The sequence below is a fragment of the Mobula birostris genome, chromosome 26 (genome assembly GCF_030028105.1).
Source record: "Mobula birostris isolate sMobBir1 chromosome 26, sMobBir1.hap1, whole genome shotgun sequence".
Taxonomy (NCBI): domain Eukaryota; kingdom Metazoa; phylum Chordata; class Chondrichthyes; order Myliobatiformes; family Myliobatidae; genus Mobula; species Mobula birostris.
Window position 1 is genome coordinate 9,873,172 of NC_092395.1, and position 409,160 is coordinate 10,282,331.

At 42.9% G+C, this 409,160-nt stretch overlaps 2 protein-coding genes and 2 long non-coding RNA genes across 11 annotated transcripts; 3 read left to right on the top strand and 1 right to left on the bottom strand.

The window, feature by feature from the left end:
* Positions 1 to 66,967: 66,967 nt before the first annotated feature.
* LOC140188032 (uncharacterized) lies at positions 66,968 to 278,287 on the bottom strand. Of its 4 annotated transcripts, XR_011883212.1 has the most exons (5): positions 277,762 to 278,287; positions 213,841 to 213,946; positions 91,185 to 91,325; positions 89,932 to 90,103; positions 66,968 to 67,130 (listed from the first exon to the last, which is right to left on the bottom strand). It is a non-coding gene; the product is annotated as an uncharacterized lncRNA (long non-coding RNA). The 4 variants fall into 4 exon arrangements; XR_011883215.1 differs by lacking the exons at positions 66,968 to 67,130; positions 89,932 to 90,103; positions 91,185 to 91,325 and adding an exon at positions 163,676 to 164,213; XR_011883214.1 differs by lacking the exons at positions 66,968 to 67,130; positions 89,932 to 90,103; positions 91,185 to 91,325 and adding an exon at positions 191,675 to 194,816.
* LOC140188031 (Krueppel-like factor 9) lies at positions 191,043 to 213,100 on the top strand. The gene is made up of 2 exons (XM_072243932.1): positions 191,043 to 191,688; positions 207,670 to 213,100. The coding sequence occupies exons 1-2, from the start codon at positions 191,229 to 191,231 to the stop codon at positions 207,981 to 207,983; spliced, it is 774 nt and encodes a 257-aa protein (XP_072100033.1). The 5' UTR covers positions 191,043 to 191,228; the 3' UTR covers positions 207,984 to 213,100.
* Positions 277,432 to 324,834, top strand: LOC140188030 (BTB/POZ domain-containing protein 2-like). 5 transcript variants are annotated; one of them, XM_072243931.1, is made up of 9 exons: positions 277,432 to 277,518; positions 286,519 to 286,735; positions 290,007 to 290,180; positions 295,398 to 295,503; positions 300,367 to 300,564; positions 302,440 to 302,632; positions 305,270 to 305,357; positions 318,777 to 318,923; positions 319,873 to 324,834. In XM_072243931.1, the coding sequence occupies exons 2-9, from the start codon at positions 286,562 to 286,564 to the stop codon at positions 320,032 to 320,034; spliced, it is 1,242 nt and encodes a 413-aa protein (XP_072100032.1). In that variant the 5' UTR covers positions 277,432 to 277,518; positions 286,519 to 286,561; the 3' UTR covers positions 320,035 to 324,834. The 5 variants fall into 5 exon arrangements, with proteins under 5 accessions (XP_072100032.1, XP_072100027.1, XP_072100028.1 ...); XM_072243926.1 differs by lacking the exon at positions 277,432 to 277,518 and adding an exon at positions 277,740 to 278,260; XM_072243927.1 differs by lacking the exon at positions 277,432 to 277,518 and adding an exon at positions 277,746 to 278,260 and having other exon boundaries at positions 286,519 to 286,675.
* Positions 324,835 to 379,141: 54,307 nt separating this feature from the next.
* LOC140188138 (uncharacterized) lies at positions 379,142 to 401,701 on the top strand. Its single transcript, XR_011883225.1, has 3 exons — positions 379,142 to 379,265; positions 385,365 to 385,420; positions 401,419 to 401,701. It is a non-coding gene; the product is annotated as an uncharacterized lncRNA (long non-coding RNA).
* Positions 401,702 to 409,160: the final 7,459 nt, after the last annotated feature.

Sequence of the window (409,160 nt, forward strand, 5' to 3'; positions counted from 1 at the left end):
TCCAGTTACTATGGTGATTTTTCAAGCTTCATTTCAAGGAATCTCAGAAGTAACAATTATTCAGCAGTACAAAAATTCATGTTCTCAGTACTTTTTTATTTGCGTAATTTGTCTCCATTGGTTGTTTGTCAGTCTTTGTTTATGTACAGTTTTTCATAAATTCTATATATGCATACTCTGATAATAAATTTACTTTGAACTTTTTTGTGTTGTACAGTACAGTGGAAAAGTCTGAGGCACATTATATATATATAATAATTATAATTCTAAAAATATATATAATTCAAGGTTACTGAAGTCTTTTGCACAGTACTGTAGTAATTTTATGTATTGCACTATACTGCTGCAAAAAAAAACAAATTTTATGACTTAAGTTAGTGATGATAAACCTGTTTCTGATACTTTCTGTCTCTATTGTGGACAGAAAGTGGGAAGGGGGCAGGGAGAGGGGAATCATGGTTGGGAAGAGGGGAAGGGAGAGAGGAGGGAGCAGGAAACACCAGAGAGACATTCTGTAATGATCAATAAACCAATAGTTTGGAATCAAATGACCTTGCCTGGTGTCTCAGGCTAGGTGTGTCTGCCACCCGCGCCACCTCCCTGCCTCTGGCACTCCTTCTCTGCCACCTGTCCCATACCTCTCTCGCAGCATTCCACCCTTGCCATTCCCAACATCCTTTGCCCCTGCCAGATTGACAATCTTCCTCTCTGCTCCATGTTGACAAATACAGTTGTGTACAGTATTTAATATTTCAGTAACATTTGAGTAAGCTTGTAAGTATATTGTTTGATTAAGCATTCTTGTTCATTTAAATAATTCATTATGGATTATATGTATAAATATATGATTCCATAGGTAATCACACTACATGTGATACATATGCTTCTTGCTTAAAGTAAACATGGTTGGACTCACATTTCAGACTTTAGTGCCTTCTTTTGAATTAGTTTAATATTTTTTTAAACGAACCAAAGACAGCTATTGACCTGTTGAAGCCCAGCACACACAGAGGTCGTCAAGTCAAAAAGAAGTCAGAAAGCAGAAGAATTCACGTATTCACAGGTTCGCAAAGAGTGAGTATTGGGTGATAATAATCATAAGAAGCAAGAGCAGAAATAGCTGGCTACGTCAGAAAAATTGAGGCATTTGATTACGCAAAAGATAACTGGTATATGTATACTAAGCTAATTCAACAATATCTTGAAGCAAATGATATAGCCAATGAGAAATGAGTACCAATTTCTACAGACTTGTTTTACATGTACCTAAGACTTTTGCACAGTACTGTATGTTCTCCCCATGACTGTATAAGTTTTCTCCAGGTGTTCTGGTTTCCTCCCATGTCTCAAAGAAATAGTAGGGCAAGGAAGTGGCAAATGAAATACAATGTTGGAAAATGCATGGTCATGCACTTTGGTAGTAGAAATAAATGTGCAGACTATTTTCTAAACGTGGAGAAAATCCAGGGATCTAAGATGCAGAGAGACTTGGGAGTCCTTGTGCAGAACACCCTGAAGGTTAACTTGCAGGTTGAGTTGGTGGTGAGGAAGGCAAATGCCACGTTAGCATTCATTTCAAAAGGCCTAGAATACAGGAGCAGGGATGTGATGCTGAGACTTAAAAGGCACTGGTGAGGCCTCACTTTGAGTATTGTGAACAGTTTTGGGCTCCTCATCTTAGAAACGATGTGCTGGCATTGGAGAGGGTCCAGAGGAGGTTCACAAGGATGATTCCATGAATGAAAGGTTATCATAGGAGGAATGTTTGATGGCTCTGGGTCTGTACTCGCTGGAATTCAGAAGGATGAGGGGAGATCTCATTGAAACCTTTTGAATGTTGAAAGGCCTATACAGAGGAGATGTGGAAAGGATGTTTCCCATGGTGGGAGAGTCTAGGACAAGAGAGCACAGGATAGAGGGGCACCTTTTAAAATCAGAGATGCAGAGAAATTCCTTTAGTCAAAGGGTGGTGAATTTGTGGAATTTGTCACCACATGCAGCTGTGGAGGCCAGGTCGTTGGGTGTATTTAAGGCAGCGATTGATAGGTTCTTGTTTAGACATGGCATCAATGGTTACAGGGAGAAGGCCGGGAACTGGGGTTGAGGAGGAGGTAGAAAAGAGTATCAGCCATGATTTTTATGGTGGAGCAGACTCGATGGGCCAGATGGCCTAATTCTGCTCCTATGTCTTATGGTCTTATGGTCTAATTGGTCACATAGGTGTAATCAGGCAGCACTAGTTTGTTAAAGTGCTGTATTTATAAATAAATAGAATGAAGAGACCAATTGAGCATGGATCGAATCTGGGAACAAGAGCTCAATGCCACCCTGAAGAGTATGTTTACCTACTGAACTATGAAGTCAGGTGGAGGGAATGAGGATCACGAGAGATCATTTTGTCCATATTAAAATCAAAATGATTTCATTATTCCTTTGAGAAATGCTCTTACATGTATTTTATCTGATGAATTGTGGTTGGGAGCATCATTACCCAAGGTAAAAAAAAGTATACATGTATCAATCTGTGAATTTATTTATTTCATTACCTTGTTTGTTTATTTATTTATCTATCTATCTATCTTCCTATTTATTTATCTATTTACAATACAATTTATCTATTGCCAAGGACGTGGCCTAGAAGACTAGTGCGCCTTTAGGGTGCTGGATTTTCGTGGCTCTGGAGGGGGGTGGAGTCAAGGCTGGTGCCGCCACTGATGACTGATGCACCGCGGGAGAACAAGGAAGATCAGAAGTAGCAGGCTGGCTGTTGGCTGCGTGCCCAGATGCACTGGGCTCGGAAAAAGCGACGCAACAGACTTGTAACACCGTAAGTCATCGAGTTGTTTTGTCACGTCTCCCCTCTCGCTGTGAAACAGGGACATCTCTTTTTCCCTTATTAGGGAGGGAGAGAGGGCCTGTGGCATGTCGCATTATCGGGTGAACGAGTAGTCTTTGGGGTGCTGCAAGGAGTGTTCAGTGGGGGTTGCCGATGCTTTTTTGCTGATGGGGAGGTTGTTGCTCTGCTGCTGCTTGTGCATGGGAGGGGGAGCTGGGGGGGGGCTTTAGGGTTCTAACATTTAATTGTCATTCATTCTTTGGGGCACTCCTCTGTTTTCGTGGATGTTTGCAAAGAAAAAGAATTTCAGGATGTACACTGTGTACACTTCTCTGACATTAAATGTACCTATTGAAACCAAATTTATTTATTTATTTATTGAGCTACAACATGGAACAAACCCTTCCAGTTTTCTCCCTTTTCCAGAGTTTACCTGGTGGATTCACTGGCTATTGTAAAGCATCCCTTACTGGCAAAAGAAGTCAAAAGAACAGACAACGGGTATGTTCAAAACAGAAATGTAGCAAGGGTATAATTTATTTATTTTTTATTTAGAGATTCAGTGAGGAACTGGCCTTTCTGGCCCTGTGAGCTGCACCATCCAGCAACCCACTGATTTAACCCTAGCCTCATGATGGGACAATTTACAACGACCAATTAACCTACCAACCGGCACGTCTTTGGACTGTGGGAGGAAACCAGAGCACCCGGAGGAAACCCACACGGTCACGTGGAGAACGTACAAACTCCTTACAGGCAGCGGTGGGATTTGAACCAGGGTCGCTGATCTGTAAAGCGTTGTGCTGCTGTGTCACCCCAATGTGACATAGCTTGTATGAAAACAGACCCTATTATTTGTGCAGTGCAATTGTGATAGTAGGGGTGGTGTCTCTAAAAAATTCCAATAGAAACAAAACAAAAAAAAACCATTACCTGAATAAAAACAAACCTGTGGTGAACTGTAAGAGGGTAACGTCTTCCCCAATGGCTCCACATAAAGATTAGGCAGATTCACTGCAAAAGGGGTATTTGTTTTATTTTTCTAAATTTAGACACAAACTTGTCATTAGCAGTTGTTAGTTTCCCTACATCTTGTTGCTAGGACACTCATACGTCATATTTCATTGGCTGATTTTACTACTGATGCCGCTAATTTGGGCCTTGCTCAAATGAAATTGCAGCGTTTCTTTGTCAGCAAAGAGAATCAATCAGCTCCTTAAATTGAACAAAGAATTCTGGATTGTCTATTTGTCAGAAACCAAGTCCAGAATCTTAGTAAGCTAACCTTTCAACATTTAAATAGGAAAAAAAAGAAATTATTATTGTATTGAGATTTATTGTATTACTATTGAATTCAAAGCATTCAAAGTAAATTTATTCTCAAAGTACGTATATGTCACCATATGCAATCCTATAATTCATTTCCTTTCAGGCATTCACAGTAGATCCAATAAACGTAATAATATCAATGAAAGACTGCGCCCAACAGGACAGACAAACAACCAGTGTGAAAAAGACAACAAATTGTGCAAATACTAAGGGAACAAAAAAAAATAATAATAAATATCGAGAACATGAAATGAAGAGCCCTTAAAAGTGAGTCCATAGGTTGTGGGAACAGTTCAGTGATGGGAGAGTGAAGTTATCCCCTCTGGTTCAAGAGCCTGATGGTTGAGGGGTGATAACTGTCCCTGAACCTTGTGGTGTGAGTCCTGAGGCTCCTGTACCTTCATCCTGATGGCAGCAGTGAGAAGAGAGCCTGGCCTGGGTGGTGGGGGTCCCTGATGATGGATGCTGTTTTCCTGCGGCAGCGCTCCATGTGGATGTGCTCAATGGTGGGGAGGGCTTTTCCTGTGACAGACTGGGCTTTTTGTAGGATTTTCCATTCAAAGACATGGAAACACCATACCAGGCTGTGATGCAACCTGTCAATATACTCTCCACCATACATCTATAGAAGTTTGTCAAAGTTTTAGAAACCTTCACAAACTTATAAGGAAATAGAGACACTGCCATGCTTTCTTCATAATTGCCCTTACGTGCTGGGCCTGGAACAGATCATCTGAAGTGATAACACCGAGGAATGTAAAGTTGCTGACCCTCTCCACCTCTGATTGCCCGATGAGGGCTGGCTTATGGATCTCTGGTTTCCTGCTCTTAAGGTCAATAATCAGTTCCTTGATCTTGGCTGACACTGAGTGAATGGTCTTTATTATGGAACAACTCAGTAAGATTTTCAGTCTCCCTCCTATATGCTGATTTGTCACCACCTTTGATTCAGCCAATGACCATAGTATCGTCAGCAAACTTAGATATTACTGTTGTATTGCACATTGATTGCTTGCCAGTCTTTGTGTGCAGATTTTCATTGATCTGATTGTATTTATTGTTCTGCTGTGAATGCCTGCAAGTCATTGAATCTCAATATGGTGACATATAAGCTTAGTGACCACTTTATTTGGTACAGGGGGCACTTTATAAATTGGCCACTGAGTGTATGCTCATGGTCTTTTGCTGCTGTAGCCCATCCACTTCAAGGTTTGATGTGTTGTGTGTTCAGAGATGCTCTTGTACACAAATTATCCTCATAAGGGCGGGATTAACATTCCCCAATTTGCTTTCCTTTAATCGTTTCTGTCCTGAAAGATACAAAACTGGAGTAAATTTAATGAATTGAACTGTAGGGCTATGGTGTTCTCGTCTCCATTTTTTCTCTCTTAATTTTTATCTTTTTATCTGTCTCTCCTTCTCCCTTTCCCTTTCCTTCCCATTTCTCTCTCTCTCTCCTTCTGCCACCCCTCCCTCTATATACCCTCCTCTCTCTCTCTCTTTCCCTTTCCCAACCCTCACCTTTCCCCTCTTCCCCTCTCTCTTTATCTCTCTCTCTCTCCCTCCCCTCTCCCTCTCCCCACCTCTCTCTCTCTCTCCCTCCTTCCTTGTTATGTTTTGCAATTAGAAACTAACTGAGGGGGCATGTATGCTAAGCTTTTGCTTTAGTGGAAGCGTCCATACATGACGTGGTGGTAATGATGTATGTCATTCATGTACTTTTACATATACATGTGCCTGTATTGAATTATTTAAACAAAGAATGCTTAATTAAACAATATATTTATAACCCAGTCTTGTGTCACTCTTACCATTATCAGATTTTTCATCAACAGCATACAGATTTGTGTTCTTTTTGAATCTGCAACTTGACTTTCTATCTTTATCTTTTCCCTGTGCAGTCCGTTTATTTCTGTCTGCCTGACATGCTCTTTGTATGTGTCCTACTTTGTTGCATTTTCTACAAGTTTTGCCTTTAAACCTGCAATGTTATGGTGTATGTGAGCCCCTGCCCCAAAGGTAACACAATTTATTCGGCAGATAGATTTTTGGTTAGATGTTGCAATTTTGTTCACACTCACTTTCATTCAACTCAATTGTGTCTGTCATTGTTGCTTCCATTGATACGGTGATTTCAACTGCTCTTTTAAATGTGTTGTGCTTTAGTTAGGATCCATTTTTGAATACTTGCTTGTAAGATTCCACAATCTAACTGATGTCTTAGTACATCATTAAGTCCGTTACCGAACTGACAATACTCAAAATGTTCCTTCAATTCAGCCACATACACTGAAATGGATTCCTGTTCCTTTTGATTCCGTTATGAAACCTAAAGCATTCTGAAATCAACAATGTTTTAATTTCTAAATGTTCCTGTATTATGTTCATGATATCAGCAAAGCTCATTTTGGCTGGTTTGGTTGGAGCAATCAAACTTGTAAGCAAACTGTATTCCTTTAAGCTCAATGCACTCAGCAAAACTGGCACTTGTTTCTCGTGGGCTATTCCGTTTTTTTAAAATACTGCTCAATTTGTTCAGTATACATATTCCAGTTATCTCTTGTTCAATTGAAGGCATCTATCTTTCCAAAGTAGCCAGTCATTTCTGCTCTTTTTATTTATTTTTATTATTATTATCACCTGGTACTCACTGATTATGAATCCATGAATTTATCCAATTTCTGCCTGTTTTTAAAACTTGAACGTCTCTCTCCTCCCTTCCGAAGAAAAGAACATACTGCGCTTCAACGGGTAGGTAGTTGTCTGGGGTTTCTTTTAAAACTTACTTGTCACCACTGTTACATTTTGTAACTTCAGAATCTAATCAAAAGAAAAACATGGGAGATTGGGAGAACATGTATGCTTAATTTTTACTTTAGTGAGGCACGCACCTATGATGTGGTGGCTTAATGCTGTATGCCATTCCCATACTTTTACATATAACCCTTAATAAATTATTTAAACAAAGGATGCTTAATCAAACAATATATTTACAATATTACTCAAATATTGTTGAAATATTAAATACACAACACTACCTCTCTTCTCTTTATACGTGTCTCTTCTCTCTTTATGCCTCTCTCTCTTCCCCACCCAAATCTCTTTACTATCTCCAACAACTCTCCACACTTACTTATATTTTGTTCATTGTTCTGCAGTTAAAGTTGTATTAAAATTCTTTTTGATGGGCATCTTTGGATATTATCAAATTTTTTAACAAAAAATTCTAATGATCAGAGATTAATTTTAGAATTTCAAACTCTCTCTGGCATTCTAGGTCCTTTACTCCTTTACACTGGTGTGATCACATGGCAATGTGTTGCCGTTGTAATTCCTGGTGCAGCCATTAGGTGTCTCCGGAGAAATATCTCCGTCACGTCACTTGTCATCACAATACGGCTCTCTCAGTACTTGTACCCACAGATGAAGGGAAGACCATCATCTGTGTGCAGATTGGGTGGGATGAGGCGGCTTTGAAATGGCGGTCTGTGTTTATTCTTCAACAAGCTGCATTCGTCCAAAATTAGTCCAAAAATAAAATAGAACTAGAAACACTCAGCAACATGTGTTAAGAGAGAGTGAAACAGAGAGCAAGAAAGAGAGAGAGAGAGAGAGAGAGAGAGGGAAATAGAGAGAGAGAGAGTGGGAAATAGAGAAAGACAGAAAGAGAGGGAAATAGAGAAAGACAGGGAGAGAGAGGGAAATAGAGAGAGAGAGTGGGAAATAGAGAAAGATGGAGAGAGAGAGAGGAAATAGAGAAAGACAGAGAAAGAGGGAAATAGAGAAAGACAGAGAGAGAGAGAGAGAGTGAGAGAGAGAGAGAGAGAGAGAGAGAGAGAGAGTTTCACCGACCACCTTTCATCAGAACTTAATTGGCTTTTTAACATGTATATATGAAAAGTTATTCTATACATAAAAAACATCTACTATTGAATTTTATTTACTATTCAGCTGCATGTTTTTACATTCATTCTTTGCATGGAAGACAGAACAGTACGGATCGGTGCAGACCTTTTGGCCCACAATGTACCAATTTCAAGATAGTTCTGACCTTTATCAATCTACTCCACGATCAATCTAGCCCGAATGGTATATGGCATAGGTACTTTGATAATAAGATTACTTTGAACTTTGAACTTTGAACTTCCCTGTTACACAGCCCATAACCCTCCATTTTTCCTCTGGCCACGTGCCTAACTAAGGGTATCCAGATGCAGCCTAAATCAGTGGCGTAGCAATGAATGTAACGCTTTGCCGTGCAACTGATCAATGCCCGCCACTGTCTGTAAGGAGTTTGTACCTTCTCCCCTTTTTTTATACAGTTTGACACCAGCAATGTCGCAGGAGTTGCCAGGCAACATTGAACTCAATGTAGGTCTTCCTTAGAGACTCCAGCTCTGGAAATTTTCCTCAGGGTTTATTCCCGAAGACTCCCCCATGAGTGGGTATAGCCGCAAGGCAGTGGAGCTTTGAGATCAGAAATTTCCTTCTCCTAAAAGAGCAGTCATCACCCCCCACTGACGTTCCCTCCCCCTCAACATGCCCGACGAGCTCCATCTGAATGATTCATCTATTAACAGTATAGGTATTACACACAGATATTACTTATTTATTTAGAGATACAGCACACAACAGGCTCTTCCGCCTCGTTGAGCCACTCCATCCAGCAACCCATCAATTTAACACTAGCCTAATCACAGGAGAGTTTACAATGACCAATTTAACCAATTTAATGACCAGTACATCTTTGGACTGTGGGAGGAAACTGGAGCACCCGGAGGAAACCCACACACACACATGGGAAGGAACGTACAAATTGCTTACAGAGGACGCTGGAATTGAACTCAGAACTCTGAGCTGTAATAGCATTGTGCTAACTGCTACACCTATAGCACTCTGGGTACTACCAATTCCCACTCTGGCCATTTGTCACTGCTGTTCATAAATAATGAATTTCCCTGCTAAAACAGCAAGCACACACTTCAAAAACTATTGCAGTGGCTGTATTCTATTGGGACCTGGGTTTGTGTCAGAAGTTCACCAATACTGTCTCATCTCTGGCTTTACAACCATCAATTTTAGCATCCTCAGAATTTTAAGCCCCCCCAACCACCCCATTGCCCCCCAGGTTCTTACAGAAACACGAAGAAGTGTTTTTCAAGGTCAAGTTTAGGTCATTGTCAATCGACAGTACACGTATGCCATCAAATGAAACAGCGTTCTTCCAGGCCAAGGTGCACAACACAGTACACATAACTCACACAATAACACATAAAGTAATATTACCTCAAATAAATTTAAAAATAATAAGGGGCATATACTGTACGAAAGAAGTTAAAAAGTAAACAGTATAACGTTACTGGTGCTTCATACGTGAAGAGACCAGGGTGTTCAGTAGTCTCACAGTCTGGGGGAAGATGCTGTTTCCCATCCTAACAGTTCTTACCTAATGTTACAGTACTTCCTGCCTGATGGTAGGGGGTCAAAGAGATTGTTGGATGAATGGGAGGAATTATTGACAATGCTTAGGACCCTCAGTGTACGCAGAGCTTTGGATAAATATCCCTGATAGGTGTAAGGGAGACTTTGATGATCCTCTCAGAAGTCCTTGCAATCCTTTGTAGGGATTTACGATCAGATTCCTGTACTAGACGTTAATGCAGCTGGTCAGGACAATCTCGATGGTGCTCCTGTAAAAACTGGCTAAAGTAGGGGGAGGAGGAGAAGCCTCGGTCACCTCAGTCTTTTCAGAAAGTGCAGACTCCGCTGCGCTTTCTTGACCAAAGAGGTGGTGTTGAGGGACCGGGTGAGATCTGATGCTGATGATCTGAATATCACTTCTGTCTCAGACTGCCCATTCGCACTGCCAGGTAGAACAGCATGTGTCTTTCCTTAAGCCAGAACTGGATGAGACTCACCTTTCACAGGCTCCTCGGAGCATCTGTGGACTCTTGGAGCACGGGTTTAGTTTCGGTGTGAGACATTACAGAGACTGTCAGGGACACAACTGACAAGGAGTAATACAGCCTTCGGCTCATCGATTTCACGCTGACACGTCCGGTGAGGCTCAGCTACAGTGAAAAAGATCGCTTGCTGTAGCGTCACAGGCAAGCACATTCAACGGCCAATTTATTAGGTACCTCCTCTACCTGATAAAGTGGCACTGAGTGTATGTTCATTGTCTTCTACTGCTGCAGCCCATCCACTTCAAGATTCAACATGTTGTGCATTCAGAGATGCCCTTCTGCACGTCACTGTTACTGTCACTGTAACGCATGGTTATTTGAGTTCTTGTCACTTCCTGTCAGCTTGAACCAGTCTGGCCATTCGCCTCTGACCTCTCTCATTAATAAGGTACTTTCACCCACAGAACTGCAAATCTCTGGGTTTTTTTTTGTTTCTCACAATATTCATTGTAAACTCTAGAGACTGCCGTGCATGAAAATCCCAGAACAGCAGTTTTTAAGATACTCAAACCACCCCATCTGGCACCAACAATCATTCCACAGTCAAAGTAACTTAAATCACTTTTCTTCCCCAGTCTGATGTTTGGTCTGAGCAACAACTGAACCTTTTGACCATGTCTGTATTCTTTTATTCATTGAGTTGCTGACACATCAAGTTCAGGTTCAAGTTTAATTGTTATTTGACTGTAATCCTCTCACCGGATAGCCAACTCGGTTGACAGTCTCGTAACTTAGCAGTAAGGAGCCCACCTTTCATAAACAATATACGTCTAGGGTCGGTATGATTTGGGGTTCAACCAAACAGGAACATCGTGATGTTCCAATTAAAGGAACCTTAATTTGAGTGAATGCTGTGTAAATACTGCTCATACACAATTATGGTTCGGCAAGAAATAACAGATCGTACACCATATAAAACTATAAAGCAAGTATACTTATTAATTTTAGCTTTATGAAACAGTTAATAGGAAAAAGAAAAGAAAGGGGCCCATTAGAGTTAAACCAGTCCAATGTGGACGTAACCTTTGGAGCTCATTGTGGAGTATTTGGGGGTGTATTTCTTACTCATGTGCTGGACCCACGGTCTGTGTGGAAACACCTGGCACACTTTCAAAGACCACCTGGAGCAAACTCTGGATATTGACCCTTCCCCCTTGGAGCCATCCATCTGCACAAAAGACTTTTTGCAATGGGGACTCTCCTTCCAACGGCATTCTGCGGCATCCTCCCTTCCGTCCCGCTCCGCAGCTCCCGCCAAAAGACCCCAAACCAGACCACTGTCCTTCAGAAAACTCTTCCCCACAGCTCTGTAGAATCTCCGTTCACAATCTTGATCGGCTGACTGATATTCCTAAGCTGACAGCATGAGTCCTTATTGTAGCCAAAGCCAAAACACACTCTCCAGCATGGCACACTGCTTTTACAGAAAACTGCTCATATAAACTACCTTACAGCATAGCAGTGGAGATCTTAACTGGTGCGTTACACAACCATGTATGAACACCCATGAATACAGTCAAACGAGACAGCATTACTATGAGGCCAAGGTGCAGAACACAATACCAACAGTCATACACAGCACAAAGCACGTATAACACATATAAGGTAGCAGTAAAACACAGTCACACACACACAAAAATATGATTGGCTGATTAGATATTTGCATTAACAGGCAAGTGTACAGGTGTAACTAATAAAGTGGCCACTGTATGTAAATTCAGACAACAACACACAGAGAAAAAGTGATACATAAATTACGCAGTGTTTAAGCCTTTTCTCGCAGTGGCAACTGAATCACAGCTAAAAAATGTCGGCACATTTAACTTTTTTGTCAAATTCATTGGCACAGGTTTCGATTCCATCTGCTGACTCAACCTTTAAACATTGTTAAACACTGGGAAGACAGTAAGGTCAGCTGGCAATGCACGGTCGATCAGAGCTTCACCTCTTGTCCAAATTAAGAAGGGGAGCCCTCAGCCCATGGGTTTTCCATGTCCATATTTTTGGAGCGTTTTAAATCCAGCTCATAACGTGATTGCAATTTCTTCAAATCCTCTCTCCTGAAAAAAGTTTCCATCTTTTTATGCCCCAATCAGATTATCCCTGAGAATGATTTGAGGGGACATACAGCGACACAGGAGGATCTTAATTGGAATCACATTAATTGAAACTGAATTTGATTCCCTTGTTAAACAGCCTTGATGTCGGCTGTTGGATTATAACTGGCAGATGGGCTGGGCAGTTCTCAGCAACAGAAACAGTCGTTATTTTTCTACTCTAATCATAGCGAACAGCACAAACAGTGAACTCTTACCCACTCTTTCCTCTATAGATTAGTGAATGTCTCTACCATCTGTCAGTGGCTGTGGGTAATTCCAATGAGGCCAAATTGGGGTTTACATTAAGTAAATTCCAAACAAAAGTATTAATTTCTGAGACTGGATTTGTCTTCTTTTGGGAATTTGACCTGTTTTGGGTTCAGACCATTACAAACCATTGTTTACCACTGTCTGATAGGAAACATGTCATGCTTTTGTGTTTATTTATAATAATTTCATGTTTAATTTTTATCCTCTCCTATCAGATTCCTTCTTCTTCAGTCCTTCACCTTTTCCACCTATCACCACTGAGCTTCTCACTGCATGCCACCCTCGCCCCTCACCAGTCCTTACCTATCATCTCCCAGCTTCTTAATTCATTCCCCCGACCCCCACCCACCTACCTTCCCCTTTTACCTGATCCCACCTATCACCTCCCAGCTTGTCCTCCTTCCCTTCCTCCCACCTTTTCATTCTGGCTTCTTCCCCCTTCCTTTCCAGTCCTGATGAAGGGTCTCTGCCCGAAATGTCGATTGTTCATTCCTCTCCAGAGATGCTGCCTGGCCTGCTGAGTTCCTCCAGTATTTTGTGTGTGTAACCTTGGATTTCCAGCATCTGCGGAATCTCTTGTGTGTTTTTTTTTTGAATGCGGAGCTGGAGTGGTTGAAGCCAAAAGGACTGACGTGTTTGAGAGAGATGTGTCAGAGAGACAGGAACAGGGAATTACTTATTCAGAGATAGAGCATGGTGACAGGCCCCTCTGGCCCAGCATGCCCACACCACCCAGTTACACCCATCTGACCGATTTTCTACTAACCCGTACTTCTTTGGATTGTGGGAGGAAACCGAGATCCAGGAGGAAACCCACACAGTCATGGGCAGAAGGTACAAACTCCTTACAGGCGCAGCAGAATTGGACCCTGTTGCTAGCACTGCAATAACGTTACTCCAGCCACTAGCGTGACGTGCTTGACTATGATATGGACAAGAACAACAGAGTCCCCAACATAGACTGGTGGGGTTGCATGGTCTGTCTCTGCTCTACACACCCTGTATAATCCAATGCAAAATTAAACAAGAAGTTCCACTGGTGGTTTAGTAGTTCAGGTCTGGTTCTCATTGTGGTTTACTGTTTATGTGACTGAGCTCCTCGGGGTCTCATGAATAAGCTGACAAAATGAGAACAGTAAACCTATTCATCTTTGTGTGTGTGGACGGGGAGGAGAGAGCCAAATGTCCCGTGTCTATGAAGTCCGTTCACTACGCTATCCACATAGTAGAGTAAATGAACCCTGATATCCGATGGTGGATGCTCAAAGTTCAAGGTAAATTTTATTATCAAAGTACATATATGTCACCATATTCAACCCTGAGGCTCCTTTTATTGCGTGCTTTCACAGTAAATACAAAGAAACACAACAGAATCCATGAAAAACCACACTCAACGAGACAGACAGTGTGCAAAAGACAAGAAACTGCAAATACAAAAAGGAAAAAAAAAATTAAAAATAATAATCATAAATAACTAAGCAATAAATGTCAAGAACATGAGATGAAGAGTCCTTAAAATTGAGTCCATAGGTTGTGCGAACAGTTCAGTGCTGGACTGAGTGAAGTTAATGTTGTGTATTTAATCTTTGAATAATACTTGACTAATCTTGTGTGTGTATACATATATTTAATTAAGCACTCTTGTTCATATAAATAATTAATTACTGGTTGTATATAAAAGTATATTAATTGCAAACATCATCACACTACCATGTGAAATGTGCATGCCTTGCTTAAAGTAAACTTAATGGTAGACTCGCATTCTCGGACCCCCATGTCTTCCTTTGAATTAATTTAACGTTCTGAAGTTACAAAACGTAACGGTTATCCCCTCTGTTTCAAGAGCTTGATGGTTGAGGGGTAATAATTGCTCCCATCGGTTTGCCAACCCGAACTGACTGAGGTCTGCAAGTGAGGAAATTGAGGATCCAGTTGCACAAGGAGGTGTCGAGGTCTGGGTGTTGGAATGCATTGATTAGTTTTTTTTAGATTATGAGAACAGTCCTCTTTTATTGTCATTTAGAAATGCATACATGCATTAAGAAATGATACAATGTTTCTCCGGAATGATATCACAGAAAACAGGACAGACCAAAGACCAACACTGACAGAACCACATAATTATAACATATAGTTACAGCAGTGCAAAACAATACCATAATTTGATGAAGAACAGGCCATGGGCACAGTAAAAAAAAAGTCTCAAAGTCCCGAATCAATCGACTCCCGAGTCCCCGATAGCAGGCGGCAAAAGGGAGAAACTCCTTGCCATAAACCTCCAGGCACCGTTAACTTGCCGATGCCTTGGAAGCAGCCGACCACAGCCGACACTGAGTCCATCCGTCCGAAAACTTCGAGCTTCCAACCAGCCTCTCTGATACAGCCTCCCGAGCGCCATCCTCTGCCGAGCGCCTTCGACCTTGCCCTGGCCGCTGAAACAAGCAAAGCTGAGGATTTCGGGGCCTTCTGCTCCGGAGATTCGGGTTACCACACAGTAGCAGCGGCAGCGAAGCGGGCATTTCAGAAGTTTCCCAGATGTTCGTCCATACTCTCACATCCGTCTCCATCAAATCAGAATTGTGCACGGTCCCCTACTTGACAGGTAACAGATATCATCACCTAAGTGGCCGCGCGCACTGCCGTCGCGCCGCCATCTTCTTCCCCCTCCCGGGAATTTGAAGGCAGATGTGGATGTATAGCTAATCAACCAACTCACAGACACTTGGAACCTTACAGAACAGGAAGTTCAAGTTCAAATTTATTGTCCTTCAACCGTACACAGGTATATACCACCAAATGAAACAACGTTCCCCAGGACCAAGGTGCACTACACAGCACATATAACTCACAACACATAAAGTAATATTATCACAAATAAATAAATGAATAATAAAATATATTCCAGATTAACATTTAATATTAGATTAACAGATATATGAAAAGGAAAAGACTGGTAAAGACAAATGTAGGTCCCCTACAGACAGAAACGGGTGAATTGATTATGGGGAGCAAGGACATGGCAGACCAGTTGAATAACTACTTTGGTTCGGTCTTCACTAAGGAGGACATAAATAAACTTCCGGAAATAGTAGGGGACAGAGGGTCCAGTGAGATGGAGGAACTGAGGGAAATACATATTGGTAGGGAAGTGGTGTTAGGTAAATTGAAGGGATTAAAGGCAGATAAATCCCCAGGGCCAGATGGTCTGCATCCCAGAGTGCTTAAGGAAGTAGCCCAAGAAATAGTGGATGCATTAGTGATAATTTTTCAAAGCCCTTTAGATTCTGGACTAGTTCCTGAGGATTGGAGTGTGGCTGATGTAACCCCACTTTTTAAAAAAGGAGGGAGGGAGAAACTGGGGAATTATAGACCGGTTAGCCTAACATCGGTGGTGGGGAAAATGCTAGAGTCGGTTATCAAAGATGTGATAACAGCACATTTGGAAAGCGGTGAAATCATCGGACAAAGTCAGCATGGATTTGTGAAAGGAAAATCATGTCTGACGAATCGCGTAGAATCTTTTGAGGATGTAACTAGTAGAGTGGATAGGGGAGAACCAGTGGATGTTGTATATTTGGATTTTCAAAGGGCTTTTGACAAGATCCCACACAGGAGATTAGTGTGCAAACTTAAAGCACACGGTATTGGGGGTAAGGTATTGATGTGGATAGAGAATTGGTTGGCAGACAGGAAGCAAAGAGTGGGAATAAACGGGACCTTTTCAGAATGGCAGGCAGTGACTAGTGGGGTACCGCAAGGCTCAGTGCTGGGACCTCAGTTGTTTACAATATATATTAATGACTTGGATGAGGGAATTAAATGCAGCATCTCCAAGTTTGTGGATGACACGAAGCTGGGTGGCAGTGTTAGCTGTGAGGAGGATGCTAAGAGGATCCAGGGTGACTTGGATAGGTTAGGTGAGTGGGCAGGTTCATGGCAGATGCAATTTAATGTGGATAAATGTGAGGTTATCCACTTTGGTGGCAAAAACAGGAAAACAGATTATTATCTGAATGGTGGCCGATTAGGAAAAGGGGAGGTGCAATGAGACCTGGGTGTCATTATACACCAGTCATTGAAAGTGGGCATGCAGGTACAGCAGGCGGTGAAAAAGGCGAATGGTATGCTGGCATTCATAGCAAGAGGATTCGAGTACAGGAGCAGGGAGGTACTACTGCAGTTGTACAAGGCCTTGGTGAGACCACACCTGGAGTATTGTGTGCAGTTTTGGTCTACTAATCTGAGGAAAGACATCCTTGCCATAGAGGGAGTACAAAGAAGGTTCACCAGATTGATTCCTGGGATGGCAGGACTTTCATATGATGAAAGACTGGATCAACTAGGCTTATCCCTTTGGAATTTAGAAGATTGAGGGGGGATCTTATTGAAATGTATAAAATCCTAAAGGGAGTGGACAGGCTAGATGCAGGAAGACTGTTCCTGATGTTGGGCAAGTCCAGAACGAGTGGCCACAGTTTGAGGATAGAGGGGAAGCCTTTTAGGACTGAGATGAGGAAAAACTTCTTCACACAGAGAGTGGTGAATCTGTGGAATTCTCTGCCACAGGAAACAGTTGAGGCCAGTTCATTGGCTATACTTAAGAGGGAATTAGATATGGCCCTTGTGGCTAAAGGGATCGGGGGTATGGAGGGAAGGCTGGTACAGGGTTCTGAGTTGGATGATCAGCCATGATTGTACTGAATGGCGGTGCAGGCTCGAAGGGCCGAGTGGCCTACTCCTGCACCTATTTTCTATGCTTCTATGTTTCTATGTTTAACATAAGGTGTATTTACAACACAAGTCAAAAACGGAAACAGTAGAACGCTACTGGCACTTCATACGTGATGAGACCTGGGTGGTGGCAGGAAGTTTAGTAGTCTCACGGCCTGAGGGAAGAAGCTGTTTCTCATCCTTCAGAAAGCGATTTCTTGGCCTGTTATGTATTTACCAAATAGTCAGTCAGTCCCTCTCTCTTCACATTCAGGTTCATTTATCACAAGCCCATCAAAACATACAGTGAAATGTGTCATGTGCGTTAATAACCAATACACCCAAGGATATGCTGAGGGCAGCCCGTAAGCGTGGCACATGTTCTGGTGTCAACATAGCATGTCCACAACGTTCAGCGGAACAACACAGAACATCGCAAGCAGCAACAGCAGATCAAACCCCGTTTCTCCCCCCTTTCCATCCACACTCTCTAACCCCAGGACAGGCCACCTTCAGCCTCCAGCCCCCCGTGGCTGCATGGAGTCTCAGACACTGGGCACCAGCTTCCCCAGTGATCCTGCAGAGATTTGTAGACATGGGGCCCATGACCCTGCAGGTTTCTCCTATTTGCATATTTTCAAATCTGCTTTTAAAAGTCAGAACTTTTTTATTTCCTACCACTTTTATAGGCTGTGGAATCCAGAATACAGGGAATTGCTGTATCGCTGTGTTAAGAGGAATTCTCTAAGGCAGTACAGATGCCGGAAAGAATAAATAAATAAATTTTTAAAAGGTTATATATATATAGAAAAATAAATTTATATATATATTAAATAAGTAGTGCAAAAGGAGAGCAAAATGAAAGAGAAAAAAAGTTGGTAGTATCATGGGTTTATTGTCTATTCAGAAATCTTGAAGGTGGAGGGGAAGAAGCTGTTCCTATAACACTGAGTGTGTGTCTTCAGGCTTCTGTACCTCCTACCAGATGGTAGCAATGAGAAGAGGGCATGTCCTGGGTGATGGGGGTCCTTACTGATGAATGCCGTCTTTTTGAGGCATTGCCTTTTGAAGATGTCCTGGCTGCTGGGGAGTCTCGTACCCATGGTGGACCTGGCTGAGTTTACAACTGTCTGCAGCTTTTTCCGATCCTGTGCGGCGGCCCCTCCTTACCAGACAGTGATGCACCCAGTTAGTATAGCTGTAAAACATGTAGATTTGTAGAAATTTGTAAATCTGTAGATGACCCACTGAGTTCTTCCAGCAGATTGTTTGATTCCCCATCCTTCTGAATACATGGTATCTCAGTCCTCTGCTCACTACAGCTTCCAGCAGCTGGAGCAGACCCGCCATGTCTACTCCATCTAAACGTTGCTCGATTTTGAACAACATGGGGAGTGGGCCGAGCAGTTGCTGCACAATACCCCCAGACCCCAGTTCAAACCTGGCTCGCTAATGTCTGTGTGGAGCGTGCACGCTCTCCCTTTGACCACGTGGGTTTCCTCTTAGGAGGATGGGAGGTGACTTTGCAGGGATGTATAAGACGATAAGCAACACGCACAACTAACTCAGCGGGTCAGGCAGCATCTGTGGAAATGAATAAACAGTGGAAGTTTTGGGCCGAGATGGAAAAGAAGGGGGAAGAAGCCAGAATAAGAAGGTGGGGGGAGGGGAAGGGAGTCAAGCTAGAGAAGGTGATGAGTGAAGCCAGGAGAATGAAGGAGGGGGTTGAAGTAAGAAGCTGGGAGGCAGAGAGAGAGAATGATCAAGTGAACAGCCACTTTTTCCCAGGGCAGAAATGGCTAATATGAGGGAATATAATTTTAGTCATAGTCATAGTCATAACCATAGTCATACTTTATTAATCCCGGGGGAAATTAGTTTTCGTTACAGTTGCTCCATAAATAATAAATAGTAATAGAAATAGTAATAGAGCCATAAATAGTTAAATAGTAATATGTAAAATTATGCCAGTAAATTATGAAATAAATCCAGGACCAGCCTATTGGCTCAGGGTGTCTGACCCTCCAAGGGAGGAGTTGTAAAGTTTGATGGCCACAGGCAGGAATGACTTCCTATGACGCTCTGTGCTGCATCTCGGTGGAATGAGTCTCTGGCTGAATGTACTCCTGTGCCCACCCAGTACATTATGTAGTGGATGGGAGACATTGTCCAAGATGGCATGCAACTTAGACAGCATCCTCTTTTCAGACACCACCGTCAGAGAGTCCAGTTCCATCCCCACCACATCACTGGCCTTACGAATGAGTTTGTTGATTCTGTTGGTGTCTGCCACCCTCAGCCTGCTGCTAAGGTGATTGGAGGAAAGTATGGGGTGGGGGGGGGAAGGTCAGAGGTAGTTTTTTTCGCACAGAGAGTGGTGAGTGTGTCAAGTGTGCTGCTGGTGGTGATCAGCACACATGATGGGTCAAAGAGCCTGTACTGTTCTATGTCTGTTTTCCTACTTGCTCCCTACATCTCTCACACATACAGGATGCTTGGTTCATTGAATATGTAATTACCCCCTGGTGTGTTGGTAAGTGATGGAATGTGGGAGGAGAGATTAAAGAGGGAGTAGCTTTATTTGTCACAAATACATCGAAACGCATCAAATCCAATCAGTGAAGTTTGTGCTGGGCAGCCCACAAGAGCACCATGCTTCTGATGCCAACGTAGCATGCCCACAACTCACTCACCCTTAAGAAGTGTGATTAACAGAGTATTAGTGTAAAGGGGCGATTGATAGTCAGAGGGACGATAGGCCTATTTCCACATGGTACCTCTCTATGACTCTGAATAAACCTTCACTCAGTCTCTCTGCACTGATTAGGAGGAACCAACTTGTCCAATACCTCTGTATCACTGACGTTATGTCTGGCTTCTCTCAGTCTCCATCCAGCCATTTCTAACTCATCACCTGCAGCCTATTTAAACCTCGCTCTCATTCTCAATCCTTGTTCACTCATCAAACCAGCCAGCCTCAACAAGTTGCCCCTAAACTTCAACACGAGGAATTCTGCAGTTACTGGAAATTCAAGCAATATACATCAAGGTTGCTGGTGAACGCAGCAGGCCAGGCAGCATCTCTAGGAAGAGGGACAGTCGACGTTTCAGGCTGAGACCCTTCGTCAGGACTGAAGGATCTCGGCCCGAAGCGTCGACTGCACCTCTTCCTAGAGATGCTGCCTGGCCTGCTGCGTTCACCAGCAACTTTGATGTGTGTTGCCCCTAAACTTGTTGCCTTGTTGTGTTTAGCAACCGATCTCTCTTGTTTTATGGCTCCTCATGGCTCACTCTTTGGTGGTTTGTTATTAAAGTTATCCTTCACCATTAAGTTGTCTCCTCGGCTCTGATTTTGGGTCAGGCCACCTTTATAGGCCACCTCTATACTACCTCTGACCTTCCACCTCAGCATGGATTCTTTAAAGGAAAATCCTGCCTGACAAACCTATTACAATTTTTTCGAGGAAATTACCAGTAGGCTAGACAAGGGAGATGCAGTGGATGTTGTATATTTGGATTTTCAGAAGGCCTTTGACAAGGTGCCACACATGAGGCTGCTTAACAAGATAAGAGCCCATGGAATTACAGGAAAGTTACATACGTGGATAGAGCATTGGCTGATTGGCAGGAAACAGAGAGTGGGAATAAAGGGATCCTATTCTGGTTGGCTGCCGGTTACCAGTGGTGTTCCACAGGGGTCTGTGTTGGTGCCGCTTCTTTTTACATTGTACATCAACGATTTGGATTATGGAATAGATGGCCTTGTGGCTAAGTTTGCTGACGATACGAAGATAGGTGGAGGGGCCGGTAGTGCTGAGGAAACAGAGAGTCTGCAGAGAGACTTGGATAGATTGGAAGAATGGGCAGAGAAGTGGCAAATGAAGTACAATGTTGGAAAGTGTATGGTTATGCACTTTGGCAGAAAAAATAAATGGGCAGTCTATTATTTAAATGGGGAAAGAATTCAAAGTTCTGAGATGCAACGGGACTTGGGAGTCCTCGTACAGGATTCCCTTAAAGTTAACCTCCAGGTTGAGTCGGTAGTGAAGAAGGCGAATGCAATGTTGGCATTCATTTCTAGAGGACTAGAGTATAGGAGCAGGGATGTGATGTTGAGGCTCTATAAGGCGCTGGTGAGACCTCACTTGGAGTACTGTGGGCAGTTTTGGTCTCCTTATTTAAGAAAGGATGTGCTGATGTTGGAGAGGGTACAGAGAAGATTCACTAGAATGATTCCAGGAATGAGAGGGTTAACATATGAGGAACGTTTGTCCGCTCTTGGACTGTATTCCTTGGAGTTTAGAAGAATGAGGGGAGACCTCATAGAAACATTTCGAATGTTAAAAGGCATGGACAGAGTGGATGTGGCAAAGTTGTTTCCCATGATGGGGGAGTCTAGTACGAGAGGGCATGACTTCAGGATTGAAGGGCGCCCTTTCAGAACAGAAATGCGAAAAAATTTTTTTAGTTTTTTTAGTCAGTAGGTGGTGAATCTATGGAATTTGTTGCCACGGGCAGCAGTGGAGGCCAAGTCATTGGGTGTCTTTAAGGCAGAGATTGATAGGTATCTAAGTAGCCAGGGCATCAAAGGTTATGGTGAGAAGGCGAGGGAGTGGGACTAAATAGGATAAAATGGATCAGCTCATGATAAAATGGCGGAGCAGATTCGCTGGGCCGAATGGCCTACTTCTGCTCCTTTGTCTTATGGTCTTATGGTCTTATATTTTTTGTAATGCATTTGTCAGTCTCTCTGATCAATTTCTACAGATGTATCGAGGAGATCATTGAAACTGGTTGCATCACTGTCTGCTATGGAGGGGCCACGGCAGAGCGTCGGAGAAAGCTGCAGAAAGTCGTAAACTCAGCCGGCTCCATCATGGGCACCAGCCTCCCCAGCGTCGAGGACACCTCAGAAAGGTAGCATCCATCATTCAGGACCCCCATCACCCAGGACATACCCTCTTCTCTTTGCTACATCAGGGAAAATTCTACAAAATGTAGTGGATATGACTCAGTCCATCCCGGGGAAAACACTCCCCACCACTGAGCACTCTACATGAAGATGGCACTCAGGCCACGCTCCCTTCTCACGGCTGGCATCAGGAAGAAGGTGTAGGAGTCTCAGGACTCACACCACCAGGTTCAGGAACAGTTATCACCCCTCAACCATCAGGCTCTTGAACCAAAGGGGATAACTTCACTCAACATCACTTGCCCCATCATTGAAATGATCCCACAACCACTGGACTCACTGTCAAGTACTCTTCGTCTCATGTTCTCGATATTTATTGCTTATTTATTTATTATTATTATTTCTTTCTTATTGTATTTGCACAGTTTGTTGTCTTTTGCACACTGGTTGAACACCCAAGCTGGTGCGGTCTTTTATTGATTCGATTATGGATTTATTGAGTATACCTGCAAGAAAATAAATCTCGGGATTGCATATGGTGGCATATTTTAATTTTCTTTTTTATATATACATACTTATTGTAATTGATAGTTTTTTATCATCTTATATTGCACTGTACTGCTGCCATAAAACAACAAATTTCGCAGCATATGCCAGTGATAGTAAACCGGATTCTGACTCTGACAGTATCACAGCGGTGAAGGAGAAAGGCAGGTCTGATCCCTGTAGTGAGGAGATCGGTTAAAACCTGGCAAACTTTGAGATACTTTGTCTTTCGAACTGCAGTGTTGCTGGAAGGATCTACTCTGATATCCCGACTTTCCGTTGGAAGAGATACTACAGGTACCGTGGACCATGGATACCATAGGGAAAGGTGGCATGGAGCAGCTGCTCCTTGTTCCCCGATGGTATCCACTGCAGATGCATCATGGTTTGGGGGACAGCTGCTCCACCCGTGACTGCAAGGAAATGCAGAGGGTTGTGGACACAGCTCAGCACATCACAGAAACCAGCCTCTCCTCCATGGACTCTGTCTACAATTCTCGCTGCCTCAGTAAAGCAGCCAGCATAATCAAAGACCCCCCCCCCCCCTCACCCTGGAGATTCTCTCTCCCCCACCCACCCCATCAAGCCGAAGATGTAAAAACCTGAAGGCATGTACCACCAGACTCAAGGATAACTTCCACTCCGCTGCTTTAAGACTATTGAATGATCCCCTGGTATGACCAGGGAGACTCCTGACCTTACAAGTCACCTTGCTATAGCCTTGACCTTATTGTCTGCCTGCACTTTTCCTGTAACTATAACACTTTAATTTGCATTCTGTTATTGTTTTCCCTTGTATCTCCTCAATGCACTGTTGTAATCAAACTTCTGTGTGGATGGCATATATACTGAGGTTTGTCACTGTTCTTCAGCATATGTGACAACAATAAACCAATTTACCAGTGATGTATTTGTTCAAAAGATACTTCCAAATGCCTTCATGATCAAATATTGATCTGTCTTTTTTCCTAAGTGTCAGAAATTATGGATCAGCTCATTAGATTTGCTCATTTATAAATCAATTTCTGTTTATGCTCAATTTGCAGAATTAGGATCAGGTTTATAATCACGAACGTATGCCATAAATTTTGTTGTTCTGTGGCAGCAGTACAATGAAACACATAAAACAATACTGTAAGTTACCATAAGAAATATAAAAAATAATGTGTAGTGCAAAAAGAGTTCAAAGTTAATTAAAGTAAGTATGCGTCACCAAATACTACCCGGAAAATCGTTTTCTTGCAAGCATTTACCGATAAACAAAGAAGTACAATAGAATCAATGAAAAACTGCACACAAGCAAAGAGTGACAACACACACAAAATGCTGCAGGAACTCAGCAGGACAGGCAGCATCTATGGAAAGAAATAAACAGTCGATGTTTCAGGCCTTCGTCAGGGCTCAATGACTGATAAATTGTACAAATTCAAAAAGTAGCAAGTAGTAATAATCAATCAATCAATCAATAAATTAACAAATCAATCAAACAATCTGAGAACGAGAGTTGTAGAGTACTTGAAAGTGAGTCCATGGTTATGTTCAGAGTTGTGCTGATTGAAGAGGCCCACGCTGGTTCAGGAGCCTGATGGTTGAAGGGTAATAAGTACTCCTGAACCTGGTGGTGTGGGACCTAAGGCCCCTGCACCTCCTTCCCAATGGCAGCAGAGAGAATAGAGCGTGGCCTGGATGCTGGGGGTCCTGGATGATCGCTGCTGCTTTCTTGTGGCAACACTGTTTGTAGATGTGCCCATCTGCATCTAGAAAGAGAGAGAGAGTTCATGGGTTTGTGCTCCGCTCAGAAACCTGATTGCTGAGGGGAGGAAGCTGTTCCTAACATGTCGAATGTGTGTCTTCATGCCTGACTACGTGGACTTGTTGAGCAATGGGCCCATATTTAAACTGCTTTTGTAAAGATGTACATTGTGTACACATATTCTGATAAATAGACCTTCTGCAGCTAATATCAGCTCCCAAACTAAACTTCCCAAATTTATTCCCAATGGCTTTCCTTTCTCCATTAGTTCACTCACCCATACTGAACTCACTGTTCTGTGTGCATTCATAATAATTTTGCTTTTTCTTTTTGTACTCCCTTGAGGTACTTATGTATGAAATGATCTGTCTGGATGGTATGCAAGCAAAGCTTTTTGCTGTAACTTGGGACATGTGACAATATTAAACCAAGTACCCGTTATAATATTCTGCAGTTCTGTAGTGTAGTGGTTTGCGTTTCGCTATTACTGCACCAGCTGTGAGACTGAGGTTCAATTCCTGCCACAGTCTATAAGGAGTTTGTACGTTCTCCCCATGACTGTGTGGGTTTCCTCCGGGTGCTCTCGTTTCCTCCGCTTTCCAAAATGTACAAGTTTGGGTCAGCGAGTTGTGGGCGTTTTATGTTGTCGCTGGAAGCATGGTGACACTGGCCCAACACAATCATCGCTGATTTGGCTTGATGCAAATGACACATTTTACTTCATGTTTCGATGTACAAAATGCTGGAGGAACTCAGCAGGCCGGGCAGTGTCTATGGAAATGAATAAATAGTCGATGTTTCAGGCTGAGACTCTTCTTCCGGACTGGATGGTAGAATTACTAGGTGATGATGAAGTCAGGTGGGTGGGAAAGGTAAAGGACTGGAGCTGAAGGAATCTGATAGGAGAGGAGAGTGGACCATGGGAGAAAGGGAAGGAGGAGGGGACCCAGGGGGAGGTGATAGGCAGGTGAGAAGAGGAGGCTATGGACTGGCATATTGGAAATAGAATGAGAAATGTTCGGCCACTGGGAAGTTCCGATTTTGGCGGATAGAGTGGAGGTGCTTGGCGAAGTGGTCCCCCAATTTACAACAGGTCTTATACCAATGTAGAGGAGGCTGCATTGGGAGAACCAGGCACAGTAGACAACCACAGCAGTTTTGTGGGTGAAATGTTGCCTCATCTGGAAGGACTGTTTGGAGGCGAGGGAGCTGGTGAGTGGGCAGGCGTTTGACTTTGGCCGCTTGCTGCTAATCTTTAATTGAGTGAATGGCACTAACTGGACATTTGTGATGTTATTGGGCTATCAACTAGTGGAGTGCTGCTTTAACAATTCCCTTTGTGTTGCCGTAAACCTGCAATGAACCATGTCAAAGTTTGCATTAAAGTTATTTATTACTGTAACCATGACAAGTGTTTGACTCTGGCCATCTGCCTGTGCTCTCTGCTCAGTACAGGGCAACCTGCAGCCACATTATTACAGTACAAGGTATAAGAGTGTAACATCCTTCGGGTGATCTTCCAAAACCCGACTAATAATCTACAAGTAATTGCTACCAATTCATTTTCTTTATCCATGCTTCAGCTCTGAAAACCATAAGACATAGAAGCAGAATTAGGCCATTTGGCCCATCGAGTCTGCTCTGCCATTTCATCATGGCTGATTTAGTATCCCTCTTGAACTCCTTCTCTTGCCTTAGTGATAGAATCATAGTCATAGAACAAAAACAGGCCCTTCAGCCCATCTAGTCCATACTGAACTATTAATCTGCCAAGTCCCATCGACCTGCATTTGGATCGCAGCCCTCCATGCCCCTCCCATCCATGTACCCGTCCAAACTTCTCTCAAATTTTGAAAGTGAACCTGCATCCACCATTGCTGGCAACCCATTCCACACTCTCACCACCCTCTGATTGAAGAAGTTCCCCTTCATGTCCCCCTTAAACAGCTCACCTTTCACCCTTAACCCATGACCCATGGATTTTACTCTCACCCAACTTCAGAAGAAAAGGCCTGCTTGCATTTGCCCTCTCTATATCCCTTATAGTTTTGTATACCTATACCTTTCATAATTTTGCCTTTTCCCCATAATCTTTGACGCTGCCATTAATCAAGAACCTATCAACCTTTGCATTAGACATACCCAATGACTTGGCCTCCACAGCCATCTGTGGAAATCAGTTCCACAGATTCACCATCATCTAGCTAAAGAAATTCCTCCTCATCTCTGTTGTAAAGGGACATCCTTCTATTCTGAGGCTGTGACCTCTGGTCCTAGACTTCCCTCTCCATAGGGAACATCCTCTCCACGTCCACTCTATCCAGGCTTTTCAATGTAGAATGTGTGGATTTTCTTCCCACAGTCCAAAATAATACCAGGCAGGTTAATTGATCATAGCAAATTGCCCTGTGATTAGGTTAGGGTTAATTCGGGTTTGTCGGGGGTTGCCAGGGTGACGTGGTTCGAAAGGCCGAAATGTTCTACTGTGTCACTAAATAATGAATAGAGATATCTGACAGGTTTCAATGTGTTCCCGTACATGAGGTTCCCTTCTGCCTGTGCAAGTTTTCATCTGGACAAATGCTTGGGAAGGTCACAGAATAATCGGAGCAGCTGAATGCGACGACACCATTGAAAGGAGGTACAATTGTATTGTGGCTCAGGAACTGGACAGGCACACGGTGTTGTGGGCCCTTAATGTAGGGCTCGTCATTACAGCTGTGAAACTTAAATGCAAATTTTCAAAACGTTAATTTGAATTAAATGCATAATTAAATTGGTGGCAGCGCAGTAACGTAGCAGCATAACACTACTACAGCGCCAGCGACCTGGGATCAATTCTCTTTAGTATTACGGGGAGAAGGCAGGAGAATGGGGTTGAGAGGGATAATAAATCAGCCATGATAGAATGGCAAAGCAGACTCGAATGGGCCGAATGGCCTAATTCTGTTCCAATGTCTTTTGGTCTATGGCTCCATTTTGCTATGTCAACAGTAACGCTGTAGTTGCGAACTCTGGCTACTAGGTGGCGTGAGTTTCTGAAGCCTCCCTCCCTGCTCTGCTACTGTTTGTCTGTCTGAGGAGAATGGGAGACATTAAAAACTAATCTCAGACAAGTTACTCCTGAATGAGAAAATTACTGACACTACTACATATCGTGAAGCCACAGACTTGGACTGAAATGATGACAAACAGAATAAAAGACAGACAGACATCAGGAATGCATGGGAATGCTGAACATTTGAAAAGACCTTCTGGCTAAGGCTGAGGAGCCAAAACCTTAGATTCCCTCATTCTGAAGGGTGATGATGTGATAAAGTATATTTTATTCTGCTCAAAGAACTAAGGTGAATCGAACTTATTTTTCCCATAACTTTGTGACTAAGGTTAACCTGAAGTGGATAAAGCATTTTTTGAGGCCGTCTGTTGGTTCGGGTCAGTCATGGATGTTGTATCCCAGTTGTTCAATGTAATACGCGAGCCAGGGCAGTGCGATATGGAGAGGAAGCTGTTGCTCATGCAGCAGGCTCCCCGTCTCCGTGCAGCTGATGAACCCAAAGGAACGGCAGAGACCGATACAGTTTGGCACCAGTGGCGTCACAGGAGTTACATAGTCATAGTCATAGTCATACTTTATTGATCCCGGGGGAAATTGGTTTTCGTTACAGTTGCACCAGAAATAGTAATAAAACCGTAAATAAATAGTAATATGTAAATTATGCCAGGAAATAAGTCCAGGACCAGCCTATTGGCTCAGGGTGTCTGACTCTCCAAGGGAGGAGTTGTAAAGTTTGATGGCCACAGGCAGGAATGACTTCCTATGATGTTCTGTGTTGCATCTCGGTGGAATGAGTCTCTGGCTGAATGTACTCCTATGCACACCCAGTACGTTATGTAGTGGATGGGAGACATTGTCCAAGATGGCATGCAACTTGGACAGCATCCTCTTTTCAGACACCACCGTCAGAGAGTCCAGTTCCATCCCCACAACATCACTGGCCTTACGAATGAGTTTGTTGATTCTGTTGGTGTCTGCTACCCTCAGCCTGCTGCCCTAGCACACAACAGCAAACATGATCGCACTGGCCACCACAGACTCGTAGAACATCCTCAGCATCGTCTGGCAGATGTTAATATCAGTCAGCATTGAGCTCAATGTGGGACTGCCTTAGGGACCCCAGCTCCGGATTTTTCCTCAGGGTTTACTCCAAAAGCCTTTCCCACGTGAGGGTATGGCTGCAAGGCAGTGGAGGTTTGAGACCAGAGTTGTTCTTCTCCTAGATGAGCTGCCAACCATCTACCCAAAGCAATTGGTTTTAAGGCACAATTAACCCCCCCCCCCCTTTGCCCCTTCTCCCTGGCTTAGTAGCTAAGCCACACATAAAGGCCAGGAGCTGGACTTGGTTGCCGGAGACACACACCATTGGGAACATTTAATAGATTGTGGGAGCTTATCACCACTATCACTCCTGGGGATCCTGTTTTCTTCAAGCTGTGCAGGTGCATGTCCACGCTGTAAACAAAATGCTTCCACGCATTTACTGCTTTATTCCTTTTTTATTTATTCCTTTATTGCTGCACGGCTGGAATTTTCTCTTATATAATGTCTGCAACGACACCGGTGCCAAGCTGTATTGGCCTTTGCCCTTCCCTTGGACAACATCGGTGGCATGGAGAGGGGAGACTTGCAGCATGGGCAACTGCCGGTCTTCCATACAACCTTGCCCAGGCCTGCGCCCTGGAGAGTGAAGACTTTCCAGGCGCAGATCTATGGTCTCGCAAGACTAATGGATGCCTTTAAGTGTTAATATAATTTTGAATTTATGCTGATATTATTTTACATTTGGAAAAGAGAATGTTGTATGACAGACAAAAAAATGCAGCTGCTGTTATGAACTATGATGAATGCTTTGCTTCAAAAATATCACAGCAATACTCTTCAGTTCAAATTTGTGGTTTCTTGGAAAGTTAAGTAAGACTGGTTCAATTAAGACGTTGATTGATATGTTAAACTACGTGCCTAGAAATGAAGATTTTGAAGAACTGTCAATTCTTGTTGATATTGTTGGAACATTTCAGGCTGCGAACGTGGATCCCATATTATGAATTCAGTCCAGATTTAGACTAGAAGTGGAACATTTGGATAATTTAATGAGGATTAAGACGTATCTTTCATCTGGAAGCGAAATTAATCTGGACAGTGTTTATGGACAATGGATTTATAATAGAGACAGACGAGAATATGTTTACAAAACGTGAAAGATTTTCTTTGTTGTGTCATTATATATACCCTTCAGTTCATAAATTTTTCGACTTTCATTCTAATTATTCATAGCATGCATATTACAAGAAAAACGTTTAACGTTCCACGTGATTTTCAGGTTGTGTAAAAATTTCCTGGTCAGTGCAATGGTTGGTCTGCCCAGCTGTAAAAAAAACTGAGGGAATGGTGCCTGGCTGTAACAACCTTAAGGAAGCGATAAAGCATTAACTTGCGCACATTCACAGCAGGCTTAAACGCACACTCAGCATCCACGTGCACACTCACACCAGCAGAGGTCACTGGACAGCCAGAGTGAGTAAGAACTCTGATTGGTCGTTGCATTTGGAACCTCCCTCCCTATATCCAGGCAGCTATCGGCGAACACAGAATACCAGGCAATGAATTTGTTACACTCCCAGAGCTGATGAGCACTTTCAAGCACTCTACAAACCATGATCTCAATACTTATTACTTGTTTATTTATTATATTTAGGTTTTTTGTATTTGCACAATTTTTTATTTATTTTATTCAGGGATACAGTGTGGAACAGGCCCTTCTGGCCCAACAAGCAACACACCCATTTAATCCTAGCCTAATCATGGGACAATTTACAATGACCAATTCACTTACTAACCGGTACACCTTTGGACTGTGAGAGGAAACCAGAGCACTCGGAGGAAATTCACACAGTCACAGGGATAATATACAAGCTCCTTACAGATGCTGCCAGAATTGAACTCCAATCTATGGACCGCCCCGAGATTTGATAGCGTCGTGGTAACCGGGACGCTACCGTGGCTCCCCCAAATTTGTTGTCTTTTTGCACATTGGTTGTTTGTCCGTCTTTGCTTGTGTGCAGTTTTTCATTGATTCTTTTGGTTGTGTTTACTGAGTATGCCCACAAGAAAACGTATCTCAGGGTTGTATATGGTGACATATATGTACTTTGATAACAAACTCACTTTGAACAAAATGCTGGATGGAACTCAGCAAGTCAGGCAGCATCTACAGGGCGGAATAATCAGTCAACGTTTCAAACCGAGACAGAAGCCAGAGTATGAAGGTGGGTCTAGGGCAGGGGTTCCCACCCAGGCGTCCATCAACCCCTCGATTAATGGTAGGGGTCTGTGGCAAAAACAATGTTGGCAATGTTGGCAGAGGAGATTTACAAGGATGTTGCCTGGATTGGGGAGCATGCCTTATGAGAATAGGCTGAGTGAACTCGGCCTTTTCTCGTTGGAGTGACGGAGGATGAGAGGTGACCTGATGGAGGTGTATAAGATGATGAGAGGCATTGATCGTTGGACAGTCAGAGGCTTTTCCCCAGGGCTGAAATGGCTAGCATGAGAGGGCATAGTTTTAAGGTGCTTGGAAGTAGGTACAAAAGAGATGTCAGGGGTAAGTTTTTTACGCAAAGAGTTGCGAGTGCGTAGAATGGGCTGTTGGCGGCGGTGGAGGCGGAAATGATCGGATCTTTTAAGATACAGTACTCCTGGACATGGAGCTTAGAAAAATAGAGAGCTGTGGGTAAAGCCTAGGTAGTTCTAAGGTAGGAACATGTTTGGCACAGCTTTGTGGGCTGAAGGACCTGTATTGTGCTGTAGGTTTTCTATATTTCTATGTTTCTAACCCTGGACTCTTGGGAAAGACTTATGTACAGGATTCACACCCAGCCCTGAGGGGGTATTATGCATAGTCGCGTCCAAGAAAGTCTGCTTTCACTAAAGTCTTGAACCTGCAACAGAGAAATAAAGCAACCGATGTTTTGTTGACTGTCTCTTTCCCCCCATCTTTGCTGCTAAGCTCCCGCAGACTTTTGGATGTGTAGCCAGGTTTGGAGGATGTTCAGTGGGCAGTAGAGCCAAAGGAGGTGACAAAAGAATTTGCAATCACGGGACTTGACCAAGATAAACCCGTCTCTCTCTGAGATGCTGACAGGCTGTTGTGAGTATCTGTTACTTCCTGGGTTTCAAAGTTCAAAGTGCCAATAGTGTTATACTGTTTACTTCTTAGCTTGAGTCCTAAATGCACCTCGTTAATTTATCTGTGGTAATATTACTTTATGGGTTATGCTTGTGAATTATCAGTACAGCATGCTTCTTAGCCTGTAAGAACATTGTCTCCTTTGGTGATAAAGAATATGGTTGAATGACAATTAACTTCAACTTGAACTTGGAAGTAAATTTATTATCAAAGTACGCATATGTCAGCATATACAACCCTGAGATTCATTTTCTTGTGGGCATTCACAGTAAATACAAAGAAACACAATTGAATCAATGAAAAGGTGCGTGCAAACACTGAGAAGCAACCAATGTCCAAAAGATAACAAACTGCAAATACAAAACAAATAATAATTAATCCTTTCCTTCCCCTCCTCCCACCTATGCAATCAGCTGATCCTACTGTAGGGAGTGAAATGGATGCATTTTCCATTCTGATTTATTAGGAGTTGAGCTGAAATTGTAATACTGCTGAAAAACACAAAAGATGCAAACAGGGCAGACGTCGAACTGTCTGCTTACTGTGAAAGCAATGGCAAAATCCTTTTGCAGCCTACAAGCGCAGAGTTCCAATGTTTCAGAGTTTCATGTTCCAACAGAGTTTGAAGAGCGTATAAGCACTTGAGAGGAGTTGGGGCCTGTTTTCGTTTTTTTTTTGAAGAGTCCCTTTGCTTTATTTTCATTGTTTATTTTGTCTTATTCCCTTTCAGATTCATTGCCAGGAGAGTGGGAGAAGTGGATTATCATGGAGGCTGCCAGGCCTGTACTTGTTCGGTTTAACTCTGACCCCACCTCATCTCACCGGCATAGATTGTGCTTTATCTCGTTCCAACACGGTGTCTCTCTTCCAGACTGATACTTATCAGTTACACAATAACCTTTGGAGGGGGAGCAGAATTTTGAGAGCAACTTATAGCTCCTTGATATTTTAAAGAACTGAGAGCTGCAGCTCAATGCCCTTCGGCCCATAAGGGAACCTGAGGAGGTGATGGATCTGAGGAGTCAGCCCGAGGATGTGGGAGGCTGGTCAGTGGATGACTGTCAGGAGAGGAAGGGGAAAGGCAGCCGGTTCAGGGTACACCAGTGGCCATTCCTATCAATGCTTTTTGGATACTGTTGGGGGGTGGGGGACCTACTAGGAGGGAGCCGTAGCAAATGGGTCTCTGGCACTGTGGCTCAGAAAGGGGAATGCAGTGGTGGTAGGAGATTCTGTACTGAGAGGAGTAGATAGGAGGGTCTGTGGATGTGATAGAGAGATCCAGATGGTATTTAGCCTCCCAGGTGCCAGGGTCCGGGATATCTCAGATTGTGTCCACAACATTCTGAAGGGGGAGGGTGAGCAGCCAGACAGCTTGGAGGAAGGAAAAGAGAGGAATTCCTAAAGAGAGAATTTAGAGAGCTTGGCAGAAAGCTGAAAAGTAGGACATCCAGAGGAACAATCTCTGGATTACTGCCTGCGCCACTCACCAGTGTGGGCAAGAGTAGGATGATTTGGCAGATGAATGCGTGGCTGAGGAACTGGTGCAGAGGGCAGAGATTCAGATTTATGGATCATTGGAATCTCTTCTGGGGAAGGTATGACCTGTACAAAAAGGATGGGCTACACCTGTAACCGAGGGGGACCAATACCCTTGCAGGCAGGTTTGCAAGAGCTGTTCGGGTGGGTTTAAACTTTGGCAAGGGGATGGGACCTGGAGAAATAAGGCTGATGATGGGGATGTTGGTTTACAAGCAGAGGTAGTCCATAGTGAGACTGTCAGGAAGGACAGGCAGATGATAGGGCAAAATTGCAGTCAGTGGGATAGGTTGCAGTAAAGGGTGACATATAGAGGACTGAAGGTGTTATATTTGAATACACGCAGTATGTGAAATAAGGTAGATGGTCTTGTAGCACATTAAGAGATCGGCAGGTATGACGTTGTGGCTATCACTAAGTCATGGCTGAAAGACAATTGTAGTTGGGAGCTGAACATCCAAGGATACACATTGTATTGAAAGGACAAGAAGGTAGGCAGAGGGAGAGGAGTGGCTCTGCTGGTAAAAACTGAAGTCAGATGTTTGACATAGGATCGGAAGATACATAATTCTTGTGGGTAGAGCTACTTGAAAGTAACTGCAAGGGTCAGAAGATCCTGATGGGAGTTATTTACAGACCTCCAAACAGTAGCCAGGATATGGTCTACAAATTACAATGGGAGATAGAAAAAGCACATCAATAAGGCAATGTTACATTAGTCATGGGGGAATTTCAATATGCAGATAGATTGGGAAAACTAAGTTGGTGCTGGATCCCAAGAGAGAGAATTTGTGGAATGTCTCCAAGATGGCTTTTTGGATCAGCTTGTGGTTGAGCCCACTAAGGGATAAGCAACTCTGGATTGGGTGTTGTATAACGAACCAGATATGATTAGGGAGCTTAAGGTAAAGGAACCCTTAGGAAACAGTGATCATAATACGATAGAATTGATCCTGCAATTTGAGAGGGAGAAGCTAAAGTCAGATGAATCAGTATTACAGTGAAGTAAAGGGAATTACAAAGAGATGAGAGAGGAGCTGGCCAAAGTTGACTGGAAGGGAACACCAGCAGGGATGACAGCAGAGCAACAATGGCTGGAGTTTCTGGGAGCAATTTGGAAGGCACAGGATAGATACATCCCAAAGAAGAAGTATTCTAAAGACAGGATGGTGCAACTGTGGCTGACAAGGGAAGTCAAAGCCAACATAAAAGCAAAAGAGAAAGCATATAATATAGCAAAAATTAGTGGGAAGTTAGAGGATTGGAAAATGTTTAAAAACCAGCATAAAGCAACTAAAAAACCTATAAGAGGGAAAGATGAAATATGAAGGTAAGCTAGCCAATAATATTAAAAAAATGATACCAAGTGTTTTTTTTCAGGTATGTGAAGAGTAAAAGTGTGGTGAGAGTAGATATCAGACCACTGGAAAATTATGCCAGAGAGGTAGCAGTGGAGGACAAGGAAGTGGCAGATGAACTGAATGAGTATTTTGCATCAGTCTTCACTGTGGAAGACACTAGTAGTATGCCAGATGTTTGAGAAAATCAAGTGGCAGAAGTGAGCGCAGTTGCTATTATTAGGGAGATGGTACTTGGGAAACTGAACGGTGTGAAGGTAGATAGGTCACCTGGACCTGGTGGACTACATTCCAGGGTTCTAAAAGAGGTGGCTGAGGAGAATGTGAAGGCATTAAACGATCTTTCAAGAATCACTAGATTCTCGAATGGTTCCAGAAGACTGGAAAATTATAAATGTCACTCCAATCAACAAGAAGGGAGGGAGGCAGAAGAAAGGAAGTTATATGTCATATAGCCTGACCTCAGTGAGTGGGAAGATGTTGGAGTCAAGGATGTGGTTTTGGGGTGCTTTGAGGCACATGACAAAATAGGCAAAGTCAGCATGGTTTCCTTAAGGGGAAATCTTGCCTGACAAATCTGCTGGAATCCTTTGAAGAAATGACAAGCAGGATAGACAAAGGAGAATCAGTGGATGTTGTGTACTTGGATTATCAGAAGGCCTTTGACAAGGTACCACACATGAGGCTGCTAAACAAGAGCCCAAGGTATTACAGGAAAAATGCTAGCATGGATAGAGCATTGGCCGATTGGCAGGAGGCAAAGAGTGGCAGTAAAAGGATCCTTTTCGGATTGGTCACTGGCAACTAGTGGTGTTCCACAGGGGTCTGTGTTGGGACCGCTTCTTTTTACGTTGTATGTCAATGATTTGGATGATGAAATTTGATGATTTTGTGGCCAGGTCTGCACAAGATACGAAGATAAATGGAGAGCAGGTAGTGTTGAGGAAGCAGAGACACTGCAGAAGGATGTAGGCAGATTAGGAGAATGGGCACGGAGGTGACAGATGGAATACAGTGTTGGGAAGTGTATGGCCATACACTTTTGATAGAAGGAATAAAAGCATAGACTATTTTCTAAATGGGGAGAAAATTCAAAAATCAGAGGTGCAAAGGAACTTGGGGGTCTTCGTATAGGATTCCCTAAAGGAAGGAGGGAGGAGAAGATGGAATGCATGCGGCTGTTCCGAATGATATTGATATGTGTTAACTAGGGGGGCATGCACAATCCTGATTTGATGGAGACAGCCACGAGAAGCACAGAGGAACACCTGGAGAAACTTCTGAAATGCCTGCTTCGTTACCGTTGCTACTGTGTGATCGAGAATCTCCGGAGGGGAAGGCCCCAAATCCTCGGCTTTGCCTATTGCCTGTTGCCGGGGCCGGGGTCGAAGCGCCCGGCAGAGGTGGTGCTCGGTGCTCGGTGTCAGAGGGCTGGTCGGAGGCTCAGAGTTTTCGGACGGACTCAGAGTCGGACTGTGGTCGGATGCTTCCAGGATGCTGCATTGGCAAGTTTGCGGCGCTGGAGGCTCACCGTCTGCGTGAGATGATGGGACTTTTGAGAGACTTTGAGACTTTTACCGTGCCTATGATCTGTTCTTATCAAATTCTGATATTGCTTTGCACTGTTGTAACTACATGTTATAATTATGTGGTTTTTGTCAGTTTTTCAGTCAGTTTGTCATGTGTTTCTGTGATATCATTCTGGAAAAACATTGTATCATTTCTTAATACATGCATTACTAAATGACAATAAAAGAGGACTCTGTGTCCTCATAATCTAATCTAATCTAAAGGTTAATTTTCAGGTTGAGTCTGTGGTGAGGAAGGTGAATGCAATGTTACCATTCATTTCAAGAGGACTAGAATATAAAAACAAGGATGTAATGCTGAAGCTTTATAAGGCACTGGTGGGGCCTCACTCAGGGTATTATGAACAGTTTTGGGCCCCTCACTGAAGAAGGGATTTGCTGACCTTGCAGAGGATTCAAAGGAGGCTCACAAGAATAATTCTGAGAATGGAAGGATAATTATACCAGCAGCAATTGAAGGCTCTGGCCTGAACTTGCTGGAATTTAGAAGAATGGGGGGGGGGGGATCTTATTGAAACCTATCAAATGTTGAAAGGCCTAAATAGAGTGGCTGTGAAGGAAATGTTTCCTATGGTGGGGGAGTCTAGGACCCAAGGGCACACCCTCAAAACAGAGGGATGTCCATTTAGAACAGAGATAAGGAGGGATTTCTTTAGCCAGAGGGAGGTGAATTTGTGGAATTCATTGGCACGTGCCATGGTGAGGGCCAGATCACTGGGTGCATTTAAGGTGGGGGTTGATAGTCAGGCCATGAAAGGTTATGGGAAGAAGACAATAGATTGGGCTGAGAGAGAAATGGATCAACCATGATGGAATGTCAGAGCAGACTCAATGGGCCAATTAGCCTAATTCTGATGATCTTATGGATATTTTATTTATTTATTTTTATTTAAACTGTTTGTCTTCTTTTGAACATTGGTTGTTTGTCAGTCTTTGTTGATGTATAGCTTTTCAGAAATTCTATTGTATTTCTTTACTTTCTGGTAAATGCCTTCAACAAAATGTATATTAAATAAGTACTGTTATGTTTTGTAACTCCAAAACATAAAACTAATTGAAAGGAAACACAAAGTCTGCAATGTATGACTTAGTTTTGTTTTTACTTTTAGTGAGGCATGTATAAATGACTTGGTGGCGAATTGACGTACGCCATTCACATACTTCTACATATAACCATAATGAATTATTTAAACAAACAAGAATTCTTCATTAAACAATATATTTTCAATATTACTCAAATATTATTGCAATATTAAATACACAACGTTCTTCCCTGCTTTGCTATAAAGTCCAACGCAATATAGAATGCATCTCAACTCAAATATGTAACATATTGTTCTCTTGTTATCTTATATATGCACAGTATACCATATAATACAGCTACTATATAGACATCCACAGCATAGTAAATTTTAAATTATCCCATTCTGGCCTAAAGATTTAATTGTTGCAGAAGGTTTCTTACTCTAGTGGGACAACTTCTTTCCTGACAAGGGAGATCACTCTGCTTGGCAGGTGAGACTTATGGCTGTGAAACAATCTCAGTTTCTGGGGCCTTCTCCATCGTGATTGCAGGAGTTGACTCTGGGTTTGGAGGAAGTGGTTCTGACAGCTCTGAATATCTTTCTTTCTATTAGCATCCTGAACAGTGCGTGGCACGCTGCTCGATCTTCTGATCTATCCCAGGCCATCAGACAAAGCTATGAGCCAACGCTTTAATTTTGACCATGCCTAGGTGACCAGCTTGTAGCTCCTCCAACACTCTAGCTTTCAGGCTGGATGGTACAATGATTTCCATTTCCCACATAAGGCAACCCCCCCTTCAAGGGCATGTTCATCCCGGCACTGGTAAAAATGAGGGAACTGGAAATTCTGCTGCGCATTCCAGGCATTTTGGGTTTCCATGTAGACCGGAGAGAGAGCGGGCTTTTCTCTGGTTTCCCTTTGGGTCATCTCTGCTGTAATAGGGAGAGTTCATCAAGAGGAGTGTCACCTTTTGTAAATTTTTCAGGTATTGCCTTCTCCAAAGGTCAACCGGACAATTCATCAGCATTTCCATGATTAGTTGTCCTCTTGATTTTGATCTTGTAACTGTGTCCTCCAAGAAACAGAGCGCACCTCTGCATCCATGCAGCTGCCATTAGTGGAACAGCCTTAAGCGGATTGAAAATGGATACCAGTGGTTGATGATCGGTAATGAGGGTAAACTCTCTCCCATACAAGGACTGGTTGAAATATTTTTCAGCCCAAATCAGATCCAAGGCCACTCTATCCATCTGTGCATAATTTTTCTCTGCAGCATTAAGAGAAGGTGATGCAGAGAATATGGGGCGTTCACTTTCATCACTCATAACATGTGACATGACTGCACCTATATAATAGGATGAGGTGTCACAGACATCCATTGGATGTTGTGGATCATAATGTCTGAGTACGGTGTCTGACCTCACCAATTCTTTTGCTTTTTGGAAAGCCACCTCGCACTGTTTTGTCCATTGCCATTTCTTCCCGATCTGTAGCAATGAGTTCAAGGAGTGGAGCACAATAGCCAGGTTTGGCAGGAACCTGTTATAGTAATTGACTAATTCCAAAAAATACTGCAACTGTAACATGTCCTTTGGCTTTGGGGCACCCACCACTGCTTGAATTTTCTCCTCACACTTGTGTAAACCTTGTATGTCAATGGTGTGACCACAGTAAGTGATGCTTGGTTTAAAGAATTCATACGTGTTGTGTCATGCTCTTAGCCCGTAACCTTCTAGTCTTCTTAACACTATCATGAGATTTTGAAGATGCTCCTTGTCATCCTCACCAGTAACAATGATGTCATCCAGGTAACACTGAGTGCCTGGGTAGCCTCGTAACACCTGGTCCATAGCTTTATGCTGCATCAGATCTGGAATAACAATCATTTCATTCTTCTTTACACTTGTGTACTGAAGAATAATATTAAATAATTTTGCATCTTGAATATACATGCTGTGCTTTGCTAATAAACTTAATATATTTTACTTTTTACTTTCTTCATAATGTTAGAGTTGTTCTTTTCAGTCTGTTTTTATCCTGATGAAGGGACTCTGCATGAAACATTAACTGTTTAATCCTCTCCATAGACAAAACCTGAACTGCTGAGTTCCAGACATACTGTAAGTGTTTTTGGAGAAAATTGATGATTACATGACAGACGATATTTCACAAGTTCTTTGTGGTGTAACCTGAGATTCAGAGTGTGTGCTGACTTTTTAGTGAACAATAGAGACAGGCAGAGAATCAGGTTTAATACCTCTGGCATATAGGGTGCTGGAGTGGAGATACGTCTCTACCAAAGGAGGTATAAGATGCTCCTTCCCTCCACTAGCCTGCAGGTCACCCTTGGGCAAGGTGTAACACCTGCTTAGTTCCCCGATCAGGGTCACGTGAAGCCATGGGATCAGGTGGTGGATGGTCGTATGTGCAGTTGGTGCACATCACAAGTCCTGGTTATACGACCGCTGATGTCAGGCAGACAATCTCTGAAGAGTATTGATAATGGCTGGGGTCACCCGTCTTGTAAAGACCCTGACCAGAAGAAGGCAATGGCAAACCACTTCTGTAGAAAAATTTGCCAAGAACAGTCACGGTCCATGGAAAGACCATGATCGCTCACATCATATGACATGTCACATAATGATGATGATGGTAAGGGTATGTCGTGAAATTTGTTGTTTTGTGGCAGGAGTACATTGTAATACATAATAATAAAAAACTACAACTTACAATAAGATATATATATCTTTTAATAATCATTTTAATAAGTAGTTTAAAAAGAGAGCAAAAGAAAATTTAAAAATAGTGAGGTAGTGTACATGGGTTCATTGTTCGTTCAGATATCTGATGGCGGAGAGGAAGGAGCTGTTCCTGAAACACTGAGTGCGCATTGAGGAGGCTTTGTACCTCCTCCCCGATGGTAGCAAGTCACAGTCAGTGACTGTGTAAAGCCACACTTCACAGCTTTGATTTTGGCTCTTTGAACCTCCCCAGTCAGGATGGCACATGGAAAAGCAAGGCAAGACTTGCATTTTTACAACATTATTCACAGCTTTGGAACTTTCCAAAGTCCTTTACTGTTGACGATGTGATTGCAAGGTGCCCTTATCCATACAATGGGGGAAAGTGTGTCTGTCAGTCGCAATATGCCTCTAAAGGCAATAGATCTCTCTTCACCTCTTTACCTCTTCCACCTATCACCTCTGAGCTTATTTCGTCCCCCTTACCCAGCCACCTTCCCTCTCACCTTGGCCTCATAAATAACCTGCCAGCTTGTACTCCCCCCTTCCCTTCAGCTTCTCATTCTAACTTCTTGCCCTTTCCTCTCCAGTCCTAACGAAGGGTCTTGACCCGGAACGTTGACTGTTTTTTCCCCTCCACAGATCTGCCTGACCTGTTGAGTTCTTCCAGCACTTTTTTTAGATTATGAGGACACTCAGTCCTCGTTTATTGTCATTTAGAAATGCATGCATGCATTAAGAAATGATACAATGTTCCTCCAGAGTAATATCACAGAAACACAGGACAAACCAAGACTAAAACTGACAAAACCACATAATTATAACATATAGTTACAACAGTGCAAAGCAATACCGTAATTTGATAAAGGGCAGACCATGGGCACGGTAAATAAAAAGCCTCAAAGTCCCAATAGCCTCATCGTCTCATGCAGACGGTAGAAGGGAGAAACTCTCCCCACCATGAACCTCCAAGCGCCGCAAACTTGCCGATGCAGCACCGTTGGAAGCACCCGACCACAGCGGACTCTGAGTCCGTCCGAAAACTTCGAGCCTCTGACCAGCCCTTCGACACAGCCTCTCCGAGCACCATCCTCTGCCGAGCACTTCGACCCCACCCTGGCCGCTGAACAACAAGCAAAGCCGAGGACTCGGGGCCTTCCCCTCCAGAGATTTCAGACCACACAGTAGCAGCAGCAGCAAAGCAGGCATTTCAGAAGTTTCACCAGATGTTCCTCCGTATTCTTATGTCCGTTTCCCATCAAATCAGGATTGTGCACGGCACCCTACTTGACAAATAACAGACATCACCACCGGAGTGGCCGCTGCGAGCTGCGTCGCGCCGCCATCTTCTTGCAGACACTCAATCCCAGATACTCACCATTCCGGGCACTCAATCCCAAGTACTCACTATCCCAATTATTCACTTGGGAGTCCTTATACAGGATTCTCTGAAGGATAACTTGCAGGCTGAGTCAGTAGTAAGTAAGGCAAATGCAATATCAGCATTCATTTCGAGAGGACTAGAATATTGGGCGCAAAGGTGGCGCGGCAGTTAGCGAGATGCTATTAGAGCTCAGGAGATTCCAGGGTTCAGAGTTCAATTCCGGTGCTGTTCAGTAAAGAATCTCTGTACTTCTCCTTGTGGAATGTATGGGTTTTCGCAGAATTCTCTGTTTTCCTCCCACAGTCCAAAGAACCTTCCAGGTAGGTTAATTGGTCATTGCAAGTTGTCCCGTGATGAGGTTTGTCGGGAGTTGCTGGGCAGTGTCGCTGGAAGGGCCCATTCCACACTGTATTGCTAAATAAATAAATAAAACCAAGGATGTAATGCGTTGGTCAGAACACGTTTGGAGTATTGTGTAAACATCCGGAGTAACAATTATTTCATTCTCCTTTACACTAGAATACTGAAAAATGACAATAAACATTCTTGGATCTTCAAGAAACGTTGAGAACTATTTTATTTTAACATGTGCAAAATGCTGGAGAAACTCAATGCGTCTACGGAAAGGAAAAGGAGTCGACGATGGGGCTGGGACCCGAATATTGACACTTCATTCCTCCCCATAGATGCTGCCTGACCCATTGAGTTCCTCCAGCATTTTGTGTGTGTGTGTGTGTGTGTGTGTGTGTGTGTGTGTGTGTGTGGATTCCCAGCATCTGCAGAATCTCTTGTGTTAAGATTTTTATTGACCTTATTATCAAGCCAGATTAGATCAGTTAATTCAGTAATGACCGGGAATTAAATCAGGAACCCACTGGCTCATGCAGGTTGGCAGTACAATTGAAAAACTAAATTTTAATCCTCGTTTCTGAGAATTTATAACCAGCCATTGGTCATCTGAAGAGCACTATTGTTCAGACTTGGTCCATGTGCCTCAGAACAATCCGGGGAGTTTCTGGATTCTGTTAAAACTGAAGGAACAATATTACATCAGTGTATATTTTTAATAGCAATGAGGCTTATGTTTGTGCCTTCAATTTATTAGTTGCTCATAAAGAGGAACATTCAGCCCTGGTTAAAAGAAGAATCTCATGCCTGAGGGACTGGACCATGTGACAATTCTAATCTACATACTTACACGGAGTTATCAGGATTTATGCCGGTCATGTGATACAGTCCCTTCAGGAAGAGTATGGTAATACCTTAAGTCCTGTCGGTCTAGTTTAACCTTTTAAGTTCCACAGTCACCTGGGCTCACTTATTTGAGCTGAATTTCAAGTGATATTAATATGGAGGTGGAGAGGATGTTTCGCATAGTGGGGGAGTCCAGGACCAGGCCGCACAGCCTCAGAATGCAGTGATGTCCATTTCGAACAGAGATGAGGAGGAATTTCTTACGGCAGAGGGTGACGAATCTTAAATTCATTGCCACAGTCAGCTGTAGAGGCAAAGTTATTGGGTATATTTGAAGTGGAGGTTGGTAACCAGGGCGTCAAAGGTTACGGATAGAAGGCTGGAGGATGGCGTTGAGAGGGATAATAAGTCAGCCATGATACAATGTTGGAGCAGACTCAATGGGTCGGATGGGCTAATTCTGCTCCTGTGTCTGTGGTCGTATAGAAGTTTGTAGCAGCCTCGGATACCTGGCGGAATGGATTATAAAAATATTGACTCACTACACATTTGTAATTTCAAACTTTAATTGACAGCTGTCTACAACTAGTATCAAAAGCTCTGTTCTAGGGAAGAAATCATGGATCTTGAAGTGGTTGATTCAGCTGAGGTTCCACAGAATGCATTAGACTGTGAGATCTTTATAGTGTAAATTTACTGCCCACACAGAGAAAAGGGAAATCTTCCCTGTCCTTGACAACACCAACATGTGCTGATTATGTTGTGCCTGACACACTGAGGCATTAAGGAAATCACTGTGTGATGCAGGAGAAAGGAACATTAAATCAGGGCTGTACCTGGGTGGCAACGGGGGCCGTTGGTCGTGCCACGGTGGCATCGCAGTTAGTACAACCATTTGCAGCAATACCAGCCAGGGTTCAGTTCCAGCCGCTGTCTGCAAGGAGTTTGTATGTTCTCCTTGTGACCACGCGGACTTTATCTGGGTGCTCCGATTTCCTCCCCAGATTCCAAATACATTTTCATGTCCAAACTAATCAAGAAACTATTAACCTCCGGCTTAAATGCACTCAATGACCTGGCCTTCACAGCCCCCTGTTGCAATGAATTCCACTCTCTGGCTACTAAAGGAATTCTTCCACATCTCTGTTTTAAATGGACACCCACCCTCTATTCTGCGGCTGTGGCCTCTGATGCCAGGTTCCCCACTAAAAGAAATATCCTCCCCACAGCCACTCTCTCTAGGCCTTTCACCATTTGATAGGTTTCAATGAGATCCCTCCCCCCCATTCTTCTAAACTCCAATGAGCACAGACCCAGAGCCATCAAACATTCCTCGTACCATAACTCTTTCATTCCTGGAATAATTCTCGTGAATCTCCCCTGAACCCTCTTCAATGTCAGCACATGCTTCCTTAGATAAGGAACTCAAAACTGCTCACTCAACTCTAATTGAAGCCTCACCAGTGCCTTATAAAGCCACAGTATTACATCCTTGTTTTTATATTCTAGTCCTCTCAAAATGAATGCTACAACTGCATCTGCCTTCCTCACCACTGGCTCTGCAAGTTAACCTTTAGAGAATCATGCACATTGACTGTGAAATCCCTTTACACCTCGGACTTTTGAATTTTCTTCCCATTTAGAAAATAGTCTATGCTTTTACACATTCTACCAGATTCCTTCCTCCTGACATTGTATTCCATCTGCCACTTCCTTGTCCATTCTCCTAATCTGTATAAATTCTTCTGCAACCTCCCTACTTCCTCAACACTGCATATCCCTCTATCAATCTTTGTATCATCTGCAAACTTGGCCACAAAGTTATCAATTCTGTCATCCAAATCATTGACATATAATGTAAAAAAAAGCAGACCCAGCACTACCTATATCTAATATAGATATCACCGGTACCCTGACTAAAGGGAGGTTATACTGTAACTTCCTAGCCTTCAAAGACTTTCTCACTTTCCTGTTTATCCTCCACAATGAGTTCAGCTGCCAATACTCACTATTTGACTGGTGGGTCCTCTCTCCTGACCAAGGAGGAGATACTTCTAACTAATGAAGTAGCTTAAACATAGTTCATTTATTTTCAATGATACATGTTTAAATCCAAGCAACATTCTTAAAACACATTTAAAACTCACAGAAGATCTCTATCTTATAAAAGATTTCCAAATTACAGACTATTTCTAAAGCACAAAGGATTTCCAAAATATGGGTACAATTCCTATCAGCTAAAAAGGCATACCCATAAGCTGCCAAAATCAAAGGCAAAGGAATAGTTTCTAATTCACTCTCTTTCTGTCATTCTTCTTGATGTTCTTGGACCATTTCTAAAAAGCCTGAACTCGTCTCTATGGGACTAGTCATTTGGGTGGCTTCTCACACACATGACATTTTTTCAGATACTTTTTAACACAAATGGTCTAAAAGCTTCTGCAGACAGAGTTCCCTGGTACCCACAATTAATACTGTAAAGCTGATTCCATGAGAATACGAACCTTCTAACTTTTAACAGATCAGCTATTTGGCGTTTTAAGTGATAATATCAATCTCATCTGTAAGCTTCCTTGAACTAAATAACTTAGCCAGTGTTGTCTGTTTGAAACAAGCCAGAGTAAATAACCACACTGTCTCACACTGTAACTCTTGAGGAGTTAGCCCAAGTGCTGTGGTGCCACCAAGCCTGTGACTCTGTAGAAAGTACTTGTTTGCAAAGCTGCCCTTTTAACTTCAAACTTATTTTTGCTTGCTATTTACATTAAGAACTTAAGACTGGCTCCCATTTATGACAAGAAGCTAAACAAAGAATATTGGCTGGAAGTTTAACTTACTCAGAAAAAAAGCCCTTTGATCTACAGAAGCTCCCAGCTGCATTGTTTAGAAAGCTGAGCTTGGAAAAAAGAAAAGGTTCCCTTGGCCCTAGAGAGTGAATATCCATTACAAGTTTATTCAGAGAATCTCTCATTTCAGTCACTGGGTAATTGACACTCACAACATGCTGGAGGAACTCAGCAGGTCGGGCAGCATCCGTGGAAACAATCAGTCAACACTCCGGCCTGAAACGTTGACTGATCGTTTCCACAGATGCTGCCTGACCTGCTGAGTTCCTCCAGCGCGTTGTGAGTGTTGCTTTGACCCCAGCATCTGCAGAGTATTTTGTGTTTACTGGGTAATTGACATTTGAACATGTTTTAGGAAATATATGTAAATAATCAGGAACTTCAAAGATTCAAAGATTCTAAATACATTTATTATCAAAGTACTTATGTGGTATACAACCCTGAAATTCGTCTTCTCACATACAGCCATGAAGCAAAGAAACATCGTGGACCCCGTTCAAAGAAAAATATCAAACCCCCAATGCGAAAAGAACAAATCATGAAAATAGCACCAAAAAAACAAGCAAAAAACACAGAATATAAGACATCAAATCACAAGTCATCGAAACGGTCCAGGAATATTCACTTCAGTTCAGTTCAGCTCAAACCAGAGCCTCATTGTCACAGCGCAAGTCTGCCCCGATCAAAACAACAGCGCAAGTCCGCCCCGATCAAAACGACACAAAATAGCAACAAAAAAGAAGCAACCAGACACAATGGACACACTTCCAGCATCTGCAGATATTCTCTTGTTTGTGAGAAACCAGGTACACATCATAATGTGAACTACAGAGTCCAGTCCGCAAACTGCGTCGATTAAACCTTGCCCAAGACCCGCGACTCCGGCACCATCCTCCGACAGCATCAAACAAGAGGGAGAGAAAGAGAGAGACCAGTCGAATGTGGGCACCTTCCTCTGGTAGGGGCGAGATTAAATTCCGCGGATGTAATATGATCTTTCTATTCAACTTCATTCACATTCTCAAACTCTACCTGTATGTTTAGTGGCTTCATACCAGCTAATTAGTGTGCTATGATCAATATGCGGAGCAGACATGCATACAGGCTGATTCAGTTCGTGGTCTGTTCTAGCCATGCAAAGGGAAGTGACTGCCTCAGAGTTTCGGAAATCTAAATATGATCCTGATTTCAGGCGTGTGGGGTCTGCGTGTTTTCTGCGTGGCTGCCCGGATGTTCTCCGGGTTCTTCAATTTTCAACTACATTCTAGAGTTTGCCTGGTAGATTCATTGGCTATTGTATATCAATCCTTACTGGCAAAAGGAATCAAAAGAGCGGACAATGGGTATGTTCAAAACAGAAATGTTGCAAGGGTATAACTTATTTATTTTTAACTTGGAGATTCAGCGAGGAACAGGCCTTTGTGGCCCTCAAGCCACACCACCCATTAACCCACCTATTTAACCCCAACCTAATCACGGGGCAACTTACAATAAACAACTAACCGGTATGCCTTTGGACTGTGGGAGGAAACCGGAGCACCCGAGGAAACCCACGCATTCCCTGGGGAGGACGTTTAAGCACTTTACAGAGGACACCAGGATTGAACTCTGGAACCGGGCTGTAATAGCATTGCACTAACCACTATACTGCTGTGGGATGGGGATGGAATTGCTTCCAATGGGCCAAATGGCCTCCTATGTCATTATTGATCCATTTTCTGAAATCAACCACAATTTGCCCCATCTGTTGTTTTCTAAAATATTTTCCCTCTCTCCCTTTGTCCATCTCCACCCCTCATTCACCCCTGCTCCTGTCCCGTTCTCTGCCTGTCATCCCTCAGTCCCCCACCCACTTTCTCAGCGCTCTCCTCCTCTCTCTACTGGCCATCTCGCCTCTCCACTCTCAGTCCCCATGCAGGGTTTCAACCGGAATTCCGTTCCTCCCACAGATGCTGCTCAGTCCTCCTACTGTGTTCCTCCGGCAGATTGTTTGTTCCGAACAATCCAAGCAACTTGTTCTTTCAACCAATGGTACTTACGTCACCATCCAATTGCACGTTGTACGTTGTACCCATCCAGGATGAGAAACCTGTGTGGGAGAGTTTTTTAAAGGTGGGAAAGCCATTGCGCTGGGGGCAGTTCCACTCTCTCCACCTCAGAGCTGAGGTGTTCCTTGGTTGCTGTGGATGACCGTGAGTTCATCTGTGCCTCGCCACGCCCTTCGATCTCCACGGAGCGTTGCAGGACCACCTTCCTGGCCGTTGGACCTCACTGTAGATCTCATCTGCCCTGTCTGCCGGAGCAGACTTCACATGCTGGGACGGGCATGTCCCTATCTCACCGGGGTACGAGCCCCTCTGGCTACCCCCACCTGGTTCAGCCCACCTGTCGAAGCGGTGCACCAGGGTGTGGCCGCTGTCACTTGCAGACAGCTACGCGGAGCCACAGGTGAGAGCTGAGTGTCTGGTGCGGACCAGTGATCTGCCCCAGAACGGACATGACAAGCCCCTTCACCAAAGCTACTACCTCTGCCTGGACCCCCCAGACACCCCAGATATGATTTATATACTGAAATAGATTTATATTTAAATTTCTAAGCAGATAGATTGAGACATCACGATTAGTTAATGCATGCTAATAGTTAAAGAGCTTTCCAGTTAATAGAAAGGAAATATCCTGCTGTTCATTCATTATAACAATTGCCTAAAGTTTTAAAATTGATTAATATAACCTTATTTTGCTATTGCTTTCAAAATGTTATACTCTCGGGAGGTTTTTTTATTTAGCGATACAGTGCGGAACAGGCCTTTCTGGCCCTTCGAGCCACACCATCACGCACTCCTGACAACGCTGATTTAACTCTAACCTAACCACAGGACCGTTTACAATGACCAATCAACCTACTAACTGGTAGGTCTTTGGACTGTGGGAGGAAGCCCATGCATTCCACAGGGAGCACGTACAGACCCCTTACAAAGGACACAGGACTCAACTCCAGACCCCAAAGCCCCTAGCTGAAATCGCACCGTGCTAATTGCTACACCATTAAGATTTGGTTAAGAATTCAGCATTTAGTTAAGTTCTAACTTGACTTGAATGAAACAGGTGAGATCCTGAGGAGTCTAGACTTCTCTTGGTATAGAGAGGATGCCTCATCTTGTGGGAGAATTTAAAGCAACAGATTATTGATAAAAAATGAAGGGGACAGAGCTGGAACTCATGAGTCTTTGGAATTCTCTTCTTCAAAGGGAGAGGAAGCAGAGGTTTTGAATATTTTTAAAATAATAATAATAATAATACCCTCTATGGAAGGCAGGCCCACGATCTGAGCAGATGAGGGCGCTGATGCTTTTTTACTGGTGGGGGTATCGTTGCTTTGCTGTTGCTTGTCTGTGGATGGGGGGAGCTGGGGGGGCTTTGGGGTTCTAACGTTTGGCTGTCATTCATTCTTTGGGGCACTCCTCTGTTTTCATGGATGTTTGGGAAGAAAAAGAATTTCAGGATGTATATTGTATACATTTCTCTGACATTAAATGTACCTATTGAACCTATTGAGATGTCAGCAAGGAAGTGTCAAACGCCTGGCTCAGAGTTGGAGATCTCTTCCCAGAAGCAGAACGGTTCCTTGTGGCAATACAGGACCAGATGATTGACGCAAAAAAAATCAAAAATACAAAATAGAAGACCAACAAATTCAAGATGATAAATGCAGAAAATGCCAAGAGAAACCAGAAACAATCCAACACATTACTGGATCACAGAGTCACAGAGACATACAGTGCAGAAACAGGCCCTTCAGCCCATCTAGTTCATGTCAAAACCATTTAAACTGCCTACTCTCATTGACCTGTACTGGGACTGTTGCCCTCCATATTCCTACTATCAATGTACCTATCCAAACTTCAACATAACATCCCATCTCCTGTATTCAACACATTGATTTATGAAGGCCAATGTGTCAAAAGCTTCTTTATAACCCTTCGTACCTGTGACGCCACTTTCAATAAATTATGTACCTGTATCCCCAAATCTCTTTATTCTACCACACTAGTCAGTGCCCTACCATTCACTGAGTAAGAACTACCCTGGGAAATGGCCATTTTCCAGCCCATTTTTCCAGCTGATGCAGATCCCTCTGCAAGCCACGATGGCCTTCCTCACTGTCCACTACACCCCCAATCTTGGTGTCATCAACAAATTTGTTGATCCAGTTAACTACGTTTTCAACCAGATCATTGATATAGATGACAAGCAACAAAGGCCCCAACACTGATCCCTGCGGCACTCCCCTAGTCACAGACCTCCAGCCAGAGAGACTACTCTCTACCACCATTTTCTGGCTTCTTCTAATGTCTAATCCAATTTACTACCTCATCGTGAACGCTAGGCGACTGAATCTTCTTGGCCACCCTTCCATGTGGGACCTTGTCAAATGCCTTACTGAAGTCCTTGTAGACAACATCCACTGCCTTGCCTTCATCCACTTTCCTGGTAACTGATTGGTTAGATATATCCTACCACGCATGATGCCATGCTGACTTCCTTAATCAGTCCATGTCTATCCAAATACTCAAATATCCAGTCCCTTGGAATTTCTTCCAATAACTATCCCATAACCGATGTCAGACTTACCTGCCTGTATTTTCCTGGTTTATGTTTGGAGCCTTTTTTAAACAGTGGAACAACATTGGCTATCCTTCAATCGTCTGGTATCTCTCCTGTCATTATGGATGTTTTAAATATCTCTGCTAGGGCCTTGGCAACTTCTGCACTTGCCTCCCGTGGGGTCCGAGGGAACACCTTGTCAGTCCCTGGGGATTTATTCACCCCGATTTGCCTCAGGGTAGCAAACACCTCCGCCTCTTTAATCTGTACAGGGTCCATGAAGTTGATGTCGTTTTGCTTCACTCTGAACCAGCTCCGGAATAAACACAAATGCAAAGAATTCATTGAAGGTCTCCCCCACCTGTTTTGGCTCCACACATGGATTACCATTCTGATCTTCCAGAGGACCAATTTTGTCCCTAGCAACCCTTTTGCCCTTAACATATCTGTGGAATTCCTTTTCACAGAGGGAAAAGGAACTCGTGTATTACATCAAGTACTTCATTTTCATTTTTATCTTTATTTTATTTTCATATTTGCACTTTATCCCATCGTAAAGCACTTCGAACTACATTGTCTGTATGAAAAATGCTCTAAGTATTATTTTTAAGTATTATGTTCATGTCTGCTAGGGCAACCTCGTGCCTTCTTTTAGCCTTCCTAATTTCTTTCTTAAGTGTTTTCTTGTGCTCCATAAACACCTTATTTGTTCCTACCTGCCTATACCTGCTATAAACCTTTTTTCTCTTAACCAGGGCCTCAGCATCTCTTGAAAAACAAGGTTCCCATCACTTGTTATCTTTACCATTGATTCTGACAGGCACAAACGAGCTTTGTACTCTCAACATTCCACTTTTGAAGGCCTTTCAATTTCCAAGTACACCTTTGCAAGAATACAGCCTGTCCCAATACACATTTGCTAGATTCTTACTGATACAATGAAAATTGGCTTTTCTCCAATTTAGAATCTCAACCCGCGCACCAGACTTTTCTTTTTGCATATTTACTCTGAAACTAATGCTGCAGTTTAAATCGTTCCGACTAGTTACACAGGTAAACATCATTCATCAAAATGCTGCTTTAAAATACAAACTCATAAAAAAACACCATACCTCACTATAAATACAAGCCTGATCCAGTTTTAGAGTCAAAATCCCACAAATTATATTACAACCGATCATTATTACAGATAGGACAATCCATGATAATTGTCCAGATATAATATCACAGGATAAACAAGACAGTGTAGCGATGTGCTACACACAGTGCTAAAATAACCACACGGAGTCGGTGAGTTAGAGTTGCGATGAAAGAGATTTATTCAAACTTCGCGGCCCGCTTTAAAGCCTTCCCGTTCCCGCCCTCCCTGGGGCGGGACTGCTGTGGGGAATGCATATTCCCAGACCCTTTCTGCGCGCTGTTGTGAGCCGATGGTGAAGATGGCCTGGTGCCCTTTTTGGGGCCGGCCCTCTGCCTGCGCGAGCTGTTGTGAGCCGGTTTGTGTGTGCCAGAAAGTGGGTCGCCACAACAGCAACTTACTTAATAGATATAGCTATTCCAAACACACATAACATACAGAAATCAATAAGTGAAAAACACCAAAATATGCTGAATTTAAAGAGAAAATTGAAAGATTTTGGCACATGAACAGGATATACTTTGTCCCAATAGTAATATCTACAACTGGTGTCATCCCAAAGGCAGTACAAAATAGCATTAAACAATAAGATCTACACAGCCATATTTTTCTAAATCTCCAGAAAGCCACAATACTAATCAGCACTAGTTAAGGTTAAAGTTAAAGTCTGTCCCAAGTCTTATAGGCTCATCAGGCCGGTGCTTGTGCCGGTTTCCGTGGCGTGAAGCGATTCCCACCCCCGGATAGGATGCCAGTCTATCGCGAGGTTAACCCCCAGCATTTTGCCAGTGCCCATTTTCAGCTAGGTGGACTGGAGCAATGTGTGATTAAGTGCCTTGCTCAAGGACACAACACACTGCCTCGGCTGGGGCTCGAACTCACGACCTTCAGATTGCTAGTTCCATGCCTTAACCACTTAGCCACATGCCACAAACAGCACTAGAATAGACCAAAAGTTCCTAGCGATTGAGAAATGAGTGTGCTTGTCTATGCCCCTGCTCAGGTTTTATCAGCTAGAGCTGAGAAAATCTTTTTACCTTATTAAAAATAATACTTAGAGCATTTTTCATACAGACAATGTAGTTCGAAGTGTCTTACGATGGGATAAAGTGCAAATATGAAAATGAAAATGAAGTAGCTGATGTAATACACGAGTTCCCTTTCCCTCTGTGAAAAGGATTATTGCCCACATTGACACAAGTGACATTGTTCAGCAACAATCTGAACTTCTCAGACGTGACTTTAGTGGTCTCTTTGTATTTCTCTAAATCAGTGGCAAGGACATTTTTATCTCTGGACCAATCCCCTGACTGGGTCTTGGTTCTGGGCATTTTTCCAGGTTCCTCAGTCTGCATGATTGGCTTCAGATGCAATGTGAACTTTGACTTCATTGGAAATTTTAATCTATTTTGGGAACGCGCACATTTTTTAAACCTGATCGGCTTCACCCAAACAGTCTGGTCTCACGGATGCTGTCTGGAAACGTATTCCACTGCACTCAGGCAAACCCGTGTGTGTGACTATTTACAATCAATGGCGTGTGTGACCCTTCCCTAACTACATCCTTCTCACCATCCAGCAGTTCAGTTCTGTAAATGTTATCCATCCTATTCAGACCATTGTCACTGGAAGGGCCCTCCGTGTTGCACTTTCCTGTTAAAGGTCTGTCTGGGTAGCCTCCAACCTAATGGCATGAATGTTGATTTCTCCTTCCAGTTAAAAAAATCCTTCCCCCTCCCCTTTTCTCCAATTCCCCACTCTGGCCCCTCACCTCTTCTCACCTGCCTATCTCCTCCTCCTTTCCTTTGTCCTATGGTCTACCCTCCTCTCTGATCAGATTGCACATTCTCCAGCCCTTTATCTTTCCAACCCACCTGACTTCACCTATCACCTTCTAACTATCCTCCTTACCCTGCCCCCACCTTTTTATTCTGCCATCTTCCCTCTACCTTTCCAGTCCTAATGAAGGGTCTCGGAATATACGTTGACTGTTTATTCCCCTCCAGGGGCGCCGCCTGATCTGCTGAATTCCTCCAGCATTTTGTGTATGCTACTTTGGATTTCCAGCACCTACAGATTTTCTTGCGTTTCTGGTCAACAGAAATAACCTTCTACTCTTAAAATCTACCTTCCCTGTTGCAGTACTCTAAATTACTCTGTTTAAACTAGCTCTTCTCAAGGTGAGAATGTTTTTTTAGGCAGAGGTAAAATAAATTCTTGATAAACCTGGCCAGAAAGGTTACCATGGGTAGATGGGAAGGTGGAGCTGAGATTACGATTGGACCAGCTATGATCTTGTTGACTGATGGGATCGTTTAGTAAAGCACTTCATTACTACTGCTTCAGCCCAACGTTGTGGATCGAAGGGTCTGTTCCTTTGTTGTACTAGAGTATGTTCAATGTTCTAATTTTGTCAAGAGAATATCTGACATCCCAAGAGATGACATTACAAGCTAAATGAATTGTTTGATCATTCCCTGAAATTTATCTACAACATCAGAGCAAATGAAAATTTCTGCTCGAAGTAACACTCTTTAAGAGCTCTGTTCCATCTTCAGAAGATGCTGAACGCACCTAATTCGATGCAGGCAAGTGAGAAAGGAATTAGCATTAAACTCTACAAATGTTTTCAGAAATGCTAAACTTACCCATCTCTATTTTAAAGCTGTTACTGTGATATTATTTTATATTTACTATTTATTTATTTTCCTGTAAATGCACAGTTTGTCTCCTCTTACCCATTGATTGTTTGTCCGTCTCTGTGCGTAGTTTTCCAATGATTCTGTCGCATTCTTTGCTCTACTGGGACTGGTCTCTTCTCTCGGCCAGCATCAGGTAGGAAGTACCGGAGCCTCAGGACTGGCACCACCCAGCTCAAGAGCAGTCACTACCCCTCAACCAACCAGCTTTTGAATAAGTGGGGATGACTACACTCACTTGCCCCATCATTAAAATGTTCCCACAACCAGTGACCTCACTTTAAGGACTCTTTATCTCATGACCTCATATTCTTGTTATTTATTGCTATTTATTTATATTTGCATTTGCACATTTTGAGTCCTCTGCACTCCGGTTGGTCTCCGATTGATCCTGGTATAGTTACAGTACTTTCTATAGACTATTTACCGAGCATGCCCATGGGAAATGAATCTCAGGGATGTATATGGTGATATACATGTATTTTGATAATAAAGTTACTTTGAACTTTGACTGCCCAGAAGAAAATGAAAGTCAACATTGTCTATGGCGACATGTACATATTTATTTGATAATAAATTTACTTTGAACTCAGATTCTGTGAGGACTGAAGAACTTCCGCTTGGTTATACAGTATATCATTCATCGCTTTCTACCGAGAGGCTGACCTATATATGGAGAATTAAATCTGACACGATGTGGACGAGGCAGAGGCACATGACAGAGCACGAGATTTTCTTCAGTTAAAGCCTCCTTTCATTGATTGTACAGGCAGAATACCAGTCATTAAATTTACAGTGGTGTGTTAAATTTATTTTTACACCATGCAGCATGATGCAATGAGTTTGATTTCTTCATAATATTTTTAGCTGCTCCTTTCAATGGACTGTTCATTGACCCCATTATTTCCAAGTAGGAGAATTTTACTTTGGGGCCGATATAGTTTGTGCTATCAAACAAAACATCATGAATGAATTTGTACTTATTTTTACTTTAATGAATAAAGCAATATATATTTTAATTTGATATGATAGAAATTTCAACAAATATTAAATTTTGATGTTAGTCAATATGTTTATTTTTATTGATAAGGTGACAACGCAACTGCAGACATATCAAAGTATCATTGTTGTGTAGGGGTTAATGTGAAGTTATTAGAGCTTAGGGGAGCACTGTAGTGTAGGGGTTAATGTGACATTATTAAGCTCAGGGGATCACTGTAGTGTAGGGGTTAATGTGACGTTATTACAGCTCAGGGGATCACTGTAGTGTAGGGGTTAATGTGATGTTATTACAACTCAGGGGATCACTGTAGTGTAGGGGTTATTGTGACGTTATTACAGCTCAGGGGATCACTGTAGTGTAGGGGTTAATGTGATGTTATTACAACTCAGGGGATCACTGTAGTGTAGGGGTTATTGTGATGTTATTACAGCTCAGGGGATCACTGTAGTGTAGAGGTTAATGTGATGTTATTACAACTCAGGGGATCACTGTAGTGTAGGGGTTAATGTGATGTTATTACAGCTCAGGGGATCACTGTAGTGTAGGGGTTAATGTGATGTTATTACAACTCAGGGGATCACTGTAGTGTAGGGTTTAGCTGTAATCCAGCACCATCTGTAAGGAGTTTGTATGTTCTCCCCGTGAACTGTGTGGGTTTCCTCCGGGTGCTCCAGCACTTTTCCTACAGTCCAAAACCGTACTGGTTCGGAGGTTAATTGGTCACTGTATCTTGTCCTGTGACTAGGCTTGGGTGAAATTGGTGGGTTGCTGGGTGGGTGGCTTGAAGTTTCACTCTGGCTGATCTTTCATTGATCCCATTATAGTCACTATTCTATAGATTTGCTGGGTATGCCCACAGGAAAATGAATCTCATTGTATATGATGACATATATGTACCTTGATAATAAGATTTACTTTGAACTTTGAACTTTGCTGGGTGGCTTGGCTCATTGAACCAGAAGGGCCTGTTCCACACTGCATCTCTAAATAAAAAGTAAAAATATCAATTGCCCTGTGATTAGGCTAGGGTTAGATAGGTGGGTTGCTAGGCAACATGTCTTGTTGGGCCGGAAGGGCCTGTTCCACACTGTATCTCTAAATAAATGAAAAATAAGCAAAATACAAGTAAAACCAAATGTGTGTTGATTGTTGCATTTTAGAATAATAATTTATCAGATAATCAAAGGAAACTTCAACAGTGAAAGAACAAAAAATTTTAAATAATCATTGGGTCATGACAACTTTGAAGATTTTACACCGATGAAGTGAAGGAGAATGGACCTATTGATGAATTAATTTGGCTTCTCTTGGGTCATGAGGTAAGTCTTAAGACAGACATCCTTCCAGGTCATGAGATCCCCAAATTAATTAGAATTGTTCAGGTTTTCTTTCACATGGTTATCACATGAACAGAGCTGGTATAAGAGGCACTGGTCTGAAACTGTTGTCAGATAAGTCGAATATCTGATTTAGCTAGAGGTCGTCTGTGTTTGTGTGGGTGGGAAAGAATAGCAGAGGGGAGAGAGGGACTGGGAGAAAGACCAAAAAGCAAACAGAGTGAACTGAGTATGCAAAATTGTGATATAAAGACAAAGCAAACAGGAATTTGAGAAAAGAGAAGAAAGAGAAGAGGAAATCTCAAAATTCAAGATTTCCTTAAACTACAAAATGAATCAAATTGAAGTTTCTAGTATATGTTTCCTGCCCTAAATGTCAGCAACATTACAGGCAGAAGCTAATACATTTTTGAAAAAAAGATTATATCAGTCTATGTTCTTTTCTCTCTGAACATTATAGTTATATCATGAAGTTTTTAACTATTATTGGACGTTTGATTAATCTTACTTAATTTTTCAGTTTCTTTGCTTCAGAAGGAATGTGGGAGACCGAGGAATGAAAATCCCATCGTGGGCTTCTGGTGTGCAACATGGGTGAAAAACCATTTTTACGAGAGAACCTCAGAACATGAAGGAAGGCAACCACGCTGGTCAAGAAGATGTCAAGACATGCCACTGTGTGAGTTAAAGGTATTAAAGTGACTGCTTTGTGTAAATGGAGAATCGTTTATCTATCCAATGAAGAAATGAATGTGTTCTCGCGCTAAAACAGAGGGAAATCTTAATGAGTTTGCTTGTGTTTATTTTGAGTTTAAATATCTGGTCGGTGCCTCAGTCTGATAGATGCTGAGTGTTCACTTCTGGAGCTCTACAACCTGCTCTATGACAGCCGCTACCATTTCATCCTTTATCGCACTTTTGTAGCAAAGGACCATCGTGGGTCGATCTCACAGTCAACAGTTGTAGCTAAACATTAGCAAGAAGTTGTTGACATCTCAAAAAGAGAAAAACAAGTTGCCATCGGTAATCAACACCGATAGATGTGATTTACAGCTGCAAATGTTCTATGCAATGTTGATCTGATTAACAGTTTCTTTTGATAGATTCTAAAGATATGTGTCTGGGGGCAGAGAAACATCCCCCTTTCAGGCATAGCGAGGGTTCTACTGAATGGTGCAGAGAGACTCAAGGGCAGAAGGCAAAGTTAATGCAGTTTCAGAGTATCCACTGCGGCAATATCTGTTGTCCTGCAGAACAGTCGGCTACTTTAAATGGTTAACCACACATTGAATTCCAGCTTATCTGTTTCAGATCTAGTTAAACTTATTCCTCCCTTCTCTCTCTCCCCATTCCTCTCCTTCCTCTCTGTCCCCCCTTCCTCTCTCTGACTCACTCTACCTCCCTTTCCCAGCCTCTGCCTCCTTCTCCCTCTCACTCTTGTTCTGCCTCTGACTGCCTCCCTTTCCCTGTCTCTCTCTCCCTATCTCCCCTCTTTCTCTCTTCCTCTCTCTCTCTCTTTCTCTCTCTCCTTTGTCTCTATCTACCCCCTTTTTCTTACCCTCCCTCTCTCAATCGCCCCCTCATCTCTCTTTCTGTTTCCCCCCTTTCACTCTCTATTTCCCTTCCCCTCTCTCTCCCTCTCTCTTACCTCCATCGACCTCCCTCTCTCTCTTGCCCTGTCTTTTTCTATCTATTTAGCTACCCCCTCTCTCCCCCTGTCTATCTCCCTTCTCCTTGTCACTTTCTATCTATCTCCTCTCTCTTCCTCTTTCTCTCTCTATCTATCTCTCTCTATCTATCTCTCTCCCCCTCCATCTTCCCGCTCTCTCCCCTCTCTCTCTCTATCTCCCTCCTCTCTCTCTATCTCCCACTCTCTCTCTCTTCCCCCTCGCTATCTCCCTCCTCACTATTCCTCTCTATCATCCTCCTCTCTCTTCCTCTCTCTCCCTATCGCCCCCTCTCTCTGTTCCCCCCTCTTTCTCTCTACCACTCTCTCTCTCTCTCTCTACATACCCACGCCCTGCACCCACACCCGAATGGAAGTTATTGTAACAGGAGCTCTGACCTCAGTGGGTCTCTGTGCTCTGTGTTGCCTGGGACAGAAGGAGCTGTACAGGAAAGTGGACTGGTTGCAAGCATTGTGATTAACGCAGACAGGCTGCTCAGCCTGACGGGAGTCACGTGTCACACCAACCCTATCTTTCTAATCCTTTCAGCAGTAGCTAACTCACTCAACTGCAGTGAGTAGTAATGAGGGAGGAGGGAAGGGGACATTGTTAGCTGATAGCCTTCCTCCAGTGGAGAAGTACCTTATTGCTGTCTTGGTACTGCACCAGTCAAATCAGATCTAAGTATTGCAACAGTGAGAAATAAAGGATAGCTTTGTTCTTAAGCATAAAAGATTCTACAGATGCTGGAAATCCATAAGACCAGAAGATATAGGAGCAGATTGAGGCCATTTGGCCCATCAAGTCTGCTCCGCCATTTCATCATGGCTGATCCAATTCCCTCTCAGTGCCAATCTCCTCATGTCTACCCGTATCCCCTCATGCCCTGGCCAATCAAGCTGGGCTTTAAACATACCCGACGACACTGCCTCCACAGAACGACACACACAACATGCTGCAGGAACGTGTCATCTATGCAGACGAATAACAGTTGCCATTTTGGGCCGAGACCCTTCATCAGGACTGGTGAAGGGCCTCAGCCCAAAAGTCATTTTAATGCAGAAAGCCAGAGACCAGCGAACATGTGCAGTCCTGTGACAATCATTAAATACATTTCTAATTATGAAACTGCAGAAACCGTCAACTTTTGCAGTATTGTGCACGTTTGTGGTCTTCCCATTAAAGAATGCAGAAGAGATTTGCCAGTAAACTGCCCGGATTAGAAGGTATGAGCTGTCACGAGAACGTGGACAAACTTGAGCTGCTTTCTCTGAACTGTTGGAACCTGAAAGGGTTATGAGAGGCACAGATAGGGGAGAGAGTCAGAATCTTTATCCCAGGGTGGAAGTGTCAAATACTAGATGCCAAGTACTTCTGAGGCCCCTGTTGGTCAGAGTTGACCGTGGATATTGTGTCTGAGCTGTCTGGCTACATAAGCCTGGGCAGTACCATACCGAGAGCAAATTGTTGCCCGTGTGGCAGGCTCCCCCTCTCCACACATCTGATCCAAAGGAATAGCAGAGGCCGATACAGTTTGGCACCAGCAGTGTCGCAGGAGATGCCAGTCAGGGTTAAACTCAGTGTAGGGCAGCATTAGTGACTTCATCTCTGGATTTTTCTCTCAGGGTTTAGTCCTGAAGACTTCCCCATGAGCAGGTATAACCGCAAGGCAGTGGAGGTTTGGGATCAGAGTTTTCCTTCTCCTAGGTGAGCTGCCATACACAGCTGATGAGTCCCATCTGCCCAAAGCGACTGGTTTTACGGTGCCAGTAACCCGTCTTTGCCCCTGTCTTCCCTGTCAGTAGAAACGATTCCACCAGGCTTAGTAACTAAGCTACACATGAAGGCCAGGAGCTGGACTTGGTTGTCAGAGGCTATTTGAGGGGCACACCATTGCGAGCATTTAATAGTTAGTGGGAGCTTGTCCCCACTACCTCCCTCCACCACCCACCCCCCACCCCCGGCAATGACAACCTTAACAAACTACGCCAAGTATTAAAGTGTTGGGATTTCCTCAAGGACCAAGTACAATGTTTGCATCAGCTTTGAGTATGGATTTCAGAATCAGGTTTATTCTCACCGGCATGTGACGTGTTAACTTAGCAGCAGCAGTAGAATGTAATACGTACATAATCTAGCAGAGAAACAAAAAAATAAATTAAATAAATTAAAATAATAAATAAACAAGTAAATCAATTATGTGTATTGAATAGATTTTTAAAAACATGCAAAAACAGAAATACTGCATATTAAAAAAAAGTGAGGTAGTGTCCAAAGATTCAATGTCCATTTAGGAATCGGATGGCAGAGGGGAAGAAGCTGTTCCTGAATCGCTGAGTGTGTGCTTTCAGGCTTCTGTACCTCCTCCCTGATGGTAACAGTGAGAAAAGGCCATGCCCTGCGTGCTGGAGGTCTTTAATAATGGAAACTGCCTTAATGAGACACCACTCCCTAAGGATGTCCTGGGTACTTAGTAGGCTAGTGCCCAAGATGGAGCTGACTAGATTTACAACATTCTGCAGCTTCTTTGAGGTGAGGCAGGAGACTTAAAGGAGATGTGTGGGTGAGATTTTTTTTACACAGAGTTCCTGGAACGTGCTACTAGGGTTGGTAATGGAAAAAGATAGGAAAACAACATCCACAAGGCTTTAAGATAAATAAAGTTCAAAGTAAATGTCATTACCAAAATACATATATATTACCATATAAAAGTGAGAGATTCATTTTCCTGTGGACATACTTAGCAAATCTACAGAATAGTAACTATAACAGGATCAATGAAAGATCAACCAGAGCGCAGAAGTAACAAACTGTGCAAATACAAATATAAATAAATAGCAATAAAAAACAAGAATAGGAGATGACAAGATAAAGAGTCCTTAAAGTGAGATCATTGGTTGTGGGAACATCTCAGTGGATGGGCAAGTGAGTGAAGTTATCCTCTTTGTTCAAGAGCCTGATGGTTGAGGGGTAGTAACTGTTCTTGAACTGGGTCGTGTGAATCCTGAGGCTCTTGTACCTTCTACCTGATGGCAGCAACGTGAAAAGAGCATGGCCTGGGTGGTGAGGAGTTTTGATGATGGATGCTGCTTTCCTACAACAACGTTTCATGTCATGTGCTCAATGGGTGGGGAGGGCTTTCCCTGTGATGTACTGGGCCGAATCCAGTTCCTTTTGTACAATTTTCCAAGTGCATTGGAGTTCCCCTACCAGGTCAGTCCTATAGAAATTTGTCAAGGTTTTAGACGTCATGCCGAATCACCATAGACTCCTGAGGAAGTAGAGGCACTGCCATTCTTTCTTTGTAATTGCACTTTGTGCTGGGCCCAAGACTGATCCTCTGAAATGATAACACTGAGGAGTTTAATACAAGAACTTACAGAGAGTAGAATCAAAGTCAAGTTTATTTTCACTGATAATATGCTGTGAAAGTTGTTGTTTTGTAGTTGCAGTACTTGCAAATTGTAAACGTTACTAGAAGTTACTTTACAGAAACAAATAAATAAAAAGTGCAGAAGAGATTTAAAAAAACTGAATGATGAAAGGATTTGGACGATGCTCGAACAGAAGAGATTCAGTTTAATTCAACACCGATTTCGTGAGAGAAAGGCCCTGTTCCTGTCCTGCATACTGTCTGTGTGTGTGAGTGGGAGTGGGAGATGAGAAGGTGGGGAAGGAGCTTATTTTGCTGGTTTTGATTTGTTCTGTTCTGTTCTCGTTGTCGTTGTGGCTTGTGTTGTTCTGCCGAACTTTGTGGGCATGCTATGTTGGTGCCGAAATGTGTAGCAACACCTGCGGCCTGTCCCTGGCTCATCCTTGGGCGTGTTGCTTCTTAACGCAATTGATGCATTTCATGGTGTATTTCAAAGTCATTGTCATCATTACGTGCTGTGTCATATGATGTATGTGACCAATAGTGACCATGATTGTTCTTGGCAAATTTTTCTCTAGAAGTGGCTTGTCATTCCCTTCTCCTGGCCAGGTGACCCCAGCCATTACCAATACTCTTTAGAGATTGTCTGCCTGGCGTCAGTGGTCACTTAACAAGGACTTGTGATATGCACCAGCTGCTCATATGACCATCCACCACCTGCTCCCATGACTTGACCTGACCATGATCAGGGTCTAAGCAGGTGCTACTCCTTGCCCAAGGGTGACCTGCAGGCTGGCGGAGGGAAGGAGAGTCTTACACCTCCTTTGGTAAAGACATATCTCCACCCAACCACCCAATAATTTCAATGTACATGTGATAAATAAATCTGAATTCGAATGTCCTTTCTTTATCAGCCTTTAAAAGTGAACAGTGGCCAGAGACCTTAACTGGTAGATTCTTTCAAATTTCCTTTGCTAATTTTCCCTAATCTTCTTTTCAAGGTACTGAGTTCTTTGCTGGGAGTCACATAGTGGTGGACTTTCCACATAGTTCCCTGTTAATATGTGACTCTTTAGATTCACGCATTGGTGGACTGACAAACAGCCCCCTCATTAATATGTAAATCTTTAAAGTCACTCATTGGTGGATTGTCAAAAGAGTCCCTCATTAATATGTAAATCTTTAAAGTCACTCATTGGTGGATTGTCCAAAGAGTCCCTCATTAATATGTGAATTTAGAGTCGCTCATTGGTGGACTGCCAAACAGTCTCTTATTAATATGTAAATCTTTAGAATCACTCAGTGGTGGACTTTCCCAACAGCCCATCATTAATATGTGAATCTTTACATAAGCTACAACAAAAACAACTTTTATGTAGCACTTTAACAAAGTAAAATACTCAAAGGCAAGGACACATTTCTTGATTGGACATGGCATCAAAAGTTATGGGGAGAAGGCCAGGAACTAGGGTAGTGGAGATTTATAAAAAGGATCAGCCATGATTGAATGGCGGAACAGACTCAATGGGCCAAATGGCCTAATTCTGCTCCTATGTCTTATGGTCTTATTATTTCCAAACAAAAATTGACTCCTCTTAAATCACCTTCCAAATTCGTGACATCAGAAGTGTTAACGTCTCCTGCTGTAAAGAGGGCAAAAGCCACTTTTTGAGTTTACTGTTTTTGAGAAGAATGGAATTTGTTTCCCTAGTACAATAGGAAGTATTAGGCAATCATCAAAATCTTGGACAAGCAAGCCGATTTTCAGGATTTTCTTACAAGAGGTTATGTGTAGAAAGGGTTTAGGGAAGGAGTCACTGAAAGCAGAACAACCAAATTCAAAGATCTATAGATTTATTTAAATATCCATGATGTTGCTTACTACAGTACCCATGGCTGTGACTGGATTCAGCTGTAGTAGCCTCAGATGGGAATATTTGATGATTCTCATTGGAGCTGCACGTGAAGAGTCGCCGTTTATTGGCACCATCTTCAACTCAACCCAGGACATGCCCTCTTCTCATTGCTACCATCAAGGAGGAAGTACAGGAGTCTGAAGACACACACTCAATATTTTAGGAACAGCTTCTTCCCCTGCACCATCGGATTTCTGAATGGACAATAAATCCATGTTCAGTACCACACTAGTTTTTCTCCGTTTTTGCTGTCTTTTGCACTACTTATTCAATTTAATTTTTTATATATACAGTATTTCTTATTGTAATTTATAGATCTTTAAAAAAATATGTCCTGCAATGTACTGCTACAGCAAAACAACATATTTCATGACATATGCCAGTGATATTAAACCTGATTCTGATTCTGGATGTACAAGAGATGAGATTATCAGAGGGCAGATATTACAGGGTGTCGTAGAGCAGGAGGAGATTAGCCTGTGGAAGAACTTGAAAGCAATGATGAGAATTTTAAAATTGTACGCTTGCTTTACCTTAGCTGAATGAGTTCACCTGGGGTAGCTACTGGGTGAATGAGGCTTGATGGAACCAAACAACAAATCTCTGAATGAACTCGAGTTTATGGAGATTAGAATAGGTACTACCTGGCCAATACTGTTTTGCAATAGTTAAGACTGAAGGTGAGAAACCTTTTCACTTACGGAGCCTGACCCAGATGCCAACTGATGCTCACATCAGTCCCTGGCCAGAGGAGTTTGCTGACAATAATCATAGGTGAACTTAGTAATGACTTTCTCCTCTTTAATAAAAAGATGTTAGAATCAGGTGTAGCACTTCTTTCTTTATCTGAGATACAGTGCCCTTCGAGCCGCGTCGCCCAGCAACTCACCCTAACCTAGTCACAGACAATTAACAATGACTAATTAACTTACTAACCACTGCGGGAGGAAACCAGAGAACCCGGGGGAAACCCACACACACGCAAGAAGGAGAGTACAGACTCGCTTACAGAGGACAATGGTATTGAACTCTGAACTCCGACGCCCCGAGCTGCCATAACGTCACGCTAACCGCTACTCTACCATGATGCCCCAACTTGTAACAGACTGGCCTCAATGGGAAGCAAATTTCCATCTGAGTTTCTACTTTAGAGGTAACAAAACCAAGATCTGGATTTGCTCTATCCGCTCCTTTATACTTGGAGTAATCTTTCTGGTCACAGTGGTTTAGGAAGTGTGGCTGAAGGTACGTGTGTATGTCGTATAGTGTAGTCACAATGGGTTAAAACAGATGAGTGGATATCAGTGGTTTAATAATGATACCCTACCCCGTCTTGAGAGATAGGACTTCCCTTACAACTCTTCAGACAATACAATGATCTACTGGGGTGACACAGTTGTGTCGCGGTCAGCAGTGGAAGCATGACCAAGGTCTCTCCCGTGTGTCAGCCCTCAGACTCAGGGATATATCTGCCTCTGCTCTATAGATTGTTATGTGGATTTGAGGGGGGCGTGGTAGTGTGGTGGTTAGCATATCGCCATTACAGCGTCAGTGATCCGCTTCAATTCCCGCTGCTGTCTGTAAGGAGTTTGTGGTTGTCTAAGAGACCGTGTGGGTTTCGTCTGCGTGCTCCGGTTTCTTCAAAGGATGTACAAGCTAGGGTCAGGGTTGCTGAGTTGTGGGCAGGCTACATTGGTACCAGAAGCATGGCCACACTTGCAGACTGCCCCCAGCACATCCTCGGACCGTGTTAGTCATCGACACAAACACGTTTTACTCCACGTGTTGAAATTTCGATGTACATTAACGAATAAAGCTGATATTTATCAATCCACTTGATTGGGACCAGTACAGCTCTGACTGGCAAAGCAGTGGCTGGGGACAGCTGGGGGAGGAGTTGAAGACTGACAAGGCTTATTTTGTTAAAGTACGTTTTCTTAACTAGAAACACCCATTTTCTGTTGTGTCTCAGGTAATACCTGCTAAAAGTCAACAAAATCTCAACGGGTGACTGGGAAAAGGATTTCCTCAACAGGTCTTCACATATTGGCATCTATCATCAGATATTCCCATTGAGGACTTCATTTAAATTGATATAATGGAGAAGATGAATGTGCATGAAAACGAAGATATCTTACAAAATCAGTAAGTGTAAAATTAGCCCAGATATCCTAGATAAACCTAGCAAACGACACTTACAATTCATTCCCTGCGACTGGGTTGCATTAGAGCACTTGGTTACTTCTGTAAACTTTTAACAGTGTAGAGAAATGTCCTTTAGCCCTGGCTGAGAGTAGATAAATCAGTCAGAGGTATGTTTGATTTAGATGTCTCAGTTGGATGGCATTTGTTCCAGTTAGATAGGATGTGTTGACCCTTTCGGAGAGGATGTCAAAGTTCAAAGTACATTTATTATCAAAGTAGTTACACGTCACCATATGCTACCTTGAGATTCATTTTCTTGCAGGCATTCACAGGGAAAGAAGAAATACAATGGAATATATGGAAAACTACACATAAGTACATGGATGGGGGGGTGCTAAGGAGTGTTATGGTCCAGATGTGGGTCTATGGGAATAGGCAGAATAATATTTCGGCACAGCCTAGGTGGGCCTGTTTTTGTGCTGTAGTGCTCCATGTCTCTATAAACAAAGACTGACAAGCAACCAACGTGCAAGGGATGACAAAGTGGGCAAATAAAAATCATACTAAGAATAGTTGTCAGGAGCCCTTGAAAGTGAGTTTGTAGGTTGTGGAATCAGTTCAGTCTTGAGGAGGGTGAAGTGATCTGCACAGGTTCAGGAGCCTGATGGTTGAAGGGTAGTAACAGTTCCTGAACTTGTTGGTGTGGGACCTAAAGCTCCTGTACCTGATTCCTGATGGTAGTAGAGGAAAGAGAGTGTGGCCTGGATTGTGAGGGGGGGTCTCTGATGATGAATGCTGCTTTCTTGTGACTGTGCTGTGTGTAGATGTGCTCAGTAGTGGGGAGGACTTTGCCTGTGATGGAAGGGGCTGTGTCCACAACTTTCTGTAGCCTTTTTATTCCTGGGCATTGGTGTTTCCATATCAGGCCATTTTGCAACCAGTTAAGATACTTTTCACTGCGCATCTATAGAATTTTATGAAAGTTTCAGATGACATGCCGAATCTTCACAAACTTTTAAGAAAATGGAGGCCGACTTAGGTGCTGTCCCCAAGACAGATCCACTGATATGAAGGTGCCGAGAAATGTAAAGCTATTGAGCCTCTCCACCTCTGATCCCCTGATGAGGACTGGCTCACGGACCTCCGGCTCATTCCACCTGTAGTCCATAACCAGCTCTTTGGTTTTACTGACATTGAGTGAGATGTTGTTGTTGTGGCACCACTCAGCCAGATTTTCAATCTCCTTCCTATTTGCTGATTTGTCACCGCCTCTGATTCAGCCAAGTGGGGTCAACAGTAAAGTTATACACACCGTTGGAGCTGTACATCAAACAAGCTAGTACAACAGTTCAGCATGGACTAGATGGGCCGAAGGGCCTGTTACTGTGCTATAGTGCTCAAAGACTCTGTTTGGCCTCTGAAGATGAAGCAGTTGTGAGAAGCCTTTTTAGTTATTAAACTCTGTCTGACAACATCTAGTTCTGAAATCTGTAATATTACACTGGACACAAGAAATGGAAGTCAATACCCTAAAATCCCTATTATTATGTTATCCTGCACATATTTTCTTACAAATGACTCTAATAAGTTCAAGCTTTGCTCCAAGATAGGCTCTTGTCTCTGAATGTAAACTTTTGAATTAATGGATTTAGGACAAAATGCAGCCTGATATTTTAGTACTGCCTGAGGCACTGAGATAGACATTTACACACAAAGCTACTCACATCTGCATTGAGTTCCACTTCTGATATTCAGTTATGTTGACTTCTTCTGTCTTTTGAACAAGATGTAAGACAAGATGCCCAGTCTGCCTATTCAGCTTGATGTAAAAAAATCCCAGGAGATATATCCGAGGATGAAAAGGCAGTCCTCCCATTGTTCTGACTAATATTTGTCCGTGAAATTCTACAAAAGCAGAACAGCTGACATTTTATTACACAACTATTTGAGTAATCGAGCCATGCACAAACTGGCAGCGGCAATTGCTAAAATATCCAGTACTGTGCAAAAGTCTGAGGCACATCTAAAAGAATTCTGTAAAGTGAGGGTGCTTTCAAAAATAATGAAATGAAAAGTTTCTAAATATCAAATATTTACTATAAAGAGCAGTGGACAGTAAAAATCTAAATCAAATCAATATTTGGAGTGATGACCCTTTGTGCTTAAAACTGCATCAAAATCAGCACCTTGGAGAACTTGTCATGGCTGTTCTTCAGACTTTGGCGGTCGTGCTTGCTTCTGTCTCTCCATGTAATCCCAGACAGCCTTGGTGATGTTGACGTCAGGGCTCTGTGGAGGCCATACCATCTGAAACCAGTTAAAAAATCTAGGGTGCCCCACTCTCGCCTCTTACCCCTTCTCACCTGTCTATCGTCTCCCCTGGTGCCTCTGTTCCTTCTTTCTCCTATGATTCACTCTCCTCTCCTATGCGACTTTTTCCACTCCAGCCCTTTACCTTTCCTACCCACCTGGCTTCACCTGTCACCATCTAGCTAGCTTCCTTCCCCTCCCCCCACCCAACCTTTTCATTCTGATGTCTTCCACTCCTGAGGAAGGATTCTCAGCCCAAAATGTCGACTGTTGACCAAATTCAATGGATGCTGGCTGACTTGTTTTGTTCCTCCTGCATTTTGTGTGCGTTGCTTGGATTTCCAGCATCTGCAGAATTTCTCATGTTTATGATCGGGTGCCTAAGTTTTGTGGACAGTACTGTAATGGGGATCTGTCAAGGAAATAAGTCAGTAATTGTAGAGGTCTATGTGATGACAAAACCAAAATGGAGTTTATTGTCAAATGCACGAGTCCATATATGCAATGAAAAATTTACTCGAAGCAGCATCACAGGCACCTAACATTAGACACAACATTCACAAAAAGAACACAAATAAGAATTAGATCATTCAAAATAATACAATGAAGAACATCATTAGAAATTTTAAAATCGTGAAAAAATGTGAATGCAAAGTCTCTTTTTGAAGCCTGTTGTATCATGGTTGTCCAATGCTACTATCCTTGGCGATGAGTTAACTGACCCCATGGGTTTAATCTTCACAGTGCAGACAATCTAAAGTAAGCCTTCCTGTCTGATTGATGCACTGTCAGAGGCACTGGTCTGTAGAAGAGGGCGTCTCCTCGCACCCTGTCTAATGCTCCTTACAAATGCAGAAAAGACTTAGAAAATTGCCTCGGAAATCATCCTGTCACTGCTAACTAACATGCAATCTAATAGTGCCAATGCATTGTACTCTCCCTTTGAAATGGCACAGACGTCAGTGTCCCCCACTGCAATCAGTAGTGATAGTATCACAGCAGCTCCCTGGGGATGGATTTAAAGCACTTGTGTTTCAGCAGCATATATCAGAAACGTTTTTTTGGAGAAATGTTGCTTCCAGAGTCAAATGCTCCTCTTGTATCTGGTATTTGTGTTCTCAGAGAGCGAGAACTGCCACTTTGATTTCTTTCCCTTAGTTCAGTTAGGGTTCAGGTTAGACAACAGTAACATCTTCACATTGGAATTCACCAAGCGAAAAGTTACAGAACATAGAACGCTGCAGCACTTCCTGACCTGCTGATTTCCTCCAGCGTTTTGTTGGTGGAAAAAGAGCTCTCCAATGATTGCTGGATGAAAATGAGGACGGGGTGATAAGCAGATAGGTGATAGGTGATGGTATTGAGTGTTCATCCAATTAGAAACATAGAAAACCTACAGCACAATACAGGCCCTTCGGCCCACAAAGCTGTGCTGAACACGTCCTCACCTTGGAAATCACCTAGGCTTACCCATAGCCCCCTATTTTTCTAAGCTCCATGTACCTATCCAGGATTCTCTAAAAAGACCCTATCGTATCTGCCTCCACCACCGTTGCCGGCAGCCCGTTCCACGCACTCACCACTCCCTGCGTAAGAAACTTACCCCTGACATCTCCTCTGTACCTACTCCCCAGCACCTTAGAACTGTGCCCTCTCGTGCTATGTTCTATGTTCTTACATACGTAGAACATAGAACAGTACAGCACAATACAGGCCCTTCAGCCCCGTGATGTTGTGCCGACCCTGTAACCCAACCCTTTCCTCCTACATAGCCCTCCATTTTTCTGTCATCCTTGAGCCTATCTAAGAGTCTCTTAAATGTAAATACACAGATAGGTAAATGTGACTTTTCCTCTTTATAGAATCCAATGTCTTAGGGATGAGCACTGAAGTAAGGTGATGCTTTAAGAAATAGATTTTGAATCCATAGTTTTGAATTTTAATAGGCTAGTGGATGATCGGGAGGAGTTACCCATGAATGGAGACAAGCCGGTAATTAATTAGTTAATTATTGTCACTATGGCAACATTATGACCACTTTGACTACTTTGCCCTTGTTCCAGTTGTGTTCTTCCTCATGTAACTTATCCTGGTCATGTGAATGTGTCTCTAATTAACTGGAGGTCATGGGTTAAGGGTGAAAGCTGAAATGTTAAAGGGGGACATGAGGGGGTACTTCTTCACTCAGAGGGTGGTGAGAGTGAGCTGCCAGCAAAATGGTGGATGCAGGTTCATTTTTCAACATTTAAGAGAACTTTGGATAGGTACATGGTTGTGAGGGCTATGGAAGGCTATAGTCTGGGTGCAGGAAAGTGGGACTAGGCAGATTAATACTACGGCACGGACTAGATGGGCTGAAGGATCTGATTCTGTGCTGTGATGTTCTATGACTCTGTGTCTCTAATTCTATGTGCCTGTGACGCTGCTGCTTGGGCATATATGCACTTGTGAATATGACAACAAACTAAGTTAACGTTACTGAGATACCGTGAAGGGGCATGCAGGCAGGTTTTTCTACACATCGAGCTAGAGTTCTCCTTGCACAATCACTGGTGACAGGATAGGTTCTATCACATTACACTCTGGAAATAATGGACCCAGGCTTGTAACCAGGACAAATAAAACAATCATAGAGCATAGATCAATACAGCACAGGCCATTCGGCCCATACTGTTGTGCTAAACCAGCTAAAAAGCAAATCAAAAACACCCAAACTCTAATCCCTTCTATCTGCCCAATATCCATATCCCTCCATCTTCCGTACATGGATGGGGATCCAAATGTCCCTTGACAGCCTGGCCTCTACCACCATACCAGGCATCCACCACTCTGAATAAAAACATAACTCTCACATCCCCCCTTGAATCTACCCCCTCTCACCTTCAATGCATGTCCTCTGGTATTAGATATATCATCCCTGGAAAACAGATACCAGATGTCCACTCTATCTATGACTCTCATAAACTTACAAGGCTCTGTCAGATCTCCCCTCAACCTCGGCTGCTCCAGAGAAAACAGCTCGAGTTTATTCAGCCTCTCATGACAGAACATGCCCTCTAAACCAGGCATCCTTCCTATGGCGGGGCAATCAGACTTGAAAATAAGAACTTATTGTAAGAAAATGCAGGGATTGGTGGGATATGGATCATAAACAAAGACGGACAAACAACCAATGTGCAAAAGAAGACAAATCGTGCAAAAATACTGAGAACTTGAGTTGTAGAGTCCTAGAAAGTGAGTCCGTAGGTTCAAAATCAGGTTTGATGTCACTTGTGAATTTTTTTGTCTTTGCGGCAGTAACGCAATGCAATACATAATAACAGAGAAAAAACACATGAGTTACAGTAAGTATATGTATATATTAAAGAGTTAAGTTAAATAAGAAGTGCAAAACGTTGTGAGATAGTGTTCATGGGTTCAGTGTCCATTCAGAAACCTGATGGTAGAGGGGAAGAAGCTGTTCCTGAATCGGCGAGTGTGTGCCTTCAGGCTCCTGTACCTCCTTCCTGACGGTAACAGTGAGAACAGGGCATGACCTGGGTGATGGAAGCCACTTCTTTGAGGCATCACTCCTTGAAGGTGTAATCAGATCAGAGTTGAGGTGAGTGAAGTTCTCTACATTGGCTCAGGAGCCTGATGGTTGAGGGGTAATAACTGATCTTGAACCTGGTGGTGTGGAACCCAAGGCTCCTGTACCTCCTTCCTTAAATTAGAAGCAACAAGAGAGTATGGCTTTGATGGTGGGGGTCCTTGATGATGGATGCTGCTTTCCTGTGGCAGTGTTCCTTGTCGATGTGCTCAGTGTTAAGGAGGGCTCAGTCGGACAGCAAGCAGAGTTACCCGGACAGACTGGAAACAAATTCTGTTCTGATTTCAGATTTCCAGCAACTTTTTTTATGTTCACTAATTAGATAAAGTGGTCGTTCTCAACCTCCTTGTTGTATTCTGATTGGCTGCATGTTCCCACATCGCCATAGTGACTACCCATGAAATCTCAAGCAACACACATCAAAGTTGCTGGTGAATGCAGCAGTTCAGGCAGCATCTCTAAGAAGAGGTACATTCGACGTTTCAGGCCGAGACCTGTGTGTTGCTTGAAATTCCAGCATCTGCAGATTTCCTGGTATACCCGTGAAATCTGCTTCCTTTCTTATTGATACAGCAATTCGAATAGCATAAGGGATGGCAAAGTAGCATAGTGGTTAGCATCATGCCAACAACCTGAGTTCAATTCCCGCCATTGTCTGCAAGGAGTTTCTTGTGGCTGCGTGGGTTTCCTCTGGGTGCTCTCGTTTTCTCCCACATTCTAAAGATCGATTGATTTATTTATTGAGATTCAGTGTGGAATAGGCCTTCCAGTCCTTCGAGCCACACTGCCCAGCAAGCAACCCCCCCCCCCCCCATTTTAACACCAGCTTAATCACGGGACAATTCACAATGACCAATTAACCTACTAACTGATACATCTTGGCACTGTGGGAGGAAACTGGAGCACCAAGGGAAATGCACGTAGTCACAGGGAGAACGTACACACAGCGGCAGGAATTAACACACAAGAAAATCTGCAGACTATGGAAATCCAAGCAACACGCAAAATGCTGGAGGAACTCAGCAGGTCAGGCAACTTCTATGCAACAGAGTAAACAGTCGATGTTTCGGTCCTGATGAAGGGACTCAGGTGAAATGTCACCTGTTTACTCTTTTCCATAGGTGTTGCCAGGCCTGCTGAGTTCGTCCAGCATTTTGTGTTTGTCTGTACTGTAAAGCATTGTGCTACGCTACTGATTCAGGATCAATTCTTGAGGACTGGAGGGTAGCTAATGTTATTCCATTTTTTAAGAAAGGAGGGAGAGAGAAAACAGGGAATTATAGACCAGCTAGCCTGACATCAGTGGTGGGGAAGATGCTGATGACTAATCTTCTGGAATTTTTTGAGGATGTAACTATGAAAATGGACAAGGGAGAGCCAGTGGATGTAGTGTACCTGGACTTTCAGAAAGCCTTTGATAAGGTCCCACATAGGAGATTAGTGGGCAAAATTAGAGCACATGGTATTGGGGGTAGGGTACTGACATGGATAGAAAATTGATTGGCAGACAGGAAACAAAGAGTAGGGATTAACGAGTCCCTTTCAGAATGGCAGGCGGTGACTAGTGGGGTACCGCAAGGCTCGGTGCTGGGACCGCAGCTATTTACAATATACATTAATGATTTAAATGAAGGGATTAAAAGTAACATTAGCAAATTTGCAGATGACACAAAGTTGGGTGGCAGTGTGAAATGTGAGGAGGATGTTGAGATAATGCAGGATGACTTGGACAGGCTGGCTGAGTGGGCAGATGCATGGCAGATGCAGTTTAATGTGGATAAATGTGAGGTTATCCACTTTGGTGGCAAGCACAGGAAGGCAGATTACTATCTGAATGGTGTCAAGTTAGGAAAAGGGGAAGTACAATGAGATCTAGGTGTCCTTGTTCATCAGTCACTGAAAGTAAGCATGCAGGTACAGCAGGCAGTGAAGAAAGCTAATGGTATGTTGGCCTTCATAACAAGGGGAGTTGAGTATAGGAGCAAAGAGGTCCTTCTGCAGCTGTACAAGGCCCTGGTGAGACCACACCTGGAGTAATGTGTACAGTTTTGGTCTCCAAATTTGAGGAAGGACATTCTTGCTATTGAGGGAGTGCAGCGTAGGTTCATGAAGTTAATTCCTGGGATGGCGGGACTGTCATATGTTGAAAGATTGGAGCGACTGGGCTTGTATACACTGGAATTTAGAAGGATGAGAGGGGATCTGATTGAAACATGTAAGATTATTAAGGAATTGGACACGCTAGAGGCAGAAAACATGTTTCCAATGTTGGGGGAGTCCAGAACCAGAGGCCACAATTTGAGAATAAAGGGTAGGCCATTTAGAACGGAGTTGAGGAAAAACTTTTTCACCCAGAAAGTTGTTGAACTGTGGAATGCTCTGCCTCAGAAGGCAGTGGAGGCCAATTCTCTGGATGCTTTCAAGAAACAGTTAGATAGAGCTCTTAATGATAGCGGAGTGAAGGGATATAGGGAGAAGGCAGGAAAAGGGTACTGATTGTGGATGATCAGCCATGATCACAGTGAATGGCGGTGCTGGCTCGAAGCGCCGAATGGCCTACTCCTGCACCTATTGTCTATTGTGCTGTTCCATGTACCGGATAGTAGATTAGTTGGTCATATGGGTGGAATTGAGTGGCACAGGTTCGCTGGCACAGAAAGTCCTGTTACTGTTCTGTAGCTCGAAAGTAAAAATAAATAAAAAATGTTTCCTCATGCACAGTGGAATTCCAGGCATTGTTTGGGAAGCTATAGAAGCCTTCAGCAGATTAAAGTTTTTTAAAATCTGTTTTAAAATAACACAGGAATTAAAAGGACAAACTATCTGAGACTGATACAGTCCAGAGAGCTCTGTGTTCTAACCCAGTCTGTGCTAATGTTAACTGATCTCAAACTAGGAAACTGGAATTAACCTCAACATTCCTGAATTAAAGACCACAAATCAACAATGTCGACAGTTGCTCACCGCAACATACAAAGAACCTTGCTGGGAGTGGATGTGTAAAGACTGACTGAGTATTCACATGCTTCCAGCGAGGAATGACACTCATTGGGAACTGTGGTCAGGGTATTACGGGATCTCACATAAATTCAATCACGTATTCCCAGCCGGAGCTGTCTAATCTAAAGGGACATAATTTTACAGTGATTGGAGGAAAGTATAGGGTGGATGTCAGCGGTAATTTTTTCATTCAGAGAGTGGGTTTGTGGAACGCGTTGACGAGGGTGGTGGTCGAGGCAGATACATTGTAAGTTGTCCTGTGATTAGACTAGGGTTAAATCAAGAGACTGCTGGGCGGCCAGCGTGTCTCGAAGGGCTAGATATCCTGTTCCTCACTGTATCTCAATTAATCAATCAATAAATCAATAAATAAATGACATTTAAGAGCCTCTACAGTGTAGACAGACCCTCAAGTTAACATCTTATGAAGACATTCGAATTATAGGCTGGAGTGGGTTATTTCATCCATCGTGATTACTTCACTATTCAATGAGGTCATAGCTGACCTTAGAGTTCAAAGTTCAAGGTACATTTATTATTAAAGTACATATTATGTCATCCAGAAATTCATTTTCTTGTGGGCATTCATGGTAAACACAAAGAAACGCTGCAGAAGCAATGAAAAAAACGTGGACAATAAAGATAGACAAACAGCCGCTGCGCAAAAGACAACAAACTGCAAATACAAAAAAAAGAATAAATAAGAAATCTGAGAGTTTGCATCACAGATGGCCTCACCTGGTCTTTAATATCACCTCCTGGAGCAAGAAGGCACAGCAGCATCTCCATTTCCTCAGGAGACTGAGGCAAGTGAGGCCCCTCCCCACCAACCCCACCACCATCTTAACTGCATTTTACAGGAGCACCACTGAGAGTGTCCTGACAAGTTGTTTCTCCATCTGGTAAGGGAGCAGCCAAACATCAGACTGGAAGTCCCTACTAAGGACTGTGAGAATGGCTGAGAGGATCATAGGGGTCTCCCTATCATCCGTTGGGGACATTTATCAGGAGCGTTGTGTACACAGGACCCTTAGTATTATCAAGGATCCCACCCATCCATCCAGCATCCTCTGACTTTCTACCATCAGGCAGGAGACTCCGATGCATAAAAACAAGAACAGTCAATAGGAACTTTATTCACCAGCAACTTTGATGTGTGTTGCTTGAATTTCCAGCATCTGCAGAATTCCTGTTGTTAACAATCCATAGGAAACAGGTTCTACCCTCTGGGCATTAGTCTTCTGAAGTCTCTGCCACATCCTATTCAAAGTGTCACCAGTTAATCTGTTCTGTACCTGACAATATTTAATTTATGCGCTTTAGTTTGTTTATTTACGTATAATCCACCTGCAGATTCCACAATAAGTTATTGTGTATCATGTGTACAACTGTGCTTTACACCCTGGTTCAGAGGAACATTGTCTCATTTGACGGTATACATGTATATAGTTAATTAACAATAAACTTGACTTGACCTGATGTGATAAATATTAAAAACATGAGCTGAAGACTCCTTGACGGTGAGTCCATAGGTTGTGGGAACAGTTCAGTGTTGGGGTGAGTGAAGTTGAGTGAAGTTATCCCCACTGATTCAAGAGACTGATGATTGAGGGGTAATACCTGTTCCTGAACCTTGTGGTGTGGGTTTAGTTCAGTATTCCTTTAAATGTTCCTCATACCCCAGCAGGACTGTACCAACCACACATCTGCCAACCTACTAATCTCATTTTTGAATATTGTCAGCAATCGAGCCTTTGTTTCCCGATGCATTCCGAAGATTCTCCAGTCTCCGGGTTTCGACCCCTTGTTTTGAGACTGTGAGCCTTGGTTGCAGTCCTGCAGCCACTGAGGACATGAACTCTGCCAAGTCCAAGAAGGATGTTGCATGATAGGGTAAATGCACTGAGGCTGGGGGGGACTACAACCAGAGATCGTGGGTTAAGGGTGAAAGGTGAGTAGTTCAAGGGGAACATGAGGGGAAACATCTTCACTCAGAGGGTCATGAGAGTGTGGAACAAGTTGCCAGCACATGGTAGATGCAAGCTCGATTTCAAAGTTTAAGAGAAGTTTGGATGGGTACATGGATGGTAGGGGTGTGGAGGACAATAGTTCCAGTGCAGGTCAATGGGAGTAGGCAGTTTAAATGGTTTCAGCATGAACTAGATGGGCCAAAGGGCCCGTTTCTCTGTGCTGTACTTTTCTGTGACTCTATGACTCTCCGAGTCTATGGCCATGTGCACAAGTACATGTGTGCAATGAAATGTTTGCAGCAGTATTACCGGCAAGAGCATCATAGAACAGCATTCACAAGCAAACAGATATTAGACACAACTTTTACAAGAAAGAACAGAATTAAACGAAAAAAAATGTCCATTTTATTGCGAGGTGATCTAAGTGGACAGAGTGTTGCTAACTGTATTGACTAGGGTTTGTCAAAGAACCAAAGAGTTGAAGGAAGTAGCTGCTTCCTGACCCTAGTACCGTGGGACTTCAGGCTCCTGTACCTCCTGCCTGATGGTACCTACAAAACGATGGCGTGGCTTGGGTGGGCAGCATCTTTGGTGATAGATGTTGCCTTCTTGAGGCAGCATCTCCTGTTGATACTACCCGTGTTAAACAAGAGCACAGTTCAAAGACATTTTTAGAAGGTCTCATTGGCTATTCTGATTTCCATTGGTGTACTTTGGTGTGTTTGCTTCAAAACATTATTTATCTTGTGATCATGACGGCCAAAGTAAGACGTTATAATCATCTTTCACCTACATAATGTACTTCGACTCCCCCTACATACTCCTTGGTCAATGATTGCTCTTTTCCTTTCTCCTTAGATGCTGCTTGACCTGCTGAGTATTTCCACGTATTCTGGTTTTATTATTTAAAACATTCTGACTAAATTCCTAAATGACGGTATGCATGAATAATGTGGGATCATAAACTTGCCAAGGCAAGAGGAAGAAACACAAGGAAAGAAGGAAAAGGAAGAGATTCGCATTTGCATAGGACCTTTCACAACTTTCCTCAGCATCTCTAAGATTAGAGTTTGATTGGTGCCTACACACTGCTTCCTTAAGATTGATATAGCTGGGGGTGGTGGTGGGCACATGTTCCCGCTACCTATTAAATGCTCCCAATGGTGTGTGCTTCAAATAGCCTCTGACAGCCAGGTCCAGCTCCTGGCCTTCATGTGTGTCTTAGCTCCTAAGCCCAGCAGAACCATTCCTACTGACAGGAGGAGGGGCAAAGTTGGGTTACTGGCGCCTTAAACCAGTCACTTCAGACAGAGGGGTTCATCAGCCATGACTGGCGGCTCTTCTGGGAGAAGGGAAACTCTGATTTCAAACCTCCGCTGGTATGTGACCACACCTATTTATGAGGAAGGCTTCGGGAGTAAACTCCAAGGGAAAAGTCTGAAGCTGGAGTCTCTAAGGCAATCCCACGTTGAGTTCAACATTGACTGGCAATTCCTGCGATGCTGCTGCTGCCGAACTGTATCGGCCTCTGCCTTTGGGTTCATCAGATACATGGAGAGTGGGAACTTGCTACATGGGTAACAGTTGGCTCTCCATCTTCTACTGCCCTGTCTTATATATCACACAGACAGCTGAAAAGCAGCATCCATGGTTGACGTCGACCAGCAGAAAGTCTCAAGACCTTGAACTGGAAGCCTAGTTTTTCTGTATAGAGATATAGGCCAAATGCACGCCAGTGGCATCTTATCGGCATGGACCAGTTAAACTGAAGGACCCAACTCTCTTCTGTAAAAGTCTATGTGTCTCCGATTTTATATCTTCAGCAAATGTAACCTTACCAGGTGAAATTCGTCTTCCTTCTTCAGATTGTGAAGAATAGTGACTTACTACGTGATCAGTTGGACCTGTTCATGTGACTAGTGAACTTCCCTTTGTCATCCTATGCCTGATGGTATGATGGGGGCTGGGATGGTAAGGGGATGTTCAGCTGTCAATTACTCCATCCGCTTCACTGCGCTATCAACACAAGATGGCCAGGCCTCGTACATTAAACCACAAGTGCGTCACAGCACTTCCTCTTTTCCCAGATACTAGATGTTAAACATCAGAATGCAATTGAGAGAAACTGAAACTGGTACTATGAACCTCGCTCACCACAACACTGAACTGATTCCACAACCTATGGACTCACTTTCAAGGACTCTACAACTCATGTTCTCAGTTCCATCTATCTATCTATCTATTTATCTATCCATCTATCTATCTATCTATCTATCTATCTCTTCTTTTGTATTTGCATAGGTTGTCTTCTTTTGTACATTGGTTACTTGTCACTCTTTGTTTTTCTGTGTAGTTTTTTCATTAATTCTGTTGTATTTCTTTGTTCTACTGTGAATTCCTGCAAGAAAAATGAATCTCAGGATAGAATATACATACTTCGATAATAAATTTACTTGGAACTTTGGATCAACTTTGTACTTACTGAAACCCTAACGTGAATTGATATAGAGAGTAAATCAGCCCTGACTTCTCCCTTCCCGAAGGAAAGTTTGATGGCATTGGAGGTTTAAATATTATTGTGGGAGTTCCTGTCCAAACCCCAGCCACATTCAACCATTCAAGGTTCAAAATTCAAATTTATTTATCATGTGTATATCAAAACATACAGTGCTATGTGTCTTTCACGTTAACAAGCCACACACATAAGAATGTGGTTGGGGGCAGCCCGTAAATCTCATCACATGGAATGCCTACAACACTCGGCAGAACAATGTAGAACTCAATAAGCAACAAAACAACAACAGCAAAACTAGTCCATTCCTCTTTCCCACCTTGACACAAGAGATTCTTCAGGTTCTGGAATTCTTGAGCAAAACACACACAAAATGTTGGACTGTTGCTTTTGTTCAAGGTCAAAACTAGGAATGTCCAGCACTGGCAACATTTCCTCTAATTTTTTTTAACTGCGTGTCCAATCATTGCTCTGAGCAGGAAATTTTTACATGGCCTGAAAACTGTGTGGCACTTTAAATGTTTTTTTAATATAATTTTTACCTTGTTCTAACAATTTATTAATTAATAATTCTTATTAGATAATGATTTTAGGAAGATTTATTAGAAAAGTCAGAATATAGAATTTTTCACATCAAACAAACACAATCCACAACTCATAATGAAAGTAACTGATGTTAGGCAGTCAAAACAACTTACAGGCACAATGGCAAAAATAAAATGTTCTGACTAGATGGTGTTGGCATTCAGCAGGCCAGCTGTTTATTAACAATGAGCTAACCAACTTCCATTCTGTGTTTATTGTTACAATTTGTAACAATGTTGTAACTTGAAACACTGACAATGTACATGTTTTGAAACTTTATAAAGTTTCAAAGTAATGGTTTGGTATGTTTATTATTTAGAAAGTTTATGGATTATATTCATTTACACATAATTAATTACAGGGTATTTCACAATTATATTAACATAGATTTCAAAATTATATTAACATTATATCTTCTGATGTGCCCGCTGGTGGCATCAGTGCCAGACTTCAGAGTGAAAGCTCCCAAGTTCAAACCCAGCCGGCCCCCTGGCATGCTTTCCATCCATGCTGGGTTGAGAGTCGAGCTAGCAACCTGACCTCGTAAAAAAGAAAATGCCTGCTACAGAAACATCAACAGAAAAAAGTTGATGGCCTATGCTCTCACGTGTTTAAAAGGCAATTTCCTTCCATATTTTCTCCAGACATAAAGTGTAAAAGAGAGGCCAGAGTGGATATTGGACCACTGGAAAACTATGCTGGAGGGATAGTAATGGGGGACAAGGTCACAAACTGAATAAATATTTTGCATCAGTCTTCACCATGGAAGACACAAGCAGTACAGTGGAAGTTATGGGTGTCAAGAGTCATGAAGGGTGTGGTTACCATTACTAGAGAGAAAGTTCTTGAGAAAGTAGATCGTCACCTGGACCAGACGGTTTACACCCCAGCGTTCTGAAAGAGCTGGCTGAAGGGATTGCGGAGGCATTAGTCATGGTCTTTCAAGAATCACTAATTCTGGAATGGTTCTGGAAGACTGGTAAATTGCAAATGTCACTCTACTCTTCAAGAAGGGAGAGAGGCAGAAGAAAGAAAGCTATAGGCCAGTTAGTCTGACCTCAGTGATTGGGAAGATGTTGGAGTCGATTGTTAAGGATGAGGTATGAGGCTGCTTAACAAGCTACGAGCCCATGGTATTGCCGGAAAGATTCTAGCATGAGTAGAGCAGTGGCTGAATGACAGGAGGTAAAGAATGGGAATAAAGGGAGCCTTTTCTGGCTGGCTGCCAGTGCCATGAGAGTAGGTGATGGATGGTCATATGAACAGTTGGTGCATATCACATCCTAGTTATGCAACCACTGACACCAAGCAGACAGGTTCTAAAGAGTTTTGATATTGACTGGAGTCACCTGCCTTGTAAAGACAGGAGTCCTGATGAAGGGTCTCGGCTCAAAACATTGAATGTTTACTCTCTTCCACAGATGCTGCCTGACCTGCTAAGTTCCTCCAGCATTTTGTGTGGGTTGCTCTGGATTTCCAGCTTTTCCAGACTTTCTCGTGTTTGTAAAGACACTACCCAGAAGAGGGCAATGGCAAACCACTTCAGTAAAAAAAATTGCCAAGAGCAATCATAGTCATGGGTAGAGAGAGGAAGACCATGATTGTCCATGTTATAAGATGTGGTACATGATGAAGATGTCAGTGATAGTAAACCTGATTCTGATTGTCTTTAGCATCTTCCGTTTTAGTCATGATTCCCATTTAGTGGCACTTCAATACGTGGTTAATTCTGTGTTCACCTAGAACGTTTTTAAATGTAAGAGTACCAGCCTCCACCCTCACTCAGCTATTATGTACCCAAGCACATCCTCATCTCTCCATATTGTTTTATCTGTCTTTTATATCCAGCCATAACTTTTAGATCAAAAACACTACGGTGATAAGATCCTGTCAGTAAGCATTTCAGTCAAGTACTGACAGGAAATCCTATAAGCTCTCCTCCCAGCCGCTGTTCTCCTTTCCTTTCAGCAATCGCCATGGTAACACAGGCCTGCTTCCACTCAAGGCCTTCATTGTGACGTTACAAATGAGAAAAATACTTCTGTTTTAAGAAGTTTCTGAAAGTCTGAAGATATGACAAATCAAACCTACAACATTATATCACCTCCCCAAAAGATAAAAAATGTAGAGTTGTTTGCAAGATTTCAACTTTCGCACATTTGCGGTCACTTAAATGAGAAGTTAGCACCAAGAAACTGCTAATCTCATCTAGAGTACTGTTAAATGTGCAGCCAAAGCACTTATGTTAAAATGCCTCTCTGTTGTCATTGTGAATAGTGTTTTGCTCACAGAGTAGCTTGCTCCATTGTCCATTTGCAATGAGGTGTGAATCTCTGCAGAACTGTATTTCCCTCTTTCTTTCAATCAAAGGGATGGGCTTCCAACTGCAGGCAATTAAACAATATACTCACAATCAGAATCAAGTTTATTATCACTAACATATCTCATGAAATGTGTTGTTTTGCAGCAGCAGTTCAGTGCTATACATTCCATCGAACTCAATATATAAGTTTGCTGATGACACAACAATTGTAGGCCGTGTCTCGGGTAATGATGAGTTTGAGTACAGAGAGGAAATTAAGAACCTGGTGGCATGGTGCGAAGACAATAACCTATCCCTCAGCGTCAGCAAGATGAAGAAATTGGTTGTTGACTTCAGAAGGAGTAGCGGACCGCATGACCCAATTTACATCATTTTGGTGCGCAAGTGGAACAGGTCAAAAGCTTTAAGTTCCTCGGGGTCAATATCACAAATGACCAGACTTGGTCCAACTAAGCAGAGCCCACTGCCAAGAAGGCCCACCAGTGCCTTTACTTCCTGAGAAAACTAAAGAAATTTGGCCTGTCCCCTAAAACCCTCACTAATTTTTATAGATACACCGTAGAAAGCATTCTTCCAGGGTGCATCACAACCTGGTATGGAAGTTGTCCTGTCCAAGACCGAAAGAAGCTGCAGAAAATCATGAACACGGCGCAGCACATCACACAGACCAATCTTCCGTCCTTGGACTCACTTTACACCGCACGCTGTCGGAGCAGTGCTGCCAGGATAATCAAGGACATGACCCACCCAGCCATCACATTTTTTGTTCCTCTTCCCTCCGGGAGAAGGCTCAGGAGTTTGAAGACTCGTATGGCCAGATTTGGGAACAGCTTCTTTCCAATTGTGATAAGACTGCTGAACGGATCCTGACCCAGATCTGGGCCGTACCCTCCAAATATCCGGACCTGCATCTCAGTTTTTTTTGCACTACCTTACTTCCCATTTTTCTACTTTCTATTTATGATTTATAATTTAAATTTTTAATATTTACTATTGATTTGTACTCCAGGGAGTGGGAAGCGCAGAATCAAATATTGCTGTGATGATTGTATGCTCTAGTATCAATTGTTTGGTGACAATAACATATAAAGTATTTAAAAAATACTAAAGTTACAATAAGAAATATAAAAAATTAATTCTAATGATATGTCAACACGTAAAGCCATCATGGATAAAGCCCTCCATTGAGCACATCTAGATGAAGCACTGACGCAGAAAAGCAGCATCCATCATCAGGGTCTCCCACCACCCAGATCATGCTCCCTTCTTGCTGCTACCATCGGGAAGAAGATACAAGAACCCCCAGACTCAACCCCAGGTTCAGGAACAGCTATTGCCCCTCAACCATCAGGCTCTTGAACCAATGAGGATAACTTCACTCCACTTTATTTGCCCCATTATTGAAATGTACCCATAACCCGTGGATTCACTTTCAGGGACTCTTCATCTCATGTTCTTGATATTTAATATTATTTTATTATTTCTTTCTTTTTATAGTTCAAGTTTGCTGTCTTTTGCACTATGGGTGAACATCCAAGTTGATGTGGTTTTTCATCGATTCAATTATGTCTATTATTCTATTATGGATTTATTGAGTATGCCCACAAGAAAATAAATCACAGGGTTGTATATAGTGACATATAAGTATTTTGATATAAATTTACTTTGAACTTTGAACTTCTGAAATTTATTCCGTTCCTTAGATGCTGCCTAACCTGCTGAGTTCCTCCAGCATTTACGTGCATTACTCTGGATTTTCAGCATCTGCAGAATCTCTGGTATTTCAAAAATAAATTATAGTGCAAAAAGAGATATATTGGAGTTCAAATGGTTCAGTTAAATATCAGAGAATGTATACAGTATACAACCTGAAATTCTTGCACTTCACAGACATCCACAAAACAGAAAAAAAACAAAGAATGAATGACAGAAAAAGTTAGAAACAGAAAGCCCCCCCACCCCCTCCCATGCACAAACAAAAACAAAAACATCACTCCCCCATTTTCTCCAGCAAACGCATCAACGCCCCACCATGTAAGCAACAGCAAAGCCCTCAAAGAGATCATTTCTCAAAGCTTCCATCAAAAACTGCTACCCATCTAACACTTCAACATCTCAGACAGGCTCTCCCTCTCACCAGCAAGTGAGAGAGAGATATCGCTCCTGCAGCAACGAGAGGGGAAACCAGCAGCTCGTTGTTTCGATGTTACAATCTGCCACGCTGCTTGTCCAAGTTCACTAATTTGAGAACCAACAGAGCATCGAGAGGGGGAGAGAGAGAGAGAGAGAGAGTTTGCTCAAGTGCAGGGGCCTTCCGACATCGGGAGACACCGGCTGCTGTCTCAATGTTTCAATCTCCCGCGACAGTTTAATTGGTGAGGAATGGGGTCGTTCATGGGTCCGCACCCCGAAGGTAAACGTTGAGTCTGAGAATGAGAAGCCACCACCCATGGAGAACCATAGTTTGAGATGCAGCTATAGATCACAGACTCCGACAGGACCCCGGCCACCTTGAGAGGAAAAGAAAGACATGAAAACGGAAGAAGAGTTGAACAGTATTCTGAAGGGAGAAAATATAAGACTGCAGACGCTGGAAATCTACAGCTACAAAGAAACTGCTGGAAGAACTCAGAGGATCAGACATCCAGGTTTTAACCTGAAATGTTGACAGTTCTTTTCCCTCCAACAGATGCTGCATCACCTGCAGGGTTTCTCCAGCAGATACAAGACACAAGAGACTGACGATGCTGGATTCTGGAGCAACATATAAAGCACTGGAAGAACTCAACAGTTCAGGCAGCATCTGTGGAGGGAAATGACCCAGATGAAGGGTCTTGACCTCAAACACTAACTGTCCATTTTCCCCCCATGGATGCTGTTTGACCTGCTGAGTTCCTCTAGCAGTTTGCTTGCTGCTCCAGATAACAGTGTCTACCGTCTCCAGTGTCCCTGTCGAATCACCTCTTTTGCCTCCACAGATATTGCTCTCAACCACCTGAGTTCTTCCAGCTGTTAATTTTTGTTCTGGATGGTGTACAAAATTATGAGGGGTATAGATAGGGTAAATGCAAGCAGCTTTTTACACTGAGGTTGGGTGAGACCAGAACTGGAGGTCGTGGGTTAAGGGTGAAAGGTGAAAGTTTAAGGCGAACATGAGGGGAAACTCCTTCACTCAGAGAATCATGAGAGTGTGGAACGAGCTGTCAGAGCAAGTGGTGCATGCGAGCTCAGTTCAACATTTAAGTTTGGATAGGTACAGTATATGGATGGGAGGGGAATGGGAGGGGTATGGTTCTGGTACAGATCGATAAGAGTAGGCAGTTTAAATGGTTTGGTGCAGATTAGATGGGCCGAAGAGCTTATTTCTTTGATGTAATTTTCTATGACAATGATTCTCTGTAGTATTCCCTGATGTAGAAACAGAATTAGAACCTTTCACTGATATTAACTCTGCTCAGTTAATAATGCAGGGTGATAAACCCCCCCAGTTAGGCCAAACGGAAAGTCAAAATCAAATTAAAATACATTATCAATGTATGTGTATGTTACCATATGCTACCGTAAGATTCATTTTCTTGCAGGTATTTAAGACCATAAAACATAGGTGTCAATATCGGCCATTCTGCTCCGCCATTCCATCATGGCTGATTTATTAACCCTCTCAACCCCATTCTCCTGCTTTCTCCCGTAACCTTGGATGCCCGTACTAATCCAGAACCTATCAACCTCCGCTTACAACAGAATTTTAAAAAGCTATACACAAACAGCTAATGTGCGAAAGAAGGCAAATTATTCAAATAGTGAAAATAAGTAATACTGACAACGTAGATTGCCGATCCTCCCTGAAGCTGGATTGCTGGGTTGTGGAACCAGTTTGGAGTTGCCGTGAGTAAAGTCGTCCATGCTGCTACAGGGGCCTGACGGTTGAAACGACGGTGCTGGCAATAATTGGCGATGTTTTGCAGGCAGCTCACACGGAGCACAGTACCGTGTAAAAGACTTTGGCACATATATCTATAGCTAGGGTGCCTAAGACCTTTGCACAGTACCATAGATGCAGACACAAGAGATTCTGCAGATGCAGGAAACCTGGAGCAAAGCACAAACTCCTGGAGGAACTCAGCGGGTCAGGTAGCATCTGTGGAGGGAAATGGGCAGTTCCAGCAGCCCTGAGCCAAGCTATTAACTGGCTGGCACAGTTAGCGTAATGTTATTAAGGTACCAGTGACCCTGTTCAGTTCCGTTGCTGTCAGTAAGGAGTTTGCACGTTCTCCCCATTTGAAAGATTATGGGATCATGGGTTAATCAGTCACATGGCTGTAACTGGGCAGAGCGTTGGGCTGTAAGGGTCTGTTACTGTTCTGTATCTCTAAATAAATTTCCCCCACAGATACTGTCTGACCTGCTGAGTCCCTCCAGGAAGTAAGTGTTCATGTTATAGCAGAGTGAGTGTGATTGAACTTGGAAGCAGGTCACGTCATCTTGTACAGTTACAGTAGTTGGCCTGTCTATACCCTCTTTTCCAGTTCAGATTAAGAGTATCTGAGCTGAAATGTCCACTGTTTCTCATTCACGGATGCTGCCTGAACGTTTTCCAAGAATTTCCATTTTAATATCCCCTTCATTTCAAGTTCAAGTTTAATTGTCATTCGACCCTACACATGAATGGTTGGTTGTCCATTGTATCTGACAAACACAGTTAGATTTGACAGTTCTGTTGTCCTTGCCTGATCACAGGACAATTTACAGTGACCAATTAACCTACGAACCAGTATGTCTTTGTACTGTGGGAGGAAACCAGAGCACCCGGAGGAAATCCCTGTGCTTCACGTAAACAATGTACAAACTTTCTTACAGAGGACACTGGACGTGAACTCTGAATTCCAACGCTCTGAGCTGCAACAGCATTGTGCTAACCACTGCGCTACCATCGCACCATATACTACCATGAGATTCATTTCCTTGCAGGCATTTATAGAGAAAAAGAAATACAATAGAATTTAATGAAAAAGAATTTCATAATAATCGCTGTCAAGCAACAGTGTGCAAACTAAGTCAAAGTCTGCAAATAAAAATAGTACTAACAACATGGCTTGTAAAGAGTCTGTAGATTGTAGAATCTGTTCAGAGTTGAGGTGAATGAAGTTATCCAGATCCCTCAATTTCACATTAAATCTCTCACCCCTTTTGTGAAAAAAGCACAATAGCATCTCTTTCACCGCAGACAGCTGAAGAAGTTTGGCATGAGTCCCCAGATCCTAAGAACTTTCTACAGCGGCACAATTGAGAGCATCCTGACTGGCTGCATCACTGCCTGGTATGGGAACTGTACTTCCCTCAATCGCAGGACTCTGCAGAGAGTGGTGTGGACAGCCCAGCACATCTGTGGATGTGAACTTCCCAATATTCAGGACGTTTACAAAGACAGGTGTGTAAAAAGGGCACGAAGGATCATTGGGGACCCGAGTCACCCCAAACACACAAACTGTTCCAGCTGCTCCCATCCAGGAAACGGTACCGCAGCATAAAAGCCAGGACCAACAGGCTCCGGGACAGCTTCTTCCACCAGGCCATCAGACTGATTAATTCACGCTGACACAATTGTATTTCTATGTTCTATTGACTGTCCTGTTGTGCATACTATTTATAATAAATTACTATAAATTGCACATTTAGATGGAGACATAATGTAAAGATTTTTACTCATGTATGTGAAGGATGTAAGAAATAAAGTCAATTCAATTCAGTTCACACCAAACATTGTTTCCCTTCACGCTGGGATAACGATTGTGCACATTCACATTCACCCTATCTATGGCCATCTTGATTTTATATATTATATATGTTTCGATACAGATTAAGCGAGAGATTTTCTTTTTCCTTCAGAGCTGGTTTGCCATTGGCTTGGGAATTGAATATGGAGAAGAGTAAAACAAAGAATACTTGTCTGCGATTCTGAGAATCTGTTCAATCTGTCCAAAGTACAGTTATTGTCAAAGTCTGTTTACCATTTAGCACTTTGAGATTGTTTATTCATTTCCATAGATGCTGCCAGACCTGCTGAATTCCTCCAGCATTGTGTATGTGGTGCTCTGGATTTCCAGCACCCGCAGAATGTTCTTGAGATTCATCTTTTTGCAGGCAACCACAAGAACAAAGAAACACAATAGAATCTACGAAAAATCCCCAAACAGTCATACATCCAATGTGCAAAAATATACTTCCAGCAGAGCGTTTGTTGTTCTTGTTGGAGACTATCAGACTGGGTGAGATTACAGTTCGGAGGGGGGAGGTGAGGATCTTATAATTGTTGCATTGTGTAAATTGGGCCCATTGTAGATGAGTAAACTAGGTCTGATGAATAACGAAGTGTGTGTGTGTGTGTGTGTGTGTGTGTGTGTGTGTGTCTGTGTGTGTTATGTGTGTGTGTGTACGCGTGTGTGTGTGTGTACGCGTGTGTGTGTGTGTGTGTGTGTGTGTGGGGGTACAGGAGCAGCAGAGTGTGGGAGGAGGAGGAGGAGGAGGGAGATTGCAGTCCTGATGAAGGGTCTTGGTCCGAAACGTTGAATGTTTATTCGCTTCCATAGATGCTGCCTGATCTGCTGAGTTCCTCCCACATTTTGCGTGTGTCACTTTGGATTTCCAGCACCTGTAGAATTTCAGAATTTATGAGGTTGTATTGCGAGTTTGGAGCCATGAGAGGTTTGAACGTGAGTTTTATCAGCCGAAGTGCTAAGGGAGGAGATCTGTTAAAGAGGTGGAAATGGTCAGTGTTCGTGAGAACAAGGATATAGAAAATAGGTGCAGGAGTAGGCCATTCGGCCCTTCGAGCCTGCACCGCCATTTATTATGATCATGGCTGATCATCCAACTCAGAACCCTGCACCAGCCTTCCCTCCATACCCTCTGATCCCCGTAGCCACAAGGGCCATATCTAACTCCACAAGGGCCATATCTAACTCCCACAAGAGCCATATCTAACTTACCTATGTGATCCTTAGTCTGGGACAGAACAGAAATGGGCTCCTATACCCATTACATCCTTCTTATCAATCAATCTACAGTACTGTGCAAGAGTTTTAGGCACATGTAAAAAATATCTGTAAAGCAAAGCAACACACATCAAAGTTGCTGGTGAATGCAGCAGGCCAGGCAGCACCTCTAGGAAGAGGTATAGTCGACGTGCCCTCGTACTCCATCTGTTATTTATTTATATACACACATTCTTTCTCTCTCTCTCTCCTTTTTCTCCCTCTGTCCCTCTGACTATACCCCTTGCCCATCCTCTGGGTTTTTTCCCCCCTCTCCCTTTTCCTTCTCCCTGGGCCTCCTGTCCCATGATCCTCTCATACCCCTTTTGCCAATCACCTGTCCAGCTCTTGGCTCCATCCCTCCCCCTCCTGTCTTCTCCTATCATTTTGGATCTCCCCCCACCCCAACTTTCAAATCTCTTACTAGCTCTTCCTTCAGTTAGTCCTGACGAAGGGTCTCGGCCCGAAACATCGACTGTACCTCTTCCTAGAGATGCTGCCTGGCCTGCTGTGTTCACCAGCAACTTTGATGTGTGTTGCTTGAATTTCCAGCATCTGCAGAATTCCTCGTGTTTGCGTCTGTAAAGCAAAGATGCTTTCCAAAATAATGAAATGAAAAGTTTCTAAATTTACTATAAAGAGCAGTAAATTGTAAAAAACGAAATCAAATCTGATTTTGCGATCAGGGCTCCTTGGTGGCCATACCACCTGAAACTATGTAAAAAATCTACAGTTCCTAAGATTGTGCACGGTACTGAACATTGGTTACATTAATCTTGGGTTCAGATATGATCAAAATCAAAGTAAAATTTATTATTAAAATATGTATACATTGACACATACTACTTTGAATTTCATTTTCTTGCAGCCATTTTCAGGAAAATAAAGGAATAAGGAATAATGGTGGCCATTCACACCATCCAATTCATGCCATCCCTCTGTCCCATTCCCCAGTAATCCCAGAAATTTATTTCCCTCAAGTGCCTATTCAATGTCCTTTTGGAATTATTGACTGTCTCTGTGTTCCCTCAAAGTATGAATTTCAAAGTTCAAAATAACTTTATGACAAAGTACAAATATGCCACCATATACAACTCCGAGACTCACTTCCTAGAGGGCATTCACAATAAAAACAAGGGAACACACAGTAGAGTCAATGGAGAACTGCACAAAAACGAAAGAACCAATGTGCAAATCATGTAAATGTAAAAAAGAAAAAGAAACCAATAATAATCTTAAACAACTAAGTAATAAATATTGACAATATCACTTGTAGAGTCATTGAAAGTGAGTTGATAGGCTGAGGAATCAGTTCAGTGTTGACTTGAGTATCCATTCTAGTTCAGGAGTAACTTTTCCTGAACCTGTTGGTGCGAGAGGGCTTACCTGTAATGGATATTTCCATTCATGGGCATTGGTGTTTTCATACCGTGCTGTGATGCAGCTACGCTTTAGGAAGTGCTTTCCAGGTCATTACCATCGGCCGCATAAATATCTTCTTCCACACATTCCACTCGCTCCTCCATATCCCTTCCCTAAAGTTTAAACCAGTCACCCACTGAAAGTCACAATTAGAGTTGAGTTTATTGTCATGTTCAAAAGCCCATGTGTGCACAGCTGCAGTGAAAAACTTACTTGTAACAAGATCACAGGCACATCCTATCGCACAAGCAGCGTTCACAAGAAAAATAATTTGAACATAATTATAACAATTTTCACAGGAAGGAGCACAGCCAGAACAAGGTGTGTGGCACGGTAGTTAGTGTAATGTTACTACAGTGCCTGGGTCTCTTTGTTTGTCCCACTTCCTGACTCATAGATGCTAAATTGGTTATGGTACCCCTCCTACTTCTATAAACAGCAGATACACTGAGGCTACGTCCACACTACGCCGGATGGTTTTGAAAACACCGGTTTTGAAAACGCATTTTTAAATAGTCAAAAAAAGCTCTCTTTACAATTTAACTCTCACGCCGTTCACACTGACTGCGCGTTATAACAGCTTGCACAGTACCAAGCAGAAGCAGAAAAAGCATTGTTGTTCTGGTGTTGTCATGACAGTGTTTTTAAATCTCTCCGTTTACCTCGTCCACACTACAACGGATATTAGGCGTTTTCAGATTTATTCACTCTGGAGACTGTTTCTGAAAATCTCCGTTTTCGGGGGATGAAAACGCCGTTTCAGTGTGGACAGAAGGCCAAAACGAAGAAAAAAAGCTTTGTTTTCAAAATTATCCAGCGTAGTGTGGATGTACCCTGAGCAGTCACTGTCATGTAATTAATTTAGATCACTTTGTAGAGATCTGTTTTTACTTTGACATGAAAGAGTCCTTTTTTGTTGTTGATCAGTGTTGAAAAAAGCTATATTAAATCCATTGTGATTCAATACTGTAAAACAATAAAACATGAAAACTTCCAAGGGGTGGGTGAATAATTTTTATAGGCACCGTAATGCTATTACAGTGCTAGCAACCTGGGTTCAGTTTCTGCCGCTGTTTGTAAAGAGTTTGTCTGTTGATGGGCTGAATGGCCTAATTCTGCTCCTATACCTTATGGTTTTATGTCCTCCTGTTACTGTGTAGGTTTCCTCTGGGTGCTCTGCTTTTTGGAAGTGTTTTAAAACATTCCACAGTACTAACCTGGTGTATCTCAGTTGGTAGAAGAGTCCAGATTTTTGGTGCATAAGAGCAAAAGGCCATAGCACCAGTTCTTAAATGCTTGGCTCTAGGAATGCAAGCTCACCACATAATGCTGGAGGAACACAGCAGGTCAGGCAGCATCTGTGGAAATGAATAAACAGTCAAGGTTTTGGGCTGAGACCCTTCATGATGACTGGAAAGGTAGGGAAAAGATGGCAGAGCAAGAGAATAGGGGGAGGAGAAGGAGGACATGCTAGAGATTGTCTCACCAACAAGATAGGTTGGACGGGCTCCTTGGAGACTGCGAGGTGATCTTGTAGAGGCATATACAATCATGGGGGGCATAGATAGGGTGAGTGCACTCAGTCTTTTTCTCTAGGGTTGGGAACTCAAGAGGTAGAGGGCATAGGTTAAAGGTGAGAGGGGAACTTGAAGGGGAATTTTTTTGCATGGAGGACAGTAGCTCGAATGGAAAGGGGATTGAGTTGCCAGAAGAAGTGGCTGAGCAGGTAAAATAACAACATTTAAAAGACAATTGGACAGCTAGATGGATAGGAAAGGTTTAAGTTATAGCCCAAGTGCTGGCAAATGAGACTAGCTTGCATGACATCCTGGTCAAAGTAGACCAGCTGGGCTGAAGTGCCTATTTCTGTTTTGTATGACTCTATACAGTGAAAAGCAATGTACGCAGACCACTGTAGGAACTCAGTAGGTCAGGCAGCATCTATGGAGAGGAATAAACAATCAATGCTTTAGGCACATCCCTCCCTTCATCATTCTAACCAAATTTGACAGGAGCATCATTGAGAGTATCCTGGCTCCTCAACCATCAGGGTCGGAACAAAAGGGGATAACTGCACTCACTTGCCCCATCATTGAAATGTTCCCTCAACCAATGATCTCACTTTAAGGACTTTCACTCATTATCTCATGTTCTCATTATTTATTGCAATGTATTTATATTTGTATTTGTACAGTTTGTTGTCTTCTGCACTCTGGTTGATCTTTCACGGATCCTGTTTATAGTCACTGTGCTATACATTTGCTGAGTATGCCCACAGGAAAATGAAGCTCGGGGTTGTAGGTGGTGACATATATACTTTGATCATAAAATTTACTTTGAACTTTGAACCCACTGCATTACTGTCTAGTACGGGAATTGCAAGGGATCTGACTGTGAGTCCCTACAAAGGATTGTGGGGACTGCTGAGAGAATCATCAGGCTCTCTCCTCCATCCTGATAAAAAATATCGATCAGGAATGCTGCATACGCAGGGCCCTTAGCATTGTCAATGATCCCTCTCGTCCACCCAACAATCCCTTTGAGCTGCTACCATCGGGCTGACCATCCCTGTGTCTGATTACGTTGGGACAGAAGCTGTGGTTCACTCTCTCAAGCTTTTGTGACCTCTTGTCACAGTGTTCGCCGACAGGGCTGGAGCCAGGTGTGGAGGAACGGCAGACTCCATCATAGTCAACGCTGACAACAACTCAACCCTGGAGCAGACTCCTCACGAAGAGATGGGCAGAAGAGGTTAGAAACCCGAATGCCAACAGAGCACGACCAAGCGACACTGCGAGACAAATCATTCTCCACAAACACAGGGCTCCGCTAAAGCTCTGAACAAGAGTCCCCTTTAAATAATCATAGAGTACGGAAACCCCATGCCAGTCCCAATTAACTCGACAAGATTAAACAGAAGACACTGGGGCTTAGCAACTCTTATTAAGACAACAATTAGCAAATGCAGGCGCTCGAGAAATCTAGAAGCCCAACACTCTATGGCTGGCTGCAGAGACCCTCGGGGCTCATGACACCTCTGCCCAATGGGAGAATGGAGAAGAGAGATCAGCCGAGGTGGGAGGTGTCTTTGATTATGTCAGGTGCATTCCTGTTGTGGCAGGAAATGTAGCTGGAGTCAATGTTGGGGAGGATGGACTGCTGTCAGGAAGTAATGGGACGTGGTTTAGAGTTGGAGGGACAAACAGGGCTGGGAATAGATAATAAATAACAGGATACTGGGAAGTGTGGAGGTACAGAGTGATCTTGGAGTGTATGCATGCACAAGGCAATGGACCAAGTGGTTATGAAGGTGCACAGAATACTTCCCTTTTCTGTGTAAAACATAAGAACAAAGAGGCAATGGTAGACCTGTACAATACACTAGCTTGGCTGAAGTTGGAGAACAATGTAGGGTTCTGGGTGCCATATTACAGGAGGAATGTGCTGACTTTATGGAAGGTACAGAGGAGATTTTTGAAGACTGGTTAACTTTAGCCATAAGGAAAGAATGGCAAAGGTGTGGTTGTTTTCTTTAGAACTGTGGGGAATGTGGGAAATTTAACTGAGGTGCTTGAAATATAAGGTGTGTGGAATGCCCTGCCAGGGATGGTGGTAGAGGCAGATACAGTACATTAGGGGCATTTAAGAGACTCTTAGACAAGTACATGGATGACAGAAAAATGGAGGGCTATGTCGGAGGGAAAGGTTAGATTAACCTTAGAGTAGGTCAAAAGATTGGCACAACATCGTGGACTGTACTGTGCTGTTCTATGTCCTGTACGATGCTCAGCAAAAGGTAGAGGGGCTACTATATGTTTTAGCTTACTAAGGGCAATGTGTGGGCACGTGGCCAAGTGGTTAAGGCGTTCGACTAGCGATCTGAAGGTCGTGAGTTCGAGCCCCAGCCGAGGCAGCGTGTGGTGTCCTTGAGCATTGCACTTAATCACACATTGCTCTGCGACGACACTGGTGCCAAGCTGTATGGGTCCTAATGCCCTTCCCTTGGACAACATTGGTGTTGTGGAGAGGGGAGACTTGCAGCATGGGCAACTGCTGGTCTTCCATACAACCTTGCCCAGGCCTGCGCCCTGGAGAGTGAAGACTTTCCAGGCACAGATCCATGGTCTCACAAGACTAAGGGCAATAAGGAAATAAATACCAGAGGAGGTTCATGCGAACGATTCTGGGAATGAAACAGTTAACATATGAGGAGCATTCCATGCTTCTGGGCCTGTACTCACTGGAGTTTAAAAGAATGAGGGTGGGGTATCTCATTAAAAGTCATAAAATATTGAATGTACTAGATAAAGTGGACTTATAGGAGAGGATGTTTCCTATAGTGGAGGAGTCTAGGACCAGAGGGCACAGCCTCAGAATAGAGGGACGTCCATTTAGAATGGAGATAAGGAGGAATTTCTTTAGCCAGAAAGTGGTGACCCCGTGGAATTCATTGTCACAGGTGGCTGTCGAGGCCAAGTCATTGGGTATATTTAAAGCTGAGGTTGGTATGTTCTTAATTAGTATGGGAGTCAAGTTTTATGGGAGAAGGCAGGAGAATAGAGTTGAGAGGAATAGCGTGGTGACACTTGTAGGCTGCCCCCAACACATCTTCAAACTGTGTTGATGCAAGCAATGCATTTCACTGTATGTTTTGATGTTTCAATGCACACTCAGTGGCCTCTTTAGTAGGTACACCAGTACACAAGGTCATTGATGCAAATATCTAATCAGCCAATCACGTGCATAAAAGCATGCAGGCATGGTGAAGACATTCAGCAGTTGTTCAGACCTAACATGAGAATGGTTAAGAAATGTGATCTAAGTGACTTTGACCATGGAATGATTGTTGGTGCCAGATGGGGTGGTTTGAGTATCTCAGAAACTGCTGATCTCCTGGGATTTTCACCCACAACAGTTTCTAGAGTTCACAGAGAATGGTGCAAGAAAAAAAATACATCCAATGAGCTGCAGTTCTGTGGGTGAAAACGTCTTGTCAATGAGACAGGTCAGAACAGAATGGCCAGACTGGTTCAAGCTGACAGTAACAGCGGTGTGCAGAAGAGCATCTCTGAATGCACAACATGTCGAATCTTTAAGTGGATGGACTACAGTAGTAGAAGACCAGGAACTTATACCCTGAGCCACTTTATTAGGTTCGGGAGGTATTTAATAAAGTGGCCAATGAGTGTATGTGTGATAAATAGACCTAATCTTCACATGGCTCAATTTAGTATCAGGGAATGCGTACAGTATACAACCTGGAATTCTTACTCTTTGCAGCCATCCATGAAACAAGGAACCCCAAAGAATGAATGATAGCAATATCAGAACCCCAAAGCCCCCCTTCCTCCTCCCATGTATAACCAGCAGCAGAATCCCCCCCCCCACCATGTAAGCAATAGCAAAAGCCCCCAAAGAGACCTTGATCTAGAGTCAATTTTAAAGATCTTTCCATCTTTCAAATTTTAGGACTTGAAATTTGCACCAGGAATGTTAGAAACCGTAATTTTTCGAAAAGAGGACATTGCTGTCCAAGAGGTCTCACCATCTGAGAGTCACCTCACATTTTATTTGTTTCACATCAGTCCCTGATGAGCTTCTTTTCTGTAGTTTGGAATAGAGGGTCCAGTGTATAACGCACAGGTCCTGTGTGTTTGGGAAGGAGAGGGGGGAGTAGGGTTTTAAAAATGATTGAAATATAGACCAAAAGTCAGTGTTTTAATTAATTTATGAACCCATATATTTTGGTGCAAGGTTTAGTGATTCTACACTGTAGCCATTATACAGTATTCTGCAAAAGCACAGTACTGCTTTGTGTGGCAGCCGGTTAATCAATCAGATGGCAACATTTTTAAAACAGTTTACTGCTCACATTCCAAACTTTTTATAAGAAAGTGAGTAATTGGCTCATTCTGAAGTCAGAAAGGAAATTTGGAGCACAATTAATTTTTGGATTGCAGCTCTGTTTGGGCACACCACCCCTTTGTGTTTGACAATAATTATCATTTCAGGGTGTGGGCACTTCTTCTGTTCGGGGGGGCGTCTGGCCTCATTTCACCAGTCATCTAACTGCTTCTGACAGATGGATGGGAGGCTGGTATGAGGAAGGTACGTTTTCCTTTCCTGATTTTCAGCTGCAGAAAGGAGATCGAGAAAGCACAGGCTGCCTTTTGTTCTAAAAAAAGCCAGAATGTTAGGGAATAATGTAAATACTTAACGCTTTTTTTGGGGAGGAGAGTTTCTAATATTGAAGCAGCACTCAACACGGAACATACAGTAGAAGAGTACAGCATACACAGGCCCTTTGGCCCATAACGCTATGCTGACCTTTTAGCCTGCTCTAAGATCAATCCAACCTTTCCTCTGACATTTTTCAGAATCAGAATCAGGTTTATTATCACTGACCTGTGTCCTGAAATTTGTTGATTTTTTTTGCAGCAGTACAGAGCAATACATAAAAAAAACTATAAATTACGGTAAGAAATATATATTTTAAAAAGTAGCGCAAAAAGAGAGCAAAAATACTGAGGTAATGTTCATGCACTCATTGTCCATCCAGAAATCTGATGGTGGAGTGGTTTGAGTGTATGTCTTCAGGCTCCTGTACCTCCTCTCTGATGGTCATCATAATAAGAGGACATGTCCTCAGTAAGTATATTTAAGACAAGGTTGAATAGATTTTTGCACAGTAAGGGAATTAAGAGATATGGGGAAAAGGTAGGTGGGTGGAGATGAGTCCATGGCCAGATCAGCCATGATCTTATATCTTATTGAATGGTGGAGCAGGCTCGACAGGCCCGATGGCCTACTTCTGCTCCTATTTCTTATGTTCCTCATGTATCTGCCTCTCCTGGCAGCACATACCACATACCCACAACTCTCTGTAAAAAAAAACTTATCTCTGACATCCCACCGATACTTCCCCCCCAGTCACCTTAAAATTAGACCCCCTCATATTAACCATTTCTGTCCTGGGAAAATGTCTGGATATCGACTCAATCTATGCCCCTCATCATCTTGAACACCTCTATCAAGTCACTTCTCATCCTTCTTTGCTCCAAAGAGGAAAGCCCTGGCTCACACAGCTTAACCTTGTAAGACATGCCCTCTAGTTCAGACAGCATTCTGGAATCCATGCAGAATTATGGCTGGATAGATCGAAATTGTTTAATGTAATTTCCAGGACAGAAGTGGAAAGGGGAATGAAATAATTGTTACTCCAGATTTGAGAAGCACAACAAACACAATAAGATAAATGACACAATAATAAACAAATGTGTGGGCACGTGGCCAAGTGGTTAAGGCATTGGACTAGCGATCTGAAGGTTGTGAGTTCGAGCCCCAGCCGAGGCAACATGTGTTGTGTCCTTGAGCAAGGCACTTAATCACGCATTGCTCTGCGACGATACTGGTGCCAAGCTGTATGGGTCCTAATGCCCTTCCCTTGGACGACATTGGTGTCGTGGAGAGGGGAGACTTGCAGCATGGGCAACTGCTGGTCTTCCATACAACCTTGCCCAGGCCTGCGTCCTGGCGCAGATCCATGGTCTCGCAAGACTAACGGATGCCTTCATCTTTACCTTAATAAACAAATATAGATTGATTGTATGTATATTAAAATGATTCTAGGTGACACTTCATGACGTTACTGGCCTTTTTTCGGGCACCTTTCTGTATCTATGTTCTTGATGGTGGGTAGGCTGTTGCCAGTGATGCACTGGGCAGTTTGACTACCTGTTGTAGAGCCTTCCTGTCTGCCGCAGTGCAGTTTCCGCACCATGCAGTGATGCAGCTTGCTAGGATGCTCTCTACTGCGCAACTGCAGAAGCATGGGTGTGCATTGTCCAGCTGTCTTCAGCCTCCTCGGAAAGTAGAGGCATTGTGGTCTTTCTGGATTGTGTAGGACGTGTTCTGGAACCATTGTGCACTTCCAAACATTTCAAACTGCTGTGTCGCCAATATAAAGGGGGTATGAATTCTCCTGAAGTTGATCACTATCTCCTTGGTCTTGTTGACCTTAAGGCAACAGGCCTCAAGCTCTTCCACCTCCTCTCTGTAGGCAGTCTCATCGTTATTGGTGATAAGCTCCACCGCAGTTGTGTCACCGGCAAACTTGACAATGGGATTACTCGGGAGTATGGCCATGCAGTCACGTGTGACCAGAGTCGGCAGTGATGGGCTCAGCACACAGCCCAGGGGGCATCTGTGTTGAGGATGATAGGGAGGGAGGAACAGTTGTGCATCCTGACTATCTGAAGTTTGCTGGTTACAAAGTCCAAGATGGTAGTAATCCCATAAAGACCTGAAGAGGTAGGATCTCTTCCCAGAGAGTGGTGTCTACACTTGCTCTCTCCAGCTCCAGTATCAATAGGTGCTTGATTGTTGAGATCTATAAGCATTAAGAGAATTGTGGGATATACGATCAGCTAAGAAGTGAACAAGACCCTCGTTTACTGATGGAGTAGGTGGTCTCCTCAAGCTCCTAATGAAGTGCAACAAATAGTTGCACCCATCGTTATTCTCCTTTGATTCTCTGGTTGAAATCCAAATGATGCTAAATGAAGATAAATTGGGGTGGCAGGTTAGCGGAATGCTTTACTAGGCCAGCAGTCCAGGATCAATTCCCATGCTGCCTATAAGAAGTTTGTACGTTCTCCCCATGACCTCAGTGAACTCAGTCAGCTCCATCATGGGCACTAGCCTCCCCAGCATCCAGGACATCTTCAAGGAGCGATGCCTCAAATGGTCGGCATCCATCATTAAGGACCCCCGTCACCCAGGTGATGCCCTCTTTGTCATTGCTAACATTGGGGAAGAGGTACAGGAGTCTGAAGGCACACACTCAATGATTCAGGAATAACTTCTTCCCCTCTACCATCAGATTTCTGAACAGCCAATGAACCCATGAACATTACCTCACTATTTTTTTTCTCTTATTGCACAATATACTTAATTTAACTTTTTTATATATGTACTTACTGTAATGCACCATTTTTATTATTATATATTACAATGTACTGCTGCCACATAACAACAAATTTCATGACATATGCCAGTGATATTAAACCTGATTCTGACTCTGACCATGTGTGTTCACTCCAGGTGTTCTGGCTTCACAGAGGTACGGGTTAGGGTTACTAAGTTGTGGGCATGCTACGCTGGCACTGGAGGCTGCCCCCCCTGCGCATCTTCAGCCTGTGTTTATTGTTGGCAGAAATGAAGCATTTCACCGTGTGTTTTGATGTACAGTACCAGTAACAAATAAAGCTAATCTTTAAGTCTCTCTGCTGCAGAGGAAAGAAACCCACAAAACACCCAGTGGCATGCACGGTCTCCAACCACAGGGACTAATTTCTCCTGGCCAGGCTCCAAAGGAGCATCGCACAGAGTGTGCTGTTCAACGTGGCAACCACGTCACTGGCACAATCAGAATCAGAAATTTGTTAACTTTGCGACGGCAGTACAATGAAATACTTGATAATGGAGAGGAAAAGAAAACTGTGAACTGCAGGATATATATATATATATATATATATATATAAAGAAGTAATGCAAAAAAACAGGGTTAAAAAAAAAGGTTGTGAGATGGTGTTCATGGGTTCAATGTCCATTCAGAAATCAGAATTGTAGGAATGATAGTGTTAAACGCTGAGCTGTAGTCGATAAACAGCATCCTGACATGGGTACTTGTAAGGTGATTCAAGGCCATGTGAAGAGAGTAAGATTGCGTCTGCTGTAGATCTATCGTGGCGACAGGCAAATTGTAGAAGTTCCCAGTCCTTGCTGGGACAGGAGTTGATTTTAGCCATGACCAACCTCTTGAGCTTTTCCTCACAGTAGATGTGAGTGCTTCTGGACCACAGTCATGAAGGCAGCTCACAGTCCTCTTCTTGGGCACTGGTATAATTGTTGCCCTTTCGAAGCAGGTGGGAATTTCCGATTGTAGCAACGAGAGACTGAAATTGTCTTTGAATAACTCTGCCAGTTGGCAAGTACGCCTTCCTTCCCGAGCTGCCTGGACAGAATCACGAAGCTGCATGTTTCAACCCGAAAGCTATTGTAATCATTTCCCACGCCAGAGAAACCAACTTTTGGAAGTTCAAGTGAGCTCATTTTTAGTTTTTAATCAAAGATTTACAGGAAGTGAGGCAGTAATATATAACTTTTATTTACTTTAGAGATACAGCACAGTAAGAGTCCCTTCCGGCCCGGGGGTTCGCACCGTTCAGTTACACCCACGTGATCAAGTGACCTGCTAATCCGTACACCTTCGGAACACGGGGAGAAACCCAGAGGAAAGCCACATGGTCACGGGAAGGACGTACAGACAGCAGTGCAAATAGAACTTGAGTCCTTGGTGCTGTAATCATGTTTCACTACGCTGGAGGCTTGCACAATACACACATATATACAGAGCGCAAAATGCAGAGGAAAAGCATTTACAGGGTTTTGTGTTCACACTATAGTTCACGGTGAAGCAGTTTAAAGTGATTACTCGTTTTTTTGTGCCAGTAGGTCCCCTTGAATAGAAGGCTTATGACTCTTATTCAAATCAGAAGTTTCGTAGACTTTTATAGACCAATTCTGAAGTGTTCATTTAATTTATAGAGACCTGGTATAATAGATAAGCTTCTCTGGGGAAAAAATAGTCTAATCATAAGGTAAATGGTATAGAATTTGAATAAATGCAAGAGATTCTGCAGATCCAGAGCAACAGACTAAATGCTGAAGGAGCTGAGCAGGTCAGGCAGCATCTATGGAGAGGAATAAACAGTGGACATTTCGAGGTGAGACCCTTCTTCGGGACTGGAAAGGAAAGGGGGCAGAAGTGAGAAGAAGACAGCAGAGAGAGGGGAAGGAAGAAGAATTTGATTGCTAAATTAGTCATAATGATCATATCTATGAGTGTAACTGTGTTAGTTCAGTGTACTCAGACACATCCATCAGATTCAAGATTGTTTAACGTCATTTCCAGTACAGAAGTGTAAAGAAGAATGTAATAATTGTTACTCCGGATCTGAAGCAGCACTAAGTATGATGATAAGATAAAGAACACAATAACAAAAAACATAATAAATATACATACATAAGGTAGTTTATATGCATTGATTATACGCACATAAAGTGACGCTAGGCACAGGAGTGTCTGTACATAAGGTGACTGACTGGAAATGATAAAGTAGTGCCGGTTGGGGGTGTGGAGGGGTGGGTTAGTGGGTGGAGGTGTTGATCAGCCTTACTGCTTGGGGAAAGTAACTGTTTTTGAGTCTGGTAATCCTGGCATAGATGCCATGTGGCCTTCTCCCTGATGTGAGTGGGGAAAACAGTCCATGAGTGGGTGGGTAGGATCCTTCCTGATATCGTTGGCCTTTTACTGGCACCTTTCTGTATATACCTCGTGTGTACTTGATGGCGAGTAGGCTGGTGCCAGTGATGCGCTGGACAGCTCTGACTACCTGCTGCAGATCCTTCCTGTCCACCACAGTGCAGTTTCCGTACGTTGCAGTGATGCAGCTTGTTAGGATGAAAGGGTTAAACAGATCTTTATTCCTCAAAACAACTATTAAGTCTTGAAAATCAGTATATTCAAAGGTCCAGCCTGGCAGTTGCTTCAACACACATTCCTGGAACTCTTGGGACCACATGACTGGGAATGGCAATGATGATCCTGCGTCATTGAGTCGTGGAGTCATAGAAAAGTACTGCACAGAAGCAGGCCTTTCAGCCCATCTAGTCCGTGCTGAAACCACTTAAACTGTGTACTCCCATCGACCTGCACTGGGACCATACCCCTATCATCCATGTACCTATCCAAACTTCCCTTAAACTTTGAAATCAAACTTGCATGCACCACTTGTGCTGGCAGCTCATTCCACACTCTCATGATCCTCTGAGTGAAGAAGTTTCCTCTCATGCTTTCCTTAAATATTTCACCTCTCATTCTTAACCCATGACCTCTAGTTTTAGTCCCACCCAACCTCAGTGGAAAAACCCTGCCTTCATTTACCCTATCTCTGCCCCTCATAATTTTGTATACCTCTATCAAATCTCCTCTCAGCCTTTTATGTTCCAAAGAATAAAGTCCTAACTTATTCAATCTTTCCTTATAACTCAGGTCCTCCAGACCCAGCAACTTCTTTGTAAATTTTCTCTGTACTCTTTCAATCTTATTTACATCTTTCCCGCAGGAAGGTGACCAGAACTGCTTGTTTGCTATGTTTGCTTGTGTTTTATATAATCACCTATATACATGTAATTGCTCAGTAAATGTTCTAGTAGTTGTACTATAGTTGATGCTTATATGATCTAACACAGAAAATTCCCTTCTTCCTTTTCTTCCTTCTCCGATCTGATTTCATCTTCTTCAGCCCTTTTACCTCTTCCAACTATCCCCTCTCAGCTTCTTACTTCATCCTGCCCTCCCCCACCCACCTTAACCCTCACCTGGTGTCACTTATCACCTGCCATCTTGTACTCCTTCCTCCCCTGAAACATTAACAGTCTATTCCTCTCCAATAGAAGCTGCCTGACCTGCTGAGTTCCTCCAGCGTTTTGTGTGTGTTCTGTTGTTCAACAGACAATCTGCTGTAGGAACTCCATGGGTCGAGCATACCCCGATATTCGAAGAGGTTTGTTAAGTAATCTTCCCAGTGAGCACGGGTAAAATCAGAACCATTCACAGCCAATTTGTCGTTATGGTTTGGGTCGGTGCATTTCAGAACTGTTAGCACATGCTATGTGTTACCACGGAGAGCGAGGCCAAGAGCGATTCAGGGAAGGGCCGCTCCATTAAGTAGGACTTGCAATAGCTGTCCAAATCGTCAACTGTTTATTCCCCTCCATAGACGCTGCCCAACCTGATAATTTCCTCCAGTATATTGCTCAAAATTTCTGTCATCTGCAGAATCTGAACTGCCTAAAATAGACATGTTCTAACATGAAAAATGGGAGGTGATTAGGAGTTTCTTTATTAATTGATTGGAGATTGAATTAGGTGAGAAACAATCCCAGAGTTCATTTCAGCTTACTGGTCTCTCGCTCCGTGGTACAGAGAGCAAGAATTACTCAGTCTAAAAATAAACTTTCCTTTTATTTTAAACATAAGAGGCCCTGAAGATGCTGGAAATCAAGAGCAACACACACAAAGTGCTGGAGGAACTCTGCAGATCGGGCAGCATCTATGGAAATGAATGAGCAGTTAAACAGTCAGTGTTTTGGGACGCGATCGTTCATCAGCTTTGGAAAGGTGTTGGTGGGGGGCGGGGGGAAGAAAACCAGAATAAGAAGGTGGAGGAGGGTGAAGGAGTACAAGTAGCAGGTGATAAGCAAAACCAGGGGAGGGAGAAAGTGGGTGGGAGGGGTAGGGTGAATGAAGTGAGAAGCAGGGAGGTGTTAGTTGGAAGATGTAAACGGCTCGAGAAGAAGAAGAAATCTGACTGGAATGGAGAGTGGACCATGGGAGAAATGGAAGGAGGAAGGGCACCAAAGAGATGATATGCAGAGGTGAGGCAAAGTGAAGGGGTAAGAGGAGTGTCGAATGGAAAAAGAGAGAAGGTTTGGTGGGGGGGGGGGGGTTACAGGGAGTTACTGGAAATTAGAGAGATTGATGTCCATGCCATCAGGTTGGAGGCTGCCCAGGTGGAATATGAGGTGTCGCTCCTCCAACCTGAGAGTGGTTTCATTGTGGAGTAAGAGAGGCCATGTTGGAATGGGAGTTAAAATGAGTGGGCATTGGGAAATACTTCCGTTTTAAATTTATTTTTTATTGAGATACAGCGCGGAATAGGCCCCACCCAGCAATTTCCCAATTTAATCCTAGCCTAATTCCAGGGCAATTTATAATGACCAACTAACCCATCGACTAGTACGTCTTTGTACCGTGGGAAGAAGCTGGAGCACCCAGAGGAAACCCATGCGGTCACAGGGAGAACATTCAAATTCCTTACAGGCAGTGGCAGGAAATGAACCTGGGTCACCTGTACTGTAAAGTGCTGCGCTGACCACTACACCACTGTGGTATGGACAGAGTGAAGCTGCTTGTCAAAGCGATCCCCAGTTTACGCTGGGTCTGACCGGGCTAGAGGGGACTGCACCAGGAGCACCGGATACAGAAATGATCCTGACTACTTCAAGGAAGGCACAAGAGTCCAACATGTGAGACCAACTTCGTGTTTACTCTAAACGAGGCGCTCACGTATCAGGCAGTAGCGTGATGACGTATGCAACATTTATGTTTATGTTTACGGTGTGTTCTCATTCCGGTCACTCCGCTTTTCGTTGCTACTTTTGAACTGGGCAGCCTGCAATAACGAAAACTGAGCTGAACTGAAACATGCCTTTTGATTTTGTGTTTTATAGTCTGTGTCTTTGCTCTTTTTTTTGCCATTTGCACATGGGGGGGATTTGAAGTTCTCCTTTGAACTGGTTGGCTCCACGGTATGCCTTTCTTTCGTGGCTGTCTCGATGAATACGAAATTCAGGTTTGAATGCTGCATACACACTTTAATATTAAATGTACTTTGAATCTTTGAATTTACATATTTACACATATAACCTGTAATGAATCATTTAACCTGCAAGAGGACCACAACCTTGTTGTGGTTTGGAGGAGCTATGCTGGCTGGAGTCAGGGCTTTATGCTTTGGCTTGTGATAGGGTCACCCTTGCCAATAGGTCAAAGGGTAGAGGCCAGACTCAGAGTGGTCCACTGGTCCTCCAGGTTTGGGGGTTCAGCTCAGGGCAAACAACCCTGATTAGTCAAAAAACAATTGTTACAAAAACAGCAATGAAGAATCCTTTGATTCAGACAACAATGAACGACCTTCATTGCTGCCCTAAATGCCAGCAGCAAAATGAGCAGTAAGTAAGAACACGAATGCCTAGTGAAACAATATTACTCAGATACCACTGATATATAAAATACACAACAATTTACTTGTATTTGCCTGGATTTATCTTTTTCCTGTTTCACATGGTCATGATAAAGGGCAAGATAATCTTTGCATTGTGACCTGTGTCGTTTCTAATCCAACGGTAACCCACCAGTTTACATCAGTGATGTGTGGTATCTTGTCCTTACTGTTTCCCTTTCATTCTGAGTGAGTGGGCAGATGCAGTTTAATGTGGATAAATGTGAGGTTATCCACTTTGGTGACAAGAACAGGAAGGCAGATTACTATCTGAATGGTGTCAAGTTAGGAAAAGGGGAAGTACAACGAGACCTAGGTGTCCTTGTTCATCAGTCACTGAAAGTAAGCATGCAGGTACAGCAGGCAGTGAAGAAAGCTAATGGTATGTTGGCCTTCATAACAAGGGGAGTTGAGTATAGGAGCAAAGAGGTCCTTCTGCAGCTGTACAGGGCCCTGGTGAGACCACACCTGGAGTATTGTGAACAGTTTTGGTCTCCAGATTTGAGGAAGGACATTCTAGCTATTGAGGGAGTGCAGTGTAGGTTCACGAGGTTAGTTCCCGGGATGGTGTGACTGTCATATGTTGAAAGATTGGAGTGACTGGGGTTGTATATACTGGAATTTAGAAGGATGAGAGGGGATCTGATTGAAACATATAAGATTATTAAGGGATTGGACACGCTAGAGGCAGGAAACATGTCCCCAATGTTGGAGGAGTCCAGAACCAGAGGTCACAGTTTAGGAATAAGGGGTAGACAATTTAGAATGGAGTTGAGGAAAAACTTTTTCACACTGAGGGTTGTGGTTCTGTGGAATTCTCTGCCTCAGAAGGGGGAGGCCAATTCTCCGATTCTTTCAAGAAAGAGTTAGATAGAGCTCTTAAAGATAGTGGAGTGAAGGGATATGGGGAGAAGGCAGGAAAAGGGTACTGATTGTGGATGATCAGCCATGATCACAATGAATGGTGGTGCTGGCTCGAAGGGCTGAATGGCGGTGCTGGCTCGAAGGGCTGAATGGCCTACTCCTGCACCTCTCTGCTAAGTCCTTGCCACAAACACAGATCCTTCAATGTTCTCATATTAGTTTTAAATAGTATATTATTATATACGCCTCAGATTTATTTTACTGAAGTATTTCCTGTACGTCATGTTTTTATTTGAGACGGTTATTTCTTTGGTAACCTTTCATAAGTGCTCTCCCGACAGAGGGCAGAATTCTATTTACAATGATTGGTTCAAAAGGACAAATCACAATGACTCAGAATGCCTCAAGATGTTTTCGCTGTTCTGTTTGGTTTCGTGCAGCAGGACTTTGCCAAAGAAATACAAATTGTTTTCTCTCTTCCTTCTCTGATTTGTTTTGATAAAGCAAAGATTTTTACTGCTGGATACAAATATGATGTAACCATACCAATGATTATGTCACCATTTTTGTTCTCCCATTCAATTTAATCTTTTTCCCTTCTTTTCTTCCTGGTTGAGTCACACTGGGTTATCTTTACCCAGTCCTGGTGAAGGGTCTCAGGCTGAAACGTCAACTCTTTATTCGCCTCCATAGATGCTGCCTGACCTGCTGAGTTTCCCCAGTGTTGTGTGTGCATCGCTCTGGGTTTCCAGCATCTGCAGACTCTTTTGTGCTTAGGGTTATTTTTCACAATTGTCCTTAAACAAGACACCCTCGTCCAAAAACAATTTGGAATTGGGAAACCACGTAAAGGAATAGAAATAAAATTGCTGTATTCCCACAACATTATTTATTTATTTAGGACTACACTGTGAAACAGGCCCTTCTGGCCCAGCGAGGCACACCACCGACCGCAACCCACCTGTTTAACCCGAACCTAATCACAGGACAATTTCCAATGATCCAGTGATCTACCAACCGGTATGCCTTTGGATTGTGGGAGGAAACCGGAGCACCTGGAGGAAACCCATGCGGTTCACGGGGGAGACGTACCAACTCCTTCTAGACGGTGCCAGAACTAAACTCTGAATTCCTTAACTCTCTGAGCTGTAATAGCAGTTGAAAGTTAATGCAATCTAACACAGAAAATAGCCAAGGTATGAAAAATAGGAGGTAATTAGGAGTGACTGTAATAACTGATTGGAGATGACACACAAAGTGCCATTCTCTGAGAATGGACAGAAAACTTTGATGGGGGGCAGGGGAATCGTTTGGACCTCCTCATTTACTGGATGCAACTTCCTTTCCCTTCCCTGAACTGAAATTAGCTCACTCAGCAACAGATGTCAAAGCAGAAGCTAAGTTGTTCAAAAGACATTGCTTAGCATTGGACCATAGGCTGAGGGAAAGAGATGTAAGAAATTAAAGATTGTCTTTATTTGTCACATACAGTATATGTTGAAACAGCAAAACATACCGTGAAATGTATTGTTTGCAGCAAAAACTAACGCTTTCTGAGGATGTGCTGGGGGCAGCTCGTTAGTGTTGCCAACATAGCATACCCACAACCGACCACTCTAACCTGTATGTCTTTGGACTGTGGGAGGAAACCCACATGATCATGGGGAGAACGTACAAACTCCTTGCAGACACTGGCAGAATCAGATTCAGAATCAGGTTTAATATCACTGACAAATGTCATGAAATTTGTTAACTTTGCAGCAGCAGTACAATACAATTAATAGATTAAAAAATTGAATTACAATAAGTATATATATATGTATATTAAATAGTTAAATTAAATAAGTAGTGCAAAAACAAAAGAAAAATAGTGCCATAGTGTTCATGAGTTCAGTGTCCATTCAGAGATCGGATGGCAGAGGGGAAGAAGCTGTTCCTGAATCACTGAGTGTGTGTCTTCAGGCTTCTGTACCTCCTCCCTGACAGCAGCAAAGAGAAGAGGGCATGTCCTGAGTGATGGGGGGTCCTTAATGCCACATTTCTGAGGCACCACTCCTTGAATCTGTCTTGGATACTGAGGAGGCTAGTACCCACGATGGAGCTGACTAACTTTACAACTTTCTGTAGTTTACCTTCAATCCTGTGCAGTAGCCCCACACGCCACCCCCCATACCGGACGGTGATGCAGACAATCAGAATGCTCTCTGCGGTACAACTGTTGAAGTTTTCAAGTGTTTCAGGTGACAAACCAAATCTCCTCAAACTCCTGATGAAATTGAGCCCGGGTCGCTGGTGTCAGGCTAATTGCTCTGCCACTGTGCCTGATCAGTCTGTCTGCTATGAACGGGGTAAGTAGGAGGGACACCATAACCAATTTAGCACCAATGAGCTAGACAAAGAACTCAGGGTTTCTCTCACGTTCCAGAGATGCGCGGTTGGTGAGTTGTGGGCACGCAATGTTGGCGCTGGAAGCATGGAGACTCTTGCGAGCTGCTGCCGGCACATCCTTTGACACAAGCAAAGCATTGCTCTGTATAAACACGAGAAAGTCCGCAGACACTGGAAATCGAAAGCTACACACACAGAATGCTGGAGGAACTCAGCAGGTCAGGCAGTATCTGTGGAAACGAATAGGTAGTCGACGTTTTGGGTCAAGACCCTTCTTTGGCACTGAAATGGAAGGGGGAAGGCATCATAATAAAAAGGTGGGGGAGGGGAAGGAGGCAATAGGTGAAGCCAAGTGGGTGGGAAAGGTAAAGGGCTGGAGAAGAAGCATTTTACTGTATCATTTGATGTTTCAATGTACTGTACATGTAACAAGTAAAGCTAATCTTTAATCTCAGCTGAGGCATGGTGGAAACATCATTTTCTTTAGCGCAGTGACTGTACTGGTGGGACTCTTTACCCCTTTGGTCTCAGTTTCATATCCCACACCCTAAAGCAGGGTTTCAGTCTCAAACATCAACATTTGCTCTCCACCCACACAGATGCTACCTGGCCCACTGAGCTCTTCCAGCAGATCGTTTGTTGGCCCAATCCCCTCAGTCTGTGGGTTTGACACGGTGGGATAATAGTCTTGAGGTGAATCTTCACATTTTGAAGATTAAAGATTAGCTTTATTTGTCACATGTACATTGAAACGTACCGTGACATGCGTCGTTTGCATCAAATCGAGCCAGCGAGGATTGTGCTGGGTGTAGCCCACCAACGTCGCCATGCTTCTGGCACCAACGTAGCATGCCCACAGCTCACTAACCCTAACCCATTCATGTTTGTAACGTGGGAGGAAACTGGAGCACCTTGAGGAAAGCCACCCAGTCACAGGGAAACGTAGGGACTCCTTTGCAGCCAGCAGCAGGAATTGAACTCCAGTCTCACAGCTGGCACTGTAAAGCACCGCGCTAACCACCCTGCTATGCTATCATATGGTAGAGAAGTATCAGGGGCAGAGGGGCAATTCAGACACACCCAGTCCTGAGACACCAGCCAAGGTCACTTGATTCCAAACAATAGGTTTATTGATCATTACAGAATGTCTCTCTGGTGCTTCCCACTCCTTCCCCTCTCCCTCCCCCTTTTCCCAACCATGATTCCCCTCTCCCTGCCTCCTTCCCACTCTCAGTCCACAATAGAGACCCAGATCAGAATCAGGTTTATCATCATTCACATATGTCATGAAATTTGTTTTTTCGTGGCAGCAGTACAGTGCAATACATAAAATTACCACAGTACTGGCAAAAGTCTTAGGCACCCTAGCTAGATCTATGTGTCCAGGGCATTTGCACAGTATTGTCGAAGGAACCCATTCAGTTTTTGAGCCTGGTAGTACATGCTTTCAGGCATTTGTATCTTCTCCCCATTCAGAAGAGGAGAGATAATGCCCGGGGTGAGTGGCGCTGTTAAATTTTGTAACTTCAAAACATGAAACCAATTCAAAGGGAAATAAGAGAGGTGAGAGATGCAAGCTGTAAATTTGTTCTTCATTTCAAGTGAGGTGTTCACGTATCGTGTGGTTACATCATGATGTATGCAAATTCACATAGTTATACATATAATCTGTAATGAACTATTTTAATGAGCAAAATTGCTGAATCAATCGATTTTATATATACATCATCATCATCATCATATGACGTAGGTCATCACGGCCTTTCCATGACTATGACTGTTCCTGGTAAATCTTTCTCACAAAAAGTGGTTTGCCATTGCCTTCTTCTGGGCAGTGTCTTTACAAGACGGGTGACCCCAGCCATTATCAATACTCTTCAGAGATTGTCTGCCTGACATCAGTGGTCGCGTAACCAGGACTTGTGATGTGCACCAGCTGCTCATACAACCACCCACCATCTGCTCCCAGGGCTTCATGTGACCCTAATTGGGGCGTGGGGTGGTGCTAAGCGGGTGCTACATCTTGCCCAAAGGCTAGCAAAGGGAAGGAGTGCCTTACACCTCCTTTGATTGAGATGTATCTTCACCCGTCTGCCCAGAATATATATACAAGATTACTCAAATATTAAATACACAACAGTTGTCTTTGATTATGTTGGCTGCTTTACCAAGACAGTGTCTATGGAGGGGAGGCTGTTGTCTGTGATGTGCTCAGCTGTGTCCGTGACTCTGTGTAATTTCTTGCAGTGTAGGGCAGAGCAGTTGCCGTACGAAAGCCATCACGCATCCGGATAGGATGTTCCCTGTGGTGCACCAATAAGTATTGAAATTTGGAAAATTTGAACAAAGAGTTAATAAAAATTGAAAATGCAAACATCAGCTTGAGTGTCTCTTCTTCTCATCGTGTATTCTCTGAAAATACGTCCGTTTTGTTTCTGACCGCCCTCCTCGATGGTGGAAGCCAAGCCCTGAACACATAAACAATTGCAAGTACATACTTCTGTCCCTCCTCCTCACAATGCATCACAGCAGACCACCTGATTACCTCACTCTTGCTCTAGAACAGCAAATGCAGTCAGGAGATCCAGCTGGTTTCTAACCTACACCTTAATATTAACTCTGTGGTCAAGGCAAGCAAGCCAGACGCTTTGAGTAATGAGAGAGATTTGACAGCATCCCTTTGGGAATTATATCTCTAAACAAACTTAAATAACCATTAAGTGTAATTTCTACCATTCCCACTGCAAATGACATCATTCCTGTCTCCATCCTGAGATATTATTTGACTCCCCCCCCACTCCCAAATATTCCTGTTGTAATATTCTTACATTAACACAAACACGCACAGAGTCCTTAGGTTGCGTGCATTCAATATGTTGATTTTTCCCATCTACTCTGCGTTGAGTTGTCAGTATTTATTGCAGAATTTACCACCTGAGTTCACTTATGTAGTCTCTGAGGTTTGGATTCAGTCTATTTTTGGTATATCCCGAATCTAAATAAACTTCCCTCTGTATGAGAGAAGTTATTCAGTTCAAATCACCAGAAATTGACCCTCCTCAGTAAGTGAATTAAATCACTGTTTGGGATTGGGCTAATTATAAACTATGTATGAAAGTTCAATAAATAGACTAATTTATGGTCCTTATGCGTGTGCAGAGCCCTCGGGGTCAGGCTGTCAAAGTAACCGCTTCTTTGGTCAAGTACCGTCATCAGATGAGATGGGCTACAAGGAAAAGAGGTCAAGTTAAAAATGATCTGCTCCGTATACCCTCCAAGAGGACCACGACCTTGTGATTGGGTCTGGAGGCTTGCATGCCTGGCTGACCTGCAGAGCTACTTTGGCTGGAGTCAGGGCTTTATGTTTTTGCCCTTCATAGGGTCACCCATGCCAAACAGGCCAAAGGGTAGAGGCCAGACCAAGAGTGGTCTATCAGTCCTCCAGGTTCGGGGTTTCAGCTCAAGGCAACAACCCTGACTGGTAGAACAAAACTGTTATGGAAACAGCAATGAAGAATCCTTCTACGTCTGAGTACGATGGTATTCTTGCGTCTCCACCCGGAACTTGCGTGACTGACAGTAGTGAAAACTGAGGTACTGACACGACGAAAGAAGCCCTGAACACTGTTAGAGATGGAGGTCCTTTGCTGCTGCCCCAGATGCCAGTGGCATAACAGACAGTAAGAAAGTAAGCTCTGTATACAGTGGAATTCAGTTGATGGTCTGAAGTGATCATCAAATATTTATTGCTGATTTGAAAGCATGTGTTTGGAGACAAGAGAGACTGCAGACGCTGGAAATCTGAGGAACACAGCAGGTCGGGCAGCATCTATGGTGCGAAGTGGTCAGTTGAAGTCTTGGGTTGAGATCCTTCAAAAGGGTCTCAACCTCAGATGTTGGCTGCCTGGTTCCGCCAGCTGCATCCCTCCAGATGTTTGTGTGTTGCTTAAGAGTGAGTTTGCTGTCCGACATGTAAATAGCTCAAGCATCAGAGTAAAATAGAGGCAAAGTTCAAAGCAAATGTATTATCGAAATACATATATGTCACCATATTCAACCCTGAGATCCATTTTCCTGTGTGCATACTTAGTAAATCCAATAACCGTAGTAGAATCAATGAAACCGCACCAACAGTGTGGACAACCAGCGTGCAAAAGACAACAAACTAAACAAGTCCAAAAAAAAAGCAATGAATATTGGAACATGAGATGAAGAGTCCTTGAAAGTGAGTCCATAGGTTGTGGGTATAGGTCAGTGAAGTTGAGAGAATTTATCCCCTCTGTTTCAAGGTTGAGGGGTAATAACTGCCCCTGAAGCTGGTGGTGAGAGTCCTGAGGCTTCTGTACTATCTTCCTGATGGCAGCAGTGAGAAGAGAGCATGGCCTGCGTGGTGACGATCCCTGGTGATGAATGCTGCTTTCCTGTGACATGGCTCCATGTAGATGTTCTCAATGGTGAATGAATCTTGTGAATTAATCAATGTAAAGAATTGAGCAAACCACTTCTGGAGAAAAAAATGCTAAGAACAATCATGGTCATGGATAGGAAAACAAATAAACAGATTAAAGACAGATGAACATTATATGAAACAGCACATAATGATTATGATGATGATGATTTTTTCCCCTCTTTTGTATTTGAACAATGTGTTCTTTTGCACATGGGTTCACACCCAGTTGGTGTGGTCTTTCATTGATTCAATTATGGTTATTATTCTATTATGAATTTCTTGAGTACGCCCACAAAAAAATGAATCTCAGAGTAGTATATGGTGACATATACGTACTCTGATAATAAATTTACTTTGAAGTCTTGAACTTCAAGTCTTAGATTTCTTTGAAGTCTGTCTCTTGATGACCCCTAATGAAGTGCCTTGGCTCAAAACGTGGACTGTTTTTGAAAGAAAGGTTAGCTTTTATTTGTCACATGTACATCAAAACAGCAGAACACACAGTGAACTGCATCATTTGAGTCAACGGCCAACACAGTCGAGCATTGTGCTGGGGGCAGCCCACAAGTGTCACCATGCTGCCAGTGCCAAAACACAACTTACTAACCGAGCCCGTACTTCTTTGAAAGCCGGAGCACAGAGAGAGAAAACCTGTGTGGTCACGGGGAGAACATACAAACTTGTCATAAACAAAGCTGGGAACCGCTGGGTATGACAGCAATGGCTCAGGAATAATGTACGTGATTGATGTGGTGAGTGGCATTACGCCAGAACTTCTGTTTCATTTACCAATGGACAAAATGAACCTGGTGAAGGAGAAAGGACGGGCGTTACAATGGAAATCACAGTTAGTGAATCAGTGGATATCTCAGACAGTCTGTGTGTAAGTAGTGAGAGCTGGTGGCGCAGTAGCAAATCAGAATCAGGATCGGCTCTATTATCACTGACGTACGTTGTGAAACGCAAACACGAGCAAATCTGCAGATGCTGGAAATCCAAGCAACACACACAAAATGCTGGTGGAACGCAGCAGAGGAGGCAGCATCTATTGGAAGAGGTACAGTCGACGTTTCGGGCCGAGACCCTTCGTCAGCACTATATTGTGAAAGTTGTTTTGAGACAGCAGTAATTACAATAAGATGTACAATACAGTGCAAGAGTCTTGGACACACATATCTATAGCTAGTGAGCAAAAGACTTTTGCGCAGAACTGTATTGTCAATGTGGAGTGGAGAGCAAGTCTGTAAATCTGGTAGCAGCAAGGGATGTTGGGAATGGTGAGGGTAGAGTGCCGTAGGAGGGGTGTGGGACAGGCGGCAGAGAAGGAGTGCCAGGGTGTTGGGTGACACGGGTGCAGACCCTCCCAGCCACGAGACACCAGTCAAGGTCACTCAATTCTGAATAATTGGTTTATTGATCATTACAGGAATGTCTCTGAAGCACCTTCAATAACTCCAAAAGACTGGAAGTAGAGTAAATACTGAAAGGCTTTTATTAGCAGTAAAATGTGACCTCCATCATGCTGAGTATCTGCCCCTGGACTGAGGAGGAGGGGCAATGGCACAATCGCCTTTATTCAGGGGTCTGTGGGAGGAGCCACAGGAGCAGTCAGCAGAAGGGCGTGTCCAGACAGGTAACCCAGTTACAACATATATATATGGTTTACCACAGTCTCTCTGGTGCCTTCCTCTCCTTCCCCTCTCTCTTCCCCTTTTCCCAATCCTGATTCCCTTCTCCCTGCCCCCTTCCCACTCTCAGCCCACCATACAGACCTATATCAGAATCAGGATTATCATCACTCACATACGTCATAAGAATTGTTTTGTGGCAGCAGTACAGTGTAATACATAAAATTACTCAAGTACTGCGCAAAAGTCTTAAGCATCCTATGTGCGTGCGTGTGTGTGTGTGCGTGCGTGTGCGTGTGTGTGTGTGTACGTGCGTGTGTGTGTGTGCGTGCGTGTGTGTGTGTGCGTGCGCGCGCGCGTGTGTGTGTGCGTGTGTGTGTATGTGTGTATGTGCGTGCGTGTGTGTGTATGTGTGTGTGTGTGTGTGTATGTGTGTGTGTGCGTGCGTGCGTGTGTGTGTGTCTGTGCGCCTAAGACTTTTGCACCCTATTCTATATGTTAAAATATAAGATAAGTCATGCAAAAAGAGAGCAAAAACAGTGAATACAGCTGCAGGCATAACAGAATCAGGTTTTATTATCACTGACATATGTTGTGAAATTTGTTATTTTATAGCAGCAATGCAGCGTAAGACATAAAACTACTACAAGCTGCAATAAAAATATAGTGCGGAAGAGGAATGGTGATGTTGTGTTCATGAGTTTGTGATCCATTCAGAAATCTAATAGTGGAGGGGAAGAAGCTATTCCTAAAATATTGAGTGAGAGTCTTCAGGCTCCTGGACCTCCTCCTTGATGGAAGCAATTAGAAGAGGGTAGTTTCTGGTGGTGACAATCCTTAATAATGACTGCTGCCTTTTCGAGGCATTGTATTTTAACGGCGTCCTCAATGCTAATGAGGCTAGTGCCCACGATGGAGAGGGCTGAGTTTGCAACCCTCTGCAGTTTTTCCTGATCCTGTGCACACCAGACGGTGTTGCAACCAGTCAGAATGCTCTCCGCAGAACACAGAACGGGTGATGGAGCTGTGCCTCACGTGGCTAGTGACCTGGGCTCAGTCCCGCTGTGTGGTGTTAGCAAGTTCCCCATGTTTCCTTCCACCTTCAAATCTGACCAGGTTTTCCAGGAGATTACTAGAAAGTCAGGTCTGGTAGAGATGGTATACAAGCGCCATCTCTCTCACATATACATACATACACACACACACACACACACACACACACACACACACACACACACACACACACACAATGGTGGAAGAACTCAGCAAGTCAGGCAGTAGTTGAAGATATAAGTTTATAGACACAAGATCCTGCAGATGCTGGAAATCTTGAGTAACACCACACAGAATGCTGGAGGAACTCAACAAGGCAGGCAGCACCTACAGAGAGAAATAAACAATCGACATTTCAGGCCCTGTCGACTGTTTATTCATTTTCATAGATGCTGCCTGAGCTGCTGAGTTCCTCCAGCATTTTGTGGGTGTTGCTCTGGATTTCCAGCATCTGTGAAATCTCTTGTGTTTCTCATCTACTGAATGTGCCAAAGGGAAGCAGGAACAAGTACAAAGAAAGCCAGGGAATTGCTGGCGAAATAAAAAGCTGTAACAGTGAGAACAATTAACAGAATGGCAAAGGATTTCCAATTGTGAATGGGCGTGCATATGATTTCTTTCGCTTGTACATTCAGTCTGATACTGTGCAATTTGCAATTTGTTCCAGTCTATTGAACCACCTAATAATCTCAGTGATTTCCCCCTCCGTGGAGATAGGATCAGTTCAGATCTGAGACTTGAAGCTGACTTAAAATGATGTCATTAAGTTCCTTTGCAATACACACAAAATGCTGGAGGAACTCAGCAGGTCAGGCAGCAACTACGGAACTGAGTAAAACAGTCAATGTTTTGAGCTGAGACCCTTCTTCAGGAAGGGGGAAGATGCCAGAATAAAAAGGTGGAGGGGAGGGGAGGGGAACGAGGATAGCTGGGAGGTGATAGGTGAAACCATTTGGGTGGGAAAGGTAAAGGGCTGGAGAGGAAGGCCCAGGAAGGATATATAGCTGTGGTAGTGACGCTGGATGGGTGCAGGGTTGAAGAGTCGAAAGGCAGCAGAAATCACAGACAGGGAGCAAATGAGAAAGGGTCTCACTGAACTCCCATCGGAGAGAAAATTTAAACTTCTTCAGGGCAGGCATCCCTCGAAGAGCCTTCGCAGTGAAGCAGCAAATCGTAAACATGAGAAAATCTGCAGATCTGTGAGATCCAGAACAACACACACAAAATGCTGGAGGAACTCAGCAGGTCAGGCAGGATCCGTGGAAATGAATAATTTCCTTTGCTGCTTATGCATGCTTAAGGCCAGGTACCATGGCAACAGAGTTGGGGGATCAGCTCCTAACTCTTACGTTGTTAAAAATCCAGCATCTTTATTCCAGCTGAAGATCCAGAGATCTCATGGAAAGTTCACAGAGTGCATAACTCGTAGCCCTTCACTCTGAACGTAGAACAGTACAACAGGCCCTTCAGCAGTCAATGTTGTGCCAAACCAATTAAATTAGTAATCAAATACCCGAACTAAACTTTGGCCTGCACATTGTCCATTTTCTTCCATCTTCCTCACATTCGTGTGCTGACCTAAAAGTCTCTTAAAAGTGCCTAGTGTATCTGGCTTTGCCGCCACTCCAGGCAGTACATTCGAGGCACCACCACTCTCTGTGTTAAAAACTTGCCCCTCACATCTCCTTTGAAATTACCCCCCTCACCTTCAATGCATGCCTTCTGGTATTAGACATTTCAACCCTTGGGAAAAGATATTGTCTGTCTACTCTATCTACACCTCTCTATCAGATCTCACCACAGTCTCCCCTGCTGCAGGGAAACAATCCATGTTTGTCCAACCTCCCGTACGCTCTAATCCAGGCAACATCCTGGTAACACACATCAAAGTTGCTGGTGAACGCAGCAGGCCAGGCAGCATCTCTAGGAAGAGGTACAGTAGACGGTTCAGGCCGAGACCCTTCCTCAGGACTAACTGAAGGAAGAGCTAGTAAGAGATTTGAAAGTGGAGGGGGGAGGGGGAGATCCAAAATGATAGGAGAAGACAGGAGGGGGAGAGCTGGACAGTTGATTGGCAAAAGGGATATGAGAGGTTCATGGGACAGGAAGCCTAGAGAGAAATAGTAACTTTGATGTGTGTTGCTTGAATTTCCAGCATCTGCAGATTTCCTTGTGTTAACATCCTGGTAAACCTCTTCTGTACCCTCTTCTCCTCACCGGCCCATCACCTCCCTCTGGGACCCCCTCCTCCTTCACTTCCTCACATTCCACTCTTCTCTCGTAACAGATTCCTTCTTCTTCAGCCCTTTACCTCGTCCACTTATCACCCCCCAGCTTCTCACTTCATCTCTGCTCCACCACCCTCCCAGCTTCACCTATCACCTTCCAGCTTGTTCTCCTTCCCCCTCCCCCCACTGGCTTCTTTCCAGTCCTGATTAAGGGTCTCAGCCCGAAACATTGACTCTTTATGCTTCTCCATTGAGGCTGCCTGACCTATCTCCAGCATTTTGTGCGTGTGACTCTGCATTTACAGCATCTGCAGAATCTCTTGTGGTTATTGAGTGCATAAGAGTTTATGTGGGGTGACAACTCAAGGGCTTCGAGTCATAGACTCCTATTGTATGGAACTGGGCCTTTCGCCTCATCTTGCCCATGTTGACCATGGTGCCCACCAAGCAGGTCCTATTTGCCGGAGTTTGGTCCCTAAATCTGTCCTACCCATCTACTTACTCTAACTAGGTGTCTTTTAAATGTTATTGTACCTGGCACAACCACTTCCTCAGGCAGCTGATTCCATACACACACTACCCTCTGAGTGAGGAAGTGCCCCTCTGGTGTCTTTTAAATCTTTCCCCTTTCACCTTAAACCTTTTTCAGTGCCACTTCCCTGGGGGAAAGACACACGCCTCCCTCCAACATTCCAAAGAATAAACTCAGCCTGTCCAACCTCTGGCCATAACTCAGGACCTTAAGTCCAGCCAGCTTCCTCGAAAAATCTTCTGTGCACTCTTTCCAATGTCTTTCTTGTATCAGGGTGAACAGAACTATACCCACTACCACAGGAAGGAGCCTGAAGACACACACTCAACACTTTAAGAACATCTTCTTCCCTCTTGCCATCAGATTTCTGAATGGTCCATGAACCCATTGACAATATATGACATGTACTCGTTTCCACTGTTTGTTTATATACATGTTGTATAACTTAAGTTCCTTAAGGTCATCATAGTTGGGGAAAGTAGTAGGGATAAGCCCCCACTACCTATTAAATGCTCCCAATGGCATGCATCTCAAGCCTCTGACAACCAAGTCCAGCTCCTGGCCTTTACATGAGGTTTAGCTACTAAGCCCAGAAGAACCATTTTTACTGACAGGAGAAGGGGTCATCGGTGCCTTAAAACCAGTTGTTTTGGGCAGATGGGTCTCGTTAGCCATGGTTGGAAGCTCATCTAGGAGAAGGAAAACTGATTTCAAACTTCCTCTGCCTTGTGGCTATACCCACTTATGTGGAAGGCTTTGGGAGTAAACCCCAAGAAAAATCTGGAGCTGGAGTCCCTGAGGCAATCTAATGTTGAGTTCAACTCCTGCAACACCACTGGTGCTACACTTTTATTAGTCTCTACCGTTCCTTTGAATTCCATAAGACCATAAGACATTGGAACAGAATTAGACCATTCAGCTGCCTTCTCCCTGTAACCTTTCATGTCCTGCCTTAAATACACTCAATGACCCGACCTGGCCACCGGTGGCAATGAATTCCACAGAATCAACACCCTCTGGCAAAAGAAATTTCTCCTCATCTCCTTTGGAAATGGACGTCCCTCTATTCTGAGGTTGTGCCCTCTGGTCCCAGATTCCCCCACCACGGGAGACATTCTCTCCACGACCACACTATCTAGCCCTTTCAACATTCAAAAGGTTTCAATTTCTTCTAAATTCCAGAGCCATCAATTGCTCCTCATGTGATAAGCCTTTCAATCCTGAAATCATTTTTGTGAACCTCCTTTGAACCCTCTCCAATGTCGACACATCCTTTCTTAGATCAGGGGTGCACAATTGTTTACACTCCACCAAGCGAGGCCTCACATATGCCTCACAAACTCTCAACATTACATCCTTGCTTTTATATTCTAGTCCACTTGAATAACATTGGATATGCCTTCCTCACTACCAACCCAAACTGCAAATTAACTTTTAGGGAATCCTGTACAAGGACTCCCAAGTCCTTTTGCATCTCAATTTTTTTTGTATTCTCTTCCCATTTAAAAAATAGTCTACACTTTTATTCCTCCGACCAAAGTGCATGACCATACCCTTCCTGACACTGTCTTACTTCTGCCACTTCTTTGCCCTCTCTCCTGATCTGTCGAAGTCCACCTACAGCCTTCCTACTTCCTCACCACCCAACCCTCCACCTACCTTCATATCGCCTGCAAACTGGGCACAGAGCTATTAATTGTCAGCCAAATCATTGACATACAACATAAAAAGAATCAGTCCCAACACCCTGCAGAATACCACTAGTCACCAGCGGTCAATCAGGAAAAGGCTCCCTTTATGCAACACACATAAAAAATGCTGGTGAACGCAGCAGGTCAGGCAGCATCTATAGGAAGAGGTACAGTCGACGTTTCGGGCCGAGACCCTTCGTCAGGACTAACTGAAAGAAGAGATAGTAAGAGATTTGAAAGTGGGACGGGGAGTGAGAGATCCAAAATGATAGGAGAAGACGGAAGGGGGAGGGAAGGAGCCAAGAGCTGGAAAATTGATTGGTAAAAGGGATACGAGGCTGGAGAAAGGAGAGGATCATGGGACGGGAGGCCTAGGGAGAAAGAAAGGGGGAGGGAAGCCCAGAGGATGGGCAAGGAGTTATAGTGAGAGGGACAGAGGAAGAAAAAAGGGGAGAAAATAAATAAATAAATAAATGAATGAATAGATAAATAACAGATGGGGTACGAGGGGGAGGTGGGGCATTAACGGAAGTTAGAGAAGTCGATGTTCATGCCATCAGGTTGGAGGCTACCCAGACGGAATATAAGGTGTTGTTCCTCCAACCTGAGTGTGGCTTCATCTTTACAGTAGAGGAGGCCATGGATAGACATATCAGAATGGGAATGGGATGTGGAATTAAAATGTGTGGCCACTGAGAGATCCTGCTTTCTCTGGCGGACAGAGCGTAGGTGTTCAGTGAAACGGTCTCCCAGCCTGCGTTGGGTCTCGCCAATAAAGGTCACATCGGGAGCACCGGATGCAGTATATCACCCCAGCCGACTCACAGGTAAAGTTTCGCCTCACCTGGAAGGACTGTCTGGGGCCCTGAATGGTGGTAAGGGAGGAAGTGTAAGGGCATGTGTAGCACTTGCTCCCCTTACAAGGATAAGTGCCGGGAGGGAGATCGGTGGGGAGGGATGGGGGGGACGAATGGACAAGGGAGTCGCATAGGGAGCGATCCCTGTGGAATGCAGAGAGAGGGGGGGAGGGAAAGAAGTGCTTAGTGGTGGGATCCCATTGGAGGTGTATGAAGAGTTATATGTTGGACCCGGAGGCTGGTGAGGTGGTAGGTGAGGACAAGGGGAACGCTATTCCTAGTGGGGTGGCAGGAGGATGGGGTGAGAGCAGATGTGCGTGACCAACAGAAGACCAGGCAATCTTTCACACAGTATGCAGTAAATCATGAAGAGATCAAGAAATGAGTCTGGGGTAATTACTTGAATATGTTGTCGAGCCTGTGGTGAAGATTTCCTAATTATTCAATTCTTTATCTAGCATGTGACTGAATGTGGAGGCAGGAACACAAAGGGCAGCTGTTGCAGGACTCTGATAAGTAAAGGAGGTGACAATGGGAGCCATTAGTGAGGAGCTGAATGACATTTGGAACTAGAAACAGAGAGGGGGTGGGGTGGGGAGGGGAGGAGGAGGGTAAACTGGATGTTTGGTGGGTGGATGGAACCAGGGGGAGGGGGTCGAAGGGGGGCATGGTGGTGGGATGAAGTTGAGGGAAAAGTGGACAAAATTAGGTGGACCAGAACGATCAATGGGAGGAGGGAGGTAAAAGATCCCACTAGAGGGGAGGGGCAGTTCCAGAAATTGGAAAACTGCATTTATGCTATTGGTTTAAAGACCACCCAGGCAGCATATAAACAGAGGAGATTCTGCAGGAGCTGGAAATGCGGAGAAACACACACAAAATGCCAGAAGAACTTAGCAGGTCAGGCAGCATCTGTGGAGAGAACTAATGGGTGGATATTTGAGGCCCAGATCTTCCATTAGGAAGGGGCCAGCATTTTATGTGTGTTACCCAGGCAGAAAACGAGGTATCGTTGCTCGGATCAGTCTTGGGCCTCCAGCATCAGCAGTCTCCCATGCCACCAGCCTAAAACATTAACTCTTTCTTCAATATTGCCTGACTTGCCAAATATCCCCAGCATTTTCTGTTTTGTACTTCAGAGCTCGCAACCTGCTCCATCCAAACATTAAATTTTGAATACAAAATTCCTTTAAATTCTTTGAGCATACTTTCAAACATCGCACTGGGTCACATTCCAATGGTCCAACTAAACAGCTTTTAACATGGAAAAGAATGCAGTACAGGCCCTTCGGCCCACAATGTTGTGCCGACTTTTAAACAGCTGCAAGGTCGACCTCATCCTTTTCTCCCACATAGCCCTCCACTTTTGAACATGTTTTACTGTGACTCTGTCTTGGGGAGAGCGATGTATGTTATAAGCAATTTCAGCTTCCCCAAGTATAGGGGTGGAAAACAAGAAAACAAGAGATTCTGCAGATGCTGGAAATCCAGAGGCAACACACACAAAATGTTGGAGGAACTCAGCAGGTCAGGCAGCATCTATGGAGAAGATAAACAGGTGACGTTTTGGGCCGAGACCTTTCTTCAGGACTTGAAAGGAAGAGGGACGAATCCAGAATAAGAAGGTGTGTGCAGGGGCGTTTGACCAAGTTCGTACTCATTGTGTTACAGTGAAAGCTAGGATGTTACACAGTGATACCCAAGAGTCTGCTCTCATATACAACATAAGCATGCGTAATAAGCTATACATGAGCCATGTGACTGCCCCTGTGGCCTTCATCAAAGAGGAACAAAGCAAAGAAAAAAAACTTTTCATTCTGGGGCTAGGCTGAGCCAGTTAGGGCTTTTCTCTTTGGAGGAAAGGAGCATGAGAAGCAACTTGATAGAGGTGTACAAGATGATAAGAGGCACAGATCGAGTGGATCTAGGGCAGAAATGACTAACTGGAGGGAAGTGCAGGGAGGATGTCAGGGGTAGTTTGTTTTTTAACACAGAGAGTGGTGAATGCCTGGAACACTCTGCCAGGGTGATGGTAGAGGCAGACTCATTAGGGACATTTTGAGGAATTATTAGAGAGGCACACGGAGGATAGAAATTGAGGACTATGTAGGAGGGAAGAGTTAGGCTGATCTTCAAGTAGGTCAAAGTATCAGCTCTACACTGTGGCTGAAGAGCCTGTGATGTGCCGCAGTGTTCTATTCTACATGTTTGCCTTTTAAAGGAAGTTAAACCATTTTACCTCTGGGTAAAGCTCGAAGTTCAAAGTGCATTTATTATTAAAGTGTGTATACTATATATATCCTTGAGATTCGTCTCCTTGCAGGCTGCCACAAAACAAAGAAATCCGATAGAACAAATGGACCTGCACCTGGACCACAGCCCTCCGTATCCCTCCCATCCACGTCCGTCCATCTTCTTTACCTCTTCCACCTATCCTCTCCCAGCCTTTCATTTCATCCCCTCCCCTCGACACCCACCTACCTTCCCTCTCACTTGGTTTCACGATCACCTGCCAGTTTGTACTCTTTCCCTCTCCCCACCTTCTTGTTCTGGCTTCTGCCCACTCCTGATGAAGGGTCTTGGCCTGAAATGTCGACTGTTTATTCCTCTCCATAGAGGCTGTCTCACCAGCATTTTGTGTGTGTTGCTCAAAATTTCCAGCAAATGCGGAATCTCTTGTATCTACGAGGTTAATTCCCGGGATGGTAGACTATCATAGGTTGAAAGATTGGAGTGACTGGGCTTGTATACACTAGAATTTAGAAGGATGAGAGGGGATCTGATTGAAACATATAAGATTATTAAGGGATTGGACACGCTAGAGGCAAGAAGCATGTTCCCAATGTTGGGGGAGTCCAGAACCAGAGGCCACAGTTTAAGAATACGGTGTAGACAATTTAGAACAGAGTTGAGGAAAAACTTTTTCACACAGGGGGTTGTGGTTCTGTGGAATGCTCTGCCTCAGAAGGCAGTGGAGGCCAATTCTCTGGATTCTTTCAAGAAAGAGTTAGATAGAGCTCTTAAAGATAGCGGAGTGAAGGGATATGGGGAGAAGGCAGAAAAAGGGTACTGATTGTGGATGGTCAGCCATGATCACAGTGAATGGCGGTGCTGGCTCGAAGGGATGAATGGCCTACTCCTGCACCTATTGTCTATTGTCTACCACTTACCTAGAGAGCAGAGGAAACTTACAGTAGCAGATGAACCTACTAACCTGCATATGTGGGATGTGCGAGAAAACTGGAGCACCTGGAGGAAACCCTGTGATTATAGGTTGAACAAGCGAACTCCACACATTGAAGGATCTCAGCCTGAAACGTTGACTGTGTATTTCCCTCTATAGATGCTGCCTGACCTGCTGAGTTCCTCCAGCATTTTGTGTGTGTGTGTGCTGCTCCATGCAGACAACATCCAAAGTGAAGATTATGAGGCAACTGCTCTGCTAGCTGTGTTACGGTGATGTCCCACATTACCTTAAATATACAGGGGTTAAACTTCTGCAGCGCCTGCCCTGACTTTCTCTTCTACTGGGACAGAAACTACAATCCGGTCTTTGAATGATTTAAGATTCCAAGGTTCATGATTCAAGGTAGTTTATTATCATTCATCAATACACAAGTGGAAAGGAGAACAAAATGATTATTATTCCAGATCCGATGCAATAAGCATAAGGAACTTAATAAAAGCACAATAAATATAAATACATAAGATTAGTTTCGATACATAGACAGATTGTATCTACATAAAGTGACACTAGGCACGGGAGCAACACACATCAAAGTTGCTGGTGAACACAGCAGGCCAGGCAGCATCTCTAGGAAGAGGTACAGTCAACGTTTCGGGTCGAGACCCTTCGTCAGGAGTATCTGTACCTAAGGTGACTTGAACGGCGGGGCTGGGGGGGGGTTTCTGGAGGGGGGGGTTAGTGGGTGGAGGTGTTGATCAGCCTTACTGCTTGGGGAAAGTAACTACTTTTGAGTCTGGTGCTCCTGGCTTGGATACTGTAGAGCCTTTCCCCTGACAAGATTGGGACAAACAGTCCATGAGGAGGATGTCTCGGTTTCTTCATGATATTGCTGGCCTTTTTCTGGCACCTTTCTGTATATATGTATGTCCTTGGCGGTGGGTAGGCTGATGCCAGTGTTGTGTTGGGCAGTTTTAACTACCCATTGTGGAGCCTTCCTGTCCAGGTATTCTGTCATTAACAGAAGTGTTACAGCTCAGGGCCTTCCGCAGTCCAGAATTCAATTCCGGTACCACCTTTAAGGACTTTGTATGTCCTTGCTATGAGTGTGTGGTTTCTTCTGGGTGCTCTGGTTTCCTCTGACAGTCCAAAGACATACCAGCTAGTAGATTACTTGGTTATTGCCCGGTGACTATATTAGTGATGAATAGGTAGCTGACAGGATGGCGTGGCTCTTTGGGTCAGAGTGGCCTGTTCCGTTCTGTATCTCTAAATAAATAAATAGAATAAAATACAATATTTCTTCAGCAGTGACTGATGCTAGAGATATGATGCATTAAACTTCTGATGTTTGTTTTTTAAGATAATTTTTGGTTCTATTGTGCTTTGATCTGAGATGCTGATGTATTTAATGATGGAGTAGGTACTGCACAGCGTGCATTTGGAGAACACTTTTCAGTTTATTCGTTTGGGTGGTGAGGGGGAGGACAGAAGCCACAAAACGAGTGGGTGAAGGTGCAAAGTAATAAATCAGCCTTGATGGAATGGTGAAGCAGACCTGACGGGCTGAATAGCCCAATTCTGCTTATGGTCTTAAAATGAAACGAAGAGGCAGTGGAGGAAGAAGGAAGAAAAGGGGTGGTCTTTAAGAGCATAGAAAACAGGACACAACTGTTACACCAGCTGAAAATGCTGGAGATACTCAGCAGGTCAGTCAGCTTCAATGGGGAGAGGAGGAGGAGAAGATGGCGGTGCGATGCAGCGTGCAGCGGCCTCTCTGGTGAATGATATCTGTTATCTGTCAAGTAGGGTGCCGTGCACAATCCTGATTTGATGGAGACAGATGTGAGAGCACAGAGGAACATCTGGAGAAACTTCTGAAATGCCTGCTTCGCTGCCACTGCTACTGTGTGATCCAGAATCTCCGGAGGGGAAGGCCCTGAGTCCTTGGTTTTGCTTGTTGCTCGGCAGCCAGGGCAGGGTCGAAACGCTCGGCAGAGGATGGTGCTCGGAGAGGCTGTATGGGAGGGGCTGGTCGGAGGCTCGAAGTTTTCGGATGGACTCAGAGTCGGCTGTGGTCGGGTGCTTCCAATGCATCGGCAGTTGTCGGCGCCTGGAGGTTTATGCTAGGGAGAGTTTCTCCCTTTTGCCAAGACTATCGGGAGTCGATCGGAACTCTGAGACTTCTTTTTTACCTTGCCATGGTCTGCTCTTTATCAAATTATGGTATTGCTTTGCACTGCTGTAACTATATGTTATAATTATGTGGTCTTGTCAGTTTTAGTCTTTGGTTTTTCCTGTTTTTTTGTGATATCACTCTGGAGGAACACTATCATTTCTTAATGCATGCATTGCTAAATGACAATAAAGGAGGACTGAGTGTCCTCATAATCTAATCTAATAGAGTCAATCACCGTTCGTCAAAACACTTTAGGATTAATTGACCAAATAGGGAAAGGACAGTCAAAGAAACAAACTTCTTTAGGTAACTTAGCCCTAGGTTTACAAAATCCTTGTATTTTCTTTATTTTTTATTTAGAGATATAGCACGAATACAGACCCTCCTGGCCCAATGAGCTCTCACCGCTCAATTACACCCATGTGTCCAGTTAACCTACTAACCCATTCGTCTTTGAGCAGTGGGAGGAAATTGGAGCATCTACAGGAAACTCACGGGACCGGGGGAGAACATGCTAACTTCTTACAGACAACAGCAGGAATTGAACCCAGGTCACTGGCGATGTGAAGTGGTACGTTAACTCACTTGGACTTTTCCGGACAACCTCAATATTGTGCTGAGTGAAATCATCACCGTAACATTGAACTGATCACTGAGCACAACTTTTGGACTCACGTTTAAGGCCTACACAACCTGTGTTCTCAGTATTATTGATTTATTATTAAAATTATTATTTTTGTATTTGCAGAGTTTGTCTTCTTTTGCACATTCTTTGTGTATAGTTTTCCATTGATTCTGTTGTATTTAGTTATGAATGCCTGCAAGAAAATGCATCTCAGAGTTGTATTTGGCGACTTATCATCATTATGCACCGTGCCGTATAATGTGGGCGATCAAGGCCTCGTGACCATGATTGCTGGTGGCAAATTTTTTTGTAGAAGTCATTTGCCATTGCCTTCTTCTGGTCAGTGTCCTTACAAGACAGGAAACCGCAACCATTATCAATACTTTTCAGAGGTTGTCTGCCTGGCATCAGTGGTCGCATAACTAGGACTTGTGATATGCATCAGCTGCTCAAACAACCATCCACCACTCACTCCCATGGCTTCACATGATCTTTATTGGGGGGCTATGCAGGCGCTACACCTTGCCCAAGGTTGGCCTGCAGGTTACTGGAGAGGAGTGCCTTACACCTCCTTCAGTAGAGCCATATCTCCACCCCTCCTCCGAGGTGACTTATATACTTTGAAAATAAATTTGCTTTGAACTTTAAACTTTTTTGGACTGGGGTGAGAGTTGTTAACAATAATTTTGGGTTTCGTAACAGAAGCCTAGATTGGCTCAGTGCAATCATTCCACTCAAAGGTTTTGGGTAAATGCAAGTGTGGGGCCGTGACTGTTTGCAATAGAGAAATGTCTCTAACGCAGTAGACAAAACCACGCACACGTAACCAGCAGGAAGCATGGTGGTAATGACACTGGAGTGTTAAATTCACCACATTGACCTGTTTACTGTCAAATGTCAGGCAGACCAAGGCTTTAAGTACATTTGTCAAATGGCTTTGTTTTGGTTATGATCTAAAAATGAGGAAGTAGACTTCCTGCAATGGATCAGACTTTTAGCTGAAAGCAAATAACTAGTTTTGTCTCACACGCACATATGCAAATTAGGGGCAAGAGACTCAGTGGGTGCCTTTCACCAGATCTGCCAATCGTTAAGAAAAGGGGTAACTGACTAACCTCAACCCTGCTTTCTTATTTATACTCTGTAATCTTTCACCCCTTTACTTATCATGAACAGATTTACCTCTGCCTTAAAGATATTCTAAACTTGTCCTTCCACTGTCTTTGGCTGAGGAGATTTCCAAAGAACGTGGGAACTGGAGATCGGTCCACTCCTTGAACCTGTTCTACCATCCTGTATGTGCCTACAGTGGATCCAGTCTTGGCTTCAACACATCCTTTCCATTCCCTCCCTGTTTCTCTTGTCTGCACTGCCAATCACAGCTCTGTCAATCCGAATCAGGTTTACTATCACTGGCATACATCGTGAAATTTGTTAACCATGTGGCAGCAGTTCAATGCAAATGCTGACTCCAACTCTACAGATCTCCGGGTGAAGAATTCCAAATCTCTGTGACCCTCTGAGTGAACAAAGTCTGTGTTAACTGGGCAACGCACGTAAAAATGCTGGAGAACTTCTCAAAGAAGACAAGGGGCGAGACGATAGCCAGAGTGAGGAGTGGAGAAAGGGAGAAGGAGAGATGGGAGGGCAATTTCTGGAAGTTAGAGAAGTCGATGTTCACGCCATCAGGTTGGAGGCTGCTCAAACAGAATATGAGTTGTTGGAAGATGAGTCCGGCCTCACCGTGGCAGAAGAGGAAGCCATGGACAGACATGTCAGATTGGGAATGAGCCTGACAACCATTGTCAAAGAGATCCAACCAGACATCCCAGAAATTGGTATAAATTGGGAAGTGGAATGTTGGGGTGGGGGGGGTGGAGTTCAGAAAAATTACAGGGAGACAGGACGTTGAAGTTGTGGGCAGGCAGGTCTCTGAGCCTCTGGGTTCTAGGCCCTCTAGGGAGCGGTAGGTTCAAAGTTCAAAGCAAATTTATTATCAAAGTATGTATATGTCAGCATATACAACCTCGAGACTTACCTTCTTGCAGGTATTCACTGTAAAAACACAAAGAAAAGAATAGAATCGGTGAAAGATTGCACATAACAAGATGGACAAACAATGAGTGTGCAAAAGACAATGAACTGCACAAATACAAAAAAGAAAGAAAAAAGTAAAGGAGAAAAAGAAGAAATAAGAAATAAATATTGAGAGCATGAGATAAAGAGTCCTTGAATGTGAATCTGTAGATTATTGGAACAGTTCAATGTTGGGATGAGCAAAGTTGAAGTTATTCCTCCTGGTCAAGAGCCTGATGGCTGAGGGGTAATAACTGTTCTTAAACCTGGTGGTGTGAGTCCTGAGACTCCTGTACCTTCTTCCTGATGGCAGCAGTGAGCAGAGAGCATGGCCTGGATGGTGTGGTCCCTGATGACGGATACTGCTTTCCTGCAACTGTGCTCCGTGTAGACGTGCTCAGTGTTGGGGAGGGATTTACCCATGATGTGAAATAAGCAAAATACAGGTATTTGGAGATCTGAAATAATAACTGAAAATGCTGGAAACATTTGACCACAGCATCTGTGGAAAGAGAAATAGAGTTAATCGACAAAAGGATTCTGAAACGTTAATTCCATCTCTCCTTCCATTGATAAACTCCACCATGGACTACCCAAGCCTGGCTGTGAAAGGAGGAAGGTTGTTACGGCCTGCGTAAAAACTCAGTGCTACAGAAATGCCAACAAAAGCTCCAAAGACCTTATCCCTGGAGAGGAAAGATCTTCAAAGGTGGGCTACGCCTGGGGACGACTTGAAGGACCGGCCCAGGGCAGAGGACTCTAGTGAGCAGCTGTCGGCAGCCTATTTCCCAGTAGAGATAGTGGGCTTAAGTAGATGGATACTTTATTGATACCAAAATTACAATGTCACGGTAGCATTACAAGTGCTCAGATATATTAATATACAAATATTAGAAGTAGGAAAGGATAAAGAATAAGTTACCTCAAACAGTCTAACAGGAGGGGGTCATCACTTCCCTTGTTATAGGTTGACTCATTATAGAGCCTAATGGCCGACGGTAAGAATGACCTCATTTAGCGCTCCTTGGAGCAACGCAGTTGTCTTAGTCTGTTACTAAAAGTGCTCCTCTGTTCAGTCAAGGTGGCATGCAGAGGGCGAGAAACATTGTCCAGAACTGCCAGCCTCCAATTTCATTGATACTAAGTTCCGTTGATATTGCCTGAGCTGTTGGATTAGCTGACAGATTTCTAAAATTGTTGGAAATCTTGAGAAACTTCTCTTCACCTACCCATCACCTCCTTCTTGTGCCCCTCCTCTCCTTTCTCCTGTGGTCCACTGTTCCCTCCAATTAAATTCCTCCTTCTTCAGCCCTTTACCTTCTCCACCTATTATCTCCCAGATTCTTCCTTTATCCACCCTCCCTGACTTACCCACCTTCCTCCTCTCCTGGTATCACCTATCAGGTGCCAGCTTGTCCTCTTTCCCTCCCCCACCTTCTTATTCTGTCTCCTTCCCTTTTCCTTTCCAATCCTGATAAAACCACAAGGTATAGGAGCAGAATTAGGCCAATTGGCCTATCGCATCTGCTCTGCCATTTCATCAGTCCCAGATCCATTTCTCTCTCAGTCCCAATCTGCTGCTTTTATGCCTTGACTAATCAAGAATCTATCAATCTCTGATGATAGATGAAGGGTTTTGGCACAAAATATTAACTGTTTATTCCCCACCATAGATGCTACCTGACCTGCTGAGTTCCTCTGTCATTTTGTGTGTGTTTTATTTGAAAAGATATTTCACGGTAACAGGTCCTTCTGGCCCAACGAGCCCCTGCTGCCCAGTTACACTCATGTGAACAATTAACCTACTAACCTGTACGTCCTTGGAACGTGGGAGGAAGCCGGGGCACATGGAGAACGCACAATTGCCTTACGGACAGCAGCCAGAAATGAACCTGGGCTGCTGGTATTGTGAAGCGTTGCATTGATCGCTTCGCTACTGCGCTGCTCCCCGCCCCACCGAGAATCTCTTGTGCCTCAGGGTTGACAGCTTCTTGCGAAAGAAATAAGCAGCAATGTCATTCCGAAAAAGCCCAAATCATACTTTGATGTGCGTTGTTCAACTTAAAGTGGCTTCCAGGAGCCAATACACAGTGACAGGTAGCACACTCCTGGCAATGTGCCAGAAGCTCCACCCTCGACTTCAGATGTCCATTGTGACAGTAGAACAGATGAGGCCACTGTCCTAAAGCCACAAACTTAATGCAACTTGTAAAAGATTAGATTGGCTTCTAAAAATACACTTGCTTAGTTCTAATTTTCAAATGCAGGATTTGAAGCTCTGGCTGCCCTGTCATTCCCATGTTTTGTGCCTGTCAGCTTTAATACTTTCTCAGAAATAAACAACACGGTGCTATTTTATTCAGAGTTACCAGAGATTTGTAAAACCTGCTAGGTTAGTCCGCTTTTTTTTTCCAGTTTGCTTCACAATAAATCTCTCAAAGACGAGGTGTGACCACACCTTAGACAGAGTCAGATAGACTGCCTTTTAATGTGGTGACTAACAGGAGGCACACATGCAGAGAGTGCTCCACCAGTTAAGGAAACACATGGTTCAGGTAATAATCAAAAATATCATGCAAAATTGCATAACTTCAGTTCCTCAACAAACATCTTGGTGAAAATATTCTCCTGCTGCGGTTCTTTCAGATTTCTTCCTCTCCAGCACTATATATTTCCTACCCTCTTGGATTCACCTATCACCTTCTAGCTATCCCCCTTCCCTTCCCCCACTCTTTCATTCTGGCATCTTCCCCCTTCCTTTCCAGTCCTGAAGAAGGGTCTCAGCCCGAAACGTCGACTGTTTATTCATTTCCATTGATGCTGCCCGGCCAGCTGGTTCCTTCAGCATTCGGCGTGTTGCTTTGGATTTCCAGCATCTGCGGAATCTCTTGTGTTCCGTTTATTATTAACAATATTTGTCATGAATTTTATTGATTTGTGGCAGTAGTACAGTGCAATACATAAAAAATTACTATAAGTTACAATAGGAAATATATTTAAAAAATAATTAAGTAGTGCAAAAAGAGATCAAAATAATGAACCAATGAACATTACCATGTTATTTGGTATTTTTGCACTATTTTGTTTTTTTAAACAAAAAACAAAACATATACCTCCAGGTATATGGAGGAATCTAAGGTGGGGGCTTATATGGGAGGCAGGGTTTGAGGGTCGGCATAACATTGTGGGCCGAAGGGCCTGTACTGTGCTGTACTATTCTATGTTCTATGTTCTATGTTTTAATTTATAGATATTTATGTGTTTGCTGCAAAACAACAAATTTCATGGCCTATGAAAAGTATTCACCTACCTTGGGAGTTTTCATGTTTTGTTGTTTTACAACATTGAATCACAGTGGAATTAATTCAGTTTTTTTGACACTGATCAACAGAAAAAGACTTTTTCGTGTCAAAGTGAAAACAGATCTCTACAAAGTGATCTAAATTAATTACAAATATAAAACACAAAATAATTGATTGCATTAGTATTCATCCCCCCCCCCCCTTTAATATGATACACCTAAATCATCATTGGTCAAGCCAATTGGTTTTAGAAGTCACATAATTAGCTAAATGGAGATCTGCTTTCGGAGACCTGTGTGCAGTCAAGGTGTTTCAATTGATTACAGTAAAAATACACCTGTATCTGGAAGCTCCGACTGGCAAAAGTCAGTATCCTGGCAAAAATTACACCATGAAAACAAAGAACACTCCAAGCAACTCTGCATAAAGATTATTGAAAAGCACAAGTTAGGAGATGGATAAAAGTTAGGGATATGGTCCGTGTGCAGGTCAGTGGGACTAGGCAGAAAATGGTTCGGCACAGCCAAGAAGGGCCAAAAGGCCTGTTTCTGTGCTGTAGTTTCTACGGTTTCTATGGTTTCTATAAAAAAAGAAAGTATCCCCTGGAGTACAGTTATGTCAATCATCAAGAAATGAAAAGAATATGGCACAGCTGTAAATCTGCCTAGAGCAAGCCGTTCTCAAAAACTGACCATGCAAGAAGGGGTCTAGTACGGGAGGCCAGCAAGAAACCTATGACAACTCTGGAGGAGTTTAAGTTTCAGTGGCTGAGATGGGAGAGACTGTGCATACAACAACTGTTGCCTGGGTGCTTCACCAGTCACAGCTTTACGGGAGAGTGGCAAAGAGAAAGTCACAGTTGAAAAAACTCACATGAAATCTTGGCTAGAGTTTGCCACAAGGCATGTGGGAGACTCTGAAATGAGTTGGAAGAAGGTTTTGTGGTCTGATAAAACCAAAATTGAGCTTTATTGCCATCAAACTAAACACTATGTATAAGCCAAAAACACACCATCCCTACCGTGAAGCATGGTGGTGGCTGCGTCATGCTGTGGAGATGCTTCACTGCTGCAGCCCCTGGAAGACTTGGAAGGTAGAGGGTAAAATGAATGCAGGGAAATCCTGGGGGAAAACCTGATGCAGTCTGCAAGAGAACTGCGACTTGGGAGAAGATTTGTTTTCCAGCAAGACAATGACCCCAAGCAGAAAGCCAAAGCTAGACAGGAATGGCTTAAAAACAACAAAGTTAAAGTCCTAGAGTGGCCAGGTCAGAGCGCAGACCTCAACCCAATTGAGAATTTGTGGCTAGACTTGAAAAGGACTGTTCACTCACGATCCCCGTGCAATCTGACATAGCTTGAGAAGTTTTGTGAAGAAGAATGGGGAAAAATTGCAGTATCCAGATGTTCAAAACTTCTAGAGACCTATCCACATGGACTCAAGACTGTAATTGCTGCCAAAGGTGCATCTGCTAAATACTGACTTGAAGGAAGTGCATACTTATGCAATCAGTTATTTTGTGTTTTATATTTGTAATTAATCTAGATCACTTTGTAGAGATCTGTTTTCACTTTGACACAAAACAGTCTTTTTCTGTTGATCAGTGTCAAAACAGCCCAATTAAATCCACTGTGATTCAATATTGCAAAACAATAAAACATGAAAACTTCTGGGGGTGGGTGGGTGAATACTTCTTATAGGCATTGTAAGTTAATGGGAATAAACCGGATTCTGATTCTGCTCCTTAAACACACCAATTAATCTAATCTACTTTGATGCTATGCGCCTGTGATGCTGCTGAAAGTAAGATTTCCATTACACCTGTACTTGTGCACATGAAAATAAACTGGATTATTTTTGTTTCTACCACCTTCCCTGGCAGTGTGTTCTCGGCACCTACAGCTCTATTCAGTGTTTTTCCATCCTGAGCAGGTTCTTCACCCAAAATACTACAAGATCTCTGAGGATAAGATGAACAAGTTTGCCATGCACGTCTCCATTCTGTCACACTACTCTAATACACTTCCCTGCTCACCTAATATGCTGGTTTTGATAGCAACAAACAATCTGCTGGAGGAGCACACACAAAACGCTGGAGGAGCTCACCAAGTCAGGCAGCAATTATGGTTGGGGATAATCTGTCAGCCTGATGAAGGGTCTCAGCCCGAAACATCAACTGTTAATTCTCCTCATTAGGTGCTGCCTAACTTGTTCAGTTCCTCCAGTATCTGGTGTGCGTTGCTCGAAATATCCGGCATCTGCAGGAGCTATGGAGAGGAATATGCAGCCTGCGTTTCACGTTGAGACCCTTGTCAGGTCCTGATGAAGGGTTTTGGCTGAAACATTTACTGTTTGCTTATTTCTTTAATTAGTGGTATGGAACAGAATAGGCCTTTCTAGCCATTGCACCCAGAAACTCCTCATTTAACCCTTAGCTAATCAGGGAATAACTTACAATGACCAATTAGCCAACTAACTGGTACATCTTTGGGCTGTGGGAGGAAACCGGAGCATCTGGAGTAAACCCATGGGGAGGAGATACAGATTCCTGACGAAGAACAGCACGATTGAACTCTAAACTCCGATGCCCCAAGCTGTAATAGAATCACTCTAATCACCATGCTCCCCTGATGCCCTCTCCATAGACGTCGCAGCCCGAAACATTGACTGTTTACCCTTCTCCATAGATGCTGCCTGACCTGCTGAGTTCCTCCAGCATTTCGTTTACGTTACTCTAGATTTCCAGCATCTGCAGAAACTCTTGTGTTTCAGAATCAGGTTCAATCTCGCCAGCATATGTCGTGAAATTTGTTATTTTGCAGCAGTAGTACATTGCAACACATTGTGATAAAAACTATAAATTACAATAAGTATGTTAAATTATAATAAGTATATTTAAAAATGAAATAGGTAGTGCAAAAACAGAGTGAAAATACTGAGAAAGTGTTCATGGTTTCATAGAAACATAGAAAACCTACAGCACAAAACAGGCCTTTCGGCCCACAATGCTGTGCCGAACATGTACTTACTTTAGAAATCACTAGGGTTACCCATAGCCCTCCATTTTTCTAAGCTCCATGTACCTATCCAGGAGTCTCTTAAAAATTCATTGTCCATTCAGAAATCTGATGGACGAAGGGAAGAAGTTGTTCCTGAAATGTTGAGTGTGTGTCTTTAGGCTTGTACACCTCCTCCTCGATGGTAGCAAGGTGAAGACGTCATTTTTTGGGTGATGGGGAGAGCCTTACTGACAGATACCTCCTTTCTGAGGCATTGCCTTTTGAAAGTATTGTCATTGCTGGGGAGGTTAGATGATGGAGCTGGTTGAGCTTACACATTTCTGCAGCTTTTTCTGATCCTGTTCTGTGACCCCTCCATACCAGAAGGTGCAGCAACTAGTTAGAACGCTCTCCGCATTACAACTTTAATAAAGAACCCTGATGACAGTTATATACAGACCTCCCAACAGTGGCTGGGATGTGGACCATAGATTACAACAGGAAATAGAAAAGGAGTGTCAAAAGGGCAATGTTATGATAGTCATGGGAGATTTCAAAATGCATGTTGATTGGGAAAATCAGGTTGGTAATGGATCTCAAGAGAGTGAGCTTTTGTTGAATGCCTCCAAGATGGCTTTTTAGAGTAGTTTGTCATTGAGCCTACTAGGGGATCAGCTATATTGGATTGGGTGTTATGTAATGAACTAGAGGTTGATTAAGGAGCTTAAGGTAAAAGAACCCTTAGGAGACAGTGATCACAATATGATTGAGTTCAACTTGAAATTTGATAGGGAGAAAGTAAAGTCTAAGGTAGCAGTATTTCAGTGGAGTAAAGGAAATTACAGTGGTGTGAGAGAGGAGTTGGCCAAATTGGAAGGAGATGCTGGCAGGGATGACAGCAGAGCAGCAATGGCATGAGTTTCTTGGGAAAATGAGGAAGGTACAGAATAGATATATTCCAAAAACAGAGAAATACACAAATGGCAAAATAGTACAACCATGGCTGACAAGGGAAATCAAAGCTAATGTAAAAGCAAAACAGAGGGCATACAACAAAGAAAAATTAGTGGGAAGACAGAGGATTAAGAAACTTTTAAAAACTTACAGAGAGGAACTAAAAGAGTCATAAGGAGGGAAAAGATGAAATATGAAAGCAAGCTAGCAAACAATAACAAAGTGGATAGTAAAAGCTTTTTCCAAGTATGTAAAAAAGTAAAAGAGAGAGTGGATATAGGACCACTAGAAAATGAGGCCGGAGAAATAATAACGGGGGACAAGGGGATGGCAGATGCACTAATTTAGGATCTTGCATCAGTCTTCACTGTGAAAGCCACTAGCAGTGTGCTAGATGTTAAAGGGTGTGAGGGAAGCGAAGTGAGTGCAGTTACTATTACAAGGGAGAAGGTGCTCAAAAAGCTGAAAGACCTAAGGGTACATAGGTCACCTGGGCCAGGTGAACTGCACCCTAGGTTTCTGAAAGAGGTAGTGGTAGAGACTGTGGTGGCATTAGTAATGATCTTTCAAAAATCATTGGACTCTGGCATGGTGCCAGAGGACTGGAAAATTGCAAATCTCACTCCACTCTTTAAGAAAGGAGGAAGGCAACAGAAAGGAAATTATAGACTAGTTAGCCCAACCTCAGTGGCTGGGAAGATGTTGGAGTCAATTGTTAAGGATGAGGTTATGGAGTATTTGGTGACAATAAACAAGATTGGACAGTCAGCATAGTTTCCTTAAGGGAAAAACTTGCCTGATGAACCTGTTGGAATTCTTTGAGGAGATTACATAGAACATAGAACATAGAATAGTACAGCACAGTACAGGCCCTTCGGCCCACAATGTTGTGCCGACCCTCAAACCCTGCCTCCCATACAGCCCCCACTTTAGATTCCTCCATATACCTGTCTAGTAGTCTCTTAAACTTCACTAGTGTATCTGCCTCCACCACTGACTCAGGCAGTGCATTCCATGCACCAACCACTCTCTGAGTAAAAAACTTTCCTCTAATATCCCCCTTGAACTTCCCACCCTTTACCTTAAAGCCATGTCCTCTTGTATTGAGCAGTGGTGCCCGGGGGAAGAGGCGCTGGCTATCCACTCTATCTATTCCTCTTATTATCTTGTACACCTCTATCATGTCTCCTCTCATCCTCCTTCTCTCCAAAGAGTAAAGCCCTAGCTCCCTTAATCTCTGATCATAATGCATACTTTCTAAACCAGGCAGCATCCTGGTAAATCTCCTTTGTACCCTTTCCAATGCTTCCACATCCTTCCTATAGTGAGGTGACCAGAACTGGACACAATACTCCAAGTGTGGCCTAACCAGAGTTTTATAGAGCTGCATCATTACATCGCGACTCTTAAACTCTATCCCTCGACTTATGAAAGCTAACACCCCATAAGCTTTCTTAACTACCCTATCCACCTGTGAGGCAACTTTCAGGGATCTGTGGACATGTACCCCGAGATCCCTCTGCTCCTCCACACTACCAAGTATTCTGCCATTTACTTTGTACTCTGCCTTGGAGTTTGTCCTTCCAAAGTGTACCACCTCACACTTCTCCGGGTTGAACTCCATCTGCCACTTCTCAGCCCACTTCTGCATCCTATCAATGTCTCTCTGCAATCTTTGACAATCCTCTACACTATCTACAACACCACCAACCTTTGTGTCGTCTGCAAACTTGTCAACCCACCCTTCTACCCCCACATCCAGGTCGTTAATAAAAATCACGAAAAGTAGAGGTCCCAGAACAGATCCTTGTGGGACACCACTAGTCACAATCCTCCAATCTGAATGTACTCCCTCCACCATCACCCTCTGCCTTCTGCAGGCAAGCCAATTCTGAATCCACCTGGCCAAACTTCCCTGGATCCCATGCCTTCTAACTTTCTGAATAAGCCTACTGTGTGGAACCTTGTCAAATTACAAGTAGGATAGATAAAGGGGTGAGATGCAGTGGATGTTGTATATTTGACTTTCAGAAGGCCTTTGACAAGGTGCCACACATAAGACTGCTTAACAAGTTAAGAGCCCATGGTATTTCAGGAAAGTTACTGGCATACTTAGAGCATTGGCTGATTGGTAGGAGGCAGCGAATGGGAATAAAAGGATCCTTTTCCGGTTGGTTGCCAGCGACTAGTGGTGTTCTGCAGGGGTTGGTGTTGGGACCGCTTCTTTTTACGCTGTATATCAATGATTTAGATGATGGAATAGATGGCTTTGTTGCCAAGTTTGCAGATGATACAAAGATTGGTGGAGGGGCAGGTAGCGTTGAGGAAATAGGTAGGCTGCAGAAGGACTAGGAGAAGATTAGGAGAATGGACAAGAGAGTGGCAAATGAAATACAATGTTGGAAAATGCATGGTCATGCGCTTTGGTAAAAGAAATAAATATGCAGACTATTTTCTAAATGGGGAAAAAAATCCAAAAATCTAAGATGCAAGGTTCTTGGGAGTCCTTGTGGAGAACACCTTAAAGGTTAACTTGCAGGCTGAGTCAGTGGCGAGGAAGGCAAATGCAATGTTAGTACTCATTTCAAGAGGTCTAGAATACAAGAGCAGGGGTGAGATACTGAGGCCTTATAAGGCACTGGTGAGGCCTCACCTTGTGTATTGTGAACAGTTTTCAGCTCCTCATCTAAGAAAAGATGTGCTGGCATTGGAGAGAATTCAAAGGAGTTTCACAAGGATGACTCCGGGAATGAAAAGGTTATCATATGAGAAACGTTTGATGGCTGTGGGCCTGTACTCGCTGGAATTTAGAAGGATGATCTCATTGAAACCTTTTGAATGTTGAAAGGTGTAGACATGGTAGATGTGGAAAGGATGTTGCCCATGGTGGGGTAGTCTAGGGCAAGATGGCACAGCCTCAGGATAGAGGGATGTCCATTTAAAACAGAGATGTGGAGAAATTTCTTGAGCTGGGGGTGGGGAATTTCTGGAACTTATTACCACAGGCAGCTGTGGAGGCTAGGTCACTGGGTATATTTAAAGCAGAGCTAGGTTCTTGATCGGACACGGCATCAAAGGTTACGGGGAGAAGGCTGGGGAGTGGGGCTGAGGAAGGGGAAAAAAAATGTTTAGCTATGATTGGATGGTGGAGCAGACTCGATGGGCCAAAATGGCCTAATTCTGCTCCTATATCTTATGGTTTTATCTGTAGAAATTTGCGAGATTCATTGGGATACTCCAATTGGTGACATACCTATTCTCCTCAAACTCCTAATGAACTATAGCCCCTTTCATGTCCTCTTTGTTATTGCATCAATATTTTGGGCCCAGGATAAATCCTCAGAGACGTTGACACCCAAAAACTTGAAATTGCTCATCTTTTCCGCTTCTGATCCCTTGGTGAGGACTGGTGTGTGTTCCCTCGACTTACCTTTCCTCAAGTCCACAATCAATTCCTTCATCTTATGCATGTTGCCTGCAAGGTTGTTGCTGTGAAACCACTCAACCAGCTGATCTATCTTGCTCCTGTACACCTCCTCACTTGCATCTGAAATTCTGTCAACATTAGCAAAGTTATAGATGGTTTTTGAGCTGTGCCTAGCTACACAACTGTGGGTGTTGAGAGGATAGAACAGTGGGCTAAGTATGCATCCCCGAGGTGCACCAATGTTGATAGTCAGTGAGGAGGAGCTGTTGGACCATAGACCATAAGATATAGGAGCAGAATTAGGGCATTTGGCTCATTGAGTCTGCTGTGCCATTTCATCATGGCTGATTCAGTTTTCCTCTCAGCATTAATCTTCTGCCTTCGCCCTGTATCCCTTAATGCCATGACCAATCAAGTGTCTATCAACTTCTGCCTTAAATATACATAAAGACTTGGCCTCCACAGCTGCTTGTGGCAAAGAATCCCACAGATACATCGCTCTCTGGCTAAAGAAAGTCCTTCTCTGGTCTAAATGGATGCACCTCCACTCTGAGGCTGGCCTCCCACCGTAGAAAACATCCTCTCGACATCCACTCTATCAAGGCCTTTCACCATTCCAGGGTTTCAATTAGGTCACCCCTCATTCTTCTGAATTCTAGTGAATACAGGCCCAGAGCCAACAAATACTCTTCATATGACAAGCCATTCAATCCTGGGATCATTTTCCTAAACCTCCTTTGAATCCTGTCCAGTTTCAGCAATTCCTTTCTAAGATAAGGTGCTCAAAACTGCACACAATACTCCAAGTGAGGCCTGACCAGTGCTTTATAAAGTCTCAACATTACATCCTTGCTTTTATATTCTAGTCCTCTTGAAATGAATGCTAACATTGCATTTGACTTCCTCATTACAGCCTCAACCTGCAAATTAACGTTTAGGGAATCCTGTACAAGGACTACCAAGTCCTTTTGTGCCTCAGGTTTTTTTTGTATTTTCTTCTCATTTAGAAAATAGTCTACGTTTTTATTCCTTCTACCAAAGTGCATGACCATACCCTTCCTGACACTATATTCTACCACTTCTTTGCCCTTTCTCCTAATCTGTCTAGGTCCATCTGCAGCCTTCCTACTTCCTCAACACTACCTGCCCCTCCATCTATCTTCATATCATCTGCAAACTTTGCAACAAAGCCATCAGTTCCATTATCCAAATCATTGACATATGGCATAAAAAGAATCGGTCTCAACACAGACTCCTGTGGACCACCACTAGTCACCGGCATCCAACCAGAAAAGGCTTCCTTTATTCCCACTCTTTGCCTCCTGCCGATCAGTCACTGTTTTATCCATCCTAAAATACTTTCTGTAATACAATGGGCTGGTAATTTGATAAACAGCCTCATGCATGGCACCTTGTCAAAGGCCTTCTGAAAGTCCAAGTACATAGCATCAAGCCACTCTCCTTTGTCTATCCTGCATGTTAGTTTGGATCCACAGACTGTGGTCTCCTGATGAGGAAGTCAAGGATCCATTTGCAGAGGGAGGTTCAGAAGTCCAGGTTTTGGAGCTTGTTGATTAGAACAGAGGGTATGATGGTGTTGAGATGTAGTCAATAAACTGCAGTCTGACGTTAAGTATTACTATTGACTTGGTGATTGAAGGCCAAGTGGAGAGCCAGTGATATTGCATCCACTGTAGAACTGTTGTGGACATAGACAGTGAGACTAGGTCCTTGCTTATGCAGGAGTTAATATCAGCCATCACTGGCGTCTCAAAGCATTTCATCACAGTAGTTGTGAGTGCCACTAGGCAATAGTTGTTGAGGCAGTTCACCCTGCTCTTCTTGGGTTCTGGTATGATTGTCCCCCTTTTGAAGCAGGTGGGAACCTCCGACTGCAGTAATGAGACATTGAAGATGTCCTTGATCACTCCCACCAATTGCTTGACACAGGTTTTCAGAGCCCTACCAGGTGCTTAACCCTGACGGTGGACGCCTTGCGAGGGTTCACTGCCTTGATAGATGTTCTGACATCAGCCTCTGAGACAGAGATCGCAGGGTCACTGGATGCTGCAGGGATTCACACAGGTTCCCCCTTCCAAAGCGTGCTTAAGAGGTGTTGTGCTCATCCGGGAGGGAAGCATCACAGCCATTCATGATGTTGGGTTTTGCTTTGTAGGAAGTAATGGCCTGCAAACCCCGACAGAGGGGACATGCATCTGATCCCATCTCTAATCTCAATCAGAATTGGGTTTTTTTCGCTCTTAAAATAGCCTTCCGAAGGTCATACCTGGACTTCTTGTATATTTCTGGCTTACCGGTCTTGAATGCCACAGATCTAGCCCTCGGCAGACTATGAATCTCCTGGTTCATCTATGGCTTTTGATTTGGGTATGTCCGGTATGTTCTCATCCATACAAGTCTTGATGAATCCCTGAATATTGTCCAGTTCACTGACTCCAAGCAGTCCTATAAGTGCTCCTCCACCCCCCTTGATCAAACCTTCTTAGTCCTCACCACGGGCGCTGCGAGTTTATAATCTGCTGGAGGAAATCAGCAGGTTAAGCAGCACTTGAGGGAGGAAAGGGATTGTAGATATTTGGGACCAAGGTCCAATTGAAGGCTTTCGATCTGAAATGTTGATGATTCCTTTCCTTCTGCAGATGCTGTCCGAGCCGTTGAGTTCAATAGTTCAATAGTTCCATTTAATATCAGACAATGTATACGATATTCACCTGAAATTCTTGTTCTTCATAGACATCCACAAGACCAGAAGAGTGCCCCAAAGAATGAGTGACAGTAAAAATATTACAGCCCCAAAGGCCCACTAAATCCCACCTCCCACGCACAAGTAGTAGCAAAGCAACGATGACCCTCCCCAGCCCCATCCACTTCCGCAAGAAAGCATCAGCACCTTCCACCCGCCAAGCAAGTATTGGCAAAGCCCCCAAGAAAGACCATGATCTGCAGTACAACAAAAGCTAATCATTCACCTGACAATTCGACATATCACAGGCTCTCTCTCTCGCCAATAAATAGACAGAGAGTTCTTCCAGCAGTTTGTTTGTTACCCCAGATTCCAGTATCTGCAATCGTTTGCGTCTCCTTGCCGATACTGATAATGGCTCTTCCCTCCCCTGGATAGAGAAGCAGAGTTAACAGTCCTTCTGGGGAATGGTCTCAGCTCCAAAACTTTAACCGTGTTTCTCTTTTCAAACTTGTTGCCTGACATGCTGAGTATCTCCAGAATTTTCTGCTTTTATTTCAGATATACAGCATCTGCAGGTTATTTTTTTCTTAATCCCCCCTCTTCCTCCCCTGACTACATCAAGCAAAAAATAAGGTCAAGCCAGTATCCAGAGCCTATAGAGACATCATTAAGGTCCCCATCATCACGACATGCCCTCTTCTCATTATTACCATCAGGGAGGAGTTACAGGAGTTTAAAGATCCACACTCAGTGATTCAGCAACAGCTTCTTCCCCTCCACCATCAGATTTCTGAATGTACAATGAACCCATGAACACTACCTCGCTGTTTTTGCACTCTTCACTTACTTACTGCCTGTTATGTCGCTGGCGTTTAGGACAGCAGTGAGGGCCCTGCATCCCTGGCAGTGTTCAGGGCTTCCTTCATCGTGTCAGTAGCTTCCTCTCAGCTTTCACTACTGTCAGCCATGCAAGTCCCGGGTGGAGACTCAGGAATACCTTCACACTCAGATATAGGAGGATTCCTCATTGCTGTTTCCATAACAATTCTGTTTTACCAGTCAGGGTTGTTAGCCCTGAGCTGAACCCCTGAGCCTGGAGGATTGGTAAACCACTCTTAGTCTGTCCATTATCCACCACCCAGGCCATGCTTTCTTCTCGCTGCTGTCATCAGGATGAAGGTACAGGAGCCTCAGGACTCACACCACCAGGTTCAAGAACAGTAATTACCCCTCAAAAATCAGGCTCTTGAACAAAAGGGGATAACTACAGTCACTTGCCCCACAACCAATGATCTCACATTAAGGACTTTCTCTCATTATCTCATGTTCTAGTTATTTATTGTGATTCATTTATTTTTGCATTTGCACTTTATTGTCTTCTGCACTCTGGTTGATCTTTCATTGGTCCTATTATAGTTACTACTCTACAGATTTGCTGAGTATGCCAACAAAATGAATCTCAGGTTGTATACGGTGACGTATGTATACTTTGATAATAAAATTTACTTTGAACTTTTTATATTGAACTTTGAACTCTACCCTTTGACCTGTTTGGCATAGGTAACTCTACAAAGAGCAAAAGCATGAAGCCCTGACTCCACAAACACGTGGAACTCTGCAGATGCTGGAATTTCAAGCAACACACATAAAAGTTGCTGGTGAATGCAGCAGGCCAGGCAGCATCTCTAGGAAGAGGTAGAGTCGACGTTTCGGGCCGAGACCCTTCATTAGGACTAACTGAAAGAAGAGCTAGTAAGAGATTTGAAAGTGGGAGGGGGAGGGGGAGATCCGAAATGATAGGAGAAGACAGGAGGGGGAGGGATGGAGCCAAGAGCTGGACAGTTGATTGGCAAAAGGGATATGAGAGGATCATGGGACAGGAGAACTTCTGCTAATGCCCCACCTCCCCCTCGTACCCCATCTGTTATTTACTTATATACACATTCTTTTTCTCTCTCTGTCCCTCTCACTATACCCCTTGCCCATCCTCTGGGTCCCCCCCTCCTTTTCTTTCTCCCTAGGCCTCCTGTCCCATGATCCTGTCATATCCCTTTTGCCAATCAACTGTCCAGCTCTTGGCTCCATCCCTCCCCCTCCTGTCTTCTCCTATCATTTCCGATCTCCCCCTCCCCCTCCCACTTTCAAATCTCTTACTAACTCTTCCTTCAGTTAGTCCTGACGAAGGGTCTCGGCTGCAAACGTCGGCTGTACCTCTTCCTAGAGATGCTGCCTGGCCTGCTGCATTCACCAGCAACTTTTATAAGCCCTGACTCCAGCCAGCATAGCTTTCTGGGTCATTAAGGTACACAAGCCTCCAAACCATGACAAGGGTGTGGTCCTCTTAGGGTGTTTGCACTCCTTATTTAATGTTATTTCTGTATATTTCTGATGGTAATTTCTAGTATATTTTACGTATTGCGCTGTACTGCTGCCGTAACACAACAGATTTCATGACATGTTGGTGATAGTAAACCTGAACACAAAATAATCTGCAGATGCTGGGGGCAAAGCAACACTCACAACACACTGGAGGACCTCAGCAGGTTGGGCAGCATCCGTGGAAATGATCAGTCAACGTTTCCAGCCGGAACCCTTCATCAGGACTGTAGAGGGAAGGGGCAGAGGCCCTATAAAGAAGGTGGGAGGAGGGTGGGAAGGATAAGGCTGGTAGGTTAAAGTGAAAAACCAGTAAGGGGAAAGACAAAGGGGTGGGGGAGGGGGAGCAGGGAGGAGACAGGCAGGAAAGGTGAAGAAGGAATAGGGGAAAACACAATGGGTAGCAGAAGGAGGCGGAACCATGTGGGAGGTGATAGACAGCTGGGGGAGGGGCAGAGTGACATAGGGATCCTGATTATCTCTGTTGCCCCTCTCAGGAGGAAGATCCCAGGAAGTGTCACAGAAAAGTGTAACTGTGAGGTTCTCCATATCTCAGGGGTGTGACTCATGCCTTGGATGTACTTCTGTGAAATGCCTTAATTGCAGGAGCTTTAATTGGCCTGTGTTGTGGCAACCCTCTCCTCCTGCTGCTCTGCTGCAGCAATGATTCAGGCTTTTCACAAGAATATAATTCTGTGACCATGACAGTGTTGCTTCCCTGTTCCTCCATAAGCCTTCCAGTCCTTCTTACGTCAACCCCCCCCAAACACCTGGCTTCACCCGTCACCTTCCAATTTGTCCTCCTCCCCCTCCCCCACCATCGTCCCCCTTCCTTTCTAGTCCTGATGAAGGATCTTGGTCCAAAACATAAAACTAATCAGAAGAAAAAAAGACAGGAGCCCAAGAGATGCAAACCTTAGTTTATTCTTTTACTTCAACTGAGGCGCACACGTATCAAGTGGTAGCGTCATGATGTATCTTCTTCTTGGGCCCTTAGCTCCCGCCAGAGCATAGAGCATTGATGACTTCCCATCTCCATCATCCAAAGTCAATGTAATGGCTGGAGTTCCTCAATGTTTGTGTAATCCATTGTATTGACGATACAGGGGATTGGCCTATACCGCTTCACCACAGCCCTGTTTCCTAGCCTTACTGATTTCCACCTCTCATGACAGGGACCATGACGTATGCAATTCACTTATTTGTATATATAGCCCCTAATGGATTATCTAAACAAACAAAGAATGCTTAATCATCAACATATTTGCAAGATTACTCAAATATTACTGAAATATTAAATACACAACACTCTGGATTTCCAGCATCTGCAGAATCTCTTGTGTTTACCCTTCCCATTGCAAATATTGGAGTTTTAGAACTGACAGGCTCCTTCCTGATGCTGGGAATTTTGCCAAGATCCTCATGCAGAGTCAACGTTAACGTCAAGGTTGTCATCCACACAAGTGCACGTATGCACGGGTGCAAAACAACTGCAAGACACGGGGGGATATAGCGCAGAACAGGCCCTACAGCCCACTTCTCTCGTAAACGTGCACCTTGCACTTAATGTCAACCTGTCGGTCTTCGGGCCATGCCATGACACTCAGGGACTTGTGCTAATGTTACTTTGTGATTGTGTGTGCTGAATACTAACTAGATGTGCTGTGTGTGACTGTGTTTTGTACCGTGGCCCCACAGGAACAATGTTTCGTTTGGAATTAGAATCAGGTTTAATAACACCGGCGTGTGTTGTGAACTTTGTTATTTTGGGGCAGCAGTATATTGCAATACATAATAATAAAAAAGTATAAATTACAGAAATAAATATATATATAAATCTTAATTAAACAAGTAGTGCAAAAAGAGAGCAGGGAAAATTGGTGAGGTAGTGCCTGTTGTCCATTCAGAAATCTAATGGTGGAGGGGAAGAAGCTGTTCCTGAAATGTTGAGTGTGTGACTTCAGGCATACATGTGTATGGCTGAATGATAATAAACTTGAACTTGTATACTATGGGATCAATATAGAGGGTCCTTGATGCTGTTCATATACTGATCCCACTGGCCAGCCTTTACTGCCTTCACAATTCAACTGCTGATCTTGACACTTCTTAAATGCTATGAGAGAACCTGTCTCCACCAACCATGGTGTGTGTTTCCAGATCCCAACCAAAGTGACAAGGGTACTTTCTGAAACCTCACAGGGAGCACAGTTGGGTAGTGGTTAGTGCAATACTTCACAGCGCCAACTGTAAAACTGGAGTTGAATTCTTACTGCTGTCTGTAAGGCGTTTGTTCAAGCTCCCCGTGACTATGTGGGGTTCCCCTGGGTGCTCCCGTTCCCTCCCACATTCCACAAACGTTTGGTTAGGGTTAGGGAGTAGTGAACATGCCACTGTATGTTGGCCCCGGAAGCATGGTGACATTTGTGGGCAGCTGCCAGCACATCCTTGGACTGTGTTGGTCATTGACCCAAAACAGCGCATTTCACTATATGCATCAATGTTTTGATGTACATGTGACAAATAAATCTAATCTAATCTACTTTTGTTTTCAGTGTTGTGGTGAGATGTTTCCTACTGCCTCTCCCATCTACTCCTCATCTTCAAGGAGCGATGTCTCAAAAAGGCGGCACCCATCATTAAGAACCCCCATCACCTAGGACATGCCCTCTTTTCATTGCTACCATTGGGAAGGGGGTACAGAAGCCAGAAGGTACACATTCCGTAATCCAGAAACAGCTTCTTCCCCTCTGCCATCAGCTTTCCGTATGGACATTGAACTCATGAACATTACCTCACTACTTATTTTATTTCTATTATTAATTTAAGTATTATCTACTTACTAATTTAAGTATTTTATATATATACTGTAGTTCACAGTATTTTTCTTTACTATTACTCTGTATTGCATTGTACTGCTGCCGCAAAATTAACAAATTTCATGACACATTAAACCTGATACTGATCCTCCCCCAATTCTCTATACCCCAAACTGGGGACCCCTCCTCTAAACCCATGAGTGATGCATTTGCCCCTCTTGCCCTCAAACGCTCTTCAAGGTCCAGCTCATTGTCATGAACAAGTACTTGTACTCACAGATGCAAATGAAAAACTTACAGCTGCATCACAGGCACGTTGCATCTTGTTCTTCTTGGGAGGGATGAAGTTAAGGGTTAATACAGTGGATTCTGGTTAATTGGGCCATTGATTAATCAGTACAACTGTTTATTTGGGAGAATTCTTAAAGAACAAAAACTAAATTGAGAATGTAGCTGGTATTCCTTTCATTTATTTTGGATACTACATTGCTTAATCAGGGCATTAGACTGTTGCTGAACAGTTTCTAACTAGTGTCAGTCACTTGCACTTGCATGGCCATTAACATGACACCATGCTTTGAGAGATCATTTTTTAAATAGCATCATTTGTGTGTGCTTGTCTTCAAAAAGCAGTGATTTTTGTCCCTGATAGTTGGTGAGAAATGAACAGTAAGACATTTCAGATCTGTTTTTCTCACCGTAGTTTCAAGCATTCAAACTTCGAGATGCCAGAAACGGCTGGGAGTGAAAGTGAAACGATCCACTCATTCAACAAGTTAAGAATTACAAATGTATTGACAATCATCTTGAATGTTAAAATGAAAATGAAGATTTAGAGGATGCAGTTGTTGATAGCATTGTATGAAGGCAACCCATTATCTTCACTAAGTGTCTACATTGATTTTATTCATTTACAATCAATCAAAAGAACATGGCAGATGCATTCCTCTGTCAATAATTATTAGGAACTAATACAGGTTTATAGTACTGTAGTGGTATTGATAGTATTTTAATTTGTTCTGTATTTTATTTAAATATATCAATTTTTACTCAGTTAAATAGCAGTTTGTCTTTTTTATACTTTCTTAACTATTTCCATGAAACTTCAGTGAATTGGGGCAGCCACTTAATTGGGCCAAAATGTACTGGTCCCAATGTGTGCCAATTAACCATAACTATTACAAGTTGAAATCAGCATTAGAAAAGAACAGTGACTTCATCTGTCCTGTTTCTGCCCCATTAGGACAACATACATGAGGATGCTTGGGGTCAACATCACACTGAACAAGATTCACAGACTGGATGAAGCTCTGCTTTGACATGGAGACTCTTGATTCTTTAAATTTGACAACAAACAAGGGAAAGACTGGATAAATGTAAAACAATGCCGACGTACATGGCTCCAGTTAATTCACTCAGAATGTTTAACTGTATTGTCCCAGTGCCAATGGTCAACTGTAATCCGATTACACGTGTAACAGGAACCAGCCTTGATTATTGCCAGAGACATGAGATTTGAATGATGAACTAATGCTTGTATCTGCGGTAAACAGGCACAAAGGTGGGTGAGAATACTGCAAGCTACTTGCTCATTTGGGTGATTTCTGTTGGCAGCCAGTGCTGAGCACACAATTCAAAGTGCAGAGGATCCTCGGGGCTCACTGAGAGGAGATAAAGTGGTAAAGAAGGCACATGGCAGACTTGCCCTCATCACAAGGGGCACAGGGTGTAAAAGTCATAAAGTTCTGTTGCAGTTACACTAAACTTTTGTTGGACAACAGTTCTGGTTGCTCCATTACAAGAAGTGTGTGAAGATTTGGGACGGCTTGGCAGAGCTTCACCAGGATGCTACCTGGATCCTGTGTGAGCTATAAACAAAGGGTGGACAAACGGGAGGAGGGGTGAGAGGTGGATACCATTTTGATGGCTGTATACAACAAAAGGCAGGACCTCCCCGTGGCTGCCCATTTCAATTTCATTTCCTCTTCCCATTCTGGTATGTCTGTTCATGGCCTCCTGCACTGCTGTGATGAGGCCAAACTCAAAATGGACGGAACAACACCTCATATTCCATCTGAGTAGTCTTCAACCTGATGACATGAACATTGATTGCTCTGACTTCTGGTAATTTCTCTCTCTCCCCCCCTTCTCTCTTTTTCCATTCTCCATCCCAGTTACACAATTACCCCTAGTCTTATCCTCACCTGCCTATTGACTCCCTCTTGTTCCCCTCCTCCTTCCCCATCTTTCATGTTCTACTTGCCTCTCCTATTAGATTCTTCCATCTTCAGACCTTTATCTCTTTTGCCCTCCCTTCCAGCTTCTTTCTTCATCCTCCCTCCCCCAACCACCCACCTTTCCCTTCACCTGGTCTTCCTGTGCTCCTTCTCTTCCCCCACCTTCTTAGTCTGGCTTCTTCCTCCTTTACTTTCCAGTTCTAATGAAGGGTTTCACCCTGAAACGTTTTCTGTTTATTCCTCTCCATAGATGCTGCCTGACCTGCTGAGTTCCTCCAGCGTTTTGTGTGTGTTACTCTGGACTTCCAGCATCTGCAGAATCTCTTGTCAGTATGAATACTGTTCCCCCAATTATGTTTTGTAACTTTAAAATGTTAAACTAATAGGAAGAAAAACAAGGAGTGCTGGGAATGTGAGTCTAACTTCACGTTTTACTTTAAGCGAGGCGTGCACATATCACAATGATGTATGCGATTCTTTTATTTATATGTATAACCCATAATGAATTACATAAATGAACAAGATTGCTTAATCAAACAACGTACATATTTAAAAACCAATACACACAAAATGCTGGAGGAACTCAGCAAGTCAGGCAGCATGCACGGAAATGAATAAACAGTTGATGTTTCAGGCCGAGACCCTTCTTCAGGACAGAAAACGAAGGGGGAAGATGTCAGAATAGAGAGGTGCAGGGAGGAAAAGGAGGCTAGCTGGAAGGTGAGAGGTGAAGCCAGGTGGGTGGATAAGATCAAGGAATGGAGAAAAAAAGAATCTGATAGGAGAGGAGAGTGGACCATAGGAGGAGGGGGCCTAGGGGAAAGTGATAGGCTGTTGAGAAGAGGTAAGGGGCCAGAGTGCGGAACAGAGGAAGGAGAGGGGGGTAGTTCTTACCAGAAGGTGAAATCAATATTCATGCCATCACGTTGGAAGCTACCCAGACAGAATATAGGTGTTGCGCCTCCACCTTGAGGATGGCCTCATCTTGGCACATGAGGAGGCCATGGACCGACATGAACATATGCACAAGATTACTCAAGTATTACTGAAATATTAAATACACTCGAATATCACTCCCACTCTTAGAGACTTAAATGTTGGATTGTTGCTGCTTAAAGTTACAAGAAGGAAGGTGCACATTTGAAACAGGCTGAAGAAGTTGCTTTAGGCTAGTGTTAGAACTGTCCAGAGTAATGAGTGTCAGAGCAAACAACATACACTGGCATTTCATAATGGAAAAAACTGTAATGACCTTACTAGCCCAGGAAAGGCACCAGGAACTGGCTACATCACCCAATAATGGACTGTACCAAGATGAAACGGTGCTTCTGAGCCCCTCTGCTGCACATTACAGCAACCTGCTTCCAAGGCTGATCAGTAATATCCATGGGACGTACAGCCTGTGACATCACCAGATTTCACTGGGACACGAATTGCTATTTATGCCCTTAAATCAACCGTCTCTGCATGGAATGTAATGTATATTTAATTCACTTGTTGTCACATTAGTTCTGGGTCTTGTTGTCATAGTAACTTGTACTTTTATTCACTCTTCTTCAAGTATTCAGCCAGAGGAGGTGAAGAATTAGTCGTGGGGCTGTGATGGAGCATTCATTTACTGAGTCCTGAAGAAGGGTCTGGGCCTGAAGTGTTGACAGTTTATTCTTTTCCACAGATGCTGCCTGCCCTGCTGAGTTTCTCCACCATCTTGTGTGTGTTGTTTTGGATTTCTAGCATCTGCAGATTTTCTCATTAGTATTTGTTTATTTGTTTCATTTATTTAGACATACAACATGGAAGAGGCCCTTCCAGCCTAATGAGCCCTGCCACCCAGCAACCCACCTTTCTCATCTTCATTATGAGCCGTGTTGTATGACGTAGACGATCATGGTCTTTAACCATGATCGAGATTGTTCTTAGCAAATTTTTCTGCAGGAGTGGTTTGCCATTGCCTTCTTCTGGGCAGTGTCGTTACGAGATGGGTGACCCCGACCATTTTCAACCCATGGGGGGGGTGGGGGCTAAGCAGGTACATACTTAAGGGAAGGGTGACCTGCAGGCTAGTGAAGGGAAGAAACGCCTCAGTCCTCCTTTGGTAGAGACGTATCTCCACCCCGTCACCCACTTTTTCTTATTATGGGTCAGATTTAAAAGATCAAGGAGCGGCACTGTAACAGAATGTTTTTGGCACGTGTGCCAGAGGTTCACCACCCCTGATGCCTGGCTTCTCTGTTTGTGGCAATCTGACATTCTGGGCAGCCCAGTAGCTCGGTAGGTACAGCAGCTGCCTCCAAGTGCAGGCAACTGGAGTTCAATCCTGATCCCTGATGCTGACCATGTGGAGTTTGCAAGTTCCCCTGGTGACCATCTGGCTTCCTCTAGGTGCTCTGGTTCTCTACCGCATCCCAAAGACATGCAGGTTCTTTGGTTACATAATGATGGAGGAACTCAGTAGATCAGGCAGCAACCGATGGTCAATGTTTTGTTCAATTCCTCCAGAATAAGACCATAAGACATGCAGTGACAGACGGTACCATGCTAAAGGCTTAGGCACATATATATAGTTAAGGAGCTATATATATAAATTACTGTCGTAATTTTATGTATTGCATTTTACTGCTGCTGCAAAAGAAAACAAATTTCATGACGGATGTGAGTGATGATAAATCTGATTCTGAGATGGGTCTCTATTGTGGACTGAGAGTGGGAAGGGGGCAGGGAGATGGGAATCATGGTTGGGAAAAAGGGAAGGTGGGTGGGAGCAGGTAGCACTAGAGAGACATTCTGTGATGATTAAAAAAGCAATTGTTTGCAATCAAATGACCTTGCTGGTGTCTCAGGGCTGGGCGAGACTGCACTGTGCCTCCCTCCCTCCACCCCTGGCCCTCCTTCTCCACTACCTCTCCCACATCCTCCCGCAGCACTCCACCCTCACCATTCCCAACATCCGTTGCTCCCACCAGATTTACAACCTCCCTCTCCGCTCCACATTAACAAATACAGTACTGTGCAATAAACATAGGCACCTAATATATATAAGATTTTTGTACCGTGCTGTAGGAGCAGAATTAGGCAATTTGGCCCATCAACTCTGCTCTGCCATTTGATCATAACAGATATAGTTTCCTTCTCAACCCCATTCTCCAGCCTTCAGCATTTAATTACACCGGACAACAAAGATTTTGATTCCTGAATACTTTTGGGAGTTTGGGTTGCCGATGATGAAAATCAACATGAAATTTCCCTATCATGAACTATTTTTTAAAACTGCTTATGTTTGTTATTTCAACTCAACGTTCAAGTCAATTAAAATGTTGCCCACAAAGTAAGCTGAAAAGTTTTCTATCTTGTCCAGGCATGCCTGGGCATGCTTAGGCAGGGTGGATGCTGCATGGTAGGGCAGGTTTTAGAAAGGCTAAAACTTTCTGTGATGGATTTCGATATTTGAGATGGGTGCTTTCCAGAATAAGTGATGTCAAGATTAAGGAAGGTATTTTTGTTGGTCCACAAATCAAACAGGTTATCAGTGACAGGCAATTCGAAAAACTTCTAGAAAACCAGAGAAAATCACATGAAAGACATTCAGGATGTTGTTGAAAATTTTACTGGCAACTACAGAGCACCAAACTGCGTGCACCTGGTTAACAACATGCTTCAAGCATACAAAACCATGAAGTACAACATGTCACTGAAGATTAATTTTCTGCATTTCCATTCAGACTTCTTGCAAATCTTGGCGCCATCAGTGACGAGCATGGTGAAAGGTTTCACCAGGACATTGCAGTAATGAAGAAACAGTCTCAGGGCAACTGGAATCCATCAATGCTGGCTGATTATGAAAGCCTCAGACACTGAGCAGAAGCAAAAATCATCAACAAAACATTTTTAACTTTGTTGAATGATTATAAATCATCAGCACCATTATGCAATTAAACACATTATATTCAATAAAATTTCATTACTTGTTTCTCCAAATTCCTATGTGATACAAGTAGTCTGAAATAATATTTGTGTTCAGTTTATGCCGTCTATCATAAACAAAGAAAATTTCTGAGGAAGCAACACTTTAGAAACAAATAGCTGTCCAGTGTTATGACAACATCCGGATATACTTTTAAATGACATCAAAGAAACTACAGATGCTGAAAATCTGAGATAAGAACAGAAGATTCTGGAAAAATTTTGCAAGTCAGGCAACATCTGTGGAAGGAGAGGATTTCTTTCCTAGTTCTGAAGAAGGGTCGCAGGTGTGAAACTTTAACTGTTTCACTTTCCACAGATATTGCCACACCCATGAGTTTTCCAGTCTTCCCTGTTTGATTCAGTAGGTTCAAGTCTGGCACTGCCTGCAGCACTGCCTGTTGGGTTTAATCCCGGTGCTCTGGTTTCTCCCCACATTCCATAGTCATGTTGGTTGGTAGGTTAATTAGTGGGTGAGGTGATAACAATGTGGTGAGAATATCAATGGGTCCTGCACAGAATAGTGAGATGGAGGCTTGAAGGAATGACTCAGTTGGCAAACAGACCTGTTTCTGTGTTATATAATTCTACAACTATAACATTAAAAAAACATTTGGATGTTGGAATTCCAATGGATAGCACAGGAATTTCTTCTGATTTATCAACACTAGCTGGTAGTTATTGCACACTGGTAATCCAGAGCAGGAAAGCCACTTCACCAGAAAGTAGTCTAGAACTTGTCAAGTTTATGTGCCTTCAAATATTTTAAAAAAATACATCATATCATATCAATTCTTGCAAAGATGCCTCCATATCAGTCACTCATTATGTGCCGTGTCGTATGATGTGGGCAATCATGGTCTTAGCAGTTAGCATCACCCTTTACAATGCCAGAGATCTGCATGTGGATTGAGGATTGTGGCAGGGAAAGGGTACTGATTGTGGATGATCAGCCATGATTACAGCGAATGGCGGTGCTGGCTCGAAGGGCTGAATGGCCTACTCCTGCACTTATTGTCTATTGATTGGGGTGGCAAGAACAAGAAGGCAGATTACTATCAGAGTGGTGTCAAGTTAGGAAGAGGGGAAGTACAACGAGATCTAGGTGTCCTTGTTCATCAGTCACTGAAAGTAAGCATGCAGGTACAGCAGGCAGTGAAGAAAGCTAATGGCATGTTGTCCTTCATAACAAGGGGAGTGGAGTATAGGAGCAAAGAGGTCCTTCTGCAGTTGTACAGGGCCCTGGTGAGACCACACCTGGAGTTTTGGTCTCCAAATTTGAGGAAGGACATTCTTGCTATTGAGGGAGTGCAGTGTAGGTTCACGAGGTTAATTCCCAGAATGGCGGGACTGTCATATGTTGAAAGATTGGAGCGACTGGGCTTGTATACACTGGAATTTAGAAGGATGAGAGGGGATCTGATTGAAACATATAAGATTGTTAAGAGATTGAACACGCTAGAGGCAGGAAGCATGTTCCCGATGTTCGGGGAGTCCAGAACAAGGGGCCACAGTTTAAGAATAAGGGGTAGACAATTTAGAATGGAGTTGAAGAAAAACTTTTTCACACAGAGGGTTGTGGTTCTGTGGAATGCTTGGCCTCAGAAGGCAGTGGAGGCCAATTCTCTGGATTCTTTCAAGAAAGAGTTAGGTAGAGCTTTTAAAGATAGCGGAGTGAAGGGCTATGGGGAGAAGGCAGGAAAAGGGTACTGATTGTGGATGATCAGCCATGATCACAGTGAATGGTGATGCTGGCTCGAAGGGCTGAATGGCCTACTCCTGCACCTATTGTCTATTGATAGGGGTTCAATTCCCGATGCTGTCTGTAAACGGTTTGTATGTTCACCCCGTAACTGTATTGGTTTCCTCTGTGTGCTCCAGTTTCCTCCCACATTCCAAAAGACGTGTGAGTAAGGGTTAGTAAATTATGGGTACATTATGTTGGTGCTGGAAGTGTGATGACACTTGCACCCAGCACACCCCTGAACTGTGTTGGTTGTTGATGCAAATGATGTATTTCACTGTATGTTTTGATGTACAAATGATAAATAATGTTTATCTATAAGGCTAATCTTTTAACATGATGAAAGTAGGTTGCCCGTCAATTTCGACGATGACAACAAGAAGCGGTGTGAGAAAGCTTTTAAAGTGGAAAAACCATTGCACTGGGACAGTTATATTCTTTCAACCTCAGAAGCCCAATTCCAGTGGTGTAAGTGATTGTCACAACTGGAGACCCCGGTTGCAGTGGATGGCCATGATATCTTCTGTGCCTTGCCATGCCCTTGGCTCTCCATGGAGCGATGCAGAACTACCTTCCTGGCCATTGGATCTCATCTAGGATAGGCATATCCCTCTCTCACTGTCATTTGAGGCAAACCATCTACCTTCACCTGGTTTAGCCCAGCGTTCGAAGCAGAGCACTGGGATGTGGCCGCTGTCACATGCAAACAGCAACTTGGAGCCAGAGGTGAGAGCTGATTGTCAGGTGAGGACCAGAGGTGGATGAGCTGTCCCTAGGGGAACACGACAATCCCTTTCGTCAGAGGTACTGCACCTCCTTGGACACCTCATATACCCCCACTTGATGTTATGAACAGTTCTAATGCAATGTGCTTGTGATGCTGCTGCAAGTAAGTTTTTCATTATACTTACAGTATCTATACAGCTGCTTATGCCAATGATAATAAACTTGACATTGTGACATTGAAGGTAATAAATGTTGCCCTTGGCAGAGTCACACATATCTGGTGAATGGAAAATCCTGTACTGTACAACAAAATCAGTATTTTACTAACCACAATTATAGTCGGATGCAATTCTAATACCACAGGAATTTCTTCACTGGTCATAGAACAGAGAACATAAAAACATTGCAGGATAGTACAGGCCCTTTGGCCCATAATGTTGTGCTGACCTTTTAACTGACTCTAAGATCAATCTAACCCTCTCTTCCTGTGTCTCTCTACTTTTATCATCCTTGTGCCTAAGAGTTTCATAAATGCCCCTAATGTATCTGCCTCTATCACCATCCCTGGTAGGGCATTCCACATACCCACCACTGTGCAAAACGACATACCTCTGTTGGATAGGAAAAATATTTGGAAAGAAGACTTCCAATTAGTTCTAGCACCTCACATGGAATTGAGTGTTGCATTTTGTTTAATTAGCAATATTAATTTTGTATTAACAGAATCACTCAGTGGCCTCTTAATTAGGTACATATGTACACCTGCTGATTAATGCAAATATCTAATCAGCCAATCATGTGGCAGGAACTCAATGCCTAAAAACATGCAGACATGGTCAAGAGTTTCAGTTGTTCAGACCAAACATCAGAATGGGGAAAAAGTGTGATCTCTGTGGCTTTGACCATGGAATGATTGTTGGTGTCAGATGGGGTGGTTTGTGTATCTCAGAAATTGCTGATCTCCTGAGATTTCAATGCACAACAGACTCTAGAGTTTACATAGAGTGGAGCGGGAAACAAAAATATCCAGTGGGCATCCGTACTGTGAGTGAAAATGCCTTATTAATTTTAGAGGGCAGAGGAAATGGCCAGACTGGTTCAAGCTGACAGGAAGACAACAGTAACTTGTTACAACAGTGGGGTGCAGAAGAGCATCTCTGAATGCACAACACATGGAATCTTGAAGAGGATGGGCTACAGCAGCAGAAGACCATGAACATACACTCAGTAGCCACTTTCTCAGGTACAGGAGGTATTTAATAAAGTGGTCACTGAGTTGATATCCCCTTAACAAGAAACTAATCAACAGTAAGAATCCTATTTGTCTACATTTGGGCACGAGTAAATATTTGAGTGATAATCTTAACATTTCAAAGATGCAAACCAGACAAAAAGGCCATTGTACTTTTAAACAGAAGTTTGGTTTTAAAGCCATCAGAAGCCATATCATAACCCTTCCTTAGTCCACTCAGTCAGTGAACCATTTTGAAAGTGTGTGTCCACATTGGTGAAAATCTTCTAAAAAATTCTCTCATGTGCCTTATTAATTTTGAGCAGAGTTCATTATTGATAATAAATGAATAACAATAATTAGGGTTTGTTTAAAGGGGAAAAAAAGAGTCCTGTTGCTTATCTGATCAGCCATTCTTCTTAACACCCTCCCCACCCCTCTATCTATTACCCCTGTCACTGCATTGCACTGTAAACCACTTTTTATAATGCTGTTTGCACTGTAAATACACGCTGGCATTTATGCACATTTTATTCCATTTCCACACTTTAACCTCCAACTTTATTTTATTATATATAATCAGAATCAGAATCAGGTTTAGTATCACTGACATATGTTGTGAAATTTGTTAACTTTGCAGCTGCAGTACAATGTAATACATGATAATAGAGAAAAAACTGTAAAGATATATATATAATAGTTAAATAAAAGGTTCAAAGGTTTATTTTATTATCAAGGTATGTACGCAGAATATAACTCTGAGATTCGCCTTCTCCAGATAGCCTTGATGTACAGAAAAACCACAAAAGTCATTGAAAGAAAAGACATCGACCCCCTCCACCCTGCACGAAAAGAAACAGAAACAAAGCACATATACGCCAAACCCCCAACTCTCCCTTGCACAAAACTAACTGATCACCCATCTGGAAAATGGCACTAATTAAGTAGTGCAAAAAACAGGAAATTACAAACGTAAAAAAAAATAGTGAGGTTCAATGTCCATTCAGAAATCAGATGGCAGAGGAAAAGAAGCTGATCCTGAATCATTGAGTCTGTACCATCAGGCTTCTGTACCTCCTTCCTGATGGAAGCAATGAGAAGAAGGCATGTCCTGGGTGGTGGGGGTCCTTAATGACGGACGCTGCTTTTTTTGAGGCACCGCTCCTTGAAGATGTCCTGGATACTTCAGAGGCTAGTGACAATGATTGAGCTGACTGAGCTGACTTTACAACTCTCTGCAGCTTACTTTGATTCTGTGCAGTAGCAACACCAGCCCTCCCCCACTAGACAGTGATGCAGCCAATTAGAATGCTCCCTATGTTGTGAATATAAGTATTTATTCTTTATAATTGTTGAATATTGTTTATTGTTGCATGTTGCACCCTGAACAACACACCACAGAAAATTCCTAACACGAGGAACTCTGCAGATGCTGGAAATTCGAGCAACACACATCAAAGTTGCTGGTGAACGCAGCAGGCCAGGCAGCATCTCTAGGAAGAGGTACAGTCGACGTTTCGGGTCGAGACCCTTTGTCAGGACTAACTGAAGGAAGAGCGAGTAAGAGGTTTGAAAGTGGGAGGGGCAGGGGGAGATCCAAAATGACAGGAGAAGACAGGAGGGGGAGGGATGCCTTCCTCCACCATCAACTCTGCTCTCAAACGCATCTCCCCCATTTCACGCACATCTGCTCTCACTCCATCCTCCCGCCACCCCACTAGGAATAGGGTTCCCCTGGTCCTCACCTACCACCCCACCAGCCTCCGGGTCCAACATATTATTCTCCGTAACTTCCACCACCTCCAACAGGATCCCAGCACTAAGCACATCTTTCCCTTCCCGTTCTCTCTCTGCTTTCCGCAGGGATTGCTCCCTACGCAACTCCCTTGTCCATTCGTCCCTCCCATCCCTCCCCGCTGATCTCCCTCCTGGCACTTACCCTTGTAAGCAGAACAAGTACTACACATGCCCTTACACTTCCTCCCTTATCACCATTCAGGGCCCCAGACAGTCCTTCCAGGTGAGGCGACACGTTATCTGTGAGTTGGCCGGGGTGATATACTGCATCCGGTGCTCCCGATGTGGCCTTCTATATATTGGCGAGACCCGACGCAGACTGGGAGATCGTTTTGCTGAACACCTACGCTTTGTCCACCAGAGAAAGCAGGATCTCCCAGTGGCCACACATTTTAATTCCATGTCCCATTCCCATTCTGATATGTCTACCCACAGCCTCCTCTACCGTAAAGATGAAGCCACACTCAAGTTGGAGGAACAACACCTTATATTCCATCTGGGTAGCCTCCAACCTGATGGCATGAACACTGACTTCTCAAACTTCTGCTAATGCCCCACCTCCCCCTCGTACCCCATCCGTTATTTATTTATATACACACATTCTTTCTCTCTCTCTCCTTTTTCTCCCTCTGTCCCTCTGACTATACCCCTTGGCCATCCTCTGGGTTTTTTCCCCCCTCCCCCTTTTCCTTCTCCCTGGGCCTCCTGTCCCATGATCATCCCTTTTGCCAATCACCTGTCCAGCTCTTGGTTCCATCCCTCCCCCTCCTGTCTTCTCCTATCATTTTGGATCTCCCCCTCTCCCTCCCACTTTCAAATCTCTTACTAGTTCTTCCTCCAGTTAGTCCTGACAAAGGGTCTCGGCCTGAAACATCGACTGTACCTCTTCCTAGAGATGCTACCTGGCCTGCTGCGTTCAACAGAAAATTCCTTCCAGTCAGAAGTGACAAACCTAAACATCTAAGTAACACACACAAAATGCTGGAGGAGCTCAGTAGGTCAGGCAGCATCTATGGAGAGGAATATAAAGATGATACTTTGGGCTGAGACTAAAGAAAGAGAAAAAGTGGGTTGAAGGCATGTGCCCAGTGTTGGAGTGGTCCATGGCAGGCAGCGGGAAGTGAGGCCTGGAGATGTGACTCTCATTAAAGGGATTTAAACTTCTTCCCGGTGTCCCTCAAAGAGACTTCGCAATGGAGCAGCAAATCATAAAGACAAGAGATTCTGCAGATGCTGGAAATCCAGAGCAACACACACAAAATGCTGGAGGAACTCAGCAGGTCAGGCAGTATTTGTGGAGATGAATAAAGAGGTGAAATTTCGGGTTGAGAGTCTTGATCAGGACACCTACAAACATCGAAGACCTCTTCCACTGAAGTTGTTTCAAAGGTTTACTAATCATACCTCAGTTTGTGGGACCAGTGGTTCACAGAAATCTCCTAGAATTAGAATTAAGCTGTTGAGAAACATGAGTCATTCGATTACTGAGCCAGTTAATGACTGACTTAATTCTTCTTAACTACAACTTGCAGATTGGAGTGTTAGTCAACACGAAAAGTGAAAACTTGTCATTCTGATGAAGTATTTCTAACCTGACACGTTAACCCTTTCTCCTTCTACTCTCTGACCTACTGAGTGTTTCCAGCATTTTCTATTTCAGAATTTAATGGAATTGAGTTATAAAGTAATATTCTACACTGCCTCCTTCAAAACGTTGAACTTTAGCCTTCTTGTTAATTTCTTAGTGGGATCCATTCAGCTATTTTGTCAATAGAGGAAAGGTTCGTAACATCAATGAACCATGTTTTGACATGGAATAAAAAGAGATTATGGCCATTTAAGGCCCATGTCCTTAAAAGAATTCAGGGGCTTTAACAGCTGATTTAGAGAAATTCAGAATCAGAATGAGGTTTATTATCATAATTGTTTATGTCCTGAACCTCCAAAAGGACTGCAACTTGTCTGGAGGCTTGTGTGCCTCAATGACCCCGAGAGCTATGTTGGCTGGAGTCAGGGCTTTATGCTTAGGCTCTTGGTAGGGTCACACAAACAGGTCAAAGCATTGAGGCCAGACTAAGAGCGGTCCACCGGTCCTCCGGGTTCAGGGGTTCAGCTCAGGACCAGCAAACCTGACTGGTCAAACAAAACTGTGACGGAAACAGCAATGAAAAATTCTTCCACATCTGCATGTGATGGTATTGCTGGATCTCCACCCAGGACTTGCACAGCTGACGGTAAAGAAAACTGAAAGGAAGCTACTGACACAATTAATGAAGCCTTGAGCACTGACAGAGATGGAGGACCTTCATTGCTTCCCTAAGTGTCAGTGGTGCAATGGGCAGTAAGATAAGATGTCGTGAAATTTGTGGGTTTGTGGCAGCAGTACAGTGCAAGACATTAAAAAAATACTGTACCAATAACAAATAAATGAATAAATAGTGCAAAAGAGGAACAGGTAGATAGGATTGATGGGTTCATGGACTGTTCAGATGGAAGAGGGGAAGAAGCTGCTCCTGAAGTATTAAATGTGGGTCTTGGTGTTCCTATACCTCCTCCCTGATGGTAATACAAAGAAGAGGGCTTGTCTTGGATGGTTTCCTTAATGATAGATGGAGGCACTGCCTTTTGAAGATGTTCTCAGGCTTGTGCCCATGGCGGAGTTGGCTGAGTCTACAACCCTCTGCGGCCTCGTAAGATCACGTGTATTGGCATCTCCATTCCAGGTGGTGATGCAGCCAGGCAGAGTGCAATCTGTAGAAGTTTGAAAAAGTCTCTGGAGACATACCCAATATTCTTAAACTTCTAATGGATTGTAGCTGTTGGATTGCCTTCTTCATGTTTGCATAAATGTGTTGGGCTCTGGATAGATCCTCTGAGATGTTGACTTGAAAATTCACTATCAATTCCCTGGTCTTACTGAAGTTCAGTGCAAGGTTAGAAATTATCCAGCATATAACAACAACCAGGAGGTACATTAGGAATATTTAAGAAACTCTTAGATAGGCACATTGATGATAGGAAAATGAAGGTTTATGTAGGAGGGAAGGGTTAGTTTGATCTGAGAGTGGGTGAAAAGGACAGCACAACATTGTGGACCGAAGGGCCTATATTGTGCTGTAATATTCTATGCCCTATATTCCGTATAACCATCTTACAAAATGCAAGGAACCAATGAATAGACGTAGATGAACCCAACAGTAAAAAACAATATCTAGAAAGTGGAGCATTTATGTCCTTAAGTGAGGAGAATTGTAGTGTCAGATTATTAAAGTAAAGTAAATTTATTTATTATCAAGGTACGTATATGTCACCATATACTATCTGAGATTCATTTTCTTGAAGGCATTCACAGTAGGTCGATGATTAAATAAAAAAAACTACCCAGGAAGACTGACAAAACAACCAATGTGCAAAAGAACACACATCAAAGTTGCTGGTGAACGCAGCAGGTCAGGCAGCATCTCTAGGAAGAGGTGCAGTCGACGTTTCAGGCCGAGACCCTTCGTCAGGACTAACTGAAGGAAGAGTGAGTAAGGGATTTGAAAGTTGGAGGGGGAGGGGGAGATCCAAAATGATAGGAGAAGACAGGAGGGGGAGGGATGGAGCCAAGAGCTGGACAGGTGATAGGCAAAAGGGATACGAGAGGATCATGGGACAGGAGGTCCGGGAAGAAAGACAAGGGGGGGGGGACCCAGAGGATGGGCAAGGGGTATATTCAGAGGGACAGAGGGAGAAAAAGGAGAGTGAGAGAAAGAATGTGTGCATAAAAATAAGTAACAGATGGGGTACGAGGGGGAGATGGGGCATTAGCGGAAGTTTGATAAGTCAGTGTTCATGCCATCAGGTTGGAGGCTACCCAAATGGAATATAAGGTGTTGTTCTTCCAACTTGTGTGTGGCTTCATCTTTACAGTAGAGGAGGCCGTGGATAGACATGTCAGAATGGGAATGGGATGTGGAATTAAAATGTGTGGCCACTGGGAGATCCTGCTTTCTCTGGCAGACAGAGCGTAGTTGTTCAGCAAAGCGGTCTCCCAGTCTGCGTCAGGTCTCGCCAATATATAGAAGGCCACATCGGGAGCACCGGACGCAGTCTACTGTACACACATTTTAATTCCACATCCCATTCCCATTCTGACATGTCTATCCACGGCCTCCTCTACTGTAAAGATGAAGCCACACTCAGGTTGGAGGAACAACACCGTATATTCCGTCTGGGTAGCCTCCAACCTGCTGGCATGAACATCGACTGCTCTAACTTCCGCTAGTGCTCCACCTCCCCTTCGTACCCCATCTGTTACTTATTTTTATACACACATTCTTTCTCTCACTCTCCTTTTTCTCCCTCTGTCCCTCTGAATATACCCCTTGCCCATCCTCTGGGTCCACCCCCCACCCTCCTTGTCTTTCTTCCTGGACCTCCTGTCCCATGATCCTCTCGTATCCCTTTTGCCTATCACCTGTCCAGCTCTTGGCTCCATCCCTCCCCCTCCTGTCTTCTCCTATCATTTTGGATCTCCCCCTCCCCCTCCATTTTTCAAATCCCTTACTCACTCTTCCTTCAGTTAGTCCTGACGAAGGGTCTCGGCCTGAAACGTCGACTGCACCTCTTCCTAGAGATGCTGCCTGACCTGCTGCGTTCACCAGCAACTGTGATGTGTGTTGCTTGAATTTCCAGCATCTGCAGAATTCCTGTTGTTTAACGTGCAAAAGAAGACAAATTGTGCAAGTACAAAAATAATAATACTAATAATAGTCCATTATTACAGATAGGACAATCCATAATAACTGTCCAAATATAACAATACAGGATAAACAAGCAAGAACAACTTTGTTAATATAAATAGCCATTCCAATCACAACATACAGATATCAATAAGTGAAAAAGACCAGAAATATGCCGAATTAAAGAGGAAATTGTAAGATTATGGAACATGAACAGGGTATACATTGTCCCAACAGTAATATCTACAACTGGTATACTTCCAAAGTCACTGCATCACCTCATTAAACAATTAGGCCTACACAGCAATATTTATGTAAATCTTCAGAAAGCCACAATACTAATCACCACTAGAATAGTCCGAAAGCTGCTAGCAGTTGAGAAATGAGTGTCTTTATCTATGCCTGTACCTCAGGTTTTACCAGCTTGAGCTGAGAAGAAAATATTTTAATAATAATAATAAATAGTAAATACTGAGAACAAGCATTGTAAAGTCCTTGAAAGCAAGTCCATAGGTTGTGGAATCAGTTCAGTGTTGACGTGAGTGAAGTTATCCACATTGGTTCAGGAGTGAGTATTGGCTATAAAATAAACAGCAAAATCTCATATAAGAAATAGGCCTCAGAAACTTTCACTATGAAAATAAGGCAAATGATAATTTTAATCCTCTGCTATATAATTGGGTTGGAGATTAAATATCTATAAATCTAACTCTATAGCAAGATATTCGATTTAAATCCTGGAATATAGATCCTAGTTTCACTATTCATTGTTGTTCTATTTTGTATATATCACCTTAAAGCATTTCTTATCCTGTTGTTTATGCAAGCTTACACTTGTTTTAAAAGACTTGATGTTCCCAGCCATGTGACGAGTAAATGCATGCCACTGAAATGTACAGATCAAAAATTCCCCAGTTAGATCTCACCCATGCAATGCAATGCCTCTCAGAGATGCAAAGGTAGTTTCAGCACCCACATGCTGACAAAGTTCTTACAACATTTTGGCTTGCCCTTGAATCACACCTGTGCGTGACACTGAAAAGGCAAGACCCAGTCTCCTGGCAGGTTTGTAACATCTGCTGTTCCACTTACCAACCCTCCTCCCCAGTCCCTTCCCAACACCAGCTGTGACTTTATTGGCAGCAATCTTGCCTGAATCAGAAGGTTATGAGCTCATTCCTACTGCAGAGACTCAGCTGCACAAATACAGTTCAATATTATTGCAACCACTGTCTTTCCTGATGAAGAATCTCAGCCTGAAACATTGGTTGTTTATTCCCCTCTATAGATGCTGAGCTCCTCCAGCATTTTGGATTTCTACACTTAAATATTGTAAAGGTACGTCCGTTTATGTCATGTAATGATGCTGAAAAATGACTTCACAACTTTATATCAAATGGACTAGATTACTGCAATGCACTTTTTATTGGCCTTCCAAAGCAATCTATTGGCAAACTTCAACTCATTCAGAGTGCCACTGCTAGACCTCTAACTAAAATCAGGATGAGGGAGCATATCACTCCTGTACTAACTTCTCTGCATTGGCTTCCTGTATCTTTTAGAATTGATTTTAAAGTTCTCTTGTTTTTGAAGCTCTCCATAGTCTGGGATCAGAGCACATCACAGAATCACTTTGGTTTTATAATCTTGCTCGAGCTCTCAGGTCTTCTTCTGGCGGTCTCTTAAATTTAAACAATCTCTGTCAAAAGATAATTGGCAGGTCAGCTTTTTTGAATTATGCTCTTAAACTGTGGAATTCAATATCTAAAACTATAAGGGCTGCAGGCTCAGTTGAGATTTTTAAATTCCAGCTCAAAACTTATTTATTTAACCTTGCTCTTAACTGACATCTTTTAGTCTTTTATTTTCATGTTTATTTTTATTTTTTATTTTCATATTTGCACTTTATCCCTAAGGCATTTTGAGCTACATCGTCTGTCTGAAAAGTACTCTATAAATAAGTTATTATTATTACTATTTCCAGCATCTGCACAACCTTGTGTTTCATCTTTTGGATTATATCACCTGTAGGCTCCCTCAGGTGGGAGTGAAGGATCCTGTGGGATGATTTGGAAGAAGAGTTAACGCTTGTGTTTGAGTCAATCAAGATTTTCCCCCAAGTTATTGGCACAATGCCATTGTTTATAATTACATTGCTGCCAATGGACATTTGTGGTCTGAGTTCACCCACTGTATTTCCAACATTACAACAAGGTATCTACGTGACCTGATGCAGTGGAGAAAAATGTAAATACTTATGTTTTTTTTAATCTCAAGAAGAGGACTCAAAATTTAAAGTAAACTTATTATCAAAGTACATATACTGTATGTCACAATATACAAACTTGAGATTCATTTTCTTGTGAGCATACTCGGTATATTGAAGAAACATAACAGAATCAATGAAAGACCACACCCAACAGGACGGAAAACAATCAATGTGCAAAAGACAACAAACTGTGCAAATACAAAGGAAAAAAAATAATAAGTTAGCAATAAATATTGAAAACATGAGATGAAGAGTCCTTGAAAGTGGGTCCATAGGTTGTGGGAACAGTTCAGTGATGTAGAGAGTGAAGTTGAGTGAAGTTTTCCCCTCTGGTTCAAAAGCCTGATGGCTGAGGGGTAATAACTGTTCCTGAACCTTGTGGTGTGGGTCATGAAGGCCCTATGCCTTCTTCCTGATTGCAGCAGCGAGAAGAGAATGTGGCTTCAGTGGTGGGAGTCCTTGATAATAGATGCTGCTTTCCTATGATAGTTCTGTGTAAATGTGCTCTATGGATGGGAGGGCTTTACCTGTGATGGACCAGGCCATATCCATTACTTTTTGTAAGATTTTCTGTCCAAGGGTATTGATGTTTCCAAACCAGGCCGTGATGCAGTCAGTTGATACAGTATACTCTCCATTACACTTCAAAATAAGTTTGTCAACGTTTTCGATGTCATACTGAATCTTTGCAAACTTCTAAGGAAGTAGAGGCACTGCTGTGCTCTTTTCGTAATAGCATTTGTGTGCTGGGCCCAGGACTAATCCTCTGAAATGATAACATCGAGGAATTAATGCTCCTAACTTTCTCCACCTTTGATTCACTGATGAGAACTGGTCTCATGGAGCTCCAGCTTCCTCCTTCTAAAGTCAATAATCAGCTACTTGATCTTGCAGAAACAGAGTGAGAGATTGTTGTTGTGGCACCACTCAGCCAGATTTTCAGTCTCCTCATCATATGCTGATTTGTCACCACTTTTGATTTGGCCAATGACAGTGGTGTCATCACTAGACCTAAAACTGACATTGGAGCACTACGTAGCCTCACAGTCATAAGGATAAAGTGAGTAGAGCAGGGGCCTTATGGTGCACTTCTGCTGACAGAGATGTTTTTGCTAATCCGAACTGAATGTGGTGAGCAAGTGAAGAAATCAAGGACCTAATTACACAAGGAGATATTGAGGCCAAGGTCTTGAAGCTTATTGATTAGTCTTGAGGGGATGATGGTATTGAATGCTGAGCTGTAGTCGACAAAAAGCATCCTGATGTATGCATCTTTGCTGTTCAGATGTTCCAGGGTTTAGTGAAGAGCCAATGACACAGCATTTGCTGTAGACCTGTTATGACAGTTGGAGCAGATCCAAGTCAATTCTCAGGGAGGAGTTGATATTTTTCATCACTGACCTCGCAAAACACTTCATCACAGTGAAAGTAAGTGCTGTTGGACAGTGGACTTTGAGGCGGGTTACTAAATAAGGCTTCACTGGTACAATTGAGGCCTGCCTCAAGCATGTGGGTGCCTCAGCGAGAGGTTAAAGATATCAGTAAACACTGCAGTCAGTTGATCAGCACAGGTCTTTAGTATTTCTAGCAGGTACCCCATCTGAGCTGGATACTTTCTGTGGGTTCATCCTTCTGAAGGATGCTTTCATATTGGCCTCAGAGACTGAAGTCACAGTGTCACTGGCGGCTGTGAGAGTTCATGAAGGTTCTTCCATGTTTTGACAGTCAAAGCAAGCATAGAAGGCACTGAGCTCATCTGGGAGTGAAGCTTTGTTGTCACCTATGTTGTCTGGTTTCATTTTATAAGAGGTAATAGCATTCAAGTGCTGCCCCGGCTTTCAAACATCCTTCAGTGATTCAAGTTTGGTCCAGAATTGCCACTTCACAGGTGAAGTGGCTTTCTGGAGATTGTATCTAGATCCTTTGTATCTTACTTGATTGCCAGACCTGAATGCCACTGATCTGGTGACATACCAAATCTTCTCAAATAGATTCATAAAGAAGTTATGACACAACAGTACCTTTAGCCCACTGTGTCTCTGCCAGTTGAAGGAGGGATCAAGCCCAATTCTACCTTCTCAGACAGGGGTCCACAGTCCACCCTGGAGGCCATGCATCTTCATGTACATTGTCCTACATTTAAACGTGAGGGGGCATTCTGTTTCTTCGATCCATTTGGGCAGCAATCCAGAACCCTACTACTGTTTAGAAAAAAAAACTCTTTCATCTTTAAATAGCCACTTTAAAGCTCTGCTCCTTGGTTCTTAATCCCTCTGCTGAGTTAGAAAATAAATCCTTCTTCCCCATTGTTAGCTCCTTGTCAGAATCAGATTCAGATTCATTCTTCAGATATACGTCAAAACATACAGTGAAATGTGTCATTGGCATTAACAACCAACTCATCTAGGGATGTACTGGGGGTAGCCCACAAATATCGCCGCACAATTCTGCCTTTAGATTGATTATCAGGGACCAAAGTATCACAGGTTATGCAATCAAGTACCCCGCATTTGGTGATCTTGTAAGCTTCATAACACTTGAAGTGCAATGGGATAGCCTCATCCTGGAACCTCGGCCCTTCTTGAACACTAATGATCCCCTGCCGTGTAAGTAATTATACTAATATTATATCAAAGTTCAAAGTAAGTTTATTATCAAAGTACCTATATATCACCATATACAACCCTGAGATTCATTTTCTTGCAGGTATTCACTGTAAATATAAAGAAACAGAATAGATTCAATGAAAGGCCAGAGACAAGATGGACAAATAACTGGTGTGCAAAAGATGACAAGCTGTGCAAATACAAAAAGAAAACAATAATAACATTAATAATTATAAATAAGAAACAAATATGGAGAACATGAGATGAAGAGTCCTTGAAAGTGAGTCCATAGATTGAGGGAACAGTTCAGTGTTGGTATGAGTGAAGTTATTGCCACTGGTTGAGGAGCCTGACGGTTGAGGGGTAACAATTGTTCTTGAACCTGGTGGTTTGGATCTTAAGGCTCCTGTCCCAATAAGTTTCTCTTCAGCCTCATCTATTCCAAAGAATACTTCTCTAACTTATTCAGTTTTTCCTCATAGCTATAAATTTCAGGCTTGGAAACTGCCTTGTAAACCTCTACTGCATGCTCTCTAATGTAGTCACATATTTCCCATAACATGGACATCGCACTGCACCAGATATTAAAGCTAGCTTCCCTATTTAAGTAAAGACAAGAGATTCTGCAGATGCTGGAAACCCAGAGTAACACACACAAAATGCTGGAGGAACTCATCAGGTCAGGCAGCATCTATGGTGAGAAATAATCAACGTTTCAAACTGAGACCCTACATCAGGACTGGAAAGGAAAGGGGAAGAAGCTGGAATGAGAAAGTGGGAGGAGGGCAGGAAATACAAGCTGGCTGGTGATGGGTGAGGGGGAAGGCGGGATAAAATTAGAAGCTAGGATGTGATAGGTGGAAGAGGTAAAGGGCTGAAGAAGAAGAAATCTGATAGGAGAGAAGAGTGGACCATCGGAGGAGGGAAACGGGGTGGGGCTCCAGTTCTCTGAGCACTAAACCTGTGGTGATCACCCAGTGTATTTCTGATGGAGTAATCCACGTGTTTTCCTGATAGATTGCTCTCCTTTAGGAAATGTTGCCTTTGTGATTGGTTGAGGCCTTCTCTGTCTTTTCATTTGGACACATAGATTCCCATGAAACTATTTTGAAAAACAGCATTCGTGTTTTCTCCTGACCGGTAATAATCTGGTAATCTGGTTCTTGATATTTCTGGGATTTTGCTGTACATAAATTGACTGCCAGTGACAGCACTTCAAAATATTTTGCAATGTTTTGAAGTTGAGAGAACAGCACAAAAACCATTTCTTCCTTATTTGTCCCTAGTTTGGTTTCTCATGAACTGTGGTAAGTCATTGAAAATCAATTCTACATCCAGATCCACAGTGAGATGTAACACGAGTCTGATTCTGCCTTTCTTTCTACTGTACAAGTAATGTTATATAATTGCAGCTAACATAATATTTTTTCTTTTCAAATCTTTATATTGTGTATATATATATATATATATATATATATAGGAAAAATAACACGAGTACATCGAAGTAACAACACTTACAATGCCTCAAAAAAAACCCATCATCTTAAAGATTGAAAACAAAATGTTGTGATAACAAAAAAAAACCTACTAAGCAGGAAAGTGAGAAGAAAAAAGAGAACCCATTAGGTGTACAACCCCGGAGCCATGCGTCATACAAAAAGCTTCTAAAAATAAACATCAAACCGCCAGCAAGAAAAGAAAATATACTAAAAGAGTTCACAATTAGATCGTGGAAAAATTATATCAATTACTCAAATGATAATAACGAGTAAATGAGCCCCATCTTTTCTCAAAATCAAATAAAGGTTCAAAGGTTCGACTTCTAATTTTCTCCAAACTAAGACATAGCATTACTTGAGAGAACCATTGTGACAAAGTGGGAGCTGATGTATCCTTCCACTTCAACAAAATGGCCCTCCTAGCTATCAATGTAACAAATGCAATAACATGTTGGTCAGACACAGAAATACCATGAATAGTTTGAGGAACTATTCCAAAAAGCACAGTTAATTTATTAGGTTGTAAATTAATTTTAAGTGCTTTAGAAATTGTTGAGAAAACCAACTTCCAGAACTGTTCCAATATAGAACAAGACCAAAACATACGTGTCAGTGTAGCTATCTCAGTTTTACATCTATCACAATAACTATCAACATTAGGTAAAATTTTAGAAAGTCTCTCCTTTGTCAAATGATAACGATGCACAATTTTAAATTGAATCAATGAATGACTAGCACAAATTGAAGAAGGGTTAACCAACTTCAATATCCGCATCCAATCCTCCGTCATAAAAGTCAAATTAAGTTTCTTTTCCCAATCCTGTTTAATCTTAGACAAAGGACGCTTATCCCATTGTAATAATAAATTATAAATTCTTCCAATAGAACCCTTAATCAAAGGATTCATACTCATAATAGTATCTAACAGGTCAGCCTCCAATATGTAAGGGAAATTACTTAAATATTTTTGTTAAAAATGTCTAACTTGAAGGTATTGCAAAAAGTGTGAATATGAAAGAGAATATTTATCAGTTAATTGTTCAAAGGACATCAATCTATCTTCCTTAAATAAATCCAAAAAAGAATTAATACCTTTATTTTTCCAAAGTAGAAAAATTGGATCACTCAAAGAAGGCTTAAAAAAGTAATTTCAGTAAATTAAACTACAAAGTTTAAATTTTGTAAGATTAAAAGAATTGCAGAACTGGAGCCAAATTTGTAAAGAACCCTTAATCACAGGATATAAATTTAAATTAACAACTTTACCGAATTGCATAGGTAAAGGAGCCCCCAATAACGAAGTTAAATAAAACTGTTTTACAACTTTTAGTTCCAGATCTACCCAAATTGGCTGATCAATCTTACCAACCCAGTATAACCAAAAAGACATATATCGCAGATTAACAGCCCAATAATACATTCTAAAATTAGGCAAAACAAGACCTCCATCCTTTTTCAATTTTTGTAAATGACATTTACTAATTCTTGGTCTTTTATTATTCCAAATAAAAGATAAAATAATAGAATCAATCCGATCAAAAAACTTCCTAGTCAAAAAAACAGGAATATTCTGAAATAAATATAAAAATTGTTGGTCGTATTCATATAGTTAAAATGATGATTCTACCAAAATTTTTATATTTATTTGAGCAGCTAATATAATACATTAGAGTGATAAACACAAGAGATTCTGCAGATGCTGCAATCTTGAGCAACACACACAAGATGCTGGAGGAAATCAACAGCTCAGGCAGTATTCATGAAGGGAACTAACAGTTCATATTCTGACTGGCTAGCTTCCAGCCTGATGACATGAACAACAGGAATTCTGCAGATGCTGGAAATTCAAGCAACACACATAAAAGTTGCTGGTGAACACAGCAGGCCAGGCAGCATCTCTAGGAAGAGGTGCAGTCGACGTTTCAGGCTGAGACCCTTCGTCAGGACTAACTGAAGGAAGACATGAACATTGATTTCTCCAACTTCTGGTAACTTTACCCCCTTCTCCTTCTCTCTTTATCAATTCACTGTTCTGATTCCCCTCTTACCCCTTCATTTCTTTTCACCTGCCTGTCACCTCCTTCTGATGCCAGTCCTCCTTCTCTTTCTTCTACAGGCCACTCTCCTCTCCTATCAGATTCCTTCTTCATCCCTCACCTTTTCCACCAATCACCTCCCAGCTTCTTACTTCATGCTCTCCCCCCTACCCACCTGGCCTGACTAATCACCTGCCAGCTTATCCTCTTTCCCCTACATCCACCTTCTTATTCTGGTTTTGTCTCCCTTCCTTTCCAGATGAAGGGTCTCAGCCAGAAACACCAGCTGTTTGTTCTTCTCCATGGATGCTGCCTGACCTGCTGAGTTCCTCCAGCATTTTGTACATTACATTAGAGTGGTATATTATTTTGCAATGCATTCAAAATCAGAATCAGGTTTAATAACACTGGCATATGTTGTGAAATTTGTTAATTTAGCGGCAGCAGTTCAGTGCAATACCTGATAAATATAGAATAAATAAATAAATATAGAATAATATACTTATAAATAACAATAAGTATATATGTATATTAAATAGTTAAATTAAAAATAGTAGTGCAAAAAAGAAATAATAGAAAAAAATGAGGTAGCGTTCATGGGTTCAATGTCCCTTGAGGAATCGGATGGCGGAGGGGAAGAAGGTGTTCTTGAATCACTGAGTGTGTAGCTTCAGGTACCTGTACCTCCTTCCTAATGGTAGCAATGAGAAGAGGGCATGAGAAGAGATGAGGTTATTTAAAACAAATATTTTCATGTAGCATCTCCCATTTTAATGTGGATGTGAATTCCTGCTGCAGTGCTGCATGCTCTTGGCCAGTCTTAGCCCTCTGGCTGCTCTCCCAGGTGCCTGTTCTGCCGCGTGATCCTGTGCAGTGACCATCAGTGGGGCGTTGCGTGGTGACTGCCACAAATGACCCACTCAGACCTGGCATCAACACACTCGTACACCCGACTGCCATCAGCACTATCAACAGGTGCCAATGATAATAGCAGTAGACACACTTGCCTTTTTGTTCGATTTCTGTGGCAGAAATAGATTATGAATTTGTGGGCACACAGTCTGCATTACCTATAATTAGACAAGCTCGTACAGACTCCCCTGTGACGTAGCATCTTGTGATTGGCCTGTGTTACTATCCTATTTAAACAACCAAACTGAAGGAAACAACATCACACTGTGACAATTTCCAACATAAAGGTCTATAGAATACAAAACCGTACAACACAGGAACAGCCACAAGACCTACACTGATCTATATTGAATTAAACTAATTCTCTTCCTCCTGTACAAGATAAATTTTCCTTTCTTCTCTCCATATTCATGTGTCTAAGAGCCTCTGAAACCCACTATCATGCCTGCCTATTCCAGGTACTTATAGACATACTCTTTTGGCACCCGAATGTGTGGCGACGCTTGCTGGCTGCCCCCAGCACTCACTGTGTAAAAAAACCTATGCCGTACATCTGTTTTAGACTTTCCCTATCTGAACTTAAATGTATGTCCCTTTATACTTGATATTTCTACCCAGGGAAGAAGACTCTGTCTAGCCTATCGACGTCTCTCGTGATCTTTTAAACTTCTATCAGGTCTCCCCTCAGCCTCTGACACTCGTGACACGAACATGTACTGGTTAGCGCAATGCTTGACAGTACCAGAGACCTGGGTTCAGTTCCTGCCGCTGTTTGTAAGGAGTTTATACATTCTCCCTGTGACCATGCGGGTTCCTCTGGGTGCTTCAGTTTCCTCCCACAGTCTGAAGACGTACCGGTTAGTAGGTTAATTGGTCATTGTAAATTGTTCCATGATTGGGCTGGGGTTAAATCAGGAAGGCACGGCTCGAAGGCTGGAAAGGCCTATTCCACACTGTACCTCAATAAGTAAATTTGAAGAAAAACTTCCAGATCTTCATGTCTGCCTCAGGTTCCCTCTGCGGCTCTATCTGTACCTCATCCACTCTAAACACTTGGATCTAACAGTATGTTTCTATGAAATCTGAATGGACAAAAAAAGACCCTCACTGTGTAGCCTTTAATTAAAGCTCACTGCAGGAGATGTTTCAGTGGTGAGATGGGGAAGGGAATGGTGGGGGAGATAATTTCTTGAGGTCACATGAGTTCTGCGTTATCAGTTCCTCATTCAAATTCTGTAACTAAATTAAGTCTATACCTCCTCTGCTCCATCTTCAAGGTTTATCCAGTCATCTCGTTTGTACTGGTAAAGACACTTTCTCCACATCCTATGAGAATTTTTCATTAACAAAGGCTTCCTAAAAGATGTCTCTTTATAACAGAGATGAGGAGGAATTTCTCTAGCCAGAGGGTGGAGGATATGTGAAATTCATTGCCACAGACGACTGTGGAGGCCAAGTCATTAGGCATATTAAAAGTGGAGGCTATAGGTTCTTGATTAGTCAGGGCATCAAAGGTTACAAGGAGAAGGCAGGAAAATGGGGTTCAGATGGAGAATAAATGAGCCATGATGCAATGGAGGAGCACACCCGGCCCAATTCTGCTCCTATATCATAGTCTAATGGAGTGGTGACACTTGTAGGTTGGGTGTGTTGGTTGTTAATCCAATTGACACATCTCGCTGTATGCTTCGATGTACATGTGATTAACAAATACATCTATTTTAATCTAATCTAACATATTCGAGCTTTCAGGACTCAGCATGGAATCCAACTATGCCAGGTCATCAGCCTTTCCTTCATGTGAAAAGTCTGAACTGTTCTGATGCAAGGTCAATATCTGTAATGGAAACCCACTTTTTATCTCTCCACAGATGCTGCCTGACTTGTTAAGTATTTCCTGCATTCTTGTTTTATTCCAGTATTCCAACAACATCCATGTTTGTGTTTTGCAGTTTCAGCATGCTTCCCTCTCCTTTGCCTGTATTCATCTCCCTCAGGTCACACTCCTTTCCTCATGTTATCAACAACGACCAAACTTCATCACCCTCCCACAGCCAGCACCGCCAATTTGTGCGTCAATCATTCACTGGAACTTCATTCCATCACTTTGTCCCCTCCACCCCTTTCTCTTCTCTGTAACATAAAATGTGCTTGTAGCTTCTTCTAGTTCCAATGAAAAATCATCACCGTTTCTCTCTCTACTGATGCTGCCTGACCTGCTGAGTCTTTCCAACATTTTCTGATGTTATCCCCGCCATCCCCCATCACAGCACTGCACTGTAAACACTTTAAACCACTTTTTAAATGATGTTTATATTGTAAATACATGCTGGTATTTATGCACATTCTACTCAAAGTTCGCACTTTAACCTTTAATTATTTTTACTCCTTAGAATTTTTGAATGTTATTTTTGTTTCATGTCGCACCAATACACCACAGTGAATTCCTAATACATGTAAATGTATATGGTGAATAAAGTTGATCCTTGATTTCCATCCCCTGCAGGGTTTTTTCTTGCTTTTCGATGATTGTATATTCAGTCCACTGAGGGACTCCCAGCACCCGGGGAGTAAAGCTTTTCCACATTCAAGGCATGGACTATGTTATCAGAGAAATCAGAGAGCAAAGCTGGAGTACCTGAACCATGAAAAAAGTGTAACAGGCTGCTTACAAAACTTCTAAATGGACCTCTTTAGAATTACTCTCACTGCAATCTGCAACCTATAATTTCCCTTTAAGCAATGTACTTTTGACCCATTTTAATGAAGGAGCGATTTCACAATCTTCTGAAGGATTTGGCGGACTTACCTCTCAAGCAAGCAGTTTCAGTACCTTTAAGCGGACAAAGGTTCATTGCCATGATTGGAAGAGAGGGAGGAGGGGAGGGCTCCAAGCCAGGCTGAATCCCAAAGGAACCAAAATTCCTTTACCAGCATCTTGTTGGCAACGTACAGTCAGTGGAGAACAAGATTGAGGACCTAAGGGTCTGTTGCTGTATTGGAGAGAAATGAGGAATTTCTGCATTCTGTGTTTCACGGAGTTATGACTCACCCTGGACACGCTGGTTACATCAGTAAGACTCAAAGGCTTTTCGATACACTGGATGGACTGGACTGCTGATTCAAAGAAGGCAAAAGGTGGGGGTCTGTGTTCCATGATAAACTCTTTGTGGTGCTTGGACACAGCAATCTCATCGCACTCTTACTTCCTTGACCTGGAACATCTAACAATTAGGTGCTGACCGTTCTTCTTACCAAAAGAGTTCTCTGTGATCCTGACTGCAGCTTACATGCCACCAAAAGCTGACATAAATCATGCATTCAAGATACTGAATGCTGCCATCACCAAACAAGACACAGCCCACCCCAATGCATTTCAAATCATAGTTGGGGACTTAAATCAGGCTTGTTTGAAGAAATCTCTACCACATTATCATCAGCTTATATCCTGCAGCACCAGGGTCCCAACATAGCAGATCACTACTGTACCTATGATTAGGAACGCCTACTATTCCATGCTTAGGATGCACTTTGGGAAATCTGGTCACTTAGCTGTCCTTCTCCTATATGCATACAGGCAGGGGCTAAAGAAGGCTCCAGAGATAAGGACAACAAAGGGGTGGTTGCGACAGGCAGTGGAGCGGCTGCAAGATTGCTTCGAGTCGATGGACAGGGCCGTGTTCAAGGACTCATCTGTGGATCATAATGAACACAGCACAGTTGTCACGGACTTTATAAAAACAGTCATAGATGAGTGTGTCTCCACAAGATCATTCAGAGTCTCCTCTAAGTATTTGACATCTTCAGGAGGCTATACCTGAAGAAGGTGGCATCCATCATAAAGGACCCACCCCATCCAGGACATGTCCTCTTCTTGTTACAACCATCGGTGAGGAGATACAGGAGCCTGAAAACTCATACTCAGTGATCTAGGAACAGCTTCTTTCTCCTCTGCGATCAGATCTATGAACCCATGAACGCTACCTCGCTACTCATATTTTGCAGTATATGAGGGGTGATTGATAAGTTCGTGGCCTAAGGTAGAAGGAGTCACTTTTAGAAAACCTAGCACATTTATTTTTCAACATAGTCCCCTCCTACGTTTACACACTTAGTCCAGCGGTCGTGGAGCATATGGATCTTGGACTTCCAGAAAGTGTCCACAGCAGGGGTGTTTGATAAGTTCGTGGTCTAAGGTAGAAGGAGATGAGTTATACAGCTCTCTTTACATGCACATGCAGTTCAACATTTTGAGTGATTATGCAGAAGGTTTTAAGTTAATAACTCATCAGGGGTGATTGATAAGTTCATGGCCTAAGGTAGAAGGAAATGAGTTATTAACTTCAAACTTTCTGCATAATCACTCAAAGAGTTGAACTGTATGTGTGTGTAATGAGAGCTGTATAACTCATCTCCTTCTACCTTAGGCCACGAACTTATCAAACACCCCTGCTGTGGACACTTTCTGGAGGTCCAAGATCCGTATGCTCTACGTCCGCTGGACTAAGTGTGTAAACGTAGGAGGGGACTATGTTTAAAAATAAACATGCTAGATTTTCTAAAATTGACTCCTTCTACAAGGAGTCACAAACTTATCAATCACCCCTCATATATTTATTCTTGTATGATTGCCCACATCATATGACACAGCACATAACAAACGAATGAATGCTTTATTTTTGTTACTTATATATTTTAATATACCTTGCCCTGTATTTTTGCTGCAAAACAAGTTTCACAACATATGTCACCGATAATAATCCTGATTCTGATTACTGTTTTACTCTAGAAATAAAAATGCTTCCCTAGGCTCTTGACATTTTAAACACTAATGAAAAAACTTGCAGCATTGTTGAAACCCATGACTCCTTCCGATGTGCAGGAGAGTGGGCAGGGTAACTTTTCCCTCAGCAGCTGACCCCTACTCACTTCTACTTCACGCACAGACTGTGCCTTGTTACATCAGATCTTTGCAGCTAAAGTAAATGGCAATAACTATTGTGCTGGTTCCAAGAATGACAAAGAACCATTATAAATCATTAATGTTTTGGTCTTACTCAAAGTACCAATGTGTCACTTGTACTCAATGTTTCTGTTTAACTCTAAGTACCAATTTGACACTAGCACCATTTCTTTGAAGTGTTATGAACAATTAAGATGATCTTTTGTTACTGCATTTAGAATGAGGTTAAGAGGATCTCCACTTGAGTCAATCAAACCAATAGAAAAGAAGGAAATAGAGACATGGTGTCATACATCAAAGAGACAGGCCCTTCAGCCCAACTGGTCCATACAGATCAAGGTTCCCAGCTGGCCTTGTCCCACTCGCTACCATCTGGCCCATATCTTGTCATATTAGGCAAAGTTTAATCAACACGGTTTGTGATTGGACTCTGTACTTCATGTTATGATGTGTTTCTGGTTTCTGGTCGCTGCTTTGTACTGTGGACTGGTTCTGTGGCCTGCAGTCAATGAATGATACAGCACTGGACTGAACAGAACTGAAACTGAAGACTCCTGGACTGTTTGTTTCATTGACTTAGTGGCTTGATGTTTTATATCCTGTGATTTTTGCTCATTTTTGCTGCTTGCACAATTTGTTCTTTTTTTGCACGTTGGGAATTTGATGTTTTTCCTTGAATGGGTGCCATGGTGTTTCTTTGTTTCGTGGTTGTCTGTGGGAAGATGAATCTCTGAGTTGTATACTACATATATACTTTGAATCTTTGAATACCCTCCGAACCTTTCCTACTCATATACATGTCTAAGTACCTTTTAAATGTTGTTAATGTACCTGTCTCAACCATCTCCTCTGGCAGCTCATTCCATAGACAGACCACCTCTGAATGAAAATGCTGTTCCTTAATTTCCTACCGGGGGGCGGGGTGGCGGCTCGGTAGCATAGATGTTAGTATAACGCCTGTCCCTATCTCACTGGGGTATGAGGCTACCAGCTATTCTTACCTGGTTTAGCCCACTCGTCAAAGCAGTGTACCGGGGTGTGGATGCTGTTGCATCCAAACAGCTATTTGGAGCCACAGGTGAGAGCTGAGTGTTCGGTGAGGTCCAAAGGTGAGTGATTGGCCCGAGAATGAACACGACAAGCCCCTTCACCAGAGGTGCTACCCCTCCCTGGACACCCCATACGTGTGTATACAATGTCTATTGCCTTAGTGGCAAGATGAATCATTGGAACTAGTTTCATTTTAAAACAAATGACACTAAGATAACAATTTTTAAGGTCTTTTAGTTTCAAGAGTGAATCTATCAAGTAAAATAATTTCATATTGAAGGATCTAATACATGAAGGGTCTCAGCCAAAATGTTGACTGTTTACTCCTCTGCATAAATACTGCCTGACCTGCTGTGTTATTTAATAATTATTTATTTAGAGATACGGTGTGGAATCGGCCCCACTAGCCTAATGAGCCAATCCGCCCAGCGATCCACCCATTTAACACTAGCCTAATCACAGGACAATTATAATCAATGACCAAGTAACTTACTAACCAATACGTCTTTGCATTGTGGGAGGAAACCGGAGCACCGGGAGGAAACACACGCTCTCACGAGAAAGACGTACAAACTTCTTACAGAGGATGGCGGAATTGAACTCTGAGCTCTGATGACCCGAGCTATAATCGTGTCGTGCTAACTGCTACACTACTGTGGAGTTGCTCCATCATTTTGTGTTGGTTGCTTCAGTGATCATATAACCATATAACAATTACAGCATGGAAACAGGCCATCTCGGCCCTTCTAGTCCGTGCCGAACTCTTACCCTATCCTAGTCCCACTGACTTGCACTCAGCCTTCCATTCCTTCCCTGTCCATATATCCATCCAATTTAACTTTAAACGACAACATAGAACCTGCCTCAACCACTTCTGCTGGAAGCTCATTCCACACAGCTACCACTCTCTGAGGAAAGAAGTTCCCCCTCATGTTACCCCTAAATTTTGTCCTCTAATTCTCAACCCATGTCCTCTTGTTTGAATCTTACCCACTCACAATGGAAAAAGTCTAACTGTGTCAACTCTATCAATCCCCCTCAAAATTTTAAACACCTCTATCAAGTTCCCCCTCAACCTTCTACGCTCCTTATAACTCAGGTCCCTCCAGACCCGGCAACATTCCTGTAAATTTTCTCTGTACTCTTTCAATCTTATTTATATCTTTCCTGTAGGTAGGTGACCAAAAGTACACACAATACCCCAGATTAGACCTCACACCAACGTCCTATACAACCTCAACATAACATCCCATCTCCTGTACCCAATACTTTAATCTATGAAGGCCAATGTTCTGGACGCTGAATGTCAAGTCAAGTTCATTGTCAAATGCACAAGTACATTGGATCAAGTATCAACTTGAAGCAACAAATGGCCTAATTCTGCTCCTATATTTTATGGTCTTATGATAACATCACAGGCAACCCCTTCCTTTATTGCACCATTTATTTATGTTGTTGTTTATAGTAATTTTATGTCTTCGCACTATACTGCTGCCTCAAAACAACCAATTCCATGCCATGGAAGAGAGTGATAATAAACATGATTCTGATTCTATATCTGACATAGCATTAGAGAAATTATATTCAAACAGAATTCATAAATTAAACATAAATTTTCCAAAAATTACTCAAGAACATAGGACGAATAAAAAAAACAAAATTCATTGTAGTGATCAAGTGGTTGTAGTACTGCAAGACTGAGGTAGTGATTAAGATTAGCATCATAGAGTCATAGGAAAGCACAGAACAGGCCCTTCAGCCCATCTAGTCCATACCAAAACCATTTAACTGCCTACTCCTATCGACTTGCATCAGGACCATAGCCTTCCTTATCCCTACCATCCATGTACTGTACCTATCCAAACTTTGCTTAAACGTTGAAATGGATTGTGCAGTTTGTTTCAGGGTTAGTTTTATTTGTCACATGCACATCGAAACATACAGTGAAATGTTTCGTTTGCATCAATACCCAATGCAGTCCGAGGGTGTGCTGGGGGATGGAGCATGCTTCCGGCGCCAGAATAACATCTCACTAACCTTAACCCGTATGATCACTTGATACACTTAAGAGTTTTCTTATTTCGTGTTCCTTGCTGTCAAACAACCACTCATGGCTGTCAAAAACAAAAATAAGTGAAAAGAAAAATGTGAAATATATGAAATTAAACCAAATCCTATGAAAATACAATTTTCCAGACTAGTATCCAGTATCACAGAGCCCAAATCACAAAGAAGGCATGCCAGCAGCTCTACTTCATTAGGAGTTTGAGGAGATTTGGTATTTCACTAAAGACTTCTGCAAATTTCTACGGATGTACAGTAGAGAGTATTATAACTGGTTGCATCGCTGCCCAGTATGGAGCCTCCAATGCACAGGACTGCAAGAGTCTGCAGAGGGTTGTATACTCAGCCAGCTCAACACTCACCATTATTATGGGCATCTTTAAGAGATGGGTCTTCAAGAAGGTGCAACCATCATTAAAGACATTCACCATCCTGAACATGCCCTCTTCATCTTACTACCATTGGGGAGGAGGTATAGGAGACTGAAGACCCACACTCACCGATTCAGGAATAGCTTCTTCAAGTCAAGTCAAGTCAAGTCGCTTTTATTGTCATTTCAACCATAACTGCTGGTACAGTACACAGTAAAAACGAAACAATGATCCTCCAGAACCATGGTGCTACATGAAACAACACAGAACTACACTAGACTACCTGAAACAACACAAAACTACTCTAGACTACGCGAAACAATCAGATTTCTGAATGGTAAATGAACTCATGAGGACCAACTCATTTTTTTGCTTTTTTACCATCTATCTATCTATTAAAATGTTTGTTTGCTTGTTTATTTATCTATCTATATGGTGAACGCTTAACTGTTCTATGTTCTGAATGTGTGGCTGCTCTGATTCCAGCCCTTCCTAAGGCAGCTATGGTCTTTCATTTTTTTTCTGACATTAGAACATAGAATAGTACAGTACAGTACAGGAATAGGCCCTTCAGCCCACAACATTGTGGCAAACTAATTAAACTAGTAATTGAACACCTAACTAAACAAATCCTTTCTGTCTTTGCAATGTCCGTCATTCCATTCTCTGCCCATTCATGTGTCTATCGAAAGTTCTCTTAAATGTCTTTATTGTATTAACAAAGAGAAGCTCAAAGCCTTGAGGTTTGAGCCAGTGGGCGCATACTCTAAATTATCTGACATATAGAAATGAATTAATAAAGTCAGTCAAAGTTAAAGTAAAATTTATTATCAATGTATATATTGCCATATCCTATCTTGAGATTCATTTTAAAGAAATACAATAAAATTTACCAAAAAAACTATATATAAAGACTGACAAACAACTAATGTGCAAAAGCAGACAAATTGAGTTATAAAGAATCCTTGAAATAGTCCTGCGGAAGGGTCTCGGCCCGAAATGTCAACTGGACTTTTTTTCCATTGATGCTGCCTGGCCTGCTGAGTTCCTCCAGCATTTTGGGTCTGTTCCTTGAAAATGTGTCTGTAGTTTCTAAACTCAGTTCAGAGTTGTGCTGAGTAAAATTATCCATGCCAGTTCAGAAGCCTGATGGTAGTGTGGGTAATAAGTATTCCTGGTGGTGCGGGTATATCGAAGGAAAGGAGATATCATGAGATGGGGAAACAATTTAAAACTAAGCAACTGATTGGCACTCCTCTCTGTCTCAATCCTCAATCTAATCACATACAAATTTAAGTCAGATGACAAAGTCCAAAGCTCTTTAGATATGCAGATTAAATTCAGCTGAAGCCATTGGAGCACAGTTCTAAACCCATGGCAGCTGAAGCCATTGGAGCACAGTTCTAAACCCATGGCAGTTGATGGGCATTTCCTCTCCCAAACCAGGTTGTGCTGCTGTTGGGATTTAAGTTGAGGGCCACAGGAGGCTAGAATTATTTGTTAATTTTTTTTCTTTTCCCCTTCTGCTCATGGAAACACGAGGACACAAGTTCAAATTTCAAACTTCAAAGTAAATTTATTATCAAAGTACATACTGTACATTTCACCACATTCATTTCCTTGCAGGCATAATCAATAAACTCATAGAATAATAACCATAACAGAACCAATGAAAAACTGCACCAACTTGGGTGTCCAGCCAATGTGCAAATACAAAAAGAAAGAAATAATAATAAAAATAAATAAACAATTAATACAAAAACATGAGAATAAAAGTCCTTGAAACTGCCCATAGGTGGTTGTTACATTACAATGTTGAGGCAAGTGAAGCTGAGTGTAGTTATCCACTCTGATGGTTGAGGGGTAACTACTGTTCCTTAACCTGGTGGTGTGAGCCCTGAGGCTCCTGTTCCTTTGTCCTGATGGCAGCAGCGAGCAGAAAGTGTACTAGGTGGTGGGGGACCCTGATGATGGATGCTGCTTTCCTGTGACAGTGTTTCATGTAGTTGTGTTCAATGGTGGGAGAGAGCTTTACCCACAATGCACTGGGCCATGAATTTTTGTGGATACCACAGATGCTTGAATCAGGGGCAAAAAAAGAACAAACTGCTGGAGGACTCAGCTGGTTAAGTAACATCTAGAACAGTACAACACTGGAACATAAATTTGTGTGATCTAATTATACTAATTAGGCCGTATTAAACTAATCCCGTCTGACTATACATGGTCTACTCCTCCAATCATGTGCCTGTCTAAAAACTTCTTAAATGCCTTTATCAAATCTTTCTCTACCACCACACCAGGCAGCGGCCACTCTCCGTGTAAATAAAATCTTGTATAAAACTCCTCACATCCGCTTTGAATTTATCCCCTCTTACCTCAAATGCATACCATCTAGTACTAGACATTTCAACCCTGGGAAAATTATATTGGCTGAACATAAAATATGGAACAGTTAGGGCTTTTGGCCCAAAATATTGTGGAGACTTTTTAACCTACTCCAAGATCAATCTAACCTTTTCCCTCCCACATAGCCCTCCTTTTCTTTCATCCTTACACCTACTGAAGAGGCTCTTAATTATCCCAAATTCATCTGCCTCTACCACCACCCTTGGCAGCACGTTCCAAGCATCCACCATTCTCTGTGTAAAAAAACTTACCTCCCATATCCCTCTACACTTTTCTCCAAACACCCTAGTTATGCCCCTTTGTTTGAGCTATTTCCGCCTTAGGAAAATCTATCTGGCTGTCCACTCTTATCATTTTATACACCTCTATCAAGTTACCTCTCAACCAACTCTACCAAAGGCAGGGCTGACATTTTGGCATTAGAGCCTGCTTCAGGACTGAGAGTGTAGGGGGATGATTCAGGGACTGACTGGCGATAGGTGGAACCAGGTGTGTATAGGGATAATGGGCAGGTGGAGCCAGGTGGGAGAGGAGAAGGGGATGGGATGGAGCTGGGAGACAGTGGCTGGTGGACCATAGGTAGCGACAGGTAAAGGATAAAGAAAAGAGGGACAGTTGTTACACATGGAGGGAAGGAAAGGAGGTAGCAAGAGAGGCTGATCAGTGCAAAAAGAGTCTACAGATGATGGAATCTGAAAAGTAAAGAAGATGATAAGTGGAACCAGATGAAGGAGGGATGATGGACATATGGAAACATTTGAGGATAGTGATAGGAGGGGAGATGATAGAAAATTATGAATCACTAATACCTCATTATGATCTTGCACTTTATTGTTGCTGTACTGCACTTTCAGGGTAGCAAGGTGGAGATACATCTCTACCAAAGGAGGTGTAAGGTGCTCCTTCCCTCTGCTAGTCTGCAGATCACCCTTGGGCAAGGTGTAGAACTTGCTTAACACTCTCCCTTCCCACCTGATCAGGGTCATGTGAAGCCATGGGAGCAGGTAGTGGATGGTCATATGAGCAGCTGGTGCATATCACATCTTGGTTATGCAACCACTGATGCCAGGCAGGCAATCTCTGAACAGTATTAGTAATGGCTGGGGTCACCCATCTTGTAAAGACACTGCCCTGAAGAAGACAATGTTTGCCAAGAACAATCATGGTCATGGAAAGGTCATGATCGCCTATGTCATATATGGCACATAATGAACAAACTGCACTTTTTCTGTAGCTGTTACACTTTATTCTTCATTATTAATGTTTTACCTTGTTCAACCTCAATGCACCGTGTAATGATTTTGATCTCTATGCACAGTATGCAAGGCAAGCTTTTCGCTCTATCTTGGTACATGTGACAATAATAAACCCGTACCAATACCATGAATGCCCGTCAGGAAGTCACAATGGTTTGTGACTGGCACCTTAACAAAGTTTAACAGCCAAGAACATGGTTGAGAGAGCTATGGGACTAGTTCGGTAGGGTAATAGAGTCAGCATGGACAAGTCAGGCAGAAGGACCTGTTTCCATCTTGTGAGTCTGTGGCTGCATAAGACCATAAAGCATAGGAGCAGAATTAGGCCAATCAGCTCAATGAGTCTGCTCTGCCATTCGATCATGGCTGATTTATTTTCCCTCTCAACCCCATCCTCCTGCCTTCTCCCCGTAATCTCTGACACCCTTGCTAATCCAGAACACATCAACCTCTGCTTGAAATACAGCTAATGACTTCTTTCAGTACCCTGGGATGCATCCCATCAGGACCAGGGGAGTTGTTCTTTTTCAGAATCAGAATCAGATTTATTATCACTGGCATGTGATGTGAAATTTGTTAACTTAGCAGCAATAAATTCAATTCAATGCAATATATAACCTAGCAGAGAAAAATAAATAAATAAACAAGTAAATAAATTACGTATATTGAATAGATTTTAAAAAATTGCAAAAACAGAAATACTGTATATTAAAAAAAGTGAGGTAGTGTCCAAAGATTCAATGTCCATTTAGGAATCGGATGGCAGAGGGGAAGAAGCTGTTCCTGAATCACTGAGCACCTCCTTCCCAATGGTAACAGTGAGAAAAGGACATGCCCTGAATGCTGGAGGTCCTTAATAATGGTCGCTCCCTTTCTGAGACACCGTTCCCTGAAGATGTCTTGGGTACTTTGTTGACTAGTACCCAAGATGGAGCTGACTGGATTTACAACCTTCTGCAGCTTCTTTTGGTCTTGTGCAGTAGCCCCTCCATACCAGACGGTGATGCAGCCTGTCAGAATGTTCTCCACGGTACAACTATAGAAGTTTTTGAGTGTATTTGTTGACTTCCCAAATCTCTTCAAACTCCTAATAAAGTATAGTAGCCGCTGTCTTGCCTTCCTTAGAACTACATCGATATGTTGGGACCAGATTAGATCCCCAGAGATCTTGACACCCAGGAACTTGGAGTTCCTCACTCTCTCCACATCTGTTCCCTCTATGAGGATTGGTATGTGCTCCTTCATCTTACCCTTCCTGAAATCCACAATCAGCTCTTTTGTCTTACTGACGTTGATTGCCAGGTTATTGCTGTGGCACCACTCCACTAGTTGGCATAGCTCAGTCCTGTACACCATCTCGTCACCACCTGAGATTCTACCAACAATGGTTGTATTGTCAGCAAATTTATAGATGGTGTTTGAGCTATACCTAGCCACACAGTCATGTGTAGATAGAGAGCAGAGCACACACCCCTGAGGTGCGGCAGTGTTGATCATTGAAGAGGAGGATATATTATTACCAATCTACACAGATTGTGGTCTTTCGGTTAGGAAGTCAAGGATCCAGTTGCAGAGGGAGGTACAGAGGCCCAGGTTCTGCAACTTCTCAGTCAGGATTGAGGAGCCCCAGGTGTGGTTCAGTAAGCAGTCATCTCTCTCTGCCGTATGTTTCAATAAATTCAGTAACTTCTGCTCTTGCCCACAATCCAAGCAGCATTTCCAGCTTGTGGCAACTCCGAATGTTGAACTGGTGAAAGACTAAAGACCTCGGATGTGATCATCACTGATAAGTCCAACAGAAATTTAGAGGAGAATTTACCCAGAGAATAGTTAGAACATGAGCAACATTTATGTTTCTGGCCAAAACCCTTCATCAGAACTTATGAAGGAGCCTGATAGTCATAGTCATACTTCATTGATCCCAGGGGAAATTGGTTTTCATTACAGTTGCACCATAAATAATAAATAGTAATAAAACCATAAATAGTTAAATAATAATATGTAAATTATTCCAGTAAATTATGAAATAAGTCCAGGACCAGCCTATTGGCTCAGGGTGATGAAGGGTTTTGGCCCAAAGCATCAACTGTTCATTTCCACCCATAGATGCTGGCTGACCTGCTGAGTTCCTCTAGCATTTTGTGCATGTTGCTCAAGATTTCATCTGCAGATCTCTTGTGTCTTGAATGTGAAGTTTGTTGCTACGTGGATCAGTGAAGTGACTAAAGTCAAATATTTAAGGAGAGACTAATCATGAGGAGTGGACTGAAATTAAAATGCCAGGATATTCAGAGCACACACAAAATGCTGGAGGAACTCAGCAGGTCAGGCAGCATGTATGGAAATGAATAAACAGTCGACATTTTGGGCTGAGACCCTTCATCAGTACAGTATCTGCTAAGTTCCTCCAGCATTTAGTGTGTGTACCCTGGAGCTCCAGCATCTGCACAGTCTCTTGTGCTTATTCAGCAGGTAAGGCAGCTTCTGAGGAGGGAGGAACAAAGTTAAGGTTTTACTGGAGAGAAGCAGTCTGGCCTTCTAGTATTTCTAGAATTTCTGAGTTTATACGGATGCTTATGCCTATTGTGTCTGAGTGGGAGGGAGTCAGTGAAACATAAGAGCAGACAAACTAGTTCAAATAACCAGTTTCTGCATTTTCCACTCTATGTCAAGTGCAAGTGTTCAGTTTATTAGCAGATGTACTCATGTCGCTTGCATGTTTCACAAAAAAACTTCCCCACTGAGACCTTAGTTACAGCCTGTTATGCCACAGGCTTTTAGGGCAGCAATGAAGATTCTCCATTTCTGTTTGTCCTTGGCCATCTCCTCAATTATGCCCCAGATGTGGCTCAGGGTCCTCATTTTTGCCTCTGCGGTACAGTGCCAAGTTGTCGTTGGTCTTTTGAATTTCCTCTGCCCTTCAGGGTTCCAATGAAGTGCTGTCTTATTGATGGAGCTGTTCTCTCTTCTCATCATGTGCCTTCTCCATCTCCAACGTTTCCTCATGATGATTGTAGCCATGTCCACTTGGTGACACTGAAGGAGCAGGGTGTAGTTGGAGATCTTTCTTGGCCAGAAAATACGGAGGATCTTCCAGAGGCTCATGGTGTGGAATGACAACAGCCGTCAAGATCATCCCTTATTCAGCCAGCATTCTGACCCGTACAAGACTGTGGACAGAACAATGTTGATCATGGATCTGAAGACATTTCTAGCTTTGTTGAGTCTGCACTGGATGTCGTCCTTGGTTCCACCATACTGCCAAATGATGCTACCCAGGTAGGTGAATGTGCTGTTGTTGGGTAAGTTGATGCCATATGCCTTGTTGAGAGGGGGAGACTGAGACCTGACGCAGACTGGGAGATCGTTTCGCTGAACACCTACGTTCTGTCCGCCAGAGAAAACAGGATCTCCCAGAGGCCACATATTTTAATTCCACGTTCCATTCCTATTCTGATATGTCTATCCACGGCCTCCTCTACTGTAAAGATGAAGCCACACTCAGGTTGGAGGAACAACACCTTATATTCCGTCTGGGTAGCCTCCAACCTGATGGCATGAACATTGACTTCTCTAACTTCCGCTAATGCCCCACCTCCCCCCTCGTACCCCACCCGTTATTTATATACACACATTCTTTCTCTCTCTCTCCTTTTTCTCCCTCTGTCCCTCTGACTATACTCCTTGCCCATCCTCTGGGTTCCCCCCCTTTCTTTCTCCCTGGGCCTCCTGTCCCATGATCCTCTCATATCCTTTTTGCCGATCACCTGTCCAGCTCTTGGCTCCATCCTTCCTCCTCCTGTCTTCTCCTATCATTTTGGATCTACCCCTCCCCAGCCCCCACTTTCAAATCTCTTACTAGCTCTTCTTTCAGTTAGTCCTGACAAAGAGTCTCCGCCCGAAACATCGACTGTACCTCTTCCTAGAGATGCTGCCTGGCCTGCTGTGTTCACCAGCAACTTTTATGTGTGTTGTCTGGGTCATGGTCTCAGTCTTTACCTGGCTGACTCCAAGTCCAATCTGTACCACCAAAGGTACACAGGCACTGATCATTTGACCCAAAATGTTGATCATTTCTTCCTCCCCACCCTCTCTCCCATAGCTCTGCCAGCAGAGTGCTTGTTGGGACCCCTGAGGTGGAATCTGTAATCCATTACAGCAAAAGATTATCAAGTGGACAGCAGGAAGACCTATGTGGAAAAAGTTATATAGAGAGATACAGAATGCAAACAGGCTCTTCTGCCCAGCAAGTCTGTGCTAGCCATCAACCACTCTTTCTTGAAAATCCTCCCAATTCTTGGGTATCCATTCATCAGGACTGCCTAGACAAAAAGTATTTGGAATGGTATTGAAAATTTCGAAGGAGTGTGCACACATCTGAGACTGCCCACTTGTTCCACAGTAACCTCATCAGCCATCTCACATCCCATAGCAAACTCCAACCCCATTGAAAAAACAGTATCTACTGCTAATTCCCAGCCTCCACAGGAGTCAAATACTGTCCACATGGCCAGAGGGCTCTTGGGGGGTAGGGTTAATAGTCTTACTTCTATTTTGAGGTTTGGTGCCCTAATGTAGGGAGCAGACTTGATGGCCAAATGGCCTAATTCTGCTCCTATATCTTATTGTCTTTTTTATGGGGAGAAGGCGGAGGATGGTGTTCAAGAAAAATGAATCAGCCATGATGAAATGGCAGAGAAGATTCAATGGCCTGAATGGCCTAATTTTGCTGTTATGTCTTATGGACAAGTCCTTACTATACTCCTCCAGCAATGCTGGCATAAGAGACTGCAGATCATAAACACGAGATTCTGCAGATGTTGGAAACACAGAGAAACAAAAAATTCTGGAGGAATTCAGCAGGCTAGGAGACAGCATCTGTGGAAGGGAATAAACAGTTGACGTTTTGGGCCGAGGCCCTTCATCAGAACTGGAAAGGAAGGAGAAGGATGCCGGAATAAGACGGTGGACAGATGGGAAGGAAATCAAGCTAGAAGGTGATAGGTGAAGGTGCGTGGTGGTTGTGGGGCTGGGAGGGAGGGGATGAAGTAAGAAGCTGGGAGGTGATAGATGGAGAAGAAGGAATCTGATACGAGAGTGGATTGTGGAAGGAAGGTAACGAGGAGAGGCACCAGGAGGAGGTGATAGGCAGGCGAGAAGGGTGGGAATAGAAAAAGAGGGAAGGGAAAATTAACGGAAAAGAAAAATCGATGTTCGTGCGTTCAGGCTGGGGGCTACCGAGACGGAAGAACGCAAATGCTGGAATCTGAAACACGCGAAATGCTGGAGAAACATAGCGGGTCGAGATCAGTCATCTGTCCATCTCCATCGAAAGATGCTGCCTGACCCGCTATGTTTCTCCAGCATCTCCCGTGTGTCCTCCACCCCCCCCGCCCCCACACGGCTGCTCCTCGACCCCTCAGTTCCTCTATTCCTCTAGCAGTTTGTGTTGCTGCAGATTAGTTTTTCCATTGTAGCTCTCTGTAGTTTCATATACACGTGGGTCCCCTTTCCCTTGCGTAATATTCCCCATTGCTGTACCCATCAGCAACATTACATATCCTACACATTCCCTCCCTCCCGCAGCACGTTTAGTCCCGCTCACTCTTAAATTGGCTAATTGCGTTGGCAGGCACTACACCCCTCCTCCAACACCTCCCTCCCTCACCCCCGCCTAACGTAGCATCATCTGATAATTTTACGATCCGCCCTCATACTGTTCGGTGTGCGAAATAATGCAGAATCTATCTCCAATTGTGCGCACTTTTTTATTTGGTTCTGAAATTTGGAAACCTTCCAAACTTTTTCCCCTCCCCTTGTGTCGTGTTTCTCTCTCTCCTTCCCCCACCTTCACCCCCGACTGGAGACAGGGGTTTCCAGCGTCAATAGCGAGCGTCACCGAGTGGCTCGGTGCCTGGGTCCCGCCCGGCGCGTCACACCCCATTCAGAGGAGGCGTTCCCCGTCCTCTTCCACCCCCCCCCCCGCCACAGACAAAGCATCGGGGCCGCGGCTCAGCGGCTCATTTCGCCGGCTCCCCACCGCTTGGAGACTGCATTTTAACCATATACCGGGCCAGCCGAGAGGAGGGGGTTTAGGGAGGTGAAGATCCCAGTACACACACACACACACAGAGGGAGTCTCCCGCAATTTCCCCAACCATGTCCGCCTTCGCGTGTCGCGATTACTTCGCTGCCGAGTGTTTGATGTCCATTTCCAGCGGCGCCGTGGTGCACCGCTCCCCGTTGAAGGGGGAAACTTGCGAGCTAACTTCAAGGGAGGACAAAGAGGTGAGCGACACGTTGAAGGACGGCGGTAACCTGCTGGTGGTGGCCAGCATTCTCACCGACCTACAGAAATCCAGGCCGATGTCTTCCAACTCGGAGAGCAGCAATTCCTCCTCGGGCGAGAGCCTGGAGAGCGGTTACACGACCCTGTCGGAAGGGTCCTGCACGCCGATCACACCCCCGACACTGATCGCCGCAAACTGCACGTCGGAAAAGAGGAAAATTAAGCGGTCGGACAAATCTCTAGTGAAGAAGCACCAATGTTACTTTGTGGGATGCGATAAAGTGTATGGAAAATCGTCCCATCTGAAAGCACACATGAGAACTCACACAGGTAGGAATTAAGGTTTAATTATCTTGTTCTGTGAAACAAAGTTGTGACCACGTTTCATTTCGTTTTTGATGAAACTGCCCGGTTCCTTTGTTCTTTTCTATTCACTGGCATTCCTTACTCTTGTTACACCATGCTGCGTTGGTAGTATAAACCACAGCATAATTTATAGCGATTAACTGTCGTCGGTAACATTGTTACAGTTTTATTTTAGGCTCTTTGTTTTAATTCCACTCTAATGGCTTTCGTTCTCTCAACAAGAGGTGTTGTCCGTGGTAAATATATTTTAAAAATATGGTATGTTGATATAGAACAAAGAAGTTTGCTTCAACCGTACATTTTTCCCCTCGCAGGTTAAGGTCCTCGTTTGCAGACTTAGCAATTCTGGGAAGGGGAGGGGTCATTGGTGGAACAGACAATGAGGCTCTTGGTAGCCGGCCATAAATATTGTATAATTTGGCGGATTCTTCTTTATGTTTGTTGCTGGACAAAAGGCAATTGATATTTTAAGTTGTTCTGTGTGTGTGGCGTTAAGTTTCCTTTGGGTTCGACATGTTTCAACTTGTGTGGGAGAGATGGGCTGGGATGGGGGGTGTGTGAGATAGTCTGGCGGACGGAGATGTGGCTGAGCTGAGCTTGATTAAACGCTGGGGAAGGTTAAAATTTTGGCTGCAATGTACCTTTCTTATAAGCGCCGGTTCTTTTGGGCTGGTTTAGATAATGTTGCGAGGGGGCGGAGTAGGCCACACCACCTGTTACTGAGTCGGTTAAGTTGCAGCGGCCCTACTATTACTAGTCCTAACGAACAGGGCGGTTTGGCTCAAACCCGAGGCGAGGGATGGGTATCCGTTATCTCCTGTGCCATGGGGGATGGCTCTGGCTGGGGTTCTAATGGACGGTGCGTGGCGCCACATGGCACACAGCGGGGGCAATGGCTTTGCGCTCTTGATGGGGTTGCTTTCTAAACCCTGGCTGGGCGTTTCTCCGTTAATGCAAAGCCTCCCCACCCACTCCTCTGGCGCGCGTCATTTCCCACCGTGTGCCCTTGGCGGAGGGGGAGGAGTGGGTGTGGTGCGTGGAGAGAGCGAAAAACACGAGCGAAGAAGGGCTTAAACTCGAGATCATGACACTGGCCGGTCGCCAGTATTACGTTCTCCTCCTCCGCTCGTAATGGCCAAGAATAAGCGCGTTTCTGCCTCTTTAAGGAGGAAAGAAAAAGCCCATACTTGGGATACACCGGAACTGCCAGTCAAGTGACGGTAGTGGGCTGACTTGGTGGATTTTTTGGCCAGCAAGAAGTCTTTCGCAGTAATATTTATCTAAGAAATTGTAGGTTGGGGTGTGGCTTCTGTGTTAAAATAAGCTCTTTTTAAGAAAACCTGGACTGCGATGCGCGAACTGTGCGATTAGTGTGGATGGGAGGGGCTAATTTTAAGAGGAAGCAATGTTCTAAAAGGAGGCACATGTGGTGCAGGCAGTTTGGGATTTCAGCAAGGTTAATTTTTATTTTTTTAAAAAAGCGGGCTTGCAATCATCCTAGTCCTAGAATTTTTTTTCTGTGCTAAGGCATGGTGTGCTAATTGTAACTACAGTTCCCACAATGCGGGAGAGGGGCGGCGCTTGGGCGGTGTTTTCAACCAACCTGGGACAATCAAGGGCGTGGCGAGTGTCCTGCGGGCCAATTGGCGGAGAGGGGCGGGACACAGCCTGCGTGGGCCACGTGCTCGCCGCGCGCCTCAGCTTGCGATTGCTGAGATCGCTTCCTGGTGATTCAGTGCTTGTTCTCTTTGCTGCCTCGCACGCCACCACGCTTGTTTTGCAGCCTGTGGTTGTACACAAGTATAATTCTCTGGGAATGTGATGCAATCGACTGGCGTTTCTGAGAACTGCCTGGATATAAAGGCATCCTGTTTTCCCTGGTGCTAAGCATATATTCAGATCCAGATAGAGTTTCTCCCTTGGTGGTTTCCAAGTCTTTAGCTAAGTGTCTCCTTCCCTTACGAAGTTAACTCCCTTTTCCTACAACAGCACGGGAGGCTATGGTGGTGAAACTTCTAAAGGGGTTTTTGGAATTATGAGCGGCATGTTAGATTATTTGTTTTGGATAAATTTCTATTTGTAATAATATAATTAAATTTTTGATACCAGAGGGTGTATTGATGCTCATTCCTTCCACAAAGTTCAAGCTTAATAGGTAGGTTGTAAGGCATTAGAAATGCCACCAGGTCCATTGAACCAACGTCTCATAAATGTCTCACCAATGTCTCATAAAGCTATATAATATGGAAACACTTTCAAGCCCATCCTGTTTATGCAGACTACCATGTCTATTTCAACTAATTCCACTGCCTGTATTAACTCCATATCCCACCATGCCTGTCCAGAAGCCCTTTAAATGTTCCTACTTCTGCCTTCACCAGCTCAATCCAGATACCAACCACATTTTGTGTGAAACATTTACTCCTTTAAATTGCCTCCCTTTCACCTCAAACCTATAACCTCTAGTTTTAGACAGCTTACCATACTAGTTATCACACCCTAACCTTGTCTGGGTCTCTTTGCCTCCCTTTCAAACACCTTTGATTCGAGGAAAACACCTAGCTTACTTGGACTTCATATTTCAAGACTTCCAATCTCCCATCTTGCTTGTCTCATGATATTGTTTCAGACAGCCAAGGGAATGAGGGTTATTAGATTTACAAAATCCTAGGAATAATTCCATTTGGAGTGTTTTGGCCGAGAATACAAGTTGATGCTAACGTTTCTGTCTGAATTTTCTATTCCTGACCGAGGAAGAATGTGACTTGGGGAGTTATCTATAGATGCTTAAAACATAGTTATAAGACCATACAACCCAGCATATCATCTACCTACCTTCTCTCCCAACACTGCCTCTCCTCCCCCATCCTTTCCTGGCTTGAACTATTCATCAGCATTTTTCCCTCCTTGGCCCCGTCTCGCCACTCCCCTTCATTTTTGTACCAGCTGTTGTCCGTCTCCATGCTTGAGTTTGAACTTGGGGGTTCGACCTGAAACACCGTAGTTTCCTCCCAGCTGCTGCTGAGTTCCTTCAACAGATATACAGATTCCAGCTCCAGCAGTCTCTTGCGTCTCCAGAAGAAAGCTCTTTGCTGGAATAATCAATAACCAAGAGATGGTGCCTGACCTGAGTGTTCCAATATTTTCTGTTTTATTTGAGATATTTAGCATGTACAGTTTGATTCTCCACTGCCCCCCCCCCCCCCGCTATCCCCATTTCCTTACAGTTCCTCCTTTGCCATATATTTTCCCTCTTCAAGTGCCCCTTAGCTGGGGGGGAAGGGATGTTCATACATGTTTTAGAGCAATTTGGCTTCATTGAAAATGTTGAGAATTTGAACTAAAATCTTGATTAAGTTTGTAATAAATGTGGATTGACTGAAAATTAGCTCACATGTTCAACTAAACAAAGCCATTTAGTACAGGGAAGATGAGTGTCTGCATCCATGGACTGAAAAGGGAGTGACCTCTGGTGGAAAGGGTGTATTTTGTGGAACACTGCTAGACACAAACTGCTTAACACAGCCTTAGCAATAGCCTGCTAATCACTTGGATCATGTACAGCCTCAAGATTTATCACCTACTTGTACTAATCAGTAAAACAAAAGATTAAATGAAAATGGGGCAGAAGTGCAAATCAATAAATCCCAACTATGAGGTGTACAAGCTAAAGAGACAAAGATGAGAGTGGGAAGCCAGAGACAATGTCCCAGAGTGGATATGGCTACCACAAGGGTGCATAATTTTATGGTTCAAGGTCAGTTTTATTATCAAAGTACATACGTCACTGTATACAACCCTGAGACTTTTTCTTGTGCACATACTCAATAAATCTATAGAATAATAACCATAACAGAATCAATGACAGACTACCCAACTAGGGTGTTCGACCAGAGTGCAGAGGACAACAAACTGTGCAAGTACAAAAATAAATGGTAATAAATAAATAACAAGAACATGAGATGTAGAGTCCTTGAAAAAGAGTCCATAGATTGTGGGAACATAGTGTGGCGAGTGAAATTATCCCCTTTTGGTTTAAGAGCCGGATGGTTGAGGGGTAATAACTGTTCCTGAACCTGGTGGTGTGGGTCCTGAGGCTCCTGTACGTTCCTGCTGATGGCAGCAGTGAGAAGAGAGTATGTCCTGGGTGGTAGGGGTCCCTGATGATGAAAGCTGCTCACAGGAAAGTGCAAGGAAGAGGTAAGTTCTTTACACTGAGAATGGTGGGTGCATGGAACATAATTGCCAGGGTGCTGGTAGAAGCAGATACATTAGAAAAGTCTTTAAGAAACTCTTAGATTGGTCTCAATTTTTCTATCATTTGTGAGCCTATGCAGGAGGGAAAGGTTAGATTGGTTAAAAGGTCAACATGACATTCTGGGCCAAAAGGCCTGTACTGTGCTGTGATGTTCTATGTTCCATTGCATGCTGAAGTCATCCTGAATAACAAGCAAATTTCTATTGGGAAATTGCAGCTGAGGTAAGTTATATCTTGCTGTGCACTGCACACATCCTGTACTGGGGCATCTAACAGTTTTCCAGATTGTGATGGAACAATTTTGTTGCTTTATTTGAGAAACGAGCATGTTTCTAATGAAATAGTGCTGCAGGGCATTTCATGATCAGTTGGAGGCAGATGGTTTGATGAGACACAAGAGGGCGAGATGGGGGGCTTTGTGGTGTGAAGTTGGGGGGGGGGTGGAAGAATGCTCTTTTTTGTGCTGTGAAGCTGGAAACATTGGCTATTTACATAAATACATCTAAATTGTAGCCCTGCTTTTATGGTTTCCGGGGGAATAATACTCCCAGTTTTTGTCTTCCTGTTGTGGAACAGTAAATCTCATTGCTTGTCGTTTCCAAAAACTAAGTAAAGATTAGTACAATGTCAGTACAGATTTAGTTGTGGGACAAAAGGTGATTTCTAGATTGGCACAGGCAAATTTCCTGAGGGTTGAAGCTTTAGATGCCTGAGCGAAATATTGCTATCACAAAGCATTTGGAATGTAGGGTTCTAGTTTAAATCGACATCAGTATTTTAAAAAATGTATCATTTGAAAAAATGTGGAGTTGTTGTAGCCTGTTAAATAATAGTCATTTGACCCACGTTTGCTGAACAGACGACAGTTATATAATCTACTTTGTAACATAATATAGTTCTGGTTGATGGTGTGGGTTTCTATCTTTATACTGCAGTCTTGAGAGGGTGGAATAATTTATATTTTTGTTCATCAGTGACGATTTCCCTTTCTAAAGTGAATTCAGTGGGGATGGACCTAACAGTAAATTGTTTTGGCAGAATTGACTGAAGTCATCGAATCCCACCTTGGTTTCTTAATGCATTCACCATGGATTTCACTGTCTGAAGACGCCATTGCAGTATGTCCATGTCATGTGAGTGGGGGGGGGGGCAGCCATGAGGACAGTACAGTAATAGGTCTTTGGCCCCCTCCATGCTGTTGGGTTACGGCTGACATGCAGCTTCATTTCAACACTCCCAGCATTTTTCTGCCACCCACCATGCCCGTGCCCCTAACACCCACCAAGCTTTTCCAGGAGAGGGTATGAGCAGAGTGTTCTTATTTTACATTCTGAACCACCTCGCTGTAATTTTAACATGTTTCCCTGTTTAAAAAAAATTAGTATCTACATTGTGCCTTTAAGGTACAAAAATGTGTAAGCACTACAATCCACATGGAGACTCATGAGGAGATGCTGGACAAATTGTCAAAAACTTGGCCAAAGGATTTTGTATACCTCTTACACCAAAACTATTGAGCACCCAATTTCCTTTGCTCTCCTCCATGTTAGTCAATATAAAAATTAGCTTTATTTGCCATGTGTACACCGAAACATATAGTGAAATGCGTCAAATCAAATCAACAAGTATTTGTGTTGGGCAGCCTGCAACTCACTAACCCTAATTATACGTCTTTGGAGTGTGGGAGGAAAGCCACATAGTCATGGGGAGAACGTACAAACTCTTTAAAGGCAGAGGTGGGAAATGAACCCGATATTACAACAGGCACTGTAACAACCTTACACTAACCACTATGCTTATGTGCCGCCCACATAGATGTGACTGTTATATTTCCTTGGGTACTGTTTTCCCCTCCCCTTTCAAATCTGGTATCTCAAAATATTAATGTGTGGCAAGCACAGTCTAGCCCTGATTCTTGTCAACTAGCAACGTATTTTCAAATTCCCTTTCCTTCTCCAAAACACTAATTTGAAGCACCTTCAGTTGGATTTTGATCCCCACCCCCATACGGGCTGAGAAGATGCTGAATAGCATGAGGCACTACCTTTGATCATTTGTTCATCACCCACACAAATCCCCTTGGAGGCCCAGTGTCAGTTCCCATCTGTTTCACCACTGCCTTTCTTGACCCTCTTTGGGTCGAAAATTGTGAGGCTCGTTCTCTAACATCCAGTTCTCAGCTGCAGACCTTTAGCAGATCCAGATTTATTTATTAAGCACACGTACATCCAAATGTACAGTGAAATTCATCATTTGCGTTAACAACCAATAGATGCTGGGATGTGCTGTGGGTAGCCTGCAGTGTTCAGTAGAACAGCAGCAAAACAAACCCCTTTCTTTCCTCTCAAACACCCATTCGCACACACAGAAAGGCTTCCAACCTCAGGACAGGCTGCCTCTTTGGCCCTGGATTTAGAGGGGGCCTGTCCTGGGGTTGAAGTTCTGTCTGTGTGTGCAGGTGGGTGGGAGTAAGGAATGTTGAAGAAATCTAATCTTACCCACTTCTTGGGTAACTGCCTGAACTGAACCAGTCTTTGCAGACTTGATGTGTGACTCCATGTCACATCAGAGGTTGCGTGCTTCCATCTTTGTGACATCGAGCAATTAAATTCCTACTTCTTGCGTGTACCTCAAGACTTGAATATTCAATGCACTCCTGCCATTGAAGTCATTCAAAACTGCAGCTGACATCGTGGCTCTCACCATAATGATATGCATCAATTCCCAGTTAAGTACTGGCTCAGTTTTAAAATTCTCATGGTTTGTAGGTCCCTCAAGGTCAAATTTCATCTGTAATCTCTTACATCGCCATAACATTCCAGCATATCTGTACATCTATAATGCTGGTCTCCAGAACTGAATTGCTTATCCCAGGTATCTGCACCTTCTGTTGTCAAGACCTTTAATTCTGGAACACAGGAGATTCTGCAGATGCTGGGAATCCAGAGTATCAGACACAAAAGACGCTGGAGGAACTCAGCAGGCCAGACAGCATCTATGGAGAGGAATAAACAGTCAATGTTTTAGGCTAAGACCCCACTAACAACTCTTGATGAAGGGTCCCGGCCTGAAATGTTGACTGTTCATTTGTGCCTGTTCCTTTAATTATGGATTCCTTTCTTTCCTTGGAAGAAGTTCATTGAAGTAAGCCCTTAAGAGATGGGACAGAATTTGATCCATAGAGTCTGCTCTGCCTTTTAATAAAAATTACTGACTAGACCAGGCGTTCATTACCCGGGGTCTGCAGACCCCTCAGTTGATGATAAGGGTCTGTGGCATAACAATGGTTGGGAACCCCTGGACCAGATGGTTGACCACTTACTATTGTGTAACATGCAATCAGTTGGAGGAACTCGGTGTCAAGCAACATCTTTGGGGGGAAAGAATTACTGAAGAAACCTTGCATCAGGACTGAAGGGAGAGGGGAGATATCCAATATAGAGAGGAGAGGGGAAGTGGTGATGTTTGGGGGCAGGAACGAAGAGGAAGATGGGGCTGGGGGGAGGTGGGAGAGTAATAAGGGGGAACATAAAGGCTACCAGTGCTGGAATCTGATGAGGAAGGTGATAATGGGAACAATTAGGGGAAAGATGAATGGCAGATGGTGGAGGGGGGAAAGCCAGTGGATGCATTTTGTGTTTAGTAGGTGGATGGAACTGGAATGGGGAAGGAGGCTATGGAGGAGTGTGGGGAAGGGGACAAAATTGAGGGACTGGAGGAGGATCAGAAGGGGAAAGAGAAGAAGTGAGGGCTTCCTGAAATTGCATTTTGTTATGCAATATATTTTTGGGGGTGATGCTGTCGTGAATTCCTTTGGGAGTTCTTGCTCTGCTAAACACAATTATTTAATGCACATCATAGAATAGAGAATTTGCTGTCTTGGGAAAGGTATTCCAGATCTTGGCAGCTGAACTACCGATGTTGGAGAAATTGAGGAATGTCTGAAACCTGTATTAGAGTGCAAATGTCTTGGAGGGTTGTGGGCTGGAGGAAATTAGAAGCAAGAATGTGTAAGCCCATAGAATAGTTTTAAAGCATGGATGAGGCTCTTACAATTAGTCAATGCAGGCCATCAAACACGGGTGATGAGTGAATGGGCTAAGATACAGGCAACAGGATTTAGATCATCTCTAGAGAGTGGAACAAGAGAAGCACATCTACAGAATGGGGGTGGCAGAGTGCTCTACTGTGCCAGCGATCACTGATCAGGGTTCTGTTCTGCTACTGTAAGATGTTTTTGTGTTCTCCCTGTGACCATGTGAGGTTCCTTCAGTTTCCTCCCAGATTCCAGCGTTACTGAGTTCTGGGCATGCTACGTTGGCGCCAGAGACATGGTAACACTTGTAGGCTGTCTTCAGCACAATCCTCAGTGTGTTTTGGTCATTGATGCAAATGGCACATTTTACAGTATGTTTCAATGTTCTGACATACATGTGACAAATAAAGCTAATCCTTAATCCTTCAAAGGAGTCAGAGGTTTCCAACATCAGTGAACCAATCAGGGATGAAATATGGTAATATTCTGGAGCTAGTCTTGGTGGCCCATTTGAGAAGACCAAAGCTAATTTTTAGTAAGATACGACATTGAGGTTTTGAACATCCTGTTTTGTTCCAGAGAGATACCAGGCAGCAATGGTATTAATGACTGGTGCAGAGTTTGTGATTGGGACCAAAGACAGTGGAAATTGGTATTTTTGGGTAATATTTAGGGACAGGGCAGATTCTTCTTGGTTGGGCACTAGAATATTGATTTAGGGAGAGGGTGAGTTTAGGCTCCCGTGGTATTTATAATGGAACCAATGGAGCAGGCAGGTTTGTGGAGAATTATTGATAACAAATGCCCACACCATCTACGGCCGAAGGGAACAGACTGAAAAGGACAAGTGACCTTTGCCATGGCAACATCACATGTCATTAAGGGCTTCAGTGCTTGGGTAGAAACCTTGATCATAGGGATTCTGGGAGAAACAGAAATAAATTTACAGCATGTTTGCAAGGGTGAAGTTACTCTATTTCCCAAACAAAAGGATCCATAATATAATTATGAATTATAGATGGAGCAGCAAGGTAGTGTAATGGTTAGCATGACACTTGCCAGTGACTGCTGCTTGCTGCCTGTAAGAAGTTTGTATGTTCTCCCTGAAACTGCTTTGGTTACCTCCCACAGTCCAATGATGTGCTGGTTAATGTAGGTAATTGACCTGTGATTAGGCTAGGATTAAATTGGGGGATTCCCAGGTGACGTGGCTCAAAGAGCTGAAAGGGCCTATTCCGCAGTGTATCTCAAATAAATACAAATAAAAATAATTAAGTTAGTTTTTAATGAGGATAGGTTGAGTGAGCTAGGAGCAAAGGAGAATGAGAGGCGACTTGACAAAAGGCATGGATAGAGTGAAGAGCCAGAGAATTTTTTCCCAGGGCAGAAATGGCTAATACTAGGGGACATAATTTTAAGGTGATTGGAGGAAAGTATAGGAGGAATGTCTGAGGTAAGCTTTTCACACAGTGTGGTGGTGCCTGAAATGCACTGCCACGGATGGTGGTAGGGGCAGTCACATTAAGAACCTGTTAGGCACAAGGATGATAGCAAAAAAACAGGGCTGTGTAGGAGGGAAGGGTTAGATTTATCTCAAAATAGGTTTTAAAAAGTTGGCAGAATATTATGGGCTGAAAGACATTGTACTGTGGTGTTCTGTTTTCTATGAGACAGTAAGTACTTGACCAGGAAGAATTTTATTATTGGTAATGATAGATATCCAGCGGGGAAGCTTCAGATGATGTACACAGACCTCTTCTACCTTAGGAAATCCTTTTACCACTGAACACTCTGAACCTTACAAACTTGGGAGCACAAGGCAATTTTATGTAACGTGGCCCTTTCAGCCCTTTTCCCTTTTTATGAACATATTCCTTGGTTGCACACACAAAACCTGAGCTCTGTCTGTCGGCTCAGAAACGAGTTAACTGTATGTATTTGAGTCCTTGTCTGATGCCTACATACAAGTGCTGCATGGAGACATTGTTAGGGTGGGGCACCTGCAGAGGTTTTTATCTGTGCTATCTAGAGGCACTGAAACTTTTTCTGGTGTCTGACAGAACCTCTGGTCTGAAATTTTTTTTTAGTTTATGCTGATTACATAACTTCCTGATTTTACAGTTTACCATTAGGGGAACATGGATTCAAAATCTTGGTTAAAAATGCAGTCTTTGGTTCAATCTGTGTCCTTCCCCTTATTTTACATTCTTAATATGTATGCTGTGACTGAATAGCTTTATAAAGAACTTTTTATTTATGTAAATATTACTAATGCACTGATATCTTAAAGTTTAGATTGGATTTTTGATTCTTTCCAGGACACAGGAATATTTCTGTAGAGAGAAATAATTGATAATTTCCCCACCCCAATGCCTTTTTATTTTATTTCAGGCATCCAGCATCTGCAATATTTCTCATTTGTATTTAAATGCTTAAGTACAATTATTTGTTGAGGTGACCATGGGGGGTGGGGAGAAGGTGGGCAACTGAGTTACTTGCAGGGACATTTCAAAGGGCAGATCAATGTCAAATACATTGTCCTTTAGGTTAGACTAAATAAGACCATAAGATATAAGAGCAGAATTGAGCCATTTGGCCCATCAAGTCTGCTCCACCTTTTTTTTTATCATGGCTGATCCATTTCCCCCTCAGCCCAATCTCTTGCCTTCTCATAACCCTTCATGCCCTGACTAATCAAGAATCTATCAACCTCTGCCTTGTATATACCTAATGGCAACAAATCCCACAGATTCACTGCTCTCTAGCATCCCTCTGTGCCCTCTGGTCTTGGGCTCCCTGACTGTAGGAAACATCTTATCCACATCCACCCTATCAAGGCCTTTCAACATTCAATAGGTTTCAATGAGATCCTCCCTTATTCTTCTGAATTCTAGCGAGTACAGGCCCAGGGCCATCAAATACGCTTCATATGGTAAGTTTTTCCATCCCAGGATCATTTTCGTGAATCTCCTTTGAATCCTCTCCAATCCCAGCACATTCTTTCTTTGATAAGGGGCCCAAAACTGCTCACAGTAGTTCAAGTGAGGCCTCACCTTTGCCTTATAAAGCCTCAACATTACATCCTTGCTTTTGTATTCTAATCCTCTCAAAATGAATGATAACATCACATTTGCCACCTTCACCACTGACTCAACCTATGAATTAACCTTAATTAGGGAATCCTGCACAATGACTCCCAGGTCCCTTTTGCACCTCAGATTTTTGAATTTTCTCTTCATTCAGAAAATAGTCTGCTTTTGTTCTACCAAAGTGCATGACCATGCATTTCCTGACACTATTCCATCTGCCTCTTTACCCATTCTGTTAATCCATCTAAGTCCTTCTGAAGCCTCTGTTTCCTCAAAACTACCTGCCCCCACCCTTTCTTCCTATCATTTGGCCACAAAACCATCAATTTCTTCATCACAATCATTTGAGATACAAGGATGGGAAATGTCCTTGAGGAGTAGAACCAGATGAATTTTCATGATAGTCTGTCAGTTGTGGTGACTATAATTCTGTTAATTCTTAATTTAAAAATAGATCACTGGTTTAACTCATGCAAAATGCTGGTGGAACACTGTAGGTCAGGCAGCATCTATGGAAATGAATAAACAGTTGACATTTCAGGCTGAGACCCTTCATCAGGACTGAGGGAGGTGAGAAGGGGGTAAGGAAGTGCCAGAATGGGGAATGAAACAGGAGTGTTGGGGAGGGGGGAATAACTTAACTCCCTCTGGTTCTTCTCTCCCTGCCCCCCCCCCCCACACACTTTTTCCTGTGGTTCCACTCTCCACCTCTGTCAGATTTTTTTCTTTTTCAGCTCACCAGCTATTAACTTACGGAATCTCACTTCACTTCCTTCTTCTCTTCTGCCCCCCTCCCCCCCAAACCTGGCTTGTACTCCTTTCTTCCCCCACTCACCCTTATTCTGGCTTCTTCCCCCTGTCTTTCCAGTCCTGATGAGGGGCCTCAGCCTGAAATGTTAACTCTATTGCCCTCTATAGATGTTGCCTAATCTGTCATGTTCCTCCAGCATTTTGTGTGTTGCTGCTTTCAGCATTTTTTTTCGTTTCACTTAAGATTTTCAGCATCATGTAGGTAACGGTGGACACCCTGATGCGGGGAACTGTCAAAATTCAATAATTAAAGCGATGCTATTACAGCTCGGTGCATCGGAGTTTGAAGTTTATTTCCAATGTCCTGTGTATGTTTTCATCTCTGACTGCATGGGCTTCCTCTGAGAACTCTGGCTTTCTGCCACACTTCAAAGACCTGCTGGCTGGAGGGTTGTCCTGTGATCAGGCTAGGGTTAAATGGATGGGTTGCTGGGTGGTGCGACTCATTGGACCAGAAGGGCTGTATCTCTAAATAAGTAATTTTTTTTTTGACGTTTTGGGCCAAAACCCTTCAGGACTGAAAAGGAAGGGGGAACATGCCAGAATAAGGTGGGGGGGGTGGTTAGGGGAAGAGAACAGGCTAGAAGGTGAGTGGTGGAGTGTGGGTGGTTGGGGTAGGGGGAATGAAGTGAGAAGTGGGTAGGCAAAGGTCTGAAGAAGGAGGAATCTGATAGCATGGACCATGGGGGAAAAGGGAAGGAGGAGGGACAGTGAGGAAGGCAGATGAGGGGAAGGGGAGAATAGCACCACTGCTCCATCAACAGAAAGCAGGATTTCCTGCTGAGTTCCTCCAGCACTGCATGTGGTGGTGGGAGCAACACATAGTCCAATTCAGCTATTGCTGCTGAGTGCTTGCCATTTAGCAAATCTCAGCTTCCTATAAAGCAGAATCCTGATGCCGTATGCCATCGGTATATTTAGCAGGCTTATTTCTGGAGAACATTTGCCTTGTTTTTATTTTTCTGCTCTGTCACTGCAACAAAGACTGTTGGCAACCACAGTTAAAATTGCTTGTAGCTGACGGCTAATGCTGTACATTATAATTTTAAACCAACCCTTTACCAAGCAGCTGCACAAGGCAAGTTCAATGTATATTCCTTGTAGTCATTCACCTGTCGTAATGTTTATTGGCAGCTCATTCACGCTATCATTACCCTGAGCAAAAAACTTGCCCCTCATGTTCCCTTTAAAACATTTCATCTTTCACCCTTAGTCCATGACCTCTACAGCTCAAGTCTCACCCAACCTTAGTGGAAAAAGCCTGTTAGCATTTACCCTATCGATACATCTCATAATTTTGAGTACATCTATCAAACCTCCCATCATTCTCTTTCACTCCAGGGAATCAAGTCCTAACCTTTTCAACCTTTCCCTATAAGTCAGGAGCTCAAGTCCTGGCAGCACCCTTGTAAATTTTCTCCCTACTCTTTTCAATCTTGGTGATGTGTTTTCAGTATGAAAGACAGCAACACATGTGGTTGAACAACATAAAGCTATCGAAGATCTTGGTTTGATTGAACTCTGCTGAACATTTTGACTTGTGTCCAGGCTGTGTCATGTCTGAACTCCATTCATTTAAATAATTATTGTTCACTCTAAGCACTAAGCATATGTATTTGCCTGAATGAAACCCACATTGCAGTCCGTAAATGGATGTAACTAAATCTGCCTTTTCTGGTGCATCAGAGGTAGCTGGACTCTCATCAGTGTGCAGTGATGTGCTGTTTTTCTGAAATTTCTGTTGTGTGGTAAGGAGGCAGCATTGCATGGTCTTTTCAATATACAGTATTGTGCAAAAGTGTTGGGTACCCTAGCTATATAAATGTGCCCAAAATGTTTGCACAGTACTGTGTATTAAATAAATTAGTGGAAAAACAGTGCAGTAATGTTCATGGACCATTCAGAAATCTAATGGCAGAGGGGAAGAAGTTGTTTCTAAAATGCTAAGTGTGTGCCTTCAGGCTGCTGTAGTAATAAGAAGAAAGCATGTCTTGGGTGATGGGGTTCCTTAATGATGGATGTTGCCTTTTGAAGGTGTCCTTGGTGGTGTGGAGGCTGGTGCCCATGATAGAGCTAGCTAAGTTTGCAACTTTCTGCAACTTGTTCCATACTTGTGTCGTGGCCCCTCCATACGAGATGGTGATGCAACCAGGGATTCCAAACGTGGGGTCCACTAACCCCTCAGTTAACAGTAGGGGTATATGGCATTAAAAAGTTTGGGAACCCCTTGGCCTAATGTTCTCCATGGTACATCTATAGAACTTTGATAGTCTTTGGGGACATAACCAAATCTCCTCAAACTCATTATGAAATATAGCGCTGGTGTGGCGTCTTCATGACTTGCATCGGTATGTTGGGTCCAGGGTAAATCTCCAGAGATGTTGGCAGCCAGGAATTTGAAACTGCTTCCACTACTTACCTGCACTAGGGGCAATGATGGCCCATAACCTTACTACTGCATCTGGGATGCGGGAGTTAAGGAAAAACCCATTGCGTCATGGAGAATATACAAAGTACACACAGACGTGTTCTTCCTGCTGTTCAGGTAAATAAGGAGTCACAGAGCACTACTGCATTTTGGTCCATCTGGTCTGTGCCAAACTCTTATGCTGTCTAGTTCTATTGACCTGCATCTGGACTATAGCCCTCCATATCTATATCATCCATGTACCTAGTCAAAGTTCTCTTAACTGTGTTGAACTCAAATCCATACCCACCACTTCCACTGCAGCATGTTCCACACTCACCTGCAGTCTGAGTGAAGAAATTCCCCCTTGGGTTCCCCTTAAAATATTTCACCTTTCACCCTTACTCCATGACCTCTAATTTTAGTCCCACCCAACCTCAGTGGAAAAAGCCTGCTTGCTTTATCTATACCCCTCACAATTTTGTATACCTCTATCAAATCTGCCCCCATTCCCCTACACTCTAGGGAATAAAGTCCTAACGTATTTAACCTTTCCTCTGTAACTCAGGTCTGCACGCCCCTGCAATATCCTTGTAAATTTTCTCTGCCCTCTTCCAATTTTATTGGCATCTTCGCTGTAGTTGTGTGACCAAAACTGCACACAATATTCCAAATTATTTCCAAAATTTAAAGTGCTGAGTGGGTAATTGGGTTTAACAGTTGTTTCTCATCCAGCAAGCTAAATCAAAAACATGATGTTCTGCAAATGTTGGAAATCCAGAGCAACATGCATAAAATGCTGGAGGAGCTCGGCAGGTCAGGTAGCCAGCATCTGTGGAGAGAAATAAACAGTTGATGCGCTGGGCTGAGGTGCTTCATCAGCTGCTCACTGCATTTTCCTTATCCCTCCCACCCACTTTACCCCTAATACCCCTCACTTGGTCTCACTTATCACCTGGCAGCTTGCCGCTTAGCCTCCTTCCAACCCCCCCTCCCCCTCCCCCCACCACACACACTTCTTTACCCTTGCCTCTCTAGTCCTGATGAAGGGTCTTGGCCCAAGACGTCGAATGTTTATTCATTTCCAGAAACGCTGCCTGGCCTGCTGAGTTCTTCCAACATTTGGTGTGTGCAACTCGATTAAAATTGGCTGCTTGGTTAGTTCTATGAAGTGGGAGTAGGGGCAGGAAGAGGAGTCAAGCTGAGTATGTGCACCCTGCCTTGTAAGGGGTGTGTGTGTATCGAGGCTGGGGTTTGGTAGAGAGGTTGCAGGTGAAAATAGCTTTTATGTTTTTGTTTAAACTGAGCCTGCAGTGTCTGATGTCCAGTGTGTTTTGTCTTACAGGGGAACGGCCTTTTCCCTGCACCTGGCCACAGTGTTTCAAGAAATTTGCCCGTTCCGACGAGCTGGCGCGACACTACCGTACCCACACAGGCGAGAAGAAGTTCAAGTGCCCGATGTGTGAGAAGAGGTTCATGCGCAGCGACCATTTGATGAAGCACGCTCGCCGACATCCTGATTTCAAGCCTGCTATGATCGTCAAGCCCAGCAGCAGGAGCGTGTCGCCCCCCAAAATGCTGGCGCCCACCTTCCACAGCCTAGCTCCCGCTTCCGTTGTTATTCCTTCTCCCAATCCAGCTAGTCCAGTGTTCAGTTAGACTGAAGAACCCAGTTTGTACCAAAAGTCTTGTTAAGCTGAGAGTTTTAGCCTCCTACCCTCTGAGCATGTGTGGACTGTGCTTGTAGATGATCTTCGCTTTTGAACCTTTTCGGTCTCTGCGGACAAGTGTTGGGGGAAGGGCCTTTTCCATATGCATTGTTTTTGCACACACAGTGACTGTAGCCAGCCACAGAATTGCTTGCTTTGTTGGGATAGTAAATTAGTGTGAGTTGTGGATGTTGTTTAAATTGTCCCCTATGTTATCTGTCCTAGTTAGACCTGATGTCCATTTTTTATGTTTTAATTTTTAACTTATTGCAGTAACTCCATACAGGCTTTTGAAGTATATTAAAATACATCCATTGTGTTTAATCAACCTAGTTGAAAATTGACCTATTTTAGTGGCTTTTTCTGAAATTAAACAGTCATGCAGACCGAATGAGCAACAGCTCTCACCGTCAACTAAACCAGCCACACAAATCTCCACTGTGCTAACACATTGTTGAGAAAGAACTATAAATGACAGTTTAGGGCAGTTTTAACTGGATCAGGGAGAGTAAAACTTTTTTTCCATTTTTTCAGGTTTTATGAACAAGTCTTTATATGTTCAAATGAATTAAAAAAAAACCTTGAAGAATCAAATCTGGTTTAGTTTGTCCATTGATTTTCAGTCATTTGTTACAGTTTCCCTCTCATGAACAATGTGTTCAGCTCAGGAACTGAATTACTGCAACTTTGCAGTGTTCATCATACATTGACAATGATTTGCAGCTTTATCCAGTTGGTACCTCTCAGGGCTACAAAAGATCTTTCCAATATGTGGCAGAAAGACACCCAGGACTGCAATTCTGGACATATCTTTGGTAAAATAGTTTCTCTTTTGAGGGTGGCCTGCTGCTCCGTACATCTGACCGCATGTTTGTATGCAGCTGCTGTATGGTAAGCATGCTGCTGGCAGATTGATAATCCATGCACAAAGAGCAGGCTAGGCTGTGCATGACAGTGAGATTGAGATTAATCCCAGCCTGTTGGAGATCTCCCAGCTGACAATTCAGTTTTACTCTGCTGTAGAGAATTTTAGATTGCAGAGAGCTAAACCATTCAGATCTAAACAAGAATCTGGCTTCATACTTTTGTCAGTCTGCTTTGTATGATTGATCTCTTGTAAACTATGTCCTGAACATAGGATCTATAATGATACCTATTTCTTTGCTAACTTCACTGTGAACCGACATAGCAGTAACACGTATCCAAAGTAGGACACCTTCATTTAGAATACTTAAATTACAATGGTATTTTGTATCCCGTCTCATCGGAGATCAGTTGGCAGTTTTTCTGGGAATAAAATGACAGTGCTCTTTATGCTAATAAAACTAAAAGTTACAAACTGCTTCCGGGTAAGATCTGCAACCCTTTCAATGCGATGGGATATTATTGAGATCTGCTATTCACTGGTGATAACTGTGCAAACACGTGCGCACCAAGAGTTGTGTCTTCAGAGCTTTCATCGGAAATCTTATTGAAAGGCATTTGACTGGTTTTAACCTGCTCAAGTCATCTGTGTGCAAAAATAATAATAGCAGCGGGGTTATGTGCATACTGCCTTTCTTAAAGTGCTCCTTTTAATAACGTATTTTTGTAACATTTCTACTCAGGGGGCTGTGTTGCTGATGCATGCATTTCACCATGTAAATGTGGAGTGTGTGTCTCTGTTGTTTTTACCTGTTCAGTGTGTGATATTGGAACTGTATTGTTCCCAGCAATTTGCTTGTGGTAAACTGTTGATCAGTTACCAAAAGGGAAGATATTCATATTCTTTATCTAAATGTGTTCTACTCTACTAAAATTACTAGATGTGTGTTTGGAAAAAAATGATAAATATAACTTTAAAAAGGTAATGTAAATATCTGTGGAAAGCATGTTTTTAAGGTGATTTTAAATTTACACTAATGATTATTTTACTATAAATAGCTTGTGCACTAATGCACACACCTCTCAACCAGATGTGTTTCAGGAATTCAACCACGGGTCATAAATCATATAAATGCCCCTACTTTAGTCTCATCTCAGTCTTCTCCAGGCATTGTTTTTTAAAATAGAGTGATCTGAATAGAATTTTCCATCCACAACTGTTTTGTTTTTGCCTTCCCCTATTGGTCCTAAATTGACTGTGATTTATCCAGCTTATTTGGACAGCTTCAAATAAATCTTTGAGTCTGAGTGCTGATGAGTAACTCTTACTTGCTAGTTTGACATAATTTGTGAGCTTCCCTTAAAATTAACTCGTTTGTATTTAATATTCCTATCAGGCATCGAGATTCTTTCAAGTAACAAAATAATATGGTGGGGGGAGGATTGTGATTTTTAATTGATCACACATCCCACATATTAAGAACAGTAGTAGTTGTTATTACCATTTTTAAAAAAATCCAGGGTAGTAATTTCTCATTACGTTAAAACCATAAATAAGCAAATAGTCCATAGGTTAAATCATAGAAATGCTAGCCTTGAAACATTCCAGATTTTGTTAACACGGTTTCATAATCAGACTTATTTTCATTATGTAAAAGAGAAATTTTACTCCTGCATATCTGACATTTATTGCAATGATGCCAAGGTTGGTAATGAAGGATTTGTAATCTGATTTGCAAGAACATGCAATCAGAGAGAGGCTATTACCCAAATAAAGCTCTTCACAATAATTTCATCTATGACCTTAAACTCCTGACATTGCTACCATTATTGTCAATCTTCATTTTGCTCTTAGTTGGTGTTTTTAATACATTTTTAAAAACTTTACCTTTTAGTAGAATCTTTTTCCCATATCTTAAAACAATATTCTGTGTTTTCTCCTCCCAGTTTAGCATTGAGTCATTCAACTCCACGTTGGGACACTTGAATTCTTGCTTGAATGCTATGTTTAGGCTTTGTTTAAACATTCCTTTTTCCCCCCCCAGAAAAAAAACCTTTTTACTATTCTTCCCCCCCCCCCCCCCATCAATCATCATTGACCAATAGTAGATATCTATTCTATAGCCTAGCATGGCTGCTTTGAAAACTAGCTTCCACAGTGAAGCCTCTTCGGCTTTGTCACGGTCATTTACAGAATGAGTCCCTGGAACTGTTAGCATCAGGGTTACGCAAGACATGGATGTCGATTTATTCACAAAAATAGCCACGTTCTCAAAGCTTAACCCTGTAGACCTGTGCTGGAGGCAGTAATATGATATACTTTTGGCATAAGGATTGATTTGTTCCAAAATACCAATATCCTATCAACCTGCCCTTGGAATAAAGCCTATTGTTATCCCCTTCCTCCTTGTGGATTGCATATAGTTGTCTGACTGTGTGGAAAAAGCTGTCCAGTAGATAGGTTGTGATGGTCCAGCTTCCAATTAGGATGTCAATTCGGTCCTCTTGTCCTGCTTGATCAGCCTGCTGTTGGTTAAGCGACATTTGAAGAAGCTTGCTGTTTGCTTCACATCAAAAGTGCTGGCTGAAGTTGTTGGGATTTTATCCTTGATAATGTTACTGAACAAAGGGCAGCCATGTAGTTTCTGTTTTGTGATGTGCTTTTTATTTCATTGGTAGGTGTTGCTAATGAGGTGTGAGGAATGCCATACTCTTTGAGATACTAGTATTTAAGGATGTAAGGATTGTATCATTCCAATTTATAATTCAAAAACCAAGGCTGCAGGCAGCCCTTCACTTATTTGCAATAAACGTAAGTATTCAGTACTATGAAGCCAGTAATGGGTCATTGGTATAGATCTAACATTAGGATTCCAGAAGAAGTAGCCAATATATATTGGGTCAGTTCTGTCTTGGGTTGTGCAAATTGCCTTCTCTATATGTTGTACGGCTGTCCTGACCTGTGAAATCCAGTTTCTTTTTAAACTGAGGGTCACTTTTGACCAAACATTTCACATTGTAGCACTCTGTTCTGTTCTGTTGCTGTTACTAACTGTAGATAAGAGGAAGCTGTTAGTCACAACTCCTGCACAATCTAGGGCCTTGAAAACAATACTGTCTCTTGGGAGGAATCTGACTGGTAGACATTTACTGTAAGGAATGCCCTTCTGGTCTTCAAAACATTGCACATTTTAAAAAAAAATTATTATTGTATTAAGTGTTTTCCTGAATTTGTACTGTTTTAGCAACCTTTCTATTTTCCTTTTTGTTAATGCAACTGAAAGATGCAACATGAGCATTAACATTTTGATGTGTAATATCTTTTCTGAAATCACATTGGTTTTCTCTCCTTTCCATCGCTCTTGTGAGGCCAACAATTTACGGTAGTGCAGTGATTTATACGCACACATATCTTTGGTACTTTGGTGCCTACTTCCTGACTCAAAAGACAGCAGAGTTTGTCAATGCAATAATCTCATCTTGCATCCAAAGGTCAGGAGGAGAATCCTGGCCACGTTTTTCCCCCTTTGCCCCCACCTTTTACATTGTAAACTATTGAGTCTCCATTGATTACATAATTCAGACTGGGGATTTTCTTGGTTTGTATTACTCAGAGCATCCCATTTATAAATGGAGGATTTTATTTAACGATGGAGCATTTCTACATCGGCTGTTTGGAAATTTGGCATTTACTAGAAAATCAGAAGCAATGATTCATTTCCTTAAAATAAGTTGGTGGGAGCACCATTGAAAATAATTAACCTTTTAAAAATGCAAACACGTGTGGAATAATAAACTGGATTTTTGTGTATGTAGTCTGTCAAAGTTTGGCAATTTAAACAAATGTTTTTAAACTTTCAAAGTAGATGCAGCTTCAAAAAGAAGCGTCTTATTCAGGAATTACCAGTATATGTGCCTAAAAGGAATCCTGTTTTCACTATCAGTATCCCCGTGTTTAAGTCTGTACGTGTAGTACCCATGTAGCAGTTGGTATTACTGGAAGCTTTGTATTTTACTTTTTTACAGCCATTTTATGGATATTGTATTTTATATTCTGGTGGTCAGTTATATTAGTAAATGTGCTGATAAATTGCAGAAAGCTACAAAGCATTACAGAGAGATTGCTCTTCGACATTTTGCATGGTTGACTGAATTTTGTATAGAGTGAATAAACAATGATGTCCTAATTAAACAAAAATGTGCATCTTTCTTTTGTACAATGGGGGCCCTTATAAGCTGGTGTCTTTAAAATCAGTGTATTTTCCCACTAGTGACTCGTGCCAGGAAACTGCTACAGACAAATAATTGTCTAGCATCTGTCATTGAGTTGTCCTGCACTTAAGCTGGATGTTGTAATCAACATGTACATTTTTTTTTACAAAACAAGTGTCACTTTGACATTACAGTCCTAATCCTTTAAAAATTCAACTCCCTGCTTCTGTGGCACATCAGGCAGCAATCTTGCCGTTTTTTTAGTGTTTTTTTTACCAGGCCATCTTTCTAGCTCGACTCTCAACCCTGCACAGCATGTAAGGTGCCAGCTGGATTTTGACCACTTGCCTCTAAGCCCTGTACTGATGCCACTACACCACCAACCGGCTAAAGTTAAAGTAAATTTATCGAAGCATATATATGCCACCATATATGACCCTAAGATTCATTTTCTTGCAGATGTTTACAGTTGAACAAAGTAATACAAAAGAAACAATGAAAAACTACACAGTGACAAATAACCAACATGCAAAAACATAGTAGCTAAATAAGTAACTATCGACAACATGAGTTGCAGAGCCTTGAAAGTGAGTCCATAGGTCCAGAAGCCTGAAAGGTCTCACACCGAAAGTTGAAAGTGTAATTGTGATGAATTTAAGTGCAGAACCAAAGATGTGTGCTGCATTGCATTACATAATTTCAATCTTATAGGCAACATAGCCAAAACTTACTTGTATTCTGTTGGTTCTGATGCACCGCTAGAACTGAAGAAACAGCCAAGGTTCCTGGTCCAAATTCCTACCCAATGATGATTTTCACCTGATGATTTCTGTCACTCTGGAAGACAAATGTAGATTTTTGACAGCAGGAAGTGGAATTTGAGTGGACATGGAAATAAAGTTTGTTTATATTTCAAAATTAAACTTAATAATATACACATCAAGAATCAGTGCAAAACTTTTAAATTCAGTAGTATTTTTTTTTGGAACCATAGCACCATTGTCACTCCTGTGGCTTTCTGGGGTGAGGGGCTTCCCCACCTGACTCAGCCCTCTCCACATGGGGCAGAGGAAGGAGCCCAGACTGGTTTTCCCCCACAGAGCCTTTGTACTGGCTGCACCAAATGTCAGTGTATCCCCCAGAATGTGCCAGACAGCAACCTTCCCTTACAGACATCTCACTGTTCTGGAAGACCAAGTTTAGGATAGATCTAAGGCCGCCTTTCATTGAGTTGATAACCTTTGAGCAGCACTTGATGTCTGTCTGAGTGTGAACCCTCGGGAACAGCTTGTAGTTAAGAGTCCTGTTATACAGTTACTGAGAATAAACCACAATAAGGACCCTTGGATCCTTCTCCACAGCATTTTAGCAAATCCACAGCTTCTCCACTGCAGCGTCCCTAGGGTGATGTGTGTTGGGTGGATATGTCATCTGTACTGCAAGGATCTGACTATGATGGCCCTCTCACCACCAGCTAAGTGAGGTCTTAGTGCTTGTTGGACAGTTTGTTCAGGGAACCGCCCCACCACTCCAAAGGATCCTTTTCCCTCAGCTGTCTTGCACTGACCACTGCCTGATGGACTTGCAGGCAAAGGCATTTTCTTGGAAGAACTCTTCCACAAAAGACAGTTAGTGTGGCAATATCCAGCTGATAATAGTATAGCGGTGGGGCAGACCCATCTTCAACACCGGGGTGAAGTAGAACTGTCAGTGTCCATGCACCCTGAATCACTGATACAGCCATACATGGTGCTATTGATCAGGTTAAGGGCAATGTTGAGTGCACTTTAGCCTCCATGCTCTGGGGAGTTGTGCTTCATGACCCATTGAACCTGCTCCACTTTGGATTCCAAATGATTTTCCCAGGTGATTACTGAGGAGGAGGAGCGAGGAACAGGCCACACCTGCTTCAAGTACATCAGCCTTAAGGACATATTGTGCCTTCTATTCCAAATTGCCGCTATTTCCAGTGCTAAACATTAAATATTCCTTGACTGATATAGTGTGATAGCATTTTAATGTTTGACTTCCTGATTGATTCTGTGGGTGTGGCTCAGCAGTAGGAATTAATAGTCTACTTGAAACAGCACATTCATCACATTACTGTTACTCATACATCGAAATATTAGGTTATACTTTAATGTGAGAAGATAAACCAATGAAGGCCTTTGGCAATGTGGCGTCAAATAAATTTCACGTCACATGCCGGTGATAATAATTACGATTCTGATGTTTTCCTTTTCAACAAATTTCATCAAACATTCTAACCTACATGGAGTACTGTCACAAGAAAGCAACATTTATCAGCAAGGACCCCCACCATCCAGGCCATGCTCTCTTCTCAATGCTACTATGAAGAAGGTGGTACAGGTGCCTCAGGACCCACACCATCAGGTTCACGTACAGTTATTACTCCCCAACCATCAGGCTCCTGAACCAGACGGTATAACTTCACTCACAGCAACACAGATCTGTTCCCATAACATAGAACATAGAATAGTACAGCACAGTACAGGCCCTTCAGCCCACAATGTTGTGCCGACCCTCAAACCCTGTCTCCCATATAAGCCCCCACCTTAGATTCCTCCATATACCTGTCTAGTAGTCTCTTAAACTTCACTAGTGTATCTGCCTCCATCACTGACTCAGGCAGTGCATTCCACGCACCAACCACTCTCTGAGTAAAAAACCTTCCTCTAATATCCCCCTTGAACTTCCCACCCCTTACCTTAAAGCCATGTCCTCTTGTATTGAGCAGTGGTGCCCTGGGGAAGAGGCGCTGGTTATCCACTCTATCTATTCCTCTTATTATCTTGTACACCTCTATCATGTCTCCTCTCATCCTCCTTCTCTCCAAAGAGTAAAGCCCTAGCTCCCTTAATCTCTGATCATAATGCATACTTTCTAAACCAGGCAGCATCCTGGTAAATCTCCTCTGTACCCTTTCCAATGCTTCCACATCCTTCCTATAGTGAGGTGACCAGAACTGGACACAATACTCCAAGTGTGGCCTAACCAGAGTTTTATAGAGCTGCATCATTACATCGCGACTCTTAAACTCTATCCCTCGACTTATGAAAGCTAACACCCCATAAGCTTTCTTAACTACCCTATCCACCTGTGAGGCAACTTTCAGGGATCTGTGAACATGTACCCCGAGATCCCTCCGCTCCTCCACACTACCAAATATCCTGCCATTTACTGCCTTGGAGTTTGTCCTTCCAAAGTGTACCACCTCACACTTCTCCGGGTTGAACTCCATCTGCCACTTCTCAGCCCACTTCTGCATCCTATCAATGTCTCTCTGCAATCTTTGACAATCCTCTACACTATCTACAACACCACCAACCTTTGTGTCGTCTGCAAACTTGCCAACCCACCCTTCTACCCCCAGATCCAGGTCGTTAATAAAAATCATGAACAGTAGAGGTCCCAGAACAGATCCTTGTGGGACACCACTAGTCACAATCTTCCAATCTGAATGTACTCCCTCCACCACCACCCTCTGCCTTCTGCAAGCAAGCCAATTCTGAATCCACCTGGCCAAACTTCCCTGGATCCCATGCCTTCTAACTTTCTGAATAAGCCTACCGTGTGGAACCTTGTCAAATGCCTTACTAAAATCCATATAGATCACATCCACTGCACTACTCTCATCTATATGCCTGGTCACCTCCTCAAAGAACTCTGTTAGGCTTGTTAGACATGATCTGCCTTTCACAAAGCCATGCTGACTGTCCCTGATCAGACCATGATTCTCTAAATGCCTATAGATCCTATCTCTAAGAATCTTTTCCAACAGCTTTCCCACCACAGACGTACAGACGTATAACCTATGGACTCACTTTCAAGGACTCTTCAACTCATGTTCTCAATATTTATTGTTTATTTATTATTATTATTTCTATTTTTTCTTTCATTTTGTTTCTGTAGTTTGTTGTCCTTTGCACATTGGTTGATGTCTGTCCGGTTGGGTGCAGTCTTTAATTTATTCTATTGCGTTTCCCAGTATTAGGAATAAGCTCCCGCTACCTATTAAATGCTCCCAATGGCATGCATCGCAAATAGCATCTGACAACCAAGTCCACTTCCTGGCTCCACATATGGCTTAGCTAGGAAGCCCGGTGGAACCATTTTTACTGACAGAAGAAGGGGCAAAGAGGGTATTGGTGCCTTAAGATCAGTCACTTTGGGAAAACCCAGCTGACTAGTAGAAGGAAAACTAATCTCAAACCAACACTGCCTTGTGGTTCTACCCACTCATGGGGAAGGTTTCAGCCCATGTTGAGTTCAGTGCTGACTGAATGCTGCTGGTGCCAAACTATCATTCTCTGCTGCTCCTTTGGATTCAACAGTTGTGTGGTGATGGGGAGCCTGCTGAATGGATAACAGCTTACTCTCCATATCGTACTGTCCTGGCTTGCATATCACATATAAACCATAAGACTTAGGAGCAGAATTAGGCCATTTGGCCCATCGAATGCTCTGCCATTTAATCATGGCTGAATCCTTTTTTCCCTTCCTCAGCCCCACTCCCTGGCCTTCTCCCTGTAACCATTGATGCCGTGTCCAATCAAGAACCTATCAATCTCTGCCTTAAATACACCCAACAACCAGGCCTCCATAACTGCCTGTGGTAACAAATTTCACAAATTTACCACCCCCTGGCTAAAGAAATTTTTCCTTATCTCTGTTTTAAATGGATGCCCTCTATCCTGAAGCTGTGTCCTCTTGTCCTGGACTCCTCCACCAAGGGAAACATCCTTTTCACGTCTACTCTGTCTAGGCCTTTCAACATTCAAAAGGTTTCAATGAAATCCCCCCTCACCCTTCTAAATTCCAGCAAGTATAGACCCAGAGCCATCAAACATTCCTCATATGATAACCCTATCATTCCTGAAATCATCCTTGTGAACCTTTTCTAAACCCTCTCCAATTACAGCACATTTTTTCTTAGATGAGGAGCCAAAAACTGTGCCTTATAAAGCCTCAGCATCACATCACTGCTCTTGTATTCTAGATCTCTTGAAATGAATGCTAACATTGCATTTGCCTTCTTCACCACCAACTCAAACTGCAAGTTAACATTTAGGGTGTTCTGCACAAGGGCTCCCAAGTGTCTTTGCATCTCAGATTTTTGGATTTCCTCCCTGTTCAGAAAATAGTTTGCACATTTATTTGTACTACCAAAGTGTATGACCATGCATTTTTCAACATTGTATTTCATTTGCTTCTTTTTTGCCCATTCTCCTTCTGCAGCCTACATGTTTCATCAACAGCACCTGCTCCTCCACCAATCTTCAATCACCTGCAAACTTGGCAACAAAGCCATCTATTCCATCATCTAAATCACTGATAATATACTGCATAAAAAGCAGTCCCAATACCGACCCCTGCAGAACATCACTAGTCACTGGCAGCCAACCAGAAAAGAATGCTTTTATTCCCTCTCGCTGGCTTGTACCAATCAGCCAATGCTCTAACCATGCCAGTAACTTTCCTGTAATACCATGTACTCTTAACTTGCTTAGCAGCTGGTACACAACATCCATGGTAAGCCCTGACCAACGGAGGGCATCACAATTGTGTTTCTTGTATTTATTGTGGATGCTCGCAAAAGAATGAATCTCAGGGTTGTATATGGTGACATATATGTACTTCTATAATAAATTTACTTTGAACTTTTGCAGTTACATTTGTCTTATAGGACAAGCAAGTGGTCCTTTCCAATATTAATTATAAAATATCTAGTTTCCTATCCACGCTTTGGATTGCATCCAGGAAAATGCATTAGCTGACGACACTTTTCCTGAGAATTAGTACGATCTCTTCAATTACATGTTGCAAGAGGTCAGCTCATTACACAGTTTGTTATGATAATTCCCATTTGCAGGAGGAACAGAAAGTCTTACCCGGCAACTGAACAGATATTTGGGGAAGTCTGCCCTATATGTGCACATTTGTAGCCATCCTTGAATATCTTTGAGAGCTGAAAAAACAACAACATGCAACTGAGACAGGGAAATTTATTTTTATTTATATAATAGGGCGGAGAACAGGCCCTTCCGGCCCAATAAGCCACACCGCCCAGTTACACACCTATTTAACCCTATCCTAATCACAGGACAATTTACACTGACCAATTAACCTACTAACTGCTACGTCTTTGGACTGTGGGAGGAAACTGAAGCACCCAAAGGAAATCCATGTGGTCATGAGAACAAGATACAAACTCCTTACAGGAGGCACCGGATTTGAACTCCAAACTCCGGAATGCCCGGACCTGCAAATGCGCTGCTCTAACCATTACACTACTGTGGCACCCACATAGGCCTGTTGCTGAGTTAATTGACCTCTGCTGGGAATGTTACAATTGTTCTCCACCTCAAATGGCAATAAAGGAAGTGATTGCTATATTTCCCAGCCTCAATATCCCAGCAGTCCTTATTACAGACATATCAGTACTGGATGTAAATGGTGGGCTTTCATTCCAGAAATAATGGATGAAGTGGAATGACTAAACCTTCCATCAATTGAGGCAATGAACCTTGATATCACCTTAAGACATAAATATTAGCTAAGGTTTCAGTGCAAAAACAATAGTCGACACACATTTAAGAAATGCATTGCCTCACAATATCCTATGTAGATTAGGGCTCCACATTAGGCCGTCTATGAGAGGCATGGTAGAGTAACGGTTATCATAGTGCTTTTATAGTGCCAGTGACCTGGGTTTATTTCCCGCAACTGTCTGTAAGAAGTTTTCACGTTCTCCCTGTGACCATGTTGGTTTCCTCTGGGTGCTCCATTTTCCTCCCACGGTCCAAAGTTGTATGGGTTCGTAGGTTAATTGGTCACAAGGGTATAAGTAGGCAGCATCCTCATGGGATAGAAAGGCCTGTTACTGTGCTGTATCTCTAAATAAAAATAATAAAAATAAGATGATCAACTAGGACAAATTGATGGCCATCATGACACTGTGAAGCGAACGGTAATTTCTTGCCTGCATCCACGCAGTTAAACAGCAGTCCAGCATTGGCAGTAGCTTTCTCTCACTAGCTTTCTTCAACTTTATCTTTACGAAATTTTCACCTGTGCTACCATAAAGTATTTATGATCCTTTCTCATTCCAAATATCTTGAAATGTTGCCCTTAGTTGTATGTGGTCTAGGCGATTAAATATGAAGTTAGAAGCTCCTCTAGGCTAAAGAAACGAATTGCAATTTCTTCAACAAAATATTTTAAAACAGAATTTGTAGTTTAGAGTCCATTTCTTGTTGGATAAGAGATTGCTGGTGGGAATAACATTTATTGCCCATTATCTAAGAAAAGGAAGTAGAATTTTTTTCTAATTTTAAAATGTTTCTGAGATCTTAACCAATATCTTGATCTTAAGTGTCCCCCACAGTCTTCATTTTGAAATCTATATATTATTTACAAACTTGGAAAACTAATGCAGAATTAAGAGAATATCTGCAGATGCTGGAAATCCAAGCAACATACACAAAATGCTGGAAGAACTCAGCAGGCCAGGCAGCATCCATGGAAAAGAGTGCAGTCAACGTTTCAGGCCGAGACCCTGAGAAAAGGTGGGGTCCATCATTAAGAAAACTATACTTAATGCAATTCAGGTTTTTTCTATTATTATGTATTGCATTGTACTACTGCTGCAAAGACAACAAATTTCACGACACTTGCCACTGATATTAAACCTGATGCTGGTTCTGATCATGTTAATGCTAGACATGCTCAGATAGGAGATGCAGTACTGTTCCTCAAGCTTACTTGGGACCTCAAAATAGCAATGCAGCAGGCCACAGGTAAATATATTAAAATGTGAGTGAGATGGAGAAATAATCTGGAAAGGAATGTTGGCCACGTGATCGGGTTACCAAGATGCTGATTTGACTAATGAAAATCCAATTATAATGAATTTAAAGTAAAATAAGTGATTTTGTCTTTCTTTTGCTTCGACTTGTGTGCCAGCTTGGTTGTGGTTCTTACTACAGCAGGCGACCCTCAACTGGATGTATTGTTTCTCAGATTAGAAGTCAAGTGTTTCCTGATCATTTGATTTAAATTACCATGAAATGATCCCACAGCATTAGTCACATGACACAGAAACAGGTCCTTTAGCCCAGCTCCCCCCTGCTGAGTTGCCCACTTGAGTTGGTCTCATTTCAAAGAATCAAAGTGCATTTATTATCAAAGTATGTATGCTCTATGCAACCCTGAGATTCATCTTCCCACAGACAGCCATGAAACTGCATTCAAAAACAAACATCAAACTCCCTTCCATATATGTGCAAAAAAAACCCAAAACACATAAACAGCAAAAAAAAGAAAACAAACAAAAAACAGAATTTTTTGTATTGCACTGTACTGCTCAAAATCAAAAGAATTCAGACATATTCAGTTCATCTCAATCTAGCTCTGTGTTGTTCGTTATTTGCAGGCTGTCCCAATCAAAATCACCCAAAATAGCAACAAAAGGAACGAGCAAGCAGAAAACTAGAAACATATCGTAACGTGAACTACGGAGTCCAATCTACAAACCACGTTGATTGAACTTTGCCCAAGACCCAGGACTCCAGTCAATCCTCTGGCAGCATCGACGGAGAGCCTGGTAGACGACACTGAACACACGCTCGCTTTCCGCTCATGCCTCGATGATTTTAACCTTCCTCGATGCTTTAGTTAGCGAGACTGGCGAGAAATTGAGTTGATCAAGTGCTTGCACCCCTTCTCCAGGCTTCTTGGCCTCGAGGTCGCACGCTTCGCTCAAAACCTCAACTTTCAACCTCTGAGACAGCAAAGCACCAGACTGGGCAATCGGCCTAAAAACACACCACTGAAATGTAGAATCCAAGCTTCAACAATGGCAGAATCACATTTGAAAGAAAAATACATTAAAAAAAAGTGAAAGTGGTAGTTTCGTGAAACACCTGGAGAAAATTCAATAGTGTAGCGGTTAGTGCGACGCTATTACAACTTGGCACGTCAAAGTTCCGAGTTCAACTCCGGCATCCTCTGAAAGGAGTTTCCATGTCCTCCTCATGACTGTGTGGGTTCCCACTGGTGCACCGGTTTCCACCCACAGTCCAAAAATGTACTGGTTGGTAGATTAATTAGTCATTGTAAATTGTCCCATGATTAGGCTACAGTTAAATAGGTGGGTTGCTAGGCGGTGCAACCCGTTTGGCTAGAAGGTCCTGTTCCTCACTTTATCTCTAAATAAACGAACTCATTTTCTTAAAAATGAAATTAATTTAATCGTGATAATGAAGTAAAAGTAATTAAAACCATTACTTTATTTTAATGAAGATTTTCTTGTATTTATCTCTTCCCAAATAAAGGGGTTTTGTACCCTGACCTCCCCTTAGGTAAGGCTGATGGGAAATGCAGTAAAACAGTCTCGGTGCATTGGTCCTCTACTGCTGGGCACAGTGGTGGGTCCAGTGGTGAAGTGGGAGGTCAGGTGCACCGGCTTGGGCATCAGCGGGAAGTTGAAGTATGAAAACCAGAGATGTACTCAGACCCAAACAGCAGACACCTGCCAGTTCCTAGAACCACCAGTTGTCAATCAGAGCAACTTGAACTGACAGTAATCATTTTGTTTCAAAAACAATTGAAGTTATGAAACATTTAGGTTTAAGGTGTATATAATTGTAATTGCTTTAATTAGAAATGAAATTCACCAATTCTGCCAGTAATTCCTGCACGCTGCCATAGTAGCGTGGTGGTGAGTGCAACGCTATTACAGCTCATGGTATCGGAGCCCAGAGTTCAATTCCGGCACCGCTCTGTTGGCGCCAATGGATTTTGGGACTGCCTGGTGAAGGAAGCCATTGAAGTACAACTAGATGAAAAGGATTTTAACAAAGACGAAGATCTCGCTCTAAGTAAGAACTAGAATTAGATTGTAAACAAGGTGGGACAGTGGAAAGCTGATTGAATGAGGAAGGAAGGATGACAGGATAAAATGCCACTGGACTAGACATTCCCAGGCAGCTCACTGATGAAGGTGGAAGAGTTTGTCATCGAAACATTGGTTAAAATCGATACCTGTACCCAGCTGGAAGCCCGAGAAGAGTTTATTCATCATATATGTTGGAAAAGCACTAGATCCTTTTTCAGGAACTTAATGCTTTAAAAATGATGGAAACAGTAAGGGTGGACAGAAATAACAAGACATGAATAGGAAGAGATTAAATTTTTGTATCTTAAAAAATCTCTGCAAACCATAAGGTTGAATTCCTTGCAGTATAGGGTGCCCCAGACATTGGCCACACATCTGCACAGTGTTTTCAACCCACAATGTTGCACACACGTAAGAAATCATTCAGCCAAGATCCATAATCTTTGTTTGATTCTTCTGCTCATGGTCAATGGAGAAATGCTTACAGCTAGAACTTTACAATCGCTGAACTACGGGATACATTGGTCTGTGTTTGTAATATCACAAAGGATATCAGCACTTTATCTACAAGATATTCACTTTATTCAAGTAATGTCCATAGCTTACTGGCCTGTAAAAAGAGAAGTGTTGTGCAAGATCTACCACACTGAAAAATACTAAAAATCATTGAAGAATAAAAAGGAATTGGCCACACACTGAAAAACCAAGAACTTGTTTTCTTTATTTCAAATAGTTGATGAATATTCTGCAGCCTGTGTTGTACTTATTGTAACACACTTATATTACATAAGAACATAAGAAATAGGAGCAGGAGTACACCATTTGGCCCGGCGAGCCTGCTCCGCTATTCAATAAGATCATGGCTGAGCTGACCATGGACTTATCTCCACCTATCTGTCTTTTCCCCATAATCCTCAATTTCCCTACTGTACAAAATATATCCAACCTTGTCTTAAATACATTTACTGAGGCAACCTCCAAGGTGACCAATCTCTCCTCATAGTCTAACCCCCTCATCTCTTGAATCAACCTGGTGAATCTCCTCTGCACCACCTCCAAAGCCAGTATATCCTCCTTAAGTAAGGAGACCAGAACTGCACACAGTACTCCAGATGTGACCTCACCAGTAACCTGTACATTTCTCTCTGCAGACTATCTGTATCCTCTGCACTATTTGCTTTTCCACTCAATTTAGTGTTATCGGCAAACTTAGGTACACCACACTCGGTCCCTTCTTCCAGATAGTTAATGTATATTGTAAACAGTTGCAGGCCGAGCACCAACCCCTGTGGCACACTGCTCACCATTGATTGCCAACTAGAGAAACACTTATGTATCTCAACTCTCTACTTTCTATTGGTTAACCATTAATACTATAAGACATTGGAGTAGATTTATGCCATTCGGCCCATTGAGTCTGCTACACCATTCATATCATTGCTGATTTATTATATCTCTGAAACTCATTCCCCTGCATTCTCTCCATAAATTTTGATGTCCTTTCTAATCAAGAACCTATCAACTTCTGCTTTAAATATCCCCATTGATTTAGCCTCCACAGCCATCTGTGACAAGGAATTCCACACATTCAGTATATAGTTCAGAATTGTTCACCTATTAGTTGTGTATAAGGCAGAATTCACTCTTACATTTCATAATACAACTCAAAGTCATAAATATTGAGTGTGAAACACAAAACGTGTGAAACACAAAACTGACTAATTTATCAATTATTTATATTTGCCCTTTAACCTATAAAATGGTCCTTTAAGTTTGCAAAATATTAGAATCTTCCAAATTCTTTTGTTAAAATTGTCCATTGTTAATAATTCTCATTGGGAAGTAAAATTCCTATTAATTTAAATATTTCTACATCATTCTAAAATTATTTTGTTGGATATACTGTACGTTAAGGGTGATATTCCAGAAAGCAGATTAAGCATTGAGGCTGTTACTTCAATCACATACTGAATGCAATTTCCCCCTGTACAAAACATTACTGTGGACTCCATGCCATAAAACATATGGAGTGCATAACAGAGCAAAACACTGTCTAATAATGTATAAGAGTTGCAGCCTATAGATTTCTCTTTGAAGTAAATTCATCCAACTTTATCCTGTCATAAAAGTCTATAGACAGTAAATGGCAGGGCCCTCAGAAGTATTCATTTTCAGCGGGATATTTCCCATACTGTAAAAGGACTAGATGGGATAGTTTGTCAAATGTGTTCAGGAAAGTTTCCTTAATCAGTACGTAGAAGTCCTAATGAAAGAGTGTGCGATACTTGATTAGCTATTAGGGAATGACAGAAGGTGACAAAAGTTTGTGGAAGGAAACACTTTGCATCTAGTGCTCATAATGCTAGTAGTTTCAAAGTAAATATGGAAAAAGATAGGTCTGATCCACAGGTTGAGATTCTAAATTGGACAAAGGCCAGTTTTGATGGTATCAGAAAGGATCTGGCGTGTGTGGATTAGGACAGGCTGTTTTCTGGCAAACATGTACTTGGTAAGCATGAGGCCTTCAAAAATTAAATTTTGAGAGTACAAAGCTTGTACGTGTCTCTCAGAATAATAGGTAAAGATAACAGGATTAGGGAACCTTGGTTTTCAAGAGATATTGAGGCCCTGGTTAAGAAAAAAAAAAGGTGCATAGCAGGTATAGGCAAGTAGGAACAAATGAGGTACTTATAGAGTATAAGAAATGAAAGAGAACACTTAAGAAGGAAATCAGGAGAGCTACAAGAAGGCATGAGTTTGCCATAGTAGACAAGGTGAAGGAGAATTCTAAGGGCTTCTACAGATATGTTAAGAGCAAAAAGATTGCACGGGACAAAATTGGTCCTCTAAAAGATCAGAATGGTAATCTGTGCACGGAGCCAAAAGAGATGGGGAGATCTTAATTTTTTTGCATCTGTATTTACTTGGGAGATGGACACAGAGTCTACAGAAGTGAGGCAAAGCAGCAGTGCGATCATGGACCGAAAACAGATTATCGAGCAGGAGGTGTTTGCTGTCGAGGGAAATTAGGGTGGATAGATCTCCAGGGCCTGACAAAGTGCTTCCTCATACTCTATGGGTGGCAAGTGCAGAAACTGCAGAGGCCCTAGCAGAGATATTTATTTATTTGTTGAGATATAGCACAGAATAGGCCCTTTGAGCCACACCACCCAGTAATCCCCCAATTTAATTCTAGCCTTATCATGGAACAATTTACAATGGCCAATTAACCTACCAATTGGTACACCTTTGGACTTTGGGAGGAAATTGGAGCACCCGGAAGAAACTTACGCGGTACAAACTCCTTACAGACAGTGGTGAGAATCGAACCCAGATTGCTGGTACTGAAAAGCATTGTGCTAACCATGATGCTACCATGCTGCCCCATATTTAAATCATCCTTCACGACAGATGAGACACCAGAGGATTGGAGGATAGCTAACGTTGTTCCGCTGTTTAAGAAAAGCTCTAAAAAATAAACCGAGAAATTACAGGCTGGTGAACCTGACATTAGTAGTGGGTAGGTTATTGCAACGTATTCTAAGGAATAGGATTCTTGAATATTTGGATAAACATTGACTGATTAGGGAGAGTCAGCATGGAGACTACAATGGAATGAGGGAGAATCTGGCTAGTGTAGACTGGGAACACAGGCTATATGGTTGGACAGTTGAGCAACAGTGAAAGACTTTCAAAGAGATTTTTCTAGTGCTCAACAGTAGTATATTCCAGTTAAAAGCAAGGACAGTAAGGGTGGGGAGAGCCAGCCTTGGAAATAAAAGACGGCATCAATCTAAAAGTTTGTGCATACAAAGTTGGCAAGAGTAGTGGGAAACTGGAAGATTGGGAGAACTTTAAAAAGCAACAAAGTACCACTGAGTGAGCAATAAAGAAAGGGAAGCTAGATTATGAAAATTAACCAGCACAAAATATAGAAAACGGATAGTGAAAGTTTTTATAATTGTATAAAGCGGAAAAGGGTGGCTAAGGTGAATGTAGGTCCCTTGGAGGATGAGATGGGGGAATTGATATTGGGAAATGAGGAAATGGCCAAGGCTTTAAATGATTATTTTGTGTCGGTATTCACTGTAGAGGATGCATCTAACATGCCAAAAAGAGGTGTTATGGATGCGATGGGAGGTGAGGACCTCTATACAATAGCTATCACTATAGAGGTAGTGCTGAGCAAACTTGTGGGCCTGAAGATAGATAAGTGCCCTGGTCCTGATGGAATGCATCCCAGGGTACTGAAAGAAATGGCAGAAGTTATAGTAGAGGCTTTGGTGATGATTTACCAATATTCTCTGGACTCTGGGCAGGTACCAGCAGATTGGAAGAATGGCTAATGTCACACAACTGTTCCAAAAAGGATATAGGCAAAAGCGAGGTAACTATAGGCCAGTTGGTTCAACATCTGTAGTTGGGAAAATGCTTGAACCTATAATTAAAGAAGAAATAGTGAGGCATCTGGAAAGAAATGGATTCAGCAAAGGCAGATCCTGTTTGACAAACTTACTGGAGTTCTTTGAGGATACAACAAGCGCAGTGGATAGAGGGGAACAGATGGACAGTATTTGTTTGGATTTTCAGAAGGCGTTCAATAACGTGCCACATAAAATATTTATCCATAAGATAAGGATGCATAGAGTTGAGGTTGATGTATTAGCATGGATGGAGGATTGGTTAACTAATAGAAAGCAGAGAGTTGGGATACATAGGTGTAACTTTGGTTGGCATCAGTGGTGAGCAGTGTGCTGGGCCAGCAACTGTTCACGATATGTATTAACTATCTGGAAGAGGGGGCCAGGTGTAGTGTATCTAAGTTTGCTGATGTTACTAAATTGAGTGGAAAAGCAAATAGTGCAGAAGATACAGAGAGTCTGTAGAGAGATATAGAAAGGTTAAGTGAGTGGGCAAGGGCTGGTAGATGGAGTACAATGTTAGTAAATGCAAGGTCTTCCACTTTGGAAAGAGAAGTGAAAGAGCAGATTATTATTTAAATGGTAAAAAATTGCAGCATGCTGCTGTGCAGAGGGACTTGGGCGTGCTTGCGCATGAACAAAAGGTTGGTTTGTAGGTGCAGCAGGCTATCAAGAAGGCAAGTGGAATGTTGGCCTTCATTGCTAGAGGGATTGAATTTAAGAGCAGGGAGGTTATGCTGCATTTGTACCGGGTACTGATGAGGCCGCACGTGGAGTACTACGTAAAGTTCTGGTCTCCTTACTTGAGGAAGGATATACTGGCTTTGGAGGCAGTGCAGAGGAGGTTCACCAGGTTGATTCCAGAGATGAGGGGGGTTAGATTATGAGGAGAGATTGAGTTGCCTGGGGACTGTACTCGCTGAGGTGAGACTAGAATTGGGACATAGCCTCAAGATTCAGGGGAGCAGAATTAGGATGGAGATCAGGAGCAACTACTTTTCCCAGAGACTGGTGAATCTGTGGAATTCTCTGCCCAATGAAGCAGTGGAGGCTACCCCAGTAAATATATTTAAGAAAAGGTTGGATAGATTTTGAATAGTTGGGGAATTAAGGGTTATGGGGAAAATGCAGGTAGGTGGAGATGAGTTGAGTCCATGGCCAGATCCGGCATGATCTTATTGAATGGCGGAGCAGGCTCGAGGGGCCAGATGGCCTACTCCTGCTCCTATTTCTTATGTTCTAGAGATTAAGTGTGGTATGTTGTGTAATCTTACTGAGTTCTTCGAAGAAGTTACCAAGAAAGTTGATGAAGGCAAGATAGTGGATGTTGTCTACTTGGACTTCTGCAAGGCATTTGACAAGGTCCCAGATGGGAGGTTGGTCAAGAAGGTTCAGTCCTTTGGCATTCAATATGAAGGTAGTAAATTCCATTAAACATTGGCTTTTTGGGAGAAACAAGATCGTGGTAGTAGCTGGTTGCCTCTCTGACTGAGGACTGTGAGTAGTGGAGTACCGCAGGGATTGGTGCTGGGTCCTTTGTTGTTTGTCATCAATATCCATGATCTGGATGATAATGTAGCTATCTGGATCAGCAAAATTGTGGATGACACCAAGATTGGGGTGCAGTGAGCCGCAAGAAAAACTATCAGAGCTTGTTGCAGGATTTGGACCAGCTGGAAAAATGAGCTGAAAAATGGCAGACTGAATTTAATGCAGACAGGTGCGAGGTGTTGCACTGGTAGGACCAATCAGGGCAGGTCTTACACAGTGAACGGTAGGGTACTGAGGAGTGTGGTAGAACTAAGGAATCTAGGAATACGGGTCCATAATTCACTGAAGGTGGCGTCACAGGTTGATAGGGTTGCAAAGAATGGTTTGGCATTTTGGCTTCATAAATTGAAGTATTGAGTACAGTAGATGGGATGTTACCTTGAAGTTGTATAAGATGTTACAGAGGTCTAATTTGGAATATTGAATGAAGTTTTGGAACTTACCTACAGGAAAGATGTAAATAAGGTTGTAAGAATACAGAGAAAATTTACAAAGATGTTGCCGGGACTGAAGGACCTGAGTTATAACAAAAGGTTGAATAAGTTAGGATGTTATTCCTTGGAACGTAGAAGATTGAGAGGAGGTTTGACAGAGGTATACAAAATTATGAGGGGTATAGATAGGGTAAAAGCAAGCAGGCTTTTTCCACGGAGGTTGGGTGAACCTACAACTGGAGGTTATGGGTTAATGGTGAAAGGTGAAAAGTTTAAGGGGAACATGAGGGGAAACTTCTTCACTCAGAGGGTGGTGAGAGTGTGAAACGAGCTACCAGCACAAGTGGTGCATGCAAGCTCGATTTCAATATTTAAGAGAAGTTTGGATAGGTACATGGATGGTGGGACTATGGTTCAGGTGTATATCAATGGGAGTAGGCAGTCTAAATGGTTCAGCATGGACTAGATGGGCTGAAGGGCCAGTTTCTGTGCTGAATTTTTCTATGACTATGACAATAAATAAAAATTTAAAAGCAATCCTATAAAACACAAATGTACAAGTAACTGTAAAGTGGCAGTACATGGGGGAGACGAAAGATGATGAGAAGCTGTGGAGAGGAGTGGCTAATGTGTAAGTAGTGGTGGTGGGGGGTGGTGGGATGGGTTAATGGGTGTAGGTGTTGATCAGCTTGATGGCTTCAGGAATGTAACTGTTTGAGTCTAGTGGTCCTGGCATGGATGCTGCGTAGCCTCTTCCCTGATGGGATAAAACTCAGGTGAAACTTCTTTAATTCTTGATAACAGCTGAGCCCCAAATATATTGTTACATATTACTGAACAATATTACCACGTCACTGAACAATTTTTAAATACTTTACTCATTTATCATTCCTACATGGTAAATTTTGTCTTTTATACTATATCGATACCTTCAAGGGAAAAGAGTCCGTCATGCCTGGCACATGTTTCACAGTTGTTGGATAATACAGTAGATTTCAGTTAAATTGGGCCATTAGTTAATCGGGGCAGTGTCTTATTTGGAAAATTCTTATAGAACAAAAACTAATCGAGAAATAACTGGGATTCCCTTTGTTTAGTTAGGGCTTTTTGCTGCTTAATTGAGACAAAAGACTGTTGCTATACATTGTCTGACTAGCATCAGTTGCCTGTACATCGTGTGGCCAATAGACACTGCACTGTGTCTGCAGACTCAGAGGATCAAAATAAGCTACAGAAAGTTACGAACATCGTCAGCTCCATCATGGGTGCTGGCCTCCCCAGCATCCAGGACATCTTCAAGGAGCAATGCCTCAAAAAGGCAGCATCAGTCAGTATGGACCCCCATCACCTAGAACATATCCTGTTTTCATTGCTACCATCAAGGAGGTACAGAAGCCTGAAGGCACACACCCAATAATTCAAGAACACTTTCTTCTCCTCTGAATGGACATTGAACTCATGAACACTACCTCATTGTTTTTCCCCTCTTTTTGTACTAACTTTAAAAAAAATATATCCTTCTTACCATATCTGACAGTTTTTTATGCATTGTAATATACTGCTGCCGCATAACAATTTTACGACATCTGCCAATGATATTACACCTGATTCTGGAGTTCTATTTTGAATGGACTGGATGCCTGAGGTGCTTCAGCAGAATTATGATGATAAATATGTGAGGAGGTGGGAAGGATAGATCTTCCCTGATTAAAGATAACCCCTGCCTTAGTTTTATTTTGAAATTATACAATAAAAAGATTTGTTGCATCATTTTATATGCTGCCTTGATTCTATTTTACATCACCCAGCATTAAGCTAGAAACAATCAGAGGTGTAGGTGTTCTCAAAGAGTTTATTTTAAAAGCTGCCTTCACTCACTGTGTGATGACATACAGTATAACATCTTGATTATTTGGCCACGAGACAGCTCAGTAAAAATGAGCTAAATGGCAGGAACCAAAGTGAGAAAAGATGGCGCTAGCAAACGAATGCTTTATAAAGTTACTTTGGTTCCAGACTCCCTTTGAATGGGCAGATGGGTGGAACTGGGATCAACAGGAATACATTTTGTTTATGTCACTCCAGGTGACCTGAGGAGACAATAGCAGTCATTTTGTTGAATAACTGCAGCCTATCTGACGATAGTGCTTCCACTTAGTTTTGTGTTTGGGATTTCTAGCAACAATGAAGCAATTCTGATACATGCAAAATGTGGTGGATACACCTTAATCCATCCCAGGAAAAGCCCACCCTACTACTGTGCACATCTACAATGAGTGTTGCCACAAGAAAGCAGCATCCATCATCAAGGACACCCTGACCATTGCTCTCATCTCACTACTGCCATCAGAAAGGAGGTACAGGAGCATCAGGTCCCACACCACCAGGATCAGGAATAGTTATTACCCTTCAACCATAGATAACCCAAACCAGCATAACTTCAACACTGAACTGATGCCACAACCTATGGACTAACTTTCAAAGACTCTACAACTCACGTTCTCAGTATTATTTGTTTGCTTGTTTTCGTATTTGCACAATTTATCTTATTTTGCACATTGGTTGTTTGACATTCTTTATTTGTGTGTAGTTTTTCATTTATTCTATTGTATATCTGTGCTCTACTGTGAATGCATGAAAGAAAATGAATCTCGGGGTAATACAGTAGATGGTGACATATATGTACTAATTGATAACAAATTTATTTTGATCATCGACATGCCCAAATTCAATAGTTGTGTTATATGCATATGGTAGTCGTACGACAATACTCTCCATCCTTCAAAATGGGAAGAGGATAGGAAGTGGGACTAGCTGGATTGCTCCTATATAGACCTGTTTCCTTTCATGCCATGTTTCTGTAATGAAGAGCAGAGCAGAGGAAAGTACAGCCGAAATATCATAGAACTGTTGCACAATATCCTACAGATAAACATGGTACATCAATGATGCAATGGGTAGATATTGAGTTCAACAGCAGTTGTGTTGAATAAGGGACAGCTCTATTCAGGATGATGTTAATCTTCTGAAGCAGCTCTACCATTACGTGAATGGTGAGTATATCCTTGTCTATACTGAGTAGTCAGTCCCTTATTCCAAGTGCTGCAATCGGATGAAGTGACTTGGACTGGCTTACCTCTAGAATCTTTAAAAATACAATTTGAAAGGCTTAAACCAAGATTGTCATCAGCCCTCATTTGCTTAACTGGGTGGTGATGACAGTCTTGGCTTCAGACTTACAAATAATAGCCTTTGATGATTCTCATCCAAGTCAGTTCACTCTGCTGCTGCATTTGGAAACCACCAGCTTCAGCTTGCTCAGACTCCCTGCACTTACTCCGAGTATCAGGTCTAGAAATCAGAGGAGAGCCATTGCATTCAATGGAGATTGATATATGGATTGAGAAGTGGCTAATGAACATTTGGAAAAGCAGTTAGGGAGTCACTATGTCTTTGCGCAGGGCAGGTCATGTCTTACTAACTTGATTGAGTTTTTTGAGGTGATGACAAACATAATTGATGAACGCAGAGAAACGGATGCTGAATTCCTTTCTAAAATACAGAATTCAGGGTTAATGGCAGGATCCTTAACAGTGTAAAAAAATACAGGGCTCTAGCAGTCACTATCCATATATCCCTCAAATTTACAGCACAAGTTGATATGGTTATTAAGAAGGTATATGGTGTGTTGGCCTCCACTAGTCAGAGGATTGAGTTTAATAGCTGTAAAGTAACATTGCAGCTCTACAGAACTCTAACTAGGGATCACTTGAATAATCATGTTCAGTTCTGGTCACCTCAGTATAGGAAGGATGGAGAAGCTTTAGAGAGGGTACAGAGGAGATTTACCGGGAGGATGCCTGGATTAGGGAACATGTCTAATGAAGGTTGAGTGAGCTAGGGCTTTTTTCTTTGGAGAGAGGAGGATAAGAGATGACTTGATAGAGGTTTACATTAAGATAAGAGGCAAAAATCAAGTGGACAGCCAGAGATTTTTCCCCAGGGCAGAAATGGCTAATATGAAGGGACGTCACTTTAAGGTGCTGGGAAGAAAGCATGGAGAGATGTCAGAGGCAGTTTTTCTTTTACAGAGTGGTAAGTGCATGGAACATGGTACCAGGGGTGATGGTAGAGGCAGATACATTATGGATATTTAACAGACTCTTAGATAGGCACATGGATAAAAGAAAATGGAGAGCTATGTAGGAGGGAAGGATTAGATTGACCTTGGAGTAGGTTAAAGTGTTGGCACAACACTGTGGACCGAAGGGTCTATACTGTGCTATACTGTTCTCTATTCCAAAATCCAAATCGACAACAAGGTCCCTCATGGTCAGCTCTTCTAGATTAACTTGCCAAGGATCGATGGTGACTTGGCCATTTGGACTCAACATAGGCTTTCCTATAGAAGACTAATAGTAACTGATGAGCCTAATTCTGGCTGGAGGTCCATGCCAAGTGGTGTTTCACAGTGATCCAAAATGGCACCTCTATTGTTTGTGATATAGAAATGGATGAGAAGACAGATGGGTGATTAATAAGTTTGAGAATGACACAAGGATTAGTGGCATTGTGGAAAGGCACAGAAGGTTGCCAAAGGATTCAGCAATAAATAGATTAGTTGCAGTTATGGGCACGGAGTTTTATCCAGGCAAGTGTGAGGCATTGAACTCTGGGAGATCAAGTGAAAAGGGAAATTACACTGTTAATAGCAGGACCCTTTACAGCATTGGTGTACAGAAAGATCTTGGGATCCAAGTCCCTAAGAAGGTTGTACAATTCGATAGGGTGGTAAAGAAGGCACTTGACACACTTGCACAATTAGTCAAGGCATTGTGTTAAAGAGCCAGTAAGTTAAGTTGCGGCTTTATAAATCGCTGGTTAGACTGCATCTAGAAATTCTGGTCACCCATTTATAGGAAGGACGTGGAGACTTTGGAGAGAGTACAGAAGAGGTTTACAAGGAAAATGCCTGGATTAGAAGGTAGGTTCTAGAAGGAGAGACTGGACATTGTTTTCTTTGGAGTAGCAGAGGCTGAAGAGACACCTGATAAAAATTTATAAAATTATGAGAGACGTGGATAAAGACAGCATTTTTTTCCTTGGTGTTCAACCGACTTAACACTGAAGGACGTATATTTAAGGTGAGAGGTGGAAAGGTCAAAGGAACACGTATAGGGCAGATTTTTATTCTTACACATTTGTGCCTGGAATGCATTGCCAGAGGGGGTGATGGAAGCAGATATGATAAAGGTGTTTTAGAGAATAGGGGGATATTGACCTTGTGCTGGCTGAAGGGATAAGGTATCATTAGCTTAGTTAATTAGTTACAATAGTGTGGATCAAAGAGCTTGCTCCTGTGCTACACTGTTCTATATTCTATGTCCTATGTGGTTTTGAAGCAAAGAAGGCAAAGCTACTCTTTAAAATATTTCTTTCTGGTTTAACATTATTCATTTATCAATTTTCTTCTATTTATGAATGTTTCAAGGTATTTTTAACTTTATTTATATTCTCCATAATTTTAAAGATAATTAATTTATTAAGTCTTAACAGATTTTAAATGTCTCTGAATATCATCAAATGACATCAAACTTTTCCGCTTGGAAAGCTGGGCGTTGGGCTTTACCAACTGTCAAAGCAGTTGCACTATCTTTGATATGGAGCTATCCATACATCGCTGGGGGCTCTGTCACTGTTCAGATTTGTTTGTAGGGTTGTTCATCGAGCTTGGAGGTAAGGCTGCAAGCATTTCATCACCAGTCGAGGTGACGTCATCACTGCGCAATTGAGTGTTGTTTCTGCCGAGTGTTCACGTGTATATTGGTCCGACTCATTGTTCTGATTGGTTGGCTGTCGTGTTGGCTGCTACTCTCCATTGAGTCCCAGCCAACCAGATAGCTGAGTAATCTCTGCTGGCCGTATCCCTGGTTATCAGTCATTGGGAGCATTGGTTCCTCGGGTGTCTGTGGCCCACCTCACGGCCCTGATTGGAGATGAGTGACAGAGGACCTTGACTTCCTGCAGCTAGGTGATGTTCAAGTAATCCCTCGGATAGTTTTCTCTCCGTCTGTCCTATGTAGTGTTTGTGGCAGTCTCCCCATTGGATTTGGTATATTACACATACAGGCTATGCTGCTGAATTCTGGGATGCTTCAGACAATGGACCTTTTGAATCTCGTCCAGGGGAGCACAAACATGGGGAGACCAGGACCGCAAGAATAGTCTTGTACTGTCTTTAACATGGCAAACTATCTGAGGTGCTTCACTGACATTTGGAGTGTATTCATAAAAGACCAGGACGGGGTAACCAGAAAGGATGCTCCATATGGGTTTGGAGGAATGAACAGGTTTAGAACGGAATTTCTGAGCGTTACAGCACAGACATTGTAGGTGTAGGGCAGCACGGTTAATGCCATGCCTTACTGTGTCAGCAGTAAGATTGCGGTTCAACTCCCAAAAGTAAGGTGCTTTTTTTTTTGAGTTGTATAGGGCCACATCTGGAATACAGGGGTAGCATTGCTGTTTCTGTTCCTTTTCATGCTTTTTAGCGGTTTGAGTGGCATTTTTTTTAAGATTATGAGAACACTCAGTCCTCTTTTATTGTCATTTAGAAATGCATACACGCATTAAGAAATGATACAATGTTTCTCCGGAGTGATATCACAGAAAACAGGACAAACCAAAGACTAACACTGACAGAACCATATAATTATAACATATAGTTACAGCAGTGCAAAGCAATACCATCATTTGATGAAGAACAAACCATGGGTGTGGTAAAAATAGTCTCAAAGTCCCCGAGTCAATCAACTCCCGAGTCCCTGATAGCAGGCAGCAAAAGGGAGAAACTCCCTGCTATAAACCTCCAGGCACCGTCAACTTGCCGATGCCTTGGAAGCAACCGACCACAGCCGACACTGAGTCCATCCATCCGAAAACTTCGAGCCTCCGACCAGCCACTTCGATACAGCCTCCCGAGTGCCATCCTCTGCCGAGTGCCTTCGACCTCTCCCCGGCCGCTGAAACACGCAAAGCCGAGGATTTCGGGGCCTTCTACTCCGGAGATTCTGGTTACCACACAGTAGCAGTGACAGCGAAGCGGGCATTTCAGAAGTTTTCCAGATGTTCCTCCGTACTCTCGCGTCCATCTCCATCAAATCAGGATTGTGCATGGTCCCCTACTTGACAGATAACAGATATTCACCACTGGAGAGGCCGCGTGCGCGGCTTTCGTTTTTGCTGTTTCTGTAGCATTTGACTTTTTTTTATGAGGTCCAGTTGCTAACTCGATGCTCAAACCAGAACAGATGGAAAGTGTGCAAGAAGCAGGCTGGATTTGAACTCGGGACTATTTGCCTCGAAGTCCGGTGAGGATGCCACTACACCACCAACTGGCTGCAAACTGGGGTAGCGTGGTAGCATAATAATCATCGACCGCGGTTTGATTCCCGCTGCTGCCTGTAAGGAGTTTGTATGTTCTCCCTGTGGCCACATTGTGTTTCCTCTGGATGCTCCAGTTTTCTCCCACATTCCAAAGAATTAGTGAATTGAGGGCATACAATGTTGGCACCGGAAGCATGGGACACTTGCAAGCTACTCAGCACAATCCTCACTAATTCGATGCCAATGACACATTTCACTTAATTGTTCCAATATCTATACAGGTGACAAATAAAGCTAAACTTCTCAAGAGAGGAATGGAGCAAAGAGGACATCAAGCAGAAAAAACAAAGTAAATGAGAGAGGAGTCAGAACGAATCACAGAGAAATGAAAAGAATAGTCTACAGAGGGATTTAAGCACAGGGTTAAAATGTTTAAATTGAGTCACGGTGGATTGGAAATGTAATGTAGATTTACAAGAATCTGTTTTGGAAGAGCAGAACCTGGTACATGTAGAAGGGAGTTACAGCCAAATTTCACAACACAGTTTCATTTTAAACCAATGGTCTTTGTTAACATGCATTAAGGAAATTATTGCAGCAGAGATGTTGCAATGGAATGATATCTCACTGTATCTTGTTCATACAAGTGTACTAGAAACAGAAATAGGCCCTTTGGTGCACTGTTCCTGTCAGCCATCAATGATCCATCTATACCAAGGGTTCTCAACCTTTTTATGCCATGGACCATTAACCAAGGGATCCCTGGACCCCAGGTTGGGAACCCCCTGATCTACACTAATCTCACTTACTAACATCTGGTCTATAGCCTTCCATGCCTTGGTGATTCAAGCATAATTTTACATTGATAGGGCTATGCTAAAAGTAAGTTCTTTTTTCTACAAGGAGTGGCAAGTGTGTGAAATGCTTTACCGGGGCGGTGGTAGAGGCAGGTATATTAGGAGCATTTAAGAAGCTTAAGACAGGCACATGGTTGATAGAAAAATGGAGGTATTATGTTTTGTAACTTCAAAACATTAAACTAATTTAAAGGAAGACATGGGAGTCTGAAATGTGGGTCTAACTTCATACTTACCATAAGTGAGGCAAGCACGTATCACATGGTAGCATGATGACATGCAATTAATATATTTTACATATAATCTGTGATTAATCTTACAAAAGAATGCTTTCTCAAACACATATACACACACACACACACACACACACACACACAAAATTATATAGAATAGTACAGCACAGTACAGGCCCTTCGGCCCACATTGTTGTGCCGACCCTCAAACTCTGCCTCCCATATAACCCCCCCCCAACCTTAAATTCCTCCATATACCTGTCTAGTAGTATCTTAAATTTCACGAGTGTATCTGCCTCTACCACTGACTCAAGCAGGGTATTCCATGCACCAACCACTCTCCGAGTAAAAAACCTTCCTCTAATATCCCCCTTGAACTTCCTTAAAGCCATGTCCTCTTGTATTGAGCAGTGGTGCCCTGGGGAAGAGGCGCTGGCTATCCACTCTATCTATTCCTCTTAATATCTTGCATACCTCTATCATGTCTCCTCTCATCCTCCTTCTCTCCAAAGAGTAAAGCCCTAGCTCCCTTAATCTCTGATCATAATGCATACGCTCTAAACCAGGCAGCATCCTGGTAAATCTCCGCTGTACCCTTTCCAATGCTTCCACATCCTTCCTATAGTGAGGTGACCAGAACTGGACACAATACTCCAAGTGTGGCCTAACAGAGTTTTATAGAGCTGCATCATTACATCGCGACTCTTAAACTCTATCCCTCAACTTATGAAAGCTAACACCCCATAAGCTTTCTTAACTACCCTATCTACCTGTGAGGCAACTTTCAGGGATCTGTGGACATGTACCCCCAGATCCCTCTGCTCCTCCACACTACCAAGTATCCTGCCATTTACTTTGTACTCTGCTTTGGAGTTTGTCCTTCCAAAGTGTACCACCTCACACTTCTCCGGGTTGAACTCCATCTGCCACTTCTCAGCCCACTTCTGCAACCTATCAATGTCTCTCTGCAAACTTCAACAATCCTCTACACTATCTACAACACCACCAACCTTTGTGTCACTGCAAACTTGCCAACCCACCCTCCTATCTCCACAACCAGGTCGTTAATAAAAATCACGAAAAGTACAGGTCACAGAACCGATCCTTGTGGGACACCACTTGTCACAACCCTCCAATCCAAATGTACTCCCTCCACCATGACCCTCTGCCTTCTGCAGGCAAGCCAATTCTGAATCCACCTGGCCAAACTCCCCTGGATCCCATGCCTTCTGACTTTCTGAATAAGCCTACCGTGTGGAACCTTGCCTTACTAAAATCCATATAGATCACATCCACTGCACTACCCTCATCTATATGCCTGGTCACCTCCTCAAAGAACTCTATCAGGCTTGTTAGACACGATCTGCCCTTCACAAAGCCATGTTGATTGTCCCTGATCAGACCATGATTCTCTAAATGCCCACAGATCCTATCTCTAAGAATCTTTTCCAACAGCTTTCCCACCACAGACGTAAGGCTCACTGGTCTATAATTACCTGGACTATCCCTGCTACCTTTTTTGAACAAGGGGACAACATTCACCTCCCTCCAATCCTCCGGTACCATTCCCGTAGACTACAAGGACATAGAGATCCTAGCCAGAGGCTCAGCAATCTCTTCCCTTGCCTCGTGGAGCAGCCTGGAGAATATCCGTCAGGCCCTGGGGACTTATCCGTCCTAATGTATTTTAATAACTCCAACACCTCCTCTCCCTTAATATCAACATGCTCCAGAACATCAACCTCACTCATATTGTCCTCACTGTCATCAAGTTCCCTCTCATTGGTGAATACCGAAGAGAAGTATTCATTGAGGACCTCACTAACTTCCACAGCCTCCAGGTACATCTTCCCACCTTTATCTCTAATCGGTCCTACCTTCACTCTTGTCATCCTTTTGTTCTTCACATAATTGAAGAATGCCTTGGGGTTTTCCTTTACCCTGCTCGCCAAGGCCTTCTCATGCCCCCTTCTTGCTCTTCTCAGCCCCTTCTTTAGCTCCTTTCTTGCTACCCTATATTCCTCAATAGACCCATCTGATCCTTGCTTCCTAAACCTCATGTATGCTGCCTTCTTCCACCTGACTAGATTTTCCACCTCACTCGTCACCCATGGTTCCTTCACCCTACCATTCTTTATCTTCCTCACCGGGACAAATTTATCCTCACCATCCTGCAAGACATCTCTCAACATTGAATATTACTCTAATATTGGAATATTTTATACACAACAGGAGGGTTAAGCAGGAAAGAAGAGTTAGATTGACCTTAGAGGAGGTTAAAAGGTCAGTACAACATTGTGGGCTGAAGGGCTTACACTGTGCTGTAATGTTCTCTTCTTAAGTGCGCATCTAAATAATTTTTAAACACTATGAGAGTACTGCCTCCACCACATTTGAGGTAGAGAAAACCAGACAACACTTGGAATATACTGTAAATATGTTATTAAATATCCTACCTACTTATTATGAGTCAGAAGGAGCCATTTGGCCCACCAGGTCAATGCTGGCCCATAACAGATCAATCCCATTTGTCCAATTCTCCCCCCTCTGTAATTCGCAGCAACTTACACTTTTTCATATGCCCCATCAACTCCCCTTTAATTTATTTGCCGCTTACCTAACACAAGGAGTAATAATCCTGTTCTGATGAAGGGTCTCGGTCTAAAACGTCGACTGTTTACTCATTTCTATCGATGCTGCCTGGCCTGCTGGGTTCCTCCAGAACTTCGTGTGTGTTCCAAGTGGTAATTTACAGGAGCAAATTAAACTATAAGGATGTCATTGGGATGTGGGAGGAAACTGGAATATACTGTGGAAAGCCATACAGTCATGAGGAGAATGTGTAAATTCTACACACACAGAACCTGAAGGCTGGTTCAAACCTGGATCATTGGAACTGCTATGCACCCACCACCGTGTCACCTAATATCACACTAAATAATCACCAGGTTCAAAAGACCTTAAATTTATTCCCTCTTGTAAAAGCTCACATACAGATGAGGTGACGTAAAGACACTCAGCACACAAGGATAACTTAACTAACTTTTGAGTTGCCCCAAGGAAAGAAGAGTTATTAAATGACAGTGGATCATTTTTCATTTAATTTATTGTAAACATATTCATTTGACTGATTTCTTGTGACAACACTCCTTGTAGATGTGCTCAAAGGTGGGGAGGGCTTTACCTGTGATGGACTGGACTGTATCCACTACCTTTTTATAGAGTACTTTTATACTCTTCAAGTCTATACTTTATGCCTCCTTTTCAAATAGGACTATAAATCTGTAATTTATAGATAAATTGACATCACAGGTAGATAAAGCTATAAAGAGAGCGTTTGGCACATTGGCCTTCGTAAAACAGAGTACTAAATACAGGAGTTGGAAGGCTATGTTGAAGTTGTACCAGACCATAAGATGTAGGAGCAGAATTAGGCCATTTGGCCCATCAAGTCTGTTCCACTACTTCATCATAGCTGATCCCATTTTCCTCACAGCCCCGCTCTCCTGTCTTCTTCCTGTATCCCTTTATGCCCTGACCAATCAAGAATCTATCAACCTCTGCCTTAAATATACATGAAGACTTGGCCTCCACAGCTGCCGGTGGGGAAGAATTCCACATATTCACCACTCTCTGGCCAAAGAAATTCCTCCTCGTCTCCGTTCTAAAAGGATGTCCCTCTATTCTGAGGCTGCGTCCTCCTATCTTAGATTCTCCCACCATAGGAAACATACTCTCCACATCAACTCTATCAAGGCCTTTCACTATTCAATAGGTTTCAATTAGCTCATCCCTCATTCTTCTGAAATCTAATGAATACAGGCCCAGAGTCATCAAACACTCTTCATATGACAAGCTATTCAATCTTGCAATCATTTTTGTGAACCTCCTTTGAACCCTCTGTAGTTTCAGCCCATCCTTTCTAAGGGCCCAAAACTGCTCACAATACTCCAAGTGAGGCCACACCACTGCTTTCTAAATTCTCAACATTACTTCCTTGCTTTCATATTCTAGTCTTCTTGAAATGAATGCTAACATTGCACTTGCCTTCCTCACCACTGACTCAACCTGCAAATTAACCTTTAAGAAATCCTGCACAAGGACCCCCAAGACCCCCTGCGTCTCAGTTTTTTGTATTTTCTCTCCAATTAGAAAATAGTCTGCCCTTTCATTTCTTCTACCAAAGTACTAAAGTTACAATCCTCTAACTTCCTACTAAAACATTGATGAGGCCTAAATTGGAATAATGTGTGCAGAACTATCCGTCTACTTACGGAAAGATATAATAAGATCAAAAAAGTACAGTGAAAAATTACAAGGTTGTTACCAGGACTTGAGGAACTGAGTTACAGGAAAAGGTTGAATAGGTTAGGATTTTATTCCCTAGAATGAAGGAGAGTGAGGGGAGATTTAATTGAGATATGCAAAATTATGAGGTGTATGCATGGCATAAATGCAAGCAGGCTTTTTCCACTAAGGTTGGGTGAGAATAGAACGAGTAGGTCATAGGTTAAGGAAGAAAGGTGAAACGTTCCAAGTGGAACTTGCTCACTTAGAGGGTGGAGAGAGTGTGGAATGAGCTGCCAGCACAAGTGGTAGATGCGGGTTCTATTGCAACATTTGAGAGAAGTTTGGATAAGTACATGGACAGGAGGAGTATGGAGGGCTATGTTCCAGGTGCAGGTCGATAGGATTGGGCAGAACAGTTCAGTATGGACTAAATGGGCTGAAGGGCCTGTTTGTGTGTTGCAGTGCTCATTGACTCTATGCTTTATGTTGAGCTTCCTTTTTTACTTTACATTATTGTTTTTTTAATTGAATGTGCTCACACTTTTTATTTGGTCTCTACAGCTTGAGTGAACTGAACTGCAATAGGTTGACAAGGCCTGCATGTGCACATGTTTAGAAGGCAAACTCCAAGTCATTATTGACTTTTTCAACTAAGCACACAAGAGAAAGAGCCTTACATGTAACAGCTGCACAAAGTCCTACACCACCATCTCCCACCTGTACAATGCAGCTCTCTGACAATGAGGCCTGATCACGAACCAGTTCTCAACAAAAGCGGATATTGATGATGACAATTCACCACTGCCTTTAGTGTCCCAGTAAATGAAGGAATTATTGAAGATCACGATGTCCAATTATGACATAAAACTCACGGTCAACTGGGTAGCAACTACATCTTTCCCCCCTCTGTATGCTAAAGTGCTTTGAAATGATACAGAAAGACAAGAAAATGGCAGTGACCTATTGTGCTTTTATCCATTTTAGCAACTACACAGATTTAACTAATTAGACACGAATGTCTTATAGCAGGCGCTTCAAAGCACTGGAAAAATACCATAACACTGAATCTGTAAAATCCTCCAAATTCACTATTAGAATAAGCATACCAACATGTACGCTCCCTTCCTGGCTAACATCTCTCTGAAGTCCTCATTTCTCTGAATGTTAGGATGGAATATTTGCAAGCCTGACACGAGACTTCTGAAACAAACATTCTATCCCAAGTAACACACATAAAAATTGCTGGTGAATGCAGCAGGCCAGGCAGCATCTATAGGAAGAAGTACAGTCGACGTTTCGGGCTGAGACCCTTCATCAGGACACTATCTCTTCTTTCAGTTAGTCCTGACGAAGGGTCTTGGCCCGAAACGTCGACTGTACTTCTTCCTATAGATGCTGCCTGGCCTGCTGCGTTCACCAGCAATTTTTATCTGTGCTGCTTGAAATTCTAGCATCTGCAGATTTCCTCGTGTTTGCGTTTTTAATTTCTATTCCAAGTACTAGTATGATGAAAGATTACCAGGTGGACAGAGAAAATATTAGGTTATGCTCTTAAATCATACTTGGAAAAAAAAGTTATTTCCCCCTACATTCTGAGAGTCCACAGCCCTTCACCATTCATTACAGAGAAGGGTAATTCAAGATGGTAGTTAGTGAGCCAATTGGCTAATTTACACTGCCACCTGGATTGGGTGGTTGGCTAAAGTAACCGGAGGGGGGTGTTCATGGGGCTGTGAGAGAGAATGGGTTATTGATAAATAATTGGACATTGGGACAGATATACAATGGATTCTGATTAATTGGGACACATTGGGACCAGTACATTTGGGCTCAATTAAGTGGCTGTCCCAATTAGCCAAAATTTCATAGAAATAATTAAAAAGGTATTAAAAAAAAGACAAATTTCTGTTTAACTGAGTAACAAGTTATGTACTTAAATGAAATACAGAACAAAGTAGAAGACTACCAATACTACTGGTGGTTGCCCACACATCTGACAATGACAGGAAACCTGTGCAGGATAGTTTTTAAAGTAGAAAAGTCATTGCAACGTGGCACTTTCATTCTCTCGACCTCAGAAGGCCGGGTTCAGTGGTACGAGTAGACATCACAACTGGGGTCTTCCCTGGTTGCAGTGGATAACCATGCCTTCTATTGTGCCTCATCATGCTCTTCGCACTCCATAGAGCACTGCAGAAACACTTTCTTGGCCGCTGGGTTTCACTGTAGATCCCACCCTGCTGGAGCTGACTTCCTACATTGAAGTAGTGTATCTGGGTGTGGCTGCTGTCACATGCAAGCAGCTACTTGGAGCCACAGGTGACAGCTGAGTGTCTGGTGGGGACCAAAGGTGATATTCATAGTTCTTAATTTGTTAAAGTAGTGAAATCATTTCATTTTCACTACCAGCTAATTCTGGCATTTCTAACTCTGAATGCTTGAAGCCACAGCGAGCAAAACAGTTTTGAATTGTCTTACTGCTTATTACTTGCCAACTATCAGTGACAAAAATCACTGCTTCTTGAACACAAACACACACAACTGATGCTATTTAAAACCTGTTCACTCTAATCGCCGTGCAGTGTCTAATGGCCACACAATGTGCATGCGACTGATGCTAGTTAGAAATGTTCAGGAACAGCCTCCTGCTCCAATTAGCAGCATAATGTCCCAAATAAATGAAGGGAATCCTGGCTATTTTCTAAATTTGTTTTTGTTCTTTAAGAGTTGTCCCAAATAAGTGTTTGGCCCAATTAACTGATGGCCTAATCAACCGCAATCCTCTGTAATTGTTCTGACAGATAACACAGACTCAATGGGCTGACTGGCCTCCAGCTACACTGTGAAAAATGAGAAGTATAATCGAAAACAGTGAGTCCATTTGTCAGGGGCACACAGAACCAAGTGTACCACCTCCCAAAGTAACTATACCCCTGCTCCATGACAAAGCCTATCAGCCCCACACTGGCCTCATCAACGACCTCAGAACCCACTGAACTAGAATAGAAACAAGTTCCTTCTCAGTTTTAAGGAAATGCTTTGAAGAAGAAGGTTATTTTGAACTTCACGGGTATGCATCACACTGTAATTGTGTTCTAACTGATTACATCAGGACAGCGAAGCTGCTGTTACAAGGACAAGTTGAAAAGATAATACAGGTATAGGAACACAAGAAACTGGCAGTGAATCATTGTGCTGTAATTCATTTTAACAGCTACTCAGATTTGACTAATTTGGAATGATCAGCAGAATGCAATGATTTAACAGCTGTCTTAATTTAGCTTTTCTAATGTGGAATATAAAGATTAGCTTTTTTTGTTGTATGTACAGTACATCGAAACATTGAAACATACAGTGAAAAACATTGTTTGAGTTAATGGCCATCATAGGTGAATGTCCTCAGAGCAGCCCACTAGTGTTACTGCGCTTCCAGCATGCCCACAGTTTACTAACCCTAACTGTATGTCCTTGGAATATGGGAGGAAACCCACGTGGTCATGAGGAGAACATACAAACTTACAGACAGCAGCAGGAACTAAAGCCCAATCACTGGCACTGTAAAGCATTACACTAACCGTTTGCTGTGTACATATTTCATTACGGTGTAAAGGAGAGGATCAAGCAATATGACATCCGATTTCCTTCATTCATTAATTCAAAATATCACAGATAAATTCACAGGTCATTTTAAAATGAAACATCAATGAGATTTTTTAAAGTTCTCAGAAGATTACACAAAAAGCTATAACATTATAAGACACCTTAGGGATGCAGTTTAACCATGACCACTATTTCAATAATGGTTGTTTTATTGCTTAAGCACATTTATCTATCTAAGAAAATATTACAGTAGACAAAGACAGCTACACCATTGGTAGTTCCATCCTTCAGGTGAAATTTAAAACAGAAAAACAGTCATAGTGACCTCAGAGCTCAAAGAATCCTTGGCACTATTTTGAAGAGCAGAAGAGTTAGACCTGGGTATTCTGTCAAAATTTATCCTTCACTTAGCGTTACCTTATAATCTGGTCACAACTGGACTTCTATTTACAGGAGTTTGGAGAGAACAACTTGGATGATGGGTTTCTCACATTTCAGCAGTGGATATAGTTGAAAACTACTTCGAATAGCTGTCCTGAAAGAGGTATATAAAGAGCAATATAAGCTCAACCTGATCTCCCGAGTTCCTCCAGAATTGTGTGTGTATATAAACAATTTGTTCTTACTTCTTATAGATCCCAGGGCCTAGAATTCCACTGCACAATGTTCAAAAACAAAATGTCAACATTGTGCAGGAAGAGATTAGTGTTAAGCATATTAACTAAATTTGCTCTTGTTTCTGACTGAAGGTACATCAGCCATTAAGGTGTCAAGATGGCGCTAGTGATCCACAGCAACATTCTGTGGATGACTTTGGACCATGTGGGAAATCTGTCTACAAAACTCTCTGCTAATCAAACCAACTCAGCATCACCAAGTAGTTGCACATAAAATTAGGTGACCACAATTGTCAGAAGAAATCAATGAAAAATGAGAAGTGAGCCCATTTTCTGGAATCAGAATGGTCAAAAAAGGAGAAAGGTATGCAAATATCTCTGGTCATCACATTGAAGGAAAGGTATGATTACACTGGAGGGGGGCCCCCCAGATCCAGAATGTTAACTTTCCATAGATGCTGCCTGACCAGTCGCATGTCTTCAGCTTCCTTTTTTTAAAAAATTTACAAGGATATTAATTGCAATAGGGATAAGTTAGGATTGTCTTCTTTGCAACTGAAGCTATGAGGAGATATAATTGAGGTATATGAAATTGGAGGGGCCACTCTCCTTTAACAGAGAGTGAATAGACTTGAAGTAACTAGTGTGGGCACGTGGCCAAGTGGTTCGGGCATTGGACTAGTTGTGAGTTCTAGCTCCAGCCGAGGGAACGTGTTGTGTCCTTGAGCAAGGCACTTAATCACACATTGCTCTGCGACGACACTGGTGCCAAGCTGTATGGGTCCTAATGCCCTTCCCTTGGACAACATTGGTGTCGTGGAGAGGGGAGACTTGCAGCATGGGCAACTGCTGGTCTTCCATACAACCTTGCCCAGGCCTGCACCCTGAAGAGTGAAGACTTTCCTGGCGCAGATCCATGGTCTTGCAAGACTAACGGATGCCTTTATTTTATAACTGATACTAGACTAGAGGGAAAACAAAGGAAAATTCTTTACACTGAAAGGCAGTAGGTATTGACGTGTATTTAATATTTCAGCAATATTTGAGGAATATTGTAAATATATTGTTTGATTAAGCATTCTTTGTTCACATAATTTATTACAAGTTATAGGTAAAAGTACGTGAATGGCACAAGTCATCATAAGTGCGTGCCTCACTAAAGGGAGAACGAAGAAGACGTTATTCCCACATCAGTGTTTTTCTTTCCATTAGTTTTACGTTTTGGAGCACACAGTGAAAGACACAACTAGCAAAGTTAAAGTGAAAATAATGTGACAACGGTTTCAGTCAGGAAAGTTGACAAATTTGATAGTGCTAACGAAGGCTGGGAGTCGTACATTCAGAGGGCTGAAGTGTATTGTAAAGCAGACAACGTGGATGAGCAAAAGAAAGCCCCCACGCTTCTTAGCCTAATGGATGCTAGGACGTACAGTCTCTTGCGCAACTTGGTAAGCCCTGAAAAGCCAGCAATCAAGATGTTTGATGAAATTGTTATAATTTTACAAAAATCACTTGAGCCCTAAACCACTGAGAGCTGAGAGATTTAGATTTTACAAAAAGGAGCCAGTCAAAGGATGAAAGCATTTCTCAATACATTGCAGAACTGTGCAAACTTCCCAGTACTGAGACTTTAGAGAAGGACTTCCTGATGCATTAAGGGACAGGCGTGTATGTGGCATGCATAGGCAAAGCACTCAGAAGAGGCTACTGTCAGAAAGAGACCTAACCTTAGAACAGGCATTAACCATTGCAATATTGTTAGAGACTGCAGCAAAGGATGCAACAAAACTACAGAAAAGGAGGTTAGAATGTGAGATGCACAAAATGTCCCTGAATGGTGCAAAAAGTGTTATTGATGTGTCAAATCTTCCCATGATGCAAAAATTGTTGACTCAAAGAAAAAGTTTGCAGAAAATGTCACAGACAACGTCACATACGCAGCATGTGCAAGGCAGACAAAAAGCACAACCGAGTGAAAAATCTCAAACATGAAACTTAGCTAAGTTGCCAAAGGTAAAACGGAATTCAACAACAGAGAGTCTGTCAAAGGTGAACTGTCATGCCTAGAATTGCATAGTACTACTGAAGCAGATCACAAAATCACATGGCTCACAATAGAAGTGTCTGGTATAAAACTGAAAATGGAGCTTGTTTTCTAAGATACCATTGGAGAAGACCCCAGTGATGCTAAAGACCTACACAGGCAAGTCTCCTAAAGGCAAACTAAAAGTGAATGTGACGTATGGAGGCCAAACATAGCGTTTGAGAAAAATCCTCCCAGACTGCCACACAATCAAAGCTCTCAATATGTCATCAACAGGCAACTGCAGCCCAGTCTAACCAGAGACAGTCACAGCCGCGTAATACTAAATAAGAATGTGTTTGAGAAGGGTATTGGTAAACTCAAAAGCAGGAAGGCCGGAATTGAATTGAATGAAGCAGCAACACCAAGATTCCATAAAGCAAGCCCAGAACCTTATGCACTACGTCCTAAAGTGGATGTTGAACTTCAGAGCTTGGCGGCGTCTGGAATTCTCTCTAAGCTTGAGTGGAGTGATGACAAACTCCTTACAGACAGTGGCGGGGATTGAGCCCCGGTTTTTGCATTGCGCTAACTACTATGCTACCATGCAGACCTAGGAAGATAGATGTATAGATCCATCACCAGGAAGGCAGCTTCCATGCTCATTATCCTGCTGATCAAGAAAGGGGAAGGCCGGAGCCGACTGCATATGTGGGGATTTCAAAGTGTGCATCAACCCGGTGTTGCATACTATGTAGTATCCCCTGCCACGAATACAAGATATTTTTGTATTTTTTCAAAGATTGACTTGTCACAAGCTATCTGCAAATGGAGAATCAGAATTAGGTTTATTATCACCGGCATGTGTCGTGAAATTTGTTAACTTAGCAGCAGCAGTTCAATGCAATACATAATATAGAAGAAAAAAAAAATAAAATAATAATAAGTAAATCAATTACAGTATACATATATTGAATACTGTAGATTAAAAATCAGAAATAATATACTGTATATTAAAAAAGTAAGGTAGTGTCCAAGGGTTCAATATCCATTTAGGAATCTGATGGCAGGCTTCTGGACCTCCTACTTGATGGTAATAGTGAGAAAAGGATTGAGGATTGAGGATTCAAGCAGGAAGATCCTCACAATCAACACTCCCAAATGACTGTTGATGTATAATCGTCTCACCTTTGGCGTCGCATCAGCTCCAGCAATTTGGCAAAGAGCAATTGACCAAATGCTCTAACGTGTCCCAGATGACATCACTGTGACTGGCAAAAATGATGAACAGCACCCCTAGAACCTTGATAAAGTGCTTACCAGGCTCAGTGAGTAAGGTCTGTGTGCAAAGAGAGAGAAATGTGAGTTTTTCAAGAATGAAATCTCATATTGTGGACTTGTTACTGACAAGCATGGCTTACGTAAGTCACAAGAGAAGAGTTAAGCAGTGCTGCAGGTACCCAAACTGGAAAATGTGTCACGACTCAGGTCATACTTGGGCCTTGTAAGCTGCTACCACCAGTTTCACCCAAACATTGCAACAGTGCTACACCTATTGAATGCAATTTTGCAGATAGGAGCAAAATGGGAATGATCAGAAAGATGTGAAAGAGCATTCAAGGAAACAAAGAGACTAATAACATCAGATGAACTGCCCACCCATTATGACCCATCCTTGCCCATCAGACTGATGTGTGATGCATCCTCTTACGGCAGGGGTCCCCAACCTTTTTTGCACTGCGGACCGGTTTAATATTGACAATATTCTTGCGGACTGGCCGACCGGGGGGGTATGGCTGCCAACGGACAAGAGTAGCAGTCAAATACGTTGTGTTTACCCCGAGAAAGACTACCATGACCATGAAACCTTGCGCGGGCACCTATGTGCCCATGCCTGACATGCGCATGCGTGTACGTGCCCATTTTTTTCTACAAATCGTTTTTGGCAATTCTACTCAGTGAAACTACACTGTACATACATTATTTTTACTTTATATAGGCTGTGTATTTATCATATCATTGCTGCTTTTACTATATGTTAGTGTTATTTTAGGTTTTATGTAACACAGCGCATGAATATAGTGATGTCAATTATAAGTCACTTATAAGTCAATAGCATAACATTTTAAGCAATGTTTGGATATTAAACACTCTGCACATATTTTCCCCCTTATGAACATATAAAATTATTGCAACACACCAATATCGCTGAATCAGTGGGAGCCCTGGGCTTGTTTCCCTGCAATAAGATGGTGCCATCGAGGGATGATGGGAGACAGCGATACTCGAAGGGGTTCCTTATGTCCAGTCTATTCCGCAATTTAGTTTTCATTGCGTTCATTGCAGAAAATCCTGCTTCGCAGATATGTTGGAAATGGAAATGGAAGCAACATTTTCAGTGATTTCGTGGCTACCTCAGGATATTTAGCCTTGACTTTGATCCAGAATGCAAGCAGAGATGTTATGTCAAACATACTTTTCAGCCCGTCGTCATTTGCAAGCTCAAGGAGTTGATCTTCTTCCTGTGCTGACATGGATGACGTGTGCATAATGACCTCATGTGCGTTCAAGTCCAACAGGGGGCGTGACAGGGAATGAGGAAAGGTGCAGCTGACGCATATCACCAAATCATATCGTTTCCTCGCGGCCCGGTGGTTGGGGACCGCTGTCTTATGGCATTGGGGCCGTTTTATCATACATTATGAAAGATGGATCTGAACATCCGATTGCGTTTGCGTCAAGATCATTGTTGAGCGCAGTACGCAACTACGCATAGATGAACCGAGGCCCTTAGTATAATACGGGGAAAAAAGAAGTTCCACCACTACCTCTATGAACACAAGTTTGTGGTAGTGACTGATCACCAGCCCCTTGTGTCCATTTTCCATCCCAGGAAGGGAATTCTACTGATAACTCATCTACAACTTTGGGCACTGTTCCTAGGAGCCCACTTTTATGCTGTAGAGTTCAAGGATACCAAACAACACAGCAATGCTGATGGCTTGTCACATTTTCTACTCTCAGCAACTGAAGAAGGGAAGTCTTCATACTGTGATCCAGCAGGAGTGTTCAACACAGCATTGGTAGATCAGTGCTGCTAACAAATTCAGAAATGCAAAGAGAAACAAGGAATGACCTGACATTGTCAAAGGTCTATGACATCACCATGCAAAGGTGGCTAGCTGCTGGTAACCCTGTGTTTCCAGAGTCCTCAGTGAGATGAGACCAACTGTCAGTATGTCAAAGACACTGATGTGTGGATCTCAGGTTGTGGTTTCCTCTAAATTGTGCACCAGAGTGTTAGAGAATCTGCATGAAGGACACCTGGGTACAGTCAAGATGAAGAATCTCACCTGGAGCTACATGTGGTGACTGGAAAAAGATAAACAAATTGAAGACTTAGCCAAAAGCAGTTTGGGATACCAAAAAAGCTCAAAATGCAGCCCCAAGGGCACCATTACACCCGTGGGAGTGGCCTCTGTCACCATGGCAAAGAGTACATATTGACTTTGCTGGCCCATACATGGACTCCATGTTTCTGACTGCTGTGGATGCTCATTCGAAGCGGCTGGAGGTTATACCAATGAAGTCAACCAGCTCAGCAAAGACAGTCTCCACTCTGAGGACTACCTTTGCCAGAAATGGCTGACCTGAACAAATTGCGAGTGACAATGGACTACAATACACGTCAGAAGAGTTCAGACTATTCATGAAAAAAAATGGCATCAAGCATTTCAAGTCAGCTCCTCACCACCCGGCAATGAATGGGGTTAACTGAAGGGTTTATCCAAACATACAAGAAGTCCATTACAGCTATGGACAAGAAGACATTTTTCTACAGCACAAGGTGGATAATTTTCTTTTTGTGTATCGGAACTCTGTTAATGCAATGACAAATCAAACACCTGCAATGCTGTTCATGAGTCAGAATCTGAGATCTCGCATAGACCTCCCGTGGAGGGAAGTGCAGAATAAACAGTTCAACCAGGAAGTCTTAGCACGTGAATACTGGGAAGACAAGTGGACATCCAGTAGGATGGCTACAAGAACTGGACCACTGATGTACACAGTGAATGCAGGAGATGATACATGGAGACGTCATGTGGGCCAGCTACTGGATGTTCAACCAAAGAACGCACCTGAGTCGATTGCATTCAACAAGACAGACACATTACAGCCACCAGACTTACATCCCAGTGATGATCACATCACTGACAGCAACGTGACACCAGAAACCAAGAATGTTGTCTTAGGCAGCACACCTACGAAACCCGATGCCACGCCCCACGTTCAGAGGTGCTATCCAGAAAGAAACAGAGCGCCACCCAAAAGACTGAATCCTTAATATAGTGAAGTTAGTTATGGACCATGACTGTGAAGGCATGTTTATTTGGAATATGGTTTATGAAAGGGAAATTGAATGTTTTTTTTACACATACAGTTTTATGTTGCATTAATCTAAAGGGGAGGATGTGTAGTGTATGGATCTATTTCTTTCAGAGCAATGACTCCTCAGCACTACATATGGACTGTTGGCTACGCATGCTCATTGATCTGTTGTCTACACATACGCATTGTGCTCTCTCTCTCTCTCGTTGCAATGTGAGTACGCCAATTAAAACCATCTCCCGCATGCCTGTCATTATTTAATTGATATGTAGTTGCAAAGACACAACAGAGGAAGCGTTTCCTCTGGGGAGTAATGCAGACGTTTGTATTTCTTTGCTATAAGTGCAATTAATGCAACTTCACTTGCCCCATCACTGAAAATGTTCCCACAACCTATGGACTCACTTTCAAGGACTTTCATCACATTCTCGATATTTATTGCTAATTTATTTATTTAATATTTCTTTCTTTTGTATTTGAACAGCTTGGTGTCGTTTGTACACTGGTTGAATGCCTATGCCGGTGCAGTTTTTCATTGGTTCTGTTCTGGTTATTATTCTATTACAGATTTATTAGATATACCTGCAAGAAAATGAATCTCAGGGATGTATATGGCATATGTATTCTGATAATAAATTTACCTTAAACTTTGAACTAGCAATACAATCTCCCCAACCAGCTGTAAAACAGGGCTCTACTTCATATTTGCAGCCAGGTTGTGAGAAAGGGTATATTTTAGCTCTGTGATGATTTTTATGATAATAGAGATGAAAATTTTCAGTCTTCACTGCATCAAAACCAGACTAAGTATAACAGACTGCGAGGTAACCACTCCTCTGCAAGATACAGTTTATAAAGAGGACCATGCACCCCACCAACCCCAGACCATTTAATATGTGTATGGGTCCCAATAAAGGAAGAGAAAGGTGTGGTTATTGGAAATTGAACAGCAACATATGATTAGAAAATTAGTACTCATAGCGAGACATGATTTTAAAATTAGTACTCCAGCCAATCAATCAAGTTAAGAAGTTGCCAGCTAATGGGCAGATAGATTTGTAGCTGCTATATTGCAGAAATGGAAGGACAGAGCACACAAGAGGTACATTGTGGTACATGGTCTTTCATTTCTCATTCTACAGGGGCAAGAAAAGGGTTTGGTGAATGAGGGCTCTGGAGAAAGGTAGATTCCCATTACAGGGGTCCAAGTGATGCAGAATTATATGTACTATTTCTTCTTGCTCATAAACTCATTAGCTGTCTGATCCAACCATTTGTACCTTCCTTCATAGCGTCATTGAGCACGACAGTGCAGAAATAGGCCCTTTGGCCCATCGAGTCCATGCCAAACTTTCACCTTTCACCCTTAACCTATGATCGCTAGGTTTCACCCAACCTCAGTTTAAAAAGCCTGCTTGCATTAATTGTATCTATACCTATCAAAATTACAGCTTTCTCATAATTTTGTATGTCACCATCAAACTTTCAGCTACCAGGTTTCCCATGGCCTGGGACTTCCTGGCTGGACAGTATTAAAACTTGAATAAACATAAAATTTTAGACCCACAGTTCCATTAGACATTGAAATAAAGAATTTCTCATTGGAAGCTACATCAGTTACCACACTCTAATCTAATTCCATCAACATTGCAAATGGAAATGTCACATTTGCTATTTCTGTAATTTCAGTCCAGTTACTTCCATCATGGGGTGTTAAAATTAGCTCCATAATCTCTAACATCTATCATCTACTTGACTCAAACCTACAGCCAGAAGCATTAGGAATCATCACCAACTAGATGCAGACCCAATTTTCCAGTCAGGTGGTATCTCCCATTTTAAAAACATCAATAGTAGCATTAATATGGTCATCCATATATCATTACACCACTGTTTTCCTTTTATGAAGACAAAAGGATTATGTATTCCATAACATTCACATGATATGCAAATACTGGCAAAATTTCTTCAATTCTCACATTTCTAAAGATACATTTTAAAGGCTTCAAAGACTTGGAAGGAATATTAAGGATAAAGTTAGCTCCTAGGAGTCATAAAGTGGCATCAGAATTTCTAACCACATCTCAAGTACACATTGATAGTATTGTAGTATTTGGCAGATTGAAGAGAGAATTCTCACAGGTGTTCCTCCCTCACAGTGGATGGAAGCAGGGTACTACACAATTACTGATGCCAATTCCCATGCTATGCTAATCTGATACAAGATATACCAAATTGAAAGGGATTGTTTTGACTGTGTGAACCATGCACAGGAAATCTTGGCTTTGAAGCAATCCTGTCATAATACTTAATTTACTGAATCAGCAAACCAGAGGCCTGGACTAACTGGACTGGCCAGGTTGTGGGACAGCAGCAAGCAGTGAAAGGACCAACACAAGGGATATAGCTTGACTTCATCTTCACTGAATGACCTGTTGTAAATACATCCAATCACAAAAGTATTAGATGGAGTGGCCATCACACTGTCCTTGTGAAAAGAAAAGCCTAATATCCAGCAGCTCAAAACTGGGCATGTATGAGTCACAGTAGGGCATTAGTAGCAGCAGAATTGTATTCCACATCATTATGTAACTTCAAGACCATTAGTACCATCTCAAGAAAGTAACGTTTGAGTGAGATACTAAAGAATAACTAAGTTTCTATGGGTAGGAAACTCAGTATTGGGGTGCTACGTTCATTCCACACTAACATATGGAAGCAAATGTTGGACGATATCAGAGCAAAATAAGGGAAGACTCGAAGCCGCAGAAATGTGATTTTTGAGAAGAAAAATGTAAATATCGTGGAAGGACAGAGTAACAAATGAGGAAGTGTTGTGAAAAGCCAGAATAAGAAGAGAGCTGAAATCATCAATCAGGAAGAAGTAGCTGGAATTTTGGGGACATCTACTGAGGAAAGAGAAGCTCAAACATCTTGCAGTGATGGGAAAAACTGATGTAAGAAAAAGTTGTGATCGACAACGCATGCCATTCTTGAGTTACATCAAGGGAAGAGCAGGCAAAAGTTTTGAAGAGCTTAAAAGAATTTCTCAGATTAAAGATAGATGGAGGACCACGATCACCCACATACAACACAGCACATAATGATGGTGATGAAGTTGTGGATTTATAAGGTGCTGGCCAGACTGCACAAGGAATACAGTGAGAAATTTAGGGTCCTGTATCTAAGGAAAGATATGCAGGACCTGGAAAAGGTCCAAAGGAGTTTCACAAATATGATCCCAGGAATGAAAGCATTAATGTATTGGAAGCATTTGAAGGCTTTGGACCTGTACTTGATGGAGTTCAGAAGGATAAGGGGGATCTCACTGAAACCCAGCAAATATCAAAAGAGTGGACATTAGTCGGAGATCTAGGATCTGAAGGCACAGGCGCAGAATAAAGGACTGTACCTTTAAAACTGAGGAATATCTTCACCCAGGGGGTGATGAATCTGTGGAATTCATTGCCATGAAGAGCAGTGGAAGCCAAGACATTGGGTGTGTTTACGCAGAGATTGATAGGTTCTTGATTGATGAAAGGATTAAGAATAACAGGGCAGGAGAATGGGGTTGAAAAAAAATCACAAACTTGAATGGTGAAGCAGATTTGATAGCCCAATGGTTTTAATTTATTACCGTCACTGTGAACCAAGATGCAGTGAAAGATGTCTTGCATAGTTTATACAAGCCAAATCACTACACTGCATTGAACTAAAATAAGGTAAAACAATAACAATTAAGTATAAAAACAAAGGAATACAGTGCAGGTAACTGATAACATGCAAGGGACTTTGCTATTGCTTGCATGGTGGGTGGCGTGGGGAGGAGAGGAGGGGGTGATGTTGCTTAATGCTGTTTGTGCGTGGGAGGGGAGCGGGGTGCTTTGGGATTTTCTTCTGTTTCGAGGATATCTGTGGAAAGTAAGAATTTCAGGTCATATATTGTATATATTCTCTGATATTAAATGGAACTATTGAACTATAACAAGGTAGATTGTGAGGCCAAGAGTCCATCTTATCATACAAGAGGTCATTTTAAGAGTCTGTTAACAGTGAGATAGAAGCTGTCCTTGAGTCTGATGATATGTGCTTTCAGGCTTTTTTATCTTTGTGCAGTGGGAGAGGGGAGAATAGATAATGTCAAGGATAGGTGGGGATTCAGATTACGCTGGCTACTTTACTGAGTCAGCGAGGAGTAAAGACAGTCTATGGAGTGCTCCTAATTAGGATGGCCTAAATCTGCTTCTAAGTCTTATGGTTTTTATCAAGGCAACAGCCAAATCTGGTTCGATGAAGAACAGAAGGGAATGCCAAGAACAGCAACTGACACAATTGGAGTTGATTGCTGTGACACGTGATTACAATAAACAGAACTAAGCAATCCCACCCCAGTAAAGCAGAAAAAAGTTCAGCGCTCAAATTGTAGGTGGACAACTAAAGGACCAGAAAAGTGAAGCTCATTAAAAACATCTCCATAATGAAAGATGAGAGAGATCAGTAGTTGAGCAACAAAGACAAGGATGGGGCATTTTCTGCCAGCTTTTACCAGCAATGCTGAATGAATGGCCCACTGTAGCTTCCTCCTGAGATCCCCATCAACCCACAAACCAAACTTTATCCAATTGTTCTATTCCAAGTGATAATATGAAACAGTTGACAGCACTGGACACTGACTGCACCTGTGATTCTGAGGATGTGGCACTCCAGAACCAGCCAGACCTCCAGCTAATCTATTTTAACAGGGCTACAACAATGTGAAAAATTGTCTCAGGTCAAATCAAATGAGTCTATTCAGGAGGTGAAAGTTGCCCTTTTCAGTTGCTGGGCATGGTTCTGCAGAACATTAAGTTTGTGGCACTGCTAAAGTACAAGGAAATAAATTTAACGGGTGGTTTCTCACAATTGTTTACTAACCAATGACCTCTACTGGACGATAGTCCCGACTAACATCATGTGAAGTTTTTCAGGTTGTGAATCACTGTTGAATCAAAGGGTCTCAGAGCCCACTGTCCAGGCTGATATGAAAAACACCAACAATGAATAAATAACAGAAGCTTTTGAGCACAGAACTGACTTTAAAAGGGAAAGCTTGAATGGTGAGGCTATCCCTTCTCTTCTGTAGTCATAGAGCACTACAGCATAGAGACCGGCCCTTTGGTCCATCAAGTTCATGCTGACTACGTTTTCTGCCTAGTCATCAACTCATACCTGGACCATAGTTTTCCATAACCCTCCCATCCAAACTTTTCTTAAATGTCATAATCAACCCTGCATCCAATAGTTGTACCACCTTCTGAGTAAAGAAGTTCCGCCTCAGGTTCCCCTTAAATATTTCACCTCTCACCCTTGAGCTCTAGCTCTAGTCTCTCCCAACCTCAGTGGAAAAAAGCCTGCTTGCATTTATCCTATCTATACCCTTCATAACTCTGTATACCTCTATCAAATCTCTAATTGTTCTCCTATGCTCCAGGGAATAAAGTATCATTGACTTTTATACTGAAAACTCATTTTTGTCTGTTTCCCATTCTCCTTTCTCATTACATTCTAAATAGTCATGCAAATGCTCCATCTCTAAAATAACTTCCTCCCTCTCTTACCTTCAAATCTGCATAATTCACTCATGCAAACCTATTCAACCATCTTCTCGGTTTTCATTTGCTGGATCCTTGACTCAAATTTCAAGGACATGTCTGTACATTTATTCTGCTCTAGGACTACTTCTGTAGACACAGCTTTTGTATAACAATAGAATATTATTGTGTTTTGTAACTTAAAAATATTAAACTAATTCAGAGGAAGACATGGGAGTCCAGGATTACAGGTCTAACTTTGAGTTTACTCGTAGTGAGGTGCGCACGTATCTTGTGGTAGCGTGATGACTTATGCAATTAATGTATTTATACATATAACCTGTAATGAATTATTTAAACAAACAAGAATGCTTAATGAACACACACACACATTTTTATATATATACACACACACACACACACACATATATAGACACACACATACACGATTACTCAAATATTAATGAAATATTAAATACACAACAAATACCACCTTCACAGCTAACCTATAGGAACTTTTACAAGTTTAGAATGGGAATAAATGAACAGATAATATTCTAGAAGTAAAATAAATCAGCCCTCACTGCAAAATGGAAGATTCCTTAATATTATGAAATCTAGCTTTAAATAATGTCACAGATCAAAAACTGTGGTATTATCACATGAAAAGAGCAAGGTGGCATGCCTGAATGACTATCAACCTGTGGCTCTGACATCAATTGCTATGAAGTGCTTCGAGAGATTGGCTATGGCACACATCAACCACAGCCTACCAGTCAACCTCAACGCTTTGTAATTCGCCTACCAGAGCAACAGGTCAATGTCAGATGCCATCTCTCTGGCCCTACATTCCTCCTTAGAACACCTGGAGAATAAAGACACATACGTAAGGCTCCTTTTCATTGACTACAGCTCTGCCTTTAATACCATCATTCCAAATAAACTGATTCCTAAGCTCCGGAACCTGGGCCTTAGCACTCAGATCTGCAGCTGGATCTTCAACCTCCTCACAGACAGGACCCAGGCTGTAAAAGTAGGGGACAAGCTCTCCTCTACAATCACTCTGAGCACCGGTGCCCCACAAGGCTGTGTACTCAGCCCCCTGCTGTACTCACTGTACACCCATGATTGTGTAGCCAAGTTTCCATCAAACTCAATATATAAGTTTGCTGATGACACAACAATTGTAGGCCATATCTCGGGTAATGATGAGTTTGAGTACAGAGAGGAAATTAAGAATCTGATGGCATGGTGCGAAGACAATAACCTATCCCTCAACGTCAGCAAGATTAAGGAATTGATTGTTGACTTCAGAAGGAGTAGCGGACCGCACGACCCAATTTACATTGGTGGTGCCCAAGTGGAACAGGTCAAAAGCTTTAAGTTCCTCGGGGTCAATATCACAAATGACCTGACTTGGTCCAACTAAGCAGAGTCCACTGCCAAGAAGGCCCACCAGCGCCTTTAATTCCTGAGAAAACTAAAGAAATTTGGCCTGTCCCCTAAAACCCTCACTAATTTTTATAGATGCACCGTAGAAAGCATTCTTCTCGGGTGCATCACAACCTGGTATGGAAGTTGTCCTGTCCAAGACTGAAAGAAGCTGCAGAAGATCGTGAACACGGTGCAGCACATCACAAAAACCAATCTTCCGTCCGTGGACTCACTTTACACTGCACGCTGTCGGAGCAGTGCTGCCAGGATAATCAAGGACACGACCTACACAGTCAACACACTTTTTTGATGATTGTACGTTCTATTACCAATTGTTTGGTGGCAATAAATTATAAAGTATATAGCCCCCTTTTTTTTTCCCAATGAAACATTTACCATGTTCAAGTTAGCTAGGCAGCAGACTCCATCAAAACCTTCTTATTATACTTAGTTTCCTTGCATCAGAAGAATGTAAATTTGAATTTACAGAAGCAATGGGAGCACTGTAGAGTGTTGTAAACTTAATCAGCTCCATCATGGGCACCAATTTCCCCAGAATCCAGGACCTTCAAAAAGGTGGCATCCATCATTAAGGACTCCCATCACCCAGCACATGCTCTTTTCTCATTGTTAACATTGGGGAGGGGGAACAGTAGTCTGAAGGCACACACTCAATGACTCAGGAACAATTACCTCCCCTCTGCCATCCAATTTCTGAATGGACAATGAACAGATGAACACTACCTCACCATATTTTTTATTTTTAATTTTTGTACTACTTCTTTTAGTGAACTGTGTTTTTATATCACACACACACACACACACACACCCACACACACACACACCCACACACACACACACACACACACACACACACAAAGTAATTCAATGATTTTCCCTCTATAATTACCTAAGTATTACAATATATTGCTGCCTCAAACATTGATTCTGATTCATGGGTCAGTAGAATGGTAAAATTAAACAACTATAGAGAATTTCTGAAGATGAAAGAAATCTGATTAAGAGAACAAACAGTAAAAATGGGAGATCTGTAACCAGAAATTATTTCAATTATGAAAAAAATGTTAAAATATGCCAAATGAGTAAGAACTTGGCGAATATTTCCTGTTTAGAAAGCAGATATGGTCAGAACAGGGTGTAACTGCTGATTGTAAGAGGCTTCCACAAAAGGAAAGTGCAACAGAAGGTCACACACTACAATCTGATAGAAATATGTAGCATTAAATATTATATACAAAAATAAATAAAAATTAACAGCTTTTATTAATGAAGTTACAGTGCATATTTGGTAGCCATAATGAAAAATATTTTAAAAGAAATTTTAGATTGTATGCCAATGCCTTTGATCCATTATACTGTGTTGACTGAAGTGTAAATGAAATGGTAATTGTCTTTACACAGGCTTGTGTATTAGTAATCACAGCTTTCAGATATCTCTTGATGTTGGCATACATTCATGAGATATAAATATACAGATGGCACTTCCTTTTGAATAGGTACTTGCTAAAGCCAATCAACTAAATAACTAAAGATTTTGCATTTAATATACACCCACTAGATCATTTTTTTTGTCATTCAGCTCAGCATAATAGCTGAATGTCCGGTGAGAAAGAAGTCAAAAAAATGTGAAATGTGTTAAGTTAAACCGATTCTCTTGACCAGACATGAATACATCAAAAGCCATCAGCAGTAAATATACTCAAGGAGATTGGCTACAGAGCCAGAGATGAGAAATTTTATAATTGCATGAATAGGCAAGATATGTAATGTGATGCCCAGGAGGATGGTGAATAGAAGCTTTTAAGATAAAATGGAAAAAGAACAGTAAAAAATAGAAACAGGACAAGGCCTTTTGGCCCTGAGCCTGATCTATCATTTAGCAAGATCATTTACTTCAGTGCAACTTTCCTATACTAACCACCTGTTCTTTAATTTCATTAAACTCCAAAGATCTTTAGATCTTTGTTTTGAATATGCAGAAGCAACTAAGGTTCGTGGGTACTGAATTCTAAAGGTTTGCTACCAGTCGTGAAGGATTTTTTGAACTCTCAGTCATGAAAGTCCAACAGTTACTTTGAGTGCATGACTTCTGATTCTGATCACCAACAACCAGAAGGAACATCATCCCTACCTACATCAACCATGTCAACTTCTGAAAGAATACCTTACTGCAATAAATTGTTCTAACAAAATAATAAAACATACAATTGTAGCAATGAAAAACTAAAAAGACTGACAATCAACCGTTGTACAAAAGACAAACTGTGCAAATACAAAAAGGGGTAAATAAATAATACTGAGAAAATGAGTTGTAGAGCTCTTGAAAATGAGTCCATAGGTTAGACCATAAGACATTGGAGCAGAATTAGGACATTTCAACATAGCTCATTTATTATCCCTCTCAACCCCAACCTCGTGCTTTCTCCCCATAGCCTTTGACACCCTTACTAATCCAGAACAAGTTAACCTCTGCTTTAAAGAACCCAATGAGTTTAAAGAACACAGCCATCTGTGGCAATGAACGCCACCCATTTACCACTTTCTGACTAAAGAGATTTCTCCTCTGTTCTAAAGGATAATTTCCTAATCTGAGGCTGTACCCTCTGGTCCGAGACTCAACCACTATAGGAAACATCAACTCCGCATCCATTCTAGAGGGTTTTCAACATTTAATTGGTTTTAATGAGATCTTCCCTCGTTCTTCTGAGCTCCACTGAGTACAGGCCCAGAGCCATCACATGCTCCTCATTAGTCAACTCTTTCATTCCCAGGATCATTCTTGTGAACCTCCACAGGACCCTGTCCAACAGCAGCATTCTTAGACAAGGGGCCCAAAACTGCTCACAATACTGCAAGTGCAGTCTGATCAATGCCTTATAAAGCCTCAGCATTACATCCTTGTTTTTATATTCTAGTTCTATATATATATATTCATAAATAGATGACTAGAGAGCAATATGTTACATATTTGAGTTGGAGTTTGTAACTAAGCAGGAGTGTGATGTAATCAATATTAGTAATATTTGAGTAATATAGTAAATATATTGTTTGATTAAGCACTCTTTGTTTACATAATTCATTATGGGTTATAAGTAAGAAGAACGCGAATGGCATACATCATCACGCCACCACATTATTTATGAGCATCTCACTAAAAAAAAAAGCTAAGTTGACACATTCTCCAAGCTCCTGTGTTTTTTTCTTTCAATTAATTTCTGGAGTTACAAAACAGAACACATAATAATTTTTCACCCAATGGTTAAATGGATTTATATCTTAAAAATTAAAAATTAATTATTTTTCTGTCTTAATCATAAAATTACATTCAGCAAAACTGTGCTTTTCATATTCACACGTTCTGGTTATTTTATTTTCTTAAGCCAATCAGTAACAAATTTAATCAAAGAATGAAAAATATGATTCGAGATGTAAAAACTGAAGATCATCTTTATGCAATTCTACTGTAAAACATCCCTGAACAATAGCACAAATGTAACCTTAGTAACCACCTTGCCACCAATAAAGAAGAGACCTCAGCTAACCAATTGAAATGGTCCCAGCAGTCACAGTCATGACAACAGCAGAGCCAATCATTTACTTTGCTGCTGAAAAAAGTCCTTATCACGATAATGTCGAAACATGCTGCACAATCTTCCTCTGTGGTTTAAAAGGCACCTTCCTTACACTGAACCACTTAAAGTATATTCATTGTAATGACTAATGTTAAAATATGTTTAATGACCAACTCGATTTACTTATCCGTGGGGTTTATCCAGTATCAGATTTGCGTTATTTATTGTGGTTATCCATTGGAACATTCTATTCATCAATGTATCCCCCACAGCTGTAAATTAATTTATAAGTTTTATTGTGCATTTATTACAAATTACCAGTTAATCTCTTTTACATGTTTTACAAATAATATAAAGGGTTACAAAATGTTTTTAAAATACAGTTTGAATAACACTAATACTCCATCTTGTGGTCACTGCGAACGGTGCTTTCTCTTCCCCCAATGGTCTAAATGAAGCAGTAACTGTCTGCTTCAATGATCACACTGATCCTCAGTAGATGTGAGAATTCAGCAAAGATAACAAGGGCTTTTACACTGTAGCTCTGCTTCTGCATTCCACAATCACATTGAGTAAATCTTTTGGCACAAGAATCCCAAAGTCTTTGTTACGACACTGTATGACATCAGACATTCTAATAACACCTGATATAGGACTCTTAAAGTATTTGGTGCCTGGAAAGGCATATTAAGCATGCAACATGTGCCAAGGTATAGAATATTTTTTGCAATAAAAAGTCTGCTGCTGCAGAAACGCCTGCTGCGTTCACCAGCAACTTTGATGTGTGTTGCTGCTGCAGAGTTCTATTTCTCACAGAGCCCAAGGCATCGTTCCATTTGCAACTCCTCAGCATGTAAAACATTAAGCATTAAGGACTAGACAACCTTCAGGCACGGTGTGAAGAATCAGAATCTTAATCAGATTTAATATCCCTGGCATATGTCATGAAATTTGTTGTTATGCAGCAATACATTGCACTATACAAAAACTATATATTACAGTAGGTATATATACCTTTTAAAAGTTAAATTAAATAAGCAGTGCAAAAAGAAAGAAAAAAAAGTAGTGAGGTAGTGTTCATGGGTTCAAAGTCCATTCAGAAATCTGGTGGCAGAGGAGAAGAAGCTATTCCTGAGTTGTTGAGTGTGTGCCTTCAGGCTCGTGAACCTCCTCCCTGATGTTAGCAATGAGAAGAGGGCATGTCCTGGGTGGTGAGGGTCTTTAATGATGGACGCTGCCTTTTTTGAGGCATCGCTCCTTGAAGTTGTCCTGGATGCTGGGGGAGCTAGTGCCCATGATGGAGTTTACGACTTCCTGCAGCTTATTTCAATCCGGTGCAGTGGCCTCCCCCCACACCAGATGATGATTCAGCCAGTCAGAATGCTCTCCATGGTACACCTGTAGAAATTTGTGACTGTCCCTGGTGACATACCAAATCTCGTCAAATTCCAAATGAAGTACAGCTACTATTGTGCCTTCTTTGTAACTGTATCCATACGTTGGGCCGAGGATAGATCCTCAGAGATGTTAACACCCATAAACTTGCAAATGCTCACCCTTTCCACTTCTGCTCCCTCGATGAAGACTGGTGTGTGTTCCCTTGTCTTACCCTTTCTGAAGTCCACAATCAATTATTTGGTCTTACTGATATTGAATGCAAGGTTATTGCTGCAACACTACTTAACCAGCTGATCTATCTCACTCCCGTACACCTTCTTGTCAGCATCTGAGATTCTGCCAACAATAGTTGTGCCATCAGCAAATTTATAGATGGCATTTGCGCTACGCCCAGCCACACAGTCATAATTATTTAGAGATTTTTTCAAACTGGCCTGGTTAAAATTCCCCAAAATGATGGGGAAGACATCAGGGTGCACTATTTCATGCCTGCTAATTACGTTGTTCAATTTGTCTAGTCTAGAGCCTGTTTGATACGGGCCTGAGGCGGAATGTACATAGCTCCCAAGATGATGGCTGAAAACTCCCATGGAAGAGAAAATGGACGGCATTTGATTGCTAGATGTTCCAGGTCGGGTGAGCAGGACTGGGACAGAACTGCCACATTTGTACACCACAAGGTATTAATCATAAAGCACACACCATCCCCTATGCCTTTGAAAGACTCAACAATCCTATCTTTGTGGTGAGGCCTGAAACCAGCAATCTGTTTCATTGCGTTCAGAATGGCAGGGAATAGCCAAGTCTCTATGAAGCACAAAACACTACAGCCCCTGATGTCCCTCTGGTCTGGCAATCTTGCTGTGAGGCCTTTTGTTTTATTTTCCAGAGACTGTACGTTTGCCAGCAGAATAGTCAGTAGTGGAAATTGGAACCCACTTCTCCTTAAATGAACTTTTAATCCAGCGCGGCACTCTCTCTTCCATTGTCTTAATGGGGAACCACACTTGCGACTGGAGATTGCTGTCCGAAATTTGTTAACTTTGAGTAGCAATAGTTTTTTTTATAAACACAAGGCAGGGTCTTTAAATGGCTTACAATAATGTTGCTTACTGTATTGTCCATGGCTGTAACTGTGGATTTCAGTTGTAGCTGTCTAAAATGGAAATATTTGAAGATTTCCATCCTAGCTAACTGCTAGGTTACCATGGCAGTAGTGATAGTAAGTTGTCACAGTAGGTGATTTTAACTTTCCACATATTGACTAGGACTCCCAAACTGTAATAGGATAGAGCCTGTCATATATGCTCAACAAGTTTCCTTAATTAATATGTAGAGGTTCCAACTAGAGAGAGCTCAGCACTGAATTTCCTCTTGAGAAAGAGACAGAGCAGATGACAGAAGTGAATGTAAGGGAACAGTTTGGATCTAGATTCAGAATCAGAATTAGAATCAGGTTTAACATCACGGGCATGTCATGAAATTCATTAACTTTATGGCAACAGTACAATGAAATACATGATAAATAAACAGAAAAAAAACAGAATTACAGTAAGTATATACAGTGCATGTCGATCAAATAGTTAAGATGAAGTAAGTAGTGCAAATAAAACATAAATTTAAAAAAAGTGAGGTAGTATTCATTGGTTCAATGTCCATTCAGAAATTAGATGGCAGAGTGGAAGAAGCTGTTCCTGAATCGCTGAGTGTGTGCTCCTGTACCTCCTTAGAAACATAGAAAACCTACAGCACAATACAGGCCCTATGGCCCACAAAGCTGTGCTGAACACGTCCTTACCTGAGAAATTACCTAGGGTTACCCATAGCCCTCGATTTTTCTCAGCTCCATGTACCTATCCAGGAATCCCTTAAAAGACCCTATCGTATCCGCTTCCACCACCATCGCCGGCAGCCCATTCCACACACTCACCACTCTCTGCGTAAAAAAACTTACCCCTGATATCTCCTCTGTACCATTGTTATCCTTCCTGATGATAACAATGAGAAGAGGGCATATCCTTGGCAGTGGGGGCTCCTTAATGATAGACTCCACCTTCCTAAGGCACCACTCCTTGAATATGTTTTGGATACCACAGCGGCTAGTACCCATGACAGAGCTGACTAATTTTACAAGTTTCTGCAACACCTAGATCTTGTGCAGTAGCAGCAACCCCCCCCCCCCATACCAGACCATAATGCAGATCGTTTATTGTCATTTCCAGTACACAAGTGCAAATGAGAAGCAAATGTGTAACTCTGAATCTGAGGCAGCATAAAAAAAACAATAAGTTAAAGTAAATAATAAAAAAATACAATAAATATATAAAATAGCTTATATACATAGATTGATTGCATGTCCATAAAGTGACTCTAGGCACAGGAGTGACTATATATAAGGCAACTCTGACAGGAAATGATAAAGGTGGCGGGGGGGGGGCTACTGGGTGGAGGTGTTGATTAGTCTTACTGCTTTGGGAAGGTAACGGTTATTGGGTCTGGTGATCCTGGCCTGGATACTACATAGCTGGTGATCATAATTCCATTAGTTTCATGGTGTTTATGGAGAAGGATTGGACTGGTCCTCAGATTAAGATTCTAAACTGGAAGAAAACAAAGTGATCTGGCAGGTGTGAACTGGGGTAGATTGTTTCCTCGCAAAGAGCTGCTTGGTAACTGGGAAGCCTTTAAAACTTAAATATTGAGAGAACAATATCCCTAAGTTCCAGTTAGAATAAAAGGCAAGGCTAACAGAATTATGGAACCTTGGTAATCAAGTGATATTGAGGTCCTGGTAAAGAAAAAAGAGATACATATCAAGTATAGATTATTAGGATGAAGGTCGTGCTTGAGGAGTCTAAGAAATGTAAGACAACACTTAAAAGAGAAATCAGGAGGGATAAACCAGGATAGGAGGTTGCTCTACCTAAAGTGAAAGAGAATCTCAAAGGCTCTTATAGCCATATTAAGAGCAAAAGAAGAGCAAGGAACAAAATTGGTCCTTTGAACATCAGTGTAGTCATCTGTGCATGGAGCTGAAGTTGATGGGGGAGATCTTAAACAAATATTTTGCATCTGTATTTACCCAAGAGACAGGCAGTGAGTCTATAGAACTGAGGAAAATGAGTAGCAAGCTCACAGATTGTATCTGGGTTATAGAAGAGGTGCTTGCTATTGAGGAGAATTAGGGTGGATAAATCCTCGGGCCCTGATGTGGTGGACCTTATGGGAGGCTAGTGCAAAATTACAGGGGCACTGGCAGAGATATTTATAATGTCCTTTGCCACAGGGAAGGTGCCAGAGGACTGGAGGATAGCTAACGTTGTTCCGTTACTTAAGGAAGGCTCTAAGAAGAAGACATAAAATTATAAACTGGTGAGCCTGATGTCAGTTATGGGTAGATTATTCAAAGGTATCATACAAGACAAGATATATAAGCATTTGGTTAGAAAGGGGCTGTTTAGGGATAAGCAATATGGTTTTGTGTTTGGCAGGTCAGATGATCAACCTTAGAGTTTTTTGAGGAGGTTAACAACGTTGATGAAGGGAAAGCAGTGGATGTTGTCTACACAAACTTTAGCAAGGCCTTTGACAAAGTTGCACATGGTCCAGGAGGTTAAGCTACTTGGCATTGAGGATGAGGTAATCACTTGGATCCAGCACTGACTTAGTGGGAGAAGTCTGAGCGGTAGTAGATGGCTGTCTCTCTGACCGGAAACCTGTGACTAATGCTATGCCACTGGGACCAGTACAATATCCATTGTTGTTCATCATCTACATTAATGCTTAGATGATAATATGGTAAACGGTATCAGCAAATTTGTGATGACACTAAGACTAGGGGTGTAGTGGACAGTAGGAAGCCCATCAAAGCTTACAAAGTGATCTGGACCACCTGGGAAAATAGGCTGAAAAATGGCAGATTGAATTTAATGCAGATAAGTTAAGGTGTGGAACTTTGGGAGAACAAGCCAGGGTAAGAATTACACAGTGAATGGTAGGGCACTGAGTTGTGCAGTAGAACAAAGACACCTGGGAATTTCAATCCATAATTCCTTAAAAGTGGCATCATGGAGTTGAAAAGAGAGCTTTTTTTCACATTGGCCTTCATAAACTAGGACACCGAGTATAAGAGTGAGATGTTATGCTGAAGTTGTTTAAGATTTTAGTGAGACCAAATTTAGAGTACTGTTTGCAGTTCTGATCATCTATCTACAGGAAAGATATCAATAAGCCAGAAAGAGTGCAGATAAAATTTACACAGATGTTGCAGGACTTGACGATCTGAGTTACAGGAATAGGTTCAATAGGTTAGGACTTTTATACCCTGGAACTCAGGAGGTATACAATATTACAAGGCATAAATATAGAGCGTGAATACATGCTGATCTTTCCTCCTCAGGTTGGATGAACCTAAAGATTCAGATTGAAAGGTGAAATATTTAAGGGGAATCTACTTCACTAACAGGGTGCTAAGAGTGTGGAATGAGTAGCCACCAGAAGTCATAAATGCAGGGTCTATTGTAACACGCAGGAGAAGTTTGCATAAGTACATGGATGAGGGAGATATGGAGGGCTATAATCCAGGTGCAGGTGGATGAAATTAGGCATAAAACCAGGCAAGAATAGACTAGATGGGCTGAAAGGACTGTTTCGTGGCTGTAATGCTCTATGACTCTAAGGTCTGGAAGTATTCCAATAACAGTTGACCACCTGCCTGATATTCTAAACCCTGGCATGTATGTAAAGACCAAACTCTTTGGGAAAGTTTTTTATCTTATCTTTGCACACTCAAGTAAACAAGTGGTTTCTCAAAGGAAAATAAAGCCAGCTGGCAAGACGACCAGGGATGCGGTTGACAATTGACCCAGATGATTCATACTTTTCATTATTGGAAAATGCTAATACTGTGTTTTAAAGTTTGATAACCTTATTTCACTACCCTTGGATCTTTAACAGAAATATAACACATTAAGTATCTGTTACGGTAAAATATTCAGGCAAATTTCAACTGTCCAATGCAATGACGGAAAACGCCTCTATGGATAATCGATTGATAATACAAAACACTTTAACACATATTTAATATGTCGCAAGGAATTTAGTTCACATCTGTAGCACTCAAAGAAAGTTTGCAATCAAGAATTTGTGGACATTTTACAGTACAATTTCACTGCAGGATTCAGTACTGCTGTGTAAATAGTTTCAATAAATCTGTATGTTTAATGATTTTCTAAAACAACCTTCCATAATTCACTTGTAGGTAATGCACTATTATTGTAACGTTACGCAGCTAATATATGGACACAGCTATTACATGGAGGCAGTGTATATCAATTTTAGTAAGGCGTTGGACAAAGTTCCCTATGGTAGGAGTAGTGTTTACTTTAAAACAAACCAAAACCACTTGGAGACTAAGCACAGGGGTTTACACTGTATGACGCACTCCAAAAACAACGAAGTTCTAAGTTGAAGAAGGTACATTCAATGCTTTTTAAAGAAACCAGCAAAGGCGAGCAATCTTGTAACAATAAAAAACTAATGAAACTAAAACTAGTGACATAATGAAATAAGCGGTTTAAGTGTATTCAAACATACTTAAACATAAGCCCTAAAAAACAATTTCCCTGGTCTACCCCATGCCCCAACCAAACTAAAACTAAAGACAAAGCATGAATACATGACTACAGTCTTCTCTTCTGCCACATCCCAATCAACATGATTAGACTAGTCGAGTTCTGCGGGAATCCGTTATGGTGTCCCTGCTCTTTGTGATGTTTATAAATGACTTGGATGAGGAAGTGAAAGGGTGGGTTAGTATTACAAATGACACAAAGGTTGGAGGTATTGTGAATAGTGTACAAGGTTGTTGCGGGTTACAACAGGATGCAAGAGAGTTGGGCAAAGAACTGGCAGATGGTGTTCAATTCAGGAAAGTGTGAAGTGATACACTTTGAGAGATCAAACTTGAAGGCAGAGTACAAGGTCAATGGCAGTATGGAGCAATGTGGAGGAATAGATGGATCTTGGGATCCACGTGCATAGATCTCTCAAAGTCATTTCACAAGTTGATAGGTGAACCCATATGGTGTGCTAGCCTTCACTAGTCAGAGTACTGAGTTCACAAGCTACGTTATGGTGTAGCTCTATAAAACTCTGGTTACACTACAATTAGTGTACTGTGTTCACCTCATTACAGGAGGGTGTGAAAGCTTTACAGAGGGTGCAGAGGAGATTTACCAAGATGCTGGCTAGATTAGAGAACATGCCTTTTGAGGAAAGGTTGAGCAAATTAGGGCTTTTTTCTTTGGAGCGAAGGAGGATGAAAGGCGAATTGATAAGGAGTATAAGATAATGAGAGGTTTAGAGAGAGTGGACAGCCAGCACCTTTTGCCAGGATGCCATTAGTCAATGCCAAAGGACATGCATTTAACTAAGTAGAGGAAAGTTTAGGGGAGATACTAGAGGTAGTATTTTTATACAAAGAGTGGTGGGTAAGACATTTTTATAGGTTTTTAGAGACTTTTAGATTAGCCAATGGACAGAAGAAAAATTGAGGGTTACGGGCTGTGTAGGAGGAAGGATTAGGTTGATCTGAAGTAGATTGATCAGACTCTTGAACCAGCGAGATAACTTCACTCACCTCAAAAATGAACTGAAGCACAGTAGTACACATAGCACACATAACACATGATAACTTATGAAGGCAAGGATACAATCTACAGATGAATCACACATAAATAACAAACTAAAGAGCATTAATAATAAATATTGTTAAGGTACGGAACCAGTGACACTTCGAATACGATGCGGCAGGAAGTTCAGAAGTTTAATGGCTTGGGGGAAGAAACTGTTTCCCATCCTGTCCTAACCGTTCTTGTTTTTATACAGCTGTGCAGTTTTCCATTGATTCTATTCTTCTACTGTGGATACCCACAAGAGAATGAATCTCAGTGTAATATATGGTGACATATTCATACTTTGATAATAAATTTACTTTGAACTTTGAAGTAGGTTTACACAGGACAGCACAATTTTGTGTTGAAGGGCCCATATTATGCTGTACCATTAGTTACGTGACTCCGAATCTGGTGGTGGACTGGAGATACTTCTCTACCAAAGGAGGTGTAAGGCACTCCTTTTTGCCAGCCTGCAGCTCACCCTTGCGCAAAGTGTAGCACCTGCTTAGCCCCTTGATCGGGGTCACGTGAAGCCATAAGAGCAGGTAGTGGATGGTCCTATGAGCAGCTGGTGCATATCACAAGTCCTGGTTATGTGATCACTTGATGCCACGCAGACAATCTCTGAAGAGTATGAAGAGTATTGGTAATGGTTGGGGTCACCCATTTTGTAAAGACACTGCCCAGAAGAAGGCAGGACTGGCAAACAACTTCCGTAGAAAAATTCGCCAAGAACAATCATGGTCAAGACCACGATCGCCCATGTCAAATGGCATGGCACATAATGATGATGATGATACTATTATTATACTAATTAATGCACAATTACAATACTTTTGCTATTAATGTAATTTTACTGTATCTTGGAAGCAGGGTTTTAAGCCTGAAAGTGGAAGCTTCTTAAATTTGAAATTGCAAGCTTTAGAACTTAAAGCTTGGGACTTTTTAAACCTGAAAGTGCAAGCATTTTAAATTGAAGACAAATTTTTTTTTTACAAATTAAGTGTGAATTTTCAAAGGCTTGCATAATTAACACCCAAGTTCTAAATCAGCTATTGATTAATTAAAAATCTAGCATATGGCATTTACATGGAAGCTGCATAAACACATACAGTAAGAAAGAAGGATATACTGAAAGGATTAAAGAAATTAAATTAAACAGAAAGTGTTGGAAATACTCATCAGATCAGGCACCATTTAAAACATGTTTCATGTCAGATTCTAATGAAAAATTAATCATTGATGTAAATAGTTAACATATTAACAATAAAATGTTAACACGAGGAATTTTGCAGATGCTGGAAATTCAAGCAACACACATCAAGGTTGCTGGTGAATGCAGCAGGCCAGGCAGCATCTCTAGGAAGAGGTACAGTAGACGTTTCGGGCCGAGACCCTTCCTCAGGACTAACTGAAAGAAGAGCTAGTAAGAGATTTGAAAGTGGGAGGGGGAGGGGGAGATCCAAAATGATAGAAGACAGAAGATAGGAGAAACAATGAAATGTTAACAGTTAACAAAGGTACATGGATTGGGAGGGGTACAGAAAGCTATGGTCCAGGTGCAGATCAATGGGACTAGGCAAGTCAAATGGTTTGATATGGACTGGATGGGCTGAAGTTTTCGCAAACACGAGGAATTCTGCAGATGCTGGAAATTCAAGCAACACACATCAAAGTTGCTGGTGAATGCAGCATCTCTAGGAAGAGGTACAGTCGACGTTTCAGGCTGAGACCCTTCGTCAGGACCTCACCAGTAACTTTGATGTGTGGGGCTGAAGTTTTCCATGAGTTTCAAGCGTTAGATGCCTTCTCACTTGCTGTTTATTTCCAATGTTTTCTGTTTTTATTTAAGATTCCTAGTAAGTGCAGTTCTGTGATTTTCATTTAGGGTTAAAGGAAGTAAGACAGGAGAAGGCTCAAACTGAGGTTGAATATTAGTGCCAAATACTGTTTCAATTCTATTCATTTTATGTAATTCTATGTATTAGCCAGAGGACATGTCCTACATTCAAAAGCAGCAAAAAATTATTATTGATTTATTTTGAAGAGTAAATTTATGTTCATCATTAGCAAATGCACTATTAATTCACAGAATTTATGGAAGAAGCTATAAAATAATGTATTTTTGAAGAGTAAATTTATGATCTTTTCATCTCTTTTTACCGTGCTCTTTGATTTCCTTACGGTTTGTTGTATAACATGCTTGGAATTTTTTTGCATTGTTTTCCTTTGCTCTAATACCATACTCATGTTTGCTGATGACACCACTGTTGTGTCAAAACAACCTCTCACTCAATGTCAGCAAGACCAAGGAACTGATTGCAGGCTTCAAAAGAGGGAAACCAGAGGTCCATGAGCCAGTCCTCACCGGAGCATCAGAGGTGGAGAGGGTTAGCAACTTATTTCAGAGGATCTGTCCTGTACCCAGCACGCAAGTGCAGTTGTGAAGAAAGCATGGCAGTGCTTCTACTTCCTTAGGAGTCTGCTGAGATTCAGCACGACATCTAAAACTTTGACAGATGTGTAGTGGAGAGTGTATTGACTGGCTACATCGCAGCCTGGTATGGAAGCACCAATGCCTTTCAATGAAAAATCCTATGAAAGGTAGTGGATTCAGCCCAGTACGTTACATGCAAAGCCCTCCCAACCATTGATCTCATCAACATGTAACGCTGCAGTAGGAAAACAGCATCCATCACCAGAGATCCCCACTACCCAGTCCATGTTCTTTTCTCGCTGCTGCTATCAGGTCAAAGGCACAAGTGCCTCAGGATTTACATCACCAGGTTTAAGAAGAGTTACTACCCCTCAAATGTCAGGCTCTTGAACAAACTACACTCACTTGCCCGCCCATTGAGATGCTCCCACAACCAATGATCTCACTTTTAGGACTCTTTTATCTTGTTTTCTCCTGTTCTTGTTATTTATTGCTATTTATTTAGATTTGCATTTGCAGAGTTTGTTACTTCTGCAATCCGGTTGATCTTTCATTGATCCTGTTATAGTTACTATTCTATAGATTTGCTAAGTATGCTTGCAGGAAAATGAATCTCAGGGTTGTATATGGTGACATACAAGTACTTTGATAATAAATTTACTTTGAACTTTTTGAACTTGGAACTTTTGATCTCTTCTGTCATCACTCTGCATTACAGAAACTAACTTGATATTGGAAGATGATAGAGGTCAGCACAATTGAACAGCTTGCAGCTTAACTGCTTCATAATTCTAGTAACCTAGGCTTAATTATGACCTTGTAGCGGGGTGCTACACACAGCGCTAGAATAACCACACTGAGTCGGTGAGTTGGAGTTGCGATGAAAGAGATTTATTCAAACTTCACGGCCTGCTTTAAAGCCTTCCCGTCCACGCCCTCCCTGGGCGAGACTACTGTGGGGAATGCATATTCCCAGACCCTTTCCACACACAGGATTTTCCCCCTGCTGGTGAAGATGGCCTGGCGCCCTTTTTGGGGCCGGCCCTCTGCCTGCGCTGTTTTGCTCTGTAAAACTAGCATAGATGTAGTGGCTGTACTAGCTTCCTTCTATGTCATGAAAAAGTACAAAGTATGTTCTCTCCCTGTCTTCCTTTTCTGTCCATGGTCATTTATATTTACTTCTATATTATGTTCTATAATTAATTATAACCCCAGTTCAAGTCCAGTATTAATAACTACAATATTGACAGTGATACGGGGACCAACTTGCCAAGCCGCATTCAGAGTTCGTCTCATTTCCAAGCTACACATGCACTCTTAAGTTCTGAGAAACTGCTGAAGATCTTCTAGAGCAGGGGTTCTCAACTTTTTTTATGCCATGGACCCCTACCATTAATCGAAGGGTCCATAGACCTCAGGTTGGGAACCCCTGATCTAGAGCATTACAAAGAAGACTCAAACCAGAATGATAATTTAAGATGAAATGAAATCAGACCTCTGGGCTGTGGATTTACAAGTGCACAGTGGCTATAGTTAGTGCTGCAGCAATCCAGAGTCAATGGGTATGATTGGTATATTAATTGCCTCTAGTATAGGTAGGGAAGGAGTAGAAGATTAAGGTGATGAGGAAATTTAGGATTAGTGTAGATGGGTGTTCGATGGTCAATGCTGGCCCCGTAAGCTGAATGACTATTTATCTATGTGACATTTATTAACTGTTATGTCCTGCACAGAACTGCTGCCACAAACAACAAATTTCATGACGTCAGTGATAATAAATCTGATTCTGATGTTTAGATAATTGAGAAGTGTTCTTATTTAACATGTAAGATTCTAAGTAGATTTGATAGGATGGATGCTGACAGCATGTTTCTCCTCCCCAGGAAATAGTCACACAGAAATTAAAATTAACCATCCATCAACCCACCCTTGGAATGTGGGATGAAATCAAGGCCCCTGAAGGAAACCCATGCAGTTAAAGGGAGAACAGGACAACAAAGGGGATGCAGGAGCCTAAAAACACACTTATTATAGGAACAGCTCTTCTTCCCTCCACTGTCAGAGTTCTGAATGGTCCATGAATCCATTAACTATTTTACTTTTTAGAAACATAGAAAACCTACAGCACAATACAGGCCCTTTGGCTCACAGAGTTGTGTTGAACATGTCCCTACCTTAGAAACTACTAGGCTTACCTAGAGCCCTCTATTTTACTAAGCTCCATATACCTATCTAAAAGTCTCTTAAAAGACCCTATCATATCCGCCTCCACCACCGTTGCCGGCAGCCCATTCCACGCACTCACCACTCTCTGAGTGAAAAACTTACCCCTGACATCTCCTCTGTGCCTACTCCCCAGCACCTTGAACCTGTGTCCTCTTGTGGCAACCATTTCAGCCCTGGGAAAAAGCCTCTGACTATCCACACGATCAATGCCTCTCATCATCTTATACACCTCTATCAGGTCACCTCTCATCCTCCGTCGCTCCAAGGAGAAAAGGCTGAGTTCACTCAACCTATTCTCATAAGGTATGCTCCCCAATCCAGACAACCTCCTTGTAAATCTCCTCTGCACCCTTTCTATGGCTTCCACATCCTTCCTGTAGTGAGGCGACCAGAGCTGAGCACAGTACTCCATGGTCTGACCAGGGTCCTATATAGCTGCAACATACCTCTCGGCTCCTAAATTCAATTCCACGATTGATGAAGGCCAATACACCGTACACCTTCTTAACCACAGAGTCAACCTGCGCAGCCGCTTTGAGTGTCCTATGGACTCGGACCCCAAGATCCCTCTGATCCTCCACACTGCCAAGAGTCTTACCATTAATACTATATTCTGCCTATTAATACTATTTTTACTACTATATTAATATTATATTTTTGCATTACTTATTTTAATATACTTTTATTGTAACTTTTATGGTAATTTTTTATGTATTGCACTGAACAATTCTTGCAAAACAACAAATTTCAATAGATATATATCAGTGATAATAAACCTGATTTTGAACATAACACAGACTGCATAAGAGTTCAGGACTGAACCTGAGTCAATGGAGTTTTGAGGCAGCAGCTCTATCACTCTGCCACTCCAAATCTCTATGATTAAAAGGGTCACCACATTAAAGGCAGAAGGCGGTATTTCCTCTCCAGGGAATTGAGACCCTTTGGAATTCTCTGCTGCAAAAACTGTGCAGAAACAGCCAGTGCAGACCGAGATAAAGCCATCTTTTTGGTCAAAAGGCAAGTCAAGGGCTATGGAAAGGAGCTGTGCAGGAAAAGTCAATGACTAGATTGCAGAATGAAATGCAGAATTATTTTGGTCTATAGAAAAGAGAAGGAATATAGAAGGTAGAGTTGTGTAAGAAAAGTCATTGAATATATTGCAGAATTAAATAAACATTTCGGTCTAGGCGAGTCGGGGATATGGTGAGTATAGCTGTAGGAAAAGTCACTGCAGGCTGAGCAAAACATATTTACAACTGGTCTACAGGTGAGTCAGGAGTGTGGAACGTGGAGCGGTGCAGGAAAAGTTATTGAATATATTGCAGACTGAGATAAACATTCTGGTCACTAGGTAAGACCTGATGATACAAGATAGCTTTGAGGTCTGAGGATGGCGCGGGTCAACTTATATTCATTGAATATATTGCAGACCGAGATAAACGTATTTTCGGTCTCTCGGAGCCGATGATGCAAGATTGTTTTTGAATGTCTGAGGATGGCGCGGGTCACTTTATATTAAAACAACATAAGAGATAAAAGGTCCTAATATTTGTCGTTATGGTGGCGAGAAGGTAATTGGGGAGGGCTGACTTACCCCAGCCTCCTTTACGGAGGGCCACGCTGTTGAGCTCGCTGTTTGTAAACAGACGCCACTTCAAGATGGCGGCGGGAGGGAGCAACCTCAGCCCCTGCAACCGAGTCAACGTCCCTAATGGTGGCGGCTCGGGCAGCCCGACCCTCGGCACCGGCTCGTCGCCACCGCCCTCGATGTTGGGGGTGAGCCCGGGCGGGCCGGGGGCCGGGGCGGCCGCCGCCGCCGCGGTGGTGATCTACCGGGAGCCCATGTACAACTGGCAGGCCACGAAGACGACGGTGAAGGAGCGCTTCGCCTTCCTCTTCAACAACGAGATCCTGAGCGACGTGCACTTCCTGGTGGGCAAGGGGATGGGGACGCAGCGCATCCCCGCTCACCGCTTCGTGCTGGCCGTCGGCAGCGCCGTCTTCGACGCCATGTTCAACGGCGGCATGGCCACCACCTCCACCGAGATCGAGCTGCCCGACGTGGAGCCCGCCGCCTTCCTCGCCCTGCTCAAGTGAGTGCGGCCTCGGGCCGGCGAGAGGCGGATGGCGGGGTGTGTGTGTGTGTGTGTGTGTGGGGGGGGGGGTGATAACGGCGGTTGGGAGCTCGAGCATTTAAACATTTAAAATTTAAAACCATTTGCGCGGCCGGTAACCGGCGGCTCCGAGCCCCTCCGGGAACAACGAAAAGCTAACCACCCTCGGCCGCCTTCCCCGTTGCATTTCAGTTTTCCCTCACCCTACTGAGTTTTAACGGGGAATTTTATTGTTTTTTTTTACAGTCATACTACTTGGGGTAGGGTTTTTTCCAGTTTGCTTTTGACGGCTTCTTCTCCCCTCAGCAGAGATATAATTGCGTGAGTTTTTGGTGGTGTGAGGTTTCGGCCCGCTGTTATTTTGTCTGCCTTTCAGCAGCGAGAGAGCCGCAGGGGCACGGAGGTGGTTTCCTTTCTGGATCACGCCCTGTGTGTGGCTGGAAGGGAGGACGGGCGGGTTTCTGCCTCTCCGCCGATTCATTCATGCGCTCCGCTCGGCTGCAGAACCGGGGACAGTGCCGGCGGCGGTGCTCTCTTCGAGCAGAGCTTGGCGACAGATGTCTCTCCCCTCCCCTCCCCTCTCCTCTCAATATTTATTAAGTTAACTGGATTGACCAAACCCACGTTTTTGTGCCTTGGAGAGGTACGTGTTTTTTTACGAGGTTAGTTAGACGTTTTGTCTGTTGACCGTGGAAACCGAGGGATGTTACTTGATTACAGAATAATTGGAAGAAGTCTAATTCACAGCAGAGCAATTTAAAGTCTTCACACCTGGCTAATCTAAAATTGGTTTTGAGACTGCATTCTAGCTGTGTTTGTTTATAAAACACTCCTGATTTTGATTTTTTTTAAACATGTGCAATTAATGTTTTGTTTCCATTTTGAAGACGTTCCAGATTTTTTTTCTCTGTTAACCTTTTTGGTTCGCATTTGCGGTCTGATGTGAGAAAAGAGTTCCTCAATATTTCTTCCTCCCTCCCCCCCCCCCACCGTTTTGAACATTGTTTACCCCATGTTAAAACTTCATCTTTTAAACATTTCCAAAATGCACAGCTTTAAAAAGCCAGGCTGGATTGGAGTTTGACCTGGCGCGTTTTATGTGCATCTTGTTTCAATGTGCAGTATGCACATGTAGTTGACAATGATTTTGAATTTGTCTACTGTCTGTCTAATGTGCTATGCCTTTCAAAAGCTTGCTTAAAAGAATTGATGCGGCTTTTGACACAGTGGCAGTATCATTTATGTATGCACTTGTCTGTTACAGAAATTGTTATTTGAACTTGGGCTGCATGTTGGTGAGCTGTTTAACTAAGCAAATTGTCACATTAAGCCCTGTTATTATTTAATGTTGATAATGCTTGGTTTATGGCAGGATTCGATACAGAAAAAGAGGTACAATCTTGAATAATACTTTCTTCCCAAAGATAGTAAAGGTGATTGAATCATCTTGTTTTTTTGGTATAATACTTCACTCACCCCTACACTGAATTGTTCTCACTACCAATGGACTCAACTTTCAAGGACTCTTCATCTCATGTTCTCAATATTTATTGCTTATTTATTACTTATGTTACGTACCCCATAACTGGGTTGTCAAACCAGCAGAAATGGAACACTCGTTGGAGTCTGTGATTACTAAAAACTAATAAAGTTTTATTGACAAAAATAAGTAATACAGTACACTAACCGCAAGGATATAAATGTAACAGGTTAGCAATGATAGTATACACATATACACAGAAATAGGGTAATAGAAATCAACCAAGCTCTATCGCAGTCTAGGGGTAAAATGATCAGTCTTAAGGTGAAGCAGAGTTCAGTTCAGTCTAGTGTAGTTCGAAGTAATCGCTGTTGTTGTACCGTTGGAGAGAGAGAGTGAGAGATACAGTTGGTTTCAGGCAAACCTTTTGATGCCTTCTGATCCTGCTGTGGTCACCGACTGTGACCCCTCTGTTCCGGATGCGACCGTTCTTCCGTGGTGAACCCGGCACCCAGGCAAGGGTGGACGCACAACAGGTCCCCACTGGCCGTACCTTTACACCCTGTGAGCCTCTGACCGATTCCCGCGAATCGGTCCTCCAAACTCCCAACAACTTGTGGGGCACAATGCTGTTTCCAGGGTCTCATGGCGTGTGTCGTGCCTTAGCAAACCCGCTATTTTTATCCCCCTGATGGGGTATCACCTGTCCATCAAACTTCACACTTCCTATTGTCTCAGCAGGACTGTTAATGAACAGTTCAGGTTCAAAGCAAACTGTCTGTGGCAGAGGCCAACATCTGACTTATGTGTCTCTCTCTCATTATCTCTCTCTTCTCTCTTATTAGCATTTTGAATGGCTCCCCGTCGTCTCTCATTATCTGTCTCATTAACATCATCCGTTCTGCAGCTTTGTTTGGCTTCACACATGACACTTTATTTACTGTAAATGGCTGCAACAAAATGAATCTCAGGGTTGATTATGATGATGTACATGTAGTTTGATAATTTACTTTCAACTTTAATGAGTACAGAATTGTACTGTATAGAAATGGGCCCATGTCCATGCTGACCATGTCATTTAAGCCTATTTGCTCAGGCCCCTTTTCTAAGAAAGGGTGTGCTGGCATTGGAGAGGGTCCAGAGGATGTTCACGAGAATGATTCCAGGAATGAAAAGGTATGAGAAGCATTTGATGACTGGCCTGTACTTCCTGGCGTTCAGAACAATGAGGAGGGATCTCATTGAAACTACCAAATATTGAAAGGACTAGATAGAGTGGATGTAGTAATGATGTGGGGGAATCTAGGATTCAGAACAGAGATAAAGGGGTTTTCTTTAGTCAGAGGTTGGTGAATCTGTGGAATTCATTGCCACAAATGGCTTTGGAGGCCAAATCATTGAGTATATTTAAAGCAGAGGTTGATTGGTTCTTGTGGGCACGTGGCCAAGTGGTTAAGGCATTGGACTAGCGACCTGAAGGTCGTGAGTTCGAGCCCCAGCCGAGGCAACATGTTGTGTCCTTGAGCAAGGCACTTAATCACACTTTGCTCTGCAACGACACTGGTGCCAAGCTGTATGGGTCCTAATGCCCCTCCCTTGGACAACATCGGTGTCGTGGAGAGGGGAGACTTGCAGCATTGGCAACTGCTGGTCTTCCATACAACCTTGCCCAGGCCTGTGCCCTGGAGAGTGAAGACTTTCCAGGCGCAGATCCATGGTCTCGCAAGACTAATGGATGCCTATAAGATTGGTTCTTGATTAGTCAGGGCATTAAAGGTGGAGAATGCGGTTGAGAGGGATAATAAATCAGTCATGATGGAATAGTGGCGCATACTTGATGGGCCGAATGGCCTAATTCTTCTCCTATATCTTATTTCATTTAGTCCATATCTTCTTATTCTCCTTAAATAGATGCCCTTTACCTGCTAAATTACTGTGGACCCTGTTTACTGGCCATTATTAGTATATAATTCAATTCAAGAGTCGGGAGTTTATGATGTAGATATATAAATTTCGTTAGGTTGCATTTGGAGTATTTGTATGTCAGGGCTCTGGAGAGGATGTGGAAGAGGTTTACCAAGATGCTGCCTGTGTTAAAGAGCATGTGTTAGAAAGAGAAGTTGGACAAACTGGGTTGTTTTCTGTGGAACGCCAGAAGCTGAGGGGAGATCTGATAAGAGGTTTATAAGCTGAGGGGAGATCTGATAAGAGGTTTATTTGTGTAGGCAAATTTCTTTTCAGACAATGATTCATGCCTGGAATGCACTACCTTGGATGTTCAAGAAGCTCTTAGATATGCACATGAATGTGCATGAAATGGAATGATACAGATGTGCAGGTAGATGGGATTAGTTTAGTAGTCATTTGGTTGAGTACAACAATGGGGTTGAAGGGCCTGTGCCTTGTTCAATACAGGAAGAAACTTTTCTGTATTTTCTTATCTGGAAAGTCTGGCTTTTTTACCAACTCATCGATGGGCTTTTGATTGCAATAAAGGGCAGACTCTCACTTTATTGATTATTATTTAACTATAACTTCTTCCAACATCTCTAGGGTTCCAGAGGAAACATTGGTTTAGTAATCTAAATTTTATGCTGATCACCCTTCTTTGAATCAGTTTGGAATGCTTAATTTTTTAAACACTTGATAACTTCAATTTATTGCAAATATTTCTGTATTTTGGTCTTGGATGTAGGCCAAATTAAGGCTAGAGTTGCTGAGTGTTGGAGTTATTGAAGCTAACATTCAAATCGTATCTCCATTTTAGTATTTGGAAATACTTTTGGAAGACTGTTATAGGTTAAATTCATTAATGTTTTCTTAAAAAGTAACCATAGTAGTTCCAAGTAAAATATTTCTTCAAGTGTAGAATTATGCTCAGAACAAACTAGAAGATTTTGACAGCAGCTTGCTGATGGTAAGATATAGTTGGCTAAAAATGATTAATCTTCCACTATCTAGCCATTGTTTTACTGCTGGCCCTGTTTGTGTAAATGTCACATGGACAGGCTGAGATGTAACTAAAACAGTTGTATTTTATTAGCCAGTAGTTGTTAGACTTGTATGTCTAATTAGTCAAGATCTTTATTATAACTGTACTTAGTAAAGACGTAGAGCTGAAACCCTCTTGACTTAATCATGTAAATGGTACCATTCTGTTTAACTTCTATGTGTTGCAGTGTTACTACTTGGCAAAAACATTACTGAGTTTTGTTGCACTGCCTGGCAATCAATTTGTTAGAAGAACTCTGCCTGCTTTTTTTTTTCTCTTTGTAGTAAATTCATGTTTTCTTTCATGGTATAATTCAGGGAAAGGCAAACTTAGCTACCCTAATTATTGAGTGCTTCATTTGTTAAAAATATTAATAAAGACTTTTCCCTTAAGTTGTGTTATTAAGGCAGTCTGAAGGCGAGTTGTGATTTTATGTTGATAAGCTAATTCCTCCATCTTCATTAATGCAATCTATTTCCTCTCTTACTCAAAAGGTGTGAAATTGTCTTGAGTCTTTCCAACTGCAGGAAAAGTGTACCTCCAGCACATTTGGGATTTGTATGGAGCTCCACTGGTAGATTTTCCAGACCATGTGATCTTATCACAGCTCATGCTTGCACACACCTATAATTCACTTTATTTTTAGATTGCCACAGTATGGTAACAGTGATTTTATTACATTTCAAGGGAGCAGGGGAAAATGTATCAGGTGAGTTTACAGGGAGCACAGGTATCAGCACCCAGTGAGCCAAAGGGATTTCTGAAGAATTTTATGATTGCCTTAAGACTTTTACCTAGCTACTAACTACTGAAGAATTATTCACCAGTGTAGTGGAACAAAGATAGATTAGGATCTCTTGGGTTTATTTAGAGTTTTGTCCAACTTAAAGATGTCAAACCAGATAAATATGTGCTGGCCACTGATTGGTCTTACTTAAGGAATTCAATTAGTGTCACCAACTATACTTCAGCTCTGCATTCCTACTTAAATGGTTTTAATTAAAGATTAAAGTCTGTCACGAGCCTTGTGGCCCATCAGGCCAGTGCTTATGCCGGTTTCCGTGGCATGAAGCGACTGAGAGTACAAGACCCATGACCTTCAGATTGCTAGTCGAACGCCCTAACCACTTGGCCACGTGCCACACTCTACTTAAATGGTGATTATGGTGAACTCCAAGGCAGGCCAGTAGCTGTGGGCACTTCGCGATTCTTGCTGATTATGGGCATTGGATTGGGTGAAGCACTGTCTTGAGAAGCTTCTTTGCAGTGTTCTTAAGACATCAAGCTTCAGTGTGCAAACAGAAACACTGCTTTGTTTTGAGCCTAGAGCTATAGAGGTAAGAATGTATTAGAGATGTAGAGAATTGGAGCCAGAGTAGGCCATTTGACTCATCAAGCTTGCCGTACTATACAGTATAATTATAGCTGATCATCTGCCTCAATATATTCCTGATCTTCCTCCAAGTCTCTGAATGTCTTGAGTCTAAAGATTTTATCTATCTTAAATATATTTAGCAACTTGATTTTTGCAGCCTATATGAAAGCAGGTTCCCTGCCCTTTGAATGAAGGAATTTCTGCTCATCTAAATTTATATTGTGCTGTAGTGTTGTAACATAAATTATACAATTTTAGAAGAAATAATGTAACATCATTTTGTGATTTAGCGACCTGGTGTTTCCTTGTCAAGTCTGTTTGGAGCTACAGGTTGTGGTGGAGCAGACAATCCACGTTCTGTGCAGACTGGGGAAACAGTGGAATTCATTGCCACAGATGGCTGTGGAGGCCAAGTCATTAGGTATATTTAAAGCAGGTTGATGGGTTCTTGATTAGTCAGGGCAATCAAACGTTACGGGGAGGAGGCAGGAGAATGGGGTTGAGAGGAATAACAAATCAGCCGTGATGGAATAGTAGAGCAGACTTTTTCTGCTGCTGGAGCAGACAACAGCAGATGAAGAAGTCATCGCCACCCTTCATGATACTGGCAACCCTGTGATCTATTGCTACTAGGTGACACAATCTAATGGGTGCCTGTGCTTGTTAGTATCAGTGTTCATTTGTATAAGGTCTTGTTTCAAAAGGACTAGAATATAAAAGCAGGGATATAATGCTGAGGCTTTATAAGGCATATTTTGAGTTTTGTGAGCATTTAGGCCCCTTATCTAAGAAATGATGTGCTTACATTGGAGAAGGTCCAGAGGAGATCCACAATTTAACTCTAGCCTAATTATGGGACAATTTGCAATTACCAATTAATATACCATCCAATGATTCTTTGGACTGTGGGAGGAGACCGGAGCTCTTGAAGGAAACCCATGTGGTCACAGGGGGAACGTACAAACTCCTTACAGACAGTGGTTGGAATTGAACCTTGGCCTCTGGTACTGTAAAGTGTTCTGCTAAGCACGATACTATCATGATATAAATTGGCTGCAGCTTGTTCAAAATGAAGCAGCAAGGCCCTTAACCGAAAAGAAAATCTGAGCACATTTCACCGGTTATGGTATCATTACACTGGCTGCCTGTGTCCTTTAGGATCAATCTTAAAATACTCTTAATTGTATATAAGGATCTGAATAACTGAGCTCCTCTGTATATTTTGGAGTTTCTATCCCCTTACATCCCTAATCGTAATCTTAGTTCATGAGTACTGGTTTGCTTAGTGTTCCTAGAGCCAAGCATATAAGAACTGGTGATGCGGCCTTTTGCTCATATGAACCAAAAGTCTGGAACGTTCTACCCACTGAGAAACACCAGGCTGATAATGTGGAATGTCTCAAAACAATTCTTAAAAAACCAACTTTTTTTTTTAATTTGGCCTACTTGTAGAATTACTTATATAATTTGGTATATTCAATTACATTTTATTCTTTATAACATTTGTCTTATTTTTAATTTGTCTCATTTTTATGACTCTTTACAATCTACAATACTGTACAAAAGCCTTTGACCACGCACACACACATATATGTATCTAGGATGACTAAGATTTTTGCACGGTACTGTATTTGTCAACATGGAGCAGAGAGCAAGTTTATAAATCTGGTGGGAACAAAGGATGTTGGGAATGGCGAGGGTGGAGCATCGCAGGAGGGGTGTGGAACAGGTGGCAGAGAAGGAATGCCTGGGTAGGGGGGGTGGCACAGGTGTAGACACGCCCTGTCCTCAGACACCAGGCAAGGTAATTTGATTCCAAGTAATTAGTTTATTGATCATTACTGTATTTTTTTCTAGTGTTTCCCGCTCCTTCCCATTGTCAATCCACAATAGAAGCCCACTCAGAATCAGGTATTTCCTCACTCACATATGTCATGACATTTTTTTTGCGGCAGTGGCACGTTGCAATAAATAAACTTACTACAGTACCGTGTAAAAGTCTTAGGCACCCTGGCTATGAGAGGTGCTATATAAATAGTTATTATTTTTACATAGATCAATGATCACAATCGTCAATATGTTTTTAATAACTGAGGCCCACACATTGATGGATAAATTCTCTGTGACCTTGGTATTGTCCTGGTGCCCTGGTCAAGTTTCTTCTTGCTCCTCTCTACCCCTGATATTGCAACCTCTCCAAGCTCCAGGCTTATCCTCGTAGCCTTGCAAATGATTTGCACTCCAGATCCCCAGCCTTTTGCTGTGCATTTATTTACTAAAATCATTGTTCACATTTCAGAGGTAATCAAATTCATGTTCTCAACCAGGGTGTTGATGTTAGTTTCAGTTTTGGGGGACTAAAATGATCATTGGCATGCTTTATTCTCTAGATTCCTGTATTCTGACGAAGTCCAGATCGGGCCAGAGACTGTTATGACTACATTGTACACTGCTAAAAAGTATGCAGTACCTGCCCTTGAAGCACACTGTGTGGAGTTCTTGAAGAAGAATCTCCGAGCAGACAATGCATTTATGCTTCTTACACAGGTACGTTGGAACATTCATGTGATGCATGATATCTGTCTGCAGAAGAAACTCAGAAAAATGGTAAGTGTTGATCCTGTTACTCAAAGTTTATAAGCCTACGATTTTGATTTTGCGATGTTGCCACTGTCTGCTTAAAAAGCAAAATATTATGATCAACGTCCGGAAGAAACATTATATATAGCAAGTGCTGCAGAAATGCCTTTGGTCTGCCTTGCTTTCCTGCTAATGTGCTAGAAAGCAATTCGTGACTGACGACTTTTCCACCATCAGTTTACTGAATCCAGTTCATTGTTTATTTGACAGAAGGTTGACTCAGCAACTTGGGACTGACTTGCATAATCATCAGTGACTGCTACCATTGTGTTCTTCTTCAAACAAAGTTTCATAATTTACCAGTCAAATTTGACATGCTGCCTTGATTCTCATTATCAGTTTGGGAATATCACGAAGGAGCGTGATTTTCTCTTTGACCTGTATCTGTGTAGTGACTTGTAATAGGATTTGCAGGGTGTCATAATTGGCATTCCATTTCTTTCCTTCTGCAAAACTCTCTCCTCTATTTGAGCCCAGACAAAATAAAAACAAGATCTATTCCCCGAATTAGCCACTGGTGATCATGTTGATTTTTTTTTTCTCTTCAACTTTCCTGTGGATTACATATAATACGGTTAAGTAATGTCTATATTTCAATAATCACCTTTTCTTAATGTGCTGAGCTAAGACATTATAAATGCTGGAAATGGGCTTTAGTCAGACTGATCACATTGAGTGACTTTCAGGCCAGTGACCTTTTTGATCAGAACTTGAAAATGCTCTCTACCATATTCCTTTCTAATGATCTCTCCAAATATGCAGTAAGTACTCTGACTGGGGACCAAATCTAAATGCCTCTGTACATAGTGGACATGTTTATTCACAAATCACAAGTAAGCCTTCCTGAACCTTTTTTAAATATCAAGATAGGTGACAGGCGGATAGTCATTTATAAATCGAGGATACATATTTTAAATGGACATGCAGCTGGATACATCGATTTAAATCTGATGTTTGAGCTTTACTAGTTATCTGCTAATTGTAAATAATTAGACTTTACCATGTTGACTTTTATTGGTAAAATAAATTGGCATGAACCTCAAATGTAGTCTTTATGGTTTGTGTCCTTTTTGCAGTGTTAACCACTGAACTGAGACAGTGGTTTGGGTTCCCAATCTCTGTTGAATTGTGAGGGAAGGAACACAGGAAGCTCAAGTTGATAATCTTCCCATGGGCAAAAGCAGAAAAATTACCCCTGGTTGCTCTTACATTGCCATCTTGCAGTTGATTTGGAATTCCATTAATACAGGCCATGGAACTGTTCGCATACAGATAATACATTAATTTAAAGAAACTTAGAAATTAGATGGACAGAGAGCTTTTATTTCTGATTTCATGTCATCAAATCTAACATGTTGATTTAACTAAGGGAATGAAGTGGAATAATGAAGAATTGAGTATGTGAACTGATGGTTATCAAGTACTAGATTTTTGGAAAAAATAATGAGTTCTTTTAGACTATATTGAAATGAGAATTGTGCAAGATCTGATGCAGCATAATTTAATATTAGAGATTTTTAATATGTTGGGAAGGGTGGAATGAGAAACTTGTGATCAAACACGAAAGTTGAATCCATAATCCTTTTAAACATTGGCACCTCACTGAACTTCCCCAGTTTAGCTTAATGCATTTTACTTTAAAGCATGAAACTGCAGTGCAGCCTAACAGAAAAGCCATTTTAATTCGCTTTCAGATTTTCTGGCCTACAATGCTAAATAGCTTTGAGAAATTTATCTGGTTGAACAAATCAAAACAAGTTATTAAGTATGAGAGAAATAAAGTTGAGAAATAGGGAGAAATGAGAAGAAAGAAAAAGGAAAAAGAAAAGAAAAAGTATAGGACTTCTTGTCAGACATGAAAACCAAAGGGCTAGGCTTGGGAAGTTGTCACATGTGAAGTAGATGATATGAATGAAAAGCAAGATAAATTACTCATCAATTTCTGGCTAGGCTGAGGGACTAGTTTAATTTGGGAAATATGATTGCAGGTACTTTAGGAGTTGGTGGTTTGAATCAGAATCACTTTTATGGCCAGTATGTGAAACAAACCAGAACTGATTGTGTTTTGGTGCCAAGCATAAAATATAGGACAGTACCATAACAGCCAACACAATAGCAACCAATAACTTACAAGCCAATAGTGCAAGCAGCTATGAGCAATCAACAATTAGCAGTACAGTCACATGCACAAATGCCAATAATCAAACTTAAATGTGAACATATGAACAGACTCCATATTTACCGACAAAAGAAGGAGAGCAGGAAAAGCCATTTAACGAATGTTGTGCAGGGATAATTAGGGTGTTACACTTGAGTTTCCTTGAGAAACTGGATAGCTACAGGAAAGAAACTTCAGAGATGACGTGGTCCTGGTGGTGATAGACTTGTAATGCCTCCCTGATGGCAATTTGGTGAATAGGTGAATAGAGAGTTGGTCACAACACTCAATGTTGGCTGAGTAAAAATTGATCATTGAGATGTTAAGTTTCCTAAGCTGACATAGGAAGAACAGTCTCTGTTGGGCCTTCCTAGTGATGAGAGTAACGTGCTTGTCCCACTTCAATGTATTGGTAATAGTAGTCCCCAGGAATTTGAATGATTCAACCACTGGCCTGACCATTAATTTCCGAGCATGGGCAGGTAGGGGGTTGTCAGTGGAAGTCAATCCTCGTTTACACTGTCTTGATAGCGTTAAACCCCAAGTTGTTACGAGCTCATCACGTTGCAAGATGGTCTACCTCTCTTTGATAGCAGGTCACATTATTATTAAAGATGAGACCAAATGCGGGCATGTCATTCGCAAACTTTAGGATTTTAATGGATTTGTCTGGAGGTACAGTCAGTTGTATAAAGTGAGAACAGGAGGGAGTGAAAGAACACGGCCCTGGGGAAAGCCTGTATTTACAGACATTGGATCGGACAAGTAGGAGCCCAGGATCTCGTACTACTTCCTTCCTGTCAGGAAGTACAAAATCCACTGACGGATACTGTAGGGTACAGCTGGCTGGGTTAGCTTGCTTTGGAGCAACTCTGGAACCATAGTGTTAAAATCCACAAACAAGATATATTGGATACAACAGTGATTCAGAGGGAACCGTAGGATGGAATCAAGCACAATTGATTTCTTGTAGCTTGATGTTCTCTGCTGAAACTATTGTTTCCTTTTTGTACCATACATAGCTGTGGTATTAAAATTTTAAAATTTCAGCTTTTAAAACTGTTTTTAATAATATTCCAGAGGCACAGAGCTATATGTGGTAATACCTGCATAAGGCCATGCGAAGCAGTCGTGGGACAGCCATCTGGATCCCAGGGTTCTGTTTCTGTATGGCCACGGAACAGGGAGGATCGAGAGAGAGAACTAAACGGGGACGAGGAAATTAAGGAAGGAGTCCAAGTTGGAGAGGGAGAGGTAGGGCAGGAGAGACCTGAAAAGCAATCTAGTTTTAAAAAAATGCTGGTGGAATTTTTTTTTGGATGGGTAAAGAACATATTTAATTTCCTGTTCTTTTTCTTCATCACCTGAAATCATAATTGCATTGATATTCAATTATGTGGATTAGTGATGGGTAAAGCAAAAAAAACCTTGCATAAATGTATTCAGTTTGTGTTTGTGCTACTCTGTGTTATGCTGCATGAGATCACAAATCAATTAAAATCATTTCATCTGATTACATTTTGGACTGTTGGATGTCTGAAAGTAGTTTAAAAATTGGTTGATGGTAATTAATGTCTTTTTCCCCCATTAGAGATGGAGGTTTTTAATGAAGGTAGTTCTGGGGACAGGCGGAAATCTGCATGGTGTTTTGCCCATTTAAGGACAGAATTGTTTACCCAGTACCATTCTGAGATGTGTTGAGATGGATTTCTGTGCCAAATCATTAAAATATAATGATAGGAATCATCTAGCTGCATTTTGTGTGCAGTTGTAATATTCTTTAGGAACAGGATAAAAGCCATTTAGCTTTTCTTGCTAAATCTCTAATGATCAAACTCCATTGATTCTACCTTTTGTCTGGTAGATTCCAGTGTGAACATTTAAAGTAATTGTTCCAGGATATTTGGAAGGAATAAGTTAGAGAAGAAAACCTAAACCCAGAGGGTAGGTGGGGGAAAGAAAGTAGATCTTCAAGAGTGAAACACCAGAAAATGCTGGAAACACTCATCAGGTCGGGTATAATCTGAAAAGAGAAGCAGAACAAATAGGATAAGAATAGATGAGATGTTCTGACAACTATCAAAGAGCATAGCCGTGGTTCAGGAGAAAGGAGACATCCCCATAGTTACCTTTGTGAAAAACTACCATTGGAGTAAATGTAAGGGATGGCAGAACTGGGATGGGAAGAAGTGTAGGTGAGAGCTATCTGAGTTGAGGCTTATAACGGATGTTTGTTGTAGCCTGTCCCTTGAGATAAAGATGAGTTGGCATCTTACCAAGACAGCAGAGTGGAAGTTGGCTGCAAAAGTAATGAAGTTTTTGAGTTGTATCTGAGTAAAGGAAACAACACTAGTGTTGTCAAATTACTGCACAAGTACTAAAAAGAGCAGTTTAAAGTAGGACAGAAACTAATATGGTTCTCTGTGTCCCATGGAGGGGAACCAGGCATAGTACGGGTTCATGAATCCCTATAATTATACCATTGATATTTGAGAATGTGGGTGGGCTTTGCAAAAGTCATTCATTGTATAAATGAGTTCATCTAGGTGAATGATTGCTGTGGAGAGGAACTGATTTGGTACTCTCTTCAGAGAACCAAGGGCTTTTCCTAGTGTGAGAAGCTGACATAGAGGGATTGTATGTTCATAGTTTAACACTGGCTGGTGCAGCCACCACTGAAAGCTGAGGGCAAGAGTTGCATACAAAACAAAAAAAATCAGATGGAAGGGAGAAATTGCTGTGGTTGGGGGAAACACAAATTTATTAATGATTTTTAATTGTGGGTTTGAGCCAAATGCCTTTTTAAAATTCCATCATAAAATGTCCTTTTACACAATTAAAAAAATTTAACATGAAAGTTGTTCCCATCAATTTGTATATCTTAAGAAGCTACCTTTAATTTATTTGCTAGCACTTGGCACAAATTCAGACCTTGTTCCTTACCTGCATGCTTAATCATCCTGTCCCAGTTGATATTTCAGGAAAAAATATTCCTGTCCTGGTTTACATCAGCAGATAACTAGGACTTTAATTTGATTTATCACACTTTCCTCAGACTAGAAAAATATGCCATCATTTTAGACTTTTACATAGAGGAGTAGTTTAAAGGTTAAATCATTTTGAGGTGAGGTCCAGTATATGTTGGTACCTGGCAGATAATGGCATTCAGACATATATATCCCTAGATAACAAGAGTCAGTTTGTGAGATGTGATTGGAATCTGGTACTGTAATGGCATACAGGCATCAATCCAGAAATGATCTGGAGAATGTCCTAAGAGATTGGAGAATTTTGACATTTAATTATTACTAGCACCATTCTGAACATAAAGAAACACACATTGGGAATAAATTCTTTCTTGCACTTATCACTCAGGTTGAACTAGGCAATCTTATTAAGTGCTGTGCTTCTAGCTTTAGAGTTAAGCTTATGTATATTTAGGATTTTTTATTTGCAATTACTTATGCTTTAAAACTAGGTTTAAAGCATCAGAATTCTTTAAAATATATTGTTAAAGGTGAATAACTAACAGCTTTAAATTGCATTTAACTAATTTTAAACAACCTATGAAAACTTTGCTGACCAAAAGTAAAGGCTTTTGACTGGTTTTACTATTATCTATTACAATTAGCATTACAGCAGTCAGTTTCAGGATTCCATGCTTGTGTGAGTTAAAGAGACATTGCATATATTTTTAGAAGTGCAAGTTTTATAGAATAGAACTTAGTAGCAATTATACTTGAAGTAAAATATTTGGCTGTAGCATGAGTGTTGTGTTTCAATGATTTTGGCATGATGTTCTCAAGGCACAACAATCAGTCAGACAGCTGTTGCTTCCACATGAGTTTTACTGAAATGTGAAAGGATTATGTTGAGAAATGCACAGAAATTTAATACTTTATGGTCTTTTTTAATGTAACATTAAAAAGCTGGTGAGGATTAGAAAAGCTGATCAGAAATTGGGTAGAGAGTAATAGTTTGAATAAAAACAAGAGCTTTCAGAATTACAATTCCAAGATTATCATGCTATTATTTGTACGGAAGCGATCTGATCTATATTGTCAACTGGAGAGCAAATTCAGTTGCACAGTAATCTCATAACTGCTTCCAGAAGTCCACATCCATAACCTCTGTCTTTTACATTGCCTTACCTGATGACCTTGATTCTACAGTCGATTTGTGGACCCAAGAAAATACAAGTGTATGTTAGGAAGTCTGGTTTGCAATTGGTGAAGGCTGCTATCCAAATGCGTGACACTCTCCTAGCATTTATTTTTTAAAATACAGCTGGGGCAACCTTTACCTTATTAATATTTTTTACTTAATAGGGACAAATGTGTACCCTGAAAAGCTAAGGAATCAATACACCTGGTTTTCAACAATCGTTTTCGGGTGTATGTAACTTGGTTTTTCTATTGAACCACGATCTGTTTTTTGAGCAGTTCATTTTAAAGAAATGATTGGAGGAAAAGTGTACAGTGGATTCCAGTTAATTGGAGTCCATGGCTGTGGAGTCAGTTCAGTGCTGAGGCGAACTAAGCCAATCCAGAAGCCGGATGGCTGCAGGGTAGCGACATGGGACCCAAGACTCCTATACCTCCGGCTTGATGGTACTAGTGGCAAGGGATGCAGATAACAGCAGTGAACACTGGTTCATTTTCTGCCGTTAGGCTTTGATGTTTTATCCTGCCTTAAAGTCCACCCCAGCGAAGGCCAACCTTTGTCTTCAAGGTGCTGTACTTACATTCCCGAGGGTTAAAATCACGGAATCCTTCAGATGATTGTAAAATCACTAGTTCATTTAGATGGTTCAAAAGTATGTTTCTTAAAGAGAAATTACAGGCTGCAGATTACAGCAATTGTAGTTCAAAAGAACTGTATCTAGTAGAATATCCAGTAGTTTCCTGAGCTGCCTGCAAAACATCACTGTATTGATATACATCACTAGTGCTATTTTGTAAAGCCCTTAAGTATAAAATATGTAGATACAGATCAATAAGATACTTCCTCAAATGTGTAATTTAGTTAATTATGCATATTAGAGACAGTAATAGTAATCTATTTGCTCTAACTAATTTGGATCAATTTCTCCCTATTGAGGCAAAGACCATTATCACTTGTGTGATCAGCCTAAAGACACAAAGTATTTCTATAAAGCATTCACACTGATTTTTGATGCTGAAAGTTAAAGGTGTTAAAGCTTCGGAAAATAACAAACCAATGGTTAGTAAGAAGGGCAAATAGAAATTTTGCTCCAAAATAATTAATCCTTGGCTTTTGCTGAACTGGAAGCTGTGGTGTTGTTGGAATTTGTATGTAGTTCAAAGCTAAGGAAAGTGAAAATGTCAGTCTGGAGGTTACTCCATATCAGTTTTCTGTATTAGGGAGCACTCAGTGGACACACACTATTTGATAAAATGGCAAATGTTAGCAAAGTACTAGAGAATGGCTTTGCCATTGAGATTGTGTGATGGTATTTGCTATTTTCTGGGGAAAAAAATGGACAGTGCCTTGTTTTTTGGAAGGGTAGGATGATGATGTTTCTTCTAACCTCTATTGCATTTCTCTCCTCTCCCAATAAATTTGTTTTTGTAATAATTTCAGAAAACATTTTAATATAAATTATGCTACTGTATGAAATAGTGAATGATGGAATTTAAAGTTGATGTCATAAATTGAAATAATGGCTTCAGATCGGATCAGACCTGAAGGTTTTTAATAAAAAAAAATTTCTCAGTGTTGTTCAGTGAAAGTATTAAGTTTTCAGAACCAAAAACTGAATAGGTGCTTTACTGCTATTTGGTTAAGAAGATATTATTGAAGCAATTTATTTTGCAGCTTTATTGACACATGTGGCAGCTTCATTGATTAATGCAGTCCTGTGCTCTTTTATTTGCTGCAAGCATACTAAGCAACATAATAGGAAAAGTTAGTGAAGGATGTAAATGTAAGTGATTCTGCAGATGCTGAAGAAATTTGTCAAGTCAGATAGTATCTATGGAGGGGAATAAAAGGGCAAAGACCCTTCATCGTGACTGGTGAAGGTCTTGGCACAAAATGTTGACTGTTAATTATCCTCCATTAACGCTACTTGACCTGCTGAGTTCCTCTAGCATTTTGTGTTTGTTGCTTAATGAAGGGTGATTAGTTACAGGATTCCATAAAAAAAAGTGAAAGCTTCATTGCTTTTAAATATACTTCTATATTGAAAACAAATTAAAATTGTAATTTGAAAGTGCACAGAATTCAAGTGTGAAATATATAGTGAGAATATTTGATTTGAGCTTCTATTTCAGTGTTTTAACTAGAATGTTAAAACCATATCTTCCAATTCTAGTAAAAGGTCTTTGAGATGGCACATTTTTTTGACTAAAATTGTTTTTGACATCTTTACTGGTCATTTGCAAAGCCTTGTGTGTGCTTGACTGTAAAGATTACAAAACTGATGCACTTGTTTTGTTTGTTCCTCAGGCAAGGCTCTTTGATGAACCACAGCTTGCCAGCTTATGCTTGGAAAATATTGACAAAAATACTTCGGATGCCATCAATGCAGAAGGTTTTACAGATATAGATTTAGGTGAGTATGTAATGTGTATTAGGTGCCTTAAAACATATTTTAATTTTTACATTAAATGATGAGATTACTGAACTATAATGGATCAATGGAAGGGTTAAGCTGTTTTAGTTCTCTATATTCTACTTAATTTTCAAAAAACTATAATATTTACTTGTGGGGTAAATCAGTATTAAGGTTAAAAATTGGAGACTTTGCAAACAATATAATTTAGTTTACCAGGGTATTGACAGTTATACTGCAGTGAGAACGAAAACCGTAAGTTATGCTACTTTATTTATAATTAGCTTCATGTTTGGAAATGCGTGGGGGGAGGAGAAGATGGCGGCGCGACGCAGCGCGCGTGGCCTCTCTGGTGAATGATATCGGTATCTGTCAAGTAGGATGCCGTGCACATTCCTGATTTGATGGAGACAGATGTGAGAAGCACAGAGGAACATCTGGAGAAACTTCTGAAATGCCCACTTCGCTGCCTCTGCTACTGTGCGATCGAGAGTCTCCGGAGGGGAAGGCCCCAAATCCTTGGCCTTGCCCGTTGCTGGCGGCCGGGGCCGGAGTCAAAGCGCTCGGCAGAGATGGTGCTCGGTGCTTGGTGTTGGAGGGCTGGTCGGAGGCTCGAAGTTTTTGGACGGACTTGAGAGTCGGCTGTGGTCGGGTGCTTCCAGGGTGCTGCATCGGCAAGTTTGCGGCGCTGGAGGTTCATGACAGGGAGAGTTTTCTTCCTACTTCTACCGTCTGCGTGAGATGATGGGACTTCAGAGACTTTGAGACTTTTTTTTACCATTCCCATGGTGTGTTCTTTATCAAATTACGGTATTGTTTTGCACTGTTGTAACTATACGTTATAATTATGTGGTTTTTGTCCGTTTTTCAGTCTTGGTCTGTCTTGTGTTTCTGTGATATCTACTGGAGGAACATTGTATCGTTTCTTAATGCATGCGTTACTAAATGACAATAAACGAGGACTGCGTGTCCTCATAATCTAATCTAATTATATCCCTAAGTGCGTATACAGAAAAGTAAATATATTTGCCCCACTTCAGTTAGACAAATAATCTTTATTGATTTTTGTCCTGACTGTTACAGAAAACTAAAGACTTTTGTATATGCATTAAGAGATTTTTAAAAAAGCACATTTTTAATTACCGTATTGAGTTTTAATATTTTGGGGAAACTTCAAACTGAGCAATTTTCTTCTGTACACTACATGCCTACTTAGCACACCCATTTCTTCCTCAGGACTTTGGCTATTTATTACATAAGACACAAAAATTCTCCTTGTACTCTGCCTGTATCCTGAAATCAGCTAAACTGTGTTCTCAGGAAAACTGAACCAAGCCTTAAATCTAAAATACTTCAGGAATAAACAACTACAACCATTTTATTACTTACGCCACAGTGCAAATTCGCAGACTGTTTAATGTTAAAATGAAGAAACTTTATTAGAAAAATGCAGTAAAAACTTTAAAGATATTATTCTGATTCAATGATTTGATTTAAATATCCATAAGATTCAAGTCTTGACAAAAGACTACAAGTCGGAAATGTCTTATTTGCTGTAGATGCTGCTTGTTGAATTAGCAATTTCCACCTTTACACTTCCAGTACTTTCAAAGTTTGTGTATTTCAGTGTACACACCTCAAGTTCCTTTTGATGAAGAAAGAATTGCTTTCTGATCCCTCACTATGATTTTGCCAATCTCACTATGTTTAATTGGGGTGTATAGTACAAAACTGTACTCGTTTCTGAGGTTAAATCGCTTGTAAATTCTATCTATCAATCATTGTAATAAGAATGACATTGTGCACTAATAATGAACTTTACAACTTCATACAGCCACATGGCCAGTGTCAGTCTTTGTAGAACTGTGCATAAAACGACTGTATAAATATATCTTCAGACAGCTCTCAGATTCCATATATGTAAATGTAGAAAGCATTGGATTCTGCATTAATACTCTTTCATTGTTTATCGTCGGATACTATTGCCATTGTCACAGCAATAATTACAATTCAAGCAAATTTATCTGCAGGAGATGTTTACACAACATAGAATACATTTCCATATTTCTCACTGTTCCCATCTTTAATACAAAATTTGCTATTTAAATACATTAAATCACTCTTGTATGTAACCCTTTGTATTTAAGTAGAAATAATTCAGTTCTTGGTAATCTGTTGGTATGACATAACAAGCATATTATTTATTCAATATATCAATTTTAGTGATTTGTAGATTTTGTTTTGTATTTACAATTCCCTCCCTAATCTGATGCCCAGTAAAAGAATGCACTGTTTACAACTTTTAATGGTGCACTTTTAAATTTGCACAAATTATGATGTAAATTAACCAGAAATCAAAGCATGAAAATACAATAGGTTGGGAATTTCCAAAGTGCAAATTATTATTTATTTTTTATTTTGCTCTTCTGCCTTGTCTTTCTTGGGAATCTTTGGTCTATCTAGGGCCAACCTAATTCTATTATTTTTTGATGTATCTTAACATGAGTCCACAATTCAGTCAGTTATTACAGTTGTAAAGAGTTTAGTTTTGGTTGCATTGGGTGTTCTAATACTTCATCAAAACAACAAAAAAAATCACAATATATTGTACTTCCAAAGATTAAGAAGCTCATACAGATTTGAGTTTGATATGAATTAAAATTCTGAAGTGTAAAAGACATTTTGATGCTCTGTAGCTCTGACAGGATTTAGCAGCGGTGGTTTTCTTTTTAACAATCAGCTCTAGAGGCAGCAGGTCTGGATCAGTCACAAGGCCACTTAAAAAAAGTAAGTAATAACAACAACTTGTATTCATATAGTAATCCAAAAATCAAAATACTGCAGGTGCTGGAAATCCTAAAATAAAACAAACTGCTAGAAATATGCACCAGGTTGTCAAGAAGGAACTGTTGATGGTGTTTGACCTGCTGCATTTTTGTAGCTTTTCCTGTGGTATTTATTGAAGTCCTAATGTCCTTCACAACATGATCAAACAAATTTTGATAGTATGCGATGTAAAGAGATAAGAACAGCTAATCAAAGCTCGATGTCACGTACCCCATGATGGGGATAAAGAAACCAGCAGAAATAGAAACCATTTTGGAGTCCAGTATTGCTATAAACTACTAATATTTATTAGTAACTACGCAATACAGTAGTGTCAATGTAAATAATCACACAGGTTAGCAATGATTATATATTAAAGTAAGTGTGGAATATATATGTATGAAAACCAAGCTTCTTTAAGTCTAGGAAAAAAGATACAGTCTTACGATGTTGAGTGAAGTTCAGTTCAGTTCGTGGTATTTAGTTGATTAGTGATGGAGAGAGAGAGAGAGAGAGCAAGTTGAGTCTTCAGGTGAGCTGTCGCCGTCGATCTTTTCGTCGTCCTCCGAAATCCTTCACAAGTCACCGACTGTGACTTTAACCAGGGGGACCGGTTTTCCTGTGGTGGAGCTATCACCTCGGCAAGGGTGGACACATAGCCAACTCCCCACCAGTCAACCCCTTCTCCTTCACTGGAATAGCAATTTGGATCAATCTGCCTGATCGATCCTCCACAACCCACTTTCTCTGCGGGCACAACAATGCTCATTCAGTGTCCAGATCATGTGTCTGAGGTCAGTATCATCTGACCTCCCATTTATTTCTCTGTGCTGAGCATCACCTGTTGTTCAAAAAGTCCCTCCTTCCTTTGTCTGCAAAGAAATGCAAGCAGGCAACCTGTCTTTGAAAGTAACATCAACAACCTGCTTTCGGTCACCATAGCAACTTTCGAGCTGCTCGGTGCTGTCTCCAAACCCAACTCAGTAGAAATCCAAAGTTACTTCCACTGCCTTTAAAGTGACAGTCCAACCATTAATTCTCTCTCTCTCTCTCTCCTCCCTCCTCTCCCTCCTCTCCTCCCCCTCTCCCCCTCTCTGTTCAAAAGCAACATATCGGTGGTAAATAACTCACTCCCTCTTTTCAAAAGCAACAGTTAATAGGAGTACTCCAGGATCTCCTCACATCGGGAATGTCTGAAGTTTAGAGGAGAGATTTTTTAATAAGAGAATTTTATAGTTAGAGCCATGATGGCATCGACAATTAATGGAATTACAAGAGACCTCTCAGAGTTTTGAGATGAGAGTTTGAAAGCAAGGGGGGGGAAAATGGCAGTTTTTAAAATAGTTTGTCCCATACATGAGTTCAATAGTTTGTGCTCCTATCTTGCTATTATTTGTACCTATCATGAGTGATTTTGTTCACCTGCATCTAAACTAGAAACTTCACTGCTGAGATGGTGATGATTTATATAACCATATAACAATTAAAATTCATATAGATAACTGACCCCACCTAGATGCTTATAGGACCATGATATTTCTCCAAACCCATATTCAGTGTATATGTATTTATTTCCTGCATGCATGTTTATTTTTTTAATTCTGTATTTTGACAGTGTTCTATTTGCTGACCTATCTTTACCAGATACGATAGCAGTCATCGGGTTTTGGAGAAATGTCATGGTCCTCTAAGCAGCTAGATGGCGAACAGTTAGCTATATAGTTGGTACCTTCTCAAATTAAGCTTCATGCTGGATAGGATAGCAGTCATTGGGTTTTAAATAAATGTCATTTTCCTCTAAGCCGCTTGGTGGCACTTAGCTATATAATTGGTATCTTTTCCTCAAAGTGAGCTTTTAGATTCTGGAGTAGTTGCCCCATTTACAACAATTTCTTTAATCACAGTGGTTCAGAGATTACTATGTGCATTTGTTTCAACTAACAGGCCTTTATGGGTACTCTGGTGTAGTATATTTATCAAAAACATTTTTCATTTTGAAACTGGAATTGTTGGCCTTAATGTTGGTTTATGTTACAGATACGCTAATGGCGGTGCTAGAACGTGACACTCTAGGAATCCGAGAAATTCGGTTATTTAATGCTGTGGTTCGTTGGGCAGAAGCAGAGTGCCAGCGACAGCAGCTTCAACTCACACCTGAAAATAAACGTAAGGTGTTAGGAAAAGCCTTGTCGCTCATCCGTTTTCCACTAATGACTATTGAGGAGTTTGCAGCAGGTAATTCTGCAGTAGTAGAGTTGAATTAATTTAATTGTTAATACTTTGCATTATTATAGCACAATGGCATTTTAGAACTGGCAAAACTTTATACTGTTTTGAGATTTAAATCAATGAGTACTTTAGTGGTATAGTATAGCATACTTGATCTCAACACATGAACATAGCTAAAATTGGATAACTTCTGCATTAACTTGAAATACTGAAAAAACATTAGTTATATTTTCCTTGTAAATTTATTAGGTTGATTGAGTGAATGAATGGAGATAAATCAATACACTTAATCAAGTTGTATTTTTTTTCCTGATGTCTGTTTAAAGAAGCAGTTGCTCCCTAAACCTAGCCTTTTTATTGGTTCAAACTGGTTAGCCTTTTATCTCTCTAAAAATAAACTTGAAATGAAAAGTCCATGAAAATTACAAAGATGGTATGTAAAGTTGGGAACTAAGTTAATCCCCATAATAATCTGCTGAGTGTCACTGACGAGGTTGGCCACAGCCGAAACTAAATCTGTTTGGCTGATGGTCGACATGCTCCTGTGCAGAAATGGCACGAGTCTTGTCAACAGGTTACAGAGCAATTATGAACTATGGTGCCTCAGAAAACTGTAGAGTTCCACCCCCGTTAATGTCTGCATAATTGCAAGTGCATCTTAAAGAAAATGATTGTCATTGGTTCCTACTTGTATTAAGTATAATTGTCTCTCTGCAAGTTAATTACTTCTAATGTGCTTTGAGCTGTTCAGTGACTGTTGTGTGAGAGATTACATGGGTCATATAAGACTCCTTCAGAAAGTCAAACTCTTTTAAAATCAGGCTTTAAAAAATGAAGAAAATAATGTTTTTATTGTATTTGTGAATAAATTAAATGGTTGCTTATTGTAGTGGTCACTTGAAAACAAACCAAAACCACTTAGACTCTAAGCGCGAGGAGTTGATACTGTATGATGCGCTATCCATCCAGTAACTATGTTCCAAAATCAAAGAATACGTTCAATCCTTTATTATGAAACCAGCAAAATTAACAACCTTTAACAATAAAAACTAATGAAACTAAAGCTAGCGAATTAACAAAATAAAGTCTTAGCGTATTTAAACGTACTTAAGCCAAGCATTCTTAAATATATTCAAGCGGTCAACGAAAAGATATCAGCCCCGGCCCACTCCCTGGCTGTACCCAAACTAGACTAAACGAAAAACGAAGCATGGATATATAACTAAGCTCTTCGCTTCTTCCACACCCCCAATCCATGTGACAACTACCGATAATAAACATGGAACACAAAATTGATAGAAATGGATATATGGCTCCTACACTTATGGTTAATTTTACCTTCAATTTATGGTAAATGCTTTATTTGGCATTCTTTAGAGTAGTCTTCAGATCCACCATAGTTGTCATTTCCTAAATCAATCCAATTCCGTTGTGCTTTTGTTCACCTATGCTAACATGCTCTGATGTAATGCTGTACACCAGGGGCTCCCGTCCTGGGGTCTGTGGACCCTTTGCTCAGTGGTATTGGTCCATGGCATAAAAAAGGTTGTATATCAAAATATCCATTCTGCAGCAAATGTAAACGTAAAATATAAACAAGCTGTTTGATTTTGAGGAATATTTTAGAAGGACATGTCCACTGATCAATTATACCATCTGCACTCCTTATTATAAAGCATTGAATACCATTTGAGTATTAACTTCTCCTTCAACCCCAGAATAACTTAAGGCAATGGTTTCGAAATTGACTTGGTCTCAATAAGTACTAAGTAAGAAGTCTGTTTGACTATCTAACTTCTAGGAGTGGAGTTTGCTGTAACAGTATCAAATAACATAACATGTATTTCTCTCCTCTCTCCCCATCCCCTCCCCACCCCACAGGACCTGCACAGTCAGGAATTCTAACAGACCGAGAAGTTGTTAGTCTTTTCCTACATTTCACAGTCAATCCAAAGCCTCGGGTAGAGTTTATTGACAGACCTCGTTGTTGTCTAAGAGGCAAAGAGTGCAGCATCAATCGTTTCCAACAGGTGGAAAGCCGTTGGGGCTACAGTGGTACAAGTGACCGGATAAGGTAAAGTGTTTCTATGCAAACTAGTTTCCCCAAGGATTATGTGTATCTGTAAGCTGTGATGTGATACTGAGAACCATGGACCATAATGTACAAGACTGGTACTTTTTAAAAAAAATCTCTGCTGGGTTAATTGTTAGGTATGTAAGTTAGTTAGTATACTAGCGTCTGTTAATGGTTAACCTTCCAGGATTTCTCCCTCAGTTTCCACCGAAGGCCAGAGAATTCAGTTTTTCCCCCCATAATACTAAACTAAACTGCAAATAGTTACTGGGTTGCTTGTGTTATTGACTATATTTGCCAGCTAAATTGGTGCCTTTCCTCAGAGAGAGAAAATGTGAGAAAAGTTTCATTTGCCCTTCACTCAACCCTAGAATATCTGGACAGTGAAGTTGCATACACCATGATGCAGTTCGTTGGCTGCAACTCGGCTTTCAAAATTAATCAATAAGCTCTAAGACCTAAGCCTCAATGTCCACAAGAAAATGAATCTTAAGATTGTATATGGTGACATATAATAGACTTTGATAATAAATTTACTTTGGACTTTGAAATGAGGTCCTTCTGGATATGTTTGTTAAGCCAGACCGCAATGAAATACAGTAAATCACAAACTTTAAAGATGGGTGGTGGTGTTTGGATATCCAGTGTCCCCAGCTAATCAATAATGAGGTTAATTTTTTAAAAAGTAGGGATTTTATAAAAAGAAAAACTTATTATATTCATTAATATCCTGCCTGCAAATAGCAAAAGAAAATCTGCAGATGCTGGAAATCCAAGCAATTCACACACAAAATGCTGGAGGAACTCAGCAGGCCAGACAGCATCTATGGAAAAGACTAAACAGCCACTGCTTTGGGCTGAGACCCTCCATCAGGACTGGAGAAGAGTCTCTGCCTGAAATGTCAACCAAACTCTTTTCCATAGATGCTGCCTGGCCTGCTGAGTTCCTCCAGCATTTTGTGTGGGCTGTCTGAAAACAGGTTGGATATACATTTAGCAGCAAGTATCAAAAAGTAGTTGAAAGTGAGATTGCAGCATTTTAGGGAAAGGAGTGATAGGCTAGGTCTTTCAAAGAACAGGCATAATACCTGTATTATTTTAGGTCAGTTGTATGATTTCTGTTCACAGATCTTCCCCTTTTTTCCGCTCAAGAAAAGTATGCAGGTATTTTTCATTGGGTACTCAGTTGCCCTACTGCTTGATGACTGAAGGAGGTGTAGTTAAAAATGAGATGTCAAACTGTAGGGTTGCTAAACAGCAGGCAAAAGACAAAGCAAAGTGATCCCACACTCAGTGGATCAGATTCAAACTCTACTATCCTGTCGCATCCAGGGAGACACCATTGACTGGAATTTCAGTTGACTACAAGAGCAGTTTAAGAGCCTAGATATCCTGTGTTTAAGCTTTTCCACCACCTTCGAGTTTGCAGCCAACAGCACAGTACAGTTCTCTTCACTTCTCCGGTGTCGTGCAGTTCCAACAGGACTCAGTTTGTAACTGTTCAGGGCCATGCAGTCAACTTGGTTGGCATCCCATCCATTCACTCCCTCGATTGCTGTCACATTGTAACTGTAATATGTACCATCTGCTAAAGGCAGTGCCTGTCTCAGGGAACTTCCAAAACCCATGACATCTACTACCATGTAAAACAAAGGCAGCAAGGGCATAGAAACATCACCACTGCTAGCCACACACATAGTAACTTTCTACCCCAGCCCCAATAACACTGGCATAGTACCTTCACCAAACGACTGCAGGCATTCAGGAAAACACTTGCATACACTTCACAAGGGCATTTGAAAGTAAGACAACAAAGTTGTCGTTGAGAAAAGATTCTGTAGACACTGGAAATCTGGCACAACACAGACAGACACGAACCTATTGATACCCAAATCCCGGAAAAACAAATAATAGAAATAAAATAGTTTTGCAGAACACTCCATTCAAAGAATATTTTGAGAAAATTATTTTTTTATTATTGATAAAAGCAATATTATTGAGGCATCACGGTAGAGTAGCTATATTATAGCTTGGGGCATCGAAGTTCAATTCTGTCACTGTAAGGAGTTTGTACATTCTCTCAATGACCGTCTGGGTTTCCTCCAGGTGCTCCAGTTTCCCTCCACAGTCCAAAGACGTATCAATTAGTAGGTTAATTGCTCATTAAAAATTGTCCTTTGATTAGGCTCATGTTAACTAGGTGGGTTGTTAAGCTGAAGGGGCTTATTCCAAGTGGTATCTTTAAATAAACAGATAAATGAGATTTAAGTAGATGCATCATATTCAGTTATATTATAAGCAATTATTTTCATATTTAATATTGGAAACAGGAAGGTGGACCTACACCTATGAAGTTTAAGAGAAACTGATTCATTGAGGAATAGTTTCAGCATGTAAAAATGCAACTAAAGCAGCAACAAGGACCAAGAATAAATGTATGAAAAGTGTGACAGTAACTAATCAAACCTGACCTTGATTATATACAGTTAATGTAAGATGTATACCACAGGAAAGGAATTCGGTGCTGTTTGGAATGTCTCTCAGATATTTCATTATAATGCCTCAGAAAATACTTGACAGTATTTTGGGAGACATAGTTAAATTGTACTAATATTCTATGTATCTTTAAAACCACAGGTTTACAGTGAATAGGAGGATATTTGTAGTTGGGTTTGGCTTGTATGGATCAATACATGGGCCCACAGACTACCAAGTAAATATACAGGTAAAAATATTTATTTGTAAAACACTTTCCTTACATAGCAATGTCCCAAAATCCTTAAACACTGGTACTCTGTTGTATTTTTTTGAAGTGCAATGGGCAGTTTAAGGTAAAAGTTCCCACTAACAGCTGTATGACATAATCAGTGAATCAGTTTGCTATAAATGTTGGTTCAGTAAATGGGAAGAACTCTCAATTCTTCAAAGTCCTGCTTCGAGATCTTTTATATCCATCTGAGGAAACAATGGGACCATTGTTCTAACACGCTGTGATAACAGTTAATATTATGCTTTCAGTACTGAAGTGGAGACAGTCAGTTCTGACTGACAAGGAGTTACAAACTGAGTCATTACTGACTATAAGCTGATACAGCCTATGCTATCTATAATTACTGTTAATGGAAGAACGTAGAGCTACTTGAGAGAAGTGGAAGTATATTAGGCTATACCAAGGGTTCCCAACCTTGGGTCCACAGACCTCCTCGGATAATGGTAGAGGTCCATGGCATAGAAGTTGGAAACACCTGGCTTATACACTTATGTATAATATGACTTGTATTATAAGATGACTGTGAGGAGAAATGAAATTGGGGTATAACATTTTAATAATTTTCTTTAGATTAAAAAAAATAATCCCTGTTTCTAATTATTTCTGTAGTTGTCCAAAATGAATGCAGGTTGACTATCAGTTACCGGAAATGCCTGGGGTCGGTGGTATTTTGGATTTAGGAATTTGAAATATTTGCATCCATATAATAAGTCACATTTGGGATGAGAGACAAGTCTAAACTAAATCCATTTATGTTTTTTATATATATATATATATACACACACACACATGTACATACCATGAAGGTAGTTTTATATAATAGTTTTGATAATTTTGTGCATGAAACAATAATATGCGCATTGAACTATCAGAAAGGTAACCTATCACTATCTTAACCACCCAGGTGGACAGTCGGTGGCTGTTAGGCATTGCCATCATTCCTGACTCTGAATTTACAGTATTGTGCAAAAGTCTTGGGGATATGTATGTAACTAAGTTGCTAGACTTTTTCATAGTAATATGGTAGTTTTATGTATTGCACTGTACTGCAGCTGGAAAAACAAATTTCTTGACATTCTGTTGCAAGAAAAGGTTTGTGAGCCATAGAACATTACAGCACAGAAACAGGCCTTTTGGCCCTTCTTGGCTGTGCCGAACCATTTTTCTGCCTAGTCCCACTGAACTGCACCTGGACCATATCCCTCCATACAACTCTCATCCATGTACCTGTCCAAGTTTGTCTTAAATGTTAAATGTGAGCCCGCATTTACGACTTCATCTGGCAGCTCATTCCACATTCCCACCACTCTGTGTGAAGAAGCCCCCCCTAATGTTCCCTTTAAACTTTTCCCCCTTCACCCTTAACCCATGTCCTCTGTTTTTTTTCTCCCCTTGCCTCAGTGGAAAAAGCCTGCTTGCATTCACTCTTTTATATACCTCTATCAAATCTCCCCTCATTCTTGAGCATAGAGGAGCGTAGTTTGTCTATTATAGTTACTCATTCTTGAGTAACTATAATAGACAAACACAATCTGCCTAAGCTAATAATACACCAACAATTGTACTACTATTTGTCAATACTGAGTACACCATTTCATCAATCTCAGTCCAAGTGCAAAAAGTAAGTGAACCTCTGGGGAATGCCTTGTACAAAAGCAGTCTGGAGTTAGGTGTCCCAATCAATGAGATGAGATTAGAAGCGTCAGTTGTAGAGATGCCCTGCCCTATTTTTTTCAAACAAAAACAGCACCACACAAAGTCAGGTTACTGACAGAGCCTGCTCTTCTCAAGAAAGATCTGCTTTTGTGCACCATGCCTTAATCAAAAACAATTTTCAGAGGACCTTAGAAGAAGAATTGTAGAGATGCATGAAGCTGGGAAAGGCTATAAAAGCATTTCTAAAGACCCGAGTGTTCATCAGTCCACAATAAGAGAAGTTGTGTACAGTGGAGGAAACTCAGTACTGTTACTACTCTCCCTAGGAGTGGGTGCCCTGCAAAGATCACAAGAGCACACCACGCAATGCTTAAAGAGGTGAAAAAGAATTCAAGCATAGCACCAAAAGACCTGCAGAAATCTCTAGAATTTTCTAAAGTCTCTGTTCATGTATCCACTATAAGAAAAACACTGAACAAGAATGGTGTTCATGGAAGAACACCATGGAGGAAACCACTGCTCTCCAAAAAAAACATTGCCTTAAGCCAACTAGAGGGGAGGCTCTACTTGATCTGGAATTAGGAAATGAACCTGGTCAGGTTTCAGATCTCTTGGTGGGAGAGCTTTTTGGAGGTAGTGACCACAACTCTCATCTCCTTCACCACGACGCTGGAGAGGGATAGGAGCAGACAATTTGGGAAAATGTTTAATTGGGAAGAAGGAAATATGATGCTATTAGGCAGGAACTTGGGAGCAGATGTTCTCAGAGAAATGTGGCAAATGTTTAGGGAACATTTCCATGGAGTTCTGCACAGGTATGTCCCATTGAGGCAGGGAAAGGATGCTAGAGTTGAAGAACTATGGTGTACAAAGTATGTAGAAAATCTAGTTAAGAAGGAAAGAAAAGTTTATGAAAGGTTCAAGAAATTAGTTACTGTTAGAGCTCTAGGAAATTACAAGGTTGCTAGGAAGAAATGGAATTAGGAGAGCCAGAAGGGGCCATGAGAAGGCCTTGGTGAACAGGGTTAAGGAAATCCCCAATGCATTCTACAAGTATGTGAAGAGCAAAAGGATGAGTCTTGTGAGAATAGGACCAATCAGGTGCGATAGTAGAAATTTGTGCATGGACTCGGAGGAGATAGTGGAGGTACTTAACGAATACTTTACTTAGTATTCACCAGGGAAGAAGTCTTGGCAATTGTGGGGATTTATAGCGGACTGAAACGCTTGAGCATATAGACATTCACAAAGAGGATGTGCTGGAGTTTTTGAAAAGCGTTAAGTTTCATATGGTCACCAGGACCAGATGAGATAGAAACATAGAAACATAGAACATAGGCTACTGTGGGAAGCGAGGGAGGAGATTGCTGAGCCTCTTGCAATGAGCTTTGCGTTATTAATAGGGACTGGAGAAGAACCGGAGGATTGGAGGGTTGCAAATGTTGTTCCCTTGTTGAAGAAAGGGAGTGGAGATAACCCAGGAGGTTATAGACCAGTGAGTCTGACTTCAGTGGTGGGCAAGTTGTTAGAGAAGATCTTGAGAGGCAGGATTTATGAGCATTTGGAGAGACATAGTCTGGTTAGGGGTAGTCAGCATGGCTTTATCAAGGGCAGGTCGTGCCCTACGAGCCTGATTGAATTCTTTGAGGCTGTAACAAAACACATTGAAGGTAGAGCAGTGGATGTAGTGTATATGAATTTCAGTAAGGCATTTGATAAGATTCCCCGTGCAAGGCTCCTTCAGAAAGTAAGGAGGTGTGAGATCCAAGTGTCGTACTCGATCAGACCCGATGCAATAGCAATTATACCACAAATACACTGATACATGTAATTCTTTTCAAACCTTTATTCCCTACTCATAGCATGCTATGGGAGAAGTTACAAACTGATCTCCCAAAAGAGCCAGTCCAGAAACTGCCCCCGAATTACACAATTCTCCACAATTTATAACGTTGATCAGGTAGCAGGAAATTTTACGATTACAAGTTTAGACAATATTAGAATCATTTCAATCACATGCTAAGATACAATTAGATGTAAGATAATCATTGGTCAGTAAGTTATAATTATTTTAAGCCAAAGCTAGCCCATCAGTTCCTCATTCGGACCTTTCCCCTTTTCTCTAGAACATTCTAGCCCCTACACTATACTTCCCATATTTAGCTATACCTTGAGCTGCTTCTGCAAGATCAGATAGTTCCTTATTTGAGCCTTTGCCTATCTTTAGACAACAATGACTAGTACGTCACCCGTTGCAGAGTGAAGCTTCTTTCTGACTTGTCCAAAGCAGTAAGCTAAGGCACTTACGAGGAATTCTGCAGATGCTGGAAATTCAAGCAACACACATCAAAGTTGCTGGAGAACGCAGCAGGCCAAGCAGCATCTCTAGGAAGAGGTACAGTTGACGTTTCGGGCCGAGACCCTTTGTCAGGACTAACTGAAGGAAGAGCTAGTAAGAGATTTGAAAGGGAGAGGGGGAGATCCAAAATGATAGGAGAAGACAGGAGGGGGAGGGATGGAGCCAAGAGCTGGACAGGTCATTGGCAAAAGGGATATGAGAGGATCATGGGACAGGAGGCCCAGGGAGAAGGAAAAGGGGGAGGGGGGGTAAAAACCCAGAGGATGGGGAAGGGGTATAGTCAGAGGGGCAGAGAGAGAAAAGGGAGAGAGAGAGAATGTGTGTATATAAATAAATAGCAGATAGGGTACAAGGGGGAGGTGGGGCATTAGCGGAAGTTAGAGAAGTCAGTGTTCATGCTATCAGGTTGGAGGCTACCCAGACGGAATATAAGGTGTTGTTCCTCCAACCTGAGTGTGGCATCTTTACAGTAGAGGAGGCCGTGGATAGACATATCAGAATGGGAATGGGATGTGGAATTAAAATGTGTGGCCACTGGGAGATCCTGCTTTCTGTGGCGGACAGAGCGTAGGTGTTCAGCAAAATGATCTCCCAGTCTGCGTCGTGTCTCGCCAATATATAGAAGGCCACATCGGGAGCACCAGAGGTAGTATATAACCCCAGCTGACTCACAGGTGAAGTGTCGCCTCACCTGGAAGGACTGTCTAGGGCCCTGAATGGTGGTAAGGGAGGAAGTGTAAGGGCATGTGTAGCGCTTGTTCCGCTTACAAGGATAAGTGCCAGGAGGGAGATCAGTGGGGAGGGATGGGGGGGGAGGAATGGACAATGGAGTCGCCTAGGGAGTCGCCCTGTGGAAAGCCGGGGGGGGGGGGGTGAGAGAAAGATGTGCTTAGTGGTGGGATCCCGTTGGAGGTGCTGGAAGTTACAGAGAATGATATGTTGGACCCGGAGGCTGGTGGGGTGGTAGGTGAGGAGCAGGGGAACCCTATTCCTAGTGGGGTGGCGGGAGGATGGAGTGAGAGCAGATGTACGTGAAATGGGGGAGATGCGTTTGAGAGCAGAGTTGATAGTGGAGAAAGGAAAGCCCCTTTAAAAAAAAGGAGGACATCTCCCTCGTCCTGGAATGAAAAGCCTCATCCTGAGAGCAGATGCAGAGGAATTACGAGAAGGGGTGGCATTTTTGCAAGAGACAGGGTGAGTAGGGGAATAGTCCAGATAGCTGTGAGAGTCAGTAGGCTTATAGTAGACATCAGTAGATAAGCTGTCTCCAGAGATAGAGACAGAGAGATCAAGGAAGGGGAGGGAGGTGTCGGAAATGGACCAGGTAAACTTGAGGGCAGGGTGAAAGTTGGAGGCAAAGTTAATGAAGTCAACGAGCTCAGCATGCATGCAGGAAGCAGTGCCAATGCAGTCGTCGATGTAGCGAAGGAAAAGTGGGGGACGAATACCAGAATAGGTTTGGAACATAGATTGTTCCACAGAACCAACAAAAAGGCAGGCATAGCTAGGACCCATACGGGTGCCCATAGCTACACCTTTAGTTTGGAGGAAGTGGGAGGAGCCAAAGGAGAAATTATTAAGAGTAAGGACTAATTCTGCTAGACGAAGCAGAGTGGTGGTAGAGGGGAACAGGTTAGGTCTGGAATCCAAAAAGAAGCGGAGAGCTTTGAGACCTTCCTGATGGGGGATGGAAGTATATAGGGACTAGACATCCATGGTGAAAATAAAGCGGTGGGGGCTAGGGAACTTAAAATCATCGAAAAGTTTAAGAGCGTGAGAAGTGTCACGAACATAGGTAGGAAGGGATTGAACAAGGGGGTATAAAACCGTGTCGAGGTATGCAGAAACGAGTTCGGTGGGGCAGGAGCAAGCTGAGACAATAGGTCTGCCAGGACAGGCAGGTTTGTGGATCTTGGGTAGGAGGTAGAAATGGGAAGTGCCAGGTGTGGGAACTATAAGGTTGGTAGCAATTGACGGGAGATCCCTTGAGCAGATCCCCATCCCTCCCCACTGATCTCCCTCCTGGCACTTATCCTTGTAAGCAGAACAAGTGCTACACATGCCCTTACACTTCCTCCCTTACCACCATTCAGGGCCCCAGACAGTCCTTCCAGGTGAGGCGGCACTTCACCTGTGAGTTGGCTGGGGTGATATACTGCATCTGGTATTTTATATATTGGCGAGATCCGACGCAGACTGGGAGATCATTTTGCTGAACATCTACGCTCTGTCCGCCAGAGAAAGCAGGATCTCCCAGTGGCCACACATTTTAATTCCACATCCCATTCCCATTCTGATATGTCTACCCGCGGCCTCCTCTACTGTAAAGATGAAGCCACACTCAGGTTGGAGGAACAACGCCTTATATTCCGTCTTGGTAGTCTCCAACCTGATGGCATGTACATCAACTTCTCTAACTTCCGCTAATGCCCCACCTCCCCCTCGTACCCCATCTGTTATTTATTTATGCACACACATTCTTTCTCTCTCCTTTTTCTCCCTCTGTCCCTCTGACTATACCCCTTCTGTCAGAAGGGCTGTATTATGATAATTGTGGGAGATTTTAACATGCGAATGGATTGGGAAAATCAGGTCGGCACTGGATCTCAAGAGAGAGAATTTGTAGAATGTCTGCGAGATGGCTTTTTAGAATAGCTTGTTGTTGAGCCCACTAGGGGATCGGCTGTACTGGATTGGGTATTGTGTAATGAACCGGAGGTGATTAGAGAAATTGAGGTGAAGGAACCCTTAGGAGGCAGTAATCATAACATGATTGAGTTCACTGTGAAATTTGAAAAAGAGAAGCCGAAATCTGATGTGTCGGTATTTCAGTGGAGTAAAGGAAATTGTAGTAGCTTGAGAGAGGAACTGGCCAAAGTTGACTGGAGAGAGACACTGGCGGGAAAGACGGCAGAGCAGCAGTGGCTGGAGTTTATGCGAGAAGTGAGGAATGTGCAAGACAGGTATATTCCAAAAAAGAAATTTTCGAATGGAAAAAGGATGTAGCCGTGGCTCACGAGAAGTCAAAGCCAAAGTTAAAGCAAAGGAGAGGGCATACAAGGAAGCAAAAAATAGTGGGAAGACAGAGGATTGGGAAGTTTTTAAAAGCTTACAAAAGGAAACTAAGAAGGTCATTAAGAAGGAAAAGATGGACTATGAAAGGAAGCTAGCAAATAATATCAAAGGGGATACTAAAAGCTTTTTCAAGTATATAAAGAGTAAAAGACAGGTGAGAGTAGATATAGGACCGATTTTAAAAAAAAAAAAAAAAAAAAAAAAAATGATGCTGGAGAAATTGTAATGGGAGATAAGGAGGTGGTGGAGGAACTGAACGAGTATTTTGCATCGGTCTTCTCCGAGGAAGACATCAGTATACCGGACACTCAAGGGTGGCAGGGAAGAGAAGTGTGCACAGTCACAATTACGACAGAGAAAGTACTCAGGAAGCTGAATAGGCTAAAGGTAGGTAAATCTCCCGGACCAGATGGAATGCATCCTCATGTTCTGAAAGAAGTAGCTGTGGAGATTGCAGAGGCATTAGCGATGATCTTTCAAAAGTCGATAGATTCTGGCATGGTTCCGGAGGACTGGAAGATTGCAAATGTCACTTCGCTATTTAAGAAGGGGACAAGGAAGCAAAAAGGAAATTATAGACCTGTTAGTTTGACATCGGTGGTTGGGAAGTTGTTGGAGTCGATTGTCAAGGATGAGGTTACAGAGTACCTGGAGGCATATGACAATGGAGGCATATGACAAGATCGGCAGAACTCAGCATGGTTACCTTAAAGGAAAATCCTGCCTGACAAACCTATTACAATTTTTTGAGGAAATTACCAGTAGGCTGGACAAGGGAGATGCAGTGGATGTTGCATATTTGGATTTTCAGAAGGCCTTTGACAAGGTGCCACACATGAGGCTACTTAACAAGATAAGAGCCCATGGAATTATGGGAAAGTTACGTATGTGGATACAGCGTTGGCTGATTGACAGGAAACCGAGATTGGGAATAAAGGGATCCTATTCTGGTTGGCTGCCGGGTACCAGTGGTGTTCCACAGGAATCAGTGTTGGGGCCGCTTCTTTTTACATTGTACATCAACGATTTGGATTATGGAACAGATGGCTTTGTAGCTAAGTTTGCTGATGTTACGAATGCAGCCCCCCTGGCCACCCTCAGGGTCGCTTGGCTTGCTGTCGTCTAGGGAAACAGCCTCGGCTCCGCCAAACTGGGTAATTCGTTTGTGTGGATGCTGTGTGAGGTACCTCACCCCGCCCAAATAACAGACATTACACCAGATGCAATTAAATGATTTACAGTTTATAGATATTACTGGAACTATATAATTGAAAGAAAATAAAATATAAAAGGAAAATAAAAGGCGCCACACTTATCAAAGTTCAATCTCTTCGTGCACAAAAACCGTTGGAGCTCAAGGACCACCTTCTTCACCCTGTGACCCCTCGGACCACCTCGACCGGCCGCCTGGGACCAACAACGGTGGTCGACCAGACGCTCCACACGAGTCCGTCTCCGTCTCCTCGCCGAACGTCCCGCTCGGGGTCCGACCCTGTTAGCGGACTCACAGCACCTGGTCCATCCTCTGTCTCGCTCTCCCGCCTTCTGCCCCAAAACCCCGCGCATACAATATCTTCAAATACACCAAAACCATAACAACTATCCCAATTGGTTAATAGCACCCTCTTATCACCCTCTAAACCACAATAAGCTGCTAGCGCAAACTTTCTCAGCGTTAAAGCACAACAAAGCCGCATTCCCCAGATTAACATAACAAAAACGCCATTTTAATTAGCCTCCGCAGTAACATAAAAATCGAAACCCCCTTACACTCTCCCCCCACCAAATAAAGTCATGTCCTCATGACTTCTAAATAACTCGCCACCCAGTCCTACAGACACACAACACACACATACACAGATACACACAGTGACAGTGCTCCCCAAACAGTGGACCTTACTCCCGTCCCACGGGCGCTAAATAGGCCAACCTATCTGGGAGCTTCTTAACCCTCTGAGACCTCCGTACCCCCTCACCTAAACCCACAAGGCTCAGACACTACTAGGGATACCTCGGGCCTGCTTGCCAACTCCTCTCTCACTCAGACCATCACTACAGCTCGGAGCCCCCTGTCCCGTGGCCGGGGCCCCGCCTCTCCTCCTTCCTGATCCTGCCGTAACTCAGACTGCCCACAGCTAGCCCTCCCCACTACACCTGACTCAGTGGGAGAAGGGCCAAAGGTCTCTTCCTCAATCACGGGGAAGTTAGCGAAAGGCAGCATGTACCACATGTGCAGCACATCATCCTTCGAATCCGTATTCTTTCTCATTCCTTCGATCGGTAGCTGCTGAAACATTTAGCTGAGGCTACCCCTTCAGCCTCCTGCAATCGAGAAGTCAGCTTCTTTGGGGACTCCTTCAACTCTCGCCACAGCCTCAGCAGTTCTGACTCAGGGTTCCTGGCCATCTCAATCTGGGACGCAGTTACCCCACCAGCTTCTTCCTCCCTGACCTGAAAAGCAGCAGTTAAAGGATGTTCAGCCTCCGGTTGTTTCTTCCTGAGGGCGTCTTCCAGGTCAACTTTCAGTTTTTCCACTTCATTTAAACTCGCAATAGTCATCTTCAGGTTCCTTTCAAGCGTCCGCCTCCCTTTTCCGAGATCTGTCCTCCATTTCTTTACCTCTTCGGGAGTGTAGTCAAACTCCCCTCCCTGGGCTCTCGGTTTTCTGTTGACCTTAGAACACTTCCTTGATCTTCCCCAACTTGTAAATCTTCCAATCTGTTCTGAATGGACGTCTCAAGTTTCTGCTGATCCCTTCGAAGGTGGGTCATTGTTTCTTCTCGCTGGATTAATTCGTCAGTGTATGACCGCAGTGCGGTGCAAATCCCCTCTCTTCCCTGTGTCTCATTCAGATTGACGACCTGGGTTTCCATCCCCTGGTCCACCACCGTCTGTCCCAACACCAGGAAGTTCAACTGATATGTCGGGTCATTTTCCTCACATTGCACCAAACTCCTCCGGCCAAAAACTCCTCCACATTTGACACTTCGCTTTGGTCGCCCGGGCTCAGCCACTCGCCTCGTCTCATAGTCCCCTAAGGCGAATCCAAGCTCTAGGCAGTCATTCACATACGTCAAAACTCCACACACCTTCACTTCCCCCACGGTTTTCCTCATGCCCCGCGGGAAGGATGCAGGGGCTCCGGATATGCCCTGGGGCATCTTTTCGGATCGGAAGAATCCTAGGGAACTAATAAAGGCCATCTTCGGCTCAACAGCCGCACTCCTCAGGATCTGGCAACATCCACCCCTCAGATGCAGCACATTAAACCACATCGCATCATCCACACACACGCTGCCTTCATCTTCCACGCTGCCAGGGTCCAGTTGCCGCGACCTCTCTCTCACTGAGGTGTCTTCAGCGGTCAACTCCCCTCCCTCGTGGTGGTTCGGAGCATCTACTAAGAGGGTCTCACCCTCAGCTACTTTCCCCAAGCCGTACCACCGCTGGGTCTCATTTAAATTCGGTACTGGCTCAAGGCTGCTACACACGTCCTCAGAAGCAACTCGACACGCTGGGTGCCCAGAAAATGCCTCTATGAACTCCAGCGTCATTAACCAATCATCGTCTTCTGGATAATTACCGGCACTGGTACCCAAAGTCTCCGGTGCCCTTGTGGTTGTCAAGGATAAATGCTTCAGACACCGGTTGTAAAACGAACTGTACAACAACTTGATCTGTGCGCCGGGGTCGAGGATAGCTTTAGCATCGCTTCCCTCTATCCATAACAACACCCTGGGGCGTGGCCCCTCTAAGCCTTCAGGAATAGGGTCTTTTCCTTGCGGAAGTTCAGTGGTACATTGCTAGGAACGTGCTTCCCCAGAGACCGCAGGCCGTACCCCCACTGGGCCTCCACTAAGTTTCCCGACACCTCTCTGATCAGCTGAACAACTGATCTCCTGAAATGATCCCCCTGGCACTACAAGCAATTTAGCCGCCCTCCTCGCCAGAGAAGACACACTGAAAACTTTCCCCCCTCTTTCAAATAACTGACAGCTGTTACTACGGTGTAAGTGAACCTGACAGCTCTAACACCGTCACCAGCCCGCCTACTCAAACTTTCAACCAATCACTGTCGCTCATCTAACAACTGAGAGATCCGCTCCGCCCACGTCTCACACGTCTCCGCCCCTCCTGGGGTGGACACTATCCCCAGTGCCAGGCGGAGCCTGCCAGAGCTAGAACATTTATTCGCAGACTCTACCTCCAAATCAGACCACTCTTTCCTCTCTCTCCCAACTGCATGGACAGCCCAGAGTGCCACCTGTAACTCGTCAATGCTAGTCTGAACTCGAACAAAGACCGCACCCACAACGCATACAGCAATCAACAGCAAATAACCCACAGAGACACACATTACAGATTTAATCAGGGCACCCACACAGCATACCAACAGACTCAAGCATCCCGGACAAAGCCCCCACAATGCAGCCCCCCTGGCCACCCTCAGGGTCTCTCGGCTCGCTGTCGTCTAGGGAAACAGCCTCGGCCCCGCCAAACTGGGTAATTCGTTTGTGTGGATGCTGTGTGAGGTACCCCACCCCGCCCAAATAACAGACATTACACCAGATGCAATTAAATGATTTACAGTTTATAGATATTACTGGAACTATATAATTAAAAGAGAATAAAATATAAAAGGAAAATAAAAGGCGCCACACTTATCAAAGTTCAATCTCTTTGTGCACAAAAACCGTTGGAGCTCAAGGACCTTCTTCTTCACCCTGCAACCCCTCGGACCACCTCGACCGTCCGCCTGGGACCAACAACGGTGGTCGACCAGACGCTCCACACGAGTCCGTCTCCGTCTCCTCGCCGAACGTCCCGCTCGGGGTCCGACCCCGTTAGCGGACTCACAGCACCTGGTCCATCCTCTGTCTCGCTCTCCCGCCTTCTGCCCCAAAACCCCGCGCATACAGTATCTTCAAATACACCAAAACCATAACAACTATCCCAATTGGTTAATAGCACCCTCTTATCACCCTCTAAACCACAATAAGCTGCTAGCGCAAACTTTCTCAGCGTTAAAGCACAACAAAGCCGCATTCCCCAGATTAACATAACAAAAACGCCATTTTAATTAGCCTCCGCAGTAACATAAAAATCGAAACCCCCTTACACGAAGATAGATGGAGGGGCCGGTAGTGCTGAGGAAACAGAGTCTGCAGAGAGACTTGGATAGATTGGAAGAATGGGCAAAGAAGTGGCAAATGAAATACAATGTTGGAAAGTGTATGGTTATGCACTTTGGCATAACCAGATGAGGAACGTTTGTCCGCTCTTGGACTGTATTCCTTGGAGTTCAGAAGAATGAGGGGGGGACCTCATAGAAACATTTCGAATGTTGAAAGGCATGGACAGAGTGGATGTGGCAAAGTTGTTTCCCATGATGGGGGAGTCTAGTATGAGAGGGCATGACTTAAGGATTGAAGGGCGCCCATTCAGAACAGAGATGCAAAGAAATTTTTTTAGCCAGAGGGTGGTGAATCTATGGAATTTGTTGCCGTGGGCGGCAGTGGAGGCCAAGTCATTGGGTGTATTTAAGGCAGAGATTGATAGGTATCTGAGTAGCCAGGGCATCAAAGGTTATGGTGAGGAGACGGGGGAGTGGGACTAAATGGGAGAATAGATCAGCTCATGATAAAATGGCGGAGCAGACTCGATGGGCCGAATGGCCGAATTCTGCTCCTTTGTCTTATGGTCTTTTGCCTTTTGGAGGCAGAGCTTCTGGGAGTATAAAGGTGGCAACTGGAGACGCACCTTATTTCTATTAAGCTTAATGAAAATATGCCGTGAGTAAAAAAAACTGTTCTCGATACAGTCATTTTTGTAATGTGAAAATGATGACCTGTGACATCTTGTAATATTCAATTTTGTCTGTTATCATAGCAAAGGAATTTGGCACTATTTTAAGTGTTTTTTTAAGTTGTAGGAAGAAGCTGTAAACATTATTTAGTAAGAATTACTGAGATAAACTGTTGTAAAGTACAAAAGAGGCAAGGAAAGACATTAAACATAGATATACCAATACGCTATATATATTTTTCCGAGTAATTAGGTTTTTGGTATTTCTAATGTCAATCGCTGAACACACCAAGTGCTCTTTGTTAGTCTACATTTAGCATTCTAAGCAAGTTCTGTTCAGTCAATTTGCATCTGATTACAGGAGATGTAAATCATGCCTTTAGTCATATACTATCTCTAAAAATGATTTGCAAGCTTTCACATTTTTTTTACAACTGCTGTTAAAACAATATACTGATTGAGATATGTTGCATTTTTAGATTATCCACACTGACAGCAACACAATTTTGGGACAAAATGACACTGGCTTTAGCTGTGATGGATCATCTAATACTTTCAGGGTTATGTTCAAGGAACCAGTGGAGATTTTGCCCAATGTTAATTATACTGCAAGTGCAACATTGAAGGTATGTTTATAGATTTGTTTTGGAGGTTACTTGGAGAATGGTTCCAATAGTGAGAGAGTTTAGGAGCAGCGGGTACAGCCTCAAAGTACAAGGACGTCCCTTTAGAACGTGGGTTCCCAACCAGAGGTCCATAGACCCCTGAGTTAATGATGGGGGTCCGTGGTATAAAAATGCGTTGGGAACCACTCCCTTAAAACATAGAAGAAGACGAATTTCGTCAGCCAGAGGATGCGGGAATCTGGAATACATTGCCACAGATGGCAGTGAGGGCCAAGTCAATGGGTATAGTTAAAGCAGAAGTTGATACATTAATGACTAGTAAGGGCATCGAAGATTACAGGGAGAAGGTAGGAGAACGGTTTGAGTAATAAGTCAGCCATGAGCAGACAAGATTCCTCCGGGTGCTGTAGTTTCTTCCCACAGTCCAAAGGCGTGCTAGTTAGTAGGTTAATTGGTCATTGTAAATTGTGTGATTCGGCTAGAGTTTAATAGGTGGGTTCCTGGGTGACGCAGCTCAGTGGGCTGGAACGGTCTGGTCTGTTCTGTACCGTATTGCAAAATAAAATCTCATAGGTGTGCTTTCTTTTTTAAAAAAAAAATCTTCAGGTGGCCTTGTAGTGTTTATTTCAGCTTTTCCAGGAGGGAAAATACTTGTCTGTCTAAACAGTGTTTATTCTGCATTTTCCTCTACACCAGCTCTACTTCTGTTGATCTGTGGAAAATGTTTTGTATTTAATTTGAGCAGATGAGAGGTGATCATACCATGAGTCAATTTAGGTGGTAATATGAACGTGCAGCATGCTGTCCCTCTAGACTCTTTCTGAAAAATCGCTTTTTAAAGATTCCTTTCTCTTATGTCACTGTTTTCAATGCCTTATTGTTTATACAAATTTTACTTGGTTTCTGTCATCAATGAAAGATTATTTTAAAAAATTCTTTTGTGCTGTAGGGGCCAGATTCTCATTATGGAACAAAAGGACTTCGTAAGGTCATCCATGAATCTCCAACAACAGGCACAAAAACAGTCTTCACATTCTGTTACGCTGCTGGGAATAACAATGGAACATCAGTAGAGGATGGGCAAGTCCCAGAAATTATCTTCTATACGTAGTCAAGTTCAATGGGACCTTGAGATCTTCATTGGTCTCTCAGATACAAACTGATTGTATGCTATTGTATATTTGAAATGAAGAGTAATGTGCCTACTACTAGGCACAAGTTTTGAATATTGTGCTTTATTGGCTGACAGTGTAAAAAAAAAAGCTTATTTTCCCTTTTTCCTCCTCCTTGGCTCTGTATTGTCACAGAATGTAGGAGTATTGTTATTGTGGTGCCAATTCTAAGCAGTTGTTTTGCTTAATGATGTGAGAAATGCACTTATGTAATGAGGGCTGTCGCAAAGCTGAGTGTCTAAGCCTTGAAGTTTCAGATTAAAAGACCCACAGCACTATTATAATGAAAGCCAAAGACATTACACTGCATATAAGGAGAGCTTCAAATTACTGTATAAACATATTACTATGTAGAAACTAGATTATACCAGCAGTTTATAACACAAATGACAAAATCCAGATCTTTAAGTGGGGAGTATGTTAACTCGTAATGTTTAACAACATGTATTAGTAAATGTTTATTAGTACCAAAAGGCAACTAGAAAACTAAAATACGTCACATCTAATTTCAGCTCTTGCTCTCCAATTAACATTTTGTGAAGGGTGTATTCCTTACAGTTCAGTGGAAAATCTCTCATTCTATTACCGTGATAACATATTTAGCCAGTTAAATATGGGTCCAATTTCTAGGGAAGTTTCAAGGTAGTATGTTTCAACATACTGAAGACTAATGCTTTCTGTTACTGGTGTAAAATACAATTAAAGCAAGTATACACAGCATGGCTTTTACGTGGTTTCAAGAACTGTTATTCAATAACTAGTAAATGTAGGGGAGCATCAAATTTGATATCTACTGGGTAGTTTGATATGTTTTTCAAATGTACAGAATTCCACCCTGAATTTTGTGAAAAGACTGAGTTGCTGAGATCTATAATTGTTTTGTAGTGGGTGATGCACTCTAGGTGGAACAAAAACAGAACAAGAACAGTGATTTGTCAATGGCGACTGTATGATGCAGGTCAGTTTTAAAGAAAAGATCTCCAATCAGGAAAAAAATGACAACATTAAAGCTGCAGAGATTTGGGAAGATTCCAAGGATCTTTCCAAGAGTTACGTTGCATTCTCTCCACATTATATTTGTAAAAGAATTATGTCAAGCAGTTTGGAGGAAAGAATGATCCTATTCCTCCAATGATTTTCAGGCTACACCTTAACAGCATTTCCCTCCCTCCTCTCCTCCCCTCCCCCCACCAAATGCACTACTTCCTTCTGCCTCCACTTTGATATCACGCACATTATATTTAGTTATGATTTATTTACTTGCCCCAGACACTAGAAAACATCAGACCTTTGAGGTTCTTTTTAAAAACTGGTTTAATAGAAAAACATTTATTCTACAAATGAAGAAAGGTTTGACTTGGATGCTGAATTGGTTTCACCTTGGCATAAGGCAGTATTTATTTTGAAAATACAGGGATATTCACACAAAGAATGATATATATTTCAACACTGAAAGAACTAGTTGTAGATGCACACTGAACGCAGTTACTCTAGTCCCATTTCACCTGTGTTCTGCTGTACATTTTTAAATGTAAAATCATACTTATCTATATATAGCTGTAGCAAACACATTTGTAATTTAAAAACAAAAAGCTGGAAATATTCAGGCCAGATGGCAGTGTTAATATTTCAGATTATTGACCTTTCATCAGAACCCAGGAAAAAAATTAGAAATCAAATGTAGTTTATGCTGCAGGAGAAGGAGAAGGGTAGAGAGAACCGATGGATCGTCTCGATAAAGGTGGAGACTAAGAGAGACTGGAGTGATGCACTTGGTAGTAGTGCTGGTTGAGAAGGCTTTTTTTTAAAACATTCATATCCAGTGAACCACTTACGAAAAAATTCTTTGTGTTTCCCTGTGATTAAAACTGTGAACAGTAATGCATTAAATTGTTTTTAAAATATGCTTAAACTTTAGCCTCCCTATTGTAACATATTTTGGAAAGATGTAATACTTTCCGTGTTGATTTTGTTCCCATTTTACTTGTGTGGGTGCTCTCATGGACTCAGCTTTTGTGTAACATGATTTTACTGAAACTTAAGAAATATTTTTACCAACAGCATTGTAATGAATTACTCACAAAGCTGGAAACACAAAGGTGCTAATTGGCCAACCATCTCTAGATGAGACAGGTGTTTGTGCCATTTTGAAATTCAAATCCTGCCTTGTGAGCAATACTTGACAGTATTTTCTCTATCTTGCATACTGTCTTTGAGATTAGAAACACAAGAAATTCTGCAGATCCTGGAAATCCACAGTAATACACACAAAATGCTGGAGAAACTCAGCAGGCCAGGCAGCATCTATAATGAGGAATAAACAATTGACGTTTTGGGCCAAGACCTGTGAGTGTGTTGCTGCAGTCTTTGACTACATATGAACCATTCTATCAGCACAGAATGGCCACATTTAATCACAGTGAGAGAATGGCAGTTTTCCTTGCCTTTTGCCCAGCTTGTACTTATACATATTAGGATTATTATTATTATTATTATTTGATTTCAGTTAAAGTATTGAACTGCAGAGTTTCATGAACATTTAAAAATGTATTTTAAATGTCACGGTTTCCTTTTGTGTTATAGTTTATTTAACAATCTCTCAGGTTCGGACAGTTTTAATGTTTTTGAAGCAGCTTAAATCACAGCACTGGATTTCCCTCAGAAAATAATAAAATCCTCAACAGAAATGAATAATGGGTAAGATAAAGAAGGTAGTGATAATAAATTAGTAAGACATGGCAAATGCCTTTTTCTGCCAATAGCTTAATAGTCTTTTAATTACGAGCCAACCTCTTTTTATAGCTGGGGCCCACTTAAAGCAGCCATGAGAGAAAATTCAGAATTGTGAAATCAAATGAAGACACCCTGTATGGAGCTCAATGATATCTTGAGAATTTCAGATAAGTTTACAATGATTCATAGTAATCTATTACTTAAATCTTCAGCTTCAACTAGATCCTCAGCTATATGCCAGTTCACACACTTATAAGGAAATGCACATCTAAAATGTTTGGTTATTCCAGGACTTCACCAATGTATTACAACTCAAACAAGAAGACAAGTTAGCAGACTGCTATTGGATATTGCAGGATTCTGCCCAACTCAGCCAGGAGGTACCTTAGTTCTGATGTCTAATGAGCCATTTATCTGAGAATTTCAGAAATAGTGCATGCACTTTACACTATTGGAATTGGCTATTGTGTGCAGTTGAACTTTGTGCATTTGGGAAACTGGAATAAGAACATTGTTATCTTCCCCTGGTGATGCACTGAAACTTGAAGGCTTACTAAATGGCAACATTGCTATGGCCCTTTCACCAATCAGTACACGAGTTGTGGCATTATTTAGAGAACTCTCTGCTTATTTAGACTTTGAATGTATTGCTAATTTTATTGTAGAAACTGCCTGTCAGAATTTGCAAGCAAATAACGTCATTTTTTTAAAGAAGTACTTAGAATCTTAGATACTGTAGAATGAATGTATAAAATGATAAGTAAACCTTTATGTATTCTAACTACTTAAGCCGTGAAAGCCTATTTTGTCAAGATGTCTACAGTAATTCAGTAAGTGGATGTGTGGAATGGCACTTGCGTATGTGTCAGAGAAGGTTCTTTAAAGTAGAGGATTTGAGGGAGCTTAAAATCACAGAAGCAAGATATTGTTGCAAACTGAAATAGTATTGAAACATTCCCAGAAGGGGATAAAGAGGCAATGTGGTTCAGGCAAAGCACCAGTTGTGTTGCCTTTAAATTTAAACGAACCTAATTTATCCTTGTTAAAATGAAACTGCCAGTGCAATTATAATAACCTTTACCTCTTGTCACAAAAGTCCAGGAAAGATGCTATATGGTAGTATGATTCAATTTGCTCAAACACTTGAATAGGTTGCAAGGTCTGACTCAGTCTAGAGATGCTATAGGTTCTGTTTTTATTGGAGTAGTTTAGAAAATAACAAACCAGTACATGCAGAAACCCCATTAGTTCCCATGACCATTTGAGCTGTAATATTACAGTAAAATGCACTTTACAAATTTGCAGAGCTATGATTTTAATGAGATTGTCATTTCCTTTAGTGCCACTGGTTGGCCATTAGTGGTGCTGCAGTGCTGTTACTTAGAACCACAGTGTATTTTTTTATATTCTCATTTGTGTGTGTAACATCATTCAGAAGTACAGTTGTGGGAGGTATGGTAATCTGATAGCCCTTTAGTGGAAGCAGTGGGGAAACAGGTTGGTCAGTGAATGTTGGATTGCGAAGTAAAACAAATGCAAGAAATAGAGATTTTAGGGTAAGTTATTGGATCATTTTTCTCGGTACTGGAAATTCAACACAGAACGTAACTGAGCATTCAGCCATTTTGAACACGTAATGACATTTTAAGTGCATTAGAATGGCTTCTGTTGGAGACCATTTTAGATTGGTGGTGGCTGGTTGGAGGTAATATGCAGACTAATCGGTTGCAAGCCATTAAAGGGTTCTGATTGAAGCTTGTCAGATCAGTACAATAGACTTTTTACTCAACACCAATTTCTTATTTATGTGATTTAATAAAAAAAAAACACTATTCCTGAATGTGTATAAATCCCTGAATTCAAAGTTTCTTCAAGTCGTTAAATGATTATCAGTATGTGCATGTTACAATTAAGGAATACACGATAAAAAATCATTGGCAAAAACATCTAATATTGATATGATAGATGGAGTCCAAAAATGTTTCACAAATATTTGTTAAAATAAAATGTTTAAAAAATGCGTTTGTGTAATTCACTTTTAATGTCTCTGCATCTCATGCATTTACTACTTTATATGACCATATAACGTAGGAGCAGAATTAAGCCATTTGGTCCATTGAGTCTGCTCCACCATCTCATCATGACTGATCCTTTTCCTCCTCAGCCCCAATCTCCTGCCTTCTCCCTGTATCTCCTGATAAATTATTGATAGTTGTCTAATACTTTTAAATAGATAACATACAGGTTGTAAAGCTTTCCCATTCTCTTGTCAAATGACTGATACTGTTGTATTTGCATTTTATCCCCCTTTTCAGAATGCCTGAGTGATCTACGTCCAGGCACATAATGCTGTCATGTAAATAAATGCTGCTTCCAGTGGGCAAACATGCTCACCAGCAATACTGAATGACCACAGTAAAACTGATAACATTGCACTTTGGCAGACTAGCAGGTTTTTCCAAAATCTTAGATGTTACTTCTACCAACATCCTAACAAGCTTTCAATTTTTTTGATGTTTCACAGTATTCCAACAATTTTAACAGGTAAATTATTAAGTTTAAGGGGAGTGTTGGAACCAAGGGCCTTGCTGAGTTTTGGAGAGCATAGCAATGGGAATCCCTATGAAGTTTCTGGGGAATATTGAAAACATCAGATGCTGAGCCATTAGGATTTCCACATTGGAGATTAAAGTATCCTGTTTTTGGTGGGGGTAATTGGAGGTTAAACTTTTTTTCCAGCAGATTTTTTTTATTGTTTGAGATATTTTTAAACATACGTTTTGTGAATCTGAAAAGAGCATGTAAATATAGCGAATCCACACTGACAGTAACACAATTTTGGACTACAGTGACACTGGGTTCAGCTGTGTTGGATCATCCAATATTTTCAGAGTTATGTTCAAGGAACCAGCTGAGAATTTTGCCCAGTGTTTATGATACTGCAAGTACTACATTGAAAATCGGTTTATAGATTTAGAGAGGATGTTTCCAATAGCAGGAGAGTCTAGAACCCGAGGGTATAATCTCAGAATACAAGAACGTCACTTTAGAACAGAGATGAAGAATTTCTTTAGCCAAAGTATTGTGAATCTGTGGATTACATTGCCATAGATGGCTATGGAGGCCAAGTCATTGGACATAGTTAAGGTTGATGGTTTCTTGATTAGTAAGGCTGTCAAAGATTACAGGGAGAAGGTGGGAGAATGGGATTGAGAGGGATAATAAATCTGCCATGATCAAATAGTGGAGTAGTCTTGATGGGCCAAATGGCCCAATTCTCCTGTGTCTTGTGTTCTTAAATACAGGTTCGTTTAGACAAATGTGATCTTTACTAAAGGGACACAAAACATCTATGAGCTATCAGGATACAAAGTCTAGTTCTCTGGAATATAAAGTCTACAGAAAACAAAATACGGTGAACGAAGGATTGTAATGATGTTCAAACAACACACACAAAATGCTGAGAGGAACTCAGCAGACCAGGCAGCATCTATGGAAAAGAGTACAATCAACACTTCGGGTTAGGACCCTTCTTCAGGATTGGAGAAAAAAAGATGAGTTAGAAGGTGGGGGGAAGGGAGAAAGAAGCACAAGGTGACAGATGAAATGAGGGGTGAAGTAATGAGCTGGCAAGTTGATTGGTGAGATACAGGGCTGGAGAAGGGGGAATTGGAAAGGAGAGGGTAGAAGGCCATGGAAGAAAGAAAAGGGGAGGGCCATCAGAGAGAGGTGATGGGCAGTTAAGATAAGGTTAGAGAGGGAAATGGTGAAGTGGGGGCGGCATTACTGGTAGTTTGAGAAATCAATGTTCATGCCATCAGGTTGGAGGCTACCCAGAAAGATTACAGGGTATTGTTCCTTCAACCTGAGTGTGGCCTCATCGCAACATTAGAGAAGACCATGGACTGACATGTTGGAATGAAGTGGAATTAAAATGGGTGGCCACTGGGATGGAGCATGGGTGCTCGGTGAAGTGGTCTCCCAATCTACATCAGGTCTCATTGATATGCAGGAGGCTACACCAGGAGCACCAGATACGATAGATAACCATATAACAATTACAGCACGTAAACAGGCCATCTTGGCCCTTCTAGTCCATGCTGAGCTCTTACTCTCACCTAGTCCCACCGATCTGCACTCAGCCCATAACCCTCCATTCCTTTCCTGTCCATGTATCTATTCAATTTAACTTTAAAGGACAACATCGAACCTGCCTCAACCACTTCTGCTGGAAGCTCGTTCCACACAGCTACCACTCTCTTGAGTAAAGAAGTTCCCCCTCATGTTACCCCTAAACTTTTGTCCTTTAATTCTCAACTCATGTCCTCTTGTTCAAATCTCCCCCACTCTAAATGGAAAAAGCCTATCCACGTCAACTCTATCAATCCCTCTCATAATTTTAAACACCTCTTCAAGTCCCCCCTCAACCTTCTATGCTCCAAAGAATAAAGACCTAATCTATTCACCTTTCTCTGTAATTTAGGAGCTGAAACCCAGGCAACATTTTAGTAAACCTCCTCTGTACTCTCTCAATTTTAATGACATCTTTCCTACAATTCGGTGACCAGAACTGTACACAATACTCCAAATTCGGCCTTACCAATGCTTTATACAATTTCAACATTACATCCCAACTCCTATACTCAATGCTCTGATTTATAAAGGCCAGCATACCAAAAGCTTTCTTCACCACCCTAACCACATGAGATTCCACCTTCAGAGAACTATGCACCATTATTCCTAGATCCCTCTGTATACAGCATTCTTCAATGCCCTACCATTTACCATGTATGTCATATTTTGATTAGTCCTACCAAAATGTAGCACCTCACATTTTTCAGCATTAAACTCCATCTGCCATCTTTCTGCCCACTCTACTAACTGGTGTAAATCTCTCTGCAAGCTTTGAAAACCTACTTCATCATCCACAACGCCACCTATCTTAGTATCATCTGCATACTTACTAATCCAATTTACCACCCCATCATCCAGATCATTAATATATATGACAAACAACATTGGACCCAGTACACATCGTCCTCCAATCTGACACACAGTTATCCACCACTACTCTCTGGCATCTCCCATCTAGCCAATGCTGAATCCATTTTACTACTTCCATATTAATGCCTAACGATTGAAACTTCCTAACTAACCTTCCGTGTGGAACCTTGTCAAAGGCCTTACTGAAGTCCATATAGACAACATCCACCGCTTTACCCTCGTCAACTTTCTTAGTAACCTCATCAAAAAATTCAATAAGATTTGTCAAACATGACCTTCCGCGCACAAATCCATGTTGACTGTTCCTAATCAGACCCTGTCTATCCAAATAATTAAATATACCATCTCTAAGAATACTTTCCATCAATTTACCCACCCACTGACGTCAAACTCACAGGCTGATAATTGCCAGGTTTACTCTTAGAATCCTTTTTAGTCAATGACACCACATGAGCAATATGCCAATCTTCTGGCACCATCCCCGTTTCTAATGACATTTGAAATATTTCTGTCAGAGCCCCTGCTATTTCCACACTAACTTCCCTCAAGGTCCTAGGGAATATCTTGTCCGGACCCGGAGACTTATTCACTTTTATATTCCTTAAAAGCACCAGTACTTCCTCTTCTTTAATTTTCATACTTTCCATAACTACCCTTCTTGTTTCCTTTACCTCACACAATTCAATATCCTTCTCCCTAGTGAATACTGAAGAAAAGAAATTGTTCAAAATATCCCCCATCTCTTTTGGCTCCGCACATAGCCGTCCACTCTGATTTTCCAAGGGACCAATTTAATCCTTCACTATCCTTTTACCACTAACCTAACTGTAGAAACCTTTTGGATTTATTTTCACCTTACTTGCCAAAGCAGCCTCGTATCATTTTTTAGCTTTTCTAATTTCTTTCTTAAGATTCTTTTTACATTCATTATATTCCTCAAGTACCTCATTAACTCCAAGCTGCCTATATTTATTGAAGTTCCCTCTCTTTTTCTGAACAAAGTTTCCAATATCCCTTGAAAACCATGGTTCTCTCAAACTTTTAATCTTTCCTTTCAACCTAACAGGAACATAAAGATCCTGTACCCTCAAAATTTCACCTTTACATGACTTCCATTTCTCTATTACATCCTTCCCATAAGACAAATTGTCCCAATCCACTCCTTCCAAATCCTTTCGCATCTCCTCAAAGTTAACCTTTCTCCAATCAAAAATCTCAATCCTAGGTCCAGTCCTATCCTTCTCCATAATTACACTGAAACTAATGGTATTGTGATCACTGGACCCGAAGTGCTCCCCAACACATACCTCCGTTACCTGCACTATCTCATTTCCTAACAGGAGATCCAACACTGCCCCTTCTCTAGTTGGTACCTCTATGTATTGCTCCAAAAAACTATCTTGCACACATTTGACAAACTCCAAACCATCCAGCCCTTTTACAGAATGGGCTCCCCAGTCTATGTGTGGAAAATTAAAATCTCCCACAATCACAACCTTGTGCTTACTACAAATATCTGCTATATCCTTACAAATTTGCTCCTCCAGTTCTCGGTCCCCATTAGGTAGTCTATAATACACCCCTATAAGTGTCACAACACCTTTCCTATTTCTCAATTCCACCCAAATAGCCTCCCTAGACGAGTCCACTAATCTATCCTGTCAGAGTACAGCTGTCATATATTCTCTGACAAGCAATGCAACACCTCCCCCTCTTGCCCCTCCTATTCTATCACACCGGAAGCAACGAAATCCTGGAATATTTAGTTGCCAATCACACCCCTCCTGCAACCATGTTTCACTAATAGCTACAACATCCTATTTCCAGGTATCAATCCATGCTCTAAGCTCATGCACCTTTCTTACAATGCTCCTAGCATTAAAATAGATGCATTTTAGAAACTCTCCACCTCCCACTCTCTGTTTATCTTTAATGGGGCAAATAACTTTGTTCTCTTTTTCTTCCTTTTCCCCTACATCCTTGGTCTGATTGCTCCTGATCTCTGTCCCCTGCCTATCCTCCCTATGACCCCAACAGACTCATAGGTGAAGTGTTGCCTCACCTGGAAAGATTGATTGGAGCCTTGAATGGTTGTGAAGGAGGAGGTGTAGGGGCAGGTGTAGCACTTGTCCACTTGCAAGGATAAGTGCCAGGAGGGAGATCAGTGGGGAGGGGCAAATCGGCAAGGGAGTCACCTAGGGAGTGATCCCTGTGGAAAGCAGTAAGTGGGAATGAGGAGGGAAAGATGTGCTTGGTGGTGGGATCCCGCTGGAGATGGCGGAAGTTACAGAGAATTATGCTGGATGTTGAGGCTGGTGGGGTGGTAGGTGAGGAGAAGAGGAACCCTATTCCTGGTGGGGTGGGGGGAAATATAAGCGAAATGGAAGAGATGCATTTGAGGGCAGTGTTGATGGTGGAGGAAGAGAAGCTCCTTTCTTTGAAGATAGAGGATATCCCCTTTGTTCTGGAATGAAAAGCCTCATCCTCAGAGCAGATGCAGCAGAGATGGAGGAATTGAGAGGGGGGGATGAGCATTTTTAAAGCAACAGGGTGGGAAAAGATATAATCCAGGTAGCTGTAAGAGTCAGTGGGTTTATAATAGATATCAGTAGATAAGCTGTCTCCAGAGATAGAGAGATCGAGAAAGGGGAGGGAGGTGTCGGAAATGGACCAGGTAAATTTGAGGGCAGGGTGGAAGTTGGAGATGAAGTTGATGAGCTCTGTTGGAAGCAGCACCAATGCAGTCATTGATGTAGCGTAGGGAAAGTTGGAGAATGACACCAGCGTAGGCTTGGAACTTAGACTGTTCCGTGTAGCCGACAAACAGGCAGGCATAGCTGGGACCCATATTTTGTTTGAAGGAAATGGGACGAGCCAAAGGAGAAATTATTGAGAGTGGCTTCGAGTTTGTATTGGCACTTAGCTGCAGACGCTATGTTTCTTTCACTATTAGTGGTAGATAAGGTGTTTGCTTAGTGGCAGATGTGAACTTATTGTGATGATCCTTAACATATTCAATAAATAAATAAATTGGATGAAATTGGTTGATAATTATTATAAATGGCAACTAACAGGTCCAGCTAGCACAAGTTTGGAATATGTCGTACAGAGTACAAATCCTATGGAATACGGAACTCTGGACTTTGGTGCATGGGGGAATTGAAAAGAGCTGCTATTTTCCTGCTTTAAGCAAACATCAGAGCTGAATTTGTTAAGACACACTAGCAATGGAAACTAAATTGACCTTTTGCTAAATTTGAGGGCTGGGGAATAAACTAACCTCATATTTTCAGCTGGAGCACAACAGCTGGGCGGTGTGGGGGGTGGGGGTTAGAATAATTCTACATCTACTTTGATAAACTTTGTAGTATAAAGTGGGATAAAGAGATTAGCTTAATTTGTGACATGTGCATTGAAACATACAGTGAAATGCATTGTTTGCATTAACAACCAGCGCAGTCTGAGGATGTACTGAGGGCAGCCTTTAACTGCTGCCAGACTTCCGCCACCCATGTAACATGGCCACAAGTTAATAACCCCAACCTGTACATCTTTAGGATGTGAGAGGAAACCTGGGTGCCTGGGCTCCTGGAGAAAGACCATAGGGTATCAAGGAGAACGGACTCCATACAGACAATGGTGAGAGAGACGGAGGCCTCAAACTCTTCCACCTCCTCTCTGTAGGCCATCTCATAATTTTTGGCGATAAGCTCCACCACAGTCGTGTCATTAGCAACCTTGACAATATGACTACTCGGGTGTATGGCTGTGCAATCATGTGTGAGAAGAGTATACAGGAATGGGCTCAGCATACATCCCCGGGGTGGAAGGGTGGCACCTGTGTTGGGGATGCTAGGGAGAAAGGAGTGAAGATGCTAATTTTCTGAAGTCTGTTGGTTAGGAAGTCCAACACCCAGTTACACAGTGTGTATTTAGACCAAGGAGTAGGAGTTTGTTCACCAAGGTCTATGGGACAATAGTGTTGAATGCTGAACTGAAATCCAGAAACAGCAATCTGACATAAGAGTCCTTGTTTTCAAAGTGTGTCAGGGCCAGGTGCATGACAGATGCTATGGCATTTGTTATAGAGTGGTTCTGTCAGTAAGAACATTGGTGAGTGTCCAATGGGGCAGGATTGTGCAATGAACCAAAATTGATTAGCGAGCTTAAGGTAAAAGAACCATTAGGGGGGAGTGATCATAATATGATTGAATTCACAACGAATTTTGAGAAGGAGAAGCTAAAGTCAGATGTAATAGTATAACAGTGGAGTAAAGGAAAATACAGAGGCATGTGAGAGGAGCTGGTCAAAATTGATTGGAAAAGAACACTGGCAGGGATGACGGCAGAGCAGTAATAGCTGGAATTTTCAGAAGCAATTCACAAGACACGGGATATACAGTATACATCCCAAAGAGGAAGAGGTATTCTAAAGGAAAGATGACACAACTGTGGCTAACATAAAAGCCAAAGAGAAGATATATAATAGAGCAAAAATTAACGGGGAGGATCGGGAAGCCTTTAAAATCCACCAAAAGGCAACTAGATGGAATACAAAAGTAAGCTAGCCGATAATATTAATGTGGATACCAGAAGTTTCTTCAGACACATAAAGTGTAAAAGAGAGGTGAGTCTGTTGTTATCAGACCACTGGAAAACAATGCTGGCGAAGTAGTAATGGGGGACAACGAAGTGGTGGGAAAACTGAATAAGTATTTTGCATCAGTCTCACAGTGGAAGACACTAGCATTATGATGGAAATTCCAGGTGTCAGGAGTCATAAAGTGTGTGAAGTTACCATAACTAGATGGAAGGTTCTTCAGAAACTGAAAGGTCTGAAGGTAGATAGGTCACCTGGACCAGATGGTGTACACCCCAGAGTTCTCAACAAGGTATCTGAAGAGATTGTTGAGGCATTAGTAATGATCTTTCAAAAATCACTAGATTCTGGAATGGTTCCGGAAGACAGGAAAGTTACAAATGTCACTCCAATCTTCAAGAAGGGAGAGAGGCAGAGGAGAGGAAACTATAGGCCTGTTAGTCTGACCTCAGTGTTTGGGAAGATGTTGGAGTCGATTATTAAGGATGAGGTACTCAGAGTACATCATAAAATAGGCAATAGTCAGTATGGTTTCCTCAAGGGAAAATCTTGCTTGACAATTCTGTTGGAATTCTTTAAAGTATGATAGACAAAGGAAAATCAGTTGATGTTGTGTACTTGGATTTTCAGAAGGCCTTTGACAAAGTGCCACAATGAGGCTGCTTAACAACCTATGAGCCCATGGTATTACAGGAAAGATTCTAGCACGGATAAAGCGAGTGGCTGATTGGCAGGAGGCAAAGAGTGGGAATAAAGGGAGCCTTTTCTGGTTGGTTGTCGGTGATTGGTAGTGTATCACAGGGCTCTGTGTTGGGACCGATTCTTTTTATATTATATGTCAATGATTTAGATGGTGGAATTGATGGCCTTGTTGCAAAGTTTGCAGACGATATGCAGATAACTGGAGGGGCAGGTAGTTTTGAGGAAGTGGAGATGCTACAGAATGACTTAAACAGATTAGGAGAATGAGAATACATTGTCGGGAAGTGTATGGTCTTGCACTTTGGTAGAAGAAATGAAAGAATTGACTATTTTCAAAATGGACAGCAAATACAAAAAACTGAGGTGCAAAGGGACTTGGGAGTATTTGTGCAGGATTCCCTGAAGGTTAATTTGCAGGTTGAGTCTGTGGTGAGGAAGGCAAATGCAATGTTAACATTCATTTCAAGAGGATGAGAATATAAAAGCAATGATGTAACGTTGAAACTATATAAAGCACCAGTGAGGCTTCACTTGGAGTACTGTGAGCAGGTTTGGGCACCTTATCTTAGAAAGGATGTGCTGAAACTGGAGAGGGTTCAAAGGAGGTTCAGGAAAATTATTCCAGGATTGAATGGCTTGTCATATGAAGAGCATTTGATGGCTCTGGGACTGTATTCACTGGAATTCTGAAGAATGAGGGGTGATTTCATTGAAACCTATCGAACGGTGAAAGGCCTTGACAGAGTGAATGTGGAGAGGATGTTTCCTATGGCGGGAAAGTCTAAGACCAAAGGATGTACTCAAAGCATAGAGGGATGTCCTTTTAGAATGGAGATGAGCAGGAATTTCTTTAGCCAGAGAGTGGTGAATCTCTGGAATTCTTTGCCACAGGCACCTGTGGAGGCCAAGTCTTCATATATATTTAAGGCAGAGTTTGATAGATTCTTGACAAGTCAGGATATGAAGGGATGTGGGGAGATGGCAGGAGATTGGGACTGAGAGAAATAATGGATCAGCCATGATGAAATGGTGGCACAGAAGCAATGGGCCAAATGGCCTAATTCTGCTCCTATATCCTATGGTCTTATGATTGGAGTTTTTGATATGTACCATTACCAGTCGTTCATAGCTCTCTGTGATGACTGGCGTCAGTGCCACCAGACAGTAGTCACTTAGACCTTGTAGAAATGTTTAACATTATGAGAGGCAGAGATAAGGAGAATGGTAGCAGACTTTTTGCCAGAGTAGGGGAGTCTATAACCAGGGCTATAGAATTAGGGAGAGTGGAGAAAGAATTGACAGGAACCTGAGTGCAGGCTTTGTTTCCACACAGACAGTGGACTGTATATTGATTGTGCTACCAGAGGAAGTGGTTGAGGCAGCTACAACAGTATTATTTAAGAAGCGCTTGGACAGGTACAGTACATTGGGGGAGGGACCTAGAGGGATTGAGCTGAAGGCAGGCAATTTGACTAGATGGGCAGGCACTGGTTCCCTAAGGTTGTTATCGGTGGGGAGTGATAATGGGGATAAGCTCCCACTATCTATTAAATGCTCCCAATGGCGTGCACCTCAATTAGCCTCTGACAACCAAGTCCAGCTCCTGGCCTTCACGTGTGGCTTAGCCACTAAGCCCGGCTGAACCGTTTCTACAGACAGGAGAAGGGCAAAGGCAGGTTACTGGTGCCTCAAACCAGTCGCTTCGGGCAGTTGGGGCTCGTCAGCCGTGACTGGCAGCTCACCGAGGAGAAGGAAATCTCTGATCTCAAACCAACGCCACCTTGCTGCTAGACCCACTCATGGGGGAGGATTCAGGAGTAAACTCTGAGGGAGGAACCTGGAACTGGATTCCTTAGAGCAGTCCTACATTGAGTACAACGCTGACCAGCAATTCCAGCTTTGCCGCTGGTGCCAAACTGTGCTGCTGCTTTGGGTGCATCATCTGCGTGGAGAGGGGAGCCTGATACACGGGCAGCTTGCCCTCCATATCGTACTGCCCTGGCTTTCATAGACAGCCAGGACGCAACATGCATGGTCAACCCTAACCAATGAAGGGTAGGCACTGTGGTCAGCATAGACTTGATGGGCCAAAGGGCCTGTATATGTGCTTTATTGCTCTAAAAAGCAATTTTAAAAATTAGCAGAGAAAGGACAAGGCAAAAATGCCATGTGGTGAAAGGTACAATGACAGCCAGGTGTTATAATGAAGGACAGAGCCTACATACGTAAGGATGTACCTGCACATTGACATTAAGGTCAGCACGGTAGTGAAGTGGCTAGCTTGGCTCTTTACAGTACCAGTAACCTGGGTTCAATTCCTGCCACTGCCCGTTTGCACGCTCTCCCCGTGGCCGCATGGGTTTCCTCCAGGTGGTCTGGGTTCCTCCTGCAGTTCAAAGACGTGCTGGCTGGTAAGTTAATTGTCATTGTAAATTGTCCAGTCATTAGGCTAGAATTAAATCAGGGATTGCTGGGCAACGTGGTTCAAAAGGCTGAAAAGGCCTATTCCATGCCTTACCTCAATAAATAAATGTTAAAAAGGCAGATTAAACACTCAATATTTGAATATGCACATCTTTCCTGTTGTGAGCAACTTAATGGCACAAGTGGAGGGTGGACATGATCTGCCAGATGTGACAGAAAGTGGTTGCTACGTAATAAAAGCTGAGAACTAAATATTCTTGGGGTTTTTGGAAGGATAGGTTGCAAGAGGAGAATAAAGACAGCCGACCTGTAAAAGAGTGTAGCAGATAAGAGTGAAAAAAGTAGGGAAATCTTCAAAGGTTCAAGGATTCAAATTACACTTATTTTCAACACTCACAACACACTGGAGGAACTCAGCAGGTCGGGCAGCATCCGTGGAAAAGATCAGTCGACGTTTCGGGCCGGAACCCTTCGTCAGAACTGAAGAGGAAAGGGGCAGAGGCCCTATAAAGAAGGTGGGGGGAGGGTGGGAAGGTGGGAGGGTTTTTGTGTTTTGTGTTTACTTATCTTTTAAAGTATACAACCATGAGATTCAACTTCCCACAGACAGCCATGAGACAAAAAAGCACCCATTCAAAGAAAACATTGAACATCCAACGTGCAAAGAACAAATCGTGCAAATGGCAAAAAGCGAGTGAACAATACCAAATATAAATCATCGAGCCACAAAGTCATTTAAACGGTCGCCAATTGTTCAGTTTAGTTCTTTCTTACTGCTCTTTACGCTACTGGTGTTTAGGGCAGCAATGAAAGTCCTCCATCTCTGTTCATACAGTCACACAGATATAGACGGATTCTTCATTGCTGTTTCTGTAATAATTTTTTTGACCAGTCGAGGTTGTTAGCCCTGAGCTGAACCTTGAACCTGGAGGATTGGTGGATCACTCCTAGTCTGGCCTCTACCCTTTGACTCATTTGACATGGGTGACCCTACCAAGAGCCAAAGCATAAAGTTCTGACTCCAGCCAACATGGTTCTCTGGGTCATTGAGGCATGCAAACCTGCAAACCATACAGTGAGGTTGTGGTCCTCTTGGAAGTTAATTTAGTTCAGTTCAGTTAAATTTAGCTGTGTGTCATGCAGAGTTAATCCATCCCGATCAAAAGCAAACAAAATAGCAATAACAATAAATCTTGGTACAAAAATTACAGGATTTTGCTGAGATCACATCCAACATATTACATACAGATCTGATACAATACTTGCATTGGAGGGAGATCACAGGACGCTCATTTGCTGGTTCCCGGGATGATAGGGCCGACATGTAAGGAAAGGTTGAAGAACTGGGCCTAAAAGAGGTGGAGCTGAGAAGAAAGAGAGGTAAGATTCTGAGAGTGATTGACACTGATGAGATGTCTCCCCTCTTGCAGGAGTCTAGAACAAGGGCCAGTGCTGCAGAAAAGGAGAGAGCTGAGATTGCTTTACTCCCAGAGAGTAATGGAACACAGCACTTCACAGCACAATACAGACCTTCCAGCCACAAGGTTGTGCCCACCTTTTAGCTTATTCGAAGATCAATCTACTCCTTACCTCCCACATGTCCCTCCATTTTTCTATCATCCTTTCTAAGAGCTTATTAAATTTCCCTAATGTATCTGCCAAATCTTGGAAATTCTGTAGACTGGAGACTCCTGGAGGAGGAGTCATTCACAGGTTTTTTGGTCTATGCAGGGATTCCCAACCCTAAGTCATGGACAAGTACCTTAAGGCAAGGAGTCAGTGGACACCAGACTGGGAACCCCTAGAATCCTTGGAGATCAAGGATTATATGGAACAAAAAGAAAGTGGGGCCAAAAACAGATTCAGATTATACGAGACCCCATTCAATGACAGAGCAGGTTTGACAGGCCGTGTGACATATTCTCATTTCTTTTTATTCTTCTGAATAATGTTGAAGCAGTTACAGTCTGGGGTTTAATCAGTCCAGTACTGATGCTGTGTACATACATCTCCTGATGCTTCTGGACACATCTTCAGTGATGTTCCTGGAATCATCAGGTGCTTCGGGTCTTTCAACATCATACAACCTCCTCCAGGTGACCCAGCCGGGGCTGATCAGACCCCAGCTTGTGTCCAGATGGCTAGCTACTTATGACTCCATGGCTCCCCTCTTTTGAGCCACAGCCATCTTGAGGCCCTCTCTGCCGCATCGGTGGTGCTGCGGATGGCTCTCCTCTTCCCCTCTCCCTCGATGCCCAAATTGCTGAAGGCTCTAACTAAGGAACAGGCTACGAATCCCCTACAACCAACCTCCACTGGGAGACACCTCGCTCTCCATCCAGCCTGCTGGCAGTTGCTGACCAGTCTTGCGTACTTGGAGAGCTTCCTTTCAAAGGCCTCTTCCAAGCTATCTTCCCATGGGACTGTCAGCTCCAGCAGCACCACTTGCTTAGTCGACTCAGACACTAGGACAATGTCTGGTCGCAGGGTGGTGGCTGCGATATGGTTGGGGAACTTCAGCTGCCGTTCGAGGTCCACCAACAGCTGCCAGTCCCTTGCAGAGGTCAGAATGCCTGCAGATGTTCTTTTGGCAGGTATTGGATGATATCAAATCATTCCAAAGCAACAGCAATAAAGCAAATGGAAGTCGATATGTGATCAACATAATTTGGAGTTTCTTCTCTAACTAATGGTTGGAACGTAGTCCAGATTAGGACTGTGCAACATGCTTCAGAAAATTTGAACAGGAAAAGACAAGATGAAGGATTAGTGCAGGGACTCTTAGGCAAGAAGTGAAACCAATACACAGACCTCACCAGCTGTATGTTGGCGGAACGAAGGATTTGCCTCCAATCCCCAAAGTAGACACAGATTACAGCTTCATGCAGTAGCTTTAATGTGATAAATGTTCAAAGGAGCTTCCTGGGAGGGCCATCAAACAGAATTTGACATGGAATAATACATGGCAATTTGATGTAGATCAACTAAATTCGATCAAAGACAAGATTTGAAAGTGGAAAAACAAAGAATTTTGGCAGAGAATTCCAGAGCCTTGACAGTCTCTTTTATTTACACGATTTCCCTTCTTTTACGCATTGGTTGGTTGTCTTTGTTTATGTATAGTTTTCCATAAATTCCATTATATATTTTTTTATTTTCCTGTGTATGTGTGCAAGATAATGAATCTCAGGGTAGAATGAGGTGAGATAAAAACTTTGGTAATAAATTTACTTTGAACTTTGAGTTGAAGTTACCGCCACCAGTAGCGTTTCAACTAGATAATGGGGCATGTCAGAGGCTATAACTGAGGAAGTACAGATATTTTGGACGGGTGTAGGGATATACTTGGGTTTGCCAATGTAAAGGAGGCCACATCACAAGTACTGAATGAAATAGAATAGGGAGGAGGAAGTGCATGTGAAATTCTGCCTCACTGGAAGGGCTGTTTACATCCCCTGAGGGTGGAGAGGGAGGAGGTGAAGGGACAAGTGGTTTCTCTCCTACAGTTGCTGGTGGAAGTGCCAGGAAATGAGGTGGGGTAGGTGGTAAAGGATGAATAAACCAGAGAGTCAGCAGAAAGCAGAAAGAGGAGGAGGGGAGATGTGGCTGGTGAGGGGATCTTGATGGAACTGGTGAAATGGTGAAGGGTGCGTAGGCTAGTGATGTAAAAGGTGAGGACCAAGTGGACTCCATCTGTTCTGTCTGGACGAGGGATGAGAGTAGACATGTGGGAAATGGAAGAAATACATGAGAGGTCTCCTTCGACTACAGCAGAGGGAAAATGGTGTTTCTTGATGAAGGCAAATATTTCAGAAGTTCTGAAGGAGAACAGCTTATCTTGAGAACATTTGTGGAAGAGGCAGAAAAACTGAAAGAGTTGGCATTCTTGCAGGAGACATGGTGGGAAGCAGCAGTTGGTCTCCATGGGGTTAATGTAGAGATTGGTGGAAAGTTTGTCTCCTGAGATGGAGATCTAGAAAAGGAAGAGAAGTCTCAGAAAGAGTTCAGAAGAGAAAAGAGTGAGGCAGGGAAAGGGAAAGAGAACGGGACACGGGAAGAAAGAGAGAGTGCAAAGATACACAGCTGCAGATTGAAGAGAATTACAAGGAATCTGGAGTAGAAATAGAACATTCAGCCCAATGGATATCTGCTGCTTAAAAAGCAGAGCAGTTCAGATGCAGGAAACCCGAAATAAAAGCAGAATTTCCGGAAACACACAGGAGGTCAGACAACATTGTGGAAGAGAAACAGAGTTAATGTTTCAGGGAGAATGAACGAAGGAAATGTGAAAATGTATTTGAAGGTGTAGGGAGAGGAAGGGGTACAGATAACAAAGGGAATATTTGATAGAGAGGAGACCAAGAGACACTGAAAGGTGAAAATGGTGGTAGTGCTGGCTGAAAGAGGGTAGGGAATTGGATTGAGCTGTTGAGCCTCCGTCCGACTGTCTGATCAACAATCTCATCTTTCCTACCTCTGAAAAAAAATGCTTCTCCCCAGATTCCTATTGGATTTATTTCTGCCTCAAAACGTTCAAAATGTTTGAGATTCATTTTCTTTCAGGCATTCACGAAAGAACAAAGAAATACAATAGAATCAATGAAAAACTACACACAAAAGACGTTGGGGTGTACTTGATGATGGATGCTGCTTTCCTGCAACAACGCTCCTCGTAGATGTGCTCAACAGTTGGGAGGGCTTTACCTGTGATGGACTGAGCTGCATCCTATTATTTGTTACCTCACAAGATGAAACAACTCTGCCAAATTCATATCAAACACTTCTCTTTTGTAAGGAAATTCCTCAAGTCATTTTGAGCATTTTCTGTACGGTTTCAGTTCCTTCAATTTATGCGAACATCTGGTTTTCCTTGCCTACTGGTCAGGCTCATGTTCCCTCATTGAGGAAACAGTACAAGGCTTGAATTGGTCAAAGTACGTAGGAGGTAGAAGAAGTCTATCATCTTACCTTCAATCAGATTTGCCCTGCAAGTTAACTTTCATTTTGCAATCACCAAACAAACACAGAAAACCCTCGTCATTCTGTTTCCCAGTTGATTGAAAGTTGGTGCCTCGTTATATCGTAAGTTTTATTAGTCCAGGATTGTTTGATTATTTACCTTCGAGAACAAGCAGCTTCTTGAACAAAACCAATCCTCCATGCTCTTCAACGGATTTTGTTGTGACACCATGTGGAAAAATATTATTGCAATCCTTTTCATATCAGGTAATGTACTCAGTGCGTGTTGTGAATTTATCAAGTGATAGCAAGAATATGGACATAGATATTACAAATGCATTCAAAGCCAAAAGTAAAGTTATTATCTAAAAGGATATTGAACCCATGAACACTACCTCACCACTTTTTTTATTTCTGTTTTCTTTTACATGACTTATTTTAATTTAACTATTTATTAGTCACATAAATACCTACTGTAATTCAGTTTTTTTTCTCTATTTTTATCATGTGTTTTATTCTACTGCTGCTGTAAAGTTAACAAATTTCATAACATATGCTGGTGATATTAAACCAGATACTGATTTTTAAGTATGTGTATGCAGAATGAGATTGCAGGCATTCACAGGAAAGTAAAAGACTAATTCATCTTAGGTAATTAAACTTACAAATAAGATGTAATAGCAGTGTAATGGTTTGGTTTCAAGAATTGAAGCTAACTTCTTGCCTTTTGGCATCTTCCCCCCCACCCCGCCTTCTTTTCCAGTCCTGATGAAGGGTGAAACGTAGAGTGTTGATTAATTTCTATCGATGCTACCTGACCTGCTGAGTTCCTCCATCATTTTGTGTGCGTTGCTCTGGATTTCCAGCATCTGCAGAACCTCTTGTGATTACAATGAATTTCATAGAATTTACAAACACACTCCCGATGAAGGGTCTCGGTCCGAAATGTCAGCTGCTTACTCTTTTCCATAAATGCTGCCTGGCCTGCTGAGTTCCTGCAACATTTTGTGTGAGCTTCATAGAACTTTCACCTGGTTATCACCATTCTTCATAAGTTTCACGTGTTGTCTTTCCCACACAGATTACCCCCCTGTTTCTGAAGGTGTATTCTACAAGTTCCTGAAAATACCCAAATCATTTGAAGAGTCTCGACAATATTGTACCAGAGCATTTGATGGACTTGCTGAAGTCCACAATTCACAGGAGCAAAGGGCTTTATCACTAGTAGTCGAAGACACTGCTTGGATCGGAGTGCTGAAGTGTGGTGGAGACTGGTGCTATCCTAGCTCACTTAGTAGGGTCTCCTACACCAACTGGGCAGATGGAGAGCCAAACAACTACAAAGTCCTCTTCTTTGGCGGAGAAGAGAATTGTGTCGAGATGCTCGGTAACCATGAGTGGAATGATGAAAATTGTGATGACAAAAACTATTTTGTATGCCAGAAATGTAAGTAGTGTTTTCCATAATCGCAAAGATTGTTGGAGACAGGTTTACAAGGTCATTTGTCATTGGATTTAAAATTAAAACAAAATGCTGGAGGAGTAAGGAAGCACCTGAGGGAAGTTAATAGTTGATATTTTGCGTTGAGGCACTTCACCTAATCTCTCCGGCAGTTTATTTTGTCTTTGCCTCAGATTTTGCCATGTGTAGTCTCATATCTCTGTCACTGGATTTCTTTATTTGGTGATCCTGTTAAGATTTTTCATCCATCTAGATTCTGATTCAGATTCAGATTCAGATTCAGTTTCACTTATCACATGAAAATGTTATTTGTGTTAACAACCAGTATAACTTCCACTCGCACCCCACCTTCCCACCACCTTAACAATGATAGAGTTTCTCTCGTCCTTACCTACCACCCCATGAGCCTCCACATCCAACATATCATCCTCCATGACTTCTCTCTCTCTCTGTCTACCTCTCTCTCTCTCACACACTCTCACTCTTTCTCTTTCTACCTCTCACTCTCTCTCTCACACACTCTCTCTCTACCTCTCTCTCTCACACACTCTCTCTCTCTCTACCTCTCTCTCTCACAGTCTCTCTCTCATTCTTTCTCACACACTCTCTCTCTCACTCACACTCTCTCTCACTCTCTCTCTTCACTCTCTCACTCTCTCTCTCTCTCTCTCTCTCTCTCTCTCTCTCTCTCTCTCTCTCTCTCTCTTCATTCCCTGTCCATTCATCCCTCTCCACTAATCTCCTTCCTGGCACTGATCCCTGCAAGTGGCCAGAGTGCCACACCTGCTCATTCACCTCCTCCCTCACCTCCACTCAGGGCCCCAAACAGTCCTTCCAGGAGAGGCAACACTTCACCTATGAATCTGTTGTGGTCGTCTACTGTGTCCGTGCTTCCAATCTGACCTCCTCTAGATTGGTGAGACCTGTCATAAATTGGGGACCACTTCATTGCACACCTCCGCTCTATCCACCAAAAGCAGAACTTTCCAATGGCCAAACATTTGAATTCCTATTCCCATTCTGACATGTCAGCACATGGCTTTCTCTGTGCCACGGTGAGGCCAAACTCAGGGTGGAGAATCAATACCTTATATTTCGCCTGGGTAGCCTCCAACCTGATGGCATGAACATCAATCAACACACATAAAAGTGTCCGGTGAACGCAGCAGACAACTATTATGTGTGCTGCTTGAAATGCCAGCATCTGCAGATTTCCTCGTGTTGACATGAATATCGGGTTCTTCTTCTGTCTTCTCACCTACCTATCAGCTCCCCTGGGTCCCCTCCACCTTCCCTTTCTCCTGTGGTTCACTCTCCTCTCCTATCAGATTCATTCACCTCCAGCCCTTTACCTTCCCCACCCACTTGGCTTCACCTATCACCTTCCAGCTAGCCTCCTTCCCTCCCCCCACCTTTTTCTTCTGGCATCTTCCCCCTTCCTTTCCTGGCCTGAAGAAGGGTCTCGGCCTGAAACATTGACTGTTCATTCATCTCTATAGATGCTGCCTGACCTACTGAGTCCCTCCAGCATTCTGTGTGTGCGTTACCTAATGATGTGCTGGGGGCAGTCTGCAAGAGTCACCACACATTCTGGCGCCAAAAAAGCATCCCCACAATGCTCGGCAGAACAATACAGGACAACAGCCAAACAAGCCCCATTCCTCCCACCTAGACACACACACACTCAGTTTTCTGCTCTTTTACTGCAAAAGGGCATCATTTCAAGAAAAAGGAATCTCAACAAATTTCACGACATATGCCAATGACACTAAACCTGATTCTGAGAAAAGGCAGATTATTCTGAGCAATTTAGAGAGGGGGAAGCCAAAGACACAGCTGAAAGAAGAGGTCTCTATAGGCTTTTAAAAAGTAGCCATGAAACAAAGCTTTTGGGAAGAAATACAAAGCGTAGAGTAAAATAGAACAAGATTTAACTGATTGCATTAAAGGACAAAGCAATATATCAAAATTTTAAGTGCACTATGTGAAGTTTGGACTATTGGAAAAGTAATTCCGATAAAGAGTAACTAAACTGTATAGAATTTGGAAAAGAAGCTTGAGATTTGTAAAATGGTGATTCAAGATTCAAGACTACTTGGTAAAGTAGGGTTAATGGGTGGACAGTACCTGTGTGTGGAAGCTGATATCTTTCTGTAAGTAACTGATGTCTACAAAGGATGATTTACCAGTACAGCACAGACAAATTGCCCTAAATTATAGAATTTGAATTTAAATTCCTTCTGGGATTTCAGGCACCTGTTTCTAAATCAAAAGTCTAGAATAATTGCTGCTTGAATGCCTCTCTCTCCCGTGTGTGTGTGTGTGTGTGTGTGTGTGAGAGAGAGAGAGAGACAGAGAGAATGAGCACTTGTGGGAAGTCAAACTGTAGGGATGAATAATGGTTTTTGATGGCCTGTAGATTGTGTTCTCTGGGGGCTTCCAATTGCTTGGCAGGTGTTGGGGGGGGTGATGCTTTCTGCTGGAATAAGTGAGGGGAAAGGGAGGGGGAGGGTTGGTGCTTTGCTGCTGCTCGTGCATGGGAAGGGAAAGGGGCTCTAACATTTCCCCGTCTAACATTTTTCTTCTGTGTCGTGGTTGTCTGTGAAGAGTACGAATTTCAGGTTGTAAACTGTATACATTCTCTGATATTCAATGGAACCATTGAATCGTTAGTTGTCCACAGGCTGCTGGGTTTCCCAAGAATCTTGCCTTACCACTGTTAACACTGACTTGTGGTTTAGGATACGAGATGATAGGAGTTAAGTATCATGCCAAGTTATCCACTTTTTTCACTTATGAAGCTGAAATTCTGCTTCCATTCTGGCCGAAACTATCCCTGAACAAACACATTTGCTGGCCACATCCTCCACACGTTGAAGTGTGATGGAAAGCAGTGTCCTACCTTACAGCGAAAGAACAAGGGCCTGCCGAATTTCTAGAGTCAATGAGTTATTGTTGGTTCCCTTGTTGATTATGCCAATCCACATTATTGTTTCACCTCAGTCACTTGTATGATTTGGTGTAAGTAATCAAACTGCAAAGATTTTCGAGTGATTATATCAAATCTGATTGTTAACAATTATGCTTTTGCTAATGGTTTTACAGTTCATTGCCAAGAAACGACTTGTAACAGAAGGGGCACGTGTTCTGAATTGATTGACGGTTTTAAGTGCAGCTGTAACCAAGGTTACTATGGCGACACGTGTGAAAATGGTAAGAGAAAACATGAAGAGTATTCAAAACTATAATCCCAGTATCTCTTGAAGAAATGATTCTTCAGTGTATATTTCTCTGTGTTGATGGCAATTGGCAAAGGCAAGTAATTGGATTGAATCCGGTCCTGTCTTCAGCTGGCACACGTGTGCGTACACGCCTTGAACGACGGAGTGGGCACAGTGCTGTTGGGTTGGGAGTTAGAAGTTTTAGATCTAGCAATGATGAAAGGACTTTTGTCCTGAGATGCTTCACATCTGTTAATTTTCATTAATATAAACCTCTGAATAATTTTTAGCTTCTTTATATATCGTCACCATTTTGTGCCGTGTCATAAGAACATAAGAAAAAGGAGCAGGAGTGGGTCATCTGGCCCGTCGAGCCTGCTCCACCATTTAATAAGATCATGGCTGCTCTGACAATGGAACTCATCCCCACCTACCTGCCTTCCCCCATAATCCTTAATTCATCCCCACCTACCTGCCTTTTCCTCATTCCCCTACTATGCAAAAATATATCCAACCTTGTCTTAAATATGTTTACTGAGGTAGCCTCCACTGCTTCATTGGGCAGAGAATTCCACAGACTCACCACTCTCTGGGAAAAATAGTTCCTCCTCATCTCCATCCTAAATCTATTCCCCCGAATTTTGAAGCTATGTTCTCTAGTACTAGTGTCACCTGCCAGTAGAAACAACTTTCCTGTCTCTATCTTATCTAGCCCTCATATGACAGTGGCAAACAGGGTCTCATGGCCATGATTGTTCTTGGCAAATCTTTTTACAGAAGTTGTTTGCCATTGTCTTCTTCTGGGCAGTGTCTTTACAAAACGGGTAACCCCAGCCATTATCAATACTCTTCAGAGATTGTCTGCCTGGCATCAGTGGTCACAGAACCAGGACTTGTGATTTGCTCCAGCTGCTCACACGACCATCCACCACCTGCTCCCATGGCTTCACGTGACCCTGATCGGTCGGGGGCGGGGGGGGGGGATCTAAGCAGGTGCTACACCTTACCCAAAGGTGACCTTCAGGGTAGTGGAGGGAAGGAATGCCTTACACCTCCTTTGGTAGAGATGTGTTTCCAACCCAACACCCAGTTCCCATGGGTTGAAGCTTACAAATAAGCAATGGTTTCAACAGAAATGGAGAAAGTGAAGAATATATGGTCAATAGCTTCACTTGTCTCATTGGTCAGGACATATAAGGTTGAAGGCTTTTTATTATCAAAGTAACAACCCCCATGTCCCCCTCCCCCGCACAAAAACAAAAACAGGAAGAATTGGGCGAGAAACACAGAATGTTGCAAGTAGAGCTAAATCTAGAAGCAGAAATATGGTTCTTACTCTAAAAATTGTGGGCAGCACATGACTGCAGCTCTAGCACAACGCCTTACTGTACCAGCGACCCTGGGTTCAATTCCTGCCGCTACCTCATAAGGAGTTGTACGTTCTCCCCGTGACCACGTGGGTTTCCACTGGGTGCTCCAGTTCCCTCCCACAGTCCAAAGACGTACCGGTTGGTAGGTTAATTGGTCATTGTAAGTTGTCCCGAGATTAGGCTAGGATGAAATCGAGGGTTTGCCGGACTGCGTGGTTCGAAGGGGAGCCGGAGGAATCTGTGTGAATATGAGTGCTAAAGAACCAATTGCTTTTAATTACTCAAGTCAGGGCATGAAGGGATACGGAGAGAAGACATGAGAATGGGGCTGAGAGGGGAAATGAATCAGCCATGATTAAATGGCAGAGCAGAGTCAGTGAGGTTCGATTGATGACTCTGGGGCTGCTGTACTCACTATAAGAGGGATGTACTCACTATAAGAGAACAATAAGAGAGATGACTCTGGGACTGTACTCACTGGAATTCAGAACAATCAGAGGGATGTCATTGAAACCTAATGAAAGTTTGAAGTCCTCAATAGATCGGATGTGGGAGAAGGTGGTTCCTATGGTTGGGGAGTCTAGGATCAGAAGACACAGCCTCAGAATAGAGGGATGTCCATTTCGAATGGAGATGAGGAGGAATTTCTTTAGCCAGAGAGTGGTGAATCTTTGAAAGTCATTGCCTCCACAAGCAGCTATGGAGGCCAAATCATTGGGTACATTTAAGACAGAGGTTGATAGGTTCTTGATTAGTCAGGACATGAAGGAATATGGGGTAAAGGCAGGAGATTGGGTTGAGAGGGAAAATGGATCAGCCATGATGAAATGGCAGAGCAGATTCAATGGGCCAATTCTACTCCTGTATCTTATGCACTTATTTTGAAATTTGAGGATTTTTCAGAATAACTTTTGCTTCGATGTGTTGGTTTAAGAATTTTACTTCTGTAGGGAACAATGATAGTGGGTTACAAATCTACCATAATGGGTTAGATTAACCCTTATGACATCAAGAGGGTCAGATTGTTCATGGGGCATTTCTAGATAGGTTGATACAACATCATGGGCCAAAGGGCCTGTACTGTGCTATACCCTTCTGTCAAGTTCAAGTTAAATGTCATTCAATCACAAACATTTATACAGCTAAATGAAACAAGTTTCCTCTGCAAAACACAGCATATATAGTCGCACAGAGCACATACAGTCACAAAGTAATATTAGCACAAGTCCCTGAGTGACATGGTGTGAAGGTTGACAAGTTGATATAAAGTGCGAGGTGTACGTTTATCTAAGACAGTATAATGTCACTGACACTATTATCGTAAAACAAGCAGTCATACAAATGTGTGAAACAGCTGAAACGTGACCAGTGCAGGACGAGGGTCACGGTGGGTGCCGGCGACAACTGAACCCATGTGCGGAGGAACATCAGGCTCCCTTGTAGAGATGGAAGCAAGAGGTTAGATATAGGAATGTCAACAGATCATCGGTGGTGTGACTGAGCGGCACCGTGAGACAAATCATTCTCAATGCAGAAGGATTCCACCAACAGCGCTAATCGGGGGGTCAGCACTATATAATGATAGAACGTAGAAAGCCCGTGCCAGTCACAATTATCTTGACAAGATTAAGCAGAGAGGACAAGGACATAATGACTCTGGTTAAGACAAAATTAGTAAACACAGGAGCTCAAAAACACAGAAGCCCAATGGCCTATGGCAAGCCGCAGAGAACCGCAAGGCTCACGAAAGAGAGCGTGTCCGTGCGTTGGGAAGTGGTGTGGAGGGAGCATTAGGTTATTCAGACAGGGTGTACATGGGTACTGGGTGGCAGCAGAGTGTTAGGAAAGGTCTAGGTTCTATATCTGGATTAGATATACAGAATAGGCTAACCCTACGCAATGCTCTAAGACTAACGCTTGCTGACTGACGTGGGCTCAATGTGAAAATTTGTTCTGATGTCTCTGCAGAGAAATGCAAATCAACAGCCTGCAATGGAAGAGGCACATGTTCTGAACTGCCTTCTGGGCTCAGGTGCACATGTGACCAAGGTTTCTATGGAAACAATTGTGAAAACGGTAAGGCATGGAAAAGAAAAGACATCAAATATGTTCCCATTAAGGCTGGACAACTGGTTGGAATACAATTCCATAAAGCTTAGTAGACTTTAGCTCCCATTTCCACACTAGCATTCTTCACCAACGACTGGGCTGAGTTATTGGGAGATGGTGTGCGGTCTCTCAGCTGAAGCTGGTGGGTGTCCCTCCAGACAGTCGCACTCACCCACACAGCCCAGCGGTGACTGGGACTCTGTCTCATTTAGAAACATAGAAAATAGGTGCAGGAGTAGGCCATTCGGCCCTTCGAGCCTGCACCGCCATTTATTATGATCATGGCTGATCATCCAACTCAGAACCCCGCCCCAGCCTTCCCCCCACACCCCCTGACCCCCGTAGCCACAAGGGCCATATCTAACTCCCTCTTAAATATAGCCAATGAACTGGCCTCAACTGTTTCCTGTGGCAGAGAATTCCACAGATTCACCACTCTCTGTGTGAAGAAGTTTTTCCTAATCTCTGTCCTAAAAGGCTTCCCCTCTATCCTCAAACTGTGGCCACTCGTTCTGGACTTCCCCAACATCGGGAACAATCTTCCTGCATCTAGCCTGTCCAATCCCTTTAGGATCTTATACGCTTCAATCAGATCCCCCCTCAATCTTCTAAATTCCAACGAGTACAAGCCCAGTTCGTTCAGCCTTTCTTCATATGAAAGTCCTGCCATCCCAGGAATCAATCTGGTGAACCTCCTTTGTACTCCCTCTATGGCAAGGATGTCTTTCCTCAGATTAGGGGACCAAAACTGCATACAATACTCCAGGTGTGGTCTCACCAAGGCCTTGTACAACTGCAGTAGTACCTCCCTGCTCCTGTACTCGAATCCTCTCGCTATAAATGCCAGCATACCATTCGCCTTTTTCACCGCCTGCTGTACCTGCATGCCCACTTTCAATGACTGGTGTATAATGACACCCAGGTCTCGTTGCACCTCCCCTTTTCCTAATCGGCCACCATTCAGATAATAATCTGTTTTCCTATTTTTGCCACCAAAGTGGATAACTTCACATTTATCCACATTAAATTGCATCTGCCATAAATTTGCCCACTCACCCAACCTATCCAAGTCACCCTGCATCCTCTTAGCATCCTCCTCACAGCTAACACTGCCACCCAGCTTCGTGTCATTCGCAAACTTGGAGATGCTGCATTTAATTCCCTCATCCAAGTCATTAATATATATTGTAAACAACTGGGGTCCCAGCACTGAGCCTTGCGGTACCCCACTAGTCACTGCCTGCCATTCTGAAAAGGTCCCGTTTATTCCCACTCTTTGCTTCCTGTCTGCTAACCAACTCTCCACCCACACCAATACCTTATCCCCAATACCGTGTGCTTTATGTTTGCACACTAATCTCCTGTGTGGGACCATGTCAAAAGCCTTCTGAAAATCCAAATATACCACATCCACTGGTTCTCCCCTATCCACTCTACTAGTTACATCCTCAAAAACTTCTATGAGATTCGTCAGACATGATTTTCCTTTCACAAATCCATGCTGACTTTGTCCGATCATTCCACTGCTTTCCAAATGTGCTGTTATCACCGCTTTCAAAATTTACATCCCTTTCTCTAGCTGCATGTTTCCTGCTTTTGCTCTGACTAACCTGGCACATCCCGTAGGTCCCAGAAGCGCAACGGCAGAGACTTTGCCTGTGTAAGGCAGTCAATTTCAAACCACTAACCGAATGGAAGCCACCAACTCCACATTGTTTTCTCTTTGTAACCATTGCCTTCATTCCTATTTAGAACATAGAACAGTACAGGCCCTTTGGCCCACGGTGTGCCGTTGATCCTTTAACGTATTCCAAACATAATTTAACCCTTCCCTTCCACATAGCCCTCCATTTTTCACCCATATGCCTATCTCAGAGTTCCTTAAATGCTCCTAAAGTATCTGGCTCTATCACCACCTCTGGCAGGTTGTTCTGTACACCCACCACTCTCTGTGTAAATAAACTATCCCTGACATCCCCACTGTACCTTGAAGTGTTGGGAGGACTTTGTTCTCCCAACACTTCAAAGTTATGCTCCCTATATTGGCCACTTCCATCCTGGGAAGATGTCTTTGGCTGTCCACTCGATCTATGCCTCTTACCATCTAACAATTTGCCTCTCATCCTCCTTCGCTCCAAAGAGAAAGGACTTAGTTCTCTCAATCTATCTTCATAAAACGTGCCCTCTAATCCAAGCAGCTTTCTGCTTACTTTACATACACCAATAGTTTTAGTTTTTACATATTTATTTAGGTTGTTGATTAGAGCAAGCAACATTGTAAAGAGTCCAGGAATGGATCACAGGATTCATAAACTTCCATCTGTGTACCATCAGGCTTCTTGTAATCTACATGCAATGAGGAACACTTACAAGCATTCTCTGCTTGGGTAACACATTTTGCTTTGTATTTCAATAGGTAGCTGCTATTCTGAGATTTATCTCAAAAACTTTCCAGCCACAACCATACAAAAAAAATTCAAAGTTCAAAATCTGAACTTTGAAAATGTTTGAAGCCTGCCTGCTTACAGCAACAATTTGCAACTGATTAGGGTCTGTTGTCCAGTAAGAAGCCGAGAGATTTACGGTCTTCCTGATGGGGGATGGAAGTGTTTAGGGACAGGATGTCCATAGTGAAAATAAGGCCATCAAACCCAGAAAACTTTGATTATTGAGGTGATGGAGAGAATCAACTTCCCTCTACCTTCTTCTTCTGGCTCCTGCTCTTTTCTTTTCCATAATGAAGAAGGGTCTCAGCCCAAAACGTAGACTGCTTATTTATTTCCATAGATACTCCCCGAGCTGCTGAGTTCCTCCAGCATTTTGTGCCCCTTGCTCAACAAATTACAATTAAAGCTGAAGATTATTGTCCTTCAACCATACACATGTATACAGCTGAACAAAACATCGTTCCACTGGGGCCAGGGTGCACAGCACAGTAAATATAGTCACAGCACATAGAGTTACCATCCAGCACACACAGTCACAAAATAACATTAGCACAAGTCTCTGAGTGTCATGGCCTGAAGATTGACTGTTTGGTAGAAACTGCAAGGTATATAAGACATATATATGACATGTATATAACCAGTATAATGTTACAGGTATGATTATAATAAAACAAGCAGTTGTATAAATACATGAAACAGCAGCAATAAAAGGTGAAAAATGACCTGTGCAGGTTGACAGTGTGCCCGTACGTTGGGAAGTGGTGTGGAGGGAGCATTAGGTTATTCAGACAGGGTGTACATGGGTACTGGGTGGCAGCAGAGTGTTAGGAAAGGTCTAGGTTCTATATCTGGATTAGATATACAGAATAGGCTAACCCTACGCAATGCTCTAAGACTAACGCTTGCTGACTGACGTGGGCTCAATGTGAAAATTTGTTCTGATGTCTCTGCAGAGAAATGCAAATCAACAGCCTGCAATGGAAGAGGCACATGTTCTGAACTGCCTTCTGGGCTCAGGTGCACATGTGACCAAGGTTTCTATGGAAACAATTGTGAAAACGGTAAGGCATGGAAAAGAAAAGACATCAAATACGTTCCCATTAAGGCTGGACAACTGGTTGGAATACAATTCCATAAAGCTTAGTAGACTTTAGCTCCCATTTCCACACTAGCATTCTTCACCAACGACTGGGCTGAGTTATTAGGAGATGGTGTGCGGTCTCTCAGCTGAAGCTGGTGGGTGTCCCTCCAGACAGTCGCACTCACCCACACAGCCCAGCGGTGACTGGGACTCTGTCTCATTTACATCCCTTTCTCTAGCTGCATGTTTCCTGCTTTTGCTCTGACTAACCTGGCACATCCCGTAGGTCCCAGAAGCACAACCGGCAGAGACTTTGCCTGTGTAAGGAAGTCAGTTTCAAACCACTAACTGAATGGAAGCCACCAACTTCACATTGTTTTCTCTTTGTAACCATTGCCTTCATTCCTATTTAGAACATAGAACAGTACAGGCCCTTTGGCCCACGGTGTACTGCTGACCCTTTAGCTTACTCCGAGATTAATTTAACCCTTCTCATGCACATAGCCCTGCATTGTTCATTCATTCATGTACGTATCCAAGAGTCTTTAACTTGTCCCTAATGTATCTACTTCTACCACTATTCCTGGCAGCGTGTTCCGTACGCCCACCACAATGTGTAAAAAACCTATCCCTGACATTCCCCCCCCCCTCACTGTACATTCTTCCCAACACCTTAAAGTTATGTCCTAATATTAGCCATTTCCACCTGGGAAAAAGTTCCTGGCTGTCCGCTCAACCTATGCCTCTTACCATCTTGCACGCCTCTATCAAGTTCCCTCTCATTCTTCTTCATTCCACAGAGAAAAACCTTAGCTCTCCCAACCTATGCTCATAAGACATGCTCTCTAATCCCGGCAACTTCCTGGTTAATTTACATCAATGGCTTTAGGTCTTACATATTTATTCAGGTTGTTGATTAGAACTACCAATATTCCAAGAGGCCCAGTATGGATTCATAAACTTCAAATTGAGTTTCATCAGGCTTTTTGCTAATGTTGCCACTCCTGTAATCTACGTCCACTACAGAATGTTAATAAGCATTCTCTGCTTGAGAACCACATTTTTCTTTGTATTTCAAGAGGTAGATACTATTCTGTGATTTGTCTCTATATTTCTAAGCCACACTTGCCCCTACACCCCCTCCTTCACTATCACTCAGGGCCCCAAACAGTTCTTCCAGGTCAAGTGGCACTTCACCCGCAAGTCTGTTGAGGTCGTCTACTGTACCTGGTGCTCCCAGTGTGGCCTCTTGTGTATTGGTGAGACCCGACGTAGATTGGGAGACCACTTCCTCGAGCACTTTCACCACAAAAACTTGCTCCTCCGATGGCCAGCCGTTTCAATTCTACTTCTCATTCCCATTCTGACGTGTCAGTCCACGGTCTCCTCTACTGTAAAGATGAAGCCACACTCAGGTTGGAGGAACAACACCTTATATTCCGCCTGGGTAGCCTCCAACCTGATGGCATGAACATCAATTTCTCGATCCTCCAGTAGTTACCCTGCCTCCTCTCCTTCACCATTGTCCATTCTTGTTTCTCTCTCACACCTTTTTTTCTTACCTGTTCATCCCTTCCCTTTCTTCCACGGTCTTCTGTCCTCCTGTCAGATTTCCCCACCTCCAGCCCTTTATCTCTTCAACCAATCAACTTCCCAGCACTTCCTTCCCCTCTTCCGGTTTCACCTGTCACCTACCACCTCGTACTTCTTCATCTCCTGCCCCCACCTTCTTACTCTCACTTCTCCCCTTCCTTTCCAGCCCCGATAAAGGGTCTTGGCTCGAAGCATCGACTGTTTATTCTCATCTATAGATGCTGCCTGACCTGCTGAGCTCCTTCAGCACACTGTGTGTATTACTCTACACTTCCAGCATCCACAGTGCCTCTTGTGTCTAAACTTTGAAACCTGCCTGGTTGTAGCTAAAACATTTGCAAGCATGGGATTAAAAAATTAATCTTTAAGCGCTCTGCATTCATGACCAGAATAACTTTGTATTTCACTTCATTGATGACAGTATGTTAATCTCTGGGTCTAAGGACTTAATTGGAATTAGCATACACAGGTACAAAAAGCAACATGTTGATATTGGGCTGTCAGAAATGATAACACTATGATCCTATGCGTCATTAGACCCTGGATTGAAATCAAGAAACAAAAGCATTATTTGAACACATCAGTAAACAGGATGTGGCTCAATGCTGGGGTGCTACCTTTGGATGTAACTTTAAGACAAGATTCTGTTTACTTGCCCGTGTGGGTGTGAAAGGTTCCATGGCACACTCTGATAGAAAAGAAGAGGAATTCTCCTTCATTTTCTGGCCATCGTCATTTCCTTTCTCAGTACGGCATGGTGGTGTAATGGTTGGTGTAACACTTCACAGCGCCAGGACCTGGGTTCAATTCCCCCCTCTGTCTGTGAGAAGTTTGTACATTCTCCCCCTGACCACGTGGGTTTCCTCTGGATGCTCTAGTTTCCTCCCACAGTCCAAAGATGCACCAACTAGTAGGTGAATTGTTCACATTGGTATGATTGGGTGGCGTGGGCTTGTTGTCCCAGAATGACTTGTTACCACACTATATCTCGAAATAAATAAAAGAAAACAAAATGAAAAATTACTTACAGCTTATATGTTGCTATCTTTTCTATAATATCAATAGTGATTACACTTTAAACTGCTTAATCAGCCACAAAGTTCTTTGGGTCCAAATAAAAGCCTCCTTATAAAGACAACTCCTTTTTCTTCACCTTTTTTTTCCAGTTAAAGTGTGTCCAGGTTTTATTAAACCAAACAATAGCCAAGTTAAATGCAAAGACTTGCACGGAGAGAAGCACTTCCAGTCTGTGTGCACCTTTACCTGTGAACCGGGATTTATTCTGAATGGGACCATTTCAATTACGTGCCAAGCATCTGGCGTCTGGACAACTCACAACACAATCTGTCAAGGTCAGTGTGCTGGTCTGTTTAGCCAACCTGTGGCATTTGCTGAACTGAATTTACCGGTTTCTCCAGTGTAAGAATTTGGTGACATGATTGCATCGCGGTTACCAGATCCCTACACCATCTAGGCCATGCCATCTTCTTGCCGCTAATATTGTCGCTAATATGGGCAGGAGTTACAAAGACCTGAAGTCCCACACCATTGTGGTCCGTAACGAGTTTGTGTGTTCTACCTGTGACCGTGTGGATTTCCTCCAGGTTCTCCGATTCCTCCCACATTCCAAAGAGGTACGGTTTAGGGTTAGTGAGTTTTGGGCACACTGTGTTGGTGCTGGAAGTGTGCTGACGCTTGTGGACTGCCCCCAGCACAATCCACACTGATTTGATTTGATACAAATTATGCATTTGTCTGTATGCTTTGATATACCTGTGACAAATTAAGCTGATCTTTAAGTTCTATTAATAATATTTTTGAATAGTTAATAAAACTGTATCATTGCCTGCACAGCCTTGTAGGTGTTTGTAAAGTCAAACGTCAGACCTGGCACAAATCTCCTGACTACTGAATAGTGATAAACCGTGCTTTCCTATATGCTTCTGAGACCCTTCGTACCTACAGTGGAAGTGGAATTGGAATTAGTTTATTAATCTCACACGTCTTGCATATTCAACCAAAATGCTGGAAGAACTCAGCAAGTCAGGTAGCATCTACGTAGGGGAATATGCAGTTGATGTTTTGGGCCAAGACCAGTCTCAACCTGAAACTTTGGTTGTTTATTCCCCTTCATAGATGCTGCCTGGCTTGCTGAGTTCCTCCACCATTTTGTGTCTGTTGGCTCCAGATTGCAGAAGACAACAAACTATGCAAATACAAGAGAAAAAATAATAATAATACATAAATAGGCAACACATATCAAGAACATGAGATGGAGAGCCCTTGAAAGTGAGTCCATTGGTTGTGGGAACCGTTCAGTGATGGGGCAAGTGAAGTTGAATGAAGTTATTTCCTTTGGTTCAAGAGCCTGATGGTTGAGGGGTAGTGATTGTTCCTGAACCTTGTGGTATGGGTTCTGAGGCTCCTGTACCTTCTTCCTGATGGCAGCAGTGACAAGAGAGAATGTCCTGGGGTGGCAGGGGTCCCTGACGATGAATGCTGCTTTTCTGCGATCACGCTCCATGCAAATGTGCTCAACGGTTGGGAGGGCTTTACCCATTACTTTTGGTAAGATTTTCCATTCAAGGGCATTGTTGTTTCCGTACCAGGCTGTGATGCAGCCAGTGTATATACTCTCCACTACACACCTGTAGAAGTTGGTCAAAGTTCTGAATGTCATGTTGAATCTTCGTAAAATTATAAGGAAGCAGAGGCGCAGCTGTGCTTTCTTTCACTCACCTACGTACTAGGGGCAATTTACAGTGACCAGTTAACCCACCAACCCACAGATGATTGAGAGGAAACTGGAGTACCAGAAGAAAACAAATGCAGTCGCAGTGAGAATATCATCATTCTCACTGTAACCTGTAGCCATCTGGAAGGAGGTACAGGAGCCCTAGATCCCACACCACCAGGTGCAGAACAGTTATTACCCTTCAACCATTAGGCTCCTGAACCAATGTTGGTTAACTTCACTCACCTCAACACTGAACTGATTCCACAACCCATTGACTCACTTTTGAGGACTCTACAACTCATGTTCTCAATATTTGTTACCTGTTTATTTATTTATTATTATTACTATTATTTTGTTTTTTTTTTCTTTTTTGTATTTGCACAATTAGTTGTCTTTTTCACATTGGTTGTTTTTCTGTCTTTGTGTGCAATTTTTTCACTGATTCTATTGTGTGTTTTTGTCTTTACTGTGAATGCCTGTAAGAAAGTAAATCTCAGGGGTAGTATAAGGTGACTTTGATAGTACACCTACTTGGATCTTTTAACTTTGAATATACAAACTTCACACAGACAGTATCTTCAGTGTCAGTATGAGCAAGAACAAAGAAAAACAAGAGAAAATCTGCAGATGCTGGAAATCCGAGCAACGCACGCAAAATGCTGGAGGAACTCAGCAGGCCAGGCAGCATCTATGGAAAAGAGTACAGTCGACGTTTCGGGCTGAGACACTTCATTAGGACTGCTGAAGGGTCTCGGCCCAAAACATTGACTGTACTCTCTTCCACAGATGCTGCCCGGCCTTGGAGTTTCTCCAGCATTTTGTGTACGTTGTTTCAAAGAAAAATTATCAACTTTGTTCACCGTATACATTTACATCTGTTAGGAATTTGCTGTTGTGCCTTGGTATGACATGCAACAAAAATCAACAATTACACAGTCTAAAGAATTATATAAAGTATGATTAGAAGTACAAAATCTGTATAAATGCATAAATACCAGCATGTATTTACAATGTAAAGAGTATTATAAAAAGCGGTTTGAAGTGTTTACGGTGTAGTGCAGTGACAGGGGTAATAGGTGGGCGGGGGTGGGGGGGATAACTGGAATGGTTGATCAGATGAACTGCTTGGAGGAAGGAACTTTTAATTTGGTGTGAAGTTTTTGTTTTAATAGCCCTATAGTGCTTTGCAGAAGGGAGCTTTTGGAAAAACCAATTTGGTGTGTGGGTAGTGTCTGCAATGATATTTCCTGCTTCACTTCGTTATTCTGGACACATTCAAGACCTGCAGTCTGAAAAGCTGAAGTGGTATCTACTGAATTTAAGAAGTGGTGCTTGGCACAGTTTCGTTGATGTTAAACAATTGCAAAGCAGTTAACCTCCAAGCCTTGAAAACTCATGCCACATCTGGAGTATTGCATACAGTTTTTGTCGCCCCCATTACAGGGAGGACATCGAGGCTTTGGAGGAGGTGCAGAAGAGTTTCACCAGGATGTTGCCTGGATTAGAGGGAGTGTGCTATAACGAGAGGCTGGACAAACTTGGGTTGTTTCCTCCGGAGGGGCCGAGGTCGAAGGGAGATCTGAACAAGGTTTATGAGATTATGAAAGGCTTGGACAGAGCAGACAGATAGTATTGTTTTGCTTGGATTGAAATGTTTAATACCAGTGGGGATACACTTAAGGTGAGAGGGGATAAGTCAAAGGAGATGTGAATGACAAGTTTACACAAAGTGGTGGGTGCCTGGGGTGGCTGTAGAGGCAAGTAGTTCAGGGACTTTTGAGAGACATTTAGGTAGGCACATGAATGTGAGCAAGAAGGAAGGATATGAACGTTGTGTAGACAGAAGGATTAGTTTGGTTGGCCATTTGATTACTAATTTAATTGGTTGGGCTCAACCTCGTGGGCTGAAGGGCCTGTTCCTGTGCTATACAGTTCTATGTTCGATGTCCCGTGTTATGTGTTCTTCAATGCAAGCACAATCAAGAAATAGGTATGACCATCCCTGTGGAGTTCCATGCCTTTCTCAAATTTCACCAAGGGCGGAAAACGATCTTAGTTCCTGTTTGTCAACTTTTTCTAAACCCAAATAAAAGTGGCAGTTCATTAGCATTCTGTCTGGTTTTCAGCTTAACAATTCCCATTGTAAAAAAAACCCAACATGATCCACTGTCCTAGAAGCGAAACCTGAAATGAAAAGACAGATTTAGGAACTTTCCTTAAATAGACACTTGCCCGCCACATAAAGCAATGACAAATCAGTATACTTCAGTGCTCTCTATTTATGAACTGGTATTGTCCAACCAGTGAGGACTTTGGAGCTGAACTAAGTTCAAGTTTAATTGTTGTTCTATCGTGCGCATGTATACAGCGAAATGAGAGCATTCCCCCGAGGCCAAGGTGCAATACACAGCACATATAGTTACGACAGCACACGCAGTCACAAAAAATAACATTGGCACAAGTCCCTGAGTGTCACGGCCTGTAGATTGATGGCGCATGGGATGTTGTCCTGCAGCCACGTTTCTGTAAGAACAAGCCGTAGCAGTTCCCTATCTTGTGCTGGATCAGCACAGACAAAGGCAATCCAGCTTGTCTTCCAGGGAGCAAAGACTGGAGGGTAGCAGTGATGGAGAGCCAGCCTGCAGGGGCCAGCCCCTGACCCAGAACGGATTCCAGACTTGAATTAGAAACGAACTTGATAAGTTAAATTGACACTTACGGTAAGTTCCAGGGGAGTGCTTCACTGTCAGAGATGCTGTCTTTTGAACGCTGCAGGTTAGTTTTTCAATGTGCCTGTGCATATGTCAATAAACCTGAGCTTATCATTGATTCAGCTGTGTTGAATTGGCTGTTCTTCTTCTTAAGCCCATCACCCCTGCTGGGGCACAGACCACTGACACAGCTCACCAGAGTTCCCAGCACAGATTGGCCCCTTGTCTTCTGCTTTCACCGCATTCTGTATGTCTTCCAGGAATGAGATCTTTGGAGCTCCTGTTGGTGTTTCTGTGGCTCTGGGTTTTTACAGGATGGGGTTGCCAGCTCCTGTACCCAACCCTCCTCCTTTTGCAGCTGGGCTTGGGACCATCCGTGGCAGAGATGGGAATCGGCTGTGCCTTTTCCTATACAATACCAGTGGCGACTCCACGAAGGGTGGGATATCCTGGTGGCCATTTTAATTCTACTTCCCATTCCCAACCCAACATGCCGCCCTCTATTGCCATGATGAGGCTACACTTGGGTTTGAGCAGCAACATCTCAGATTCTGTTTGGGTAGTCCCCACCCTGGTGGTATGAATATAAATTTCTCTAACTTCCACTAATTTCTCCTGTTCCCCTTTTCTCTTTTCCCATTCCTAATTCTTGCTCCTCTATTACCTCTTCTCTTCTCCTCAGCTGCCCGTCACCTCCCTCTGATGTCCCTCCTCCTTCTCTCTCTCCCATGGTCCACTCTCCTGTCCTATCAGATTCCTTCTTCTCCAGCCCTTCACCTGTTCCACCTATCACCTCCCAGCTTCTTACTTTATCCCTCCTTCCCCCCACTCACCAACCTTCTACTTCATCTGGTCTCAGCTATCACCTTGTACTCCTTCTCCTCTCCCCATCACCCTACTCTGGCATTTCCCCCTTGCCCCATCTTGAGGCACCGTCGCTCGAAGGCATCCTTGACGGTGGGGAGGGTTGCTGGATCTCAGTGCTTTCAGCAGCAAGGACACAAGCTGTACTCTCTGCCTGAACAACCTCCCACAGCATGGGCTTGCTTAGTTCTGAAGGTCTTTGGGGCTGTGTGGTTTGATGGGAAGACGTTTCATCCTCAGCCCCCATCTTTGCAACCCGTCGCTCAGCCCCTCAGGCACTGTTTTCCCATGAGAGAATCCTTTAATGTTTTCCATGATTCCCAACGGGAAGAGAAAGCAGAGATGATTTCCACCAACACCTCTCACTGGGAATCTGCTTAGGCCACGTTTTTTTGGAAGCAGACAGCACGAAGACCACCTGAACGATTCTTTTATAGGTAATTTTACCATTATTGCAATTTTTTTTCCCTGAACTTTCCCAACCAGGCATGGCATTGAACATAGCACACCAAGTAAGGGTGATCTCCAAAATCCACGTGCCTGCCCCTTATCACAAGGAGCCAACCACAAAGGAAAATGGAGTTGAAAATCTAATGTTTAAAAAATTTTTCATTTAGAGATACAGAGTGGAATAAACCCTTCTGGCCTTTCAAGCTGCACGTTCCAGCAACCCAATTTAACCCCAACTTAATCACGGGACAATTGACAATGACCAGGTATGTGTTCGGACTGAGGGAGGAAGCCGGAATACCCGGAGAAAACTCACGCATTCTGCAGAGGGGACTCTACAGAGACTCCTTAAGGAGGAAGCCGGGATTGAAATCCAACTTCCCAGGAGGACCTCAACCTTATCATAGTTAGGAGGCTTGTGTGCCTCAGTGACCCGGGGAGCTATGTCGGCTGGAGTCAGGGCTTTATGCGTTGGCTCTTGGTAGGGTCACCCGTGTCAAACCGGTCAAAGGATAGAGGCCAGACTAAGAGCGGTCCACCAGTCCTCCAGGTTTGGGGGGGGGGGGCAGTTCAGCTCAGGGCTGACATGTTAAAATAAAACTGTTACAGAAACAGTAGCGAAGATTCTTTCTACACCCGAGTGTGAGGGTATTTCTGAGTCTCCACCCCAGACTCGTATGGCTGACAGTAGTGAAAACTGAGAGGAAGCTACTGACACAATGAAGGAAGCTGTGAACAGCGCCAGAGAGGGAGGACCTTCATTGCTGCCCCAAACGCCAGCGGTGTAACAGGCAATCTATCTGTCTATCTGAAATGTAAGGGCATCACACTAACCACTAGGCTACCATGATGCCCCGCTGTGCATCCTCTGAAATCTGACTGTTCTCCCTCAAAGGCTGAGCTGGTCCACTGGCTGGAAAATTCATTTGCTGAATGCATGGTAGCAGTTAAACGCTTTACAGCTGACCGCCACTGTCAATTCTCGCCACTGTCTGTAAGGAGCCTGCAAGCTCTCCCCTGACCGTGTGAGTTTTGGCTGGGTGCTCTGGGCTCCCTCCACATTCCAAAGGCATACAGTTAGCGTTAGTGAGTTGTGGACATGCTTTGTTGGCCTTGGAAACATGGCGACACTGACGAGCTGCCGCCAATACATCCTCGGACTGTGGTGGTCGTTGACCCAAACTGGCGCATTTCACCTCATGTTTGATCTACATGTGAAAAATAAAGCCAACTTAAGCTCAGAATCAGGTTTAACATCACTGAAATGTCATTAAAATTGGTTGTTTTGCGGCAGCAGAACATTGCAATACATCATTTATGGGTAACATGAGAGGGAACTTCTTTACTCAGAGAATGGTGGCTGTGTGGAACGAGCTTCCAGCAGAAGTGGTTGAGGCAGGTTCGATGTTGTCGTTTAAAGTTAAATTGGATAGATATATGGACAGGAAAGGAATGGAGGGTTATGGACCGAGTGCAGGTCGGTGGGACTAGGTGAGAGTAAGAGTTCAGCATGGATTAGAAGGGCCAAGATGGCCTGTTTCCGTGCTGTAATTGTTATATGGTTATAATAAATTACAAATTACAATAAGAAATATATATTTATATATAATTAAATAAGTTGTACAAAAAGAGAACAGTAAAAAAGAAATAAAATATTGAGCCCCTTGGTATGAACATAGAATTCTCCAACTTCCGGTAATTCCCTCCCCCTCCCTTCCCCTATCTCTATTTCACTCTGCCCCCTCCCCCAGCTGCCTACTACCTCCCTCATGGTTCCGCCTCCTTCTACTACCCGTATTCTTTCTTCACCTTTCCTGCCTATCACCTCCCTGCCTCCCCTCCCCCACCCCTTTATCTTTCCCCTTACTGGTTTTTCACCTGGAACCTACCAGCCTTCTCCTTCCCACCCTCCCCCCACCTTCTTTATAGGGCCTCTGCCCCTTCCCTCTTCAGTCCTGATGAAGTGTTCCGGCCCGAAATATCGACCGATCTTTTCCATAGATGCTGCCCGACCTGCTGAGTTCCTCCAGCGTGTTGGGAGTGTTGCTTTGACCCCAGCATCTGCAGATTATTTTGTGAATAAAATATTGAGGTAATATACATGGGCTCATTGTCTATTCAGAAATGTGATGGCAGTGGGGAAGGAGCTGTTCCTAAAAAGATTGAGTGTGTGTCTTCAAGCTCCCATACCTCCTCCTTGATGGTAGTAATGAGAAGAGGGTAGTTCTGAGTGATGGGAGTGACAGATGCCACCTTTCTGAAGGTGCCCTTGATACTGAGGAGGATAGTTCCCATGATGGAGCTGGCTGAGTTTATAACCTCTTGATGCAACCAGTTAGAATGCTGTCCATGGTACACGTGTAGAAACCTGTGAGTAATCTAATCTGTCGTTGTGGATCTCCAGATGCTGTCAATCACCACAATCCAATCCTCATCGTTATTCCTGTGGTGGCAGGAGCAGCAGTTCTTTTAATAATATCAGTGATCGTTTGGAGATGCAGGAGAAACCATCAAGGTAACTTATGTTGAAACCATAATCACCATAATGATGTTTAGTTAGTCCCTCAAGTTGAGGCTGACCAGCTTATACTTCCTTTGCATTGCAAACCCTGACCTGCAGTGCCAAACCCTCAACTTGTCAGTTTCCTGACAGATGGGCGACGTTAACGTCACCCTCAATATTTCTATCATATCGAAGCCTTCAGATTTAATTGCCAGCAAGTGAGTACTTCTGGAAGGCCCATGGAGAGGAAACTGGAGTGGTTTAGGGAGTGGGATCTTGATAACTACAAGGTTCTTAGTCTGCTGATCTTGTAAGGCCCCAGTGTCTGCGAATCCACGAGTCCACTGGAAACTGGAGACCAAAGACCATAAGACATAGGAGCAGGATTAGGCCATTCGGCCCATTGAGTCCGCTCTGTCATTCAATCATGGCTGATCCTTTTCTCCCCTCCTCAGCCCCACTCCCCAGCCTTCTCCCCATAACCCTTGATGCCATGTCCAGTTAAGAACCTATCAAGCTCTGCCTTAAATATACCCAATGACCTGGCCTCCACAGCTGCCCGTTGGTAACAAATTCCACAAATTCACCACTCCCTGCCTAAAGAAATGGGGTAGAAGGATTGAGTGTGTGTGTTGGCAGCGGGGAGGGAGGGAAGGGGCTTGTTTCACTGTTGTTGTTTGGGTTGTTCTGTTCTGTTGTGTTCTGTGAGGTTCTGCTGAACATGACGGGCACGCTATGTTAGCGTGCGAATGTGTGGCGACACGTGTAGGCTGCCCCCAGCACATCATGGTTGGTTGTTAATGCAAATGACACCTTTCACTGTATGTTTCGACATACACATGACAAATAAATCCACCATTATGTAAAATCACATCACCCCAGTTCTGTGCGTCTGCCTGAACCTGGTATCCCTTCACCCCCTTGCTTACCAAGAATCTTCCTTAAAAATATTCAAAGTCTTTGGGTTGCTAAAGCTCATATTTAACTTTGACAAGTGTCAAGTGCAGCATTTTGCGAAGTTAAGTTGGGCAGAAGCTGTATCATAAATGGCAGGGCCCTGGAGAATGTTGTAGAACAGAGAGACGTAGAAATAATTTTCTGGAAGTGGAGGCGCAGGTGAAGAATCAGTCAGGGCACTGACCACAAGAGTTGGGATGAACTGTTACAACTGTAGATAATGTTGATGAGAATGCACTTGGGGTGTAGTGTGCAGTCCAGGTCACCCAGCGGCAGGAAGGACGCACACCCTCTTTGACAGGATGTTGTCAGACTGAGGAGTAAGTTACAAGGAGAGACTGGAAAAGCTGATATTACTGTTCCTGGAGTGTACTGGGGGTGACCTGGAGGTTTAAAAAAAGCACAGGAAGGATGGGTAAGATGAATTGTCACAGTCCTTTCCCCAGGGAAGTGGAGTCTAAAACTGGAGCTTTAAGGTGAGATTGGGAAGGGGATCTGAGGGGAAAGGTTTTCACACAAGGAATGATGAATATGTTGAATGATTTTGCTGGGCAAAGTGGTAGAGGTGGAGACAATCACAACGTTGACGGGTGCAAGGATTGGAAATGTATTGTGCGAAAGTCTTAGGCACATGCAGTTTGTGTGCCTTTCCGGTTACCAAATAACACTTAATACTGCAGAGCTAATAGAGTACTCTTATTTCTGTTTCCCAACCACCTTCCTGTTGTAACCAATACACAGTACTGTGCAAGCACCTTAGGCACCCTACCTATATACAGTACACGTGACTAAGACTTTTGCATTATAGTGTATATACGTGACTAAGACTTTTGCACAGTACTGTATATACGTGACTAAGACTTTTGCATTATAGTGTATATACGTGACTAAGACTTTTGCACAGTACTGTATATACGTGACTAAGACTTTTGTGCAGGACTGTATGTGGTTCTGTCAGAGATGGTGAAGGTTCCTGATGACAATGCTACCTACTTGAGGCACTGCCTATTGACAAGAGTTGTGATATGTTTGTTGGGACTCTGTAGGAAGGACAAAGACAGAATCTATGGCAAATTTTAGAAATATCAATAATCATGGGAAAGAAGTTTGGGAGTTATGGGTGAGTTGGTGTAACCGGGTTGGGACAAGATGCAGGAAGCAGACATTCCGTAAAATAGTTACTGTTGCCACTTGAGCTGACCCTCAGAATAATAACTTCCTTTGTTTCTCGCTTGCTTTAGAACAAGCCGGCACCACTAATGACCTGTGAGTATTGAAAACATCTCCAGCCTTTGTTTCTTCATAGTTGCGAGCAGTTCGATGATGGTAAAATGACTGGGACTTCTGTAACAGTGTCAGACAACTTTAGACAGAAACAAAAGGAATGTATCACTGAGGTTGAAAAATATCAGAATAAATTCCTCAATGCAAACACCAGGAAATCTGCAGATGCTGGAAATTCAAGCAACACACACAAAAAATGCTGGTGAACGCAGCAGGCCTGACGAAGGGTCTCAGCCCGAAATGTCGACTGTACTTCTTAGAATAAATTCCTCCTTTGCTGTACTTGGAAGAAATCAGGTGCTTTAAAAATACTGACATTAATGGAACCCTGGAACAGGCACACAAAATGCTGGAGAAACTCAGCAGGTCAGGCAGCATCTACTGTCTTACACAGAGAGGTTAGAGAGACTGGGCTTGTACACGCTGGAATTAAGGAGATTGAGGGAGGATCTGATTGAGACATATAAGATTATTAAGGGATTGGACAAGATAGAGGCAGGAAATATGTTCCAGATGCTGGGAGAGTCCAGTACCAGAGGGCATGGTTTAAGAATAAGGGATAGGTCATTTAGGACAGAGTTGAGGAGGAACTTCTTCTCCCAGAGAGTTGTGGAGGTGTGGAACGTGCTGCCTCAGAAGGCAGTGGAGGCCAATTCTCTGGATGCTTTCAAGAAGGAGCTAGATAGGTATCTTATGGATAGGGGAATCAAGGGTTATGGGGACAAGGCAGGAACCGGCTATTGATAGTAGATGATCAGCCATGATCTCAGAATGGCGGTTCAGGCTCGTAGGGCCGAATGGTCTACTTCTGCACCTATTGTCTATTGTCTATTGTCTGTCTATGGAGATTAATAACCAGTTGGGACTGGAAAGGAAGGGGGCAAAAGCTAGTGGAAGAAGGTGGGGAAGGGGAAGGAGTACAAGCTGGCAGGTGAGACCAGGTGAGGGGGGAAGGTGGGTGGGTGGCGGAGGGGAGATGAGGTAAGAAGCTGGGAGGTGATTGGTGGAAGAGGTAAAGGGCTGAAGAAGAAGGAATCTAATAAGAGAGGAGAGTGGAACATGGGAGAAGGGGAAGGAGGAAGGACACCAAACAGAGGTGATGGGCAGGTGAGGAGAAGAGAAGAGGTAATAGATGAGCCAGAATGGGGAATGGAAAAAGAGAAGAGCGAAAGGGGGGAGAAATTAAAGAAATCGATGTTCATGCCATCAGGTTGGAGGGTACTCAGATGGATTGTGAGGTGTTTCTCCTCCAACCTGAGTGTGGCCTCATTGTGACTGTAGAGGAGGCCATGGACTGACCTGTCAGAATGAGAATGGGAATTGGAATAGAAAGTAGAATTTAAATGGGGCCAAGTTTCAAATTTGCTTTCCCACCAATTTCTATAGCAAATATAATGTAGTCTGGCTGGTAAGGTTAAATGTTCGGTTCCTGGTGGCTTTCTGCAAAATGGGATAATCAAGCAGGTTTTGGGTCATCGATAAACACATTTATAAGCTGTACAGGGAAAAGCTGGGTATGGAGAATGAGGTCACAGATCTGTCTGCTAAATGGTGTACCCTTGTTAGGGATAGAATGGTACTGTAACGCACTCGAAGATCTAACAGAGGAGATAAGCAGATAGTTTTAATCTCTCTTGATGAAGAGTATATTTACAAGGTGCCATTTATGATCTCCTTTAGACCGGGGAGAGGAAGAAAGAGCATCTATTTATAAATACTAGAGTTTTGATCACAATTGTGTGAGGCAATGCCGGGGGGCGGGGAAATAAAAGGAATATTTATCTGAGGAATGGTCAGTGGTGAAGTAAAAGTGAAATAAAAATCTTAACCTTTTAAGAGTGAATATCTTTCACCTTCTCTGCAGGTAAGGTTGGGAGAGGTGGGGTGTGGGGGTTGTGTAGAAGTGAAAGATTTGGTGAACCGTTGGATTTATTGACAAAGAGAACTCTTAATGGATGGTGTTTGATAATTATGAAATTTGTAAATGATGTAATATTTGTATTATTATGATTATAAATTTGTAAAATTTGTAAATAGTTTCAAAGTAAAGTTATTATCAAAGAACATATGTAAATATCACCATATACTACCTTGAGATTCATTTTCTTGCAGGCAATCCCAGTAATACACTAGAATAAATGCAATATTACACATAAAGAAAACTGACAAACAACCCAATGTGCAAAAGAAGACAAACTGTGCAAATATAAAACAATAATAATAACAATAAACATATAATATTGATAACACAAGTTGTAGAGTGCTTGAAAATGAGTCCATAGGTTGTGGAATCAGTTCAGTGTTGAGATGAGTGAAGTTCAGCATCGTGATGGTTGTGGGGTGATAACTGTTCCTGAATGTGGTGGTAGGGAACCCAAGGCTCCTGATGACAGCGGTGAGAAGAGAGCACGGCCTGGATGTCTGGAGTCCCTGATGATCGATGATTCTTTCCTGTGGTAGTGCCCTTTGTAGATATACTCACTGGTGGCGAGGATATTACCTCTGATGATTTGCCCGTGTGTTTGCATTAGATTAAATGAATTTCTGAACCTGTTTGCTTACTTTTTCAAAGAAATAAATTAACTTATCTTTACAATTCACTTCTAGCTCAATTCCACAGGGGATGGCAGAAGTTTATTGCGTGATACCATACGATGGCACATACATCAACACGGACATCGCTCAGCGAGAATTGAAATGACAATGAATGGCATCATTCAACAGAAATCTGTTGGTTCCTCGTGTTGAAATTTGTGGTATTAAATCAAGTTGTGTCTTTAAAATGAACGTTAAAACGCTTTTTACAGCTGTTTGTATTTACCTCAGTGTTTATTTGATAGAGACGGCAACCCAGTTAAACTTTGGTAATGTTAAAGCTGGGAACTTTCTTAGGAATATGATGAGCATTTGCTAATTTTGCTAGTAGTAATTTGCAGGCTATGATTTGGAATGAAATTACTGGAAATAAATGTGGAGAACATTTAAGGAAAATGTTGACTGGAAAGGAAGAGGGAAGAATCCAGAATGAGGAGTACAATCCAGCAGGTGATTGGTGAGATCCAGGTGAGGAGGAAGGTGGGGGAGAGAGGATAAAGTAAGAAGCTGGGAGGTGATAGGTGGAACAGGTGAAGGGCTGAAGAAGAAGGAATCTGATAGGAGAGGACAGTGGACCATGCAAGAAAGGGAAGAAGGAGGGGAACCAGAGGGAGGTGATGGACAGCTGAGGAGAAGAGAAGGGTAACCATAATGGGGAATGAGAGGAGGGAGAGGGGAGAACTTACTAGAAGTCGATGTTCATGCAATCAGGTTGAAGACTACGCAGATGGAATATGAAGTGTTTCTCTTCCAACCCGAGTTTGGCTTCATCATGCAGTAGAGAGTTTCCCTTCCTCTCCAGTCCTGATGACGGATCTCAGCTAGAAACGTTGACTCTCCATAGATGCTGCCTGACTTGATGAGTTCCTCTAGTATTTCCAGCAACCACAGAATCTCTATGAACTGCCTTGACGTCAGACTGGAAAACTAGTTCATGCATCAAAGACAAAACTATCTACCAAGTGTCCCGCCCCTCCGTTACTGACTTGTACTGGGAAGCGTCCATGCAGGGTGACTGGAAGGGAACATCCCACAGCATACATTATGAATGGTAACACACAGGATACAGAGAATGGTGATTTTTGCCTGTGGAATTCAATCAGTTTCCTTTATTCTGCTTCTAAATAAATAAGAGGAAGGAATGGTACTCAAAAATTTTGAGCAAAAAGGGAAAAAAAGATAAGTAAGAAAGCAGTAATTGAAATCAACCATTTATACTCACGGGAAGAAGTAGAGACGTCCATGATATTGACACAGGATTGAACCAGAGTGGAATCAGTTGTTTGTCTCATTAATCTACGACTCGTTAATGTATGAGGAGCTTATTGGTCTGCACTCACTAGAGTTCAGAAGGATGAGAGGGAATCTCATTTAAACCTATGGAATTTTGAAAGGCCGACATAGATGAGTGGGGTTCCTTCAGGTTGTGATGGCTGGGGGTGGGAGGGGGGCGATAGTGGGGATAAGGCTCCCACTACCTATTAAATGCTTCCAATAGTATGCGTCTCAGATAGCCTCTGACAACCAAGTCCAGCTCCTGGCTTTCACGTGCGGTTTAGCTACTAAGCCCGATGGATCCATTTCTACTGACACGTGAAGGGGCAAAGGTGGGCTACTGGCAACTTAAAACCAGTCACCTCAGAGGCAAATGGGGCTCATCAATCATAGTTGGCAGCTCATCTAGGAGAAGGAAAACTCTGATCTCAAACCTCCGCTGCCTTGCGGCTATACCCACTCATGGGAAAGGCTTTGGGAGTAAATCCCGGAGCTGGAGCCTCTAAGGCAGTCCTAGGTTGAGTTCAACGCTGACAAGCAACTCCTGCGACGCTGCTGGTGCCAAAATTTATTGGTCTCTGCCGTTGCTTTGGATTCGTCAGGGGGAGCTTGCTACAGGGGTGCAGCTTGCTCTCTGTATCGCACTGCCCCGGCTTGTGTGTCTCGTAGATAGCTGGGACACAACGTCCGTGGTCGACCGTCACCAGTGCAGGGCCTCAATATAGAACGGATGTGGAGAGGATGTTTCCTATAGTGGGGGAGTCAAGGACCAGAGGGCACAGCTTCAGAATACAAAGATGTCCCTTTAGAAGAAGGATAAGGAGGAATTTCTTTAGCCAGAAAATGGTGAATCTGTGGAATTCATTGCCATGAACTGATGGCAATGATGCAGGCCAACTGATTGGATATATTTAAAATAGAGGTTGATAGGTTCTTGATTAATCATCGCATCAAGGTTAGATTAGATTAGATTCAACTTTATTGTCATTGTGCCGAGTACAGATACAAAGCCAGTGAAATGCAGTTAGCATCTGATCAGAAATGCAAAGAATAGTGTTATTTACAAAATAACTGTGAATAAAAAGTAAGTGCTATAGCACACAAATATAGAAGTACTGAGACAGTACAATATGGGTGCAATACTGCTTAGCGCTGTGATGAGAGGTTCAGCAGGGTCACAGCCTCAGGGAAGAAGCTCTTCCTGTGCCTGCTGGTGCGGGAGCGGAGGCTCCTGTAGCGCCTACCGGATGGGAGGAGAGTAAAAAGTCCATGGTTAGGGTGAGATGCATCCTTGATAATGCTTTTTGCCCTGCCTAGGCAGCGTTTATGGTAGATGTTCTCAATGGTGGGCAATTGGGTGCCGATAATCCGCTGGGCAGTTTTCACCACATGCTGGAGTGCTTTGCGGTCCAATACGGGACAATTGCTATACCACACTGAGATGCAGTTGGTGAGTATGCTCTCAATGGTACGGCGGTAAAAGTTCGTCAGTATCCTGGGACAGAGGTGAGCTTTCTTGATGTTACGGGGAGAAGGCAGGAGAACAAAGTCGAGAGGGATAATAAATCAATCACGATGGGATAGTGGAACAGACTCGATGGGCTGAATGGCCTAATTCTGCTCCTAAATTTATGGTCTTATGGTCCTGATTATCTTGTAGAGCTTAATGCCTAAAATTAGCTGCTGAATTTGTCTGCATGTTATTAGTTATACACCCACCAGCATAGTCGCAGAGTCAAGTTATGTTTCCTCAGAAATAAGGTATAATAATAAACTATAATTACACTTAACATATTGACAGAATTAATTTCTTTGCAATAATTCATTTTGTGTAAGTGTAATGGATTTTGAAGTTGTGAATTGGAAAATTTAACTGCACTCTCAAGTCTGTGTTTCAATTTGTTTCATATATTATTGTAGAATGCTCTTCAGTAATTGAATAGTCAGATCAGTTGTGATAAATTATACACTGAGTAGCCACTTTATTACGTACAGGAGGTACTTAATGAAGTGGCCACTGAGTGAATGTTCATAGTCTTCTGCTGCTGTAGCCCGTCCACGTCAAGTTTTGATGTCACAAACAAGAGAAACTCTGCAGATGCTGGAAATCCAAGCAACACACACGGAAAATGCTGGAGGAACTCAGCAGGCCAGGCAGCATCTATGGAAAAAAGTACAGTTGATGTTTTGGGCTGAGACCCTTCAGCAGTCCTGATGAAGGGTCTCGGTCCGAAATGTCGACTGTACTCTTTTCCATAGACGCTGCCTGGCCTGCTGAGTTCCTCCAGCATGTTCCGTGTGTTGCTCAAGTTTTGATGTGTTGGAGATGCTTTTCTACACATCACTTTTGGTGGTTATTTGAGTTACTGTCACCTTCCTGTCAGCTTGAACCAGTCTGGCCATTCTCCTCTGACCTCTCTCATTAACAAGATGCTTTTGCCCATGAACTGCTGCTCACTGGGTGTCTTTCTTCACTTTTGTACCGTTCTCTGTAAACTCTAGAGCTGATTGGGTGTGAAAGTTTGGAAATCAGCAGTTTCTGAGATAATCAAACCACTCTGTCTGGCACCAACAATCATTCCATGGCAAAAGTCACTTAGATCACATTTCCTCCCCATTCTGATGTTTGGTGTGATCAACAACCGAACATCTTGATCATGTCTACATGTTTTTATACATTGAGCTGGCTGATTAGATACTTGCATTAACGAACAGGTGTATGGGTGTACCTAATAAAGTGGTCACAGAGGGTAGTTAGGGATGTTTTGATTTAATGTAACTTTTGTAAAGGCAATTTTCTCTGTAATTGTATTTCGACACAATAAATTAGTTTCTAAACTTTGTGAGCTTGTTCTGAACTTTATAACAACACTTCTTCAACAAACCTCGGTGAATATCAAGCCTGTATGATGGATTTATTCTTGCTGAACAGACAAATTGGTTTTCTTGCCTCGTTAGTTAAACAAATTTAAACTTTCCTTTTCTAATTTGAGATCTTCATTACTTACCAACAGCATCCTTTATTTCTTTAGCTGTATGGCATCAAAATAGTTCTCCCTGATTGGCTCATGGCAAAATAAAATTCTACTCAACTTCTTTCTACCTCAGCTGCCTTGTTTGGACAGAGACTTAAGCGCTGTGCCCAATCTGAAAGGTCAATTACAGGCCAAATCGAGGCAGTAGGGTCCAGGCCTTAGAGCACAGCGAGCAATTGAACCCAATGTTTGAACATTGATTTAGGCACCAGGCCAGATCGAGAAGGTCAGAGTGTCTGGGCCTGAAACTGCTGCAGATCACTGCTCTACGAGGTTCGCTCAGCTCTGTGCTGAACTACGGAACTCCTCATGTGGGCTCCAGCTCAGAACGCTATTTACCTGCTTCTCTTTTTCTCTCTCTGCACATTAGGTGTTTGTCAGTCTTTTTTTATGGGTTCATTTGAGTTTTTTTGTTTTGTGGCTGCCTGTAAGGAGACAAATCTCAAGGTTATATAGTGTATACACACATTGATAATAGATGTACTTTGAACTTTGAACTTTTGAACTATGTAATCCATCCCAAAACAACTGGTCAAGCCAAGAACGATGTTAGGGAACACAGACCATACCCGGTAACACTCACATCTACTGTGATGAAGTGCTTTGCGAGGCTGGTCATGGCTAGAATTAAATCCTGCCTGAGCAACGATCTGGAGGTGCTCCAAAATGCTAGGAATAAACAGTCGACGTTTTGGGCTGGGACCCTTCATGTATCGATTCGGGAACTGTTTTCCCATGAGTGGACATTGGCAAAATTCTACTCAATTTCTTTCTACCTCAGCTGTCTTGTTTGGACAGAGACTTAAGCGCCGTGCCCAATCTGAAAGGTCGGTTACAGGCCGAATCTGGGTGGTGGGGTCCAGGCCCTGGAGCACAGCGAGCAAGTGAACTCAATGTTTGAACATCGATTTAGGCACCGGGCCAGATTGAGAAGGTCAGGTTAGAACACTGGCAGACCAGAACAAGATGATCAGATTGAGGTGGGAGAGAGAACTGAAGTGACAGGTAACTAGAAACACAGGGTGACCCTGGCAGACTGAATGGGGGTATTGTATAAAGCATTGGCCCAACCTGTGTTGTGGAGAGAATCCTCAGTACGTATTTATATAACGCCCAATCCCAGGAGCCCAAACCTTGAATAGTATTCTCTTGCATGGCATATTTTCAAATGCTTTTTGTAAAAGCACTGCTGCACATAGATCTGTCCAGCCTACTCAAAGTACTCCAACAGCTCAGCTAAATACACTCAGTGGCCACTTTATTAGGTACCTCCTGTATCTAATGAAATGGTCACTAAGTATACGTTTGTGGTCTTCTGCTGCTGTAGCCCATCCACTTCTAGGTTCGATGTGTTGTGTGTTCAGAGATGCTCTCTGCACGCCACTACAGTAGCACATTATACTTTGAGTTACTCTTGCCTTCCTGTCAGCTTGAACCAGTCTGGCCATTCTCCTCTGACTTCTCTCATTAACAAGGTGGTTTCACCTACAGAACTGCCATTCACTGGATTTTTTTTGCACCATTCTCTGTAAACTCTAGAGACTATCGTGTGTAAAAAACCCCAGGAGATCAACAGTTTCTAAGATACTCAAACCACCCTGTCTGGCACCAACAATTATCCCAAGGTTAAACTCACTTTTCCTCCCCATTCTGATATTTGGTCTGAACAACTACTGAACCTCTTGACCATGTCTGCATGCTTTTATGCATTGTGTTGCTGCCTTATGACGGGGCTGATTAAATACTTCTCAGTAAGATGGTGAAGGAGCTGGACTTGCTGCCGACCGTGTGGCCATCAGCTACAGGAAGGCGTCAGACTCAGTGCGCCGTCTAACAAAGGGTGCAAGTGATTGTCTTGGGACATTTTTCTTGTGACCACAAGGCCCTGTTGGACATTGGTAATGTAGAATACTACGCGTCTGGTTCACTGTTTCATGGGCGAGATCGACAGTGGGGGAGCTGTGTGGCCTTGGTTGTAGCATGGACCAGGCCCTTGTGCCACGGGATCGCCTGTTGCAGCCGCCCGGGGAGGAGACGCCGGAGGTGGTGTAGCGTGGTGGGTGTCCATGCTGGGTTGTGGACTGGTCTCTCCTGTTGGTGCTGCCCTCTGGTGTTCACTCAGCGGAAGACAAGCTGCTCCCTCTTGTTGGTGCTGCCCTCTGGTTTTCACTCAGTGGAAGACAAGCTGCTCCCTCTTGTTGGTGCTGCCCTCTGGTATTCACTCAGCGGAAGACAAGCTGCTCCCTCTTGTTGGTGCTGCCCTCTGGTATTCACTCAGCGGAAGACAAGCTGCTCCCTCTTGTTGGTGCTGCCCTCTGGTGTTCACTCAGTGGAAGACAAGCTGGATTGTGTTCACCTGTGGCAGCACAAGCACATAATGATCAGGTTGCTGTGAGTTTGTTCTTGCCGGCCACATCCCGTGCACCATCAGTCTACAGGGACATAACACTCAGGGACCTGGGCTGCATAATTATTAGTAACGGAGGAGCTCGGCAGGTCAGGCAGCATCTATGGAAATGAATAAACAGTTGATGAGTTGATGATTCAGGCTGAGACCTTCCTCAGTTCTGAGTTCCTCCAGCATTTTGTGTGTGTTATTCTGGGTTTCCTGAATCTGTAGACTTTCTCATCTTTATATTATTAAATTTTTTGTGTGTCTGTACATTTACTGCTATCATAATTATATGTGAAACTACCCCCCCCCCCCAGTTTCCTTGGGCTGCGTAAGTCTAGGGAATACACACTCTGGTCCTGTCAAACCCGTGAGATTGAGACAGCTTCCCCACCCCAATCCGCGGCTTGTGTGGATGCTGTGTAACTTGCTACCCTGTTACAACTCAGTGCCAAGAAACAACTGACGGCACACTGCAAACGATTAAAGAAATTATATTTATGAATCTTAACTTGACTACAGTGTTAGTAAAGAAAAGAAAGAAAGAAAAAAACAAAAAAGGCCCATTATAATTAAACAGTCAAATATGCAGAAGTTGGAGCTTCACTCTTCCAACTTGTAACAATAATATTGACTGATCCTCAGCAGGTCCTGGCACCTTGCTCTATCGAATCACGGTCCCCCACCGGGTCGAATCCTACGACCAGTTCTCTCCTGCATCTTCCCTCTTCATCTCCCGTCCAACAAAGGACCCAGCTCACACTCCAAAGCACCTGTTACCTCTAACCATAACCCAAACACTGCTTCTACAGAAAGACCATTATGTTAGCAGTGAAACCTATCCCAAGGTGGTACATATGTGTTATATGTGCCTTGAGCTGTGAGTGACTGTTGGTGTTATGTTTTGTACTTTGGTCCCAGTGGAATGTTGTTTCATTTGGCTGTGTTCATGGGCGTTCATGTTCGGTTGAATGACAATTAGGCTTGAAATTCTAACAAGCAGGTGCACATGTGTACCTAATAGAGTGGCCTCTGACTGCTCAATTTTCGTTTTCTAAATCCATCTTGATCCTTCTCGCACATGTCTTGATTCTCTAAGTGCACTGGCACAGGGTTAGTGCTAATGGATCCCAGCATTTTCTCCCAGGTGAGACAGTTGACCCTCACCTGCTATTTCTGGAACAACAGGTATGTGTTTGTCAGCGTAGAATGCAAGAGGTTCATTCTGAAATCACCAGAAGGATAAAAGCAAATGGCCTCTATTACGTTGTTTTTGAATTCTCAGGATATTGGCACAAAATCCATTAAATTTACTGAATTAAAGATTAGCTTTATTTGTCATATTTACATTGAAACAGCGAAACGCACAATGAAATGCACCATTTGTGTCAAATCAAGTTAACGACGATTGTGCTGGGAGCAGCCCACAAGAGCCGCCATACCTCCGGCACTTACCGCGCAATGCATTACCGCGGCCCACAAGAGTCGCCATACCTCCGGCATTTACCGCGCAATGCATTACCGCGGTCCAGCTGTAAGACCAGGGTTTGATTATCTCCCCTCTTCTTCCATTCCCCATTCTGGCTGCTTCCCTGTTCTCACCTGCCTAGGTACCTTCCTCCATCCCTTTCTCCTATGGTCCACTCTTCCCTCTTATCAGATTCCTGCCACTCCAGCCTTTTATCTTCCATAACCACCTGGCTTCCCCTGTCATCTTCCAGCTAGCCTCCTTCCCCTCCCCCACCTTTTTATTCTGGCATCTTCCCTCTTTCTTACCAGTCCTGACAAAGGGTCTCGGCCTGAAACGCTGACCGTACTTCTTCCTATAGATGCTGCCTGGCCTGCTGCGTTCACCAGCATTTTGTGTGTGTTGCCTGATTCTAATTCTGATGGGGGAACATGTCGCGTCCTTTTCAAGGCAGTTAGTCCACCTTTGGTCCCCACCTGGCACTCAGCTCTCACCTGTGGCTCTCCGTAGCTGTTTGCATGCGACAGCGGCCACGCCCCGGGCAACGGCTTCGACAAGCCGGCTAAACCAGGTGAGGGTAGCCGACAGGTCTCAAATCCTCGGTGAGATAGGGAGTTGTCTATCCCAGCATGTGAAGACAGACTCCGGCGGATTGAGCAGACGAGACCAATGGAAGGTCCAACGGTCAAGAAGGCGGTCTCTGCAAACGTCGTGGAACGTGTAGAGCAGGACAAGACACAGAAGATGTTCTGGTCATCCACTGCGCCTAGTCCCATCTCCAGCCGTCTAGACTCTGTCTTGCCACTGGACCCAGATGGGAATTGGGAAGAGAGAGTGAGCCTGACGCTGCGCAACTCTCCCTCACTTAAATCCAAATCACGCACTAGTCTCAACACCATCATAATGGTGTCGAGGTCCTCATCGATGTCAACAATGGACGAACAACCAACCAATTCTGATAGTGACACCCAAGTTCAAAAGGATGACATCGATCATTAAGGATTCCCATCACAGAGGACATGCTCTCTTCCCAGTTCTACCTTCAGTGAGCGGGTACAGGAGCCTGAAATCACACACTCAACATTTTATGAACAAATTTTTCCCTGTTGCCATTAGATTTCATGAAGTCATTAATTCGTCATGTGCATGGTGTATGACGTGGGTGATCATGGTTGTTCTACAACCATGGTCGTTCTTGGCAAATTTTTCTCTAGAAGTGGTTTGCCATTGCCTTCTGGGCAGTGTGTTTACAAGACAGGTGACCCTGGCCATTATCAATACTCCTCAGAGATCGTCTGCCTTGTGTCAGTGGTTGCATGACCAGGACTTGCTCCAGCTGCTCATACAACCACCACAGCCTGCTCCCATGGCTTCACCTGACCCCGATCGGGGGGGAGGGGGGTGCTAAGCAGGTGCCCAAGGGTGACCTGCAGGCCAGCGGAGGGAAGGAGATGCCTTACACCTCCTTTGGTAGAGACGTATCTCCACACTGACACCCCTCATGGTCACAACACTTCACCTCAATATATTGCTTTCTTTTTGTACTATTTTAAAATGTATTTCTGTCTGTAATTTACAGATTTTTTAATGTCTTGCACTGTACTGCTGCCACAAAACAACAAATTTCACAGCATACGTCAGTGATTCTGACTCTGATTCAAAATGTGGGTCTCTTACGGTCTGAATGAGGGAGAAACACAGATGATACGTACAAGAAGACAGCAAATGAGGCATACTGGAGAAGTGGAGAGGGCAATAAAGCCACCGATGTTGGGATGATGTAAGGGAGAGAGAGACCGGCAGTGAGAGGGAAGGAAAATAAAATAGCTTCCTGAGGCAGAGAGAGTTGGATGGACAGATGCACGCACAAAATGCTGGAGGAACTCAGCAGGCCAGGGGGCATCTGTGGAAAAGAGTACAGTCAATGTTTTGGGCCGAGACCCTTCAGGTCCTGCTGTACTCTTTTCCACAGATGCTGCCTGGCCTGCTGAGTCCTTCCAGCATTTTGTGTGTGTTGCTCGGATTTCCAGCATCTGCAGACTGTCTTTTGTTTGTGATTGGATAGATAGAATCAGGATCGTTTAATGTCATCTCCAGCACACAAACATAAAGGAGAATTGGATAATTGTTACTCTGGATCCAATGCAGCACAAAAAACACAATAAGATAGAGAATCCAATAATAAAAAACAATAAATATAAATACTTAAGATAGCTTATATTCATGGTTTGATTATATGTAGCTCAAGTGAGACTAGGTAAAGAGTGTCTGCACATAAGGTAGGTGTTCCCAACCTGTTTTATGTCTTGGACCAATACCATTAAGCAAGGGGGTCTGTGGACACCAGACTGGGAACCCTTGATGTAAGGTGACTTAGGTGGATAGATAGAAATAGAGAGAGAGTGAGAGAGAAGGAGCGAGTGAGAAACTGAAAGAAAATTGAACGAGGACATATGCAATAAAAAAAATTCAGGCAAATAAGGAAGGAAAGATGAGAAGAAGAGGAACTTGGAAAATGAGGGGAGAGGCGGAGGGTAACGGAGGGAGGGATAGAGGAGGAGACAGTAGATCGGGAGGGAGAGGATATGCAGACGGAGGGAGAGATGGTGTAAGACAGAGGGTGGGGATAAGGAGCGGGCAGGAGAAGGGGAGAGAGGGGGAGTGATATATTAAGACAGGGTCAGGCTGAACTTTAGGTAATGTGAAGCAGAACGTGAAATATAAGGAGAGAAAGAATCCGAATCAGAATCAGGTTTATTATCACCGGCATGTGTCGTGAAATTTGTTAACTTAGCAGCAGCAGTTCAATGCAATACATAATATAGAAGAAGAAAAAATATTAAAAAGTAAAAAGAAAGCAGCCATTATGGAATAATAAACAATGTTAGAGTTTAGGGGTTAAAGTGGCTCTCACACTGAAATGGTTTTCCAGAGCCTCAGCACTAAACATGTAGCTAAGATCATGGATGAAGCTGGACACGTTTCTGTGGTCTAGTCCGGTTGTTCACCATGATGGCGGGTTACACTGCCACCAACTGGCCGGACAGGGGAAGCACACCCATCACGTCAATCTCCAATGTTTAATAATCTGCGCAACACACACAAAGGGCTGGAGGAACTCGTCAGGCCAGGCAGCATCTGTGGAAAAGAGTCGATGTTTTGGGCCAAGACTTTCATCAGGACTGGGGTAAAAGGTGAGAGGTCAGGACTAGAAGGTGGGGGGGGGGAGGAGAGGAAGAAGTACAGGGTGGTAGGTGACACACACAAAATGCTGGAGGAACTCAGCAGGCCAGGCAGCATCTGTGGAAAAGAGTACAGTTGACGTTTCCGGCCAAGACTTTCATCAGGACTGGGGTAAAAGGTGAGGTGTAGAGTTAAAAGGTGGGGGGGAAGGGAGAAACACAAGGAGATTGGTGAAACCTGGAAGGAGATGGGTGAGGTAAAGAGCTGGCAAGTTGATTGGTGAAAGAGATACAGGGGGAATCTACCAGGAGAGGACAGAAGGCCATGGAAGGAAGAAAAAGGGGGAGGAGCACCGGAGGGAGGCGACTCAGTAGGCAAGGAGATAAGGTGAGAGAGGGAATAGGGGAGAGGGTGAAGGACTTCGGGGGGGGGGCATTACCAAAAGTTCAAGAAATCGATGTTCATGCCATCAGGTTGGAGGCTGTATATCCCAGACGGAATATAAGGTGTTGTTCCTCCAGCCTGAGTGTGGCCTCATCGAGACAGTTGAGGAGGCCATGGATTGACATATCGGAATGGGAATGGGATTGGGGAGTGGAATTAAAATAGGTGGCCACTAGAAGATCCTGCTTCTTCTGGTGGACAGAGCGTAGGTGCTCGGTGAAGTGGTCTCCCAATCTACGTTGGGTCTCACCGATATACAGGAGGCCACACCAGGAGCACTGAACACAGTAAATGACCCCCATTTTAAGTGCCAGGAGGGAGATCAGTGGGGTGGGATAAATGGACAAGGGAATCAGGTAGGGAGTGATCCCTGCAGAAAGCAGAAAGTGGGGGGAAGGGAAAGATGTGCTTGGTGGTGGGATCCCACTGGAGATGGCGGAAGTTCTGGAGAATCATGTGCTGTATGAAGAGGCTGGTGAGGTGGTAGGTGAGGACAAGAGGAACCTTATTCCTAAGGGTGGCGGAAGGATGGGGTGAGAACAGATGTGCATGTAATAGAAGAGATGTGGCTGAGGGTATCGTTGATGGTGGAGGAAGGGAAGCCCCTTTCTTTGAAAAAGGAGGACAACTCCTTCATCTGGAATAAAAAGCCTCATCCTGAGAGCAGATGCAGCAGAGATGGAGGAAGTGAGAGAAGGGGATGATGTTTTTACAAATAACAGGGTGGGAAGAGATATAGTCCAGGTAGCTGTGAAAGTCCATGGGTTTATAATAAAGATCAACAGACAAGCTATCTCCAGAGATAGAAAAAGAGTGATCAAGAAAGGGGAGGGAGGTGTCAGAAATAAACCAGGTAAGTTTGAAGGCAGAGTGGAAGTTGGAGGCAAAGTTGATGAAGTCAACGAGCTCCATATGGGTGCAGGAAGCAGTACCAATGCAGTCATTGACGTAGCATAAGAAAAGTGTGGGACGGTCACCAGTGAAGGTTTGGAACATAGACTGTTCCATGTAGCCGACAAACAGACGGGCATAGCTGAGACCCATGCGAAAGCTCATGGCTACACTTTTTGTTTGAAGGAAGTGGGAGGAGCCAAAGGAGAAATTATTTAGAGTGAGGACAAATTCGGCGAGACCGAGGAGAGTGGTAGTGGAGGGGAACTGGTTGGGTCTGGTGTCCAGAAAGAAACAGAGAGCTTTGGGGCATTCCTGGTGGGTGGAGGTGTACAGGGACTGGACATCCATAGTGAAAATAAGATGTTGGGGGCCAGGGAACTTGAAATTATTGAAAAGATCCAGAGTGTGTGAAGTGTCATGGATGCAGGTAGGAAAGGATTGACTAGGGGGGATAAAACAGAGCTGAGATGTGCAGACATGAATTCAGTAGGGCAGGAATAAACTGAATCAATGGGTCTACCTGGTCCAGCAGGTTTGTGGATCTTGGGCAGGAGGTAGAAACCAGAGGTGCAGGTTAAGGGAACTATGAGGTCAATGGCAGTGGTTATGAGATCCCCAAAGCAAATAAGGTGAGTGATGGTGTGGGAGACAATGGCCTGGCGATCCGTAGTGGGGTCCTGTTCGAGGAGTAAGAAAGAGAAGGTGTCTGCGGGTTGCCGCTGAGCCTCAGCAAGGTAGATGTCAGCAATTCCCTCGTTCATTTGTCCCTCCCCACCAATCTGCTTCCTGACGTTTATCCTTGCAAGCGGAACAGATGCTACACCTGTCCCTACACCTCCTCCCTCACTACCATTCAGGGCCCCAAACACTCCTTCCAGGTGAGGTGACACTTCACCTGTGAGTCTGTTGAGGTCATTTACTGTGTCCGGTGTGGCCTCCTGTATATCAGTGAGACCCAACGTAGACTGAGCACCTACACTCTGACTGCCAGAAGAAGCAGGATCTCCCAGTGGCCACCCATTTTCATTCCACTTCCCATTCAAAGGTTTCAAAGATACATTCAATGTCAGAGGAATGTATGCAATATACATCCTGAAATGCTTTTTCTTCGCAAACATCCATGAAAATAGAGGAGTGCCCCAAAGAATGAATGACAGTTAGAACCCCAAAGTCCCCCCCAGCTCTACCCTCCCACGCATAAGCGGCAGCGAGCAACAATTCCCTCCTCCCCCCATCGACAAAAGGAAGCATTGGCACCCGCTACCGGGCACGCAAGCGTCAGCAAGGCAACAGCAAAGACACAGACTTGCAGTACTCCAAAAACTTAGCGTTTCACCCGGCATTTGACATACCTCAGGCTCTCTCTCTCCCTAATAAGGGAAAGAAAGAGGAGTCTCTGTTTTCACAGCGAGAGGGAAGACACAACAACAACTCACTGGTTTACGATGTTAAGAGTGCACCACCTCGCTTTTTTTTAGAAACATAGAAAACATACAGTACAATACAGGCCCTTCGGCCCACAAAGCTGTGCCGAACATGTCCCTACCTTAGAACTACCTAGGTTTTACCCATAACCCTCTATTTTTCTAAGCTCCATGTAGCCATCCAGGAGTCTCTTAAAAGACCCTATCATTTCCCCCTCCACTACCGCCGCCAGCAGCCCATTCCACGCACTCACCACTCTCTGCGTAAAAAACTTCCCCCGATATCTCCTCTGTACCTAATTCCAAGCACCTTAAAACTATGCCCTCTCGTGCTAACGATTTCAGCCCTGAGGAAAAGCCCTTGACTATCCACATGATCAATGCCTCTCATTATCTTGTACACCTCTGTCAAGTCACCTCTCATCCTCCGTCGCTCCAAGGAGAAAAGGCCAGGTTCACTCAACCTATTCTCATAAGGCATGCTCCCCAATCCAGGTAACATCCTTGTAAATCTCCTCTGCACCCTTTCTATGGTTTCCATGTCCTTCCTATAGTGAGGTGACCAGAACTGAGCACAGTACTCTTAGTGGGGTCTGACCAGGGCCCTATATAGCTGCAACATTACCTCTCGGCTCTTAAACTCAATCCCACGATTGATGAAGGCCAATGCACTGTATGCCTTCTTAACCACAGAGTCAACCTGCGTAGCAGCTTTGAGTGTTCTATGGACTCGGACCCCAAGATCCGTCTGATCCTCCACACTACCAAGAGTCTTACCATTAATACTATATTCTGCCATCATATTTGACCTACCAAAATAAACCACCACACACTTATCTGGGTTGAACTCCATCTGCCATTTCTCAGCCCAGTTTTGCATCCTATCAATGTCCCATTGTAACCTCTGACAGCCCTCCACGCTATCCACAACACCCCCAACCTTTGTGTCATCAGCAAACTTACTAACCCATCCAACACACCTCAAAGTTGCTGGTGAACACAGCAGGCCAGGCAGCATCTCTAGGAAGAGGTACAGTCGACGTTTCAGGCCGAGACCCTAGGGTCTAGGCCTGAAACGTCGACTGTACCTCTTCCTAGAGATGCTGCCTGGCCTGTTGTGTTCACCAGCAACTTTGATGTGTGTTACTTGAATTTCCAGCATCTGCAGAATTCCTCGTGTTTGCGTTACTAACACATCCCTCCGTTTCCTCATCCAGGTCATTTATAAAAATCACAAAGAGTAAGGGTCCCAGAACAGATCCCTGAAGCACACCACTGGTCACCGGCCTCCATGCAGAATATGACCCGTCTACAACCACTCGTTGCCTTCTGTGGGCAAGTCAGTTCTGGATCCACAAAGCAATGTTCCCTTGGATCCCATGCCTCCTTACGTTCTCAATAAGCCTTGCATGGAGTACCTTATCAAATGCCTTGCTAAAATCCATATACACTACATCTACGGCTCTACCTTCATCAATGTGCTTAGTCATATCCTCAAAAAATTCAATCAGGCTCGTAAGGCACGACCTGCCTTTGACAAAGCCGTGCTGACTAATGATATTATGCTTCTCCAAATATTCATAAATCCTGCCTCTCAGGATCTTCTCCATCAACTTACCAACCACTGAAGTAAGACTCACTGGTCTATAATTTCCTGGGCTACCCCTACTCCCTTTCTTGAATAAGGGAACAACATCCGCAACCCTCCAATCCTCCAGAACCTCTTCCATACTCATTGAAGATGCAAAGATCATTGCCAGAGGCTCAGCAATCTCCTCCCTTGCCTCCCACAGTAGCCTGGGGTGCATCCAGTCCGGTCCCAGTGACTTATCTAATTTAAAAACGCAAACACGAGGAAATCTGCAGATGCTGGAATTTCAAGCAACACACACAAAAAGTGCTGGTGAACACAGCAGGCCAGGCAGCATCTATAGGAAGAGGTACAGTCGACGTTTCGGGCCAAGACCCTTCGTCAGGACTAACTGAAAGAAGAGATTCCCTGACAAAGGGTCTCGGCCCGAAATGTCGACTGTACCTCTTCCTATAGATGCTGCCTGGCCTGCTGCATTCACCAGCAACTTTTGTGTGTGTGACTTATCTAATTTGATGCTTTCCAAAAGCTCCAGTACATCCTCTTTCTTAACAACTACATTCTCAAGCTATTCAGTCCACTACAAGTCATCCCTACGATCGCCAAGATCCTTTTCTGCAGTGAATACTGAAGCGAAGTATTCATTAAGCACCTCTGCTATTTCCTCCGGTTCCATACACACTTTTCCTTGTCGCACTTGATTGGTCCTATTCTCTCATGTCTTATCCTCTTGCTCTTCACATACTTGTAGAATGCCTTGGCTTAATCCTGTCCACCAAGGCCTTCTCATAGCCCCTTCTGGCTCTCCTAATTTCATTCTTAAGCTTCTTCCTGCTAGCAAGTCACGAGTCTCTGGGCACACAGCCGCAGATATTCTGACTCCCCCGACGACACACGGGTCTCCTGTCGTGACACCGACCCTTGATCTGCCCGTCTCCAGAGCCCCGAGATCCTAGGCTTCCAAAGCCGAGCCAATACTTAGGCCGAGCCCTTGGTGCGCCGAACAACGGCCAGTCATGAAACTCCGAGAGTGGGTCCCATTCCCGCAAAGAACCGAAGTCAGCGTGTAACTCCAGGTCAGGGTCTTTGAAAGAACCCTGAAAGGGAAAAATAGAGATATTAACGATGGAAATAGGGCTGTTTCCAAAGGTACAAGCAAAGGAGTCGCTGGTTCATCACTCCGCTCTGATATGTCTATCCACGGCCTCCTCGATGAGGCCACAATCAGGTTGGAGGAACAACAACTTATATTCCATCTGGGTAGCCTCCAACCTGATGGCATGAACAGTGACTTCTCAAACTTCTGGTAATGCCCCCCCACCCAACTCTTTCACCCTCTCCCCTTTTCCCGCTCCTTGCCTGCCCATCGCCTCCTTCTGGTCTCCTCCCCCTTTTGTTTCTTCCATGGCCTTCTGTCCTCTCCTGTTAGATTCCCTCTTCTCCAACCCTGTATCTTTCACCAATCAACTTCCCAGCTCTTTGTTTCACCCCTCCCCCTCCCGGTTTCGCCTGTCCCCACCTTGTGCGTCTCCATCCCCTCCCCCCACCTTTAAAATCCACTCTCATCTTTTTTCCTCCAGCCCTGCTGAAGGGTCTCGGCCTGAACTGTCGACAGTACCTCACCGATGCTGCCTGGCCTGCTGAGTTCCTCCAGCATTTTGTGTGTGTTGCTCGGATTTCCAACATCTGCAGACTTTCTCTTGTTTGTTGCAGAATCAGGATCACGTTTAAAGTCATGAAATTTGTTGTCTTTGCAGCAGCAGTACAATGCAATACATGAAAATAGAAGGGAAAAAAAACCCTGTGAATTATGGTAAGTATTATATTAAATAGTTAAATTAAATAAGTAGTGCAAAAATAGAAATTAAAAATTAATAAGGTAGTGTCCAAGGGTTCAATGTCCATTCAGAAATCAAATGGCAGAGGGGAAGAAGCTGTTCCTGAATCATTGAGTGTGTGCCTTCAGGTTCCCATACCTCCTTCCTGATGGTAGCAATGAGGACAAGGCATGACCTGGGTGATGGAGATCCTTAATGACAGACGCCGCCTTTTTGAGGCATCGCTCCTTGAAGATGTCCTGGATACTACGGAGACCAGTGCCCACGATGGAGCTGACTCAGTCTACAACTCTCAGCAGCTGGCTTTAGTTCTGTGCAGTAGCACCCCCAACACCAGACGGTGATGCAACCAGTTGGAATACTCTCCATATTTACATCGGTAGAAATTTACAAGTGGTTTTAGTGACATACCAAGTCTTCTCAAACTTCTAATGAAATATAGCCACTCTCGTGATTTACTTTCCACTTGAACCAGTCATGACACACTTTGCACATTTTCATTGCTCAACTTCTCCTTGAGGTCTGGAGGATTTTCTTTCACATTCTGAACGCATATTCTCAACACAATGTTGTGCTGACTGTATCAGTGTCAATACAAAGATATACACACAGTGGCCATTTTATTAGATACCTCCTCCTGTACCTAGTGAAGTGGCCATTGAGTGCATGTTCATGGTCTGCTGCTACTGTGGACTTCAAGGCTCGATGTGTGGTGCGTTCTGAGAAAGATATCCTTCTGCACACCACTGTTGTAACAGGTGGTTATTTGAGTTACTGTCATCTTCCTGTTAGCTTGAAACAATCTGGCCATTCTCCTCTGACCTCACTCAGCAACAAGGTATTTTTACTCTCAGAACTGCTCCTCACAGGATTTTTTTTTTTGTTTCTCACACATCTCTCTGTAGATTCCAGACACTGTTCTGGGTGAAAATTCTAGGAAGTCAGCAGCTTCTGAGATACTCAAACCACCCCATCTGGCACCAACAATCATTCCATGGTCCAAGTCACTTAGATCATATTTCTTCCCCATTCTGATGTTTGGCCTCAACAACAACTGAATCTCTTGACCATGCATGCATGCTTTTATGCTTTGAGTTGCTGCCACGATTGGCTGATTAGATATTTGCATTAACAAGCAGGTGTACAGGTGTACCTAATAAACTGTCCCTTTTGCCTGCATTTTTTAAATTTCAGAAAATACTTTATTCAAAAATAAAATTATTTACAATAAACCATTCAATAACTTTCCATCCTTTACATACGTTTCCATTATGGTCTGTACATATCCATACTTATGGCCACCCATGTGGCCCTCCAGTTGTTCACCTTACCACATCATTGTTGAAGGCTATACTCCCCGCCACCCGACCCCTCCCACTCCCGCGGGTGGAGAAACCTATACTGTGGTCCTTCCCCACCGGGCCCTTGCGGTGTCTGCACCAAGTTTCAGTGCGTCCCTCAGCACGTACTCCTGCAGCCGAGAGTGTGCCAGTCGGCAGCATTCTCCCGCGGACATCTCCATGTGCTGGTAGATCATCAAGTTTCGGGCTGACCAAAGAGCGTCTTTCACCGAGTTGATGATCTGCCAGCAGCACCGGATGTTGGTCTCCGTGCGCGTCCCCGTGCGCCTCCCTTTTGCTTTTTTTTTCCAAAAATACTTTATTCAGAAATATTACAAAATAAAAATAATTACATACAAGAAAAGAAAACCATTCGTTGACTGTGAGTCCTTATTCAATACAGTTATTAACAATAAAAATTTTGCGTTGACTCTGTTCATTTACAAATGAAAGATGTTTACAGTAAATCATGCGTTTACTCTCAACCCTTGGTCAAGAGTTAAGACTTATTAACAATCAAAATTTTCAACAATAAAGGCAGGCAATGGCTCTAATACTTTCCCAAATTAACAATTCCACCCACTCCTTGGGCACCATGTTGATTATCTGTCCACACCACTGATGAGGGTAGGTCTCCTCCCCACCCAACCTCTCCCTCTCCTACGGGTGATGAACGTTAAACTGTGGTCCTTCCCCACCGGGCCTTTGCGGTGTCTGCACCGAGTTTCAGTGCGTCCCTCAGCACGTACTCCTGCAGCCGAGAATGTGCCAGTCGGCAGCATTCTCCCACGGACATCTCCATGTGCTGGTAGATCATCAAGTTTCGGGCTGACCAAAGAGCGTCTTTCACCGAGTTGATGATCTGCCAGCAGCACCGGATGTTGGTCTCCGTGTGCGTCCCCGGGAACAGCCCGTAGATCAGAGAGTCCTCTGTCACGCAGCTGCTGGGGATGAAACGTGACACTAGCCCGTCCATCCTCCTCCACACCCTCTTTGCGAACTGGCAGTGTGCAAAGAGGTGGGTCACAGACTCCTCCTCACTGCAGTCCTCCCGTGGGCAGTGGGGTGCGGAGATGACGTTCCGGGCGTACAGGAGGGCTCTGACTGGGAGGGCCCCTCTCACCGCCAGCCAGGCGAGGTCTTGGTGCCTGTTGGTGAGATCTGGCGATGAGGCATTTTGCCAGATGAACTGGACAGTCTGCTCAGGGAACCACCCCACTGTGTCCATCACGTCCTTCTCCTGCAGTGCCTGCAGGACACTTCGTGCCGACCACTGCCTGATGGGTCAAGTCTGCTCTGGGACAGGTGATCCACCCGGACCAAACCTGTGCTGTACCGGGCAGGAAGATCTCAGACAGCCTCGCGCTGCTGAGGGACACCATCGCCTACGTGCAGGACAGGGGGGTGGACGCCTGCCTGGTCAGCTTGGACCAGGAGAAAGCCTTCGACAGGATATCGCACACGTACATGGCGGACGTGCTCTCCAAAATGGGATTTGGGGAGGGAATCCGGAATTGGATCAGACTGCTCTACACAGACATCCGTAGTGCAGTCCAGGTCAACGGGTGGGAAACAGACAGCTTCCCCATCAGGTCTGGAGTCAGGCAGGGCTGCCCCCTCTCCCCTGTCTTGTTTGTCTGCTGCATAGAACCCTTTGTGGAAGCCATCAGGAGGGATGAGGGCATAAGAGGGGTGACGCTGCCAGGCAGTGGAGGGACCCAAGTGAAAACTTCCCTGTACATGGACGACGTCACCGTCTTCTGCTCTGATCCGAGGTCAGTTCGCAGGTTGATTGGCACCTGCGAACAGTTCGAGCTAGCGTCGGGGGCCAGGGTCAACCGCACAAAGAGCGAAGCCATGCTCTTTGGCAACTGGCCCGACCGATCCAGCGTCCCCTTCACCATCAGGTCCGACCACGTGAAGGTGTTGGGGATTTGGTTCGGAGGGGCTGAGGCGTGCAACAAGAACTGGCAGGAGCGGACTGCCAAGGTGAAACAGAAACTGGGACTGTGGGGAGGGCGCTCCCTGTCGATAACGGGCAAGAACCTGGTCATCAGGTGTGAGGTGCTCTCAGGGCTGCTGTACTTGGCGCAGGTCTGGCCCGTCCCCCGCTCCTACAGCTCGGAAATCACCCGAGCTGTCTTCAGATTCGTCTGGGGATCCAAGATGGAGCGGGTGAGACGGACCGCCATGCACAAGTCCCTGGACAACGGGGGCAAGAACGTCCCCAATGTCGCCCTCACCCTGATGGCCAGCTTCGTATGTGGCTGCATCAGGTTGTGTGTAGAGCCCAGGTATGTGGGCACCAAGTACCACTATGTGCCCAGGTTCTACTTGTCACCCTGGCTACGAAGGATGGGTCTGGCCCCACTCCCACGCAACGCCCCAGTCAGCTGGTCGTTGCCGGCATACCTATCCCACGTAGCAAAGTTCTTCCAGGAGAACGCCTTTGACCACAAGCCCTTTTGCATGCATTAGGCCTATATCACTCTACTCCTGTCCACATGGCTGTCTGAATTCCTATTAAAGATTGTAATTATATCTGTCTCCACTCCTCTTTAAGCATCTTGTTCCAGATACAGTATTCGTTTCTCGTTCACTGTAAATATCACACTTTACTCTGCATTTTGTTATTGTTTCCCCTTGTACTACCTCAATGCGCTGTTGCAATGGACTGATTAGTATGAACAGTATGGAAATGAACCCTTTTCTGGTTGGCTGCCAGTGCCAGGGTCTGTGTTGGGACCAATTCTTTTTATGTTATATGTTAATGATTTGGAAGATGGAATTGATGGCTTTGTTGCAAAGTTTGCAGACAATATGAAGATAGGTGAAGGGGCAGGCACCTTTGAGAAAGGCGACAGAAGGACAGACAGATTAGAAGAATGGGCAAAATTGGCCAATGGAATAGAGTGTTGGGAAGTGTATGGTTATGCACTTTGGTAGAAGAAATGAAAGTGTTGGATATTTTCTAAATGGAGAGAAAATACAAAAACTGGGGTGCAAAGGGCAGGGCTGGACTTTAGGCAGGGCTAGGCTGGGCTGCAGCCCAGGGGCCCAAAGTAGGTCGCTATCATCATGGCGGACAAAAAAAAACGAGAGTGGAGCACAGAAAAGAAAAAAGAAACAAGAAAAAGCGGACCATGAGAAAGAAGCATTAAAAAAGACATTGAAATTGACAGAATTCTTTAAACCTGTTCTCGACGATGCAGCAGTACCATCGCTCTTGTCACAGTCTGAGACCGGTGGACAAATGGAGACTTGTTCAACAGTTAGCGCTAGCACCAGCGTTAGCACAGGACCACTGTCCTTGCCACAGTCAGCAGCTAACGTTGAAGAGGCAGAGAGCATGACTTTGGGATTCCCGACCACAGGGGCCTCCGAACAACCAAGTCGGGCCGCCATTAATGTTAACATTACTGCTACTGAGGATCCTTACAGCGCTGATCCTGCTCGCTGGGGAAAGGAAACGTTCGATGATTCAGTCCGAGCGTACTGGGCTAAGAAAAGGCCGGAGTCCTGCCAGAATAAGGATGTGGATATCAAAGCTTCGGAACGAGTATACAAACAGCAGCGTCATTTTTTCTCCAAATTTCACTTCAAACGCAAGCTGGTAAATGGTGAGTACATATCAAGGCAATGGCTCTTACATTCCCCTCCCACCGGCTGTGTGTTTTGTTTTGCGTGCCGCATCTCCAGTGATGGTAACTGTCAGTCCATCTTCCAAACTGGCTTTAGCAACTGGAAACATGCCGCTGAGCGCATAGGAGAGCGTGAAAATAGCGAACACCACAGGAAAACGATACTGACCTATGTTACACTAGCATCTGACAGCGGAAGAATAGATACAGAACTGCAAAAGCAGTTCGAGTCAGAGTGCGTCTACTGGACCGACGTATTGAGAAGAGTGTTGGTGGTTGTGAAGTTTTTGGTCAAGAGAGGACTGGCTATCCGAGGCTCCAGTGACATATTTGGCAGGCCTGATAACGGCAACTACATAGGCTCAGATCCACAATGGGACAGGACAGGCTGAGTTATTTTACTCTGATGTCACTTGAAAGTTTAATTTGTTCAGAAACTGAATTTTAGTGATCTGATCAAGGACTTTGCTGCAAAGAAGTCCAGAAGAACTAGGCTTTAATTTTGAAAAACAAGCATCTGACTTTGTAAATATCTAGGCTTGTGTGTCAGTGCTGTTCCTGTTTCTGTGGCAATAGGCTAATAGTTGACTGTTTACAATCTTAGTAAGTAATAAGTGGTCTTTACTCTGCAAGCCACACAGCACAGCAATAAGTTAGTATGTACTAGATCTCATTTTTCAAAAGGATTGTTGGAGTATTGTCAAGTTTCCTAGTTTACCATAGTGCCATCCCTCTTGGCCTTTTTGTCTCTCATTTCCATTTTACTTTCTCAGAACACACGGTTGAGAAAAACACCTAGATAAAAATGCTTTGGCATTGTTTGAGAAATAAGGCCTACGGTATGTGCAGCAATAGCTAAATAAAGATTTAAGATTGGGTACATCATACTTCATCTCCCTCATAACTTTACTAAGCCAACTAAGCCCGGGTCAATTTTTGAGTGCTTTAGATGCAGATTCAAACTAAGAAACTGCATTACTTTCTGTCCTCCTTCTTAAGGCCTGTAAGTTTATAGCCTACGTATTGTACTAAACGAATATCTTGGTCCACAGCCTTGATATGTAGACAAGTAAGACCTTTGCTCTTGTTCTTGCCTTTTTTTGCTTAGTACAGCAGCATTTTACGGTGTCGGCAGGGGCCCATCAGAGCCTCCAGCCCAGGGGCCCCAACCCCACTAAAACCGGCCCTGGCAAAGGGACTTGAGAGCCCTTGTGGCATATTCGCGAAAGGTTAAATTGTAGGTTGAGTCTGTGATGAGGAAGGCAATTGCAATGTTAGCATTCATTTTGAGAGGACGAGAATATAAAATATATAGAATATATCAGTATTTATCACTCTTCCTAAGAAAGCTGGAGCAACAGAATGTGAGTTATATAGGACCACAAGTTTAATGAGTCATATCACCAAGATACTTCTAAGAATTTTGATGGCAAGAGCTAAAAGTAAGATACAAGCTGAAACAGGCAAAGAATAATGTGGTTTTGTGAAAGACAAAGGTACAAGAAACTCAATATTGATGTTAAGGATACTATCAGAATGAGCTATTGAAGTGCAAAAAGATTTGTTTGTTTGTTTTATCGACTACACAAAAGCATTTGATAAAGTGAAGCACAATAAGTTATTTGAAATATTACAGAAAACTCTAGATCTAGATTCGAAAGACCTCTGCCTAATCAGAAATCTGTACTGGGAAGAAACTGCCGCTGTAAGAATAGATGGAGAAGTGAGTCAGTTTATGAAAATCAAGAGAGGCGTTAGACAAAGGTGTGTTTTCTCCCCTGATTTATTTAATGTGTACAGTGAAACAATATTACAAAAAATAAGAGACATCTTTGGAATCAAAGTTGGTGGTGAAAGCATCAATAATTTCAAATATGCAGATGACACTGTGTTAATTGCAAGTATGGAGGAAGAACTACAAAACTTACTTGATATAATTGTTGAAGAAAGTGCAAAAATGGGTCTATCTATCAATTGCAAAAAGACAGAATGTATGGTGATATCCAAAAAGAAGGAGAATCCTATCTGCAAGCTGAGAATAAATGGGGAAGACATAAAACAAGTACAGAACTTTTGCTGCTTAGGAAGCTGGGTGACATCAGATGGCAGGTGCGACTTGGACATCAAAAGAAGAATAGGGATGGCAAAAGACTCCTTTACGAGAATGAAGAGTATACTGACCAATACTAAACTAGGCATGACAACCCGCCTCAGAGTACTGAAATGTTATGTCTATCCAGTTATGTTATATGGCTCTGAATGTTGGACAATATCTAGTAACATGAGGAAACGAATTGTAGCAGCAGGGATGTGGTTTTTGAGGAGGATGCAAAGAATATTATGGACGAAACGAATATCTAACGAGGATGTCATGAACAGAGCAAACACAAAAAAAGAAATAATGTATGAGATCATGAAAAAGCAACATAACTTCATTGGACATGTGATTAGGAAAGAGGAGTTAGAATGCACGGTAATTATGGGAAAGATTGAAGGGAAGAAAGCAAGAAGAAGACAAAGACAAATGATGGAGACAGCAGCCAGAGAATTGGAAATGAATACCAATGAATTGATCCACTTGACCCGAAAGAGGAGTGTGTGGGCCGTGGCAGTCACAGCTCAAACTGGGCACGGCACCTGATGATGATGATGATGATGATGAGAATATAAAAGCAAGGATGTAATGTTGAAACAGCCTCTCCGGTGAAATGATATCGTATTTGTTAAATAGGGGGCCGTGGATAATTCTGATTTGATGGAGACAGCCGTGAGAAGCACGGAGGAACATCTGGAGAAACTTCTGAAATGCCCGGTTCGCTGCCGCTGCTGCTGTGTGATTGAGAATCTCCTGAGGAAAGGCCCCAGATCCTTGGCTTTGTTTGCTGCTGGCGGCCGGAGCTGGGGTCGAAGCGCTCGGCAGAGATGGTGCTCGGTGCTCAGTGTCGGAGGGCTGGTCGGAGGCTCGAAGTTTTCCGACGACTCAGAGTCGGATTGTGGTTGGGCATGGCAGGGAGAGTTTTCTTCCTTCTCCCGTCTGCGTGAGATGTGGGACTTTCGAGAGACTTTGAACATTTTTTACCATGCTCATGGCCTGTTCTTCATCAAGTTACAGTATTGCTCGCACTGTTGTAACTATATGTTATAATTATGTGGTTTTTGTCAGTTTTTTAGTCTTGGTCTGTCTTGTGTTTCTGTGATATCACACTGGAGCAAAATTGTATCATTTCTTAATGCATGCATTACTAAATGACACTAAAACAGGACTGTGTGTCCTCATAATCTAATCTAAAAACTTTATAAAGCACTGCTGAGAGCTCACTTGGAGTATTGTGTGCAGTCTTGGACACCTTGTCTTAGAACAGATGTGTTGTAACTGGAGGGGGTTCAAAAGCAGTTCATGAAAACGACTCCAAGATTGAATGGTTGGTCATATGAAGAGCGTTTGATGGCTTTGGGCCTTTATTCAATGGAATTAAGAAGAATGAGGGGTGACCTCATTGAAACCTATCAAATGTTGAAAGGCCTTGATAGAGTGGATGTGGAGAGGATGTTTCCTATGGTGGGAGAGTCTAAGACCAGAGAACACAGCCTCAGAATAGAGGGGCATTCTTTTAGAATGGAGATTAGGAGGAATTTCTTTTGCCAGAAAATGGTGACCCTGTGGAATTCTTTGCCACAGGCAGCTGTGGAGGCCAAGTCTTTACGTACATTTAAGGCAGAGGTTGATAGATTCTTAATTGGTCAGGAATAAAGGGATACAGGGAGAAGGCAGAAGATTGGGGCTAAGAGGAAAATTGGATCAGCCAAGATGAAATGGTGGATTAGCCTTGATGGGCTAAATGGCCTAATTCTGCTCCTATATCTTATGGTCTTATGGTAAGTGAATCTGGGGTCTACAGATCTCTTACCTAATGGTTTTGGTCCACGGCAGAAAAAAGTTTGGGAACCCCTGCAAGTCAGAGTCCAGATTATTCCCTTTTTTCGTAACCTTGAGTTAATAGAAACTTCTGCAAAGTAATAACCTCCAAGCTACTGAAATCTATCTGTTTTGTCATCCAGTTTACAGATTTAAAACGGCGAAAGACTTTTCCCAATCTACTGAAATCTGTCTGTTCTCTCAGCTCAGATCATCCAATTTACTGATGTAAAGGAGAGTATCGCTTCTTTACTCTTCAGACATTCCAAATAAGCAGCAGTATTCTGCTTGCAGAGAAGAACTGTCAGTCTTCTGTACAAGCCCAAAGCATGTTTTTAAGTTTTAGCAGTTGGTTTGATGTGGGTGATTTGCTGATTGAGATAACACTAGAACAGAACTGATAGGATCTACATTGCACTAGTTTAGAAGATGGAGGAACTCAGCAGGCCAGGCAACATCTATGGAAAAGAGTAAACAGTTGATGCTTCGGGCTGAAACCCTTCATCAGGATGCAGATTTCCAGCACCTGCAGATTCTCTCTTGTTTAAGATGTTGGAAGTGACTTTTTGCCAATGTCAAAGATACAATTTACTCACAAAATTTACAGTTTTACAAAACAGGACATGATTTTATCATGATTCACTGAGGAGATCCTTCGTTGGTTGGTGTCGATGGTGGATGTTGTGGCCTAGCTGTTTCAGTGCCACCAGTGGATACACAAGCCGGGGCAGTACAATACGGGGAGCAGGCTGTTCCCCGTGTAGCAGGCTCCCCCTCTCCACGCAGCTGTTGAATGCAAAGGAATGGCAGAGACCGATACAGTTTGGTACCAGCAACGTTACAAGAGTTGTCAGTCAGCACTCAACTCAACATTGGACTGCCTTAGAGATTCCAGCTCTGGAATTTTCCCTTGGGGTTTACTTCCAAAGCCTTCCCCATGAGTGGGTATAGCCAAAAGGCAGCAGAGGGTCCTACCGAAGGGTCTTGGCCCGAAACGACGATCAGTACGTTTTCCCATAAATGCTGCCTGGCCTGCCGAGTTCCTCCAGCATTTTGTGTGTGTTGCTTTGGATTTCCAACATCTGCAGATTTTCTCCAGTTTGTATTGGTGGTTTTCCTTCTCCTAGATGAGCTGCCAACCACGGCAGTCGGGCCCCATCTGCCCCATTATTCCCTCGATGTTATCAACGCAGCTTCTTACAACATTTGCAATATTTCAACATGGATTATTTGTTCTGGCCCATATACTTTAATTAGCTCAGAATGCAACTTTCCACATAAGATTGTACCTCCAGAGACATTCCTGAGGATAAATGCAGTGTAACAGTAGAAGCTGTTCTGTCGTGTAATGTAGCATCGCAACATTTTCAAGGCCACAGATATACATTGTCAAAAGAAACCAAATTCTGTTCCATCAAGACAGTAATCTGTGATGGGGAAATCATTGCAGGAAGTAGGTGTGATGTGGGCAGGAAGTGCATGCTGAAAACAAGTGTTGGTGTAGCAAGGAGGGTTTATATAATCAGACTTGGTTGTGCGGGCAGACAGAGAAACTGAACTGAAATGCTAGAGAGATCTCTTGATCTTGCAATCCGGCATAAAATGGTTGCTTATCACTGATACGATCACAAGTATAGAAAAGGGGTAAGATTGTGCCAACTGGAGACCCACCTCTGGAGTAAAACACTGAGAATGAAACTTATCAGATGAAAGGGTCTGGAGGTTGGAGGCCTGATGTCTATAAGCCTGAGAGTCCAGGGCCTGGAGGCGGCCTGTCCTGGGGTTGGAGGCCTGAGGTCTATAAGCCTGAGAGTCCAGGGCCTGGAGACGGCCTGTCCTGGGGTTGGAGGCATGTGTTGGAGGTGTGAGTGGGCGGGTGGATAGAAGGGTGAGAAAGGAGCTTGTTTTGCTGTTGCTTTGGTTTGTTTGTTGTGTTGTTCTGCTGAGCAGGGTGGGCACACTATGTTTGTGTCGTGATGTGTGGCAACACTTGCGGGCTGCCCCCAGCACATCCTTAGGTTGTTTTCTACTAATTGAGATACAGCACGGAATAGGTCCTTCTGGTTCTTTGAGCCCTGCCACCAAGTAACCCCCAATTTCACCCCAGCCTAACCCCAGGACAATTTTCAATAGCCAGTTAACCTACCAACTGGTACGCCTTTGGACTGTGGGAGGAAACTAGAGCACCCAGAGAAAACACACATGTTCCAAATGGAGGATGTCCAGACTCTTTTAAGAGGACGCTGGGAATGAACTCTGAACTCCCGATGGTCCAAGCTGAAATTGCGTTGCGCTAACCAAGACGCTACCATGGTACCATTTCGGTTGTTAACACAAATGAGGCACTTCATTGCAGCACACAAGATGCTGGAGGAACTCAATGAGTCAGGCAGCATCTGTGGTGAGGAATGAACGTTCGATGCTTCGGGCCGAGACCCTTCATCGGAACCGGAAAGGAAGGGGGAACATGTGGCATGTGATGCACTTCACTGTACAAAGGTTCATTTGTTATCAAAGCATGTGTCCATATACAACTCTGAAACTTGTCTTCTCCAGATAGCCATGGAACGAAAAAGGAACATGAAAATCATTCAGAGAGAAACAACAAACCCCTTCCCACAAAAAAAATGGCAGCTTGATCACCAGCCCCCTCCAAAATCTCGCTGCCCCGCCACACAACAGAGAACAGAAACATTGGTCCCCAAAAAACAACCCCTTCTTCACACAAAAAAGCTAACAGAACTTCAATCCCCAAATGTCCTCCCCTCACACAACAAAATGGAAAAGGAACAGGTGATAAAAAAAACACAGGATATAAAAACCACAAGTCTGAACGAAGTCCACAATCCATATGGTCCAATCCGCAAGCGCAGAACCACGATACTATCCTCCAATAACACCGACATTTATTGAAAGAGGGGGACACCACATGAGGCAGAGAGACCTACCCACCTGCCAACCACAGCAACAGGCCGCTCACAGACTCCTTCTTGGCAGCGATCAAAAGGCAGGCAGTCGGCACTGAACCGTCACTCGCCTTCTGCGTTCGCCTCAATATCTCAATCTTCCTCCACGCTTTAGTCTGTTTGCTTCAATGTACGTATGCTAAATAAATGAATCTGAACTGAATCTAAACAGGAAATATTTCTGTAGAACAGCCAATACTGCAAAATCTCCAGGACTATCTTGTGCTGTGTCATTGCTGTAGACTTAAAGCGGAGGTTGACAGATCCTTGATTGTTCAGGGCGTCAAAAGTTACGGTTGGGAAGGATAATGAATCAGTCATGATGGAATGGTGAGCAGACTGGTGAATGGTGAATGGCCTAATTCGGCTCCTATCTCAAGTGTAACAGGAAAGAAATTCCGGAAGTCACCCAAGGGATATTAAAAGTAGGAGGATAAGATTTTGCTTATTTTGTGATTCAGTATTATTTTTGCTGTGTGTATTCACTTCCTGTGATGTAGTCAAAAGGTTGAAAAAGCTTCCCTTGCATTGGGGATGACAGTCTTTCATTATGTGCTGCAAACAGTATTCCATGTCCTGAGAGAAATTCACAAGGGAAACATTAAAAGTAATGATATGGCGTCAGCATTCAGATCCATGCGCTGAAATGGAAGCTGTTGAGATTTTGTCCCGACTGCTCATCTTTCCCCAACTTCGGGGAAGTGAGTCAACAGTTGAAGAATACTTTTCATGGCAAACGTGGTACAACTATTGAAAAGGCAGCCATGGAAGTGAGGGGAGTCACAGCCACCCCCTGGGCCATCTCTATGTGATGACCTGGTTCCATAGATACCCATGGTACGAGAGGGCAAGATGCTAGCTGATCGAAGGGTCAGTGATCTCTGCATGTGGCTTGAAACAGACTCCTGAAGAACGCCTCTCCTCAGTGAAGAGAGCTGCTGTGAAACTGAACATGGCGGTACATCGGTCAGCACTCCTGTCTCACTCGGAGTCTCAGGGGCAGTTTTGGGGCCCTTATCTCAGAAAGGGTATGCTGACATTACCAGGGGTCCAGAGGAGGTCCCACGTATGAAACGAGGAGTGTTTGATGGCTCTGGGCCTGTACTCACTAGAGTTCAGAAAAAATAAGGGAGGGAGGGGAATATCATTGAGATCTGTCGAATATTGAGAGAGGGGATGTGGAGAGTGCGGGGCAGTCTAGGACCTGAGAGCACAGCTTCAGAATAGAAGGAACTCCCTTTCGAACAGAGATGAGGATGAATTTCTTTAGCCAGGGGCTGGTGAACCTGTGCCACAGACAGCTGTGGAAGCCAAGTCATTGGGTATATTTAAAGTGGAGGTTGACAGGTTCTTGATTTGTAAGGGCATCTAAGTTGCAGGGTGAAGGCAGGAGAATGGGGTTGAGAGGGATAGTAAATCAGCCATGATGGAATGTCAGAGCAGACTCGATGGGCTGAATGGCTTAATTCGAAAGATCTTATGGTCTCACAGCCCTATGTACAATTCCAACTTCCAGTTGTGTGTGTGTGTGTGTGTGTGTGTGTGTGTGTGTCTGTATGTATGTGTGCCGTGTGTGTTTGTCGTGTGTATGTGTGTTGTGTGTGTGTGTGTGTGTGTGTGTGTGTGTGTGTGCGCGCGTATCTGTGTCTGTGTGTGTGTATTGTGTGCATGTGTGTTGTTTGTGTGTTTTGTGTGTGTGTGTGTATCTGTGTGTGTGCGTGTGTGTGTGTGTGTCTGTGTGTCTGTGTGTGTCTGTCTGTGTGTGTGTGTGTGTGTGTGTGTGCGCGCGTCTGTGTGTGTGTGTGTATGTGTATTGTGTGCATGTGTGTTTGTGTGTTTTGTGTGTGTGTGTATCTGTGTGTGTGCGTGTGTGTATGTGTGTCTGTGTGTCTGTGTGTGTCTGTGTGTGTGTGTGTGTGTGTGTGTGTGTGTGCGTGTGTGTGTGTGTGTGTGTCTGTTTGTGTGTGTCTGTGTCTGTGTGTGGGGTGGAGTTTCTACACTATACCAGTCACCTGGTTGGTTCCCCTGTGCTCTGGTTTCCTCACACACCCCAGTCACACGTAAACAGAGTCACACATTGTTGCTTGCAAGATCTTGCTATGTACAAACATTTCCTATGTTACCAAAGACACTACACTCCAAAAGTACTTCATTGGCTGTGAGGAAAACCAAAGGTGCTACATAACTGTAAACCTTCCTTTGTGGAATGAGTGGGCATGGGCATGAGATATTAAAAAGCCACCTCTGGATGTTTCCCGAGGTGGGAGAGTCTAGGACCAGAGGGCACAGACTCAGAGTAGAGGAACATACCTTTAGAATGGAGATGAGAAGGAATTTCTTTAGTCAGAGGTTGATAAATCTGTAGAAATCATTGCCATAGATGGCTGTGGAGGCCAATCATTGGGTCTTCAGTGGATTCAGGTTAACCAGTCCATCTGCTTGGTCAGGATCCAGAAGTACAAGCAGTCGTCACGAACTGGGCTCTGCTCTGGTTGCAGTGATTGATCATGACTTCTGTGCCTTGCCACCCCATCTCCATGAAGCATCGCAGAACCGCCTTCCCGGCTGTTGGATCTGCCCAGTCCACCAGAGCCGGCCTCACATGTTGGAACAGGCATGTCCCTGTTTTTCCCGGGAGTGAGACTTGCCGGCTGCCCTCACCTGGTTTAGCCCCCCCCGTCAAAGCGGTGTGCTGGGGTGTGGTTGCTGTCATATGCAGGCAGCTACCTGGAGCCACAGGTGAGAGCTGAGTGTCTGGTGGGAACCAAAGGTGAGTGAGCTGCCCCAGAACAGACACGACAAGCCCGTTCACCAGTGGTGTTACCCCTCCATGGACACCCCATATATGGCATACACTGGATGAATTCTTCCATCAATAACTATTAGGAACTACTACACAGTTTTTATTGTACTGTAGTAGCATTAGTAGTGTTCGAATTAGTTCATTTATTTTTTATTCATTTTTATTTCATTTATTATTTCATTTCAATACATAATTTGTTACTCGGTGAAACGGTAGCTTGTCTTTTTATACCTTTCTAACTATTTCCATGAAACTTGGGCTAATTGGGGCAGCTGCTAATTGAGCCAAAATATACGAGTCCTGGGTGGCCGGGCAATTTCCAGGAGGTCACACGTCCACCTGGAAGTGATAACCGGAACGGTCTAACGTGTTCAACACAGCCGTCACGCAAGCACAAAAAAATGTGTGTGTGTGTCCAAGTCATTGCACAAAGGATAAATGGAGTTGATCAGCTGTTCTCCCATCCAAAAAAAATTGTGGGTTTAAGATGTAGCCCCAACCTGCAAAATCAAGACCCCCCCATTCCATACTGAACAAGTACCACTTTATGCCAGTTTGCTGGGGCATTGTTGGCATGCAGTGGTGGTGCTCGAGAGTGTGGCGACACTTACACATCATTGGATTGTGTAGGTTGTTAATGCAAATCTCATTTCCCCGTATGTTCCGGCGTCCATGTAATAAATAAAGCTGAATCTGCTGCTGCCTTTCTTACCAGCCGTGAAATGGAGACTTACGCTGGGTCAGATCTTACAGATCCCAGGCAGAGTTGCCAAGGGGTGTAAAAGAGGTGCCCCTGTGCCATAGGTTCTGCTCATGTTCCCTAATCAGACTACCTGGTCAATGTTACATTGTCGCTTGCTGGATCTTGCCAGTTACAAATGCTTCCTTTGTTACCATAGACACTACATTCTAAAAGTTCTTCATTAGCTGTGAAGAACATATCGGAGCTATATAAATGCAAACCTTTCTTTGTGGAGTGAGTGGGCTTTAGTAAATTATCCCTTAGGTACAATGACCGAGGGAATCAATGGGAAATTGAGAATAAGTTACAAGGAGGTGGTAGAAGTGGAGGAATGAAATGAATGGAATTGCTCCTTAGTAGCAGGCATGAACCCAATAGGCTGAATGGCCTCCTTCTATGACATGGTAGTGTAGCAGTTAGTGGCGCGCTTTATATAAATGGCTCTAAGTTCAGCGTTCAATTCCCGTGGCAGTCTGTAAGGAGTTTGTATATTTTCCCCGTGACTGTGTGGGTTTCCTCTGTGTGTTTGATTGACCATGATTGTTCTTGGCAAATTTTTCTACAGAGTGGTTTACCATTGCCACCTTCTGGACAGTGTCTTTACAAGACGGGTGACCCCAGCCATTATCAATACTCTTCAGAGATCGTCTGCCTGGCGTCAGTGGTCGCAGAACCAGGATTTGTGATATGACCATCCACCACCTGCTCCCATGGCTTCTCGTGACCCTGCTCGGAGGAGGAGTGACTGCAAGTGTTACACCTTGTCCAAGGGCGACCTGCAGACCAGCAGAGGGAGGAGCACCTTACACCTCCTTTGGTAGAGACATTTCTCCACACTGCCAGCTTAATAAACCAATACAAAAATTACTGTCTTCTCACAGAACTTTTGCTTTCGTCTGTCTATTTCCTTACTTCCTCAGAAACAATAATTAATAAATTCTGATTGGGAGGTCGGGGGGGCTACACTTTGCCCAAGGGTTACCTGCAGACTAGCGGAGAGAAGGAGTGCCTTACACCTCCTTTGGTAGAGATGCATCTCCACCCCTCCACCCCAACATGTTTTGATGTACATGTGACAAATAAAACTAATCTCTCTTAATTATAAGTTTGAGGAAAGTTTCTCTCACCTTGTCCCGACAGAATGGAAAATCATTGATTGATTTACATGATTACTTCGAGGTTGCTGCTGTCAACATAAATTGCAACGGCAGTGAGGTTAGTGACCAGTTAATGTTTACTTTAGTGTCGGATATGAAGGTTGACTGTCGGCTAAGGTACTGGGAGAACACCTCCTCCCTCACTACATTCAGGGCCCTAAACAGTGCTCCCAGATGAGGCGACATTTCACCTGTGAGTCTGTTGGGGTCATATACTGTCTCCGGTGCTCCCGATGTGGCCTCCTGTATATTGCTGAGACCCGATGTAGATTGGGAGACCACTTCGCCGAGCACCTACGCTCCGTCTGCCAGAAGAAGCGGGGTCTCCCAGTGGCCACCCATTTTAATTCCTCTTCCCGTTCCCATTCTGATATGTCCATCCATGGCCTCCTCCACCGTCATGATGAGGCCACATTTAGGTTGGAGGAACAACACCTTATACACCTCCAACTTGATGGCATGAACATTGAATTCTCAAACTTCTGGTATATGCCCCCCACTTCACCATTTCCCATCCCCCTTTCCCTCCCTCACCTATCTCCTTGCCTGCCCATCGCCTCCCTCTGGTGCTCCTCCCCCCTTTTTCTTTCTTCCGTGGCCTCCTGTCTCTTTCACCAATCAACTTCCCAGCTCTTTGTTTCATCCCTCCCCCTCCAGGTTTCCCCTATCACCTTGTGTTTCTCTCTCCCCTCCCCCCAGCTTTTAAATCTACACCTCTACTCCTTTAAACACTTCTTTCCTCCAGTCCTGCCGAAGGGTTTCGGCCCAAAACGTCAGCTGTAGTCTTTTCTATAGATGCTGCCTGGACTGCTGAGCTCCTCCGGCACCTTGTGTGTGTTGTACTGGGAGATTTCTGTTTTCTGATTAATATTACTGTCAGATTTTTAATGTTCATCAGAAGGAGATACCTGCAGCAGTGTAGTAATTTCTCTGTATAAGATGGAATCTGACAATCAAGAGTCATATGGTGAGGACTGAGCATTGTGGGCTGAGTTGCTTGTCAATTGCTGGACTGTTCTACATTCATAGTCACTTCATTAGGTACACTGTACACCAGCTCGTTGATGCAAATATTCAATCAGCCAATCATGTGGCAGCAAATCAATGCGTGAAGGCATTCAGGCATGGTCGAGAGATGCAGTTGCGATCAGATCAAATGTCAGAATGGGGAAGAAATGTAATCTAAATGACTTTGACTGTTGGTGCCAGATGGGGGGGTTTGAGTATCTGAGAAACTGCTGGTCTCCTGAGATTTTCACACACTACAATCTTCAGAGCAGGGGATCCCAACATGGGGTCCATGGACCCCTCAGTTAATGGTAGGGAATAATGATAAGAAAGGTTGGGAACCCCTGCTCTAGAGTTTATACAGAATGGTGTGAAAAATATCCAGTGAATGGAAGTTCTGTGGGCAAAATCGCCTTGCTGATGAGAGTGGTCAGAAGAGAAATAACCTCTCTGGTTCAAGATGACAGGAAGGTGACAGTAACTCAAATAATCACGTGTTACAACAGCGATGTGCAAAAGAGCACCTCTGAACGCACAGCACATCGCGCCTTGACGCGGATGGGCTGCAGCAGCAGAAGACCATGAGCACACGCTCAGAGGCTGTTTTATTAGGTACAGTATAGGAGGTACCTGATACAGTGGGCACTGAGTGTGTGTTCTATGAAACCAGACCACATGCCTTTGACATCTTACTGCAGATGGGATGTGCCGTCACTGAGCTTTGCGTTGGTCACTCGATTTTAATTAAATTAATGTGACGTGCAGAGAGAGTGATTTACTGGGGAAGTGGATCTCACATTTAACAGTAATATAACCTGTTCATATTAATGGTTTGTAGGGGCAGAGGTCACGTAGGTGTATTTTATAGGATGTGTCTGTTTGATGGACAGGTTAATGGGTTTCAAGACAAGCGGAAGTGGAGAGATGTGATTCTGAAGACACACAGTCAACGTTTTAGGAATAGTTTCTTTCCCTCTGCTATCAGATTTCTGACTAGTCTGTGCACCCATGAACACAACCTCACTCTTCCTCTTTTGCCCTATTTATTAATACACATTTATTGTACTGAGAATAATTTGTTATGCTGCATTGTGCTGCCGGCACAAAACAAGGCCCTTCTCCCCCGAGCACTGCCTCTCGACACTTACACTCCACGCCTCATATCTACACCGACACACTCCTCTCCACAGACCCTCAGAGTCCTTCACCCCCCCATACACTGCCTCTCGACACTTACACTCCACGCCTCATATCTACACCGACACACTCCTCTCCACAGACCCTCAGAGTCCTTCACCCCCCCATACACTGCCTCTCGACACTTACACTCCGCACCTCATATCTACACCGACACACTCCTCTCCACAGACCCTCAGAGTCCTTCACCCCCCCATACACTGCCTCTCGACACTTACACTCCGCACCTCATATCTACACCGACACACTCCTCTCCACAGACCCTCAGAGTCCTTCACCCCCCCATACACTGCCTCTCGACACTTACACTCCGCACCTCATATCTACACCGACACACTCCTCTCCACAGACCCTCAGAGTCCTTCACCCCCCATACACTGCCTCTCGACACTTACACTCCGCACCTCATATCTACACCGACACACTCCTCTCCACAGACCCTCAGAGTCCTTCACCCCCCCATACACTGCCTCTCGACACTTACACTCCGCACCTCATATCTACACCGACACACTCCTCTCCACAGACCCTCAGAGTCCTTCACCCCCCCATACACTGCCTCTCGACACTTACACTCCACACCTCATATCTACACCGACACACTCCTCTCCACAGACCCTCAGAGTCCTTCACCCCCCCATACACTGCCTCTCGACACTTACACTCCACACCTCATATCTACACCGACACACTCCTCTCCACAGACCCTCAGAGTCCTTCACCCCCCCATACACTGCCTCTCGACACTTACACTCCGCACCTCATATCTACACCGACACACTCCTCTCCACAGACCCTCAGAGTCCTTCACCCCCCCATACACTGCCTCTCGACACTTACACTCCGCACCTCATATCTACACCGACACACTCCTCTCCACAGACCCTCAGAGTCCTTCACCCCCCCATACACTGCCTCTCGACACTTACACTCCGCACCTCATATCTACACCGACACAGTTACTGTGTTTTCACGTGCCTTGCTGCTACCTGGAAAAGTTCCTCTTCCTGGTTTCCTGTCAGTCACCCTGTGTTCAGAAACTCCTGCACCTGGTGTCACTCTATTGAGATACAACACAGAACAGGCCCTTCCAGCCCAGTCGCCCAGCAACCCCTGATTTAACCCTAGCCTAATCACAGGACAATTTACAATGACCAATTAACCACCTTCGGACTGTGGGAGGAAACCAGAGCACCCGGAGGAAACCCACGCGGGGAGAATGTTCAAACTCTGTACAGGCAGTGGCGGGAATCGAACCCTGGTTGCGGGTACCGTGAAGTATTACGCTAATCACTGTGCTACCGTGCCACCCTTATGTACGTGCAATCCGACTAAACTAATCTTATCTATATATATATATATATATGACCAAGATTCTGTTACGCCGCTGGCGTTTAGGGCAGCAATGAAGGTCCTCCATCTCTGGCGGTGCTCAGGGTTTCCTTCATGGTGTCAGTAGCTCGTTCTTCACTACCTCCGGTTTGGTCGCCAGCTGCTTGACCATGGTTTTCCGTCGGGCACCGGACGCTTGGTCGAGTGGTCGGCGACTTGGGCCAGCTCCCCCACCGGACTTAGTCTGGTGAGGAGGGTGTGAGGACACCCAGCAGGACTAAACAAAAACAAGACCTGACAAAGGGTGGATGAGCTCCTTGTGAGCCAACGGCCATCTTCTGTGGAAGAGATTAAAGCCTCACCACGTATCTACGAATCGTACGCTATGCACCTAGTTAGAAGAGACATGATGAACTCGGGCGCTGCACCGTGTGCCTGGACCTACTCAAGGCCTCCGCCTAAGGAAGGGCCGAGCTTCAAGAAGCGGCCGCGGCTGGAAGCTGACACAGTCTCGGGCTCAAGTTTGACGGGGGCTGCGGTGGGCAGTGCCAAGGCGGCCAGTGAGAACAAACTGGAGGAGAGGCTGTACTCGGTGCTGTCGCAAGATCGAAGAAGTTGGAGGTGCATAGCCGCCACCCACTGACTGACTGACTGACTAGTGTCAATCATGTAAATTTTGGGTGGAGACTCAGGAATACCATAACACTCAGGTGTAGAAGGATTCGTCATTGCTGGAGTCTGACCTCTACCCTTTGACCTGTTTGGCATGGGTGACCCTACCCAAGAGCCAAAGTACAAGGCCTGGACTCCAGCCAACATGGCTCTTCGGGTCACTGAGGCACAAAAGCCTCCAAACCATGACAATGTTGTGGTCCTCGTGGAGGTTATATGACTGCACTCTCAGCAGTTACTTGTACATTGTGGTTTATAGTATTGCTTTTATATTTATACTTATTGTTTTTATGCTGCATCAGATCCAGAGTAACAATCATTTTTTGTTCTCCTTTACACCGATGTACATACAACACAGAACACAGAACAGTACAGCACAGGAACAGGCCATTCAGCCCACAATGTTGTGCTGAACCAGCTAAAAAGCAAATTAAAAACACCCAAACACTAACCCTTCCTACCTACACCATGTCCACACCCCTCCATTTTCCTTACATTAATGTGCCTATCCAAACACCTCTTAAATACCTCTATTGAATTTGCCTCTACCACTGTACCAGGCAGCCACCACTTTCACTGTAAAAAACTTCACCCTCACATCCCCCTTGAACCTACCCCCTCTCACCTTCAATGCAAGCCCGCTGGTATTAGACACATCAACCCCGGGAAACGGATACTCTCTGTCCACCCTATCCATGCCTCTCATAATCTTGTAAACCTCTCATCCAATCTCCCCTCGGCCTTCAATGCTCCAGAGAAGACACCCAAGTTTTTTTGAGCCTCCTTTGATAGCACGTGCCCTCTAAACCAGGCAGCAGCCTGATGAAACTCTTCTGCTCCCTCTCCGAAGCCTCAGCATCCTTCCGACAGTGGGCTAACCAGAACTGTGCGCAATACTCCAGACGTGGCCCAACTAGAGTTTTATAAAATTGTACTGAAGAATAACAACAACCTTCAGTCTTGAATCTTGAATTTCACTACTTACGTCAGTGACAATACACCTGATTCTGAATTTTACTGCACAGGAGGGGGATTTATTATAAATCACATTGGGAACAGAGTTCTGAAATGTATGGTGTCCAGTAAGAGTTACCTATGGACAGAACTCCCAGGGATAAAGACTTCACAGAAGTCCAAGATGAATCCTCAAATTGTACTGGTGGCCTTAATTAGCAGCCAAAGTTCAAGACAAATTTATTATCAAAGTAGAGTACGTATACTATATACAGCCATGAGATTTATTTTCCTGTAGGCAGCCACAGGAAAGTAAAGAAATATGACAGAATCCATTAAAAACACACACATAACAAAGGAGGGGTCTTGAAAGGTGAGTCTACAGGCTGTGGAGTTGGTTCAGCACTAGGTGAGTGAAGTTATCCTTGCCGGTCCAGGACCTGATGGTTGCAGGGCAATAAATGTTCCCGGAGCTGATGGTGTGGGACCCAACTCTCCTGCACCTCCTGCCTGCTGCTCGTAGTGAGAAGGGAGGGAGACAGGTCAAATGCAGGCAGACGGGCCGGGCTCGGGCGGGAGGTCCTGGCTGGCATGGAGAAGTGGGGCTGAACACTGGTTTGTTTGCTGCTCTCGGGCCCAGACACTTTAATCTGGCTTGAAGTCCACCCCAGCGCTCTCTCTTCTGGCAATGGCCGACCTTCATCCACCTCAGGGTGTCATGTCAGCATACCTGAGAGTATCGACAATCACGATCGTCTAGAATATTGATTAAAGTTCTATTTCCACTATATTGCTGCGTTAGGAAAACCCCTCCCATGCTGGTACTTTCCACCACGTCACAGGGCTGGAGGGGAAGCAAGTTACCTTCCCTCAGGAGGAACTGCCTGAGTAAAAAGTTCCTCCTGATGGTTTTATTTATTCAAATATGAGTCCAGAGAGTGAATTTCTCAAGATTCAAGATTGTTTAATGGAATTTCCAGCACACAAGTCTAAGGAAAAATGAAATAATTGTTACCCTGGATCCGATGCAGCACAAAAAAAAATACAATAAGGTAAAGAACACAGTAATAATAAAAAGACAATATAAATATATTAGTTCATATACATGGATATTTCATGTCCATGAAACGACACTAGCTGCAGGAGTGTCTGTACATAAAGTGACTGGCAGGAAATGATAAAGTAGGGTAGGTTGGGGGTGTGGAGGGGTGGGTTAGTGGGTGGAGGTGTTGATCAGCCTCACTGCTTAGGGAAAGTAACCGTTTCTGAGTCTGGTGGTCCTGGCATGGATGCCACGTAGCCTCCTCTCTGATGGGAGTGGGACAAACAGTCTATGAGCAGGGTGGGTGGGATCCTTCATGATGTTACCGGACCTCCTCTAGCAGCTTTCTGTATAGATGCCCTTGACGGCGGGCAGTCTGGTGCCAGTGATGCGCTGGGCGGTTTTCACCACTGAGTGGTCAAATACCTGTAGGACATTCGGCCGTGGAGTGAATCCTGACAAACCAGATCACCTGGAGGAACTCAGTGGGTCAGTCAGCATCTGTGGTGGGAAATGGACAGTTACCGATTCCCTTCATCTTGATGACGATGAAGGAGCAGGGTCTCAACCTGAAACCTCGGCCCTCTGCTTCCCGCCACAGATGCTGCCTGACCCACTGAGTTCCTCCCGCAGTTGCTCCGGATTCCAGCATCTGTGGTCTCTCACGTCTCCTGTCCGAGGACGCGGGATGGGGTGAGGATGTCACTCACTGGAACGCAGAGCACCACCGTTCTGCTCTGTCCAGCTCAGAGACATTGATGCAAATTGCAACATTGCAACCTGGATGAGAGGCGCAGAGATCGAACCAAACTTGGCATCTCTAAGTCTGACCAACCTGTTTCAACTCAAGAGATTCCGCAGATGCTGGAAATCCAGAGTAGCACACACACACACAACACTGGAGGAACTCAGCAGGGCAGGCAGCATCTACGGGGAGGAATAGAG

Excerpts from the sequence above, each read along its gene's own strand:
- LOC140188031 (XM_072243932.1), top strand. The coding sequence starts at position 191,229 with ATGTCCGCCTTCGCGTGTCGCGATTACTTCGCTGCCGAGTGTTTGATG. Across the intron at positions 191,689-207,669 it reads ACACATGAGAACTCACACAG|GGGAACGGCCTTTTCCCTGC; the intron begins GTAGGAATTAAG and ends TTTGTCTTACAG.
- LOC140188030 (XM_072243926.1), top strand. The coding sequence starts at position 277,827 with ATGGCGGCGGGAGGGAGCAACCTCAGCCCCTGCAACCGAGTCAACGTC. Across the intron at positions 278,261-286,518 it reads GCCTTCCTCGCCCTGCTCAA|ATTCCTGTATTCTGACGAAG; the intron begins GTGAGTGCGGCC and ends TTTATTCTCTAG. Across the intron at positions 318,924-319,872 it reads CTGCAAGTGCAACATTGAAG|GGGCCAGATTCTCATTATGG; the intron begins GTATGTTTATAG and ends TTTGTGCTGTAG.